Source organism: Paramormyrops kingsleyae, chromosome 23, assembly GCF_048594095.1.
Source record: "Paramormyrops kingsleyae isolate MSU_618 chromosome 23, PKINGS_0.4, whole genome shotgun sequence".
Taxonomy (NCBI): Eukaryota; Metazoa; Chordata; class Actinopteri; order Osteoglossiformes; family Mormyridae; genus Paramormyrops; species Paramormyrops kingsleyae.
Genome location: NC_132819.1, coordinates 14,891,290 through 15,445,862, shown reverse-complemented (window position 1 = coordinate 15,445,862; position 554,573 = coordinate 14,891,290). Strand labels below are relative to the sequence as shown.

Here is a 554,573-nt window from a genome sequence, read left to right as displayed (position 1 = left end):
GGAAGTGAGCCACATGCCCTCATTTCCTGCTTAATGACAGTGTCGAAGCTCTGTGAAATGGAGACAGGTGCTGCATTTGACCTGTCCCAAGGTTCAGCGGCATGACGTGGTGTGAATGCTTTAAAGGCCAGCGGACGAGCACCAAGCAAACCCTACCACCTAACACCTGACTCTATGCATTCTGGACAGTGACTTTGTCAGATATTTGGACTGGGCTTTTTAAAATATTTCGAAGGCAGTTCATAATAATGAGATGTTAAGTCTAAAATGGAAAAGTGTGATAAAATCATAATTGTAGGTATTCATTGTAAAATTAGGCCTTTTATTTTCTAGTGAGACTAACTAACATACTGAACATACTGCATTATTCTCTCACCCTCATCATGTACTCATCTGTTTCTGTGAGAACATTTCATCAAAACACCAATCATACTGTACATTTTCATAAAATAACTACAGGGAACCTGTTATGGACTGGCACACCACCCAGGGTGTACCCCAGTCAGGGTGTAGCCCACCCAGGGTGTACCCCAGGCAGGATGTACACCAGTCAAGGTGTACCCCAGCTGGGGTGTAGCCCACCCAGGGTATACCCCAGTCAGGGTGTAGCCCAGCCAGGGTGTACCCCAGTCAGGGTGTAGCCCAGCTGGGGTGTAGCCCACCCAGGGTGTACCCCAGTCAGGTTGTACCCCACCCAGGGTATACCCGAGTCAGGGTGTAGCCCACCCAGGGTGTACCCCAGTCAAGGTGTACCCAAGCTGGGGTGTAGCCCACCGAGGGTGTACCCGAGTCAGGGTGTAGCCCAGCCAGGGTGTACCCCAGTCAAGGTGTACCCAAGCTGGGGTGTAGCCCACCGAGGGTGTACCCCAGGCAGGATATACCCCAGTCAGGGTGTACCCCACCCAGGGTGTACCCCAGTCTTGTGCCCTGTGCTACCTGGGATAAGCTCCTGATCCCCCTCACGACCCTGACCAAGTTGGATATAAAGATTTCCATAAAAAAAGACATTTCAAGTGATACCATACTTACAATGATTTTTCCTAATATGTAACTTGTTCATTTACAGTACATGCGGTTAGGGTTAGGGTTAGGATTAAGGTTAAGGGTAAGGTTAGGCTTAGTATGCCAACCATGTGTGTTCTCATTTGGGCTCAAAGGATTTTTTGATGCTTAAGGTTCATTTAATAAATGTTCCCTGATAATTTTTAACAATATCCTTTACGAGGTAGATCATTGTATAGGTTTTTTAATGGGCATTGGTTTTTTACATTAAAATTTAACATTCTTTCATTTTCCTTTTGAATAAAGCTCCTGTTTGTTATTGATATTGAATGATGTTTTTATTTCACAACATATGAAACTTATTGTCAAAATTACTACTGCATTTTCTCTACCAGCGCTGCACATAGGTGCAATTACATTGTTATTAGGTGCTGTCAAGTCGATGTTAACTCCTGGCAACCATATGGATGGCATTCTTCCAAGGGGTCTTGTATTCTTTCTTCACTCATTATACATCTAGATAGCATGATGTGATGGAGGTAATTAAATTCCCAGATGAAATTCTATGGCTGCATAGGAGGTAATACACTGAATGCACTGGTGACTTAAACATTAATTAAAACACCCCAACGCATGTCAGCCTTTCACTCCCTCTGTTTCGTCGACGTTGGAACACCAGCACTCGGCAAGGTTCAAGGTTCAAGGCTCTCCTCGAAAAGCTACAAAACAGACAAGTTAAAAACTTTAAGGCCACTGACTGCCCTTGTTTTCCCTTTGAATGTAAACGTGGGCTCGACGTAGCCTTTGGCGCTCATGCTTGCGAGATCTGCAGGTTAAGTTTATGCTCAAGGTTGCAGTAGCAAACACATCTTGAGAAACTGTCCGCCCAGGAGCCGGTGGGACCAGATGAAACCGCCCAAAGCTATGGGCTCCTTCTCTATTTTATATCAAAATAACAGAGTTGAGGAGGAGGACATATAGAAAGGCTGCATTATCGTGTGTTATTGACCCCTTAGTGACTTGCCAAGATTCCTTTTAGCCCTACCGATGTCACATCCTTTAGGTTCCTGGGTTTCTGCACTGAGACAATGAGTTCTTGTTATGGAGTGAAACCATAGCAGCAGAGGCAGCCTTGGGTGACGAGATTAGAAGCCCTTGCGATGGCCAGGCCGTCCAACTCATGCGCCGACTGGCTCGTGCAGAGTTTCTGGGCCAGCATGTTTCAGGATTATGTCTAATGAAAACTGTCCTCATTGATCTGCCATATATAGCGAGTAGGTACAGGATGTCCTACTCCTGCCTAAGGGTCAAGGTTGGATTTAAAGAGCTTACTATCCCAGAGTCCTTCTGCTGGCAATGGCCAACTTGTACAGTAGATAGAGTGAACTACAAGCTGACCATTCTGATGTTATGTCCTCATAGCTGTTTAATCTAGGTGCTATGGATAAAATACCTGCAGACTTAATTCTTACTAGAACCGACCATTATCATAAAGGATATTTGTGAACTACCCAAGAAAAGTATTCTATATTCTGTGATATTGCATTGCATATTTTTCATTTGGACTATCAACCCTGCTTAAAGCAAATCATAGCTAGTGAGACTAGCTAACACTATTTACAATCAGTGTGTTATCTGTTGGTTGAGGCCTTATCTCCTCTTAGGAGGTTTCAACGCTGGAAAGGAACACACCTTAAAACTTGAGAGCAGTTAGACAAAGGGTTCCCCCTCTTGTTCTCGCCATTTTCATTCTTCATTTTATCATCACGCTATTTACCCGCAGATTTCTTCATTCAAATTCCAGCTACCTTCTCAGGTTGCTTCACGATCTCAGGCCGATCCCAGGGTCTGCTGAGGCTTTTAAGGTCACCAGCCCCCTATGATCATAAAAGGCTCATTTCACTGAGAAACACAATCTATGAAATTGCAGACAGATTTGTTCCAAGGCTCACCTATAATTACCTGCTGTTGGGAACAACTGCAGAGTATAAAGTCAGATAGGCAGTTAGAGTACTTATATGAGGTAAAGTATTCACTTATTTAAGTTATAAGGAGTTTCTTCTGTGCCAAGAGTACTGTTTGTATTTTACAGTATTTAGCTACTCAAGATCTATTTATGAACCTCCTTCAGTAATCACCATGATAAAATCGATGTGGCCTGTGGTCAGTTTATATAACACCCACATCTCCATAACAGCGCAATTCCACTCATCTGTGAGTTCATTGTTGTTTTTGCTAATGAATTCTCGGCCAACCATAAATTGCTGTGAATATTCTCTTGTCCTAATATCATTTCTAAGAGAAGGTTTGTTTAATGCACTTCATAGATCATCTATGGGTGAACCTTGGTCCATGTTGATTTACATGAACGTTCATTTGTTCGTTTGCCTTTTCCACGCCAGAGATATCATGGGTAACATCTCCATGCTATACAGCTCTCGTTGCAAGCAATAGCAAGGGCTGCATAGTGTTTGATCTAATGCATTATGGCTTTTCAAAAGACTTTTCTAGAAGTTAACAAGGAGGAGATCTTGGGGTATAACCAATGGTAGGTGGGAACAATTTGGATGCATTTAAAGGTATGGCTGTATGATGAGGAGGCATTAAAGGCATTGCAATAGCCTATTCTTCCATGAGCAGTTCCTGCTTAGGAGATTCTTCTAGGTCATCTGGCAAGTTTGGCCATTTTGCCATTTGAAGCTACTTGAGCCCTTGCCTTTTCGGTTCAGTTTCACCATCTCCATCTAAGATCAGGGAAACTTTGTGTGACTCGTAAATATGGTCCAAGTTATCATAATGTCCGCCCTTATTCTTGCCGTTTTATATTTTGCACAGGTCAGGAAATGAGCAGAAATCCAGAAATCCTAGCAAACATTTGTTTTGTTTTTTTTCCGTTAAGGCTAGCGCTTGTTTTCTCACAGATATCATACTTTCGGCTGGTGTGAGCATGAAACCCACGCATCCTGGATTAAAGTATAATATTTCTGTGGCTGCGTGCCGGCCGTCCCGTTGCTCTGAGAAAGTGGACCGGGCTCGCTAATGCACCGCCGGGTCAGGCATCAGTGGCCTCGCATTTGGAGACTGGAGGCAGCCGCCCTTCAGCTTCTCGTCGGTCTGGTCTGAGATGACCTGCCATTCGCATACAGCCATAAATATGACCTTTCTGTTGGCAGGAGCCAGGCCATTGTTAGGAGCTGTTTGGGGTTTTTGTTCGATGTGCCTCCCCTGCTTCCTCATGCAGGGTCCGGACCACTGGGCTCAGTTTATTTGTAACTCGAGCAGAAGTTGAACCGTGGGCCTTTTGAAGAGTGTACAGAAATTTAAGCACCGTTAACAGCTTCTAGGGGTCAAGCGATCTAGTCTACTTCAACCAGCTACTGAGGGAATCCTGTTCCTGGGTTCTCTTTGCACATCTTTACCAAGTTCTTTATTTTATTATTGCTACACAGTAGAGAAAATGAGAAAAATGAGACCAAAGTGTTGGTGTCTGATAAATTTTCAGTTTCCTGGCATGGACATTACTTACAATGGAATCTCTATCAAGATTCTACGTTTTGTTTGGCCGAATAATAGCAATGTAAGGAAATATATGAACTTTGCCATTGGCCTTACTAATTAGACTGAAAGCATCCTTACAGAATTCAAGCTAAGAGCAGAGCGACCTGGCCTGCAGCACTGCTCCATTCACTGGAAGGTTGATGTCTCCACAGTGCAGCCAGGACCCACTGGGTCCGGCCTACCGCAGGCCGTGGAAACCCCCCTTGTGAGAGGATTTGGGCCAGTCCTTTCCAGTTGCCATTAGATATCTAGCCACACGGAAAACATCAAAGGGAAGGGGGGGAGGGGTTCGGGCAATTTCAAAGTGAAACAAGTCCTCAAAAAGGTTGTTTGTGGCCAATGCACAAATCAGCTTTGTCCTCAGTGTGCCATTGCCCCAGAGGATCCTCCTCCTCCCTCATACTATGGGATGTTTTGCCATTAGACCTTAATGGAAAAGTATAAAAAGAAATTAACTGGCTGTTTTGGAGCAGAGTTCTCCAGACCCCATTGCAAACAGGAATGTGTGGTAAATGTACCATTATCACAGACTGTCTGCAACAGAACATAAATATTAAAGACATTCTCCTCCCTCTGTTGATTTAAGGCCTTTGCATTTTACTTTAACTTTAACGTAATTCAAAATATAAATTATATTTGTATTTGTTTTATTAAATTTGTCTAACATAATGTGTCAGGCTATGCAATAGTTTTTGTCTATGCCTAGCACTTGGCCACTTTACAATACAGATTTACTGCTTTGTTTTCAGGAAATTGCGTTTCCATCGCTGCTTACGGCACTCCGTAGCTGTCCGTGGATAATATCCTGGCCAGAGAAAGCGGTCGTGTCTCGTCGCAAGAAATGCGCCACCATCCCCTAGACAAATATCAATTATTGTGACTGAGCAGGAAACAAGTGAAATCATTCGGCTTCCAGGAATCACAGGAATAACTTATTGCGCAAGGAGGTGAACTGCCTAGCCGATGCGATCGTTCATGCGGGCAGACTGCACAGTCGGGTTGCTGCGGGTGTTGTTTTTGTGTCACTGTGATTCAGGATGTTGCTTTTGGCTGCGTACAGCCCTGGTCACACACTTCAGACTTTCTAGGTATATCCATGAGTATATGATCATGCTGAGCACTACTTCTAATACTACATTCTCACGCAATACTACTTACTCACAGCCAGATTCAATTTGCTAAAACTTAATTAAAGTTAATTTCATGCTTTCCATACCCATGCCAATATATCACAACATATTTTTTCTACATCTACCTCCTCATACACAGGTATGGTAAGGATGCACTGATTATAGCGCGTTCCTGCACCACCACACGACAAACCAGCTCAGGGATGAGAGCCTGAGTGCAACCCTGCAGCCGGTGATACCTCAGCACCACCCAAGTCCGAATGGAACAGTGACTGGAGTGCCAATCCTGCCACCAACCACCAAATTTTCCCTGTAAGTTGGAGGACCTCCTTATAGGGCTGGTTTTGGATTAACGTCATACCCAGGATGAAGCACGTGCAGGTTAACCGCCTTGCTCAAGGTCCCAACACAGGAGAATCACTCCTGGCATTTACAAGATTCGAACCAGCAACCTTCTCAGAAAAAAGGGTAGAAATTTGTACCTTTGCTTATTACTGGGGCTGTAGCCTCAAGGGTCTGCCAATTGTACCCTTAGCTGTAGGTAAATGTACCTTTTAAGGCACAGAAATGGACCAAGGAACATTTCTGTGCCATTGATGGTACATTAATGCTGTTTGTACATTTGGGATGTTCCTCAGAGTCCATTTCTGAACCTTTAAAGGTACAATTACAAGGGTACAGCCCCAGTGACATGCAAAGGTACAAATTGTTACCCTTTTTTGAGAGACTAATATCATATCAGCTGATTCACATACTTTATATACTTAAACATACTCTTTCAGTGCTTCATCATTCCCCTTGTTTCACACATTCCTTTCTAAGCTACACATAACCAATTCTGTTACAGTTCCACAATATATCTCACACCTGACAAATTAAATTGCAAATGCATCTAACATGATGTGGATGCATTCCGATAGCAAAAATTAAAGTAATCAAGTTTTCATATAATAAAAGTATCATCATCATCAAAAGTACATTACTTTGGTTCTTAGAAGCACAAGTGCTACCTTGAATATGACTGCTGGAGTGGATTTCAAGGATTTCACCCACATGTTACTGACTGATTGTCAGGAATATGTAGGATTGACTTGCTCTGCTGGTGTGACTTTTTATCTTCATGAATTTTCACAGCCAAGTGGTTTGCGGTGTCCAGGTTGTGACTCCAGCACTGTCTTGGGACTTTGGGTCATGAGTTCATGGCCTAAGCCACTATACTGCAGGGGCCAAGGCTGAATACAAACCCTGATGATCTGACTCAGGATTTTTCAGATGTGCTATTTTCTCATACCTCAATTTAGCACTGAAAGTTAGCAGCCATGCAGATTTTTATGACTTTTCGTTTCTGATAATTCATCAGATCTCCTTGAGATGTTTGAGTTCAAATCTTCATCTTCTTTTGCAGTCTTCATGGGATGGGGCAGCAGTTAAAACGTCCTGTGTGTTGTTGGATATTGTCTCCAGGAAGAATTATATACAAATAAAGAAGGTGTGGGTGTCAGATTTATAGGGCACTACTCATGCGTTGGTGCTAGCCGTAAGATCATGCTTCCACCCAACACATTGTACTGGTGACTTCAAGAGTTCACAATGAAAATTAAATGGTCACCAGTCAGTCATGTGGTGCCTTAATGGGTGCAGTCCCAATGTTACTGAAGGATATAATAGATTATAGCTACATTTCAAAAGGTGATGAGTTTGGATAGGCGGTAGGTTGCTATGGAGTACTGCAGCCTCACACCTACAGGGTATGGGGTTCTAATCCTCGCACTGTGGGTGTGGGTTTGCATGTTTATCGCCTTTTACATGAGCTTCCTCCTGCGATTAACCAAATGGGTGGTTAAATTTTGTGTGTGCATGTGGATTAGGTTTATATTACTTTGTGACCAAATGTCCCCCACAATGTAATAAAAAACAGTTTTTTTTATGTTGTGGGGACCATTTGTCGGGTCCCCACAAAGATCTGTGAATGCACTCAAAAAACTAAAAATGCCGAAAGTTTCATATTTTGTTTAGTTACTGATGGCTAAAGTTAGGGCTGGATAGGGGTTAAGGTCGTCATTGTTGGGATTAGGGCTTTTCCATAGAAATGAATGGAGAGTCCACACAAAGACACAACCTGTTTGTGTGTGTGTGTGTCTGCGCGTGCGCGCATGCTTGCGTGTGTGTGTGTGGTGTGTGGATTATGTTTATATTATATTGTGGGGACTAAATGTTCCCCACAACGTGATAAAAACTTGTTATTTTGATGTTGTCTGGACCATTTTCAGGTCCCCACAAAATCTTTGACTGCAATCAAAAAAGTAAAAATGCCAAAACCCTTCCGGCTGTACCCGGCCCTGTGCCCTGTTCTTCCCAGGACAGGATACAAATTTATCAAAACTGGAGAAGTAGTCATGGAAGATGGACTGAGGAAATACGTGGAATGCTGGGAAGTAAATGTCTCTTCATTTTGGTAGAAAGTGGGCTTTTCAGTTTCAATCTTATTTGCTTCTGTATATATCAGCCCTGTATCCACTTTGACCTCCACACACAGCACCATACCCACTGTGTTCTTACCTGGCCGTAAAAACACCAAGACTTGAACTTGTCTGACATCTCAGGTTTTATTTAATTTATTCACTATACACGTTTGAGAAAGGACTTTGTGATCTATGTTACTGCCATTAAAAGATTCTAATTATTTAACACACCTTACAGCAATAAAAACTAGAATTTGAGATATTTTCCCAAAACTGGTTTTAAAGTAAGAAAAAAAGGAATCATTTAAAAGCCCCATCCAAAATCCCCGTGCTAGAAGGTCTGCCTGACATTCACACTCAGGAAACATCAACTCTGTGGTCAGTATGACAGTCCGTTGCTGCAGTAACTGGTTTTGCTAAGGCGTGACAGCTGTACAGCAACAAAACATATTGTAAGGAATTATTAGAAAACTCAATCGAGTGATTTTCAGAAACTATTCAGTCCATATGTGCAATGGTAACACATTTTTTTTTTTACTTTCTTGGTTTTACAGATTTTTTTTTAACCAATTAGTGAAGATAAAAATGATAACCTGGGTAAATCTGTAGTTTTGTTTTGTTTTTTTTTTTGCCATGAGTTAGCCGATTGTCACATGTTGAAAGAATTCTGTTAAAATGTGCATTAAAAGTGGAATCATTTGAGAATTCCCCATAGACCTAGAGAAACATGTTCCTTGTGTTTTTGAGGAAAGATCCAAGGATTACGAAGGAGATTGTGTATACTCCTCTAGTTTTCACGTCGTGGAAATCCAGCTGCGTAGGGTCAGATTCTTGTCTGTGACCTTCAGTACACATCTGTGGGAGAGAACAAGTCATTTCAGTTCTCAGGTGAAGGGCAGCGGCACCGCGGTCGGGACACGAGAGGACCTGCTCGGACTCCTGCTTATCGTATTTGAATTGTAAGCTACCTGTAGATCGATCAGGATCCCGCTGTGTCTCCTGGCCACTCAGACTTAGGCTGATAAGGCGGAAACAGAGAAAGGGTACAGTTACAGAGGCCGTAGTGGCTAAACAAATTGTGGTAACACGTTATTTGATGGGCCACAAATACTTATTAATAACTCAGTTTCTCCTGAACTACAAATTATGCACAAATCATGAACAAATATAGTTGCTACTCTAGATAAAACATGCATTACGATTCATTAATGAACAAATATATCAGTATTTCCCTTCAGTAGTCCATAAAGCTTCACAGAATTAACAGTAACAAATACAGTAACTACTTGAGATAAAACACGCATCGCTATTTATTAATAATAAATTAACATGAAATCAGTAGGTAACTAAGACTTAGTTTGTAGTTAATTAATACATAAGTAATAGCATAGTACTATACTATTTGTGCCCTGTCAAGTAAAGTGTTACCAAAATGATTAAAGATTTTGGACCCTCTTTTGTGTCCCTCTGGAATATGTCACACAATGTAATGTGTTGCTAATTATGCACATTTCTTACACTGTATTGCTCTAGGTATCTGTATTGTGCCGTAGTTTGTGGTGTTTCTGACAGAGTCTGCACTGGAAATGGACTAATTGGGGGGAGGAGCTGCTGTGCAAGTCTGAAGGCGGACGCACCAGAGGACAGTCAGCCTGAGAGCGCATGGCCTTACCATGGGAGGGGCTGTGTGTGGTGATTTCTGTATGGTCGTGCTCACCATGTTGATCAGTAACGCCTAATAAAATAAAGAGCAAAAGACTTCACCGGTTGCGAGCCTTTGCTGTCAGTCAATGTATCTCTGTCACAGCATTTAAACTCATCTTTTTTATTCCACGTACATTCTTTAGGCTGCTGATCCATTATCTCCAGCACTTTCCTCTTATTCAGTACAAGACAAACGAAAGTACAGCTGATCAATGCACAGTGGAAGGATGTTACGGGTCGTGTGACTTTGGACTATTGTCACACATATTTGGACTCTGTGTGCTGTCAATGAGACACAGAGATAATTCATGGACATTACAGTCCATCATAAATCATCCAGACTATGTCCACAATTTTATTATTATTATTATTATTATTATTATTATTATTATTATTATTAAGAATATTAAGCATATTCTTGTTTTGTTTGAAATCTCTATCACAAACATGAGATATTCTGGTGAATCTGGGCAGAGCCAATGCTGAGAGAGACAATTATAGATCCTTTTTTTTCTAAAGACACAAAGACAAAATAAAATATTTACGCCTGATTTACAATTTAGTTCAAACATTTGGTGATCAATGTCAATTTTTTGAGCTCAGGGCAATTTTTTGTCTCATATGAGACTAGAACAGACAGTTGGCAGTAATTTTATGATTTAGCCTGCAGGAGCACAAAAACCCTGTTCCGTAAGTTTTATACTGAATTATATATTAGAAAATGATTAAGAAATTCCAATTTTGAATGCAAGACTATTTGTTTTTACATTTTGTACAAATCATTTTATGCAATATCTGCAAGTCTTTGGACTGCAGGAAGAAACCTGTCACCCTGACCAGGATAAGCGATTAGACAAGGGATGGATGGATGGATGGATGGATGAATGGATGGATAGATGGATGGATGGATGGATTTCATGTAATGGTCAGAAATATGTTGATAAATGGAGTGGTTCCAAATGATAGTATCTGACAACATGGGTTGTATGTGTTGCTGAATCATGTGACACTGTGGAGTCATGTGACACTGACTGAGCACATACCAGTAGAATGGCTTTCCGTGGTGCTCCTGTGCGGTTTACTTGTGTGCTCCAGCTCATTGCTGTCATCGTGATCATGGCCATTTTCGGAGTCCCCACCATTCTCTTTGCTGTGACTGCCATGATGACTGTCACTGTCACTGTCATGATGACTGTCACTGTCATGATGCCTGTCACTCTCATGGTGATGATCACTGTCATGGTGACTGTCACTGTCCTTTTCCTCACTGTCCTTGTGATGGTGACTGTCACTGTCATGGTGACTGTCACTGTCACTGTCATGGTGACTGTCACTGTCATGGTGACTGTCACTATCACTGTCATGGTGACTGTCACTGTCATGGTGACTGTCACTGTCATGGTGACTATCACTGTGGTCATCTTCCTCATTGCTCTTGTGATGGTGATTATCACTGTGGTCCTTTTCCTCACTGCTCTTGTGATGGTGATGATCATCATCATGATGACTGTCACTGTCACTGTCACTGTCATGGTGACTGTCACTGTCATGGTGACTATCACTGTGGTCATCATCCTCATTGCTCTTGTGATGGTGATTATCACCGTGGTCCTTTTCCTCACTGCTCTTTTGGTGGTGACTGTCACTGTCACTGTCATGGTGATGATCACTGTGGTCATCTTCCTCACTGCTCTTGTGATGGTGATGATCACTGTCATGATGACTGTCACTGTCACTGTCATGGTGACTGTCACTATGGTCCTTTTCCTCGCTGTTCTTGTGATGATGATGATCACTGTCATGGTGACTGTCACTGTCACTGTCATGGTGACTGTCACTGTGGTCCTTTTCCTCACTGCTCTTGTGATGGTGATGATCACTGTCATGGTGACTGTCACTGTGATCATCTTCCTTACTGCTCTTGTGATGGTGATTATCATCGTCATGGTGACTGTCACTGTGGTCATCTTCCTCACTGCTCTTGTGATGTTTCTTGTCATCGTCGTGGTGACTATCACTGTCATCACTATGGTCCTTTTCTTCACTGCTCTTGTGATGTTTGCTTTCCCTGTCATGGTGGCTGTCACTGTCACTCTCCTGGTGGCTGTCACTGTCATGGTGACTATCACTGTCACTGTCATGGTGACTATCACTGTGGTCCTTTTCCTCACTGCTCTTGTGATGGTGATGATCACTGTCTTGGTGACTGTCACTGTCACTGTCATGGTGACTGTCACTGTGGTCCTTTTCCTCACTGCTCTTGTGATGGTGATCATCACTGTCATGGTGACTGTCACTGTGGTCATCTTCCTCACTGCTCTTGTGATGTTTCCTGTCATCGTCATGGTGACTATCACTGTCGTCACTGTGGTCCTTTTCTTCACTGCTCTTGTGATGTTTGCTATCACTGTCCTGGTGGCTGTCGCTATCACTGTCATGGTGACTATCATCGTGATCCTTTTCCTCACTGCTCTTGTGATGATGATCGTCACTGTCATGATGGCTGTCACTGTCATGGTGCCTGTCACTATGGTCCTTTTCCTCACTGCTCTTGTGATGATGACTGTCACTGTCACTGTCATGGTGACTGTCACTGTGGTCCTTTTCCTCACTGCTCTTGTGATGGTGATCGTCATCGTGGCTGTCACTGTCATGGTGGCTGTCACTGTCATGGTGGCTGTCACTGTCATGGTGACTGTCACTGTGGTCCTTTTCCTCACTGCTCTTGTGATGATGATCATCACTGTCATGGTGGCTGTCACTGTCACGGTGACTGTCACTGTCATGGCTATGACTTATGTCATGATCCATACTTTCATGTTTGTTGTCATGGTCATGGTGTGAACTGTCAGAATCTGAAACGTATAAGACAGAACACATTTCCTAGGCCCAGGTACATATCCAGAAAGACAGACATGGCACAGAGAGATTGACTAGACCTGCATATTTGTTAATATTCATGAATTTGGACACAAACTTACGATGTGAAGATTCATCTCCAGTATGGTCATCTGCTCCTGATGTCAGCAAAAAATCATAGGACCACATCAGTAAGAATCTCATGCTCAACGGTCAGGTTTACACTTTATGGGAAGTGCTTAAAACTACCTACACTATTCTATCTACATGAAACCTTACCTGTAACTTCTGAAGAGTGGATTTCTTCAAAGACCAGATAATTGTTCTTAACGACTTGGAAGAGATTCAGACCATTAGTTTTTAGCCTGTTACTTGTCTAATTAAGGATTGTTCACATATGCTCAGGTTCAGATAAGTAATGTAGAATCTCTTTATTGACTGTAGATGCTATTGACTGTAGGTGTAAGTATCTTTGGCAATACATTTCACAATAAATTTAATGAATTAATTGCACAGTGATCTGTGATTAATCATGATTACTCTGGCCTAACATTAAAACTTACAATCATAAATATTTACACAATCCTTAAATTAATGTAAAATTAACTTAGGTTCATTTTCGTGAACTCCTTATTGTAACATATGGATTTCGTTCATTTTTGAAATTAGTTTGTAGACAGATTCAAATTATACATATAGTTAAACTTTATTGTTTAACTGTTAATTTGGCCTCTAGGGTGGTATTAAACATAAATATTTAATCAAATCCATGGCAAGAGTTACGGAGATGACCAAAAATTGAGCAAAAGTATATATCTTATCATGCCAATTGATTGATTATGTATCACATGTAATGAAGTTGAAAGATAAAAAAAATATCTAGTTTTGTGTTCTTCTATTTTTGGCTACTCACGTAGGGAAAATGGTTGGAAAAAAACCCATCATGGGCATAATTTTACATATCTAAAAGTTTACATAGTTACAGTTGCTCTACACAAAAAAATGTGATTCATTGTAACTTTTTTTTTTTTAAATTCAAGTTTGTGAGAATAAACTATACTTTAATATTTGTCTAATGGTTTAACTTAAACTTGTAATGTACAGATTATTCATTTCCAACAAAAATACTAATTGCAAGCAAGTACAATCTGAATTTTGATCCTTTCAAAGCTAGATTCACAGACAGCAAAAAGTCAAGAGAGTAAATTGTGTTATAAGTTGTGGGATGTTTGTGAGAGCGATTTTTTAAATTGCACAACTTGGTGGTTAATGGCATATACCACATGTACATATACTTGCAGATACTCAACATGCAGAGTCCCTGTCACGTGATTAATCTAAAAACAGAAGCTTTACAACCAATGAAAAAACACATAATAATATGAAAGGTCTGAAGATTTTGAGGCATACGCCTTCAACAAAATAAAGGGAACACTGCAAATTATATTTTTATCGTAAGTATGCCTCCTTCTGGCAATTTTTTAAAATGAACTAACTGATTACATCAGCTTTACCATTAAAGGCTAACTGAAAACGTTTCGATTTTACCTTTGAAGGACTCTGCATGATGTCATGACCTAAACTCTCACATTGTTTCAAACCAGGAAGGAATATTATAGGACTAAAGATTAAAAATCTTTGTTCATGCTCTTCTCCCACTTGGATATTAAAATACTGCATGTATAAAAGATATAATAATGCATAACTAATTCATACATGCAGTATTGTGCTAAAGTCCTAGGCAGCATGAAAATGATGTTTAAATGATGTTCATGTTGCCATAAAGCTATGATGTTACATCTATCAAACTGTATTAGCTTAGTCATTTAAAACCTCTCCTAATGTCACCCCAGTATTTCCAGTAACCACCCAATACACCCATGTAGTTTTTGACTGGACCACTAACACACCTTGTTTGGCTAATCAATACTTCAGTGAGTTATTTAACTAATCAAGCTAATTGATTAATTGAGCTTGTTGTGAAATTCAATGGCTGAGGTGCCCCTGAGGAGAGGTTTGGTAACTGAAAGCGGCGTTCATCTAGCCATCCAACTGGATATCAGTAACTCTTTGGAGAACAGAAGAAATCCCTGTTAGTTTTTATTACTGTTACTGTTAATATGCATATCTTCTAATGTTAAATTGTGTTTTTTTTCTGAGCTATATACGATTACTACCCAGATAAATAGCTTTAGATAGTTTCTTTGACCGCCTAAGCCTTTTGCACAGTAATATATCTCAATCTTCAATTCACCTAGAGGTACTTCAGTGGAACTTTTTAAGTTTAAAAAACATTTCCTATTGTTTTAATTTAACATACTTTATGCTTATGCCTTGTCACTGATTTCACTGCGGCAGATTTGGGCTCATGTGCCGGACAAATTCTTTAGAAGCAACTTGCAGGAAGTCATACTCTCAGGCATTGTCATCTCTGTGTGACTTTACTAGAGTATGCTATTGAGAATATATTCAGCCCAAATAGTCATTGCTAAAAACATGAAGTTGATGTATGCATTTCAAAGAGAAAATAGCCACAGCATTATTATGCATTAATAAAATGTTATTAATTGGTATAGAATATAAACAGAATCCATGCCTGTAAATAACAATCCCTGACCAGAATTCAGAAAGTGGTGAAATCTTTGCACTTTGGGTTTAAAATGTAGCAAACGGGAATCTTTGACTTAGCTTACCTGTCACATCTGACTTCCCGGAGGAGACGTCCACCACACCTGGAAGTTAATAACAGGGCCCGTTTCTCATTCTATCTTGTTACACGGAAAAAGCAGTGTTTGCGGTACTGTTTGTAAATGTCGTTTTTACTCCTAAAAACGTGGCAGCCTTGTGTTTGAATTGGATTCCTGCTGTTTCTTGGAGTAAATATGGGCAGCCATTGGAGTAGTACATTAGAGTAAAATCACCTTGACTAGACTGATCAGTATATGCATGCTTTCCCTCTCCCAGTTTATACTGGAGACTATATCTAATTTTGTGTTATTTACTTTAATTTGTTTGCTTGCTTATTTGTTCTCCTGTTTTGTTCTTGTGAGCTGGGAGCACATGGGCATAATATTGAGGGCAGGGGGGGGGGGGGGGGGTTGAAATCTCCACCCATATAGGGGGGTCCTGGGGGGGGTTGTATTGGCCAGCTTTGATTATTGGGGGGGTTACAATCCCCCCCCCCCCATCTCCCCCCTTAATTTAAGGTAATGCAGGAGCTTGTTTCACCAGTACAGAGAGACTGACTTGCCCCAGGGACACTGCCTTTACCGGTGCAGTACATTTAAATTGATTGCATGACCCCATTATCAGATCATACGTGCATTAGTGGTGGTAGGAAATTAGGACAATTCCAGTCCAAAACCTTAAAGGGAGGAGGGGATCAGAAGAATTGACAGGGGGCCTAAAAATTTGTAATTAATTGGGGGCCCAATATGATATGATGTCATGAGTCCAAAATCTCATACATAAGGTATGTGAGTGACAAACATTATAATAATCTATGATGTCATATATGTCACTATGTGACCTCTTTTTAATGGAATACATCTCATTGGGTGATTCCTTTATGATGTCATACGTTATCTCATTGGCTGAGCTATAGTGTGGTGTATGTTAGTGGGTCACCCCTTTGTTATGGCATACTGAGTGACCCTTTTACAGTTACAGTCTAACCAAGAAATCACCTCATCACTGTGCACGCTGCATTTTCAGGTATAGATACGGCTCTTTGTTACGTCATAATGCCTGTAGGTTGATAGAGGCATGTAACAGCGTTAGGGCCAATGGAAAGGATTCCATCTGTGTGAATGTGGCACACGGCAGTGGCCACAGTCTGTGTGAAAGGCCCTCTCTGGCCAGCAAGCCTTTAGCTAGCACATCAGGCACAAATGAACAAAACCTATTGAGAGCTATGGATAGGCAGCAGCTCCTGTTACAGACTGATCTCAGAGGAGCAGAGCAGAGAAATTCAGCTAGCAGTCACAGTACGAACCTCCCACATTTTATCGGGAAGGTATCCCGTGAAGGGCCTTTTCAGGGAGCTCCGATATGTGAAGAGGAAGCTTTGGGGATTGGAAAGGACACGGTGTAATGTAAAACTCTGCAGGAGCCACACGGCCCAGAGAGAGTCAGGATGAAGAGTTTTCGCGTAGATATGTGAAGAAGGAGGACAACGGAGAAATGGGCGACTTACCGGCTAGCGGAGCCGAAAATGCAGGAGCCACCAAGGCCAAACATTGCAGCGTAAAGAACAATCTGAAACGATCAAGCACATACACTGAGCTGGACCTTCCCTCCTGGAAACAGCAGATTTTGATAGTTTCCTTTAAATATCTCATATCCTTTAAAACGATGAATGCAGACAGTTTGAACTTTTTAACAAAAAAAAACAAATTCACCATTTTAAACTGAAATAATATATATTATTATAATAATCAAGAAAACTGCAGGCTAATTTTCCCCTGAGAATTGCCAATAGAATCAGTCCCAAAATTAATTTACAAATATCCCAGATACCATAATTCAAAGACACAAACTCTGTACTGAAAACAAGGAGGGCATGTATACTACACCAATTAAAACTACACGACGACTGTAAACTCTGCAGTATTCCATCATCTGTCAAAGATTATTAATGGCAAGATCCATGCCAACATGACAAAACAATTGTATTGCAATGCTAATGATACAAATTAAACATGTAGGAATTATGAGGAATTATGTGATAATTAACCTCATGTTTATTGTTTACAGTCTCAAAACAAACTGATCTCAAAAATAATATACATTTAACCATTCTTCTCATTCCTGTTCATTAAGACCAAGAATATTCTAAGACTTCAGGGTTACAAATACTATATATACATAAGGTTTATGTGACCATTCTAATGTTCAGGTAAGCGTCCTAATACTCTTGTGAGCATTCTGGACTTCAGGTAAACATTCAAATGAACTCCCCTGTACCTCAACAATGAATTACCTCAGTGTCTAAATTCAAGCACTGCAGTTTTCTGCAACAATAGGTCCTGTCAGAGATCAGGTTAGATGAAAGCACTCTAGTCCAACTCCACTCGGAAAGCTCACCGTACAATCGGACGAGACCCAGCCACAAACCTTTCTCACTTACCGCGGTTGCATGGTGGTGACAGTGCTGGTGGCTGAGATATACGGCTGCACACAAACTTCTCCCAAGTCTCCCAGTAGTCTAAAGCTTCACTGGACAAATCAGGTTTTATACTTTCCCTGCTCCTCCTGCTTGAAGTGGGCAGAGCCAGATCGGGAGAGGCGTCGCAAGGAACCTTCTAAGATTACATTAATTAAAAGAGGGTTAAGAATACGGGGTTCACTGCCTTTGTCTGTGTTTTGAAACAGCCCTTGTAAGCAAGGTCTAACCTCACCCCCGCATGAGCAGATTTGTGTCACTTAATAATTGTACAGTAGTCATTACACCTTGTTTTCATCCATCAAGGTTACATCGCTTTGCTGTTTGGGAAAACATCAAGCTACTCGATAGGATAATATCGTCATCTTAAGTGTCGCAGGTTCTGTCATGGTTTTGTCGGCACTCTCACGGTGATGTGAGACTGGCGCATAGATATGCTGCAGAGATGTGAGTTAGGAAGCATGCAATCTCCACACACCAGGGAGGGGGACTTGTGTTGACTGAAAGGCTGATTTTGCAATGTTACTTTCAAGAGACGCCGAGGACGATAAAGGGAAATTGCTGGAAAACTGGCCCTTCGGTTCGCACTAAGATTACAAGTTAATTCGCATGCAAACAGAGGCCTGTGCCATCTGAGGCACTAAGAAAAACAAGTGATATGAAAAGCTACCTTTTCCATGGAGACCTTAAGCCCTTTGTATACAAAGGACTGTTTCCAGCATAAAGTTTTTTTTATCAGCATTAGTAGAACAAATGGTTTGTTCTTTATAAACATGTCCAAATTTATCTTCCATTTTTGCGACCAGTAACGATATTAAGTCTTACTCAGCCATGTGTGGTCAGACTTTTAGACGAACACAAGAGATGTTAAGCACACATAGTAGGTGTAAGAACTGAAAATAAATAGATATACGGAGAAGGTCAGACCATGTTCTGTCTGTGATTGTATGTTAACGTTACTTGTGTAGCTCGTATTCTCACTTTTCATGTCATGTAAACATTTCGGAAATGTGCCCTGCTTTGTAACATGATTCGAGATGTGACAGGATTTCTAAGAATATAAATCAAAAAAGTCTCAGAATGGTTAATGTTTAAGTCAAAAGTTTCTCTAAAATGCATCGGATGAATAAAAAGTAAGATTGTATGTAGTGGCTGAAATCATATGCAGCACATGATTAGTCTTGTGCTTATAGGAATATTAAAAGGAAGTGTATAGTCATGTAAGGATTACAAAAGCTATGGGTATTGCTTTTTCAGACCATCGTGCCAGATGGGTGTGTTTTTGTGGCCTTGTTTTCAGTCTTGCTAAGAAATATGTAGCTAGATATTAAATTCTACAAAGGAGTGAAAATGTAGAATAAAGTATTAGAAATATAGCAGATACATTGACATGTATGATGGTCTGTGCTGAGCTTAGCTGTGCAGATGCCTGCTAGCTCCAGTCTGTTTTTCTCAGAGGATGGGGGCCCAGCCAGTGGGCTAAAATTCTGCATGAATGAGCCGGTTAAGTCAGCGGGTCTGAGGCAATCCAGGACAAAGGTACCTCGGGCATCTCCGGGGACTTTATGGGGCACTGGAACGGCGGCCTCTGAAAGGCGAGCATTTAAATTGTCTTCATTGGTAAATTTGTTGCACATCCCAATACTTCTGCCGGCACTGTCACACTCACAGCATTGGATGGTATTAAATTCTACAGGGTTGGATTTCAAAGGGAACAACCCTTGATCTGATAAGCAGAACAAAACGCGTTAATAACTGGGGAAGATGCAGAGACCTACATAATCAGATAATTGACTAAGCTAATTATTACCTTACCTGCTACAATACTCGCTATTGATGGAGCTTGATATTGATTTGTTACTCAACTTGGTGCTGATGAAGTCATTAATAACAACTGGTGAAAGTTATACAGGTTTAGAGAAGATGGGGATCTGACAGTTCCTGGGCTGTGGGTTCGATTTCTAGCCCAGCTCTATGCGTGCGGAGATCTTCCCATGTTCAATAGGAGCTCCTCCCACAGCCTGAAGACGTGTGAGCTCTATAATTTTCACTCTCAGGTGCTTTTGTGTGTAACTATGGCCTGAGATGAGCCAGAACCCCATTCAGGGTGTGCCCAGTCTTGTGTCCAGTGCTTTCTGTAAGAGCTTCCAGACTTACTGTTACAGAAGTACAGAATACGGGCGATGAATTCTCCCTGATCCTACCCTAGCACTGGATTGGGTTACCGCCACTGGTAGCAATTCTGTCCCTTAAGGGTTGAGAAAGGAACATCGACGACACCTGAGAACGGAGGAGGTATAGCTGAAGCGTGTGCCAAAGGCAAAGACCGGCGTTAGCGCGCGAAGTCCAGCGTGTGAACTCGAGGACCGCGTCCCAGCTGAGGTGGAATGGAACAGGTAGCACAGAGAGAAGCTTATCCCGCTCAAAGTGCTGATTCTTGGCTCTCTGCTTTTTCTGACACTATTAGCTGGTCACAGATCAGCACTCCTTGCCACTGCTGAGGGCGGCTACCAGGACATGGTGCTGTACATGTGACCTTTCAGCTGACCCTCAGTGTGGCCCTCTATGTAAGGGAAGGTCCATGGGCGATTCTGCATTACCTGTCTCTGAAGGAATGCAGAGCCAAACAAAGGAACAAAGCCACAGTCATTCAGACAAAGACTTCACTCATCCATCCAGGAGCCCCAACCCAACTCGTGGCATGAGGTACCCAGGGGTTTACATGATGGGGTGTGTCCTTGGTGTTAGGTGAGTACGCTTACGGCCAAAAGCATGAAGGAAACAAGCGTGGAGAAGGACTTAAAAAGAGCACTTTATCTTGCCAATGACTCTGGGGAATTTACCATCCCTGCCCTTTACAGTTCCTCGTTCCTCCTACTTACGTGGCTAGTTCTTTATTGTGCTGAATATAATTCCTTTCATTTTGTTGAGATTGGATGCATGTAATTGAGACTTTCACAGCTTAAAAATTACACCTGAATGGTGCGGGAGCGCCATTTGAGTGCTGAAAAAAGGCTGGTTTCAAACAGAGCCTAATACACGAGAACGCAGCAAGTTTAGTATACAGATAGAGATCATGGCAGATTCAATAAACAGGCAGAGACCACATCCGGTATGTAGACAGACCACAACACATTCATGAAACGGAGACCACAACAGTTTCATTATATGGACAAACACCACAGCGCATTGATTAAACAGACAGACACCTCAGCATGTTGGTCTCACGGAGACCACAGCATGTTTGCTACACAGACAGCAACATGTTTGTTGCCGATGGATATTATGGCACATGTGTGTTCAAATGTAAGCTGAGAGGTTTGTGGGTAACTGCTGGCACTCCTTGGAACCGCCATATCGAGAGAAGAGAGATGAAAACCGCATCAATTCAGAGCACACTGCCGAATTTATTAAAATGTTGCATTCTCACTGGCTGCGATCTTGTTTTGGTAAGAATCATTTCAGCCAAGCACACATAGTCTTGTCTCCGCGGTTTCATAGCAACAAGAGCCCCGCGTCACAACTTTGTGCCTAAACTCAGCTTGCAGTTCCCTTGCATGCTGACAAGGCCATTTGCAAGTTCAGTCAGACTCCCACGCAGTTTTGCCTTAAATAATGCCCCTTTTCGTCCCTTTGTCTGCCAGGAGCTTCACACTGCCAACGGGCTGTCCACTGGCTGGCTTCAACCCCCTTTTGTGAGAAGTCAATGGCTACAGTGTTCATGAAAGGGACAATACTTCCTGACACGGTGAAAGACGTGCTCTCTGACGAATGTGTCCTTCCAAGGCACGAATCGTACCCGGGCAGTTGTGCCTAGTCATGTTGAAGGCACACGGAAAAATATTTGTGCATTTTTTGGCATCCTCTGGGCATGTTTTAAGAACTGTACATGCCGACAATCAAGAACGCCTCAACAATCTTAAGGGTGCCAGTTTGTATTATATTCCACTAACCCTGATCTGTTACACTCAAATATAATTGGTAATTAGACTGCGGAAAGTGAGAACTCTCCTGCTACAAGTGGCATAATAAAAATATACCCAAATATGTATTGAGTCATAATTATATTGTTTATTTAACTGTAAAGAGCTTCTAAGCAATATTATTTTCAGGTAAAAAAAAAAGCTTCATCCCTCAAGATCAGCACACTAAATCTAAAGGAATGAAAAAATTGTTTGGATGACGTTGTGGAAAATGAGCAAATTCACCCAAGAGTCTGACAGATACTTACTAAACATTAATGAATATAATCAATTGCATTGTTTTATTGGACAGGTGATTTATTTCAGTTCCAGAATTTTCTTTTTGCCCCGTTCTTGCTTTCCTTCCTCAGAGAAACGCGCAGCGTGTGACTGAGCCGTAGGTGTTATTTATTTTTATGTGTCCTTGAATGGGGCCCGTCAGTCTCCGGATTTTGCCTACTTTTTCCCATAAACAGAGCTTCTAGCTGGCGGCCTTTTGACTACACAAACACCAAGAAAAAACACTTTGGATTAAATGCAGCCTATAATGCGAACCGGTGACACGTATCGCTTTAAAATTTGCCTGCGTGTATCCAAATATCAAATGAATCCAAGTCATTTTAGATCATGACATATTCGCCATATAAGTTTCATATACCACCTGTGTTTCATTCTCATTTAAGAAAAATATACAAAAACAGAATTTGCTACAAGGCTAATCAAGGCTGATATTATATTAATTCAGTTTTATTTACTGTCTACTTTAATGTGAACTATTTAATGTCTAAATCAATGTCTAGTTTTTAAGTGCCTTTGTGTAGTTTTGTGCTGTCTAATCTGGTCAGATGTAATATGTTACTGACTGGAGGGTTAGAATAACAATTCATATATATGGATGTACAAAAGGCAAATAAATAATCTTAATATTGATAATTAGCTATTAATTAGATTCACAGGTCTAATGTACATAAGTTAGAAGCTGTTCCAGAAAGTTCTTTGTGGTGATGAAAAAATATATAGCATGAAGCACCTGTAGTGTGTATGTGCTTTTCAAACAACATTCCCTTGTTGTTGTTCCATTTGTGTCTTTATAAGGAGTTTACATTAGTTGGCTATTTAGTCAGCTTTGTACGACGGCTTTTTCATGCACTTTTGATTAGCTCATACTTCACCCCTAGGACTAATAACCTGCAATGATAATTATTTCAATAAAATAATGAATTTATTTAATTTAATTACGTATTGAGCAGAATAAAATTTGAACAACAAAACAGCAGTGACCTAAATCAATTGAGACCTAATGACTGAAATTAATTGAAAAACAGTAGGAGTCATTAAATATGGGTTTGGTTTAATATCATTTGAATCATAATCGACTGTCGAATTAAGGCTAATTTTGTAAAACTTAATTTTGTTAAACTGAACAAAAACAACACACTATGGATTGTAAAGACCAGCACTGGGCTTCATTCAAATAATTAGCCTCAACAGTGCTCTGTATGTCTTACAAAACCCATGTGGTCATTTGAACTTACACCAGCATTCTTTGTTTTCATCTTGAATCATAGGGCATTTCAGTTTAAAATACTATATTGGCATTTCATGAAAATTCACATTAAATGGCTTATTTCAGACTCACTCTTATGTGAAAGAGAGCCCTGTTTCACAGACTTGAAGTTAATGCTTAAAAAAAAAAATCTGCAATGCCATTGACTTCCATTTACAGGAAATCCCTACCTAATGAATGAAAACAATACTCTGAGTATTTATTCAGTTTCTCTGTCTTTCGTCTAAAATATCTAAGCCGCATAAAGCATATGTGGTCTGGTAAGAATGGTGCAGAATGGTTCTAGATGGATCAGGATTTTTAATAGTAAAAAAAGAGGTGTAGGGTAATCACCATTTCATACATATGATTGAGTATGTACAGAAAGAATGTAAGGAAACATGGATGGATATCTGAAGTGCCATTTTCTCCCTTACGCAAAAGAGCTAAAATAACTGTATAAAAGCAGCATGGTAACTTTATAAATCCCACTGCTGAGGTAACACTAGACTGGGCATAAGTTAAAATTAAGTAGGAGCAAATGGTCAAAGATGAGTTTGCTGCGTTTCAGGTTAGAGTTGCACCCCAGAGCGGAAGGGCTGTGACCGCAGCCCAAATGACTGCTTGTAATTCTGATCCTCCTGATCCCAATATGGTGCCTGTTGAAACAGATATTGGGGGGAAGCTGCGCTTGATTACCGGGGTAACAGAGCTGCATTGTGAGGGGATTCCCGTACCTCCGAAGAGCACGATAATTAGTGCAGCGCGGCCTGAACTGCTCCTAGACGCTTATGTTCAGCGTCCGGCATGTTCCGAGGCCCTCTGGTGTGTAATAAGTTTCCCAGTGCTCCCAGATACTTCAGGGAGTGCACATCATCCCGTCGATACATTTTACTTCCTAGATAATCTCCCTGATTACATTCTGTTCAGGTCAATCTGTTTGTCAATCTTTGTTTGACAAACAGGTGACTGCCTGTCAGTAAGGAGTGACGTAAGGAGTGACGTGCCGCCAGACTCCGATTTATTCTCGCCTTTCTTCATTAGAAGCTATCATGATGTCTTTTTAGGTCTCTGCTGAGATGCCTGTGAAGATGCCTTTTTTATTCCCTCTTTCATTGTCAGCATGGTGCACTGTATAATGCCCCTAATAATGCCTTTTGACTTCCTTTCTAATTCCCCCCTTTGGCTTGTGTGAAGAGCTGGCATTGTGTAGGAGAACCATCAGCTCCCAGTCTAAAATACTAACCCAGGGTACTTTTCCAGGCTGTTTCTCAGTAGATATTACAGGAAGCCTGAATCCTCCATTGAATGTTCCCCCCAAAAAAAATAAATAAACAAATTATGTAATTTGAGCAGAGGATGTTTGTAACCTCTAGAGCTCAATTCTGCGAGAGATTATCACATATCCTGTGGTATCGAGAGAGACGTTCACCAAATAACTGCTATATCTCGCTTTGTGATTCTGAAGAGCAGCTCAAAGAAAACCCAAGAAGGTAAAATCACAGGAGGGATCACTGAACTGGGAAAGGCTGTGGAATGGAGCGTCTTCTGGCTACTTTTTGATGTTAAAGAGGAACAGAGTCAGCACAGCATAACTGCAGGTTCGAAGGTTAGATTAAGTAAGCAGGTATTTGGGACCTGGGTGACATGGGTAAAAAGGAAGAACAGGCTGTTGCCTTCCGGGATTGGGTCTGAGGGCTCTCAGATCTGAGGGCTCTTTACGTCTAATGAGAAACCAGAAGGAACTTAGATGCGTTCATTCACATCGTAGGAAGTTAGTATCGTATCCAATAGCATTTGGGGAATATCATTCATGAAACTAAGCGAGCTACTGGGAAATGGTAGTATGATAGTGGAGGATAATTGTCAAGGTGTGACGAATAAGGTATAGAGTTTTTATAATTTCAGTTATGTTTGTTCTGAAAATCATGAGAGTGAATACAGTCTATTCAGGAAGGTCATGTTGCATTCATGATGATTGGATTACTGTCATGACAATGAGTGGCAGATTGAAAATATTTAAGCAGCTATCTGTGACGTAAACTCCTGCCTGCGTGAACCAGAGTACCTGGAATTATTATCATTATTATTATTATTATAAACATGGCTCTTAAGTAATGCAAGTGTACTTTGTGGTTTTAGATGTTAAATTTTATGTGAGGCACCTTAAAAAGGTCTAGAAGGTGTTTGTGAAAGTTTAAAGTTAAACATTTTATATAACATTGAAAACGATACTGGAAACCACCATGCAAATTGTCTGCTTGAATTTTATTAAGTAGGGAGTAAAGTAAGAGAGAAAGGGGATACATTTTGTGTGGTTTGTTAAAAAAAAAAAAAAAAATTAAATGTCCTGTTTAAAAAATGTATAAAATGATGAATGCATAAAAAATGAAAAAGGGAGAAAAAATATTTTTGATTGAAATACTGACTTTTTATCACCAGCAAGTTTTCAAAAAGTCTGTAGTCTAAGGGCTACACGCTAAAGCTTTAAATAAAACACGGTCTTCGGGGAGACAGCACCAAGCACCAGTCATAGGTAACTCCATTGCGATTCTTGGGCCTCAATTAGCGTTTGCCTGCTAACGATAAATGAAAATATATGTGAGTATATAATAATCATCGTTTTAAATTTCGTACTAGCATGCAAAAGCAAATTGATTTTAGACAAATACAAATACGAAAGATTTGTAGGCCTACTCCTCTTGTGTAATGCCGATTTGAGATAATACTGCCGCCATCTGGCTAGGGTTAGTAGCAATGTTTTTGGCGACTTAAACAATCATGCCATTTTATTACAGAAAACTGCATGGAAGTTTAATATAAAACATGTTTTCGGGGACACAAATCATGAAACGTTTTTCCACGTTAAAAAGCACTATAAAAGAAAGACTTGGCTTATGCGGCGACTTCCGTCGGTGCCGTTCTGAGTGTGGAATGCAATGATTAATGTAATAATAGGAGATCTGCAGAGTTGTCCGATGCTGGGTGCCTGAATCATTTTTATGAAATCTTTCGTTTTGTAGTTGTTGCTTTCCTATGGGGGAGTGTAACTTATTCGGTTTTTATTAGAAATTCCATGCAGAGCAGAACTAAGTTGATTTTTACAAACCTTCCTCTGAGTTTCGGCTCTGGTTCTCTAAAAAAAGACAAATATCTTTAATGCAGACAGTCTTCATAATAATACATATTTGTTAGCTATTTATAACATTCCAACCAGGGCTGGTAATTATAAGCTCTCCTTGGGTGAGAGATTAAAAGAAAGAGTGAGTACAAAGAACTACTAGCCCGGAATTAATGGAAAAAAATTAATATAGGACTACATTTTTTAACTGGCCCAGTTGGTTCTTTCATTGCAGCACTGTCAAATTCAAGTAATTCAATGTGTCGTATCTGATTAAGTTTAAGACAGAAGTGAGTGCCAAGCGAAATCAGTGTATTAATTACCGTCTTGGTCCTCGACGCTGGATTTGCTGCCATCTAGTGAACAGTTTGGAAATAATATAAAATGCACGATAAGAAAGTACACCTACTTACACCTGTATTACACAGCATTGCCAAACTGCATAATTTAATTACACAAAACAAAACCTTTAAGTGCATGCAAAACACACATTTTAGTTGTTATATTTTTCGTTTAACGTCAGAGATCAGGTGTCCTGTTGTTTCTTATATGTTAAATATTATTTCGGACAGTATTTATGCTTTATAAGCTCATCGCGCCCGCATTACCGTGCCGAATTTTGTATGACGACACGGTGCGAAACAAAACACGTAGGCCTACCTGCACCTTCAGTCACATCATTGCCGAAATATTGTCCTTCAAAGAGACCAAATTAAAGGGATTCAGCTCGTAGTAGTACATCGAGTGATTTACATTTACTGGCTTGCAAGAGTACTAGCGTCTCTGTGGTAGTAGTAGTACCGGCTGGTGTCGTTCTAATAATAGTAATCAACTCACCGTAGTTTGCGGTTTCTGAGCTTGTGCTGCTTAGATCTATAAAACGTAAGGATATGTTAATGATCACTACGAGGTCCCTTCTTAATTATTCAAGCTATTAGGATAATCACTGGCATAGAACATTAAGCTATATATATATATATTTATTTTTTTTTTCCAGTGGTCTCACCTCCTGCACCACCTGGTCCCCATATGGGAAAACTCTATTTTATAAAAATCTGTGACTGCAATGAAAAAACTAAAAATGCAAAAACTCTTGTATTTTGTTTGGTTACTTATGGTTATGGTTAGGGCTGGGTTGGGGTTAAGGTTGACATAGCATTAGCATTTTTCCCATAGAAATGAATGAGCAGTCCCCAAAAAGATATCATTACACAACTGTGTGTGTGTGTGTTTGTATGTTTGTCTCATCTTCTCTTGTATCCTCCATGAGTCCAAACCCAGGCAGTCAGGTTAACAGGTCTTTCAGTTGCCTGCAATGTATGTACCTTCTGATCCATTAGCTTCTGGCGATTCTTTTCTGGGTATTTTCAGACATGTTATGCTTCAAAATACCTCTAGATGGCAGTAAAGGATTGTGGAAATGAACATCCGCTGACTCACAAAACTTGTACGTCATATATTGCTTTCTTTCATGTTTTTGAGGGTATTAATATAAATAATGGCATTAAATAAGCTTGTGGTTATGTGTCAGGGCAAACAGGACAGCGACTGATATTTATTTAATTAACATTTCAGTCTTTTAGGCATTATGTGTGAGGCCTTTACTGAAAAACGTATTCACCTGTTTACGCTTGTCTTGTCTACGTACACAAGTATTGTTTCACCCTTAACCCATAGCGTAAAATACTCGATTAATATCAGAAGTAGCCTCTGAAGCAGCATAGGCGGTCGCCTAGGGTGCCATTTCATAAGTTAATCTGCTAATAGGGCAGATCCCTGGGAAAGGGCGCCCAATAGCCATTCTACCCACTCGTTCAGCGAAATATAGCGTGAAATATTATATACCGAGAGGGATATTAGTGTATAATCAGTTAGTATAAGCAGTACCCCTGAACTAGGGCATGCAAGGATTCAGAGGCTACTTCTGATATTAATCGAGTATTTTACGCTATGGGTTAAGGGTGAAACAATACTGAATAACTAAATCTTAATACCCTGTCGCTGAGTCCCATTCAGCAGTCAGATTCAGCATGCAGTTGTTTAAACTTAAGGTATGGTGGACGTTGTACACAGAAGTGAAGGGCTACAGGTGAGTTTCACATTCCATTGAAAACACTAAAGAAGTCAAAGAGATTTTCTGGGTGTTTTAGAATGATTTCTGACGCGGGCTGTTTAGGATTTAGTATGTGTGTTACATGGCCTGTTGCCTCTACCAGCACACTTACCCTTAAGCTGGTTGGAGGATATGGTGTTCAGGCTCCCTATGCAGTCAAAAGAAAAATAATATTAACCGCCTAAGGTATTTATACTAGTGTTTCCCAATCCGGTCCTCAGGGACCCACAGTCGGTCCATGTTTTTGCTCCCTACCAAACAGTCCACATTTTTGCTCCTGGCAGGGAGCTGAATTGGGAAACACTGATTTCTACCAAGCAACAAGGTTAAATATTTTTGAATATGGCTGAGCCAGTGAAAGTGTGAATGCCTTTACCCGTGGGAGCTTCTTCTGAGGTTGAGTCTTGGCCTGTGTGTTAGAGAGGAGATGGACGTCAAGAGATTGCAAGACATGTAAATTGACAGCTTTTTGTCTGTGTTACAGCTCTGGGCGTTTGAAACAAACGTCACAGTACAATCATAAAGGTGTTTTAATACCATAATAATGAGAAATTACATTTAAAGGAATCCTGAATTTGTAAAATTCGTTTGTAGTTAGAGAACTGAAAGTTTGCTGACCTGTAGACATGGCTTGTGTGCCCCCATCTGAAACACAAACACACACACACAAGATGTTTATATTTATATCATTCTGGGGACTCTCCATTCATTTCTATGGGCATAACCTTAATTCCAGCTATCACAACCTTAACCCCTATCCAATCTTAACCTTAGCCATAAGTAGCCAAACAAAATACAAGCTATGTGGCATTTTTAGTTTTTTGATTGCAGTCACAGATTTTTATGAAATTAAGTTTCCCCTTGTGGGGACCAAAAAAGTGTCCCCACAAGGTCAAAATAACATGCTTTTATGTAATATGTAATATATGCATAGCTCACATACACAGAGATTTTATTTATTTAGCTCTCTTTTTCTTTCTTTGTGGGGACTCTTCATTCAACACAAGTGCATTCTGCACCCAGGAATCAACTGTTTTTTAAGAAAGATCTGCTGTACAAAAGAAAAGCTTGTGGGGAAATTGGGGGGGTTCCAGAAGATGACTCTGGCTTAACTGCCTCCTCTTCACCTTTTGAATCAGTGGTCTCACCACCCACCCCTTACAAGTGCGTGCCTGAGACCCAACTGAACCAGGTACCCCTCAAACACTCACCTCCCTCAACATCACCTTGCACAAGAAACAGTGCCACGGTGAGGATGAAAATATTCCTGCAGAATAAAACCAAATAAGACCAATGAAGTATCTACGAGGACACCATGAAATGCAAATATAACTTTGTAAAATATAAACTTGGACTGTGACATTTCCTTTGTTTGTGTTGTTATATGGCCGTAAGCTGGACATGCGAATGCAAAAAGTCAGTTAAAAAAACACACTGATCTTTTCTTGATCCAGTTCAACTAATGGGAACATGTCCGAATGGGTGATCGTATTGTAGGATTTATGAACAGTGAACAGTAACCGAAGCCATTAATCATGAATTTGCACAGCCATAAAAACCATGAAATAAGTCTTTGATTTACAGTTGAGTTTTTCCACAGATGATCAGTCTCAAATCAAGGCCCAGTAAAATGAACGCTTTGGTGAAAGGTAGATTATTTTATTATAGCCATTTCAATCGATAGGGTAACTGGGGATTCTGATGGTAAAATGACTGCAGTGTTATCCCTTATCACAGAAATTGAAGGAGAAATCTTTTCTGGTCATATGAATAACTAAACAAAACTATTCTCTGGGAGCCGCGGGGCACAGGACTCCTTAAAGCAAACCCCATACCCTCCTCTTGCTGATTGACTTGCCACAACCTGAAAGCCCAATTTTGGGTTGAACCCCTTGTCTGCAAATCTGCCTTCGCCTCCGGCATGTGAGCTCGAACAGCAGCATAGCCACTGGTGGGGTTCAGGTGCCTGGCACGAGGTGGGTCAGTAGCTTTCAGCACATCTTCTGCACTGTTGAATTTGGACCTTTCCCTAACTATTGGATAAGTTTTGTTCCTTATCATGTGTTATAGTAGATATCAAGGCTGACAGCACTCATTTTGGAATATTATTTGATACCTACAGTACTGTGCAAAAGTCTTAGGCAGCCAATGAAAATTATTTTTAAATGATGTTCATGTTGCCATAAAGCTATGATGTTACGTCTGTCAAACTATATCAGCTTAGTCATTCAAAACCTCTCCTAATGTCACCCCAGTATTTCCAGTAACCACCCAATACACCCATGTAGTTTTTGACTGGACCACTAACACACCTTGTTTGGCTAATCAATACCTCAGTGAGTTATTTAAGCTAATTAATTATTTGAGCTGGTTGTAAAATTTAACAAAACTCATGGAATGGCTGGGGTGCCCTTACGGGGCGGTTTGGGAACTGAAAGCGGTGTTCATCAAGCCATCCAACTGGATATCAGTAACATTTTGAAGAACAGAATAAATCCCTGTTAGTTGTTATTGTTGCGATGGGTAATTTGCATATCTTCTAATGTGTTTTTTCTGAGCAAATATACAGCCACGGAAAAAATTAAGAGATTGCAGCACAATTTTTTGTTTCAATCATTTCTCAGTTTATGGTTGTGTGAATAATCCAATTTTTTAGCAAACTGCAGCCTGGTTCTGTGTTTCTTATCAATTAAGGGCTTCTTCCTTGCTTTATTGGACTTCAGCCCTGCTTCTAGGAGCCTGATACACACTGTCTTAGCCGTGCACTTCACACCTGCACTTAATGTTTCCCATTCCTTTTTAAGGTCACTTGATGTCATTGTCTGATTCATGAGAAACTGTCAGATAAGTTAATGGTCATCTCTGGCATTAGTATACCCCTTCTGCCCTTTACCTGGCTGGTTTCTGATCATTCCCAGTGTCTCCTGCTTCACCATATTCTTGTGTACTGCTGTCTTAGAAATTTTGAACCTGGAAGCATCCTGGTGCTCAGCATAGCCTTCTGCCAGCAGAACCAGGATTAAACCATGATTTAAAAATGCAGATATGTTTAAAAATATAGAGTGGTCTCTACATTTTATCTACAGCTGTACACTTACTACCCAGATAAAGAGCTATAGATATTTTCTTTAATTACCAAAGACATTTGCACAGTACTGTATAACTGTATGAGGTCAATAACTGATAAATGTACTTTCCCTCAAGATATTAATTTGCTATTTTGAAATCATTATATTTGCGGAATTAAAGCATGCTAATTCAAATATATGTCCATCTGTCCACCTTGAAATTGGTCTTCTTGGTAAGCGTCACGTTTTGGATGCATATATAAAATACTCTATAAAATGGAATCGTTACCCTAATAAGCAGCTATAAAATTATAATTTAATTAAAATAACTGCTTAATTAAAATAATATGTTTAATAATATGGTGTAAATTCAATATTTGAAATGACTAACCTATTCTGATCTTACAGAATAGTTGTTTATTAAATTTTAATGTGGTTGTTCTGGATTACAGATATCTGTAGGTATGAATACGTTCATAGCACAGGACACAGGAGGACGGAGTTGGATGGAATAGGCATGTGATGTGTAGGCATCCAAGCCTTAATTTTTCATACATGACTGTCACAAGTTTAATTAAAATTTAAGATTTAAGTCTACCATAGAATTGCTTCTAACTAAGTATTTTTAGATTTTTTCTTTAGATCTGAGGTACTTTTTAAAAAGATTTCACAAAGCATTCAGGTGTCACATGGACAGAAATTCATTAGACCTTTATAAGTTTTATTTTGCTAAATGTAATGCTGTAGGACTGTAGAGATTATTTTCAAGCAATAAGCATTTTTACCAAGTGCTAATGTAATGATGAGCGTGGAAGTCAGACATCCGACATGACATAATAACTCACAAGACTAGAAATTAGATGAAGAAAAGCAACAGCATATCACCTTAAAAGCAGCCCGACAAGATGGAAAACCACACAGAGAATATACACACATGACATACTTGTCCAGATCATTCCACAAAGCATGAATGTCCTAAGTACTTACCTGCAGAACATCTTTGGAGGTTGAGGAGTCTTTGATAGTGTAGCACACAGCTAAATATTGCACCCCTATCTTTTTTTTTCCAAGACCACAGAGATGCCTCAGCTTTTATATCTTTTCAAATGCCATGAAGGATAAGGGGACTGCCCCCCTTTGTAGTTTACTTGTGAAAAAAGAAAAAAAAAAAAACAGCACCATCTTGGATTTCAGTAATTGCGTCCTTAACGTAAGGATCCGTGTGTCTGTCTGTGTAGATTTTGTCAAAAGGGCCTCTTATCCCCGTCTGCACAACTACACGTCACAGAACACCTTTTGTTACCTGGGCCATTTTTCCACAATATATGTTTTTTTTCCCTCTACTACTGAAAGTCCCTTCACTTCTCCGGGGGAAAGGAGAAGCCGTAGTTCTTCAAAGTTCACATTCTCCGGTACAGTAGCTGAAGGAGTTTTAAATGCCGGTGCCAGGGAACGAGGTCATATACCCCACGCCAGACTGCACCGATGACAGCAAGATTTGAATGCCAAAATCCAACCTTTCTGATCACACAGCACCATACTGCATCGAGCAAAGGATGGCTGCTCCTTTGTACGCTGTACAGATGTGCTTCTCTTTCAGAAGGGGAATCCCTACATCAGATGGATGCAAATACAGCAGAATGGTTACTAAGACTACGAGAAATGATCTAGCCTGGCACAAATATATACTGTTGACCAGTGGGTGTTTTCTCAAAAGAAAGACATTGTTTATAAAAAGGTTTTGTAAGCCATATATACTTCTATTGTCACATGACAAAGCAAAGCACTGCCCATATGTGGCGAAATCCTTGGAGTAAAACTGAGTCACTGTCAGTACAATGGTTGACATCAACATATTCTTTTGAGCTGCTAACAAAAGCGGCTTCATTTGACATGATTCAGTCACACATCTGGATAGATCCTGTAATGTTTTCTAGAACCTCATCTCCGAGATGTTCTGCTCTAGTGTCAGATATAGCATTGAATGTCAGACACCATCCTAAATATTAGACAATTGAGATCATCAGAAACATTTCAGAATTCGATGACTGACATCACAGAGTTTTGGGGCCTCTTGTTACCGCCTATTTTTATCATGGCAATGTGATGACAATGTGTCTGATGTCCCAGTGAATTACTGCTCTGAGTAGACAATGTTTAACGGCGCATATGCAAAGAAAGGTTAGGTATTAAAGCGCTTGGCTAAAGCAGTTTCCATTAACAGGCTTTTATGACATTTATGTTGAAGAATAGAAATACAGTCCATACATGCATAGGTGTGGCTCTATTTGACAGATAAGTGACCAAGACTAGTGCCCTTGTCAGTCCCTCGGAATCCTGCCTATGACTGTCACTCGATTCCCTAGTTTGTTTTTATCAGACTGAACAACTGCCAGTAGAAATGAATAGACAAGTGTTTGGTGAAGACAGGAAGTCAAACCCATCTAGGTTTTATGTTTCCTGAATTTGTATGGAGCTCTACTGTAAATGGGTTGGGTCCCCTCTCTGTACAGTACAGGGGTCAGAACGACGATAATAACGGTAGGAGCTCACGGTATTACAGTTACCTCTCACACGTTCCTATTTATTTAGCAGTAATCCAGCGCCCTGTCAACGGAGTCTTGTGTCGCTTAGTTGAAAGGATCGCTCTCTAAAAGCGTAAGAGATAATTACCGAGTAAGACTCCCGCATTTTCCCAGTCGGGAGTGGTCAGTCAAGTGGTTTTGACTCTTTTAAAGGATGCCATTTGGCTGCAAATGCTTTGAAAGCCAGTAAGGTCACATGTGGGTGTGACGTCCCTTTGGCAGCCTACACTGTTCAGGCTTATTTTAAAGTGGACCTATTCTGCTGTTAAAGTATTTAAATATACTGTTTTCTGAATTTTAATAAGTATCACTCACAAACAGTATATATGTTCTGAAAACTGCAATGCACGAAAGAAAAACTTCTGTTTCCCCTCTGAATGACTGTTTCATTAATACATTCTTCTTTTGTTAAAGGATGAGTAAGTGGATATTTTCCCTACCGAGAGAAGAAAAACGCATGAAAAAAGAGAAATCTCCAATCTAATGGGGCATCTGTTTTGCCCACGTAATTACCGCACCAGGAACTACATTTCATGAGTTACACTCGGGTACGCTACCAGTCAAAGGTTTTTGCAAACACTGAGGTTTTCTACATTTGCATGTTACTCACTAAACATTTACTAAAAAGACACTCAATATTCTTCGCTAACAAATACATTTACAGCATGTTCACACTTGGATACCTTTATTAGCAAGAAAATGTTATATCTTTGATTCATCAAAGTAACCTCCTCTAGCAATTATAACAGCAGAGAAAATTCAAGTCATTCTTTCAGCAAGGAACATTAAATACTGCTGTTTTATTAGATGAAACACTTAATTAGCGCATTTAAAGTTAAAGGACAGTCTAGAATGTGACTCTGCCATCACCACATAACCAGTTAATAGGATGTCAGACATGCACTGTTACATATTCTTTCCAGGCTATAAATGAAACTTCTTTTATTTTACTTATGTTTTCATTTATAGGTGTGCACTCAACTTTCCAGTGCGAAACAAGAATGAAAATCTGCAGTTTTTGAAATAAATGGAAAAGTGGTAATAACCTGTGGTGTGTGAAAACTTTTGACTGGTAGTGTAGGTTCAAACAGAATATGACATAAAAAAAAACGCCTAAACTGGCAACAGCTCATGACCATTGAGACATCCTGCAATATAATCCGTGAAATTTCACACAAAACCTCCAAATTGCTCCATTGTTGCAAAAAAAAAATATGCTTAGACCACCAGCATTGGATGACTTTTCAGTATTCTGCCTCAAATTAATCCGACTTAGCATCTTCTTTATTAGAGGACAGGGGTGATAACTAAAGACAAAGAAAAACAATTCTGCCAGTCCCAGCTGGCTGATATCAGGCAATGAACCAAATTTTTGTTTTTGGACTATCCACCAATTTGTCAGCTGTAATGCACAGTGGGTCACAGTGTTACTGACATACTAAACCAGACAGACACACTTTACAATCATGTGTACGATGAGAGGAATTTGCCATCTGTTAGACATTTGCCAGCAGTGACATTTGCTCTATGTATGCTTTCTATGGCGGTGAAGAGTATTTGAAAGAACAATCCGGAGAATATACTTTTATTTTATACTTTTCAATAAGGATTTCACAAGTTTAAAGTGATCTCTATCCAAACCACCTTTGAACACTTTGTTTACCTTTCAGCTACGAGCCAGTTTTATATTTTACAGTAGGCAATGGCATGTATATTTATCTATATGTAGAAGACCAAAGGTGATGTAACTTTTGAACCGTTATCAATAATGGTGATTTCGAAATAAAAAAATATAAAATTTATCTGCTGCAGTTAGAAATGCCAAAAGACTGCTCATGTTCTGTTCCTTATTTCATGACTTGTGAGGATTGGAACGATCGAAATGAAATGCAAGCAATAATATGTCAGAAATTATTTTATGCTCTGAGAAAAAAGTTCCCTGCAACCTCATCTGAGATGGCGAGTGAGGAACGCCATGTTCCCCCTAAGGAGGGATCTCATTCCTTTTGAATACATTCCAGTCCGCTGCTGTGATACTTTAAACAGAAATGCTGGACAGTTTCCAAATGGGCCAAACAGCACCCTCAAATTAAAGTCCTAGTGCCAAAATTCAGCTGTGATTTTGTGGAATGATGTACCGTTTACTTTGAACAGTGTTTTACAACGGTATAAAAGTAACAATATACAAGCCGAAATATCACAATTACACTGAGTTTTAATTTGTGGAATAAATTAAAGATGAATGTATTTCACAACAATATTAATTCCATCAGAATACATTTGCAAACATGATTACAGTTATGTGCAGGCAAATCACTGGGCTTGGCCAATCAGGGCTGAAGGTCGAAAGAGCGCTGTATGATTTGTTTAGCTCAGATGTTCTACCAACCATACTCACGATTTGACGATTCCATAATCTTGACAACAGTCCTAGTCTAGGTCAGCATTTCCCAAAACCTTTGTGATGCTACTAGTATTATTTGGGGCCTTATGACACGCTGCATCGTGATGCCCAAATGGGAGAATAGTATTAGCAAAGTAAACAATGTGGGAACTTCAGTCGTGGCGATGCAGACCCCCAGCATTCACAGCTAGACTACAAAACATTCGATTAACACCATCTCAGGGAGAAGGTAATATATGTATTTTGTCTTTATTTAGCTTACGTTTGGATTAAATACTTTTCTACACTGTATATACAGACTACTAAATATTTAATCCCTAAAGTGTGTGATCCATTGCGATTAAAAAAATAATCATTTGACAGCCCTAAACTTTTTCCAGAGCAAATAACTAGTAAAGGCGTCAGTTAGCTAGAGCCTAGATCCAAACAAAACTGGAAAAAAAAAACTAACTAGGTCATCGCAGAAGCATCCTAATGTAGACAGGAGGGTAGGAGAATAAAAGGATAAATAAATCAGATGGCTGGGTGACTAGCAGGCATTGACTATTGACTAACCCCTGTTACTCTGTGGTGCTCTGAATGAGTAAACTGATTATGGAAATTAATAAATGATATATGGGAAACAACTTTTACATGGCCTTCAGTTACACATTATGCTTGAAAATTACATTATGGGCTAGCAAAAATTTATCTGGCCTAGTAACTTTTTAACTGAACTGCTCAGTTGGTTACGGTGCAAAAAAATAGTCAACTAGCTGGTTAAATTTTCTAGTGAATAATGTTTCTGTGCCAGGCGCATTGCGAGAGATTTTGGGCCCCATGATGCCATATCATACTGGGCCCCCCAGTCCAGACCAATCCAGTTATTTTCCAAATTTTGTCATTCAGGGGCTCTTAGAATCATCCAAACTCCCCCCTCCTCTTATAGCACCCCTGTTCTGTGCTAACACTAGTTTCTATTCATTTGTTAAGTGTAAAAACCAGTAAGCGCAGTAAGCGGTGCAAGAAACATGAATCACTGAGCCCCTCGTCCAGGCAAATTTTATGGTTGAGGACGCCTTCCCCCCAGTCTCTGCCCTAAGCCCTTAATGTCCTCAGATCCTAGCGCCGACCCTATGGAACATATCGAATATAGGACAATTTTTAGCTAGCCAACATTAATCTTGCTTTGTGAAATAAATTTTGAAACTAAACATCCTGCCTGATGCAAAATCAGATTTTAGAAATTAGACTTGGGCTTTTGTCCCAGTATTGCTTAAAATTGTAAGTATTCAGTGGTCTTGGGGGGTATTGGGAATTGATATTTAAGATATACAATACAATAATATAATACTAAAATAAAATCCTTGCATTACAATGGAAATTATGAACAATAGTAACAATGCATTCAGATAATTTGGTAACAGAAAAACACTAGGGGTCAGTTTTTAAAATTCGTTATTGTTGTCTACAGCAACCATACATTTCAGGGAATTCCTCCAATCCATCCATGCTTCTGTCATGGGAGTGGTGAAGATGGTGAGGATGATGAGGAAACATTGTTGCGCCACCCTGTATTTCCAGCCTGTCAGCGAGGCGTGGCGCCCCTTGCGGTGCGGAGGCCCGCCGCCTCCTTCATCGCCGAGCCGGCTGCATGAGTCCGCTGTGTGCGCAGGAGCCGCCATATTGTCATCTCAGGAGTACAGGAGGTAACTTAATTCGTGTAATTCACGTAAAAACCTACTGCCATATTTTACATTTTGTGCATGGTGGTGTGTGTTTTAATTTAATACTTGGGTTTATAGTTGTAAAAGTCGAGATACAGGGGAAATGTGAGGTAGTATCTGGCACATGAAATCCAGTCGGTTAGGGGTTTTTTTCCCCCCATGGCTGTAACTGCCGCTGTATTACGAGCAACCCGGAGCGGTAACAGTATCGCTACGCTTAGGCTCCGCTCTAGATGCCTGCAGTCACTCTGGTGTTAATCGGTAGTTTTATAAATGCCTTTTTAGATAGGTGGGGGGGGGGCATTGTGGTGCTGAGTTGTGAGCATGCCAAGCTGGGTAGCGGTGTGCGGTTTTCTTGCGGTCGAGGGGGACCGGTGATTGTCTGACTGGCCGGCCGGCCATCTGGATACCGGTGCTGCTTAAAAGGCAGGGGGTGGTTAGTAAAGTCATGAGGGGATGCAGAGCATGGATAAAGCGTGCAACCGTCATTACAGATGAGGAAACACAAGTAATCTCAGGGCTGCGGGGTCTCACCGTGGTGTGGGTTTGAACCAGCACCGTCCAACCCATCTCGGTTCGAATGGCTGCCTCTGGTTCCCGGTTACTTATGAGCGAGGTGTCTTCGTTTCCATTTTACTGACGGGCTGACTTGCCAGCTGCTTAGTGCCGTGGCTGGATGTCGAGAGTTCCTTTTTATCATTATAGTTATGTGTGGGTGCAAAAGAATCACTAGGTTAAATTAAAATGTTTACTTTCTCCCAGATATTTGTCAAATTGGGGTGCTTAGCTTCTGGTATGGTTCAGTATTTTAACCCCGTTAACCAATTATGAGCCCGGACCAGTAGCAAAGCCAGTTGGAGACCCCGATTGCCACAAACCGGTCCGTCTCCCCTCTCTCCTCTTTGGTTAGGAAAACCCCATGCTTGCGGCCTTTCAGCGGTGTGGTAGCATATGCTAGCTAGTTAGCCATTGAGCACCATCGGGACCATTTTCCACGTTTCCCTTTCTTTTCGCCGTGTGTAAGGCAATTCTGATACTGTTAACATCAGTCTTTTAGACTTAGCCGGATTAGAATAAGGACGTTTTTTCTCTCCTTTAATCTGTGCCTTCGCTTTGTAGCTAACTCCGTATCTTGGCCGTACCGCTAGCAAACCACATTCTATTTTAATGGATACTATATACTGGATATAAGAAGTAACTTAAAGCTGGATTTAAAAATATAAGCTGAGTCTGAACGTGTTCGATAAAGGTCTTTATTTAGGGTCGATTGCGGGTTGCACTTGAAAGGGAGGCTCCTTCGACAACATGTAAGCCTCTGGTCCTGTGTATGCACTTATTACCTTAAACTTTTTTAGCCTTCAGTGGTATTTTTTTTATTAGCGAATTAACATCTTTCTGGGTGCTTAATGCGGATACATATTTTAACCGGGAGCCTCTTAGGTGTTTAAACATTGAACGAGTTCTTATGATTGTTTGAGGGGCATAAAGTGCCTTCATTTCATATCCTATCAAATACTGATTGCATGATCCCTAACCTTGCTTTTTAGATGTAATTTGGTAATTTGGCTCTGTGGGAGCCTGAAATACAGTGCAAATTTTTTGTCACCTTTTCCTGTTTAACTGAAAAATATGCTTCACCTCCACAGTTACTAAGATAGAAACAGTGTGCCCAGTTTTAAATCACATTAAATACAGTGGAATGCCAAGCACATGCAAAATACCACTATTATCAGGTATTCACTTGTTCACTTGTCTCAAAAAGAACTTTGAGGTAGAAACTCAAGGACATAGCAGGTGTTTTTCTACAAGACATCATTATAGATGAGTTCTTAAACAATCCAGGAAAAAAATCCCAGTACATTATTAGAACTAACCATGAGAAAAACGGCTTTGTACAGGACACACTTTTGCTGGACAAGTCTGTGCTTTAGAGACATAAACAGATTTTAATTATGGAAAGTCTGAACCTTTATCAATAAAGGTACTGCAACTGAAGAAGTAAGTGTTTATTAAATTTTTTTAAAACTAAAATCAAGAGACGACACAAATGCAGGTTTCTATTTGAGAGCTAAATGCATTTTGGCTTGTCAGTTAAGTCAAATGGAATACTCCTGTGTGGCCATGATTCTTGAATCCTAGCTTGTGGTTTGGGTGATATCATACTCCCTATATTATGTTTTTTTTTTAAATTGTGTGATATGATTTCCTGATTATTTACCACACATTTAATTGGTTACCGTAACGGGACTATCTGCTCCCTTATTTTGGCTCGCGAGTTGGTCAGCCTGGTCGATACACCACATGTGTGCCAGAATCTGTTGGTGGATAGGTGAGAATGTGTATTACTGAGCCACACTGCTGTGCGTCCTCGAAAGGGGAACAGAACAAAATTATTTTTAAATATTGTGTTCTGAACAAAAAAACACTGAACACAGTATGTGGCTTGGAATTCTCCTTCAGTCTCGTACTAATGTAATGATCCCCAAGGAGAGTCAGCTGGAGATCGCAAGTCCGCTGCCCTCTGGCTCCAGATGGAAAATGTCAGTTAAGGGTAACGTGCCCTGCGATCCTGTCCAGGGTGTACCCCTGCCTTGTGCTCTAGCCTGCCCTGTCTCCTGTAACCCTGTCTTGTATAAGCAATTGAATGATAGGTGGGAAGCACAGACTGGTACTGATTCAAGCATGCTATCTCATGAGAGCTTGCATGGCAACTTCTGCAACTGGCAAGTTTTGCAATTTTAAATGAATGGTCCTAATTTACATCTTGTAGAAGCCATTTTGTCTTGCCCAATTCCTATGCTTTCATCTGTCAAGGCTTATGACACTTTATTCATACAGTATAGTATGCAAAGCTTTATCAGTTCTTGGGTGGTTTTAGAAGTGGAAACTCCAAAAACTGTGGGCAAACAACACATTTCTATTCAGTGTTTCAGTCACACACATTATAAATACTGGCTTGTAGTGATTTTCTATTAGTTTGTGAGTTGTTTAATCTTGTCTAGTCTTGTCAATTGTAATTGCAGCATACTCAAAATACATAAATATGCGTAATATATACATATAGTGAACCTGTGTCCATTGTGTGTCCATTGCAGATTGACAGCCCTGCTGCTTTTGTGTGTGTATTTTATGAGAAAAGCATTTAGCTGACAGATCAGCGATAAACATGCACATTGGCAGTCTGAAATCTCCTTTTCGTGGAGGTATGTTTTACGGTTATAATGTTAGAAGGATACGTTTACTGTTGGTGGGGTACAGAGGACCCTAAGGTAGGCACGTTAGAGGGATCAGTGCAAGTGGTGATTACCTTGTGACTTCATGTAGCCAAGAAGGCCACATTAAGGCATACTGTGGGCTAACTGCTATACGCAGATCAATCATTCCATCCACCCACCCACCCATTCTGGGTAGGCCTCCTGCACCCCAAATTCTCCTTTTAAAATTCTGTTCTCAGTAGTATGAGGATCTACTAATAGAAGGTTCTGCTTCTAGGTTCCATTACAAGGCAAGGCTATTTTTTTGGGGGGGGGGGGGGTGGGTGGTGAACTGAGGAAAGAAGGATTTAAACTTACTAAGGAGTTATTTAAAACATTAATGCAAACCCCCCATATTGCTGCTTGTAGTATGTCTAATACCTTTACTGACCTCATCGTCATTAATAGCCAACTCTTGGAGACACTTTACCTGCCTAGGGTTGCAAAATTCTAGGAATATTCTTGTTAATTCCCATACTTTCCCGTTAATTCCCATGGAAAGTTTCTAATGTGGAATATTTCCAAAATTCCCCAGCTTAACTTCCCATGGAACGGAAAGTTTCAGGAAAATTTCCAGAAATTTTCCAGCCCTTTGCAACCCTATACCTGCCAAATACACCCATGTTCCAGTGTTTGATGCTCTCCTGGGTCTGTGCTGTGTCCAGCTGAACACATTGCTGTCTCTGCTTGTGTTTATAGTTAGAATTATCAGTCTAACCAAATTTAGTTTATTACAAATGAGCCTCTTGAGTGTCCGTGGTTTCATGGGGCTGCCTGTTTATTTGTCCAGTACATAATTCATATCCTCTGAGTAGTCCTGCATGATATCGCATCATGCTTATATGGCGCATGCAGAATAATCACCAGGCCTTTAGATAATAGCTGTAAAAATTTGTCCGGAAACCAGCTTTTTGGTACTGTATGGGCATTTGCTTCCGTCCACAATTTGATAAGCAGATTAATGGTACACCCAAAATATTAGAGGAGTTTCATGATGCCCAAAAGTTAGTGATGTGTATATCCTTATGTCTAATAAATGTCATATTTTAAAATGCAAAAAGTACCATCACACCACCAACATTTTTACATTGTTTATCCACAGTATCTCCTCTGTTAAAAAGATATGGTTTCTATGATATATGAAAACACTATCATCTATCATCGTGCTTCTAACTGTAAGGATCTGCCACATTTGCAGATTGCTAACATTTGGACAACACAATGCGCCTCTGATTAATATTTTATGCGTACTCCTAATCTGCTAATCAAATTGTGCATGTAAGTAAACATCCGTATAACACCAAAAAGCCAGCATCTGAATTCTTAAGCCCATTTCGTATAGCCCTGGTGACAATTGCGCATGCGCACATATTACGGTCATATTGCAATGGGATATTGTGCAGCCCTACCTCTGAGCTGGCTCCTGTGCTGTGCACAGTCCTTATTGATCATGTTCTTAGACAATATTGCGGCAATTTCCTTGTATTGAAAATTGGGCTTCCTGCATAGCATCTGTGATCAGTGGTTGAAGACGATGTTGAAAGTTGGCTTACTCGGACCCACTTAAAAAAAAAGTGTCGCTTTCATGTCTTGAAATAAGCCGTGCATATTTACTAGTTCCGCTCATTCTCCTGATGAATCACTTATTAGGTTGGTCGCTGTTTCAGCTCATTACTGAATTACACTTGGGTCGATTTCAGTTATTGTCATCTCACCAAGTTTGTATGAAAATGGTAGTGTTTTACTCCTCCACCGCTGATGAGTAATAGTGTACATTGAAGCATGGTCCTATTTCAGGCTTTTAGAGACATGTGCTCCGTGTATAAATACAATTTTACATTTGGCTGCCTGGTTTGGGTAATTCACATGTAAAATGTATAATTTTTAAGGTATCATGATTGAGAACATGATGTACCCTTAGAGATGGGAAGGCATGTGCTTTTTTCAGAGTGTGTGTGTGTGTGTGTGGGGGGGGGGGGGATCGAATGTATTAAACTAGTTCACCCTGAAATGTTCTGTGCACTTTTATTTTTTTAAATGCTTCCATAAATATTTAGGTATTCTGTCATGGGTGTGAAAACATTATTTGGGGAAAAATGTTTCAAATAGATGTATATATTGACTGTCAATCAAGATTTAGAACAACCCCCCCCCACACACACACACACACACACACACACACCACTATAATGTAATATTAGGTTTCCGTCGACCACTCCAGCTTTGTAACTTGTAGTGTGCGCTCAGTGAGATTTCGCTCACAGCTATAGAATTACCAGATGAAGCTTTTGAATGAAAGACCTGTACAGTCTAGTAATTCTATAGCTACACCAAATACGGTCCTGAAGGCATTGATCTCCGTCAGACAGGTGTTATGTTCTGACCTGTCATTCGTCGTCGTCTGAGGTGTGGTGAACCATAACGTGTAAGCGGATGGGTCAATTGATGTTTGTTTCCAAAGTACAGCTGAAGGAGGTGTGGAGGAAATGATGGCGAGATGCGGCGTTTCTGTGACAAGGGGACTTTGTCACATGCGTAATCCCTCTCATTGTAAAATGGCTTTGAGTGATAATGTGCTTCACTCTCCCTACAGCTCCAGCACGTCCTGCCCACACCCCAGAGCAATCATTTAAAGCCCCAAAAGCCCTGTCCAAGGTAAGGAGAGGTGTTTCAGGTAGACGAGGCCCTCAGTTTCGGGCGGCATCCACAAATCTGACCCCCTTTCTGTTCAGTGGTCAGCGTGGCTTCTGGGGTGACTGGTAGTAGGATTTGCAGAAATCTGGTACTTTGATCCTCAGAACCTTTGATGTAAGGTACGCTGCTCATGATACTAGCCTATTATGCCGAAGCCTGGAATTGTGAATGCATTTAGCAAAACACCAAAAAGTATCTGGTTGTTACAGATTTATGTATGTTCTTAATTTTGTGTTTTAAGTTGGATTGAAATGGGATTTAGATGTATTCATTCACCAAGCGTGCAGGCCTGAGCTGGTCTTCTCACTGGTGGTCCTGAGAAGGTCAAGTTTCTTGGGTTTCAGCCGTATGAAACTCATGATTGACAGAGGACCCCTGTGGGAAAGGCCACCGAGCTTTCACTGAGTTTGAGGGAGGGTGGCGTTGCACTAATGGGACTTTGTTCAGATTGCGCCGCAATGCCTCGCTGGCTGCTCAAGGAGAAACCCTGCAGTCAGACATGTTCTGGCAGGTGGATGGCTTTCATGTTTTCCCATCTTGTTTCCAGGTAATCTCAAGAGCCACCCGTTTACCTTTGGAACATGTCGGGTCCGGTCACGAGCCGATCCCGAGTTTATCCAGATGTGAACACACAGAGGCCCCGAGAGTACTGGGACTACGAGTCACATGTTGTCGAGTGGGGGTGAGCATTCCCAGGGACTCTGAATGTATCTGCTGGTGTCCAACAAGCTGCCCGACAATTTGCCCACATTACCTTAGTTTCCCTTCGATTTCTTATGAAACCAGCCTCAGTGGAGTGTCTCTGTGCTTTACCTGGGTTACTTGCTTAATTTTAGCAAGAACAGCTATAATTTAGCTCCACGTAGACAATTTCCAAATTACATTTATACTTTTAACTCACTTGGCTTGCAGCCGTTTGTGGTTCTTTTGTCAGATCACACATGTCATCAGACATATGTGGTATGTGACACCTCCGTTACCTTTTTTGTGATTCAGGAATCAAGATGATTACCAACTGGTGCGAAAACTGGGCAGAGGGAAATACAGTGAAGTGTTTGAAGCCATAAACATCACGAACAACGAGAAAGTAGTCGTCAAAATACTCAAGGTATGGTCGCACTCCTGAGGGAAGGGTCCTCTCACACAACTGAGCCAGAATGCCAGTGTTGTTGTGCCATTTGTCCCAAAATAAAGACAGACAGGTTGTATCTCTCAGACCTTCTATATTAGTGGTACTGGAGTTTAAGTTTGACCTCTTAAGAAGATGGGATTTTTATAAATATCACAGATGGATCTGATTTTTATGAGCTTGTGCCATCTGGGGAAAGTTACACAAATGCATATTGCCATATAGTTGGTAAATCCCATTGGTCCTATTGTAGTAGGACCTTCTTAACGTTCTGTTCACATTAAACCAAAATGACATCTGCAAGGTGCTTCTGCCTTCTGGTTTTCGCTGGCTTGTCCTTTTCAGATAAACCTATGCTAATAGTATGTAAATTTGCTCTAGTACATGAAATTATCTGCCTTTATATGGTTAAACTCACAATGCTGATTGGCATGCTTTCCTGAAACGTCACCGGTTGACTGAATGGTGACATCAGCTGCTCATGGTATTCGTCCAGCACGGCTCCATTTAACCTTCCTTCCGTTTCTTTGCTCGCAGCCAGTAAAAAAGAAGAAAATCAAGCGAGAAATTAAGATTCTGGAGAACTTGAGAGGAGGCCCAAACATCATCACACTTCTAGACATCGTGAAGGATCCCGTGGTCAGTTCTTGACAGTTGTTCCTCGTCTTTCTGTTTGCACTGCAGAATATATGACACTCACTGCTTTGTGTGTGTGTGTGTGTGTCTCTCTCTCTCAATCTCCTCAGTCTCGGACACCAGCCCTGGTTTTTGAACATGTAAACAACACAGACTTTAAGGTGAGAATTTGAGCTTGTCCTGGCTTGTTATGTTCTCTCTCTTTCTAATTCTAATGTTAGCCCATTGAAGCTGTCAGCGCCAGCACTAATCATGGTAGTTCGCCTCATAGAAGGAAAAGACTCACTCAAAGACTGCCCCCCCCCCCCCCCTTTTTACAGCAACTGTATCAAACGCTATCAGACTATGACATCCGGTTCTACATGTATGAAATCTTGAAGGTAAGGACTCTGTTTCTTTCTGCTTGGCTTTTCTTGAGGTAAATCTTTCTCCCCTTGATGAGATTGGGCTTGCAGGCTCCATTTCCCTGCTCGAGGGAGCCCCCCCCCCGAATGTGGCTTGATCTGGAGTGTCCGTAAAACGGGAAGCTGCCCTAAACGGCCTGTCCGTGAATAACTGAGAGTGAGAAAGATCGGACTGCCGTGAAATGTCAGATGAGCCTAGTGCAGTTTTTATATGCGGTTCTGAAGATCTGCTGGCCGTACTCAGCGCCAGATTTTTTCCCCTGTCCCTCCTGAAAGTTATTTTGGATCTAGCTCGAGTCGTATTTTAGTCAGCTTGTGTAGGTTGAATGGCTTCATATGCCTGAAGATATACCGGAGCTGGATGTAATCCGGGCTGCAAGCTGATTCAGTGATTCTGCCTTTGGTTATGTGATGATAACTGGATGATGTGGGGAATGTTTGTGTTCATCACTGCTTTAGGTGCAGCTTTGCCAGAGTGATGTTGAGGTCTGTGCATGTAGATGTTTGACTTAGCGAACGTGAAGTAATTTGACCATCATAAATATGTCCGCTGTATTTTGCCTAAGGTTTATTGAATGGTCGCCTCGCTTTCAGTGCTGATTCTGTATATCAGGCTGGTTGTGATGCAGAGCAGCTTCATCAGCCTGGTTCTGACTGTCTTGTCCCCCCTGCCCCCCCCCCCCCCCCAGGCGCTGGACTACTGTCACAGCATGGGAATAATGCACCGAGATGTGAAACCGCATAACGTGATGATCGACCACGAACACAGAAAGGTGCGTTTCCCCCCAGGCCTTTCAGGGCTTGCGTGAATGTGGATGTATGGGCTGAATTATGGGAAGGCCTTGTTTTGTGGTCTCTTTGCGGTTGAACGCCAGCAGTGGGGGGTGGATGGGGGGGGGTCTTACCTACACAGGGAACAAAGTAATTCTAACTCAGGTCTAATTTCAATCTTTTATTCAGCTAATTAGGTAAAGCATGTTCCCTTCTGAGGTAAGACAAGTTCAATAGAGAATGATTTTGGTTTGCTAATTTTTCAAAATGTTTAGTCCAAGCAATAACACATTAATGCATTAAACTAAGGCCTACCCCTCTGTGTGTCATTAATAAGAAATGAGTGTTTCCTTTTTTTTGCTGTTTATTACACTCAAAGGCTGCGTCTGTTATTATCCCAGTCATTTTTGTTGACTGAAGTAAGGTAATGCTTAACCTGAAGGACGCCATGTTGGTAAATTCCTGTACAAAATACCTGCCTTATTTACTTAAGCCCATGATTTTATCCAGAGCGTTTCTACTTATTTATACAGCTGGCTTTGTGACCTGAAACATTTGGTCTTAGTGCATCCTACAGGGTACTTAGTGTGCTTTCACTAAGTTTTTAGTAAGAGTTCCAGTCCTTCAATACCATAGTACTTGGTGGTCTAAAGTTCAGGCAATTAAGGTTCCTCACTACGGTCTACTCTGAGAATTTTCTAACAGGATCTAACAGGATACAGTTAATGAAAATGGGCTGTGAGCAGCTGTGCCAGGTGTCTGTCAGTGTTGGATGCGCAGTCTTTACGTGTGTGATGCAGCGCTTTCCTTAGTGATGGATCCAACTGACGTACTCCCCGTTCCCCTTGCAGCTCCGCCTGATAGACTGGGGCTTGGCAGAATTCTACCACCCGAGTCAGGAGTACAACGTCAGAGTGGCTTCACGGTACTTCAAAGGCCCAGAGCTGCTGGTAGATTACCAGGTGGGCAGCTCTTCCTGTGTAGCCGCCACCAGCTGAGCGGGATGCCAGCTTGAGATCTGTAGCTGGTGTTTCTTATTGGCTGAGTTAAACACCTTTCTCCCTTATTTGTTAGATGTATGACTACAGTTTAGACATGTGGAGTTTAGGATGCATGTTGGCCAGTATGATCTTCCGGAAGGAGCCCTTCTTCCATGGGCATGACAACTACGATCAGGTGAGGAACTCGCCACGTACTGTCCTATCTACAAGGGTTACCGTTCTGTGACCGACTGACCCAGTGTCAGTGGACACCTGGCTCATTTTGGCATAACATCCTATGCTGATTCCAGTCAACAGCTGTCCTTCATATTATTATGTACTGAGAGGACCAGTAATCCGCACTAGACTTTCAGTCCATTCACTGGTTTCTTGTCAGTTGAGGGTCATTGTGCTGTTGCATGATCAGTGTCTCTATGCTGTCTTCGCCAGCTCGTCCGCATTGCTAAAGTGTTGGGCACGGAGGACTTGTATGACTACATTGACAAATACAACATAGAGCTGGACCCTCGGTTCAATGACATCTTGGGCAGGTATGTTGCATTTCAGAGATCCAAAAAATGCAAGTCCTGTGGGTGGTGGGGGGGTCTGCATCGAGGCCGAGGCTTCTCGGGGGGGGGGGGGGGGGGCGAGGTTCTCTATAGCTGTTTGACTGCTGCCCTTTGCTGGCAGACATTCCCGCAAGAGGTGGGAGAGGTTCGTGCACAGCGAGAACCAGCACCTGGTCAGCACCGAGGCTCTTGACTTCCTGGACAAGCTGCTGCGATACGACCACCAGGCCCGGCTCACGGCCCGGGAGGCCATGGAGCACCCCTACTTCTGTGAGTCTGTGCCCGTGTGCCTCTGCCACTCTGCGTCTACGTGTCGGGGTCACATAACGCATGTTTGGGCTAGGCTAAGCTAGACGGCGCGCCATGTGGACAACGTTAACTGTGGACGGGATCCCGTGAACGTGCCTGTTTGCTCAGTAAGGGAGTTTCACTACAGTGACGTAAGTAGCATTGATTTAAAACTGGTGGATTTCTCCGGTCAGATTTTATTGCCCTGAACCCCCAAGTCGCATCAGTCCCCCTGATGAAACGCTCATCTGCTGTCCATCAGCCGTGTGACACTGGCAGTCCTGCTGGACCTACAGAACCAGTGAGCCGTCGCTCTGGCCCATTTCACATCTCAAGGCAGAGCATATAAATACGACAGACTGTAGAGAAGTTTCAGCAGCACTTTCCCTCGTCCAGCACACTGTGTACCCTTTTTACGGCCTGCGGCCTCTTCCAAGAACGCCTACAGCGGCCCAGCTGGTGGGTTCGATTGGGCTTTATAGCGTAAACGCTTCACCCCGTGCTATCGAGCGTCCATGTTACCATAGGGAGTCTCATAAGCTTCACCGGCCCACGATTCTCCGGGCCCTGAGTAGGCGGTGCCATAAGGACTGGCCGCAGTGTCATTTTGCCCACTGCCACGTGGGGTTTCCATGGGAACCGGGTCGGTGAGCCTGAGGATCTTCCCGATGGGACGGGTCGCGCTTCGAACCAGCACCCATCAGCGTGCGGTTGTCTCTCTTCGTCTTCCGCCAGATCCTGTCGTGAAGGACCAGGTGAGAATGGGCTCCACGTCTGGAATCTCCACGGGGAACACCCCTGTCAGCTCCTCCAGCATGATGGCGGGTAAGTGCTCTTTTCCCGGCTGCTTCCCACACCTCCCTTCATGTCTCACATCTCATCTGAAGGCTTTTTGTCACTGTCAGCCTATAAACAGTCTAACAAATACTTTTTGTGCCTGGTCTCTCTCAGCCAATCAAGTTTGGCTTTCTGAAAGGGGTGTGGCCTGGCAGAACCAGAGACCTAACCCAAGTGTTGTCTTGCTGTGTGTCTTCTCACAGGTATCACGTCGATGTCCTCAGCACAGCCAATGGGGAGTATTGCTGGCTCGCCGGTCATCTCCTCCCCAAACTCTCTGGGCACGCAAGTCCCAGCAGCCACTGGGGCACAGCCCTGAACTGATCCCTCTCCCCCCACACGTCCGTGCTCAGAAGTCTGGGATGGGCTTCATTTTTACGTTGAGAATTCGAGGAGGAGAAATTAGGTTCCTTTTTTCCATACAATAATTATATATACGATTCAGACGCACCAAGTTTTAAGTTGCGGCTGTGTCTGGGTTAAATGTAGGTGCAATCTTTGATGACCGTGTCTAGAAAAGCAACTACACTGTAGAAATTAATAAGAAAAAATGGATAATAAAATTTATTTTATATGTCCCTAAATGACACTGCTGTGTGGTCGAGTTTTCTAAGGCTTGAATGCCGCATGATTCCTACAGCCCTGAAAAAACATTCATTACTGCTTTAAGGTGGCCATACACTTCAAACGATGTTTGGACAAAACGAAATCGAACTTGTCAGCGAGAACAAGCTATTGCATACTTAAAACGACACTTCCACCCTGTTCATTCCATGTCATGCCACAATCCCTGAGCACGCAGAATGTTTTTGATGCAGCAGACCCACAAACGGGGCTAATAAACTTATCATGGCGAGTGTGTCATTTTAATAAAGGAGATGACAACACTCTTAAAATGGAAGCTGTTCTCTCTATTAACAGCCACTATTGCTTTGATACTCAGCAGTAGCACGGAGAGGGAAAACAGCTATTTATATGACACTCTCTTACATGCTAACGAAATTCACGCATTTCTTGACAAACATTACATGACTGACATTTACCATTAGCAGAAATACATGAATATACATATTTACACTAAAGTGCGTTCCAGTGCATGCTGGTAACTGCATAATGAGTCGGGCTGATCAGCCCCATGCAGTTTCATTTATCAGCCAGTCATAGACAGTGGGAGTGACCAGAACAAAGGTTCGCCTTGGGGACCCTGAACAGACGATGCACCTCAACAGCGATCACCGTGACGGTTACGAATCTTACAATGACACATCACTGAAACGAGATCAATTCTTTCAATTTTGTCTGAAGCATACGGCCACCTTGATGGTTGTGAAGCTAAAGTTTTAACGCAAGACATTTTCTGAAATATGGTTATAATCCTGATTATTATGTATATTGAGTCTTAAGCTTGCAGTAGAGCATCATGGGAATGGTTTGAAATCTGGGCATTTTGGATAATGGCACGTAGCTAAACCCTTACTGGTGATGTGGAGCCTCTAACACGATGGTTAAGGTATATTAATTGTATTCCTGTCAAGGTTAACTGGACAATCTGAGTGCCAGAGCGTAAGCACCATGGTCTGATCATCGTGTTTTCTCTCTTGGGGGAACCATTATTCTCAAACCATGTGGTTGTTTTATTTGTTATTGTTGACACACCACAGCACCCAGTGCACAACAACGAAATGTGTCCTCTGCATTTAACCCATTTGTGACTTTCGTGACATAGCAGGGGGCAGCTAATTCAGCGCCCGGGGAGCAGTGCTTGGGGGCGGTACCTTGCTCAGGGTACCTCAGTGGTGTCTTGCTGGTCAGGGATTTGAACCTGCAATCTTCCGATTACGAGTGCGCTTCCCTAACCCTTAAGCCACCACTGCCACCTAGGTTAGGGTTTACATCTTGCTGTAGTTGGTGAATGTGTGCATGTGGCTAGGTGACCTGCGATGGACTGGCTTCCCGTCGCAGGTAGACCCCAGCTTTGTACCCTGTGCCAGCTGGGATAGGCTCTGCATTTACCATCGCCCTGTGTTGGATAATCTGTTGCTTAACAGGCAAGTCACAGTAGCTAGGATTTGTTCCTGTTTATGCTGTAAGACCTTGCAAATAGAGGTGCGTTCCCCTCTGGTGGGGGCCTGTACAATTCTGTGCTTCAAGGGTCTTTTAGTTGTGGGACGACTGTCAAATTAACCTGGACTCTGCTTTAGATATCTGGGGTCAACTGCAAATTTACAGTGAGAACAGCCTTGAAGGTAAGAAAAATGCAAAGTTTAGGAAATTAGCGTTTTAAATTAATGCATAGTCAGGTTTGTTTGTATAATCAGCTTAGTTCCATAACCACCATTAAACACATCAGAACTCCCTAAATTGTATGTTGTGACACACACACACTTAACAGACTTTACTCATTGTTCAGCATGTACAGATGAGAGCAGGTTTTGGGGTCGGCCAGAGTCCAGCACCCGTGTAGCAGTTGGCCTTAAGGACCTTATTCAAAAGCAAGTTGGTGATATTGCTCTTATCTGCAGGATTCAAACCCATTACCTTCTGGACAGAGCCCTAATCTGCTGACCTATACCACGACCGGCAAGGATATGATGATCCCTGGCCGTTAGAAGCTGTCTGCCATCCACTGATTGCAGATCATTCCGCTGATTCAGCTTGGCCTGCATCATGGGCGTCCGGAGAGGGTCCTTATCGGACCTGCGCCTGGGCGCATCTTTCATTTATGGACCCATTCCTTTTGGCAGCGGAAGGAATTGAAAGCAATCCAATCTGTTCGGAATCCAGACACCGGTCTGATTAATTTGGGGGGGGGGGGGGGGAAACAATAGAGTGTTTGTGGTAACCAGGGGGGAAAAAAACTGGCATATTCCTGAAACCACAATCCGCACTTTTCTTCTGAAAGGGGCCAACAAAGGGTAGAGTCTCCGTGTGCGTGTCTCCTGGTCCAAGCTGGACTGTTAGCCCTAATGCACCTTAGCTGGACAGTGGATGAAACCCAAAATAAACCTGCATCGTTGCTGGCTTTCCAGCTCTGGGTTAGACCCGCCGTTATACAGAGATGTGTTGAAATGCCACGTGAACAAAAGACGGGTTAACTGCTGGTTACGTTTCTCTGAATGTCACTCTTGAGGATGCTTTGAGGAGCGTCCTGAAGAACCTCAGCGGTCAGGGAACTGGGAAGAGAGCTTAGCCCCAACCATGGCAACCGTGTTGGAAGGCTCCATGCCGGACAGGTTCATTGGGTTCACTGTGTGAGCACTTTGTCTGCAGTCGGCTCTGTGTTTCCTGGAGGGGAGGGCTGTTCTGGAAGAATACTTCTCTTTTCTTAAACTATTTTGTGCCCCGATTTCCCAGAGACTCGCTAGTCGGGGGAAACAAGCTTTCAGTGGAACACCAGCTGTTCCCTATACAGCATGTTTGTCTGATTCTTCTACTCCATTAAAAAAAATGATTTGGTGGAAAAGTGCAGGACTGTCCTGAGATGTGTGACAGGGCAAAGGTGCTGCTTAATTCAAAAGTTTTTTTTGTGTACATCTTTAAATGCTTATACCGGGTCATGAGCTTGTGATGTTAAAAATGTAACTTCTGAGTTTTTCCCTAATCTGTAAGTCTCAGCAGACAGAATTTGTAGATGTTTGATTCCTCTGCTGATTTAGTGAGAACTTAATAATGGCATTTTCATAACCAGAAGGCCTTGTCTTTAAGTGCCAGTCAGGAGAACAATGTCCAACTGTAGGAAAGACTTGAGTTTGAATGTGAGCCAATAGCTGCTATGAATGATGTTGCACGCAGGCAGCGCAGGGGCCTTGGGATGTGCCAGATTGGACAGGAAGCTGTGGCCTGATGTCGGGGCCACCCCAGGGGCCCCCACCCCTCCCCACCGCAGGCCGGACAGGAAGAGCCGTATTGGGGCAGAAAGCCGGCAGCGTGGCCACTGGGGAAATGTGACAGATGTTCGCAGTGGAAATGGGAAGTTCGTGAAGGTCAGTCGGGCCGTTTCTCGGCCCACGGCTGACGGAAGAGCTGCGTGACTGGAGGCGCCACCTGCTGGAAAGGGAGGGTGGGGCACCTCCCTTCACGGAGAGAGGGGGGCCACAGGGTTTCAATGATGCGTGCGAGCCCATCTGTCTGCGTGCAAGGTAAAAGGTCACGGTAGTGGGGCAGACATAAACTCTGTTCGTTCTCAATAGATAGGGCCTGTCGTACAGCATATGTGTATGGAAACCTTCAATTAGGCCAGGGGTGGCCAATCTTATCCGCAAAGGGCCGGTGTGTATTCGGGTTTTCACTGCAACTCCCTAATTAGATTACTAATTAGAGGACTGATTGGCTGAAAGAGTCCTCACACCTGGGTTTGAACAGCTGACCTACGGTTTATCCCAAAAACCTGCGTACACACCGGCCCTTTGCGGATAAGATTGGCCACCCCTGAATTAGGCTGTTGTGTCAAGCTACTCACCAGGGTGACACAGGCTGAAAACGGTGCTGAACAGTGCTTTTAGTATTCAGGAGCTATAACCGGCCCTACACAAGACTGGTGTTTGTGTGTCCATTTTCTTTTTAACCATTAATCTTAGGTCCCAAGTTCAGTTAGAAGATGTTCCTTTGGAGGTGAACCAAAATAATTATAAAACAAGCTCTGATTGGCTGTAGTTGCACAGGTATGCACTGCATTTACGGGATAATTGAGTAATTACATCAAGTATCCCTGTGAACCTGCTTGTCATTAGGATTCCTGGCACAAACACAAGGGGCACATTTCTGTACAGAACTTTCATGGGCTGCCTGCATTCCAGCGCCACAAAGAAGTACAGTGAACAGAACTTTCTGTTGAACTTGATACGCAAGACCTTTCATTGGTGGACGGGAGAAACGGGGGCCCAGTCCGCCTCCAGCCTCTCTGCCTTCCGGAGAGTTCTGGGAGGCCTCTTCCGTCCTGGCCGCGTCTTCTGTGCCCGGCCCTGAAATTGAACTCCCACCCCTTCCTCTGCTGATATTAGGGGTGGGCTGGGAGGGGTGTAAAAATCGTGGGGGGTGGGGAGGTCAGAGCGAAGGTGTCCCAGTCCTGTGCAGTGCTGCAATATAGGGAAGTGAGCCCCCAGGAGGCGTGTAGAGGGGAAGGCAAGCTGTCCATGGAGGATGTGACGGATGCTGCCTGTTTTAGTCGCGTGGGGGGGGGGCAAAGGGGGTGCACAGCATTTCCCAAGCATATCTGTACCACCAGCCCCTTCTCTGCACAACGCCTGAATGATGGGTTTTAGTGCTCCATACGGAGCAGATAAATGTTCCTGGGCTTTTTGGCACCATCTCACAGTACAACCCCAGTCTTCTGCTTTTAATCTCTCCTTTCTGCACAATAGCCTGACCAGGGCACTCTGACTGTCCCAGCCTCCTTCACCTCCTTTATAGTGGGACATCCTTCAGAAATGTGAGAGTTTTTGGCCCCTGTTGACACACCTCGGTGAGACTGTGATCTGACAAGGTCTCCTATACCTGCACGTGTCGGTCTTCCAGCCTCCTGGAATGTGCAAAAAATAGTTACTTCCCAGCATGATTCTCTGAACAGAAGCCCGGAAGCTTCTCCCCTATGGTTTAAGTATAAAGGAAACCACAACAAACTAAGGAAGAGGATGGGAATCCGGCAAAGAGGAAGTTTTTCTGACTTACAATAATGTCATTGACCTCAATGAGGTCGAAGCTATGGGCCTCACGGGGCAGGGGCTAGAAGGCAGGGGAAATGGGTCAGCCCAGTCCGCGGCCACCCAGCTCCAGGGCCGAGTCACGCGCCTTCCGGGATGTGATTCAGTTCTGCCCCCAGCGTGGTTCTGAAAGGGAGAATTTGGCCTAACTCCACTGGTAGCAATATTGCACGATTTTGTGAAACTCGGGGCCGTCACCAGGGCAGTGTGCCATCAAACACAGAGTATAGCTACGCCGTAACAACTCTGCACACAGGGTAGCAATAAGCTGGGTTCAGCGATTTCCTCATATGTCAAACGTAACCCCCTGCATTACTGGATGTGGCGGTACATTAAAAATAAATAAATAAAAACTCAAAAAGTTATTCTGTAAAGCAGTTCATGCATATGTCCACTAGATGGAGACATTTTATCAACTTGGCCTTGTGTGCCCCTGTAAACATGTAAACATGCTTTCTTCAACCATCCTGCGACACAATCATACACACAAGTGGTCCACCATCTAAACATTTATTATGTCTTAAACATCTTCAGTGGGCTATTTTCATGGCAGACACAAAGGCAACCGAAGCCTTCTCAATGAATAGAAGGGGTATTAGCCTGAGAAGCACATGTGCAGTCGGGGCCAAAACACACCATCGTGAACTTGGCCCAGCCTCTGAACTCCGCTCCCCCTCTCTGCATATGCAGCAGCTTTTATATGAAGAAAAGAATTTTAGAAAAGCATCAGTTACAAACAAAGATGCCCCGCCCCTTCCCCAAGAGCAGCCATATTGATTAAACCCAGCTGCCCCCAAATGCTCCTCCTTTCCTCGAGGGGCACAGAAAGGTTCCACACTGTGCATGCTCAGGTCACACGCAGAAAGCATGGAAACCGAAAGCACCAGGGCCCTCCTGGACGGCACGAGGTCCAAAGAGAGGCGGGAAGAGCTGGTCAAAGCACGCGGGTCACAGAAGCACGGCCCACCCTCATCCTCTAAGAGCTCTGCAGCATGGCGTGCCGGTGGTCTCCGCATCAGGGAGGCAGTCTGTGTCCACAGACTGTGAACTTCTTCATATCTCGAAGGTGTGTAAGGAGAGGCCCAGTCAAGCATGGCTGGCCAGCTCATCCTCCACGCTAAGGCAACTCAACTGGCAAAAACGGACTTCATTTATACAAACGGACTGACGGACGGCAGGAGGTCCGTCCGGTGAGACTGAGTGCTGCCAGCAGGGGGCTCATTGAGTCAAATCTAAAAAGAATAAAAAGGGTAACGGGGGAAAAGGCAGAGCTCAAAGTGCTCGAGTTCGAACCACGGCGACAGTCACGCTCCAGGTCACATGATGCAGCACTTGTTCTTAAAGCGCAGTCTCTGTTTTGGCCGGTATTTCTCTAGGTAGGTCAGCTGCTTGCTGTTTATGGCTCCCCGTCGCTTCCTGGCCGAACAGAAAGAAAAGGTGCCTGTGAGACAAACGGCCCTGGAGCCGCCCGCGGACGACCGGAGTCGGCCATAAGCAGCGTTCACTCACTGCCTGATGAACTGGATGGCGTCCTCGTATTTCATCCCGCTCTCGATCAAGGCCAGTGCCACCAGAACAGGGGCCCTGCAGGTGTCCGGAAGAGATCAGTCACACACACAAAAAAAATACAGGAACGCATCCCAAACACCGCCGCAAAGGACAGCATTAATTAATTAATTATCATCAATGAAAAACAGGCACATTAAATGAGGGCTGGGCCGTTACAACATTTTCCCCGCAGAGCACAAACGCCCTCTAGTGTACAGTTGTGAGATTTTCAATAGGTCTGCCGTTGGCTGAAATCTGGGAGTACTGCAGGGTTTAAAGCGGCGGCCCTGAATCAGCATTTCTGTGGACTGTGTATTAAGGCCAATAGAATTACTCTGTTGGAGTGTTAAGTGAGAGGGGGGGGCGGCCACATTCCTCACGCCACCTTCAGTTAAGATGGAGGCGACAGAACTCTAGATATGTCGTTCAAATCTCCTCCAGACGTGACTCCCGCTTGCTTTTCTTGGTAACCTAATAAGGGCCGTGGCAGAACTACTGTTTGGCTATTAATTTCAAGATGTATTGCTTGGCTTGAATTTTCCTCTGGGAAGAAAGGATTTTGAAACACTATAAATGGCTCATTTCCAAAGTGACAAGTAGACGCATACACACAGGCACAGTCTGCCTGTAGCGTTTTACCAATATATGCTTAAAACCAAGGGCTTGTTCCCTTGGCATGGGCTGCCCGAGTACGTTTCCCATGTGAATAATAAGAAAATAAATTAAAATGACAAACAAACTGGCACCTTCCCAAGAACACCGGGCCCCTAGGGAGTCGATGCCGTGCGTCAGACACTGAGCTATACCCAAGCTGAGACGGGTCAGCAGAGAGGCTCCGCCCGCTGGCAAAACCAGGCCAGGGCCGTCGGCCTTAAAGTAGGCTACGTTAATAGTGGTTTTCTGGGGGTGGGGGGCAACGGCAGGGTCAAGGGCAGGATCAAGGGTTTCCCCTACTGTAAACAAACATCAGCTAGAACAATCAGTTCCATTTAAAGAGAGTTAGTGTCCCCTTACAGGAAATGGGTTTTACCCAAGTTCTGGGCAGTTTTTAAAGACATTCCCCGAAATCTTTCTCTCTCAGGATCTACACACTTTACTTTACTAGGGGGTTCCTGAGGCAGAGTGCCAAAATCAGAGAGAGGGATTGCGCTCCATGCACACTCTGATTAAAGGCAATGCCTTTCCAAGCTCCTTACATACCCAGTATGCAGGCCTGCCCTATGCGATTAACGCGGCTTCGTTTATTCACTATTGAAATCCCACACACCAGCAACCCTGCACTGCCACGCTCGTGCACCAGGCCAGTGTACCCCGCCCACTCCTCAGACCGAGCCAGCCCACTCACCGGCCCAGGCCGGCCACACAGTGCACGGCCACGCAGCAGCCAGGGTCCTCACAGAACTTGCTCTTCAGCAGGTTGAGCCAGTCATCCACCACCTTTGTGGGTGGGGGTGCACCGTCATCAAAAGGCCAGTCCTGAAAAGAGGAGATCGAGAGTGGCTATAAGGGTTCGGACAAGCTCAGGATGGAGACCATGGATGTTTCTCAATGTGTACTTGACCGTACTTGTTCTCGCGTATCCATTTTACGTCATCTTCCATCGCCAAAGACCAGTTCCAATACTCAAGAACAGAAATACAGAGGATGGTAAAAATCCCCGGATGTTGTTCTTGCCCCCAACCCAAATATCAAGGATACATCGGTTGCATCCTCACCAAACAAGACCGATCTCATGATTCATTGCAGCCCAAGTTCATCGCTGGGTCTCAAGTTTGCGAGACCACATGTACGATCTTTGCGTTTGTGGTATTCAGAAGTACCCCGAGATGGGGGTCTTTAAAGTGCCAGGCCCACTGGATTGTGAGTAAAGACATCCTGAGTCAGAAAGATCATGTCCTCACTTCTGGCGTGGTTAGAGGGGAACATGGGCTGTAGGAACATACACCATTATCGCAGCTCTGGCCATGCATACTAAATCTGTGCATGAGGACTGCATAGACTGTAGGACTCCATTAAGGCTGAGGTCTTCATAGGAAGAGCAATAACATGCGGGTATGTAATTCCAGCAGGGTGGTTGGGGAGCTGGAGCTGGTCCACCTCTAGGCAGGAGGGGAGGAACAGGGTACAGCCCCGCCAAAAGGGCCTGTGATTGACGTCAGATGGGTGGAAGCTGGAAGCAGAGGTTGCCGGCCTTCCGCCCAGGCAGGAGGCAGGATGGGAGGGGCCTGTGGCAGAGAGTGGAATGTTCTTTCTACGCAGTGGCATGAGATGTCAGGATGACCCCAGAAAGCAAGGCTAGCTCCAAAGAACACATATGGCTCCTATCTGCATTCTCCCTGGCTTCTACAGTGTCGTGAAAACGGAGAAGATCGGGTCAGCCATGCTACAGATGATTCCTGGAATAGCTGAGTCCGGTCTAAGCATACAGTGTACTGGGGACACTCATCCCGATCACATTCATTCCCTTCAGGGCCGTTGCCTTGCAAACTCACATGACAAAAGCTGTAACGGCCGTCCCTCTAGGCTCAGCCCTGCACACAAACAAAGGCAAGGAAACCAACACTCTGGCTCGTTAACAAGCCAAGGAGGAGGACCTTTAGCCTCCACATAACCAACATGAACAATATTCATTCAACCCATTTTGTATCTCCGAGATCAGCAGAAAAAAAATTACAATCATTATCCTGAGACAACTTGTTGAGTAGGTCTATCTCTCAATGGTGATCTAAGAAGTGGTGGGAGGTCTCAGCTCTTCTCAGAATCTGCCTCCATTTGGGAACTTGACGCTTATACTCTGGAGAGAATTTGGTGGCACCTGTCGCATGTCAGTAAGGGCCCCCTCGGCGCATCTTCGGACGGCTGCCAGGACCTCAAGATGTGGCGATTTCTCACCATGTCGGAACACTTTACTGGCAGGACAAGTGACCGGCTTTCAGGGGGACCCATCCAAGGTCACACTCATCCACGTTTGGTCATGTGTAGTTTACCGTGCAGTACAAAGAGATACCTGATGAGGAACAGGACTTTCAACTGTGAGTCGTTGCTCTAAGGCATTAAAGCTGGTGCTGGGGGAGGAACCAGTGATCAGGTCAACATGAGCTTGGGTTATCAGCATCCCATCCAGAGGAGTTATTGGGCAGGTCAGCTGAGCTTGGGCTTGTAGTATGCAGTCCAAAAGAGCTGATGGTCAGGTTCACATGACTTTGGACTCCCATCAGATAGGGCCGTAGGGATAAAGTAATGGCAAGTACTGGAACTATAGCCTATAGTCTGTGGAAACTAATCATGGAGAATCATGGTAAAAATTCAGAATTATACCCCAGCTCCGGGCAAGTGGAAGACAGGAGTGACACTCCTCACAAAGGCTGCATTGCTGTTTTTCATATCCACCCTGCAGATGAATGGTCACCATCGACTGAGGGGCCGTAGACTCACCACGACTGTGATCCCGTCCTTCTCCAGCGGTGCCTTGTCGTATGTCACCTCGCACACTCGGACCACAGTGGTTGCTCCATATTTCTTGAGGTCCTGCGGGAAAAGGGATCTCATCACTGTTAAAGGCCGAGTCAAACACACACGTCTCCCCTTAACCGTCAACATGCACGTACCCGAAACAGCGAGAGGTTACAAGGCGTTATGAAAATGTGACCTGTTCGTGGATGCATGCAAGGTGGTGGATTGTGCAGGCACGCTGGACATGAGGCAGAGGGATTATTTCCGGAATGGGGAGCATGACATGCGGGATGGTGGGGGAGTCTCACCTCGATGAAGGAGCTGAGGTTGGAGTTGGTAGGGTTGTGAGTGATGAGGAAGCGCATGTTCTTGTAGCAGACTTCCACCGGGGCAGGCCGGTTCATCCGCGCCATGGTGCCTTCTCCAGTGTGCACACAAAAAGCCGCCTTTGGGGGCCAATTCCCGCAGCCACAGCGCCAACCACTTGATTTTGTGTCCTTCTAACTCTGGGGTGCAGACCTCTATAGCACCCTCTTTTCTGCTGACGACCCCCAGACACAGGGTAAGGATGAAGCTCCGCCTCTTGTCAGTGCTGGCAGTCTGCTCCAGTTGATGCTCTGGTGGGGCTCGGGTGGAGTTCCTCCGGCCGGAGCCACCACTCGCTACCCCATCAGTTTGTCCAGGAGAGGTCGGGCAGAAGGGCGCTGTGGACAGGGGGTGGGGTGTGTCTCGGTGGAGGGCAGTCCTTCCAGGAGCTCACACGCTGTGATGCTGAGCACGGCAGTAGTCTCCTTCCTGCGAGAACTCCATCAACTGCCTGGCAGTGCTGCGGAGCAGGGCGGCACAGCAGAAAGAGGAGAGATGGTTAGGTACTAACACACACTGCTGTCCTGATGCCTCCTGTCACCTGGGGGGGGGGGGGGGGGGTCTGGCAGGACATCCCGCCCAAACTTGTGCTTCAGTGTGAAGAAACACTGCCTGATGTCATGTCCCAGTTTCCTAGGATGGAGCAAAAGTATCAGTTGACTGGGATAGCTGAATACTGGAAAAGTTTTTAGAAGCGTGTAAGGAGCTATTTAAATATCAGGAAAAGATCAAACGGGATCAAAACACCTCAGTGAGGACCAGCAGGTGGCTCATTTTCATCCGAGACTATGTACACACAAAAATCCAGCATGTATTAAATACAAAACCAAACATGATTCATTCCAGTCCTGGGAGCAGAAAGTAAAAGACGATGTGAAAGTTTTACATGACTGCTAGAGTGATCTCACCCTCCTGCAGGAACTGAAAAACGCCCAAAGCGCCGCATTCCAGCTCGATTCCTTCCCGTTTAGGGAGGGAGGCTAGCTAACGTTCCCCCCCCCCCCCCCCAGCCACGCGATCTATGCCACCTCGCAGGGAAGACCGCGGCACGGTCGAATGGCACGGTTTACGCGGCATGGGAGCAGGAGCGCTCTGCTCGAAATGCTGGTGAAACCGGGCATGTAAGAGAACAGATGTCACAAGAACCGGCACCTTTGTCCGTGTTTTACCTCCTCAGCCCCCTCCCCTCCCCGCGGCCTTTGCTCCCCCACCTCCGCGGCTCTTACCGCTGTAGAAACCCACAGTTCTCTCCGTGCGACGCTTGCACGTTCAGAGGGGAATGGTGCACGAACAGCCACTGCCTCTGATATCAGGCGCCGACTCCGCTCTGAACCGGTTGAGGCCGACCCTGCCTTGCCATATGACACTGACGGCTCCTCCGCCCGTGTCACAAACAAACGCACACTTCACGCTCTCTCAGGCACACGGGGGCCCTGCCCCTCTGCACACTGCAGGGAAAACGTGTGCAGTCTCTGCACCACTCCCACTTCTCCTGTTACTATTCCTGCTGTCACTCATCTCTCTGTGCTCCTGCTAGCCGTTCTATATTTTTACTATCAGCAGATGTTACTGCAGCATTTTTTTACTGGTTATGGTCAACACTGCATCTCTATCCCAAACCATGTACAATAAGCATTTTCTGCAAACTTATATGCTGCCAATACTGCACCGTTGATCTGGTAAAACCAAACCAATGACTCTGTGATAATGGCCACGTTGGTTAATGTGACAGCCTACAAGATTATTAGTCAGCAAAGCAGGGGAACAAATATAATTACCCTAAAAGAGAAGGAGGTATTAGTTTCCTGCAATTTCAATCTTCCCGTTAATCTTCCCGCCACTAATTACATAACGACCTACTGCCGCTGCGTTTGACCTTGTTTACCAAACATCCTTTAAAGGGGAGGCCAGGCCTGCTTATCTGATTGTGCAATGCAAAGCATGTGACATTTTGGGAGGCGGAGTCAGGCCTGGCAGAGGGATGGTGGTCAAACACCCCTCCCCTAACCGGCCCACAGTGCAGGACTTGATCGCGTGGAGCTGGACCTTTGCAAGGAGCAGGTCCATGGTGAAAAGCACCCAGACAGGTGGCAGAGGCAAGCCCAAAAATGTGAGGGATAGAGAAAAAAGGCTTCAAGCATGTGGTTTCTCTACTTTCAGTGGCTGACTGCATCACACCAATAGGAACCGTTAATATAAGCGGCCCGGAAGTGAGTTAAAGCGGACTGTGACCGACATGGGAATGCAACCCACCCACCGTGCACTTCAAAGCTTCATTCCTCACATCGTTATGCCCCCCCCCCCCCCACTCGTAGCCTTGGAGTGGCAGCTGGCTCGTGGGCCCCCCAATCAGATTCCAAGCTGGCCTCCAACAAAGGAGCGTGAACAATTGAGGTGACGGCCACCCTGCCCTGACAGGGGTGCTTATCGGGGCAGGACGTCCCTGCTGTGGCACATATCTGGGTCACGCGCCGCCAGCCCCCATGCCAGACAGTCCACGTGGGGGTGGGGGCACCGGGGATCAACCAGCTGCCGACCGGAGGCACTGATCACAACTAGGACAAAAGCCGCGAAGCAACTTGTTCAGCACAGACAGCGACGAAATAAGTGCCACGTAAGACACGAGTCATTCCCAGTGGGGATTCCACAGCTCGTCCCTCGCAGCTCCTCCGAAAATGTGCAACTTTATTTCAGAAGCAGGCTTTAGAGCCCGGAAGCCTGCAGAGGGGGGCTCATGAAGGCACCGGAAGGGGACCCCCATGACAGAGGGTGGCCGGATTCTCAGTGCGAAGAAAGCCAGCAAGTGGGGCATCGTGAGTTATAGCGGCTTGTAAAAATCGCATCGCCTAAGTTGTTCTCGTTAACTGTACCTCAGTTCCGATCACAGGACACCTGAACCGGCCCAGCGGTGACACACACGGCCACCCGATCTTTACTTACAGCTCGCCATGCACTGGCTCCACCCGCCTAGAGGGAAGAGCCACTTAAATGAAGTGGTGACCACAGCGAAGGCCAGAGCTGCCACTCACCCGCGGCAGCGGCTCGTCACCCCTGCGCCTTCCAAAGGACGCGGCGTGACATTCACATGCAGCTAAGCCGTGATTCCGTGTCACCTGCCACGCACTGCTCCACGCCTCTGTCTCCGCTGAGGCTTTTCTAATCAGCCCAGCCTCCACACACTTCATTCCCGACTGAGATTTCCCACCCGGCGCCCTGCATCTCCCTCCTCAGCTCATGAGACCTTAAGGGAAAACCTGACGGAGGTTTATAGAAAAACAGGGGTATAGGCTGCTCAGATTCTGTACCGCTTCTTGGCAAAATGACATGCGGAATAGAATACTCTGGCTTATTCCTCAGAAAATTGAATACAAACAAAAGAGCAAAATTCTTATTCTAAATATAGTATCAACACTTAATACATGAAACAGAATGGCAACAAAACAGCAATATTAACTGTGACAGGAGAAAGACATCATCATTAATTAAGAGAGCATTAATTAATCATGAGGATGTTAGATGACGTTTGAAAAGATCCTGTATGTGAAGTGCCAGGAAAAGCCTGTATTGTATCACAATGAACAGTAATGCATACGAGCGATGGAGAGAATCCAAACTGCAGGCCAAGCAAGGCCATGAGGAGAGAACACAGGCCCCTAAAGACTCATCTCCCTGGTGAGTCCTCCCAGAAGGCCTGGAACAGCCATTAAATTCTGAAAAGAGAAGGTAATTGGACGACCATGTACTCGGAGGTCCCTCGGGCTCAGCCATGGCCTGGGAGTTTGACGTTTCCCGAGAACATCGCTAAATATCTGCAGACCGGTAAACAACAACCCATCCTCGCAGCTCAGAGCCAGTGCAGGGCCAAGAAGTCAAGGATCATCATCTCTTGCCCTTCACATCATCACATTTCAGGTCCAGAAAGTAAAAATCCAGACTCCGTTTCAACCAATCACTTGAGTACTCCATGACTGTGACTCTTTTTACTCAACTGGTTGGCTGACACAAAATCTTGGTCTGGACTTTTAATCTCTGGACCTGAACTGTCCACCTCTGCCTTCGACTCGGAACATTTCAGCCCCCCGAGAGAAAAACTGATGGTTACCAACCACTATGAATGTTCATAAATGCTTATGCTGAATTACAGAGCATTATTAGTGATTGAACTACAAAAGGAGGGCATCAAAATGTTCTATAGCTGATTTTTAGTATAACCCGATCTACTGAATTTAAATAACATATTAGTAATAATAGTAATAATATTTGTGATACTGGATAAGGTTAATTGCCAACGGATCTCTTTGAGGCAGCCTGCCATGAATACTTGTGTTACTCCTTTGAGCTCAGCAAAGTGGAAAACTGGAGACAGACGGAAAGAGCAAGAGGGCGCTGGGCTGCGAGCCAGACAGGAACCTGCGGGGGGCGCTCAGCGGAACAGGAGCGCTACCGGCATGCCGGAGCCGCGTCGAGCCGTCGTCGCACTGCAATGCTGTCTGGCAGCCATCCCAGCTAGCCGTCGTCTTCACACCTGTGCTCTTGCTTGAGTTCATGCAGTTACGCAGATGAAATAGGACCCCAAGGTCCCAAACAGCAGCCAGAACCAGGAATCTCCAACCAGAAAAGGCATCAGCATGGGGATTTGTGAAGAAAGGGGGGGGGGGGGGGATCTACAGCACCCCCTGCTGACGCAGAAGCTACATCGCAATGTTTAAAACGTGGAACTATTAGCCCACAGTAGGTGCAGAGCGTAGCCGAAGCTACAGAACCCTTCCGGAGGGGTCCGGCTAACCTGCGGCGCACAATGGCGCCACCGTGTGGAAGGGCAACTACAGCTTTCCGTGGCGCCCGCCTTCTAAATTTGACGTGACCAGCTGCAACTCGCCGCGTGTCTTCGGAGGAGCGAGGCAGGGCGTTTCAGGTGACACGCCAAGGAGCTCTCACTTCAGCCGGCATACATCTCAATGGTGCAAAAAGGTGGCAGCATTTACACGGATCGATTTCCAGAACTAACAGCCATTATAAGGACAGAGAGGCCTCCACTGGAAAAGAACTAGTCTTAGCATTCAGTGTCTGTCACGCATGCTTGTGCAGATCGGGATTCCTCGCTAGTTCCAGATGACTGTGATACAGGGCAGGTCAGTCACTATTTGCACTGCAGGGTTTTGATGTATCCAAATCAAATGTTTGTCACATGGGGTGAATCTGACCTTTAATCGGATGTATAATTCAGGAGTCTGTCACGCTCGTTTCGACATGTGCGTGTGTAAAAATGACCGATGATGGTTGGAAAGTCAGGCTGGGAGGGGTGAGGGGAATGGTGGCACGCCACTCCCGGGAAGACCGGAGGGTCATTGCGACATGTCCCCGGGGGGGCGGGTATCCAGAGTCACATAACCAGCAGCTGAGACATGGGCCCCAAACCCAGTCAGGAGAGCAGTTCTATTTTTGGCCAGAACAACACCATTCATGTTGGTTTATGGCGAGATTAACTGAATCGTTCATTTCTTCACCTCAACCAGGGTTAGACTTAATACACACGCTCAGGGGCCGTGTCATTCGGTACACCTAGCTAATACTGGGCAAGACCCATTTCCCTCCAGAACCACTTCAAAAGTATCTGAGTTCTGTGATTATTCTGTACATCACTGTGGTACTGCGCTGTTATTTTTGCACTTGTGGCCTTCCTGTTAGATTTAACGAGTCTGGCTGTTCTCCTCTGACCGCTCTCGTTAACAAGGTGTCTTCAGCCAGACAAATGCCAGACTGGGTGGCATCACACTGTTCTCTGGACTCTAGACACTATAGTGTGTGAAAATCCCAGGAGGCTGACTGCGAGATGCTGGAACAGCCGCGTTCGAAATAGCTTCGATCTGACATCTTAGCTGATCTACTGCTCCGTCGAGCAGTAAGCGAACCTTCTGACCCTCTCCGTGTGCTGCATGCATTCAGCCACAGTCACATGATTTACTCTTGATTTGGCTGCTAACAAGCAGGTGTACCTGATTATGTGGTCACTCAGTGTATACAACTGAACCTCTACCATGTGTTTTTAAAAGTTAAACCTGTCAACCAGTCTTGTTTGTCTTTCCAATGAAAACATGCAGCTCATCTCCGCGGTTTGTCTTACGCTCATCCTGGACCTCCCGACACTAGGCGGTCACACTCCAGGTGAACTCGTTTTCCCAAAAGTAAAGCTTCAGCGAATGCACCCACGGCCTGTATCGATCGGACAACATAAACCAGAAGGTCACAGCATGGTCACTGTGGCTTCCACAGGTCCAAGGCTGCCGCTTGCTGCGTGGGCTTTTCCCTTACCAGAAAAAGATCATGGAGCTACCGGTAATTCTTTCACTTTGATTCCTGAACACGTCTGACAATGTTTACACAGAATATCTTATTATTCCAGAATTCTGCAAGGGATCTGAAGAATTTCCCCTATGTTCAGGTCAGGAGGAGCCAGGGAAAACCCTGGGTTTCCCCAGGGTACCAACTTCAACTGATTACATCACCAGCAAGTAGCTGATAGAGAGGCTTTAATTAGGTGTTTTCAACTAGCCAATCAGAACTAGGACCTTTCAAAAGGGCAAACTATATTGTGAATGAAGAATTACTACATATTCCTACAGAAATTAATAATTGGAATTAATAATGCAATAATGTAAACAGTGAATGAAATTAAAACAGATCATCATCAAGCAGCCCTGGTTTGAGATGCGTGCTTGATTTTATCTGCTACGTGTAACTTTGCATAAACAGCAGAAACACACTATAAGTTCTTCTCTCCACATTGTCATGAGTCACTGCACAAGGTGACCACGGAAAATCACATTCAGGCCCTTTTCTCACACAGAGACCCCTGGCATGTTTTGTTCTGAGCGAACCCCCCCTTCCCACTTCCTTTCTGGTGCACTTCCTGTCACATGGTGCGCTCCCAGGTCACCAGCTGCTGCCATCTGGCTTTCCACTTCCAGGGGTGCACAAGTTCCACAGATGGAGGAATGATCCAACGCGCGAACTGAGCTCAGATAACGCTCAACACCCTCTTAATGAATGAAGGCAGGGTTCGATTTTCGGTTACAGCTCAAACCAGCAGGGAGCTCTCAGTTTCACATGTGGGTAATGGTTTATTGAGACCAGTCATACATAACCTTTACAGAAAGGCAGATTAACACTAGAGCCTCGCTCAAAGTTCAGTGGACCTCCAGGCAGATCCAGCCCCCAGGGTCTGCTAATGCTTTCCTGTGGATGGATGGACGGATGGATGCCCTACCAGACCACGCCCACCCCCAGTGCTCTGCCTCCAGTGCATGGACCCCAGGACAGCAATGCCCCCCCACTCCTCCCCACCCCTACTGCTGGAAGCCATCTGCAAGATCTGCACTTTCAAGAACATGGAGATCCAGGGTGTAATCGCTGGCTTTCCAGTGCATTTGCCCAGCATCTTGTTGCAGCAGACGGACCTCGTACATGTCGACGTAAAAGAGCCGCGTCTGTATGGCGCCCATCTCCCCGGCACCAAGTGTCCATTATACCAGCACGTCTCCATCATGCCTAAAGACGGGGTAGATTGGAGGTTTTCTCTGGCTGGTCAGTACTCAGTAAAGCGGGATCGCAAACTGGCGGTTATCTCTCCACCCGGGCGTGACCAGAAAAGCAGAATAGGGGCACGTGATCACCCCATGGGAGGCTGCCCAGCGCCAATTAAGGGCCGCCCACGAATCCTGAAGTGAAACGAGCTCTGCTTAGTGGTGACTGCTGACCAGCAATGCGACGACTGATTAAATGCACTTTACGTGCGACGAGCGATCACCAACCATGCCTCCCCAACCCTTCCCGAAGCAGAGGGTCATAGAGTCATTACGCCATATCCCAGCCCCAAATCATGTGACAAAACCCATCACGCAAACACTGTGTTATTCAGGAAGGAGTTCCCCTGCAGTGCATGCACATCCCACTCAGAAGAAGCGCATTGCTTTGGAACACACGCTTTACGTCAGACAACACTGCGCCGCTGTGAGCCCCTCCCTTCCCAGCATCAGCTGCCAGTCGCAGCGGACGGCTCGCCCGCACAGGCTCCGGCTGATAAGAGGTATCACCAGCGCGGCCCAATCCACACGCCTGCCATGCTGCTAATCACCAACCAGCACACGCAGAACTTAGTGACATACGTCTGCTCCGCCGGGTGTAATTAGGCTGCACAGCTAAATCACACGTTACCTAAGGGGCCCGGGGTTGGACGTCCTGCAGAGGGCGATACGGATGTCTGCTCCCCCGCTGAAGTAGCTGTACGTGCAGACTCCCTCGTGCTCTCTCCCATCTACCCTCAGGGGTCACCTTCTGATCTGTATGCCGTGCACAGCTTCGGGGTCGTGAGCCTGAATCTGATATGATGGAGCTCAGAACCTGTAGCCACATCAAACTGAAGGCTTTTAAACCCCTCCAGCGTGGGACTCCGGCACGGCCCAGCTGTCCCATTAGTGTAGCTAATCCCGGCTCATCCGGCAGCATGCTTGATACAAACATCTTAGCATGACCGGCGATCTGAAACAATGGGCGTGCATCAAAGGAGACATCCGGGCCACAGCCAGATACCCGTCGGGTCAACAGAGCGGGAGCCCACAGCAAGAGGTGTGGATCCTGGGAGGTTTGGAGCATGTCCCCAGAGGGGGGCGGCCACGAGTCACCTGGGGAATGAAGGAGGTCGGAGCCTCGAGTGGCAGGGTGGGTTACCAGCCGGTTAGCAGGGTACGCGGCCGGGTCACTCTGGTACGTCAACACGCCGTGTGGGGTTAGGGTGAGGGCACCTCTGTGCACTATGCAGGAAGAGGATGACAGAGATGCTCATTTCCGCTTGCGGTTTCTCTCGCAGCTGAACGCGAGCGGGTGAACTCAACACTCATGGGGATCGCTTTTAAAGCCATAAACACCTTCTTCCGAGAATTGGCGGTTTTGCTCACGATTCACAAAACTCCGCTGACTGGAAACGCCAGCAGGGGACAGGTGTGGCAAGTGGCCCATGCGATGGGGGTGGGGGGATCTTTGCAGCTCAATGTACCGTACTTTACCCCCCCCCCCCCCCCCCCCCAACTAAGGCCACTTGCCCCGCCCACCTGCAAAACCGCTCATCATCAAAACATCAGAAACTCATCAGAAATCAATTTCAAATTACGCTGGAATCATTGATAACAGCCTCTGCTCATTTTCTTTCAGTAAAAGATCAGACAATCACATACGCCAAAATCAGAATATAAAACGTTACGGTAATGACTACTGTATTAATGTTACTGTAAATTCCTTATTATCCCAATTAAACTGTAAGGTATCCGCGCACACCCTTCCTGAGCTGCCGGGTTCATTCCCAAACACTGTGACTTCCCACTGCATTCTGTACAATTACAGCTTGGCGCCCACGTGCGCCGTGAGCAGAGCGCGTTAGCGCGACATCCCAGGCGACCTTGCTCCCGACTCCAGCGCACGGTGACCACCGACCGCATCACAGAGAGCGCAGCCGACGCGTTACGGGTGCATGACGCCTGTCTGAGAACCCGCCCGCATGCCACTGAGAGCCAGGGCATCCACAGTCTGCTGCTGTTTATAGCTTGTCCCGTGTTACCTGGTGGAGGAGGAGCCGCAGCCTGGGGTGCCGCTGAGATCTGGCCAGAGCCGGCGCCCCTGGGCGCCGCGGGGCGGGTGTGCCGACGCAGCCGGCAGGAGAAGGCTCACCTCGCGCAGCCGGCAGGAGAAGGCTCACCTCGCGCAGCCGGTCAGTCCCCGGGAGTCGGCACTCTCACAGCACTTCCTAGCGGAGCTCCCTATTTAAAGGACGTCCTTCCTGCCTCTCTCGCCGAGTGCGTGTGGGGTGTGTGTGTGTGTGTGTGTGCGCGCGCGCTTGTACGCGTCTGTGAGCCTGCAGCAGCCGCCAGCAACGTGCCGTCTGTCTTCAATTAGTGACCTAAAATGCCAGCTCAGTGTTAGGTCAGGCAGCCCACGTATAAAATAGGGCTCTGCCCACGGGTTTGTCATTCTTTTATTTTTTTATTAGGAGCCAGGGCAGGACACCGGGGGCGGGGGGGGCGGGGGGCGGGGGGGGTTGTAATCTCATGACGATAAGCGCACCCACGGATGAAGATGAAGCAGGACGTCACTGGTGAATAGGACGCGCTGTCAAACACATCCCACAGCAAAGACGCTTCATATCAATCCCAGATTTGCGTCAAGGTAGAAAAAGGTCTGGCGTCCTCCAAGGAGCCTCCGCATTTATCACTCCAAAGGGGACAGGAGGGACCTCAGAAACGTGTGAAATGTGTCCGTGGGAGCTGATTGCTTGATGGAGTTTATTTTAAATGCATGTATTTGTACTTGTGTACATACGTATGTATGTATGTATGTATGTATGTATGTATGTATGTATGTATATGCATGTATATCCCCACACCCATATTTGGTTACCCCCCCCACCCCCAACATTTCATTGCGGCACCAGCCCTGTCCGTCCCTTCCTCTATCCAACACCCCTTTCCGATTCCACTCGGGGTGGGGGACTCCGTGCTTCCTGATCCCTGGCCATTATTCCACCCCCTCCCTACCTAATGACCATGCTCGCCTCTGGTAGGTACGTCAGGCACTCAGTGGGGGGGGGGGGGGGGGCACGCCCGACTGGCCCTTCCTGCCCAGCCTGTAGCACCACTAGGGACCCTTGGACACCCACAGCTTGCAGCTTGGACGATTGGGGGAGTTCCAGGAAAAAGTCCCTTCAGATGGAAAGCCGCCATGCTCCAAAACAACCCACCCCATGACCCCCGTCCGTAGGAGAGGTGTCAGCCCCCCCCCCCACGTTATCCCAACACAGATGCAAAAACACACAGCCTGACTAAACAAGCTGCCAGCTCCACATGTCACACGCTCTGACGAGCCGCTGGCCGTCTCGCTCGACCTGGCCAGTATACGAAGCCAGGTTCACTCACCAGCTCCGCTAAGCCACCCGAGGGCCATAACATCGCGAGTGGATCTTCGAGGGAGTCAAGTTTCTCAGAACAGCGTGAACCTGAACATGCTTTGCTAATGAGAACTCATCAGCGTGATGGCCTCTCAGCCTTAACGACTTGCAGGAGCCTCCCTAATTAATACACAGGTGAGATCGGCGCTCCAGACACCGCACTCCTCAGGTCATCACTCCTCAGGTCATCACTCCTCAGACGCCCCGCTGTACTTTCAGGCTGATCTAGGCCTCGTTTTCCGGGACAGCGGTATCGAAGGACGGGCTTTTATGCGATCGTAAAGTCCGCTGACGTCTTCAACGCTGACGCCACTGAGCAGTAATTAAAAACCTTGCAGGGAAAGTGGCCTTAAAGACCTACTCATCCAAGAGCAGGCCAAGAAACCAGCTGCAAATGAAGCCAGATGGTACAGTGAAAACGGGAAAACGTCAAAACGTTAACTCACAAGCCTGGTTTCTGAATGGGCAGAAGTTTTTCATTAAGTATCTAAAGCTCATTAGTTACAGTGAAATCAAAGACTGAAAGTGACAGAAGGGCAGACAGAATATGAAGAGCAGTCTGCTAGCGTCACCCGGTGAACCTGTGTGTAAACAGGAAAACAAGATTCATGCAAAGCACACAAACATGTTTTTTATCTGCACAACCAAAAAATAACACAGCAAGAGACACCTGTAAGGCTGGGGCTTCGCACTGCTGGCTGTCCTGCCCCAAGGGCACCCCCCCCCCCAGGACGTCATCAAGCCACATCCCTCCATCAGGCAAATCTAAATGTATCAGCATTAAAATAATAAAAGAGGTCAAAAGGAACGACAGGTCGGCTTTTTAAACGCAGTCTGCCAGACTTGTAGTCTGTTATTTAAACAGCCAAATAAAGCAGCTGGACTGTTTTTCCTGTTTAAAATCTGCCACGCAGTCCAGTCGAGAAAAGCCAGTAAGTGTTTCAGGGAACTAAACTCCAAAAATACCACTTTTCTGAGCTTCTGTGAGGTTGGGTGGGGGCGGGGCTTAAATCCAGTGGGACGCGTTTCCAGGAAAGCAGCACGGAGCGGTCTCACGGGCATCCCGGGCCAAGCACCCAATCACAGGCCACGCTTCCCCAGGAGGGCCGGGGGATCTGGGAACCCACGGTCACCGAGTGGCTCTGGGGGCTCCGCTGTGGCTTCTCCTAAGTGGAGGCACCTCACATGCGGTCAGTATGGCCCGGGCCAACACAGACTTAGCCCTGGAAGCAGAAGGGAAAGAGCCCCGCTGTAGCGCACTAGCCATGCTAAAGCTCCATTAAAGGACATGCAAAAATGTGTATTTTATCAATTCATTTCATATACGCTAGTGGCCAAAATTGTTCCAAATTTTACCGACTTTTTTCAACTGTAGCTCCAGTTAATGAATTGTCAATGTATGATATTTGTATCGTTCTTTGATTGTTTGTAAACATTACTGCCAGTATTCTTGTAGTAATTTATAAAGTATAATGCCAAAAATGCTAGGTCTTTCCACAATTTTGGCCACTAGTGTGAATGTGTGTATATATGTTCTATAATGGAGCTTTAGCACTTTTTATATGGTCTTGATCTCATTGCTGAAATACACAAGACTGTGTAGGTCTATCTAGGTCTCTGTCTCAGGCCATGAGGATGCTCTGGTCTAGGTCTGGGACAAGATGACAAACTAGGAATGATTCTGTTTGGCATCATTCCAGAGTCACTGCTCTCACCACACGTGCATCCGTAGAAACAGCTGAATCAGGTGAGGACTTAAACGCCACATTGTGCAATTAACATATGCAAAACGGTGATGTGCAACTTGTGCAAAACAAAGTACTTTCACATGTCCAGCCTTCACCTGCCCTGCTGGGCAGCTACCGCGATGTTAACAGCTCACAGACTGATATGCAGGAGCTCATCAGCGTCCAACATTCAGCAAAACAAATGAAGTAACAGCCAATTGCAATTTGTTTACGAAAATGTCCAGCGGGTCAGCAAATCAGCATCGCTTTCATGATTCTACCTGGACACTGAACACTGGATGACACCAACACACTCAGCACTGAATGTCACAACTGTAAATGAGTGCTGTGATAAACACCACTAAATACCATCTTTACTACAATCCAAAATCATGTTTCTTTGTCTAATACCGGCAGCTTCTGCGGTGATGGTTAGATGTTCATCCTTGACTGCCAAACACCTCTTGCCCATTAGATAAAAACACACACGTTGTCTGGGCTCTTAGCGGTGAACTGAGTCGGAAGCTGTGCAGGCCCTGATGCTTCCGGGGCACTTACGGTGTGATAATTTACTACATCGGCAAAACAACCCCAGACCAAAGGTTAACAGCTGCTGTTACACAGAGCAAGGTTGCTTAAAAACTAATAAATATATAATACTGAACAGCTCTTTTCAGTACTGAAGATGCCACTTTAATCATGGTAAACACAATGACAAAACAACAGGATGGTCTGTAAATCTGAGCAGCTCAATATCATTATGTAATCAGTTAGTGCTGGACAGAATCCTATACGATTAACAATAAAGACGTCAGTCAAATTGTCCTCAGATTTTTGCAGTAAACATAAAACCGTGACAGGAGGATGCTTTCATTGTTATTACGCTTTTTTAAATATCTTGGCTGACACGTACGAAAAGTGATATACAATATTCACCCATTTATAAAATGGGATATTTTAGCATGTCATATTACGCAATTTGTTTGTACCTGCAGTCCACACCGTTTAGTATGGGGTTCTCGGCACGTGCCGCACGGTCAGTCCACACTCCGCGTGCCACAGCGAGGTCACTAAAGGTTACGTGCACCAACCCCGTCAGGTGGTTCAGTTCTTATCGGCACGCAGCCCATGACCCTGTCCGTTTATAGGCTAAGCGCTCGCTGATGCCGGCAGCCTTTAAAGCTACCAGAAAGGCCTGTTTGTTTTGTTTCGCTGCTGGATGATAAGGATCACACGCACAGGAAGGAATACCTAAACAAAACGACAACACTTGTTTGTTCGAGTCTTGCAAACTTCCGCCGTGGCCCTTTGATCTCGCCTGCCTCTGGTTCTGACAGCACGACCCATCCCGGAAACCCAGCTCTACTTTTTTACCCTTTACAGATGGAGAGATGGAGACTTCACTCTCTCACCAAGTCCTGGTCAATAACTCATTTTAGTCCTAAGATCCACTGTGTACGGTATCGATGATCTGACACCCACCTACCGAGAAGAGCCAGCCCCATACACATGATACGAATCAAGCCAAAGAGCATCTCTTTTGAGCATGGAAGGAAAAAGGATTACCCCCCCCCCCCCCCACAAACATATGCAGTACACGCTACTCAGATTTGAGCCACGCCTGGCATGACCTTCATACAGAGCCAAACTTTCACATCCACTGGAAATCAGTGCTCTGTGCCGGCTGCAAACACAGCAATTCGCGCAAAGCTCTACATTTCGTTCAAACTGATCCCCGCCAAATGGATATCCTTGGATTTCCAGTTTAAAACGTTAAGTAATCACATGCCTTGCTGAAAAGTCTCAAAAGGCACTTACACGAAATTCACCAGACCTTCTCAAGCATCATTCCAGGCTTCCACGCTCAGTTAAAAAATTCTAAAAATATGGAAAAAACGTGTCAAAGATGCAGAAACCATCGCACATCTAACTAGAACTTTTAGAAAGTTTAAGGGGAGGCTGGAATTCCACGCAGAGAGACCATGCTGGTGTTTTTGTTCAGGGTGTGGCGATGTGTTACTTTAAAAATTAGATATGCATGGTCAGATTATCAAGGAGGTAGAACAGCATATCAGAAGCATATCAGCAGGTGGCGCTGTTGCCTCACGACTCCAGGGTCACAGGGTTTAAATCCAGACCAGCTCCCTGTCTGTGTTTGCAGGGACTTGCTGCGGTGTGAGCAAAACTGAGCCTCAACATTTCGGATATGGTGCAAGCATGTGAACTGGGCTGTCACAGCACCCCCGGCACCCCCCAGGAGTCCCCCGCTACCCAGGACGGGCTCCAAATCAAAGCAGCCCCTCAACGAAGCCGCTCGGGGAGTGGGGGGAGCTGATCCGTGGCCCAGCAGCTCTTGGGCCACTATTTTTAATGAGGGCTCCGGTTTCTCATAGCAAAGTGGGTCCGGGTGCTCCTGGCCGAACGCCCAGGCCTTGCAGTCGTTTTCCCACAACGGCGCGAAAATAATAATAATAATAATGAGAAAGGCAGTGCGAATATAACGAAGCAGCCTGCGCAGCAGCAGAGAAATCTCCGGGCAGAAAAAGACCCGACGGGACCCTGGAACGTCACTCTTCTAGGGCAGTGCTGCTGCGGAGCGGGGAAGCAGGTCACGTGGTAGAACCTGGGCAGAACTGCTTTGCCTCTGGGGAGCTACTGCTGCAGTGCCGCCATTAATCATGATAATTGTGTTCTCACCGCCAGGTAACTACGGACCGGCACATCTGCGCGTTCACCATTCGTGGATTCCTTCTACGCGCACTACAGCGCGACAGGCCCCTTAAAGCTGCAAGAAAAACTAAAAAAAAAATAATCTGCAGCTGTAAGTTACATTTTGGATGATGCAATCCAATTGGACAATTAAAATACTGGCCTAGGGAAAAACCAAATTTTACCCAATCACGTTTCGATATTCAGTTTTGTTGTAAGTTGGGTGGCATGGTGACTCACATGACCGTGGTTGGGGATTCGAATCCAGCCTCTGCAGCATGTCGCGTGGGTTTCCTTCTGCTGTGCCACGTCCACGTAGGAGTGCACTATTATGGCTCAGCATCCCCTCCAGGGACTTGTGCTTATAGCCCAGACTTGTGCCCTATGCTGCCCAACACCCTGACCAACAAAAATGGTTACAAGAAAGAAGAATTTGAGCTTTTCAGTGACACCTACTGGTGAATTTTCTCAGTACATGGGGGAACTGATTTAAAGACCTGAGTTAATTGTATACGTTTAATTTAAACATCCTGCTTGGTCAAAATGAGGATACCATTTTGTTTCACCATTGAACTGATTCATGGGAACTGCGATGGAGAGGAACAGCGGTTTTCAGTGGGTCTCGTATTCAGGTAGAACAGCAGCACAACCAGGAACTGGAACTGCGGGATCCAGCTAAGAGGCACAGGGAGGAGACTCTGCAGCTTACAGCACAGTCACAGATCTGAAGCCCTTGTGAGTTTAATGTGGCCCCTTAGCAGTCAAGTAGGGCAGCTCAAGCAGCTTAATGTAGATTTCACCACTTTGTTCATCGCCTACAGACGCCTCAGGCAACCAGCACTAAAAACCTCTTTTGTGAATTTCAGGTTATCGGAGGGTTAAACCAAGGTGGGCTGAGCGGCCCAACTTAAGAACAGGATGAATGCAAAAGCTCAGATGGTGATTTGTGTCCATGCTGCGTGTGTCATCGAGTGAAGAAACACAACCAGTGTCATTTTGCTGGCAAATGAGAACAGTATCCCATAGAGATGCACCAACTGCAATTTTCTTGGCCGATTCCGATTTCCAGTTTTTTTGCAAGTGTGACCTGCTGATACTAATTTTTGCCCATTCTGATTTTCTTTCTAAGAACTGTAATTCAGAGCATATACAAACAAAAATCAGCTTTTCGTCAATGCAAAATTTTATTCTCATGAGAAAAGAAATTGTGAAACTTACAATTTTGCCCAAACTGCACTAAGTTACAGGATCATCTTTCACTTCAGTCTCAAAATAAAGTGCTGTGTGACTGGAAAGAGGTACAAATAACAGTGACTGAAAATGAGTTGCTGTCTCTCCAGCTTTAATTGACATATTGTACTTTACCAAACAAGAGCAGGGGCCAGAGATTTAAATAACAAAACAAATATCAGTTACTTATATCATTTTCCAGTATGTTCAAATTCAACAGATAATATGGACTTTGACCCTTTTTTTACTCGTCTTAAAATAAAAAGTCCATAGGTTACAAAGCTCCAATTGAAACTATACTGTACTATATTCTTCCAAATAATAATAGGTGCAGGGTAATATTATTAACACCAACATCGCATGTTATGCACATACAATTCTTACATCACTAATAAGATAGATTAAGATCAGGCTTATTCTTACTTTCAATTCTGTACGGACATTATAGCGCAGAGTTTAAGTTCACCAAAAACATTTTCACTCTGTCATAGCGAAAAACCTTGGCTAGCTTTGCAATTTTAATAATTTTAACAATTCCTTTTCAAGATTATCTAGTATCTGTTTCATAATCAATTTAAAGTTTACCTCTGATGTTTCCACGTTTTCCTGGTGGCTTCCCCGACTTACTATGGCTTTACATGTGCTACAAATTGCAAGCTTTCTGTCGTCTTCACTCACAGTGAAGAACTCCACGCTAACCTGTTGTTAGCGTGTGGCTGTGAACATGCCTGTGAGGCTATTGCCTGAGCTGCTGTGCGTATGACGTGTGGCGCATGCGTAAAACGGACCAGTTCCGTACAGCCCTGGTATGGTTTTGTTCCCCAAGGTACAAACAACATGAATGTAATGTATATAGACTAAAATGTACATTTACTTACAGCTGGGGTACAATTAGCAGACCCATGAGGGTTCAGCCCCAGCGACAAGTGAATGCACAGTCAAAGGTACAAACTGGTACTTTTTTTGACAGTGTAGGTACCCTGATTTCCAGGCAAGCCCCAGCACTAAGACCATGTAGGTACTCCAGTAACCCCAGCTAAGCACAGCACTAAGACTCTCCTGGTACTCTGGCATCCTAGCTAAGCCTGGCACTAAGACCCTCTAGGTACCCTGTTATTATTGAGTAATCCCGACACAAAAGCTCTCTAGGTACCCGAGAATCCCCGCTAACCCTGACAGAAACACCTATATAGAGACGCTCTAGGTGTCTGTGGTCGCTGGTGTGCTGCCAAAGATGTTTCGAAAGTCACGTAACTCTGACGGTAAGGATCAGCTATCAACTGACTGGAATTTGTGTTTGGAGCACAGGCATCATGTTGAGGGAGAGAAGCAGGACAACCCTGAATATGAGCCTGGAACGTGGCCAAAAGGGGGCCCGGCTATGGGTCTGAGCAAAGTATTAAGCAATATATTTTGTAGCTGGAGGCCCACACATGGCTCTTGCCCTGGGTACTAGGCATTCCTAGTTGCACCCCCTTCCCAGAATATATCTTTCACTTACAGAGATACGCGGCAGTTGTATAACTGCACGAAACACTTAATAACCTAATAAGCAAAGGGTGTAAACAAAAAGAAACCAAAATATCCCTCAGATCTAAATTCCTCAGAGATGCCAGTAGATCCAGAAGACCCAATGTGCTTTGCCAAAATGTTACAGGAAAAAAATACCACAAGATGGAATAAAAAGGGAAAAATTGCTGCTGGGCCATAGGGGCAACCCAAACTGAGACAGGCACTGCCTTAAGTGCCCATAAAACGCACGTGGCTCACGGAGTCTGCACACTGGCTGACGTAAAAGGGCACGTCCAGTGTGTTCCGGGAGGGATTAGAATTAATTGCTCCCATACGTGAGTTTCTGTGAAACGATGCTGAAACCACGTCTGTTAGCCCCAGTGCCAGGGGGAGCCTCCATCAGGCATGAGCTGAGATGGGGCTCCAGAATCACATGCGGGAAAAGGGCAAAACTGCGCTTAATGTCAACAGGCTCAGCAAGTCAGAAAGCCTAAGCAGTTAAGGCAAGAGGATCGTGTGATGAAAGTAGGACTTAATATCAAGGGACAACAGTGTCCACATGAAGCTGGTGGCCCTGCGTATTGTGTATTCTGGCCGGAAATCATAAAAAGACCAATTTTATGCAATAAAAAATAAATCTGAATCGTCCCAGATGTCATCTGTTGTATGGACACAAATGTGAGAAGTTTGGATGTTCCTTAACACAATGTTTTAATGATCTTTAAAAGAGATTAGGTCTAATTGATTAAAATTTATAAACCCACTTAATCCACAAACAGCCACATCACTAATGAAAGACTCGTTACCAAGGCAAATAAAACTTACCACTGAATATGTTGCCCAATGACAAATCCTGTTATCTTGCCAGGGGGGGAAAAAAGAGCGAATAAGAACAAATGAGTTTAGTGTTTTGAAGTGGGCATGCGTCAGGGGGATAGGCTGCCCCAGGGAATGGAGGACTCAGCGTGGCACCTTCTGAAGTGCACTGGGCACCCACCTGGCCAACAGCTGCTGGTGCATGTGGGGAACAGGCCATGGGCATAATGACAGCAAAGAACCAAGAGTGCTTCATCACATTTTGCCAAGAAAGGCCACCTTATGTGTGACAGCACTTGGCAAGATGCTATGAACAGGGACTGGCCCTGGCTGCCTGTGAATACAGAAAAGTGCCGATTCCTCTGGTTTTTCTGTGCCATCCTGACAGAGAATTGAGACATTTGAGGGTCAAAAGGACCTTATTAATTTTAAAAGCCCTAAAATACTTTACAAATCGGTGTCACATCCAGGGTCTTGTGGCACTGTTTTGATAGGAACCATCCCCTATTAGTGCAAATAAGAATATCCCAGAAGAAACAGCATAGAATTATAATTAAATTTCAATCAAACTAAATTAGCAACACTTTCCCCACACAACTATCTTAATAAGGGGAGACAAACGCATGTCATATTGTCCTGAACAGCTGTTAGGCTTAGTCAACATTTCTGGCCTGGTGCCTTAACCTGGGAACTGATAAAATATATGAATCTTGTCATTGAAGTAATGCATCTGCCAATGACGTCAAATCATCTAAAACAGAAACTCACTATTAGCCAAGAAATTCCCACAAAAGGTCTCTCCCAAGCACCATCTGCTGTAATGGGTCCAAAGTGATGACATGTGGTTCTGGGCTACTAACCACGGGGTCACCGTTTAAAATTCATATGGGCCATTTACGGGTGACCCTCAGGGAAACAGCTCATGCGAAATCACCAAGTAAATTCGCATAAATAACAAGAGAAATGTAACTTTAGGATTTTAGGTATAAATACATCTTATACATTTTAAAATGTCTGAGAGGGTGCAACACATTTACAATACATTTGAAATTTTATTGCATTGTTCCAGAGGCCTTTCCAACGCAGTGCGAGCCAAATATACGGAGCATTAACAAACTTTTTATATCGGTGAAATCGCACAATACCTTGTTAAAGCAAATGCGGTACATTAGATTAATTTTCCCACCATACACTGCATAAGGCCTAATCAAAATGCTGGCATAGTATTTGTGTTCAACAGATAAGCGACATGTTCACCGCTGCCTGGGATTTAAAATACACGCATGAAAAATATGGCGAAGTTGCCTGTACAGTTATATAGAGGAAAACTTCTAAAACGTAGCACGATCGCCTGCATTCTCGATCTTTTTACAATCATACTGATGTTTTCAATACTTTGGGAAATTTTTATTGCAATGTCACCCAGATACTGCTAATGACTTCATTCAGTGACATCACCACGATATTTTTGTGTACTGCTGATCCTTAGTAGAGAGTAGTCCTACCGGTTATAAAAGTGATACAGCTTCAAATACCACAACACTTTGATGGAGTAGCCTAAATAATTTTGATTTGACTGGAGCGTTAATAGCTATTAAACCCTGCAAGGAACAAAACCGGCTTTAGCGCACGTGGCGCCCAGCTGAGGCTGCTGCTTCGCCGGCCGGGCGATCGGTGGTGCCGTGTGGACGCCGGGGGCTTTGTTTAAGGTCCAGCGGCTTTCCAGCTGGAAAGCGCCCGACTACCAGATCTCGCACGCAAGCAGGACTGATAGGGGCGCCGAGGATGCGGCCAGACGGCTGACCGCGCACGCTTTAGCACCCATCGCTAGCTAGCACGCCTACTGTCACCGTGCATGCTAGTCCCACATTACACGTCCCTCCGCATCACATGCAAATACGCAAACTGCAGTTAAAATGACTTCAGCTAGACCTGTTGCCCCACATGCATTAATTGTTGCAAATTTCAATGATAGACGATTAGCTGTTGCACCGGCCCCACCATGCTGGTGGATCGCATTTACAGTACCAGCGTTCAGACCACATATACATGTAAATCGATCTACATTTTTCATTGAAATGCCACACTGATGGAAAGAAGGGACTTTAAACACGTCGTAGCTGGCCATCTCCGATAAATAAAAAAGGCAGAGTGCACATTTTGCCCACAGAAAGCTCCCCATCTGGCAAGCATATAAGGCGGAGGTGGGAGTTGCACAATCACCGGTGGCGCATTCCGCGCGGATGAAAGCAGTACACTTACCGGATCTCCAGCTGAAATTGAAGTCTCTTCAGCTACAACTGCTGATTTTTTAGAAAGACGATCGTATCTCGTGTGTGATCCTTAATGAAGCCTTGAGGAAGCGATAATTTCAGATGCGCGACGTGTAATTTTTCCGTCCCTCCTACTGTCCCCACCGGCGCTCCGCCTCGTAAACCCAGTGACTGGAGGGATCTGTGGGGCCGCGTCAAAGACCACGCCGGATTTCCCTGCTCTAGCTATGTGCATTTTTCTTCCCGAAGTCTAAAAATACCAATCTTGTTTTCCATTTACACATTTGGACGTAAACCTGCCATGTGTTAAACATTATTCAATGGTAAAAATACAAAAGTATAGTTCCATGTGTTTAATGATACTCTATAATAAAAATATAAAATACAGATCTATGCATTAGACTTCAGACACGGTTCTCAATAACGGTATAAATGTTATGTTTAACGAATCCAATATTAATAAAGAAGGATTTTTTATTTCTAACAAGCAATAGTCGTGTTGCGCCATCTAGTGACTTGTTTGGGTTAAAGACGGTCATTAAATGGAGACACTTATTTTATCCTGGAAAGTCTTAAGGTTCTCTCAACTGCTTGTGCGTTTCTCAAAACAGTTTGTACACTGCAGCACAATAATTTGGATAACCAGCAAAAATGAAGAAATTAATTCAGAAAATCTTTTATTCGTTTTTCAAAATGCAATTTTCTTATCAGCCCTTTAGTCAATGCCACAAAAAGCGAAATCTGGACTATTGTCTTAGAGACGTATACTAGAAAAATGTCAAGTCATGTTGTCAACATTAAAATATATTACGGAAGCATTTTAAGAATTATAATTGATCAGTTGTTGCTCAATTTACTTCACTATCATTTCTTGATAGCCAGCTGAATTTTCCAAACCACATGTACGTATGTTCTAGACACCCTTACAAGGTTTTACCACAAATCTGCTTTCTGCAAGACTGGAATACTGTAACATTTGTAAGATGTTTTTTTTTTCTGGGCAACAGAAATTGCAACGCCACACATAGAACCATACACAAATCTGGAAGCTATGAAAAAATTAAGTTACAGTAAAAGCGTGCGCTGTATTTTTGGTAGTTATGTTGGAAAGAAGGTGGCCAATTCTACATTGTGTGTTGTCCTGTCGCTCCTGCTGATTTAGCCACATACTTTCATCTACATAACACCTGATATTCTCCCTTACAATGCATATAAGAAAAAAATCTTCTTGAGTGCCTCAGCCATCTAATATAGCCATAAGAATCTGCTGGAATGTCATCATTGCAGCAAGTAAAGAAACATGGTTTGGTGGTGATAAGCAGTTTCTAATTTTATCATTCAATAAAACCTCTATTTTTGAACTATTTCCCTTATATTTCACTATCAAGGGAACCTTTCTGACAACTACATTAACAATTTTGCATGTGTTGACTTACACCGTGCACACGTTTAAATGTTTTGCAGAGTATATCTAAAAAAATGAGAAGTGTGTAATTAATTTTGACAACATTACTAGTACCACTGATTTTTGGGCTAATGCAAAGTGACCTTTCCTGTTACCAAAACTAAATAATTTGTAAATGAAGAAAAACAATGAGAAATGACATCATGTTGTGAGAAACCGACTTATACGTGTGCAGGTTTACACATATGGTTGTGAGAAGTACCATTTTCATTTGAGAATTTGTCCCAAGCAACCGAGAAAAACTGTAACTTTGCTGAAAGGATTATATGCAGATAAACATTTTGTCAACAATTGTCAACTGATTGCTATCATTCTTTGTTTTGTTTTTTTACTGTGCGTTTATCAAAATCTTATTTTTATTAAATTCACTTCAAAATAACATAACAAACGAATGTGGTTTATTATCCACATTGGTTGTCACAAAGTTCATAATTCTTGAGGGCACTGTAGACGGCACTAAAGGGCAAAGCATGGCATCCAATCAGACTCATCACAACCTGAATTTGAATTTATTTACCTGAACTTGAATTTCATTACCTGAGTACCAGAACCTACATTTGAATATCTACCTGAACTTGAATTAAAGAATGCAAATTTGAATATGTTCACCTGAACCTGAATTAAAGATACAGAATTTGAATTCATTACCAAAACTTGAATTTATGTTGCTTGTGTGATAATAAAAAAATCAGGCTGTAAAACTCAGCTCTTGAAAATCTGGATTGTAATATTCAGGTCTAGAAAATATGGGTTGACAATTCAAGCTCAGAAAAACAGGGAAAATATCCAGTATATTCAGAAAGAGCAAAAGTTCATCAATCTAATGAGCATAATCCTGGCCAATCACAAAACAGGTTACCAGTCATTTAAGTTGGGCTTTTCTATATCACCCACCTTAATATAGTGGCGGGTAACATGCTGCAAACTCAGAAAACACTTAAAAAAAACAAAAATCGTGCAAAAGAAAAAAAAAACATAGCAAATCCGCTCACAACACAAAGGAAGATTCTGGGGGACAATGAAACTAGATGACCCATTAGGAATGTTTACAGTATATCAATATATTTTTAAAACGAGACATTGGACGACACATCGTCTATATATCGATATACTTTTATCATGCATTAATATCGGGGCTCTGTTAAAGATTGTAAATATCAACCAATCTTTTACGGTTGTACGTGACACTAGAGCTGCAGTGGTGACGTTGGACAGAATCCTAGCGTGTTTCTCAAGACCAAGAATACTTGCGGTCTTGGCAGGACTGGTCTTTATAACTGCCCTTGCATGAATACACTTGGGGTGCAGTGAATCATGGGATTGGTCTCATTCGGCGGAGACACAGCCTACTGTAGGTGTCCTTGATATTTGTGCGGGGGGGGGGCAAATAACGACATCCTGGAATTTTTACCATCCTCCGTACTGTTTTTGACTATTGGAACTGGTCTTCGGCAAAGGAAGATGACATAAAATGGTCACACAAGAATACAAGTAACCATTCAGTTAGTACAGGGATGGGCAGTCTTATCTACAAACGGCCATTGCATATGTGGGTTTTCACTGCAACTCCCTAGTTATATTACTAATTAGAGGACTGATTGGCTGAAGACTGCTCACACCTGGGTTTGAATGGCTGACCTAGAAGTTATACCAAAAACTTATACACAGCGGCCCTTTGCAGATAAGATTGCCCAGTTGGTCCAATTACATCAGCAGAAAGAGGGGGACTGGTGACAGTTGCTTGTGTTGTCTGCGTCTCTGCCATAGGTAACGGTATTCCACCAGACTGCTGGACTACATTTCCTACAGTCAGGTTCCATAGTCATTTCTTGTACAAGGTCATGTTGGATACAAATATGGAGTCAATCCATCCAGATGGATGAAGGAATGTAATTTTTTGGACTTCCTGAAACATTTTAATCCAGCACACAAAAAACGACAAAGGAGAAGAAATATTTGCTGCTTCTTAACAACCATGAAGCACATCTGTCCATCGATGGTCTCAACAATGTTAATAACGATGGTGTAGTCAGGCTGTCATTCCCTCCTCGCTTGTCTCCCCGCCTTCAGCCACTAGATCGCTCAATGTAAATATTAAGCCATTGCTACAAATACCCAAATCATGAATTCATTCTAATAAGTACCCTATGCATTAATCCAAAGAAATGGTATTATGAGATAGTATTTATTTGCATTGCTAAAACAGTCAATGTCATATTGTGTACCTGTGCCAACCCATTGCGTGGTATACTCACACAGCATTCAGTCACACATGCACATTTTGTAAAAACATGTTTAAATTAATTATTCAGTCAACCAGTAACGCCTACATTGACTGTGAATAACAGGTCATTAAACCACAGCGTAATCTGGCCAATGAGTGAGCTTCCTCCGTCAGATCGCATCTCTTAATCCCTACCGCCATCATTCAATTAAATTCAATTTTTCAATGCAATTTTATTTGTATAGCGCATTTTCACAATATTACAATACTACAGTGTGAAAACGCTTTACATCTGCCCAAAGCCCCCAGTGAGCAATAGCACCGATCCCCACCCAGCTCTACACCTCACAGTATAGGTCTAACCGGGAGTGAGCAGTTAGCTAGAACTAGAGTCCCTATAAGCTAGACTGAAAAAGTACATTTTTAGTCTAGACTTGAATATTAAGATTAAGATAACCAGAAGGCAAAACATGTTAAATATATATTGTTGCTTTTCATTTTGGTGATGCGGGCAGTGGTGGCTTCATGGTTAAGGAAGCGCACTTGTAATTGAAAGATTTCAATTCAAAGATTCTAAATTCTTTTGTACTAGGCCTATGTACCCTATATCAAAAGTGTTCAAAGGCAGATAGTATTAAATGATGATGAAAAAAAAAACATTTAAATGGCTTTTATTTGAAAAAACATAATCGTTTCACAATGTATGCATCCATGGCGACTTCATTTTAGTATAAAGTGCGTAACGTTATCTATCGCATTTCACCTATAACCTAAATTGATGCGTATAGTAGGGAGATACTTTAACTAAATTCCACGACACGTTCAACTGGAAAGGTATATTGAGTAAAGGATAGTAAGGAAAAGGCAAATCTGCAGAGAAACAAGCTCTCTTTCTGGGCATGGCGGTATTATCGGAGTAGATCGCGGTGTAACCGTGATCTCCTGCAAAGTTCGCCTGCACGCAGTGTCCACGTCCGGTGTCCCACAAGTCATGCACACGTGTGTCCCAACTGCATTTCCTTTTCGTAGCATTCCTCCTCTTCGTGTGTAGCAATTCCTGACCAACTTTCTGCGGTGATCCGTGCGAAATGGGCTGCACTTTGCCTACACTGCATGAATTGTCTTTTCTCAAGAGCGACTCGATAGAAAACGGGCCGCTGAACTTGACTGCGCAGTTCTCCCGGCCGGAGCTGTCCATCACCGGGGCGGTAACATGGTTCTCTCCGCCGGTCTCTGCATCTCGCATTGATCTAGATGCCAGATCTGGGAAGATGTGCTCCATGCCCTTGAAGTGCCGTCGCAGCATTTGTGGGGTGATCCGGCTTTCATCAATTCTCCAGAAATTTTTTCGCGGATTTGGACTTTCTGGATTCACAGGAACCTGAAAAATATCATAATTCCATTACTTAAGAAAATAGGCCTAAGTCCTATTTGTTAAAGCTAGGCCTATATATTACGCAAGAGAGGTGCAATACTTGACACACAATCTGAAATACATACCTTAAGAAAGCAATCGCTGGACGTCAGACAGACTCTGATATTATTTTGAAGTCCTTTTCTGTCCCCCGATATGACCGTCTGTAGCTTGTCCATTATCTGTCAAAATGGAAAAATGACAGTCAAGGCCTAGTGTAAAGTTTTCATCAATACTGTAATGCAGTCGGTACTTTATGGTGATACATTAAACAGCGTTGAGTATTTCTCTCTTACCTGGCAGAAGGTGAGTCTCTTACTCGGTGACCCTTGAATAGCATTAGCAATCAGACCCAAATACGTGCTGCGCGGCTTGCAATACCGCTTGTATTTTCTCCTCTGCAGTCCGCCGGATGAATCCTGGGTGTACAGGTATGTCCTGTTACGGGAGGTTGCAGGCATGGTGGCCGTGATGCAGTTCTTCATCCTGTGTCAGCAAAAGCAAAGAAGACCTCTCTTGGATGGCAGATCTCAAATGCTGGAGACCAAGAATCATGAGGATATGTAGCTTGTAGGGACAATGGCGACATAGAAGGTGTGCATTCCAGACTAACGAGTCCTTTGAATGCAGTAAATAGGTGCTACCTATCTAATTAATTCTTGTCCTGATAAAAGTACTCTTCCATTTGCAGTTATGCTGATTTAATGGGTCTCGTTAGGAAACAATCGTCCTTCAGTATATTTTACTGTACAGATAAGCTTCAGATAAAAAAAAAACCCCATGTATTTACCTATAATTGTGTCATGTTAATGTATAACACATGCTTAATCATTGACTATACAGCTGGCGTTCCGTCGTTGATGTTTGCGTGGCTAATATAGTGCTTATATACTTCCCCGCATTTTTCTGTAATTTGAAATCATATAGTTAATTCACTCTTTTTGTAAGTCTTCTTTATGTTTGTGTTTTGACACGTGGGTATCTTTTATAATTGGCGTTAAACTAACCATGCGGGAATAGTTATCTGAAATAATTCATATAAGATACAAGTTCAGCCTTTCTGTCAGTGGGGAGAGCTGGCGCTGCCTTTGAGCCCATGCGTATTTTGCTACAGTTCGTATTTTATTAACTCGGGAGGATTCTAGCGGTTGGCATAAATGCGCACAGTAGAAGGGCTAAAAATGTTTAATTTATGCTAACTTTACATATAGAGAGGATGTTTAAATCTCAGAGGTCATTCAGATTATTTTCAGTAGGGGACGCCAAAGGAATGCTATTTGCAGAACATAACGCCGTGATGGTTGTGAATAAATAAAATAAATAAGTAATATATCCGAAAGATAAAAAGATACGTTTCAGGTCTATGTAATGAGTGAAATATCAGGGTTCTGTCAATTGCAGCAGGAAATGTCGTTTATTGAGTTTCAAGCATCAGAAAAGAAGTCACCCGATTCACTTAATCCCTCAGAAATGCCGTCAGGAAGGATTTTGACACTACACTGTAAAAGAGAGAAAGTTAATACAACCTAAAATTTCAATCATTGACTATACAGCTGTGTGCGAAAAACAACGTCACTTTCACCTTCTTGACGACTTCAACAAAAGGATACAAAGTCTGCAACAAATCTGTATAAGTCATTAGTGAATGCCAGAGAGCCACATGAGTGAACATGAGAAATTAAAAGAAAATGTACGTGTAATGAAAATAAAATGTAAATGATAAGCGGTTATTTTAGATTTCTTGTACACCTGTCTTAAAATGTAAGGGATGCTGGAGCTTGGTTGGGGTGGTGGGATGGCTCGCGGTGGGTGCCGGAAAATTTCCCTTATTTTCAAATCCAAAACTTGACAGGTAGCCTATGGTTATTCTATAACAAAACGTAACACTGCATAGGCTACTTATTAGATAAGGTTACTTCGTTCACAAGTGAATGCCAGTTTAAGATAGAGTCGTTAATTGTTGTTTCTGTATGACAAAATCTGTTATATACGTAGCGTTCCTTGTCAAAGCTTCTTGTACCATTGTTGACATGTTCCTCGGTTCGGCCAGTTCAACTTTCATTAGCTGTAGATTACTTGGGAATTTAATTTCTATGATGATTTTTCGCTTATTTAGTCCACAAACACATTCTGATAAAATGCACCTGATTTCTATAAACCTAACGAGGATAATCTCGTACTCTGCCTTTCAAATATCTCGTGGGATTTGGGCCAATTGTCGCCTGATTGTTTCCTTTAAATTTCAAATTAACGTGCATTGCCGCTAGTATGTACATGGGACTCATGTGTAATGGAGGTTTAACTCGTGAAACCTCTGGAATGCTGAGAATTCACAGTTTGTTGTCATTTTAATCGTATCAATGAATATATGATGTTTTCTCGTTTGCATTAGTTTAAAAGCACAAATGGGAAATTAAGCTAACAACAGTAATACTTTAAGTAATGGTGGTTGTATAGCCGAATAGTACCTATGTAACTAATTAAGCAGCAGACGGTAAATCATGAGAAATTTTCTTGCCGGTGTTATGCCGAAAAAGGCAGTGATCAGTTAAACTGGCAGTAATAATTTAACATCGAGATTGCATAAGGTCATATAAACAATGCCATTCTCCTGTAACCCCTATGGTTATATACTGTGGCCATAAGGGAACATTATTCCCAAAACTGGCTTCAGTTGCCGCTGTTATATGCTGGTAATACGCAGCTCCACATATCTGTCAAACTAAAAATATTTCCACTATGTATAGAGTTGTATCTTAATCTTAATACACTGTAAAAAAGGGCATCTCAAACTTATTTTTTAAGAAAACCACCTATTGTTATGCCGAGTAATTATTTTTCATTCAGATAATTTGTCTTTCATATGTATATACAGACGCTCCTCTCCTTACGAATGAGATACGTTCCGAACGGCCGTTTGTAACTTGAAGTGTTCGTTAGTTGTTTAGCATACTAAGGCTTCACCCATTGCAGTGCCCAGGGGTACAAAAGCAGTGCCCAAACATGTCTGGGCTGGGCTTGAACTTGCAATCTGTGGGTCAGTGGCATAGAGGTTTAACCCACTAAGCTACATGCTGCCCCCTCTGGACTTGGACACTGCAAAAACTCTGAACTGTTATAAAACTGTCAAGTGTTTTTGTGTTAGCACCTTATGCAGCTCCATGCACCTGAGCTAAACCTCTCTACTCATGGACTAAAGGTCACCAGTTCAAGCCCAGTCTCAACACATGTGGGGGCCCTTGAGCAAGGCCTGTGACCTATAGGTACCACAACAGGCCCATCACCGTCAAGTTTGCTGTTGTTCCCCACAGAGATACTCAAAATGTGTCTGCTGTCATTTATTGCCATCATGTTTCAGATAAACATGCTAATTCAACTTTTTACGCTTATGAAAGATAAATCATCTGAACAAAAGAGAATAAGCTGGCACAACTTTTGTTGTTTGTAATTCTTAGTATGTAAAACTAAAAATCAGAAGTTTTTATAGATATGAAAGATAGATTACCTGAATAAAAAAATAATTAGTTGGTACCAGGGGCGTTTCTAGCATTTTCATTTAAGGGGGGCTCAGCCCCCATAGATGTTTAACTCGTATTTGGCTTGTTCAGAATCAGTACTCAAATGAGTCTTCCTGATTCCTCATAAATAAGACAGTAGGTTCTACATTCAATCCCTTAAAACTTTATATCTACTAGGCTATTTATTCTAATTCATTAATATAGACAAACATTGTTTTAATGTAATTAAACAAAACATCTTTTTTATATCATTCTTTTTTTGTTTCTATTCATTAAAAAAGTAACTTTTTCTAAATCAAAGTGACAAAAAACCCTACTCTAAGGCTAATAAATGTTTTTCACGATCTGGGACATTCTTTAATACAATACAATATTTATTAAAAAAAAAGAAAACCAGGATTTTTCTATCTCTGTAAGTCACACTGCTATGCAGTTAAAACGAGTGCATTGAATGCTGTCTGTCACTGTTTTTAATCATTTGTGTGCATAACTCCATGGCAGTTAATGCCATGCACTGTGTAATGTTTTATATAGACAGGTTATCCAACTAATACGGCAACAACATCATTGTTTTATAAAGTAGACTATAGGTTAATAGGGTATGTATTAAGGGCTTCATTTTCGCTAGAGGAAACAGCTGGTGTGATGACGTAACACAGCGAAAATTTTGACATTTTTGTAAACCGTATTTATGAAAAAGGACTGCACTGATGCAGATATAACAATTTATCGAAAAACAGACACCTTGGCTTAATCCTCGCTCTGTGATGCCGCAGTCTGTGATGCATCAGTTAAAGACCGCGCTGAAAGACAGGGCGGACCGAAGTCTGCCGCCGTTTTCATATGAAATTTAAAGGGGACGTGGGCGATCACCAATTTGAGTAAAGTTTATGGAGAATTTTTAGGGGGGCTGAGTACAAATGTTAGGGGAAGCCCCCCTAAAAATGGCCTAGCGACGCCCATGGTTGGTACAACAATTGGTGGTTTTCTTCTAAATTTAAAAGTTCGAGTCCTCAAAATTCAAAAATCTAGTGCAGTATGTTGCCTTGAAATTTTAGGTTGTCTTAACTTTCTCTCTTTTACAGTGTAGTGTCAAAATCCTTCCTGACGGCATTTCTGAGGGATTAAGTGAATCGGGGGACTTCTGTTCTGATGCTTGAAACTCAATAAACGACATTTCCTGCTGCAATTGACAGAACCCTGATATTTCACTCATTACATAGACCTGAAACGTATCTTTTTATCTTTCGGATATATTACTTATTTATTTTATTTATTCACAACCATCACGGTGTTATGTTCTGCAAATAGCATTCCTTTGGCGTCCCCTACTGAAAATAATCTGAATGACCTCTGAGATTTAAACATCCTCTCTATATGTAAAGTTAGCATAAATTAAGCATTTTTAGCCCTTCTCCTGTGCGCATTTATGCCAACCGCTAGATTCCTCCCGAGTTAATAAAATACGAACTGTAGCAAAATACGCATGGGCTCAAAGGCAGCGCCAGCTCTCCCCACTGACAGAAAGGCTGAACTTGTATCTTATATGAATTATTTCAGATAACTATTCCCATGGTTAGTTTAACGCCAATTATAAAAGATAAAACACAAACATAAAGAAGACTTACAAAAAGAGTGAATTAACTATATGATTTCAAATTATATAAAAATGCGGGGAAGTATATAAGCACTATATTAGCCACACAAACATCAATGACGGAACGCCAGCTGTATAGTCAATGATTAAGCATGTGTTATACATTAACATGACACAATTAGGTAAATACATGTTTTTTTTTTTTATCTGAAGCTTATCTGTACAGTAAAATATACGGAAGGACGATTGTTTCCTAACGAGACCCATTAAATCAGCATAACTGCAAATGGAAGAGTACTTTTATCAGGACAAGAATTAATTAGACATGTAGCACCTATTTACTGCATTCAAAGGACTCGTTAGTCTGGAATGCACACCTTCTATGTCGCCATTGTCCCTACAAGCTACATATCCTCATGATTCTTGGTCTCCAGCATTTGAGATCTGCCATCCAAGAGAGGTCTTCTTTGCTTTTGCTGACACAGGATGAAGAACTGCATCACGGCCACCATGCCTGCAACCTCCCGTAACAGGACATACCTGTACACCCAGGATTCATCCGGCGGACTGCAGAGGAGAAAATACAAGCGGTATTGCAAGCCGCGCAGCACGTATTTGGGTCTGATTGCTAATGCTATTCAAGGGTCACCGAGTAAGAGACTCACCTTCTGCCAGGTAAGAGAGAAATACTCAACGCTGTTTAATGTATCACCATAAAGTACCGACTGCATTACAGTATTGATGAAAATTTTACACTAGGCCTTGACTGTCATTTTTCCATTTTGACAGATAATGGACAAGCTACAGACGGTCATATCGGGGGACAGAAAAGGACTTCAAAATAATATCAGAGTCTGTCTGACGTCCAGCGATTGCTTTCTTAAGGTATGTATTTCAGATTGTGTGTCAAGTATTGCACCTCTCTTGTGTAATATATAGGCCTAGCTTTAACAAATAGGACTTAGGCCTATTTTCTTAAGTAATGGAATTATGATATTTTTCAGGTTCCTGTGAATCCAGAAAGTCCAAATCCGCGAAAAAATTTCTGGAGAATTGATGAAAGCCGGATCACCCCACAAATGCTGCGACGGCACTTCAAGGGCATGGAGCACATCTTCCCAGATCTGGCATCTAGATCAATGCGAGATGCAGAGACCGGCGGAGAGAACCATGTTACCGCCCCGGTGATGGACAGCTCCGGCCGGGAGAACTGCGCAGTCAAGTTCAGCGGCCCGTTTTCTATCGAGTCGCTCTTGAGAAAAGACAATTCATGCAGTGTAGGCAAAGTGCAGCCCATTTCGCACGGATCACCGCAGAAAGTTGGTCAGGAATTGCTACACACGAAGAGGAGGAATGCTACGAAAAGGAAATGCAGTTGGGACACACGTGTGCATGACTTGTTGGACACCGGACGTGGACACTGCGTGCAGGCGAACTTTGCAGGAGATCACGGTTACACCGCGATCTACTCCGATAATACCGCCATGCCCAGAAAGAGAGCTTGTTTCTCTGCAGATTTGCCTTTTCCTTACTATCCTTTACTCAATATACCTTTCCAGTTGAACGAGTCGTGGAATTTAGTTAAAGTATCTCCCTACTATACGCATCAATTTAGGTTATAGGTGAAATGCGATAGATAACGTTACGCACTTTATACTAAAATGAAGTCGCCATGGATGCATACATTGTGAAACGATTGTGTAATTTCAGATAAAATCCATTCAATTTCATCATTTAATAGACCTGATATGCATTTTTAACTAAATAACATTCAATTTAAACTAAAAAGCGGGACAGTCCTATGGGCTGATATTCGTGCCACTAGAAACTGAATGTGAATCGTGTATTTGAATCTGCAGTTGTCGCATTAAAAAACTGAATCTGAATTTATTAGTTTGAATCTGAATGTATTCGTTGAATCTGAATTCAGTTCGCAAATTCTCAACTTGAGACGCACAATCCGGGGCCTTGAGGAAAAGTAATCGACCGCAGGTTCACGACGCAACTCATTTCCACGTTTGCGACAGTTCTGCCGGTCGCGGTAAAGTGGGGGTGTGTGCCGGCGTGTCGCAAGCGCATTACCTTACGATATATATATTAGAATAAGCTTTATATACACAAGCGATAGCATAAACATATGTCTGGTTAGTATATGGTAGTATATGTGGTTAAATGAACGATTTCTGGCACTGCTAGTTTATGTTAATATGGAACACTAACGCAAAACTAGCTAGGGATATGAATTTTACTTCTAGGTTAGTTTAAGTTATGGCACAATTACACAATTCATATGCAGTTTCTAGTGGCACAAATATCAGCCCATAGGGGGTAAGCGGCAAATCTCGGAAAGCAAAGGCTACTGGGCTGCAAGATTAACCGGAACCACCGGGTGGTGCTGTAGCTCCAAATTACGTCCAAATAACTGATTCTGAACTAGGCATAGAGCAAGATTAATTTGAAGCCAAACACCGTTTGCAGTTTAGACTGAGAAGACACTGGAGTTTTATAAACCATGTGACTTATTACGGTATAGATAGATAGATAGATAGATAGATAGATAGATAGATAGATAGATAGATAGAGGAACCTTCTGGATAATAAAGTATCTCTATCTATCTAGCCTATCTGTCTGTCTGTCTGTCTATCTATCTATCTATCTATCTATCTATCTATCTAATCTAAACAAGTCTAACATGGCTTATAAAAGTCCAGTGTCTTCTCAGCCTGCAATTTAAATCGCAAATGAGATTTAAACTAAACTGTATCGAAGCGTCCCTTTACAATTCACCCAAACAGCACTAGAGGTCACCGTTTCTGCAATTTCTCTTAAACCTTGTCATACGCATCGTTTAGCTGCAGTGAGATGATCGTAGTTTAAACACGTCCCTAAATGACACAATATAAATAACTCATTTAATACCTTGAAATCTTTCAACCTCTAGGCTATTGCCTTAAGTAGGCAACCCTGATGAAAACTTGAACCAAAGGTGTGTGTAATTACATAGGCCAGGATTACATGGGTTACATTTGAAATGTTAAGGCACTTGGATTACATTTTAAAGCCAAAGATAGTTATCATTTGCACTTACTTATCCTGTTTTTATAATTTGACCTTCATTATCATATTTCCATTAAATCTCTAAAGAAAAAAAGTTTATGATCTTTAACTGATGTTTTCTGCAGCCTTGACTGCAGCACAAAACATTTCCGAAAGATTTCCCCTGACTGTGCATTTTGGCAAGAAGTAAGAGACACGTCTTAACAGAACAAAACAATGGTCTTTCTCATCATCTTCAATTCCACTAAACCCCTCTCCCCTTTAAAATAATATTCACAGGCTTGCAGAAACTATAACCTGCTAAATGCATTTGGCAGTCATTGGCCAGTGGAATGCATTGCCTGCATAGTCGCCAGCATTTGGACCACCTACATCTGTGCTGCTCCCTGAGGGTGAGGGGGTTCGTCTCAGTCAATGGCTAGATCGAGGACTGACAAGCGAAGCTGATTTGTTTTGTCTTTTATTGGTGGAGAACATAGGTGCCATGTGGCTATGTGGTTTAGGACCCTGTGCCGGACATCAGAAGGTTGCCGGTTCACATCCTGCTGCTATCAGGATGATGCCACTGTTGGGCCCCAGATCAAGGCCCTTAACCCCCCCAGCTCCAGGGTGCCGTACACTGGCTGACCCTGCGCTGTGACCCCCATTCTCGCTCTCGTAGAATTCCCCCATGGGGATGAATCATTACTATCATTATTCTAATAGGAGGATGGATTAGTTTGTATTAAATTGAGTATATTTCACCAATAATCTATTATGATATTTAAAGTAAATTGAAGGCAGTTATGAATTGCACCAGTTAAACTAAATTGTGTTTTTTTTTTGACAGAGGAATCAGGCAGATGCTTTTTAAACACAAAGACAAACCATTTTGCTTGCTGGGGTCCTGCCATGACCCTGTATTGAATTAACAGTTAAATAAGATGAATAGACTGGTGGATGGTAACACAATTTTTAAAATGAATATATAAAGGGTTAATAATATATCATTTCACTTACTGAAAGGCCTAACATTTTTGTAATTTATAAAGCTTATTGCATTCGACCAAATAACCTTTACGAAATATTTCCACCTGAATGCTTATACAAATATGTTTAAGATAGCACAGTGTAAAGTCTATTTACATTGAAATATTTCTCAGTGGAAGCCGTACAGGAAAACTATTCTCCCAGGGCTGTGTTTCCCAACGCGCTGCGCAGGGACCCACAGATGGTCCGCGTTGTTGCTCCCTCCCAGCTCCCTGCCAGACAGTACAGATTTTTGCTCAAAAACATGAACTGTCTGTGGGTCCCTGAGGACCGAATGGGAAAACACTGACTTAGGGTAACTCAGTTAATACTACTACTACTAATAATAATAATAATAATAGATTCTTTATTGATCTCCGCGTGGAAATTCTCTTTACTTTCTCTCTGGGTTTATCGATCGGAGATAGGATCACGCTCTACCCCAGGTCCTGTTATCAACCACAGATGCTCTCCACTGCACAAGAAAGACACTTAGCTCTCTCTGGTCCACCCGAGTCAGGATAATCAGGGGCATAAGAACTGAGGGGGACATGGGAACATATTTAAATTGTATTCATATATCTCTCACCCCCCCCCCCCCCCCCACACCCCACCCCACCCCACAATGAATAGATCTTCATATTTAAATTACTAAGTTGAGTTCCCCCAAATAACAAAATCTCTCCTACACCGTTGAGGACCACAAGGCTCCTCGTAAGGTCCTGATTTCTGAACTTCCAGGTGCAGCAACAGACATAACAGTCATCCTGAACAGACCACTGGCCTGTGCCCCCCCCCCAGACCACGGAAGCAGTGCATAGTGACAAAGAGAGCATTCTGTCCATCCTGCATAATTACCAGCGGCTGAAACAACACAGATTAAGTGCAGGCAGAAATCCATCACACCTCAACTCCAGGTTTACATAAACTAGACAGAACAGTTGTTGAAGGTTCCTTATAAAAACAATTGAAGCTCCCCTCTTAATCCACATTGCTGAAACCTGAACATCGAAGCTGAATGCGTTGTCAGTGTTCATCTTCTCCAGTCACATGTTTTTTGTATTTACAGTGAAATCTGTTACCATACTCTCAGCTTAATCACTGATGTTTTTCATTTAACACTTTAATGCATTTTAAGAACCGTCATATATACCGTTCATGCCCTGATGTTAAATCTGACTGTCACCTTTTCCCTGGGGGTAATATATCTGGGCAGCTTTGAGTATAGGTAAACGAGTTCAACACTTAATCCCCTTGAATTAAATGCCAAAGCCGTATACACATGCCGTAAGCAGGACATTCAGTTCTCACGAAAGGAAAAAGGAGGACTGGAGCGGATGAGAGGCAGAATCGTGTGCAATTCCTGCAAACGTGCGTTGTGTTTTGTTTAGACGCGGCGATGCTTGTTTTGGCTGTGGTGCCCGTATCATCCATTGTACGGCCGTCTGGATATAGGTACCGGCTGCTTTATTTCCCAAACCTGTAGTCCTTGCATGGATTAAGGCTATATCTTAAAACAGCCCGGTTGTGCTTGCTCCGGGTTTGTACGCTCGCCAAAGGCCATTGCCGCTTCCATTCATTCTCTCTAGGGAGCGATATCAGCAATCAAATCAGCTTCCCTTTAAACCACAAGTTTCTCACGATTTCTTTAGCCTTCTTAAGTTTTGCAACGCAACTACCGAACACCCAGACGTGAGCAATGCATACGACGAAGAACAGGAAATACATAATCCGAAATAGCAGAGATAAAGTAAAAGGTGAAATCCGGGTTTTCCTGTGACACCTATATATGGCCTTTTGTGTGTTTAAACGCAATGACCAGTTTAATTCACATTTCACATCGGACAAATGACGGATATGATGAATATCTGATGTTCCATTTTTAGGGAGTTCGCCTCCCAAACTCGCAGTGGAGTAAAACGCAGTTTAAACGAAAGATAAACATACACGCCTCCTGCAAATAATAGAGTCACGTTCGTCACGTCCCGGGACAGACGTGAGGTTGGTATCGTACTGAGAATGTGTCATGCTTCCATTCATAAAGGCGTCGCAATCCTTCACTCGAGCATAGTACGAATTTCGATCCAAATAAAATGATGTAAATAAAAATCACTACCGCAGCGTTTTTCTTAAGCAAGTCAAGTTTGAAACATGCTTTAAATACATATTGACTCTACAATTTAGAGACAAGTATCGGAAGCATATAACCTCAATATCTTATGCCACCGGAATTTCCGGTTTCCCAAAATGTTTATTTGATACTTATTTATATTAATAACAACATGTTATCACATTAATCTACCCATTTCGTTGTTTAAAGCCTTGTTAGTTAGGACAATATTTTTCTTCATTCTGCTATATATATATGGTAACATATATGTTGAAGACTTTAAACACACCTTTATACATTTTTTTTTATTATTAGGAGAGGAATGCCATGAAGTGGAATGCAGGCCCTGTTTACAGAAGTTTTAAAGTAATAAAGTATGTCCAGTCCCTTGATTAAAATAACATTTTATTTACAACATTATTCCATCTTTTTATTGTGATAACTCATGCTGTGAATGTGCTCTTAGCAAGTAGCAATAGTCGAAATCTCTTTTTGCATTTTATGAGTTTATGGCCTAACTGCCAGTGGATTCAAGGACATGGATTTCAGTATGGATGGTAGGGACGTGCAATACTGTGGAAGTACCATGTGTGTTTAGGTAGGTGGGGCTGATCTGGTCCCTACTAATGCTGAAACCAAACCTACGCCCTTGAGTAGAATGGTTTTTGGTCACTGACTGATGTCATCACAATAAACAGATGGTTTCCTAAACATCTGCCAGTTACAATAACAAAACATTTAAACAGTTAATGTGTTGAAATTTATTTTTCAGCCCTTCAAAATTCAATGTGGCTACATTTCCCACAATTGTTTTGCCGGAGCACATCAAAACTAAACTGAAAGTCACAAATGGTCATCTACTTGTTAATGCAGCTTTTATAGGGCAGGGTTACCAACTCTCAGGCATCTGGCGTGAGAGTCATCCTGCTATTTCATGTTAACATTAGTGACATCTGCATGATTACAGGAGATTGACATAACTGGCTTGCATAACTGGTTTCCAGTGCACAGGAAGTGCCTTAACTCAGTTCTGCCAAATGGTTTCTCTGGCTATGGGTGAGACTGGTGTTATGGTAATGTATAGCAGGATTTCACTCCCAGTCTGTGATCTCTCTCACACTTTACCCCTACTTTATTCCCTCGTACAGGACCTCCTCTGTCTTCTGGAGGGTCTGCAATGCTTTATCAGGCTGATGTGAGGGCCCAGGCCGTGAGGGCCCAGCCCAGCTCAGCTGCGCTAGCTAGCAGGGAATGTTTACTGCCGCGCTTGTTTTCTCTGAAACCCGGGACCCATGTTTTCTGTGCGAGAGGTAAGCAAAGGAGCGCGCCCCTCCAGTGACACAGCGGGGCCTGTTGTTGCTGCATATGCATGTGAGTCTGAGACCTTTCTTATTTAATTGATTCAGGATGGCCGCCCTACAGGCTGACATCTCGCTGATCCCAGGTCACATGATCTCTCAGCAGCGCCCCAGAAAGCACCGGCCGCATGGGGTCTTGGGAAATTCACATGCATCGGGAAAGCATCGCAGCGTCTGAAAGTTCAGAGGTGTCATTCCTGCCACCTGGTTTCATCTGGGAATCAATTATTGTCTTTCATAGGATTGTGTTTCCTAGGTTTTATTCTGAACATTTCAGTCAAGATAATCTGATAATTTTGCATGCATAGGCAGGTGGGAAAGGTTTTCTGAGTTACAGATGATCTGAGTACGATGTTCCTCAAACAGCCACCAAACCCAGTGATATCTATAATTTTTCTTACCTTTTTTGGCTTAGCAAATGAGTGAAATTTTCTCTTTTGAAGCACAGTAATCCCCTAAGAGCAGCCCCCCAAGATATCAAAGCTGGGATTCGCATTTACGGAATTGGCTTTCTATCACTTTTATATTTCTCTGCCTACAGGAGAATAGAGGATCCTGCTTAGAAAGCCACAATGACAGAATTCTGACAATGAATACGTGCGTAACAATGACTTGTAGGAATGAGCTCACAGTGGCCACGCTCACAAAAGGCTAGAGGCTTGGGTTCTGTCCGAGGCCGTTGAATCATATCGATGTATGCATTGTTCTCCAGCACTGAAAGAGCCATTGAGCTTGAATGAGCTACAGAACCCACTCTCTGAAACGTCTGTGAGTGAGGGTTTTTGTTTTAGAGTAAGCGGCAGATCACCGATAAAAACGAAGGGAAAACAGGCATGTTATTCTTCCAGAAAGTTTTCCTGGTAGAAAACTTTGTCGCTGGAAACACAATTAAGGGGCCAGTATTGTGGCTGTGTGATGGCTGCATGTTGACTTGACGTTCTTGAGCGTGTCCTCCGTTTGATCTCGTTTACATCACCTGAAGACATACTCTGTGGGTGGAAAATCCCCTTGGGGCCTATGGGTGATGTGTGAGTGACCTGCAGCTGACCAAAACACTGTCTCTCCTCTTCAGTGCTTCCCAGGATGTCCACCTCTGCAGTCGTGATTCTGACGAGACAGGTGGATGGAAATATTAACAAGAACGGTATAATTTTTTTTGTTAATAACTCATGTCAACCAATAAAACCACTGCTCATAAATATATCTGTGTATATGAACGACAATCAAGTATTTCCAAATTTGTCATGACTAATATGCCTAAGATTTAGCCATGCAATATGATATATGTGAATTCAATCCATTTTCTATAGCCTCTTGACATATGGAGTGTTGCAGGAGCCTATCCCAGAAACCACAGGCCTAAGGCAGGGAATAATCCAGGATAGGGCACCAGCCCTCTGCAGAGACAGCACTAACACTGGGAATTTGGAAACTCTACTTAACCTTGGCATGTTGTTTTGGACTGGCGGGGGAAACCACACGACGACAGAGAGAACATGCAAACCATACAGGTAGAAAGTTTAATCCTGGTTGCAAAGATGTGAGGCGACAGGACTATAAACCGCACCATCGTGCCGGCCCTCAGTGAATGCACTTAAAACGATATACATATGAGTTTATAATCCTCTGCTGGTTAGCAAAAAGTTTTGGGGTTTTATCCTATGAAATCAACGAGCTAGTAATTTATTAAGAGATAAGCATGAAGATATGATGTTGTTAAATGTAATTGCTGTTATTGTTGCGTTCAAGGTAATGGTACATTGTGAAAACATAGTATCAGAATTAAAATGACAGCCTGCAATAACCAAGCAAGCACAATGACGAATCAGTAGAAGAAGTTCCGAAATATATTACTGAAACATTAGCAGCTATCGGATAGCAGTGAGTGGGTGTATTGTCTCACACATCCAAGGTTCGTGGTTGTTTGTGCATGCATGATTTCCCTGTGTTCCCAGTGCGCTGACAATAATGTCCCATTTCAAGTACTTCTTTCTCTTATTGGAGCAATAATGTATTTTTCCGAATGTATGCATTTATTCTGCAGGATTATGTGGTGTGCTTCTGAAATCCATTGCTTATCTACAAATGACAATCCCGTCTGTTTCCCCAGTGGAGATCTGGGGATTCTTATGATCACCAGCAAGCAGTCTGATATTACTTAAGATTAATAGAAACTGTTCATAAATTTACATGAGAAGGTTCATAAATTTACAATGTTGGGATTACTTAATGAAGTAATGTGGATTTTTAATTGAAATGATTATATGGTATGTGATTGGGCTAATCCTGTTACTTATTTTTTTCATTCCCACCTTGTAAAGATTTATGCCAGACAATAGTTTTTTGAGTAAATTCCATTTGCCAAATTCATCACTGCCACTGTTTTTTTTAGGTATCCTATTGTGCTTGAGTGTATGTTTCCTGATTTGTATTTCACATGCAGGCAGTACTATTTTTAAACAAGACAGGGCACTAAGAACGTGTTTTTGCGTTACTTACGTCTATTTATGTTTTCTTTCCTGGTTTGTGTGGAAAATATGCACCATGAGCACAAGTTCAGCGCGGTGTTAATATATCATCCAGACTCCTGAACTTTGAGAGCATAAAAGCATTAACCCTAGTATATTATTGACCCAACCTTGCTGCGTTCCATTAAGTTCTTGCCTGTTTTGCTTTATTATTTTGTCGGTCTGATTTTTTTTCAACCCAGATGGTTACTCATAAGGTCCAAAGATCGCAGTCCTGTATCACATGATTGGCACCAAAGAAGCTTCAGGAATCTTTTGTGTGTTAAATATCATGCACGGCCAAGTATCTGCACCAAAGACATTCAGTTTTCCTGGGAAAAAGTACGGCGTGCTTGTGTTGGACCTGTCAAAATACAGCACCAACTTCACAGTTACTATATACATTCCATGTCTTAGGACTGTGAGTCATAAGCAGATTGCAGCCCTCTTGAGTCCAATTATTACATCATGTCAAACTGTTCCGCACAACAATGTCAAAATACTACACTCAACTAGAGGGTGTTTTGCATGGGAAGTAGCGAGAGCTGCAGACCTGTAGCCAATAGCTGTTGCAAGGCCTGGAAGTTTGTATGCACGTTCTCTGAAATTCAACTTCAATGAGCTGCAATGAACTTTGATCTCACTCTCAAAGCACCGGGGCAAAACAATGGAGATCAGCTTCGTGTCCTTTGGGGACACGTTGCCAGATGGCCATTAACTCGAACGCTCTAAGCCAGCAGTGCTTTGCTCTTGGAGACCTTGAGAACATGGAAGAGTACATGTAAATATATAAATAACTGTTAATTTTGGCAGAAACAAAGTGAACTGAGTCCATGAAGACTTAATCAACTCGGTGAAATTTCAGCTCTCTAATCAACTGCCAAGATGTGTTGGCCTAGACTCATGCAATTACTATATGTCATATTATAAACATTACCATCAGCCAATCAGCAGATCCTTATTAAAATATAGTGTCATGCTTTATAGCTTTATGTTCTTAATTTTTCCACCTCTACTGAATAATATTGACATTAGCAATGCAGACAGAGGTGTTGAGAAAGATGCCTTTCGGGTGTTTTTCTGCTTGTCTGTTGGGCAGGAGACGTTGGGGCAGTCACACAGATGCTGATTACTGACTTCCTGGTGGTTGAAGTTTCACAGCCAGAAGCTAAAATCATAGTAATGTGAGAAAAGCTGCTAGTGCAGACAAAGTAATGATGAACAATCGGTTTCGAGTCATTTTGTTTGCGCAAGTTGTGAGCTGAAATAGCCAACTTCGGAACCTACTGAATTGCAGATACTTTCAGAAGTTAAATTATACTAAAATTATCATTAAATTATCAGTTAAGTCTATATTTGAGAGAAAGATGATAATGAAACTATGTAACATTTGGCCTACTAATATCTGAAAATTTAGAAAAAAAAAGTTTTAAAAATTAAGTTATTATAGGATTATGAAAAATGTAAGAACTTACTCACTAGAAAAGATAATATCACATTTCAACCTTTTACAGAGATACGTGGGAAAAATCCCTTATAGGGATGTATTTGTTCTGGTAACTTAAACCAGGGTAAGAGAGTTACATGCTACAGGCAGTGACAGATAAACTGCTGAAGACATCTTCTTCAATGAGAACTTCATATACATTAGAAGTGAAGATTCCAGTACAAGCCCCACTCTGTCCAGAAAGGAATATTCCTGTAATTATCATATATTTAATATCATATAACTTAACGTATAATGTTAAATGACATGACTATTGTATAACGTGAAATAATAATTTTTCCCATGTGAATATAGAGTCTCGCAACAGTTTCATATTATTTTATTTATACAAAGGACATAATTAATGTAAATTAATCTAGCTTTGTCCTCATTGCCGTGGCTCTTCCTATATCACCTATGTAATCACTGGAAACAGGATTTCATCGCACTGCGGGGTTATTGCTCAAGAACCAGGGAAAGGACTCATGAAGTGGGCTGGGCTGCGCGGTCAGCCGCAGCTTTATAAAACTCCCACATAGGCGACAGCGGCCAGCAGCTGCACGTAGGAAACGCGGCCGAGCGCAAGCAGCCGCACGATCGTCGCTCCCGAAGAAAAAAGCCCGTCATAAGAAAACCGATTTCGACTTTTTATTTCATTTCCTTAAGGAGTTACTTCCGTTTGATCCTAATACTGAAGACAATCAAAGGCAACAGGTAACCACATACGTTTCCCGAGTTTTACCATTTGTTGTACTGTGTGCATGCTTGTATATAAGCTCTTAATTTTAGTAGAGTGCAGACTGATTGTTAATTGTTTTATAAGTTTGAAAACGAGGTTATTTAAGGTGTACGTGTAAACGTGAGACCGATCTACAAAATGAGCAAACTCCCAAATCATTATTAGTAACTTGTGGTTATATTTTTGTATGATTTAAAATCAGACTCGACGGCAGCGTTATCTTGCGTGTATTATATGTAATGTCCTACACATTAACCCGTCTTGATCTTGCATATCCGTAATAGTGAGTCGATATATAGTCCAGGTAGCCAGTAAGACGGATCTCTCCATTCGGTTGTATTAGAGTGTAAAAACCTAGAAACAACGCTCTGTTGTTAGGCACACAAAGAGGTGTGTTCGTCCAAGTGTATTTCATCAGCAGCACCTACTCACCTGAGACCATAAGTCAGGAAAATCCAAATTGCAGGTCACATCTTTGCTGTAAAGGCTTTCCCTAAAGTCTAACCATAATACTGCGTTGCTTACTTCGTCGCCACACATCACAGGAACAGACATGTATGGTCATCTAGTTACAATGTTCCTCGACTTAGCCTCTAATAAACTACGTGAATCCCCCACACTGTGCAAGTTCACTGTTTCTTTCTCCATTCCCATGCATTTTATGATTTCAGCACTGGTTCGCTTTACTAAAAGAGGCGTTTAACCAATTTCAAGTAATTACATCATGCACTGTAAGGCAACTATTGTTAAGTGTCTTGTAAGACATGCTATCTGTTAAGTGCAAGTGATTTGTAGTATGTCCTGTTACTCTCTGTTGGGTTCTAAACTGTGGACTTCTATAGTCGTAGCTTCAAGGTATCCTTAATTACTGTCATCACTCTCAATGACGAGACTATGTGGTGGATAATTAACAATGACCTTATTCTATAATGGGAAGTCACAAAAAGGTCCCAGTTGTGGACTAGATTAAGTGTAACCAGCCGCCACGTGCTACACCTCCCTCCAGTGTATATCATTCTAATTTAAACTTTGTTATACTCTCTAGAGTGTGAAAATTTTAACCAGTTTGTATAATCTATTTGGCTGCTGTTTATTGTTATTGTTCCCCTTAAGGTCTTACACATTAGAGGGTTTGAATTAGCCATATTTACATACGCATCTTTATGGTGATGTATATGACAACAGATATTAAGAAAGCTTGCATTACAGCGAAATACATCAATATGGGGTTTGGTGTAAATCAAACTGTGACCAAAGTTATTGACACAAATAGGTCTATGAAGTCATTCTCTGGTGGGATTATCTTAAATATGTGTCTTTATTGTCTAATCCAGTGTTTCCCAACCTGTTGCTTGAGGACCACCAGACAGTCCACATTTTTGCTCCCACCGAGCTCCATACTAGGAGCAAAATTGTGGACTGTCTGGGGGTTGGGAACCACTGGTCTGATCACTTGGTTGTCCAGTAGACATACTAAATCAAACTGCATCTAGACATTTCCCCAATCTACGGATAAACAGCATTTACCGGGTTGGGAAGGGTGGTCAAATGGGTTGTAGGCCGCTGTGAATGGTCTGATCTATGAGAAAGTTATAACAGACACAGTCTGGTTATTCATTTTAGGTGTGAGTAATGTACATTTAGCAGCACCGAATGTTGCAATGTATATTATTACTTATTTTTGTGAATGGAAAGGACTGTCCCATAAAGGAAAGACTACTCCAACAGAAGAAATACAGAATGAAAAGTGTGATCTACCAAAAATTTATGTTACTGATGAAGTAAGACATCTGATCCTCTAATAATAACCATGCAACTTAAAATACTTACTTCTAACGTAGTAAACTTACTTAATTGTTAATATTATGCCATGGTGATGAACAGATCATTGGCTGTCAGTTTCATAAATTATATGGGGGTGGACAATATAGTGGAAATACCCCATGAAATAGGCTTTATCTTTGAAGTAATAAAATAAATCAGAATTGCTTATCTATATAGTTGAGGCATACTTAGTTGAATTTGGACTATGTGTGAGCTGTAGAGGTGTGACAATCAGAACTTCGATATGTGAGTTTTCAGAGTACAGGCAGTCTCTGGGTTAAGAATGTTCGACTTAGACACCTTGTACTTAGGAATGGATTGCCATAAAGCCTATTAAAAATCTGAGTTAAACGCAATAGTGCATAATCATGAACATGCGTACTACTTGATGCTCATGAAAACATTCTCAGCTTTAGTCGTTCATTGGCTCGAGGTACTGTACAGTACTGTATGTAGTTACTTTAAGTATTGCTTTATTATTAGCATGTACTGTATTATTAATGTTCTAACTTAAGTAAAAATTTGGCTTAAAGACATACTTATGCAATGGATCTCGTTCATAACCTGGGGACTGCCTATAGCAGGGGTGTCAAACTCCAGTCCTGGGGGGGGCGGAGCCCTGTGTAGCTTGGCTCTTTCCCTGTTTCACCACAAATGATTCAGCTCAAGAGCGACGTGGTAATTAGCACAAGGAGTTGAATCAGGTGTGTTAAATGAGGGGAAACCCAAAAATGTGCAGGACTCCGGCCCCCCAGGACTGTAGTTTGACACCCCTGGCCTATAGTATTAAGTGGTTAACAGATTTACAAAGAGGCCAAGGAATCTATTACTTGCAAGTCAAGTGGACTCATTGTCACGCCATCCATACACAGGGGCACCGTGACCCACAATAATGTTTCCCCAGGAAAAGTGTTATATAATATATAAACAGCAAGTGACTGGGGGAGGGCTTTCACCTTAAAGTGCAAAGTAGTGCTTCGGTCTCAAAACCTGCAAAATGACAATGATTTAAGGGACGCCGCCACATAAATCACAGCCGCATGAGCCAAAGACACGACCCACTTACACACGAGACCACTGCACAAAGACCTAGGCCCCTGTGCTCGGGTTTAAGGATCGCAGAACCGATGAATAATGGCAAAGAAGTTAAACTGATACAAGGAGTCATCTTTCATCCTTTTTAGCTGTACAGGTTTATGTGTGAAAAATTCCAAAAGATGCCCTTAGCTTGCAATGTCTTTTTATAACTGGTAAAAATGCTGTGGGATCCATGTTGGTTTGGGAAATGATCTAATGAGAGTTGTTAGGTCCGACAAGTGCTCTGTATGATCACGTGACGGCCAAGGAATACGAGGTCGCTCGTGATGTCTCCATGGTGTTCCTATATTCCAAGATAATGCCCCCCCATAGCCAGGGTCAGATTAAGAGTGCTGAATGCCCTTGAGCAAAAGGATGTGTGTTCATGTCAGAAAGAAACGGAGCTGATTGGTGGTTCATGAAATTCAATAATGCAATAATGAACATTATACAATCATATTACCAATTATGTTACATATTTCAGATATTAAATTGCATTGACTTGTTGAAAGATATTTGTGAATGGTACAGAGGGGATTTGGGGGGGGGGGGGGGGGGGGTTCTTCTGGAAATGCCTATGTGGTTAATCTGGGCCGGTCTGTTCCCACTGCTGAACAAATTCAAGAATGGGTTTATGACCACCAATCGCAAGACCTAAATATCATCAACCTCAAAGGGAAGCACAACTGGAAAATTTCCTTCTGGAAGAATGGTCCAGTATCCCACTACACACAGCTTGGGACTTCTGTGTCAACAATCAGTCCTTCCACTTAGGTTTGCTGCGGTCATTGAAACCCAGGTGCGGGTCATCATCTCATTAGGTTGCTGATATTGATATATCGTTTGCCGTTTCTGTAATTTTTGTTTATCTGGTGGAAAGCAATCAAATGTTTTGCCATCATAATGGCACAAACCTTAAAGCAGACAAACCCAAATATCACTCATGAAGGTGCGGTAATGAGCACTGCTAATCTAAACGTGAATGTTCAGAGTATTAACGTGCAACTACAGCCATTTTACTCGGGGGATCAAAGGGCCTTTCTACAGGTAACAACATTGTACCCCCATTGGTACAAAAATGTTCCCCAGAGTCAGGGGCGCCAGAAGCATTTTGAATGTGTGGGGGACACACACTGTGGGGGGGTATGGGAACCCTCCCCCAGAATTTTTTTAATGAATTAGATGCCGTATGTGTATTCTCATATCGATCACGTGGAATGGATTATTTCGTGAAGCAATAGAAAAAACACTAATATTTTAAATGTGGGGGGGTCCAAACGAATAATTATGAAATGTGAGGGGGACACGTCTCCCTCAGATTTAATGGCGGCGACGCCCATGCCCAGAGTCCGTTTCTGAGCCTTAAATTGGACTAAAAGGTACGTTTACTGACAGCTAGGGTGCAGTTGGCATAGGGTGCAGTTGGCAGACCCTTCAGGGCACAGCATTCAGTGGCAAGTAATTGTATCCTTAAAGGCACCTTAAAAAAAAAAACCTCAAACGTTTTTTTTCTGACAGCGCATGACGATGGCAGCCTTCATGGCACTGTCATTATATAACAGAAGACTGGGGGTCAGGGCATTTAAATCAATCTACTAAATTGATCTACGCTGTGCACCATCTCGGGGGGTTAACTTTTCCGGGGGTCCAAGGCTGACATCAGCATGGACACTGGGGTGTTGCCGATTCAATTAACCGTCCTGTTCCTCCTGAAGTCGAAAAGGCCCCTGATGTTTGTGCCTCACCTGTATTGTATTGAAATGCTTTTTCTCGACTGGTACGTTACTTTGGCCGGAAGCATCTGTTAAATAAACACGGATAGCGAACCGCTGCGATTTGAGCCCGGTGCAAGAAAATAAAACCTCCGGCTTGTGGGTGCCGTGGGTAGAAAACTGGCAAGCAAATTCCATTTCCCCCACATGACAGGATGTTTCACAAGTGCTAAAGAAAACAGAAATGTCGGGGGGGGGGGGGGGTTAAGAGGTGCACGTGCGCGGGTAGACGTACACACGTGCGCAGAAAAACCTGGGCCACACTGCGGCCGACCATGTCGGCCATCGTTATGGTGCGATTAGGTGAACGAGGGCCGAATGCGCTACACGAGGTCCTCACACTCATGCTTTTATAGGGTTATGCTCCACTGAAGCAAGACTGGCATTAGTGTCCCTGGTTAGGCATTAACCTGCTGGCCGTGATGGAAACAGGCGAGGGGTGACCTAGCCGTGGAACGCTGCGGTGCAGTGGGTCAGCATTTTGTAGGACGTAGTTTGCTGGTGTGTTGTGCTCTACAGTACAGTGCTCCGTCCACATAGCAAACAACGGCTCTAGTGTGGCAGCATCTCCTCTGTCATGCCGTGGGGCCTCACGTGGCCCCTGTTTGGAATTTGAGTGGGAAAAACTTCTGTACAACAAAAGAATCGCTTGATAGTAGAATTTTTGATAACACTTTAGTTGATGGGGCACAAATAATACAGTACTATGCTGTTACCTTTGTATTATTTACCAACAGACTAAGTCTTGGTTACATACCAATTACATGTTAATTCATCATTAATGAATCGTGATATTTGTTACTGTATCTGTTAATTCTGTAAGGAACAAGTCAGGAATAGCAAGTTAAAAACTGGTCTCATTTGTTCTTCATTTATCAAACATGATGCATCTTTCATTATAAGCAGTCACTATATTTCACTGTATCTGTTAATTCTGTAAACCTTTGTGAACTACTGAAGGAAGTACTAATGAGCAAGTAATGAATAAAATGCTGATGAAATACTGATCTCAAGTTCACCATTAATGAATTGTGACACTCATCTTGTATCTCAAGTAGCAAGTATATTTGTTTCTGATCTGTTCATGACTTATTGTTTAGTATTTGTGCCCCATCTAGTAAAGTGCTACCAAAGTTTTTATTTTTTATTTTTTTAAATGGAGGTTCATGGGAGGAATGAATCTGCAGTCATGATCTACTCCTCTGGGTGTGAGATGATCTCCGTTAAGCTGTTTTTTGAAAATGCAGATTTTGGAAAAACCTGTTGTACATATGCATGTAGATAAGGCCTCGGAAAAGTTAGTATTTCTGTAACATTCCCCTTATATCAAAGCAGCTGTCTGGTGCAAAACTTCTATCTTGTAAGTATTGTTATGCCGTTTTAGAGAAGAACCTGTTCATTTATTTTCTTAAATGAATAAAAAATCCTGCAACTATTTAGTGATTAATGGGGTGATGTTTAGTTGTCAATAAATGTCTTTAAGAACTTACCCAAAATGCAAAACCAGTCATCATTAAGATAAAATATTTTAAAGACAGCCCACACCTAAAATGTTTTCCATCTTAAATGTCACTCTTGTATCAGTTGGTAATGGTTTGCAGCAGTTTGCAAATTGACTCATGCGATATAGAAACTAAAACTTTAGTAACTGTAATTTTAGCATAATGGATTCTGCTGTGACTTCTAAACTAATTACTGAATTATTGCTGTCTGCCATTTTAAATGATGTACCTATGAGCGAAAATGAAACGAGTTTGCTGTGTGTCCTGATTTGATTTCCGGCTAAGGCAGGAACACACCTTTCTATAGGAACTGCTTCAGTATATTTATTGTAGTTCAACTCTGGTTTCCTTATTGGTGATTATCACAGCAGTGTCATGGTGTTGATCACGTTGTCTCAATACTCTGTCATGTAAATAGCAAGGATGGACTTTCAACAAATATCTTCCACTAAGAAACATTGCTGTAATAGGACAGCACAGTAGTGCAGAAAATAATTCCTCCTGTATATATAACCTCCTGTCGATTCTTTTTTATTGACAATTAGAAATGTGATTGACACATAGATCCAGCCTGGTATTTAACGTAGATATATTTATGTTATAGAGGAGCTTTAGTTTTCTGCTTTGAACCGTAACGCACTGTTAAACAGAAACAGACAGATGAAAACATCGGTTCTCATTTCTTTAGTAGGCGTTTCCTCTTTTTCCGATCATGGACGTACCACAGTGCGAGCTGTTGTTGTTCTGTCACGTGTCTGTGTGTGTGCACACTCACAAAGGGGGAGAAACAGTAAGAGGAAGTACTTTTTTTTCCGCCATTGACATTGTGCAGCTGAAGCTTTATCCAAAGTGAGATTATGCCATTGGGATCGTTTTTAGGCCCCCTTGCTGCTGAAAATGGACGACATCCAGACTGAGTCCAAGCTTTTGCTGGGAGACAGTGACCTCAAGGTAAGTTTTACAAGGTTCATGGTTTCTAATTCTTGATTTCCTGATTGCTGTAGGAAATGTGGTGTTTTATTTGTATTACACATGAGATGCCTTAGTCTCTAAAATAGTGTAAACAGTATGCAAGTATTTATTCAGTCATTCATGTAATGTACATACGTCTGTGTGTGTATTCAATTTATTTTATTTATGTTTTATATGCTTCATTGTTTAATGTATGTGTGTACTTTGAGGAGGGGGGGGACCTTGACAAACTCCTCATTTCCAAAGCTGGCGCTTACATTTCTTAATAATCTGATTTAGTATTTGTCTAATGATGAAATTTTACATTTATCTGTATATATTTAGCTTTTGTCCAAAGTGCCAGATGGCAATTGCTTGTCAAGGAGCCAGCTCAGGTACATGAGCAGTTAGGCTGAGCTTCCAGTGACTGATCAGTGTAAGTTAACATTGTAACGAGCTACACAAAACGTGGTTAGAACTTAGCATCAGAAAAGTCCTGCTTTGCCAGTGAACCATAACCACTGAACAATCGGTGAATACAGAAAGCAGGTCTGGGGGAGGATGTCTCGGTGCTCAGAGTTAGTCAACAATTGCTATGTGTTTGTCGCTAATACGCCGCTATTTTATTGTCATGGTAACCATGATGGTTGTCATTCTCTCAGACCTAAGAGCCATTGTGCTGTTGCATGCTGACAGTAATGAGCGATGCAGACTGATGACTGGGTGATTACCTTAATGCTGATCCTTATAACGTACATCCCAGCGCTGTGTTGCTGTTTATGTGATGAGGAAGGTCTGCCTCATGGAGTGGTTTATCTTTCTGAGAGGCGTGACCTATTGGGATTGGGTGTAGATTTTATGTCTAACATATTGTTTACGTTTCAGGGGCTGAGAGAGGCTGTCCAGCAGCTTGATATCAAGGCAAGTACGGTATCGCGTCAATGTCCGATCCTTTCCGGATTGATTCACTGCAGATTTTATCAGAAGGGAATTGTGGTGTTCTGTGGTGGACTCTCTTCCCTAAATGGGGAGCCATTCGGTGGTAATGCAGGTTGCTGAATTTCTAGACTCTACCACTTTCACCCTTCATACTGTTTAGGCTAGCCTCCCTCGTTCTCCTCCCACCCTCAAAGAACAAAGCCATTTCTATGGAAGACCATCAAATAGCCAGAAGAGAAACAGCCTAAAATTCCTTATTTTTTCCCCCTTGTTCTCTTGCACCACCTTGTGGTCGTTCTGGCAGCAGCAATATATTTTGGCAGCCTTCACATTTTTAAATGTCAGTTATTTTAATTGTATAATATCTTTCAATTAATAACTGTAGCTGTTCTTTATTGATGACAGCAAAAACTTTATATAGTAATGTAGGGTTAAACCACTTTCTGTTTCCAAAACAGCCATTTCTTTGTATGAGCCACATATAAGTCTTATAACCTCTCATCCAATTGACTTTTTACCTTCTGTGTGACTGTGGAGGATGTCATGCTTTACCAAAGACACTGCGTCAGGAAAAGCATAAAAGATCGATCCCCTCGTTGAATAATTCGTTTGTGTTGCGAAATCCATTCAACGGGAATCTAACTACATTAGTTTTCCAAGAAAAACATTGAGCTGTGGTGTTGCCTGGGACAGCAGACCGATCGACGTGGACGACCCGAGCCGTTGGGCCTCAGTGCCTGTCCAGGCAGCTGGACGCCCTGAACGTGGAGACAGAAATGGCCGACTGTGTCCTGCTGAGCCGTGCAGATTAGTACCTGGGTTTCCAGGACGGTATGTCACATGACACGTCTGAGGCTCTTCACCCTGGCACGGACGGCCTGCCATCTGCCCGAGCACGTAGGGCTGCTGAAGACCTAACGCGCTCGTATTAAGATGGGACACAGGGATAATTGTTCCCAGGGTTCCCTTTAAACGTGGCTCTTGTTTCCTCGTAAAATGCTTTGCTTGCGTTATATTCTGCTATGTCTTGAAGGCCAGTGAATTTGACCTGAGGAACTTGTTTGTTCCTCCTGTCGTGGCATTTGCCGATTCAGATGAGTTTAACTAATTACCTCAAACCGAATATAATGATGCTACCTTCAGTGGCGATTTTAGGCTAACTTTGTGAATGAATAGTGCGATACTGGGTCACATGATGATACATATCCAAGTATTCCACTGTCCCAGAACTGGTCTGGGGTGGTGTAGATGATCACAGCACCTGACACTGACTGATCCAATTTGCAGATCTCTTCATCCAGTATTAGCTTGTTTTGGTTGCCAGGCAAGGAATCATGGGAGTCTGGGGCTTAGGCAGTGGGAGTATAAAATGGCACTCGCAGTCGTATCGGGATTAAGGATCTTTCAGAGCTTTGTGAGCTGTTGGATCTCTACCTTCCCTGCATTACGCAGCCTCGCTCGTAAAACATGGCTCTCGAGGACTCCGACATGGACTCTGTTGGGGAGGTTGAAGCAGTTGTAAGTACCAGAACATAGTGATTAGTCTTTTTTTTTTTTTGGTCATATTTCGTTTAGTTTCCACGGTGTTCTGGAAGCATCTGGTTTGGAGTGTTTTCAGGTACTCTACCCAAAAAAAGTGCAGAAGTACTAAAGATTGTAGCCTTTACAACAGGGACCCAGTACCTAAGATGAAAAAGTTGGGTAGTTCATTCCTTTGGATGGTTGGGATGGGGAGATCGGCTTGATGAGGTTCATAATGGATGCTGAGTTTGTCAAAAATGTTGCTGACAAACATGAACATTTTTCATAGATTAGATGCTTGTGTTTGAGTGCCTTATTTATGCTGTGGTGAATGATCCTGGGGGGCATTTTGAGGAATACTCTGGTGTGTAGTTTTCAAAAAGGGGAAAAAGTAAATAAAATGTGTTTAAAATTATTTTTTTAATGCATCAAAAAAATTGGTTCATTAGGTTCAAAATAAACATGGTCTGAGGTGACCTTGTGAAGACCGCTATGGTCAGATGTTAACTGTAAGCCGCCAAGAGATGAAATTTATTACTTAAAGCAACACCTGCACCTGTGTACCAGTTTCACTAATAAAGGCGACTCGGGTCATTGCTAGACCAGTTAAATCGGGAGCTCGGCTGGAACTGTCATGCTGGCCGTTCGGTGACCTTCTCTGATGAAAGATCTGACCCTTCAGGAGCATGACGTGGAGACTCCATACGGCAAAGTCCACTGCACCTTGAAGGGGGTCCCCAAGGGTGATCGGCCTGTTATCCTCACCTACCATGACATCGGACTGAACCGTGAGGATCCTTTAATCTCTAATCACCCCACACACACACACACACACACTCTCAAAGTAATGCACTGTGTGGAAACCTTACTCAGGTATGGCTGTTTGGTAACCCCTGGAGACCCCGTTCAAAAATGTGATCTCGCTGTCCGCTGCACAGACAAAAACTGCTTCAGCCCATTGTTCACCCATGAGGACATGCAGGAGATCATGCAGCACTTTGCCGTCTGCCACGTGGATGCACCTGGTCAGCAGGAGGGAGTTGCCACATTTCCATCTGGGTGAGTGCCTTAACCCCCCCCCCCCCGCCCCCCCGAACTATGAACCTCTGCTAATGTAAACAGTGCTGATAAAGTGAGGAAATGCACCTCAAATGCTATTTGCCCTAAAGCCTATTTATGGCAGTCCTACCTGAACTACATCAATGGTAAAATAGTCTTTAGATACCGGATACTGCATGATTCCATTCATCTAATTGGAAGAGTCGTGATTTTCCTAATTGTTGTGAACTTTAGAAGTACCTTCCAGGCTGTCTTCTGAAGTCCCAGTAAGATAACCCTCTCTCTGTGTTTTCCCATAGATACGAATACCCCTCCATGGACCAGCTGTCTGAAACTATTCCTCTAGTCCTCAAGCATTTCGGGTATGTTTGTGACACCCAACATCGCTCATTGGCGAAAGAGCCGAGATGTAGACAAGTGTGGCTCTAAGCTACTATGTAATGAATCCATTGGTAGACTGAAGCCAGAAGAGTGAAGCCTTCACTAAGAGTAATGGTTGTGTAACTCCTTGCTTGTTTCCCCACAGTCTTAAAAGTATCATTGGCTTGGGAATTGGCGCCGGAGCCTACGTCCTCGCAAAGTTTGCCGTGAGTCAATATTCTTCCCTGCCTGTTTGCGCATTTGAAACTTTAATCAAACCAGGATTAAGCTTCAGTAAATTCCCACACCTGCATTCTGGCAGCGCTGCCAGCTGTGTAATCCTTCTTATTCTTGTTGTGCTATGAGTTGCGCTATGAAGGGTTATTTCTTCCCATGTGCAGCACATTACGTGGCAAGAGAAGCCATGCCTGCTCTGGGGTAGGGGTGGGCAATCTTATCCGCAAAGGGCCAGTGTGTATGCAGGTGTTTGGGATAATCTTTAGGTCAGCTGTCCGAACCCAGGTGTGAGGACTCCTCAGCCAATCAGTCTTCTAATTAGTAATCTTATTAGGGAATTGCGGAGAAAACCCACGTACACAGCAGCCCTTTCCGGATAAGATTGCCCACCCCTGCTCTAGGGAGTGGTTGCTCCTCATACTGAGGATTATTGACACCTGATGATAGATGGCATCCCCATAGATGTGCTTTGCTGAGGCCAACTAGAGCTCCTGGCTTTTTGCTCTGGCTTTCAGTCAGGTGTGGCTGGAGGTGAACACTTTCCAGTTCCTTTGCTGTGCCTTTGACTATAGCTCCCTTCTGCCACCTTACAGCTGGACTACCACACCATGGTGGAAGGACTGGTTCTGATCAATATTAACCCATGTGCCGAGGGCTGGATGGATTGGGCTGCAAACAAGGTACAGTGTTCTATTCTTAAGAACCGTTTCTGTTATGATATATGCATTTCAGTGTGTATTAAGAAACCTTGGTTTCTGATACAATGATACCTTTTTCAAGATCATACTTTTGTTTCGAGTACTTTTGGTAGGTTCCGGTGGTACTGTCTGCCATATCAGCCCATACCTTGAGGGTTTACATGCCTGTTCGAAACTAACGATGTCTGTTGAACTTGATTCCAGATCACTGTATGGGCTCAGGCCCTTCCTGACATGATCATCACCCATCTCTTCGGGAAGGTGGGTTCCATGATTGCGAGATGTCTTAACGATTCCTTGCCGTCCTGCTTCTGAGATGCCTTATGCATGATGTTCCTTTTGAAGGCCCACAACCTTGAGTTTCAATGTGCTGTTTATCTGTAGGAGGAGATCCAAAACAACCATGACCTGATTGCCACATACCGCCACCACATCCAAACTGACGTCAACCAGTCCAACCTCCAGCATTTTGTCAAGGCCTATGGAAGGTATGGCTCGGCCAGCTTGCGGGGGGGAAGGAGGTTGATTTATAATCCAGCACCATCTGTTTCTTTACAAGCTTACTGACATTTCTCCAACCCCCACTTCCACTGACAGCCGGAGGGATCTAGAGATTGAGCGGCCTGTCCCTGGAGGACAAGTTACAGTGAGGACCCTGAAGTAAGCTAGACCACCCTCAAAATGTAGTCAAATTTATGTGTTCTATGTAGTTTTCCGACTCCTCGACTTATAAATTTTCTCCTATATCTTCCTTCTATAGGTGCCCTGCTCTCCTGGTCGTTGGAGACAGCTCTCCTGCAGTTGATGCTGTGGTAGGTGTACCTTACACTGTTAAACAGCCTGTTTACCAAGACCAAGGTCATCTTGGCAATGATCTTCAACAACAAATGAGCAGCCAGACTCTCAAATGCACTTTGGTAATCAAATAAAACCAAAGTAGGTATTAGTTACTGTTTTTTTTTTTTTTTTTTTAGGTGGAATGTAATACGAAGCTGGACCCGACCAAGACTACTCTTCTGAAGGTGAGGTATTTATAGTAACACAACAACATCAGCCGATGAGCTCTCGCATGCTCAGTGCTGATTGGCACTTTTTTTTTTCGTGTCACATCGGTGCCATTGGCCTTTGTCAACATTTGGCATGGTGTTGGAAAGGTGGGGGTCGAGAGGGGGTCACGATTTGTCCCCTCTGAAACACGCTGTGGCCTCATGAAGGGGTCATAGGTTTTGATACGGGCAAATTTTGCTCATGAAAGGTTGGGGTAGAGACTCATGCATTCCTGGGGAAACTGGGCCACATCCCAAAATATGACTAGCCGGCTTGTTTAGACGCTGCACGGGGCTCACAGTAAACAGAGAGTAGGCTGTAAGCTGTTATCCATGTCCCTGTGTGTTCCTGCAGATGGCAGATTGCGGAGGCCTGCCCCAGGTCGACCAGGTATGTTGCCTATACTTGCGATACTAAGACCCAGCGACACAGACAGGGGGATAAGCACCAGCACTGCAGATTAGCATAAGCTCTTTACTGAACTGTCTGCATCTAGGACGACCTCAGGAAAAAACCTGTCGCTAAAGTGATTTTGCAACTATTGATGCAAATATTAATGAAAATCCTGGATATCCGGCAGATAAATTTGGTCTTCCAATGATTTTATCACTCTTGGGTTGTTCATTACAGGAAAAGATTCAACCAAGGTTCCTAATCTCTCTCTCCTGTTCTCTTGACAGCCCGGAAAACTGACTGAAGCTTTCAAGTACTTCATCCAGGGGATGGGCTACAGTGAGTGTGACCGCTCACAGCTCTGCCTGGTTGAACAGTCCATTTTGAGCCCAACTTTTAGCATCTGTGCAGTTTATAGTTAAATGTTCTAATTTTTATAGGTTATTTCAGGCAGTTGGCGTTAAATTTTGTCATAACTGTTCAGTGGTGTTATATTTAAACACATCCACCTTGGGACACAAGGTTATTCTTAGAGAGACGATTAATGATTTTCGAACCTAGCGAAAATTCAGACTTTGTGGATCATTCCACACACCACAACAATTTTACAATCCATTTTTCACAGCTTGTTTGATATATTGCAGGAACATCCATATGCTCATGGGATAAAGCAATATCTGTAGTGAAGTAGGTTATATGTATTTCACAGGCCTGTCCTGAAGGTTGACTTTATGTGGATTGACCGTTCACCCTCTATCGCCCTCTAGTGCCCTCGGCTAGCATGACCAGACTGGTGCGCTCCCGCACGGCCTCCGGCTCCAGCGTCACCTCCTTCGACGGCAGCCGGAGCCGCTCGCACACCAACGACGGCAACCGGAGCCGCTCGCACACCAACGAGGGCGGCCGCATGCGTGCTCACACCGCCGACAACCAGCGCCATGCGCCCCCCGACGGCCCCGGCGAGAGCACCGGCACCGACCAGGCCGTGCCCAAGTCCACCGAAGTGTCCTGTTAGAGCGGCCAACACGTGCTCCTCGTCCGACCTGTGCTGCCCTACTGCTAGCTGCACAATAAGGACCACAATTACCTACCTAAAAATAATAATAATAAAAAGAAAAAACGCATATAGCTACTATGAAAGGCGCTCCCTTTCCCTCTGCCAAAGATCCTTTCTTGCGAAAAGGACCCCAGCCACGTTGATCAGTTGTAACAAAATGAAACGCACAGGGCTTGGGTTGGCTAGAAGCGGGGGCGGCAGGGGTTGGGGGGAGGATTTTTGGGAAACTGCTGTGGGCAACCTTGTACATTCCTGTTCTTTCCCTTTGACCAATGTATTTTCCTGGCTCTGGATTCAGTCCGTTGCAGGGTGGGTGGGGGTGGGGGGGGGGATGGGTGTTGACTCTCAGTTTGAGAAATGGAACTTCCTCAAACTGGAGATTCAGCAAATAGAGCTACAGGGAACAAAACGATGCTGTTTGGACGCTGTTTTTCGGAACCAAATCTAAGGCTTCTAATGCACCGTCATAATCATTTTTAGTTTGGTAATCCTTATATCTTATTGGACTATTTGCATTCTTTCACATTTTCAGATTTCTTTCACTCCACTTAACAGACTTTGATTATCTTAGCCATTGCATATGGGTATAAGTCATTATCCTTCGTTGATTTGCGCTGTTAATTGAAATTGAGTTTACAGTAGTGTTCAAATTGAAGTATTGCAGTTCAAGGAAATACGTGTGTTTTCTGTAAAATCGACTTTCTATGCAAGCAGTAACAGAAGAACAAAAAAGAATGTGCCATCGAACCAGAAATTGGCATTTGGATCGTCTGTGATGTGCTTGGGGTGCGAGGTGGAGAAGCACGATGACAGCCTGTGAAACACTTCATTACCTGCAGATCTCTGCCAGCTTATGCAAACCCTGCTCTGTAAAGTTGCAGACCTGCTTAGTGTAGATGGCGAGTTTTCTTAATTACATAATGGTTTCTATTTATTAAAGAAATGTAACTTTGCATTTTGTGCCTGGACTTTTATTTGCTCTGTGCTGTTCGATAACCGTCCCAGTGACGGACATCTCCGTCCCCCACCTCAGACGCAAGGCCATCATTTCCATTCCTCTGGTAACCAAGAGCAGGGTCGCTCAGACCAGTGTTTCCATGTTTTTAGCCCTTCCCAGCTCCCGGTAGCAAAAATATGAACTGTCTGGGAGGGTCCCTGAGAACCGGGCCGAGAAACACTGATAGACACACTCAGGATGACAAATGCCCTGCTTAAAGGACACCAGTGCTTGGCTCATCCTCCTGAAAGCCTGTTCAATCTGCCCACAAACACAAAAGGATATAGTGCCAGTTCAATACAACTCAGTCTCACCATTTTGTGCTTTCGTAACCACCTCGAATTATAATGATTACTCAGGGAATGGTACATCTGTTGAAATACATTAATGCGTTATGAAAACAAAATCGCTTTGCTGCTTTTCATGTTTTATTTATATAGTTAAATAAACCAGTCCCTGATAAATATTGGCAAAAGCACAATTTTTTATGACAGTATTTCGAAACAAGCAATTCTATTCAACTCCGAATATGAGAAATTAATAAAACCTTAATACTTGACTGATACAAGCATCTAGGAAGGTTATTTGTGTATTAGTCATCTAATAATGGTCATGATAGATAAATATCAAAATAGTTGAATGGGCATACAAGCTCCCACAGGGGAACTGAGAGATGCTGTGCAATATCATCATCAATTTGTCACGAGTTTGGTACTCTCCGATTTCACGGAGTGCAGGGTTACCTTCGTCTTCTCTCCACGCCCAAGAGCACACAGTGTACCTGGGGAGGCTGACCCTTCAAGGCATCCAAGGTCACCGCCAAACCCTGCATCCGACAGCGACGTGAGGAAAGGCACACATACATCATATCCAGCTACGGACAATGTCGTTCAATTAAATCCCTTTATACCTGCATATTAAGAATAATATTTTCCAATAGGAAAAAAGATGGCCGCTGAGACCCTTTACAAATTTCATGCCTCTAAAAATGGTAAGAAAATTACCTTTCCTTTCAACAATCTGTGGCTCATTAATTGATTTCAATTAACTTAAAAAAATAAAGTGTCAGGAAGCTTTGACCCTTCAGAATGAAACTTCTGGAAAGTTCCAAACGGCGATAAGGTAATATCGTGCATCCAGGTTCTGGGAAAAGGCCAGCCTGTCAGTTCACCATCTCAGGGTAATCATAGTAGCGCTCCAGCTCGTTGAAGATATCGTTGGGGTTCTTACAGCTGAGGTTGCAGAAACAGGCGTTAATCCACATGTGCTGCCAGGAGAAGACGGCCCCATTGGGGCACCGAAACTCAACCTCCACCGTCCTGGACTTGTAGGGGATGCAGCAGCGCTCGTCCGTGCAGACCCCGCAGTATTTGGGCCGGTACGCCTTCGTGCTGGTGCAACCCGAGAGGGTGAAGTTCTGTGGCTGTTCCTCCCTGTATATGTTGAGACATTTTTTCCCCGGCTGGAAAACAGCAAAGAGAGAAGATGACGGGACGATCGCAAAGTGACCTAAAGACCGAAAGCCTTCCATAACCAATACTAACTAGTGTATGCCAAACATAACACTCCACGGTCCCTATGTCTGAGTCTACAGCACCCTCGCATAGAGTAGCGGTTCTCAAACTATGGGTCCTGAAATGATTTTTTGAATATGCTAAAAAAAAAAGACAAATTTTTATTTGTCAGCTAAGCACTCCAGAAATCTTATAGTTAGGAATCTTTTAGCAAATTTTTATCATTCGGGAACACCACCCCACTATGGTGAATTTTATTTTAGGGGACGCCCTTCCACTCGCAGATATATTGACCAATGGGATGGGGGATCAGCAGACAAAAGGTCTGAGAACCACTTTATCCTATAATTCAGTGCTTCCCAAGCCGGTCTTCCGGGACCCGCAGACAGTCCACGTTTTTGCTCCCTCCCAACTCCCGGAAGGTAATCAGTAATCATTTTACCTTAAGTGTAAACAGCTTGTAAAAATACAGCTTTATCAAAATATAAATGCTATGCAGTTAACTTTGGATGACAGGACAGTATGTGTGATAAATGCTGGTGGGACCTTGATGTGCTTGGTGATGTCGACCTCGCACGGCCGGACGGTGCACAGTCTCGTCTCCTTCACCATCTCGCACTGGTGGTTGGCGTTGGAGATCCGTGTGGACAGACCTCGGCCGCACGTCTTGGAACAGGGACTCCAGGATGTGGTCTGGGCCACGCAGTTCTTCTGCCAGACCTCATTGTCGTCTGGGAACACTATGCCAGAGAAGAAACCGGAAAGTGCCAGGAATCCCGTTGAAAATCTTACCGTCAACTGACTTAACAGCCAGTGAGGCTGTTTTAGCAGAAGGAGTCACTGAAACACCATCCTAACTGTACACACCACTTTAAAATGTACTATATTAAGACATCTGTCCAGTTTCCATAACTGCTTTTCCAGGTGAGGTCAAAGCAAATCTGGAGATCGTCCCAGAAGGTACAGAGGACAAACTCCATGGATGAGATGCCAGGCAGCTAAGAGCAATTAGGAGATGTCATTGCACACGTCTCTGAGCTGTGGAAAGAAGCCCCCCCCCCACACGAATATGCAGAGAGCTGGGCTAGGATTCAAACCCACAACCCCATGTCACAACATGCTTAACAAGATCTCAAATAACAGCTTTCAAACTGTTTCAAGAAGAGAGCTAATGACAGATTTCCTGCAAGTGATTCCCTTGTCAATTTTTTTAAAAACTATTATTTTTATAGACCACACTGTAACTCATTTCCTGCTAGATGGGTAAAAAAGACGAGAACAAAAATAATACAGGTACACAGGAAACTGTTTAGTCTTACAGGTAACGAGATCCCACGTAGCTCTACCTGGAAATAGGTCACACGTCAAAACGAACATGATGTAATGAGCATCACTCATATCATATGGGGAAATGATCTAGTGCTGTCCCAGCCAATCTCCTTATCAGCCTTCTCTTCTGACAAGATTACAGGGAATGTTTCTCTTTTTTCCCACAACAGGAGGTTTACCTTTTTAGCCTGCTGTTTACTAAAACCCCTCTGAGTAATCAATGGTCCATCCCTGTGAGGGGTAAAAGCATGTTAGGCGCGTACCATCCAGAGCGTGCCTGGGGGAGGCCTTACGCGGCCGTCGGGCCTCGTCGCATATCCACTGCTCACAGCAGCGACCCGGGAGCTTGACGCGCCGCGGGGCCTGGCACCAAACCAGTGGCGGCTGCGAGTCGGAGCACAGCGTCACGCAGCCGATGGCGCCGTTCACGCACAGGCAGCGGTATTTGCAGCTGGGCTGGAAGCTCTGGCCGTTGCGGTAGATAACGCCGTCGTGCTTACAGCCAGTTCCCACCATGTCTGTGGGGGGTGGGGCACATCCTCTCAGTCAGAACAGGCTTCAGGAAGCCATTTGCTAAACGACTACAGCTTCAAAGATATTTACTGAGGAAAAAGTTGAATGAAATTTGTAGGATGAGCCACGGAAAATGGCTGAATCCTGCGGATGGCTTTGAGGTCACTTACATGCGCAGACTCCTTTTTCGTACCTAGGCTTGTCAGAGCTGTAGTCGCAGTACAGGCCCTTGTGATAGTCGCAGGTGTCGGCCTCGTTGCACGTCTCGCCCACCTGCTTTGCGCAGGCCCTGCAGCAGTCGCAGCCATCAATGAGCAGGCTGACGCCCGGGGGGCACCAAGGCGGCGTCTTGGGGCACTTGCAGGGCCACTTGCAGTACTGGGTGCGGTTGTATGTCTCCGTCATGGTCAGGAGAGGCGGTGCGGTCGTTATGGTGATGGGGCCATGGCAAGGAGCCTGTAACATACAACCCGGGGATGGGGGGACTTCATCAGAGATGGGCTGTAGCATGAAACCTCTCTGTTAGTGAACTTTGCAGGGCATGGACTGCAGAACACATCTGTACAAGGGGGTGCTTTGGGGGGGGGCGGGGATTCAGGCTTTTATTAAACTATCAGTTTGCATTGAATTGTTTGTAGGCACCTGTTCCTGACTGCATTCTTAACGGTGCTTTAAAAGTTTTGAAAAGATGGTTTTGTTGTATTTAGAAGCAGCCATCGTCTGAAAGACCTCCCAGAAAGGGTTAGGGTAAGGCGGACACACATTCTCCTGCCTCTCTGCGAATGAATCGGGGATATCAGCTCACCTCCTATAGTCTACTGAAGTCTAGACAAAAATGCCACCTAGGCTCAGTACAGACAAGCCTACCCACTTAATGTTTATCCCGTCTGGCACAATCACTCCTGGCCCTGCTGAGGCCCGAGGCCACCTTTGGTGTTCAGTGCTCTCATTCCCAGCTCCACGCCGGCACAGTTCCCGTCAGGCAATCACCTGGGCTCCCTAATCGGCCACATTCCCCCCTTTATTGCATAGCGCTCACCCAGCAACCAAACTGAAAGCGACTAATGTTCCGCGAAGCCTTTTTCGCCAGGTCCGTCTCAGCGCCGTGCTGGGAAGCCCGACTCCGTCGCTCAGCAGTCTTTTGTCCGCGGCCCAAATTATATAACGATGAACAAAGGCAGCAAAGTCTCCCCGGCAAACTCGGTGATGGTAGCAGCGAAGCAAACAAGCACAGTAGTCTCAGGTAGGCTTTCTCTGCGCAGTCTAGCCAGCCAACCTGCAGTGTCTGGTTTGTGTGAAGGCGTGCGACAGAAGCTCCTTTATTTTAATAAGATATTCAGGGTCAAGTTCACTTTGCTGGCGTTTACAGTTACAGTCCCTCAGCTATATTTTAATAGTGCTTAAGTGGCTTGAATTTATAGAGTTAGACTTGTATTAAAACACACATAATTTTGCAATATAATAATACTGATAATAATAATAATTTAATTATTCTTGTAAAGATCGCAGGAGGCCTGGTGTCTATCCCAGGCAGCATAGGGCACAAGCAGGGGTACACTCTGGACGGGTCTAATGCAACATATATTACTGTGCAAAGGTCTTAGCCAGTGAAAAGCAAAGTTAAAAGCTGTTTATCTGGGTAGCAAGTGCACATTTACTCAGAACAAAAAACACAGTGCAAGACTAGAACATAAAGAAATTAAGAGTAACACAATAAAAACTAGCAGAAATTTCTTCTGTTCTCCAAAAAGCTACTGACATCTTGCTGGATGGCTAGATGAACAGCACTTTAGTTCCCAAACCTCTCCTCAGGGGCACCTCAGCCATTCCATGTGTTTATTAAATTTCACCACCAGCTCACTTAATTAATTAACATGATTAGTTAAAATACTCAATGAGATTAGCTGTATGAGGTGCACTAGTAGTCGAGTCAAGAAATACATGGGTGTATTGTGTCACGATTGCGGAGAAGGCGAGCCGGGAAGCAGGCGAGCAGAGCCAGTAATACGGAAAGTCGGGGTTTATTACGGGAAACGGGCAGATATCGAAACAGCAGACATGACAATACATGACACTACAATGACTAATCTGGGAAAGACTGACTGAGACTCGGACTAAATACACAAGACAAGGCAAAAGGAATAGGCAACAGGTGATGATAATCAGGCAAAAACAGGAGGTAACGAGGTGGGCGTGGCACACATTAGGATCGGACGGAGCTGGGCGTGACATATTGTATGGTTGCCGGAAATAATAGGGTGATTTTAGCAAAGGTTTTGAAATGGCTAAGCCGACACACTTTGACAAGCATAATAGCAAAGTTTTAGACCGACATAAAGATCAATTTAAACTCTGGCTGCCATTCATTCATTTTTGTCTGTTTGTTTGTTTGTACAGATGCTCCTCTACTTACGAATGAGGTATGTTCCGAACGGCCGTTCGTAACTTGAATTGTTCGTAAGTCGTTATTCAACATAATTTTTAAGGGTATATGCAAGTATGAACTGGGATGCTGGGAGTACACATGCTACAAACCTGGCTAATAATTTTCATTCTAGTTCATCCCAAAAGGTGTTCAATGGGTTTGAGGTCAGGGCTCTATACAGCCCGGTCAAGTTCTTCCAAACCAAACTCACCAAACCATGTCTTTATGGACCTTGTTGTGCGCACCGGTGCACAATCATCCTGGAACAGAAAGGGGCCTTCACCAAACTGTTCCCACAAAGTCAGAAGCATAGAATTGACCAAAATGTCTTGGTGTGCAGAAGCTTTAAGAATTCCTTTCACTGGGACTACAGGGCCCATTCCCTGAAAAACAAGCCCATACTGTTATCCCTCCTCCACCAAACAGCTGGCACACTGCAGTCAGGCAGGTAACATTCTCTGGCATCCACAAAACCCATATTCATCCATCAGACTGCCAGACAGAGCAGCGTGATTCGTCATTCCCACGGCTGCCATGTCTAGTGGCAGTGTGCTTTACACCGCTCCAACCAATGTTTGGCATTGTGCTTTGTGACGTGAGGCTTGCATGCAACTGCTCAGCCACGGAAGCCCATTCCATGAAGGAATTTGGAATTCTGCAGTTATTGTGTCAACAGAGCATTGGCGACTTTAACACACTGTGCGTGTCGGCACTCTGCAAGCCTGCTGTGACTTTACGTGGTCTGACACTTTGTGGTTCAGTTTCCGTTGTTCCTAAATGCTTCCACTTGGCAATAATACCACTTACAGTTGCCTGTTTAATATCCAGAAGGGAAGAAATTTTACGAACTGACTTTTTGACAAGGTGACATCCTATGGCAGCACCACACTTGAATTCACTGAGCTCTTCGGAATTACCCATTCTTTCATAAACAATGGCTCTGAATGAAACATATGAATTTAATAATTAAGAGGTGTGTCCAAATACTTTTGTCCATATACTATAGGTATATGTGTGTGGATTGCAGTAGGAAACGTGTGCAACACAGGGTGGACATGCAAACCCAATGCAACAGAGTAAAGGGCGGGGTTTCGAACCTACAACCATGGTGATGTGAGGCACTATGTTGGCCCATTAATAAACTATAAATCGTCAACGAGCTCATGTTGTCTGTGGGCAGATCTTTATGCATCAGCAGATTACATTATCCCCTAATCTCAACGCAGGCTATTAATCTAGATTTATAGCGACCTCCAAGAAAGGCAGCCTGTCGCTTGAAATCCGCCCCCATGTTTCTGTCATCCCAGGAATGCAACATACAGTCAGGCTCTTATCCCCAGAATCGTGGACCATGACGGCACCAGGAATAACAGAGCTACAAATACGGAGCGGAAAAGTTCAAATTTCATCAAATTGCATTGAAAACGCCAGCAATCAGTGAAATCTGTCTGCAGTCTGAAAGGCATCTATTTTGTTACTTCCCCCAAAAGCCTAAAGCAATCACAATTATATTTGACACCAGCTGACACCAGTATTATAGACTTACCAATAAAGTAGAATATTTCTGCATATTAAAGCAACCTAACGGTTAAATCCAATATCAGGTATTAGTATCATTTTCTTGGGTTTTAGGTAAACCAAAATCTGCACCTAAACAGGAGACGTCTTCCTCAGTCCTAAAGGGTGGAGGTCCTTGGCATCCAACAGAGACTTTGTCAGAAAATGTGACTCAGGATATGTGGAATAACAGGAAAGGGTAGATACAGTACAAATGATCAGGGAAACAACTGACCCCCCTCCAAACTCTCAGATGGGTTTTGCCACACAACTGCAACAACCTCGCAGTTGTTACACAATAGTATCGGAGCCAAGCCCTCAGCGGTACTTACGTTGGGCCACATTCAATGAGGATTCTTGAGTCACGATAGCCCTAAAATTATTGTGACATAACTGGTCTGCATTGATCTGCAGGAACTGCTTTCATGGGCAGTGTGTGGCTCAGTGGGCTAAGCCTGTGTACCTGTAATCACAAGGTCACTAGTTTAAACCCAGCCTCAGCATGTCTGTGGGTCCTTGAGCAAGGCCCTTAACCCCCAGCTCCCTGGGTGCCCCAACAGGTGGCTGCCCTTTGTGGATAACTTACTCTACAAAGAGCAAGTTGAGGGAGGTGTAAAAACAATTTCCCCACGGGGATCAATAAAGTATCAATTACTTATTATTAAAATCTCTAGTGGTGTCCCTGGGTACACATCACCTAACCTGTACATTGTTTTGTTCATTGTTTTTCTTTCTATAATTTTAAATGTTGACGTACGTCCTAAGAAACGTTGACTTATGTGTGATTTTGAAGCATAAAATCAGTGATAGGCTCACTGTTCCCCTGGCTTGATAATACCACTTCCGCCTCCTGAACCATGCATGTCATGTGGGAAAAGATGAAAAACAATAGTTTCCTTTTTCCAGAAAATTTCATTCCAGTTGTACTATAATTTATCCACAAGGTGTCAGTATAATACAGTGTGCAATGCTGTGCGACATAGTTCGACACTGTCTTTCAATACTCAACTAGATTTAAACAATCAAACCCCAAGTAGTTCAGTATGGATTTCAGGTTACATTTGTAAACGTATGTCCTCGGATCAATAAATAAACAAAACAGACAAAGCTTCTAATAAGAGCTTGTTATATGGTCCATACTTTAGATTCCCCAGACTTCCCATCGCCCAAAACCCATTAATAGTTTGACCAACGGTGCAGATATATCTAGCTCTGCAGTCTAGATGGGTTACTTTAAACTTCTGGTCGCTCATTGCTTTGCTGTTATCCATCGTTACGTAGCATTTTGGAATCAGGTTTCGGCTATGCGAAGCCTACATTTATTTCTGTTAATAGAATATCCAGTCTGGCCTCTGATGGCTAGATCGGGAAGTGGAAACATCACACCTCGATATTTTAAACATAAATGAACAAGACGGTAATTAGGGAGGGCGCGGTTTCGTGACATCTTTCATTGTGGCGTTTCATCCGCTGACACGGCATGCAGCGCCTATGGGAGACGGACACGCTGCGCTCCTAAGTACTGCGGCAGGGTTCTGCATGCCATTAAGCTCGGATCTGTGTTTGAAAAAAATATACGAAAAATATTTTTTTTTTAACGAAAGAAACCGCAATTAGAGCGATTTTTCTAGATGTTTTGTCGCTAGAAACACCACTACACTGAAAAGTGTAAAATAGCCTATTATAATTAGAGTGATATTGTTCATTGTCATCTCTTTTGTCAGCTTCTTTAATCTACCCTGGACAATACTCATGTTTTAATGATCATTCCCTCAGCTAAATCTTCCTTCTGTATGAGACAAGCCAAACATAAAGCAAGACTTTTTAATCGTTTGCATACTATATATAGCCTATGGGTTGTTAAACGGGTCGCAATTATAGGAGGTGATGCAAAAGGTTTAATATAAGGAATGCCGAATCAAAGCTTTAACCTAGACGTCCCGTACGGAAAATGTAATCTACATTTTTGCACATTTGCATTTATTTCAACAAATTATTCAGAGCTGCCTGTTTGACATGATACGTATAATTGTTTACTAAAAGTTGACCTGCCTTTACAAGCACGGCAGTCTGCCACGTGTGTGCCTTAAAATATCAAGGATCTTGCATGCCAGAGATGTCGCATATTGTCAGCATCATGCACAAAAACATATCGTAACCACTGAAACAATTCGTTAAACTATAAAAAAAGCACATCAAGCCCGTCTGTTCATTCAAGTCCTTGACATTTCAGCATGAGTATTTCTAATGGATAATCAGGTAAAAGCAGTGCAGGAACAAAGTAATATATTGCTATGCCCATATATGCAAGGCAGTTAAAGTACTTCGTTCCCATACGTTCCCATACGTCGCGAATCGGTTTAGAAACAAGTGCAGGAACCACTCTATAAACAAACATCCTCACTGAAAAGCCAGCCTGTCATTACAAACCAAGCAGCCCTAATTTTATATTTATTATTGTGTGACACCACGTGCCCAAGCCGCGAAAAATATTGAAAATAAACACACCTCATAAAGTTCAGATGATCAGACAAGGTGGGGAGCTCACCTGATGGACGCTTGCTGCTATCAAAATCCACGGTAGGAGCCACCTCATCTCTGGACCCGGGTAGTAAATTCACTGAACCCAGAATTAAACCCTTGTAAAAGCTAACGCAACGCTTTCCCCCCGGTTTAAGGCATTCGTTACACTGGCATTCCTGTAACGAGCCTTCTTCTGGTTTATGCCACATTAAGGTCAGCCTTGACTCCAGCACCGAGGACGAGCCCCGCGCTTTTCTTGCGGTGCTTTTCCCCTGCCCTGCTTACGCCCGTAGCCCCCTGCACATTACTACCATTGCCTTAAAGTGAAAGTCAGACGACCAGACACTGTACGGTGGTCCCAGTCTGAATGGACATTTACAGCATAATTTCTCTTTTCTTGCTTCCAAATTTGCGAAGGTATTAAATGTGAAATTTACACGAGGCTATGTCCAGTTTGGGCTGCAAAAAACTGCTGCTTTTGAACTATAGTTAATTTTTAATAATTATAATTATTAATAATGATCATTATTTTTTGCTTTTCTTTTTTATCTTTTATTTATTTGTTTGTGTTTGTTTGCTTGCTTGCTTCTTTATATATAAATAAAGGCTAGTGATGAGGCATGACACAATAACTCAGTGAATTCCTTGGGACTCTATGGTTTTCACCTACATTCCAAAGACATGTCTAAATTGCTCATAGTGTGTGTAGCTGACCTGAGATCAGCGGTGCAACAGGGGCATGGATACCCTGGCAGATACCAGGGGCCCCAGCACTTTACAGGGACCAGAATTTCTAACTATGCCCCTGCATCCCATCCAGGGTCTCCCCCAGTCTTGTGCCCTGCGCTGCCTGGCATAGACTCTATTCCCGGTGACCCTGACCTGGAAGACGTAAGGAATTTCTAACATCCGTACCTGAACAGACATGGGAGCTTTTGAATGTAAATCCATGCAGAGATTGTCTTTGTGAAGTTTTCTCTGCTGGTGTCTGCGAACACACTGCTGGGTCCCTCCACGTCTGTGAGGAGAGGGGCTCGGGGTCTGTCTATGGTAGCTCAGCTGGAGACGCGCGCGAGAGAGAAAAACAGCCTCGACGTGCCCCAAGCGTGACCCCCTGCTCCTCACGTCAGATGGCCCACTTTGAAGATATCCGGGGGCCGGTATTACTTCCAGAAGGGCTGTGGAGGCCCCGTGAAGACGAGTCAATGGACCGTGTCCCTCTCTGAGGTAAACGAGCACAGGCCCATCGCTGAGCAGCACAGAGATCAGTTTGCTAATATGCTAGGATTCAACCTTCTGCTGTGTTGCAGGTGAGCAGTATCTGACTGTCTTCTGGCCTCGTATTACTACTGGCTAGTCTTGACAGCATGACTAATGACTGTAACCTTACTAATACTGCTTCTACTAGCAGCAACAACAACAATAATAATAATCATAATAATGGATTATTAAATAATGGGGGTGATGTGTTCCTCAGTGGTTCAGGGCACTGTGCCTGTGTTCAGAAGGTCATCGGTTCAAATCTCAAGGTTGGTAGAGTGATTTCACTGCTGTGCCCTCGAGCAAGACCATTAACCCCAGTTTCTCCACGAGCTGTCTGACCCTGATCTCATTTAAAAAAATGATAAACGTAGGTCGCTTTGCATAAAAACATCTGCTAAATGAATGCAATCATCCGTGATGATTTTTCTTTTTGTGGTTAGTTTGTTTATTTATTGCAGTTATAAAAACTGAACTGCTTCCAAAATAAAAAAAAAAGAATCCATTTTTATATTTCCTGAAAGGAAATGGAAAAAAATTGAATAAATCAGGTTAATCAGGATTATTTTATGCATGAATACATGCTTAAATTTGTTTTTGTGGTTCTGAGTTTTCCGATGGTTCTGAGTAAAGGTAAAAATTCAACTATCTTCCCTGAGATCAGAAGCAGACGGGTAGGTTGCTGGGATTTTTCCGATTGCTTCTGAATTAGAGGACTTCACAAGACAGTGTGGCTGGTGCACAGCAGTAATTATAATCTTTATATAACTGCGGCCACTTATGTAGGACTCCAGGCCTCTGAGAACCGTCTAGAACCTTCTCTGTCCAGCTGATCTAAAATAAGAAAGCTTGGTCTGTCTACTTGTTTCTGTGCCTTTTTTGTTTTGTGAGAAGCTCTCAGAGAAGATTGTTTCATATACACACCTTCACGGAATATCCTTTTTCTTATCTCAGGGAAGTTGTGGTTCAGGGAAGGATCTGAATATGAAATTTTCTGTAAATTCCAGAGAACAATAAACATGTGAAGAACCACCCACTTCCCAAGACTTTTTGGACACAATATAATTTCACTTTGTGTAATTATGTTTTTGTACATCACATGAGAGTGCAATCCTTGAGCTCATATTTTGCTTTGGGGGTTTGTCTCTGCACGGTCAGAGATGACAGCTCTCAATCGGTGCAGGTGGGATGGTGTAAGTTAGTTGATGGATCTTGGGTGGGTTATCTCGTTCTCGTCGTGATGTCCTGCTGACATTGACTGAATAAGAAGCAGAGGTTTCTGCTGTTAAAAACAGGTCTGAAAAAGATGGAGACTTTGGGCTGTATGTACTTTATACACCGCGCAGTGTTCATTTAGCCTGACTGGCGGGTGGCACTCCTGGCAGATGGGAGCTTAGATTTGCATGTACTTAGTTATCCAAACCAACTGACAGTCCAAGTAGCAATATGCTGCTGATTAAGTGACCAGGCTGAAATTGGAAGCATTCGGCATTTTTGGAAAAGGTTTAAAATGGTGAGATTTAAGGCCTTTTCCTGAAAGGGGGAGATTTCCAATATGTATGTGTGTGTGTGTGTGTGTGTATATATATATATATATATATATATATGCAAACGGCAGCGTGGTTCTGCCCTGTTTCTCATTAATGAAGGGCTTCTTCCTGGCTTTGTGGGTCTTCAGTCCTGCTTCTATAGGAGCCTGATACACACTGTCCTAGCCGTGCTCGTCACGCCGCCTAATGTTTCCCATTCCTTTTGAATGTCACTTGATGTCATCCTCTGATTTATGAGACACTGGCGGATAAGCCGACGGTCTCTGGCATTAGAAAGTCGCTTCTGTCCTCCGCCTGGCTGGTATTTCGTTGTTGCTTCACCTTCATCTTGCATACTGCTGCCACTCCGTGTAGCCGTCTGCCAGCAGAACCGGGTTAAACCAGGATTCAAAAGGATTAGTAATTAGATTCTTAAAAAATATGGAATGGTCTCTTAACTTTTTCCAGAGCCCCATGTGTGTGTGTGTGTATTTTTTTCCAGAAGGGGGAAAAGAGGGGGGAAAAGATCATATTTATGGGGGTGATGGGGGGGTTCCACGTCCTGTGACCTTAGCCAGGGGACAATCGGCCAGGTGGGGCCCTTTGCCAGGTGGGGCCCTTTGCCAGGTGGGGCCCTTTACCAGGTGGGGCCCTTTGCCAGGTGTTCAGGCCCAGTGAGGCATCAACAGGACTTGGCGAAACAATGAAAACAACTGCCTGACTGTATCTCTGGACAAGAGCACAGCTCCACTCTATCCAAGAGGAAGGGAGGAATTCATCTTGAGCCGTAACAGGCAGCCTTGAGCATTTCTGGGAAACTCTGAGCCTGTGAATTAAGGCAGGGATGTAAGACTCTATCAAGTCTATAGGAACCACTAAAGAAGCCCAAGGAACAATGGAACAAACTAGTCATGGTTAATTTTTCAGAGGAAAATCATTTCAATTAGCATTTAATAGTGTCCCATTGTGCTCTTAAAAAATATAGTAGCTATAAGGATAGAATGTCTGGTCAGGCTGTTCACTGGAAGCGTTAAGTTTGTTACGTTACCATAGAAACTATGATTAGACAGCCACTGCGATTTGGGATCCAAGGAAAATTGTGCTGATAAGAGTGGCTGGTTATTTATGAGTAAAAAATCACACAGGATTCTATATTAGCATGTTTAATAAAACAGAATAGAGCTGTAATTAGGCTGCAGAACTACCTGTCTGGTTACTCAAAATAATTAACACTCATGTGAGATCTCTGAAAATAGTAAAATAATATTTACCAAAGCCACAGTATAACTCTAGTTCATAAAGCTCTTAAAAATTAGATAAATCAATATTGATAGCACTAAGATAGCCTCACCATCAGGATAACGAGGCTTCCATTCATTAATTAATGCCAGTGGGCTTCCTGAAAAAACAACTGCAAATTAAAAAAGTTAAGGACACATTTTGGTTGCATTTACAATGCTGCAGCGTGCCAAAAAGTTGCTATAGCAACATTTATTGGAGACCTGGAATATTCCGTCAGTCTCTCCTCTTCTCTTGAGGCAGCCTGACCTGTCCTTTCTTTGAGGCATATTACTCAATAACTTTCTTAGAAGGGATGGAAATAATTTTCGGTTTTCTCCATGCAGAGAATTTTAAATTATTCCCTCCAAAAAATCTCCAGTAAAGTGTTTAGAGACTTGCTCATAAAATGTTGATGTGTTGAACAATCTCCTTGCGGGATCCCTTCTGCATCAGCACATTGTTCCTTGGGCTTCTTTAGTGGCCAGTTTGCATAAACTGGGAAAATATCTCTTGCCAAGATAGGTCCTGTTGAGCAAAACTTCCCAAGATGGACACAGCAGGCATGTCTGAGGTGGGTGATAAGGAAAGCCGTTTCTCCGATTTCTCCCTCTTTACCTAAGTGCTGGTCATACGGTAAAAGCCCCACAGCAGAGGAGCCTGAGAGAGAACCAGAGAGAGGCCTGGAATCAGAACCATGGAGGGTAGATAAGCAACATAATAATAAGCAATGCAGTATTATGCTATTACATATGTAATAACTAACCACAAATTAAGTGTTAGTTACAAACTGAACTCATGTCTGTTCTGTGTGAATCTATGTGAATTGTCACTCATCTTTTATCTGAAGTAAGTACTATTTGTTACTATATCTGTTAATTCTGTAAATCTTTATGAACTACTGAAGGAACTACTGAAGGAACATGTAATGAACAACACAAGGCAAAATACTGATCTCTTTTTTGTTCATTGTTAATGAATTGTGATGCATCATTTATCCCAAACAGTCACTGTATTTGTTGCTATATGTTTATTATGTAAATGTTAGTGTTATTTGCTTTTTGTTCATCACTTTGGGATCAAGTCCTGTTTTGGATTTGATTTGATTAGTGAACTACTAAGGAACTACTGAAGAAACAAGAAATGAATAACACAAGTGAAATCATGTTTGTTCATCATTAATGAATCATAACACATCTTTCATCTTAAGTAGCAACTATGTTTGTTCATGATTTGTTTATTTGTGTTTGTATCCCCTCAAGTAAAGTCATGTAGTCTTATGCAGCTGACAGAGAACCACGCCACAGTCCTTTAACAATACACCAGTGTTTTATTTTTGTGTTTCCCCTTTTCAGGGACAGAGAGGAATAAGTCAGGCCCAGGCATTGCAAAATCCTTGGCAAAAACAAAAACGCAGTTGTTGTTTCAGCAGAAAAACACAAGAACATTAACACGTACGTTTCTGCAGCCATCGAACCTCAGGAGGTGACAGATACTTGAGTCAGTTCATTCTGGCAAACGAACAACATGTAACACACAAATATGCTCCCACAAATGCAGGAAAGAAAGTCCAGCGATGAATAAAATGCAGACAGCTACCATTTCAAATTTGCATTTAAAATATAAGTTGTACATACGGTTTTGTGAATCAACTCATTAAGTGTCTGCAGACTTACAAGAAATCAACAATTCAAAAAAACAAAAAAAAAAACAGGATTCAGCTTTGTCTTGCACAAGTTACCACAAGGCTGTAAATAGTCGCTACACTAAATGAGACTTGCAGTGTAATCATTTTCTTTACGGCCAATTTTTTTTTCCTGCCTAAAAAAACACAAAAGGGAAAATTACCTTAGATGTGAAAATGGAATATATGACATAAACGTGCCATAAAGTTTAATTTTTAGTTGTATTTGTTGTATTTATTAGGTGTATTTGTTTAATTATTGCGCATTCTTTATCATTGACATTCATGAGGAATTATTTTTAATTAAGTGTGTGGTGTGATTTTATGCTGCGGTAACTTTTTACAGAATAATCGGTGTTCTTTCTTATTGAACCTTTATGGGAGATGTTCATGTGCAGAGGTCCGTCTTGGTTAGAAAGAAACCTTCCCTGCTGAGAATGGCGGGTGACGAGCAGCCTCACAATCAGCCGTAATTACCAGGTGCGGCTAAATTGGTGGAGTTTTGTTTTCGTGCTGCTTTTTGCAGACGGACCGGTGGAGAAGGACAGTTATTACGGGGCGTGCTGGCCAAACAGCCCCTTGTCGAGCCCACCGTCTGGGACAGGAATGCTGCATCCATGCCATCACAAACCCAAAGGGGGGGGGGCTGCTCCGGAGCAGGTGGCCCTGCTGGCCACAATCAGGCCGCCGGCCGCTAATCACGCTCTGCCGTTCAGTCCACTTTCACTAGCTGCATTGTTCTTCTCAGCTATGTCAGCCTGTGATTTAAGCCGGCAGACATTCCTCCTCCACGAACTGCTTCATTAACTGGAGAGGAGGGCCAGATGATTACTTTTTTATAAACACGAATGCATCCTGTATGTGTTTTGGCTGGACTTTAACAAACTGACTGAGAAAGTTATGTTGAAAATACTGAAAACGTTTTTTTTTTTTTTTTTTTTTAATGAGTTCTTTTCAGGATGGGGTTATGTGGGGCTGTCGGCTTTTTGTTGACTGAGGACGGAAGCCCGACACACCGCCTCTGTATCTGAGGAGGGGAAGCAGCTTGTCTGGCAAGTGTTGTGGGTGGGGGGGTGGGGGCTGATGTCAGCTGGTGGTTAGAGAACAAAGATCTCTGGAGCTGGGGTGGGGGGGGGGGGGGGCAGGCAGTGGGGGCTGAGTTGACAGCACAGCACTTGATGGCCATATCTGGAATTCTGGGCATTTTGACTTTGGAAGAGTTGTGACTGATTACTCATTACTACACTCTTCTAGTTCTTACAGGGACGTTGCCTCATATAACCTCAAACAATTTGTTTTCTTTCTTTATGTGAACAATGAATAGCTGATGAATGTAACGTGGGGCATCATCTGGGTGCCTTTTGTCATCCGGGCTCTTTTATTATCTGGGTGACTTTAGCAGCCCTGCGACAGACTCATGACCCACCCAGGGTCTGCTCCTTGTGCCCAGTGTGTCCAGGGAAGGGCTTCTGGCCTCCCTGTGACCCTGTATTAGATAAGCTGATGGAAGATAAGGGGGTTGATGGATGGATGTTTTAGTAGTTCATCTGGGTGACTTTAGCAGCTGGATATTTTTAGCAGCTGCGTTTGATTAGCATCTGGCTGTCTTTAGCAGTCAGACGGCTATGGTGGCTGGGCATTATTTCTCAGCTAGGTATCTCCAGCGGAGAGAGAGTAATTATACAGTGACGTCATATCCTTCTAAAGCAGAGGTTCCATATAGCTTCAGGGAACCTGCAAAGACTGTACACAGTTACAGCACCCTAGAAGGGCAGGCTTTTACACAGCACTGGATAGCTGCACTTTAGACAGACATGGTCTGATTGCAGTGAGGTAAACAATACTGGGGAAGGGCTGGTTTGTCTGCTATAAGGTGATAATGATGCTATACCGTTTTGATCAGAACACAATATGTCAGTCTTTATTTTAAAATGTGTCTCTTAATACAACATTCTCTTCATCTGTATTCTAACATGAAGATAGACTGTCAGTATACTACACTTAACACCTCAGACTTCCAGGATGAGATACACCTAAATCCTCTCCATAACACACCAATTGTTTTGTGACTTGACTGACTGAAGTAACCAGTGACCTGTAAAGAGAGGGATGCTTATGTTCCACTATAGGTAACCTGATGGTTTACACAGATATACACTGTAAGCCTCTTTCTGGGCTCCATGCTTGAACAAGACTTCAGACACCTTTAATCTTGTGGAGAAAACACGAAGCAAAAAGAAAATCCATCAAAATTAATGGGGAAGCTTTTAATTTGAGAAACAAAGCTAGAAATATTAAAGACAGATGAGTTAGAATAGAATAGAATGGAATAGAATCTATCTATCTGTGTGTATGTGTGTGTGTGTGTATGGATTTTGTATATATTATATTGTGGGGACCTGTTATTTTGACATTTTTTCAATCCCCACAAGGGGAAACTCAGTATTATAAAAATCTGCAAACTGGTTAAGTTTAGGACTGCGTAGGGGTTGTTAATTTTGGGATATTTTTTTTCCATAGAAATGAATGGACGGTCCCCACAAAGATATGAGTTCAAACGTGTGTGTGTGTGTGTGTGTGTGTGTGTGGGTTGTATGTTGTACTTAGTTGCTAGACAGTGAAGACCAAAAGCCTGTGGAGTTTCAGCTCTGGGCACGCTCCTTCCGATGCTAAATTCAACAGTACTCATTATACAGGAAAAGCTGAGTGACCACAACCCCAGTCCGGGTGGAGAGCAACTGTGTGCCAGGAGACCACATCTGGGCGGAGAGGGAGGCTCAGCACCAGAGGTAAACAAAGGCACTATATCTCACAGCTGTGTGTGCCAGGAGACCACATCTGGGCGGAGAGGGAGGCTCAGCACCAGAGGTAAACAAAGGCACTATATCTCACAGCTGTGTGTGCCAGGAGACCACATCTGGGCGGAGAGGGAGGCTCAGCACCAGAGGTAAACAAAGGCACTATATCTCACAGCTGTGTGTGGCAGGAGACCACATCTGGGCGGAGAGGGAGGCTCAGCACCAGAGGTAAACAAAGGCACTATATCTCACAGCTGTGTGTGCCAGGAGACCACATCTGGGCGGAGAGGGAGGCTCAGCACCAGAGGTAAACAAAGGCACTATATCTCACAGCTGTGTGTGCCAGGAGACCACATCTGGGCGGAGAGGGAGGCTCAGCACCAGAGGTAAACAAAGGCACTATATCTCACAGCTGTGTGTGCCAGGAGACCACATCTGGGCGGAGAGGGAGGCTCAGCACCAGAGGTAAACAAAGGCACTATATCTCACAGCTGTGTGTGCCAGGAGACCACATCTGGGCAGAGAGGGAGGCTCAGCACCAGAGGTAAACAAAGGCACTATATCTCACAGCTGTGTGTGGCAGGAGACAGTTAGTGATGTCTGTAGCAGTGTAATTAGTACCAGTACTAAAGAAATGCGTTACCAAATGGCTTTAAAATATGTGGTACCACAGTACATTTTCAGTACCAGTATCCCATGCAACACTAGTCTGTACAAACTGCACAAAAAAGATGTTTGGCAAAATGTGTTACTACGTTCTTATACCTGAGGCATGAATAATTAAAAATCACTGTGATGCATACTTGATAAATCTATGTGTGTCGTGATGCCCAACGCGACTCCAAATAAGCCACAAAATAAGGACATTGATCATGAACTCCATTCTGCTGTGTGATAGTGCTTAACTTCCATTGTTTTCTTCAACACAAAAAAGCCACACAGTTACACATAATGAACACAGTGATGACAAAAGCGTGCTTGGGCCAGGATTGTGAGGCAGAATGTCAGTGCAGACCAGCCGGGCAGTGTGTGTGTGTGTGTGTGTGTGTGTTTGTGGCGGGGAGGGGGGGGTTGATTAACCATACACCCTTAATCTGGACTTGGAGGGAGGATCATCACCAGAGCTCGGGGCAGAAAATCGGGGGGTGGGGGGTGTTTACCAACACGTGCACTACCCTCTTCTTCATTTTTGGCTAGAAATGCATCCTGGATTGTGAAACAAAGTTTTTTTTACCTACTATGGCATAATAGTACACAAACATTTAAAAATACTTAAACTATTCACAAACTAAAAAGGGACGGTTGTTGAGAGTAGACAGTCACTTTACGATTTGCTACCCCACACGTAAGTACAGACATAATTAAATCATGAGACAAATGACCGAGGCTTTTTAATACTGTGCTGCTAAGGACACATCTTTCTGTAAACAGCAGCCATTCCATTCAAACAGAACCTTTTTGATACTTTAATAATTTCAGTGTCCATTGGTTATCTTTTCTTAGGCACAGCTATAAATAATGAAACTATGTTTACATGTGGGACTGGCCAGCCCCACCCAGCAAAGGCAAATTACCGGGGCCATCCCTAAGGTTCTAAAAAGGAACGCTCTCATGTGGAATGGGGTGGTTGTCATGGAAATGAGAGTGTCAGGGATGCACACACAATAGCCGCTCCCTCTGGGCCTGTACTTCCATCAAATGGCACTTCTGATAATATGAGAATAATCGTCCCTTTCAGTTACCTACAGATTTTCATAAATGCAAAGAAGTGTCTTCAGTTCAGCTCAGCTCAATGGCGTCTTGCAGTAAGACTGAGTGAGTTTGTCCGTGGGGCGTCGCACAGTCACACAAAGCAGTGTCTTTGTGTTTTTCAGAAAGCAGAACAGAAATATGAGTATAATTTAAAGCCGGAACCTGACATTCACTTTCTGAAAAGTCACTATTAAAAAACTATCTAAAAACAGTGAAAAGGATTTTATGCACTATTCATTACAACAATAAAAGTTAGTTTCTAACAAACAATACTCTGATTTTCTCATAAGATTTTGTCATGACATCATTATATCTATAATACAGAAACTGTGACTTTAAAATAGGATGTTTTATATAAAATAATAAAATGTAAAAAAAAATCTTCACAAAACACTGAGAAAATGAGTGAATGTGGGATTTATTGAATGGGATGAAGAACATATGTGAATGTGTGATTTTTGCAGTTCATTATAATGTGTTTCTCTGGTTTTATTATTCCTGGGGCTGTTCATTATTTTTCTTTCTTTCTTCATGTGATGTTCAGATAATGTGTCAGTGTGAATTATTTAAGGAAAATGGGATTGCCATAAGGACTGTAACATGATAATTATACAAGTTCCACAAATACCTCCATAATTACACACACACCAGTCCAGAGGCTTTTAAAATGCTAATTAAGAAGCATAAATGCATTAACAGTTTTCACAATAATTATTTTAATACCACTGATGGTTATAAAAAAATATCAAGAAGTAAAAACATAAATAGTACAGTATGAAATAAATTTGGGTTGGTAAGTGACTGCTAATATTTTAATATATAAAAAACACACGTTAGCTAGTAAGTAAGTACTTCAGATACTTCTCACTCGTCATTAAAAATTCAGATCCATCGACATGAAGTGGTTGCTTCATTTTCCCAAAATGATTTGTTCTTCAATCTCTTGCTATGTAAAGTTAGTGATCCTTATTAAAAATGAAGGAGAGTGAGTGTAGAGAGCTTGGAAGCCCTCACTCTGTGTCCCGCGCACAGGAGACCGTCCTGGCGTGTTTATAAACAGTTAAAACAGGCCCTTTCTGGATGCATGTGATCCTGCTGGTTTCTCTGTGCAGCTACGGTCCTATTTGCACACTTCCTGTTCCTTGTATGTGTGACAGTGGTGAGAAAGCACTCCGCTCTGCGCATTACTCCACGTAAGCGGCACCACAGCAAGCTGGATTTAGGCGGTCAGCCCCTTTAAAAGTTTTCTTGTTGTTCTATCCTGGGAAGTGGACAATGCATCATGCCTCATAGCATTACAGTATGCAGAATGACTGCCTCATCTACGAAACTGACCTAAGAATGACTCTTTCTTTATTTATATCTATGTATATACACACACACGCACACACACACACACATATAAGTTAAGCATGCATATAAGAGTTTATACACGCAGACATCCATTTCCAAAGGCTGTAAGTGATAATTACAATCAGGGAGGTCTAAAGCATCTCCTGTGTTTATATTAGATTAGATTAGATTAGATTAGATTCAACTTAATTGTCATTATAGTGAGTACAGGTACAGAGCCAAAAAAATTCAGTTAGCATCTATCCAGGTGCAAATAAATATACACAAATACAATAAATGCAATACGTTATAAATAATTTATACATAACTAATAAGTGTAAGTTGAGGTTCTTTGCAAAATAGACATGAGGTAGAGCATTGCATGTAGTATAGGAAGTCCAGAAAAAATGATTGACCAGAGGAAATGGCGGAAATTGCAAACTGGAGGTACACATTGTGCAAAATGTGCAGAGAGCAAATAAAAACAGGGTTTAGTTGAGCTAACAAATTATGTGGGGGTGGGATGCTTGAGAGCAGAGGCTTTTGTTGCACTTCCCAGATTGGAGAAGGGTGAACTACCCATGATAGTGGTGAAAGGGACTGGTGGAGATTCAGCAAAATACGGGGGATAGGTGAGCTTTCCTGAGTCTCTTCCAAAATTAGAGATGCTTGTGTGCCTTCTTTACCAGTGGTTGTTTTAAGGGCCCAACTGTGGTCTTTGGACATGTGGACACTCAGGAGCTTGAAGCTCGAAATGCGCTCGACCTCATCCCCATTGAGATAGATGGGAGAGTGTGTGCCAAGCCCCTTTGTCTACCAGTAGTCCATGATGAGGTCCTTTGTTTTCTGGGTGTTGAGCGTTTGGTTGTTGTTGGTACACTACTCTGGCAGGCTTTGGTCCTCCTTCCTGAGGGCTAATTCATTGTCATTGGTAATCAGGTCCTCCGCTGTGGTGTCGTCTGCAAACTTGATTATGGAGTTCGAGCTATGAACAGGTTTGCTGTCACAGGTGAAGAGGGAGTAAAGGAGAGGACTAAGCACGTGCCCTTGTCTTCAGTGTGATGGCGGTAAAGGAGAGACATTTGATCCTAACAGATCGTGGTCTGTTGGTAAGAAAGCCCGGAATGCATTTGCTGATGGAGGGGTTAATGCCCAGGTTGGTGATTTTGGAGATCTTGGAGCTTTGATGGGGTTACCATGTTGAAAGATGGTCTGAAATCAATAAATAACATTCTAACATAAGGGTTTGTGTTGTCCAGGTAGAATGGAGTGCTGTGGGAATGGCATCATCTGTTGATCTGTTGGAGCCATAGATGAACTGATGTGGATCCAGTGTTGGGGTCAGGCTGGATTTCCAGTGGGAGAGACCAACCTCTCACTTGGCAATGATGGGGATAAGAGTGTTGAGGTGGAAGTCGTTGAGCAGAAGGTTTCATTACTGGCACAGTAGTGATTGATTTGAAACTGGTGGGGTCAGCTGCTTGTGCCAGGATAATGTTAAAAATGCCCACAAAGATCCCCGCCAGTTGCTGTGCACAGGTCCTAAGCGCTCTCCCTGGGATGCCATCAGGTCCAGCGGTCGTGAATGCATTCACCCTGCTCAGAGTGGAGCACACGTCTCGAGTTCGTCAGGAAGGTCAGAGTCCATGGTAGAGGGGGTTCAGCTGGCTGGCTTGTTGTCAGTGAGGGCCTGGATGCCTTGCCACATGTGTCAAGCTTTGGAGTTTCTGAAGTTGTCCTCCATTTGCAGCTTGTGTTGGGGCCTCTTGATTCCCCTCCACAGGTTAGACTTCCTTATTAATCCCTGATTTCTGATTGGGGAATGTTTGAATCTGTTGTAGGTGGTGACAGGGTACTTACATACATTTACTGACATACAGCTGAGAAAGCAGGATCTGCTAGTCTGTGAAGTGTGGGGTTGAGGGCCTTGCCTGGGGGGGTTGGGGCAATGGGGAAATGGTGAAGTCACTCTGCTGATCATGGGAACTGAACCAGTGACCTTCTGATCATTAACACAGTGTCCTATCCAACTGAGCCACACCCCCCAGATGCCACTCAATCAATCATCCATCCATCCATCTCATGGAAGCAGAAGGCACATGGCACACTTTGGAGAGGTTGCAGGGCATCATAGAATCAGTTTCTTATTTAACAGCAATTAAGAGCAATTGCTGGGCCGCATGGAAGCTCAGTAGCTAAGCTGGCACAGTGGCCTCACAACTGTAAGGTTGGGCTTTTGAATCCCACCTCCGCTTGAGGAGTGGGGGTTGCATGTTCTCCCCGGATCGTGTAGGTTTCCCCTTTGTATGTGCACTCCTGACTGAAAGTGCATAACTTGAAAAGCTCTAAATGCAAGTTTGCTGTCAACCACTGAGATGGACGGTACGGAGAGGGCGAACCATTTCGGCAAGTGTCATTGTTTTTTCCTGTCTGTGTTATCTGTTTACACAGTGACTCATCGCACAGATCCGGAAATATCACGAGTCGGCTTATGTCCTGAGGAGGCCTGCCTGGACAGCTGCAGTACATGTCAGGTGTCTGTCTAGAGGCGTCCGAGTGAAAGTACACCTTAAAGAAAGAGTTTGCTTACATAATCAGATGTGGAAGATCCAGGTGGTCACCAGTAATAGGGATCTACTGCTTATAAAGGCAGTCGCATCACATGGGTCCTCTGATATATTATCATGACCCCGCATGACATACAGCAGGGACACAGAGCAGGCTTTGGGTGACCTGTATACCACCCATCTGCCGTACGTGTGATCGCCATGTGCTCAATTAATGACACTTCTACGGCCCAGATTAGCTGTAGTTGTAAACAGGGTCACCTGGTCTAATAGCAGACAGGGGGAGTAGAAAGTGGTCCGCCACATTCATAGCATAACCGGATTTTATTTACGAATTTCCGGCATTCGTCCAATTTTTCTATTTAAAAGTCAGTTTGCTTGCTTTTTGAGTGTTTCTCTAGCAAAGTTCCTTTGCTTTCCGGAGACTCTGTGCTACCCTGATGAAGCGCAGCGCTCCCCACAACACCACTTCCTATTACTCTCTCCGACAGTTACGAAAGGTTGGTTCTAATGAAAAAATATGAATATTGTGTGGTAGGAGTGTCTTACTACCAAGCAGTGGCATATCTGCAGTAGTTGTAATATGCCTCCAGAGGGCTACCAGTGCAAAAATATATATGATATTTATATATGATTTGTTTACTGGTGATAAGGTGAATGACAAAACCAAAATATGTAAATGATTATTTACAAAAGAAAAAAAATCAGCATAGAAAAAAGTGCAGACCACACAGCACAAAATGCTCATTTGGGTTGAAGTCTTAGTCTCCCATTTAACATGTTTTTTATAATGCATATTTATTTCTGGGGTCAAGTAAGATTTCATTAAACAGAAAATCCATCCTGCAACTAAAGGCCAGTTGTTAAATCTCAAGCAAGAAGCCAAATGAGAGCGTTGTTTTAACCTTGGGGCCTCCCCAGATACAGATCATTTGGGCCAGATAATTTTAGGCTACTTTGACCAGTATGCTGCTTCCGGTGTGATAGGGCGTCTGTATCTGGCACGCAAAACGGAAGGCGCAAGCTTGACGACCGAAACGTACCCCTTTCAGAAAACGACTGAAAATAGTTTTAGGCAGGCAGCATTCATCTACGGCAGCTCCTCCCAGCGTCTGAGTTTACCTACACTGTGCGCTTATTAAGCTTTTGCCTTCATGAAAAAGGGAAGGTTGGCTGTGTTCTTCCTCGTTTCATAAGAGGAAGTGTGCGCGCTCCGCCTCGGCACGTCGCACCTAAAAACAGCGGCAAGCATCGGGTCGCTGCTCCCCATTAGCGTGTGACATGCGCGGGTCTGCGCCGCTCCGCAGCCCCGTCTCTCTGCACCTGTGCCGCCGGCGATGAGTACAGCGCTGATCCGTCAAGCCTGTTAGAGCAAGGGAAACACCTGTAACGCACGCCGGAGGTACCGCACCTTCTTCTTATGTGTAATGAAAGCCGTACCGAGCGAGTTTCTCTCGCAATGGCTCTGTAGGTCTCATACTGATCACCTTAGCAGTGTAATATGATTTAAAGATGTATCATTGAATATGTTCACATTTTTATTGCATTGATCTACAACTCATTTTTTAGAAATGTTAAATATTACTGAAACACAAAACAAGTGTGGTATATAACATAATATATATATGATCCCTCATGTTGCTGCTCATTTACATTTGATTTGTGTCTGTCTTTATATATATATATATATATATATATATATATATATATATATATATATATATATACCTACATCCTCCTGAGACCCAAGGAAAAAAGTGTCCTTCAATTTTAGGTTATTTGTCTTTGGAGGAAATAAGACATCTTACAATTCAGATTTTTTCAAATTTATTTTTATTTTTTAATTGACAGCATGTCCTCTTTAGTACACGACAGGAATAAATACATTTCCTTACATCAGTGAAAAGATAGATGCAAAAACAAAACATCCACTATGAATCCCATGTCCACACCATGTCAGCTTCTGTGTTCCCCCAGTATTGCATGGGTTTCCACCTGCAGAAAGGCTGAGTGGTGTTTCGACATCGCCTGTGGTCCGTAAACGGCAGATCAGCTACATTTGGTGCATTTCGCTGATTATACACAGCAGGTATAGTTTGAGGCTGCACATTAATGGGCGCCAACCTATGGGAAACAGTGTTCCGTACCCATCGCCAGAACGGACCAACTTTACGTAAATGCCTTTCAGTCCAGTTCTGGGGATTCCGCGGGGCTTACAGCAGACTAGTTTGGACCTTGGAAAGGTCGCAGCTCTCATGGTGCCAGGTCAGGTTCTTTCATGGCCGACCTGAAGCACCTAAACCTGCATTATCTACACAAAAAACCCAGTATTATGAGCTGAGTATAAACCAGGAAGCTAGACGAGTCCACAGGCAGAATTACAGGCAGTGCAGCCTCACTGGGTCCTCAGAAACAGGGGGCCCCACAGAGGGTGGGTGAAGCCCTTCCCTTCGCGGAGAGGATCAGGAGGCGATTGGTCTATTAGCTTAAATTACTGAAGCACATTACATTGTATTATGAACCCCCAGAAAACAAACGATATACAGACGCTCCTCTACTTACAAACTTTCAACTTACGAACTTTCAGACATACGAACGAAGAGGACTATAAGTCCAAATAGTATTCCTTAGGCTCTCGTTTCCTGTCCACAGCATCAATTTTTTTTCTGCGCACCAATTCTGTCTAGTATAATGTCTGGCCGCTACTCCTGCCGCGCAGCAGCGTACCGTGCGTACTCCCAGCATCCTAGTTCTTTGTACTTGTGTATACCCTTAAATGATATTGAATAACGACTTGCGAACATTTCAAGTTACGAACGGCCGTTTGGAACGTAACTCGTTTGTAAGGAAAGGAGCGTCTGTATATACATCTCTGGAAAAAATTAAGAGACCTCAGGAAAATTTTCTGTTTCACTCATTTCTCAATTTATGGGCTTCTTCCTTGCTTTGTAGGACTTCAGTCTTGCTTCTAGGAGCCTGATATGAACTGTCCTAGCAGTGCACTTCACACCACTTAACGTTTTCCATTCTTTTTGAAGGTCACTTGAGGTGGTGATCCTCCAGTTTATGAGGCACAGCCGGATAAGCTGACAGTCTCTGGCATTAGAAAGTTGCTTCTTCCCTTTACGTGGCTGGTTTTTGGTCATTGCCAGTGTCTCCTGCTTCACTTTATTCTTGTGTACTGCTGTCTTAGAAACTTTGAGCCTGGAAGCAGCCTGTCGCGCAATGTATCCTTCTGCCAGCAGAACCAGGATTAAACCAGGATTTAACTATGTAGATTTTTTTAAATATAGAGTTGTCTCTTAATTTTTTCCAGAGCTCTATGTATACTTTACCTGGCTGGAAAATCTATCTTGGTCACAGTCTCCAATTTTTAATTTCTTTTTTTATGGAAAGGCTATAAAAGTTCATGTTCTATATCTTGTATCTTTATAAAGATACATGGTACGTCTGTGACGTTTAACCACTAAGGGTCTGAGGCTTTGTCAGTCTTTTTTTTGTTTGTCTGAGGTTGGCGATTTTTAAAAACGCCCCCCCCCCCCCAAAAAAAAAAAAAACATCTTGCACTGGGGCTCATAAGATGCTTCCGGCACTGGGCGAGTCGGTCGTTCCCCGGCAAGGGCTACTGTGGTGCGGATCCAGGGGCCAGTGGCCCCTGATGAAGTTGCAGGACTTCCATGAAGTACAGGGTCTGTCAAGCATTAACTACATGTATAATACATGTGACTTACATCCATCCATCAATCCATCCATCCACCCATCCATCCATCCATCCTTCCATGTTCTGTAACGGCTTGTTCTATTCAGGGTTGCAGGAGGTCCGGAGCCTATCCTGGAGGCTACAGGCACAAAACCCACGTAAAATTTTTTGGTCTTGTTGGCGAGAGAAGCGAGTATGCGAGCATCCTCCAATCCAGCACTGTACATATATTTTATGCATTTATGAATTACTACTGCGATGGGCTGGCCCCCCATCCAGGGTTGTTCGCTGCCTCGTGCCCGTTGCTTCCGGGATGGGCTCCGGACCCCCCGCGACCCAGTAGGATAAGCGGGTTGGACAATGGATGGATGGATGGATGAATTACTAAACTTTTTGCATCACCTGCGGCTTTCAGAAAAATGGCCATTTCATTTCGTATCCCAACCCTGAGACGTATCAAAACCGCGATGGGGAAAGTCATGATGCAGAAAGGTCTACTGCATTATTATTTCTGTCAAACCTATAAACCTCCCCCATGGACATGCCTGTCCTTTGGGGTTAAAGGTGTACTGTGCAGTAGTGCGAGTGATTAAAGGTGTACTGTGCAGTAGTGCGAGTGATTAAAGGTGTACTGTGCAGTAGTGCGAGTGATTAAAGGTGTACTGTGCAGTAGTGCGAGTGATTAAAGGTGTACTGTGCAGTAGTGCGAGTGATTAAAGGTGTACTGTGCAGTAGTGCGAGTGATTAAAGGTGTACTGTGCAGTAGTGCGAGTGATTAAAGGTGTACTGTGCAGTAGTGCGAGTGATTAAAGGTGTACTGTGCAGTAGTGCGAGTGATTAAAGGTGTACTGTGCAGTAGTGCGAGTGATTAAAGGTGTACTGTGCAGTAGTGCGAGTGATTAAAGGTGTACTGTGCAGTAGTGCGAGTGAATAAAGGTGTACTGTGCAGTAGTGCGAGTGATTAAAGGTGTACTGTGCAGTAGTGCGAGTGATTAAAGGTGTACTGTGCAGTAGTGCGAGTGATTAAAGGTGTACTGTGCAGTAGTGCGAGTGATTAAAGGTGTACTGTGCAGTAGTGCGAGTGATCTTCCAGCCCCTGTGCTGTTGGAATGTCACCATATATGAAAGATATTGTCTTTTTTACTTTGATATGGTCATTCACTAAGCACATAATTTGTTGTCACACTCGTCTCTCCCACTAACAGTAAATTATTAATTGCACAGAGAGGAACATGGAAGTGACATAGCAGGAGGCTGATGTTATCATCACACCTGAGAGAAATAAAGGTCTAAAATAATGGGTTTGATTGCTTCAGTGGCTTAACAAGTACCTACAGCAACGCAGTAAGCAATTCTACTATTAACTCAAATTAGAGACACACATCACACATGTACAGCTTAACACAGACTGAGTTGTTGATGTGCAGTTTAACACAGACTTGCTGAGATTTGATGTGCAGTCTGATGTGCAGTTTAACATAGTCTTTGATGTGCAGTTTAATGCAGTCTGAACCTTTCATGTTCAGTTTAACACAGACACAGAGTTTATTGTGTGCAGTTTAACACAGAATCACTAAGTCTGTTGTGTACAGTTTAACACAGACTCACTGAGTCTTTGATGTATGGTTTAACACAGAATGACTGAGTCTTTGATGTGCAGTTTAACATGAACTCCCTGTGTTTTGATGTGGAGTTTAATGCAGACTGAGTCTTACATGTGCAGTTTAATGCAGACTCACTGAGTCTTTCATGTGGAGTTTAATGCAGACTCACTGAGTCTTTGATCAGTAGTTCAACATGTGTTCACAGAGGCTTTGATGCATGGAATGAGTCAGAGTCTTTGATGCACCAAAAAAGTATAACTATGAATTAATAAGCTACCTTTGGGCTAAATAAAGAAACTTATCTGCATATTGAAAAGTTATATATATAACCTGCCAGCATTTAAATGCCTGTGACAGTTACCAGTTGGTTCCTCTTTCAGGTCTTATATTGTAGTTGAGATGCATGTTATCTGTCCTATTTTAATCATTTGTCGCAATGGAAAATCGCAGTTGACGCTGCTTCCCCATTTCTTGCACTCACTGCCGCAGCGGAGATAACACCCTCACTTGCTGTTCAATAAGGAAGCTGCAATGCAACTGTATTACGACTGCTAGGGAGGGATAACCTAACGTTGCTCCATCAGAGCAAGCTCACAGATACGTGATACAGTCAAAAGGACGCTCGTTTTTAAAGTGCAGGAATGACAGTCACATTAGTCTGTATCTGTTGGTGCAGCTGGACTCAGAACTAAACCATGGGGAACGCCGTAAGGAGCGAAGCTACGAACAATGCAGGCAACAGCCCCGAGCAGAAAGGTGAGTGCAGGGACAGGCGACTGATTGTCTGTGATTGACTGTGAAAGAGAAACTCAGCATGTTTTTATTTTCTTATTAAACTGAGCAGGCATGCAGGCTGACTAAAGCCGGAGACACGTCAGATTTCAGTGTAGAGTCCGATTTTAATGTCTCGTTATTACCCTATAATGGAAAGGAAACTTGTGCCGGAAAGTACTTTTCGTATTATCAGCTATTTTTGAAATCTGCTTTCGCAGTAAACATTAACTATAACAACAGTCAGATTTTCAGCGTGATATGGCTGAGATTTGGCTCCACGATTTCTTACCTAATGTCACCATTATTTATTCAATGTCAAAAGAAGAAAACAAGTCATAATCTTCAAAATATGTACCCGTCTTTCAGTCACATGTCCCTCAAGTCACAATTTTCCTTATTGGTGCTCAATGCATATTTTTATGTAGCTATATTCAAGTGATGCTGAGCATTTTAATACTATCGAAATGTCTTGTTTGCGAATTGTTATGTAATTGTTATATGATGTGCTCGATGTATTATTGAAGGGAGTCTAGAGTAATTAATCACATTTTGAGTGTGATAATAAAGTAATAGAATTTGGGCCTGATAGCTGATGTTTTTTTGAACTTAGCAACATAAGTTAGTTTAGTTAGCACTGCCCTGACTCCCCTTAGCCAGGATGCTAATCTTACATATTTCGTAATTTTCTATCTACTACTACCTAAAACAACAGGTCTGTTTTTATATATGTTCCCCTCACTTGGTACATGAGTCACACATATCACCCAGGTTTTAGGCAGAGGAAAATGGCTCCATTTGCTGGTTACAAGTAATCGAGTAAAAACTCAACTTCCTTGGGGCTCTCCTACTGTCCTACAGATGCACGCACTTGATTTGACTGCGTAACGTGTCACACGCTGACCCTGCAGTGCATTAACTGCTGACTCCTGATTCATAGCTGACGCTTTGTAACTTTATGGCTGGTATTTTCGGCCACTTGAAAAGGCAGAATATGACACCGGCTGCATCCTCCTTTCATGACGACTGATGGCAGGTTGTTCTTGTGTCTGACAGAAAGTGAAGTGCTCATTGTCATTAATGACTACCCCTCCTCCAATATCAGTGAGCCAATCTTCCGGACTGGAGAGAAGCTCCGCCTCCTGTCTGAGTAAGGCCCGGTCCCTTCTACTTGTTGATTATGGCTCGTTAATAACGGATTCTGCTTAATGATAAATAGGCAGCACGCTTAATTAAACCCTCTCCAGTGCCTGTGGTATTACGAATATTGTACTAAATTTAAATTCTCACCCTCTGCTACTGGCCAGATCTGAGAATGCTCACTGTTCTGGAAAAAGAGTATGAGGTCTTTATTCTGAATTGCCTGAGTTGTTCGACTTCCTTACACAGTAATATATGTATTCAACTGAGAAACAACAATAAATAAAACTATTTATAAATATCCAACAAAACGATGTAATACAGAGCTGCATAGGAAACATATGATATGCTGTTATAGAGATCATATAGAACTGTCTTTTATATCACGTGAAAAATGCACTAAAATAAAATACACTGGTCTGGCAGTAAATAATTAAGCCTGTGAATGCCTGGATCCTTTTTTACTGATAACCTGCTATGTAACGTTATAACTTCTCATAGCTGACGCCTTGTCACATAGAATTGCGAGACCAGTTGGGTTACGGTCATTATTTTTATTATAGGGAACCTTAAAATGCCTTTTTTCCATGGTGTTTTGTTCCTAGAGAAGGATGCTGGTTGAAAGTCTGCTCCCTCCTGACCGCAGCTGAGAACTACATTCCCAATAACTACGTGGCCAAAGTCTACCACAGGTGAGGCCCTTCTCGAACCCGTCACAGCGGCCTCAGGACGTGCGCGTGGGAGTCTGCTTGGTGGTGATGGACCGATTTCATCCCCCAGCTGGCTGTTCGAGGGTGTGGACAGGAAAAAGTCCGAAGAGCTGCTTTTCCTGCCAGGGAACCGGATTGGATCCTTCATGATAAGAGAGAGCGCGAGGGAAAAAGGTGCGATCAGGAACAGACATCACCGTAGGCCAAAGCAGAATCACACAATCCCATTTCCACTATAAACTTATCATTCAATCTTTGGGTAATGAAAGTAATTCAAACATGCGCACAAAACTCATTAAAGAGTTATCATCACTAAGATGGGGGACCTGATAGGGGCCGTGATTCATAATAAAAAGAGCCAACCATATCATTAGCCAATGATATGCTTTGAATTGGTGAGTAACAGGGGAGGTGGCACTCTGGGGGCCAATTAGCTGTAGATGTTCACCTGATGAGGACCAGCACTGGAACATCTCACACCTTGTGTTTCCCGGCAGGTGTTTACTGCCTGTCAGTCAGACACAGGTCCATCATACATTACCGCATCTTCCGTCTGCCAAACAACTGGTATTACATCTCTCCTCGCCTCACCTTCCAGTGTCTGGAGGACTTAGTGACGCACTACTCCGGTAAGCACTTCTGTTACCTGCGGCTGACGGCGGTCTATGTCACCTCCTCACAAACAGTGAACAGGACTATCATGGCATTCCCGTTAAAACTGTGATTTTCCCAGCCGCCGAGCAGAATTAGCGCTCGCATTAGTGCGTTTCTCCTTTTGCGAGCACTTATGGCTGCGCTCCTCCAGATTTGGCCGACGGCCTGTGCTGTGTGCTGAACGCTCCCTGCTTGGCCCAGAGCCACAACTCCGTGAACATCGCCTCTCAGGCGCCTCCGGTGGTGATGAGGCGTAACAACAACCAGAAGAATATGAACAGGTACATCCTCCAGTGGCACGCCGGAATCTTTCCGAAAGTGTTTTCCTTTGATTCATAGCCCCCCTTGGCTTTATAACTAACTCTATTGTCACTTTAATAGCTATGTAATAACGTAAAACTGCTAACGATACGTAAATGGCCTGTTGTTGGGATTTTGAACAGCCCGCAGCTGGAGAACCAGAGCACTGAGGACCTGCAGGACGACGAGGACGATCAGATGAGCTACGGCGTACGGGACAGCATCGCCTCGTACCTGTCCCTGGCTAACTCAGAGGTCCCCAGCCGTAAAATTACCTGGACGAAAAAGAGAAAAACAATGTACGCACTCCCAAGCCAGAATTGTGGCCAAGTAACTGAAGAGGACCGCTGGACACCTCACAATGAGGCCTGAACTGTGAACTGCTACCAGTCTTCATAAAGAGTTTTATTCTTTGACTCAGTCATGTCTATTTTTATTTGATGAAGTCGGATTTCCGTAAAAGGTTCTTTTCTCTGATGAGCACCCGCCCCTCTGACTCGCTTGCAAAGACTTTTTCTCAACATATTTTTACTACAGAATGTTTATGTAAATAGTAGGAATGCACGCTGGTTTTATTTCGGAAAAGTTAGTTTTCCCCGCACAGTAAAAAAGGTCTGGGTGGTTTCCTCTTCTGCTGTAAAGCAAGTGAATATGCTGCATGTTCATGGAGATGTAAACGTAAGGAATGTTGTGAGATATGTATTGTGTATGTCGAGTTAGATTCGATGACAGTGAATGTGCAAGAGAAGAAGTGATATGTTGCACAGAATTTAATTGATCCTGGGAAGGCCGAGCAGAACTTAAAGGATCATGTAATATAAGACAGGGCTCCACAATCTCTCACACTATAACGCAGTTTTTCCCAAACCGGTCCTCGGGGACCCACAGTCAGTCCATGTTTTTGCTTCCTCTGAGCCCCCTACCAGATTCTGCACATTTTCGCTCCCTCCCAGCTCCCGGTAGGGCATAAACGAGCAAACCTAGGACTGTCTGTGGATCCTCAAGAACTGGATTGGGAACCACTGATACACAGACGACATGGCTGCTTTGCCCAATGCTGGCTGAGAGGTTCCCGTCTCTGGGAGATGGAATCTCCACAGCTGGCACCAGGAGAAAAATCAGTCCTATGGCTCAGTGTCCAGAGGCAGCGCCGTTTAAAAATAAGAAAATGACTTGAGGGATGTAGAGGTTCTGAGCTGTTTTTTGAGCGTTTTTCTGTGCCGCCAGAAAATATAATCACACTTTTCCATTATGCAAAAGCGAATTTTTTATGAGCGGATACGTTTAAAAAAAATATATTGTTTTCACAATGCTCATTTACGGAAATCAGGGGGGCTTTAAAACTGAGTGGAAAAATTTAGCAGAACTTTACAAAAGACCACGGAGAAAGGGCGTGCCGGCCCATTCTCACCCTGTCGGCACTTTTAATGACCCTCAGGGGCTCGCCATCGTTGTACCTGCCTCACACCATAGCGCTATTCATTGCCGACCGTCTTGCTCTTCTTTTCATGAGTAAAACGTACACATGGTTATTTTAGCCTTGTGGTTTGTGACTCATGGTTTTGCTCCTGGTTGAAGAACCTTTACTGAGTGTCTGCTGCAGACTGGGGTCATTTTAATCTCAAATTAAAAACGTTTCCAAAGTACCAGGCCGATGTGTGCATTTCTAAAGTATAAAGATCGAGAAATGCTTCACTGTGAGCATGATAAGAAAGTTTTACATACTTTTTCTATAAAGCTATGAAGCTACCACACTGTTCTGGATGACTCGGGAATACCATGATGGTCTGATGATGTTACACCTTAAACAGATTCTGTTATCGCCAATGTGAAGTCAGTGGAAACCAGTGGCAGATTAATGGGGGAAGCGCAGTGTCAACAGCTGGGAATGTGAACCAAAAATGGTGTTTTTTATTTTAGCCAGTCAGCTACAGTACTTATATGTAAATTCTGATCTCCTTTCTTTTTGCAAGAAATGACCTATTATCCTGTCATACCTGCATGGTTGACAAATGAGCAAACTTGAGAACTCAGCGATAACTTTATTTACAATATTTATAAAGCGCCAATGGTGAAAGATGGTATATGAAATCATAAACTGTCACTCTGGGTTACAATGAAATGCTTCTGTGCCCCTGCATGCGACACAATGAAGGAATTACTGTGAGCCAACACCACTTATCAATTGTGAGAACTAATGTTATTGCTATGTTATAACTGATCCTTAATCGATCCCCATGGGGAAATTCTCTTTACACCTCCCCCAACTTGCTCTCTGTAGGTGAGGGCAGGCTGGCTGTGAAGGGCAGCCACCTGTTGTAACAAGCAGGGGGTTAGGGGCCTGGCTGAAGGACCCACAGGTGGGGCAAGGCCAGGCTGGAATTGGCGACCTTCTGCTCACTTTCATAGAGGCTTAGCCTCCCAATCACCATGCAAGAGAAGCCTGGCAATTATGACTGTCCAGTCAATGATGCTCAAGCAAAAAAAAAAATCTATGAGGCTCCCATAGACTCACAGTGAAGCACAGTGTCTGGGTGGGCTTTGAAAACACATAATCAAAGCATATTCCCCAATAAGCTTTCATAGACTCACAGTGAAGCACAGTGTCTGGGTGGGCTCTGAAAACACATAATCAAAGCATATTCCCCAATAAGCTTTTGCCCATTCTCTATTTAAACAAAGCATATAAGAATCTTCCACAGACTCATAGTGAAGCACGGCATCAAAGGGCATCTATGGGCTGTATTTACGAGTATCTTGGTTTCAATGTATATGTTATTGACAGCTTTACAACTTCTGTGAAATGGTCAGCACTGTGGTTCAGTTATTAAGATAGATTACACTTCTAATTGCAAATAAAATGAATCTACTAATGAAATTCTTTTGGCAAATTTATGGGGGAAGTTGAGCTTCTCATGTGGTCTTAGACCAATCGCTTATGATAGAAACACAACGAACCAGCTAGTTTTCACTTCACCTTCACAGAACAAGTGCTTCTTGTGTCCATCTTTATCACACTGACACAAGCTTATCTAGCCTTTCATTGGAACAATAAGATAGCATAGGCTCGGCCAATCACAAGCGATAAGGTAACGTAGATTATATTTGGCCTGAATGCGGATAAGACACAGGAACATGTATTTTTTTGATTAACGAAAAACAGCTATGTTGTAATGAATGATCCTTTTACCATAGCAACTGCAGTGCACTGCAAAAGGCCCACTGTAGAATTTGAACACCAGAGGAAGTTGTTTCTGGTGGGGGTTAGTGCACTTCGGCCACAATGGGTCTCTTTTAGGTCCTTGTATGCACTCTCTGGAGGCTATGGTATGGCCACTCAAGCTAAGAATAGGAGCGTAGTTGGCTAGACTGAGACCACAAACCAGATATGAAGCACATGTGTGCACCGTCACACGGAAACCTGAGTCAGTGATGTGCTATTAAAGGTCTTAGCGTGTCAGATTTTACCAAGGCTGAATAGCGGAATGACGGGTTTCCAGGACACTGCACCTCATTCACGGGCATCAGGGAGCCGCTGTCAGCCTCCAGATTTCCAGGAGACTCCCGGAACTTCCAGGAGTGGCGGGATGTCTGGACATGGGCCTTTCAGCTGTTTGCACCCTGGTGCTACAGAACGGTGGCGCGGTCTCTACTCAATACCTTGGGAAGGAGCCTCCAGAGCCAGGCGGTGCACCATCTCCGCAGGCCAGGAGGCTTTCAAATGGGTGGAAACGTTGCCGTTTCCAGGCGACGTCTGTGGTGAAGCAGCGAGCTGCTCTTCCCTCTCATGTTTAATCCCGCCTTTCTGCCTCTGGTTATTTTCACCTCACGCTGTGGCGATATTTGATCTTTGGCTTTATTTTATAGGAAATCACTTTGTGGTTATCAGTATCACGACGGGCAGTCTTTTATAAATATATACTTTGATGATAAAACTGACACAAAGTGTGAGGTTATTTTGAGTCTGGGTGGCATCGACGCACAGGACCAGTGGTGAGACCTGGAGAGAAACACTCCCTTCTACAAGACACAGGTGGCCAGCATGTGCTGAGAGCGGCGTCTACGGCCGGCCCCATCCACCCCATCAGGAATTTATAGGACTATCTGGAAAGATGCCCAAGAAAGCAACTCCTTCAGACCAGTGTGAACTGGAAGCTTCCCAGGTACATTTTCTTTGGATGCAGAGGGACATTGACCAGAGAATTTCAACAATATTGCATGTTTTTTTTTTTCTTCCCGAAGAAGGACAAAGAAAGCTCTGATTGCCATAGAGGCCTATTCTGTGGACCCTGACACCCATTTCAATGTAAGCCCTCACACTCACACTCACCACATCTGGAGCTGAAACACTGCAGAGAACAGAAGCATGGTGCTGATATCAAAAACAACCACCCATTATTATGTAAACAGCCTTGTTGCAATGAAAAAAACAGTGTTTAGATTAAGATTAAGATTAATATCTTCACTGGAAACAGATTTTTCTTAGAAGCTGTTTTGTGCTGCAAAGTTTTCAGCCAGGGGGTGATTCTGGGATTTGACTCTTCAGTCATTTCCCTGAAGTCACCCCTCCATGACTAAATCTGCCAAGAGGAGGGGGATCCCCACCATAAAGTTTGCCAAGCTGGAGGTGTGAAATGCATATAAAAATCCAGGACAAAATGGTAAATGGTTTTAGAAAAGTCATTTTTTCAAAGAAGTTGAATAGAATCAAGAACCGTATTTAATATCTGACGTTACCTCCATTTACCGGCATCAGGGTGCAAGTCTCTGAGTGTTAGATCTGCCTTCCTAGATCTATGAGCGGTAAATTCCTTTAAAAACCTTCAAACAGCATCCTTTTCACAAAGGATTTAAATAGTCGACCATGCTTTGGCCACTGACGGCAGTCTGCATGCAGAGGTGTCTGTCTCCATGGTTACCACTGTCAAAGAATGTACTTCTAACAGACATGGGAATTCGCTGCAGAACCTGGGGCCCAGCCGGCGGGCTGATGGAGGCTCCCTTTGAAGCAGGTCTTGGGAGTCCGGCTGCCTCGCCTTTCATATCTGCTGGTGCGGCAGGCGACCCGGACGTTCTCGGCCCCTAGCCGTGGCTCTGGTGATTATGATGCCATTTAACGCGGCAGTAAATCAGCGTGACCGCGGCGCACGCTAACACAAGACACGTGATATTCCTCGGGCTTCAAAGGGCCGCGATGGACCGGGACAGCCCCCTCGATTATGATTTACGGGAAAATAGACTAATGAGTGAAGGAAACGGCTAGCCTTCGGATAACGTTCCCCGGGGACGAGGGCGAGGATTGAGATGGCAGTGGTGTGTCTCTACTGAAAATGCTTTTACTTTAACAAAACGTCCACATGGCAAAGACAAACCAACCGAGTCTCGCAGTGAGACCTTGAGAAACACAATTCCAGTAGCTTCTGCTGGGTCACATGCTCAGACTAACCACTTAAAAGCTCACAGGAAGAGCCCATATGTCATAAAGCGTAGGGCTTGTGGTTCAGTTTTATTTTTTTCCCATCGTTTCACAGAACGAGACACCGGAGACGGATGTCTTCCAGTCATACCGTTTCCCTTCCTGCTGGTGGGCTCAGTGGTTCGATAGATTATGAAATGACTCCTTTAAGGAACCTTTAAGAGCACAGAAATAGACAAAAGATCCTCATTTTTGAATATCAGTGGTGTTCCTTCAGTTGTGGACAGCTGGTCCTTGAAGACTTGCTTTCAGCTTTGTTTTATTTCTTTGTTTAGCCCAGATAGCCATCAACACATATACATTTCTATGTGTCACGAGATAGTGTGGGCCCTGTTCCTGTTCCTTGTTAATAAAACATTTATCCATCCATCCTTCCCTCCATCCATCCATCCATCCATCTTCGAACTGCCTATTCAGTAGCGAACCAATGCCTCAGACAGACTGGCAGCAATAACTGCTATGTGACTAAGCTGTTACCCAGACTGCAGGGGACTGTTTACTGGCTGAGAACTGCTTGCTCCACAACGTTTTTATAAAGTTTTCCTACTGGACACGGTTAAAAAGGACTGTTTTGCCTTTTCAGCTTTTTCATTTGCTTTGTGTCTCGCTCCCAGCTGCCCAGTTTCCTCTTAACTAAGCTACGCTTCCAGCAGCTTCTGTTAGCATTCACAAGCAGCAACAATAACAGCTGTTCCGCCCACTGTTCCGTTGACCCAACGCTGTACTTTATCATTGCATTTAACCTTTAAATTAGTGTAACCGATATATAGATACATATAGAAAAAGAGAACAGAAAATGGGCAAACAGGCACTTTTTTTCCAGGGGAAGAAATTAAACAGGAAAAGATATTTCTACTTGTGAGAAGTAGATGGCTGATTTTAGCACAGGGCTCGTTCTGTGGCAAATTTCACCCACAATGCATCAGTGTTGTATTCACAGGCGGGTGTGTGAAGTGGACAGGAAGCAGTGGCCTTCAGCTGCTGTCCTGCAGAATGGCATGGAGCCCCCGGCCCTCCCTGCGCTACTGGGACCAGTCCACAGCGACAGGGCTCCGTGCACTTATACCATTCTCGCTTGCACAATTGCATGAATGCTGTCCGTGCTTTGCAGCGGTTGGACATCCCTCTCTTATTTTTGGTACGCTCCACTGAAAAAAAAAAACAGCAAGGCTTATTATGTTTCTTGCCAGCAGGGAGACCCAGGATACTGAGGTGTCAGAAGATTAAAGCAGTAAAGCAAAAAATGTGCTGCAGCTGTAGGTAGGACATAGAATAGCTGGCAGACGTTCCTGGGAGGGCCGTGATGTGGCATAAGTATATTTGATTGCAGAAAAAGTAGCCACACTGTGTGACTTCCCTCCAGAAAAGGGTCAGCTGTTACCCTGCTATGGGAGGAACCAACTTTCAAGTATTTAAGGGGGGTTATGAGTATAGCCACACTTAGGATGGGCAACATAAGTTGCTCGGTTTAGATGATGAGGAGAAAATATTGCTATAAATAGCTGGCTAGCACACTTTCTGACAAAAGATCTCCGTCAGAGAAACTGCAGCTGGTTTTGCTGGTCCATTCTCCATGAAGCTTGGTGCTAAATGTTGCTCCTTGAAGCCCTACAGCCAAGTCAGCCCTTCAGCTTCTGGGAACCTTCTCAAACCTTCTCCCCAATGTCTGTGTCACGAAACATAGCATCACTGTGCTGGGAAGCTGCCAGGGACAAACCCGCTTTTTAACAAAAACACTCTTCGGCCAGATAATGCTGTCTGTTCACAGTACATATTCTGCTATTTGTGAGCATTGTGTAGCTGACTTTGGTTTGGTTTGAGAAAGATTTTCATTCCCTTTAAAAAATACACAGGAATGAATTTCCAGGAACCTACCAGGAAGGAAACCAAAGATGAAAGCAATTCAGGACTGAAAATACTGAATTAAAGATGCAGGAACGCATTCAACAATAATGAACCAGATATCCTCAGTGTGGATTGAGGAATGATGGAATCAGAGGTGGATCAATGATGTCTAGAAAGTACAAATCCAGATGAAATATATTTGGCAGAGTACATGCTTGTCTTTTGCAGCCAGCAGCAGTATGACCTCTGATATATAACAGGACTGCTGCTGATTTCTGCTTCTCCTCAGTAGCCCAGGCGACACAGAGTGGCAATAAACCCCGAACTGAGGTGAGATGTGACTCCCTTTCTGAGCAAAGCTGAACCCATTAACCACTGAAGATGTCATATATAGCGACTGAACGATCACTCATGTGCGGGGGGACATGGCGACTGCCTTACTGTTCGCGAACATTGGCTCAGTGAGCGGCTCAGTCGCTCGGTTTAGATGATGAGGAGAAAATATTGGTATAAATAGCTGGCTAGCACACTTTCTGACGAAAGATCTCCGTCAGAGAAACTGCAGCTGGTTTTGCTGGTCTGTTCTCTAAGAAGCCATGGTGGTGCAGTGGTTAGCACTGTTGCCTCATACTTCTGGGACCAGGGTTTGTGAGGGAATGGTGCATGAGTGTGCCCAGCAATTGGCTGGCCCCCTGTCCTGGGTTGTTCCCTGCCTCATGCCCATAGCTTCCAGGATAGGCTCTGGACCCGCGGATGGATGGATGGATGGATGGATGTATGGATGGATGGATGGATGGCTCAGTAAGTCACTGTACATTATTGTTGACGCCAGCATTCAAACTTAACAAAATATGGTGTGTATGTTTCTACGGAACGTGGATCACAGAATTGGGTGTAACTAGAGACATGCAGTTCCCCAATATGAATAAACAAAAGATATTAGGCAGATAGTGTTCAAGAGAAGGGCGGGCAGACTGACTGAGGACTTACAGTATCATACGCCTGCTTCTTCAAGGTGATGACTATTGTTTTTGTGAAAAGTGATAAGGGGTGAGATGGCAGTAGCTCATACAGGCCTCATCGCGCTGCCAGTGGGCGGCTGCTTCCATGGGGGGCACCTTCCAGTGATGGCCACCTTCACACGTCTAGATGGTGGCTGGGGAACTTGCCTGGAAAGGGAAAATCCATACAGAAAGGGTGTCTGACAAGGATAGTGGTGCATGAATCTGCTGATCTTTCCCAGATATTGTCAGTCTTAAGCATTTCTTCTTTAGAAAAAACGACGGTGACAATCTGGGCCCAGGTGTTGCTTTAGGAGTCACTGGAATTTCTCTACATGTTAAATCAACTTTCTAGTTGAGCATGCAAACAAGCGCAGTGTTTGTGAGGTGTGACTTTGGCTCATCGTGGTGTAAAAGACGCAGAATGCAGCTCCGCGGCTTCAGATTTGGAAAGAGGCCGACTGACTCCTGATTGCGAGTGACAACCGGAAACTCCCCATTTCAGTACCTTTATTAGCAAGAAAATGTTATATCTTTGATTCATCAAAGTAACCTCATCTAGCAGTTATAACAGCAGAGAGAATTCGAGGCATTCTTTGTACAAGGGACATCAAATACTGCTCTGTTCCATAGGATGAAACACTTAATTAGTGCATTTAAAGTTAAATGACAGCCTAGAATGTGACTATGTCATCACCACATAACCAGCTAATAGGATGTCAGACATGCACTGTTACATACCCTTTCTACGTTATAAAGGAAACTTGTTTTATTTGGCTTATATTTTCATTTATAGTTGTTCACTCAATTTTCCAGTGCTTAACAAGAATATAAATATGCAGTTTTTGAAATAAATGGAAAAGTGGTAAATAGCTGTGGGGTATGAAAACGTTTGACTGGTCGTACACACACACACACACACGCTCACACATACAGACACACACACGCAGTATCTGCACATGTGTGTATTTATAGAGCCTGCATATGTGCATGACGCAGCCATTTGTGGAAACGCCAGCCATCGTGCATGGTTACCTTGAGAGGACCTGGACTGGAGTCTTTTTGGAAAACAACGGTGTGTGGAGGGTGGGGGTGGGGGTGGGTGCAGGGCTGGAATGCGGGAGCGGCATGGAGGCTCAGAGGTCAGCGCTGCGGCCGTGCACCTCCAGGGCTGCGGGTTCGATTGCCACAGCCCCGCGCACAGGTTTCCTCCTGCAATACATAAATGAGTGTTTAGGTGAACTTTACACAATATGCGATCGTGAATTTCACAATGTGTAAGGGATCAACTTCCCACCCAGCACGTTTGTTAAGAATGTGTCCTTTCATGTTTTATTTAATGTTGCAAAAGACTTTCTGTGAATATAAAAATGCTCACCTGCCCGATGGTGTCAGTGGTTGTCAAAGGGCAGGATTAGGACGGCTGAGTCGGTCCACCACGTCAGCAGGGAGAGTCAGTGTGACAAAGCAATTTTGTGTGTGATCCACCCAATGTTGTGTGTGATCCACTGAGCACGGGACCTGAAGCATAAGTGATGCTTTGACCACACAGAGCTGCCTGGAAGACAGGGCTGCATGCCCGGAGACCGGACCGCATGAGCAGGATCTATTTCGTATAACATTGTATCGCAGAAAGTGAAAGCGGATCAGCTGAGATAGCATAGACCTGCTCAGTGGCGGATCAGCGGGCAGGTTTTCATGTGGAATGGAAACTCCGAGGGCGTCGATCATTCATGCACGCCGCGTTCCGGCTCCCGTTACTGTAAATCAGTCAGCTGGCGAGTTTGCGGCGCATGCTTGAGTGAGAAACCTGCGATGCGCAGCCTACGCTCACGTGCCACTGTACTGTGCTCGGTGTCCCTTGGTTGGGCCCCCGGGCTTCGGCAAAGCCACAGTGTCACATGACCATAGGAAATGCCCATAACACACAGCCATGGGACCTAATATATCAACCCACAAATTCTGCCATTTCTGGCCGACCTCAGGAGGAGACAAAGGGTCATGTGATCATCCTGCAAACGAGTGGGTGTGTCATGTGACATGAGACCTTCTAGTCTGCTCAAAAAGCTACAGTGAATGTACAAAGAGCGACTACAAGACAAAAGGATATATAGGATATATGGTAATATTTTGAGGCAATGATGAATGTGTTTTAGCAAAACATTGTCATTATATATAACGATCTCTGCTATGATCTGTGGGGTAAATCTCAGGGGACCAAAAGGTCCAAGTTTCCTTAATTGTTAAGTTCTAATCTGCCTTCCTTCTGAAGCCTTGACAGTCAGTGGAATTTGTAACTTCAAATAATTGTAGATGTGGGATATGTACCCAGTCCACATAGAAAACATGCTGGACAAGCAAAACACAAGCTGGGTTGAATGGATGAATGTTACATTTATATAGTTCTTTTAAAGACACCCAAAGCACTTTACAGAACCAATGTGGAGCCACTTCAACCACCACCAGTGTATCCCCACCTGGATAATGAGATGGCAGCCATTCTGCTCCAGTACGCTCAGCACACAGTAGCTAAGGTGGAGAAGGGGCATGACATCTTACGGCAAATCATATTATTCCATTATAGACCTAAAATTAGCTACATCAGAAGCGTTTGGGGCAGTTTGCAAACCCTACAGACTATTTACAAGGTAATAAAACTCTTACATACGCGTAAATGTGTGTGCAGACTTGTCTCAAATTGAAAATGTCATGCCAGCCAGCTGACCTAAGTTGGCAACCCTGAGAGTTCACCGGTTAGGTATAGGGGATGATTAGAAAGCCGGATCTGAAAGGGCCACAGTGGGTTACAAAACGCAGGAGTGAGATCCTGGAGTATGAATGACCTGATGGAAGTTAAACGTACCACAGGCAATACACTGTGCTCCACTGAAACATAAGCCCAATATGTGATATAGGGCGCAGGCAGCTGCAGAACAATCTTGAACTTCTACTGGAACCATTAAATGCAAGACAAAGTATAAATACTTGAAGGAAATTTGTTTTTTTTTCTATTTTCATCAAGAAAGGATCAAGTAAAACCAAAAATACTATTTTTCCGCCCGTGTGTCATTTCAACCTTAAATTCAGGTTTCGAGAGTCACACTAGGGACGTTCCACCTATCAAAGCACTCAGCAGGTTTGTAATCGGTGAATAGAACAGTCTGCCGCACCATCGAAGCTCCATGAAGCTGAACTCCGAAATACGCAACAGAAACATTAAAAAAATATATCACCAAGTGTCACCAGAAGCTGCGTGGATTACATAAGTAATTTATTGGTTATCTGCTGCGCAACAGATACGTCAAACTTCATACATCCAATCGACGAAATTACTTCATCAAAATATAAACTGTTGGCCACCTGTCGCTGGAGGTGCATCATTGATCTGAGCCTCGAGACATTCCTCATCCTACGGGGCCTTGGCAGGGCGGCGGGATGCTGTGTAACGGCTTCCATATGCCGAGAGGGTGCTTTTGGGGACGCGAGATAACGAACGTCCACGTGTACAGCCGGCGACGGCTGCACCTGGGGCTGATAACGAGGGCAGGAATGCGCTCCTCCTCTGGCTCCTGGCTTGACTTGCATGCTCCCCGCAAGTCCAAAATCAGTGCTCTTTCGCCACCCAGGGACATGTCCACACCTGTGACGTATACCTGCCCTGCAACTCCCAGTGTTTCTCAGAGGTGGGGGGGGGCACTCCCTACTGGCAGATCAGATCACTTCAGGCCCGCTAGCAGAGTCCACTTGTTTTACCTCGAAAACAGCCCCCACACATCTACCTACTATGACCGTTTCATGGGCATTTATCCAGTGCAAGGCTGCTGTGAGGCTGCAGCCTGTCTCAGGACAGTAAGAATCACTATAATAATTGTAATAATAATTTACATTTTTCTTGAAGTTAATACAGTTTTGTTGTATAATTAAATAAGGCAAATTATCTGTTTCTACATTTGTACTGTGTTATGCTAGTTGAGGAAGTGTGTTGAATCAGTTTTCTAAGATTAAAATAGGTATGCCAAATGGATAGAGTTTTTTACATTTTGATTGGTTATATCTGCCATGTGACTGCGATAACATGGAGTTTGGGGGACTGTTAAGGAGAGGGATAAAGGCGGTTCCATGCTGTTCATAAAGAAGTCTCTCTCCGTTACTGTTCTTTTATCTGAGGCATTGAAATGATGCTTTTTTATCATCTGCACATGTATAGGTACATTGTAATGCTTCTTTTTACATATCCTACCTTGCTCTCCTTTTGAAACACACACACTATATATATGTGCGTGTGCGAAGCCAGGGGTCCAGGCGTCCTTCAAGCGTTTCGTAGAGTTGAGAGCCTTGCTCAAGGCCTCAGTGGGGGTGTGATCATTTCTGCAGAGGTGACCTTCCCGTCACAAGCAGAGCAGCCGTGCACAGCGGTGCAGCCTTTTAGCGCGCATGCGTCCCAGCACCGGCCCTTCAGCTGTGCTGCAGAATTGCTCACCATTATTGCGAAATGTCATGCAAAGAAATTTCCCCATTTAAGAATCTCCGTTTATACACCGGGACGGTATCCGGAAGCCGTTTGCATGAAGCATCATGTGAAAGAGTGCACAGGGAAGAACATCAACATGCAGTGGTCTTTTCACATGTGGCTGTTTCCCCACCAGCAGAAGTGCTTCGGCTGTGAAACTGCTAGACGGAGACTTCCAAACTGGCCGTTCTCTAGAAGCAAAGACAGCCTGAGACCAACTGCGGTTTCAGATGACCTTTCATACTCTTTATTCCAGTATAGACCTAAAATTAGCTACATCAGAAGTGATGGGGCAGTTCGCAAACCCTACAGAATATTTACAAGGTAATTAAACTCTTACATACATGTAAATGCATGTGCATGTGTGAGCAGACTCGAACTGAAAATCTCATGCCAGCCAGCTGACCAAATTTGGCAACCCTGAGAGTTCACCGGTTAGGTATAGGGGATGATTAGAAAGCCGGATCTGAAAGGGCCACAGTGGGTTACAAAACACAGGAGTGAGATCCTGGAGTATGAATGACCTGATGGAAGTTAAACGTACCACAGTACTGTGCTCCACTGAAACGTAAGTCCAATATGTGATATAGGGCCTGTCATAGCTATCCTCTTCATCCTCAAACCCCAGAAAATAAGAAACATAGTGCTAAGGTAGCAGGAGATTCCTCTAGCCCCAGAGTGTGACACAGTGCTTCCCTCTAGTGGGAACGACGAAAACATCACCCCAACTTGTGGAACAGCATGAAATACTATTACAATCTTTCTCGGTTGCTTTGGAGCATTTCTCAAATGACAATTAATATTTGCAAAATAACAAGTGTAATCCCCACACCATAATGTCACTCCAGGAATTTATCATTGCTTCACCCAAATTCCCAAATGTTTTACTACATATATGCAAATTGTTTTGTACTATTGTCATCATTTTGCAGAATTTTCAGTTGCTTTAGTTTTGTTGGTCAAAATAGATAATGTAGATTCCCACTGTAATAATCTCACATACAAAACCTATATATGTATCTGATCATTGTGTTTGCCACCACATGCAAAACAGTTTATCAAGCTTTAAAAATGATTTAAAAATATATTCAATAAATTGCAGTGATACAACAATGTTGTGCTTTTGGTTCCCACAGCACATGATTTTGTTGTCATTTTGTTGTTCTTGTACTGCCTATTTACTGTTCTTGTGTTATACTATTTTGTTTGTTATCATACTGTGTCTCGAGATCTGAAGAAGTTACATGAGTGCTTCCTCTTGTCAGTGAACTTTACATACTGTAATGTTAAAATTGGTCTTTGATATGAAAAAGCATCTGTTTGCAAATGAAAAATGATCAGTCAGTGACAATGATAACGTGGGAACTGACTCTCGTTCAGAATTTTGAAGCATACTTACTCTGACTTAATGACAATATATCTAAGCATTTTGCCTCCCATGGTTAAAACGATGCTGATGTTACTTTTCATTTTTTTGGCACTAATTCATGGGTGGAATTATTTGCCTTTGAGACATGAGTTAATCATTTTGGGTAAGAACAGGCTTAAGTCGGCCTGCAGCTAAACCATAGTGTAGTGTTACATACATGAACTGTTTAGAAACATTCTCTTATAGTCATGAGAATGTTACGTATGTTTCACGAAATGTGCCAAAGCAGTCAAGAAAACTGTAAAACTCCAGGGAATGTGTGCAGAAATCAGAATGAACACAGAAAATTAACCTTTGGCAAATTTAAGACATACGTATATGAAAGCTCACTGTACTTAACAGATTTATAAATACTGCTTCTTAAACCATACACATCTTGATTTTGGAGTTCACATCATATTATGATCATATCAATGATCTGAGGAAGTGGAATCATGTTAAAAACCCAAAAATAGCAATAATATTATATATCTCCATCCATCTTATCCTGGGCATGGTAACAGGTGGGGTGGGGGCTCACACAGCATGGGGTGGGGTACACATACTCTCACACCAACAATCCTGAACCACCTTGGCACCATATATTATATTCTTTTAACCAGAGGTGGAAAGTTCCAGTCCAGAATGTACAAAATCGAGACCAAGATTTTATTCAAACCAACCAGTTAAGTAAAAAGCGTCAGAGTGACAGAGTAACAGTAACAGCTGGTTTGAATAGAACCTTAGTCTAGATATGTACTTTCTGGACCTGAACTTTCCACCTCTGTTTTTAACTTTGTGACTAGGTGGATCTTTGCTGTACCGTAATTAATGATTAATGATTAATGTATCAGTAAAAGCCTCAGGAAAATCACACCAATGGTCTCCAACCTTTTATACAGTGAGAGCGACTGTTACAAAGAAATTAACCTTGCAAACTACTGAGTCATGACGCGGTGCCCCTCTGTAAATTTAGCTGATTTTGGTTCTTTGTTTGGGGGGGGGTGGGGGGTGCTGATGGTGTCACAATAGATTATGAATGTTTTGCATATTGACCAGTCAGCATTATCAGGTGATGCACTGTATTCATCATCAGCTTTTAAGCTTGGCTAACTGTGAATAACCAGTCAGCATCCTGCAGACAGCATCCTGATACTGTCACTACCGCCTACGCTACCACTGCTAACGGCTGGGATGGGCTCAGTGACAGACTTAGACCACAGCTTAGACCAGTGTTTCCCAATCCGGTCCTCGGGGACCCACAGACAGTCCGCGTTTTGCTCCCTCCCAGCTCCTGGAGCAATAACGTGGACTGTCTGGAGGGGGCTGGGAGGGAGCAAAAACATGGACTGTCTGCGGGTCCCGAGGACCAGTTTGGGAAATATTGGCTCAGTTTGGGAAACACACACACACACACACACACACTTGGTCCAAGCAACTTCACCACCTTTCTTCCATGTTACTGGTAGCAACCTTCTGATCCTTCACTGCTGTGGTTTCATCTGGGCCGTAGCTTAACCCCCTCGCACCACAGGCCGTCTCTGCAGGGGTCAGCCGGCCCACTGAGAGCCCACCCACTGTATCCTGGCCAGGTCACTCAGGAGGGGCTTGATCCTCTGGTTCAGCTGGGGCAGCGTGGCCAGGGGCTCTCCAGCACAGAGCCCCAAGATGGTAGTGTGTCACAGCCGGCTCAGACACGGGGCCCAACCTCCGCCAAGTCAGAAACACACAACTGAATCCTACTAAATAATGCAAGGCTTAGAAAGAGACTGATACTGCAAACATGTTGTATTAGACTTCTAGCTCCATAAACACACAGTCAAATTTGGGGAAACTAATCTATGGTCCCTGTCTCTTTTTATCTCTTTGGTGAGCTGGCTGTAGTGAGATTTTCAATCTGAGACAAGCCTGCACATGCATATACATGCATGTAAGTTTTATTACCTTGTAAATAGTCTGTGGGGTTTGCAAACTACACCAATGCTTTAAATTTAGCTAATTTTAGGTTTATGATGGAATAACATGGATTCGGCGTAAGATGTCTTGCGTGAGAGTCTGAAAGCGTGAGTGTCACACCAGATACGTGAGAGTTGGCAGCCCTTAATTCTGTCCTGCCCTTTCACCACCTTAACTACTGTGTGGTGAGCGTACTGGAGCAAAATGGCTGCCAGCACATCATCCAGGTGGGTGCTATGTAGTTTTGGTGGTTGCAGTGGCTCCCCATTGCTTCTGTAAAGCACTTTGGGTTTATTGAAAAGTGCTATATAAATATAACATTCATTTATTCAACCTAGCTTATGCTTTGATTGTCCAACATGTTTTCTATGTGGACTGGGTGCATATCCAACATCTAGCATTATTTGAAGTTAAAAATTCCACTGTCAAGGCTTCAGAAGGAAGGCAGATGTGGGAGATGTAGCAACCTGGGACCTGAACCATCTCAAAGTGGGTCAGCAGGATTGAGAGTGGTAGCTATGGCTCTGCTCATGCTCTGTGGTTCTTTAGTACAATTCAAGGTTTTGGGCTATATAAAGGAAATATTACCTAATTTTGTTTCATACAATAACTAACAGGAACTAACCAATAAGTAACTGTAAAACAAAATATGCGCCAAAGTCATCAGACCCGCCGGGGGTCTCGAACGTACCACCAAGTAAACGCGAAACGAGACATACCAGTGGCCTGTACTACGAAGCGGGGTTACTGGCTTATCGGGGTAACTTGTTGGATTTAAGGTAGTCTGGGCAAAATGTAAGTGAGCGAATATGAAGTCCATTTAAACTGTGGTACCTTAAATCCGACAAGTTACCCCGATAAGCCAGTAACCCCGCTTCGTAGTACAGGCCACAGGTCACTTACTCAAATTGAATTCTGCATTAGTAACATAAAAGTGTGTGTGCTTTCCTCAGTATATTGTAAAATTAGGTATAAGCATTTTGCGTGAGCTCCCATCTTTCACATTAAGCATTTACGAAGTGATTAACATCTTCCCAGGGAGCAAATTACTGCCTTCCACGTAAGTCGACAAAAAATTTGGGCAAAAAAATTACATTCTTCAGACACCGAGAAAAATAGTAATAGATTATCAGTAGGTACTATGATAAGTCCTTCTGCTAAGTGATGAACTTAAATGCCGGATGCTTGGTAGAAACATTATTTCAGGAGAACAGAAACATACATAATTAGGCTACATAACCGTTAATCTAATTGTCTCCTTTACGTTATTTGGGTTTTTGTTGAAGCCGGAATCTTTTCAAGGACGGAACTTCTGTGGTGTCGCTCATTTTTGTTCCGCTTGAAAAAGGAAACGCGACTTCCGTTATCATCTCATAGAAGCGCTTCTCTTGTTAAACACACTAACTGTAATCTCCGCGTTTAACTAATGGATGAGACGGAGGTTAGAAGAACTCCATCTGTAATTGACCGATATTTCACGAGGTGGTACAAAACAGGTATATTTTGAACAGCTCTACAGCTTAAACGAAACTGGGAAGCTGATGTCTACATAGATCGGCAACTTATTGACTTATTAAGTTAATGTCATGTAACTTGGCGTGCGTTACTTTGCTCATGATACAGTTCACTTAATAATAATAATAAATCTCTCCAACCATTGCTGCACATGAGCAGCTCTATGCGAAATAAAGGTTGCGTCTTTTTAATGTTTTAGACCTCAAGGGTAAACCATGTGAGGACCACTGTATCCTGCAGCATTCGAACAGGTACGGAAAACGTACGAATTTCATCTGCCAAGAACAATACATAGGTGTTCTTTAAATAATTAGTACCGCAGTCATGGAGATAATGATTTGCTTTTAGCAAGTGTTAATTTCAATGTTTTTCTTGAGATGAAGGAATGAATTAATAGATTAAATTGAATGACTTCCGAATGAATTCTGGGTATGAATTTTTCACAGCGAGATAATTCAGAGTCCCTTTAAAAGTGCAGATTGAAAATGCCACTTTAATGAAGAACTCCGAGGCACCAATATCAGTTTGTCTGAGTAATGACCGGCTGAGGGCAACAAGTTGTGAAGTAAAAGCCTCTTCCAATTAACTTCATCGCCTAGGAGCAGATTGTTTCTATAGTAACGCAAAAGCATGCTTTATAGCAATTTAAATGTTGGCTGTTAAAAGGAAATAGCCATTTCGGAGACAGTTTCTACCATGGTTAAAACACCTGCATAATCTAATTTTGAAATCCATTTGATACTGGGAAGTTGTATTTGTATAATCTTGGAGAGTATTCTTAAATACCTTTTGTCACTATACCATCTCCGTATGGTAAAATAGTCTCATTAATGCAATTGGCAACGCATGCTGAACACTTCGAAGGGTTTTATCAGTGGTCTGTCTCTTGTCTTTGCAGAATCTGTGTGATCACTCTCGCTGAGTCACACCCGCTTCTGCAGAACGGGAAGGCTATAGAGAGCATCAACTATCAGATCAGTGCCGGTTGTAGCCGTCTACAGAACAAAGTGTCTGGGAAATCAAAACGAGTTAAGTGACACCTTATTTGTTCCATGTGTTTTTTTATGTCTCTGTTGGTATGATTGGACAGCAATGCATTTGCCATTGTTAAGCACATGTTCCTTGTGTGATGTAGCTAATTACAGTTTACTTTATGCAGTCAATCATTATGGAACTGCTTGCGACCACTAGCATTCTTCCAATCTGTTGTATGTACATGTAGCTCAGTCTCTGATGTCTCCGTTAAAATGATTTCTGTTCATGTCTCAGGGTGGCCAGTTCCTCACGGAGCTCGCACCACTCTGCAGGATAAAGAACAGTGATGGGGAGGAATATACTGTTTACAGGTAGGAATCCTGCTCTAGTTAAAAGTAGAAGTTAAATATACATCAAATAAAAAGAAATCTCTGCTCTCAGAGGCCCGTTCTTTGTCTGAAATGACTCCTCTCACTTTTCCAGCTGTGTCAGGGGCCGTCTGTTGGAGGTCAATGAAGACATTCTCACAAGGCCAAACCTTTTACTTGAAAAGGTGCACCCTACTTTTCAGTAAATGTACTGTGGTTTCCATGACGACACAACGGTACGACGTATATGCTGACTATAGACTGATCTAACTTATATTCTTACTGCAGTTTCCTTTTTTCTTTTTATTCATCTGCCCCAGCCGTCCGCCGAAGGCTACATCGCAGTCCTCCTCCCAAAATTTGAAGAGAGCAAGAGCATAACAGACACTCTCCTCACCAGAGCCGAATACGAAGACATTCTCTTGAAAAGATCAGCTGTGAAAGTGGACCAGTGAGGAGACAGGGACGGACAGGGTTGCTATGGATACCACGGCCATTTTCTGAAGCCTAAAAGTACGGTGGCTGTTACTGCTGCATTGTGGGTAAACCTGGACGGACACGTCATCCCCTCCACTGCTTTTTGTTGGGCTCTTTTAAGACACAAACCTTTCAGACTCGGGGCGTGTAATTTGGCTTAATCAGCTGTTCCTTATGAAAACAAACTCAAGACCATTTAAGGTTAGGAGTAAAGGACCTTTTATTTTAAAAGTTAAACATGTACAGACTTATGGGAAAGGTAAAAGAAAATAAATGGATTTACTTAGAAAAATAAATATGTCCGAAGTCCAATACATTCACCTTGTTCAGTAACCACTGTCCAGCCAGCCTACCATTGAGGCCCAATGTTCATCTTAGGCACAACACTCTAATGTAAGGTCACCCTAAGCGTCTGACTGCATGAAACACAAGCACACCATGTTTAAAAGGTCAGATTAAGGCAGTTTGCAGTCCTACAGTATGGATGTAAACGCAAGTGTGTGTTCACATGTAAGAAATACCAATCTGTTTCGGTGTAAATTAGTAAGTGTGTACACAAGTAACAAAGCCGTAAGTAACAAGCTTCACTGGCTCATCCGTCATTTGACATATCAAAAGTGTAATATTCCAAAAGAACGTCCCTCTTTAGTACTGCCATATCCACACATAGGAGACTGTCACTCTTTTCTAAAATTCAGTTTATTTGTGATACTTGTGGGTTTTCAAGTGGGTCTTTATTCAGACGGTGAGCTTTTGTACCTATGAGTCAGTACCAGTATCGAAAGTTCTGTGATGCCACTTTAGATAGTGGAACAAGCTCTGCAATCTGACATTATCAGCAGTGAAATACGACGCTAAGCTTTATTGTTCCGATGTAATTGCTTTGTCTTGAAGGGGAGAGAGTCCTTATGTTTTTGTAAAGGAGCTGAGCGTCTCTGCTAAACTCAACAGCATCCATTAAACATTAAAAAAGTTACGAGTCCTCCCTTTTGGTTAACACACCTGACATTTCATTGTGTGAAATGTAACAGAAAAAAATAGTCATGTCACGTAGTGCCTCCCTGTTTGGTATTAAAATGCACAAGAGGACTGTAGGAGGCGCCAGTGAGTCTCCCGTGCCTCCGGGAGTTTCATGCCTGATTCCGATAGTCACCCTTGATTAGCGCTAGAAAACCCACCAGTGATGTAAGCACTCGGAAGTCACGGGCGAATTGGACTCGGCCGGTTACGTAAAATCAAGACGATTAGGGGGTGAGACGACTGCACGTGTCTGTAAGGCTGTTTGACAGCATTTACTAGGGTAAAAAAAGGGGTTAAAAACCAGTTAGCATACTGCATGCGTAGTTCTGCATTTTATATTCTTCCCCGTGCTTTGGCTAATGGTCGTGTGAGACACTACAGGCACGTCACAAAGCGATGCTCTCGATGCACAGTGATCGATGCAGAACCAAGCTGCAAGCCCGGAGCTTCACACGGCGCCCCCTGCTGGGGAAACGAGGGCGGTGCTCAGCAGAGGATACTCTGAGGCTCCCCATGAGAGTGAAGCTGGACTATTTGCTCTCCAGGAAGGTCAGGCTGGCCATGTGTTGCTCCAGAGACTTGACCCCGAAGCCATTGGCGTTCCTCCCATGCAGCGGGTCGTCTTTCACGGGGGACTGTCTGTCTCTCCAGCTTCCCGGGGAGCCCAGGCTGCTGACATCTGACCTGTACTGTATGTGGGAGTGAGGCAAAGGGGAGAATTCAAACTCCGCTCACGGTACATGCATACCAACCGTGGCTCATTAGCAATGGCTGATAAACAGCACCTGAATCTTCTTAACGAGCCTGTTGCAGACTTGAAGGAGGTAGACCACAACAGTCATGATGCTTTTGATACTCTGTATGGAAGAGTCCACCTGGAAACGACAAGACAGAGGAGAATTTGTGCTGCTGCAGTGGTCCTACATTTTACTGTGCCACATTTCAGTATTTGAAAGACTCCACGTTACCACACGATTGCAAAATAAATGAATGAATGATTTTGTTGTGACAATACGCAGTGACCAGGAAGCCCTGGCTGACACTGCACTCAGATCGGTAATGAACTCCGACAGCGTGTGTCAGAGCCGGGGATTAAACACTGTCACCGAGTACAAGTCCATGACAGGCGAGACTAATGACAGACCAAGAGCGAGACGACTAAAGATTCAGGCGAGCGTTGATTTCCCATCATTCCTGCCGAGCCGGCAGTTTCCGCTACCCGCCAGCACCTTACTGCAAGATCCCCTGGCCACTGATTAAAAATGTTAAGGTTTAAAATAAAAAGAAAGGGTTACTAAATGAGTAAAATGAAGTAAATATCCCAAATTTACTATGTAATTAAGGTTAAGTCAAAGATACCTGCATATGGGGCTTCAATTACAAGCTATGAAAGTAAAACGTAAAGAGATCAAAATCAGTAGTATAGACAGAAGGAAAGAGCCCCAGGGTCTGAAGTAACATCCAGCAATTCAGTCTAGTTTTTAATCTTTTAAATGAAGGTCTTGCAGGGGTCCGTCCTGGTGGCCGGCAGCCCTAAAATGCTAACCGTTGTTGCGGTTCCCTACCTTCTGGAATGTGGAAGCCTTGCCCTGCACCACTGTCTTTACGGTCATCTGTAGTTGTTGGCACAAAGTCATCAGCTTTTCAGTCTCCAAAATGATGAGGGTCCGTTCATCATCTCCCAGCTGGAAAGGGCACAGGACCCCACAAAGAACATGACCTTTCAGACTTCTACAGAGCCATGTATCCTTATATTAATCTCCCCATAGCATCCAGCCACAGGTCAATGTGTATAATTACAAATATCAAAAATATTTTATCTGAAAGACCTGCACGGAAATACTAGAAAATATCATCCTGGTTGTGTATACCCTCAGATTTCTTCTAACCGTCTATCTGACTTTTGTTTGGAGTTGCTTATGAAATGGAAGCCAAAAATGTTTGTTTGGTAATCAAAATGACATCATCCCTCATTTTCTCTCAGGCCAGATGAGGGGGGGAGGGTTTTTAGCCTGATATCAGAGCTCCCACTTCCTGCAGAGATGGATGGACATCATTAATGGGCATCAAGGAGAGACGTTTAATTAAATCCCTGTCGAAAGGCGCAGAGGTGCACGGACGGGAACGTGCCTACTATTTACCATGTCAGACGTGGAAAAACACATTAAAGGAGGAGGCAGGACGTCACGTGTAATGGCCTTCATTTCCCGGCGCCGTGATTTATTACTGTACCTGTGCGGTAAAGGCCCGAAGAGATGAGCATAATTGAAAGCCCTCCTCAGAAAACATCTGCGATGGAAGGAAACAGACTTCTTAGACACATCTTGGGGGAAGGACTCATCAGCACAGGAACAAACTCGCGGTCGATAGCAGGCCTTCCCGTTCAGGTTTGCTCTTTGCTGGGTGTGGAATCAACACTCAGGAGAAATTTTACACGATGTTTTTTTTTAACAAGCTTATCAGGCAGCTCTAGTCCGGCAACACATTTACTGTGAATTTCATGGGTAATAGTGTCCCTCTGCCTATATGTTCACGCATTGATGGGTTCACACAGTTACACACACTGACCCTGTGTCCTCATATGCACTGATCTCACCCATTAATGAAATAAAACTATATGATGATACCTGGGGGCAAATTCTCCTTTTGCCTACCCCATCTTACTCCCCAGGACACAAAGACACACATGTAAGTGAGAGCAAACTTGGCAGCAAAGGGCAGTCACCTGTAACGACGCCCATTGAGCTGGGGAGTAAGGGCCTTGCTTACAAGTGTGACTGTTCTGCCAAGGCTGGGGTTTAAACCGGCGACCTTCCGGTCACAAGTACAGAGGCTTAGCCCGCTGAGCCATGCGGTAAAGCACTGAATGTGTCCTGCAGCATCCAGGAATGTACCACGTCTTAAATGCACTACAGGTGCCTATAGGATGTGGACTTTGGCCACCCCACCCCCCCACAGCCCTGCCCGGCTGCACTGGGCGGACAGCCACACCCCCAGGGCTGCCACAGACCGATGATCCCAGGAGGTTTTAATAACAGTACATCGATTTGCCTTCTGGCAGCGGTTCTTTGAGGACGTCTCAGACAGAACCCAGGATGGACAGGCGGAGATACGCACCTCTGCCTGGTGGAACAGATCCAGCGTGGTCTTTAGAAGGCCTTCCCCTCTAATTCAGCAGCAGAAAAGGAACAGGCTCAACAGGCACTCGCTGAAAATCCATCTCATATTTCCACACAAGTCTCAATGCAGTTGCACATCCAGAGTGACCCTGAGTGTGTGTGTGTGTGTATGGTGTGTATATTACATTGTGGTAAAATCCTGCTATTTTGACTTTGTGTGGACCATTTCTTCAGTTCCCACAAGGGGAAACTGATTTTTATAAAAATCTGTGACTGAAATCAGAAAATTTTAAATTTCAAAAGTCTCGTATTTTGTTTGGTTACCTATAGTTAAGGATAGGGCTGGGTAGGGGTTAAGGTTGCGATAGTTAGGATTGGGGTTATGCCCATAGAAATGAATGGAGAGTCCCCACAAAGATAAACATGTGTGTGTCTGTGCGTGTGTCTGTGCGTGCACAGGCTGGGCGCTGTACCTGGTAAATAGGTATATGGAGTAAGCCATGCTGGACAGATTCTGTCCCTGTCGCACGATCTCGTGCTCCTGCTCCTCCCACTTCTCGCTCTCCACGTCCACGTCGGACGTGAGCAGCCGCAGCTCCAGGCCCAGCTTGGCCATGGTGGTCTGCTCCTGGAAAGGTGCCCTCTAGTGTGAGCCGTAGCGGTGCAAGCAGCCCCTGCCCCCCCCCCCCCCAGGACCCCTCCCACACGTTCCCTGCATCATTACTCTTGCCCGTTACAATTTATGACCGAGATTACATGGTGAGATGAGGAATCAGAGGCGTTGGAGTGTTGGCGTTGCGCTGACATACCTCTGAGTCGAGCTTGGCAGCCTTTGCCATCTTTGCTGAATGTTTCTGGGGGAAAAAAGCATACATGTAAATATCTTCAGGAAAACAAGACAGAGAAGCACACTGGTCACTTCTTCAGTGAGACATTTCTCCATGTGGAACTCACCCCAGGTCTTGGCAGCGATAAGTAGGTTTTCTTATCTCCTTGGAGGAAAAAAAGAATACTTTTATAGAAAACTCCAAATTCTCCAGTACTTGATACATTTTCTTCATAGTTGGGTGATAAGACCCTTAGTTGCTTTCTGCAGTGAGGTAAATTATACGAGAAACATTTGTTAATCCTACCCACCCTATGTCTATCTTAATGGGAACCAATAAGGAAACATTGAGAAGTGGGTTAAACCAATAGCATGCTGTTAGCACAGGTTGTTCCCGCCCCCTTCTGCCCATATATGGTTGATATGGCAGGAGAAGGTGTTCACTTGTGGGAGTTTCACTTATATGCAAATGCTCTGAGGGCAGAATGAATAATGACTGGTACAGAGAGATAACCAACCAGATTGTAGAGGAGGTGGATCCAAGTAACTAGGGGAGCCAGGACCAAGACATCTGATTGGTCCTACTATCCTCTATAATCTGATTGATTATCTCTCTGAACCAATCATTTTCTGTTCCGCCCTCAGAACATTTTTGTAAATGTTTTGTAAAACTTCCATGAGCAAAATGTTCCAGCCATTATTTCTGGTCTACATAATCTCAGTCCTTTATTTATACAGCAGTACCTCATGGAAAGACACACAGATGTTTCATTGTCTGAACATGCTGTAAGAGTGGTTATTGGAACGTAAACTGCAGTTTAGAGTTCTGTACAGAGACTTCACAATGATTAAACAGACAAGCAAATTGACTTATGCTGGAAACGCCTGGAGGGAATCGCTCAGCTACATCCTGAAATGCTACAATGTTTGCATGTAATTAAATTACCCAATCAATGGCTACTGATTCAACCCTAAAATTCAACCTTTGTGGACAGTGGACAAATGCTAGAAAAACACTATGGTTTATCACTGCTTTCTGTCTGCGAACCACTCATGCCTTGTTTCCAGCAACTCGGAGCTGTAGCTGGTGCTGGGCTGGTTGGTGCCTTTTGAGAACCAGCCTGCATTTCCACCGTTTTAATAAAAGAACCGAACAGAAATGTTACATAGGCGGAAGTGAAAGTAAAGTAAACGTTTTTTGGATGTATTTTGATCTATTCTGGATTTAAAAGTTTTTATAAGCTGTCGAACCAAAAAAAAAATGTTTTCAGAATATGACTCGTTGCACCCTGTCTGTCTCAATTGCCTGTATCCTCTTTTGTCACCTTAAAGGCTCCTCCCATCTCTGAGTTTATTTGTAATGGAGCGCTGTTGGGACTGGTACCTCGCCGGCCCTCGAAAACATCATTGATCTCCCGCAGCAGGACAGCCATGTCGTTGAGCTGCGACTCCCAGGCTTCACAGAACACGTCCAGGTTCTCCTTGGCGATCTTGCTGGTGGGGTGAAGTGCCAAGGTCTGCACTGCAGAGATGATCTTTTTTTTTTGGGGAGGGGGGGCATGGCATCATTAAGAACAAACACAATCACATGAGTCACAGCCTCCATCTTCTCCCTGCATCTGATGCGAGACTCCGGAGAGTAATTAACCACTGCTGTGACCCGTAGGATGAAACAGGAAGGGTGGGCTGGGTGGGGGGTGGCGGGGGCGACTGTGGGATGCTCTCCATCCCACCGGCACAATCTCGAACCATCAGGGGGTGTGGTCCCGCCATCCGCCACTTAGTCCATGAGAATCAGCAAAGGGTCTTTATCTTTCTCCTCTAGGTGAATCACAGGGCAATGTGCTGTCCTAACAGCCACTGACAGTCTGGCCTTTCCCATAATCCCTAGTTCCCACAGCCACGATAAATTACTAGCCTGGCCCACAGCTGTTTGTCACGATGCATCTTTTTCTAAGCAACAATGTAAGTTGTGTTCCACCAACAGGTGTCATACATTTTTGCACAATCAATTTCAGAACTCCATTACAGTGGGTCAGATTCAGATGTGGTAAGAGGGACCTTCAGCTTCAAATTACAGTATGTTTGTATGGGATCTTTTGCCCCACTGGGGTTCTCACCATGTCTTCGCCGTCTCCCATTGACCCCCTCATGACCCCCAAGCCTTAACTCACCTGTGGCCCAATGACCTGGAAGGCGTCTTCAGCATGTATGCAGGTGATTTCAAGTGGTTCCGTCCCAGATATGTGGCGCAGGAGCCGGCAGGTCTGGATGTGGTGGGAGGAAGAAAGGATCGTAAACACAGGGGAGCCACTTTGTGAAGCTGAGGGGCTTCTCTCTAGGATCATATTGTTTTCAAATGATTGTCAGCTGCATCATTTCCATCCAAAGTTACTTCAGATAGGTACAGCTTATGTCCTTACAGTTGTATATTCAGGTTAAGCCCCTTCCAGAACCTCCTCAGAGTCCATGAATACATGACCCGGATTCCATCCCCCCTGAGATGTGGGCGGACACACACAGATGCGCCCCCTAAAGTATAAGGCAGGAAGTGCAACTGCACCTCCAGCAGCAGCTCCTTCTGCTCGGTCAGCTTGCGCGAGGACTCAGCCACGGCTTCCAAGTTGCCCTCGCCGCCGGATCCTTTCAGGGCCTCCAGAACAACTTGCTCGCCGTGGCACTTCAGCAGGTCCGCTGCGCGTCCCACCGCCGCTTTATGGAGCTGCAAAGGGGGGTGGGGGTCGTAGGGGTTCAGGTGAACTCTATTGCGGCTCAAAGTGTGTCAAGAGGATCTTTAAGGAACTTTAAGAGAACAAATCCTTAGAGAACCTTGTTTAATGGCCGACTCAGTATCAATTAGTCTGATGGTGCTGGAAGCACGGATGCCACACTCTGATCATACATAGCATTAAAACTACCTGCCTAACAGTGGGTAGGTCCCTCTCGTACCACCAAAACTCAGCTCTCCTGTAGGACTGGACCAACTGGTGGACCACAGGGGGTAAGTACTGACCACAGCATACTGGGAACACCCCACAATACCTGCCATTTTGGAGATGCTGTAACCCAGTGGTCTACCCATCATAATTGCCATTGTGCTACCGTAACGAGGTAATCATTCAGTTCATTGTGTCGGACTGTGGAGACTGTGTCAGTCACTGGTGCCGAGCTGGGCACCCCCTGCTGGAAGACAGAGCCTCACCTCACACCGGAGCTTGTTCATGAACTGGCAGATCTTCAGGATGGACAGCTCCATCTGCTCAGTGGCCTCCATGGCGTTGAAGGACTGCTGCTGGGGCGAGAAACGGGTTTGGGGGGGGGGGGGTAAGTCAGTGCCCTGTGACAGGCATGAGACGTCTTCGCTGACGCACAGGCAAATTTCAGGCCAACCGCAGTGCAGCCGAAGAGGACCCCTGTTGCCTTGCCAACTGACAGCCGTGAAAAGATGCAAGATGGGTGGCGTGCGTCTCTAGCAAGGGGGATTAGCAGCGGGGTGTCATGACAGAGGCAGTCATTGGAGAAATGCATTTCTGAACTATGAGATCTGATATACAAGGGCTCCAAAACTCATGAAAAAAACACCGATATTGGGGTTCAAAACCCACCGATATTGGGGTTCAAACCCCAAGATCTGTACTGGCTGGAATGAGGGCACAGCTTGCAAAACAAAAAAATGAAATGAAATATTAGTATCCATCAGTGTCATACAGGTAATGGCTAAATTACATCACATTGACTTCAGCGATGTCACGGGGTCAAAATTTTGGGGTGAGCAACAATAAGAGTACTGACATTCCAACAAGCTATTTAAAAAAAATAAATAAATACTAGATAAGCAGACAACTGCCGAGAGACGTCAGACTCGGATCGCAGTTAAATGAACTGAAACAAGGCTAGGAGAGGAAGAGCTGGTCTGTGAGAGACAATGAGAGGAAGACCCCACCCCCATGTGCCAGAGCAGACAATGCACTCAAACTGTGGAAAATTCCAGAAGCCATTTCACGCTCTCTCTGTGATTGCAGGTTTCCGTAGCTGTATTCGTTACATGACTGTCAGCTGACAGAACAAACTAAGCCACTGTTTGGAACAGCCTCTAAAACCTTGATCAATCCAAAAATGTTTTTATGTTTGTTTCTTTTTTTCAGAACGTAAAAACCACCGGCAGTAATTTTCTGGTTGTAATTTCAAGCTTTTTCTGTTTCTTTCTCTCTTCTTACTTTTTCTGACATGTTAAGATAAATTGAAAATGCCACTTCTTCAGCAGTCTGGAGACAGACCACTTGAAGAGCATCATGGAGAGATCCAAGTGGTTCGATTCATTTTATGCGAATTTAAGAGATGGCAGGTAGCACAGGTCAAATGTGAAGTCCACGTGTGCAATGACAGGGATATTGCTGATGTACCTTAGAGCGAGGCAGTTGTTTTGATAAAAATATGCTAAATAAGGCGGCGTATCTGATAACGTGAAGAGGACTAAGAATAATACCCAAAACACACTATGTAGCGCTTGTCCTTCCTGTTTATTTGACCAAAATTAACCCCCCCATAAACAACAGGTGGTGCCGAATTAATGTTTTCTGGCTTTGCCTATTTGCTCGCCGTAGGTGTGAATTCCACGTGACGCAAATCTGGGCTCGTCTGCACCCCCATTGAGAAGTCTGACTGACCGCATGCATCCAGTCGGCGATCAACTGCTGCAGTTCCTGCCTGGTGGCGTGGCACAGCCGCAGGATCCCCTCGCGGTGCTCGTGGCTGGTGTAGGCGGAGTCCGTGAAGTCCTCAGTCTGCTCTACGACGCCCTCTAGCTGCGAGGCCAGGCTCTCCTGGGACTGGCCGTACAGGGTCTCCCGCAAGCGCTCTACCCTTACCTGCAAACAGGGAGGCATGTTCTGCTGTGAATTCCACCCGCTTTCTTATTCTGGATCATTGTCTTATCAAACATGTCCAGATCTCTCCTGCTCTTTCCTCTTTTTTGTCTGCATTCCTCCTCCCCATGTTCCGTAAACCCATTCCACTCTTGACCCTAGAACTCCCGGAAAGGTCCCCCCATCTATGTGTCACATGGTCCTATGACACACGGGCTCAAGCATAGACCAATGTTGCTCAACCCAGTCCTCAGGGATCCCTAGATGGTCCACATTTTCACTCCCTCCCAGATCCCAAAATACCACGGGCGACAATCATGTAATGAATGTTTGCCAGAGACGTGTTGGAATTTGGGAGGGAGCTAAAATGTGGACCGTACTGGGGCCCCGAGGACTGGATTGAGAAACACTACATTAGACGGTTCCTAAGACAAGCCTGAGCATTTGTGCCGCTCCACATGATCACTGCTCACCTTGACCACACGAGACGCCCTCACCAAAAAAAAATCCCTAAACGGCGAGTGTTGGGAGAACCTTGAAGTCCTTGATCCCCAAGTAGATGCTGACGGGCAGGTGCTGTGCGTCGCTGCTTCCCCGGGCGTCGGTCACGATCTCGATCACCTGCTCCAGCGCATGCCGCATGCGGTGGAAGACGCCGGCTTTGTTGATACGCGCGGACTCGCAGTCGGGATGCCGCAGGCAGGTCTGCAAGGGGAGAAACGCGCCAACACTGAATGCCAACGGGCCCTGACTATCCCACCTGGAGCACAGTCTGTGGCAGGGTTTACCACTCAAATCAACCATTTGTGTTGGAGCCTCAAGGGCCCCTGTTAGCCACAATCAATCAATACACTAAATATTAAGTAAATACATTTCTTATTTAAGAGATACTAAATCAGTATATTCTGCTAACCAGCTTGCAATTATTAAGACTGGAAGCAAGAAACCAGAGGTGAATAGTTCAGGTCCAGAAAGTAAAAATCCAGACTAAGATTTTGTTTCAGCCAACCAGTTTAGTACTCTGTGACTGACTCTTTATACTGAACTGGTTGGTTGAAACTAAATCTTGGTCTGGATTTTTATTTTCTGAACCTGAACTAGCCACTTCTGCAACAAACCTACTTTGTACTGTTATATGACTAATATCTTAAAATGTGATCAAACTGCTCATTGGCTCTTCAGGAGTCACCTTGGAAGCGGTGAGGAGCATCATGGTGCACTTCTCCAGCACCGCCCGTGCTGCTGCCATCCTGGCCTTCTTCTTGTCGTCCTTCAGGTCCTGGGGGGGGGGTTTGGACAGGCACAGCAGTGAGACCATGGGCAGTGATACAGGAGTGATGTTTGCTCCTGGCTGGGAACTGAGGAGCCCCCCGTCTGTCCCATTTTGGGGAGTCGGGGGGAACCAGCGACATGGATCAGGTCTCAAGAGGATCTGCAGTTCTAACCAGGTACTTAACCAGAATCAAATCACACTGTATTAAAATATTCAGCTGGATAAATGAGGGGGCAGATTTGAATACCAGAATGAAACACCTGGGACTATGCCACATAGATGAGGCAACCTGATCGTGGTCATAAAGCATTTTCTGAATAATTTTCCCTTCAGGGAAAAATGAATGACTAGAAAAACAAAGAGATTCCAGCTTAAAAACACAAACACTGACAGATCCTTATAAGGTTGTGTAATGATACAGTCCCTTCACCAGCCCAAAAATCTCAGAAGCCCCCTGTAAGAATGACTGTAGTATATATATATATATATACCAGTGCGGTTTCATCAGACCCGAGGCCACGACCCCTTTCCTCTGAAAGCGACAGAACTGGGAGGTGTATTGCAAACCCGGGGGCAGCCACAGAGAGGAACCCGTGGCCCGGAACCGGCTTATCTGTCATATTCCTCGTCAGTCGGCAGGAAACGTCCACCATTTGTAAAACAAGCACAGGGAAACTACAGAAATGCATCACAGTGCTTTTCCTGGGACCAGAATGTAACACAGCGGATGTTTAAGATGGCTAGAGAGCCCTGTGAAAGAATTACCTGCCTTAAGGCAATGTGCTCCTTCCCAGGGGGAGTCAAAGACTGGCCCCAGCGGAAGTGGCGATTAAGGGGAATAGAGTGGGTGAAAGCATTTCACATTTGTTTGTTTTTTGTGTTTTTCGAGGGCTGATGCTCACATTCTGCCGATCTCCCGTCAGGTGGGCGAACTCCACCATCTCGTTTCCAAACTGGCTGAAGATCTGCACGAACTCCTGGAAGCTGCTGACCATCTCCAGCTGGTCCAAGGTGACGAGAACCTGCAGGACGCCGGGGGACACGACCTCTAATCAGAGTCTGCGCTACACATTTCCACATGACACCACAGAAAGATCTATCAGCAATGCCCTGCACTTTCCAAAGATTATACTCACAATCAAAGCGCTGATATAGCCCGTTGACCTGCGTATGTCATGGGTCCAAGTAAACTAATTAGTTATCTAAAAAGAAGAGCTGGCAATGCCAGGTGGAAGCTCCCTCCAGACACCCTGTTCACAGCTTGTACGGTTTGTCTCTTTATAGCAGAATCTTTAGGAGAATCAGGTCATCCATATCTTGGGCAGAAAGTAAGGGCCAGAGGAAGAGAATCCCATTTACCTTACAGATAATCCATCTGCACACCCCTGTCCCTCATGTTCTTCATCGCTCCATTATGCTGTTGCATTACATTAGAATGATTAGGAATATCTTCTGCCTTTGAGAAGTCTAACCCAGGCAGATGGAGGCTACCTGAGAGCCAGTATTCTGATGTTTAAGACTACGAGGACTTTACATCTACAAAAGGCAGTGATGTTTAATGAATGCTTATTGGACACTCATTAACAAGGTGGCAGAGATTCCTTCGCAGGACATCCTACTGCTGCCAGATTTCCTTTCAAAATAGAAGTCATTCATGAACAAGTCTTGCATCTTGATCACATCATCTCAGTTCGCCGACTTTGGAATGATAAGATGCACTGTAACCTAGAACTGCTGTTTTCCCCCATTAGCAGTAAAATTATACATCCATATCAGGGAAAACATGAATAAAAATCGTTATTTTTCAGCAAATGGCTTGAACCATTTTAAGGAAAGCTGGGATGTGGGTGAGCTGGTGGTAATGGAAACACTGCACTGTGGACTGAGTGTGTCAGTAACTGCAAGGCGAGCTCTTAGGGAGATGTGAACCTGGTCGGGGAACCCACCTTGTTGCGAGACATGATGATCTGCTTGATGACGACGCGGTCGGCCAGCACGAGAACTTTGGTCACGGATGAGAGCAGCATCCTGGCGGCCTTCACCATGGCCGTCTTGTCGCTGAAGATGGTGGTCCGCCCGTCAGACTCTGGCTGATCAGCGCTCGCCACGTCAGTGAGATGGGCAATGGCATCACCTGGGTGCAGAGAAGATGGCCCCCGTGTTAGCATGTTAGCCGTGTAGGTCGTCCTAGGTGCCTGCATGCTCCATGCTACCCGTGTTAGCACGTTAGCCGTGTAGGTCGTCCTGGGTGCCTGCATGCCCCATGCTACCCGTGTTAGCATGTTAGCCGTGTAGGTCGTCCTGGGTGCCTGCATGCTCCATGCTACCCGTGTTAGCACGTTAGCCGTGTAGGTCGTCCTGGGTGCCTGCATGCCACATGCTACCCGTGTTAGCATGTTAGCCGTGTAGGTCGTCCTGGGTGCCTGCATGCTCCATGCCACCCGTGTTAGCATGTTAGCCGTGTAGGTCGTCCTGGGTGCCTGCATGCCCCATGCCACCCGTGTTAGCATGTTAGCCGTGTAGGTCATCTTGGGTGCCTGCACATTGTAATTGGTCCTTCAAAGCTATTTCATTTGGTTCTCTTCACCTGAAGTACTACCTAAAGAACCGTGTACTGGATAACACCACATCATTTGGTCTAATCCTTTTAAACTGTAGCCATTACAAGTCCATTCAATTGATAGGATTTCTAACAAAAAATCTGCAACATTGTTGCAATCAATATGTGAAGGGCCTTCTTATACCAGGTTGCATGGTACCCTGGTTCATAGGCCTCTGTTCTTTCAGAAGATCCCTGTAGTCCCAGGCCTGTGCACCGGGCTACTGATAGAGGCAGGCTCCAGGCCAGAAGAGGATTTCATGAACACCATGACTGGATCTGGCAGCACGTCGAAGGTCAGACTTTAAACAGTGGCAATCGGACGGGTTCGCGATTAACAGCAAGGTCATCATCGCTGCCTTGCTAAGTGCCCTATTGTCAGTGGAGAAATTCGATTAAAGCCAGACCAGATACCAGAATACGGATAATCCAATAAAAAACAGACTCAGAAAATGGATTTTCAATTGTATTACCTGCATCTTATAACCTGTTCATCCAAAGATAGTGAGCCCATTGATGGGCAGCAACTTTAGTTTTTTGTCAAATCCTGCTTGACCATAAGATTTATATGTGTATATATGTGTGTGTATATATATATATATATATATATATATATATATATATATATATATATATATATATATATATATATATATATATATATATACACACACACACACATATATCCTATTACCTTCCCTAACAACGTAAAGTTTTTCAGCCATGATGTGGCATGAAGGCACGACTGTAACTAACACCAAACAAAGAGAGATTCCAGAAAGGGCTCCAATACTACTCCAGGGTCCAACACAAACACGCCCTGACCGCCGAGTTAAACCCATCAAACAATTCCCACAAATTGGCCTCATTTCACCTCCGTGCTTCACAGTGATGAAGAGCGAGATTAAACTAATGCAATCCCATCCTTTTATTGAATTAATTACAAGGAGGCATATTTAAGTCGGTGTGGTTAAATCATTCCCTCTGGCTACGCAAAATATCCAAGTCTTTGTCAGACTCTTTAAATAACGATTTACGGGAAACGTTCTTGCCAAAATCTCAACAAAAAAAAAAATCCACTTAAAGACTGACAAACATATTTAAAATGGAAACATGTTACGGTAATAAAAACACTTTATTTTAATAATAGCGACTCGAAGACAGGCTTAGGTATCCATTAAAGTACATTGCAATACTAACAAAACACCACAAGGGGGGGCTTAATTTACAAACTGTTTGTGTCTCTTTAGACTTTCCCCCTCATTTTCCCCAAAACGGCCAATTAATTCCATCACAGGACTCCCCCCACAACATTAGGCTCGTGCCAGGTGAAGGCGGGGGGGGGGGGGGGCAGCACGCACCTCCTGTGCTTCCTGTCACTCCCCGGGAGTTAGTGAGTGACACGTCACACTGTAACCAGGTTGTTTCCCCACCATCGACGGCTCACACAATGCTGCATGGATTGAACCCGGCACCCACACTGGAGGGCACACTTTCCCAAAAAACAGCATAAGACCTGTAGACGTCTTAGACTGGAATGACCGCTGCAGTCCAGACATGCCACAAATAGGGGGCGCTGTTCTGGTGTCAACCAGCCATGCTAAAAAGTGATAACGGGGTAGGATGAAGCCTCAATCAGCTGCTCCACATGCGATGGACACTAGGGGGCAGAATTTCTGGGCCGCCTCTGCGTGCCGCTAACGGGAGATTAAAAGGTTTTCGCAGCCACGGGTGGGCCGCAGTAGATAATCGTCCTTCTCTCAGCACGCCACAGGGCTTCATTACTGTGCCGACGTGGTTTGTTTCATGTGGTTTGTGGTCACCCAGAGTCATATCCACAGACTCGCCATTACCTGCACTTCTCTCATCTGACCACAGGGGGCGAGCAAACAGCGCATCCACAAAATCCATGTGAACCACACTTCAGCTTCTGCATCACTTGGGCGGCACGATCCCATTGTGGCCAGCATTCCCGAAATCAAGGTCACTGGGGATCCTGCAAGGACACCTTGCCGTACACATATCTTTAATAATCAATAATCATGCTGTAAGTCTTTATCATATCAAGTGAGGATCTTCAGCCAGAAGAGCAGCAGCAACAGATAACAACTAGGGTAGTGTCTCCCAGTGTGGTCTTTGGGCACCCGCAGACAGTCCACGTTTTTGCAAAAATGTGGACTGCATGGCAGGGAGCTTGGAGGGAGCAAAAACGTGGACTGCCTGGCAGGGAGCTTGGAGGGAGCAAAAACGTGGACTGTCTGGCAGGGAGCTTGGAGGGAGCAAAAACGTGGACTGTCTGGCAGGGAGCTTGGAGGGAGCAAAAACGTGGACTGTCTGGCAGGGAGCTTGGAGGGAGCAAAAACGTGGACTGTCTGGCAGGGAGCTTGGAGGGAGCAAAAACGTGGACTGTCTGGCAGGGAGCTTGGAGGGAGCAAAAACGTGGACTGTCTGGCAGGGAGCTTGGAGGGAGCAAAAATGTGGACTGTCTGGCAGGGAGCTTGGAGAGAGCAAAAATGTGGACTGTCTGGCAGGGAGCTTGGAGGGAGCAAAAATGTGGACTGTCTGGCAGGGAGCTTGGAGGGAGCAAAAATGTGGACTGGATTAGGAAACACTGTCCTTCCAAGGCTGTCATGGAGCTGAGCACAGTCTCACAGGCCAGTGCTAAATGGATGGGGGGGGGGGGGTAAGACCAACCAAAGCTTTATCTTCTGCATCTTCCCCCACAGCTTTATTTTCAAACATGCCAAGGGCCCGCAGGAGGGGGAGAGGGAACCCCTCCCCAAACAAACGGTCTTTTGTGAGGCACAGCAGAGACGCTGAGGCCCGGACTGAACACAGGAGGCCAGGCTGCTTAATAAAGCTCAGCGCGGAGGCGGAGCGCGACGGCCTGTCAGGCACTGCGGAAATCGCCTTTCCACCCGGGGGTGGGATGACAGGGATGGGCCGGGGGGGGGAATGCCTCCAAACGCCAGACCAGCAGGAGCTGGAGAACAGGGACCGTCACCCTAGAGCTCCCTAGAACTGGGATGATGATGATGATCATCATCATCTCCTCTAATACGGTAAAATTATGGAGTGAGGGCTGCACTTTGAAAACGAGAACTTGTGACACTGAACGAAAAACACAGCGTGAAACACGCAGCTTTTCAAATTCAGCAAGACCGCGCCCATCAGCCAGCGGACACATTCGCATTGAGAGGACGCTGGCCACGCCTGCCCTTCCAGCACGTCGCAGAGATGCATTATGGGTATGGGATATTCAGTACCGGGCCCCCCCCCACCTCAAGCTCTCCTACCTGCCCTCCGTGCCTCGAAGCAGGCCAGGCCCATCTCGTCCTTCAGCTCCTCATTCTCTGCGGCGATGGCTTCACCCACAGTGACGAAGCGACCCACGGCCACACCGACAGCCTGGCCCACCCTCTGCACGGCCCTGAGGGTCTTCTCCGTCTTCTTGGGCTTGTCCTTGTGATTGATCAGGGTGGTAATCTGAAAGACACAAGGCCTTCGCTGAGTCCGTAGCGTGTCACAGGTGTCAAAAAGCAGAGGGCCAGGCGGCCCATCATCAACCGTTAAATGGAGGTTGAGGCGTTGCCATGTTCACCCTTAAAGCTAGATGCCACTATAAAAGCATCAAATCTATGGGTGCTACATTACTACAGAGGTTACCCATAAACACCAGCACCCACTGGAGCAGACAAAAAGAATGGAATCCCGTAGCACTGGCTGGCTGAACAATTTTGGGCAGAACAGAAAGACAGCCGCACCAGTAGGTGGCGCCCTAATGCGGATCCACCAGCTGGCACAAAGACTGCGGCAGACTGCCAGCTGGGGTAGCAGCAACGATGAAACGTTAAGCTCTTGGTTTGTACAAAGACTGAGTATAATCCCTGCTCTTATTATCCCCAACACTGAGCAGCAAATCTTGTGGGAAAACCCGCTACGGGAGCCAAGACATGAAAACCGAACCAGGAGCATTAAGTGAGACACGCTAATTAATCTTGAAGCAAGAGAAAAGAAGTAATTCCTCCTCAGGCTGGACCACGTCTACATTAATGACGCCCATCAATTAGGCTAAACATTTGCTAATAACATTTGATGAGCACAGATTCTGACACGAAATAGGGTTAACAGGCCGAGTGAAACACGTCCTCATATTAAAACTATCAAGGATTGATTTTTCTGCACCATTTGTGGCGTGGCCCAGAAGTTAATTTCACCCGCACCCACGGTACTTTCGGCAGAAGAGATATAATTGTCCGGACCACTGGCACAGCTTGATAAGCCATTCGGACTCAAAATAGTTCATTGGAACTGGAAAGACACCAACTCCTATGATGTTGGCGGACGACCCATCCGTAACACTGCCTCTCTGCCCCGTTCGCTCAGAGCCGTGGACACGGCGATTTGTGCCTGCCTGTCGAAACGTCAAACCAGGTAAAAATGCATGGCAATCAAGTCCAGGAGGACCAGAAGCTGCTATATTAGGATTTCACATGAATAACCTCCTGAAAGATAGACAAAGCAATGATCACTTCACTCGCCAACAAACTAGAGAACAGTTAAAAGGCTCTAGCCAACCCAATCAATTCCCACCCGTAACCACACCCACAATGGTGAGCAGAGGAGACACAGCACCCCCTACTGGTCTACAGGTGCTCTCATAATGCCAGGTAGGAATGTCTAAAAGTAAGCAGGCAGGCATGGCCTGATGTTGTGTGATGGCCGCAGTGAGGATGCACACTGTAGCCAGGAGAGGGGGGCACAAACATTCAGGTGGCCCCGTTAAGAAAAGAATGAGGTCATCAATAATTCAGCACCTCAAATACGATAAATACGCCCTAATAGGACTGGCGCCCCCAGGCGTCAAACAGCGGGTGCTTCTGAAACAGGACTGCGGGGGATGCACACCTGCTGCCTATCGCGGTGGGGATCGGCCACTTAACGAGGCGCTAAAGGCCAGAGGCCTAAAGACAGGAGAGATATCAGACCCGCGGTGCGCGGGCAGGGATGGGGGGCCTTCAAGCGCAAACATGTCCACCGCATTGGACAGCAAACGTCCCTGAGAAGCCAAACAGCAATGGAATAGTGGTGGGGGTTAGGGTTAGGTAGCTGGTGGTGATAATACCTATAAATACTGAAGGAGCTAGTGAGTGAGAGGTAAAGGGGGTGGGGGCTCATTTGCTGTTAGTCTGCCGGCCTGAACCGAGGGGCCGGGACGCTTACCACTTAACTTCAACCCTATTAGAAGGAAGGGCAGCCATTTTCACCCAGAGCTCCCCTGGTTCTGTGCCTTGCTCAAGCGCACTACCTTGGGAGTCAAACCAGCACACCTATGCTGCCCCCTGGGGCTTCCCGGGTGCACTGCACCCCATCACAGGCGCTAACACAACATGTGTGGAATTAGGGCCCCAGTCTGGATATGCCCTTCACTGGGCCAGAGGCCTCATTAGGCCTCAATCCAGGGAAATTATAACAGTAAACAATGACACAGGAATGTAGCCACTGTTTACAGATGCGGATCTGGGCACATCCACAGGCCATAGGCACTCCTGGGGGAGGTCTCTCCCCCTGTCCCCCCTCAAAGGAGAGAGAGAAACAGGGAGAGAGGAGAGAGAGAACCAGACGTAGCATGAGTCCATGGCCATCTGGAGCAAAGGTCTCTTTATCCTTCTCCTGGGAGACTGACACTCAGAGCAGACACTGTGTCATATGCGAGCTGAAAGCAGAGAGGAAGCTCAGAACCTGCTTCCAGACAGAGAGGATTATGGGGCCTGATGATCCATCTGATCCCAGCAAGTTGCTGGGCCAAAAAATTGGGGGAAACTAACAGGGATCCCACAGATCAGGCACGAAGAGATGGGAGAGATCCCATAGTCAGGGCTGCGGACCTGAACAGTGACCGGGGGGGATGTGACCTCGAACCCATACTGGACCTGAACGGTTGGGCCTCAGTAGCAGAAAGACGTCACACGGAGTGATGTGAAAATCCACACAGACCCAGTGTCCTGCTGACATGGCGACGTTTTATCACAACGCTGAACTTTTCCCTGATGACATGTCTTCAGAAATTGTACAAATGGAACTTCAGAGTCTGTACAAATCAGACACACAAAAAGGTAACAAAGAAAAACATCAGCTGGAAAAACTGAATCTCACACCATCCTCCCCCCCCCCCCCAAGACGGGGTCAGCACTGTTCCTTAATCTAAACTCAGTTAAACATCAAAGACCCACAACCCCACAGCTGGTCTCGTCAAAGTCACAATCAAAACCAGAACATGCCCAAAGCAAACCCAATCAATTACAAAACCACACGACAGGGTCCTTTATTATGGTGGGCGATTATTAAATCTATATCTTGAAGACAACTACAACAATACAGACACCCCACAATCGCGACTGTTTCTTGATACCCAAACTACTCGTACTTATTTTTCCAGGAGCGAGCTATTTCAGGCGAGTCAACCTGCCTCATCGCCAGCCAGAGCCTCCTGACAAAATCCATTCAGTCAATCCCACCATAGTAATTAGAGGTCTGTCGAAGAAAGAAGCAAAAATCACAGAGCGGCAGTTTGGATCTCGTTTTGTGCCTGCAGTTACGTTTCTGACATATATATCTACTCTAAAGTACAACAGAAAACATTTTAAAAGAAGCTTCTGGGACTTCTGTATCAAAGTATAAAATCCAAAGAATTAAGAAGAGGCGTCATGGTGGGTCTCGCCTGTGCCATGGATGACAGTCTAACCCCCCCCCCCCCCCCATCTGAAGACGTGCAGTTTGGATGGGGGCTCATGGACGACTGAGGTATGGACTGGCTACTACAGGAAGTCAACATAGCAGAAAACCTTTTGGCTGTCACCTTCATTTTCATTTTCTCTTGAAAATGAAGGGGGGGGAGGTGCGATACGGGAAACTGACCCCCACCAACGTGTGCGCCAATGAGACTAATTGATCGGCGTTCTATTCGAATCTGAAGTTCTTTCCAAGGATGCACTCTTCTAAATCAGCAAACAGCTTCCATAAATCAACGGTGCTGATTACCTGGCCTCCTGTGACTTAACTAAACTATCTATCATTTATCAGGTTTCTCTCATAAAAAAAGATCCAAAGGACACAGACTCCTCCGCCCCCCCCCCCCCCCCTAAAAGAAGCGCATTCCAGCCGTTTACAGCCTGTAACACCAAATGCTCCCCAAAGGCCCGTCAAAGCTGGCCGACGTACCGAAGGCATCAGGCACGAGAACGGGGGTCACCACAGCTGGGACAGAGATGGATATGAGCAGTGGAGCGGAGATACAGACTGACATCACCGTGTACTGGACCGCGGGAGGAGAGAAGAGACAACAGAAAGGAAGACAAACGGGGTAAACAAATGGATGTGTGAGAATTTGAGCTCAGAACACCCCTCAGGATGTGTGCGCTGCTGGGAATTAGCGCCTGCATTTTCAAACAGACTAAATGTGCGGCCTTTTCAAACACACCGCTGACAAGCGCAGCAGAAGTGAATGACCTCATAGGGGTCAGAGGTCACGTGCGGGTCGCGGGTCAGGCATCGGAGCCGTCAGGCATACACAGAGGACGACAGGTTCCTGGGCCTTTGACCCGCGACGCGTCTGAAACGGGCAGCACCTGCTCTGGAGGACCTGCAGTGCATGTCCAGTCTACTGACCAACAGTGACCCTGGCCACAACGAGGTATAGATTAATATTTCATATTAATATCAGCACTGGACAGGAAGAGCATGTAAGGAGACACTGTGGGGGTGGGAAGGAAGCTGATGGATAAAACAGCTGGCATGAAGAATGCCGCCATTTCTGGAAGAAAGTTCCAGAAAGTTTACCCTTTTAGAACGAGTATGTACTGACATGTGTTTTTTTTTTTTTAAATAACAGCACAAGTCATCTCCCGATTCATTCCAAAGAGACAGAGCCTATTTCCGGGCTGGCAGCCAGCGTCCAGAGCGGTAGATGGGATCTGAGGGCACGGAGAGAGAGGGTCGACGCCGGCTTGCTTACGGGGGGGGGGGGGGGCGGGGTCCCTGCCAGAGCGAGTGGGACAAAGTCGTGCCCCTCCCCCAACGTGTCACCAGGATGGGGACAATCACACCCACACTTGAGTCGGACACCTTGCTGAGAGGAGCCGGGAGGAAAAGCCACCCGTGACCCGCCTCTGTCTGTCCATGCCGGAACGGTGCGAGGTCCTCCCTGCACCCCAGCATGGCGGGTGGGAGACCATGCCCTCTCCACACCGTGTTCACAAGCATTTATATAGCAGATGTTTTCACCCAAAGCGAGGTACACATGAGAAAGCAGCGTCAGCAGCGCCTAGCTCATGGACTCCTATGACCCTGGGATTCAAATCAGCGACCAACTGGTCACAAGCACAGCATCCTAACCACACAACACCCTCTCCGGTGTGCTTCTGTCTAGCTACAAAGCTACGGGTTTCGTCCGCCACTTAAAGTGATTAAACGCGTTGTGAGTTCCTATGAGATAGTTAGGTTAGTTAAAGGTTAGTTAATGGGCAGTTACCTTAGACGGGTAAAGAGCCCCCAGTGAACATATCATCGCATTTGTTGGAAAGTATTTAATATATAAATAGTGACGGCGTGGTGAACAGGGACGGCTGAGGTTTCAGCGGTTGCCCCACACACCATGCCCTACTTCTCAGGCCTGATACCCGACCTGACTTCCTGTCCCCGTTCCCTGTGCTGGGGCCCAAACGACCGTCCCCTGTTCTCACTTGCTGTAAAACTTGTTCCCAGGGAAAACTCCGCCCCTCGCCTCGTCTCCCAGCATCAGCAGGCTCCGATCTTTGGGGGGGGGGGGTCGTCACTGATGTCCCTGCCAGTTACGGTTTTTGCAGGATCGTTCGTTTGTCCACTAATAATTAAAGTGAGATTACAGACACAGACAGGAGGACGTAAATGTAGGCTCCTTCAGAGCCGGCGACGGAGGTTGGGACCCCAGCACCAATTGGCCTGGCTGAGAGCCAGTGGACCCAGGTATGCATGGGATAAGCCGTGACGGATGGGTGTCCGGTTACCTTTCGGCGAGCGCGTTAGTGAGAGGAGGGCACACTCAATCTCAGCGTGATAAAGGCACTCCTTCTCACTCCTGCACAGCCTCCATGACACCGGCCTTAGTGTGAGACTCACACTCACGTACCTGTTCATGAATTTGGGGGAGCGGAGCAGCCAGTTTTTACCCACCCCCCACCTGAAGAAACCAGCTTTGAATATTTTACAATATGAGCTGCAGAATGAGAATCTGTGATGCTGATCTTGGCTTCTTCGTGCTGCTTTGGGGCTCTGAAATTAACACGGTGAAAATGTCACCACGCTGCAGGATTCCTGTCAATGGCTCCTCCAGTACAGTACACCCAGCAAGGGGTGGCGACTTTCCCCACCAAGTGGGCGGAGTCTCGACTGGCCCTCCGGGTCCATCCAACAAATGGGCCGGTTTTGCTCTTTTCTGATTTGTCACGCCTCTGGGGTGCAACACAACGGCCTCTCAGAAGGTGCCGGCGTTTCTAATCGCACAGCCCGTTCAGCAAAACAGCTGGAAGCTATGCGAAGCTGCGCGGTGTCCGGGGTAACGAGCATCGCGCTCTGCCGGGGATCGGTACAGTTTCGTTTAAAAGCGCTCTGTGATTGGATGAGCCATGTGACCTCTGCACACTCATCCAAGCGGTGACTGAGAGCAGTGCGGCCCCTCACCCAGCTGCAACGATAACACTCCACCACAGTAGGAGCGCAGCACTGTGGTCTCACACCACAAGGTTGTGGGTGCGAATCCTACCCTCGGCTCTTTGCACGAGTTGCGTTTTTTCAGAATACTCCCACCCAGGCTAAGAACAGGCATTAAAGTAAACTGCTGTCAATGAATTAGTGAGTGTCCAGAGTGTCCCCTGCCATATCCAGTGCTTACTGGGATAGACCTGTACTAGAATTGTGGCTGGAAGATGAAAGGATAGATAAAGGGTTAAAGTACTGGAGGTTCTGCTTGGTGACTGTAAGGAGGCTCTATGCATGATGCAGTGCTTTTGTCCACCGTCATCGTGTCATGCCCAGGGTCCTTACGAGAGCCAAACACGCGTCATGTGCAGCCGTGACCACGCAGCCGTGACCACGCAGCCGTGACCACGCAGCCGTGACCACGCAGCCGTGAGGCCAGTGCACACACCCTGACACGCTGCCTGGGCGCCCAAAACGAGCTACGCGAAGCAATCTGCTGCCTCCTGGACCCAAGATCACCGAGGATGCTTTCATCAACCTGTGACTTCATCTCACCATTAGAAAAATAAAGTGACCGACCTTGTGCATATTTCCTTTGCTATCAAAAGGGCTACTTCATGAATAACTTTCCATTCCGGTCGTTGAGAAAAGGCAGAAAGAATGCGGGTGACAGGGAACATCGGCAAAGCCGTCAAGGAAAACGAGATGCGCTCCCACTTCAAGCGCACATCCCCGTCCCACGGATTAATCAGAAGGTCACCCAGAAGCGACGCGAGATGTTAACACCCTCTGAATAATAGGCAGAGACACAAAACAAGCGACAGAAAAAAACGCTTCGGAGTCAACGCTGAAACAAAAGTATCGATTTTCATTACAGAAGAAATAGTGTGCAGAAGATGCAAACATAATTAAAGATTAAATAAAGAGCGTTAATCTGACGGAGAGAAGCTGGGAGATGCTTTCAGGCTGACCACTGATTAAGTTATGTGCCGTTCAATGCAATGGGAACGCCTGGTACCCCAACTTCATCTGAGGTGCTGACATGGAAATGGACCCCCAAATCACATCTCAGAATGGTTGTCACCGGCCGAGGAGAGATGTGCAGGTTAATCTGTCCGGCAAGGTTGGAAGAAACTGTAGGGAATTGATCACGCCCCCCCAACCTCACCTCCTTTCACTTACCTTCACCTCACCAGCCTATCAGATCCGTCTCAGACAGAACAATGTATTACACAGCACCATGACGGCCTGTTCCCAGGAGCAATGCTCGCGTGGTCCGCTGGGGGAAAGGACGAGAGCGTGCGTGGTTTCACAGCCAAAACGAGCAAACCTCTAAACCCAAATGCTCGAGCAAGACTAAAATTACAGTCCTGCCATTTTCATTACACATGCTGGTGTAAAGACACCTGCGACATATAAAACTATACCACATATAATTACGTACAGCACATCATCGTTAATAACTACATTACTCGTTTATGCATTTACTATACTTTACCTCGTTATGTTAGTGTACCTTTTCTATGTAAGTGTACTGTGAAACAGCAGGCTATACTATCTAAGTTTTGTGTAAGTACCCTCTATGATTGCACAATGACAAAATTACTGTACCTAACGAGGCATTTCTCAGAACATATCCCTGTCATTAAGGGACGCATGACCATATGTGCCTATTTAAGACACTTACGGTGTCCCCGACTTAAAAAAGAAAATTGAGAAAGAAAGTCTAGTTTTGCTTTCCCAAACATTTTGAAATAGAAGGGTACAAGCCAACTACTGGAAAGGAATACTTGCACACAAATGTACTCAATAGTAAAGCTATTTGCATGAGGACCTTTGCAGCTTGGGCCCAGAACAATGTCTGGTATTTCACGGCCGGAGTGGGTCAGTAGCCATATCGTGACTGTATTTACTGATCTTACTTCCCATAATGCAACATTCCCACCCTTCTGAAAGGGGTCCCTTTCAGCATGAAAGTGCTCCACATAAGAACCATCACAGGTTGGCTGTTGGGGCAAAACGGGTCATCCATATGTAATGAAAGCCACACTTTCTGGATCCTCGCCCAGCATCTGAAGGAGCGAGTGCAGACACACACACACACACACACACACACACACGCACGCACGCACACGCAATGCTATTATCTGCCTTTATCAGGCTTGTCCGCATACGGTTGCCATGGTATTCGAGCTGCGCTCCACAAAACACAGAGGGCCGACGTCTAAGAGGGTTCACCTGCAACACTGGGAACACTCTATAGAACCTGAAACACGAGAATAATAAAACACAGATAACATTTTAACACACCGATAAGGAAGAGCCCATGGAACGTGTGCAAGCAGCCTTTGTCAAACAAGCGCTGAATGTCGTCATCTTCAAAAAAGAAAGATGCAGAAAGGTTGAAGAGGCCAATGCAGTTTTCGTTCTTGCCGCTGCTCGTCACCCAAGACAGGCGCCATCTTACCCACGAGGCAGAGCATCATGGAATAAAAAGAAACGGGACTTTCCCGGATAGCTCTGAAGTCTTCCGCTACAGCAGAAAAATACGGAGAAACTGCAAGACAAAATGGCAGCCGGGCCCAAAACAGTCAATGTGTAAAACAGAATAGAGGCAGATCAGAGTCACGGCAGCAGACTCAATTGATCTAGAGCGGGGGCACAGAAATGAACTTCTGGACCAAAGCACAATGCAATCCAGATTGCAAGATACATCTCTGTCCCAGGCAACGTAATCGACCAAGCCGCCCCCCCCCCCGATCTTGGCTTTGGGCGGCTGATGAAATTTGGACCTCAGGAAAAAATGATTGAACACCCCTGATTTAGAGCAAGGGACACAACTTCCAGGACCCTAAATAGTGATCATTGATGACTAGTGAGCATACAGCCCTCCACCACTCAGCTTACGGGGTATGTGAATACCCCCCCTCACCAACAGAACCAGCGTAAGGTTGGCAGGGAGGCTGAGCGTTCTCCTCTGAGCATGTTAGCAATTACAGGGCCCACATCCTAAACTGGAATCACAATGTTTTCATTTCATCTACAGTTTTGCACATGTTGGATCCAGTATTTCCATAACTGGGGGGAGGGAAATTAAAGATGTTTTGAATAAAAAACGTAATTACAGTGATAAGAAAAAAAGATAATTTTTCTGTTCACTGCAGTGAATCGCAGAGCTTAAACGATATCCAGTTTTTAAATGGCTCTCAATGGTCCACCGCAGCTAAAAGAGGCGTGGGGGGGGGGGGGGGGGGGAGTGTCGTATTATTAACTGAAGAGTGTTGCTGCGGAACCTAATCTACCGTCACCACGAAGCACTGCCACTTTGACTAACAGGGCCAATTAATTTCTTACGTGCACAGTATTGCTCTGAAAAGTTTTGCCTGATGCCGAAGTCAACAAAACCAGCAAAGGAATTAATAATAATCACAGAATTAAATGAGGTATTCTGTTAATAACAAACAGGAGCTGGAAAAAAGCTGATCACAAAATTAGTAAGCCTACTCAGATTTTAATCAGGCATTTGACACTAACAAAAATACCCGCCGGAGTATGGGTCTGGACAGGCGAAGGGCTCCCGGATTTTCTCTGGGGTGGTCTTCCAGAAAGGCATTTTTGCAAGGTTTTACGGCACTGAACTCTGTAGAATCATGTCAGAGCACAAAATAGTGAGACAGGCAAATCCTTCAGCATCTTAAAGCATCGTCCCTTTAGCCTTCAGCTATAACCACGCACAACACCAAGCTTCAAGGTCACACAGAAAACTTAACTCCCGAAATCTCTCTGTGAACATTACATAACCTGACAACCGTACGCACAGCATGTATACACCTGGCCTGACACTTTCATTATTAAAACATGGCCTCTTATGTAATCTGATCATCTGCCCCCCCCCCCACCAGAAATTCTTGTGCCAAATTAGCCTCAGTAACAGGGTTGTGGGGTTGGTTTCTTTGCAGGTGTCCTTATGGGGGGTGGGGTGGTATTTACCAAGTACATCACATCCCCCAGCTCAACCCTCTCATTTGTCCTTGGGGGGGGAGGGTCTCATCACAAAAATATTTGCTTTACGGGGAAACCCCCTCCGTCACAGGTCCCACACTACCCCCACCCACAGGCGATTAACGGCGTGAAGGGCTGTTCCTGAACGAAACACGGTAGGAAAGCCCTGTCGTAAAGCTTCTAATGATTAATAAGCTCCCTTTCTGGATCGGTTTCCATTTATTTTTAATGCGCTGTGTGAATTATTCACGTCAGTTTGACAACAGCCTAAAAGCCTGGGTGGTACAGAAGATGGACCGGGCCAGGTGATGCAATGGAAGGTCACAGCATCGGAGACAATATTTTGACTGAAACGACAAAGTTTTTTATTGCAGACAAATGAAGCATTTTTAGGCTGCGAGAAACACTCAAATGTTTAAACGGATGAGTCCGAAACCAGCAGGAATTCACTGCCTGAGATTTACATAGTTTTTCAAATATTTGTTTTCCTTTGGACGGCAGTGATTTTTGACCAGGCAACCCTTCTTTGGTGCTGAAAAGCCAGAATCCCTCCCTCGAGGCACAATAAACCATTGCAGAGCAGTTAAAAACAGTTCATTAAAATAAAACTGATGAATACCGATCAGGCAAGCCCTCTCTTAATTTTGCTAACTACAGGGCTGAGCTTGTCGTTACAGTACTGCTGGTGAACAGAAATGCGAGTTAACGTAACAGCCCAACGCCGCCACACAGGAATAACCTACATACTTTCTGGAGCAGCACAATGCCGCCTCCCCCCCCTCCCAGTTCCTAAACTTCAGTTCACCAGACTTCGGGCCAAACACCTCAAACGATCAGCACACAAAAAAAAAAAAAAAAAAAACACAGCCTATCACTGTCCGCCTGAGCGTGTAATTAAAGACGGTCTGCTTTTCTTTAATCCTGCTGCTTATTTGATCCTGGGGGAGGGTAGCGTCTTGCCTGTCGCTGCCTTCTGTGCCCTCAACCGGCTCTCCACAAGCGGGTTCATTCACGGTACTGTGACGCCATTTCAGCCGCTTGTGGAAATCATGCAGTGCGCTGGAGCTCCACGCATGTGTGCACACACACCGTGCGACTCGTCGTGTGAGGTCCCTGGGCGGAACGGAGGCATCCGGCAAGCGGGGCTGCGGTCTGGCAGCGATATCATGTATTTTAATGAGGGATGGGGTGGTGGGGGTGCGACACCAACAAAACAGCTACGACGTCAACAGAAACACCCGGCTGGCAAGAACACCACACTACCCAGAATCCACCGGGTCACGTCTTGAGTAGTTAAAGAAAGGAAATGGATCCTATACAGATGGGGAAATGAGCATGGAGATCAAAGCAGAGCAAGCAGCTGATCTCCTACCGCTAACGCTGCACAATTAAGCATGACGAGCGAATGGCCTTTGAAGTCTCTGACCACCACGGAAGAAGAGCCTGTGGCTAAAACCAATAGAGAAACCTCAGTGAGTCAAGCTCAGCCACTCCAGACCTTCAAATGTCCACCACACAAGAGACCCACCAAAAACGGCTCAGAAACACCGACACAACCGTGGCTTTCACCCCCCCCCGGAATGCTGGACCGGTCGATCCTTTCAAGAGATGAAGCTCGAAGGGCAGAGAGATGATGGTTATTGACCAATCACTATCATCTGGCAGGACCAGGACAGTGTGATTCGGCACACTGGATTAGGTCCTGGGGGCCCACAATAAAAGGAGTCTCAGAGTTGTGGGCGACACAGACGGGTGGTCCCTAAAGGAAGGCTTTCCATATCTCCACAGGAGTTTTCCAGTTACTCATGGACGACAGCCACGCCAGCATACACTCAGGAGTGCCGCTTTTATGACCTTTGACCCCTCCTTCACACTGACTCACTGCACCCATGTGACTCAATATTTACAAGCAGGCAGCAGAGCCAGGAATGTAAATACAGCCCCCCCCCCCCACTGTACAGTGCCGCAGAAGCAGATAGCGAGTTCATTTTACAGATGAAATCTAACACCTGTCTACAAGAGTAGAGATCGTATCACACACACACACACACACACACACACACACACACATTTCTCATAAGGGAGCAGGCTGTATTTATAAAATCTCATTTCCTTTATTCTCTATCATTTCGCACATAACAAAGGAAAGAGGGGGAAGAAAACAATGACATCATGTGATACAGGTGCTACAATTTTCTAAATATTAACTATGACTCACAAGGAGGAATGGAACTGGGCCAAACTCGCACACAGACATGGCATCACCACGGTGGGATTTCGCAAATTGAGACTAAGAAACCTTCAGTTGGATTCAATCTCCAGGTTCTGGAGTCTGTATTGGGTCAGTCGCGGGTCTCGGTTGTCCCGACACTGGGGCCTATTGTTCAGACCAGTTTAGGAAAGCTGGAATCCCATCCTGGCATGCGAACAGTTGAGGGCAAAAGGCAACAACTCGGAGGCCCAAATCAAGGTCTGGACAAGCTTGGGGCCTAGATTGCCAGCCAGGCAATCAACAGCATTATCCCAAGACAAAGCAGCTAGCTTTGGCACGAAACTCGTCTGTGAACCAACTGCCACATGATTGATGGAATCATTTTGACCCTGGGGGCTACATAACACAAAAAAAAATTCCACAGGAAACGCGCAAAGCCTTCGACCTGCAGGAACTCACACAGCAATCGCGCCTTACCGCTATTTTTCTGCGGGCTCATATCGTCTATCAAAGGGGGCATTCTTCTTCGTCAATTATTCTCGTGTTCTTTCGGAGACACTTTGCTTACTTAAGTCTGACTCAGCTGCAGAAGCTCGAAGGAGGTCGCAAGTTGCTCTATGTGACATTAATCATACCGTAATTCTTGCAACATTTTTTTCCCCCCAAACGCCGCATTTCACAGTGTAGAACGGCAGAGGGGAATCACACTAAACTAGGTGCACCATTTAGTGATTGGCTATTCTTTCACAAATGACCAGGATTTGTCTTTATTTCTGTGTAAAACAAAAATTAAAAAAGACACGCAAACCCTTCGCAAGGACCTGCAGGAACCACTGACATCCACACTGACATTATGTCACCCTGACCTAACACAGGTCCTTCAGGCATGAGCTTTAGGGATGATCTGCAGAGACTGAACAACAATGCATATCAAGCAGCACCACAGGAGGGGCAGAAAGTCATAATTTAATTAATCTTGTTATATAACAAAAAAGGGTACCGGTTTCTGCTTGGTGTTGGATCAGAACAAGGCTTAAAACAGACTCACCACAGTCCTGGAGAGCACTGAAAAACCAAAACACATTAAGCAGTGCCAGGTGTGCAACTCGGCACAGTTAATGACACTAATCATTTTAGCAAACATGAAAGAGGTACATTCCCACCAAGAGAGACCTACAAGCAAGGAAGTCTACGGCACAAGCGAGGTTACATAAGACAGGGGCCACAGGCATATGCTCCCATAAAAAAATCATAATTTTACAAGTAAAGTTGAAGCCACCACAAGCATTTATTAAAGCACAAAAGTGAGGATAAGACCAAACACCCTGTATGGGAGATGTGATGGCCAGGCAAGAGCGTCCAGGCACGCAGATGTGAAGAATTCCACACGGAGGCCTCACTTGGAGACTGGACCTAGGTACTGGAATCATAGGGTCCAAACAGGGCAAAAACCAGCATGGCTTGACATAGGAAAAACAGGCAAGGGGGTTGGCCGGTCGGCTTTCATTAAAGGGTCAGGTGTAAAACTTCGACAAACAAACGCGACGATAGTGGGGTAGATAGCCGCAGCAAGGCAAGCAAAAATGCCACACCAGCTATTTCCACAAAAGACTCATCATTTTCCCACCAATTTTGGCCTTGTCACTAATGCTCTGATCACATGAGACAAGAAAGAAGGAGATATTACAAAACCCAACAGCAGATCTGGAGGTAGTATTAGGTCAAGAAAAGATATAGCATAAAAAAAAAATTATCCTTGAAACTGCAATATTGTGGTCAATCTGATCGGGGTAAATGCTACATAACTCAGCAGAGAATAATGATCAAAGGATGTACATAATCTGGCTAGCAAGGACCCGCAAATGTCTCCCTTACCTGCCATCGCTCGCTCAGAAAACGTGTCACTGCTCAGGGATCTCGTCTGTCAAAGTGGTTTTAGCACAGACTGTAGGGGGCCTCACAGGTAGGGGGCGCCATCGGGGCTGGGAGGATGCCGCAGGACTAAAGAGGTGAAAGGCCTGCCCGCTCTGCAATACTGCCTCCCGCTGAAGGTCAGGAGCAAATCCCCAAAGGGGCAGAAACTCTGATTTCAGGGCTGATTTCAGGACTGCTCTGAAAACTCAATATCCAAGAAGCAAAACACCGTTTTCTCATTTGCCTCGAATGAAACTTGTATGAGAGTACTGCTGAGCACAGCCATGCCGAGAACATTCTAGAAACCACTCTTCCTCCTGCTTCAGCTCTTTTACGGGACATAATGCCAGTGCTCTTTCATCTTAATGCTCAGTGTAATGCAAGACCTCATCGCAAGGCAGCCCAAAGTCAAATTGTGAAGATTCCTCCATTACCACTGTCCTCCCCCCCCCCCCCCCCACCCTGGGACCCATAGCACTGTGGCACTATCAGATGTAGCAGGGAAACACACACCCTACCATCCCCTCGCCGAGTCTCCCGGCTCATAATCTTTCCCAAATCACATAGCCACCAGAAGCAGGATTCATTCATCATCGTTATCTCGGGAAGCTCAGTACCACAGTCTGAGGTTAATTGACACTCTGTCCCCCAGGTATTAACCAATCACAGCACATCTGTGTTTCAGGCCCAGTCCAGCCTATGGTGTAGAAAAGTGAACTCAGACTCATTTTGCATGGAACATGCCGATCTGTTCCCTTGGCCCCTGAATTTAATTTCGGTACAAAATACAGGGAATAGCTGAATATCAAACAGATTAAATAATAAACATACCACCACAGAGGAAGATAAAAAATATGTGTGCAAGGAATACTCACTGCCACGGATCCCCGAGGTGTGCCACGGAAAAGAGCGGAACTTTGTTTTTGTATTAAAAGAGGAAGACAAAACTAATCAAGCGTATTAGCAACAGCTAATAACTGAGGCAGGCACTGCCGCTCCAAGGCAGCTAAGCATGATGGGAGAGTGAGTGAGTATGGGGGGGCAGAATAACACATACTATGCACTCAACACTTCTGTGTCACACGGGGGGGGTTTCCTTAGGGACAGTTAGTGGGGGCAGATGAGAGCAAGATGAGATGCGACGCATGGCTGCTGACTAGGGCCACAAGACGGGCTCCCACGTTCACTGCCCGTCAGAGGCAACGTGCCGAGTAGCGCAAGACGAATGCATTTCAGCCGAAGGCCATTTTCGGCCGGGCAATGGCAGTTTCACCAGCCCCCAGGGAAAGGAAACCGCACCAGCAAACATGCAGCTGCATAAATAAAGGGGGTGTTACATGGTAAAAGGTCAAAGGTCAGAAACGAAACACCATCCCCAGAAATTTGCTTCTGCTGGACAGCTAACAAAATCACGCAAGTGACAGTCGTCACTGGATTTTCACATCTCACTGCGTCAAGTTGAATTTTGTAGAAAGCGATTTGGAATGTTGGAATTATGATTAAGCCGACATTAAGTACATTTTCTTCTGGACTCTCCAGTATCAGGCAGACTGTTACACAGAGAAGGTGACGCAAACCATCTCAAGTTACGCGTAACATTTACATGGTTACCATGTAAATATGCATATTAATACCCCTTTACAGGAAGGACAGGAGATACATTATCAATGTTATTTGCATTTGTTTATTGCATTTCAAGAACTATCCCGTTACGGAATGTTATACCGCCAGGATAAACCCTGATGTGATTTAATATAAAATAAATGTGATTGGCTGAAATCTGTCCATGACAGCATCAATTAGCGCCAGTGGTCAACAATATCAGAGCACATTTCTTGGTGGGAAAACGCCTAGATGTCTGCTTTCATTTTCACCTTCTGCTGTCCTTCTATTCTTAAACTGTAAGTGACACGGGACGCATTTGTGCATGCAAACTGACCCTAACCAGTCCTGGCTTACAGAATTCCAGCCCAATTACTGTCATAAATATTATTAATGCCTAGTCTTGCAGAAAAGGGGCGGAGTCAACAGAAATGTCCAATATAATATAATTTTGAGAGCACAGATGTAGGATCAAAAGCGTCCTGTGGTAAGCAATCCCGCCCCCCCGCCCCTTCCAACCAGCCGACGAGCAACATGTGGTTATGTGGTTTTCACCATCTCATTTTAAGTGCCCCCGCCAGGACCCACAAGGGTCACACCATAAATAATGGCTTCGCCACAGCTTCCCACCAGCCCACCCGCCCGCCACCCTTCGGCCGGCGACGCCTTGGAGACGTAAACCGATCCGCTTTTAACGTGACACCGGCGGGCTCACATTGCCGATGCCTCCGAGGTCAGCAGTCATTTTTCCCCCCCATCTGTGATGGACACCCACAGCGCCCTTCATCTGCATGGGGGGTGGGGTGGGGGGGGGGTGTAGAATAGATCAGGGGGTGGCTACAGAGACATGGAGTGACAGTCACGGCAGAGCGACGCCCAGCACCGAGGTCTACGGAGGAAGACAGCCACGGCACGGCCGGACCCACAGGGAAAAGCCACTCTTATCTCAAACAAGTCCTTCAGGCAGGAACAGTAACCTGGATCCTAATTACAGAGGAGTGGGTGCTGATAGCAGCATAAGAGGAAACATCAAGAGCAGGCTGACGTTTAAACACTGAAGCACCTTCCAGTGACTTTCCTCAAGACCTGCTCATTTCCTTAACCTTGTTAGGTCACATGACCGCTCAGTGGGAGCAGGTCAATATATAAAAAAGGAAGCTAAAGTTGACTTTAAGATGCTAGAAGCCAGTATATCGTCACACACACACACACACACACACACTGTGTATTTATGTATATCTATATATATGAAGATGGGATCGACAAATTCAGATGGAATCTCGAAGCGACTCGTTTCATCTTCGGGAAGCGAGATGGGTAGAGCACTGAATCACTCCTGAATTTTAAACTGATTTGCCAGATGCTCCGAATTCGGACAGCATCAGCATCAGACAAATAGGGAAGGTGTCCCAAGGACAGGTCAGGCCCCGTGGGAGAGGATAAAAACAAAACAACAAGATCTAATTTATGTCCACACCTAAAGCATCCAGAGGCAAAATACCTACTAAGGAAATGAAACAGTCAACGAGATCATCTGTACCTCTGTACAAGATACTTCAGCCAAGATACTTCACACCAGTAAAATATCAATATTAATTATATCTATATAGCTATATATATCGATTTTAAAACTGCTTTGGACAAAGGAGAACATGGCTACAGCTGAGCCTCAGAGCTGCTCACATCCCTTTTCTTACCACAACCCATTCATAAGGTTGCCACCTCTGGTCAACTGGCTGCCTTGAGATTTTCAACCGGAGACAAGTCCGCATGTGGAGACAAGCCTGAACTACCCCAACGCTTTAAATGTAGCTAACTGTAGGTTTATAATGGAATAATATAGATTTGGCGTAAGATTTCTTGCGTGAGCATGAGAGTCTGAAAGCGTGAGTGTCACGGCAGATATGTGACAGCTGGAAACCCTGCATTAGAGGGAAATACTTCTAGCACAGTCCTGGGGCCGGGGGGGCTTTTGTCCAGGCAAAATGGGGGAATCCGAAGAAGGACATTAAACTGCCTGAGGACCAGGATCTTGCAGGCCTGGCACTCATCAGACTAGAAGTCACTTGATAGCCAATCACACCTCTCCAATCACAGTCCCGTAAGCATGTTTGGAAAATGCCCGGTGTCCAATGGCAAGGCGAGAAAACTTCCAAACACTGTCACACTATGCCAGACGAAATTCATCTAGATGATTCTACTCGCCACTTTTATCACACACAGATGTAGAACGGCGCTTTGAAAGAGAAGCAACTTTATCTAATTGCAGACAAGCAGCCAGAAATAAACAACCAAGGTACTTCTGCTATTTTGATCACTCAGCATCACCTCTGGTGCATCAAAGCAGATTGTGTGTAAATATAAAGAGTATGTAACCAAGAATATATCACAGTGAAGCCCACAGTTGATGATTACAGCAGACCAGCTTTAATGACGCATATACAAGCATAAAACAAATTATTATTATATTTCATATTTTACGAAATCAGGAAGGTGTTTTCCCAAAGGGAAAAAAAACCAAACCGAACACAATGAAAGAAAAAATGGGACATTTACAAAGGTTGTAGTGGTAAAGTGTGTGGGGGTTTGCTTTCTGCAAAAGAACCTTGAAAGTGTGTGCGATACCTAGGCTACATGACATCCATAAATGCGGATTGGATAAACTGTTACTGAGGAAGGACTGACTCATCCTTCTTGTCTGCTTCAGTAAATATTTGATGCCAAAGACACTCAAATTCACGCGTTAAGTGGAAATCACAGAGCACACACTGTAAATTACAGCCGCATAAGCCTGCGACGCATCTGTATTAATCTATTTGGCGACTGATACTATTTTTAATGGCGTTAATGCGATTAAACCAAACAGCATTTCAAGGAAAAATAATTACAAGGCAGCTAACCGTACTAAAATATGTTGTCGTGGTATCCTGTGATTTAAGTAATGACACCGTAATATGAAGCTGTACCGAACACTTTAAAGTATCTTAACTGAAACTGCTTTTAGGGAAGAAAAAAAAACATTTCCACTTATTTAATAAACAGCAATCGAACAGTGGGCTACTTCACAACATATTATGCCGCGATCAGCAGGTAACTCCATTAAAATTTAGGAGTCCAGACACATTTAACAGGCATTGCATTTAACGAATAGCATGCATATAAAAACTACCACTGAATATTTTTATAATTTCTAACACTCCAGCACCGACTAACTGGGCAGGTTTCTGCGAATATCTACATCATACATCAGCGATATAAATTTATTACAAATATTATTAATAAAACGACGCCAGCTATATTGATCTCGCTGCTATTATTTACTTGGACTAATAAATATGCCGTTCGCCTTTTAACAAGACTAATTCGTTCAAAAATAGTACACTGGGCAGTTTAATCATGTGTGGTTTATACATTTTGACCGTGGTAAAGAATTAGTTCTAATAAAAAATGATCAGTCAAATGTTTAACGGATAATTGCAGGTTTCAGAAGTACGTAGTAGTATTTTTTTATGTATTACTGATGTGAACAACAGTCACGATTGTCCATATTTTCAAAAGACACGGTATAGAGCCCCTTCAAGGGTGTCAGAGATATTACCTAACAAGAAAGTTTCCCAAACTCTGTCCCAGACGGGCCCCAGCCATCCCCTGTGGTGGTGCACTCCATTTCCCAGGCTTATACAAAGAAAAAGTTTCGTGCCTAATCTGTAAGGATGTATTTCTAAACACCGCAATTCCCTGTTTAAACATAATCCGCTTTGAGTCGCGACCTTTGCGAAACGCAATCTCACGGTTTCTGCCTGCGGCAAAACGCGACAAACATAATATGATCTTATTGTATTAAAACGGAATTCGTTTTCCCTTGCAGCTTCACCAGACTCCCAAACAGCACTGGACGGAGCGATCGCGTATTGCCAAACATCAGACCACGCTGCCTCACTCACCATGATCAGGGGGGAAAAACCAGGATTGCCAGCGTTACAAAGTATCATTCAATCAGATCACGCAGCAACGAGTCGCGGATAAAAACACGAAGTTTCCCACGTCGCCCGACTCACCTGGGACACCAGCGGAATGAGTGTCTGCTCCACCGACCGAGTTTTAATCTCAAGCCCGGAATCAAAGTTACTAACGTTGGTGCCGCAGGGAGATGAAGCCATGCTCGCCGTTCTCTTTCTTTCCCTGGTGCAACGCACGGTTAAAGTGTTTCGCGCGACCACTTCCTATCAGAGAAAGGGGAAATGCTGGGAAAAAAAAAGAAAAAAGCCACCCTTTCGGCGCAATCGGGGACTTTCTCCGGTTCCGATTCAGCCGATACGCGCCGCGCACCAGCGATCAGAGCCTCGTTCCGGCAGCGTTGCACTACGAGCGCCCGGTTATGTCCATGTAGTTCTTGCAAGTACAGGGAGCATTAGAGCTCAGACCGCACTGCCGGCTGCTGCAGCGAGGCTGGAAACACAATCCGGGACCAGGCGAGCGGTGACTGCCTTTACTTTGCCTGGAGCAGCGCCCGGTGACGACATTCCCCAGCTAATGACCCTTCTTTACAAAGGGACACTAGACCCACTAGGCGTTAAGTATTAAACAGCCCGAATATATGCACAAAGTTAATGAGAAAGTCTGCACTAATGCACACGAACGTCGTCAATGTATTTTCTGTAATACATGCGAACATGTATTCTCGTCTACGGTAATCTCTCACCAGTGTCATTCGACCCATACACTCTAAACAGTTCGGGATTAAGTTTCTTGATCTTGCCAGTTCTTTTTCATAGACTGTGTATAACCAATCGGATTACCTTTATAGGACACATATTATGACCGTGAATAAAAACAATTCCTACCAAAATGCATGCGCAGTTGTACAATTAGACAAACATGATCATTTTATATTTCTGAAAGGATTTTATGGGATTTTCCAATTGTATTCGTGACTAAAGAACTATTTTATGTCCTGGAGTTTATATTGGAACCTGTTGATTGCTCAATTAACTGCTATATTCTAACAAGTAAAGTGTTAAATGCTTTAAAGATTATGCGATATCCTTTGCTGAGATTTAGGGTTCACAAAATCAGTAATTGTTTGTCGAACTAGTTTCGCATGTAGTGTAGGCCTAGTCCATCATTACATTGTCCACAGTCTGCCAGGATCGCATCTTTTGTATCTGACATGAGGAAGGATCGATTGGAAGAGCACGATCGTAAAATACGGGGGGGGGGGGTTGTAAACCACACCCCCCATAATCAAAACCCACCAAATACAACCCCCCATTTTAAATGGTTGGAGACCTAAATCCCCCAATGCTCAACCCAAAATAATGCCCTTTTGCAAGAGTACTGTACTTTGAAGACTGGTAATTGTATAACAAGGGAGAAGAGGACGAAATGATTAGATGATTAGGAAAATTGTAGTTATGTAAAGTGAGAAAGTAAGAATTACACGCACACACTCTTTTTCTGCTATAATTACTTAACTGTGGGTTGGCTGCTTACGGGATGGATGGACTCATTGGCACAGAGCTCCAGATTAATTAAATATTGTATTACATATGCAATTTTTATAGCTTTATGCTAATTGCCTCATTATTATATGAATAACAACATGTATTGTCATGTACCTGAGTATAAATCTTACTACTTGTGTATGTTGCAAACACGACTGTAGAAAAGTTTATATTTTTATATTATACTAATTATTTAAATGTTTGTTTTGTCTGCTTCAGAAATCTGTGGAGTTATGATGGTCTTGGGTTTTTAATGACACGATCGCCGTCGCTTGCCAGAGCTGACAGAAGTTCATCAGCCAGGGGACATATAAGCCTATCCTGCGAATTGATTATATCAACTCTGCCTTCCAGTGTCAGCACAACACACTGCCATTAGACCCAAATTATTACGGGTCTGTACTCGCAAAACCTTGATATTTCTTTAGTTTCCCGAAGCTTGGATTATTTTATTATTTATTGGATTGGTTCATTTTTAATCTGCGCTTTTCCCTTTGAGCCTTTATAAAATCAGCTTTGGGTTGCAGGAGTCTTCTCCGTTTTTCTTGAATGCTTATATGTGGCATGGGGGGGTGAACAATACAGCATTATTTTAGCGATTTTCAAAGCTGTCACTTACTAATGAATTCTATTGTAAAGTGCCCTGTAGGAAAAATTAGTATTAACTACGCATCCTACCGAGCTCTTGGAGAATTCATTAGAAATGGAAAAAATTGTCCGACGAAACATCTTAGAATTGCGTGATTATACAAAGACATCATACCATTTCAATGAGCACAAAGTAGAAAATATTTCAGGGTACTTTATGTCTGCTGTTATATAACACAGAATTACTCCAGGCTGGGCTACTCGAGGCTGCTGCGTGTTCACTGAGAGGTATGTTACTTATGCATAAATGTCTAGTAAAGACAATTCTTTTCCCATTTATAAGTCATGCTTTTGATGCTGTCTATTCCCAGTAAGAGGTATATACATTCTCATTAAGAGACAACGGCAAATATTAGAGGGAATTTCCTGATGTGAAATGGCTGGAAAATTCCAAAACGCAGATTCTCGTCTAAAGATTCTCGTCTAAAGTGTTGGCCAGCCACTTATCTCCGTTGGAAATGCTCATACGCCCGGGATAATTACCATATCACGGATTAGAAGGAGACGTCAAGGTCAGGGAGACTCGCGGGGAGGCGTTTAAGATGACTTAAACTGGTGTTTAAGCTGTGTGTGACTTTGACAAAGGTGTTTGTGTACTTTGGTATTCCCGCTGGATCTCGCAAGGAAATGGAATGTGTGACGGTCTGGGTGTTCATTATTCAGCACTGAAAATAGTCGTGCGGAGTATCAGCCAGCATTTATATACCGCCCCGACATAGCGGTCTAAATTTACCCAAGTGTTTATGTATGTTTATGTTTTACTTGGGATATTGGCATCAGTGTGGGGGCTCTGAAGGGGTACGATTATTGTAGGCCCTTTATTAAGACTGATGTTAAATTACACGCATGCATCCATCCATCCATAACAGTGTATCAAGGACAGTGTCACAGCGAGTCCAAGAAGCAGGGGGCATGGTGCAGAAGGCGCCCTCTAAAGGATGCAAGTTGCACACGATGGGGGAATTAAGAGACGCCAATTCCCCTGTCTTTTGAGCACGAGAATCACTGAGCAACTGTTGCGCACCCTTTATTGGATTATATATACTAAGTTATGTATTCTAAATTCCTGAGAAAAAGATGCAATCTGAAGTGAAAAATTTAAAGAAATGTCTCAGTGTAAGAGGTAAACAGAGCTAATTTTTTCCATTTCCTAGGTTGATGTTTTCAGCAACGGTACATTCAGTATCTCTTTGCAAGTACAGTATGTTAACTGGTTTTTATCTTTAAACTCAAAAAAGTGCAAATCCTTTATGATCTCCTTCAGTTAGGTCATGTGCAAAGAAATATTGTTAACTGGGATCAGGAAATGATTAAAGGTCTGGTTAAAATGCCAAGGATCATCGAGCCAATTCACCGACGGAATGCAGTTTTTCCCCCCAAATAGGGATTGTCGAAAACAGTGAGTCATTGGGTTCAGCTCGCAAGAGTCTTCTATGTTGTTATTTCGTTGATGCTCCGTGTCGTTATTATGAATGCAGTTGAAAACTAGAGCGGAAAAATATTCCTAATTGAATTTCTAGAAGGAAAGTGGTAGGCAAATTTTGAATGAATTCGATTTGTGCCCATTCCGGCTCTGTATCAGGACCTTCCTTTCCACCTCATTATAAAAAAAATACAATGTTTTCCTTAAGAATAAGTTCTCTACTAAGACAATGTCTTAATTTACAATGGAAATATGTAACGCGACTCACGAGCGCTTGCCTTTAAATGAGCAAGACAACATTTTTAACAGCCATTTTTGGACTGGTGCACATTTATATTACACTTCCATAAACATCCATAGTAACATGTTTATAATGTTAAAAGACTATAACAGGCTCTAGACTCTCAGCTATGCAGAAACAGTACAATTTCATCCTCAAATACAGAATCAGTTAAATGCTTCCACTCACCAAATGGTGAATCACGGTGAACTGACAGAATCTTTTAAGAGATGAGGAGGTTATCCTGAAGTGGAGGAACTTATTCATCTATGACATTGAGAGCGTCCACCTCTTCCCTATTAAGTGCGTTTGGACTTGTTGGTTCTGAACTACAGCATCAACTGAATATACATAAACTGCACAGTTTAAGCTAATTTTTATAACAAGTAAACAACAAAAATGTAACATTTATTAATTAAATTAAGTCCCTCGTAAAGCTTAAAAATACCTTTAAATATAGCTGTTTCATCTGTGCAAGGTTTGTTTCTTTAACCTGTGTAGGTTATTTTCAGGAAGGCACACTGTGTAAATGCTTTATCAGACTGCACCGGTGTTGTTTCCTGCTGTGCCACAAGGGGGAGCCTGCAGGAACATAACATGCTCTCCAGATCTAAACAGTAACGTTAAGCTAAAGGTTTACTACTAGCGTTTAGTATGATGCCGTGTTTTTTTTTTTTTTTTAATCATAGACAGGATCACCAAGCTGGCTGTGTGATATGTGCCCTGTTTTCCATCAGTGTCCTTCTCCCAGGCCCAGGGAAATACTGCATGAGCTCGAGATGGAGCCTCTGGCACCAATTTCCTCAGTCTGATCACGGCAAACAGGACTCATGTGAGTCATAGAGAGAACTGAACAATTATGGCTGGGAAGTAAGACGTGACAGGGGCTCCGTGTTTCCTGCTGGAGGGGGTGAGTGGTGGGGGCTTGAGAGAGAGGTAGAGAGACATGGAGAAAGGGAGAGAGAACGAGAGAGGGAGAGGGATCGAGAAAGGCTGAGAGGGAGAGAGAGAGAGAGAGAGAAAGAGATGCAGCAGTTGTTATGAAAAGAAGGATAAGCCATGTCACTGGGCTCCCCCTGCTGGTTGCCAGGAAACACAGCTCTTGACCTTCCTACCAGGTAGAAGTGCTCAGGTGGAAAGCCCCCATCACAGCATCTTTATTCATGTGGGGGGGGGGACTGAGCGTGCTTAATTACCTGCAAACAGCCCCCGCTGCTGAAGGCAGCCTGCAGCCTGCTGCTGCTAACAGCCGCTAATCGTTTGGTCCTGTTTGCTGTCGGGTCCTGAGGCGTCTAAATCGCACAGCACTTCCAAAACAAAGCCATCTGTGCCCCAGGGTTGGGGAAGCTGTTTTTAAAGGTGCTTTAATGTCATGAGGAGCTAACCTTCATGTATCTCGCAGCGTGTGAGATCTCAGAAGATATACGACGGTTGGCAGTGCCATCACACGTCCATCTGTCTCATTTGGCTGCTTTGTAATTAGGCCGATTTTACAGGTAGTTGATATATTTGCAAGAAAAGTTGTCTTCAAATTCTCAACCAAACTCGGTATGGTGCATAGCAAACGCCAACCAAAACTCTCAATCAACCAATCAAACTCTCAACCAAACTCGGTATGGTGCGTAGCAAACGTCAACCAAAACTCTCAATCAACCAATCAAACTCTCAACCAAACTCGGTATGGTCCGTAGCAAACGTCAACCAAAACTCTCAATCAACCAATCAAACTCTCAACCAAACTCGGTATGGTGCGTAGCAAACGTCAACCAAAACTCTCAATCAACCAATCAAACTTTCAACCAAACACGATATGGTGTGTAGCAAATGTCAACCAAAACTCTCAATCAACCAATCAAACTCTCAACCAAACACGGTATGGTGCGTAGCAAACGTCAACCAAAACTTATCAAACTCTCAACCAAACTTGGTTACGTGCATAGCAAACTTCAACCAAAACTCTCAATCAACCAGCTGAACTCAGTATGGTGTGTAGCAGGTCAGCGATCTACGCCCATGTCCAGAAGGTTGTAATTTCAAATCCTGCGGTCAGTGGAATAACAATATCACCATTGAAAAAAGTTTGTTGACCTTCCGATCACAGGTGCATAATCCAGAGCCTTTTGCTATCAAATTCTGTGTAAGTTAAAGGTAAATATTGCTGTACTGGTAATCTGGTAAGTATATGTCTATCTCATGCACACATATTCTGAGCTATAAGCAAAGTAATTTGTATTTCCATAAATGCCAGCCTGTGAGCAGATACATTTTAAACTCTCCTGTCACTGTTCCCACAATGAAGTGTCAATTTTCGGTCTGTTTGTACAGCTTAATAGAATTTTTCCATAAAAAAAAAAAATCATATAATATGTCATTCAGACCCCCGCAGCTGAAAATCTTCTCCTGAATTCGGAAATTAAATGCACAAGCCTGCAAATATGAGTTGACACTTCATTTATTGTGTATCTGAAATGGGAGATCTTCAGATGAAAGAAGGATTGATTTAACTAATTGTTCAGCCAATTGAGAGTAGGATGTTGGGAAAAAAATGGATTATAGGAGTTGTTGCAAATGTGCCAACGTGTTGTCAGAGTGCATAACTAATGAGAAATAAAACCACCCTCTCTCATGCCAGCTCCATTGTTATGCTTTTTTAAACTGCTTTAATTACAATCTGCCTCAGCTGTTCTGCAAAGGAAAACAACCTTAATTCACTTAATGACAGTGACTCCACTGCAGGCTCTTGGCTCAGGAATGAATGACACGTGCGGTTCCCCGACGCAATTTGTTGTGCTGATGAGATCTCCAGTGGTGCTGCTGGGGAATTCAGATGCAGCCGATCCCGGCTACTTCCTGCATGCGAACTGCTGCTGCCATTAACTGATGGAGGGTAAACACAACGCTTCCAAGCTGGCTAGGTAAGGCACCGATGGAATACAGAATCACTGTGAGCCTGGAGACTATCCCAGGATGCACTGGGAACATAACCCTAATCCCAGCCCTAACCTTGGCCTTAAGTAACCAAACAAAATACAAGACTTCTGCCATTTTTAGTTTTTTGATCAGTCACAGATTTTAATAAAAATGAGTTTCCGAAACCGAAAAAATGTTCCCAAAAGGTCAAAATAATAGGTTTTTATCGCATGTTGGGAACATTTGGTTGCCACAAATGAGCACACACACACAAAGGAGAATTTAGAGTCACCACTGATTCACCAGTAAATCTAAGTGCCCGTTTTTAAATACTGAAGATTCACGGTCCTTGTTGGCCATGTGCAGCAGGTGCATTGGAGGGCTCAGCTGTTCATTGTCTAAAGATAATGCAAAGCAGTACAGACAGCGCAAAACAATATAGCAAGAGAAAACTCGTGCAGACACAGGGAAAACATGCAGACTCCAACAACTGCGGGGGGGGGACTCGAACCCCCAACCCTGGAGTTCAGCTACAGTGTTACATTAACCCTAAGGCACCATACTGGCCTCTAAGTGTTGCACAGATGTCAAAATGAAGCCTTTATCTGAAACCCTGCCCTTTCTGGCACGAGTTCTGCAGCTCGCAGACGAACGTGGGACGGTGCCAAATCAGAACCGATGCCCACCCGGAGCGGTTTCCGGCCTGGATGACAGCTTGCGTCCTCAAAGGCGAACGCATGCGGCGGCTGGCGGCCAGTCACGCTGCCGGAGCAGCTGCGCTTTACGAGCGCGCACAAAGCATCATTTTAATGGAAGTATCTGCAAACATCCCGCTGGCTTAGCATGTCATGCCTGGAGGGGCTTCCGGAAGCCTCTCTCGACAGCCAGATGAAGTAGACGGCAGTGGATGCAGTTTCCGTGGACCCAGCATCTACTGCAGGACCTATGGTTCCAATCTTGTATTGTATACAAAGTGATGACAGACTAGAAATGTTTCCAGATAGAAGCTGCAGACTGCAGACCTAGGGAAAACATTTAAAGCTTAAAATGGATTATTAATGTATTTACTCACTTTGTTTTGTAGTAAACTGTGTGTAAAGGTGTTGTGTATAACAGCTCATTTCTCTGCTGGCTTTGAAGCCAGACATTACCCTGGCCGCATATTTTTGTCTTGGCTTGGCCGTCCTTGTCCCCTCCACGCTGTCTGATTCGTCATTACCCTTTGTCCCCAGGCTCTGGCAGCAATGAATTTTTCAACAGATTTTCATCCCGTCAAACGTTTGACCAAACCGGCTGTGACAAAACTGTCACTGAAGCCTGGGGACGGCTGTCAGGGAACGAGGGAGCTGGCCCATCCCTGGTGTGGCTGAGAGCGGCTGTCAGTTGCTGTTTTGCAAAATTAAACTACTCTAACTCTGTCCCTGTTAAGGGCGAATAGGGAGGCTGACCTTGTAATCTCAATATGCAAGACTCCACCCCTTCCTCTCACTCTGTCCCCGCTAAGGGCCAATGGAGAGGCTGACCTTGTAATCTCAATATGCGAGGCTCCGCCCCTTCCTCTCACTCTGTCCCCACTAAGGGCCAATGGAGAGGCTGACCTTGTAATCTCAATATGCGAGGCTCCGCCCCTTCCATTCACTCTGTCCCCGCTAAGGGCCAATGGGGAAGCTGACCTTGTAATCTCTAATATGCTAATATGACTCTAATACTGCTTACACTTGTACTTGGATGTTCATTGGAAGCTCAGCCTAGGTGCATCTATGCCTAATCGACTCCTTGGCAGCATGTATGTTTGTAATGTGCTGTTTGCCTCATTTTGCTTTGGCCTAAATAAAAATATGTTAATGTAACTGATTGAGAAAATCATGACAATTAAAAAAAAAAAGCTTTGTTTAAATGTCAGCTGAAGAACTGAAGAAAATTGCTATTTCCAAATTCATTCTGAGTTTACATATAGACTGCAATTTAAAAGAAAAGCGTTAGGGAACTTTAAAAGCATCTATTTGGCACCAAAGCTAAATTAATATTTGGGTGTGACTTTCTCTGTCAAAACTTTTGCCTCTGGGACTGAAATGTGAGGATCAACAATAGATATCACTCTCCTCTTAAATGGTATGGAGAAACAAACTAAAGAAGGGGGGAAACAGCCCCATCGAAGACGTGAAGACAGGCCACCAAGATGTGGCTAAAGAAGTGTGTACAAGTTCCAGTGATACCATCAGCCGACGGTGAAGGCTGACATGCTCTTGAAGCCCCGGAGCATCATGTGACCTGTCTATTTGTGTTTGACCCGTGGGTGTGGGCATGGTATTCCGTTGTCAAGCACAACCTGGCAACAGCTGGTGTCGGGCACAGGGGACCTTATTAATAACCACAATGAGAAACCAGCACCTCCAGAGGCAGCATAAGAAATAGTGCTGTAAACCTTGGACTGTTAATAACACGGATGCTGTGAAAATGCTGAATCCGGTTTGGCTTTGTGACCAACAGAAACATTTTCTGTGGATGATGCCGTACGACAAACTGGGTGATACAGCCACCCCCCATGAAATGTTTGCTCAGTTGTATTCCAGAGGAGGCTGTCACTATTCATTTTAATCCACAAGCCTTAAATCTAACAATCTCAGGACTAAATATTGTATCCCCATATGTTGTTTATCAGCAAACATGTGCTTAAATGGAACTTTTTAGTTTAGTTAAATGAAGACGTTCTCTTCAGTGATATGTCAACTGGTCAAAAGAATTGTGTTTCCTCTGTATAATAAGGCTCTCTGTGACCATAATTGGTTTATTTCAATTGCCTAATTGGAAAATCCATCCATCATCAATCCATTTATCCTGGTCAGGAATAAATCAGAAATCAAATCGATTTAAGAGTGATTAATGATAAAAATATCTAGCCAATGCAAATGGCATACAGATAGTACAGATTTCCTCTGGCTCAGGTGTCCTCCCACAGTCCAAACCAATGCAGTTAGGCCAACTGGCATTTATAAATAGCCTATAGTGTATGGATGGGTGTATTCGTGCCCTCTTATGAACTGGCATCGCATCTAGGATGGTACAAGGCAAGGGTGAATGGCATGTCACGTAATACTGTTTTTATATTATATTATATTATATTATATTATATTATATTATATTATATTATATTATATTATATTATATTATATTATATTCATGTGGTTTTATATTACCTTTAAGTGTGCACCATTTGGAGGAGACGGATTAAAATAATCCCCCAGGAACTTTCGTTTAGTTCGTTTGTTTTTCACGGCGTTTTTTCTTCGCTGCACCATTCGGATGCAGAATTAAAGATGGCGGCCGCCTTGGTCCAAACGTGTCATGTTTCTTGTTGCGCTAATCGCACTCCACACGTTCTTTCTTGGGGAAGAGGGGGGTTAATTGCTTTCGGAACTTGCAATTCTGTTGCTCTGTATGATCCAAAGGTAAAACTTCAATTTATAATCCATTTGTGTTTGCACGTGATTCACTGTTTACATCTTGGAGTAAGTAGTAGTAATGTAGCAAGGTAGTAATGTGTATGTCAAGGCAATTGTGTTCGTGTCAGTTTGACAAGCTGAATGAAATACAAATCATCATTTGAATGTTTATCGCCAAGAAAATAGTTCACAACGTGTCTTTTTATGCAGTTGCACTCAATGAACAAGTGAGTGGATATGTTAAAATCGTTTACTTTGAATGTAAATGTCGCTGCTCTTGTACGTTAGCGAATAAGAATCATCTCCCTCCTGAATGGACATACTGGGAGGGTGAACGCAGTGCAGTGGATACACAGAGAAGACTGTGGTAAGTTAAGCATTGGTTAAATATTATGTTTTTTAGTGACATTGTTTGGGGTCTCGGTCAGTCCTTTAACTGAATGATGCATGTGATGTGACAGGTCCAGAGACTCATCTGGTATCCGGAGGATCTGACAATCACGTTATTGTTTGGGAGGCTCAAGATGAACAGAAAAGTGTTCCGGTAATCTGTCCTAGTCTGAATGCTTTACCTTTATATGTGCTATGCTTTTTCTCAACCTGTAGTTCCGTAAGGAGGGGCCTAAGTATTTCTTTGATGAGGGTTTTTTCCTCATGCGCATCGAAGTCGCAGAATAAGCCATTGTTCCAAAAATATTATTTCTAAGTTCAGAACCACCATAGTAGCTGAGAACTGCACTATAAATTTTTGCCAGCATGTATCAGTGATATGTTGATTAACCTCTGCAACTTGCTTATGTCTATAACCCTTTCTGTTTATAACCATCCTCCCCAGTGCCTGTAAGTACTCTCTTCCTGTGTTCCAGTTTGCCCTCTCTGCACAGTGCCTGGGCCACACTGCTCCAGTGTTTGCAGTGGATGCCATTTACCTGAAAGGGGAGGGATCCTCACAGATACTCATAGCATCTGCTGCTTCAGACTCCACTGTTAAAATCTGGCTGTACCAGTGTAGCCAAGGTAAAGAGTTCCCTGCAGTGTGAGCTTGCGGACAGTAGCGTTTAGGGTTAAGTTCCTCAACCAAGGGTCCGCTGGTGAATTGATTACTCTGGGCATGGGATTTGAACCCACAACCTTCCGGATAGAAGCACAGACCCAAAGCCTGCTGCACTCCTGCCCCCAGCACCCTTCAGTGCGAGTTAATTCTAAAGCAGTTTTCGGGGCCTTTTGTTGCCTCGATTAGGTTGGATTTTATTTCTGCCTTGTGCTACATCAGTGTGGTATGTCTGATAAATTATGTGTTATAACCTCTAAAATACTTTAAAAGTACGTTTTAAAAGAACGAAATTTGTTGTAATCCCTTAATATTGCATGTTGAAAACAAAAAGGGCCATTGTGGGGGGGTAGCCCTTTAAGAAGGGTTAGCTGTGGGGGTGTCTGTACCTGGAGGGTGGTGCCGTTCCCCTTGACCAATCAGCCCCCACCGGCCCAGCGTGTCTGAGACGGAGACTGACCCTCTGAGACTCAGTTTGGTGATTGTTACTAACGTGGAGATGTTGGTCTCCCGTCTGACCCGTCAGCTCAGTGCCTGCAGACGATGCCCCTCGGCGGCGGCTTCGCGATGGACGTGTCGCTAGGGCTGCTGCCAGGCTGTGCAGGTTCGCCGGCCTCTCGGGGCCTTCCAGCTCCCTCGCCTCCCCTCGCCTCGCCTTCGCCCCTGCTTACAATCTCTAAGAGCTGTTTGGTCGTGTTCTGTGGCACCGCAGAGAGCGACGTCCCCGTTAACCGATTCGGTTCCCCTTGCAGTTCCCATTCTGGCCTGCGGGGGTGATGACAACCGAGTCCACCTCTATGTACAGCACGACAGAGAGGTAACCTAATGCTGCGCTAACACAACATTACATTGAGATATATACATATCTAAGTCAGTAACGCTATTGGTCATTCTTTGGTGTTCAGTTTCAGAAGATGCACTCGCTGCACGGACATGAGGACTGGGTTCGGGGACTGCAGTGGGCTGCTGTCGGTGAGGGCTTGTTTTCTGCTCTGTGGAGTGAAACACTCTCTGCATCACAGACTAAATCTCAGCGGTGTGTCTAGACACTGTAGCAGGTGTCATCTATCATCCAGCGAGGACAAGTCTCCCCCCCCCCTGTGTGCGGAACCTCTGAAATTGTTTAGGTACCGCACGCCTTTCCGCGACACCCGTGTGAAACGGGAGGCCTTCCAGTTCAGAGGTACGGACCTTAACCCAGGATGACTTTCACTGCGTTAGAGCCTTTGACCATTGGTTAGTATGGTTCTCAGGCCTGGCAGTGTCTTATTCGCAAGGCTCCGCCCCTTTGCCGTAGCTGAGGGGGGAGGGGCAGCCATGTCTCTCCATAATGCATAAACAGGCCTGTGCTCTCTGGCATCCCGCTTCCCTGATGAAACCTGATGAAATATTGCCAGAAATAAGTTTACCGTCCTTACAGCGCAGTCCATGGTCAGGTGTGCTTATTTAGTTTTTGTTTTTTATTTTTTTATAGAAGGGGGCATTTTATTGGCCAGCTGTGCTCAGGACTGCCTGATACGGATATGGGGGGTGTTCGCTAAGGGGGCTGGTGACGACGACGACGACGGCGGCGAGGACGTGATCGGGCTGAAGGAGGATACCTTCGACGTGCAAGTGAACGGTGCGTCTCCGCACGGACCGTCGCTGTTTATCTGCTCCGTGTAAAATCAGTGTGGGATTAATATCAACTCGCCGCCACGAGTTCATTATGACTCATCGTTTTTACGGGCGATTGGTCTCAAGCCCTTAGCTCATCAGACGCATTTCCCTGTGTTTCCCTTAAACACGTCACAGTGATTAAATACGTTCATTCCCTGTGAGTTCCCAGGTCACGCTTTGCCTCCCCTTTATAAGTGTTTACATTTTTACTGTCTGTAGATTTATATTCATGGTGCCATCATGCCTTTGCCTCTATCTGAAGCACAATCTGCCAGTGACATCTGAAGGGGTCACCTTCCTAAGACGTCAGTCATGTGACGGCTCGCTGTTTACTGAGCTTCAGGGTCAGCAGGTGGCGCCGTTGATAAAGCTCGTAAATGAAAGGTGACCATCCAGCTGTGTGACTGAATGCCAGACTGGATGAGGACATGGTAGACATGCACTACATACACAGAACATCATATTTACAATACGGTTATTCATCTATTTGATGATTTTATCCACAGCGACTTAGAATATAGTGAAGGGTTACATTTTGCGTGTGCTCTCTGGAGCATATTCTTCAACTTTAACATCAAACTTAGTCCAAAAAGACCCTGTTTACATAAGAAATTCAACATGGTGTCACCGGCCTGGTTTTCTATAATCAGTTATTTGTGGTTTGCGGTGCCACATGGTGGAGTGTGAGGGCCGCGCTTCTCACGGCAGCGTGACCGTGTCTCCTGCCACAGACGGCGCAGCCCTGCGATTCGCCGTGACCCTGGAGACGGTGCTCGCCGGCCATGAGAACTGGGTCTACGGCATACACTGGCAGCCTCCGCTCGTCACAGGTAACCAAGGCGACGGACGCCGCGTTGTCACGGTGCTCGGGAGCCATCGCAAGTCCTCAGGTTTTTGTCTATTATACGTAAGGGGTTTCTCTGTAGGCCATCTGACCTCCTGGCTGGCTCAAAGCCCACAGTGAGATGTGGTTTTAATCTTCTCCAAGCTTGTGGTGCCAGAACCTTCACAGAAATGGCCCGTTTTCAGCCTTTTGTTCTGTATAATGGTTTGTATGGTGTAACGATGCTCTGATTGACTGGGACTTGCTTTGGATCTCAGTTACAGCGGTACCAGTTCAGTGTGATTGGGTTATGCAGCATCGCTGCTCGTATCGCTAAATTGAAATCATTCTGTTTGCAGTGTGTCGCAGCCGACATGCCGATTGTGGCTTGGGGGGGGGGGGGGGGGGAGTACGGCCCCCCCTTCCTTTTTCTCTTTGCAAAGCGTGCTGCAGCAGACCTGACTCTTGTCAGTCATTCCGTACTTCCTACCTGTCTCCTCTAGGTGGCAGCGTACATCAACCCACCAGCTTGCTGTCTGCATCTATGGATAAAACCATGATCCTGTGGGCTCCGGATGAGGAGTCAGGTGTGTGGCTGGAGCAGGTCAGTCTCCGGGGGTGGGGGTGGCGGTGAGAGGGTTAGCATCCATGACTTTCTCTGTCCTTTTTCTCCCCCAATAGCAGGAGGTGTAGTTTTCCTGGAAGCTTCCTGTCCCCGACATGATGTGAATATGACGTGTTCGGTGTGGCTTTTCTGATTGGTCAGGAGCCTGTCTATAAAGTAGCCCATGCTGTATACCCCGCCTCCTTTTTCTGCTGATGACCTAACGTTTCGGTGTCTCAAATGCTACTCACTAAATGGTCACCTAAGTTGCGGACCGTAGTTGGACCCGATGACACTCTCCCCATTATAGTGTGTGGCGTCCCGCGTGATGTGTGTTGGATTTCAGCGTATACCATCCCCTGCCACCACCAGCCGTGGGAAGCGGCCTGAAGCCTCATGTGTCGGGTCTCTGCACTGCGGCCACACGTTGAAATGACTCCTCTGGACTCCACGCGCATCTAGAAATTCAGGCGTCTTGCTTTCCTCAGGACAGATTTTCCTGCAAGTTACCAAAGACATTTATATGTGCCTCTACAACAATTACACACATCTGTGTGGTTGGAAGGTTGCCAGCCCTGTTGGGCCCTTGAGTGAGGCCCTTAACCTAATAAAATGCTCCTAGGGCCCTGGATAAATGGCCTGACCCAGTGCTCAGACCCCACCCTGTGCGTACATCTCGACAGAGAGCGTAATGGGACACACCACAAGCAGCATTCCAATGTACCTGTGCTTGCATAAACGGAAAATAACGCATCGTTTACAATAACCTTCAAGGCAGGAAGGTGCAAATAATTCATACTCTTACAGTTTATCTGACACAAGTCTGGTCCAGATCAACTCCAGAGATTGTTGGTTTTGGTTGACTGACAGCCTGAGCTGCTACACAGATATTTAAGAAAAAAACCTTAGCTGAAAAAATTAAACATAAGATTAGTTGCTGAATAGTGACACAGAATGCAAGGCGTGGTAATTTACAAACAAAGTCAGCTCTTTACAGGTTTCTCTGAGCAAATTCAGTCCATTTATTCTCCGTTCTGTAGCTGATTAGCTGAGGGTAACGTGCCGGCCGACTGGCCTCCCCCTAATTACCCCATTCCCAAACAATGCTCGCCTCACCATAATTAGTGTAATTGGTCAGATTTAGAGGCAAGCTGGCAACGGATTGCTGAGGAAAACACAAAATCCCTCTAACGAGTCGTCCTCCTGGGTACACGCTGCGCGGGGAGTGAGAGGTCCAGCGGCGTGGCGTAAAATCGATTGGCACGCAGGGCGTTCCTGGGGGGCCTCGACGGTGCGGAAGGCGTCGGTCTCTCCGTCAGACGGCCGGAGGGAGGGAACGGGCGTATCAGGCAAATTAGCGGGCACCTCTTGGTTATCAGTGTTGGCCCTAGGCCCCCCTCCTCACAAATGCTGCGTAGCTGGGCCAGGTAATCGAGGGCTCTGTAGTTAACTGACTAGGTAAGTTGGGACATGGATGTGGACTGGGGTGGGGGTGGGGGAGGGAGGGGAGGGTCAGTGCCTGTGGGCTGTGCAAGGAAGCCTTGAGATAAAGCATTTGCTGGTTATCTGATGTGTTCAAAGACACAAGAGCCAACATGAGGGTATCTTTTCCACTCGGAATAAGATGAGAAAAAGTTCTTCTTGAGGTTTTAACGTGCCGTTGTGCGGTCCGTCACGCTCCGGCTGGATTTTACCCTGTTTAACAACCTCGTGTTTTATATGAAACTGGGGAAAAACTCGGTTACAATAAAAGGTGAAAAGCTCCTTGTAAGCAGAAAGTTTTTTTTCCCAGTCTGTGCAGTTTTATTTGTAAACTGAATATTTATAACACAGCTAAAGTATGAGATATTAATACTCCTACTTATTCCAGTCAGCTTGATAAATCTGACAGGAAACAGGGAGGACAGGCATTCAGGTTGTAAAGCTTTCTTGCTGTAAAATGTTTGCTTCTAATTAATGTAGCTGCTTGAATATTTGTTTATATATTAATGTGTATTGCTCGCCAGTTGCAGTGAAGCACTGTTTGTTGTTTTTAAAGCGAGCCTGAGAGCAGGGAGGCCCGGTCATGCTTTTCTGCCACATTCCCAGGGAGAATGATGTCAGACTAGCGCTGATGATGGTGGCAGCGCGGCTGCTGGGAGACTCTGCTCTCATCCGCCCCTTAAAACCAGCCTTCCATTTGCAAGCTGTGCTTCATCTCTTTATTTCGGCTGTGTGCTTCATGGATTATGCTGGTTTTAGCTATGAAATATATTGTAGAAATGGGATAGGTCTCTCCTCAGTACCAACTCTGTATGATTCATGATGCTTTTTTTTTCTGGAAGTGCTTGAAAGCTTTTGTAAATAACAGATGGATGAAGCACACCCAGGATGTCGACGTCCACGTGGGTTTCTAGAATTTTCCGCGGCCGTCCTGGGTTCTGTAAGCGGTGGGGCTCAAGCCCCTGGAGAAATGTTTATCTGTTTTGCCGTCCTGCCAAAATCGCATGGTGAAAACGTGTCGCAGAAGCGTTCTCGAGGCGCGTGGGGCGTTCATCTTAGAAAAAGCCAAAGGACAAAGGGGGATGGAAACAAAAACCCCGGGTCGATGTGGGGGGGGGGGGGGTGGGGCGAGTACCAGGGCCTGATTAACCCCCCCCCCCCCTCCTCGGGCATGGTTACCGAATCAAATTTAGGAAGAAGTGTGAAGCAGAAAGCGAGGAAAGTAGGACTGGCGAGATGGATCTCTGCTGGGTCAGCCAGTGCCACTCGGGGGGTGGGGGGGGGGGGGGGGCTTGCCTGGATCCTTCTTACCATGCTTACTGCCGTCTAACTATTTCCCAGAAGATCTGTCTCGGTGAGGCGTGGGGAGGGACAGAGCCACACCCCCAGGGTTGTTGTGCTGGTGGAAAAATCACACCGTACAAGTACGTGGCAAATATGTAAATACTTGTGGAGGGAGAGAATGTCTCCCTCAGCAGGTGCTGCTGGGGACGGCTGCTCTGAATGGTGTCTCAATACTCCATGCTGCCTCCTGCTGGCTGGGAGGCCAGCCTCCATTTAGGGTCATTGACGCCCCTGGTAACAGAAGCCATCATCCCTTATATTTGTGTTTTGGGGTGTAATTATTACTCAGTAGTGCTGTCTTTGCAGCTGCATATTTCACACACGTCAGGCACATTCCAGCCTGCAGCTTCTCAGAAGCGGTGACCCAAATTATCCGATAGTGGGGGCTGCTCTGAGCTCTGCTGATGCTGACATTTTGGGTGGGTGGGGGGGCGGGGGGCGGGGGGCCCCTTGGTTCACACTTATTACTGATGGTGTTCCTTTGATTTTCCCAGCAGAATGGGAAAACCGCCCCCCCCCATACACACACACACACACCCTGATGAGATGTGTCATGACCCAAAGTTTGCCTGCTTTTCATCCCCAGGTGCGCGTTGGAGAGGTGGGGGGGAACACACTGGGATTCTACGGCTGTCAGATGAGCCCTGATGGATCCATGATTGTAGCACACGCCTTTCATGGCGCTCTGCACCTCTGGCGCCGGGATGATGCTGACCAGGTGGGGGCGCTGTCCACCACAGCCAGAGGGATAGCTTTGGCGGGGGGGGGGGGGTTGCAGTATGTTCGTTGCCGCTGTTATTTCTGTTATTTTGGGAAACGTTTAAAACATAACTGCTGTCTTTCTCTGCGTCGTCTATGTGCTGCTGTGTATCTCAGTACCAAGAATGCAAGACCGTACTCGTGGTCTTCGCCAGACCAGTCTTGCTAAATTGCCTTCCAAGAACGAACTAAGAACAAGCAATGAATCATGGGATTGGTCTCGTTCGGCAAGGATGCACCAAATGTGTCCTTGATATTTGGGGCGGAGCAAGACCAACATCCAGTGATTTTTACCATCCTCTCTGTTTGTGTTCTTAGCATTGGAAATGGTCCTCGGCAATGGAAGATGCGTACGTGAGAACATGGGTACGGTCAGGTACACCTACTGGGATTCACCCATAGTGTCACCCCTCCAGGGGAACTGGACCCCAGGGGTGGTGATATCTGGACACTCCGGCGTGGTTCAGGACCTCAGCTGGGACCCCGATGGAGATTTCCTGGTTACTGTGGGCTCTGACCAGACAACCAGGATGTTCACACCATGGAAGCGGGACAGGCAAGCTGAGGTACCCCCCCCCCCAAGCTCTCAGGGGTCCTACGTCCCTCAGGGCACCGGTGGGCTTTAGAAAGAGCATCAGTCTTCATAAGCTGTTATAGTCTCAGGCATATATGATTTTAATGGAAGATTCATGACTCCTGAGGGCTGTTAGCTGTCTGCTTTGCAGAAGATTTATTTAGGCTCGATGGTTTTGGCAGATCTTGCTGGAATGTTATTTCCGTAGTGGGTTGAAATTGCCTTTTGAGATCTCGGACAGCAAAGTCTTGCCAGACTGAGACTATTAACGTTAGTGTATCTTTACCAAATTCCCCACCTTACGGAAAACAGTGTCGGCCTGATTGTTTTCTTTCTTGTCAGGTAGCTGAAGCGTTAAATAGGGATTTGTTTGAGAATTGGATCATTATCCTGCAGTTTTGAGCGAAATGAGTGGTTTTTTTTTTCTTGCAGAATTAGAAATGAAGAAGTTAGCTTAGGAAGACTTGGGTGCTGTCTCTAGCAGGAGCGGCCACATGCTCTCTCTGGTCCTCAGGTGACGTGGCACGAGGTTTCCCGGCCCCAGATCCACGGTTACGACATGCAGTGCCTCACCATGGTGGGCCGCTTCCAGTTTGTGTCCGGGGCGGACGAGAAAGTGCTGCGTGCGTTCCGGGCCACGCGGAACTTTGTGGAGAACTTCGCCAGCATCACGGGGGTGTGCCTGGACAAGCTGTTAGCTGACAGTGTGAGTCCCTCACCCCAACCCCTCAGTTTAAGCACCACCCCCCCCCAGGCTTGCGTTGGAACCTGGTTTTCATTCTATTCACATATATCTATCCTGACGTGTGTTTCTAAGATGCATAGTACTGCATCTTGAGTGCGATCCTGACCCCCCCAATCCGTGCATTTATCTCCCATCAGGAAGCTTCCGGCCTTCCGGAAGGGGCCAGCATTCCCGCCCTTGGCCTGTCCAACAAGGCCGTGTACCGAGGTGAGCCCAGACCTCCAAGCCCCAATTCCACACTGAGCATTTTGTATTTAAGGGCATTTTATCCATATGTTCTGTTCTCGCTCTCTGGCTATTCACTCATCACGTTTCTTTCTTGCTCCGCTGCTGGGCTGATGGCGTTCGCCCCAATCTCCCGGCGCTGAGTGACCCCTCTGCTCCCGCAGGTGATCTGGCGCCCCCGAGCGACAAAGCGGAGCAGGAGTTCAGCAGCGTGTCGGATCAGTACCCGGAGTCTTACTTCCTCCCCCTCAGCCTGACATGTGCGTTCATGAAATCAGAGCTTTGTATTCCACCGAATTCCCAGATAGCACGTTAATGGGGATACATCTGATCATTTGGAACACTTTTGGAGAATTTCATTTTGCTGTTTTTTGTGACGGAGTGTAAAGAATCGGACACCTTTCGGGACCTTATGTCCTGGCAGGATTTTGGGCGGCTCTGCTGGCCGCGTTTGCTCCAGGGCGGCAGCCCGGCCGACTCCGGTTATGAATGACTGGCTCTCTCTGTGTTGACAGGTCCGCCCCCAGAAGACCACCTGCTCCAGAATACACTGTGGCCTGAGGTGCAGAAGCTGTGAGTTCCCCGCCCTCCCATTTGAGCAGAGTTGTCCCCACCTGTGCCGTCAGTAGAGGGCGCCGCTGCATAATCAGCATGCCCATGGAGCTTGGGATCGAGTTTTTTTTTTTTTTTTTTTACCGTGCCCTCGTATCTGACCAGCAAGTGAATCACACCTGGGCCACTGAGTGCGGTTTACATCCTGTCTAGAACAGAAGAGGTTGCTCTGAATAAACCAGGTTTCATTCCGCCCCCTGCTGGTGATGATTAATAGTGCAGGTGTTAAAAAAGCCTGCAGGTACCGTTTAAATGGCTCACTGTATTACATCTGCGTTCATTAATCTTCCTGGGAGTTTTAGCTGATGGTTCCATGGTGGTGTGCTTCCCTTTATTTGTTAATGAAGCGCCGTACAGTTGGGCTTTTTGGGAAACGGCCTGTTTTGTATCTCTATGGGGTCTCATGCCACATATAACGTCGGAGAGGTTTCCGAATCCAGGCCTGAGTTCCTCGAAAGCACTGCCCTCTTTCAGTCCATCATGCTGTCCTCCATGTCAGCACACTGGTTCCATGCAGACTGGAGACACCATGTGACATTTAGCTGCTGTAGCCATTAATCATTCAGAAGATTGATCGTTCGATCGATTGGCTCCGTATTAACATTCGCAGGATGACGCAAAAGAAAATGTGTGTCTATGCTGTTTGCTGGGAGCTGCACAGGTGGGAGCTGGAATCTGGATTTTGAAATTTGTCACTGGCCTAATAAACAAATGTGCCGTTTGTCGCTCAGTATCGCCTCCTCCTGGTAGCCTAAGCACTGGCGAGTTTGTCAGTAAAAAGTCATGGATTTTTTAAAAATTCTTTTAATCCCAGGGATAAATGAGCAGAGGTCATTGTTCAGCTCAGTGTCTCTCTGGCGTTCCTTCCTGAGGCAGGCCAGCAACTCATTTACGTACCCCAGTGTCACCTGGCTCTGTTACAGCTCTCACCGACTGCACATCTACCCCCCCCCCCCCCCCCGCAGGTATGGACACGGCTTCGAGATCTTCTGCTTGGCGTCCAACAGCGCGAAGACGGTGGTCGCTTCCGCCTGTAAGGTAATGAAATGCACAGCAGGTTAGGCGTCTGTGCGCGGGCTTGATATGCTATTGCTGTTGGTTTCACCCTCGGGTATAAATGCCTGGCGAGTTTGACACCCCAGTCTTGTGACAGGCGCAGGAAATCCGGGTGGTTAACCTGGTAGTACGTTGTTATTCCTGCTCGAGCTACGGGTTGCATCTGCTATCCTGAAAATAGGGCGATTGCACCAGCAAAGCATTTTGCACAGGTTTGAAAATCCAATAATGCGATCAAACGTGTAATATGAGGGCATTATAAACCCAGCCTGGAGCGTCACATGACGGTGGGGGGGGGGGGGGGGGGGGAGGGATCGAATGTGTCTCCCGGCTGTGCTATGACTGTAGCTAGTACCCTGAGGCCTCGGACCAAGCCCGGCAGGAAATGCTGTCGACTCGTTATGTGCAGTGAGGCGTGACCTGAAGCTGGGGACCAACCGGCTGTCAGATGAGGTGCTTGCATCACTTCCTGCTGAACGGCCTTTCAGATTCCTGTAGAGCAGAAAAACCATGAGCCACTTCCACAGATCTCCTGCAGCTTAAACACTGTAATCTAGTCATAGACTTATTAAATTTACTTTTACAGTTCTGGAAAATACCCATGTAACTCGTACAAGAACATTTCCAAATCAAATCAAAGTTTTTTCCCTTTTTTTTTTTTTTTTTTTTTAATCAAATATACAACAGTACAGCAGACAGTGGTACATGCAGGCAACGAAATGAAATGAGTTTCCCTGAGTTCTCCCTATACCAAGTGATTGAAATATATAATGAAAATAAATTAGTATAATAGTAAAAATATTTTTAAAAAATAATAAAACAAAATGGAAATTTGAAATTCTTGATTAGCTACTGAGCCCCATTGCCTGAGGGTAGGTATTGTTGCGGAGCCTGTTAAAGATATAGGCTTTCTTTTTGCTTTTTTTAATATGTGTACTGCACCAGCATTGGTCATATTGAGTGTCCTGCAATAATATAAATGAAATATCATTTGTCATAGTCTGAGTGCCGTTCGGCCTTGAACACGATCATTGATCAAAAGCAGGTTTTTATTTTGGACAGACATAAGCGGCTCCGTTTGGGGCTGTTCTCCCTTTTTCCGTAACACTGCTGTCTGAATGGTGGTGTTCCTCCTGCCCCCCCCACCCCCGCCCCCCTAGGCCTCCCGGCCGGAGCACGGCGCCATCTTGCTGTGGAGCGTGTGCAGCTGGAGGCAGCTGCAGACCTTGGCCTTTCACAGCCTGACCGTCACGCAGATGGCTTTCTCCCCCGACGGCTGCTTCCTGCTGGCCGTGTCCCGCGACAGGACCTGGTCGCTATGGAAGCAGCAGGATGCTGTACCTCCTGCCTCCGGTATGTCCCCTCCCCCGTCACGTGATGAGCCTGAGCCTGAGCCTGAGCCTGAGCCTGGCTTGCTGGGCCCCCCTCAGGCCCCTCGCTGCCCCTCAGACAGACAGGGTGGATCTGCTCCCTTTCTTCTCTGTTTTTCTCTGTCCTTGCATCTGCCGCGTGGAAATCTCTATCAGCCGGGCCGCCTTTTCTCTCCTCTTGTCGCCTGCCTAACCAGGTGAGACCAGCTAATCGCCGCCAGGCCAAATGGATCTGCCAGCCCCGAAATTGAGTGGCTGTCCCATATCGACAGGCGTTCACCTACTCCCCCCTCCTCCTGTTAACCAGAGTCTCTCTTTATTAAGGGTGCCTGATCTGGGGAATATAAATGTGGGAGGGGAGACAGGTGTGGCTGCCCTGTCGGTCACGGAGCCCAAGCCCCGCCTCCGGGGGCGGGGCTTACTGAGATGCTGCCATTCCCCCAGTGACACGTTGCATCTCCGCAGAGCCCACATTCGCCCTCTGCGCCCACACGAGTAAGAACACGTCAGTACATGCCCGCATCATCTGGTCATGTGACTGGAGCCCAGACAGCAAGTACTTCGTCACATCAAGCCGGGATAAGAAGGTAACAGCCGACAGGCCCAGATCCACTCGCCTTAGGGGGCATTTCTGTGGTGACGGTACGTGGAAAACACCTTTCCAGCAGTTTCATTAATCATCATTCCGTCGTTTTGATAGCATTTTATTGGGTTGCTTGCAGACGTCCCCCTCCGGAAGATGCCAGTAGCTAGAGAGAGTCGTAAAAGTTTTGACTTGGATAAGCCGACTTTTTCTGTTAAGGCTTCTGATTGGTGAGTTTGGGAGCTTGTGGGCGGGTTATCTGACCCCTATCCAACCACACAGGTCATCGTCTGGGGTGACTGCAGCCGCCTCCCTGCCACTGGGGAAAGCAGCCCCGCCTCCCTCAGTCCCTGCTCCTCCATCCTGGACGTCGGCGATTCCTGCACGGCCGTCAGTTTCTGCCCCGTCTCCTGTCGCGACGGCAGGTTGGCTGTCGCCGTGCGGCTCCGCCCCTTTAGGCCACGCCCACACGCCCCACGTCGCGCTCCGGACCGTGAGCGCGGCAGCTCCACGCGGCCTTTCCCCGAGCACCGATTTTCCCGTTAAAAAATTAATTGGTGCGCTACGACGCGCATTAAATCCGTCGATCGATTTCTGACCACTTCACTTTAACTGAGGTCGGCCCAGAGCGCGGAGCTAGTAAACAGTTAAAGCTGATGCGTTTATCGGCTGGAGTATTTCTGCTACAATGAAATAACCCTTTTCAATTTCCCCGGACCTGCATGCTGCGTGTTATAAGGACTCGACACCATTACGTTTGATATATCTGCAGTGTGTGGCACTAATAGACTGACTTTCTGTTAAGTCCACATTTGGCCGGTCCGTTCTTCACCGCCGGTTCCTTCCTTCTTCGCTTTCTTTCTACGGCCGCCCTCTTATGTTTGTCTTCCCCCAGTTACCTCCTGGCTGTGGGACTGGAGAGCGGGAGAATCGCGCTGTTTACGTGGAGACCCCTGACCGACCCATCTGCTGGAGGAGACTGGGCCGCTCGTGGAGAGCTGGACAGCTCGTATCCTTGGCTCCCAGAATGCAGTGCGGTCGCCGTCACTTCAGTCCCCTGTCTACCCTCTGTGTGCCCCCCCCAGCCTTTCGACATGCCCGTTTTACTCTGCCATCTGCACACCATGATTAGCCAATTAATCGTTTATTGAATGGTGGGGCTCGGTCGGATTTGCTGCTGATGGGAGATTCTGTGGTCAGGTGGCCAGGGGTCCGTGCAGGGGATACTGGAGGTCATGTGACCTGTACTGCTTTTTGGACAGGCAGAGCATAGGCCACACCAAGGGTCCTCAGCTACCCCTGCCTGTTATGGCTGCTGGTATGTTATGGGTCGCAACCAACCCTGTCAACCCTGTGGACAGTAGTGTGTTAATGGTTAGGGAAGCGCACTTTTAATTGAAAGATTGCAGGTTCGAATCCCAGACCAGCAAGGCACCTCTGAGGTACCCTAAGCAAGGTACCACCCCCAAGCACTGCTCCCCGGGCGCTGAATTAGCTGCCCCCTGCTATGTCACGGTGTCACATATGGGTTAAAATCAGAGGACACACTTCGTTGTTGTGCACTGTTTGCTGTGGTGTGTCAACAACGACCACTGATCACCTAATTCTAATTCAACCCTGTCAAACGATCTCTCCCAGATGCAGGTTCCGAATCCAGTTCACTGGCACCATCTCTGTGTCATGGTCATTTACAGGTTCAGCAAGGCTTTGACCCCAAACGAAGCCGACTTAAAGCAGGAGGAGCTGGGGAAGTGTTTGAACCCCCCCCTGGGGCTGCAGTGAGACCACCCCCAGATTTAATGCAGTGTGGCAGTGTTGTTATCTTATCTCAATTTAAACAGGAATAACACTAAATGAAAGTCACACTTCATTATGTGCAACCTACTTCATTTAGTAATTATCGATACAAAAAACTATTAACTAAACATGCTTAGAGCTTAAGTCACTGCTAACAGCTGCTGTACCAAGTTTCTCTGGCTAATTTCTTGAAGAAACATGATTTTTTTGGGGTAAAATATGACAGTGCTACAAGATGAATAGCAAAAAAAAAAGAAAAGAAAAATGAGGTCATTTGTTTTAGCGCTTTGAAGTTAAGTGGTTTGTACCCTCAAGATTCCCGAGTTTTCTTCCAAAGGACAGAGGTTGTTTAAGAATGTATCGTTAGCCGTGTAGCGCGGTGCTCTTAGCCTAGACGCGCTCGCCGCTTGCGTGGAGCTCTCCCGTGGCGACGCCACACTCTGCCGAGCGACGGCTGTGAGCTGGAATTACTCGGCTCACTGGATGCAGTGTTTGGACAAAGGTGCCTCTTAAGTGTCCCACTCTGCATCTGCGCCGGTTTGCCGCTGCCTCCGGGAAGTTTGTATATAGCTTTTCTGTCCTGCAGTATGACCCGCTTCACTGCCTTATTTGGAAATATAAGGAGCAGCCTTTTTGGTAATTAAGTTCAGCATTTAAAGGCGCTTCTCTCGATCTTAATGAGACACACACACACACACACACACAGCCTTCCCCTGTTGTTTAACAGTATAACATGGTTTGAAATATGCTTAGCTGACCAGTATTTGCTCTCATTGGCTGATAGTGAGTAGGAGGAGCTAAAGTCTCATTGGTTAACTTTGACCCAGGACCGTGGTCTGTTCTTGGGCGAAGCGGAGGGGCAACCACGTCTGTCCAGATTTTATACCATTCCTCCTTAATGCCACACGCCCCCCCCCCCCAGCCAAAGTCACACCCTGACGGTGAAGAGACTCCGCTGGAGGCCCCGGAGGGGCCGTGCCGGCCATGAGGACGAGGCTGGGGACAGTGGCTGGCTCCAGCTAGCCAGCGCTGGCGCTGACCACTCCGTTAAAATATTCAACGTCAACAGCCTGGCTCTGTAGGGCTCCGCTCCCTGCTGGCAGGGGTCGCAGTCTCGTCGGGCCAGATCAAGGAGACCCATCTACGGACATTTTACAAAATACCAGAATGTCCTCGGTTGGGGCTAGACCGGTTTTGTATATTGTTGTGAAGCAGGAAAATAAATCAAAGGTTATGTAAATATGACTGGACCCCTTATTTCTAGATGGTCGTACAGTGCTTACCGGGGCTGGAGGTTAGGTCTGTAGGACAGTGAAATGGCGGTTGATAGAGGAGAAGCCACCCGATGCGTTAATGAGGACTTTATCATTCTGAATCCCATGCTAAGCTCTTGCATTCTGTAGGCTCTCACTGGTGGTAAACATAGTAAGTCAGATTGGGTAAAAATATTGACTAAGCAGTTAAATTATCATGTCAGAAACCTGCTAAGATGCAGTGGAGGGACTTTGACCTCTGATATCGGGACGTGGCTTGGAAGTGTGTACAGGAAGGTTGGTTTCCTGCTCAAAACTCCAGTAGTGGGACCAGCAGCAGTGCTCACACACACCTGCCCAAGGACTGTGGGGAAAAATGACCACTCAGGAATAGCCAATCAGCTTTTGAGTTCTGAGATATGGATCTTGGCTGATTAAAGGCCAGCTGACTTAATTAATCATCGTTTGCAGGTGATTGTGAGCCGTGGTAGTGTACCGTACCGGCGTGAGTCACGGGAGATTGAAAATTGAAGTTGTTAGTCTTTGCTAATCCCAGGTGTGTTATGTGTGGCTTAATATGTGAGGGAGGCGGTGAGGCTGGAGCTGGAGTGCTGTCTGCTGCAGCCGCGGCGAGGGGTCCCCTGGGAGATCTCGGCACCGATCGCACATTTTCCAGTCCTGCTATTCGGTTAGGTCACCTTCTAAGGCTGCACCTCTAGGTGGTCGTCTCACACAGACACTGAACATCAAGCTGTCAGCCAAGACGGTTTGATATGGGTCCGGAGTGTCGCTGGTGTCCTGCCCCCTGTAGGGAGTGGTATCGCAGCTTGTTACATACCTTCCTGTTCGGCTGTTAGGAGACACACCTCTGCTCCCAGAACAGCCATAGCGGGGAAGTTCTTTGTGCTCACGACTGGCTGACTCATGACATTTAAGCATGGGCCTGGAAGCCCTGGCAGATAATGGAGCCCGAGGTGACATTTTATCAGGGGGCCTAGAATTTCTATCTACACCCCCGCTTTTAAGGTTAAGATCCCCAGGATTTGCTAATCTTTTTTCACTGCCCCTCCCAGTCATGCTAATTATCATTCGTTGTCAGAAGGTCATAAGAAGGCCGACATCCACATTGGCCCGTGTCCCCCGTGTATCATTAAAATGTCGCACCACACTTAAACATTATCGAATGACGATCGGAGTGTTACTGCAGTGGCCGTAACACATTCCCTTAAATTGGACCGGTTGCAGAGAGAAGCTCCGAGTTCAGCTGTTTCTCAGGGTGGCAGTGGAGACACTTATTACCCCCCGTGGAAATGAGAATGGAAATCGATGACATCTTCTGGCTCCATGTGGTCACAGCTGAGAGCATCACGGACGCCATTAGGTTCCTTCACTGGTAGTTGCTGCATCTTTCAGGTCTTTCGGGCTACACTGTGGTATATAAATGTCATCTTGACTGAAAGGGGTGCTGGATTGATTTTATACATCTTCTGGTTATGAGATTCCTGGTGTCAGACAGGTGTTATGCCTATGAAAGCACCCAGTAGGGGCTAATCCTGCACTCAAGGGGCCTCCCAAGACCTAGGGGTCCATTAAATGAGTCGGGAGCCTTGATAAGAACTGAAATCTTGGTGAAATGTGCACAGGCATTTCCTGGGCATTGACTCCTGACTCCAGTGTCTGATTGGTCAGATTGCTGCGAGCTCAGTTACATCACTGCGGGTCACCTGACTCCTGGCAGCACATGTCTTCCTGACAGTCATTCGGACCATCTAGCGCCGACATAATAAACATTTCAGCGTGACCAAAGCTTTGGCTTACGGGGCAGTATTCACGCAGCATGCATAGTTGTGTTTCTGTTGTTTTCCATTTCAGAAATGAGCCCGTTGAGTTACACGTGGCTTACATGCCACCATCCGACGTGTTTTTTGTTCTTTCTGAAATACTGGACTTCCTTTATGTTTTATTAATGAATATATTTCTGTGAAATTTTCTTAAACATCTGAAAGATTTAGAGTTCAGTGAGTTAAATAGCCCATGTTCAGATGGTTGTGGGCTCAGATCCACTGGCCACAAAATGGTCCTATCACTGCTGGGTTCTTGAGCATGGTCCTGCCCCAAAAGCTCTGGAGCACTGCATGCAGGCTGACCCTGCATGCCCACCCCAAATCACACCCTCAGCTGCATAAGCACGCGTATCTGTTTCTCTGATACAAAAACCAAAGATTCCCTGCATACTTATTCAAGTGGAAAACAAAGCGTTTTATTTTATAATAAACAAACTCCACCCCACATGTTCATTATTCAAGGGAAATTGTTTAAATGTTAAAACTGCACCAGCAATAGCAGCACTCATGAACATTGTGGGATATACAGAACATGTTTACAGATATCTTTTAAGGGTGTATAGTTTCAAGTCCTTGTCACCTGTAGAGAATTCCTTTCATATTTACAACAAAGCTAGACGATATGAAAGTGCACAGAAAATCCAGGCTCTGATCATAACCATTCCACTGCTTTTGTACTGTCTTCTATTCTTGTGAAAATATTGGCTATAAAATGTGGCGCTCAGTGATGTACGTCAAGCTCAAATCCCATGACAGCAGCCAAGACGCCAAGCGAGTTTTCGTATCCAGGGTGAGAGGTTCACTAAACATCCGTCTCACATCTAATGAAGCTTAACGTCTCTTAACCGTGTGGTTTGTCTTCTGATACTGGCTTCTGAGGATGCATGGTGCAGACCAAATAAATATTGAAGTAGACATTTTTCATTTCCACTTTATTTAAACATGATGTGTAAAGTAATGCCAGTCCATTACATTGAGACACGTAAATTAGCGCACTGAGCTAAAATAGACCTTAATGAATGCTGGGATGATGGAGTGACTGTGTAGTATTCATATTATACAACTCTTTATCACTATCTACTATACAATACATAGATACAGATACTGTATATTAGAATGAGTTGCAAATCTCCCCTTAATCCTTAGGAGGCATGATGTTGGGTGTCAATAAACATGGACGATGATTAATGGCGGAGATGGACGTAAGGTCCGGTGAACTGACACGTGTCCAAAATTAAAAATGGCCGGCTATTGCACAACATAACTGAGAAGCAGATTTGGAGGTACTATGAGCCCTTGATCTACCACAAAGTCCAATGCTCCAGATCCTTTATCTCTTAAAAAAAAAAGAGTGGGGTGGGGGGGGGCGGGGGACAAAACACAAAATTAAGTTACAGAAGACCGGTAAATTCATAGTCCTTCGATAATGTACAGTTTTTGGCATCAGAAACATTTATGGGCGTCCTCTTGTGCATCCTAGATGTGTAGGATAACGTCAAGCATGATTCCTAGCCAGCGTAATTCATCGCTTGCGTGATTTATGCGTCGCGTGGCATTGAGTCTGTGCTACTGGTGTACACACCTCATGGGCAAGAGTGCTGGAGCGACTCGGACGAATGGATCAGAACTTCGGCTTGGAGGGTCACCGATTCGCCCCTGCCAGCATCCCTTGTCCCTGGGGCTGTTATAGGATAAACTCGGGGGTGAACGACTGAGCCGAACGGCTCCATAATGGTGGCTCACGGCTCAGTGTGAAAGACCGTTGGAAATCGGCAAAAACAGAGGTAACTTTATACGAATTAAACGTCGTTTTTTTATTATTATTATTTCATGCCATCTCGAAGAAGCCAAATACCAAAGATTCCATACAATCGACACCATCAGAGTATCATCAGCAAATGTACACAATCACAAATGTTATATAGAAAATGTGTCTGAGGGAACAACAAACGGCCGCGTGGCACTTCGTTACAAGTGTCCGTGCATTTCTGGTCGGTAGAGAGAGGAACCCTTGGCTTGGTAGAGGTCTGTGTTGTGCTGCATTATAAATGTTCTTTTGTCCTCTGTCCACGGTGGGGGGGGGGGGTAGGGGCGACTCTGAGAGGCTGGTCCGCACCATGCAGCTGGAGGCCTCACGGTGCAGCTGTCCCATCCTCACCTCTTCGTCGTCGCTGTCCTCCTTCTTCTCCAGCACCCCTCCTCAATCTGCCTGGCTTGCAGCGGAGGTGGACCGGTCAGACCTCCACAGATGTGTCTCCACGGTAATCCGGACTGCTTCTGCGTCAAGCTCCGAGCCCCAAAAAACCGTTTACGGGTTACAGACAATTTACAGACGCCTTGGAACCGTATAATGTTTTCTCTTTTCTTTCCAGCCAACATGAGCATATCCTGTGGCCAGTGACTACTGTAAGACAACAGGCACAGCGTTCAACAGAGTTCTTAAACAAAAACCAAGACACCGATAACAAAACTGGTCTATTTCCAAACTAGCTTATTCAGGACGTGTTTTTCGATTACATTTTGTTCATGTGATACAGGTGACAAAGAAAAAGGCAGGAGCTGTGTCTCAGGCCTAATCAGCGTGTGCTAATTAATATGTTAGCTTCGATTTTAGGCCCCGAAAATGATTTCTTAGTGAGAAGCATCTTTTCCCTGTTGCCAAGTGTCATTTGATCCGTCATAGCAACAAATTATTTTGTGTTGTTCACTTTATTAAAGAACAATCGCAACGGAGATTTCCCACTGGAAATTTCGGGCTAATGTCCACATAAATGAGCGATTCCGGGGCACCGAGCTGCAGTCGAAATTCAAAGCGGGCATTTTTCTGACCAGCCATAAACAGACTGTCTAAAATTTTTCTATAGAAAAGACTCCTATCAAAACCTTATTAAAGTCACACTGATATGCACCAAATATAAAAAAAAAAAATGCAAGTTGTCCGATGATGACGGCCTGACAGGTTCCATTTTGTTCGAGCTTTATGCTTCCTTCTTGGGATATTTCACCTACTGCAAAGTCGTTAGGAATGCATAAAGGTCAGCGGTGTCCAAATCGACCGCGGTCAGGTACTGTATGTGCTGCGGGTTTCGGAAACGGACAGCTAGAGATATTGCACATGCACACAGCGGCCTCCTCGTAGAAAGGTTTGTGATGGGTGTGGCGGCGTGACCACTGGAGGCTGCTAGGGCATCGGCCGCTCGAGGATGGGGCCCGTTGTCACCCGACTGCCCGGAAGACTGTCTTGGGTCTCGATCTCACTGGCCGTGACGCGCCTCCTGGCGTGTTCCGTTTCCGGGACCGCAATGTCCTGACGCTCATTCGGGAGGATTCACCATGAGACTGATTTAAGTGCCATGGCGTCTTGTGTTGTTCTCTCATTTTTTTTTTTTTTTTTTTTTAAAGGAACGGTGCAAATTCAGGGGAGTGTAAAACCCCACTTGTGCATATTATTACTGAACATCAGGCTAACAGCCTGATCCTGGGCTTCGCGGCGATCACACACCTTGTCCACGCCGCTGAGCTCACGCGCGTGATGCCGAGGAGCAGCACTCCGATCAAACGTCTTATTTAGTTTGTACGATTTTAAATACGACATGTTTTTGCACCCCTGCCCCACCCCACCCCCCTGCCCCTCTGCCCAAATGATGCAGATTCGCACACCCGAAGCCAGAATGTATGGTTATTTACACGTTTGTTATGGTCGCTTGTACGGCTCCCGGTTCAGGTGTTAAGAACAGCGCCTCCGGTGGCCGAGACGGAACCCAGGCGTCGCAGTGGAATACTCGAGTTTGGCAAAGTGACACGTGAACTGATATTTGTGGGACATGGGCGACCCCCCAGGTTCGCATCCCCTTTAGAGTGTCGTATCCCACTTCTGCAGTTTGTTAGTTTATTAGGGGGTGGGGGATGGGGGGGGTTGTGTATCAGGACCTCCCATGATGGGTGGGGATGTGTGTACAGGGAGGGGGGGGGCAGGGTAGGGCACGTGTTTGGAGGTGCGCACTGGGTCCCACACGCAGTCCCGCTGTTCGCTGACTACAATCAGTCCGACTGGAATATTGAAGGGGCTCGCCTACGAATGGCCGCTGCCTGGCATGACCTCACAGGCCCGAGACCATGACCCGGTAGGAGGGCGGCATGTGTCTGTGCCGGGGGCTTGAGCCGGGGCTGCCCGTCGGGCTGGCACAGCTGGCGTCCACCCCCCCTATGGAGGGCAAGTAGGCATGATGGAGGATGGGCAGCTGCAAGGACAGTCGCCTCTGTATGCTGGAAAAGAGAGAGACGTGCGTGAGACGGGGAGTCGTGCAACAGTCACATGACCACCATTTCATATTGAAGGCACAGGGACCGAACAGCCCCCATTAGTGTCCGAAACACTGCGCCTCGTGTAAACAGATAAGGGGCGTGTATATTTAAGCCTGCAAAGCTCTCCATTGGGCAATGCTTTCGCCTGACCTCAAGGGGCTTCCTGGCCCAGTGCTGCCCCCTAGAGGGCCATGGCCCGGGACCCTCTAGGGGGCGGCCCTCCACTGCTGATCCACGAGCACCAGTGGCCCCCGGGGGTCCCGCCGAGCCGGGTAGCACGCCCAGCACCATGCGAGCGGTACATTTCAGGCCAATTACATAACCAAATGTCAGTTATGTAAAAAAATAATGACAATAATAATAGTCTTCTCAACTCTTCATCAAAGAAGTTAACAGGGCAGAAATCCGACTGTATTCTCAATTCTCTTTCAGTTCATTCTGTGCGGTTTTAATCACTGACAGCATTATTATTATTTTTTGTGCTGATTGACCATTACAAAATCTCATTTAACAAGTTGGGATACCTGGAAATCTTCAGCCATTTACTATTACTGACTGAAATAAAAATTATAATAACATGAATCGATACAATAATAATAACAATAAAAAAATATGCATGTCTAATAATATAAGAAAATGATTTGGATGATTAATTTCAATGGTTATTACCAATGAAATGCTCATTTGTTTACACTTTGCTAGCCTGTTGTGTGCATTCGCACCCGCCATGTTGTCTGATTTCCACGCGATGGATAAAGCAGTAGACTTTGTTTGTTTCCTGTCCTAGCAAAGCCGGCGTGCCTTCCCAGCATCACTCCTGCCGTTGCAGAGGTGGAAAGTTCAGGTCCAGAAAGTACAAATCCAGACCAAGGTTTTGTTTCAACCAACCAGTTGAGTACTCTGTGACTGTGACTCTTCATGCTCATCAGCTCGGTTGAAACAAAATCTTGGTTTGGATTTGTATTTTCTGGACCTGAACTTTAATAGATTACTTTTGTGAGTAACTTCCCCAACACTGTGCCTAACGTCAGACGTGCAGTTACCCCGACACAATGTGCCCTCCTGCACACAGTACAGCGCCAGCTTCTGGCCCCCACCTCCTTGAACCCAATTTGGGCCAGATGACCTTGATGCTACATCAAATCCCTGGGGGTACCTCAAGAACCTGGCCGGCAGCCAGGGACCGTGGAGAGGAAGTGGAAATGTCTTCCCTCCTGAGCTAAGCCAGGATGCGATCGGAAACTGGGGGGGGGGGGCATCAAGCCAACTCATTCTCTTAGCACTCAAGAACCCGGCTCCATTTCCCTGCCCAGCTGTGATAGGGATGGAGACAGAAGGAGAATGTTCCAGAATACTTGCTGGGAAAGAAACTATTTGCTCAACCTGGTCCTTCGTTTATTTACTAGCACCAGCCCCCCCCCCCCTTCAGGTTCCCTCTCAGCTCTGCGCCTCAGTAACTACACAGAGCTACGTTTCCTGCTCCGAAGGACTCAAATCCATCAGGTCACTCTGAAACGCGGCCCGCGAGGGCTTAGTGAAGAGACAGCCTCTGTGGACGCTAAATGCCATCGTCTCGTCTGGGCCGCCAGAGACGAGCCGAGAGCCGGGAAGCACTTACTGTTCTGGTGAGTTGATGTCCTCTAGGGGACCCCGGTTTATTCTGGAAGGATCCACTGAGCCCCACTGGGCTTGAGGCTTCTGCTCAAGGTAGTTCTTTAAGCTGGATCTGTCCCCCTCTGTGAAGACAATGGCAACACTTTGGTGTTCCCACATTCATCTGGCAGCGCTGCAACTTTCCGACGAGCCGTGAAGATCGAGACGTGTATCGATTTCACGCCGCAGAACGGAGCAGACGCACATTTTTCGTAGCAGCATCAATCTAAATAACCAGCAATATCTGTCTCACAAATAGGGTATCTGGTCTGTTCCCCTCTGTGTTTCCTTCACAAGTCGTCCCAGTTTTTAACCTTCTAGCATAAAATTGACCTGATTTGAAGATCACAGCGGTGACTTGTGCCGCTTTGACTCTGGGGAGATGCGGAAGCCGCCAGATCCATGCAGAAATAGGTTAACCCCGTGTAACACGTTACACGTTAAGACCTGCTAGCAGGGCCTAGGCACATATCACCTTTCAATCTATAACATAAATATAGCATCATGGTAGAGTGGGTCGATTCCCGCGCCTGGCTCTCTGTGTTTGGCCTTTATACATTCTGCCAGTGTCCAAAAATACTCGGCTTGGTGAATTACTGTCTTTACACTGACCATACTGTGTATACAGCCTGCCATTCTGTCCCGAGTGTCCACTGCCTTTTCAATAAATAATGCAGGTTTTTTTTTTTTACGAAATCTTTTTACAGTGATTTGGGTTTATATTTTTGTTTGCTTATATGACTTTAATATTTTTAAAGGTTTTTATGTATGAATTCTGTTTCTATATAAAGTGTCTCCCCGTCCTCACATGCTGCCTCTCTTGACAACCTCACTTGCTGCCTCTCTCCCCGTCCTCACATGCTGCCTCTCCTGCTGTCCGTACGCTCTCTATCTCTCCCTGTCCTCTCACCACCCTCATGCGTCGCCTCTCTCCCTGTCTTGACTCACTGCCTCTCTCCCTGTCTTGACTCACTGCCTCTCTCCCTGCTGTCGCACATTGCCTCTCCTGCTGTCCTCACTCGCAGCCTCTCTCCCCATCATCACCAGCTGCCTCTCTTGACAACCTCACTTGCTGCCTCTCTCCCCGTCCTCACATGCTGCCTCTCCTGCTGTCCGTACGCTCTCTATCTCTCCCTGTCCTCTCACCACCCTCATGCGTCGCCTCTCTCCCTGTCTTGACTCACTGCCTCTCTCCCTGTCTTGACTCACTGCCTCTCTCCCTGCTGTCGCACATTGCCTCTCCTGCTGTCCTCACTCGCAGCCTCTCTCCCCATCATCACCAGCTGCCTCTCTTGACAACCTCACTTGCTGCCTCTCTCCCCGTCCTCACATGCTGCCTCTCCTGCTCTCCGTACGCTCTCTATCTCTCCCTGTCCTCTCACCACCCTCATGCGTCGCCTCTCTCCCTGTCTTGACTCACTGCCTCTCTCCCTGTCTTGACTCACTGCCTCTCTCCCTGTTGTCGCACATTGCCTCTCCTGTTGTCCTCACTCGCAGCCTCTCTCCCCATCATCACCAGCTGCCTCTCTTGACAACCTCACTTGCTGCCTCTCTCCCCATCCTCACACGCTGCCTCTCCTGCTATCCTCACATGCTGCCTCTCCTGCCATCCTTATGTGCTGCCTCTCTCCTTGTCATTACGCACTGCTTCTCCTGCTGTCCTCACACACTGCCTCTCTCCCTGTCCCCCCATGCTGCCTCTCTCCTGCTGTCCTCACACACTGCCTCTCCTGCCGTCCTCATGCACTGCCTCCCTCCTTGTCATTACGCACTACTTCTCCTGCTGTCCTCACACACTGCCTCTCCTGCCGTCCTCACACACTGCCTCTCCTGCCGTCCTCACACACTGCCTCTCTTGGTAACCTCATACTGTGCTTCCTTCAGATTTAAGTGCATTTGGCCCCAAAAGCAGGAGGCTGCTGGAGCTGAGGATGTGCTGCCACAATCCCGCCCACTGCCGCCCCAGTGGCCGTTGCTATTGGATGGGGCTATTTTGGGTCTGACTGAGATCCACTGCTCCCAGGAGGGCCTATCGATGACAGACTGATAACATGCATCCATAAAATTCTTTGCTCTAATTATGGCTGCTCTACCATGGGGTTCTGTAGTGTGTAATGAAACACTTTAATTACTGATGGCTCTGCGAGAGTCTGAAAATTCCCCGCAACAGCAATATTGTAAATATTTTTTCCTGCATGCAGAAAATCCAAATTTTTGTTTGCCAATTTAAAAAAAAAGCAAAACGAGAAAAGAGACCTATAAAAATCAGTCAAGTTCTGCGCACAGAGACTTTTTGAGAAACTTTGAAAAAGGAAATCTGCCTGTGAATGCGTGGTGATTAGTCCAAATCACCTCTTTCAAACTGTACTTCCGCAGCACAGAGCTGTCAGATTCGCATTTAGAAAATGACTCTGTAACCCTCTGTAGAAATGCTGCTTGCTGGAGAACTATTACATAACTGCAGCACGCAGACACAGACACACGAGGCAGCGGCCAGGAGGGGGCGACCCGTCAAACTTTCCCAAAAGCTGCCTCTGACATGCCCCACACCGACTGAGTATTCACCCAGGAGACGGCCCCCCAATGTCTATCCCAACCCTCACTTTGCCCCAGGAATGCTGAAGATGTGGAGGGCCGTCTGGAGGGGCTGTACTGACTGGAGCACTAGCCTGCCTCCCCAGCAGAGGCCGCCACCACTATTTACCTCTCACTGATCTGCTGATCCCATTTCAGAAGAGTAAACATACACACACTCAAAGCAAAGCCTGGAAAGGTGAGGGGCGCTGAGATGCCACACGCTGCCTTTCGGGGTCCCCCCTCCCCCAAAGCCCTGTTGCCATGGTAACCACTCATACCGTATTCTGCTCTCTTCCCTTGAAGCATCCACAGACCCCAAGAGCCAGACTGACTCAAGGGTGGCAGAAGTACACTCTGAAAATGCCCGTCTCCGCGGAAGGGTGTGACTGCGGCCTGGAGAGAGCGGGTCGGGGGCCGCGGAGGGTAAACAAACGGACGGACAGACGCCGGTGCCCAGAACCGAGCATCATGCCACTCGACGGTGATGGCGTGCTCGGCTGGGATGCAGGGCTACGTTTACACCACAGATGGCGTCCTGACTAAGAGCCGGCAGGGTGCACTGTGTATGTCTGTATCTATGTGTGCTTGTTATCTGGAGTGCCGGGGAGGCACAGGACGTTTAACGAGTCACGCGTATCGTGTCTGACAGGTCAGCTACGTCGTTTTTTACCGGCTAAATCTCACCCATTTAATGAGGGACTGGTTAGTTTCAGGATGTCCTTGGGATTATATCACATTCCATTTTATCGTGACAGGTTTACCTGTGCGTAGAGCTCCCAGGGGACCAGAGCGGAGGGGGGTTTCTCGGAGGTGCGTTTGATGATGATGCTGCGCTAACAGCACATTCACCGGTCTTCCAATAAGTGAGAATATCTAAGTGTGGAATTGTGTTTTCAGTTCCCATGCGCTGAACCTACACCCCTGCATGGCAGTAAATCCCAGGCGCAGTGGAGGTTTTCCATCCCAGTGCCAACGCCCTGGCCTTTGGTCTGCGGTCAGCCTGCGGTCACTCACCTTTGATGCTGCGTATGCTGAGGATGTTGTTGAGGTCCTGGTACTGGTTCTGTTTGATGTAGGGCGTCTTCTCCGGCGTGTCCTGCAGCTGCATCGTCACCTCCTCCAGCTCCTTGTCAAGCTGCACACGGGACAAAGCAGAAGGTTCAGACGGGGTCTGCCGGCCGTAGGACCGACTCCTGATCCGCTAACCCTTAGAACACTCAATTATCGTTGGTAGCTCAAAGAATCAGTCGCCTCGTCTCTGTCTGTGGACCTCAGCTGTGTGGGCTCTAGCGTCGATGACAAAGAGCAGGGCTCTCGAGGAATGCCGCAGGCGTGATCCCATAATCCCAGCAGGCCGCTGGGGTTGTGTGAGGAGTTACCTCCGTTATCCGCATTCTGAGCCGATGGTTGTCAGTCTGCAGGCCATCCAGCCGGGAGGTGTTGGCCTGGTTGACACTGGTCACCGAGGTGGATGTCTTGGAGTCCTCCTTCTTCTGGTTCTGGGTGAACTTCAGCCTCCGGTTCTGTGTGGCCGCGTCCGGGTTCGTCCTCATGGTGATCAACTGCGGCCGACAGGAGGGTTCATAAGATGTGAGGAATGCGGGCAATACCGACACACGCCTTCCGCCACACGTGGGGAATTCAGGAATGACGGACGTCGGCATGTGTGTATGGATTACTATATATTACTAATTTTAACAACTTAAAGTCGATAGCTAGATAGCTAGCTGACTAACATCATTATTAATTGTGAATATACAGTGAGAATAGTTTGTATCTTGTTGACATATTTGCTTTGCTGACAACAATCCATGTAAGTCCGTATAAAACATTAAATCATTCACTGATGACTGTGTAACGATAGTTTTTTATGTGTGAGGCTAAGGATGTTCCATTACATTGTTTTAGGTTTATTTTGTAAAGTTGTTTCTGAGATGCATTTTTTCCCACACTTCTTGATATAATGAATTTTATGTAGGTATGTGTTTTTCATTGGACAGTGACAATATAAAAGGTCATGCTTTGCCGTCAGCACCCAACCCAAAACCCCATTCAGCTTCTTGTACCTTGGGCACGAACACCAAGCACAGGGTGATGGTGCTGCAGAAGATGATGACCAGGGCCACAATGCAGAACTGCACATTGGGTTGGTCGCGCGTCAGGAAAGACACGGCGGCTCCGATAATGCACATGATCCCCACGTTGTAGACACTCATGCCGATGTACTTGCTGTCGTTCAGCGCCGGGATGCTCACATTCCGGGTCTCCCAGGCCAGAAAACAACCAAACAGCTGGAAGGGGAGGAGCAAACAATGCCATCAGGCAGCAAATAGGAAGGCAAGTTGAGCGTGCGTGTGTTGACGGCCAATGAAAACACAGCAATAGCATGTCAGCTCAGCATTAGCTTATCTCCCATCAGAGGCTTACAGTAAAAACACGATGCACATTAACTGGTGTATGACAGCTACAACAGCGGGCTTCGAATGATTTTACAGGCTAGTTGGAGACTTTTGTTTATTTGCATTGGTTTTGCTTAATCTCTGGAATTGGTTTCAATGACTACCCACAAAATGAGTCTGGGGACAGGCTCCGGACATTAGTTGCCTCTGAAATATGTGTTCCCGTACTCTGGGAAAATGACTCACCATGATCCACCAGGACACGCTGCATACAGACGTCCATGTCCCAGTTTATCTTACACTCAGTCTCTATAACGGGAGCTGAGCCCTAAATTATTCACCACCTCCGTCAGCTACGCCAGGGCATCGAGGCAAGCCATCCGAGGCAGACGGCGATGTTTTGGGGCCGTCACAATTCTGGTGGCAGGTCTTTGGTGACGTGGCACCAGGGAGACTTCTGGGAAACAGGAGTGCTCTCTCTCAGAGGTGCTGGTGGATTGGGGGGTGCTGGGGGGGGGATATAGGTTACTGCCGAATTATGACGCAGTTCCCCAGCGATGGATCTCAGGGACCCAATGCCGTGCGAGTCAGGGCAGGAGACGTGCTGAGTTACCGTGGAAACTGTAGGCTTCCTGTGGACGTCAAGCCCTCGTTTCCCTCCAAAATTTAGCACATTCTGTAGCTAACGAATTGAAGCTAAGACATCATTAATGTGCTGTTTCCCGTGCTGTTTCTGAACCAAAGACCCCAGCATACATTTATCCACTGTATTTTGAGGCGAGTGCCCAATAACGGCAAATCGGTGACTGGCAGCTTTCACGTTGACAAGAAGAAGGCCATCAAGACGGGTGCGTGCACTGGAGCGAGCAGAAGGCCGCCCCGTTGACAGGCACTATGTCGACGTACTCACCATCAGAAGGCCTTTGTAGGCATAAACGATGCCCAGCCAAATGGTCATGTGCGTGTTCTCACAGTGCTCCAGGAAGGGCCGGATGGCAATGTCTCGTCCCTGTGGGTCTGCCTGCAGGGCGGCGACATAGGGGCGGAGTGTCAGACCAGGTGACATAGGGGAGCTGCATTGGAATGCCGTGTGTGGATGAACTGGGTCGACTGGGCCACCGGTGAATCTTAAGAAGCTAGATTCCTCGCAAGTCTATTAAGTCGCTTCCGGACTAAAGGAAAATATTCTTAGAGGCTGAAATTTAGAAAAAGCGGATTCTGCCATGTGTCCCAGACGGAGTTGAGTTGCACATGCAGGGGAACAGCGGCAACACGGCTAAGCATGTTTCATGCTTCCTCTGTGGATGCAGATGTATCACCATGGTCCCCGAAAGCCACAGATTCAAGGGTTTTATTTGTCACATGCAAGGCACACAGTCCAATTGTGACCTGCAGTAAAATGCGAGGCGGTCAACTCCGCCATGATGATAATAATGAAAAGCAGTAAGACAAAGTTACAGTATAGTAAATATGCAATAAATAAGGAACAGTAAAGTTACAGAGGTAATAAGAGAACAGGAGAACCAGATATATGTGCAAAAACTGCGAAAGTGCGCACAACCAAGCACAAAACAAAGAGACTCAAAAAATCAACAGCAAATCAGGAATAACTTAAATTTAACAGTAGTAATCTTGGACAACTGGGCATCCCACACACTTTACCCACAATCACACGTCACACACAAAAAAAGACTGGGGGGGGGGGGAGGGGGTTGATTGGTAATTTCATACGTTTAACCATTTCCATTTTTTTTAAGATTCAAACAGAAACGTAAAACAACAGAAAATAAATCATTTCTGGAATACTGGCCAGGGCCTGTGGTTTGAGACCCCCACTTTCAGATGTCCAACCTGAAGTCCTTCGGGGGACCCACACGCATCTGCGAGCCCAATTCACACCTCACAGCCACTGCTATACCTGATAAAGTCGAGAGCAAACTCGGCAGTCCAGCGAATCACCGCGTTCGCCTAACCGCCCCCCCGGCTGCAGGAGAACCCCCCGTGGAGCGGAGTAACGATTGCGCGCCTTGTGGTAAATCAGGCCGCCACTCTGCCAGCCTCCACAGGAAGTACTGTAGCGCTAAGCTTTACGGGCCTGTAATTGTTTAAATGGCCTTAAATTGGATTAATCACGGCCACTCAGCTACCAGCACTGCTGTGGCATGCTGACAAATAATGAGGTGTTATGCACGGTCACCCCGCTCCCCGGCCCCCCGCCCTCCACGCTGCCTGGACGTGCGAGGTCTTCCCGGGCCGCTGGGACACACCTCAGATGCACCTGAGCGCAGTCCACAGTCCCGGCTCTGTCAGAGACCGTCCCCTGACCCAGGTTCCATCTGCATTCATCTGACGGGGCGACATCTCAGGGACAACCGAGTTCAGTTCAGTGACAGACATAAAATACCCGGCTTGTACATCTGTGATGCTTAGCTAACAAAAAACTCTGAAAAAAAGTCAAACTGCTGAGCAGGCAGCGAGAGAGACCAAGTGGAGTAAGAGGGTCAGCAGATCTTCAGGACCTGGTCAATATGGCCGGTAAATATGGGGCATGTCCGCACTGCTGTTTAGCAGCTTATCTAGCTTACTGGGAGGGGGGGGCAGGAATCAGAGAGCTCAAAGCACATCCACTTGAACTCAGAACCTGCTGGGCCGCACTGGGCCGCCCCACCGAAACACCTCATATCGTGTTGACGTACAGCTGACGTTCGTGTCATCGCTCTCCGTTCCAGGGGAGCCGGGGACTCGACCTCTTTACAGATGCCTCCAGCAATTAAGCCATCGCTTCGCAGCCCAGTTTCCGCAGACCTACTTACTCCGAGGACGCCCTCTGTGTGCGTGTCGCTTTTAGAGGAGCCCATGGGGGGAAGCCCAAAGGGGCTGCGCCGGGGGGGAGAGATGAAGCGGGAGACGGCCCCCACTTACCTACTCATACCCCAACATGGGCCTAAAGCCAATTTCACAGAATGGACAAAAGTTATCTGGCTCACAGGAAAATTGACCCACTTTATCCCGTGCAGCACATCTAATTAACAGTCTAATTAAGCAGTAAATTCAGAATTCTGAATAATTATGGCAGGTAAAGTCTGGAAGACTGATAAGACTATTTCTGTTCTCCATCTACCTGCTGCCTGGAGGTCTCCCCACATGAGGACCAGGTCCTCCTTCTCCAGGAAGGAGTAATAGGTTCGGCAACCCCTCCCCGGTCCGGGTCCGGGGAGTGAGGGGGTGCCGAATTCTCACCGCAATCGATCACCACTCTCGTTTTCCTAATGAGTTGGTGTTAATTATCGCCGAGCTCGGTGAATTACGGGAGTCCTGGGGAGCACTGGATCACGGCATGTGGTGATCTGTTTTTGGAGGAAGCAGCAGGCGTGGGACCGGCAGCAAGAGGAAACCCCTTATGGGAAGACCCTGTGTAAGGAGATCCCGTATGAGGAGACCCTGCATGAGGAGACCCCGCATGGGGAGACCTCTGGGTATGTCCATCTGCTCGCACATGAGAGATGAACGCAGGCTGGAGAGACACATCCGGCACTTAGTTTATAAAGCGACAGGCCGGGCTCCCATTCCCCGCGGACCTCGCCGCGTCGCTGAGGCCGGGCCGCCAGCCTGACAGAGATCCGCCGGGACGGAGATGAGGCCCTGCTCACGTGCCACTGCCACGGGCGCCGCACAGTCACTTAGCTGTTGTCAACACGCTGGGTCCCCTCGGAGATCGAGCCTTTCGGGCTCTGCAAAAAATGACCGTGCAGAAATCGCTGAGAGGTGCATTAAACCAGGTCCTGTCATCATATTCTGGGGGAGAGGAGCGTCCCCAGCTCCCTCCATAGCCGCTGCCATCGGTTTCTGCAGAAACAACTCCCACCTCATGCATAAGTGCGTTCTGCACCTGACTCATACCTGACTAACAGGTCGGGGAAGATTAGAACTTCATAAAAAGACTTTAGCAGAAGTCAATGCTATGGAGTTTACCCAGCAAAACAATACGGGGGGTTGTGTTTATGGGAAGTGGGGCGTACACTCTTTAGGCCATAAACGGGAGAGGATTTGTTTTTATTTGCATTCTCAGATTGCCATAGAAATGAGCCAGAATGAAAGGCATGTTCCGAGAAGATGGAGATGTGTGAAAGAAGTCCTCACTGACATGTCGTGGTGGCTGCCGGTAGGGGACGAGGAAGCGGTAAGGTCTGCCCGCAGTTGGTGTTCTGCGGCACGCAGCCCCAGCTGACTCCTCCACTTGCGCCTGGATGGGCTCCGCCTCCTCTGAATCGTGGTTGCCTAGCAACAGCCAGGCAAACAAAGTCCCCGGCATCCTGCCATTTTCAGCACATTAGTTTTCTAATGTAATTGTCTGTCAAGGAGAGGGGAGGCCGGCCTGCCAGTGGGGGGCCCCGGAGAGGCAGTAGGTGCCGGCTGATAGCGGTGCGGATGCAGGCGGGGGGGACGGGGAGGGGGTTCTGTTTACCATGGGGGGAGGGGGGGGAGAGCCAGGGCCTGTGGAGGGCAGGAAATGGAGCTCAATGTCAGAAATGGAGGTTGTTTGGCGCAGTGTGAGGTGCAGGAATGAGCTGGCAGCCGCCTGACAGTCACCCTCCATCACCGGCTCCATCCTGGGATGCTGAGTTTTTCTTAGAGAACCTGGAAGCTGGTGGTTTTTCAGCAGGGAAATCCCTCCAGTGGGGAGGTGGCCGCCAGCGGAAAGTGTGATGTGGGACGATGCCCCGGCCACAGCGCCGCAGCCCCACCCTCAGTGATGGCGCCAACATGGCGGCAGTGAGGTCTGTTCCTGCTCTCCTGGTCTCCCCAGTCCTCTCAGACCATCCTCTGAGCAGCCGGCTGTCACCCAGGAGGGATGCTGGGAAGGATGTGCCTGAGGCGGGGGCCACATATGGATCAGTGTGAGATCCTTCACAGTCACCGTGGCCCCCAGCGCAGAGCCCTGAAGCAACGCTGTACTGTACTGTCAAAAGCAAGCGTGGAGCCAGCCCTCAGGCAGCAAAATAATATTTCCTTGTTTTATTATGACAGACAGATCCTCAGTGAAATGACCTCATTCCTTCATGTGTATCGAAGAGCTTTGAACGAGATAATTTTTCTTGGCACATTTAAAATCAGTCATGTAAAGTAGTACTGTATCGTGTAAATTAAACGCTAAATGGAGCTCCCACACTAGCCAGCATGCAGGACATTGGAGGTGTCATCATCCCTGTAACATTTTCCGTACACATGGTGCCATGGTGACGTCCCCTCAGTCAGGAGTAGCAGGCGCCCCCTTCGGGAGCTAATGAGAATGACGCCTGTTTGTGTGCAAGCTTTGGGAGTCTTGGTGAGGACACTCACCTCATACATACATCTCAGCTGCCCTTTTGGAGGGGGATGCCGGGCACCTGCCAGAGTGAAGCCCCATCTCCACGGTGACGCTGCCATGCTGCCTGCTGGGCCCTCCTCCCTGCTCTTGCCCCGCCCCTTAGTACGTCATAATCGGCTCCTTAGAAGGAGGTTGCCATGAGAGCCATGCATGTCTGAGCCAGTCCAGCAGCTGTGTCATACGGAAAATACAGCTTCTGGAGTGCTGTGTGCGATAGTCAGGGAGCACGTGGCCTCAGCCAATCGCAGACTGATGGCGCCCCCCCAATGCCCCTTCCAGAGCAGTCAGGCACAATCGCTAACCTGAGTGAGTGGGATGGTATACGACTGGCGAATGTGGAATGGGGGGGGGTCGGGGTTGGCCCTGTGTGACTCAGTGAGTCAAAAAGCTGTGTCTGGGACCAGTACTGTAGGTTGCCAGTTCCAATCCCTTGGTGGGCAGGCAGCATGTTTTCATCGATCGGTCCTTGATCAAGGCCGTTAACCCCTGACTGACCGACCCTGCTTTCTCAAAAATGTACATCATCCATTTTCTGCTGCTTATCTGGCTTCTGAGCAGTGAGCCTCCCCCCTCCCGCTCCCCCAAGAGCGACAGCGAGGATATCCCAGGCCAGTCGATAAACCGGCAGACCCAGGAAAATGTACATCGCTTTGGATATATGTGTCTGCTGAATTAATATAATGTAATGCATGAAACGGCCACAGGGAGGCAGGCCATGGCGGAGGGGCTGAGCGGGACCAACTGGGGCCAACCGGGCCGCATTTCCCCCTGAAGCACATAAGAGCCGACCCCCTTCAAAGGAGAGGAGTCAGCCTGGCTCTGGGCATGCACAGTGTAATGGCTGAACGTTTAAAAGAGGAACATGACACATCCTGAATGGGAAGAGGAGCTCTCAAAGACAGAAAGCCATCCAGAGCAAACATCCGAGCGGGGCGCTGAAGTGCCCACACTGGGTTACGTAAGTGGCTTCCCTGCCAAAGCCTCGCCGTGGACGGGGGAGCTCTGGGAGGGGACAGCAGGAACATCAACGGGCCGCATCTTTAAAGACACGTCCCCCCTCTTGCCTTAAGGGTGAACTTTTCATCATCCATATGTCTGAGGAGGTAATGTTGCACTGAATCATCTGCATCACACAGCTGTAATAACACACGCCGAGATGCCTAATTACAGCACCCCCCCCCCCCCCCCCGCCACAGGCTTTCAGTCTTTAACACTGAAGTATCTGCCTGGAAGTTCAACACGGCTCATCTTGTCGGTAGGGGCAGGGAAAGCCTCATTCCCTGAGAGCCTGTAATAAAGCGATGGGGTGTTTTTGCCGTCTAAGCGCAGAGGTCTGTGCTTTCTAAATTCCACTGTCTGGGGCAGACGTTACGTCCCCTCCGAGCACGTCTGCTCCCACGTAGGGGCTGCACAACGACGGTTCTCAGATCTCCTCAGCAGGGCTGTGCCTCTCATTTCTGCCTTCTGACAGTTACCACCGGTTACAGCCAGGGGCCAATGAGGAGGTGCGATCAGGTCCCGGGTTAGAACTGGGCATGCACATGATGCCATGATGCTGCCAGCGAACGCACGAGGAGGACCGGAATGCTCCTCCAGGTTCAGAAATGTCAGAGGAGAATCGGTGACTGGGAGCCCAGGCTGAGGCATGTGACCATGTGACTCCCCCCCGCACCTGAGGCCCCTCCCCTGACTCTCTTTTTTGTCCCCCATTACTCCCACTCTACAGCGTGCTCCCACTCTGAGATATGCAAATATATTCAATTTCTGTGTTAGAAGTCTGACCTGACAAGTGATTTGATGATTAATCACCGGGCTGCGTTCATCCGTTGCCATGGAAACAAGCGGGCAGCTCAGGCTCTTCGTTATGTATTGAAATCCTCTCCACGCGGTCGCCGAGGCGTGGCCCCTCCCACCTGCCGGCCGAATGACCGACGCTTTCCCCGCGCGCGTGCCGATTGGCACGCGGCGGCCCGCTTCCATCTGTGCGGAGCCGAAACTCGCATCGGTGTTGTTTCCCCCCCCTCCTGCCTGGCCGTGCGCCGCGGGAGGGGGATGAATTGGCTGGAAAGAAGCCCCCCCCCGCTGCCCCCCGCTGCCAGAGGTCAGGTGCACGGCTGGCGCACAGATTGGCGCGGTCAGGCGCCCTGCCGCCGGGGACCCAGCTGGAAGAGGAGGCGAGCACCAGGCCGGCAAGGGGGAGGCGTGAAGCGTGGATTGCTGGTGCCGGCCGCCAGCACGCCCCCCCCCCCATCCCCGTGCAGATCCATTCCAGTTCCATTTCAGGTACCTCCCCCAAGACTGAAGCCACACCCAGCCCAAATTCCTTACAGTTGCACGGTCATCTGGCTGACATATTCGGCATGTTCCTCTGGCTGTGAACCTCCCACCTGTTACTTACCTGATCCCTCTCTAATTCATTTACTTATCCACAGCCTGTATGGCCTGGTGCACTTACACCTGCTCTTCTGCCCGAGAAGCGACTCGAGGCCATAAAGTCTGTCTTTGGTGTCTCAGACCGACAACCACGGGTGTGCAGGACTTGCGGCTATCCCCACGCCTGCGCGCTACATCCCGCATCACAAAGGCACAGCGATTCAGCTTCAGGGATTTATTAATCAGCGGAAGAACGTCTGACTTGCGGGTGGGGGTTGCCATTTACCTCGTTAATTAACGAGGTGACCGCTTAATTAGCAGCCACACTGCACTCTCCTCTGTCTCCTCTATGGACAGGAGCAACTGCATTCTGGGAAACGAGAGGCTTACAGGGCACACGCTCATAAAAAACCGCGACAACTTTGGTAACACTACAAGGGTCTCTTTCTTAGGGTCAGGGGACCACATGGGGATTTAAGCAGCTTGCTAGGCAACACAGCGCCCCCTCCCCCTTACAGTCACCTCTCAGACTGGCAGCTCTGTGTCGCCCCCTTCTGAGACGATGTGCTATGAAGCAGCTGCACTTTAGTGCTGCGGTGGTGAAACCCGGTGATTGTTTTAAGGCGGAAGCAATGAGGAGGGACGCCTCGCCGCGGTCGATGAACTAGAATGGCACAAACCTACAGTGGCTGTGTGACCGGCCCAGGGGGGCAGGGGAACCGTCTGTCCCCAGTTACCCGGGGACAGGAAAACAGCAGATAAACACAGCAGGCTGCCTGACTCGGCAGTAAAGCGTGATTACCCCTTCTGGGGGCTAGGAAGGTGGAGTCTCATTACCCCTCCCCCTGGTGCTAGGGGGCCCTCGCACAGCCAGGACTGGCTCTTACTGGCTAAATTCACCATGTTGGGTAGCAAGGGTGCCGCACAGAGTGGGTCAATCTCACTGGCTGATGACTGCATAACTACGCATCTCGTCTCCGGCAGGCAGTGCAGGACCACTGCGATGATAAACAAACATGGAACCCTCACAGGTCACAGCCTGGGCACTGCGTGAGGCTGGCCGGTGTGCCAGTGCTCAGCCTCACGGTGCAGGGGCGAACAGAGACAGCAGAGGGAGCCAGTGATCAACATGCGTCACAAAACAACCACAACAAAATAAACAAAAAAAACAACAATAGGTATTATTATGGCAACAATAAACTGCTGATAGTAATCTTTGAAACTTTAGTTTCTAAATCTTCCTTTTATGTATTCTGATTTCTCATAGAACAGGGGACAGAGAGGAACCATGTCTGATTACACCAAATCCTGGCCCTGCTGCACCCCCCTCCCCCCACAAATACACTCAGACGCTGAGCCACCGCCATCCTGTTTCCACACCCACGCTCCGCGGAGGCTCACAGGTTTTCGCCCAACCCGACGCACTCCCTGCCCGCGTGTGTGTGAGTTAAGTCCCCCTAGGCCTACCCCCAGAACCACGAGGAAACCCGCACACAGATGCACCCCAGGCCTGCCAAAAAAACCTTGTTATGGAGGGAGGGAGGGGCTACTTTTAAAAATATATCCACTTCCCACTTCTAACCAAGAACCATTTTTTATGCCACAACATTCTGCAATGAGAAGGGAGGCACAGCAGTGGCGGAGGTGGCCGACCCCTTTCTGACAGGGCAGCGTGCCATTGGTGGAGGTAAAAGGCATGTCAGGTTCCTCCCTGACGAAGTGGCATGTCACTGGTGGAAGTAGAAGGAAAGGGGCCGGCCCTTTCTGACAGGGTGGCGTGCCATTGGGGTTAATTAGCGCACAGATGGCTGACGGGAGGTGGCTGAGTCGTTTGCATGTGAAATAACAGCCCCGTCTCAGTCAGGGAGCCGCTCCCCTTCTGCCCTCTTAAGAGTCACGCCCTCCCCCAATCCCCACCCCCTTCTGCCGCGTGCATCCAGCGATTTCGTAGGAGCTCCAATCACGTGAGCCAGTTTCCACACTCCACGCTCCCCGATCCACACGCTGGGGATCTCAAATTAGGACGTAATCATTAATCTCTCCACAGTGAAAAAATGCGGCCTGCCGGTGACAAACGGGGGTGTAATAGCCACCATATGCTGTACCTTTTTTGATCCCAGCACGCCGTTCCGGGATTCAGTATCGATTCAAGGTAATCTGTTCCCCGTCCACTGGGATTTCTCTGACCAGGAGTATCTCAGCGTGGCGGAACGTAGGATGCAAGACAGAGGAGTGACGGAGACTTCCGGAAAAAAAATAATAAAAGCGCCATGAGTTATCGAGGCTGAGAGGGGGGTGGCGGGGGGCTGACGGGATCAAAATAAACGACAAGCTCAATTGAGTAGCTGTTGTTTGCGTGGTTAAACACGCGACACGTCAAGGAAACCAGGAAGGCGTGTCGGTGCTGCTGGGGGACCATGCCTCTGCAGAACCACGACAACCCAGAGCAACTAAAGAAAGCGAAGGAGGAAGTGTTTAATCTGTCAATTTCATATTACTTGCTCAAACACTTATATAAACTTGTCGTTGCCATCCACAACCTTCTGAGCAGTTCAGGTCTTCTCGACTCATAGATGATGAGCATAGAGCATCCAGAAATTTCTCAAGGTCATGGCTCAGGATCTCGAAGGTCACAAATCTGCTGCTTCCCCAGAACCCGAGCCCACAGAGGGCGGTTCTAAAATAACAGCAAGCGGCGGGCGGTAACAAACCGAGGGGGGATGAGCGATACCGGCTGGGACGAGCGATACCGGCTGGGATGAGCGATACCAGCTGGGACGAGCGATACCGGCTGGGACGAGGGATACCGGCTGGGACGAGCGATACCGGCTGGGACGAGGGATACCGGCTGGGACGAGCGATACCGGCTGGGACGAGGGATACCGGCTGGGACGAGCGATACCGGCTGGGACGAGGGATACCGGCTGGGACGAGCGATACCGGCTGGGATGAGCGATACTGGCTGGGACGAGCGCAGTGCTAGCACACAGTTAACAGCATGTAAAAGCAGGTCCTGTATTTACGACACGGGGGTGCTGGTGTGGGAATGGTCCCCTCCGCCGATTGACAGCTCCAGCAGTTCCGATTGACTCTTTAATGAGAAGCCAGAAGGTTCATCGAGCGAGGGGAGTGAGCCGTGGTCTTGTCGCCTCCCGCGTCTCTCAGGGTGGCCTTGCCTGGGTTCCCGCGTGCAGCAGGTAGGCTGGCGCTGTGTCAGGGCCCCACCACACCCTGAAAAGGCCTAATCAGGCAGCTCAGCCCCTACGCATAGCCTGCGCACATAAGGCATGATTAACACCTTCCGCGGAGCCGTGATGCTAACCAGCCCTGACACTGCAAACCCCCCCCCCGCCACTCCCGACCCCTGTCCATCTTGTCTTCCCCACCCCACAGGCGGCACAGCCAGCCGGCAAAAAGGCGATATATTGGTTTCCTGTCCGCCGACCTCCTTCCCTGGAGACGACATCTGCGTGCTTTCAGCACCCCGGTCGTTTGTCACTGAGCCGGCAGACGCTGTGTGCCACACGTCGGGGGCGCCGACAGGATCCAGGTAGACCGGCAAGGTGGACACCTCTCGGTTCCATACAGCGGTGCCGCAGCTAGGCCCCCTGGCACACTGGCGGCATTGACCCCGATCCACAAGGCTGTCATGAGCTTCATTATAAGTGTGAGGCCATGCCTCTTCAGCTATGGCTTCTGGGTAATCGCTCCCCCTCCACCGACGCAGAGCGGCATCGTGACATCCATTTGGGCACAGTGAGAACTGCATTAATCCAAGGACTTTCTAAGGATGACAGAGGAGAACACCAGAGTTTTTAATGAGGTCTGATTGAGGCAACTAGGTACCAGTCAAAGGTTATTTACATTCTTATCACTTATATACAGGTCTAGCAGTTTTCTTCCTACAGGGTCAGGGTGAGCCTGGAATCTATCCCAGGAAGCACAGGGCAAGGGAGATCCTGTATGGGACACCAGCATCTCTCAGGGCACTTGCACACAGACTATGGCCAATTTAAAGGCACTGAATCATCTAACCATATGCTATAGGAGCGCGGGCGAAAGCCCAAGGGAAGCCCAACAGGAAATGGGAGAGCATGCAGACTCCACACAGCAAAGGTGGCCTTGGAACCCCAACCCTGGAAGAGCAAGGTGACAGCAGACCCACGGAGCCAGCATGCAGCTTAACTAGCGGCACGCCATAGATCTGCACGCCATATCTGGTCTGAAGGTGAGACCTCACTGAAAGTTGCCATTCTTTAAGAGGGAAGATGGGGACGCTCGAGTTGACGACGCCCGCTAAGTCCTTTTCTGTCAGCACCGGTCAGAAGATGAAGTGTTCCAGAAATTCCTTAGCTGCAGGAAGCTATACAAATTTAAGCTGACAAATCACATCGCACATCCTTTTTTTAAAATGATTTGGTGCTTGTTGCGGGCCCAGTGACAGGCTATTTGAAAATGAGTCCTTAAGAATAACAGGCTCCTCGAATGTCACCTTAGAGGTACCAGCAAAACCTGGGTTTTGCGTCTCTTAGGTAAAACGTGCCAACTCTAAGTCCTAATCTAGAACGTCAAGCAGCTCTGTTGACAATGTGCAGTGATCTTCTCTATTAATTGAAGTAATCAGTCTTACCAAAGCGGTAACATCTTACTGCCATTGAGGAACCAGAAACCCTGTGTGAATGAAGGAGGAGGACGGTCTTGATTGATCAGAACCTGTTACAGTTCATCTGGCACCTCTTAGCAGAACCTGCTCAGCACCTTTGAGTTGGGTTCCTCTCCTGGCCGGTGTGGTGCTGCAGGGATTCTGGCTAGACAGCAGACAGCTCACCGCCGAAGAACGCTTGGCCAGCCAGAGTTAGCTTCCAGCTGCGCCGTGACAATTGACCAAGAATCACACAGATGGAGAGGCCGGAGCGAGTCGGTTCATTTCAGTAATTAGGAGGACAGATTCACGCAGGGATACGCTACCCGCTATAATGGATGCTCCTGACCTTTGATTAAATTGCAGCTAGAGGGTTACCCTCACACCATATCTCGCAGGGGCTCCTATGCACACGCGGGGGTGAAAACGACCCCAAACAGACGGCCTCTCTCCGGGTCTCTCAGCCCGTATGCCTGTGCACCTTCAATCTGACGTCTCTCTGGTAATCAGAAACCCTCCTGACACCACGTTTCATTTGGAAATCCTCTAATCGGTAAATTGTAACTTTATTCCGTCCACTCTGCGGTTGCCTAGCAACCGAGACGTCTGTCCTGCGTGTCCGAATCAGAACACGGTTTGAGTGGCGGCTAGCATGGCGAGGACCGCAAATGGGTGCAGTGTTCATGCACAGAAATCAGGAAATTACCTTGGAAGGGGAACCAGCTTGATGCTGAGGCTCTGTGAACAGCTATGAAGACCCTCAAACCAGGTTCTGTGACTGACATCAACAGACAGCCAATATTCTTCAATTAGAAAGCTGGTTGCCATGCATTGCCCATCCCCAAGGAGGTGTGAAGGTGTTTCACACGATTGACAGACACAAGGGACATAAAACCCTTTTGCGGTGGAAAGGTGTCGAGCCTCTTCATTTCAGCCTGGATGTTCCACAGAGACGCTAAGTGCTCTGTGTCCATGTCCGGGTCAATATGCGGGCGCCCTCTCCTGTTTTCCCCAGGATGACATTTGCTCTGACCTGAATGTGGTCTCCCAGACGGGGCCCGGTGACATGAGAAGTGAAGTTCTCCACTGAAAATAACCCAACTTAGATGGGTTTATTTTTAACCACAGTGCCTCAAAGCATTGTAGGACAGTTGTCTCAGGTCTGGAGAATCTACGGATGCAATCGGGTAAGATATCAGGCTAAATTTAGCTAGCTGCTTCTCACGTGATCGGCTCCTCCTACTTTGATGAAAAAAGTCTACAAGTGAATGAAGCCTCTTTATGGAAGCCACAGCAGTCTCTGTGTCTACAGTCAATGAAACGACTTGGTGGGTGGCTACAGACGTCACACCCACCCCCCCACTTTTTTTGGAACAATCTGTGCCGAGACAGTCCATCATTATCTTATCCACATGGGGATTTCTACAGTCGCTGTGCAGAAGGGGGGCACAGCATCTCTTGTTTTGTACCAGGAAAGTGATACATGGTGGGGGGGGGGGGGTGTGTCTTTCGGAGACTGATATTTACTTGTGAAGTCCATACTCAAAGCCATTACAGTTTTCCCGAATTGGTAAAGCACATTTCCTGAAACCTTCTATTCTTTTCTCAAAACAGTAAATGCAAAAGCCAGCCAATAGATAAACACAACAGAGAAGTCATTACACACTACAAAAAAAAATCCCAAACACTACCAGTCAAAACTGTTACTGGCATGTAAGGAAACATGTTTACTGTGGATATGTTTTTTTGCATCTCATGCAAACAATGTATTCAGTTATATTTAAAGCAATATGTAATGTTTGGAGTATTCAGTACACCGAAAATGTATTGCAAAGGGCAAAGTAAGAAATGCAAATGAAATGTCTGTTACAATGAAATGCTATACAACTGCCAAGCCAGAGTTAAGGAAGAATATTCATTCTGCCGGCCCCTGCAGGATGGGCTCCCCCTTTGAGTCTGATTCCTCCCAACGTAAATACAATGTAAAGTGCTAATGCAAAGTGCTTTGAGACAATGTTGTGAAAATGCACTACACAAATAAAACTGAATTGAATTGAATCATCATGATGTCTCAGGGCTGGGTCAGGACAGAGAACTTAATCTACATCACAGGAAATGCTCTCCCATGCTGGGCGATGCGGGAAGAATCCTCGACATCGAGATTCAACTTACCTATGGCAATCTCATACGGCACGTATTCTATGTTCGAGTCACTCTTTGGCATTTTGGCTACTGCTCATGTTTAGAGACGTGAGAACCGTTTTGAGTCATTGTGTTTAAATGACGACTACTGTGTGCTGGCTGTGTTTAATTTAGAGGTCTTTGTTTTCCATTTTGCTTCAAAGTTCACCACGGTGCAAAATGTGTTTTGATAAATGAGAATGTGTTTACAGCAGGACTATTCAAATCACGCTTCTCAAGGTCCGAGCCCTGCTGATTTTCCAGCCTTCCTTCACCTGTGAGGTGTAAAGCGTCTGTAGCCAATCAGAATCATTCGTTATTAAACTTACTACCTGGGAGAACTGAAAACAAGGCCAGGATTTGGAATCGAGGGCCAGATTTGTAGAGCCCTGGTTTAGAGATTTGCAAAAAGGGTGACTCAGATCTGCAAATTGTGTCTAAATCGGTAAGCACTGTTTAAAGTTTCGCAAAATGAGTGACTGATTTGATAAATTAGTTTTGGCATTGGACAGTTTTGTTCCATGAATGGGGTTTAGTGTTTATCAATACAGAAAGACTGTAACAATGGTAAAACACTGACGATAAAACACTCACCAGTGCTGCATGGGTCAGTGTTTACATTGAATGTCTGTTTCTGCAATAAACTGGATGCTGGATTAACTAATATAATTTGAGCTTCTTTCTTCAATCCTCATTACATCAGTGTTCATTTTGACAGTATATTTTTATTCAGTTTTAGTCATAGTTTTTTGACTAAAATGTAATTTAGTTTCAGTCACAATTTAGTCATGTAAATTATTTTAGTTTTAGTCTAGTTTTAGTTGACTAAATATCATAAGATCACAGTCGACTAAAACTACATTTGATTTAGTCGACTAAAATTAGCAGACCGAAGTTGGCAGCACCGCGTTTTATTTTAAATGAAAAGTAAAATGCACTGTTTTCACCTGTAATGGCTTTTCATTCCATTTGCGTTGTTTCGCCGACAAACATAAAACGAATATGAGAAACACACGTCACGTTTTATATCTTTTCGAAATAATAAGACCACCCATATCCTACTCTGATAGCGATTAAAGTGATAAGTTCGTATATGTATTTATATTAAAACGAGACTTTAATTTTATTACCGGTGTGGGATTATAGAAATCAATAGGCCTACTTAAATGCATGAACACTAAAATATATGACATAAACACGGCTGTTTTAGGGTTTTACGGTTTAAGTTAAGTACTTTATAATGCACAGTCTTCACATATTATTTACTTTCTCTTATTTTGAAATGCAGTCCTACTTTTATTTAGTATATGAGAAGACATTGTACATATCGGCAGTCATACATATATGTTCAGTTCTATGTCACGTGACAGAAAAGTTTTTGAATTGTACTGAATTAATTTGATTTGACAGTCAGGTATTGATTACATGCAATGCTGATACAACTAATAGGCTACTTAAATATATGTTACACTAAATAGTTAGACATTACGATCTTCTGGACCTATGTGTTACGCCCAGCTCGTCCGATCACCGCCCCCCTCGTTACCTCGTGTTAATTCCCGATTGTGATCACCTGTGTCCTGTTATTTCTGGCTAGCCTGGTGTATATTAGTCCGCGTCTTCCTCTGTTTCCCAGGTCAGTCATTGTAATGTTTGATGTTCGTCGCCTGTCTGCCCTGAATAAAACCCCGTGTTACAGTATTCGCGGCTCTCACGCCTACTTCCCCGTTCGCCCGCACACCGAACGTAACACTTCGCTTCAAGAAATTTTCTCTAACTGGACCTCTTTAAATTTTAGTTGAATACCCCTGCCTTATGCAAACTACCTTAGTTCTGATTGGATCTCTGATTTTTATTTAGTTATTGACTCGTTTTAGTCTGAAAATAAAGGTCGTTGACGATAACTACGACGAAAAACAACAGCCGGGGTCGGCGGTTGTTGATGCCCCATCTTCATGTTTCCTGTGCCACATGATGGTGTCCTTGAAATCATCCTTTTGCAGGACAAAGTAAGAGCTGAGTCTTTGTGCCATTACCACCTGTCAGGTGAGGTGTGCCGGCATTAATGAGCCACCGGGGCGGCGCTGTCCCTTCAGAGAGGGGCCAGACATGATGGACGTGCGGAATCAGCTCTGTCTCAACCCCCTCCCGTACCCATCCGATAAAAATGCCGCAAGATCCAAAAAGGGACATCGGACAAGCAGCTCCACATGTGCCGAAACCTCCTTGTGCTGTTCCGCTGTGCAGGCGGGGGTTGTCAGGCTTGTCGTTTATCCCCCTACTTGTCAGGCTGTGTGTGACGACAGCTGCGGAGACACCTCCCCCCCCCCCCCCGTCAGGCGCATCCTGCAATGGCTGTCAATCTTGCCATTTCTTGCTTACAAACAGCGGAGGGCGGTAACCTTGCATAACGAGGGGCAGAGAAGGAGAGATCTTCACCGAATCCGAGTGCCAGACGGATCCCGCTCTCCCGACCCTTTCTCTAAGCTTCGCCACATCTTCTCGCCTCCCATGGGAATCATGGGAGCTGGGAGGGGAAGCGACAGCCTGCTGAGAGCCCGCGGCCCCTTATCTGCAGTCCCCAGCAGAAGCAAGCGAAAGCTTTCATGTTCAGACCAATTACTTGAAATATTAAACGTCCTTCTTAAGGTGCATTTACACATCAAAGACGGGCGACTCGCTCTCTTCGCGCCAGAGAGCCTGGCAGCACTACTGTGGGCTCCACCCGCCCGTGGCGATGCTCACTGGGCAATGGCGACCGACAGCGCTAACAGAATAAACGTTATAGAGAAGTCCGAGCGCGGTACGGTGCGCTTTTCGGGGGCCGGGACTCGCAGCCCCAAAACGACTCCTCCATCCGCATTCCAGACGTCAGTGGTGCCTTTTGCGGCTTTTATTGGTGTCAGAACTATGGCTGTTGTCATGGCAACACCACACTGCAAAGTTCCTCGCAGGCTCCGTTCGGCCGCAGCTCGGAACGGGGGTGTATCAAGCACCCGCTCCGGAATGCTAATCAGTGGCCTGATGGCGTGCCCTTCATTAGGGAGCGGAGAAGCAAGGAGGCAGGCTTCTGTGAAGGTACGACCTTCGGTAGGTGTGGCCGCAGCTCCGGCCCCCCCCCGCCACCTCCCCCCACCCTTGCCACTGCAAGCCCCCCTAATCAGAACCAACTCCAAACACACATCTCCATTACTATACAGGGGTGAATTAACCAAATTGCTCACAACATTGCCTAGATTACCTGTCCTGCAGGCGAGTAGGGGTAGCTTAGGTTTCACTGCCAATAATACGCGCAGAAAAAGCCGTGGAGTGAAGCTTATGGCACCAGCATGGTCACGAAGCTTCGGAATTAGCACCTTAACGCTCACAAGCACGGCCGCTGACACCAACAGCTTCAGACGCATCAGCTTCCGGCTGAACTTCCCTGCACCCAGATGATGATCACACTGACCATATGTTTAGTAAGAATTTTTAAGAACCCATAGCAGATGAATCGTGTTTAATGGTATAACAGCAGTGACCTTACACCTCACTCTGTTACCAGCCCAAACTCTCAGCACCGTAGCACTGAATCACTGCCCTGCCCGTGGCCCCACTTTCTCCCCCAACTCTTGCTCTGTTGGCCTAGTGCCCTGGTGGCCAACCAGAAATGCCCCTGGGTTTTGCTCTGCTCCAGCCCTCAGTGCCTACACTAGTGCTCAGACTGCACCCCAGGGACCCTTCTGAACAGCCAGAAGAATGGCGTTCTCAGTGGGGAAGGCCTTTCACTGAGAACGTACATTTTTTTCATTTGAGCATTCAGTATCACAGAAAGGCTCTTGCCGGTGTGCTAACAGTAATTCCCCTGTACAGGATGTGTGTTAAAGTTCCTTGGCTGACAGCTGTAATTCTTATGTATTTATACAGCAAGAGCAGTTAAGTTCTATTCACAGGGGTGACAACAGAGCAACTACTGAACCATGAGCCAGTAATTTTCTTGTTACCGGCCCGTGACTTCATCTACAATACTGAAGGGGACAGATACCAAAGGCAACCCTGTTTATACAGCTCACTTCCTGTACACGCACCTCTCCCATTGGATGGCCCGGGCTGCCTTCAGAACAGACCCATGTGCCGATTGGTGCACGTGCTGAAGGATGGTGATGTCACCGGGTCGGTCCCCTGCAGTGTCTCAGAAAAGGCTCAAATGTCTGGACGTGGGAATTGAATATAAACTGCCAGGCAGCCTGATCTGTAGGAAAGACAGGTTTTACAGATATTGTAAACCACCTCGCAGCACATGTTCGACGAGGACAACTGCGTTCCTCGATCGATACCATCAATCAATCTGCCGATGAACGTAAAGATGTATAATTCAATTTGCCCAGAGGGTTCGGCAAACTGCTGTGAGGGTGAATTCATTTCTATTAACTGCCCTCCGCTGTTGTTCCCAACGGGCAAAAATGTATGTTCCTCATGATGTTTGGAGCAGGAGGGCTGACAGCGAGACGCAGACTGCAATCTTTAGTGCAGCTGAAATAAATTATGAGTGTGGATGTTCTTCACTGAATTATTGCCAGAGCGAAGCAGCACGCTGAGGCTCAAGCAGTCAGACCCAAAGCAGCATATATCCGTGTATGAATAGGTGACTGACTGCTGTCAGGGTCTCACAGTAACTACCTTCTGATTGGTCAAGTCTGACTGGTTTCCCATCGAGTGTGTACCCCCGCCTGTACCCTGAGCTAAGTGGTTACGAGATGGATGGTCAAGTCTGCAAGAAGCTTTTAAAAAGAATAAAAAGATCATTCTTGAAGGATGTCACATCCATTTCATCTCTCCTTTCCGTTTAAGTTTATATTTATTGATAGTATATTATAAAATTTTGCTCTGTTTGCACTATTTTATTCTATTTTTTTATCGTTTCTATTTATTTTATTTATTTACCTTAATGTCTTTTTCCTATTTTTCTTAATTTATGTTATCTGTGCGCCAATTCTGCCAAAACAAATTCCTAGTGCAAGCAGTTGTACCTGCCCTATAAAGTGAATTCTGATTCTAGAATTCCAGAAATATACAGCTCTGGGAAAATGTATTGGAAAACACCCTGTATTAAGAATCTACATTGTTAAATCTTGGTTTAATTTGAGTGGTGTGAAATGCATTGCTAGGACAGTTTGGACTGTGAGGACTCCTAGAATCCCATAAAGACCCATAAAGCAAGAAAGAAGCACTTCATCATCGAGAAGCAGGTAAGAGGCAGGGTAGAGTTTGCAAAAAATGTATATTTTACATAAATGCATTCCCATAAACTGAGAGATAAATTAAACTAAAAATGTTGCTGTGGTCTCATTTTTTTTTGCAGAGCTGTATATTCACCCTATTATACATACAGTATAAGATCATCCATTCATCCATCTTGAAATTGCTTATCAGGGACATGCTTGTGGGGAGATCTAGAGCCTATATCAGGCAAAAAATGCATTTTCAAAGCCATAACCGTGACCATAAGATGCACCCAAAGCTGCAGTACCCCTTTCCATAGAGATTGAGTTTTCCTTCTGTTACAGAAAGAGCCTAAAACACTCTGTCACAGCCTGTCACTGCCTGAAGGGCTGGGGAGCTGGACCCAAAATCACTGCATGGAGTGGCAGGATATCAAGGTCAAGCGGGCACAGGACAGAATCAGGAGAGCGGTCATGGGGCGCAGCAGCGAAAATCAAAGTTAAACTGCTAAAGAGGCTGGAGCAGAACAGGAGACACAAACACTGGAGAAAAAACACTGTAGCGAAGAAGCACAATTTTAGGTCCACTGGTTGCTTAAAAAGAGTCAAATCCAGGACATGACTCCTCCATAAAGTACTGAAGCTAAGTGGGGCTTCCCTGTAGTGTACAGGAGGAGTCACAACAATAATGACATATACAGTCAGTCCTGCCACATCACGTGATATCACACTGCGAATCTGTTGTAACGTGATTGATTTATTAGTACCCAAGTTCAATACGACGCGGAATCGCATTTGTATTTGCATGATTTTCAGTTGGAAAGAAAATCACTACGAAGTCTAGAACGTGATATGGTCTTAGCAAAGTGGTTACTATGCAATTCTCATCTCATAAGACTCATAAGACCCATAGGAGATATTTAAAATTTAATTTATTAATGTATTATTTCTTATTAAAAATGCATATATTTACATTATTGGCCCCTGGTATCACTGTTTTTATTATTTAATTAATTGTGTTTGGTGTAAGTTACTGAGTTTTGGAGTTTTCTTATCCATCCAACCATCCATCCATATTCCACCACTTATCCTGGGTCAGGTCACGGGGATAGCAGTCTAAGCAGGGATGCCCAGACATCCCTCTCACCAGCCACCTCCTCCGGCTCCTCCAGGGGAATACCAAGGTGTTCCCAGGCCAGCCAAAAGACATAACCTCTCCAGCGTGTCCTGGGTCTGCCCCGGGGCCTCCTCCCAGACGGACATGCCTGAAACACCTCCCCAGGGAGCCGTCCAGGAGGCATCCTAGGTAGATGTCCGAACCACCTTTACTGGCACCTTTCAATGCGGAGGAGCAGCGGCTCTACTTTGAGTCCTTCCTGAATGTCCGAGCTCCTCACCCTATTCCGAAGGCTGAGCCCAGCCACCCTGCAGCAGAACCTCATTTCCACCACTTGTATCCGCAATCTCATTCTTTTGGTCACTACCCAGAGCTCATGACCATAGTTGAGGGTAGGAACATAGATCGACCAGTAAATTGAGAGCTTTGCCTTCTGGCTCAGCTCCCTCTTCACCAAAACAGAATAGCACATTGTCCGCATTACTGCCAACGCTGTACCAATCCGTCTGTCGATCTCCCACTCCCTTTTTCCCTCTCTCATGAAGAAGACTCCGAGATACATGAACTCTTCTAGTTGAGGCAGTGGCTCATCCCCCACCAGGACCAGGCAATCCACCCTTTTCCAGTCGAGAACTTTGGCCTCAGACTTGGAGGTGCTGATCCTCATCCTGGCCGCCTCGCACTCAGCTGGCTAGACCCAGAAATTCTGTCCATAAAAGTTGTGAACAGAATTGGTGACAAAGGGCAGTCAACACCCACCAGGAATGAGTCTGATTTACTGCTGGCAATGCAAACCAAACTCTTGCTCTGTTTGTACAGGGATCTGATGGCCTGCAACAACAGACCCCATACTCCATTCTCCTGAAGCAACCCCCACAGGACCCCCCAAGGAACCTGATCATATGCCTTTTCCAAGTTCACAAAACACTGGACTGGTTGAACAAACTTGAACATGAACCCTCTAGTTTCCTTGTGAAAGTAAAGAGATGATCCGGTGTTCCATGACCAGGACTGAATCCACATTGTTCCTCCTGGATCCAAAGTTTGACCAACGGGTGGACCCTCCTCTCCAGTACCCCAGCATACCAAGGGTACCTATGGAGGATGAGGAGTGTGATCTGCCTTAGATTGGGACCAACACCCCAGTCTGCCGATCCAAAGGCACTGTCCCTGACGTCCACGCAATGTTGAAGGGGCGTGTCAGCTAAGACAGCCTAACAACATCAAGAGCTTTCAAGAACTCAAGGGCAAACCTCATCCACCCCCTGAAGCCCTACCACTGAGTAGTTGTTTGACTATTTCAGTGACCTCAGCCCCAGAGGTGGGCAAGTCCTCCTCCAAGTCTTCCAGCTCTACTTCTTCCGAGGCAGGTGTTTCAGTGGGATTTAGATCCTCAAAATATTCCTTCCACTGCCCGACTATATCCCCAGTTGAGGTCAACAGTTCTCCATCCTTGCTGCAAATAGCATTGGTAAAATCCTGCTTCTCCCTCCTGAGCTGCCTGATGGTTTGCCAGAACCTTTTCGAGGCCGGCTGAAAGTACTTCTCCACAGCCTCACCAAACTCCTCCTACATCCGAGATTTTCCCTCAGGTGCCGCCTAAGCTGCATCCCGCTTGACCTGCCAGTACCTGACCGCTTGCTCCTACAAGTTAACCAAGCCCTGAAGGACTCCTTCTATCATCTTTACTGCTGGTGTACACCACCGGGTTTGAGGATTGCTGCTGCAACTGGAGCCAACAACCTTACGGCCACAACTCGGCCCCGCCATCTCAGCAATGGAGTCCTGTCTCCTGACTCCCTCGGGATAGAAGTTCTGAGTTGCATTCCCCTAACCCTATTTTTCCCTTTGGATATGTGTATTTCAGTATACAATTCTAGCTAACGTGAGGCCTTCAGGAACACATTTGAAGCATGACTGTACCTAGCTATATACTAACACAATACAAAAGATGTGAACCGGTTTTTGCAGAGGGGCATTCTTTGTAGGTGGGAGGTTGGCTGGTAAGCACTGGGAAGCCGTCCGTGTGGCGTCAGAGCTGTGACCATGGCGTGCTTTCCACAGCTTGCACTCCCATACCCGAGTGTTGGCCTCCCCATGGGGGGAGGGCGGGTGAAGTGGAAACTCCCTGCCTTATTTGTCACGTTGGCACTTGGCATAGTGGGGGGGGGTCTTGCCCGGGCTCTCCAGTAGCACGCAAACAAGAGCTGCAGGAGCCAGTGGGCAGAGCTGTGAGAGGCCCGGAGGGAACAGCCTTGCTGTGGGGCATTTCGTTTTTTTGCCTGCTCTACCCATGCCAGTCATCCCAACCCAGGCATTTGGGGGTTGGGGGGGGGGTTCACCACACAGGACTGACTGTTTGAGCTGGTATTTCCTGCAGTCACATATGCGCACACTTACATGTGAATGCTCTCTGCAGAGACGAGGCCTACATTAGTGGAAGCATAAACTTAATCAGGCATTTGGGGAGGTCACATGACCCCAGGAACCAAACCCGCAGTCTATAATTAATAGGTAAATGTTTAATCTGCACGTAGTGAATCCTCAGGTTGAAGGTGTCCTGGGGGCGGGGGGGGGGGGGTGCGGTTTGACCCTCTGCGGATGGAGAGCAGATGGGCGCGGTGAAGGACAGGTGGCGTGGCGGAGCAGGGAATGCAGTGCGGGCCAGCGTAGCAGCTGGAGGTGGCTGGATCAGACTGTGCCTCCCCCATCGTAGCACCAGCGTCTGGCTGCTGTTCAGACTCCGGCAGCTGGAGGAAGTTCAGGAGTTGGGGGGGGGGGAGGGTGCCAGGAGTTAATAGCCTGTACCCTTCTGCATCAATCTCTGCTCATCTCTGTCTGTGCCCCCTGAGGGAGGGTCCAGCCGTTCCATCTGCAGACTGTGGGGCCCAAGAAGGAAACCCCCCCACACCGAAAACCCCTCTATATAAAGCGTCCCTGGCTGTCTGGGGAGGGGTGAGGGAGTTACAGCTGCTTTTAGCTGTTCTTTAGCAACCAGGGTCTAACTCAACTTGACCCAGCCTCCTTATTTTTAAACATTGTCGCTGTATCTTTTCTGGAGAAAAGCCTCCCCAGACAACAGCCTGCCAGCAAACTTTAGTGGCATTGTGGGGAAAATGCCATGTGCACAATAATCCATACACGCGAATTACTGATATGAAGCTATAGCGACCTGCCGCCTTGCAGACAGATTGTAAATGCGATGCTGCCCCTACAGTCACAGTTAATCACTGCATATCATGGATGTGGCTGCAGGTTGGCAAACACCCTGTGGTACACGGTGTAAGATGATATATGATGAAAAAGGATGTAATGTAAAATGCAGGTAATTTACATGACCACAGAATGAATGCCCAAATATAATGACAGCTATCTCTTTAAGGTGTTGATCGGGGTGGAGCCAGTGATATTTCAAGGGCATCCTGTAATTCTGGTCTTAGGAAAATCAACGTTTGGAAAGATCTGCCCACTTTGCTCCCAACTCTTACCCAAACCAGGAAGACATGAAACACTGCTCTAATGTTCAGCACCATCAAAGACCCCATTACCAGGGGCCATTAAAACCATGGCAACTCCCAACTCACGGGTCCCCTTCAGCTCTCGCTATACCCTGAAGTAAGGTATGCAAACTGTGGGGCATGCCCCCTGGTGGAGTGCAAAGGAATTGCAGGGGGGGCACAAGTGAGGGGGAAAAACATGGAACTGTGGAGGGGTTTGAGAAGGGGGGGCAGACATATTTTGAAACTGCATCCTTTAGAAGCATTAAAAATATTTTGAACACATTATAAATATCACAGTAACAAATTAAAATGTAATAAATTTAATAAATGTAGAGGTTTTTTAGGGTATGTGTGTGTGTGTGTGGGGGGGGGGGGGATCAGAACAAATATATCAGCCCTAGGGGGGCCCTGTCAAAAAAACTTTGAAAACCAGGAAGCCAGAGGGACTGAAGACGCTGGACCTGAATGTCACTATCAAGATCACCTTCGAGTTAAATCAGAAGATCCTCCGTCAGAATCCTGAGCTCTTGGAGGCTGTAGCCTCCAGTCCTCTTCTTGCACAGTTGATACAGCGATGTATGATTAACTGACACAGGTATTTAGAAATAAATGAATGTGTGTGTATATATGTATATGTATGTATGTATGTGTTTGTGTGTGTGTGTGTGTATATGTGTGTACAACAAATCAATTTAAAAAGATGTAAATAATTAATTAAACCTCGGGTCTGCGTAAACAAACAACTGCACAGAAGATGGATGGATTCCAGGAGCGGTGTGCGAGACGGATTCTCTAAATAACTCATAATAACACATCATGCATATTCATGTCGCCGTGCCGGTTACTTAATAATTTGCATCGCATGAATAATGGGCATCGTAAAATAATGACATTTTGAGGAACGCTATCAGACTTGCCGCTGAAATGGGGCTGCGAAGGTGCAGGCGTGATCCCTGTCTGCCGGAGCCTCTGGCTCGCCGTGACCCGGTGAGTGTCTCTGCGTGTCCCCCGTCCCCAGGGCCGTGCGGGGGACACGCAGAAACAGAGTCACTCTCCGCCTGTCCTGCAGAGCTGTGCCCCAGGAGAGCCACCGTTTATCGGGGCTTCAGTGAAAACACACACTGGGAGCAGCGGCTGGGCTTTGGCGCCCGCGTTACGGCACCTGCAAAGTCGGCAAACCGCCGCACCTGGAGGAATCCCCAAGCGTGTCACACATATACCTCTCCAGGTCTCCCCTATTATTCCAGCCAAGCGTTTTCGTCATTACCCCCCCCCCACCTGCCATGTCACCTCACCCAGCTAGTTAGTGGCAATTTGAGTGACTGTCACGGAGCGCAGACAGAGCCCGTGGGGCACTGACGGGCAGGGGGTGGGGGAGAGGGGCGCTGAGCTCTTGTTAACATGCACCCCCACCCTGCCTGTCACATGGGATCAGCAGCAAATCACCGGCGGAGCAATTGCGGATCCGGCGTCTGCGTCTTTAAGACAGGGCCCACATCGGTCTGTACCCTCCTGTTCTCATTACGGGCTTGCCGTTGTGGCGTTTGATTGGTATGGTGTTCCCTAAGGGAGATTATAGACGAAAGAACATGATGATGCCAACCCACATAAGGGCTCCAAGTTGCACAAAATATGTCTGTATATTCAATTAAAAAGTAATAGAACAAAAAAACATTCAGTCCCATTAAATCTGTGCTGTCCCACTTCTTAGTACTGATCCATCTGCTATTGCTATTCCAACTCGGTTCTTCTGGATACTTCCCCCATAGAGTGGGTGGCGGGGGGGGGGGCAGAGTTTCTTTCCGATGCTCAATGCCAAGCCCAGCCCTTGCCTCTCCTGGCACAGGGCCACGCTCCGCTCCAAACAGGACACAGGGAGATGGGCCCGGCACACAGCCCCCCCCCTCCCCTCCCCTCCGCCAGCCGTCCGGCACAGAAATAGAAGGTGCTCGCGGTTCGTGATGAATGGACGAGCGTGAGCTGGACCGTACACCATCCCGAGCCCAGCGGAGACGCGGCCGTGCCAACGGACTCCGGAGAGGTCTGACAAAGGCCTCCACGCAGCACACAGCGACACAGATTGGGACCCGGTACCGACTGAGACACAGAGAGCTCCGTGCGAAATTAAAAATAAATCCACCACGGCGGGGAAGGCCACGTTCACCGTGATTCACCACGTTCTCCGTACGCCGTTCCTGAGGCCTACTGAGATCAAAGTCAAAAATTACTAGTGCCAAGTCCATGTGGCTTAGTTATGGAAGAAATGATAAAACGAATAATAATAGTAATAATAATAGCAGTCTGCATTCCTGGCATTCCATAGCCCTCACACAGTTCCCAATAAGCATCCCTTGGGGGTTTTCTAGGGCTGTGGGTCAAGGAACCAAGGTCTTAATACTAAAACGTGAGAGTGGATGATATAAGAATGAATTTAAACCAAAATTAGAAAAGCAAAGATGAGTGGCCCTGTAGCACGAGCCGTTTCCCGGTGCCGTGTGACCGCTGTGGAAAATGACAGACGCACCTCCAGGCTGTATTCCTCGACCGTCCTCTTCAGGGGGTCCACAATCTGCCAGCAGATTAGGATGCAGAGATCGATGAGCAGCATCCCGCCCACAATAATCAGCAGCTTCTGGTCCTTGATGATCTGGATGGAGAGGAGAGGGGTGGGAGGAGGAAGATGTCTCCTGTGCCTGATACAGAGATGTTGGCGCGGTTAGCTCCGCACCCTGACCCAGACGAATGCCTGATCTGTTATAATATCTTTTTAAAATTTTATTAATGTTTGATACAGGTAAAAAAAAGAAATCAAAACAAAGGTCAGACAGCATGGAAAGTTGAGAGCTCCGTAGGATTTAGATAGGATACGGAGGGGACTGATCAAGGGGACTGACAGACAGCAAGAGGAGTGAAGGGCAGAGGGGCCTGGCACACGTCACATTAATGCTGTCATTAACTAGAAAAAAAAAATTTATGATGCTGAGAGTACACTAAGAACACATCCTAAAAATCGTGCTGAAAAAGCAAATCATTAACAAATGTTTAATTAGGAACGACTGATTCCAGGTGGCATCTGCAAATTTTATGGCTGGAAATCGGCAATCCAGCTGCAGAAGAATTAAACTCTCTGGGTGTTAAAACTGAGTGTTAGCAGGGGGTCCAATAGGAGGTGACAGACTGTGAAAGCTCAGGATGTGCTCTCTCACACAGCCTGCGTTCCGGTCCGAGCAGGCCCCCCCCGCTTGCCGGATTAACAAGCTCGAGACACGATGAAGCAGCACTCGCTGTGCATAAACAGATTTCAACTTCGTGCAAAGGCAACCTAGTCAATTCCCGCAAAGAGCGAAATTAAGTTCCGAAACCCAGAGTGGGTGGGATTAATGCATGCTGTCAATCACCGATAGAGTAACCAATGACAAGTGGGATAAGCTTTTGGCCACATTGGGCTCATCAGTGGGGGAATCACATCTGTAGTGGTTTTTTAAAATTTGTTTTATTCAAAGCACCACATAGCAAATTAATTGATCAGAAAAATTTTCATAAGTGGCCGTCTCTTTAATGAACTCAGCGCTCCTCCTGACAATGGAGTCACAGAACGTAACAGGAAAACAGCAGCGCTGTGAGATTAATTTGCTGGCAGGGAGGAACACACAGTGATACTATGTTCACTTTAAAGCGCTTACTCCGCAAATAGGAAATCATTTGTTACAAAATATAATGTCCCATAATATGAATTCAACACTACATATCAAAGAAAATTAATTGCACAGTGCAACCCTGTAACATTGCCTCATAAATATTATCCATTTCAAGTATAAGTGTTTTGAAACAATTATAATAATTTGTCTATGAAAGAGTGCAGCTGGTATGCTATTTGTGATCCATGTCGAAATGTTTATTTAAAATTTTTCATAGGACCGATATAAATAAGAGTTACTTATTAAATAAGAGGTATTATTACTGTAATAATTCATTATAGAAAGAGCTGAGGCATGTGATGTATGAGTACAAGTCTTTTCCTTCGGGGTAAAAAATTAGATGCTAGTCTAGTGAGTGAGTGAGTGTGTGTGTGTGTGTGTGTGTGGCACTGAAGACAATCTTCTGCTTCATGCTCCTCTGAGCCCAGAAAGCGGTGACCGGCATTCTGACTGACACGCTCTCTGCTTGCCCAGTACTGTGCTGCACCAGGGAAGTGTACCTGTGTACCATGGTGCATGTGGAACGAACCCCCCTCACGCTGACCGGCCCCTGACTTGCAGTGAACCGTCAATAACCATACCCGCACCCCCGACCCCCGGGATCAGGCCCCTGCCAGGCATCCCATCGACTGAGGGAATCTGTGCCAAATCACAGGAGTATGGAGAGCAGCAGAGGAACAGGGAGTCCTGCCTGCTGGTTCAGTGGACCCTCTGTTTCAGACCAAAACTATGACCCCAAAAGGTGCCTGTTGGAACCCTGGAGTGACCTTTGACAGAGGAATCGACATCTCAACTGACCTTCACAAAAGGGCTGTCTGTGATCACTTTGAGGACCCAACCACATCTAGCGCGGCTCTGTTTGTGTCTCTGTTGTCTTTAACCATTTCCATCCTATGCAATATTCATACTCAATAAGCCTTGGTCTTCCTGATTTGTTTCTGTCATTTCTTGTAGTAGTGACAGGGGGGCAATCTTCCCAACACTGCTTAGCCCAAGGGACTCATTGTGTGTTCCTAACCATCCATCGGAGACTGAATCATGTCAGTGGGAGTATTTGCTAGTGGTATTGGAGATGTTTTGTTTAGTGGTTGGGTGTCTATGCTGGTTTTCTTGCACTGATTTTTCCCCAGTGGGGTCTGAGGCTGTCCCTTGACACACTGAGGGCGTGTGACTCTGTGGAGAATGAAAGAACATAACTCTATTGGCACTGCTCCTGGCATTTGGCTAACAAATTTAAGAAACGACATTTTCATAACCGACAAGACAGTATGAGTTAAAGGTTTAAATGTAAGGTTTAAATCTATTAATTCACTCCCAATAAATTAATAAAATATGAATTGTTTTTAAATTGATTTAGGCTGCTAGCTTCAGAACAACCTTGGCAATGAGATTACAATCCTTAAACCCCTCTGCAGGTACTCGGGCACCAATACAAGTCTTGATTTTTGTTATTAATTTTAGTTGCTTATATATGTCTTGTAAACCCTATTTCCTAGTTGGATGTTTCCATGTCAGCTGCCTGTTTGACTTTCTCACAATGTCAACAAACTGGAATGCTCTTCAGCCTTGCAGTGAAGAGCTTGAACACATGGCACTAGCCTTGAAGGTCCTAAGCTCTCCTGCAAGAGCTCCAGCCATTTCTGTCCCACCCTCAGCACAAGTCACTCACACCCCATTCGAAAAAAAAAATCATTTAATTAAGCTCATTAATGGAACTGGATGGAAGAACCACAGAGTAAAACCCGTAATGGCTGGAAGTCTTAGTTAGCTTTTGGCCGACTGACCCACAGGTGGCTCAATTTCACTTCTACTTTAGCCTTTGGTCGATTGACCCAATAGTGGCCCAGTCTTACTTCTTAGTTAGGTAGCCTTTAGCTTATTGAGCCAAAAGTGGTGCAATCTCTCTTCAAGCTACAGAGTATCTACAGAGTATCTTCCTTGCTATTGTCATATTGGGATTCTAGTGACTGAAGCCAGTGAGGTAATTGAATAAAACGTACAACCCCAATATGCTTCAGAATAATCTGTCTATCAACATATAATATACAGATGGAAATGCATATATGATCTTGAGGCTCCATATTAATCAAAACATCAGCTTGTACGTGGAGACTGACGCGCGACAGTGTTAAATGTGTCAGAGAGACATTGGTGTGACACAACACCAATTTTCCCGTAAGACACGGAGCCCCGACATCCGGGGCAGGGCTTATCCCGGCAGTGATGGGGCCTACAGCACAATTTCAATTCCAAACCAGCCGGCGTCTCCTCGCATTAGGCGCTCACACAAGCTTTGGCTAGATGCCGCTTAAATAATTTAATTTCGTCTGACAGAGAGAGTAACTTGATAGCAAAATCATGTGGCAGCAACAGCGGCAAAGACTTGGGTACTGGAGTGTTTCTGCAGAGCGACTTTGGTGAGAACAGTCGATAACGGGGATACTCCGAGATGCATTTTCCATCGCTTCTCACAGTGGAGTGAAGCACTTTGCTTTACTGGTGAGGACCACAGAGTGCATTCTGATTAATGGTCTCTCTGCCTGCTCCATCGACCTTCGGGTTGTCTTGTTGACTCCAGAGATGCCTGGATGCAGACAGTCGCTGCAGCTATCAGACTAGGCGTAGGATTACCCACTAGCTAATTTTATATTCTATTAAAACAATCTAGCTGCATGTAAATCTATTTAAATGACAAAACAAAGTCACAGATTTTTTTCATATTGGTACCTGGTAGACCAATCAAAATTGAAAATAAAATGAATGTGACAAACCATTAACTGGATATTATGTGAGATGAATTTGTACTGATTAATCTCCTTCCTAAACTCAAAGGCAAGTGTAACCCGAGACTTTGCTGAACTATGCGTATTATTTCCAAACGGATCCAGATATTTAACTGCTGGTTGATGCCTCACGGTGGCAGAGCTTGAATTTAAATGAGCCCTGTGATACGTACCGGAAGCCCTACGCGTAAACAGAGCCTTTGTGGAGTCTTTTTGAAGCTCAGGTTGTCAGGCAACATAAAATAAGGAAGAATCTATTCTGTCATGTGACTTTTTTCTGTCTAAACTCTGTTAAACTGAGAGACGAGTCGGCGCATCTGTCCTGCTCGGCTCTTCAATACCGAGACATAGATAAAAGCATGAATAATGCGATGGCTCGTCCGACTCCATAAAATCCACTCTCAGGCTGGATTTTGTATATAAAGGGAGTGGGCTCTCTCGGGCTGGAGCAGAGATGGTGACATGCCGTTCCCCAAGGCCGTGACCCTGCCGTTTTATTATCAATCAGCTGCTCTCGCTGACCATGCCCACACAGTCCATCTCATCCCACAAAATGTCTGAGCCGCCAGATCTAAAAATAGTCAGGTTCAAGAAAAATAATAATAAAATCACAGGGGAGGAATAGCACTGCGAGCGAGCTCTGCTCCACATATCCAAAGATAAAAGCAGCACTTCTACTCGTATCTCAGGAAAGCGTGTTTGTTCATTAACCAAGCGTGCATTTCATATTTGGTCTCCTGGCAAGCATGGCCACAAACTGCAGCCTCATATACACGTACTATACCTGCATCCCTTAAGTCCCTCAGATACAGTAACTGGCTTCATGAATGCGATTGACAAGCAGTCACAGTTACAGACCTCTTACGATTGCAGTCTACAGCATGGCTGCCGTCACGCTTGTACGACGTGCTTAAAGTTGTGTCCCTGAGCACTTGCATGTTGAGAATGATCCTCCAGGGAGATGGTTTCACACCTTTGCTTTGCTCCCTCTTAATTGTGTGGAGCTTAATAGTGAAAATGGAAGCAGCCCTGCTGTAAAGCAGCGCCACATCCTTCACAGGACTTCTCAGCAACTGGCTCACTCATTGGTTAAATTCTTACGTTTCCATAGGCTGAATGAGGGGAGGGGACCTCTCAGCATCAGTCTCCCTCATTGGTTATATTTTGACATATTCCCATAGGTGGCTGGAGGGAAGGGAGCCTCTCAGCATCTGTCCTATTCATTGGTTATATTCCGGTATATTCCCATAGCCTGACGGAGGAGAGGGGACCTCTCAATAACTGTCTTGCTCAATAGCAAATGTTCTCACATAATCCCATAGGATGATAGAGGGGAGGAGACCTCTCAGTATCCGTATTGCTGATTGGATATATTCTCACATATTCCCATAGGCTGAGAGAGGTGAGGGGACCTCACAGTATCTATCCTGCTCATTGGTTATATTCTCACATAATCCCATAGCGTGGCGGAGGGGAGGGAACCTTTCGGTATGTATCCTGCACATTGGTTATATTCTCACATATCCCATAGACTGGAGGAGACCTCTCAGTATGTGTCACTCTCATTGGTTATATTCTCACATAATCCCATAGACTGGAGGGGACCTCTCAGTATGTGTCTCTCTCATTGGTTATATTCTCACATAATCCCATAGACTGGAGGGGACCTCTCAGTATGTGTCTCTCTCATTGGTTATATTCTCACATAATCCCATAGACTGGAGGGGACCTCTCAGTATGTGTCTCTCTCATTGGTTATATTCTCACATAATCCCATAGACTGGAGGGGACCTCTCAGTATGTGTCTCTCTCATTGGTTATATTCTCACATAATCCCATAGACTGGAGGGGACCTCTCAGTATGTGTCTCTCTCATTGGTTATATTCTCACATAATCCCATAGGTTGATGGAGGGGACCTCTCAGTATGTGTCTCTCTCATTGGTTATATTCTCACATAATCCCATAGACTGGAGGGGACCTCTCAGTACAGTATGTGTCTCTCTCATTGGTTATGTTCTCACATAATCCCATAGGCTGATGGAGGGGAGGAGACCTCTCAGCACCCTGAGGAAAGTGGGCCTGTCGGTGGTCAGATGATTCACTCACTGCGCTTTATCTCCCGTTGGTTTCCATACTGGGAAGACATGCAAAATTGGCAACGCGGAGGCATCATCTGTACCGAAATGTTCATAAAAGCCGGATAAAAAAGCACCACGCCGCTGAGAGCCCCTCGTCCGCCGAGACAACAGCCACTGGTATCAAAAGCGAATGAATATTGCTGCCAATTACAGGGCAGTTTCATAATGCTTTATTTCCTAGAAAGAGGCGAGTCTGAAATGAGCAGAAATTGCACGCTAATGTCACCATCATAGCTAATGTCACCATCACAGCTAATGTCACCATCATAGCGAGGACAAGCTAGTTTCCTGCCACAAGGCCCCGATGGTATGCCGGGTTCACGGAAGGCAGTAACCGTGGCATTTTAATCAAAAGACTAACTGAATATGTGCCCCGAATGTTTTTTCAAGCAGATGGATAGACGGTGCAGGATGTGTCCAGCATTACGGAGAAGCTGTGACCCGCAGCAAGGAGACTGAAAGGTGGACTGAGCCGGCCTTACCTTCTTCTTCATCTTCACATTCTTAAAGATGGCGTGCACTCTCCATGTCTTCGCAAACATGGCTCCAAACGCTGTGGTGTACCCCACTATGAGAATCCAGGTGCGGACCTGCACCGCAACAGAGACGTCGTCACTGCCGGACATAGGGTATGTGTCCTGTTTGTCTCAAAATAAAGTGCTTTAATAAATGCTCTTAGAGTTATTCTGACGTTCCAAACCCATCTGTACATTACGCTGCCAGCATGTCTTGAGTTCACTTATAACAACATAGACCGCTATAATAACATAGACCGCTATCTATCATTGGTGCAGTGTGAGCAGGGAGGAGTTTTGGCCCCGACCAATGAGCGAGGCAGCTAACATTTACTTTTCTTAGACGGACTTGTGAGCTCGCTGGGGACAGACAGCATCAGGTGTGTCCGGAATGCTAAAGTGCGCCTCCTGCTGTTCGCCTGTGTCATGACGCTAGAGAAAAGCCTGAGCTCTCGCATACCGCGACGTCCTCCCAGACAATAAAAAGGATAAACCACTGGGGTTCGCATCCTTCCACACAGATGACACGTACACCATGAAGCGAGGCACCTTTCAGGGAAACCTGTAGCCCAAAAGATGTCATGTCTCACTCCAGGGCGAGTGACAGCCACTTAGTACTGCTTTCAGGTGTCAGGTGTCCTCATGGCAGTGGGAGACTATAGAAGTAACAGCAAAGACATCTCCTCGATGTGTGAGGACCTACCAACCTTAATCTACGATCTTATGGTAATGGATTACAGCAGGGCCAAATTTGGGGGATGTGGGGCCCAAGGTTAAAGTTTTGGGGTCCTCCCTACAACATGAAACGTGCTGTAACAACCAAAAAATTCGGGCCCCTACGACTCGGGGCCCAGGGCTACAGCCCGAATTAACATGTGCATAGGTCCAGACTTGGCTCAGTGCTTCCCAGACTGCGGACTCCTTTACACCTTTACAGAGTCAGACTCCTCATGCTCATAGAGACAGCGAGATCCCTCCCCCCCACCCCCAGTTTTTTTGAGCAGATTCATAGATTCACAAAGCGTGAGACCCATCTGTAGCCCCAGACCCCTGTCTGCTAACGGTTTCTCGGGTGAATCCTGGCAGCTCACTGTCAAAAAATGCCACGCTGTGTTGTGATGGGCCGCATCACCATGGAAACGGCATGCCCAAACAGGAGTAACCTTTATGCTGCTGCAGGATAGTTGATTTCATTTGAATTCCTTGTAATCTGCACCATCCTTGGGCCAATTAATGATAATCAATGCCCCTTAATTAAAAGGCCTGTCACATTAAAATGTTTTATCGGAAAGTGTTCGCCGGTGTATTTGGCCCAAGTAGTCAGCTAGATAAGCTTCTCGTCGCTTTAACGCCTGTGTTTGCGCACCGCCGCCTAAAGATAATGGATGAATGTGTTACCTGGATAATTGTTTAAGATATACAATACAGGCGAATATGTATGAAATGCGATTTAAAACCTTAATTGACACAGTGAAGTGTGAAGAGCCAGTCTTCCCATTGGCTTGTTCATCCTCATCGCAAGGACTCACCGTGCAGAGGGTTTCGAATTCTTTGTCCGAGACGAAGGAGCCGTCAAGGCCGAAGAGGAATATCGAGGCGTAGGACAGCATTCCTCCGAGGATAATCAGGTTGTTCATATACGGGCTGGACATCTTGATTAGCCTGGAGGAGGGGCGACAGCGACACGGCGGGCTTATGGGCGACGCCATTGATCTGAAATCCCCGCGAACATAATGAACCTTGGCGGCGTTATGATTAAGAGGTGGAGCGCCGGACTGACCCGATTCTACCACTCTGCTGGGATCCCGTGAATAGCCTCGCCAACGGACTGGGCCGTATGATAATTCCGATATTCTGGAGGCGAGCTCTGAGAGACCAGTTTTTTTTGTTATTATTTCCACAGCGGGGGCAGCCTCAGGGGGACATTTATAGCAATGGGGCCAGATCTCCATACCCCCCAGCTAGACAGGGTGTCCCAGTACTGTGTCTGTAATGGATCAGCGTCTGCATTATAGTGGTGGGTAGCTCCGCATTAGCTGTACCAGTACTCTAGTCTGGTATGAGATGCCCTGGAACACAGACCACGCCTTTCGGGCTGGGCCCGAGTACACGGGGGGCCGGGGCTCACGTTTGGGGCTAATGGGGGCTTGCAGGAGTGTGATCCACATTCCACAGCCAGAGGAAACACAAACGAGCAACGATAAACACAGGCATGTGCGTCGCGGAAGGCTGGGAACTGAGTCAGGGTGTGAATCAGGCTTGATTCGGGGGGTTCTGGAGGCTGAGAAATGGACACGACGCGTGACTTTATACCTTCGTCGAAGGACAGGCGCAGTGAGGCAAAAAAAATAGCCTCGTTCGGAGAGATATAGTAAACAGCCCCAGGCAAATATATTACATTGCAGTTATTTATTTATTACAGATGATTTTTGTCCAAAGTGATGTACAAGTACAGATCAGGCAACAGGGTCAGACAGTCCCTGGAGCAAATAGGGTTAAGGGCCTCACTCAAGGGCCCGATGGCTAAATCAGCCAACGCTGGAATTTGAACCAGTGACCTACCAATCATGGGCTTATTGTTCTAACCCGCAGAGCCACACATGCCCTGTCCATTGGAGCCCTGGTGAGAGGCCCTCTTCCAGCTGACCGGGGCACCCTACCGGGCTACATCCCCAGTTAGCGTGTCACGCTAGCATGCCCGGACCAAGCGTGTCCCTTTACCTGTGGTTACGGTTCTTGATGTTGAAAAAGAGGAAGGCGCCGGCCATGAGCATGCCCAAGATGGTGATGGTGGACAGGATGCTATACAGCGGCACGTTGATGTGTCGCCGCTGGAGACGGACGAACGTCCGGTCTTTGGGAGGCTCCACCCCTGCGGAGACCAATGGGCAATCACGTCATGTGTATGCGTGTGTATGGGGACACGTAAAGTGTGTCTATATGGGGACACGCAGGTGAGTCCCTGGTAGGCTGCGACCATGGGTCGGGGCGTAACGTGACCTCTTTCTCCAAGGCTCCACCGCCCCGGCTGCTGAGTCCGGGCTTTTCCGCGGTATGGTAGCCTTCGTTAAGGCTGCGTTTGCACATTGACGTGTGTGGGTATATTTAGCTCCAGCTATCGTCAGAATGCGGTGATGTTGCCCCCTGGATGACTTAGCTTTGATCCTAATTCCTAAACTTTCTGTACGCCTGTGCAGATTTATATTTAATATCTGCAATGCAAAGGGCTAAATTTAGTTTTGAAATATTTTCGGTTATGTTAATATGTGATGAAACCAAGTGAATGGATTTCCATGCAAAACGAGTGCAACACATAACTGGCTCCTATCTGTGTGTTTTTATCATGATTTTAAACTCTTAATTTTGTATATTTTGTTAAGTGAATTGATTTCTATTGATTTATCTTATTGATGGTTTTAGCAGTGGAGGATGTCTGGTTTCCATACATCCAGCCACTGTCTACCCACATATTCCAGTCGGGGTCATAGGAGTCCTGGAACCTGTCCCTGGATGGGGTACCAGTCCATCGGAGGGCACACACACGCAGTATGGGCAATTTAGAGATGCTAATTAGCCTTTATGCATGCCACAAATATGTGTGTGTGTTCTATATGCAAGTCAGAGCTCTGCTAGACCGTAGAAATAGAATCACATAAGATGTCTAGATGTGCAATCATGGGTTGAAAAGTCCTTGGGCAGTTAAAACGGGAACGGAGAAGAGAGAGCTGAATGTCACACATCCGATTGGCCCTGGCAGCTGTAGAGTCCCCACCCCTGCAGCCAGCCACGGCTGGGCCCCCCTACCTTGAAACCTGATGGTGTTGTTGATGAGGTCCAGCACGTCCTCGATGGCGTTATACTCCCCCACCTTCACCTCCTGGCCCTCTGTGTGAGCACAAGCGTAGAACATCTCTGATAAGAGTGCCACACAACAGCTGCCTTTTTTTTATAGCTGCTGCAGGGGTATCAGCCAGCTTCTGAAGGCACCGTACGGCGACGCTCTACTGAGGAGCGGCTGATTACAAGGTCCTGCACAGCATCCCGCAAGCTGAAGCCAGGTTTCTGCCAGCAGATGACCGCAGGCGGGTGCAGATCCGAGGCGGGGGCCGTCCTACACGCATGCCGACCTCGCTGGCCGCTTACACATAAATAAATATACCTCGCTTCAAGGTGCCATAATAATCCACACATTTAATGCCTGTCCCTGCCCCCTCCTGACGGCTGCCTTTCTGTTTAAAGATATCCAGGCGCTCATTGCGGCCCTGGCTGTATCGGAGGGGGCGGGGCCGAGTTGCCCGTGTCATCCGAGAGCGTGTTAAGCTCCTCGCCAAGACTCATCTCCTGATTCATTAATTGTTCGGGCAGAATTACAGGAACTCCCGAAAATCCGATATGTACCCGGGAGCGAGATGCTGAGCAAGCTGAGCAACAGGCGATGTTTGATTGGGAAGATCTAACCTAAGGTTATATTGATTATCGAATCTTGGGGGTGGGGCTGCAGCCAAGGCTATTAATTTTCCCCCTGTTATGGGAAATGTCCCGTGGGAGTAGCCAGCCAATTTCAAGGCAGGACTGAAGCGGTGCCAAACGCACTGCGTGGCGCAGCGTGCGGACCCCACACGCCACTGCTGGAGGTGGCACGTTGGCATGCTGGCACACTGGCGCTAAACACCAGCAGCCCACCTGCCTCCATGTGTCACAAGCTGGCTGAGGAAAAGCGGAAAACATCCACAACCTGGCATTCAGGGGGTTCTGACGTGATCCCGTGCAAAGAGCCCCCCAAGCTGGACTGCTGGCACGCTTCTGCCGGGAGACATCTGTCCTGTCCTGTCCTGTCTGCATAAATCGCTGTAACCAGTGCTGATTAAAGCCTGCACTCCACATCCCAGTGATTCAGTGCATCTCGTGACACACGTAATGGTTTTAAATGAGGTCACAGAGTGCGGAACACAGATTCAGCTAGTCGTGGATGTGACACCTTCCCTCGTCATACCTTCCCGTTGTGTGCCGAGGTCCATGGCAATCTCACATCGCACCTCACCTAACATCTACTCCAGGGGTCTCCAACTCTGGTCCAGGAGAGCTACTGTCCAGTAGGATTTCTATTCTCCCTGGCTTCTGATGAGCCACACCTGTTCCCAGGTAAATACCAGGAGTTGGAGACCCCTGATCTACTGACTTTCAGGTACAGGAAAACATGGCGCTTAATCTAAACTCTGGTGACCTTTCCTGATGTCTTGGCGTGTAGTGGGGCATCATTATTGGCATCCAGTGCATTCTTCAGATCCAACTCTCTGAGCTTCTAAAGATCCCTCTGTACATCCAACACTCAAAAACATGGCATGACAGTGATGGGGGAGAGAGTGTAATAAATTTACTCTGTTCCACTGTTTGTTAACTATTTATGAACAAGTACCGTGTTCTTAAGAGCTTAAATGCAGAGAGTTAGGGTCCAGACAGCCGGCACAGGAGCAAAGGGGAAATGACATCATCAGCGCTGCTGGTAATCGCGTGCATCACAGTCGCGTCTTACTGCTGATGCGTCGGGCTGAATTACAACCTTTCTGTCACTCGATGGTCCTTCTTAACCAGGTTCTGGAACCACCAAGGTCACACGGCCACTTACTCTCGAAGCTAGATCATTATACTGGTCAACAATTCTAAGAAATACCCCAAGTGCCTCAGGTTATTTGTTCATTTTAATACAGCCTTCTCTCCAACATGGTTGGCCCAAAAGCTCTTAACAAAGAGAAAGCCTCAACAAAGAACAGCAACATTTACAGGCGTAACAGTGTTAATGCTTACAATATCGAGATCTTTTGCGGGAAAAAAGCCATAAAACCCCAGAGAACAGGAAAATAAAGCCATGATAGGTGTAGCACGAAACCATCACTCTATTCTGCACCTCAGATGCATGCAGTCACATCTCAGTCCAGGCTTGCGTTACTTATTGTCAAATATCTGAAAGCTGATGGACGCCAGTGACAGACGGCACATCCCCCCCACCCCCGCCTGGCTCTGATGAAAGCCTAAGGAGCATGTCTAGCGCACGTCATGCCGCGGGACCCCCTTCCTGTCACCTGGACGTCACGCGTGGTGCTCAGAGCGACTCGCCGTCGGCCTGATCGATGTGGTCGCACGTCAGCCGGCGAGTCCGTCGCTGTGAAGCCCGGCCCGCATCCTCCCTCACCAGAATCACAGCATTTCCGAATCTCCACCGACTGATACGATATTTCTGTCCATGTTGCCAGGTGACGCTTTATGCAATACTGTCACCTGGCTGGGGTTGGCACCTCACAAAATTATATACGGCAAAAGGGGTTACATCCCTTTTCCAGACACTCACACACACACTCAGATACACTCTGCTTCACATTTCTGCTTAATCTCTACACATTATTAAAGTAAACTACGAGATGCATGAAACACAGTATTGCTCTGTTCCCAGTCTCCAGCTGGACCTGTTCCATCGCTGAAAAGCTTCTGAAGGTGGAATGCAGGTGAAGGTAACTGGTTTACAGAGCATTTTCACAAGCATTGGGCCAACTCTGTGGGACACAGCTGGGCAAGGGGCACAGACAGGCCCGTCAGAGGGACATGGATACCCTGGCAGATTCAGGTGGGCCAGCACTTGTTTTAAGATCACTTAAATGCGCTCACCTTGGAACTGCGTGAACTTGATCGTTCCCATCCGCTCTCCGTTCCGGAACATGACTTGGCCCTGGACCAATGAGAGCACAACGAGGGAAGAAGGCAACATTACGCTGGGAACTCTGAATCAGAAATAAACACTAATCCTGCGATTCTGAATCCAGCTTCCAGTGTCCTCAAGCGAAGAAGATGAGGCCTGATCAAGATAGACAGAGCCCTTTTTAGCAGCGTGGCCCATTGTAGACAAACGTGTGAGAAATTCAATGATCCTTGTAAAGGCAACTATTATATGTCACTGCAGGGATAAGAAGTGGACAAAGATTATTAATAATTTCACTATATATTTTTCTCAGCATTTTTTGACATGTAAAGAGGCTCAGCCATGTAGCAAAGCGGAGCGCTATCTAAATGCAGACATTATGAAGCCGGAGGTGTGTGATTTGATCAGTTTATCATTTCAAAGACGACTGTCTGTGAGACACATTGATTGTGTCAATTCTGAAAAAATGCTTAACACGCTATGATGGATAGATGACCTTCTCCGTTTAGCTTTCCTCAGCAGCAAATGTGCTTCCTGCATAAAATTAAAGGAGAAAGGTGAAAAATATATAAAATGAAATTAAACTTGATGAGATTTAATTATTATAAAGGACAACATAGGACACAAAGCAGGGAAGCACCACGCACCGGACACCAAATCCATCTGAAGGTACATGTTCACACCTTAAAAAAATAATAATAAACTAAATAATTAAATCAAATCTTTACATTTGTAAGTATCAACTGGAAGGTGGTAGCAGGTTAGCCTCTGTTAGCTTCAGGAAGGGCCGAACTGTGCAGTGTCTCAGGCCAGAAACGGCTGGTTTTCAAGATAACCCCCCCCCCCCCCCAGACTATGAGCACCCTATAGCAGCCTTGGGTACCCTGTCATCACCTCTCAATCCCTCAGCCCCCATGGACTCAGGTGCGCCCCCTGGTGGCCGGCTGCTAGCTGCGCCGCGAGCCATACCCATGGAATGTAGGCAGCCCGGAAGAGGAGCCATTATGTAACAAATTCACAGCACAGGTGGCCCTCTCCTGGCGTCCAAGGACAGCCCCGGGGGCTGCCGTGTGGAGGGGGGGGGGTGGAAATGTGCTCCCTTCTGCGCCGAACCCCAGGCAATACAAGCACTGCGAGCAGCAGGTGGCGTAGCAGGACGAGGAGGACAGAGGGCAGGGGTTCACGTCCACATGGTGGGAATCAGCCTCTCAGTGATCCCTGTAGAGCGCCCCCCCCCACCCCCGGCTATGCGATTAGGCATGCCGGTCACAGTACATAGACTGCGGTACGGTGGCCAGTCTGCACAATGAAGTCTCACAGCTCTAATACCGAGTTGCGTTACTCATAAATGACATAAATGGGTGACTGACATGAGCTGTGTTAAATTCATATAAATATGTAATGTATATTGCTGTGTAATTCAGGCCTTATTTGGCTGAATAGCTTCAGCAAACATTCATCCATCCATCCATCCAAATTTCCAAATGCTAATCCAGGAAGGGGCCACAGGAGCACCAGAAGCTGAACTCTGCCAGCACAGGGCACAGGGTAGTGGGCATCCTGGTCTGGATGGCAGCCTTTCACTGGGCACGCAAACACTCACACTCTATCGGCAGGTTAGAGATGAAGATTAGCTGAACTGCATGTCTTAGAATTGTAGAACTAAACTGGAAAACCAATAGGAAACGCACATGACACAAGCAGAACATACAAACAGCACACACACACACACACACACACAGAGCAGGGGCGGGGCTCGACCTCGGAGGTGTGAGACCACAACACTACCCACCGAGTCACCACACCACCTTTAGAACAATTTAACTATAGCTAACACTCATATTCCTAGTTCTCCAGCACAGATTAAAGATAAATGCAAAAGCTGCCTCCCCGAATCAGAACAGACTTTGATGGATTTGGAGGCAAACCCTAACGTCGGTCCCTGTGTCACGTTTCACCACGCAGGACGGAGCAGGTGGCGTGATGACGAGCGGAGGCAGACTACACCCTAGCTCACTATACCCCCGTTAACCAAAACTAGGTCACAGCTTCTGCGCCTCATCCTAAACCAAGCAGGAAGCAAAGACGAGGCTAAGCGTTCACAAGTTTCTCCTTTACATCCACAAATGGATCTCGTCTGAAAATCCCGCCCCGCTCCTTCCTGCGCAGCGATCCTCGTTGTGTAACGTTTCTTTGTTCTTTTGTTTTCCGTGTCTAATATGTGGTCAATTACATTGTACATCGTCACGGCTGCTTGGTCATGTGACCCGTGCCTCCGCCGCCATTGGTGAATCATTTGGCTCACTCACAGCTCTGGCTGGTGGTGGGTTTACAGCACGGCCACTCAGCTGCTGCACTGTAAAGTAGACAGGGACAGATATGAGTGTTCACGTACTACGCTGCACCTCTGGGGAACCGAGATGCCATCGCCCCTGAGAGTCCCCCTTGCTCTGGGGCTACGCTATCTTCCCCTGGCCCCACCAAGGGAACTGTTGCCTTGGCGACCGCATCGGGTTCTGCCGTGCGACTAATCACACCCCCCTCGCCCGTCCAGCGGGGATTGTCTCAGTTTCTTACTCTGCTGTTCAGTAGAAATCGGCGGCCAGAAGCCCCGGGTCCCACGGGAGGGACCGCAACCAGACGGGATGGGTTAGAGCAACATGAAACACAAGCCAATAGCTGGGGGCGGTGATGTGTGGCCAAATTGGGCCACTTCCAGGGGGGATTAGGACATTGGTGTCGCACCCGGGGGGGGCAGCCTTTCTAAATGAACCCCCCCCCCAACCACGAAGGAAGACACCACGTCATGGGGATGTGACACGGCTTTCAGTCTGAGAAGGAAGGCCTTTCCCCAAGAAATTAAACCTCCCCACCAAACCATCTTGTGTTTCATCCCACCTGCAATATATACTCGGCTTTGACTATACATTTAAAGATTTCATACTTACATGGAAAAAACAGGTGCAAACAGTATGTGTGTGTGTGACAGAGCACATTTATTAAAGTAGAAGATACGTGCAGGCGATGTTTCTCTTATTCCCTGTTAAAACAGCTGATGGCTCTCCCACCATAGGCCTCTAAAATATTTTAAAATGTACTCAGGGCATAATATTTATTTCAATATTTACGGCCCACCATTCCTTGGCCTGGCAGTGTGAGTAAATCCTTTTTCGGCAGAGGTTTCCGTCGGTGAAATATTTCATTTCCGAACAGGCGCCGTGCCTCAGAGCTCCTCCATATCAGGGCCTCCCACTCACTCAGTTATTTAAACCCTTACCCACATTTTTTATCCCGCAACGAGCTCCCAAACGCTCACCAAACGACTCTCTGATCCTGAAACAGAAAATCTGGCTTTCTTCATCGCCGGACGAAGTATGCAGCAAGGCACTCCAGTCAGCAAATGAGAGAGGAGAACATGCACCTCTCCGAACACCCTAATGAGGAGTACGGTCCTCTTGATCACCCTCCCTCCAAACGCCGGTCCTGATCACAGATGTCTTTTCGGCCCTTTGGGCGTGATGGTAGAAGCTCGCTGAAGTTCAGTGGTCTGCCCTGCGGTCAAACTGGCTCTGCCCCTACTGGCAGAAGTCAAGAGAAAGGCGGATCTGTTGGGCACCTCCAGGCCCCTCTCGCCCCAGGCCCAGAGCTAGCTGGCAAGGCCAACCCCACACGTCAGCACCAGGGAGGGGGACACCATGGTTTGAAAGGTCAGGCATGGCAGCTCGATGACTAACAGGTTGCCTCACAGCAGCTCAGGCTGCCCCTAGGTGTGACAGCGGGGGGGGCCTGAGGCAGCTGAAGGTCGCCCATCTACTTCGTTACAAGGACACCGAGAAGGTCTCAATCAGCATCCCAAGCCAGCGGCTTATCCTCAGGCCAGGCTCTGGCGGCTGCAATAAGGCCCCAATTTGCATTCAAAATGAGCAGCAAGTCACGTGCTACCGTGATATTCGCATCGCAGACGCCGAAGCTGTTTCGTAACATCTTTCCACTTCCTGGAGGAAAAGGCCAAGGCTTCACGCCTCATAAACAGAGGTGTTCCTTTTCGCGTTGTGTAACCAGCCTCTAACATTTTCCAGTGTCATCCAAGTCCATAAATTCCTCTTTAAGTGGCATTATGAAAAGGTCTTGACTATTTTTGACTATTTAATATGAATCAGCAGCATAGCGACATTTAACCTGTCCCTTGCGATCTTTGCTGCCGTTAGAAGACAAGTTAGTCTGTAGAAGATGATTCTTAATCAGGGTTTGTGAATCAGGTCAAAGAAAAAAAAACGTTACAAGGCTCTTCATAGGGGTAAGTTTGAAGACTGTTTAGTCTGCCATTGGGATGGAAAAATTAGCCCCATTAACCAAATGGACACTTGATTTTTTTTACAGTTCTACTCAAGTATATTTTCCAGGCACTACAATACAGGGTACATAATAATAATTAGGTGCAATTGCATTCTCTCTATAAACGGTACAAGACATCACCAAGACAAAGAGACCAAAGAGACCAAAACCACACTGAGGCTCCCTGCACCCAACCTGTCACTCATAGGATACAATAAAGACCCTTTGAAATTCATTTATTGCTGATACTGCATCTTTTCCAAAAAAAACTGCAGAGAATGTATAATATTGCAATATTTTTTACAATATTACTGTTGAGCCAGCGTACTCACCGTTACACCAAAGAAGTTGGTCTCGTTCATGACATCCAGCACCATCCTGCCCACTTCCTTGTCATCGATCGTAAAGTTCTGGTAAATGTTCCTTTGCTCCTTCTCTCTCAGTCTCTCCATGACGCGAGTCAAGGTCTTCGCTATGACCCAAATGCCGTCGTAAGCAAATCCGTGGAATTTGCTGGACTCCACTCCCTTCTGCAGCCGTCGAATGTTGTACTCCCTCTCATACTCTTCTGGGGTCTAAACACAAGGGGGGGGGGGCACAGGAAGTCATTCAAAGAGGCAGCAGGATTTGATAGAGTGTGGCTAATGAACTCAAAAAATGGCCTACCCTTCCAGAGATCCCCTGAATTTGCTTAGCACTGAGGGGCTCGAAGTCCACACTGATGTAGCCCTCCATGGCGGTCAGCAGCTTCTTGGTCGTGCAGTTGGTGGAATTAGCTTGTTCCCACCAGTTTCCTTGGTACCATCCAGGGATGATCCACTGGTACTTACTACCGAACATGTTCAGGTTGTACGCCTGGGAAAGGAACAGGGGAATGGCATGAATTTTCCTGAGAATTAAGTTGTTCCACCAAATGCACACAAATCCCCAAATGCACCCCAAAGAAATACAATGACTTGTTCAGAAGACAAACACAGTTCATGAAGGAATATCAAACAAGCAGCTACACACAGAACTGAAGCAACAATGGCTTTCATCTGGAGCATTTCAGCCTGCTAAACTGTGGAAAATGGGACATTTCAGCCTACTAAACTGTACAGTAGAATGTGGAGGATTTCAGCCCACTAAACTGTGGTATGTGGAGCATTTCAGCCCACAAAACTATAGAACATGGAGCATATCAGCCCACTAAACTATAGAACGTTACCTTGACAGTAAATGTTATTTAAAAGGGCCTTTTCAGAATAGTCTGCCCTTCCCTGGGAAGAGGGGGGACTGGTAGAGATTTAATGAGCGATCTGCCCGGGGACCCACGTGACACCGTGACACCCATTAGACAGGGCAGGGTTTGAACACGGGCCAAGGAGACCCACAACGGCAGAACAGTTATTTTAAAAGAAGTCTCAAAAATCCCAAGGCATGGAAGCGTAGCGAAGTGGCTCTACCTTACCGTTGGCTTGTAAAATTATTTTAATTACAATCCTCACGCAGATGGTGGTAAATGTCACACTTTCCACACGGGAAACTTAAAATTAGTGAGAGGGGACCAGAGCAGGTGGGCTACAGGGTTAGTAAGATGTGGCTCTAGCCAAAGTGTCAAAGGGCTCCCATTTTTGTGATAGGGCTCCCTATAGGTTTTTGGTGGGTAGCAGTTTCTGACACATAGTTTTATGCTGCCAGAAAGTGCTCTCATTCGGCTTTTGTGGGGTAGCAGTTTTTGACTTGTAGGGATAAGGAATCCTTGCACAGATACATCCAGCCAAATGCACTGAGGTACCTCCTGTTTCTACCATGGCTCTGGAGGAGATGTCATGATTCCAGCAGGCAACTATCTCAGGCCACAATTCCCTGTTGTTTTGTCATGACACTGAATGGCTTCAGTATTCCCCGATAATGTCAACTTTCCCAAACGGAACCCGTAGTGTCACCACTGATCATTAGAGCCACGCTGAAGTGATGTTCCCCCTCTCCCGCATGCAAATCCTCCCGGGGGCCACTTCACCTATATCCACAGCAGTAGGGCTCTTGCCCTGTAGAGCCCAAGCTTCAGTCCACCAGACAGTCACACAGGTAACGGCATCTGAGGTTGTACTCACGCAGCAGAAGACTTTGGAAGCCAATTTGTCGTCAAACTGCCCGATGATGATCCTCACATCGTTGTCCTGCAGAGGACAATAAAAAACCAGGATGATTGACATCACCATTCAAGATGAGGTAGCTGACATAGCGACCTCCTCCAAGGTCAGTGGAAGGCGGTTCTGACGGAGATGTTAAATGTCACCATTGCAAATGGTTCCTGGAGGCATGAACTACAGAACCTCCGGAGGGGAAAAAGAATGGACTGAGTGCTGCAGACACCATAGGTCTCCTTCAGGCCGCGTCTTAGGAACAATTAACTTTTTATTTAAATTACTGCAAGACACACCAGGGCACACAAAGAATGGGGGAAGAATTTAACTGCCATTTCATTAATTTGTACCTTTTGTTAAAACCGAAGCAAGAATTCACAATAGTCTGCAGTTAGAAACATACTTTCACCAACATGACATACTCCGGACTCTCTGCTGGCACATCCAGATATGGACATATAACAAACAGACCAGTCTTAACTTTATTCAACACTAAAAATCATTTCTCAGAAGTTACAAGCTCTGAGTGTTGCTTATCTTGTACAAGAAGGAAAATGTGTACTCAATCTTGTTATCAGAGTGGTGTTCTGTGCATGTTAAATGGGATGACATGTAGATAGACAGTCTTTGCCATCAACTGGGTTTCTCCTTATACTTTTTGGAGAGCTGAGGTCCCGTAGAAAAGACAGCTATATTCCATAGATGGCCAAAAGCAGGTGGACACCAGCTTGTCCAACATCTCATGCCAGAACCAAGGGTATTAATATGAAGTGTTTCTCTCTTTTGTTGTCATGATAGCCTCTACTCTTCTGGCATGGCTTTCTGTTAGATGTTGGTGGTGGGATTTACTGCCATTCTGGTTAGGTATTGATGTAGGGCGATAAGCTCCTTCTCTGTGAGCTTGTGTGACCTACCACTCTGCAGTTGATCTTGTTCCCAGACGTTTCTATTTCACAAGTCAGTTCACTTGTGATTGACCAGGGCAGCTATAGTAGGGCAGAAATTTGGCAAAGTTACTTGCTGGAAAGACCCTATGATGGCATCCTATGATATGCCAAGTCCAAAGTCAATAACCTTCACTGTCCGACCACCCACCCTGCTGCCAGTGTGTGTTGCTGGAAGTTGCATGGCTGTGTGCTCAATTATACAGCCGTGTCAGCAATACTTGCGGCTTAAATTCCTCTAAATAATAGCAGGGTCCACATACTTCTGGCCATATAATATACATCCTGTAATTTTTAAATGCTCCCTAGATCATCTCATCATTTTGAAAAATGCATTTTTCGGATGGAGTTACATCTTCTTCAACGTTTTAATGGCTTCAAGCTGTCTATTAGTGTTGCTTTAATTACACCGTGATCCAGTTTTCGGCCATCTGAATGAGAACGCAGTGAATGCTTGTTTGTACTGGTGGCCTTCTGTTTGCGGCTGCCATAACACACTTTCCTGTTCCTTGTAGTCGCAGTGACGTGTGGATAAAGGTGATGTGGACAGAGTGCGCCAATACCCCCTCCTTCCCGGCCGAATGCAACACAATGAGGCCTTGTGTTGCACACCACGGCCTCCAAAGCGTTCCCACATTTCCGGAGAAGGCCTTCAATGAACGGAGCTTTCCAATTCATGGCATTTCACAGGACGACTGGGGCTTTTATCCAGATGCTCCATTCCCTTTCAAAGGCCTCTGCTTGGGCTTGGCTTCCAGCATTGCTCAGCACCCTCCCCCCACTCCTGGTTCCCACTACCCTGTCCCCCCGACTCGATCGCAGCCAGGCCTCAGGTGTTGCCCCACGCAGACACCTGACAGGTCCTTCGCAGAGTCGGCCGCAGAGACTGAAAAATCAATACCCGCACCGGCAGAACCACCAAAAACGAGGTGCTGTTATTGAAACGCAATTAGAAGCTTAAAGCAAGGAACCGTGTTGTGTGTAATCCAACTTTGTTCTGGTTACACCAGATGATGGGACCTGTTAACATTGCTGAGGATTCTCCTGTAGCAATACCTCATTCAAAACATGTACTCATCATGTATGGAAAGCATCACCCCTCTGATTTTAACAGCAGAAACGATCCTTCTTGTGGCAGAGTAACTGGCCGGAGCTCTGGTGCCACCTTGACCGTCGATTCTGGTTAATGTGAACTCTGTATCGTATCCGCACCTCTGTAGCTACACACCGTCAAGGACTCGTTCCCAAGAACTGGGCAGCCATTCTGCAACTTCAGCACTTTCCAAACACACAATCTGGTTTTGCAACTTCGTTAAGCTTGTAAGGTCACTGAAGCACAATACGATTGTTTTATGATTAATCCTTCGATGCATGGCTCATTCTACAAGCACTTTTACATACCTTGGATCTTTAGCAATCTGGCATGTAAAATTAATAAAATCAAGCTGCAAATGCCCATGACTCAGCAAACATTTATTTAATGTTTCTTCCATGATGTTTCTGAACATTTTTGATACTAATTAAATGTATTCTTAATATTTCCTAGCCTAGCCTAATATTAGCAGCTAGCGATAATGCCGAATCTTATATATGTTTTCAATGGATCTATAACACTATTACATACCTGAGGTCGCTCGTGACCTGATACCTTTCTTGCGAATAAACGGTCATAAAAAAGAAAGTTGACGATATTTGGTCTTTCTTTTTTATGTAAATTGATATGGATGAAAAGAATGAGGCATATCTAAAAGAGTCAAGACTGCATCAAATACTAAAAAAAAAATAATGTAAAGTGACATGTAATGACCAGAGGTACTGTATGCATCTAAGGGTTAAACGCAAAAAAAATGATGATGATGATTGGTTGGTTATACAAAAAACAGCATGTTTTTTGCTGAAGCCCCTCCGCTCTTCCAGACCGACAAGGGCGCGCACTCTGATTGGCCCCACAGCCCGTGACATCACCGCTGGCACCTCAGAGCCATGGACAGCGTAAAACGAGCTTGTGGCCTCCGGTGAAGGGCTGAGTGGCATAAATGTTTAAAATCTGTTTACAGGAAAGCAGACACTCCCAGCGACGGGCGAACAGTAAACAAACAGGCAGTGATCTGCCGCTCTCAACACGCTCGACCGACGAGGGGAAGGCAGCCGCTGACGATGTGGGTAGCAGGTCACTGCCCCAGGGAAAAACGCCACTGGGAAGGTCACTGGGAAGTGAGATCTGCCCCAGAGAGAGCGCCCGAGGGCATCAGCCATATGACGGCACCCGCCTCAGTCCCCCCCGTCCCCTGATGACTCCCAAACCATCAGTTGGGGGGGGGGGCTTGGCAGGTGAGTTGTAGAAGCAGCTAAAGCCACCATGTCGACGAGAGCCAATCAGAGGAGGGGTGAGTTATTTGTGCTCCGGAGCTGAAGTGATGAAGGGAGGGGGGAAAAAAAAAAGGGAGCAGGAACGGTAAACGGAGGAACAAACGAAAGGCAAAGTGAGCCGGTGTGGGTTTTCATGGAGTATCTGAACCTCCACGGCAATTACAGAGATGGAAGCCAGGAAAGCAGGAGAGAGGAAGCCATTTAACATGGAGCAGTGCTGTATTAGGGGACACGGACATGTTTAATTCATGTTGTTGTTTAAATAATGCACATTAATCTAACATCACGTGTCACTGGAAGCATGCGGGTGCAGCGGCTGGCTGGTCTACAGAGAGGGACTGAAGCTTCATTGAAGCGTTACGCCCTCGGTACGATGCGCCCCTCCCGCCCCCGGGTCCCCTGGCCGGTCACTCACCTTCAGCTTCTTCACATTGACACAGGGGTCGTCGGAGAAGCTCTCGGTGTCGGCGATCTGGATGTCAGCCTTCTCCAGCTCGTTGGTCAGGTCATTCCGCACCTGTCAAGGGAGAGAGAGACGGGCTGCCTGATGACAGCGGCATGCGAGGGAGATCCGATGCCTTCGGACCATGTTTTTCTAACGACCGTCGAACGCAGCGAGCTTTTTAGAATAATGTAGCGGACGCGCATCGCCACAGCGCGTCATGCAGGGAGCGCTGACTGCAGGAAAAACATTTGTAATCGTCAATTAATGCATTTAGAATAAATTAGCCTTTCAGAGCGGGAAATTCCGTCTGGACCCCTGTTGAGTTTGAGCTTTGGCAGTGGACGGTCTGCTCAGCTGGGCCTCCTGCACGCGTCAGGTCCATCATCAGCACTGGAACACCTGCCGTGGTCATGTTGGCAGACACGCTTGATTCTCACAAAGAGATCCAGGTGAAAGGTGAGGGCGTTCAGCTGACGGTCCAGAATCAGGTCACAGCAGAGGAAAAATAATCATCTGGGATCCTAAATACCCAACCCCTTCCTGTTTAGCGAGCTTCCTTCCGAAATACTCTTCCCGCTTCGGGAATATGAAGTGGCGGTTTCTCGAGATCGTGGCAGGCCGTTTTAGATGCGCTGGACAGAAGCCAGGGGGAACCTGGCTGCCGGGTGTGTCCCGCTAATTTAAGGGGACCGGGATTCCCAGGAGCAGGGGGGTAACGATGGCCTCCCCCTATCAGATGTCACACTTGTGGTACGGCCCGGCCGGACCACAGGTGGAGATATTATCGCTTTAGAGGGGATGCCGTGTCTCGGGTGGCACGGTGCCTGAGCGGGGAAGGGGCGTGTCCCAAGAAATCCTCATGGATATTTCTGACCCTCCAGTAAAGAGGGACAGATTTAAAGCGATACACATCATTGTGATGGATGGCTACCTGGGTTGCTGTTTTTGTGTGGCTGTCGCACTGCCGGGCTGCGGAGGGAGGAATCCCGGCATTCAGGTGTGCGTGGGCCAGTCTAACGAGGAGATTTAACCTGGGTGAATTCTGAGCCTGATGACAGAGTGCTGAACAGTAAAAGAGCTCAGGAGGATTAAAGGATTTCGAAGCAAAGCGCAGCCCCGCTGATGATGGATGTAATGAAATATATAATGTATTAATATCCTGCCCAGTTAACTGAACTCAAACTAATATTACACACTGAACTCACAGCTATCAAGTTGGGTGATTTAAAAAAGAAAAAAATACACGTATTGTAATGCTGGCAATCTATTTCAAGTTTTTTTTGATGATTTTCCCATTTTTTTTCTGATTATTTTATATATGACTGTTTTAATATAGATCAACAGACTCACATTCAGGGTGTACCCCAGCCATGTGCCCAGTGCTGCCTGGGACAGGCTCTACGCGCCCCCCCATGATCCTGACTAAGAAGCAGCTAGAAGATGGACAGGTTGTACAGCCCTTATCTGCATTGTCTAGTTCAGCCTATCCGGTTTGGCGCTTTCAAAGGAGCCGCTGAAGAGGCATCGGCAGAGAGGATGGGCCCTCAGGGACGACCCAGAGCATGTCTCCCCAGGGTCTCAAAACCCCCCGTTTCCGTTTTCCGTGAAGATAAGCTAGTCAAGCAGGTAACACGCTGCTGAAGTCTGTGCACCTATAAGAATGGCAGTGAGATCTAACCCTGCGTTGTGTGGAAACCTCCCTCAGCACTCTGCCACTGCCAGGCCAAACACAGGCAGCCTGTTTCGGCAGGTCGATAAAACCCACTGATGCTCATCAGAAACGTCTAGAACAGCCATTCGCGCTCTTCCCCGTCCTATAGGGAGAAGGCGGGTGTTAAATGAGTATTTGTGACCGCACCCCTGCTGACGCGGAAAGCTTTCCAGGAGAAAAAGTCTCTGTTTGACTGGATAACACCCCCCCTACCGCCCCCACACCATTGTCCCGGTCTCCCAAACTCAATACCTCAGCCCTGATGAGGTCTGCAGTAAAAAAACACTGCGAGGACAAGCGACATCACTCAGTCCTGGAGTGGGATATCCCATCATGCCTCAGGGTAAATCACACGCGTGCTGCCGTAAATTTTGCACATGTCGTCGGCATAGTCAGGAATAAGCAAAACCTGCTTTGTCTTGGTCGCATTAAGCTAAAGACATGTCATTTTATACAGCCCCCAAAAGCAGGGCACTGCAACGCCGTGCTATTTATAGACAGGTTTGCACATCAGGCTAAGTCCCCTCTGCACAGCGTCGCTTAAACATGCCCCGCGATAAAGAGGGAGCGGGGATAGGAGGCTGGCTTTACATCTTCCCCACATCGTCAGCAGGGTGCAGGAGGTCGGTCGCTCAGGATTTTAGGCCGTGATCAACTGGGGGGGGGGGACTTCACTGCCGCGTGCAGGAAAAGAAGCGAGAGGCTTTTTCGAAACCGCTGGCCATTTCCCGCGGCTGAGCGAACAGCAAACATGGAAGATAAGAGAGCCCGATTCCGAGAACTAGGTGCATTTTTGTCATGATGCTGAATCAGGTGGATGGAGATGTGGCAGTCCCTCTTCCATGCTCGGAGGTTACTGTATAAACACGCGAGTGGGTCCTCTGTTTGCATGCCTGTATGAGGCCGCACACCGGAGCACTGCTTCAGCCGCTGACGTCAATGCTACTCTCATGCTAACCCCCAACGGTAAATGTTTGCGATGGACCGGTGTTCTGGCACTCCAGCGGATGTGATTTAGCCGCGTGTTTGTACAGTACACTTCGGAAGCCTGGACCGCGGGCACCCGGGATGCAGACAGACATCGCAAATGAGCTCACGGCAAGAGAGGCTGAACAGGACGAGCCACATCCCAGGGGCTTGACAAAGGACAGATTAATAAATCACGCAAAAAATATAAGTAATATATGTAAATTAATAAAATGCATATTGCAGAAATATTTTCATGAAACTGCTTAATATTTATCAGATTATCAAATTGCAATTGCGTGACTGCAAATGATGCATCAGTAAAACACTGTTATATATTAAGTATGCATTTAATTCACCAGATCAATGTGATCATAAGGTCATAACCGATAAAACTATTCTTTTTTGTGATTCGATTCCTCTAAGGGGTAGTTCCCTTAGCGAACGCACCCTAATCAAATTTCTTCTTGCCCCCTGAGGTGGTTTAGTCTGCTTGTTAAATTAAAATGAATAAAAGAATGAACCAGTCTGAGTACATCTACACTGATGGAGATCACATGATGCTGAACGGAGACATCCTGCCTGTCATTTACTACTGGTTGCCACGGTTGCAACCTATCAGAAGCCTTGAGAGGGCGGGCCCTCACGAACCACATATGAAACGCCTCTAAGCTCCGGCTGAACAGACAGATTCAGATCATCAGGACTGTCTGTCGAATCTTTAATGTTGAAATCAGGATTCTAGAATAATCCGCAAGGCGGCGAGCCACAGCAGGACCCAAAACAGACCTTAATCCGCATACTGATGGAGACTTCGAGGAAAAAGACCTGATAGTGTCCAACTGCAATGTAGTTAGATCCCAAAAAATCCCTTTATATGAAAACTGGGAATGTGACTGGCTAAATATAATGCTATGCAAATTTATTTTAAGGGCAAAAGTTCAAGAAAATCCCAAAAGAAAAAGCCAGCAAGAGCCAGAACATGTATTTAATTTAGATTTCACATTAGTGATGCTGTAGTACGTCAGATTTCCGCATCTGTACGCACAGAATGTAGACTTTGGGGAGCGCATTTCGAAAAAAAATTGCCATTAGAGGATGATTTACAGATGCATACATCTCAGTCCCCTTTTCCTATTTTTGGCACTCAGCCATGCAGTGCAAAATCATATCGATCTGGTTTGGACTCTGGAGTCTTGTCAATTAGCAAGTGAAAATGACAGTGTTGTCCTGCCCAGTATCCATGCATCTTCCATAAACACCTTGTACCAGAGCAAATGGCTAGCAGGCGACCTTCTGGTGTGGATGCCAGTCTATCAGAGGGCACACACTGCCGTCACGCGTAACTTAGGGCCACCGGCTTATCGAACTGCACGTTTTTAAAATCAAGCATGTATGGAAAGAGCAAGTCCACGCACACAGAGCCAGAGATCGAACCCATGTCCCTAGATGCATGAAGTTGCCCCCTGAGCCACTGATACGCACTCTTTCCTTCCAATCTGCAGTTATTAAAGTCATATAAGAAGGAGAAAGTTCGGCGCTACCTAAAGGAACACTGCCATCACTCATTAGCATGGCGTTTAATGAAGTGGACCACACACATAGAGCCAGTGGCGTTGGCTTCTCCAGGTGCAGTGCTAATGACATCACTCCAGTGCTGAATAACCATCCATTTTCAATAACCCTTCATCCAATTAGGGTCCCTGCGAGCCACAGGCAATTCTGGGATGCGTGGGGCGTATCCAGGTTACAGGGCGGGAGGCCGAGACTCGCCAGCGTTCGGGCTCGCGCTGAAGGTACATTAGACAGTGGATATTCATCTGGACGGCAGCACTTTGGAAAGAGGTGTAAAAGTGGAAGAGAGAGGAAGACCACAGGGAAAACCTGCACGGCCCAAACACAGACCGCCGACCCAATTCACTACCCGCATCCCTGGCAGGGAGATGAGTCATCGAGGGCCCGTTGCTTCACGCCGCATACCGCATGCATAAATGCATCTCGCATTTCTTATTCGTGAAAGGCTATTTATGACAAAGATAGGGAATCATTTGGGGAACGCTGTCCCAGAGTGCTGTATTTCACCTGCGTGCATCAGGGAGCTCTTCATGACATGGCAGACTGGTACAGGTGCAGTTCGTCCTAAATGCATGCACTCCGAAATAACCGACAGGTTTAACGCTTTGAAGCCGGCATGTGAGACCGTTAGTCATAATGGAAACATATTGTACAAAGGGGGACGCTCCAGACTCTCAGGCACAATAGCGCACGACTTTAAAGTCTTAAAGCTGGTTATTTTAAGAGCCGATTTGCATTGAGTGTTTCTTATATAAAAAAAAGCATGAAAATAAAGTATGGCAGGGAGGTTCTTAGTCACACAATGCCTCCTTCCGCCAGCTCCGACCTACTCCATCGTTATCGCCCAGCCTCCGGTCATCCAGAGGAATCTCTGTTACGCACCCGTGCAGCCGCACGGAGGGGAGGCTGCAGGAGGCACAGCGGCAGTCTTAGCGCGCACCCGCGAGGTGTGGGCATCAAACTCCACGCCATCTGCCCAGCGGCCTCCGTCGGACGACGGTGTTGCCGCAGGCACCGCGGGGCCAGGCAGGGGAGGTGTCCAAACGCCACCTGTGACTGAGGCTTCCCCGCCGCGCCAAACTGCACAGCCCCGTCAGCGACCGACAGACCGCAGCGGGGAAGCACGCGGCGCCCAACGGCAAACACCGATAGCCTCACGCGACGTGACTATTTCAGCCAGAACAATAAGACGAATTATGCTAATTTGCCTCATTTACGAAAAGCCCTTCAGTTTCAGCCGAAATGCCTTTGCTAATCGATGATGTGGATTGATTTTATACGTCACAATAATCATCTGACCTCAGAGCAAATAAAAAAACACCTCAATTCTCAACACAGATACATCGAGGTGCTTACAAATAAATTCCCTGATTTGGCTAAATTAGCATTACAAATAATGATCCTTTTTTAGCTGGAGTGATGTAATCCCGTGATGAGCAGCTGCGCTGGAATGCAGACAGCATCCAGCGGATCGCAGGCTGACGCACACGAATGCCGGCGTGCGGTCCCACCCGTGCCGCCACAAACACCAGGGCTATGGCCTACGTGACGGCCATGCCAGACGCAGCTATTAGCACAGAGGGAGCACAGCTCGTGTTTAGTGGGATATCTGTGTGTGCCGTCAAGCTCCCTCCTCCCCCAAGTCCTTCCAGGGGTCGAGGCTCGATATATAAGATATATATTTAGAGGAGCAGATGTTGTCCGTCGCATTGGTGTATCGCCAAGCCTCCCGGCCCCTCGTGCCTCGCCCCACGTCTTCATCGTCGCGTTCCCGCTTTCTATGAACCTTGATTGCCGATACGCCACCTGAACGTTGATCTGCGGAGCGCAGTTATAAATAGCCCTGGCGCATGAGTAGCTCAGCATGTTTGGGCCAGAGCGGCAGCAAACCAACGTGCAGGATCTCATCGGGAGCGTGATCCGTGGCCAAACCGCTCTTTCTGCGTGACGGCCTGGCCTAGGTCCTCCTGTTCATGCAGGGCCCATTAATACGTCACAAGCATGTTTATCACCCTGTTTTTAATCCCTCCCCCTGTTAAGTACACATGGGGAGACCCTGGGCTCAGTGGACATATCTGGAGCCAGCCTCGGGCTTGTTTTCCCAGAGACTTGGAAAGTCTTTGCGGAATACAGATAGACCCCTGCCCAGGACAGGTTTGGTACGTTCTTCTGCATACAAACAGAATGACAATCTGGCAACGGCTGTTATTTACTCTCCCTCCCTGGAGGGGGTGATCTTTTGCTGTATTTCAGGGCCGCCCCTGTGGGTCTGCCCTTGGAACCACCACGTTAAACATGGTTAGTTTTTAAACTAATATATCCTGAAAAGTATGTCATGAATACAGGATCGCCCCCCTGCCTGCCTTTGAATTTCAATTACCCACTCATGCACGCCCGGTGACGGTTCCCTGAAAGGGGTTGCATTTGTACCCCGTTCCGCCTCACATTCAGTGCACATGTGCAGCGACGACACGTCCAATTGAGCGGCGGCCTTCCCAGCAGGCTTTGCTCCAATGTAGCAGAAAAGAAAACCAGTTTGCCGTGCCACATGCCCCGGTACCCCACAGCTAAATGCCTTTTCGGAGGAGGAAAGACCCAGCACAGTTTTGGATCTCTGTCATCTACTCTTCACATCCTGCAATCCATGATGCATGATCGTTTCCCGCAAGATGACATCTACAAATCAGCACATCTGCCAAAGTAGCAATAGCTGACCAGCAGGTCTCAATCCTCACTGATCATGTTTCACAGCATAATTAAAATTAAAATATACATGAATAAAATATACGGTACCCATCAAAAGTTTGGACACGCCTACTCATAGATAGGTTTATTTGTACTATGCCATATTTTAAAATAACTGTAAAGACATCAAAACTGTGAAGTAGAATATATGGAATTATGCACTAGACAAAAAAGCTACTAAACAAAAAAAATCATTTATTTGGCAGTTGCCAGTTCAGATCCCATGGCAGGCAGAGTGATCCCACCTTTGGGCCCTTGAACAAAGCCCTTAACCCCAATTGCTCCAGGGTAGGCTGACCCTACTGTCTCCTATGTGACATTTTCATGAGGTGATCTCCTGGGATGCTCCTGAAGGAGGTCCCACGTATATATATTGACCACTCATTGGCCATTTTTCTTTCACTCCCTGGTCAAACACCTCCAAAACCATTTCTAAAGTGTTTACGTCAGGTAGCCAGGTCATGTGATGCAGCACTGTCACTATCCTTTGCAGGTGGTTCGGCGTGTCCAAACTTCTGACTGGTATTGTATATGGATATTATAGGTGCAATAATTGCACTGTACACCTTGATGCCAAATGGCAGAGAGACCAGAGCAGAGACTGCTTTATCAATAACACCAGGGAGGTTCAGCCATTTGATGGGGTTGCCCTGAGGTTGAGAGGGTCCTGACCACCAGCAGCTGAGCACAGAAGTCACCTGTATTACCGATGGCCGGTGCTTCGATGCACTCTGACCAGCCTCCTCGCAGTCCAGTGCCACTTCAGGGAATCTACGTCAGTCTCTGCTGGGTTTTCATACATATTTCATACGTGAGCTTAGCAATTGGAGTTCCACGTTCCTTTCATAAGCCGCTTATTAGCCTGTCTTTCCGACTGAGCGTCAGCAGCTAAACAGACATGCCTCTGCAATTTAAAGGCCTTTCTTCTAAGGTGGAACAGGTTTAGGGCAACTTAACCCTGATTCATGGCCCTTTTGCCTGGCCCCTCAACGAATCTCCGTCAATGAGGGGATCGGCAGGTGAGGAGGAGACTCACCTCAGAAAACCTCTGCACATCCTGTGTCAGAGTCCCCACCCGACTCCAGTTGTAGTAGTTAAGGAACTTCACCACGGCTGGGTTGACGGCGTTGTCCGACGGGACGGTCCGGAAGAAGTTGGGGTACTTCTTCTTGTCTGCCAGGACAGGGGTTGTTGCTGCAAAGGAGAGCTGAAAGAGAAAATGGAGCCTGCAATGAAGTCTCAGCATAGCAGTAGATAACTGGCAACGTGATCACTGTGCCCATAACCCAGTGGCGTCTTCACATCCTATCTAGGTAACACAAAACTTCTATGTCTCTGATTCAAGTAGATTTGTTTAAATACATTTTTACTTTATACAACCTTTATCATGGACATGTGGGGTAAATACAATTAAAATCAAAACTAACAATTGATTAAAGAAAATAATAATACAGACACTCCTCTACTTACGAATGAGTTACGTTCCGAATGGCCATTCGTAACTTGAAATGTTCGTAAGTCGTTATTCAACATCATTTTAAGAGTATACGCAAGTACAAAAAACTGGGATGCTGGGAGTACGCACGCTGTAGTGGCCAGATGTCGTACTAGGCGGGATTGGCGCATAGAAAAAAAAAAGTTTCGGACAGGAAACACAATTTGGACTTGCAGTCCTCTTTGTTCGTATGTCTGAAAGTTCATAAGTTGAAAGTTCGTAAGTAGAGGAGCGCCTGTATATTCACCAGGGCCCAGAAATATGAACGGACATGAAGAGTGCCATTCTTCAGCATGACAGCAGGGGGGGTGGGTGTGAGGGGGGCACTCGGCTGAAACACAGGCTCGTGCTGAAATGTCAGCTCTGGCACCAAGCACCTGGCACCGGAGCGTGTTTCGGCACGCTAGCGGCTCTCCGCAGGGCTCATTCATCGCACGTCCACAGGGGCCTTAACGCGCACAGAGGCTGTCGCTGAGCCCAGGAGAGTGTGAGAGAACGTGCATGGAAACTAACCGGGGAGGAAGTTCTGCTGAGACACACTGAGGAGAGCCATCATAGAGACACATAGAGGAGACCCGTCACAGGGACACAATGAGGAGACCCGTCACAGGGACACAATGAGGAGACCCGTCACAGAGACACACCGAGGAGACCCGTCTCAGAGACACACCGAGGAGACCCGTCACAGAGACACACGGAGGAGACCCGTCACAGAGACACAATGAGGAGACCCGTCACAGAGACACACCGAGGAGACCCGTCACAGAGACACACCGAGGAGACCCGTCACAGAGACACACTGAGGAGACCCGTCACAGAGACACACCGAGGAGACCCGTCACAGAGACACACCGAGGAGACCCGTCACAGAGACACACTGAGGAGACCCGTCACAGAGACACAATGAGGAGACAAACCGCTGAGACTCATCAACCAGACACAACAAGAAAACCCAATCCCCATGTTCGGGAATAAATATGACTGTAAAATAATAAGCTAGGAGATGCAGAAAGATTTTGAGCAAATAATGGTATACTTATAGTTTGAAACAACTGGAATACCTTATCATATCATGCTCCATCAGATTCTGCCCTCCTCCCTCTAAAATAAACCAAATACCCGCTAACCAATGGGAGATCCCATTTAATTTCCCACCAATAAGAACACTCCATTTATCCCCAACTCAAATATGAGGCAGATTACTACCTTACATTGCAGGCTATTTCTTTGGACACCACAGAAACACACTAAGAAGACGCATTACTAAGACATAGAAGGAGAGATCACTGAAACACATCACCCTTCACCTACCACATAATAAAAATAGAAAGCAATGCACAATATAGGCAATATTCCAGGAATGTACACTGAGTTCAATAACCTTGTGAAATAAATTGTAAGTCTAAATAGGGCAGCAAGCAGCAAGGTCATTAAGAACAGAGGAATGTGGACTAGCTGTTGTACCCTTGAACAAAGCAGTAAAGATAGTGTCGATTAAAAATGTTAAGCTTTGTTAAAAGTGCCAGCTGAGGAATTAAATCACAATAATTAAAAAAATTAAAGCCGTCGCATGTGAGACAAAATTAGCCCTGCTTTTATTAGTCAACATTTAATCAAATGATGATGAAAAAGTTAACTGATTTCCATCTGCATTGCAGAAAAATACTGATAGAGCCTTTAAACCAACGTGAGGGGATTACATATCCCGTCATGCAAATCTCTCTACAGTCCCATCTGCCTTTAGACAGCCCATTATCGCTCTTGCAGAGATTTTTGGCAGAGCGTATTAAAATTGCTTCACAGCAGCCCACCTAAAATAGGTGATACGTCTGACCATTGCGAAAATTGCGCAGTTGCTGCACGCATAGGCGTCCCTTGGAGAATTGGCCAGCGAGGCCCGAGTGTCACGTGTGTGGAAGCGAAAGCAGAAGCCGGCACCTGGAGAGAGCGCTGGCAGCTCCGTGCCGAGGATGCAGGGGGTAAGCTTTCTGCCCACCCCCCCCTGCAAGAACCCAACTTCAGCCGCCTGAAACTCGCATTTTAATTAGGGACCTTTTAACGATGCCCGTTTCCGTGTTTAACTTCATCGAGTACAGATGCTGCCATGAGCAGGCTCAGGCCAATCTGCTCGCTGTGGACGGGAGGGAGCAGGCAGTTTAAAAATGGACTCAATCAGAGAGCCTAATTAGTGCTTTTTCAGGATGAATTTCGGTTGTATTCGGCTGCTTTGATTGCTTACAATTGCTTTGCTTGTTTTCTAAAGAAAACAGGCATTTCGATACATATTAGATTCTGGAATATTGCAGATGTGTACACAAAAACACGATAAATATTTGCCGCTGCTTAATATGTACCTTGTTTAGTGAGCACCTTAACTAAGGGTACAATAGGAATTCCATCCTAGGATTTAAATATGAACTATGATGGACATAAGTCGAGTACCTTAGGCACTATCTTGCCAGAAGTTCTGTGCAACAACAACCAACTCGAGGCCTTATCCAGGCAACAACTGGAAAGTCAAATGAGGAAAGGGCGCAAATCCCCCCCCCCCCACTCCCGTTCCATAACCCACAATTTGCCGAAGCTTAAGATGAAAATAACAAGATAATTATGAGCCCATGATGGCGTAAAATGAGCGCGAGGCGTTTAATATCCACAACAGCTGATTGCTGTTCAGGTCAGGCGGTTTGGACACGGTCATGCTGGACTTTTGGGAGCTCTCCTGTGCTCAGTAATGGTGTACGATCCATTGCTCATTACAGCACAAAGTGCCATTGCTCTTCAAATCAGTCGGGAGATGAAACAACGCATGGATTAGTGGCATCAATTTAGGGGGGACTTCCTACCATCTTCTCACCGTTAAAATCCCAAATCTCCCGTGAGATTAAACAGGCCCATCTCGTGTATTTTAATCCACAAATAGCCAGGACTAGGTGTTCCCCTCTACAAAGCCAGAGTCTCTCTGTCGAAAAACAATCATTCTAATTCATCACTGCTACACGAAATCATAAAGGCGTGCAAAGAATTGGGACAGTGCGGGATGGGAGAATTTGCAAGTTTAGCGATACAATATTTTCATCTTCCCCTCTATTAGTATGGCATGGCAGTCATATGCAGCATTAAAAGCCAAAGACCCGTCTAGCCTCCCAGCAGCATGTGAAGTCAGTGTGTTTTCCAGCTGATAATTATACTTTTCCAGATCCATATATCTCAAGACTAGTATGTTGTATCAGCTACGCAGTTAAGAACTTCAACAATGCAATTACTTGGATCTTCCCTATGACTAAACTGTCAAAAGTACTGTTTTCTATATCAGATAGTTAAATGGCATCAAACTGACATCTAACACAACGTAGGTTTTTTTTTTTCCCTCATCAAACTGAACAGTGTTTAATGTTTTCTGTGTTGGCTCATCTTTTTCTTGAGTGCAAACTTGGACAACCTAAAAACAGAAGAGCTTTTCAAGAGTGCTTTAATATCAAGACCTTCAAGAACCTCTGCAACTCCGAAGGGATCTTCAGAGATGTTTTTTAAAGCTTCATGCCCGTGGACCATGAGATCTTTCAAGATGCATTTTCTGTTAGCCATCAAAAAAATATGACCCCCTTGAAAAGAATGAATAAAAGACAAGGTATGCAATAAATGCATTTAAAATGTCCTTAATGTGAATTCAAGCTTAAAACCTTAATTTACCATGTGCTTACATAGCAAGACTCTACTGAAGATTCATCCAAGTAAGATCTGTAACTATTTCTTATTTGCTTGTCTATCAAGCATCGTACACAGTTGAAAGGTCTTTGAGACATTAGTACAAGCAGTCCGCGTCTCTTACTGATGGACGAGTTTCCTCCTTGTAATCTTCTCCTCCCCCTAATTGCCTTCTTGCCCTGTTGACTCTCGCACTACAGCATGTGCTGATTTTAATTGCCACCCCCAGCTAAGAAAAGGCAGATGGACAACCTTTCGTCCCCATTGGTTCTTTTTTCTTTTTTTTAATCAACGTCCCAGTGTTAGTGGTAATTAAAAGAGAACGAAGGTGTTGCTGGCTTCGATGGGACTTTGCGAGGGGAAGGTGAAGCTGTTCGCTGTGCTATTCGGGAGACACATGACGCGGTAGCAAGTTAAATGACGGTGTCATGTTTAAAAACTCAAGAGGAACATATCTGAGTTTAAGAAAAACATCAAGCTGTGTGTCAGTGTGGTTGTTCTCAGTGATAATGTGGCTGTGCTTTCACACATCTCTTTGTTGAGGAATTCCCCCAAGATCTATTTTTCACGGTTTTCACTCCTTGTGGGGACATTTTTGAAGGGCTTGTGTCTACATATAGACACACACACACACGTAGACACCTGCTATATATGTATTACTCTTTGTGGAAACATCCAGTTTCCTCCCATTTTAATATAATGGATTATCTCGAACTTCAAACTACCAAAGTTCAAAAAAGAAATGAAAAGTGGTGAAGAGCCAAAAAAAAGCGAATGACACCTTGAGAGCAGCCTTGTAAAAAGATATTTGTCTACGTCTGTTTTTCCAAGATTTGCTCTATTATCAGTGTTCACCCAAGATATTTGTTCCTGTGTGTGCAACACAAAGACGGAAAGAGAGAAACGAAACATGGTAGACAGACTGCATGCACTGGATTTTGGCGGTAATTATAAAAGCTCATCGAACACAAACACCAGGGAGCCCTATCGTATCCTCATACACCAGTACTAGTTTTAGTTAAGCTTATTAGGGCTTATGACTCAGCTGTCACAGAACTTGACAGTGAATAATACAGTCAACTTAAAAGACAACGTAATTTGTCCAAGATCTCAAAGGACCCGGAACATTGTACATTATGTGGTCTCTGTCCTGAGAATCAGACAAACCACAGGCCCAGAGCAACACCTCGTGCTGTCGGATAACCTGAGCCCTGTCCATCTCAAAGGGGCCGGCTGACCCCTATAAAGTAGCCGTTAGTGATTCATCTACCCAGTAGCTACATTTGACTGAATGCCTCTCTGTCGATTGATCATTATTGACTTGAATCATGGCTTTTACATCTGCATCGCTGGAAACCCTGCTCAAAAACCACAACACAAAGAAACAATTACAGGTATGTCTTTGTCTTTCAGAGCCAGGCAGTCCTCCATTACAGGAGATAACCTCAGCGTTACCATGATACCCACGATGGGCTGTTTGTCTGGCATCGAGTCAGGCAGCACACTGCAAATTCCCCGTGCTCCACAGTCCTAATGAGGTCTTCTGAAACTCTGACACTTCAGATAAGGGAATTTGCCACCTGAAGTCAATAAGCAATGTTTCATTTTCATCAGGATTCCTTTGTACCAGCAAAACCTATGCTGGGGTCCATATGGGGTCCATATTTATAACATAGAAAAGGCATAATTTGTCTAATTACAGGCAGTCCCTGGGTTAAGAACGTCGTATTTAAGAATGGGCTGCCATAAAGCATACTATATATAAAAAATTCAGGTCAAATACAAAATACTACTTTGTGACGTCTGTGAAAACACCTCAGCTGTACGTCAGCTTGACACACAGCACAGTATGTAGTTAGATTTATTATTACTATATAATAATGAAATTATTGCTATCATTATTATTATGGGCTGTATTATCATTTTTCTGACTTTCCTACAAATTTGACGTGAAGACAGACTTATGGAGCAGAACTCGTTCGTAACCTGGGGACTGCCTGTTTGTATATACAGTATAAAGCCATCAATTTTCAATGCCACCATGTCCGATGCAGGGTCGGGGGGGGGGGTCTGCAGCCTATCCCAGAAGCCATGAGCACGAGGCAGGGAATAACCCAGCCTCTACATTTATGAACCATAAAAATATACTTAATAATGAACAATAATAGAAATCTATTATCTCTATTATCGTATAATATTCATCATCTTTACCCATATGTTGAACAGCTGATAATGTGCCTGTATTCCGGATCTATCGAACATAAAGTTCATGTTTTTTCCCAGGCTATGGATTAGCCCTGCAGGGACGGAACGCTGCTTCATGCCGCTAGGATTCTGGGCCGTGGAATCGATTGCGTGTGGATAAGGGGTATGAGGTCCCCTCAGAGGCTCCTGCAAGCACCGTCGCCTAATTAGGAGCAAACAAACACGCTGCTAAAACACTAATCGATGCCTCGCAGTTATCTGGTCCACTGCCCCCCCCCCCCCCCCACCCCGTCCCCGGCTGTTTCTCCCTCTCCCAGGATACCTTTCTCCAGGTTCAAGTCAGCCCCGCTCCAGTAGCCCCTCGGGACGCTCACACCTTCTAATAAAGCTCTCATTCTCCAGGCCCTGCTCCACAGCGCCTGCTGCTGTAGGGTCTCCTGTCACTGTTTGCCAAGAGCCGGCCGCCATCATTTACTGGGGGGGGGGGGGGGTTTAAGGGAAATAAATAGTGCAGGTTCAAAAAAGGGCAGCCAAAGGTCACGGACAAAGTAACAAATGACCAGAGTCGATCTTCCCAGGAGATATTGCCATGGGCTTCAGCTTAATTAAGTACACAGACTCTACATGAATCACATGGTAGTAGAAGCCTTGTGACCATATTAATGCTGATATAGGGTCAGAGGTCATTTTAATAAGGCTGTTAAATAACACTGGTGTCCCATGAAGGGTTTGGAAATTACTACAGTAACTTTACATCCAGGGTTTGCTCCAGACTTCTGCCTTGGAATAGGCTCCAGGCCCGGATTATTACTGACGGCTGTGAATCACAAATGGTTCTGTAGTATCTATATTGATAAACATTAGGACCCCAGAGCACAGATAATTCTGATTATGAGCTATATCTGTATCTGATTAGTGATAATCTCCCCCAGACCACGCACCCAGAGCTTTATGGCCATTCTCAGTTGCCATCCTTCCCAAAACCAGAGGTGCTGAAGCCAAAATGGCGCCCTTCCCCCTCCGCCATTTTGTAAAATTCACACCTCAACTAAAGTCTCCGCGCATCCATGAGTGGTGTGGTTCTGTTCACTGTCCCAGTAATGCTCCCTGCAACCAGAACTGACACATTCAGGCCCCTATGAGAGACCATCTTCAGGAGGCCTCGCCTGCAGGTCAGCAGCTTTTGGTTTAATATTCAGGAAAGGTGTGTAACATTTTGTGTGACACGCCGGCCCTCTCTGTGACAGGGCTGTATGCTTTACTGACTTCCATTATAGATGTCTGTGCACGAGTTCAGGCTGGCAGTAACCTTGCGTGCCGTTACAGGGTTGGCTAGTCACTGGGCCCACCTGCCTGCGTGCTTTGCAAAAAAAGGTGGCAACGTGGATACGGGAGAACATGCGAGATGCCTACAAAGGAGGGACCAGCTGACCAATCAGCTGAAAGAGAGCCGGCGACTTGGCGAGGAGGAATTTAGGGGGCCCATTTAGGAAAGTGATATGGGAAATGGCTCTGAATGCATGCAGCTGATTGGCTGGCTGGAAGCGGGAAGCAGAGCTGTGATCATTAAACACACCGACTTTAATAAAGCCGTGGCGGACTACTGAGGGTTATGTGGGTTATTTAGGTGCCTTGTGACATGTCCCCCAACCCCCCCCCCCCCCTCCCCCACGTTCACAGCAAGAGTGTCATTATTGGGCAGCAGATCCCGCAGTTATTAAATGCCTGGACTCATAATCTGAAAGCTGCCTGTCCGGGTCCCAAGAATGCGCCCACTACTGTACCCTTGAGGGGCACATCCAGCAGTACAGGAGGTTGCCAGGCAACACGTAAATGATTATAACTGCTAGGAGTGTCATTAGATCAGGGCGCCAACACCATCTCTTATTAAGAGATTGAGGGTGTTCCAGAGAAGGCATGCAGGTTCCCAGCTCAGTCATCCACAGCCGAGTGGACTGCGACGTCTCCTGGCCCGGCCCCGAGAACGAGCCTAACGGGTGTGGATGGAAATCCAGAGCTAGCCAGAGCCAGGCCCCACTGCCGTTCTGATACTCACGAATACGCGCTGATGGATCGGTGCTTATGAAGAGCAACTTGGAAGCCCTACAGTGCAGCTTGAGGCTCAGACGCAGCCTCTTGGACAGCTACTCTTCCCGGATGCTGTTTGACTGAGGGAGAGTGCCAGCTCATCATTATTAATAGAGGACGATGTTCGCATTTACATTTATCTATTTAACGGAAGCTCGTCTGCAAAGTGCAGTGTGACTGAGGCAGGTATTACATCAGAAACACACACACACGCCTCTCAAACCCAAGGTTATCGTACCACCTAAGCAGCTTCAGTGCCACTGAACCTCAGAGCCCTTGACAGACGTGTAATAAGACAGTAATTCAATTTTTTCCCCAAATGTGAGGTCAAAGCCAAATGGAGGGTCAGTCCGGCTCGATCTATGAGTTGGACTGTCTCCCTGAATGGTGTAGACTTTGCGTCAATGAGATCACTGACTATCCCCCTCCATGTTTTCCATGTCCAGCAGGTGTGCATACAGGGATGGGGCCACAAGGGCAGCAGCCCCAGCTGAAAGCTGATTGGCCCCCAGAGTGGCCCCTCCCCCATCACTCACCAATTCAAAACATATCATTGGATAATGATAAGGTTGGTCCCTCTATATGAATTATAGCCCTTTTTATGCCCTCCACCTAAAAAGATCCTAGAATCGCCACCATTGAGGGATGAACACCGACTTTAATTGTCCTTGCAAACCAAGACACCAGAGTCAGAGCCATGGACTCGAATGCTTCCTGAGAAACGGGATTCTGCGCTCAGCAGTCTCTGCGGCTATCTTTACCGCCTACCCAATGTCTCCTGGAGCAGGTAGCACGTCTCCATCAGGAAATAAAAGACAAATACATCGCGGTCTATCACGTGACAGCAGTTTGTCTACGCAGGCATGTGCTCTGTCCACAGAACAATGTCACCACTGCAGATTTCTGCACGATGGAAAGGCTGTTAGAAATACTTATCCACTTGATTATGAACACACTGGGGTTCGAGGGGAGCAGTTGTGAGACAATGAGCATTCAGCTGAAGTTTCCTAGATCAGTGGTGTACAAGTGCTACTACGTTAATAAATGTTCAGTCCAAGTATGTCTTCTGTTCTTTGGCAATTGTGAAATTAAAATATGTCTGCGGGAATTCATCACTGTTGGACGTCGCGGAGCCCAGTCGAATAGCCAGAAACACTTTACTACATTGAGATTAATATTCATTAATTCATAGTTTTGGAGAAATAATTACAAATAAATTACCGTGCAGTACATTAAGTGCCTATTTTACATAGATTCCAAAATGGTAATATGAAATATTATATTGTAGATTATGCTCGACATATTGCATATCAGGAGTCTGGTACCAAACCCATCCATCCATCCATCATCCATCCATCCATCCATCTTCCACGCCCGCTTATCCCGATCAGGGTCAAGGGGGGGGGGCTGCAGCCTATTATTTTCTGTATTCTGGATTTGGGAGTGAATACTGCCCAAAACAATCACCTGACATTAAATGGTAACGATTAACAGAATAACAGGGACGCAGAGAGGACAGGATATGCAAATCCTGAAGAGTTCCTATGTTCCTGCACTTGTACAAATGCCAGGATCATTAATGCTGACTGCAGACATAAGTAGAGCCCACTTTTGCTTTTTTGTCATCCTCTGCTGAAACTGCTGTGCCCTCCCCTTCCAGTTAAAACACAGTGTGACTCCAGTGGTGGGTGGGGCATGTAAAGCAGAGATCAGTGTTAGAGCTGTCCCTGTGCCAAAACGACTCAGCCCGCCCTGCACCCCAGAGGTACGCGTTGGGTCACCATGCAGACCCATTTCAGAGTCAGCATTATATCTCATCGGCGGTCACAGGACACCAAAAGCTCTCTTTGTGTCTTTAAACGCCGACTTCCTCCCGCTTGGCGGAAGGCCTGCCCCGACAGTACGTCCCCCTTTTGCTTATTAAACAGTTCTGGGCGAAGATGTAATCGTCGCAGTTTAATTTACACCACGCCACTCCACTCGCCACGCTAAGGTAGACTGATCGCAGAGTCCTCCCCAAGCGACAAATCACAGCGTTTCTCTATTTATAAAGGTGAGATCTGATTTTGCTACCCGCAATCTCATTGCATCTCTGCGGTTGACACATCACTGCATATGAAAGATTAATGAGGAGATGGTGAACTACAGATAGATTTCTCCCTCTTCCAGAACGGCAGGGTACAAGCATGGACCCTGCTCTCCATCTTCTGCAGCCAATTCCTGACTCACGCTGCCCCATTTTGACTGCTGGACACTGAAATGTCCTGGCTTGGAAATAACAATAGCCGTAATTAAACATCCCAGAGCATCTCGTTACGTGATCCTGGCTGAATTCCAGTGGAATCTCAGGAGATTCCGGAATGATTCCCGCGGTATCTTATTAGCTGCAGGTCAGCTATTGGCTATCGGGATCGACAGCTAAAGGATGGATCCAGCCGGAAGCTGGTCCTAATGCTCTCTGCGGCCCTGGTTATTTACCATAGTGCCTTGTTTCCATTCACCAGATAACATCCTCGGATAAAGTTCACCTTTCGCACACCTCGCAGGAATGCCCTTGAGTGCACGGGCGTGTAGAGAGAGCCCCCGCGGCCTTTTGTCATTGCAAGGCTGCAGTCGTTGGCCGTATCTGATCCCCAGGCTCTGATTCACTGTTTGGGTTGGCAGTGGTGCTATTTGGGAGCATGGCCCTGTTACCATTCATCTGCGCTGAAAGGAGACGGCTCTCTCTGCGTTCACACGGATAATAGCGTCCTGCCCCACATCCCTGGTGCATTAACCAGTTGCAATGAGTACGTTGGAAGTGCAAACAAACCAGAGAGGCTCTGAGGGGACCAAAAGCGCCCACAGACATATAATGGAAACATTGTGTTACACAAACAGCAGAAAAAACGGCTTCTTTCTAGGGGTAAAACACCTTCCTTATCCGATATGTGACATATGATGTTACCTTCACCTACACAACATTTCTCACTGAATTACAGGAAGGAATGGCTTGACAGATACAAGCACAGTAAAGTGAATTTCATGTCTACAAACCGAATGATTTCCATGAATTCCTTCTGCGAAATTTCTCACTTGGGAGATGACTATCTCTCTTTTGGACAGACATGACATGAAGGCAATGTGACAGAGAATACGATCATGTCACAACCACATGTGTCACTACCAGCCAGCCAGCCAGCCATCCTCTCACTGCTTACCCTGCTCAGGGTCACCGGGGGGCAGGAGCCTATCCCAGACAGTGGGGACACAAGGCAGGGGGTCCCCGTGGATAGGATGCCAGTGTGACATGTCCATGAGGCAGGATAATCTGGCAAAAACAACTAGGGTCCTGATCCCAAGAAAATGTACACAAAGCGTTGTGTTACTTTTAGACGTCAAGTTAGTGTAAACTCCTGGCGGCCAGAGAGTCAGATTCTTCCAGATGTTTCTATCTACTCTCCGGATTTCCAGGCTTCCCAAAGGCACGTTCATTATTGTGACCAGATCTATCCCTCTTGTTGAGTTTGTCTATTTCTCTGGATACCTTCAGGTTTCCCAAGCTGTGCAGTAAAAGCCTTGTCCCGCACTGGCTCTGCTCATAACATAACTGAAACAAGATGGCTCCAAAACGGCTCAGGTTGAAGTGGCAGCAACATTAAATAAGGTCTTCTGAATTATTATTTTCACTGGGCTATTTTGCTCCGAGCCCTGTAGTCATTTGGGTAGACACCAGAGGTTAAATGGAACTGACTGGTGCTCATTTCAACATGAACGTGGAACCAGTCCCACGTCGGGCACAATTGAGGCCACCTAAAAGGAAAGCAGGGTGGTAATCAAGGCCGACGTGACGACTGCGGGACTGTTGCCAAGCGCCACACGATTTCGGTCTGTGTTCTGGAAATGTTAAAGAGGCTGGACCCAAGGAACGAGGTACAGGGAGAATGTAGACTTTGACGTTAATGGCAGACAAGCCGCCAGGAGGAGACTGCAAATAGTTAATGTCTATAAAGGAAGCAGAGAGCTTAACATGAAGGTGATGGAAGCGTGGTTATAGTTGGGGTGTCGGGAGAAATTACGGACATCCCAAAATGGCTTCCAAGCATATTGTCACATCCCAGGCAGCAGAATGAAAAGCCTTTGCATGCGGTACACATACGACGGGAGCGACGCGCGGGGAATAGACCTCTTTAACAAGAAAAACAAATCGGCGAATTTGATCTAAGGGCAGCGCCTTACATTTAACGTTTTCATTTTCATTCACGGAGCGGCTTTCGGAGAAGCATGGATGCGCGGTGACGGCAGCGCCGGCTTCCATTACTGGGAGACAATGGCAGATAACACAAGCATAAAAAGTTGGGATGACTTGCTGAAGTATCGCAGTTAGGACGTAATAGCTTACATATCCGCGGAAAGTGCTCCCTTCAGATCGATACCGCTGCTAGTCCCATTTCCTTTTTCCATTCAGGACCTTATCCCGCATTTTCATTTATGACGTCCTGAAGATTGCAGCAGATCTTTTGGCACATTATGCTGCCTTTCACTAAGAGTAATTCGATTCCAGTCCATCAAACCTTCCGCCGATGGAAAATCCCAGCCTTGGGATCGCGTGCGAGAGTAAACAGGGGGCCAGCCACCCAAAGGCCGGCGTTAATAACAGAGGCTTAAAACAGGAGCCCTGAAAAGCCCCCAGGTAAAAGAAAAGGACGGGGGTCACTGGAGGGATGAGCACTCCTGATACTCTTATAAAAAATGTCCTGAAGGTGCACTCACATAATGAAAGAGAGGTATTCCCTTTCCAGCAGTAGCTGCGCAGTCCACCCTCCATGAGGGAAGGTCATCTTCCCAAGTAATAACTCTCGGACACATACGGCACCTGGTTTCGGCGACAAAGTGTCATTTTCCAGGAGGGAAGGAGGTAGAAACATAAGCAGCATGGGAACGTTGAGTCGTTTCGCGAATTTGGATGCTGTGCCTGTGATTGGAAGGTTTTTGGTTCAAATCTCAGACAATAATTTCACCATTGGGCCCCTGAGCCAGGTGCTTAACCCCTCTTTGCTTCAGGGATTGTCACATCTGCTAAATAGGTTACATTTTAATTTAATTTAACCAGGCCTGGTCACGTTTTCAGCTTCCGGGCCATTACCTGGACTCAAATGAACATCTAATCTGCAAAATAAAAGGTTTTCCTCTCATGCAGGCAACTATTTTGGCCTTGACATTAAATAACGTGAAGGAAAACGACATGATGACTTGTATTAAATGTGCTCATATTGAACTAGGCTTCCTTTTCTACCAACCTGTGAGGCCTCATTGAAAGCCACCGGAGAGAGCGCATCCATAACTGAAACTGGGTTTTATAAGCTAAACGTTCAAGGATCCTCTTCCGCATAAGTGGGCCCGGCGTTCGACGGGATATCACTCTCGTAATCTCCTAAGAGACAGCCGAAGGGAAATGGAATTATCTGTAGCTTAATACCCAAAAAGAAACGGAGCAATGAGATGTGAAAAAAAAAAAGATTATTATACATCTGAAAGCTTTTGGAACTATCACGGCTGAATGTGAGTGTTGATCCGAATGCGGTTTTCCATAATAGACGTAACTGGCATCTTGCACAGACATTTGCGTGAGATTACATCGAACACCACAAGCAGGGAAACTGCTGTACGACCCGTACAGTAAACAGAGGATTGTATCCATGCAGAATCGCAGTACTCTTCTGGAGATATGCTAAGTGATAACAGTTTAATTAGTGGTAAAGACATTGGTAATGGTGTTACGCGTGTTTCAGTATGTATTTTAATCGTTAATCACTTTTACAAAAGAAAAAAAACTATCACAGTGGCATATTTACTGCTCTTCTTCATTAGTTTGTGTCACTCATTATCCGCCAACTACTGTACACAAGCTATGAGAACTGTCATTTTGCATGGCTCAGCTTACAAAAGTAATATAATGAATTTGTATTAGTATTAGTGTATTAGTATGTCTTAGGCTGGCATTACATCCAGAGTGACCCTAGCCTTGTGCCCTATATCGCCTTGGATAAGTTTCAGGTTCAGCATTACCCTGACCAGCATAAGAGGTTATGGAAAATACAGATATATGAATGTATCTAGGCAGTTGGAGAAGTGGTAGTTTACTATAACTCAAAAGCATAAATTAATTTAATATTAATGCCCAAAAAGCAAACCAGAAATGGCCTATTATAATAATTTATTAATTATAAACTGGGCAAATGATCAAAAACTGAATATTTGTACTAAAGGTAGCATCATCTTTAACAACGGGGTTAAAGATCAAGGTTTAAAAACAGAACGAGATATAGGAATGAAGATGCCTTGTGATGCACTGCAATGACCCACAATACGCATTCAGACTTATAGCCTGAATGATTGAAGAAATATTGTAGGTTGGTATAGATGCCAGGCTGACATGCTTTTTAATCTCCTTTGGAAGATGCTTTATAAAGCCATATGTGCTGTGCACAGAAGGGCAAAATCCCTTTGAACAGCCTCTGTTGGATGAATAATGCATAAATTTAATATCCAACCTTGACACTGACGGGGTCTTATGTGCATCCATGTGAGAGCTCCCCCGAGCCACGGATTACTATCGGCGGATTATTTTTACCAGGAAACACAAGTTTTCGTTCGATGCGCAAACATCGGCTCCACGCGCGCGAAAGGCGCACAAAAACAGAATAATTCAGGGGTAAATAAAGCCTCCGGTTGTATTTTTGAAACGATAAGGGAGCCCAAATTACCGTGTGCGTGGAACGAAAATTACCAAATTAGCACGAGACGCTATTATTCCCTGTTTTCCAGTGAAAACATGGGATGCGTGCGGAAGAAGCCGCCCATACGAGCGAGGGGGGGATTCGGCAAGCATCTGCATTTCCAAAGCGTATCTTCATAAAACATTCATGAAGCGCTTTCAGAGGAATTCAGTGAAGAAGGAAAAAAAAAGCAGCTACTGCAAGAACCAGCAGCTGCAGGAGCAGAGGCAGAGCCAATGAAATCGCACCAGCTCCCCCCACCCATCCACCGGGTCCCCCACCATTGTCATTGGCTCTAAGAGATGTCAATCACTGAAAGTGGAACCCGGTTTCACCAAATGCAAGAATATGACACAATTATTATTTGGTAGGTCACAGAATTGTATACAGTATATATATATATATGCATGAATCATGGGCATAATCATGGTGGGATTCAAGAAATTAGTGCATTTTTTTTTACCTACAAATCTGATTAGGATAAGCGGTTAGTAGATGGATGGATGGATGGATGGACAGATGGATAGCATTTTTATTTTGTACAAAGAAGAAAGAAGTAGAAAGTAGCCTGTGACAGTTCCCATTTTTCCATTTCAGATGCCACTCCCCCCCCTAAGCCGGCAGTTTGCAGGAGTCTGTAAAAACAGGGAGGTGTCACACTTCAGCAAAACCATGCAGTCATGATTACCGCGTGACGCTGATGCCCTTGCCGGCCGCGTACGTCCCGAACGACGCGGCATTTTGGCAGGGCAATGTATAGGCACGCTGTGCCGGGCACGGGTCCATGCGATGATGCACGGATGGGGGGTGTGCAAACAGGGAGGTGATTACAGCATGCAGAGTCAGGGGGGACACGACACTGAGGTGCGCTGGTGGGGGGGGGGGGGACTGGGAGGAGGGTATTGCAGGATAGGGAAAATCAGACGGAGTGGGGGTTCGTGTGTGTGCTGTCACCAGGGAGAGGGATAGGCTGAGTGCGGAGGACTGGTCCACAACTCACACTGACCAGTGACAAGCCAGGCGGAAAGAGGATAGCATAGGATGCTACTGCGGTAACGAAGGAGTCTCGCAATCAGCAGACGAATGGCTGGCATTAAATCAGTGGGGGGGGCAAACATGTCTCCGGGGTGATATATAAACCGTCCCTAAATCCTCAGAGCCTCCGTCAAGCAACAGGACGGTCCAAGAAGGGCTGGCAGATTCTTGTCACGTAAACTGCTTCATCTTCCTGGCTCGCTGTCCCTGGGACCCGAGCGACAGACCTGATCCCAATCCCTGCATCGGGACGGGCGTTCGCCTATCGATCCCACAGCAGACCCAGGGCCACTTGAGACTCCCGCTGACTCCCCTTCAGGGTCAACTGAGGCTAGGGCTGCAGAGATGCTCCCTTCACGGACATTGGCCCCACTTAATTGTCCCTCAGGCATCTAGAAAAGCACACGGACTACGCTCCACCAAACAGACTCGCAGTGGGCTGGAGATACACAAGAACAAAAAAGAAAAAAAACAAACAGAAGTGTTAAAAAATCTCTTTTTATTACAACAAACACAGTCTAACAGAGCTCGCGTTTATTAAACTCACAGGCCATTCAGTTACATATTCCCTTAATAAATAAAAATCTTGTTTTTGTAAAAGGTAACAAAATAATACAAGAACACAGGAAGTGGCCAATTTGTTTGGTGGAGTCTGAAACTTTCCCAGAAGAGCAGGAAAGCACACGGTCCAGTGCCACTCTGTTGAGATGAAAGTTGGCCGAACAAAAAATATTCCATTGCTCTGGTGAGGCCGCTAACGCATGCAAGCCTGGATTCAGCACCGCCCCCGGTTACCCTAAAGACAGAAGCGGCAGGATGGGCCAGCAACTCCACGGGAAGCCCAGAGTAACAATGTGACCCCCCGGGCAGTCTGGGAAATCCCTGACATGGGTACCATCAGAATGAGGAGACAGCTGAGTTTGCTGTGGATGACACCCCCGCTGACGCAGGGCTTCGCCTGAGCAGAATGTCGTAGGTTCGCACGCCAGCGGGGCTTGACTTTGTCCCCTTTGGCAAGCTGTTTAAGCGGAATATCCGCGACAAAAACAAAAGATCATGTGGTCGGGATGGGGGACTGGGGACAGGGGACGGGGGGGCAGGCAGCGGTGAATGAATAATGTAGGCAGTGTCAGGAGCTTGGCTGATGAGGGGGGTGTGGCTTAGGGTTAGGACTCCGTCATTTATTAATCCCATCGGCTGCCCTCGTGTTGACCTCATTGTTACCACCTGAGCCATAAGCAGGGCTACAAGGAATTATGAGTATTGCCCACATATATTTTGAAGAATGGTGTGTGGTGTAGATATGTCATATGTTAGAGTGGGACTTTAATCTAAAATTTGAATTGAAAATCATGACTTAAAAGTTAACTTTAAAGAAGGGTTTTAATTTGCCGAGGCTTGATGGTTCTGGGTACAGTAGGGGAGTGGCCTTTGCTGTTATAGGGCAGTGCGCTGGAGAACGGCAGCGTTTCACAAAGCCGGTTCTTACAGAGGGTCGTGCCAGGAGGTTTCCATAAGATAATCTTTCAGGTCAGGCTCTGCACAGGTGTCATGGAGGGAGAGAAGCCGCTGTCCTTCTGCCCAGCAGATCTCACGCTGCTCAGGTCACTCTGCCGCCTATGCCAATTCGGAGGCGGATAACGATACAACGGCCACCCGACCGGATCCCGGGATCTGTCAGCGGGACGCTGACGTCCAACCCTGGAGGAACATTACTGGCCCCAGCAAGGCAGTAGAATCATGAATCAGGCACCCCGTACACTGGCTGCCGGGGGCTCGAAGACAGATGCTGACTCCAGATGCCTTGGCACTCAAGCCCAGGGTCTGTCGTGGCCAAAGGAAGCCAGATGTACAGGTGTGACTGTCAAACCCCAGAAAATGTTTATGGGGATGGACTCTGTACTCCTCTGACTGACTGCCACCACTTTAGGTTACGGGGTTAATCTGGAATGTACTTCGCATTCAGCGTAATTATCTCGATAGGTCTGTTGTTTACAGTATCTATTACTGCTTCTGCATGTGGACATTCCTTCTGCTCATACCGCATGAGGCCGGCAGAGGTGACCACAGGGAGGATCGGGGCACTAATTAAGCCTTAATGAAGATCCTGTTTAACATCGTGGAGCTTCCGCTGGAGCTCCTGTCGCAGCTCTCCTGTCTCTGACCAGTTCCATTAGCTGTCTTTGCTTGTAGACTTTTTGTCGTCTCCTGGTCCCAGTCTGATTCACAGTTGTCTTCTTCTGTTTTCGCATGTCTCTGGCTCCAGTTTCTACCAAGAACTCCTGTTTCTTGGTCAAGACTCGCCAAACTCTCATCTGTCTGATACTAATTTCAGCCTTAAGCTTCGATCCCGTGTTTCACGGTTCTAATCTGCCCTTGGGTCTGGCTCTTGTTTCTTGGAATGCTGTTCAGTGATTGCTCATAGCTAAGTTCTGGCAGTGGGCTGAAGATGGAGACTGGGGGCAGAAGACCACGTTGACCAAATTCCATCACATCATGGCTGGGCCATTAAACACATGAAAGTAGTCAAAGCAAATGTGATCCTCCAGGGACTCCAACCATGAAAGCTCTAGTGATCCCTATAGAAAAAAAGAACTTAAAGCAGTATGAATTGTTACAGGTTGACCTCTGGTGGCTGGGAGGACCAATAACACATAATTTTACTGTAAATGCCATGGCCCTCCTAGTCCTTAATGCTAACCTGAGTTTCTATAAGCAGTCCTCCTATTTGCAGTGCACTAGGGTACTTTCTGAAACAGGTTGCTAACAGATGCTATATTTAGCCAACACCTTTATATGAGCATCTTACCAACATGTATGACCTACTTTAAAATGACCAAACTTTGTTGTGACAGTGGTTTAGCCAAAGGCCAGAGTTTACAAAGTACATGAGAAGCGCACCGGAGGTTCAAAGGATGACAATGGTTGTGCTACACTATGGTTCACACTTCTGTTCCATAGCAACATCTTCTAAAATCCCACACATCAATCCACACATTTCCCAAACCGCCTGTCCAAGCCAATGTTACAGTTCTTCTCTAAATATTTACCGACTGCAAACAGTCGTTTGTTGACTCTGTCCTGGTCTGTCCTAGCAGAGGATCAACTGATGTCCCAAGACGGCGACCCCATGTTCCAGATCAAGTGCAGCTGCAGCAGTTTGCAAATGACTTAAGCATGAAAAAAGTAGGACAAGATCCTGCACTAAGAGTCAGCAAAACACCAGCAGCCGAACGGAACAGGCATGCCTATCAAAACATTTGCAAAAATGAGATTAATGGGAGAACTCCGGACATGCTTGCCTTCAGACAGGGAAGCCTTTCTTAACGAATTGGAGAGTCTGAACGCTCACCTCCAATGACAACTTTTGGGGTGTAGAGAAGCACTTAAGTGAATTACAGTGTGTGTCAGAATGAGGCTGAGAGCATCTTCACCGGCAGCCCCTGACCCAGTTACTGCCACCATGCCGCATTCTGCAGGGGTTCTGGGTAGACGCTCCGGAGAGGAGGCTGGAAATATCTCCTCGCTGGGGAAATGGCTGCGCTCATCAATGCCAGAAGACAGTTTTCCCCCCAAGTCCAGACATGCTCTAGAAACATTCTATTTCTCCAAAAAAAAGCAAAAGGAAAAAAAAAGATTTTTCTCAGTGACTTTTCCCTGAATCCTTGGTCCTGGCAGGGATGAGGATCTAATGGTACTGGGCATATTTGATGGTGTCGGTAACCATCTTCGTAGTCCTTTTTGGAGTTTTACGGTTTATGCAACTGGCCAATGAGAAGTGAGCTCAGTTCATCTCTCCCCTATCTCCCAACAGTGAGCTTTTTCGCTGACCCATGACTCACAAGGCGATGCCTGCAAGCTTACATAACTTTGAAACCTCCGTAAATGTGTGCGTGTGTGTGTGTGTGTGTGTGTGTGTGTGCGCGTGCGTGCCACACACGCGGGCTGGCAGGTCTATATGAGAGGCTGGTGCTACGCATTTGCGCGTGGTGTTATTTAATCGCCAGTCTCGCGATCCCAGAAATCCACAGCAACAGTTTCGCAGGGGTAGCTAAATAACATCCACCTTCAGATTCCGTTACTTGGAAATCGCTGCTGCGGAATCTCTGTGTGCAGAAAAATACAGACGCTCCCTTTTCCCTGAGAAAGGCAGCGAGCTGATTGGTCAGTCTCTTAGTGGCTAATAACTCCATGCAGCTGTACCGCCTTCCTGCCTGTGTGGATGTAAGGTAACATGATGCGTAACGATATGTTGGGCTGTTTGGATGAAAAAGTATAACCGCTTATGTTTACTGAGCACTAGGATCACATGCCCGCTCGTCGGTGATGGTGCGAAATTAAATAATTGGGAAGGTAGTGAAATTGCCCGAACCAGCCAGCTGTGTTGTCTTCCATGAGCATAAACAGCACACTTCATTTTTCAACATTGATAATTATCAATTCTGACACCTAAGAGAGCGTCTTGCACAAACAAAGCGGATGCATTCCGCGGCGTAGCGCGACTCGTGGATTCAGGCGTGACGCGCTGTCGGCGTGCTGCTGGGGCCGTGAATAAACGGGGGCCGCCTCGAGCGCGTTTCTGACACGGCGGCCCCCTGGCACACAGATCCCTCCCCCCCCCAATTTGTGACGCAGCACCCTCCCTGTACACTGAACCTGTGCGTAGGCCCTGGTCGCTGGCCATCATTGGCTGGTCTGCTTTAGTACGACACATGGCTCTTATACTCCTGCTCCCTCTGTGCCCTAGGGGGCGCCATCGTGGCTCATGCAGCACGGCTGTTGGGAGGGCTTACATGCCGTAGATCTGCCTTTTGTTTGAAGCGAAGATGCAAAGTAGCTGGAAGCAGCAGCCACACAACGGCAATGCTCAGGCAACTCAGTCGTAAAGCTAATCTATAATAAAATATAATCTATGAGTATAATATTTAAATCCATATTTCTAAATCAATAAGAAAAAACAAACAATACATAAGAGTACACAGAGAAAGCTTTTTCTGGGCCTCTGTTCTGTTCTCCCTACCTGGACCACGACCACGTCTCACATCTGTCAGCTTAGCCCGGCTCTATGATTAATTCATCCGATTTCTCTTCTTTTCTTGCTCCAGGTGGAATCCCATCCACAAAAGCGCTGCCCGATAACAGGACCCTTCGACACCTTGTCAATGAGCTCATGCGGCCCACGTGCAGATGGAGTCCTGATCAGTCCGCGGCCCCTCGTTCGGAGGAAGTCACCCGGCACATGATTACCTGAGAGAGTCCTGTAAATTTTTTAAATCCCATCTACCTGGCCCAGACGGCGGCTCTTGCCACAGTGGTGACATAACTAGCTCTGGGGTCAGTTAGGAAGGCAAGATTCATTTAGTCAAAACACAGATGTGAAGAGGCATTTTGACTGGAGGTCTCGATTAAATTTCTGGCTGAATTGGTTTGTACCGGGGGGGGGGGGGGATTACAGATTGCAATTCTGTAATCCCAAGCAGGTAGACAGGAGAACCGAATCTCCATCTTTGGTGATTTTATCTTAAAAGAGAAATCAGTTTTCATTATTTGTCATTCATGCTTATATTGTTGATAGATACCAGTTACCTTTTGCAAACCCTGAAGCTGGTCATTCCCAAACCTTTCTCCACCATCTCCTCATCATTTCGAGAACCAGGTATTCATGGGACACTGAGGATTATATCTCTGAACAAATCACCAGTATAGAAAAGCAGCATGTTACAACTGTAGTTTGAGAAAAATCTGCTGATTTCTACTTCTGCTGACTTACCAAACAAACAGGTGAACAACAATCTATTCACCCAGAAAGCCAGTAACAAAAAGGGGCGGTGTTCAGCTCCGGGTTCATGGGATACCTAAAAAAATCTTCTGGTGATGAATAAAGATGGATTTCTGGGGGCTCGTTGCCTCTAACAACCCACCAAGAGCCCAATTTTCAATCTCTGTGTTACAAATAGCCTTCACCATGTGTTTGGGAGGAGTTGTGCTTTACCCCATACAGGAGAGCACCCCCCCCCGCCCCCCCACAGCCCCCGCACTGGTACTGTCATTTTACGGACTGGACAGCAGTGTCACCAGGTGGCCTTTCTCATGTGTAAGAGATGACACACTTCAGCAGCTGGTCCTTCATGTACGCTGCTCTTTGTCTGACAGCTTGCCATTGTGAGATGGACAAAAGTGAGCCCTGCCGTCAACACGGGGCCCGCGGGGAGCCTGATGTTCTCACGGAAAAGTTGGGCACGCTTGGATCCCACTGAATGGGAGCAAAAATTAAAAAGCAAACGGACCAGAATGCATGAAAGAGGACAGATAAAAGGGAAGCAGAATGAACGAATGAATGATATTGAATGATACTCAATATTATTGAGTAATTTTCAGAATTATACAGGGCCTGTATACCAGCATGGGGGCAGTGTGGCCTGCACTATTGCCTTATACCTCTTTGGTTGTAAGCTTGAATTCTTTTGAATTTGAATTTACACGAGTGTCCCCCCCCCCATCATCCAAGCACGTACAATCCAGTGAACTGATTTCTCTGAACTGCCTATAGTGCATGTTTGCCCTGCGACGCTGATGCATGTTTGCCCTGCGACGCTGGCGCATGTTTTGCTAACATCCCATCTGAGCTTCTCCCCCAGCATTAACCTGGATGGGCTCAGCCTTCCCCCTCATCCCTGTATTGCATGGATGCGTTACTTCATTTTGAGTGAGTCTCTTCAAGAAACCACAAAGGGTATCTGGGTGTTTGAACACATGTCACTGTTGAAAGAACAAACAGCAATAATAGTAGAGTATGAAGTTCAGCCAGTATGGCCCAGAATTAGTCCTTGCTTGCATCCTCTGTCTTAGGTCTCCTCTCTCGCTTTTTCCAGTTCACCCCAACGTTTTCCTGAGCACGTACCGCCCTCATTAACTCCCCAATGCTAGTGTTGCATTCTTATCAATGGGATCAAAATGGCTGCTTACCAACCACCAAAGCATCTCTTTTGGGTCATGCTATTTTTCTTATGTACTTTTGCCCTTCTATAACTTTATTTTCCAGTTTCATGGGAGTGTATTCTCTAAATCTTTCACAAGGCAGCCTTCATCAAGGGCATGACCCAGGATAAATGCAAATACATAAACCTGCGGTCGAATTGATGGTTAGATACACAAAATGCTCTTTTTCCTGACAGGGAAGCAGACGACTGGGGTGGAGCCGTTGGGTTTTAAGATAATGGTCTTTCTTGGGCTACTCTGTTTAATAGAGATGAAGAGCTTTGTTGTCTGACTGGAAGCCAAAGATGAGGCAGACTTGACAGAAGGAGATCAATAAGCAAAATAAATATTTCAGTGTAGCTGTGTTACTGTTTATCAGTGCTGTTTAATGGACCCTCAGAATTCATTTAAGAGGAAAAAATATGGTCCTGTGGTCGCAGGACTCCTCTGTAGCCGGAAAACGCCTGAAACACTCAGGGAACCAACATGAATCTATCAGAAGAAAACATCCACCTGTAAAGTGTGTTAAGCTTATACATTTCTTTGTTGAAATCTACAAAATCTTACAGTCTGGAGAATGTTAGGTGGCCTCAGTTCACCCTGATCTTCGATAACGAGAGCCTGTTACTTTCAATTATTTTCTTATTCATATTTTATAAAGCTCCTTGGTAAAGGTTACAGGCAGAATCCATGCATCTTCTCCAGTGCAGTAAGGGCAACTTGCTGGCAAAGCCAGCATGGCTTTCTGAAGACGCACGGGGCACACCGCGTGAATCAGTGACTCAGGAAGGACGACCCACCGAACAGCAAATATCAAGGGTGGCATCCTGTCAACGGAGACGCTCCGCTTGAAGATCCCCCTCCAAGTCAGAGACGCTGCAGCGATGCTCAGTCACATAGCATCACCATGCTCACCAAAAAAACATACTTTGTTTGCCTAGATATTTATTGATTTTACATGAGCAATTTTTAGATATTGACAGCAGGCCAAGATGTTGACCTTCCCCATCACAATGAGTGGTTACAAGATCCAAAAGGACTGATATTTGTGCCTTGAATCTCCCTGCTTGACGTCTATCCTGTGCTGATACTCTCCCAGGCAGGACAGTGTGGTTTTCATATTTCATTCCGCAAAACATGTCATTTTAACGTAGCGAGCTTCTAAAACTTTCCGTGAACATTCTTTCATGTACAGTACCCAGGGCTGAATTTAGGGGGGTGGGGGATATTGATACTCTACCGACAGCATGAAATGCTAATGTAACTACCAGTGAATATAATTTGTCCATTTGCCCCCCCCCCCCCAAAAAAAAAACATGTTGCCCTGCACTACATCCCAGGTTAGCCTGTGCATGAGTTCAGCCTTAATAGCACCAAGCCCCAGCACACCCCATCCGATCATTACCGTACCCATTTTGCAATCTATAATGCAACAAAGCATCATCTGTCACATCAGACTGGGGGGGGGGTATGGGGGGTTTTGGATGCCACCACGGCACAAACGGAACCGCAGGAAATACCCGATGGGCGACGGCCATCTTAATTATTTCTCACTGATATCCTGATCTTCAGCATCAGAATCGCAGGCTTGAACATGTTCTGTTTTCCTGCTTGTTCTTCCATAATACTGGTTTGATACTTCGTACCCCAATCCAAGTGTCACCCCTGTTCAAACACACCCATTCCCCTCCCCCCAGTCTGATGTGACAGATGATGACTCCCGCCCTGGGTCATTATTGATGCACTGTTGAGTCAACTTAAATATTATTAATCTCATCCCGTCCAGGAAGTACCCAGGCCTTGTGCAAGTGCCCCCCATAACCATGACTAGGATAAGCAAGTGGAAGATGAATGGATGGATGGATGGATGGATGGATGGACCATTAGCCAAATGCTGCCTACCAGTGAGAAATGGCTTTAGCATTGATTCTACAGTTGGATGGATTGCTGCTCACATTTGGCCTCTGATGTGATGTAATACAGAGTAATAAGTAACCAATGACACTGGCAGGAAGCAGCTGAAGCTTGTGAGTGACAGTATGATAAACCCACCCACTGGATCTCACAGTGCCTGAGGGACAGTGCCTCAGGTCCATAAGAAGGTACCATCTTCTCTCTTTCTTATTTGAATGGTCCGAGAGAAGAGTGCAGAAATGGATGGTGGGGCACCGGGTTTCCATTGCACTTCCACTACATTCTACAGTGCAACCCCCTCCACCCCACCCCCCACCTCATCTTCATCCTGCCATTAAATACCTTTAAGGGACTTTAAAGGCGTGATAGATATAAACAGTGTATTTAGACCCGGTTATTAAATCTGCCACAAGTCGATGTTATGTGTAATGATTGGCTGTGAGCGGCGGTAAAGTTAGTGGGGCTGTGCAGTCGAGATTAGATGGAGGGGGATGATAGCGCTCTCGGGGAGGGACAAAGCGGGCTTGAGATTCCAGCTGCCTAACACTGTGGTGAGAATGAGAGCGGCAATCCCACCGCAGGTCCAGACTAGGGATGAGCCCCCAACGAACAGGCACAGCCAACGAAACCCACCCCCCACCCAGATGTTTTCCATTCCCATAAAGTCCCTCCTTCTCCTCTTCCCCACACTGAATCCAGAACTGCATTTCCCTGTGATTTTTTCCAGTTGCCATACAAATAGCAATGGTAAAAGTTGTCAAGAGAGAGGAGTTGGTAGTTCGTGACCATAAAAGTTATTAATTTAACGATTCTATAAAATCACAAAAGTCTACTTTAATTTCATCTGACTTCCTTTGGGGGTGGGTAGCCATGGCCCTGATTCCTCCTAAGTAGTAATCCCTGTCCGTCCTTGCTCCCCCCCGTGCCCACATCACATGATTCTTTTCGGCGCCCCTCCCTGTAGGGAATCACCCTGGTATGTGGCAGGAGCATTAGGGCAGCAGCTGGCCTCTCATTGGCTGAGCACTACATCAGACACGGCATAACGATGCTCTAACGAGGGCTCCGCCCGGCCCGGTAATCCCACGACTTTTCACTGTGGCCCGCTAAAAGCTTCTGATTAAAATTTAACGGAATGTGCCACGGCGGGTCTTCGGACGTTTATATTTAGGATGAGGCCCTGTGGTGCCCCATGCGTCCGCTTCCTCCCCCCCCCCCGCACACCCGGCAGAAAGTGACAATTACTTTGAGCTTCTGATGTATGCCGGGGTTCCACCAGGCGGGCTGTCGAGAACATACGGCCCCAGGTTGTGATATTCTCCTGACGTCGCGGCTCAAAGCTGCACCATCTCTGAGAGGGGGAGGTGATCTCACACCCAACCGGGTCTCCAGGCAGCCAGAGCATGTCCACGCTGAGTGTTCAGGCCTTGCTGCCATTATTTCAGTGACTATTAGAGTGCGAGTTCCGTAACGACTGCCCAGTTTACATGCAAAAAACAGCTCTGCAAGACACCAGTCTGCTAGGAGGCTGGCACCCTCATCAGAAACGACTGCATATGTGTTATTCATTTAGTAGATGCTAAAGCAACACATTTTTGAGAAAGCAGAACCAGCCAGTCGCAGCATTATATGGGGTTAAGGGCCTTGTTCAAGGGCCTGACAGTGACATCATTCTGCCGATGGTGAGATTTGAACTGGTAACATTCCGATCTCACTAACAGCGCCCTAGTGCACCGAGCCAAACACCAGCCCAAAAAAAAAAAGCCATCAGACTGGAATTCAAGCAACTGATTATAGCAAAAGGCAATGATGGATCTGATATCTGTGACTGAAAGCATTCCCATAATTAAATTTATTAAATTTCAAATATGAATATGCTGTAAATGAGAGTGATTGTGTTTTGTTGTGTATCATTAACAAATCTTTGGCCATTAACTGAGGTAAAACCAATTCGGAACTGGTTCCTAGAGAAGACCGTAATGATAAAAGTAAATTATTTGGCATTATACAAATTGAAATTTCAATATAATCTAATTTAGTTAATATATGCATTAAGCCACTTTAGACATTATTGACTAAGACAGCTGACAATAATATTACAAAGCTGACTTTCACGTGCCGTTGATATTTGCTTGCAGTATTAACGTTAAACACAACACATTATCTTCATTATTACGCAAGGTGTTGGCAAGGTTCTTCAACTAACTTCCTAAAACAACATTAGAGTAATTGCTGTAACTACTTCTCCTGTTCAGGGACACAAGACAGGGAGCAACCCAGAATGGGACAGCAACCCTCCGCAAGCAGTTAGGCAACTCCAATCCATTAGCATGTTTTTGGACTGTAGGGGGCGGACTGGAGCATCTAGAGGATGTCCCATGACAGCACAGGGAGAACATGCAAGCTCCACACAAATGGAGCCATGGCAGACACTCAAACCCTGGTCCACGAGGTGCGAGCCAACAGTGCTAACCACTGCCCCAACATGCAAACCTTAAGGAACAACTGTCCCACCAAGACCTTTCTCCAACATTCTGGCTGGTCCTAGCAATCCTGTTTATCTCTCAACTCCATGTCATCAATGTCCCAGCATGGGTGAGACCTCGTCCTCAAGGCAGCACTCAAGGTGCCGGAAAATCGTGGTACATAATGCGTTCTCCTGCCTACTCAGTGCCGATAAAAAACATCAATAATAGAAATCCCACACTGGAAGGGAGACCCGGCAGTGAGCTTACTCACTTTCATCAGCCATGTTGGCCTACCTGAATGACCTCTGCACCTCAGTTTCTCTGGACTGATAACAGTACAGCAATGAGTCACTCTGTGATGGGCAGTAAAGTCTTCCAGAGCAAAATCCCTCCTTCCCCAGAGCATCTGTCTGCTGTGACAGCGCTCCATTGTAGGTATTTCCCTAAACCCTTAGCCATTTTTCTTTTCTTTTGTTTCGCTCCACGCCTTGTCTGAGTAACGTAGCCACCTGGGTGTGGGGAAAAAAAAGCACTTTGAGAGGGGAGGGCGATTGCGCCGGCGCTCGGTGATACGCCAGGCCCGCCGTTCTCGCTGCGGCGGTTGTTGCCTGAGCGATTGCCATTTTGCGACTGAATAATTCACAGCTACGGGGCTCAGAGTGACGCTGTTTTTGTGGCGCGGAGGCATCCTCGGAGATTCGGCTTTCTCGACGCTCGAGAAGTGCCCCGTGTAATGTGGCAAAAACAGCCATTTTCAAACGCCAACGTGTGCCATTAAGTGACAAGTGGCTCTCCGTGTGATGCTGCCCAGAATCCCAGAGCTGTGTAGCACTATTATAATTGTGTTTTTGGACAGACTAGATGATATCTGGAGAGACTGAAAATGGGATATAGTCTTTTCTTTTGACACGTGGGGGTAGTTTGAGCTTCAGTTAGGCACACAGAGTAGCGGCCAGTAGGTCCCAGAATGCACCTCTCCTGCAGTACCTTGCCCTCAAGAGCAAATCATAGCTGTGGGAATTATTCCACTTCTATAAATGTTTCAAATTGTGAGTTGTTTTGGATAGAAAGGTCAGCTCAATGATGCAGCAACATGTTCTCAAATTATTGTTGAGAAATGTCAAAATGTCTATCACGCCTTTAAAAATATGCAGACGTAAATGAATAAATATTCATGTGCATATACATTTTGCTGGGCAATTTTTTTCTCACATTTCTCACCAGTGAACCAAAATATTAAATAAAAGGCGAAAGGTACGGTGTCAGTCTCAGAAAATGCAGTCAAGAAGCTGCCTACGCTGACCAGATTATATGCAGAAATATCGTTGAAACAGCTAAACGATTCATCTCATTGAAAGGCTGGATCTATTCTTACTAAGGTGCAATGTAGAACTGCTAGGAGGTTCATCTGTATTTTTGCATCAAACTCTCGCCCACCTGCCTACAATCTAATATGGGAACCAAGCCCAACATCAATACTGAAATCGATATCCTTGCTCCAGTATCCAATCTAAAATTCACTCTCAGCTACACCGTTTACGAGATATGTGATTCGAATACTTGTAATATGTTATGAAAATGTCACAACCAATAGATTGAGTGTTTGTTATAGCCCCTGACCAACAGAGACCAACGTAAACGTCAATGAGCCAACATTAATATTCATTAACAATTCATTACCACTCATTTTTGCCTTGGATGCATTCTAAATGAAAATTATGTTAAATATGATTTATGGAATGTGTGATTTTGTATAATTTTCTCCTCATAAAGACATCAGTTGTTCAATCGAGGTAGCTGTCAGCTTCAGCTTCAAACTGGTGCAACCTCAAAGGGCGAGAAAAACATTCCTGCAAAGGACCACATAGTGACAACATCCCGGAGCTAGATCATTGACCAGTTTCTCAAAGCGTATCCTTCATCCATTCTGCTGAGGCACCTGGGGGAACAGAATTTGTGGGATAACTATAGTAGGACAGGGCGAAGAGAAATGATGCGGAGATTGTTTGGGAGCTTGGTATTTTTTCCTATGAATGGGAGTGTTACATGTATGAGGGAGCTGGGATTTATTGATCTGGAGCTGCCTCCACCCAACCATGCAGCATCTGCTTTAAATGGACCTTAATGGAGAAACACTTAAGCCCCAATCCGCTCTCCGGCGGTTTGTTTGCTCTCAAGATGCCACTTTGCATCGCGCAGCTAATGAACGGAAGCGCATCTGCGTGGGCCTTCTGGAACTTTCAGCATGATAGTCGCCTTGGCAAAACTTGACGCTAGGCTCCAGCAAATCGCCGAATTCCCCTGTGCATGCAGATGGTCGCAGAGGAGGAGACCGGGGTTCCGTAAGCCGGAAGCGGGAGCCCATCCCTGCGGATGGCATATGGGTCGATAGGTAGAAGCTTAGCATGTCAGTATGGGAGCCCAGCTTTGGGGGTGAGGCCTTTCACATGCTGTGTTCACCATGCTTTTCTTCTCTGCCCCCCGGTATGCCCTCTCTCCTGAAAAGCATTATGGGAAATCAACGCAGGAAATTGTTTAGTCCCGCGGGGGTGCACGGTGTCCCTCTAACACAGTGGGAATTCCGAGGTAGGAGAGCACCAGCCTCCACAGACGGAGGGCGCTATAAAGGCATACAGCCCTGTCACTGCTCCATCTATGGGGCTCAGCTGATCCATCTCCTGAGATCATTGATTGTTTTTTCTTTCATGCATGTCCAGTACAATTCCGTCAAGGTTGAGAGAGTATTCAGGAAAATTGGAACTGTATTTCAGGAACATTGAATCAAACACCATGGTGTCTATATAAGCAGAGGTAGATAGTTTAAGTGTATAAAGTAAAAATCCAGACCAAGATTTTGTTTCAGTCAACCAATTAGGTACTCCGTGACTGTGACTCTTTATAATCAATTGGTTGGTTGAAACAGAATCTTGGTCTGGTTTTTTACTCTCTGGATATGAACTGTCTACCTCTGTACATAACCCATATAGCAGACGTTGATAGATTATAAATTAAATTGCCAGTACAACAAATTTACTTCTCCAAAACAGTGGGTAGCACTGTTGTCTCATTACTCCAGGGCGGTGGGTTCAAATCCCACCTCTCTTCTATGTGGAGTTTGTATGTTCTCCATGTGTTCTGTGGATTCCTCCAGTGAGGCCAGTTGGCACCTCTAAATTATCCATAGTGTGTGCGTGAGGGCCGTCCAGTGGACTGGTGCCCCAGCCTTGTAGCCTGAGCTGCCAGGGAGAATCTCTAGGTCAATATTTCCCAACCCGGTCCTCAGGGACCCCAAACAGTCCATGTTTTTGCTCCCTCCCAGCTCCCTGTCAGACAGTCCACATTTTTGCTCCCTGAAGGATCTCTTGCCCTGCTCTAGGTGACCCTGACTAGAATAAGTAGTCAGAAGCTAGATAGCATCTTGTAGAACATCTTGTAGAACCAGTTTTCTATAAAGGGGAAAATGAAGCAGTTATTTTTGACATAAATAAGTGAAACAGTTAAGAACCACATTCTGAATCACAGCATTTATGATGCTGCTTAACACCCCATCAATTTTCATTTAATCTCCAGTCTATCTTCTGGCATGTGTGCAGCGGAATCAGTCAACCTGCACGTTTGAGGTCTCACTTTGAAGATAATGTTGGAAGGGACCAAAATTATGCACTGTCACTTTAAGGAATAAACCCTTCTGGTGGGTCATGTGAACATCAAAAGTATTATAACAGGTGTTTAATTTTTCACCGTTATAAAAACAATATTACAATTTATGAAGGTATTTCAGAAAAAAAATTGTACCACAAAATAACTACAAACTAATTGTATTTGTGATATCCCACAATCCACCATTCTCCAATCCATATGTGGAACACATGTAATATGTAATGTATAGCATAACTGCACTTTATACCATTATAAAATGTTTTGTAAAAACAGAACACAGACTGAGTTTGCTCATGACAGGATGTAAAATTGCATGTACCCAGCTGACCTAATTAAGGAGGCCTGAAATGTTTTATTTATTAAAAATATAAACAGGCTTCCAAAAGAACATGGATCTGGGGAACGTTCTTTTTTTTTTCTTTTGCCAGAGACAAAGGAACATGTCTGGCATTTAAAATAAACCCCTGACAGGACTTAAGTGTATCATGTTTTGATTAATTAATCAAAATCGGTTTTTGGTCAGGAATTAATTATAAATGCCACGTATTATTCTGTTTCCTTGTTCAAAGCACTCTCTACAAGTAAATGATTTATAAGCGCGGTCTTCAAAGAGATCCGGTAATGTTGCTCTAAATAAACCTAGCAAAGCAAAACCACCCCCATCTTCTTCAAAAAAAGGATCCTCAGGAAGAAGAGACACAGTGCTCTGAAACATAAGAGGCTGGACCTGCTCGTTTGCATGCGTGTCCATTAAGGGAAATGCGTCCCGACACCATGGCGAACGTTTCTGTCATGTCTGACAGAGCCACACGGGAACGGTAACACTCCGTGACAGGTGCTTATTACCAGGGTGCAGCGTCTGGGCTGGAGACACGGAGACGCTCGGGACACGCTCAGAAGGTACTGGGGAGATGCTGCAGTGTGGCTGCAGCAAAGGGCAGAGGCAATTCTAGGATTTATTATGGTGGGGGCATAAGTGGAGCTGTAATTCATAGGGAGGGGCTAACCTCATCATTAGCCAATGGTATGTTTCGAATCAGTGACGGGGAAGGAGGGCAACTCCAGGGGCCAATCAGCTTCCAGCTAAGGTCAGTGCCCCAGTGGCCCCATCCCTGAACATGCCCTAGAATCTGGGTGGTGACATGCTGGACGCAAACTGGAGCCCTGTTCACTGTTTACAGTGGTAAGGGGTCATCATCTCGGAATGTAACAATTCTGGAGCAAATGTGTAGTTGGGGCATTAGTGACTTTTTGATTTCCATTCGTTGTCTTGGCGGGATGGCCTGGGTACGTGTAAATAGGCACCGTTGCGGGGGGGCTGCTTTTGGCAGGGTTGAATGGGGAGCAGCTGAGGTTACGGTGGATGAGGTCTCACTTTCACTGGGCTGCGCTGTTTGTGGAGTTTGCTATCAGCTTCTCCATCGATTTACCTTTAATTACTGTGGATCGACTGTTTATTTATAACTCACCTGGTTAACAGAAACTTTTTTTTCTTTTTTGTGGCTCAGCTTGAACGGCATAAATACTACAGTGACACCCAGGCAACCTTGAGAGTCTCTATAGCAGCCGTATGGGATTCAGCCTTCATCTGGCTCAAATTCCGCTCCTGCAAGACCTTCGGATCAGTATAGACCAGTGAACCCAGCCACCGAAGCCAGGAGATCCTCTCCTCTTCAGAAGCTGCCCCCCACCAACCCCCAAGACAAGCTAAGCCACGTGACTTTCACTGTAACTGCATTTCTATCAGACAAGCATGGTTTATGGCGTATTCTAAGCATTTTATTGTGGCAAGTGTAAGTCACTGTAAAATTTATTGTTGGTTGTTACAATAACATCATTATAGTGATGTGAAAGCAGAGGATTCTGCTTAATATCCTATTTATCAGCATGTTTTGACCTTGGAGTCAACTTCAAGGCAACACTAACACAGGGACATTGATGATATTCCCAGCAACACATAACGCACCGAGCGAAGAACAGAAAATATTCTGTTCAATTCTATTTCAGGTGACTTTTGTGGAAGCTTTTGTGTTTTTAAATGTAATTAACTGAATTTCATTCTCATTCATTTTTAATGAACTAATCATACTGAAATATACACATATTGAGTAATATCTAAGCAGAACCAAAGACCAAGATGTGCAAGTCTTGTAGTCATTCCGCGAACTGTGTGAATGTCTAAGGATGAACAATTTTATATATATATTGGTAGACAAAACATCCATCCATCCATCGTTATTGTTATTAGTCATTATTATTATTGATGATGACAATAAAAATAATAATAATAATAATAATAATCCACCCATAACACCTGTCCTCAAGATGAAAAAATCCATAGCAGTAGAATTCATACATGATATGAGCCTTCACGGCCACCATACTGGTCTTTCAACACACATCATAAACAGGAAGGTCACCATGGGTACAATGTGAAGCACCAATTGCATCGGCATAAAATATTAATACTATTCAGTTTAATTAATGGGGGGCATTAGTAAATGTGAAATCTCCAGATCTGCAGTCTGGTGTGACCCGCTTGCGTTTCGGTGAAGCCGCCCACGTTACTGTAGCACTGCCATTGACATGCAATAACAGGTTGCTAGCATGATGGGCCCAATTGCCCGTTCTGAAGCTCCTCACCGCTTGACAGTCAAACACTGTCATGACATGATACGTGGTTCTGCTTATGGCACTGATGCAACAGCTTTGAAATGGTCGGGTCTGATAAAGCGTCAGCTGTAACTGTGCTCAGCCCAGCAGCACGTATACGTCAAGTGTCAAGTGTCAAAGGGAATTCCGAAATGAACTAGTATGGCTCTTGACTTTAGGATCTGGAGATGGTCTCCACAGGAATCAGGCATCTCATGATGGACCCACTTAAATCAACGTGTGGAACTATGTGGAACACGGCATCGGGTGCAAGACTGATGGAAGAAACAAGGCAGGGTGAGGGTTGGGGTTATTCCCAAGTGTCTATTGGGCAAGAACCCAACAGAACAAGACCTGGGGGGTGTAAACACAAGGGTGGCTGAACCACAGCTTGAGCTGAAGTAGCCTAGTCCTGGCCAAGATCTACTTACTTGGAAATGGGGGCACATGGCTCAGACAGCTGCCCCCCGCCCGCCCCCCCCCCCCCCCCCAGGTTTGGATAATCGTTGCTTAATTGACTGACAAAAGCATCCCTGCTGCTCCACAGTAGCGGTTTAGCGATCATGACATGACCATCATAACCTGTCGCCTGCAATGCCGACCTACAAAGGAACAAGATGAAGGACAGTGAGGTTCCAAAACTTGCTAAAAGCTCATTCCATGAAAAAAAAAATACACCAATTTATCACTCAAAGCTTTTAAAAGAAGGAATGCTGCAGAGTGCCTCCCTCATAGCGGTTTGAAGTTAAACAGCCATAAACACAAGGTGCCAATACTAAAAACAGGCCAGGCAATTGTGCACTTCAGTGTACTTCAGTGTGTGCAACGTTCCTGTGAAATATACAATGGAAACGCTATGGAAATGTCCAGAAGATGCTCCACTCAAAAGCTGCGGCTGAGTGATCGTGACTTTGGAAGGTAACCCTCATCCTGGAATCCGCTTCTCTGCCCCAGTTGTCCCCGTCTGTCTGCCAGAAGTGTGCAGGTTAGTACGCTACTGTAGGACAGAATCAGTGACCGCATGGACGGCACAGCCTGTGTGTTTTATAATGGAAAAGACCGGAACACTCGATGGAGTTACACTGGAGAAGCATTGCTTTAGTTTCCCTTAAAACAGAAAACAACATACAAACAGGGTTCTCAAAGTGAACCACAAGTTAATCTGGACCTAGTCAGTAATGCACCTTACGAATCAATATGGCTAACGTAAAAAGGCTGAAGTACAAACATACAATGTCGATCCACCAAATTTCACACACACATAACTTGTCATAAGCCCCTTCATGACAATTGAAACAATCAGCAAGTGTTAAACCAGTCCTTAGGTTAAGTTCCCATAATTGTTATATACTGATGGCTATATCAAAGTTATTGTTAATTCATTAAAATTCTTGAAATGCTATTTTGTTACTGAAAATTCTTCTGGACCTCTGACTGAATCTGATGTGGACCTTTGATCCCTGATATACAGTAAAACAAATATGAGAAAACTCTGGTAGCCAGAATTAAATTGGCCGGTAAAGAAAAACTTGATGGACCCACTTAAACCAACGTGTGGAAATATGTGGAACACGGCATCGGGTGCAAGACTGGAAAAACACCCTGGAGGAGATGCCAGTCCATTACTGACACATTCTCACACACTAAGAGCAATTTAGAGAGACCAGAAACCAAAAAAAATCCAGACAGGATTTGAACCACGACTGGGCACCCTCTCACCCTAAACAACAGCCTGGAAGTAACGTTTTACAAGGATTATTGTGCTATTTTGTCCCACACGTTTTATTGGGCCCAATTTTGGTTTTATCGTGGGTGGTTTGGATTCGAGCGCTGTCCTGTTGTCCTCTTCTGAGCCACAGAACCACCGGTATGAGTTATGACCAGCATTGGAAGACGCTATATATCAAGTAGCTGGTTAATAAAGCCTCCAGCAGAAAGGAATCCGATGGCGGTGCCCTGAGCAGGTCTCGCAGACAGCGTCAACTGCCATAAAAACACTTATGGCAAATTATAACTGTCTCAGGGAAATGTGTGTCATGTTTGCTGTCGGAAGCATTCAGCGATATGAGCGAGTCTATTCCATCGTACACGATACACTTATTTATATGCAGTCAGATGTAGATCTATTCATCCATCCATCTTGCAAACAATTATCCTGTACAGGGTTACAGTGAGTCTGCAGTTTATCCCAGTCGGAGTGGAGGGAGGCAGGGGACACCCTGGGCGGGATGCCAGGCCATCACAGGGCACACGCACACACACAGGCCGGTAAACATATCTTTATGGGGACCACTCTTTCATTCCTATGGGAAAAATGCTAACGCTAACAATGACAACCTTAAGGTTGTCATAGTTAGCGTTAGCATTTTTCCCATTGAAATGAATGAGGGGTCCCCATAAGGATATGTTTACCCTACATGTGTGTGTGTGTGTGTGTGTACCCTGTGATGGTTTGGGGCCCCTGTCTTTGGGTTGTTCCCTGCCAAGCACCTGTAGCCTCTATGACCCTGAATAGGACAAGCAGTTAAAGAAAATGGAGGGATGGATAGATTGATAGATGGATAGATGGAAGGAAGGAAAAATAATATATTTGCATTAATTAATTTGTCTTATGCTTCAATGACACGGCACCATCTGACCCTAATGCTGCAAGTTCTACCATTACGCCAGTATGAGTAACTACCTGCATTTTCCAGAGATGGCTAATATTAATATTTAATTTAAGCGTCAAATAGGAATCTAGTAAAATATATGTATATTCATTAATAAATTTGACATTTTATTAATTGAGAAAGCTGTCATGATTATGTGCATGCAGTTAAGCAGTTATTTATATATTTAAAATGAATGACGCATGTACTTGTACGAATTAATCAGATTTCCTCTTTACATCCTATTTCATTTGCTAATGGCTGTACAAAATAATACAGCTGTGTCCAGCTAGTACTGCTCATGTTTGAAGGGCAGATTTAAACTGTTTTTAACACTATATTTTGCCTTTAAATCAATGTGGATGTTCGATGCTAATGATCGGCATCGCCAGCGCATTAATTCAGCTGAGATATTGTCTTACACGGAGTCACACGGAGTCACACGGTAACGGTGTTGACCTTTGGCAGTAATGGGGCTAACCTTTGGCAGGCCCATTCGTCTCCACAGTCTCTCTCTGGTTGGGACCGACATCCTATCGGGTGACAGTTTCTCGCGCAAGACTGTTTCGGGTGATAAAGGCCTACAATTTGAAATCATGAGCCCTTTTGCTTTGAAGGAAAAGGACGTGCGGCTACCCAGAGCCAATGAAATGCAGCGGCACGGCGCTACGGCAACGTGGCAGGAATTAAAGGGAATCGCCACTTTGCCCAGGCTCGATTCAGCCAAGATGTGTTCCGACACGCCCCTTTAAAATCCCCTAACTGCTGCAGTTTACACTATCATGCTGATTGTCCAGATGGCATCCATCAGCAAAATGGCCGCCCTTCTATGAAAGTGCACGATTATATGCAATGGAATGAGGCTTGAGTATGCGGCATAAAAGATGCGGTTGTCGTGGTAATCACAGTTAGAACTGCTCTGGAAAAAAATGCATTTTGTTTATCAATGTTAATAGTTAATTTCACATCAGTGTACGATTAGCAAGTGACCTGCTACGATGCCTGTCATCTACTATTAAAGAAAGCTATTGGCTGCTCTTGGCAACAGCCCCACAATGGCTGACATGCTGTGTGCATATTTGTAGCACTACATTATATCTGACAATCACCTTAATCTGAAGGTATGTCCTGTCCTTGTTTTAGAGAGCACAAAGAATGGATAAAATCACTCTGTCAATCTTCACATTATTTCAGCATGAATTACCTCAGATCTGTGCGTTTTCTGTCATGAGTAACAGGCAGTTATTAATCTATGCACACAGTAAGAAAAGGGGGATTTTTAAAAGTACAGGCAACCATTTTTCATATTTAAATGAATCATTAACATGGACGGGAAACTTTCTTAAAAATTAAAAGTCTTTTCCATTTTTTCTTTGCCCTAAGAGACTTCTGGAACAGAGAATTTGTGTGCAGTAAAAAAACGTCAGCTCTGAGAGACCCCTGTCCCCAAACTGGTCATCTATCCGGACCACGCAGCTCAAATAATTAAACTGAATAGTATTTAATTTCTGAAAAGCTGCTTTAATGACTAACTACTGTAAAAAGTGGCTTAAAAAGTCACCGCTCCCATGTCCTGGCTGGGTGATCAGGAGAGTAAAGTCACTCGAAGGAGTATCAATCATTTCTCAAAGGTACCAGCAGGAGCAAAGATGTTTCAAGCGATGTGAGCTGAAGCTGAATATAAAAAAACAAAATTACTAATAAGCTTTGCTTAATATATTCAGTGGTTAAAATAGACCAAAATATTTTTAAATCGGACAGTTTCAGCAAGGCCGATGAGAGATTAGTTTATAATTTGGAAGTGTTGCAGAAAATAACACTACCAGTACAAAAAACAGAGACAACGCCCAACCAAAGGCAGTATTGGTGAAGGGCATGAACTCATCGCCTGTAGGTGCCCAGTCGAGCTCCCTGTCAGCGCGGAGCTTCACCCCAAAGCACCAGCACAATATCCCGCTTTTGCCCCAGAGGGTCGGCGAAACATCTGCGAGTGGATCTGACTCATCCCGCTTTGCTAAAAAACAAAGTTTTTTATCAGACCAGGGGTGTGTCTGTCTGACTTGTGCTGACGCTGAAACCTCTTGCGTTTGCTGTGGAAGTGCTCACTCAGGCCCAGGGGGTGAGGGTTTGGGGGGGGGGGGGGGGGGGACATGGATCAGTAATGCTGAGGCTGATTTGGAGCTTCCTGCTGGCCGTGTCCACACTGCTCCCCGGCCCTATTCAATCAAAGCATAGTGTCCACCTTACATCCCCCCCCCCCCTAATAGTACAGGGGCAGAGGACAGGGATAACTCTGAGGGATGGTCCTCGGAGGTGCGGGAGCACCATTCGGGCCTTTCCGCTGCTGTTCCAGAACTCGCCCATGCCATGTCCCCTGAAGACGCAGAGTGTCTCTGAGATGATGGAGGGGCGGAGTTTATAACAAAAAGCCCAGCACCTCTTACCTGCACGAGGTTCCAGCCCTCCAGGGACTCTGCAATGACGGATGTCACGGTCGGGCACACGCCGCCGAAGATCATAAGGTGTTTGGGGCCAAAGCAGATGGCATCGAAGAAGGCCCTCAGCCCTTTGGCGTTGTCACACTGTAGAGAGGTGGACAGAGAGAGAGAACGGCTGCTTGAAGATCCTCCGCTTACCCAGGTGCCCATCAAAGCATGCCGCCCCCCCCCCCCGGCAGCATCACTCTGAAATACCGCTTCATCTGTTCGTGCCAAAAAAATACCCCCTCCTCAGCACGCCCTCATTTATGTTAATGCACCAAACAGCAAGCTTGAGCCTCTCCAGCAATGTTCCAGTAGAGGACCGTCCCACTGTTGTTGCAGAGCACAGACATTTCACATTGCTATGGCAACACTCTCAGTTCCTTAAAACTGAGGGAGAATAATTGCGGAGTGGGTCTATTGATTGCAATATAAGCAGATAAGTCTGATTTCAGTGTGATTGTTTGAGTCTTTCGTGATATTCCCTTCTGGTAAACATTTTCCTGAAGGTTATTTAGACTATGTTTGAACATCCAGTATCTCACACATACTGGGGTGAAACTATATATTCAAATAAATGCATATTCGATTTTTTTTTTTTAATCCCAATTTAAATGTCTGTCATGCCTGAATAACTTTGCGATGAAACATTGCAGTTTACGACCTTTATAACATAATTGTTACCACATGCACATACAATATAACCACCCAAGCATTTAAAAACATGCAATAAGTCTTCCTGTACCAATTCTCACCTAGTAATGCAAATTCCCAAACCTCGTTAATGTATCATTTATGATGTTATTAAATGAAGCTTACTGAGATGCCTGCCATTCCACACGCACGTGCACGCACATGCACAAGCAGAAAAGCACCAGGCTGTCGCGTCCATTAGAGCCAACGCATTCTCAGCTGCACACTGCAGCCTGCAAATCTGTTTACTGCAGACTGACAAATTAGTTCAATTCGGTGACCAAATCCTGGGTGAGCAGGGATATACAGTGTATTAAGTTTAATTGGTTATATGATATGAATTTACCGCACTCATTTTCTTTCGGTATAACACAAGATTAACGATTAAAAGCTCTGAAGAGATACTAGAACATTCTGGGACACACGGGTGTCGTTGGAGGTAAGGGGGTAGCGGTTCTGCACAGAGGAAAGCAGTGGGAGGATCGCGATGGTCAGGTGCTCCGTGGGTCCAACGTGGCGGCTCTTTAGAACGGGAATGCACCACACACCTGTCAGTCCACGGGGGAACCAAGGGAACGTGTCCTTCCCTTCCGCTACCCTGCCATCCTCTTATTTATTTATTATTTTGCTAGTCCTCGTATTTTTCCCCAGGTACGGTTTAAAGTTCCCTGTTTAAAGGCATGCCATACTCTTTTTCAATCCTGTTCCTCATTTTTTATTTTTTTTCCCTTTTCACCCAGCGCTTCGGCTCTGTCAAACACATGTAGGCACCGGCCTTTGTCGGGAGACTACCCACGATCCGGCTTTCCGGATTTGACCGCGTTGCCGTGGCAACCGGCCTGTCACTTTGAACAATTACAGTGCAAGGAGGCCAGACTGGCACTGACTGATATATTCACTGAATACGGGCAGCTACATTCACAGGGGCCATTAATCAAAATCCATTCAGGAGCAAAGGGGGGGGGGGGTGGTTAATGTAAAACATCAGGGCGAGATTCTGAAAGGGTTTCGGCGAAATTGCCCACCTCCCTCACCACAATTAATCTGCTGCACTTTCAGGATGTTCTGCAGGAGACTCAGCTTGTGCAATTCAAAAATCAAATTAGCAACTGCATCTGACCTCAGAGCAAACAAATTAATATCAACTTTTGGCCCTATCCTTCAGTTCTCACTACCATTTTACCCCCTACCACGACATCTTTGTAAAACGCAGTGAAATACATTAGCTGCTTATTTGTGTGAGATTTAATGAATATGCTGCCTGTAAACACAAGGTCTGCTCATCAAGATTCCAACCATATGGCATAAAAAGAAGACAATGCCACCTAACCCGGATCATACCCACTGTCACTTGTATTCCCCCGTCCCACTCCTGTAAGCTTTTCTAATTTATCCATTTAAAGGCCATTAACAAAAAATACAGTAACACTTAAGGATTGAGATAGAATATTCTACTTAGAGTACAACGCACAATTAGAATAAATCAGAATAACAAAAAAATGAATGTACAAGAGTGGCTGTTATTGCCTTAATATCAAAAGAAAAAAATGCATCGATGAATGTTCGATTCTCAGATGTGAAAAGGCAGTTCTATTGGGACCACAGTACAGGCCATTATATGGACCTCTGGCTGTCAGCATTGGGACTGAGCTTGTGAATTGTGCAGCATGTAAGGGCATACTGGCATATTCAATATGGTGGCACAAGTGTTTGGCAGGAGTCCCTGATGTGGACCGAGATCGTCTGGGTTATTAACCAGGTTCATCGCCCTAATCGGTTCATTCGCCCCACCTGCCAGAATCTCACGCTCCCTTACAAGATGGTGCCACAAGGTTCCCGTCACAGTTTGACGAACGGCCAACCTGCCGTTGGCGGGTGAGCCGTGAGGAGCAACCCCATGTGCAGAAGAACCACCGTGATACCCTCTGACCTATCAGAACACAGGGGCGGACGCACTCAGGCCGGCTGCTTCATTCAACCCCAACTAATTAAAGTAATTGGAGGCATCCTGCATTGATTGGTTGGGTTAAAGGGCGTGTTGATCTGCTTCGTGCTGTGGGCTTGAGGGACGAGAAGTGCAGGTTCTGCCCAATGTTCCTATCAAGGCATCAAGACTTATATCCTACCCCACAGATGGACCACTGAGGATTAAATGAGGACCAACCTGATTCCAACTCATTCACCAACACTATATCACAGAGTTCAGTCAATGACACTGGCTACACTATATTCTGCACTCATTTTCGCATTATACATTGCAATATCTTCATAAATTGCACATACAGTACTTGATAATGTCACTCGTGTTGGACGTAGTCAATTAACGATGTACGTGACACATCCCCGACTGTCACATGGCTGTCCTCCAGGGCAGCTGAATGCCTCGTCTGGAAAACAGCCCAGGATATCATAAAAATCCATCTAGGCGCCAACCGGAATGAGGTTGGAATGCTTTGAGGAAACAAAAGGATAAAAATTATGTTGCTCCTTTTGTGGCGCTCGCAGTAAGTATGTGGGCTTCACACTATACTGGGGGGGAAGCATCATCTAGCAGGGGTCTGATGGTCTTCTCCCACCCTGTATGTACGAGGCTCCCTAAGAGGACACAGCGGTTTGGGATTACACTCCTTTAGATACTTGTTTTGTTTTGGTGTTTGGTGCAAGCTCTATAACGACCATTTTCAGCATCTGGCATTACTGGTGTGGAGAAGTAGCATCGCTGAGGTGCAACGCTGGCTTCCTCGTCCTCGCGCTGCTGGACATGTGAGGATGGGCAGCCGATGGCAACAACACGCCGTAACGAAACGCTGCTGGCAAAGGAACTCAAACCAGAACCTCTGAAAAGTCCTTGAAAAGATCATAAAGGCGAAATGAGATTCTAATTTCAGGTGCACATATCCACAACCTTTTAATATGTATTTCTCTGTAAAGACATCCGTCCATCCATTCTCCAGCTGCTTATGATGGATTCACTGGGAAAGGGCCTGCAGACAGCACAGGGGACCAGGCTGGACTACACCCTGGACGGGATGCCAGTCTATCACAGGGCACATGCTATGGGAAATGTCGAGATGCCAGTTAGCATAAACGCACGTCTCTGGACTGCGGCAGGGAACCAGAGGAAACCCACATGACACGGGGAGAACATGCAAACTCCACAAACACAAAGCGGGGGTGGGATTTGAACCTATAACCCTGCAGGTGTGAAGTGATTCTATTGAAAGTGGTCTGACAGAACTTTTCCCAAAATACCTGTAATAGCTGCGAGTAGGATGAAGTGGTGAAAAAAGTGAAGGACAAACATGTTGCTGCCCACAAACTCAGCTCTGAAAATTGTCACAACAGAAAAATATCATCCTTAAATGCAAATGATGGGAGTAACACTGTATGTCACATGTTACCTTGACCTTTGAGTTCTATTTATAAACCACATAACAGAAGTGGACTAGCCACGCCCCTGCGGACACAGCCCCCGAATGCCCCCCCCCCCCCTCACCCCCCCACACACCATCAAGCAGCAGGTGCATCCTGGCTACAGCTGATGGATTTGGAAGCCTTTCTGCAATTACCACTTCAGACACACAATTACCGGCAGACAAATGAGAGTAACTGTTGAATGGGCTTCATGGTTTTCAGAGACCGGAGGAAGCTAAATGATACACAGAGGTACAACTGGATCTGCACTAACCCAGCTTAACCACTAAGTTCTACCATTAAAAGCGACTCGCCTGCTTTCACTCCTGGATTATTCACTCCCCTTAACAATCAAACTGCGTAGAGTCAAGGAAAAGATGCCACACTTTCTATCGTGGAGATAATATAACTACACCATCTATTCAGCTACTATAGCGACTGGAAAATATCATGTTTTCTCTTAGGGTGATGAAACACAGGGCAGATTTTTGAGCAATGTTGCTTCAGCACTTTCCTATTGACACTGGGCAACAAATTTCTGTTTGAAAAACATTGATCAGCAGTGGGCAATTTTCCACGATCGTCCAGATCCAGGTGAGTTGCCCTTCGCCTCTCACTCAACATTGCTCAAAAAGTTGCCCCGTGCATCATCACCTTTACACTGTTTACAGTGAACCAGCATCTCTTGTTGTTAATAATACAAAAAAAATATAATATTGAACATTTTGAGCTCAAATCAGTGGCTGGTGGGTAAAGACCAGGGAGGACTTGGCCCAGTGCGCTCCCACTGTCACTGCGTTACTGACACATATCACGCCACCAGCAGGAGACAGGAACAGTGTGTGCTCATCACACATGCTTCCATGCTGACTCCCGACCCGCAGCTGCAGTGACCCAGCTTCACAAGGACTGGCTCAGTCTGTTTACAATCCATCTGAATTTCTATTGTTCAACCAACACTTTCATCTCAAGGGCTTTCGCCTCCCTATCCGACTCTGTCTGTCTTCTGCCTCCGTAAATTAACCTTAATCTCCACCAGATGGTCTGAACATCAGCTTGGGTCATGGGACATCTCATGACAGAATGACACCAGTGACAAACCCTTAGAATGGCCCGGATGTGCTGTCCCTGGGAAACAGAGGTAGGGATCAGACTTCTACAGAGGACAGAGGAATATAATGAACGGGGAAACAGGTGTGTGCCATGCAGCACACAGCCAACTGCGCAAGTGTGCAATATAAACATCGTAAGCCACCCTGGTCATGCGCGTGATGATAATGACACATAAACTGAGTAGCTAACACAAAAGATGGTCTGGCTAGGGATTGGTTATGGGACACAATTCAGGTGTGTGGCTCAGTGGATTAGGTGCCTGTGATCAGAAGGTCACCAATTCAAATCCCATCTCAGGCAGAATAGTCACATCACTGTTGGGTCCTTGAGCAAGGCCCTTGCCCCCCCCCCCGCCAACATTCTTCACGGGCACCAGATAAGTGACCCTTCCTTGGGCTCCAAGTGTCACTCTTGTCTTTATTTGTATTCTACCTTATATTTTAGAATAATTATGAAGACAACAGAACTATGAAATAGCATATATGGAATTGTGCACTAACCAAAAAAAAGTATTTTAAAATATATATTTCTTTGTGGTTTGGGACTCAGTAAGTCCTGGATCACCCGAGTGAGGCCTTGAGCAAGGCCCTTGACCGCAGTTTCTCCAGGGACTGGCTGACCCCACTGTCTCCTATGTGCCTCCTGAGATGCTTTTCCACAGGTCGCACATGTAGGCCGGCTGCTTTTACTTCATTCTTTGATCAAATTCCTCCAAAACCATTTCTACTGTGTTTAGGTCAGCTGGCCAGGTCATGTGACGCGACACTCTATCACTGTCCACTGTAGATGGCTTTTACTGGTACTGTATATGTATGCAAGGCAAGCACGGTGGAATTTGTGAAAAGAGGCATTCCAATGTAGTTGCGCAAATGGCAAATAGCGCTGCTTTCCGTGTGCATTATGTTGGTACCCCAATGCCGTGAGCTATGAGCCTCTGCTTCAAGTGTGACGCTGCTGTTCTGGCTTCAAGCTCCCATTTCAAGATAGCTGTTACCCCCCCAGTTCCCACAGACCAGATGTAAAACGGCATTAGCATCCCACCACAGTCAAAGCTTCCCGCATGATTTCCCCGCCGACTCCAGAGATCGGGAATGTGGTGGGGGGTCCTATACATGCCTGCCGCCACATAGCCGTCCGAAAAGCCCTGCAGTTGTGGTACCTTTTGCCGTTTACAAATCCCCCCCCCCCCCCCACACACAAGAACAGTGGCCTAATTGATAACTGAAAAACAAACTGAATGAATGAGAAGGACAGCATAGAGGAATAGACCATTATCAAGTTAATTATTTCTTGGCCCGAGGTCTCAGAGCCTCCCCAGGATGCCTCCACTTGAGTGCTGGGTGGGGGGTGTGGTGGGGGGGGGGGGGGTAATTACTTCTGTTTGGGATAATTGTTGTATTCAAGGGAACAGCACACCATTAGCTTGGAGGACAACATTTGCAGGCACTTCCATGCGCTCTGGTGACACGAGTGCGTGCAGGACGGCTCAGGTGAGAGTTCCTCGTCCCTGTGCTGCTCGTGGACTGTTTCACCCCGTTTCTTGCTGCCCTGATCCTTGTTAACCACAGACACGCATACATGGCCCTCCTGACAGCACACAGTGCCACGTCCCCCCTGCCTGCCAACTCCCCCCCCCAACACCACACCCCGACCCTTCACTGAGGGTGCCTCAGAAACCCTCCTTGAACCTCCAGAGCATCTTGCATGCTGGACGGCACTTTACTGCAGCAGAGAATTCCGCTGCCGCAGCATCGCGCTCGACTGGGGGTTCTGGATACACAGCAGCCATCCGGCCCGGTCTGGTCCAGCGTGTGAGTCAAGCTCATGCTCATATGAGTCCGCACCTGAGATCGAATCCAGGTTAGAAAAAAAAGCCAAGGTGGAAAAAAAATCATTCCAAAATGGTGCAAGGGCCCCCCCAGCTAGGGGCCAACGCCCCAGCACTTTCAAGCCATCGTAGTGAAATTCCATTTGGACTATGCGATGCTCCCGATTCCCAGCTCTTCCCAGCTCACAGCGAATCCATGGCCAGAGAAACAATGGTTATTACCCAGTGATACTGCAAGTGCGCCACTCTCTGTGGAGAGGAATTCCGGGAAACAGATCTTAGATTCTACAGTAGTGGCACATCCAGTTTTATAGTATGGTATCGGGTTGCTGAAGGGGTTTATTTAAAATGACTAACATAGGCTATCGTTCAATAAGCATACAATATATACTGTGAGATGTTATCAATCCATGCATCATCCATAACTGCTTATCTAGTTTTGGGTCATAGAGAGCCTGCAGCTTGTCCCAGGAGATACAGGACATAGGAGACACCCTGGATGGAGTGCCAGTCCATTCCAGGGCACATTTCGAACCCCCAGCCCCAGAGATGCGAGGCCATAATGCTACACACTGAGCCACCTGCAGCCGGATGGTAACTTCATCAGGACCCCTCAGTTTCACATTACGGTCTACTGCCCCTGTAAGCTCTCCTACAGATAATACCATCGCTGCCAAAATGCCTTTGAAATACTTGTAATGTGAAATACATTTCAGAATGTGGTTCATGTTTTTCAGCAATATTAGCATGTTAGGCTGTGTAAAGTTCAATTTTGATCCCTCAACTCAACATTCAGCAAGGATACACTTCCACAGTTGGGCAGACAGGAGACTCTTTCGTGGAGCTTTCATCACTGCCCAACAGCGCGGAGTGACACGTGACCACAGAACAGGATACGCTTTAAGTGACCGTGTCATGCAGGGGAGACGGAGATCAGGCTTGATGGCGATAGCAAAGTGGACAAGAAGATTACGAAGAATACCCCTGGGAGGCGTTAAGGGGCTTCCTGTGAGACACTGGAGAAAACACACAGAGACGCACACGCACAGACACACACGCACAGAGACAGAGATGCACACACACATACAGAGACACAGACACACACACATGCAGATGCACACACACACAGGCACATATGCAGCTATGACGTGTCCCTTTGACTCCCACACATTGCCCCAGTGACAAAGGAGTGCAGGTGTGACATTTAGAGCTATTACTTAGAGTCTTCCTGACAGTTTTAGTGCACAAGCCCTTATCAAGGCTGAGTGATAACGGAAAATATACGATATCAAACATGTGAAGGTCCATCTAATAAACAAGAGCATCCGATTACATCTCCTTTACAGCTGAGTACATGAACATTTTTGAATATTAGGACATACTTCAATATTACAATATTACGACATCACAATACTTCTGACATTCACTGCACTGGTACTGTTTACTATAGCCTACTGTTTATTGTTACTGTCTATTAATGTCTAAATCTCCCTTTACTGTGTTTTCAGCTTTAATGAGTTTTCAGCTACTGTAAACCTGCAACTTCATTCAAGATTAATAATCTATCTTTCTATCCATCCATTCAAATATTGTTTTAGAATGTGTATGATGTCATGCATTTCCTCTGTCATCTTCCATTAGTCAGGAAAATGAAAGAATCTCCTTCCACACCGGGAAGAGAGCAGGAGCTAGTAATTCAATTCGACGTGGTTAATTCCGCCCCACTGGTACCCTACGATACAGTGGGGCAGGCCGCACCGAACGCTTAGATGAGTGGGCACTGCTTCTGATTGGCCGCCTGTTGGAAGTGGCTCTGTAGAAAACGCAGTCTCCGTTCTGCCCGGTTGAGACGGTTAGCGACAATTGCAGTGTAATGATGGATTCTGCATCATTAATGCGGCGTCCTCCCCTGGCAGACCATAAATGGGACGGTGGCCTAACAGGTGCACGGCATTCAACATTATGTAGAGCTGCGGTAATGGGCAGTGAGGCTTTTCACATGGAGGGCCCTTGGGCAGACCCTGGTGAAGGGAGTGGGGGGTGGGGGCTCTGTAACCGATAGGAATGGTGGAATACTGGCCGTGTACTGACATGCTGGAGTAAAAACCCCAGGTAGTATCAGAAAGGCTTCCGCTGTGTATAACTAAGAACTGCTGTACTGAACTACTTCAAGCACCGAAGTCACCGCAGACTCGAAAGATGAGTGTCCTTCACACCAAAACGGCGGACGCTGGGAAAGGGCGGCAGAAGGACGATGACGAGACACCAGGCGGCGGGACAATCCGGGCTCATTTGAAGGGCCGATGTTTGAAATGGTGTTGCCATGGCTACGGAGGGCGTGAAAGAAAATTAATTTGTGTACAAGGCACAAAGAAAACACGCTTTCATTGCAGGGAAAAATGGCAGACCCTCGGTGGAGTGATTGGTAGGGCTGATGCCAAGGAAAGTGCAGGGGGTTGGGTGGGGGGCTGCTGGGGGCCACCGAAGCGTGTGGATGCATGCTGTAGGACCACCCGCAGAAAACAGCTTCAGAAAAGACCCAAACGATCTGAAGCAAAATCTGCCCTTTCCTGTCTGACTTTGTTACACATAAACACGGAATCAAAGGTGTTTTTCACCGGTGACGAGGTCAGAAGATGCTGCTGCAGTATGACTGGAAATAAAATGCTATTTGTGTGCTCTCCAGCATCCAGGCCAGCTGGATGCTCACAGTGGTACGTCATGCTTCTGATTTGCTGTTTGGAAGCCCCACCTGAGCAAAAAACACGTTCGGGTTGCACGGGCAGGCAGCCCAGCCTCATCACATGCTAATACTCTAAATGCTAACGTGCATTTAGCATTGGGGCTCCCCTTACGTACGAGAACGGCGGCAAGTACCCATGCGCAGAAGCTATGCGGAATGAGTGATGTGGCTTCGCGTAACCCGACTCACTGAGGAAGATATCGCTTCCACAAGGACCTGCTGACTACAGGAGGAGAACCAACATGCGCCCGCTCTCACCGGCACTTTGTACCGCATCCCCTGCACATGCAGGCTCCAAGAACAGCTCCACATCTGAGCTTTCGTGTGCTGCAGTCAGGTTGCAAATTACTGACTGCTGAAGCCAAACGAAGGATTATGGCCTTTCGTAAAAATACAGAAAAAAAACTACAAAAAAAAAATAAATATCTGAAGCATTTCAGCAACCTGACTCATGTTGACACTTGCGGGTCCCCTTGCTCAGAGGAATGCTGAAGGTCTGCGAGCCATTTCACATCAGGATTTAACTACCGATCCTGGACTTGTGTCACAATTACTGCAGGCAGAGGAATCACTCAGTGTAAACTACGAACCTGACAATTAAATTTATATTGATGCAGGCCAGTGCTGGCAATAACTAATAAAGGGACTCATGTGGACAACTTCCAGTGGTGGCCTTTATGGTGCTATCAAGCAAGGAACAGAACCAGTACCGAAGTCTGATTCTGCAGGAGTTATCTCAAGCTGATTGATTTTCACTCAGACGTTTCCTAAGCTTATTAGCAAAATCAATGCATTATTGTCTTATTGTCTATTCCGGTTCATCCATTCGTCTCTGCTGGTGACCAGTAGCAGATTTAAGTCAAACCCTTCCATCTACTGTAAGGTTTCATAAGGAAAATCGCTGTCAATGGACAGTGCAGGTTAATTCATTATACACCTTTCATTAGCAGAGGAAAACGTGTCGATCCTTTGTCATCTTTTACTTCTTTCCGAGCATCTTGCGCCGGCAGACAGAAAAGGGATTGTTCCTATTTTAATCCCTTTCCGGTGTGATGCATGATGGGACACATGGTGTTGATTTTTAACTCAGGTGGCTCAGGGGACATGCTTCAAGTCACGGCACTTAATGCTTGCCGAATCCGGTGGAGGGATGAAAGTCACGAGTGAGTCACACCCCGTGCTGTTCCGGCCCGCTCTGCGTCTCTCAGATTGAGAGTTCCGAGATCTGCATACCATCACTGGTTTAAAAAAAGGACCTCCCTGTTGACAGGCAGGCACGGCCCAGGCTCACCGCGATGGACGGTGCCTGTCAAGTTAAGCAGATGCCAGCATCGTTCTTCCCGGGATGCTGCAGCAGTCCCCGGGGTGGGTGGCTGAAAAGTTTTGCCTTCCTACACTCCCCCTAGTGGCACCTCCTTCACAAAACACGGCCCAGCCTGCCAGAGTTTGGGAGAGCCCCCGTCCCAAAGCCAGGCAGTATTACCATGTAATGGGACTTCACTGTCCCTTCTGGAATGCACAGGTCGGCCTGCTGGAGCTAGGGACAACCCCTGCCCTGTAGCCAGGTAGTCGTACCATGCAAAGAGATTTCACTGTCACCTCAAAAATGCAAGGGCCTGCCTATCGTAGCTCGGGAGTCCCCTCGTTCTGTAGCCAGGCAGTTATACCACCTCTGTCACCACCAGAATGCACAGCTCAGCCTGCCAAAGCTACGTAATGGGACATTGTTGTCACCTCCGGAACACACAGGTTGGCCTGCCAAAGCTCAGGAGAGCCCCGCCCTGTAGCCGGGCACCTGTGCCACGAGTCACCTCTAGAGCACACGGCCCAGCAGGCCAAGCTTGGGGAGCCTCCGCTCTGTAGCCAGGCAGTCAAACCACCTCTGTCACCTTCAGAATGCACGGGCCAGCCTGCCAAAGCTCAGGAGAGTCCCTGCCCTGTAACCCGGCAGTGGTGCCACGTAATGGAACTTTGCGGTCACCTCTGGAATACATGGGCTGTCCTGCCAAAATTCGGAGAGTCTCCACTCTGAAGCCGGGTAGCTGTACCATGTAATAGGACTTGACTATCACTTCCGGAACACACAAGTTGGCCTGCCAAAGCTTGGTAGAGCCCTGCCCTGAAGCCGGGTAGCTGTACCATGTAATGGGACTTCACTGTCACCTCCGGAACACACAGGTTGGCCTGCCAAAGCTTGGTAGAGCCCTGCCCTGTAGCCGGGTAGCTGTACCATGTAATGGGACTTCACTGTCACCTCCGGAACACACAGGTTGGCCTGCCAAAGCTTGGTAGAGCCCTGCCCTGTAGCCGGGTAGCTGTACCATGTAATGGGACTTTGCCGTTATGATTTATGATGCAATGGGTGCGTATCTGTATTTTGGTTTGGGTAGGATCATCACTGTGGTACTTTTAAGAATGTAGTTTATCTGTCATTAAAATAAATTAAAATAAATCGTATCTATGTGCTGCCTATAAGATGACACCCCCTGGAGATTAACCTGACCTTTACTACACTGAAATATTATTGAAGAAAAATTATTTGAAGTGCATAACCTTTGCGAGGCTTTGCTCACACAGTGTAACACTCCACATCAAACCGGTGCTTATTTCCCAGTTGTTTTACGTGGCGATGGATTCGAAACCCTGCCAATAATTTTGTTCCAGAGGGGCATGTGTTTAAAAGCTGAAAGCACAATATAGGTCATCTGTCACTTCTGGAGGTGCCAAGGTCGCGCTGTGGCCAGCTGGCCAGCATGGACTTTCCGTACATTACGATTCCAGCGGCAAAGGATTTCTTTTCCTGTCTGAGTGATGAATGGTTAGAGTATCAGAGAACTGAACCTGGTTCTCTCAGCCCAAACCAGGGGTAAGATTCCTCCTCATTAAAGGAGTTTTCCTGGCTATCTGAAGGCACAACTACGTCAAACGCACTTCACAGGAGTCACACAAACGACGACGCTGTCTGGGGCGTCTATCATCGTGAGATGAGTCACAGTCAGAATAGTTTCAAATATTCATGAAGACCACTTTCAATTATGTTAATGTTGTTTTGTCAAGAAAGGGATCTCAGGTACAACACAGTGCCCAAAATCATTAAGTCTGATCTGGATATACCTCTGTACCCGCCACGCGGGGATCTGGCATGTCCTGCCACCTGCAGGTCCCCACCACGCGGGGATCTGGCATGTGCTGCCACCTGCAGGTCCCCACCACGCGGGGATCTGGCATGTCCTGCCACCTGCAGGTCCCCACCACGCGGGGATCTGGCATGTGCTGCCACCTGCAGGTCCCCACCACGCGGGGATCTGGCATGTCCTGCCACCTGCAGGTCCCTACCACGCGGGGATCTGGCATGTCCTGCCACCTGCAGGTCCCCACCACAGCTGTCTGCTTGGCAATCCAGCACGGCCACGACCGCCACACATGTGCGATCACACCATCCGACAGCACCGGGAAACAGGGATGGGGGCCACCATGGCTCACTAATGGGAATGGGGTTTTCGGACTGAACGCACAGTGTCGATTTTGCATGCGGGAGGTGGGCCCGTGTCTCGAAACTCTGCTTATTGTCGCTGGGTTCGAAATTTAAATAATTGAGAAGATCTGGGGGAACTTCAAGCCCTGTTACGTAACTACTTAATTAATGACGTCTGAAGTGTACATGCAGTGATTAAGCAGACCTCTATATTACAGTAAGCATACATTCTATATTAGGGGTGTCAAAATCCATTCCTAGGGGGCCGGAGCCCTGTATAGCTTAGCTTTTTCCCTGTTTCACCACAAATGATGCAGCTTAAGAGCGACGTGGTAATTAGCATAAGGAGTTGAATCAGGTGTGTTAAATGAGGGGAAACCCAAAAATGTGTGGGGCTCCGGCCCCCCAGGACTGGAGTCTGACACCCCTGCTCCATATGCCCACCTTTGGCACAAGCTTACTTTAGGATTGTTAGATACCGTTTCTTTTCTATTTGTGTATTTTTATAAAACGCGCTTCCTCACATAGCAGGCCCAGAGCACCTTACCAATAGAGAAACGCACACTGCACAAGGCCAGCGGAAGCAGGCAGAATATAGCAGAGGAAAGAACAAAAAATCTCTTACATCAGACTAGTGATGGAAATAAAAAAAAACTCTGGAGCCCCAAGGACACATGCCCCAACCCCCTTCCCGCCCCCCCAGGTTCCCCTCCAGGGTACGCTGTTAGTCTGTCTCAGGCCATCCTTCACTGCAGCAGGAGAGCATGATGCACAGGATCTGCTATGCCTGTTTGCAGTGAGGGATGTGCGATGCCTGTTTGCAGTGAGAGATGTGGACTTGGAGATCACACTGTCAGCTTATGGCTTAATTACTTTTTCCACATTCAGGCTTGATATATTGGGCAGAACACCCCAAGGCAGCATCCATCTAAACTTCCTTCCACGATACCTAATCTTGCCGTCCATTAGATATCCTTCAGCATCCCGATCCTAACAGACACACACACCTGTGCCTGGGGTGAGTGTCAGCTTTCATTGCCGGCAGCGTCTCTGCAGGTTCTGCGCACGCCATTACAGTGAAGCTCTATACTCATTTGCGTCCCATATCCTTCATCCATCCACTTATCCTGCTCGGGGTTACGGAGGTGTGCAGCCTATTCCTGGATGAAAGACCAGTCCATCACACATGTACTTGCACACACTACAGTCAATGTAGGTGAATATGACACGGCCTGAGCCATTAGCCATTAGCACTGTCAAAGCAAAAGCTGCAAGATCTTAATTACTGCTACTACAACCAATATTCATCCATCTACCAAGCCCTATTGCTTTACCAAATCAGGGGGGAGCAGGAGCCTTTCCCAGGCAGCACAGGGCTTGAGGCTGGGGTACACCCTGGGTGGGGTATACCCTGACTGGGGTACACCCTGGGTGAGGTATACCCTGACTGGGGTACACCCTGGGTGGGGTACACCCTGACTGGGGTACACCCTGGATGGGGTATACCCTGACTGGGGTACACCCTGGGTGAGGTATACCATGACTGGGGTACACCCTGGGTGGGGTATACCCTGACTGGGGTACACCATGGGTGGGGTTTACCCTGACTGGGGTACACCCTGGGTGAGGTACATCCTGACTGGGGTACACCCTGGGTGGGGTATACCCTGACTGAGGTATATCCTGACTGGGGTATATCCTGACTGGGGTACACCCTGGGTGGGGTACACCCTGACTGGGGTACACCCTGGCCAGAGTGCCGGTCCATCACAGGGCACGAACATGCATGCTCACTACCACACACTATGGGCAATTAAGAAACACATTAGTCTAACTGCATGTCTTTGGACTGCTGGGACAACATGCAAAACTCACACGGAGCAGGGGTGGGATTGGAACCCCCAACCTGGCAGTGTGGGGCAGCAGAGGGGCTACCCGCGGTGCTTTCCCTGCTCCCCACACGCAGAACTTCGGCTGAGATATACTCATCTAAGCTAGCTGGCCGTTTACGTTGCTAAACACGACTGGTGGCATGTTACCATGGATATTAGCGGTGAAGAATCCCATAAGAATACCAAGTCAGACGACGGGCACGGGGCAGGTCACGTGAGCCCCGTGGGCTGTTGGTGTCAAACAGGCATGTGGTTGGCAGGGCCTCGCTCCTCGAGGTGCCCCTTTACGGGCACGCTGCTCTTTCTCTGCTGAAAGGCTGACTGAACAGGCACCTGTTAAGGGCGCCCATGGGCTCGGCGGCGGACTGACAGGGGCGCCCCCGCCAGCGTGCCACTCTGAAGTGCCCCTTTATGTCAGTGACAATGAGAGAGAGACACAGGCGGAAGAATGTGTGTACGCTTCCAGGCAACAATGCAGTCAAAACTCAGCATTATTTAATTGACAAGTGAAATGGATTAGAAAGTGAATATTTGCAGAAAACAATTATGGAATGTGTAGCTATATTCAGACACAATGTTCATGGATGAGCCACTTTCATCACGTCCATATCAGTTAGTTAAGAAATCGTTCAGTGCAGCACCAGCAATGCAGGGTGGATCATGTCTTTGTTTTCCAGAATGTCTAAGACCTTAAACAAATATAGTTTTCTCCAGGAAATGGGGACATGAGATCTGTGACTTTCTCCTGCATTTATATTCAGTTGCTGTCAATTTTGGTCTAAGTAGGTCTTAAGAGTATAGACGAAAGCAAGCAGGTTACCAGTTAGTTACCCTCCGGAGCTCATTAACCAGGTACAGCTGCCCCTGCTTTTCTGATTAATGACTGATCTGCTCACAAGTAACCGCAAGCGAAATATCTGAATCGTTGTTGCTTTTAATGAAAAGTAGATAAAGTGCTTGTGTCTCAATAAATAAAAAGTCTTCGTTCTAAGTCATTAACCCTTTACTGTATAAATGTTACTGTATAATATCGCCAATGAAGTTCTAATAATAAATGGTTAATCATAATCAATCAGAATCTGATACATAGTAACTGGGTCCACACTCAGATGGCTTTTGTAATGCTTCTTTTTTTTGTATTAATGGTCCACCATGAGTGCAGGACAGGCATTTACTGTAGGCACTGGGCCTTCATCACTATGTGTGAACCCGTCCGACTTCAGTACCACTTACTGTGTATCTGATCTATTTATTTAGCTTTTCTGATGGTCAGTCAGTCCCTGGAGCGATTGGGGTCAAGGGGAGAGGTGACCAGTCCATAGGGGTAAAGGAGGTGGATTATAATTTGAAAGAAGTAACTTTGAAATAAGTCATACTAAAATTTTGTTTTCTCTCCTCTTTGGAAAAATTAAAAAAATTGGCAAAATTGTAAAATGTATCATTGTCTTACCTGCTCAGTTTTTTTTAGCCACCAACTGCCACTGGTTAAAGGCCCAACAGCAAAAACACTCTACAGATGAGAGGATTTGAACCAGCAATCTTGTGATTGTTGGTACAGCATCCTAACCCACAGAGCCAGCACCTCTCCATTGTGTATGTCATTGTGTTGCATTTCAATGTCAACTGATGACCGTAAAACGCAACAAAAGGCCTTTTCTGGCCGTTAGTAATTAAAGGTAAAAAAAATAACAAGATAATAAATCAAATCATAAATAGTACTGCTAAGGTACCATTTCTGGGGCTTATCTAGTTAAGTGTAGTTTATGTGAAACGAGTTCTTTGCAAAATCCCTTGCTGCCTGTAAGTGGGATGTTGAGAATCTTAGCGAAATCCTTCACGTGCCCCGGACCGTCAGCGGTGTCCCACGTCCACCGTAAACACGTGGCGAGCGCCGTCCGCAAACACTCCCCCCTATCTAATCTCTCTCAGAGCTCACATGTCAGGGCAGAGCCCCAGTAGATTAAAGCCACAGGCTTAGCGTTACCCGGCCACTTCTGGGCCATCTTACGGAGAAACGGTGGGAAAAGGAAACTTCAGTTTGACTCTACGAGGTGGAGCTAAAAGCCACAGATTGTCCAGGATGCGTCAGTATCCAAAGGTCCAACGGCAGACTCTCAGGCACTGTGGTGATGAGGAATTCTATCTAAGGATCCCGGCACTGCCCCCGCTCTGGTGGTGGGCGGGGGGGATCCTTCTCCTGTCGGGTTAGTGTCGGTTTCAGATTCATGGTACAGCAGCTGGACTCTGCAGTCCTGTTTCCCCAGGGAAATCAATGGGGCAGGGGGGGGCTCTGGGGCCCTTAGTGTGCAGGCCTTAGCACACCGCTCGCAGCCACTGTGGGGAGGCTCTGGAGAGGGATCATTGTGTCCGCATGCTGCCAAGCGGGGGGGGGGGGTTGCACTTGCGCTGGTGTGGGAGGTGCTGCGTGGGCACATACACAGATTAGCTGGAGAATACACAGAGCTGATGTACGTCTCTCCTTCGTTTTCTCTCTCGTTCCCTATCCTTCTCCTCCTCTCCATTCCTTGGTCCGTCGCCTCCTTTTCGGTGCGGCTGTCCCGTGAGGCCTGTGCCGCCTTTAATGCCTTTCCTCCGCCCCCGCCCTCCCGGGTGTCTGTGCTTAATAAGGACTGTAACCGCCGAGGGTAACTGGGCTCTGGGACGCTCCGGGGCTCGGCTGCTACAGGAACAAAGGGGGAGTGCATTTGCTAGCAGGGGGTCTGTGTGTCTCCGCTTCAGCAGACGCCCAGATTATGGGCTCAAAGCCTCCCAGGAGTGACACCCCGACACAGCAAGGCCCATCAAAGGGTTAAGCACACAGACACGGCTGTAACGCAAACAGATAATAGCATCTGACGGAATCTGAGACTCACTGCCGTCCTGATACCAAACACCACAACACTCTGAACGTGTTTTTTTTCCTTTTTTCCCCAGCCTTCTTTTCTAAATCTGACTTCAAATAAAAGGTTTCAATCTTTCCGGGGGTGACACGGCTGCCGCAGTCGTTTCCATGACAACCGCATTCCGTATTTCATAAATGAACTATATGACAAATGTAAAATTGGATTTTCATACCGGGTGACGGTCAGATTTCTCGCCAGACTCGGCCCTGTCCGTGCTCAGCTACAGACACTCGGGGTCCTTTGGGAAGCCTCAGTGCCGGACTATTACCTATATGTTTGTCATATTGCGGGTTGTTCGTACTGAGCAGAGTAGGCAAGCGATGTCTCACATTGTACCTCCAACCCCCCTGCACATAACTACAGATGCATCCCTCTCAGGCGCCCAGCTCTCCTCATCCCACAGCAAACAGGCTCCGTCTCTCACTGCACATAAATCCCAGTTAAACAGCTAATTTCTGAAATATGGTCACCAGCAAGAGGCACGTTGACTTATTACGCTTTTGTTTCTTTATTTTACCTGCTGTGTTCGCTCAGGCTTATTCGCAGACTGTTTCCTGATTAATATTTCCCCACATGTAGGTCATGTGCTTGTGACCCAGCCCCCCCCCAACCAAAGAAGACATGCATTTGCGGCGTTGTGTGAGATCACATGATCCTTTCATCGCCGCTCAACACCTTGCCTGCAGTTTCTTCTCACTGTTCATAAGAGATGCCAGAGACAGACCTCAAATCGGACCGGAACATATCATTGTGTTCCTGAGAAACGCACCGGGGGCATCAGAATTACCTAGAATATCTTTAAAGCTGCATCACGCGGCTGCCTTCTCCAGCCATTAGCTTCAGCCCTGAGCGGCGAGCACGCTGTCACTGAGTGGGGTTTATTATCTCAAGACCTGCACAGAAATTAGCCTGTTAATCATACACTACAAGCACAGCGTTGACTCCATAATCTGTTTTTTTTTCTTCTTGTTTTTTACAGCGTGATGGCCCGCTCTCCCCCCTGCGGAAAAATAAACAGTCTGCTCTTCCAATCGCTCTCCGAAGGCAAAGTCATGCGGAATTTCTGCACGCCGCATCCGTACGGAAGAGCGGAGCCGGTCAGGGGGTGCAGGATGAAAACGTCTCTCACGGAGCGGGCCCGGAGCATTCTGGGAAGGATACCGGCTTCGTTTATCTGCCACCCCGTGTGAAGCCATCAGTGGGAATGTACAGAGTCGATTTCATTTATGAAGGGTTGCGGAAACGTCCTCCATGTGGAAGAGGAGGATCGCGGTGCTGTTGAAGAGCAGGAGCGTGACGTGGGCCCAGTGTGGCCACTGAGGGTTTGCATGGCGTGAAGAGGGCCGTTTTTGGATCCTGCTTGTCCTCTGACTCATCCAGCTGAGGGTTCCTCCCCCCCACATGCTGCCCACTCCGCCTGATCTCACCAGGCCATGTTCTCTTTGATGCCTGTCAGTTTTGCCTTTATTTTTTTTAGTTCTGAATTGAAGGAACCTGAACTTTTTTCTGTGGTTCCCGGAGCTGCTGGGTTACATATTAAGAGGCAGTGGGAGAAGGTGTAAATATATGTGTGTGTGTGTTATGTATATATTACATTGTGGGGACCGAATGTTGTTTTGTAATTTTGATGTTGTAGCAACCATTTTTTCAGTCCCCACAAAATCTGTGACTGCAATCAAAAAACTAAAAATGCCAAAAGTCTTGTATTATGTTTGGTTACTTATGGTTAAGGTTAGGGCTGGGTAGGGGCTAAGGTCGTCATGTTGGGATTGTGTGGGCAGGCCTGCCTTCCCCAGAAGGGGGACACCTTGGAGCCATACAGCTGCCGGTGTTTCCTCTGCCAGGCCACATGCTCTTCACATGCCTCACCTGGAGGCTGAGCCCAGTTTGGACTGTCCATGCTGACCCTGGCTTGGCTGGCGTGAGGCAGACACATGGGATCATGCCACTGTGCTAATGGACATCTGGGTTAAAGCGGCCCGGAACATTCTGGTGGATCATAATGTGTTTAATTCCCCAGTGTGGAGAAATATCCATAACATTTAAATCAGCAGACAGCCATTTGGGGGAGGGGGGGGGGGGCTGGGATCCCCAGGCCGCCACTGTCAAATGAGAAAATAACCTATATAAAAAAGATAAGCATCTGCCACCCCCCAGGTACATTTAACAATGCGACCCCCTGTACCGGCTGCACCATAAATGTTGATGCATTTTAGTATCAGTCATTAAAGTCATTTAATAAAACAAGAACCCTGGGTGTGTCTGTTCCTACAGTACAGATGGAATATTCCTCTCGCCGTTGCTCCCGCTGGTGTGGACCAGCAGGCAGTAGTCCGGCGGCGGACTCGCTCACCTGCCTGCACACAGTAAACGTGTCTCTCCGGGATACTGGGGAAAGGGGCAGAGCCCCTGGCAAGTGAAACGATGCTCCGGTCAGTGACTCACTGTCAGTGAATGAGCAGTCAGCTTATAACAGACCTATAGCATCAGGGTCCGCATTCACCACTAGTATAGTGATGTGTTTATGGTAAATAACTATATGACAATATAACTACTGACAGGGTAGCACTGTGGCCTCTGCCAGGTTGTTGGTTCAAATCCCATCTCCGCTATGTGTCTTTGGATGTCTGCATGTTATCCCATCTGGGTGGGTTCCCTCTTGCAGGCTACCTGGCATCTCTAAGTTGACCGTGGTGTGAGTGTGATATACTGGCATCCCATCCAGAGTGTGCCCCAACCATGTGTCCAGTGCTGTCTGGTATTGGCTCCTGGCCCCCCTGTGACCCTGACCAGGATCGATGTTTGCAAGATGGCTGGATGGATGGACTAAGAGCAAATCTGTCAGACTCGTTCAGAAATTGCCTGGAGACCTTATCTCAGATGTGCGCCTCAACAAATGGGAAGCGCTTTATGAGGTAGCACGGACTTTGTCTGCGATTACACATCACGATGGGTCGTTCCAGGCCACTGGGGCGGCGCTCTCTGCAGGTCCCCATGGGCCCTAACTGCCCTCCTCAACACCGGCACATTTACCCCTGTGAGTCCCTATGTCTCATGGGATTTTCAACCCCGACCGTTACCTGAAGAGTCATTTTATTTATTGCTGTGGGATTACAGTCTATTCTGGTGTCAGAAGGCAGCTCATTAAGTAAGAATAAGCTTCACATTAAAATCAGATAAAATTTCAGCGGTTAACCACAAGGTCACGCATATACTGAACTATAAGAATATATCGCGCTTTTTAATCCACTGAGAGTATATCGAGTGGCCATTACATACAGAAGAATATTGAATGTTTCCTGTAATACTGTACAGATTTTAGCACTGCAGGAAAAGTATGGAGAAATCTGAAAGTCCTACAGAGCTCATAACTCCAATTAAAGCTAACTTTAAACAAGATTCTTAGCCTAAAAATGCCAAATACACTCAGTGGCCAGTATAACAGGTGCATCTGCTTGTTATTATTAACTGGAAATCAAATGGCAGTAATAAAACAGCATTCGAATGGGGACAAAAGGTTTACTTACTGTCTGACTAAGCATGAGAACGTCTAAGATGCCTGATGTAAGTTACTCCCTTTGTTGAAGATACACAGGTTACTGCAAACAGCCACCCAACTGGGATTTTCACACACTACAGCGTCTAGAGCTTACAGAGAATGGCGTAATGAATGGGGAACATCCAGTCAGTGGCGGTTCTATGGGCAAAAACATCTTGTTAATGAGAGAGGTCAGAGGAGAACGGCCAGACTCGTTAAAGCTAACAGGAGGTACAAAAATAACTGCTCAGTACAACAGAGGTGTGTAGAAAGGCTTCTCTGAATTTCCTACCCGTGTACCTTTGAAGTGGTTCTGGAGACACAGGGCGGTTCTAACCGGTACCAGCTAACATAGACAAATGTAAGGTACTCCATGTAGGGAGCAGAAATATAAAGTACAGGTATTTTATGGGACCGACTGAAATAAAGGTAGCTGATTATGAGAAAGACCTTGGGTTGTATGTTGATGCTTCCATGTCTCATTCTCGCCAGTGCGGGGAAGCAATAAAAAAGGCCAATAGGATGTTGGGGTATATCTCCAGGTGTGTGGAGTTTAAGTCAAGGGAGGTAATGCTAAGATTATACAATTCCTTGGTGAGACCTCACCTAGAATATTGTATGCAGGTTTGGTCACCATATCTTAAAAAGGACATTGCGGCCTTAGGAAAGGTGCAGCGTAGGGCCACAAGAATGATTCCTGGTCTTAGAGGAATGTCATATGAGGAAAGGTTATTTGAGCTAAATCTGTTCAGCCTCAAGCAAAGGAGACTGAGGGGGGACATGATCCAGGTCTATAAGATTCTAACAGGTTTGGATGCTGTTCAACCGAATAGTTACTTCAGCATTAGTTCAAATACAAGAAATCGTGGCCATAGGGGGAAATTAGCGGGAGAACATTTCAAACTGGATTTAAGGAAGCACTTCTTTACACACCGTGTAGTCAGAGTATGGAATAGTCTTCCTGATAACATACTGCAAGCTGAATCCTTGGGTTCCTTTAAATCAGAGCTAGATAAGATTTTAACAACTCTGAGCTATTAGTTAAGTTCTCCCCAAGCGAGTTCGATGGGCCGAATGGCCTCCTCTCGTTTGTATAGCTCTGATCCAGTCTTCGCAGATGTAACTCCCTGGTTCCGGCCTCTGCGTTCTGCCGTTCATTAGCGGGAAGGCGCCATGTCACCGGGCCTCGGCTATCGGCCACCTTCAAACGCACTTAAAGGTCTGCCGGTTTATACGCGTGCGGCCTCGGCTTTGAAGTGGAGACGGAGGCGATACTTTAAAACTGGGGGAGGGACGCCTCATCGGGACCCCCGCTTTTCATCTGCCATCAAAGGGCCATGGCACTTCAAAGGCGGATCGAGCCGCACGACCTCCGCCGGGATGCAGTGTAGGAAGCGGCCGTGATGAGCCCGTCGTGCGAGTGGCGACGCCCGGTAAACACCCAGGGCCGATAGGTGCAGAATAGGTGCCCTGTAACTTTAAGAGGCACTCTCCAGAGCCAGGTCGGCACGGAAACCGGAGCCGTGTATTCCCTATGCATCACCGTACTGCTCCACACCTCCTCACGTGCTCAGCCAGGGGAAGGAGGCATCCCAAATGCTGGGGGGGGGGGGGGTAGGGGAAACAGCAGACAGTGCCCTCTAGAGGCCAATGTCCCGCCACTTGCAATAGGGAACACGGAGTTTCCATGGCTGAGCACGGACTAGAGAGGTGACTTTGAGTTCATAGACACGTCGCACAACCATGCCTGGTCACCAGAGGAACAGCAGCCCCCACCCCCCCGACTCAGTCTCATTCCCCTTTGACCAAGCCTCAGGGAGGGGGACGAGTTCTCATGGGAGGTGTTCCTCCTCATGCTGGAGCACGTGGCCTGCCATTGCTCTCCTGGCCCCAGAGCAGCGCCCACACCCATCCCGCTACCCCACCACCATAGTAACCATGCACCGGCCTGTCAGAAGAGCGGCGCTCACAACAAAAGATCAGAACAGCAAAGACCCTATATGGTGATGCAGCACGTATGAGTTCATAGGGCCCTTCTAAAGCCTCGCAGCGCTTGTGCAAAGACGGTGGCCACAGCAGCACTTATAATGTTACATGTAATTTACCACAGTTTTCTGGAGTAGGTTATGCTGTATCACATGTAGACTAACTGGGCATGTGAAAATGTTTTTGTTGAACTTATTTCTATTAAATGACATCTTTATTCCAGAGAAATCTTCAAAACGAAAGAGTCAGGACTCAGGTGTTGGAGGGAAACGTGGGTGAGATTTACAGACTTACGCACCTGCCGAGGATTAAGTCACAAAGCAGAATGATGGACGCGGCGTTTAAGAGAATGCATCTGTAACGCAGAGGCTATAGATCGCATTTCCCCGGAGTGGAGCTGAGCTCGCACCTGAAATAGCTCTCGCCGAGATGCCTCCAGCCGCACAAACAGGAGCAAATGCTGAACGTGTGAACGCGGCGATCGTATCTGCCGGTTACGCAAATCATTCCGATTACTGGCAGCATCCAGTCCTCCCACTGATACTGATAAGACTTGTGATAAAAACTAAACAAAAAAATGAGCTTTATTAAAGTGAAGATCTGTAGATGGATGTCCAGCCTAAACCGGCGCGCTAAAACTAATAACGACACGTAATACTGAAAGCTTCGCAGCAACCGGGTCCAAAATCCCTTGGCATGAATTCATAAATATAAATACGGCGAGAGCCACGGAATACATTGGGGTCACGCCTGTTTTAAGAGACTTGACACTTGTACCGGGTGGTTACTGAATGGATCGGAGGCCCACAGCTGCATGCCTGGTGCGGCGCTGGGACGTACCAGGGGCTTAGCAGGAGCTGTCGGGTCTCAGACGCTCCATGAATAACTGAACGAAGGTGTCGACGGTGCCCCGCCATATGCGGAATTGCAACATGGGCATTGAAAAACCAAACAATGTGTAACTCACATATGGAAGCTGCCTAATCCGGTCTGCGGCCGCAGCAAGATGCCGATAGAGCCGTCAGAGCCCCGCCCACCTCAGCATGTCCCGCACGTCCCCATCGTCATTTCACGCATGACCCGGCACGGCTCCGTGAGCAGCTGTGTCCGACCGTTAAATCGGCAGTGGGGTGGGGTGGGGGGGGGTCCTGTCCTTTCATAATGGCGCCACATTAACTCTGCCTGACCTTCAGACGCGTCCCCTGGTTCATAGCCGCCGCGACGATTAAGAGGCTCCCCGTCTCCTTTTGCGAGCGGAGGGTGGAATGAGGCCGGGTGGGGGCAGGCGTGCAGGTGCGGAAACTCAGAAGGGCCCCCGGAAAAGACACGGAGGATCAATTCGACTCCCCGGAGAGACAGAATTAGCGTAGCACTAGCGCGCCGCTCCTGAGCGCATGAATGACGTACACATGTTATATGGCATCTCCAGCTGGCGCTAAGCATCATTACCCTTACTGATATCAGGCATTTATTTGAGGGAATGGAGAACAGACTGCAGAAGGAGTTAACCTTCCTACAATGCTGAAGTAACAGTACTCTAAGGTAAAAACCGCATCTTTGCTCCTTTAAACAGCCCTTGTAGCAACTGGTTCATCTTGGGCTGATCTGTTTGAAAGAGTTTATAGGGTTAAATTGTCCGTACTTACGCCACAGTGAATGTGATCAACGTCAGGTGGACTGGTGTAATGGGTGTGAAAATGTACATCGGCGAACCTGAACCCCACAGATAAGGTCAAGGAATCGAGGCTGGATCCAGTTTGCCCAGGTCATATGGTGTGCCATGTCTCCACTCGTTTATTGGGAAGTCTGATAAAAATGTTAAAAAAGCAATTGATAAAATAAGAGCACAGACCTCAGGATGATCCATGGCTGTGCATTACAGCATAGAGAAGAATGTCTTTCTTTTTTTTATTTATATGGTTTTTATTGTTATTTGATCATTTATTTTACTGTTATATACTATCACCAGGGTGCCGTTGTGGCTCAGGGGAATGTGCTGGTGTCACGTACATAGTTGTGGGTTTGAATTCCATCTCCCCTGTGTGTGTGGAGTTTGCATGGTCTCTTCTACAGGTGTTTGTTACTTTTTTTGTATGTGTTCACTTTTTTCTTCAGTACATATGACAGATTTCCATCCAAGGCACCTAACTGCTTGAACAAATACACATCTGCATAACCAAACTGTTATATTAGTCTGCCCCCCTTGGAGGTTCCCCCACATCAAGAGTCAGGCGTATTTGAAAGTGGTGCTGACAGCATCGCTCTGGGGGGGGGCGGATGCCTTGCACCATGGGCTGGCCTGCACCCTCAGATATGGTGGGATCACAGACCACATCCTACTACAGTTTGACCATATCAAGGAACCGGTTTATTGTTCAGAAATGGTCCAGAATCGCTGTGCTCTGCACCCATTTGGGCTGAATGCCACCAGTCATTGGGATGCAGCCATATTCCCTTTTCACGCAGGAGGAGAAGCACGGCGAGACTGACAACGGTAACCAGCCCTCAGCAGAGCAAGACAACAAGCCGAGCCGCTCGCAATAAAACAAATTACATTCTGTGCCATAACACAACCATAATGACTGTGCTAACGATCGATCTATCAGTAATATGTTAATAAGAACTCTTTCTGCAGTAATGAAGGTGGTGCTAATTAGTGCTAATAAGGTGCTATAACGAGCTTCTGGATAAGTGAGGAGCTATCTGGAATACACAAAGAAGGGCTTGGAACCCAACACAAACTGGTAGCAGTGACATTAATAGCAATAAATATAATTATTACTGTTATTAAAAATTGTATTTCTTCTGTTTTCACAGCAAAAAAGTAATAACGGTACAAGTTTCAAAATGACTGCAGTTTGTACGATTTAATAAAAGCCCCCTCAAGGGAACGGCCCTTCCCTCATTCTGGGGCACAAGGGGCAGCTGGATGATTCATTGCAAGTCCGGTTATTGCTGTTGTACCTTAGACTAGTAGTAGATCCATGACCCGTCGTGGTCCAGTGTGACAGTCAGTCGGGTGAACGTGCATGATAGGCTTTTCGTTTTTTTTTCACTTCTGAAAAAACCCAACATCGGCTCTGTTTTTGGGGGCTACGCTCTCATTATTAGCTAATATGTGCTCCAAAGGGAGATAACCGACCCGTGATAAAGTAATTAAACTCTTCAGAGCTCTCTTTCCTGAGAGTTCTCCTGAAAAGGACCAGCAAGGCCCAGAATGCCATTCATAATTTGTAAGAAACGTGGAGAAACACCGGGGGCAGGGCAGTTACTGTGAAAATAATCCGCAGGCTTGATTCCCCCCCAGAAGGGAACAGGGGGGGAGTTTCTGCGATGTGAACGACTCGTGAAGTTGCAGCCCCCTCCCTCTTTGTCTTCCGGCGCCCTGGTATCTGTCGTTTCGCAGGCGTAATAACATTCACTTACAAGAGGCATTATATTGGATTACAGAACCAGAATCCCCCATACCGGGTTATCAATCAGATTAAGTTGAAACAATGAAAATCCACAGGATGCTAATAAGCCAATAACAATTGATGTTATGGCATTATGAGCAATGCATACAGAGCGGGCGAGTTGAGGAGAACCTCCATCTTAATACTGTAAACACAGACGGACCGTGCCGTTGTATATACTAGGTCACACACTGATTGGCTTCTCTGATAATCGTTTTTTTCAGACTGTTCTAATGACAATATATGAAACTGATTCAAACTGGACGTGAACCAGTTCTGATTACTTCCTGGCAGTTTTATTAAATAAGGGTGGGGGGGGGGGGTCCTGCAGGCCCTGGGAAGAAGCCATGAATAAATAATTATGCTAAATTTAATAAAATCCATAACTTCTGGACACTAACCGTGGATGATTAGACCATTAAAAGTGTATAATCTGCACTGTAAACATTTGCAGCGGTAACGAGTGACTGGAGAAATAAGGTGGTTATTAGTTACTGCCTAATTTAACCCACTTTCAACCAGTAAAGGAAAACAGGTTAACCTAATTGTCTACAAACAAAGCATGACAATTTCCCTCTAAATGAGCTTTAAGTGTCTTTTCTCCCATAACTAATAACATCCCGACTATTTTTCTTTTGGCCTGTAAGTTTGCAATAGATAAAATGGCAAAATAAAAGTACGGACACAAGTTCAGCCAACTACAAACATGTAACTACCGACTGGGCTTGTTACACCTCCAGCCTGCAGAGCTGCCTTCAGATCCACATCCGCTGCCCCATGTGGGAGTTTCCTTTGGTGCGGCTTTTAAAGGAAGCACATTCCTACTCCAGCTCCATCCCTGAATCGCTCACAGCGGAGGTGCACATCCTACACCCTGTAGCCATTTTGCAGCTTTACAGTTAAACAGCCCTCAATGTCATAATAAAACGTGAATGACAATGTCGTCCTCACGGTCCATTCCAGGCGCTGTCACAGTTAATGCCCCGCAGGGTTTGTGTCTGCCTTGTCCAGCACCTACACTGTGCTTTTGCACAGTTATTACTGGGTCGTGTCAAGCCGTCGTTACCGCCGTGTTATTGCGCCGCATCACGTTATGGTTCCTGCATCAGTGTGCTGTGGTCCACACCTCCGTGCTGCGGGGCGTTTGCTGTCATCCAGCCCGGCGGCCCCTCCGCAATCACGCAGTCCGGCCTCATGTAACTTTGCTTTCATTGGTTGGACTCACCAGAGGACAACAGCAGAAATAAGCTTTTTATAATGAGACTATTTAGAGAGTGATCTTTCAGAAATGAATGTGCTAATGAATCATATAAACTTCGATGCGTGTGTAGATTTCAAAATGCTTTGGGGTCAGATCATCATTTCCGGCGCTTAAACAACAGGCCGGCGACATTTTTTAAAAGCCAATGTGTCACACAGGTGACAGAAATATGGGGGGTGAGACACTTTCTCCCTATTTTTTGCCATCCTCTGGGGGAAGACCAGGCAATCTTCTCCACTTCAGAAACAGAACGGTCCAGGTTGAACTCTACAGCAACACCGGAACTGGGATTATTAATGAGATAAGAACACGGGGCTTGCATGGAACCCTCTGCCCAGATAAACAACAGCCGATGGATTCCTTTCATTATGCATCTAGTGTTCAAAAGCAGCACCGCGATCCAGAGAGCCTGTCGCGATCTCCATCACCTGCCCACTGACCAACCCAGCGGGGGCATGTTGCCAGGCCATAAGAGGCTGACCCAAGCCCCAGGATCAGCACTGGGAACGATGGGAAGGACCTGACCAAAGAGGTTCCATTTTCATAATTTCCCATTTTGTATTTTTATGTACATTTTCCCAGAATGTGAGATACTTCCAAAGAGGCATGGAGACCTGGAATGCAGGAAGAAGGTACCTCTGACATGCCGAGGCGTCCTCGACGCGCTCCCCATCCCGCCAAAGTGCTCTGGCACTGAGCCGAAGTGAGCTGCTGTTTCTGACGACGCCGGATCGTTCCGGAAGCGTCTCCATTTCTGGTCCATTACCGCCTTTAGGAGTGTCATTAGTTGGAGGTGAATGGCAGGTTGCTGCTCGGGCTTTGCGAAGGAGGTGGGGTCACACAGCTTTCCGTATTTAATGCAGAAGAGCCCCACTGATCTGATTGGCTGACGGCTCAGTGAGTCGCATTCATTTCTCCCTGTCCCTGACACTGAGGGGGGGCAAGAGGGTCAGTGGCAAGGTGGGGGGGGGCAAAAACAGGAAACAACTTGATACAGAGACCTCTGGCACTCACCAGCCCCAGGAACCCCAGAGTGGCCTTGAAAAGCCTTTCCTCGACGAATGGCTCTCCAGCGGACCAGCCCTCATAGGAGGCCCCCGTCTTATCGCTCCAGCCATCCATCAGCGGGCTATATGACTACAACATATTTACAAGCCGGAAGGGAGCGTAATGATGATGCTTAATGCTTCACAACGGGCGCTAGCATGGCAGCAAGGGGGCCTCTAGGAACTCTGGGAAAAGGCAGTCGATCGAACGCATCAGCTGCATGCCGATGCTGAGTGTATTACAGGTAATTTCCATTTTATGCAGAGTCTGGCGGTAATCGAGGTAGAAGTAGAGCATAATTGTCCTGCCCAGCACTGTTCAGATACTCTCACTCCCCCAAAGAAACATACGCCGTCATAAGGATTTGTATTCCTTCCAAATTCAAAATACAGATGCAAAAAAGATTATCAATCAGTACTTCAGGAGTATACTGTGCATTACAGCTCACAAGTTCCTGGTGCCCCTGTGCCAAAACCTAAATACCGTGAAATTTAGCTATCTGGCAAGAAACATTTGGCCAAAAAATAACCACCACGCAGTCTCCCACACCACTACACAAATCCATGCATCCTGGGGTCCGTGTTTGTCGAAATACTTAGAGGGTTTTTAACCTGTAAATCCCCAAATTTTCTGGGAAAATAAATAAATAAAATAGCAATTTCAGATACAGTGCTATGATGCTATGATGTGCTATGATGACAAGAGCAGGTGCTCCTGGTGTCACAGAGGACTGACAATGACACAAAAATGTCCTCTCACAAAACTGTCCTCATGCTGTTGGCATAATTTGACTCCTTCAAATATTGCTTGACTAATGGCCGCCTTTACGAAATGCGAGCTAAATTTCCCACAATGCATGGCGAGGCGTGCCCTCGCGCCCCACAGCACTGACCCCGGCGGTCTTGTTTGCTCTCTCATTACTCTCCTTTCCCTCACTGTTAACGATGTCATTATTGAACATAAGAACAGTTACAAATGAAGAAAGATCCATTCAGCTCATTTTATTACACCACTAATTATGTTTTCCAGTTTGTTTAATTGTGTCTTGAATGAACTAAGGGGGCGGGACTCTAAAGAGCCATTTCAAACGTTTGTCCAAACAGATCACTCTTATATGTGTTGGTCTTCACTACATACATCCCATAATGTTTTTCTCATTTCCTTAAACACATAAGAGTTTTCACTCTCGGCTTACATACTAGCCAGATCACTGCATCTTTTCTAAATGCTCCCTTCCAGCAAAAGGCTGAGATCCATCAAGACGCCTTAAGAACACTTCCTCTGTGGCAGCAATCATTGACTGACTGCAACCCCCCTGCCCCAGCCCATCTAATAAACCTGCACTACACTATGCACATTATCCGCATAAATTTTATTTATGTATATAATTTATTATGTATATTGTCTTGATTGTCCATGCGTTTTTAGCAAGACACCCCAAAGTAAATTCCTTGTATGGAAAAGTACTTCATTATAAAAAAAAATATTGTAACTAATTCTGATTCGATTCTGATTTATGAATATGGGAAAAGTCTCTCTTGTCTAACACCACTGTCACTATGCCCAATATAAAACAGTTCACTGACACCAACTTGAACCATTCAAATGGTGAAATAGCAAAATTTCTAAACATTTATGATTGTTTTGTATATTGAATCTTTTATCACTGTGCCAGATCAGAACGGTGTCTGGAAGGTCATGAGTTCATATCCTGTGGCCGGTAGAGTAATCATATCACCGCTGGCTCCTTCAGCAGAGCCCTTAACCACAACAGCTCCAGAGACACTGTCTGACTCTGCTCTCCAACCACAAGCTTTCCGTGCTCGTATGTCACCTGCTGTCCAACGTAAAGAAGTCTGGTGTAATCTTTCCGTTTCGTTTTTTCACAATGATTAAGGCACTTTTTTAAAATTACATTTTATGACATTAAACAAAAATATACAGTAATCCCCCCCCCCCCCCCCTATCGCGGAAGATGCGTTCCAGAACCATCAGCGATAGGTGAAAATCCGCGATATAGAAAGACCATATAAACATTTTTTTAATATAGTTTAAGCCTTAAAATACCCCTCCCACACGCTTTAAACACATGTAAACTTATTAAAACAACACATACAGTATATGTAGATGTCGGGCTAAGGATATGAGTAACAATAATAATAATAATAATAATAATAATAAGTAATGTGTGTGTGTGTATATATATATATATACACACACACACACACACACACACACATCTCTCTCTGTATACGTAATGGAATATAAAAAAACATATACGGCTCATATATTCTTTTCTTCCTACTTGATGTATCGTACCGTCGATTCATTCAAGCCATAATGGCGAGCGACGTCCACGTAACACTTTCCTTCCCGCAGCATATCCAGGAGTTCTACCTTCTCCTGAACGGTCAAGGTCTTCCTCTGGCGCTTAGGCTCGCTACTACCAGAAGGCTTAGAAGATGAAGGACGCTTGGGAGCCATCGCAGGGGTTAAAACAAAACGAAAACAAACGGATCACTAGCAAGGTACGCAATACGCAGAGAACTGCGACGCGTCAGGGAAAAAATCCGCGATATAGCGGGGGCGCGATAGCTGAACCGCGGTACAGCGGGGGATCATTGTATATCAAACAAGGTAGTACATCGTGTCGCGATACATTACACTAAGCTTAACAAAATAAAGAAAAAAAACACATAACATCTACAGAGTTGCATATTTGAATAGTGGAACTGATGTTAAATAGGGGTAGATGTGGTGAAGTTCCCCAGGGTGTGAAATGACCAGTTAGGGGAGCTGACATGGAGCATCCTGGGGAGGAATTTTCACACATCCTGTATTACCCATAAATCAAAGGCACATGACATTTACATTATAGCTCATGGCTAAATGATCAATGAGGCAGGGATAAAGAGATAAGCCGCAACAACAACAGAACGTCCCCTACTGTCTCCCATCCATCAACGGCACAGGGTGACGAGAGCAGGACCTCAGACGCATATCCTGGGACATGTGACCCTGACGTCAGCCAATTGGGTGTCAGAGATAAACTGATGTGGGCTGGGGATGAGCCTTGTCACTGAACATGCGTCACATGCAAAAACCACAGAGCAGCAGCTTCACAACGGCATTGATTAATCGTAAATACTTCAAATGAGTTAGTAGCGCAGCGTAATTAATATGTATATGCATTTGCAGTCTTGGCAAAAAGAGACATCAGCTGCCAGAAATACCCACCAATAATGAAACAACAATTAAAATATTAAAATAAAGAACTCACTCGTGTAACTGTCGTGACTTTGTAAATAAACCTTGCCTTTATACAAGCAGCTAATGACTGCAGACACCCAAAACAAAGCCAATGAAATGAATTTCCTCTCAGTAAGACAGTTCTGTGGGTGTTCATAAGTTAATGCAGGTGAATTTGACACAGCATGAGCTATTTGCCATTAGGAGCGTCAAAGTAAGAGCTGCAAGATCTTAGTTTATTGTCTGCAAAAAATGCTGATACTACTAACAGTATTCATCCATCTACCAGCCGCTTATCCTTGATAGGATCATAAGGGACCAAGCCCTAGGCCCATACATCAGAGAACGAGGCTGGGGTACACCCTGGATGGGATGCCAATCCATCACAGGGCATGAAAAAACATGCACACAATGGGCAATTTAGAGACATGTTTTAGCCTAACTGCATATCTTTGGACTGAGGATGACAACCCACATGAAACGGGGAGAACATGCAAGCACCACAGGAGGAGGGATTTGAACCTACAACTCAGGAGAAGGTGGGGAGCACTGATACCCACTGAGTTACTAAACTACCTCAAAAACCGGCACAAATATATAAATTAATATGTGATGAACAAATTAATGTTAGTTATAAGTTACTTCTGATTGGACGAAGGACTGTTTGGTGAAGTTTAAGGAAGCTATATTTGCATATGACTGCAAAAATCAAAACTTAAGTTATAACTGAATTTCCAGCCACGCAAACAGAGAAGTCTGCCACACATCAAAACAAACTGTGCTGTCCTCTGTGGAAACGCAGGTGGAATGAGGACCTGAACTACGCTCGGCTCCGCTCACACAGAAAGGTATTTAAGGACACGCGGCGGCCTGTCAGTCTTGACAGATAGCCGCGTTACGGGCCGGTGAAGTGATGTGCTGCTCAAATGTGAACCATTAAGTTAAAGTAAATGAACCCTCATCGGACAGTAAATGCACAGCCGGGGTGTTACCCATGATGAGAGTGTCACCCTCGAATGGCTCAGGCTAAAACGACATCCTGCACCTTTTCCGCGATAATTCAACACGACAGAGGACCACGGCCAAAAAACGTATGGCCACTAATCCCCAGAAGCCTCTGCTGCTCATTTCCAGCAGGCTGCCCTGTTGTGGGCGTATTTACAGGTGTTTTCTCACCGTGAAGGACAGTCATTACAGTCAGACCACACCGGAGCTCATCTAAACAGGGTGATGCAACTTGCCTCGCCACCCCATCAGCGTATGATTTCAGGATGTCCGTGCTGGTTGCAGCACACACCCCCTTTGATAAAGACTTACCCCTCGGGCTGTGGTTCCCCTTACATATGACATTTCCTCCCCTTCTTTGGAAATAAATCAGATTTAACATACTTATTGTTCCATAAAGGGGCTTATCAGCACACAGTCACTCTGACAGACTCTGGAATGTCAGTCCACCAGCGGGGTTTCTACAGACCCCCACCCCATCACCACCATCGCCAACTCTACAAGTACCAGGTGCATCTTACAGACATGAAGCAATTCTTGTGACTATGAAGTGGTTCATACTTTTCATTCATAATGGTCTGCTTACGCCATGACAAGATCTACCTATACTTCAGGCAAAAGCACATAGCTGATAAGACGAAATCGTCAACATTTAAAGGCACATGCCACTGTTCTATTTTGGTGTAAATCTTTCATGATGCATTTTCCAAGGCCTTTGGAATGCCGGGCCTCCTGCTGAGAGCCTCAGCCCCCACAACTGCTGTAACAACCAGATTCCCAGCACTGACGACTCAGCCTATCTGGCTAAAGACTAGATGCTTCCACTAATTGTTCAGCTCTGTCTGAGAACCACCAAACGGTCTAAGGTGTTATGCAGAGCCATGGATCCGCTTTGAGAAAATTGGATTGTCCATTTCCTGAGCTAAATGAGCAGTATTAACGATCCCTGATATCTCCCCGGATAGTCCAGTGGCATCATTGATTTTTGTGATTAAGGGCACCTGTGCCTCAAATCATGTGATGTGATTATAAGGAGTAAATCCATAGTAAAACTTTAATAAAGTGTCTGGAGTCACACAGAAGTAAACATTTACTTACATGGACTTAAGCCAAATGTCTTTAAGAGTTATTGAAAAGATCCTTCATCAAGAAACAGCCTGCAGACTGTCCAGTTACTCCAGCCGGTCGATAGGCGAAGGCCTCAGTCTAATATGATTCAAAAGGTATTTTTTAAGCATAACTCATTAGCTTAATGAATGTATGAAAAATGTATCTAACTTGTGGCAAAACCGAGACGGGTATCAAAATACAAGAAGCATAACTTATCTTCCAAACAAGATGATGACTTTACATGCTGAGGATGAATTACGGGGAGTGGACAACACAACCAAAACCCCACATGACAAAGGAGTTTAACCTCGAAAAGAACTAAATCAAAATCACATACACGGCTGCACAGGTGAGTCACATTATGTGGATTGCCGTTTAGCGGTACGTGTCAGCTGTATAGACGATCTCAAAATCGGCACTTGGATATGTGTGTTTCCAACATGGTGCAAAAAAAAAATCTCACTAAGAGGAGCAGACGAGCTTGATGGGTGGAATGGCTTCCTCTCGTTTGTATATTTCTTATGTTCTTATCCTGGGAGTTCACAGGACATTTACAGGGCTCTGATACACAGAGAGTAGGCTCTGGAATGCACTTCTGCTTTGTGCAGACTCAGCAGAGCATACCAATCCACAACCCAAATGACACCCATTTTGAAGCTGAGATTAAAACTTGCTCAGTGCTCTGTGGCCAAGAGAAATCTCTTTCTCCACTGCGGTTTAGAACATCCTGAAGCTGCTTTCTGCATGGATGGATAAACCCTTCAGAGAAATACATCATGAGTAAGTAAACCTATTATCTTGCTTGGTTGTATACCAAGTGCCATTAGGCTCATGCACATGGAGAACATTTATTCGCAGACTGGGGGAAGACCACCTTAATTGCTGAGCGAACATCATAAACGTTGACTGCAGGCTGAGCTGGAGGAGTCGTGTGTCTAATAACCTTATGATGCGTATTACAAGGCCTCCTTGGGGGCAGCAGAGGCTGGGTAATGATGGCGGAGATGCTGTCCACCCCGGGGCCATTGGTGTGATTCAACAAAGAGAGCATCAGTTGTCTGCTGTGATGACTGCTCACAAAGAGCAGTCTGGGGGAAAAAAACATATGTCTGATTCAAGATTATCTTAAAAGTAATATTTAAAAGGTATACATATACACACACACACACATATAATCTATATTTTATACATATATAAACCTGATTCACCTGATTTTTTAATCAGACAGTATGATGCATGATTATCTTTGAATTAGAAAAATGAAGGATTTAAGTCTGCACAAGCTCCTTTTGTGATGTCACCTGGGAATTCCTTTGAATGATGTGTAACTGCTCCCCATGCGTGTCCATCAGAACTACAGACCATTAAATACCAGCAGCAAAGGGAAGACATGCAGTCATTGTACGTCATGGATGTGAAGAAATGTGAAAGGTTATGTTGCTGTTATCCAAAGTCAAACATTGTACATCTGCAGCAAGCAATTGTATTCATGTTACTGCCAAAACGATGAGCCCCGAGTAAAATAAAAGTACCTGTGGAGTAAGAGTAACAGTAGCTTATTTAGTTCTCAGAATACGGGCCTTTCCACATTATAGGGGTTAGGGGTGATCTGGAAAAACCACAAAAAAAATTTAGGGCACTAAAATGGAACAAAATCATACGAGAAACACAAGATACAAAGATCAGTGCAAGATATCATGCGAGAGAGTAACAAGTGTACTGTCTTCTTAACCAGCACTAGGCACATAATTCAAGCATTTACGAGTTACTAAATTTTGTGTTGTCTGCAGCTCACATCTTGAAACTCACAAAAAATTCTTGTTTAATGCCGACCCCATGATATATCGAAACTGCAATGGGGAAAGTGGACATGCAGAAGAGTAGACTAGTGAATACCTGTTTCCCTCCTTACAACGCTGTAATTTACAAATGTCGCTCACACGTTGTAATTAACCTGCCCTTTTGGCTTTCAAAAAGAGTTTTAAAAGCGCACTCTATGATAGTTCTTAATTTTGATGGACAATTAACACAATACGGAGGTCCTTCAGATATGAATGAATAACAAATTAAATTGAGCAAACTTTACAGCACAGGATAAAGGCACACATAGTATTACAGTGCAAATAGCATGCAATTTTTTAAAATACATAAAAAATAACAGGAAATCTGCATCGACATATAAATAAACTGAAAATGGATTTTACCCTCAGGCTTCCAAAAACTTTACTCCATTGGCCTACATTTTGCATTTGCTATTTAGTTTTTAATTTCGACCGTCTAATTTTATAGAGGCCCTTTTTGTTTATTAAAGCAAGCTAAACCTAACGATTCACTGCAGCGCCACAAGTTCACAAAGCAGGTGTCACCGTAATAGCAGTGACAGAGTTCAATAAATCACCTAGCTAGCTAGCTGAGGTAGCTATACTACCCATAATCACGTATCGCTTGCAATTTAGAGATGCTAGCAAGCCTACTGTAACTGCATGCCTTTGTTCTTGAGGGAGGGAATACATGAAAACCCAACAGGCAGAACAGAGTTGGTGTTTGAACCCACAACCTTGAGACAGACTGCTTCCCATTAAATCTGCCATGCCAGAAAGAAAACTCTTTCTGATGCACTTTCCAAACACATGACCACAGACTGTCATCTTAATGCCGTTTGTATAGGGGCCGACGTCCCAAAGGTCCCGGAGAGCAGGATACAACAAGGCGGCCCGGTTCCCATTACCAGGCTGCGTGGACCCGATCACCGCTGTTCTGAAGGTTCAGGAGTGCTGTAGACAGTGGAACCGGATAACAGCACCGGGTATCACAAAAGTCCCCCCCCCCACACACAAGATGGTAATAAGGAGACAACCTACAGCACGTATAAGAGACTCTGCCTCAGAAGAGCGTCTAAACAAACAGCACTCCAAACGCCCAGTGTGTGGATTACAGATCAAACATTTATTCTGAAATGTGACCTTTCTGCATGAATGAGTGCACGCCGTCGGTTAACTGCAGAAGGAGGGACAAATATATTGCATCTCCTCGTTTCCCCGGACTAATAAAGAAATTGAAATTCTGCCCATCACTCATCCGGGGGGTCTGTCCTGCTTTATTTTAGAATTTCACCGGCGCTGTAATGGAGTCTAAACATCCTATGATGAAACCATTTTCATCTCTAGTGCAAGACGTGCATTTTGCATTAACAGCGATTAATAAGACTTCAAACATATATGTGCATATGCAGGCAGAGTATACGCTCGTAGCAGGTCTATTTGAAAACATGTTTTCAAGTACTCGCTCGAGTTTGTGCGTGCTAGAAAGAATTAAATTTTACATGCACACGCAGACCCATAATATCCGATTTAATATTTTCAATCAGCAGATTTGCGTTGTGTTGCGATCCGCCCTGAAGTTATGCGGCATTGTGGAATAAGCCTGATTTTCACAAATCTGATCACGCGGCAGTTTGCGAGATTCCTTATTGCACTTGTAATTCGATTGTCTTTACCTTGATATTGGATACAATATATTTGAATTACAAGCCTCTTCAAATAGAATTTGAAACCTCTTAATAAATCCTTCCTTGTTATATTATCACATTTGCTTGTATTGAATTAATTCTCCAGTTGAAGCATAGCACCACATTCATTATACTTGAATTCTAAAACTTCCATTTTGAAGGGTCCATGAGATCCCATCAACACTTCCCACAGAGGTGGGCAAACACATGAAACGCACACAGGACCACAGAAACAGGCCAAACCAGCGAGTCTGCGCAGACGACTGCCACAAGAGACCAGCTTCGCTGTTTCGCAATCAACAGGCCATCTGCTCACACCAGTAAGTCAGGAGCTTGTCTGCTTGACTGTCATCCAGGTGTCACCCAGACCTCATGGTGCCAGAGAGAGAGCTGGCTGACGGACAGCCCTCTGGCTGTGAGTTTTGCCCTGGTCTGGGCTGCTGGTGACCAGCCTGAACCGCAGCAAATCCTGCGGCACCACCGGTATCCCAGAATGCCTCAGGCCACTCATCTAATACAGAGCTTTGGAAAAGTCCCCCCGATGGGGTGAGCCCCCTCTGCCCTAATCCCTCATCCGCTCAGACCCATCCTCACCAGCCCATAAGGGGCCTGCCGCCTGGAGAATCCACTGGTTGGGATAAAAGGATAAGACCTGCACCAGTCTGATTACTTACATCTGGCCCGTAAATCCCAGCCCAAGAGTCCCCTTTGGAGCTGCGTTGTTTACAGTGCAGCATGGAAAAGGTAGCTTTGCAAAACGGCCACTCGCCCAGAGCGGGACACGCTGGGCCGCCTCATAGCAGCATGGCAGCGAAGGTGCTGGGGGAAGGGGTGTGGCCAGGAGTCATGGTGTTTCACCTTAAAAATATTAGCAATTTTCATGAGTGTCTAAATAACATTATTACAAAAGTTAACATTGCATAAGAATCAAACATTGTGTAAGAATAAAAAAATGCTTAATGTCATCACTTCCTCCACTTTTTATGAGTGTAAACAGAGTCAAGAAAAATGTGTGATAAATTTCATATTGAAAATCTTCACTGCAAACACTAGGAATGGAGTCACTCTGTGGGCAGGCAGGTTAACTTTCAGAAAATCTACGGGGTTGAACTTAAAAACCTTCATCTGCAGTGCCTTCCATCGGTATGAGTCGTGCGAATCATTTGTGCGTGTTCACCAGCAGTAAGCTCCATGTGCACAGAGTCCCCTATATGTCCACCATTATACTGTGTTCCACATCCTGAGATAGTCATGAAAAAATAATGAAATGCAAATGGTGCGCCGTGGTCAGCCAGAACTACTGCATTATTGACTATTGAGTAAACATGTTAAAATTGAAATGTCTTCATTTGAGAATGAAGCTACAGGTGATAATCATCTGAGAATCTTTGTCAGCGGCTCCTAGATCCTGCTCCATTTGCTGCTTGACTAGTGGGATTCACCTACTTGGGCTGATTGACAAATTAATTCCGGCAGGATTAAGCAGCGTTCAGATGGGAAAGGAGAGACTCATATACTGTTTCTTGTCATACCTTTAAATCCCAAGAGACTTGAACCGAAATTAAGTGAAATCTTTCGATCACACATTTTACATGCATTCATGCATTTCACTCATGTTGTTGAATATAAATCGTAATGCTTTACATTAACTGTACCCTCATAATGCCTTTATAATGCATTTGTAGAACATTCAGTGGGCCTTCATAATACATTCATCGAACATTCATAAGTGACATGTAAGTATAAATTGAATATACATTAATGATAAACATTATACAATTATGCGATTATAATGTTCGTTATCCATATAATGGTTGTTATCAATGTATGATAAAGCTGTCAAGGTATGTTAGGATGTTAAGGTATACGTAAATGCTGCTTATGAATGTTATGAATGCATTATGAAGGTGCAGTTAATGTAAAGTGTTACCAAATGGTTTGTCTTGCTTAGATGCTTAGATGCGTTGTAAAGGGTGCCTCTTGGAGGTAAAGTTCCTGTACCTTAAATAATACATTTTATTATTAGTGATTTCTGGTCTGGAACATGGATGTTAGAGCTGCTAGATGTCTAGAAATTATCCAATATTTTAGTTCTAACTATATTTCTGTACAGTACGGACTTGCTCTGCTGATCTCTGGGAAATGTGAAGCACGGTTAAGAGGTCTTGGGACTATGATATTGATTTTAATGTCTTTCATTTAACTGGTTACTGTCTCTATTGACTGCAGTTAGATAAAGAGTGTTAAGCCATCTCAAGGTAAATAAACTCAGGCCTCTGTATTGGTACACCATGCACTGTATCACTGGTTGTAAACAAACAGATTGTTCTGTTGAGGAATTCTGCATTATTACTAGTGGACACAGAAGTCCTGCAATATGGCAACACCGGAATGGTGTGGATGACCCTGTAAAGATCCTTCAGAACGCTTGTGGGGTCCTCTGATATATATGGAACCCTTTGAGCTTTTAAAAACTCATTGACGATGCTACTTTGACACACAAATGTAACACCTTACATAACAATGCATTGAAATCTCACACTAGTTCTTCCCAGAAGAAAAGATCCAGAAGCTCATAAATGTACTCAGTTCTAATTCCGCAGTTCTAAGTCCACATTTTCAGGATTTTTTCTCCAAATCTACATGATACATGTACAGGACAGTGACAGGAGGAATAAGGTTTTAAAGCCCTGAGTTAGGGGTCATTGTGCATGGCCAGTCAGAAAATTCTTCCAACCAAAAGTGAACTTCTGCTTCTAATCTGCAAGACCTCCTGACATTAAATATGGCAGAGAGGCCTGTCAGCTATGATGACTGCATCACCGGGAGCTCAGAAGACCACGGCAATACAAATCACACCTCGCTCATAGCCGTGGTGTGTAAACCACCGGTGAATTCTGCACGTTAAGGGATGGTCAGCCTGTGTGATTGCATGTGTGTGTCTGTGTGTGTAAGCATTAGGCACCATCCCCATAATTATTAGCATTATTTAACAGCAGATTTGGGGGGAGGGAGGCAAAGAATATGAATGTTGATAATGTTACATAACACATAATATGCAGTGAATGACCATATATGACAAACAGTGCCATCTGAATGCTTGGCTACATTAGTTAACTTTAAATTATGGATTATAACAGCAGGTTATCTGTATGGGGCTGCACCTGACCAGGTCCTGCAGATTGCACCTCATTATGCTTCATAAACGCTGCTGTACTGTAAAGCTCAGTTGGGGACATCTCACAGGGATCATCTGGTGTCAGCAGAGCACATGATACGTGCTTCATTTTACATCTGGTGGTGTTTTTCTATATTTAATACTGTCCGACTCATCGATGGAAGCGGAGAATCAACAAATTCTGTCAGACATATTCTTTGCCACTTCTTGTCATCGTGTCGTAACCTTCTGTTATAATTTACTGATTCTGAGATCCATACCAATAGAGCATTTTCTCAGAGAATGCTTAAATATTACATTTCACATTTGATTACTATAGATCCAGAGCTTGTACCTAATGATTAATTGATTACTTAGGCATTATACAGCGGCAGAGCATTATAATATAATTTAGGCATGGAGAACCTTTGATTTTTCTATCTGGTTTTTGTGTTAAAGGTGTGGATGAGCTTTATGACATACAGGCGATAGGAGAATATCGTAATATTTGCATGTGCAGTAAACGCGTATATACCACCTTAGTAGCCTATATGATCTGAAATCTAGTTTATGTCTAAGCTCACGTGCAAGGTGCAAAGTTACACATTTGGAAACTAAGCATATATTACAGTATTGTAACGTTTGTGCCCTTCAAACTACGCTCTGGTCAGCGGAAAGATCGTACGACAAATTACCGCCATCTTCAGGTACAAAGAAAACGAGCACCACTCGTGTTACGAAATGCGCGGAGAATCGTGACTAAAATAGCTCATTTTAGATGTTCTGAAAAATGCACGGTGTATTTATCAAGTGCATAATTTTTCATAATATAAGGTTCCTACGTTACCAGGATTGAATTAGAGCATTTTGCATAGACATGTCAATGATAATGACTGATTGAAAAGCAAAACAAATCATCCCATAAAAATTTAAACGGCCGCACAATGTAAGGGAGCACAACGTAATATACTTGCAATACAAATGATGTAAATGTAATTTAACTGGTTGATTTTTTTATTTCCTGAATGTGTTTTTCAGCCGGTGACTGCAGGAATTTACATGGCATTTGTATGGAAAACTAATTTCCCGAATGCGCCATTCTACCGCAAAGCAAGAGTATTTATATCCTTAACATATTTAATCCTATGTTGTTTATATATATAGTGATTCAACGATGAAATCGTGAGCGCGGCACAAATAATGTAAAATGACTGTCTAGTACAAGATGCAGGCACCCTATCCGCAGGTCGCTGTAATCTTGATAGCGACTCCTCAATTTTCCCGTCCTCCGCAACTTGATTTATTTCTGAGATCTTGTAGCTTTGTAAATGCCTCTCTCATTTAACAATCATATGATGTCTTGGAGTTGGACTTAATTCATATGCGACCTTAGCGCAAAACGGGGCTTGCATAGCGATGCGTATATTTAAAATCCAAGTATCTCAGTCTCACGTCCACATGAAGAGGATAGCACATACACTGCTGTGACTGTGGGCATATGGACGTGGATTCCGTAATGGTGCAACATACATATATCATCTAGACGTGATCGCAAGCAAAGCAGAATCTTGTTAAAAACAACTCTGCGAGTTACCTCAGTGTCGTAGATTTTGGGGATTAATGAGAAGGAGTAGAGTCTGGACTCTCGTATGTGCTGAATGGCAAGCTGGACAGCGGGGTCGATCCCTTGACTGATGCTGCTCATACGCGCTGATTCATTCATCGGCATCAGGACCATGATGGGCAACTCTTCACCGTCTTTCGTGTACCAGCTGTTGTCCAGGTTGCGGCCGGTGTTGTCATTGCAACCCCTTGATAAAACCGGTCGAAATACCACGACACACAGAAGCAGGCATCCCGACACCGCGACCATCTCCGATCTGCATTTCCTCGGGGATGGAGCCATGCTATCTGTACAGGACGGCGAAACAGATGCACCCTTTCAGTGCCTTAGCATTGCAAATTTGGTGTGTTTAAGTGGACGATCAACTTGGGGAAATCGTGTACATTAAATAATAAATGAGGCGGCAAAACCAAGCGGATCAATCAACTAACCAATGAATCAATCGCGTCTTCTGTCTTTTGAGGAGCGGAACTCAGTGAGCTGTAGTCTCGTTCAATTGCGATTCCTTGTTTTTCCTCCAAAACGCCAGCTTTTGGACTGGTGATACAGCTGGTGTGATTAGGTCGAAGAGGTTGTGTTACAAACGTTATACGCCGAAGATCCTCTTCCCTGGTGTCCGTGATCCACAACACTGCTTCCTAATGTCTCTCCAAGTCAATCTCTCTTTTCACCTCCCAGATAGTGCCATCAAGACCACAGAAGATCATCACACTCCAGTAGTCAGTGCGACAACAGCCAATGCGTAAAAATATATAGAAATAAGTAATTCTGTAAACAGTCAAAGTCAGCCTCTTGCGATGCCAGTTGTCAAGAACACAGATCCACCATCCGAGTACATTCCCGAGGAAAAAACATGAGGGTGCATCCCTGCCAGGAGAACGTCCCCTTTACGCCTGAAAACTGGACACGGAAAGGTCGTATTTGACAGACTGACTATATATTAAAAACCTCGCTACAGCCCTTTACGTGTACATCAGACGATGGAGCCTGAGTAACGCTGCCGCCGATGTCACTGCCTAAGCGCCTTTGAACGGCGCTTCACTTACTCACTGCTGCCGCCGCCGACCGGAGCGCGCGAGCGCGAGAGCCGTGCACGCGACTGATTAAAATAAAAACCTCATGACAGTGATGTGTGGGATCCCGATCATGCACCGGTGCCCTCAACGGCACACGCAAAGCCCACCGTTGCTATGTTTAAGGACTGCGAGTCTCAGTTTAAAGAAAAAAAATAAGGAAGGATGAAGATGCAATTATAATTGGCATAGGATTTTGAATTCTCGTAATACTGATTTTCTTATTATTTATTATAAAGCTAATCTTTTATTATAGGTACATGCACAGAAATAAACATTTTAATTAACAGTAGTTTAGTATTAAGCAGGACATGGAAGCACTCAGATAAAAGATAGTTTGAAGATTTGCGTGTTTGACCTGAGACAAGGATTACAAATGCACATAAATTAAATATTTCAAAATACTTGAATGTATAATAAGCCCGGGCAGTAAAGTGTCACAGCATTTAAAACACCTGCTTTCAAAACAGTCTTTGTCAATATAGGTTTTAAAACGCCCTTTAATAAATAGTGCCACCTAGCAAAATGTACTGAAGTACAACAACTAGGCTATAAAAAGAAGCGTCTTACTCCAATTTGACTTAATTGCAAAATATGCAGTGATTTTTATATAAACGGTTATGTTTTGTTAATCGTTTTATATGCCAGTGACAACATAAATTAAGCAAATTAAAACTCATTAACATTTAAAACATATACATTAAAATATCCACTATGATACTGTTTAGATCCACTGGTGTGTGTGGGAAGTAGATAAGGATGCTATCCATGGTTCTGAATTAACAAACAGGCAGCCTAATCTAGATGTATTTACTTGAATGACGGTATTACCGCATTCTGTAAAAATATGTGGATTTTTGCTTGTAAAGGTGCAGGCTGGGGTCGAGCTTATAGGCCGACTCACTTTTAAAAGCTCATGTTTGCTTGTAGGCAAGAAGAACTTATTACCCCGGGCCAATGCCAAATATAAACGCCTTTGTAATCACACTATAGATATTACATTTTGGGAGTATTTTTAGAACTTCTGTGCGATAAACACACATTAGGAAACAACGTTATGGTATGAGCTTTATCAGGTAGGCCTATTATTAACTTGGGAACCAACTGCTTACTGACCCCATAAAGCCAAAGCTTTTTATTGGTCTATTATTCTTAGTTCCACTGGGGTCTTTGTTACTTGTAATGTTGTTATACAAATAGTTATACCCCCTTACTATTTAGCAGTGTTCATAATAGTCCAATAGTTTCAGGCTTGTTCAGTAAGTGAGCTGAAAGTGTTTTTCACGCAAAAGTTTTTAATTTACTTATTGAGGTTATATTGGTAGTCTGACTGGAAAGTGAATTGGCTAGTGTATTAAACAGCAGGCTTTGAACATCTAGTTCGCGTGCGGAAAAAAAGCTTTCTCCGGATAAGCAGTATTTTGGGACCATATTGCATATTATCCTCCTGAGACCCGACCTATTCATTTATGTCCATTGTAGTGGACATTGCATTTTTGCATTTATTTTTTCACTGATGTTGGGAAACGTATTTATTCCTGTTGTGCACTAAAGAGGACATGCTGTGAAATTAAAATAAGAGTAAATTTGAAAAAATCTAAATTGTAAGATGTCTTATTTCCTCCAAAGACAAATAACCTACAATTGAAGGACACTTTTTTCCTTGGGTCTCAGGAGGTTATAGCCACTCTTTGCGACGCCAGGGAAAATCGCAAAGCACAGATCTGGAGCGCGAAAGATGCATATTTCCCATAAACTAACACTTAGTTAAATTCTTAACCCATACATATTTTTTCTCCATATATCAAGCACCTCTGGATATCAGTATTTAACTTCAAATCGGTGTTTGGAAGATTTTCATCTAAAGAGGCCAGTTATAGATTCGCCTGCAGTCCTTTGTCGTTCATATTTGCTAAACCGACTTTATAGTTTTGAAAATGTACAGCAATAATTGAACAACGCAAGCTGTACTGTTATTCATTTCCAGTTTATCCCTTAACATTGGGTCTACTTAATTTTAGCTGTGTTGTCAAAATAATCTTAGCATGAAAACCGTTCCGTGATGATCAGGGGACATTTGCCTGAAGCTACAGAAACGGGAATTAGTTCTGCAACGCGTATGTGCGGTTTTGCTTCAGTGAGGAGTAACATACAGTACCAGAGATCCCCTACGCTTTGATTAATTCTTTACATGACAGCTGAATAAAAATCAGTTGACAGTTTTTTCATTAATCTATCGTATAATATCATGCGTGTAAGCGCCAATATCCATATATAATATTAGAAAACTTTAGATTGTTTTAGTAAAGAGCCATCCTTTATTATTCTGACAGGAGAGCATCTTTAGTTAAGCATTCTGATCAAGGGCACAGCGCTGCAGATCCTTTCTTCAGAAGTACAGGCCAGGACACGAGTAACAAACTGAACAGGACAGCAGATGAATCACGGTGTGCTGTCTGGCTCAGGGAGATTTAGGGACACTTATTCACCTGAGCTGCACGTCATTGGGAATATAACAAGCGAAATCAGCTTAAACCAATATCAACAGGGGAAGACTATGCCAACTTTGCAGGGTCATAACTGGAATGGGTTCATACCCACAATCATGAAGACGTCAGATGATGATAAGTACTTTTTAACATACATGTCATGCCGTTTACCCGGATCTAGGAAGGACCGGATCAACTCTTTATTGCTCTTTAGCTCTTTTAATCAGAACCTGGAGAATACACAAAACAGGATTTCGTGCTTAGCCGGATAACTTGTCGGATTTAAGGTAGTCTGGGCTAAATGTAAATGAACGAATATAAGTCCATTTAAACAAGGGGTACCTTAAATCCGGCGAGTTATCTGGCCATGTGGAATTTGTTATACAGGTCCCTATTCTCCGTTTAGTTCAGCGTACCACCGTTTAAATGGACTTATATTCGTTCACTTACATTTAGCCCAGACTACCTTAAATTCGACAAGTTATCGACCAATCACTTCTTGTGTTTACATGTAGTCAGCCAATAGTGTGCCAGATAAACTGTTGTAGACCAGACAGGCTCAGAACAGACCGTTAGATATATGTAGGGTTTTAGGATTTTAGGGATTACAAAGGCGTTTGACCGTTAAACTTGCCGTTGGATTTAGAGCTAACGGAACTAAATTTAGCGGAATCTATCTGGTCGACTAACGGTTTTCCAAGTAAGCTGAAACGCCAATCCGCAAATGCAAAAAATGAGCTTCACTAATTAGCAGTTGGCAGATTAGCGGAACAATGCCCACCACTGGTAAATCTGAATATTCCCTGGAGCATTTAAGGTGCTTTGCATGAAGACCCAGTAATGAATTCTGACCAGGCTTCCTTTTGCATGTACTGTATATACTTCCTTAATCACCACGCTACCTGCAGTTGGAGAACCTTTGAACTGCAGTCACTGACCTGCTGCTGAAAGGTGTTTGGCCACTGGACTCTACAGGGAGCATTAGGCAAAGCCAAAACAAACTGCTCAGGTAAGACACGAACATTATGTGAGTGGCCCAGAGAGAGAGAGAGAAAGCTTTTGTAATCATCAGGGTTGCCAGCTCTCATGCATCTGGCATGACACTCCCAATTTTAGACTCTCAGGCTCACACAAGAAATCTCACGGCAAATTTATATTATTCCATTATAAACCTAAAATTGGGTACATTAAAAGCCTTGGTGTAGTTTGCACACTCTACAGACTATTTACAAGCTAAAAAAAACCACTGTAAACATACACGTAAATTAGTGTACGTGTGTGTGCATTCTTGTCTCAAACACAAAATCTCAATCCAGCCAGGTGCCCAAAGTTGGCAACCTTGGTAATCATCCACTTTTTGTTAGGGAAAGAGGAGCCAGGTGTGACTGACAAAGACAGACTTGTAATCTGTGTGTCATGTGCGTGACAGGTTTTTTTAGGCTCTGTTCCATCATGTGATTTTTCTTGACTCATCCCCAAAATATCACGGGACTGTAGTTGTTATCAGAGCACAGATTTCTTGTTCCTTATTCCAAGACTGCTAGCATATATTTTTAAAGAATGATTTTATCTAATACTTTACAGAAACTATATTAAAATATATTAATGTGTAAAGAGATATCAAAACATCCCTGTGACCCTGACCAAGAAGATTGATGGATATAAAAACATTCCTGTGGAACCTGAAACAGATATTGCTTGCAAAATGCGATCTGTCTGGATCTATCAGGAGCACAGGCTCCTGTTGATCCAGCACATCCAGGTGTAACAAAACTCCATCTCCAATTATTTGAAAAATAAACCCTTTCCATCACGGTTCATCCAAAGCTCTTACCAAAGGATCTAACATCAAAGGTAGATTTGAGGCCATTCAAGATAATAACTTACCAGACAGATACAGAAAGACAGTAAATAATCTAATGAAATTTAGTAGTGCCATCATTGAAGGTTTAAAGCTGACTGGCTGTCTAAACCTCAGACAGGCTAAAGTATGCTAACATTAGGGTGATTATTTGCCATTTCATATGCATTTAAACTGGGTTTCCTTTTGGGTACAAGAAAATAGAGGTCATTTACTCGCTATGAATGTCTCTAAATTTCTAACACCAGAAATAGGATTCTTCTGCTTCTGGCTGGACATGAACTTCACTCTGGCCATTAACCACTCTGTGATCAGCAGTGAAAGCACTGCATGCCTGTGGCTTCATCTTATAACTCATTTTAACGGTTCACTTTGGTTTATGTGAATAATAAAAGAACATTTCAAACACAGATATGGTCATCTCTCAGCATACAAAAATAAAGCTGAATGTGATGTATATGTAACAAATCAACATTGACAGATACACCATTGTTTAGCATAAAAGGTTTCAGATCAATAGTAAAATTGTGAAACTGGACAAGCATGGTTCAGAGACAGCTTTCCAAAGCCCTTATACTACCTTGTCATTAAATCAGAGTCTTTATTGCAAGAAAATCAAATCTGCATGCTTTGTCTAATGGATTTGAGGTCTGGTGGCTGATTAGGGCCTTTCTTATTGTATTCAACTTTAAACTATCATTTGCATTTGGAGACTTGAAGGATCTACAGTTGTTCTACAGGATCTACAGCTTTTACTTAAGGTTAAGAGATAATCACCTCCAGGTTGACATAGCAACAGCCAACTCATCATTTGTCCTCAGCCTGTCATAATTGGGGAGGGGGCTTTGGTCTTGCTAAAGCTGTCACATCTGCTGTAGGTCCCTGAACAGCATGACTGGTTTCCTGCCTGTAGTTTGATCCCTAGCTCACTTCCTCAGAGAAGCCGCTCCTGGGGGCTCACAGGCTAATAATGTTCCTAGCTAGTAGCACATAAGGATTCCTTCTGTCCTTTATGCATGTGAAGCACAACCGGTTGATGGAGAGCTCATCCATCGTCCATCTGTGCTTGCTGTCTTGAGTAATGTGCATGATGCAGCTTTGAGGCATAGGGGTTACTTGGTATGAAACAAATGTGCCTTCTTCATCTTAGATCCATTTAATGGACAGCTCCTTCTGAGATCACTCTTCAAAGCAAAGAAAAGAAATTGAGAGCCTTCTGGGAGATATGTTTGGTGGTTTTGGAGGATGGTAAGATGGGAAATGTTATTTCTTTTATTTATAGAGAGTCACATGATGTATCACTTAATCGATCACAACGGGTCGTAGGGGACCTGGAGCCTATCCCAGGCAGCATAGGGGACGAGGCTGGGCTACACTTGTTATGGCAGGGCACGATGAAGGGAGGGACGATCCACACAGCTGCTCTCAACAAAACAGGGCTTTATTGATGAAATGGACACAAAGGGAAAAACAAAAAGACCACAAGTGGTCAAAACAAAACTAGTAAAACTGAAAACTAAGGCAAGGACAGGGAACTACAGTAACTAACATGAACTATTGAGGAACAGAACAAGAGCAAGCACTTAAATACACTACTAACAAGACAGAATGCAGGGCAGATGAGAACCAAACCAATTCAATCACTAAGGGCTTGGGGCAACAATGAACAGGTGGGGTACATTACTACTAAAAGTCACTAGAGACTAGGAAACAGTAAAAAAAAGAAACACAAGGAGAGATCAAGGAACACAAGTAAAACAGAACATAAACAAGGCACAGGCAGGGTAACCATAAACAACACATAAATTAACCATATTGGAAATTACGGGATAAAATGAAACCAAAATAATAAACGAAAGGTGTGACTGGCCTTAGTCCAACCTTGAACTCATGATGGAAGGGATATCTGCCTCTAAGTCACATGCTCAGCAAATCAAGCCACACTCAGCCCAGAGGGGAAGGGAAACACACTTGGGCAAGACCAAATGGGACGGCCAGTGGGACCTGCTGGTCAAGCGGTGAAATGGCCCACGGGACAGGGCCAAACGGGCACCAAGCCTGACAACACTCTAGACAATATGCAATTCATATTCAGAAAGATTTTGTGCAATTTTATTCTCACAAACAAGAACTTCTTGTTCACAATTTGTAATCTATTTTTATAAATATTCACTCCAGCAGCAGAGTTTGCTTTTGCGAGCTTAGCCCTATAATTATCTCAACTATTGTGTCTCTGGTCTCACCATCCTTCAGTGCCCAGAAACCATTGGCATACTGGCAAGGTATCCATTTGGGGATAAATCACAGGCAGCAGGAAAGAGAAGGAGACAAATGAATGTTTGAGTAGATGTGGGTCTGTCCCACGTGTGGGGAACACATCTTCAAAGTATTTCACAGCTCAGATCACATAGCGTGATTTTTTTTTATAAGGACTGGCTGTGAACATCGGAAAGCACAGAAACCCAAAAGGTTAACAATGCTCTGTTTAATAGTTGTTATATGGATATGAATTGAATAACCCCATGAAAGGTATTCCTAACCTTCAGCCACCTGCCATGGTTATGATGATGTTTCTTCCAGATATGTAAATGATAAAACCTGGAAAGAAATGGACTAATTGGTAACCATGATCACTGTTGCCCCCAAGCTTCTGAGCAATGTAAGACACTCCCCCAGAGCACTTGGGGGTGAGATACACGCTGCGAGCCTTATTATGCATTAATAGGTTGTAAATCAGCTGTAATACCAAATCGTCCTTAAGGAGCTGTGAGCAGAATCTGGTTCTGTAGAAGAGTTCATCTTGATTGAGGGAGAAGGTTCTGGTTGGGTCCAGTGGCTGTTCGTCTTACAGCCACGGTCTACAGTGTGTGCTCCCTGATCGCTTTTTGTGCTGATTCGGGCCGGTCCCAGTTGTCGTTTATCAACAACACTGCTTGAAACTAGGCCAAATTTCTCCAGATCACGCTTGACTGAGTCCCCAGAAAATTTACTGGTCATAAGAATTTGCGAAAATTGATTCAATATTGAATGAATAGCGATGTTGGTGCACGTCGGATTGAGGCAGCGTTGGACCTCAGAAGATGATTGAAAAATGGAGGTTTTTCTCCTTATTGGTTCTGTGAGAAGCTTGCAGTCCAAGATGTGGGACAGTTACGTGATTAATAGTGTATGAGAGCAGAAGTCACAGTGTTGGATTTTCAAGCATCACTAATAAATCATTAACGACTCCACACAGAGTCGCCACTGAATATAGAATTCATTGCAGAAAAGGGGAACATCACAGATTACAGCTAATCATCACCAAAGCTGAAGCTCGATATATATGAATATTTTTTCATCATGCAATACTTTATCATTATTTATCATGTAATATTTTTGTCACAGTTTAATATTTTATTACTGCTCTCATTTCAACATGCTATTATCCAGGTTCTGGACGCTACAGATAAATAGTGTTGGTGAAGGGAGTTTATCTTCTGTCCTGAGCAGACGCTCATTTTATGTAGTTTTCTGAACAACTTCGAGATTGAACTTCCTTAAATGGCCTCTTTCATAACTCCAAGAGAGGCTTATTATGTAAAGAATAAAAAGGAACTTCATGACTGTATTATTATATACCATTGTGCGTGTATTATAGTGCCAGTGTTGCAGATTGAAGCTTCAGACATCTTACACGAGCCATTCTTTAGCGTTTAGTTTCATTAATGCTTGGTTTTAACGTGACTCAAACCAGCCATAGAAAGGTAATAAAAGGAGAACAGTGATTCATGTCTTACTTAGTGGGCAGGTATCCGCAAAAAGCACCAGCACTCACAGTCGGTGCTTTTATTAATCGAAACACGACACAGAGACTGGACTGGCCCTTTCACGGAAACAAAGGAGCATCAGAAAAACAAAAACCCACCGGCAGATGGGAGTTGGTGCTGGGAGTGTGCACCCTCTCCATCAGGTCCAGGTGAGCTCCCCCTTCCCTGGGGAAGATGGACTGCTTACCTGGGGTTGTTACTACAGCCCTTGGTGCCCCTGACTGCCACACAGTCCCTTAAAAATACATTTCAAATTGCAGTATTTGTGTTGACTTAAGGAATGAAGGACTTAAGGGCAGGTGATGTGGTGAAACAAAAGGGGGTTTATTGAACTCAAAGAACAGAGATTGGAAATAAACAAGATCATGAGGGATCTAAAATGGGAGAAGTGGAACAAGGAAGGACACAGGCAACAATAGGGTTTGACGTCAATAACTGGACTGGAGAACACAGGACTGGGAAGCACATATACAGTATATGGGACGTAATATATACGAGGGAACTAACAAGAGGCTGCTGGGAGTGATTTCCACACAAGGGCTAGGAACAACAGGCAAAACAGGAGGGACAGGCATCGCTTAACAGAGAGGAGATGTGTAGGGATATGACATTGTTTAGTGCACATCAAGTGATGCTGCGGACTGGGCTTCCAAGCTATTGATTGAAATAAGACATTAACCACAACAATGATTAGATATATTGTTCACTTTCACCCTTAACCATTCCCACTGAAATGTCTTCCATTGTTTGTATATATTATATCGTTAACAGCTTTAACAGTGAGTCTCCCAATAGCTTTACAGATATTGGTGTGAGGAGCTTGGACCCCGTCCCTAGCAACATAGGGCACAAGGCAGAGGACATACTGGTGTTATGAGAGGACGCCAGTTCATCACAGCCCATAAAACTAGTGAGAGCATGCATTTATTCTACTCAGTAGGTGCTCCAATCAGCCAAAGTCAAAGTTAACAGCCGACATTTAAAATCCACTTCAAAGTAGTTGTTAGACTGTGATTGAACCTCATAAGGGTTCAATGTGTGCTGTCAGCCATACTGCTGCTTCTGTATTTTGCTTTAGATGTGGTTTCTGAGGGTGACACGGTGGTTTGGTGAATAGCACTGTGCTGTCACCCAATCTCCGTGCCCCCTGGGTTGTGAGTTTGACTCCCACCCTTGCGCTGTGTGTGAGGTTCACATATTCTCATTGTGTTGTATGGGTCTCTAGATACTCCTGAAGTCCCAGAACTTGTGTGAACTGGCATCTCTGTAAGTGCCCACAGTGTGCTTGTGTGGCTCGTCATGGGCTAGTCTCCTGCCCGGGTCTCCCCAGCCTTGTGCCTCAGGGTCTCCCCAGCTCCAACCAGAAGAAACAGCTATAAGATGGATGAATGTGCTTACCTTTGCGATTTGAAAAATAAAACCCCAGTCAGACTTGCCAAAGTTCCCTCATCTTGTGAACAGAAATATAATGAAATATCGCCTTGCCAAAATAAGAAGAAACATTGAGCCAATACCCTTCATCATTATAGGCCACTACCGGGGCCACGGGGACGATGGTTTACGGTCTAGAAGCCTCTCATTGGCTTGACAGAACAAATTAAAGAACAAGTTGCAGAGCAGATTGGATTTTGAAACAGATGACACACATTTCCAAAACACAATGAGGTTTGTTCTATGACTTTTGGGTGTTTTAAACTGTACTTTCACCTGGTTGAATATATTTTAAAGTTAGTAAGTCTTGCCCATCAACCTGAAATCTGAATAGTATTTGTGTGGAATTGATATCCCCATCACTTTTTTTCTCAGTGGGTTCATTGCGATGTGAAGTAATTTCTTTTCTTAGGGAACGTTTTATTATCTCCATTAAAGAGGAAGTTTAATCTCTTCAGTGGTGCAAATGCAGGCAAAATCGAACTGGTTAATTGCTCTAGTCTTCTAAATGTTTTTTAATTGGGTTGCATATGGATGTAGTCAGTCAGACATCAATCAGAAATATAATATAAACCTATATTTCCATTATGAATGCCAAATTGGAAAATGTGTGACAGACAGGGACAGAATTATGATTGAGCAAATTATATTTACATCATTTATCTGATGGAAATAGCAGTTGATAATGTAGAATGTGGGAATTATTTAAGGATAATATTAACCTAATCTTTCATTTTACATTCTTGTTATAATGTGTCTCAGAGTTTGCAACCACAATGACTGTGATTGAACTTTGGAAAACGCCAAAGAGTTTGTAGTCTTTGTCTAAAGGACAGGCAGGCCTAACATCATTGTTTGACCTCCTTTGACAGTTGCTCCGCCTTATTTTTCATTTGTTGGAAAACTGAGACAGAATGATTATAAGAATGAGGCCTCCTGCTGGAAGTAGGTCGCCCAAAAGAAACAGGGTCAACTCAGGGCATAGCTCAGATTTATGAGGGATGCTTTGACATTTGCCTCAGTCAAAATGATGGTGTCCTGTAACACACCGTCAAATAATAATCACCGTGTCATTTGGCTTCCTTCTGTGTCCTCCTTGGCTTGTACACAGACAAAACAAAACAGTGATCTAGTTCGACAGATTTCCTAATTGTAATGTCCCGTATATATGGATTAACACTAGGTTCTACAAATTGTGCCATGGTAGAGTAGGTAAGGAACCAGGGAAAAAAAATGTCCTTTAGAACCAGGACAGATGGAGAAACAGGAACATCAACACCCCAAAAATAACAGATATATACATAACCTGTCTGAAAGCTCCGAGACGTCCCATTTACGATTACCCATTTTACCCTTCATTAATGAAATATTTAATTCTATCACTCATTTCTTCTTTTGTTATATGTTTTTATATGGGCAGACATGAGGGAGAAACTAGAATAGAATTTGATAGAATTGCAGTCCTCTACTCATCCCTGTGGAGGTTTTAGGTGGGTTTCAGACATTCCATCTTGTTCTCTGTGAGAGACGCACATGAATATATACAGGTGAGAACAAGTTTTGGGGTCAGAGCACAGAATTAGCCGGTGTCCAGCAGTCCAGGAGCAGCTGGGGTTAAGGGCCTTGATCAAGACACTGACATTGTGATACGATTATCCTGCCATCCACTGTATTTGAGCCCATGACCTTCATGCTGGGATGCGCCCTACATGGGAAACCAGTTAGCTTATTGCAGCTTTACAAAGGATCACTCTTATTCATTTAAAGACTGCATAAAAGGCATGATGTTTTGTCTATTACATCTGTGGTGTTATAAAGGCATTTTTCAATGCAAAAATAATTGTTAACGCTTTTCATAATGCTTTTATAATACATTCATAGAACATTCAGTGCACATTTAAAACGCATATAATATTCATGAGAAGCACATAAGTATAATATAACATCCTAACATACCTATAATCATATAATGTTTGTTATTAATGTATATTTAAGCTGGTAAGGTATATTTACATGCTGCTTATGAATGTTCTATGAATGCATCAAAGGCTTTATGAAGGTACAGTCAATGTAAAGCATTACCAAATATTTTTTCTAACTTTATCTCAGAAAAGAGACCTACAGGGATAAAAAATTTGGCGATTTTCAAAATGTAAAAGTTTAGTGATACAAAACATACATGTAGATAGGCTGTGTAACGGCTCTAGCAGCTGTTTCTGACTACTAATTTCCAACCTGATACGGTAAAATCTAAGACTCGAGTGTCATAAGCGTTTCAGCTTAAACCAGCAGCACATGCACACACCTGTGCCACATCGCCCTCACTCCCATTACGGGAGGCTAAACTAGGTATGAAATGCAAATGAAAAATCCCGCTGCTGCATGATGGCAGCCTGTCAGCCCGTCAAAACTGCTCCCTGTTTCGGGTGCAGTACGTAACAGCAGAGTAGATATTAATTAGAGCCTGAGGCAAATGTGGGACGGGCACAATGGTGAGACAGGCCTCAGTGTCACATGAGCCCTGGGACTCTTATTAAAAACTGTCATTCTCATTAATGGGCAAAACACACAAGGCCGAATTAGAACAGCAGGCTTGACTTCAGTCAATCTGATTTCTCTGCTTGGTTCTTGTGCTCCGTTTTCAGGACAAAAAAAAAACAAAACAGACGACATATCAGCATCCAGACATAAAAATACTAACAGTTGACATAAGCCAACGAGATGGGCCAGAGCGTGCTCAGAATGAGTTTGACAGACTAAGAGTCAAACCCCTAACATCATTATTTGGACAGGGTGTACAACATTCATCCTACTTTCGCACTGAGAGTTTAATTAAATGGGGAAACCGCTGGGCCGGAGCAGGCTTTGCCAGCAAATCAAAGGCCGTTTCTTTAGCCGGTCCACAGTAAGCAGGCGCCACATCGAATCCCTTCCAGGGCGATCCATCACTGTCTAAGCAGCTAGATATCCGTGTCACAAACGCTGGCCTCCTGCACATTTGCTGAGCCTGCCCCAATCCCCCCGACCTCGTGAAGACCTGCACCCAGCAGCCTTTGTTCTGCGAGCCCTGCTGTTGACCAGAACATCAGAAGGTTTCGTGTGAGCGAGCTCAGGGAGTAGCTTCATCACCCGTCCCGAAATAGCAGCTCTTCCTGCAGGGACCTGCGGGCGGTTCTCCTACAAAGCTGCCAAAATTACCCCTGGCTAATATTCCTGTCAAATGAAATGCCATTTAAACTTTCATTCCCCGATGAAGTTAATCGAATCATTATTTCAAAGGCTCCCAGGCTGGCAGTCTTCCCTTTAAGGAGTGTTTCCAAATTAAAAGCTCACCAACGGCTTGACCATCACATACGGCGTATTTTAACGTGGAACAAACCCAGTGTCTGTGTGAAATGCTGATTGTATACATTTAGGTCCTGACCAGTGGTGTCATTCTATGTATTCTATGTCATTCAGCCATTTGGTCAAGCCTGAAACTGCAGTTTTACAGACCCACAATACAGTAATGCATCCAATAGATAATACATAAATGATTGCAAAATTCTGGGAATTTTCCCATTAATTCCCATATATTCCCATTAATTCCCATGGAAGGTTTCCAACTTGGAATATTTCCAAAATTCCCCTGATTACCTTCCCATGGAACGGGAAGTTTCTGGAAAGTTTCCAGAAATTTTCCACCCCTTGGCAAGCCTATTCACAAATGCATTACATGTACATACATTTTTCATAACTACCACAATGTTGATTTGCATATCAGGAGCAAAGGAGCTAGTCTAACATAGCTAGTTGCATTATTATCAACTCCTCCCACATCGTTATACCCATTTCTCTTCAGCATCTTTCACATGGGACCGTAAGTTCTTAATGCATCCTCACATTGGGTTGTACCGTGCATTCGTGCAGCTGTCGGGCTCCGCAGGAAGGAGTAAGGAAGCAGGAATGCTGGATTCCCCTAAAAATCACCACGTCCATTTATGGGAGATACCAGGACATGCATGCTTACACGATCGTGGTGTCACAGGTCTGCTGATTCTTTCTGGCCTGCAAATTTCTTATGCATAGCATAAGCCAGGGGTCTCCGAAGGGGGTTTCTCAACAGCCAGTTTCGACTTCTGTTGTTTAAAACCCCTTAACATCACAATATTAGGACTTTAAAAAGTGCCACAGATGAAAGAAGGCATTCAGTTGAGTGGTCGCCTGTCTGAAATGCCTTTCTTCTTAAATTTGAAAGCTTGTTAAAAGGCTGTAGTATAGACATGGGAGGAGTTTAAGTTTTAGGGTGCCTGGGAAAGTGGTGGGGGGAGTGATGGAAGACTCATTTGGCTCGTATACAGATAATGGGTTTCCTTTGAAAATATCATCGATATCGATTTTTGATTCCCAGATGTCATCAGCTGTCCTAATGACAGGGAGGCCCCTTAATTAAGGACCTGGGCCAGTCACTGGCCCCAGCAGGGCTGCTGACATTTTGCCCATAAATTGGGTATTTAACCTCAGCACTTCAATAAGAAATATCCATTTATATAAGCCAGGAAAGGCTAAAACTATCAGCTTTAACCTAGCATTACAGGCAAGTGTGTAATACAGAATGTTATCTAGACTTCAGATTTAATTAGAATTTAATCAATTTATTAAACCAAATTATTAGAAAAAGGGCTTCAGATTACAGAACGGTTTTACCACACCTCTTTTTAATTTAGCTGTCATTTCAAACAAGACACAGTGATTGCACAAAATCGAAGGACTACTACTTATGAGATTATTCTTCACCAAAAACAGCCTTTTCCATGTACAAGGTGCAAAGCAGCAGTAGACGCTGATACTCTAAGGAACTACATGACAGAGAGAAGGATCTTATTGAAATTCCTCCTTTGAAATTATTTATGGTTCATACTGTGACACCATCCCTCCACTCCAGTTTGATAACAGAGAACTTAAACGGCTCAACTTACGAACGACACTCTTCATTAACGCTCCATCGTTTCAACAGAAATCATGTTATAGTTACATGCAAATAAGGGACTGACCTGCAAGCGCTGTGAAATTTGCCTAAATTAAGTCAGAAGAACTCAATTAGTCTTTTTAAAAAGTGAAAGACCCTTCCTGGTACTGTGGCAAATGAGTACATAGACATAAAGCTGAAATGTTTCATTTGGTCTCCAGAATATAAGCAGGAAAGATTTTTCTCCATGACAAAAACAAATACAGCTGTAGTGTGCCTCATCATGCAAAATGCATATGTAAGTTCAATAATCAAGGTACCAGGGGTGAACAATATTTAGAAATGGAAATGTTTCTAAAAATGCTAGAGTGTGACTTAGCGGGGCTCATCCTAAAATGTCACCCTCAAGACGTACAGTAAACACCCCCAGGTGTTTATCTGCAGTAAAAGCTCCCCCCATGGCTCAGCCAGGCAGCCTCTCGTACCACCAGCTGAACCAGTAGGGTAGCGACAACTTAAGCAATTAGCTCATCCTTTTGCTCCTTGGGGCTTCCTGTCTCCCCCTCAGTAGCTGAAAATGTTCCGAACCCCCGGGGCGGAGCACCATTGATCGTGTTTCAAAGGTCAGCACCTTAGCCTGGTGCTGGTGGCCCCCCTGCCGAAAACCCATCAGGACACCCAGCAGCCACAGCTATCGACATTTTTGTGCCGGGTGGCGACAGAGATGTCAGGTGTCTCTATCAGATGATGTTTCCTGGCCACGAAGTATGGAAGTTCGGAACCCAAGCAGATGCATTGACAGGTAGTAAAATCTACTGAAGGGGACCCCTATCGGTAGGGGTGTCAGACACCCCCTGAAAATTATTTCTGCACTTTATTTTTTTCAAAATGCACACATCTACATCATTAACAATTTGAAGGAAGGTTACTGCTTGATACAGAGCTTATGTAATATAAGCATTATAAACATCACAAATCATAGTCACAGGTGAAATAAACAATACAGTAGAATTTTTTCTTTTATAAAAAAAAAATCTACATTATACAAACCATTTAAATAACACAACAATGGATATACAGCTATGTGGAAAACAATAAAATGGGTAGTCATCCTCATTTCACTAATATATAAAGAACATGTATATACATAATTTCTGCCAAAAGGGATACACATGCTGTTGAATCCATGGTTCAGCTTATCATTTTTGTACCAGGCATTCTCGCTTCTATTGAACCTTGCCGCATAAATAATTCCAAGCTACAAATTTACATTGTTATTTATTAAATATGAACACCTTAATCAGAGCATTCATTAGGTCAATGAGGTGCACTGGGCCCCACCCTCTAGGAGGCCCTGCTCAAAAGCGAATCTTCCCTTGATAATGATAGGCTAAATAATAATAATAAGTTGTGATTCTTTTTTCATTGATTGTATGTAGCTACATTTCCATTGAACCTGTTATTTTGGCTAATTGTCATATATTACTGAGATGCTTGGCACATGCCACTGCATCGCAAGGCACCAATGCTTATAGATGGGAAAGAGGAGTGCATTGTGATATTATTATGAGTCAGACGCGCCCATCGTGTCGGCCATCCGTGACACTAATGGCTTTAAGTCCATGTCAGGAACTGTTCAGCAGCTGTAGGAGATTATAGTTGGGGTGTGCATTAATTAAGGTTGTTTTTGGTGCTTTCTCGCATTTTTCTCTTTTCAGGTCCCAGGTCTGCTCCAGCTGCGAGCCTGGCACCATGGAGACCTCCAAGTTTGCAAGTATTGTTCACTTCACAGCGACCAGGTTTGGCTTGAAGAACAATTCAGGTAAGGGAATTATGGGTTCAGCATTTCCACTCCCCCACAGGCGCCGTGACACAATATGATGTCTTCCCTTTGGCCCCTCCCTCTTCCTCTACAACTCATGGTCAGGAAGCCTCTCCAGAGCTAGATCCCACATAGATGGATACAGGGGAAGACTTTACTTGGATCTTTCTGCCACCCATGACTCACCTTGTCTATGTTTTTCCCTTTCAGGTCTCTGCCATCCATAGGACTTTCCAACTCTTCTCTGCACTGATGTCTTGCTTCTGCAGGGGTCATCACCTCTTCATATCCGACTCTGCAAGGAATGTTCAGTCTTTGTTGGGTGACCTTGAACATTCAGTGTTCTGATTGCCTCACCTGTAGAAGTTGACTGAACCAGTTTTCTTGAAGCATGTGTTCTAGGTTAGCAACAGGGAGACCGCCGGGCTGGGTTGTCCCAGAGCTCCCACACTGATATGGCTATAGAATTACGCCAGAGGTGTATCTGAGGGAGGTTGAACCCAGCATCTTAAGTATTGGCAAATGATCACGTTACGCTTCTTCAGGGTGTTTTTGAGGACATTCCCAAGTGTCAGTCATGCACTAAAAGGACAAAAAAACCTTTTGATTACTGGATTCAGGTGTTTTATTTAGACCCATTGCCACAGGTGCATAAAATCAAGCATCCAGCCATGCAGTCAGGTTTACAGACATTTATGAAAGTATGGGTCATTCTGAAGAGCTCAGTGAATTCAAGCATGGTGCTGCCATAAGATCCTACCTTTGCCATGTCAGTTCGCAAAATTTCTTCCCTGATAGATATTCCACAGTTAGCTGTAAAGAAGAATTATTGCCAAATGCAAGCGTTTAGGAACAACAGAAACGTGTTACAGACCATGTAAAGTGACAGAGTGGGGTTGCCAAGTGCTGAGGTGCATAGTGCATAAAAGTCGCCAACGCTCTGTTGATTTAATAACTGCAGAGTTACAACCTTCCTCTGGCATTAACTCCAGCACAAAACTCTGCACTGGGAGCTTCATGGAATGGGCTTCCATGCTCCAACGGTTGCATGAAAGCCTTAGATCATCAAGCACAATGCCAAGTGTGAGTGGAATAAGGCACGCCACCACTGGACTCTGGAGCAATGGAAACATGTTCTTTGGAGTGATGATTCACACTTCTCTGTCTGGCAGTCTGATGGATGAGTCTGGGTTTGGCAGATGCCAGGAGAACGTTACCTGCCTGACTGCATTGTGCCAACTATAAAGTTTGGTGGAGGAGGTTGGGAAAGGCACCTTTGTTCCAGAGAAGGGAATTCTTAATGCTTCAGCATACCAAGATATTTTGGACAATTCTTTGTGACCAACTTTGTGGGAACAGTTTGAGGAAGGACTTTTTCTGTTTCAGTATGACTGTGCCCCAGTACACAAAGCAAGGTCCAAAAAGACATGGAAGAACTTGTCTGACCTACAAAGAGCCCTAACCTCAACCCCATCAAACACTTTTAGGATGAACTAGAATGGAGAATGAGAACCTGACCTTTCTGTTCAACATCAGTGCCTGACCTCACAAATGATCCTTGAATGAATGGGCAAAAATGCACACAGACATACTCCAAAATCTTGTGGAAAGCCTTCCCAGAAGAGTGGCAACTGTTATAGCTGCAAAGAGGTGACCAATTCCATATTGATGCCTGTGGAGGGACCAATTCTATATTGATGTTGTCTCCCTTAGCATTCCTTCAAGGTCTCCAGTGTGGTTCAGGTGGACCACACCTTTCCAAGAGAATGCAAGCTCCAAGTACCTGGCCATTTCATTCATTCCAAGAGCAGGTATGTTTTCGCCAAATTAGATGTTGGTCTTCAGCAAGTGGGCCCTGATTGTCTTCTTTCCATCCTTTGCTATGGTAAGGGCCCTAGATTTTCTGGTATTAAGTCTCAATACTAAAACTGCACAATTAACGGCACTGAAAATGTTACTGTATTTATTAATGTTCATTTCACCACGTGCTAAAACTGTAAATGCAACTTAGATACTCATTTCTATCTAAACTTTAGATGTCACTTTTCTCTGTTTCATCCAAAACGTTAGTGCGACTGCTGTGGACCATAGTTAAATGTGCATACTTTTTCAGGTTATATATTATTTGGTAACACTTTACATTAACTGCACCTTCATAATGCTTTTATATTACATTCATAAAACGTTCAGTACACCTTAATAATGTATTTATTAAGTATTCATAAAACATTCATAAACATCATGCATGTATACCTTAACATCCTAACATCCCTTAATAGCTGTAATGTATATTAATAACAAATATTATATAATAATAACAAACACTATAAGTGTATAATCATGTAATGTTTGTTATTAATGTATATTAAATCGGTTAAGGGATGTAAGGACCATAAGATGGACTTGCATGCTGCTTATGAATGTTCTATGAATGCATTATGAAGGTGAATGCATAATGCAATTAATGTAAAGCGTTACCTTTTATTTATGGTGTTCCTTTATAAATCCCAAAATCTTTGTGTAAATGAGCACCTTGAATTTCACTGAAGCACTGAGTTCCTGCTGTGTGCTGATTGGTCAGCTTCCTATAACCATGCACGTGTCACTAATGTTAATGTGAATCAGCCGGATGTGTCATTCAATCAAGGAAACAAACCTGTCAAAGTACAAGAAGTACTGGACTATTTAAGCAAGCACAGAGACCTTTCAGTTTTAAAGTAGTTTGTAAATCCTGAAGTAGCTTAAAGTGTCCTTCCTGGCATGGATTAGGCGATAACCCTGGTCCGACTCCTCCTCAGAGACAGGCCTGACTTTAATACATCAGCAGCTTCTGAATGAGGACCAAACACCAATATGTTAAAATTGATTAAAAATGACTAAACTATCACATTACTGCCATTGCAAAAATCAGAGAAATGGTTCGGGATTTAGTGTGTGGCTCTTTGTGTTCCTGGACAGAGCATGACCCTTGACCCCAGTTACTCCCGGGACATGTTGACCCTGCTTTCTCAGTTATAAATATAAATAATGTATGTAATATAATATAATACACATCAATAATTTTTATGAAATTATTTTAATGTGCTTTCAATAAGCAAATTGTTATTGTGCTCATATTGTACTGCGTAATCACAGTGATCAGATATTGAAATATTTCTGTTTCAGAAGTGTACCAGTAAAGAAATGGCGGTAGGAAAAATGATGGCTTCACTGCTCAGCAGCTGGGCCTCACTGTCCTGTCTGTCTGCGACAACTGTGTGCAGATGCTCCCTCTCTCCTCCTTTTGGCCGGGACATACTTTCGCCGCCATCAGCTGACCGCTTGCATTTTCTGCTCACCATCTGGGCAGCCAGTTTTTATCTTGCCCCTGGCGATATCAGTACAGGAGTCGCTCCAATAATTGTCTTTTGTCACTGTGACAACAAAGCAAAGATATCAAAAGACCCAAGATGACTGGAAGCTAAAGGATGACAGTCATCAAAATGATTTTTGAAATCACATGTTTCTGCTGCAATTGCAAATGATTATGTTAAGAATGCAAAACATAATTTGTTGTATACCGTTACTGAGAATATTCTCAAAATTACATTTATCTAATTAAGTTAAGGCAAACTACAGCATAAATACAGGGGCTGGACAATGAAACTGAAACACTGGCCAATAGTATTTGAGGTTCACGCCTATATATGCGCAGCCTGGTGGCCAATCTTCACTGACTGCACATTCCATCAGTAAGAGCAGAGTGTGAAGGTTGAATTAGCAGAGCAATAACACTGCTGTACATAAAATATTACAATGCACACAACATAACAGGAGACATATTAGAGTTCAAAAGGAGACAAATTCTTGGTACACAGCTTGCTGGTGCATCTGTGACCAGGACAGCAAGTCTTTGTGATGTTTCGAGAACCACGGTATCCAGAGTAATGTCAGCATACCACCACGAAGGATGGACCACATCCAACAGGAGTAACTGTGGACATAAGAGGAAGCTGTCTGAAAGGGATGTCCGGGGACTAACCTGGATTGTATCCAAAAAACATAAAACCTCAGCTGCCAAACTCATGGCAGAATTAAATGCGCACCTCAACTCTCCTGTTTCCACTAAAACTGGTCCTTGGGAGCTCCACAGGGTCAATATTCATGCTTGGGCTGCTATAGTCAAACTTTTGATCACTCGTGCCAATAACAAACATCAGATTCAATGGTGCCAGCAGCGCATATCTTGGGCTGTGGATAATGTGAAGCATATTGTTCTCTGCTGAGTCCACCTTCACTGTCTTTCCACTTTCCGGGAGAGTTATGGTGAGATTCATTGTCCAATGCCTGAATTGGAAATAATCAAACGCATAAGTACAGTTTATGCAATTTCATGCACAGATGATCATAGTGTGTACATACAACATATGGGGCGCTTGTTTCCAACCCTCAGCAACAGCTAAATTATATTTAATTAATATTTTCCACAAACTAAAAAAAATAATAATCTTACCTCAATTAAATCAATGACAAATGTTTCTTTTTATGTGGAAATATAAAATGAGTGCATATTGTCCATGACCAACTTTTCTCACCCAAAACTTTTTATATATATAAATCTACGCTAATAATCCATTGTAATCTGTATATGTAAGCATGCCATCATTGTCACCTGGGAAGGAATCTGCCTGGAGTCCAAGCACAATGAGCTGGGTCACCGGGCTTTTGTGCCCTTGTTCGCTCCATCGATTGTGTCTTAAACTTGGCTACGGTTCTACTCTGTCCTGACTCTGACCCCCAGCTCACTCACGGGAATTTTCTTTTTCATGTCTCACCAAAAGACATGTTTGACTCCCAGGCAGATGTTTTGAGGGGTTGGTGCTCAAGGCCTTTCACACAAACATTACAGGGCCACTCCGTGCCTTTAAAGAGAGGTACTTTCAAGTCTGGGCAAAAGAGGCAGGTGCTCAGGTTCCATCAAACCCTGACCCCACACACACACACGAGCCTGTACTGTCTGTTCCCTGTCTCATAGTTTTCATCCTATTCCAAACAATGTATCGTGACTCATACCCCTCACAGTGACGGAAATAAAGTTTCATACCTTAGAAGTTAAATATTTATGCTCAAAATCCTGTGTGTGAAATAAAGATATTAAAGATACATGTGTTTTAATTACAATTCTGTCTCATTCATTGCCATGGGAAATGTAGCACCAGTTGGAGAAACACAAATTTGACGTTTACATTATTCACAACAACCCAAAATGGATGCAAGATGGTTTTAATCATAATTAACCATTATGATTAATTCACAGAATAAGTCAATCCAAAAGAGCAGAAAATAGTTTTAGTTGTCGTGTAAAATACTTTTCTAATCAGAGTTGGTAAATGTATGTAGACCTCAGAAATTTGTATATTTTTGTTAGTCTGGTCATTTCTGTTTTAATGCACTCTTGTGACCTTGGATGCATGAGGTTTGTGTGCATAGGGCTTAGCAGCCCGGGACATGGATAGACCTTTAAGGCCTGGCAGCATTGCACCAACCTGGCAACCCTGCCAGAGGTTCCTTCATGTATGGTCCTGAGCTTGCAGTTGAAGTCCTCCCTCCAGATGGTCAGTGTCTATAAACTAGGTGTCTAGAAGGTCAGGTTATTACAGGTAGCCTGGACTCCAGCTCTAAGGTGCAGGAGGGGGTACAGGATTCTCTGAGGGGGGAGAGCGGGATGTTTGGCCTCTTGGCAGGGCCAAGCTCAGGATCAAGGGGCCCAGGCATGGTTCCAGACACCTTGCACACGTGCATTTTCTCTTCTGGCAGACCTGCTGTGAGGGGGCAACAGCATGAACAACCAAGGGGGCTGTGTTGCCTGCAGGCACCCCAGGGGACAGGACCGGATTAAGGTGGGGGGCCCTGAAGCAAGAGACATTCTTGGGGCCCTACCTACACAAAATATTTTGAAGTATATAAAATACTAAGAGCTATACAAGTTAACTTCAAGGTTTCAGAGTCAACCAGAGTAAAGGGAATACTACAAAGTTTAGCTTTAAAATGTATAGGTAAAATCTGAAACAAAAAATAAATTATTCAAATTATTATTCGAAATTATGAGAGACAAAGTCTGCTGTATCAAAGCGCATATCTTTAATTAGTCATTCCTGCACAGACCACAAGTGGACCTGAGCTGTTAAACCATTAGAAAGCCTAAAACTAAGTATGCAAGTATTTATTAACTGTGAATTTTAGGAGTGAAATGATGATGAGAGACAAAGGTGAAAAGACAGCAGAATGACAAGCCAGAAAATAGAACAATCCTCTTAAAAGCAGTATGAAAAATGTCGTCCAGCCACTGTGTGGCTTACAGAGAGACCAAGTAGCCTAACATCACTAACCAAGTTCTGAAGACAATCAACTATACCAGGGTTCTTCAAATCTGGACCTCGATTCCAAATCCAGGCCTTGTTTTCAGTTCTCCCAGGTAGTTAGTTTAATAATTACTGATTCTGATTGGTCAGAGGCTTCACACCTGACTGACAGGTAAAGGAAGGCTGGAAAACCAGCAGTGCTCGGACCTCGAGAACCGTCCATTTAAATAACCCTGAACTATAGGATCTTGTTGCAAAAGCCTACAAAAGCAGGAATGTCAAATACTGCATAGACCATTCTGTATATTAACCCTTGTATACATGGGACCTTCAGGAAATGCCATCACATACACTATGCGGACAAAAGTTTTGGGACACACCTCATAATCATTGAATTCAGGTGATTCATTCAGACCCATTGCCACAGGTATATTAAATCAAGCACCTAGCCATGCAGTCAGGTTTACAAACATTGTGAAAGAATGGGTTGTTCTGAAGAGCTCAGAGAATACAAGCGTGGTACTGTCATAGGATACTACCTTAGTAGTAAGAATGACAGTTTGTGACACCTTGTCCCTGCTAGATATTCGATGGTCAATTATATGTGGTATTATTGCAAAGTGGAAGCCTTTAGGAACAACAGAAATTCAGCCACAAAGTGACAGACCACAGAAAGTAACAGAACGGGGTCGCTGAGTGCTGAGGCGCATAAAAGTCACCAGAGCTCTGTTGACACAATATCTGCAGAGTTCCAAACTTCCTCTGGCATTAACCCCAGCACAAAAAACTGTGCACTGGGAGCTTCATGGAATGGGCTTCCATGGCCGAGCAGCTGCATGTAAGCCTCACATCACCAAGCGCAATGCCAAGTGTCAGATGGAGTGATGTAATGCATGCCGCCATTGAACTCTGGAGCAGTGGAAACGTGTTTTGTGGAGTGACGAATTACGCTTCTCTGTCTGGCAGTCTGATGGATGAGTCTTGGTTTGACGGATGCCAGGAGAACGTTACATGCTTCACTGCATTGTACCAACTGTAAAGTTTGGTGGAGGGATGATGGTACTGTATGAGGTTGTTTTTCATGGACTGGGCTAGACCCCAGTGAAGAGAGCACCACACCTAATGCATACCAAGACATTGTGGTCAATTCTGTGCTTCCAACTGTGTGGGAACAGTTTGGGGAAGGCGGCCCTTTTCTGTTCCAGCATGATTGTGCCCCAGAGCACAAAGCAAGGTCCATAAAGACATGTTTGGGTGAGTTCAGTGTGGAAGAATTTGACTGACCCACATAGAGCCGTGACCTCAACCCTCATATTTGGGATGAACTATACCTGCCTGACCTAATAAACACTCTTCTGGATGAATGGGCAAAAATTCCCACAGAGATTGTTAAATCCTGGTTTAATCCTAGTTCGGCTGGCAGAAGGCTACACTGAGCAGCATGTTGCTTCCAGGCTCAAAATTTCTAAGAAAGCAAAATAATGTGAAATGTGAGACTCTGGGAACAACCAGAAACCAGCCAGGTAGAGGGCAGAAGAGACTTTCTAATGCCAGAGATGACTGTCAAGTTATCTAACAGCGCCTCATAAATCGGAGGATGACATTAAGTGACCTTCGAAAGGACTGGGAAACAGGATCCTAGAAGCAGGACTGAAGTCCCTTAAAGCAAGGAAGAAGCCCTTTATTAATGAGGAACAGTAGAACCAGGCTGCAGTTTGCAAAAAAACATATATTATTCACAGACGCACACACATAAATTGAGAAATGAGCGAAACAAAAAACTGTGCTATTGTCTCTTAATTTTTTCCATGCCAGTATATATATATATATACTCACGCTGTAAGAGAGATTTGAGTTTCATTTTTTCTTCTCTGAAACATTAATTTGTAATGTTTCCCCACCTTTATGCTGCCCCTGTTGTGCACAGCTGGGCACCCTGTTTGGAATGCTAGTCCATATCATGACACACTTGCACACCGTCACACCCTGTGGGCACTTAATAACAGATACCAACTAGTTCAGATGCACTGGACTGCAGCAGGGAACCAGGGCGGCTACTGCAAAACCCAACTGACAAGGGGGGGGGGATTTGCAAATTCCACAAAGACAAAGCAGATCCAAGATTCACCCCTAACCCTCATGGTGCGAGGCCACCCATCTGCCCATGCATGCACTATTTTGATACCATTTTTTATTTTATTTTATGATTTTGTGACAGTAGATATATTTTTAGATGTACAAAACTATTCCATGTGTGGACATTTTTCTCCTCTCTGCTAATTCTGGACATAGATATGAAAAGCCATTTTGGCAGGTCTCATCTGCCTTCAGAGAGAGGAGCATCTAACCACATCCCTTCAGAAAGATCATGGAGATATCAAACTCTGGTGTGATGGAGAAGAGGAGCACAGGTTCAAAGGTAGACGGCTCTGCTCTGAGTGACAGCGACATCCTGACAACCTGTTCGTCATGCCTAGTGGGAACGTCGCTGAAGTAGCCAGTGTTCTCATTTGCCCCAAACCAGAAGTGGCACGTAGAGATTCTATCCTTTCAAAAGCAGGAAACTTCAGTCAAAGTGAAAAAGGGCTGGACACAGGACTCAATGAGCAAGAGGAAATGTTTCCTCCCCAACATGAAAAAGAACAGAGAGTACAAGAGGGGAAAAAAGGTGAGCAGACCGAACAAACATCATTTGTTAAGAATGCCAAGCCTGAACAGTACACACCGTGCTCCAGGAAAGCGGTACCCTGCCCAAATACAGCAGACCTGTGCATTGAGGGCATTGCAAGCAGAAGTATTTCATCTAAACACACCAATATAATCCTGTGGTGGTTTTCTAAGTGTTTGCAGAAGCTCTAATTATGGATGGTTTCAGTTTAAACACAAGACACAAAATGGTTTGTCTCTGCCCCCCCTGTTTTGCACTTTAAGTACTGTAAACCCTCCCCTTGTCAATTGCTGTTTGTGTGATGCACGTGGTCCTGGGGGAATGTAATTTTGTGCCACCATATTCCTAAATATGGACGGTATGATAATAAACCCACTTGACTACAAGACTTCTATATATATAAAAACATGTGGTAAATAGGTGATAATCAGCTGATGGCAGATCAAATACCATTGAAGTATTTAACAGAAAAGTGTATTCCAGGGATACAGTGACAGAAAAGGAATATAAGTGAATGAAAACATCACACAAACTGGGCTGCATTGAAACTTTCCATCTTTTTCTGGAAATGGAAGGTATAAGAGGCCGCATGTCTAGGGACAGCTGTTCCACCACCAGGGGGTTTACACAAGGAAAATTAAGATATGGAAAGCTCAAGGACTGTGGATCGGGGCTGCGACGAGAAATCATTGCCAGTCATTGACAGTGATCACACTGTAATAAGTTACTGAACCTGAAATGTCATATACTGGAAATGAGGCAAAAATGATGCAATCAAATAAACCCATAAGAGTACACAGACTAAGCAATGTAGAACATATCTTACACTGTTTGACTGATAATAAATCTTGCCTCGCATTTTCCTCACAACTGTATCAATTTGCCTTAGTTTTTGGCAGATCTGAAATAACAATTTAATCTGAAAATATTGGTGATGTAATATAGGGGTTGCTTAGTGGCCACACACCACCACAAGGTTGTGGGTTCAAATCCCACCTCCGCTCAGTAGGTGTGGAGTTTGCATGTTCTGTCCGTGTCATGCAGGTTTCCACCTGCAGTCTAAAAACATGCTATTAGTTTAATCGCTTCTCTAAATTACCATTCATTTATCATTGTGAATCGGTGTAGTCTGCGATGGACTGGCATCCTATCCAAGGTATACCCCATTTTTATACCCTGTGCAGCCTGGGATAGGCTCCAGGCTCCCCTGCTACCCGGACCAGGATAAAAAAAGCCATTGGTTTTAAAAAATAACACCTTCATAGTCCATCAAAGTCAAAACCATCATAAGGCTTGTCTGTGTGTGCGTATATACACAGGTATCATCATGACTTAAAAAGGAAGTATTGTCACCCTGTTATTCTCAATGATCAAGGTCACATCTCCGCTCCAGCAATCAGGTTAAGTGCTCTGGTGCTCCTGATGGTGCCCTGCTAATCCAGGGTGCCTCTGACCCCAGTCAGCTCCTTTTCAGAGGCTCGATCCAGGTCAGCCCAATCGTGCATAAGTACATCACATAGGCCAGTGGATCTTAACTGGTGAGCTAATCACTTTTATTGGCTCATGGATTGGGGGGTGATAAAAAAAAAAGAACATTCTTTGTAATGTCAGACTTCCGTAGACTCGAATGATGGAGAAGGTGGTCCTGGAATTTATTTATTTTAATTTTACCGCTGTACCACTGTTTTGGTGAAACAAACAAACAAGCAAACAAACAAAAACAAACAAATTAAGGGTTGTGACCTAATAACTGAGGAATGATGTGGATCCTGAGGCTAAACCAGTTTAGAACCAGTGACACAGACCACATTTCCCATAATGGTATATTTCAAAATAACATTCTGGTCACATCCTGGGGCCACCAGACTGATGTGACCCTTAGGCCCTTGAGCTGTCACCTGAATATGTGTGTGTGTGTGTGTGTGTGTCTCAGAGGAAGGCAGGTTGGCATATAAATTCCATCCCACTCCTACTTATACAAATGGCAAATAAAGCATCATTTAATTTAACTTCATTCTATTTCAGGGATCCAACGTGTGACAGTCACTCCCCTGAACCGAGGGGTCCCTACCTTTGCAGTCTAACTTTTTTTCTCCTAATCCTACCATTCCCAAAAAAAGAATCAAGGCTTTTCTCAGCTCCTCTAAATACAGTGGCTTAAAATACCACATCTCTACAAATGATAATATTGCTTATCTTAGCTTAAGCATCCCTAAGACATTAGCTAAAGGGACTAATCCCTCCCAAACACAGAGTATGGCAGATAATAAAAAAAAAACACACCCACACATAGATAGAAAAGAATACGAAATGGCATCATGAATATGTCATTGAAAATGGCTGCAGGCCGTTCTGAAGGGGAAGCAGGATTTGGTGCGAGCTCTTGCTCTCAATTCTATTCATTTGTTCTAGCCAAAACCAATCACTTTTGGTTCTAAATTAAACTTTACCTACTGGAGAGACTGGAAATCGAACACAGACCTATATTCAAAGGTAGGTGGTAAATGTCTCCTTCCGAACGTTTGCTGAAAAGGCATAGAAAAACAAGATTCCTTGAAGTTCTCCTTCATAAACTGTGGCGTACTGTGGTTTAGGAATCTTTGAAAACTGTAACGATAAAGTGCAAAAAGAGGCTGTAGTGGAAAACATACTTGTGAAATGTCTCCTTCCGGATGCAAATGTGCTGGTCATATAGTGCAATTAAAAAAGGTCATTCAGAACACTGTACCCATATTCACTTTTAATTGTATTAAAATTACAAAATTAAACCTGAAGTAACATTTACAAACTCAAAACATTAATGATTAGAAAAACATATACACCAGCAAACACCATTTATTCATAATAATCCTCTGTATGCAAATAAAAAAGACAATCTCATATACTTCACTTGTCCAGGGCACCATAAGAAAATTAATCCCACAATCATTTAATTTCCAAACACCAAAAATGCCAGATCTACAGAACCCATTTTTGCATAATTAAAAAGTTAGGGATGCAGCTTTGATGGAATTGCATAGACAGGAGTGTAAAACATCGCCGGCATCTATCTGAAGGAAAGGGGCAGGCTTTCTGCATGCGACTGGAATGGCAGATATGAACAGCATCTCAAACAGCTTTAAGAGTGCGAGCCTGCCCTAAAGCTAGCATTAAGCTCATCTGAGGGATTAGCGTAACTGCTAGCAGCCCCCCCCCCCCCCCACCCTTAGCAGCTGCTGGTCCAGTGGTTTGTGCTCTAAGGTCAGCAGCCAGAGTCAGAAGAAAAAAAGCAAGCCATTAAAAAAAAATAATAAAAAAAAACGCTCAAAAAGTCTTCTGCGGAAAGTGTGCGAAAATACAACTAAAAAAAATACAAGGCACTTCATTTAACTTTTTCACCAGAAAAGGCACAGAACTAAAACCAGGCCCTTTACACTGAGCTGATCGTCTTACACAGAAACGCGACAACAATATCTATGATCCATTGTCACAGGATAAAGGGTAATATGTCTTAGTATTAGCATAGTCCTAATTACTGACTTATAATTGGGTAAGTTAACACAACATGAATGTCTTCCAAGTCAGAAGACAGAATATTCACTTAACTGCTCATAAGAAACACCAATTTAATGAACATTTTACAACCATAGTGTATACTCTGTATTTAATATTAAGATTCATTTAAAATATATATCTCTTCATATAATTTTAAACTTGTTAAATCATCCATTGCTGTTTTCCCATCAATCATTAGAATTTAAAATGAAGTTTTTTTTTCCCGATTACTTTTCCTTCATTATCAAGAAGTCTAACTTTCCTATGTATATTACAAAGACTTTAAGACATTTACGTGCATTATCTAATGTATGAGTACAAGTACTGAAATGTCCAATCAAGCATGGACTACAGATGGGCTGGAAACCCATAGTGTGGATTACTCAGTAGTTTGCTAAAGTGAAGCCAATAGTATTTCAAGGTAAAAACACCTAACCTCAACCATTTATGACAGCAGTGAACCAAAGGGGTCGTAAATAAAAAGCAAATTTTAAAGCAGGATGCCATCTAGAGGTCATGTTTGAAACACCATTCTATACTGACATATGTTACAAGCTAACTGCAGATAGCCGTCAGATTCTCCTACACCCACATCAACCCCCTGAATGTTGATGACGGCATGTGAGACAGGGGTCATTTTTTACGGAAAGTGCACAGCTGAACAAAAGAGGAGTTGTTCGTAGGCAGGAGTTTTTCCCAAATGGCAGCATATCAGAATCTGATCCGAAACAGCTTTACCAACTGTTTAGGCTCTTTTGTTAACATCATTTCCCTCCGTGGCACCTGCATCCTGTTGACTAGCAGTGTGACAAAATCATGTTTAGGACAGCAGTCTTAGCTACAGGCACACTGACACCGTCCATACGGGTCAAGCACAGCATGCTATAGCTCAGAGGTGCTTATTTCAGCTCCAGAATGGCCCAGGATGGCCATCAACAGCAAGAACTGGGGCCAGGGCCTTTTGCCACACCACACCACGGGTAGGTCAGCGGCCCCTACGACCTCTCCTCGAAGAACCACTTCTGGTGGATGGAGTTGGAGCAGGGCCGAAGGGCTGGAGCAGACCCCTCACTAGTTGCCTTGGCTATGGCTTCCACGCACATATTCGTCTGGGTGTGAAAGAGGGAACCGTCCTAAAATAAGGAAGATGAATGACAAGGAGGTGATGATGACATCAAATTAATTATGGACACTTTAATACCCTTGAATAAAGATGGCCGTCGGCTGGTGACGGGAGATGTGAACAATGCCTACTGACAACCATTGTAGATGGTGGTCTCGCTTTACATTTATACAGAAGGCATTATCTACACACAGACAATGTAGACAATAGGCCTGAACGATTCCAGCCCCACCCCCTTATAAATCACACACATTGATTCTTGCACACACAACAATATGATGCTGTTTGTATTAATATTATAGTGATACTTTTTACAGTCACAGTCGTTACAGGGTGTAACCCAGCAACCTTTGGGGATTTGAGCTGTCGTCCATCAATATGGCACCAACTGCTGACCTGTCTGAAGATAAGCTTCTGGTCGTCAGGCACGGGCTGCCCAAACTTGTGGCACAGGTGCACTGTGAGGTAGACATCCCCGGAGTCCACAGCGACGCAGCCTGCGGGTTCCCGGGTGTTGTAGCGGAGCTCATTGTCACTGGTGTACTCAAAGAACTGTCAGGAATCAGGCAGGGGGGGTTGGTTGGTTGAGATATAACCTCACTTGTCTAGCTGACCAAGTTGTGGTCTAACAGAGTGTAAGCACACACCCCGGTCCTTAATGGCAACAGGACAGAGAAAATTATTTTAAAAGCATTTTTATTTTAACAGTCATGGCCAGCACAGATGTTGCTCCCGGGCCTAGTAAAATCACATGCTTTTAAATTTTAACATTGGACTGATTAGCTGTAGCTATTATGAAAATGATTTACTACTTTATGTGTGTAGCAAATAAGGTTAAGAACCGCACTCAATTTAAACCACCACACCACCTACTGCCATAATCACTGTCAGAAGTGGGCTTCAAACCCCCGCCTTCAATTGGAGGCCAGAACACATATTATTAACCCAGAACCTTATACTTTGATAAACCAGTGATATCACAGAACACTTCATAACACCAGTCCCAAATATTGCAATTAATAGTGAAAGGACGCCAGAGGCATGATACGCTAACTCGGGAACGATGGGTTACCTGAGGCACGACACATTAACTTGGGACGCACGAGGCACAACACTAACTCGGGAGCCTGGGGACACCACGACGCTAACTCGGGAGCATGGTAGTGGCCGAGGCACAACGCTAACTCGGAAGCGAGGGGATGCCCGAGGCACGACACTAACTCGGGAGCGAGGGGATGCCCGAGGCATGGCGCTAACTCGGGAGCATGGTGGTGGCTGAGGCATGGCGCTAACTCGGGAGCATGGTGGTGGCTGAGGCATGGCGCTAACTCGGGAGCATGGTGGTGGCTGAGGCATGGCGCTAACTCGGGAGCATGGTGGTGGCTGAGGCATGGCGCTAACTCGGGAGCATGGTGGCGGCTGAGGCATGGCGCTAACTCGGGAGCATGGTGGTGGCTGAGGCATGGCGCTAACTCGGGAGCATGGTGGTGGCTGAGGCATGGCGCTAACTCGGGAGCGAGGGGATGCCCGAGGCACGACACTAACTCGGGAGCGAGGGGATGCCCGAGGCATGGCGCTAACTCGGGAGCATGGTGGTGGCTGAGGCATGCCGCTAACTTGGGAGCATGGTGGTGGCTGAGGCATGACGCTAACTGGAGCAAAAGGACATCTGAGGATGCTAACTCAGAAGCAAAAGTACACCTAAGAAATTAAGCTAACTCCAAAGAGCCCTTCTCCTCAAATATGAACATCTCCTCCTCTCTTTTGCGGTAAGTGAAAGTTTGGCCTCGTTTGGGCAAAATGGGTAGGACACATGCTGAATTATGGCCCCAGAATTAGAAGTGGGAAAAAAATAGAGACATGAGCAGGGTTTGCCGCGAAGAGCACAGCATCGATGAGGCATTACGCAACTACGGCACTCTTTCGTCTCCTTCAGCGTGACCCTGCCTCAGATTTGGAGGTCCGGATATGGAAGCTCAGGTTAATGCCGCCTGGCTGTAAAGTAGGTCTCAAAAGAGTTTATATAATTCCTCTACTGAGCATGCACTAAGCATTAAGGATGACACAAACGATGCATGATTTTTTTTTTTTGGGAATAAAGATCCAAATTTCCATTTACCAACTTCCTTTAAGAGCTTTGTTGGCTGAACTATTTGGAATGGCTTTCGAAATAAAGCCGTCTAGTCGTTTTCAGTGTTAACACGCTAATGTAGTTATCAAAACACAAATCATGTTAGGTTTTAAGAAAATACTGAACTGAGGTTCATTATCAGTCACCACGGGGACAAAGGAATTGGTGTCATTAGAGTCCTGTGAAAGGAGAGTTCCCACAAAAATTATAAAGAGATTAACTCCTTACTTGGTTCTGACCCATACCATGGCAGGGGTAGAGAATGACTCGATGACCAGACAGATTATGGTCATCTGGGGGATTGTAGTCAAAACAGTAGTTGGATAGTCCCCTGCTCTTTAGCTGTAAGAACAACAGCAGAGAGGTGTCAGAGCGTGGCACGGTTAGCCCTGCATGTGCGTCAGGCGTGCAAGTCTCTCGCTCACCATCCCGAACATCCCAGGCTTGTCCTCTGGGACGCTGATGTCCGGATACACATTCTCCAGGAACCACTTGAAGTCTTTGCAGCCCAGCTGCTTCCTGAGATTCCGTCGCTCTGTCACGTCTCCATAGGCCTCCTACGACGACCCAGGATAAGGACACTGGAGTTAGTGTCCTGCACCCGGAAACTGGTCAGAAGCGCTCCGATACGTGGCTTACATTTCAGCTGAAAATCCAACGTGGAATCAAAATAACGTCCTAATACAGAGTGCACTGGCGAAGGAGGGAGTACATTCTAACTACACTCTTTTCACTACTAAACTGTTGGCGACGATTCAATAGCTACTAATCATTAAGCATCTAAACATTAATTTCTAATTTTAACTGCACAGATCCACATATCAAGGAAAGTCTACACATGCTACTGCATGCTTCCTAAATGACAAAAGCATAGCATAGAATGAGATACTATCTACTTGTGCATTTATGTTCTATTCTTTAGTGAATTATTGCTGTCAATGGCAAGAAACCTTTTCAAATACTTAATCTATAATATTATGAATCATTACAATTGCACTGAAACCAAAGACTGTCTAAGAAGTTACTTGTTGAATCATTCATCGCATGAATAACATTTTCTTTTGCATTCAGGACATAATGCCAAGATGTCAATGTTCTGGATCTTTTTGGTTTTTATACAAGAATGAATGACTCATTTTGAAGCTTTAATTCCCATTCTTATTTGGACCGAATACTGAAATGATATCTAACAGCCTTGTTTCACACATAAATACAATAAGACCAGTTGCCGTGCACTTTATTATTTCAATACATACAATCCATTAACCACATAAAAAAAAAATCCTTGAATTTTATTATCTTCTGCCAATGTAAGGGGACTGCTGCCATGGTAACGCTGGTTCTCTCGAAAAAATGACTCTACATCACCATCTAGTGTTTCCCATAGAGCATAGCAGACACCCCTGTAGCGCAGTCAGAGGCCTTCAGGTTGAACACGATCAATCCATACGCACGGATTAAGTAGAGAGTATGTTCGGCTCCCACATATCACTGCTCACAGTCCTGCCTGACAATCCCATGCCACGCATCCAGTCCATCTTCCTCCACCCCTCCTCCCCCCACAGTGACTTTGGGAGATTTTCCTCACAAAATAAAGCTCTTCTTGGGAGAGGTCTGCCAGACACATCAACACGATGCAACAGAATGAGGGATGGAGTGAAGGCACTACACGCGCCTTGTGATTGGTCGCTGCGCCATACATTTGCAGCAGGAAAACCTAAGATCAGATGCAAACTTCAGACTGTCCCTGCCCCCCCCCCACTCCCCTAGACCTCTGGAAAATTAACAAGGCAACCACAAAGGAACATAAAACGCGTCGTCAAAATCAAACAAGTGTGTCTGCAAGCCGTTCTTAATGAACATGATGAACTGGTGTCGGAATCACTCTACATAAGTAAATTATTCATGCGTGTGATGAATATCGAAAAATGTGCCTTGCCCAAAACACTTCATAGCCCTGTGTTGGATCCCCGTCACTAGGGTCGTGCTTACCGCTGCGGATAAAAGACGCGGGCTGGCCCAGATTAGCTTACACTTTATTTCATGCCTGGCCGCCACTCGGACAGAGATAACAGACTTCGGAGGCAGATCGGGTTTGGCCTGGCACGACCGCACCAGTACGCCGGCCTTCCGCCGGGCATCAGCGTCACCTGATCCCATTTGGCAGGGCTACAGCCTTTAGCTACAAGCCGCCAGGGATGCCTTGGGCACGGGCACGCTAACTGGCCGCTGCAACACCCAGGCCGAGTAACCCGACCACGACGGCATCACCTCGGCCTCTCTGCATCCATCAAAAGTGTCACCTGATCGGCATCTCGGGTTACGGCTGGATGGCAGACGGGTTTCACTGCGCAGGTGTCCAGAGAGAAAGCCCATGACAGGCCGTACACCGCATCCAGCTACCGTGCTCATAAAGCTCCTTTGTGCTGATTGAGGGCTTGACATGGTAGCTTTCATGTCTTCTACCTTATTTACAGTGATAGCGGATCAGCATCAAGCCTCGACCAAAGTCCACAACTTAACACACCAAACCAGTCTACTGTTACTCGCTCCCCTCACGTCCACTGTTCCCAGATCAGTGCCAAGTTTCTACACTACCTATAAAAGACAGGACCTGGAAATTCAAGGCATTCTTTGATGTTGTTCTGGGTGACCCAGATGCTTCTAAATTGGGAGGGGCAATGATATGAAGAGAGAGAGAGCAGGAATGTTTTTAAACATCACTCAGTTGTTAACGTAGCATCACTGATGTTAATGTGCCTGGACACGATGTGGTATAAAGTCTTCAACGTGCAGATAAAGAGTCTCCAATAAGGAGACCACACCAGATAACGTGCTGTGCGCATGTGCACACCTAGACCTTCCCTTGGGAATGCCCCCCAATGACAGAAACGGTGATTCCCTCACCTGTCCTAGCAGAATATATTTGAGCTCCTTTAGCTGATTCGATAAAAGAATGACATCACAGGCGACACTAAGGGGACATCCCTGCAGCCGATACTTTTCAGGTGTTCATTATCCATCACAAAGATTTTTTATTTTTTTTTTTATCTTTACACATGCACATATCTAAGCGGGTCAGGTGACAGCTTGGGGGGGGGCGGGGCCTACCAGACGAGCGTGGGGGTTGCGGTGGTAGAAGAGCTCCTTGTACTTGTCCATCCAGACCTCGGCCGCACGCACGCTGTTGGCCAGTGCCTTGCTGCGGGAATACGGCGCCATCTTGGGGAAGATGTGTCCCACGTGGGAACAGGGGTGGATCTCCAGGCTGCCGCCACACTGCCAGATCTGAGGAGCAGAGAGGAACCGGTTACACTTGGGCTTTCATTGGCATTTCCACCCAGAGAGCAGGCCTTCTTCCTTCCTTCTTAAAGCAGGCCTTCTTCCTTCCTTCTTAAAGCAGGCCTTCTTCCTTCCTTCTTAAAGCAGGCCTTCTTCCTTCCTTCTTAAAGCAGGCCTTCCTTCTCGCCGTGTACGGAAGGCAGAGGCGCTAAGCACACCATCACGTCAAGCAGACACTCAAACAAAATGAATAAAACATTTAGCAATTTCCCCCACTTTAAGATTAAAAAAACAAGTCTATAATAACCAACAGTAGTACGCATCTAACATTTTAAAACAGCACAGGCATGAATTTTAATATGAATGACTAATATAACCAGACAGAAGTAGAACCTGTATAAATAAGGCCATCAGTAACTAAATGACTATGTGTTGCCAAGTGTTTTTTTTAGCTGGTAAAGCACAGGGGAGTGTTTGTTAAATCACGATGTGAAGTTAAGATGAGTCGCCAAATTAGGGCAACCGATGGCATGCCAGCAGTCTGCCAGGCGTACACAACAGCGGCTTCCACAGCACTAAATCCGCTTACGGCGAAGCCGCGACAGGACCCTAAAGCGAGAAGGAAGGCCTGCTTTAAGAAGGAAGGAAGAAGGCCTGCTTTAAGAAGGAAGGAAGAAGGCCTGCTGTTGGAAACAAGGCCTCCAATAACATGCTGGGTGAGGGTATCATGTCCTGTCAATCACCCATTGGTTTGTACCACTTCCCATCAGTTGCTTTACTGATTCCCATTGGCTTAAAACCAGGCAGTGCCTGACATCACACAGTACCCACCCACTGTTGGCTTGTAAGGCTCCATCCCTATTTCTACTAAAAGAGGACATAAACTCAATATTTTGCCAAGAACTCTTTGTCCCTTAGAGACTAACATTTCTGAGAAAGAAAAAGCCCTCTCTGAATGGCAAGCCATAAATTAATTAGTGGCACTTAAACACAGTACAAAATTAACGTTTTTTTCCCTTCCAGTGACATCCTCCACTGAAAAACACAAGTCAGTTTCCTGCAGAGTTGGAGCTATAATATTTCACCCTGTGCTCACAGCTTTATTAGGACAACCGGAAAACTACCACTCATGTGACATGGAGATCAAAAAGCACAGAGGGGCTCTTGCCAGCTAAAAGGACTCTATAACAGGGCTATTCTAATCACGGTCCAAACACTGCTGATTTTCCAGCCTTCCTTTACTTGTGAGCCAGGTGTGAAGCCTCTGACCAATCAGAATCAGTCATTATTAAACTAACTACCTGGGAGAACTGAAAACATCGTTTGGATTTGGAATCGAGGGTCAGATTTGAAGAGCTCTGATATATAACATGGCCCTAGGTCAGTGGTTTCCAATCCGGTCCTAAGGGACTCACAGCCAGTCCAAGTTTTTTGCTCCCTTCCAGCTCCCTGCCAGACAGTCCACAAACTGTGGGCTTTAACTGGACCAGATTGGTAAACACTGTTCTAGGTGAATAAGCAGCTGTACAGTAAGAGGAAAGCTTACCCTGAAGGAAAATTCCAGGTTCTCCCCACCCCAAACCTCCATTCCAGTGTCATATGTGCCCAAATACTGGAAATACTTCTTGCTGACGGCAAACAAGCCCCCAGCCATGGTAGGAGACCTACAAAAGGGAAGCAAACATTCTGTTTCCTGGGTGCGTTTAATTCTGGGCAGGACTTTGAAAAGCACAACACGATAATTTATAGACTCGGCAGGGAGATGATGCATCTCTGCCCTTTTGCAGGCCACGGCTTGCTTTACAATTATAACAAGACTTTATTTGCCATTTGTGCAAGCAAAAGCCACCTATAATGGAGAGTGATAGAATGTCACATCACATGACCTGGCCACCTGATCTAAACACAGAAGAATTTGACCAATGAAGTAAAAGCAGCCAGGGAGGTGCTCAGCATATATGCCACCTCCCTCAGGACAGCTGGAAAAGCATCCCAGGAGGCCACCTCATAAACTTGTCATATAGGAGACAGTAGGGTCAGCCGGTCCCTGGAGCAATTGGGGTTAAGGGCCTTGCTCAAAGGCCCGATTCTGAGATCACTCTGCCAACCCAAGGCTTTGAACCAGCAACCTTCTGTGTCTCAACCCACAACGGTGCCCCCCCCCCCCCCAATTAATAGTTTATTTTTGTTTAATACTTTTTTTAGTCAGTGCACAATTGCATAGATGTTATTTGATAGTTTTGATGTCTTTATAATTATTCTAAAATGTAAAGAAGTCTACAAATAAACCTTTCTATGAATGTGTGTCCTAACTTTTGATTGGTGCTGCACATAGGGTTTCACACATAACATCTTACGCTCTTAAAAGCACACATACATACTTACATACAGGTGAGAGCAAAGTCTGGGGTCAGAGCACAAAGTCAAGAGTGATATGATTGCTCTGCCAGCCAAGGGATTTGAACTAGCAACCTTCTGGGCAAAGGTACAGACACCTAACCCCAAAGACCGGGCCCCGGGCGGTGACTGTGCCTGCGGCACGGACCTGATCACGTCCGTGGGAGAACGACGTCTGGCCTGCTCGTACGCCGGCACAGGGTGCCAGGTGAAGACCAGCCGCCAGTCGAAGCCCCCGATTTGGGGCTCCCCGGCATTGCCCAGGTACTGGAAGGTGTTCCAGTCAATGACGTCAATCACGGGACACACCACGGCAGCCGGCTCCTCATTGATCCTGCGGGGGAAGGTTATGGTTATGACTAGAGTCAGGTTTAAGTTTCATGTTTCTCAGACACAGTCAACCTTGGCTGCGTGTTGCTGATGGAATTTGGCCCTCTGGGAAAAATAGTTGGGGACCCGTATCCTAAACGCATCACTCCACCCTTTGCCAGCCATGACGACACTGGCGCTCCCTGAGCAAGCCGGTGCAGACGGCCCAAATAACAACCACCTTAAACAGTCTGTCTCTCTGGTTCTAGCCTGAGGCTTCCTGCTCCGGCATTGCTGATCGTCTCTTTTCCCAGATGCTTTCTTTCCATCTGACGGGAACAGCGGCTGGAGGTGTGTGCGCACGAATGTTTTTATCTACTAAGTGCATCATATTAGCGTAAATGAGGCCAGTTTAGCCTGGGGGGGGCCCACCTGTGGAGCAGAGGCTCCAGCCAGCCCTCGTGGCTCTCGCAGTGGCAGTCCAGGAAGGTGAGCACGTCCCCCGTGGCGATGGAAGCACCCAGGAGACGAGCCCTAACCAGACCTTCCCTCTTGCGGGCACGGATCAGGCGGACCTTACGCAGGGTAGATATGTACACCTCCAGGCGCTCCTTCAGGTGGTCTGCATGGTGGAAACGCAGGCTTTGTTTACGGCATTTTAAATGCAGCGCATCCAGAATCGTGCCACATACATGTATGACATTCCACAAAGGCCCAGGTGAGTCAAATACAGCTGAACAGACACCTCTTGAATTTGGGCTTGGATCCAATACAAAACAGGTAACTGCACTGCACATGCCAAACACGGAAATGTATGCTAATTTCACTACAAAAACAAAACAGGGCAGAACTGTATTGCTGTAAGCAAGTGTTGAAAACGTCTGTTCCACATTGTAGCAAATTATCCGTATATTAGGCACATGTAAAAATCAACTTTAAGTTTACCTGTGAACCAGGCCAGGGGCGTAGTCCCATACAATTTTATTCATTATTTTGTGTATTTAAAGGCCCTTCACAAGTGCTGGGCCGCCTGGATCTGCCAGGGTATCTATGCCCCTCCGACACCCAGAACCGAACTGACCCGATTTAAATTTACGAGGTCTGCGTGTCTGGTAAGAAAGGTGCACTGCAGTTCAGAAAATCTGTAATGGTTGGTTATCTAAGCATGTGTACTGATAAGCACAAGGTTAATTGACCTCCAAGAAGTAGCCATGCAATAGGCCTAATTCCCAGGGTAAGCAGAGTAATGTTATTATACTCAACGGTATCATTATATCGTCCAGATATACAAACAGAATACGGCGCTGCGGATATTTCAATATAACAGCAAAACATTTCATGTCGTTGTCCGTTCACAAAAGCGGTTTCCAGTGTTTTACCCTGGTCACTATAATCATCGACGAGAATGACCTCCCGCAGGAGCCCGTCGGGGGAGGTCTCCAGCACGCTATGCACGGTCCGCAGCAGCGTAGACCACGCCTCGTTGTAGAAGGCGATCACCACCGACGTAGACGGCAGCTTGCGATAGTCATACTTCACATCCTTGCAACTATGTAAAAAAGATGCCATTCAGAAAGTATACAGACTTCTATCAGTATTGCCCTTCATTCGTTGTTACATAATTTTCTCTTAGAAACGCGCTTACATTTTTTATATGGTAGACAGAATAATACTATTTTAGTGAAAAATGGACCTAATTTCACAGTAGGCAAACACAACAGTACCTGAAACGAGCGACCCTGATATTAATGGGATCTGTACGTCAAAATGCAAACCATGTAGTGAAATTAAACAACTTCATTCGCGCGTGGCAGATTCCGGCAGTTTACATTGACAGTTTCTGGCCAAATCATGAAAACATATTAAAAGAGTTAATGAACTTTAATTACTTTACGGTTATTGACGCTCTTCTTTAATTTTTCATTTCTAATTTTTTGGCCCTCAAATTTATCCAAAGCTTTTCAAGCAATAATACTTAAAATTGCTTATTCTATCAAAGTATTATTGGGACATTTTACCAATAAAAATATGGTCCGCGTGATATACATTTAAAGTATGCGCTCATTGAGTTTATTTCACATGTCATGTGGCAAGGCCTTATTCAGACCACTGTCCGACCTTTACTTATATGACCTAGACTTCGGAACCAAAACCCACCGATCAGATCCATATTGCATCTCTTGGTTAAGGGCACAACTCGCAACTTACAGCGGATTCCACCTTTCTGGTAACCTGCGGTGCAGGGATATCTTGTCGCTGACATATATGTTGATCTGATGTTTTTTAATACTCAGTTCTTCTTTCCTTTTCTCCGTTTCATTCAAGTCGAGTGTGACAGCTCGTCCCATCTCACCCAGGGCATTGACGTCCAGAGGAGGCTTTTCATAAACCAGCCTCTTTATTAATCCATCGTCCTCCATGTCATCACGAGTTGCGACATATCTTTTGTCTAGCAACCCAACATCCGTGTTCTTGTGAAAAATAAAATACCCCAAAAGAGAAACTCCAATTATGCAAAGTATCAGCTTGGATCGGCGCTTTCTCCAGTAGACTGCCATTATTCCCCGCTTTTATTTCCAGTTACTTTTTAAAAGTTAAATGGGTGGCATTATAAAAGTTTCTTGACTAAGAGTAATCCAGACAAAGCACGTTTCTTTCTCACTCCAGCAGCCCCAGAGTTACGTGTTTTTTTCCGTTTTCCCCCGAAACCGGGGACTAGCTGAACGAAAGCGACTTTTACCCCAAGTGGATCGTTTGGTGGCAAACTTAAATAAAAGTCAAACCACATACCGTCCTTAAATTGTAATCAAATATCCCGCTTGTCATGGTAGCTTCCTGCTTTAGTAAAGTATCTCGAAGGTGTCACAGGATCGTGTCGCTCTAATTCCAGATCACGTCCAGGAACGATAGAGCCGAATCACACATTGCAAGAGGTAGAAAAAAGGATCAGCCGGATAAATAGATTAGCACAGGAGGAAAAATAGGTCAAATCACAGAGTCTTCACAAGGAGCCGAGGTTAACCCAGATCCACTTTGAGCTCCTCTGTTACTTTTCTTTTCATAGTCGCCATAGCAAAAAGAAAGTAACATCGGGGAGGAACAATCTCTGTGCAAGATCAAGCGAAAATCACTCATGAAGGCGAATCGACGGCGTGTGTGCGCTGCGCGTCCAGGAGAGGAGGAGGACTCTGCGTGGGAAGGAAACGTCCGGCAAGTTCTTATGGGTGTGACGACCTAAGACCTGCTGGTAGTTTATAATCGGGGCCTTCTGCGGAAAGAACATAAGCGAAGATTACCGTTTCTGCCTTTGCTTGGCTTAATTTGACGGTCTGATTTAGTCAGCTACCTACTGCTTCCGGGTAGGCAAACAGGTACCAGGCATCTGAAGAATTAAGACTAAGTGGCCAGGGAATGTCACTATAGAAGACATGATACGTGAATTGTTTATCATCGGCGTAAAAAAGAAATAGGAGCACTTAAAGTTTAAACACACTGGATGCACTCTGCGACCTGCTTTTGGCATTTACTTGACTCACTTTCCATGTTTAACTCCACCTCAACTCATCCGTTGTTTAAAGCGTGAGTTTATCGGCGTTAATCCCCGTTGTGAAGTTGTTGTCTGTATCCTCTGCGTTCCTGTATCATGCAGTTATCGTTTCAGGAAGACGTTTCAATGTTATTGTATGCACCATCTTAATTTAGCACTACTTGTCTGAAAAGCACGCACTTGCCAAATGACTAGTTATGATAAACCCAGAAAAAATAAATGAAGGCTGAGGATTAATGTCATATCCTACTAATATCGGCCTAAGTAATATTTCTATTCAAAGGGAGGCTATTTTATCTAGACCTATATATAAGGGTAGAAACAACCACAGGGCTGTACCGTGTACATTTATGTTGGGATAAGTTATTTTTTCCGGCAGGCTTGGTGAAGGTACCAGTTTGAGTGAGGTTTAATAGGTCATTAGATATACTTGTTGTGCTTCTCGGTATATTGATCATTAACACCTGTGACACTGATGAATTACTGAAGGAAAATTATGTCATTGTCATCTGACTTTGTCATTTCTTTGTCCTCCCTTTTCACTGTTTGCATTATTCTGTCTTCACCGATAGACACCCTTTGTAAAGCATCTTGTTGTGAAAGGCGCTATATAAAAATACATTTAATTATCCATGCATAAGATCTTGCCAATAGTGGGACAAAATTGACATTTCTTGAATTAGTGAGCAGTAAAGGAGTTGCGTGATATAAGTGGGAATTTTGAGCACATTGTCGTTTATAATTGACTTAATCTACAAGCCAGCTAAGTGCCAGGACGTGTCGCCCATAGCGTGGGTATATGGATCGTCATGATACGAAGCACACGGAACAGAGTCTAATGTTTAGTTTAATGGCGTGATTGTGTACATAAAGACACTCGTGTTTAGTTAAATATTTACCCTTTGCATTCACGAAGGATTAAGTGCGTCGATTATACGTTAATGGCATGCAGTTTTTAAGTATATACATGCACCTTAGGTGTAGTGCAAGTGTCATTCGTCTGTTGATCTAATTTCCATACTTGAGTAATGCTACTCTCAAGTGACCAAGTACGACGGAATAATATTACAGCTGTCTAAATGGCTTTTACTTTTAATTCTCTTTTGATGTAACACGAAGTTTGCATCCTGAGGTCACTGGTTACCCCAGCCACTTATAAGTGAATTAAGGCTAATGTTCTTATGGCACTTCTACCTAAGGTGGAAATTCTGCTATACTAAAAGCTTATTTTGAGAGTAGTTCATTTTAATGCCTGTTTGGATCTTTAGGTATGATTGACACGCACGGTTTAATTTCTTCTTGTATTTATGTAGGCAGGTCTTAAACTATTCTTTAAAAAAAACGCTTAAAAAGCCGAAGAAGCTTTAAGCAAAGTAACACTGGGAAATCATCACTGCAGCACTCTTTCAATATTAGTTTAATTCAAAATGTGCAAAAGTACCCATTAGCTACCACCAGATGGCAGTATAACAGTCTCGTTGTGCTTCACAATTGCACGAATGAATTGGATGTTGTATCTTCAGCTAAAAAGACAATGTTCACGATTGTGACTTAGGAAAGAAAGAACATATAATTTTCACACATCTTTACATTGGACAATAATACTTCCCTTCAAATAATCAAACGGTGAGGAATATTTTTGAATTCCCCCAGCAATGCAGTCAGTATATTACAAACATTTTGTACAAGCTGTCTTCAATTTTGCCCCTTGTACTTTATATGCATACAGTAAAAATACAAATGAGCACAGTCTTTCATTAGAGATTTTAATTACGAAGCCCTGATGTAGCATGTTTACAAAGCAATCGTTTTAAAAGTCGGTGCTTTGTCAGTAGTTTAAGTACATATGACAATATTTTATTTTGTTCCATTCTGTTCCCTTTATACATTGAATGATTCACAGAAAAAGGCACAGAATGAACTAAAAGTCATCAGCTTTGAATAGTTTTTGCAAGACTGGTTTTTCAGCTATTTTCTTTGAGGCTGATATTTGAAAAGGCGCAGTACAAACCGTCTGGGAGGATTAGCGTGCCGCTCTTCCACAGCGCTGGTGCGTGATGACTGATCAAGCTTTTTCATTCAGCTCCTTTAAGGGAAGCAACACTGCAGCCAGGAACAAGCTGCCATCATTATAGAAGACATGAGTGCGTGCAGGACATGCTCAGCCGTCTACAGACGTCACAGGCCTGCTTGCTGCACCAGTCCCGGGAGGCCGGTTTGCAGCGACAAGGGATTACCTGATTAAACTAAGCAGATTTATTAGGGTGAGGCCGTGTCTGGACCGTTACTCAGCCGAAGCGTATTCGACACACACAGCAGAAACAAAAAGGCATTGTAATAACATTATAGAAGCACAATATATAGGAGGTGTAGGTCGTCTTTTGAGGGACAGAACGAGGCTTTCAGAGAGCAGAGGCCGAGTGTGTGTTTGGACACACCCATATATGACATTTTGCTTTCCTACGGTACTTCTGAGTGCTCTGAGATAACACAAAGGCAGCTTTAATTCCATGCCTATCTTGAAGTACATCTAATAAGAAAAGCGCTCCCCCCCCTCTCCATAAGCAACATATCCAGGAAGAACTATGGTAGTTCTGTGCGCGGTCAGAACCACGAGACCCAAGACACTGTTATCTGATCAGTGTCACGCTGGCCACAAAATCCACAATGAGGCCTCTCTGATCGCCTAAATCCCATCGGGAGCCGTAAAACATACAATCTCCCTCAGTCCCCTTTCAAGACCTTTAAATCGAAGCATTAAGCACAAAACATTAGACGACACACGTACCACAACAGAATTAAAGCATCACCAGTCCCTGAAAAGTCTTATGCAATTCCTTCCTGAAGTGAAAATTCACTAGAGGCACCCAAACGTTCACAGAACAACTAGTGCAATAACATCAACATACAAGATTAGCCTTCCGATTTCAAGAAATCTTCACCACTTATAAGTTTTTCTGTGAATGTAAAGTACTTAGGCTTTCTCCCTTATCTAGGGTTATCAGCTTTTTTGTAAAAAAAATAAACACAGAATTACTATGATTTAAAAAAAACTAATAAGAATGACACAAAATGTCTTGGCACTATTGGTGTGCTCGTGGGAGTTTTACTTACACAAAAATGTTCTGAGGGCTGAAGGAAAAATGATTGGTTCAGATAGATAACCAATCAGATTGTAGAGGAGGTGGATCCAAGCAACAAGAGGCACGACTAACCAATCAGGTGTCTTGGTCCCACCTCCTCTGTAATCTGATTGGCTATGTCTGATTTGTTGTCCCACGAGCTGCTGTTGTAGACATTACTCTGTTCTGTGAGGCACTGTAGTTTCTCGTCAGGGGAACCCTAGAGACACTTTTACAGAGGCTTATTCCTCTGTGGGTTCCCCCAGTCTCCAGATGTCCCCACGCGGCCTTGCATGTAGGCCTTGACCTCAGCTCTCCTGGTCACTCAAACTTCCACTGCTGGTTTGTGTCTCCTGGGTTACATTTCCTCATCTCCACGTCCGTGTGGCCCTCTGGGTTGCGGTAGGAGGTGATGCAGGAATCGGAGTGGGGGTGGTAGATGCTTCCGTCCTGCGGCAGAACAGAAATGTTTACCATCTCACATATTTCAGTGGCAGGTAACAACACGCGCCTCTGAGGCGAGCTGACACTCACGTCACGGAATTCCCAGATGACATTCGAAGGCACCAGTGAACCGTCCTGTGAGCAGTGCTTCATCCCAATCTGGCTCTGACCATCAGCCACCTCCGCGCACAACTCTGTCACTGAATTAAATCGAATTTCTTTCCTCGAGGTGTATTCAAAGTACTGCGCATGGGGGAAAATAATAGTAGTCAGTTAATTATAAGGAAATCTCTCTATGTGACATCGATCGGGATAAAATTGCAAAGTTAGAATGCTAGCCTCATCTCACAAACAAGCCTCCAGTGCAACACGCTTGTCTTTACAAGCTGTCTGCGGCTGAATTTCTCACTTTCTCCCTAAAAGCAATGTGACATTAACACCATTTCAGTCCATTTTTGGTTATTTGTGTTATTAAATTTAATGACTTCAGCCTTTGCTCCATTGTTACATGCATGAACAAACACTCGCCTGGATTGAGACATGCCCTTTATTATGATAGATGACAACATTCCTAAAGAAAGGGCACGCTGCAGATAAAGTAAGACAGATACAGAAAGTTGGAACTCGGGCCGCAGCGTTTGGTATCTCAGAAATGCTTTAGCCTTGTTTTAGGCTAACGTGGCATAACATGTATGTATAACCACCACACTCATTTTAGCACTTCTGGCGAGCATGTAAATCTGGTGGTGGCCTAATGGTGAGGGATAGACACTTGTAATCGAAAGGTTATTGGTTCGAATCCCCGACCAGCAAGACACCACTGAGGTACCCTGAGCGAGGTACCGCCCCCAAGCACTGCTCCCCGGGCGCTGAATTAGCTGCCCCCTGCTATGTCACATATGGGTTGAATGCAGAGGACACATTTCGTTGCTGTCATTGTTGGCACACAGTGCCAACTATTCACTTTCCCCTTTCCATAAATATTCTACAATACTTGCTCCATTTACATGTCATGTATTTTTAAAAGTGAACCAAAATCTGCCCGGATGCAGCCCTTTGGCTTCCCGTTATACTGCGGCGGTGGAAATATTGATTTCCTACTGCACTCAGTACAATTTTAGACACTTGATTCGTCACATGAATGAATAAAGAGTTTTATTGGCCAGGAGACACACGCGGCTGCCCATCCCCCATTAAATATACATCCCTAGGCAGCGTCAACTGGGTGACATGAATTGCAATTGAAGTTGTTACTACAGAATCGCCAGTCATTTCACACAGGCACACAGCAGTATATTCTGTCATTTAATCAATTACGTGGATATTTGTCGTCTAATGTCACTCGGCATCAGCCAACATTATGATCTCCTGCATCCCAGCAACCCTAGTAATAAAAACGTCTGACAGATACAAAGACATCACTTTAAATCATTTTAAATGGATAATTACCTGGTTGCCACCTTGGCCATGGCAACCAAACAGAGAGAGGTGAGCTCCAGTGGGGTTGTGCTCTGGGGCATTATAATCCAGGCACTCTGAGTGGATCCCGCCGCTGCGTACCTGGGGGGAGGCGGGCCAGTGGGCGGGGCTTAGACTGAGGCACCGAGATGGAGAACACAACGGCATGCATACTCACGCGCACGCACACACAAACACAAACACAAAAAAAAAGCAACGCAGTGGTGACTCACGGCTCCGTGCCAGCCGTGCCGGTCCTCCGGGACGTGCAAGTCCGGGTAAACATTCTTCAGGTACCAATCAAAGCTCTTGCACTTCAGTCTGTCCCGCAAGACATTCCTCTCCGAGATGTCTCCGTACATCGCCTGTAGCCAAGGAGACAGTCGCGAGGGGATAAACTCAGATTAATTAGGGGTAACAGAGATAAATGAGTCTGGAGATGCTCGGAGTCGCTATCAATCATGAATTCTAATTATTAATGCTCTGAGATGTCCCCACCTGCTGACTTCATTCCATAAATCATACCGATCGCTGCAATGGAGATGTACGAACATGTATAGTAGGAGTTCTGAGGCCTTTTCTGTATCGAATACACACTCCCTACTCACCCTCTAATAATAATCTCCTCGCTGTTCCATGTACCACAGCATCACGGGTGGCTGGTCCTTCTTCGCCACGGCCCCCAAACTAAGGAACTCTCTCCCACAATCTCTCCGTCACTCTGCTCTTCCTTCTCTTCCTTCAAATCTGAACTAAAGATATTTCTCTTCCATGAACATTTCTCTACTGTCTCTTCCTGATTACAGATTTTTTTTTTCCCCTTGTAAAGCGATCCCGGGATTGTGAAAGGCGCTATATAAATGTCGAAATGTAACTATTATCAGTCTCCTGTCAGGTGTGAGCAGCCCCAGGTCCAACTTGGCAGCCAGAACGATTAATTCACAGTTTGATCAAAGATCCCTGACATTAATAATGTACTTTTCGGAGGAGTGACACCAGGACATATGAAACTTTGAAGTCAGCCAGCAGAATGAATTTGAGAGGCCCTGCTACACGCTCCCTTCATTCACCCTGCCTACAAAGTGACAGTGTCATTTCAACTTGAGCTATAAGTCCGTTTCCACTATGAAATTCAAGCCCCTGAGCTTAAGTGCAGGAACTCAAGCGCTGCATCCAGATTTTTGGACGACTCTTCGGTTCCTCCTAGTGTCACGTCCTCCCGCCCATTCTGGCTCCAGTTGACATTTACCGTATCATTCCAGCCACACTCTCCCTTTTCACCACATGACTTATGCCAGTATCAATTCTTTTGAATATTGTTTCCTATGTCACTGTTCAGTCACTTACTGGTATAATCTAAAGTTTTAACGTCAATCGTGGCTGAGGATGGGTGAAACCTCCACCTCTAGTTGGCATGTTAGTGAGAGTAATTCCAGCAGGAGACAACCCCCCCCCCCCCCCCCCCCCAGGGGAATACAGTCTTGGCTCTCAGATATATTGATGTTTGCTACCGTTAAAATATATAAAACATCATAAATCATGGGACGGAACGGTCCAATGAAAGGAGGCCGCGCTGACTCATCGGCGGGTCTACCTTCCGGGCCGGAGGGTTCCGGTTGTAGAAATGCCTCTTGTAGGAATCCATCCACACCTCAGCAGCACGGACCGTGTTCTGCAGGAAGTTGGGCCGTGCGTAGGGCGCCTTCTTGGGGAAGACGTGACCCACGTGCGAGCATGGGTGAATCTCCAAGGCGCCGCCGCACTGCCACACCTGTGAGGAGAGACGCCCCCAGAGGACGGTAATCAGGGACGCTTGGTGGGTTCCAGCAGGCCACAGGAGAACAGGTTCTCACCAATCTGGCCTCCCAGGGAGTGCCAAAGACATGCAACTCAAACCCTGTAATTAAGTCAAAAATACTTCTGAATCACAAAGCCAAAATTATCCACGTTAACTTTCCTCACAAATCAAGTCTAACTACAGGGCTGTTTTTACAATGATGCTTTTAACGTTTCCAAAACTTACTTTTCACATAATCATTTTACTTTATGTTTAACAGTGTTTTTTTTTTTTGCGAATTTCTATACTTAAGCAGAATTAATTTTGTTACTCTTTAGACCACTGAGCAATAATTTTGAATCCTTGGCATTTCCTGTGTCAAACACATAGCCGTCCGCCCCACAGCCCCCTCGTTATCCCTGATTTCCATTTGTAAACTAAGCCACATGCCATTAAAAATGAATGGATGGCCAAGACTCCAAAAAAGTATTTTCTTTCCTCATATATAAAACATTGCGCTGAAGAATACCTTATCTTTCTTTAATAAAACATCCGCACTACTTTCACACGAGCGAAGGCAGTAAATCTTGGGTACGTGTGTCTCTCTGTCACTGTCCCTCTGTATAATTTAACTACTGCGATCTCTACATTCAGCTGGGACCACGTTGATGCTAAACAGGAAGTTAGCCTCACTGAAGTGGGCGGGACTTAATACTCACCCTGAAAGACAGCTCCAGGTTCTCCCCTCCCCAAACATCCATGCCCATGTCATAGGTGCCCAGGTACTCGAAGTAGGCCTTGCTCACGGCAAACAGGCCCCCCGCCATAGTGGGAGACCTAACAGGGAAGAGATGGGGCTCAGGATGACACCATAGAAGGGAAATGATGTCACATTCATCAGGAAGACTGTGGAGGCCAGGAACGTTTATCTCAAGTTTATCTAAATATCCAGCATGTGGGGGAGTAACATCCAAACCAGAATGATAAAAATGACTTCAGATTAATGAATTATTCATCAAACCAACAGAATACATTAAGTATGTTGATGAAATAACAGAAATCCATTGTAACACATACAAATAAATAACTGCTTTAACTGACAACGGTGTAGAAAAACAAAACTAGCCAGGCAATCTACTTCAGTCGAGTTTCCCGCATACAATAGTATGTTATTTAAAAAGACCCAAATACAGTATCATGCAAATTCATTTCCAGCATAAACTGACACCCCATCCAGGGTGTTTTTGTGCCCTGTCCTGATTGGGATAGCCCCCACCCCACCCCACCCCCATGACCCTGTATTGGATAAGGGGCTGGACATTGGATGGGTGGATGGATGGATTTCCAGCTTTAATCAATTAGTCAGCTCACTTACTGGAATGTCTTGACCGTCACATTTCTTTCCCAAGCTAGCTTGAACTCATTTGCATGCATCTTGATAACACCGTATTAATAGTTTACATCGATTAACGATAACAGCACTTGCTGAGGAAGTCCCCTGACACGTTTCAGTCACGCTGCAGACGGACACCGACAAGGCTTTCCACAGATACGCCTTGTGTTGCGGTGCCCAGTTAAAACCCGGCGCCGCGCTGACCCCACCTGATGGGGTCGGTCTTGGATTTGCGCCTGTGCCGCTCCGCTTCGGGGATGACGTGCCACTGGAACGTGAGCCTCCAGTCGAAGCCCCCTATCATGGGCTCTTCCGTCTGCATGTAGAACTCGAACGTGTTCCAGTCGATGGTGTCGATCACAGGACACACGATAGTGCTCTCGTTTTCACCGATTCTGCAGCACGGGAGACACGGGACGTCTACATAACTATAAATATATCACATGAACATAAATATATCACATAAATATATCACATTTATATATGCAACAATTAACATTCTTGCTCAGGTTTTTTTTTTTTTTTTTTTGGGGGGGGGGGGGGGGGGTGATTTCCGTTAGTTGTGGACTGCAGTGCCCCACCTTTCCAGCAGAGGCTCCACCCAGCCAGGAACACATTCACAATGACAATCCAGGAAGGTGAGGACGTCCCCTGTGGCGTAGGTGGCGCCGATGAGTCGGGCCCGCACCAGACCCTCTCGCTTGTTGGTCCGGATGAGACGCACTCGCTCCAAGTCGCTGATATACTCGGCCAGCTGGGACTTGAGATACGCTGCAGGTGACAATATCTCAATGACTGGGGGCTCCCCCTCGCCAGGATCTCTATAATCCCCCCCCCCCCCACTGCCAAACCCCAGGCGCCGCTTGTGGGCCGCGACTAAGGCCGTGCCCAGTCTGGCAGCCCCTCTGAAAGCCGGGTGGGTACTACACAGGAGAAGACCCTCCTGAGTGATGTCACCAGGCGTCAACATCAGTGCGTAATGTCTGCCACAGGAGATTACTGCAGCCTAGAAAAATTACCCGGAGTGACAGGCCAGGGACATTTTGTCCCGAGACGACAACAAGCTGTGGTTGTGATCGGAAGGTCGCCAGTTCAAATCCCAGTGTTGGCCGAGTAATTTCACATTTGGGACCTTGAGTAAGTCCTTAACCCCAATCGCTCCAGGGACTGTCTGACCCAGCTCTTTCAAACATTTATGTCACTTTGGATAAAAGCTTCTGCTAAATAAGTAAAATGCAATGTAATGTAAGCTAAAGTCAGACAAGACACAGACGTCACTAAAATGCCTTTCCCCACTTGCTGAAAGCCACTAGGTGTCGGAAGCCTTTCCTGGCTCGCTGCTTCTCTATACAAACATTCCAACGGTGTGATTGCTTCATATCTGCGTCAGAAGGGCTGGGTTCCCATTCGCACAAAGCCCAGCGGACGAGTGACACTGCTGTGAAAATGTCCGCAGGGTCACATGGCTCATGGGAGGATGGAGCACACGAGGCCCCGCCCACCGGGGAAGTCACCTCGGTCGCTGAAGTCATCGACCAGGATGACCTCCTTCAGCAGGACGGCAGGCGTGGTCTCCAGGACGCTGTGGATGGTCCTCAGCAGGGTGGACCAGGCCTCGTTGTAAAAGGCGATGATCACAGACATGGTGGGGAGATGCTGGTAGTCATACTTCTTCGCTCGGCATCTATGCGAAGTGAGAACTGTTTTAATTACACTGTCAAAACCCATGAGGTCATTCAATCACAAGAGTTGTTGTCCACCATGGGATTTTCCTCTGATCATACTTTCCCCCCAGACTGAAACATGACATCATCAAATACTAAACTGGAAGTCTGCATAATCTCATTCTCCACAGTTCGATGTTTAAGAAAAAGCTTCTATGAGAAATATTTTCCTGAAATATACATTCACATGCATCTCCCACTACTACCTAAATCTGATACAAATTTTTTAAGCGGCTACAAACATTCTAGTCCTTACTGTTCCAAATACTGATTTATGTGGAGCAGCGTCAGTTTTACAGGTGCAGGTTCCCTTTATCACTGCGAGGGTTAATATGTTAAACAGCAGAGATGTGCCTCAGTCGCCTTAAGTGTGACAAATTGGGTGAGAGAACAAGACCAGACAGTTGCACAAAGAAGGTGCTCCGCCGTGCAAAGTTGACGGCACCGTTTCACCTGCACGGTGCTGAAAGTCACAGCGGGACACAGACGTGCCAGGGCAACATTCGCTAGGGCGCCGGCCTCGCACTGGGAGCCGCACTGGGAGCGGGGACACGCCCAGCCGGGGTATGAAAGCCAGTGTGCGGCGACATAAACACACACTGCACTGCACCAGTGACAGGAAGCTCAACAGTTACTGCTGATTTAAAGTCCTTTTATAAAACAATAGGCGCCTCAGAGCAAAAGTATTCCTCTTCATTATAAAGCAGCACATGTGACTCTTGCTGGGTGCTCAGACGCGATAACGGCGCTTTAGAGATGCTACTCTGAGGCTCTCGGATTTAATATTCACCCAGCTGCGGCATGGACTGCAATCGATTACGGACATAAAGAGACATTATAAACTTGGGGAATCTGTCATACAGAGATAGCTGGAATGAATCGGGTCGGACTGTGTGTCTTCGGCGTCTGTGAATCTTGTCCTGGGGACGCCGTCACCTCAGGGCACACTCACTCGTACATCCTGTTGTCCTGGATGTGCCGGTGGAGGGAAATGCGGTCGCTGACATAGATGTTGATGGCGTAACGCTCCAGCGAGTCCTCCTCCCGCTTCTTCTCGTCGTCGGTCAGCGTGAGCCGGGTGGCCCTGCCCCACTCGCCCGGCGCCGACGGGTCCGGGTCGGCCTTGCTGTAGATGGGACGTGCCGGATCCATCGGCCGCCCCGTGGCCGGGTTGGCCTCGCGCTCCCGGAGGCTCCGCCTCCCACCATCCTCCCCCGGGGCCTGGGAGGCGGAGCGAGTCAGGAGCGTGTAGGCCAGCCACGCGGCGGACAGCAGCAGGCCCATCCTCGCCAGCAGGCCCAGCCTCCGCGACCAGCGCAGCCTCATTATCCCCACGCTGTGTCAGTCCAGGTGACACCCTGCAACACCACAAAGGGGACAGAATGCTGTCCTCCCCCTGGAAAGTGTACAAACACAGGTGATGTAGCATATCCACAAGCTAGGCATTAATATCCTTAATTATATACCGATGAACCAAAACATTATGAAGCGAATGAAGTTGACTGTAACTACATATGTAAAGATCTGGGATATACTAGACAGTAAGCTGTCATTCGGTGCTTGTAGACATCCTGAATGCAGCAGAAATGGCCAGGGGTCTGAGTGACTTTCAGGAGGACCAAATCATTGTGACCAGGCAACTGGGTCAGATCATCTCTGAAACAGTGAGGCTTGTGTGGTGCTCATGGTCAGCCATGGTGAGCACCTACTGAGAGTGGTCTGAGGAGGGAAACACCATGATCAGCCAACGAAGTGTTGGGGCGGTCGAGACTCATCAACGCGTGATATGAATGGAGGCTGTCCTGTCTGACAGAACACAATAGAAGGGCTACTGTGGCACAGATGGCAGATGACTTGGAGAGAGGAGTATTGTGTCACGACAAAAAATGCCTCGACCGCAGCTGGGTAAGGGGCTACGTTAATGTAAATTAGATTTGTTGGTTCCATAGCATTCCACAGATGCTCGCAGGGGTGTCATTAGAGATTTTGGACCCCCAACCCAGACAAATCATACTGTGCTCCAAATTTTTTAGGACCCCTATCACTCTAACGTTTCATCTACCTACCCTGAGATCCATTTGGATTTCTTGGACTTTCAAACCACCCTCTTTCAGGTTATTAATATTACAGAAGCACAGCTTTATGAATCGTCACTTATATCTGACAGTTATAAATCTGTTTGGAAGATATTCGGCCATTCATCACCACGGACTGCTTTCAGACAGCCAGAGCCAGCTCCACTTCTTCAGGGGCCCTAGGTGAAGCTTTACATGAGAGGCCTCCTACCAAGGAGACTTCCTCCACAACGCAGGTAATTCAGGACCTTAGGTAACTACCTATTTTGCCTACAGCTAGGGCCAGCTCTGCAGGCAACACGGGGCAAAATTCTGCAGAATTGCCTTCAACCATGCAAAGGTATCTCTAATAGGTGTTTGCTCTCTAATGGAGCCGTTCAGGGTGTGTCCTGCCCGATGGGCTATGCTTCATGGGAAAAAAACAGAATAGAAGAAGATGTATTTACTTTGCAAAAAAAAATAATATTGGTAAAATGTGAAGATATCCCTCAATTAGCCATTCTGCCGTTCTGAATCAACAAATTACAATAACGTACCACTTTATCATAGGAAACCCTTAATTGTAGGACTATGATTGTGTAGCGGTGCGTAACCTTGATTAAGAAAAGGTTCATATTAGGTATCAGTCAAACCAGTCATTCTGTATCTGATAGCCAGGACACTCAGGGTTTGCCCTTCACAAATCTGACTCTCACACCTGGTCTGTATCACAGTCCAGAGCCAAAAAGCATTTTAAAGAGGAATGGGTAACCAAACAGTCTGCCTCCGGACAGATGAGGAATATTTGCCTTGTTGCCTGGGCACGACATAACTTCATTAGTTAGAGATTTAACTCATCTTCCATCTGGGCAAGAACTGCATTCATCTGTCAACAAGTGTGCTTAAGTTTTCAGCACTGACGCCAGCTATAGTATGTTGCTATCAGATTGTCAATCAATTTACTGGGAAATTACAAATAATTCATGCACGTTTCAGCTAGATGTTGACATACAGTCACTGAGACTTGTGCTACTTCTGTTAGTGTTTCCCAGTCATATCAGATCCGCAGGGAAGGAGACCCCCAGTAGCGTACACCGATCTGCCCACTGATGTCGGTATAAAAATTCAAAATCGCATATGATCATCTTTTTAATCCACTGCTGGGTCGACTTTTTTCACAGCTGCAAGTGAAACTACTGATCAGGACGTTAAGCTGACACTCCTTGACACTTTCCTTTAAACGAGATACAATCGAGTGTTACACAACTAATAAACAGCTCATAGAAATATACCTTCATAATTATATTAAATATATCGTCTATCTAGTCGATTTTGTCATATTTAATTGCTGTTTAGCACCGGGACGTCGCTGGTCCCCGACAGATATTGCGCTTAGGGTATCAACCAGCCTCCGATCGGGCATCACAAACCAGTGTTATGCAGTGACCACAGGTGTAATCGAAGCGCAGCTCTGACAGCTTATGTTTCATAAATTAACTTTATCATCTTTATTTTAATAAACAGGGGCAAATAAGCACTAACAGATTTACATTCAATCACGCTTAAAAGAGATCCTGGTTTGGGAGAAACTGTCAATATATTTAAGGATAGAGAATGCATAACGAAACAAACGTTTTACTTTGCTCTGAAATTGAGTTTATTGTTCTGAAAGTTTTGCACGGATGGTTCGATTGCCCGTTACCTCACCCCAACCTTTGCATTTGACAGTTTGACATAAATAAACTGCACACTTACGACTGTAAACAATCGGTTGTCTTTCCCATGTATTAACTAGTTTTCAGTGGACCGTACTGATCGAGTTATGAGTTTACACGCACAGATTCACGGGGGAGGTAAGAAATTGTATCTGAACCGCTTATTCTTACCTGCCTACATCCCGGATCCCGTAAACCGGTTATGTTTATACTGGTATTTGCGAAACAGATGGCTTCGGGTAGCTGACTAGCTAGCTATCAGTCAGTCTAACCACATCCTCCTCCACGTTGCCTGCTAAAGCACCAAAGTAACTTCTGACCGCGAAGCAGCAGCCCGGGCACTCCGCTTCACGGCAGGCCAAACACAGCGAGCCGTGACCGCACGCCGCCCGGCGTCTCCCTTCCCGGCACTCAGATGGCCGATCCGTAAGCGCTTTCCCCACGCCGGGTATTTTCCCCCCTGCTTTGCCCTCCTGCTCCCCAGGAAGTTTCCGACTTCGGCCAGCTTTGGCTACATTCGCCACGTGACCCGGGGACGCGCCGCGACGGAGCGCGCGCGCGCCCCCTTCCCCATTCTCGCTTCCACATTTAATCAATCTGCTCCCAGATCACTGAGATGGATGAATTGGGAAACATTTTCGGACGATCTGGCACATTTAACTGGGATTACCGAAGCATGAGTCGCACACTTTTAAAGAAGTCAGATCCTGCGAAGTATATAGTCTGTCTGTGAGTGTATAGCGGTTCCGTTTTCTTATTTTTCCTCTGTAAAGACCGAATTGTTATGGACTGATAACATTATTTATACCTAGGTACTTTTACCTAAATAAAATCTATTGAAAATGTTACTTTAACTGCATTTAGTTCCTCTGTGCCAACAGCAATACAAACTAAACTTAATTCGATTAGATAAAAACCATCAAAAATATAATGGGAAATGTTTTGGGGGCTGATTTATCTCTCATAATATAGTTAAATTCAACTTACCTAGATCATACTCGTTCTTTGGGCTTCGGGTCTTCCTTCTTCGGGAATGTTACAAATATGCAAACATATGCAAGTCTGGGTATTTAGGCTACGCCTCTAGGGGCCATAACCATCAGTTCGTGCACAGTTCATCTCAACTGAAGGCAAAGGTATTTCTTTTAAAAAAATTGTATTTTTTCTAAGAGACAACTGCTCCCAGGGAACCTTTTTCCTTGTCGCGCACCTTTCTGGGAGTGACCTGGCAGGGACAGATTACATCGGCATTCGTAATGTCAATATGCCATAATGCATTTCAAGGTCCTTGCTTTTTAAATTATGTAAATGTAAACTGGACTGACAGCTCCAAAAGGCGTTTTGCGTCATGTTGTTAACTTCCGCGTCTTATTTGCTTCTTCCGGATCAACACGTGTTTGTTTTTTATGTATTGGATAAGCAATTGTGTTGTAAATGAGTGTATAGCTCCGTGTTTTAATAATCCCGCCTTGGGCAGGTTTTATAATAGTTTTACTTATATACTACCTATCTACGATCGTTGATAATAATGATGTGTCAGTTGGTACCATAACTGGGCATCGGTTACAGCAAATGAAGTGTATAATATAAAACAGCAATAATGATTATCACAATCCAGAAAGTAACATTATTATTATTATTATTGGGGAATTATAGTGACGTATACAGTACATTCTATACGATTGATTTCACTGGTAGAAATGGCTAATTATTTATTGATATTTAATTTTCCAATCCTGTCTGGTCTTCAGATAGGCTATAGGCCTATTGCATTTTTAATTTCAATATCAATGTCATTTCTTGATTGCTTTATTATTGGGTGTACTTTCAAGATTTAACAGCAAAATCGTCTGTGCCCTGTGATTCCTGGTACGGGATCCAGGTCCCTTCCACGCCCCTGCATTGTGTAAGCGGTTAAGAGATAGGTGGAATGGTGGATGGATGGATGGACGGACGGATATGTCTGATATGCCGCAGTATTTCTGCAAAACCTGTTCGTGCAGTCTTCTGACTTGTATTGGTCGTTATTTATTTTTTGGGGACTCTCTTTGCTATGTGTTATTGAGTCTTTTTCATCCCCTACGTATTATTAAGTGTACTATGTTACATCCCTTTAATCATCTCTGTCCTTTATTTACAGGGGATCAAAGTCATAACCCTGGGATTCGTAAAACCCACCGTGCTGTCTGGCCTTGGAAAATTATTGTCCCTGGATCTGGTTTGCCTCCAGATTTCCGTGAAGGTGATTAAAATGTTTGTAGCTGGGAAAAACACCAGACGCATCCAGCTGTCCGAAACCGGGGCTGTTTTATTTCCTTTTTATTATTTTTTTCCCCTACAAACATAGCGATATAGTAAACGCCAGAACTGATTTAGTTTTAGTGTTCATTTCGTATGTCTCGTTGTGAAAATGATGTTTGGCGTAAAACCGCGACAGCAGGTTCCACAAACACCGTGCGTCAAGACAGAAGAGACTAGGCTTTCAAAACAGTTCAATAAGAATCAATAAAGACATATATCCTCTGAAACATTTATTTAGTCTTAATGTTTTCATAATAGGACGTACATAAACCTTCGGTATTTGCACGTTTTACGAATCAAAACAAACAGTTAAAACGTACGTCTTCACAAATTCCTCATAGAAAACAGATATATAATGACCACGTGCAGGTACAGTCATCCATATACATCCAATAAATTTAACAAAACAGGGTACTTCCTGGCCTGCGGTAGGTCTGGTATGCCTGAATATTCAACATCTGCCAAATCAAGGTTTTATGGTGTTTATCTTGTGCTAAGCACATACTCTCATAGTTCTGAATACATCCTACCTTCTGTTTCATTCTGTTAAATTATTGCTAGCTTTAGTATTAAAGTAAAATTAACTGATAAAAAATATGTAATGTCTAGCAAAATAAGTATAAAACTATTAAATAGTCAGCAGCGGTAGCAGGCAGAAATATTTAAGATTGTGACACTTAGAATGTACACAGAACTGTACAATTTAAAATCCATGCATCCAATAGAGGGCTGGTTTCCTCTGCTCCGAGACTCACTGGAGTGTGTCCTGATCTTAGGGTCCTTTAGAACACACAACACCACACAGAGTGTTTTTAAGTCAGTTTGTAGACTCGTAAGATTGCTGTTAGCTGCTTTTATGGATTAGTTCTCTAGAAAATAATTAAAAGAAGTTATTTTGTAGGTAATCCTGTAAAGAAGATACATAGATTTATTTTGGTCCAGAAGTGTGATTCAGACAGTTTTATAGTGTGGAGTCATACTGTCATCTGAAGGAAATGTGTACATTTCACCCTTTAATGTGAAGATGCTACTGTCAGAATACCTTGTTCAGTGTGGCCTGGCACAGCGGACATGCACTCGTGTGTTTATTATACACTGTGGTGATTTTTGGCCCCTCAGTGCCAAAAAGAAGCTGTGAGTTGCTGTGAGTTTGTGTTCGCAGTAACCTCTGTGTCTTGATTCTGGGAGACACAGATAAATCGCACTGGTTAGTTTTGGAGTTCTGTATTCTAGCTTCCTTACATTGTGTGTCTGCCATTAGTTTCCTCATGAGTGAAATATGTGTTAAATGTTTTGTCAAGAAATATTGTTCTGTCGGTGCATACTTATGTACAGAATGGAATTTATCTTGCATAAAATGCATTATTAGCACGTGTTATTTATACAGTTTAGAGCAGGGGTTTCCAACTCCGGTCCTGGAGAGCTACCGTCCAGTAGGTTTTCTGTCATACCCGGCTTCTGATGAGGCACACCTGTTCTCAGGTAAATACCAGGAGCAGGTGTGGCTCATCAGAAGCCAAGTAGGATAGAAAACCTACTGGATAGTAGCTCTCCAGGACCTGAGTTGAAGACCCCTGATTTAGAGTGTAAACCAAGCTGCTGATTCCGAGTAGTGTTTCACGTGATGGTTTTATGGAGTTTTATGGCCTAGTATTTTAATGTATTTTGTCCTGATCTCGTGACAGATCCACCTGCCGCAACTTGAAAGCCCATTTGTGGATGAAGAGGAAGCTCTCTCTGTCAGAACTCCTGACCCATTCATCATCATGCTGGCTGATGATGGAGAAGGACAGGTGAAGGACAGCCGCGGGAACCAGTGCACGGTGACGCCCGCTTTGCATTATGGGTAGGCTCTCATTAAGTCAGGCGATATTGTGCAAGCTGGACTTCAGCCCCATTGAGTCAATGTCAATAGTTCCACCTGTGACTCCTTCCCAAAGTGACTATTTATTGATGCCTTTGTGAATGTATAAGTGTGTGTGTGTGTGTGTGTGTGTGTGATTGGGAGTGGGGTGGGGGACATTCAGACTTTGCTGCACATTAGCAGCATTGTTAGACCTGGTTCGCTAATATTCACAGCTGCGAATTCAGCCATAATCATTTAGAGACAGTAACTCATCTAACTGCATGCCTTTGGACTGCAAGAGAAAACCCATATTATTGCAGAGAGAAATCGAACCTGCAACCCTGGGGGTGTTTGGGGCCGGCACTATACGATGAGAAAGAAATCTAAATTTATTACTTATTTTCCTGCGCAAGACTTGAGGCAGAAACTGTAATAATAAATCAAAGATATTTGAAATTAAACAGGTAAAAAGGATGACATTTAATCCACCATCCAAGATTTGTGGCAAAATCAATTATAAAAAGACCCATGGAAGAAATATTCTGGTAAATTATCTGTAATGTCTTTGCTTGCTACTCAGTAATTCACACTTTGGCCCTTATCATCGGAAATTCCTTCTTTGGCCTTATTCTGACTGAGAAATGCCCTAAACATCTCCAGTAAATCAGCACATACGGCGTGGTGTTCATTTCTGTGATCCAGGTTAACAGGAGGGGCCTTTTCGTATTCATCTGTCTTCCATAACCTCGTATCCAGTGACGGAGGCACAGGACACAAAGTTACAGCTTAAGCGCGTGTCACTTTGTCCCGATCAGCAGGTCGCACCTGCCCTCTCCCCTCAGCACTCACTCACGTACCATCGCTACGTGCAGGACACCCAACAGCTCATACTTCACCACATCACACTGCGCACACACACACTCACAAACACAATCACACAGTAAGGGAAGCCAGTAGACCCTATGTAAATCGGGGAACTTTGCTCCAGAAATGTTGTTCAAATGGATAACTTTTTTATCATTATTATGATTCGACCAAATTAAGGAGAGGGAACCATGATGATGGACATCCAAGATTATTATTGACCATGTGCAGCAGGTGGATTGGAACGCTTGTTCAGCTATACCTGGGTACAAAGAGAATACATAATTAAAGTAATTCAGGGGAACATATTTACATTTATTTTTCAGACACATTTATTCAAAACAACTTACAGCAGATTAGTGTTTCTCAAAGCAACAAAGTTTCCCTGGACATTCCACATTTTTGCTCCCAGGCTGGGAGGAAGCAAAAATGTGGACTGACCGGCAGATCAAAAAAACACTACGTTAGAGTGAAGGGTTATAATTAGTGTGTGTTCCCTAGGATCTGAACCAATAACCTCTGCATTGTTAGCACACTGCAACACCTGTTGAGCTACAGGAATATGTACATATGTGCACATATGTGCGACATCACTGATAATTGTAAAAGTGATTCTTAAATCAAAGGACCTGCCCATGATATGGGAGACGTTAATTTACATATGAATATAATGGCTGAGCTAGCCATTAAAGCTAATACGGTTTTAGCGGGGATGGGGACCGAGGTGTGTTCCCGTCCCTGTTACCCTGCATTTGATGACAGGCACTTTTTTCGGCTAAGCGTGAGGCTGATGAAACACATCGAGGCTCCCTCTTCTAATTCTGGGGTTGTATGAAATGTGATTAAAGGAGCTGCCGGTGGCCTATAACTCATTCAGCCGGAAGACGAGCCAGAAAGTCCAGGGCAATCCTTCAGAAGGCAGAGTTTGTTCAGCCAGAGGGGACAAAGTACCTTGCTAGTTGTGCCTGTCTAGGTGTGACCGTGGAGCTCCACACCCCAATTGTTTGACATATTGCCATTTCCTTCAGCAAGGTCCTGTTTCTCCCGGATGGACCCCTGGATGCCGTCCATACAACTGCCTGGCAAACAGCCAGACTCTGTCCCTCTTTGTCTTTTTTCCTCTTTTTTCACTGCGCTCCCTCTGAATGAATGCAAGTCAGACTGCTGAAGGTGTCACTAATCTGATGCCTTCCAGGGTGCAAGAAGACAGGCTGCAATGAGCCAAATTTTACTGTCAATTTATAAGGCACATTAGAATACACCCTCTTACCCCAAATATATTGTAAAAAAGATTCTTCTTCACATTTATAGTTTCAACAGTTATTCATTTGTAATAAAATTACAAGTGTATACATTAAATTGCCTTTGTTTAAATAATTATAAGTTCATTCTTTTCTAATGGGCAGAATAAAATTGTCACGTTAAAAAGATCCATTAATAGCCATTTTATTTATGTTTATAGTGCCATCTAGTGGAAATTGACCGTTATATTTTAATGCAATTCATTTTAAGGGCTCTCGTTCACTGCAAAACTCATTTTAGATTTGGATTTTGCATTCTTCTGTCTTCGGTGGAAATAGTACTCTGATGTAAATCTCAGGTTCATTCTCCTCAGGGCTTTCTTGCAAACTTGTTGCCATGTTAGCAAATTTTTGAGGTCAGATTCTTTGGCCAGAATTGTTTCAGGTAATTTAAAGTGACATTTAATCAGTAAAACAGTAGGTAACTGGCTGAAGTTCTGCCCTTTTTAAAAACTTATATTGCTTCAGTTGAGTCACTATATACACTTTCCCACCAAAAGTCAGTACCCCACTGACTGAGGCACAATGGTTTCAGCTACGAAATATGCAAATCAACACTCTGATGCCCTATATCCATTTGATGGAATATCTTTGGGATAAAACAAGGACAAAGCTGACACCGGTACCAGACTGTATTAATGCTGTAGAGGAGGTGTGGAGTGCAACCAGAATGCAGGGGAGACGATACCAGACCTCAAGGCCAACGCAGGCCAGCAAGCCATTCATCACTGAGAATAAAGACATGTTTTATTCACACTTTGCCTTACGGGACAGGAAAAAAAGAATACCAAGGTCAAAGATATTAGGCATGGGAACGAAATCATATATATCATCATATATATATCATCATATATATATGTGTGTGTGTGTGTGTGTGTGTGTGTGTGTGTGTGTGCAAAATGCTCAAAAGACATCCATCCATCCATCTATCCATTTTTGCACCTGCTTGTCCGATTTAGCAACAGATTCACACAGCTGCACCGCTCCAGCGAGTGCTTTTCCCCCAGCGGCCATCGAATGCTACAATAAGTACCCCCCCCCCCCCCCGACCCCTTACACCACTCAGTCGCCAGCCTTCTAGAAGAGTATTGCATTTTTTAAATGTTGCACACTGCACATTGCAGATGTATTACAGTTTATTGCACATTGCAGTTTAGTATTGTATTGTATCTTTTGTATAGTATTGTGTCTTTTTCTACTGTATATGCACAGTTTGAAAACCCCTTTTTGTGTGTGCTGCTGTAGCTTTCCTGGAAATTCTTTCAGGATCAATAAAGTACTACCACTACTATTTGGGGTCTCAGGGGTCCGGAAGCTATCCCAGAAGCTGTGGGCACAAGGCGGGGAACGACCCAGGATGGGGCACTAACCTGTTCAACATACAATCAATGTTAAGTTAGATAAACAACAGTATTTTTCGTATTGCTATATTTTAGTTTTGCTATAGCTTAAAGTTCATGTTTCCTATCAAATAGGATAATTATGGATATGGTACAAGTCGTCATTTGCTCTCTAGTTTGATTCCACTGACGTGTTGTGTCATTAGATTTAGGAAATTGCGTGACTGTGTCACTGCTGATAGGCTAGATTTACAGAAAAGGCGGATCGGTTAGAACAGCATCGTCAGGCCAGTACAGTGGCTCGCTGTGTGATGCTGTCGCTCCCATCTCCATGGTTACAGTCTCTAGCCCCTGCTCAGCTTAGCTTGTGCAGAGTTTGAATGTGTTGCCATGGTTTCCATTCAGGCATTTGGCCCCTCCTTCTTACGTTCCAAAGACAAGCAGTATCCCTACCACTGTTCACACCCATTTGTTGCACCTGTGCCTATTTATTCCTGCTGTGCGTTTTATTTTTATAAAAAGTCACCTGTGTTTTTTCTTTTTCAAAACATTGCTGGTTCAGATTTGTTAAAATTCTGGCATTTAAATGGGAAAATGATTCTACCTTATAAGGCTGGGGTATTTGGTGGGTCAGGGTATTGAGGGACCCTGGTCTGTCATACAAACATGTTACGAAGTACCAGTCCTTCTGCTATTAAATTATATCTCTACAAATGAGTTTCGCACCTTGTTGACTGCTTGTTTGTTCTGTTCATATCACAGCCCACGTCCAGTTGCTGGAGCAGATTGGACTTTGAAATTATCTTTGATAGAAAATAACATTCTTTTCCATTCCTGATGGGTACTGTATGTTCAATACACAATTTCCTTACATGTTTGATGTTAATTGATTGACCGATTGATTAACATTTAATTAACCAGTTCTGAAAGTGTTCTGTGCCTTTTTACTCGCTGCAGCCAGTGGTTCACTGAACCTACAAACTGCAAAAAAGCTCCAAGTTTGTGCACATAAATCACTTTTTATGTTTTGATTACCATAAGTGAATGCTGTCCTCATGAAGGTGTATACTCTTTATTTTGTCAGCACAGAAATAAGTCACTAAACGCTTCTGTCGATCGAGCACTATCCTGAACAGAACCATCCTCTCTGGTTCAGTATGATCCAGTCCGACACCGAGTCCAGAGTCACTGCTCACCGAGACACACAGAACGCCTCCTAACGCAAGCATCAGCATCAGTTATCCTGAAATAAAAGCAGCTTGTCACTGCCCTGGGCAAAAACATCACCGGGGGGGCATTTATATGTGCAGAAACATGAGCACACAAAGACACACAAACATATACAGACAAGGGAAGATACAAGCATGCAAACATACGAAAACACAAGTGTGCAAACATACACACATATGAAGATACAAGTGTGCAAACATGCACACATATGAAGATACAAGTGTGCAAACATACACACATATATGAAGATACAAGTGTGCAAACATACACACATATGAAGATACAAGTATGAAAACATACATATTAAGATACAAGCATGCAAATATGCACATATGAAGATCCATGAATGCAAACATACATATGATGATATCTATTGTTATTGCTTGGCAATTGTTTTAATAGCATTAGATAGAGATAAGCTTCAGCAAATTAAACTGGGTTATCATTACAAGGTCACCAACAATAACATGGAAATCCATGCGAGGCATAGTACGGATTTCACAATAAACTGATTTGAAAATGCCAAGAGGGTCTGTAAGAAGACGTTCGGTGTGCCTTGTGATAGATTTGGATATGAATAAACTCCTGGATGCATGGTATTGAATGGAAGGGGGGGGTGACATTCAGGAATCAGCCCCCAGCAGGAGACCACGGAGACGCATCACAGCAGTGCGTCATGGAGATGCGTCATGGCTCGTCGGAGGACGTGCTCTGGTCCTTGCTGCTGTCTGTTTCCTCCCTGATAACATTGCTTTTGTTGTACACTGCCCCCCCCCCCCCCACCACCTTATCCTCTCCAGTCGGTGGTGTTTTTATTAACAGAGGACAAGGAGCTCGTCACAGCCTCAGAAAGGGAACAATCTGGCATCAGCAGGTGATGGGCTAGCAGAGACCCCCCCCTCCCCCCCCCCCACCCCAGAGCTCCAAGCGTTTCTGAGTGCCATACGGCAGAAACATCACTCTTTACCGTCGCCTTAATTTCCTCTCCAGCTTTTCGATTTTCAGCTCCTCTTTGGTATCAAAGAGGCACTTAATTCATTTTTCCCTTCTGGAGGACGTCCTGGCCTAAAATTATTTTCCAGTCAAGTTTCCTGGAGATGAACATTGGTCAAGGAAAATAAAATAATTGTTTTGACAATACAACATATTTTTGTGCCTTTTTCATAAGAGGATATGGAAAAAGTAATTTCACAACTCATTGATCTATTAAACTACAGGAAATATATCCCGGTTGTCAGCGTCTCAGAAACATAAGTGTCGACCGCAGAGAGGCAAGAGGCACAGAGCTGAGCTTAAGTGAGGGGATCAATCACGCCACACTTCCTAAGAGCCCACAATGGGTTTTAACCATCATCTTACCGCTGAGACCAGTCATGCAAGGAGTGTATCTTTGCTGTATCAGGACAAGAAACATTTATAGGCCATGCAGGGGGAACAGTATTCAGGCCTAGTAGCTGTATTGTATTGAGAAGACAGACAGCGCTATGAGGTTAAAAAAATATTTATTGCTCTGTATTCATACCCATTAGCTAGGCTCCTTGCTTACTTCCAAGAAAACCGTAAAAGGGTGTTTACCCTGAATTACTCTCATAAACTATATGCTATGAATAAGCAGGCAAAATTGCCATATGCTGTGGATGCAGGAAACTCATCAGGCATGCAAACGGAGGTAATGCGGTTTTCTTTGGTTCCCGAATGTGGAAATAAATGACACTCCGGCCACACAAGGACATTTTAATGTTGCACCTGTTTCCCTTTGTGGGCGGAGTGAATGTGCATTCACCTCTGACAATATTTCAATTCGCCAGTGAGCTTTTATATTAAAAACCACCTACCTGCGGGAGTGTGACGCATCAGCGGCTATCGGCGTGTAACATTGAGATTAACGCGGGATGTTTCCGGGGGCTCAGCAAACAATGGACGCCTCAGCTGGCCCACATTTTGCAAACTCTTTTTTTTTTTTTTTCCCCGGGCCCAGCGTGACACATCTGAGCATCCCCGCAGCCCTGATAGGACGGAGCGCAGTGTGGTCCTGCAGCAGCTGGCCACAGCTGGCAAGGGGGGGGGGGGGGCACCTTCACACAATTTAAAGTCTAATTTAGATTTTAACACGGACCTGTTTTGTTTCCCTGCTTGGTGACTCGAGACTGGCTCCAAGAACTGAACAATGAGTGTCAGTCCTGTTTACTGTGTGTTTTATTATAATCAATTTATTTTAATTTGCTAGTTTTGAATGACATCCCATGCAGGCTGCATCCTGTCCATGACTTATGCCAGTGTTTCCCAACCCAGTCCTCGGGGGGAGGTTCCTTGATTGGCTGGGAACTGACCTGTGCTACCTGGGTTAGCCACCAGGTTCCTTGATTGGCTGGGAACTGACCTGTGCTACCTGGGTTAGCCACCAGGTTCCTTGATTGGCTGGGAACTGACCTGTGCTACCTGGGTTACCCACCAGGCTCATTGTGACACTCTACTTAATAAGTGGCTGGAAGATGGAGATTTTATTAATGTCAGAATGCTAATATGATCATATTATTGTTACCCAACATTAGCATAGCAAGTGTATCCAGCCATATTCAAGCTGTTCTCCCCAGTTTGATCTGGTTTACAGTATTCCAGCTGGGACAGATCAGCTGGCAAAATTTATCATTACTGGTAGGACGGTAGCATCAGGGTAGGGTTACCATATGTCCCGGTTTCCTGGGTCTCTTCTGGCCTGGGTCCGGGTGTCCGGGCGGTTTGTTTAGGTTTAGCACTGTAGCCCGTATGAACCAGTGTGGCAAGTTACAGTCGAGTACCAAGTGAAGGAAAAGGCACCAATTTTCAATGTACAGCAGCCAGTCAGTATCATCACTCAGTGTTTGCAAGGCTCGTGCACACAGTTACATTAAAAATTAAGTGATATGTTCACCCATACGTCTCACACTGCTCACGAGTGATGTCAACTTGTGACATCGACAAGTGACATGAGCCAGGTGAGAGACAGAGTTTCCTCTTTTTCATCTTGTTATATGATAACCCTACATCAGGGACATGGATACCCTGGCAGATTCAGGGAGCCAACACTTTACAGGGGCCCTTGAATACGTAAAACTATATAATTATATATATGATTATATAATTTGGGGGGGGGGTGAGGGGCAAGGCAACATTTTGTCAGGGGAATTTTTAGCTAAGTCGCTGGATAGCATCACGCATCTTGTGACAGAACTGCCTTGAATATAAGACTCAGCCACAACCGTGACAGCGACGTCTGAAATGACACGTGCAAAGAGGCAGACGTTTGCAAAGAAAAGCTGCGAGCGCCGTTTAGCGCAGGCTAAGTACCGAGGCGCTGTCAAAGGCCGCTTCCTCCGCGACAGCCTGACACACTTCACTGATCAGGGCTCGCCAGCTGCCCCTCACTCCCGCCGCGCCGCGCTTCTGCCAGATAAAGAAACACACTCATTACCTGTCACAAAACTCAATGCATATTCAAACTCTTGAGGGCAAATCCTTTTAGCTTTCCTCTTCGCTCCGTACCTCGCATGGTAATTCAGATATCCCTTTTTCAGACTGAAATATTAAGTGTTCAAATGATAATTCAGTAGAGCCGTTGATATAATGTAACCAAAGTCGCCCATGTCTGTACGTGGCAGATGCCCCCCCCCCCCCCCCCCGTCAAGCTGGGATAGTCATCTGGGAGTCTGTGCACATACGCTTGTCAGACGACGCCATTAATTCTCGATGGGGGGGGCAGCATACAGACTGAAATTACAATCAGCACTGCCCTGACAGACAAGGACTTGGGGTTAAAGTGGCACAGTTGGCCAGGCGGCCTGCAAAAAGTTGCACACAAGGCTGTGACATGACCCAAATGTTCATTCCCCCCCCACTCGGGGCTCCCCAGAGGCAGCTCCCTACAGGCTGTTGGGGGGGGGGGCTGGCAGTCCGCCTCCCCACCTGCGCTCTTCACCAGTAACCTTGGGGAAGGCAAATGTTGTCAGGCACTACATCTGCAGCGCGGAATTCAAAATGGAGGCCTCCGGTCAGTCCACCACGCCCTAACAGTGTTTGCTGGCTGCATAGGGCCACGCCCACGTTCCCGTGGCTCTGATAGGCCACTTTGAGGCGGCGGGCCCCTCCCCCTGCACCTCCCACAACAAGGACACTTGCATTTCCAGCATTACTATGGGCACGCAAACCCATTACAGAGACGGCTACAGATGACAGAGAGAGTCCATCAGCGGCTGAGCCTGCACCCCTTCCCCGGTCGGAGGACGGGTCCGCTGGCTGCAACACAAGACACGAGGGGGGTTGGGGGAGCTCCCATGTCCTGTGTTGCAGCCCCTGGCCCCGCCCAGAGTCACCTTCTGCGTGTGATGTGTCACGCCTTCCAGGTTCCTGCGAGGGGAGAGAGGGGGAAAAATCAGAGATGGGGCTTCCTGTGCCACCGGCGCACTTTCATTAATACACCACATTCATCACTGCGGCGAAAATAACCTCCACGCTTCACCCGATACCCAGAATGCCCCAGTGTGTGTTTCTACGTGACTTGTAAACAATTAAAAACAGTAAGCTCTCTCTCAACTGTAGGTCATAACCCTAATGTAAAACAGTCTCTAGAAGTAAAGGATGTTGTTGCAACATCGACCATGAAACATTTCAGGGGGTGGTGAGTGGCTTAGTGGGCTAAGTCTCTGTGCTTGTGATTGGGAGGTTGTTGGTTTGAGCACCCCCCCCCCCCCCCCAGAACAGTCACGTGTCTGTGGGCCCCCTCCCGCCATGCATGTTCAAACAGTCAAAACACACGAGCAAAAACATCATAACATAGTGATGTGTAATAATTATGACGTTTTGGAATTAACGTATTTGGAAAGCGTCTTGCATTTTTGACGTAAACAGAGCGATCCGGTTGATGTTTAATCAGATTTAAAGCGATCAAGGTTTGAAAGTCTCAGGAATAAACAGACCCAGTTCTGATGCGAGTCCTTCCTCTCACTCTCTTTCTCTCTCTCTTTCTCTCTCTGTCGGGTTTGCTTTGTTTGCTTACAAACAGCGACTAGAATTGCGCGGCAGCCGCTCTCTGCTTCTCCAGGTCTCCAGTCCCCACCGTTTTCATCTCAGCAGCAGGGGGCACGTCGCCTTACCCCGCGATAAACGGAGAGCTCTATGCCAACCCCCACGGAGCCCGGGCAAAGCTGAGCCGCGGTATTTAGGAGGCGGGGGGATCTCGAGGGCTCGGAGGCTGGGGTGAGAGGTAGAATGGAAAGGAGAAAGAGGAACCAGCAGCTAGGTTCTCAGGAGGAGTCCGTAGGGGCGAGAAAAAAATATCACATCGGACACGTCGAAGTCAGTGTTAATGATGGGAAATATCACTGCCTCCCAATGGCCATTTTTCACAACTGTCTCATAGCGTTCGCGGTGAATCATGACAGCGGCATGAGAGTTGATGCAGCCTCTCACACTGGCTTAAAAAAACACCCTGAAAAGATTTTTTTTTTCAGTCACTGGGTTTGCTAACAAACAACAGAAGACCGCCGCCAATCCCGAGATGTGTAACGGGGGTTGAAACACAACACGCCAAAAATGTCAAATGAATAATACAACGCGGCATGGCCCTGATACAATCTGAGCAAAAGCGCGGAGGAAAGCCACGCTTCGGTTTCAGATGTTTTATGCAACTTCCCCGCAGTAATCTGTAAGACTGAAAGATGGTCGGACAGATTAGGTGCAGTGGGCAGAAGTTTGAATGTGCATTTTCAAACACTGAAAAGTGAGCCATATGAATTATTGATGACCTTCTGGGATGATACTAATGTGATCGTAAAAAACACGTATAATTCCCAAAGACATATTCCATATTGCTAAAATTGATCTCTCTGGAGAAAAAGTATTAATAACCAAAACGTTTTTTTTTTGTTGTCGTTATTAATAGCGATGATTTCCTCAAGTGTACGTGTGAGTGTGTGTGCCCTGTGGTGTGGGGGAACCCAGTTGGGATTAAGCGGTTATGGTGATGGATGGATGGATGGATGGATGGATGGATGGATGATTTCCTCAAAACGTATTCTGCATTGTTCCGAGCACAAAAGATTTGTGTAATTTTCAGACTACAAGTTATAAAGATTTAATAATGTAGATCATTATAACTTGCATGCATCCAGAAACGATGCTGTGCTCTAATGTGCCGCATACATTTTTTGTAAAGTAAGAAATACAGATTTCACTGAAAGGTTCCCAGATGATGGGAAAATGGCTATGGAAACTCACTGACACCAAGAACAATAGAGGCAGTCCTTCCATTTTCTGCTCCTTTATTGATATGCACCCAGGTGAGCCAACCATGGTGATGGAGCAATTCTGTACTCCCTACTTCACATGCAGGCTACATCACCTCTGCAATCCAGCCTACAATAAGCCAGGCCAGACTAAAGAAAGTGAACTACACCGGTTTAGTTAGCTGACAAGATGAGAGCTATACACCTACTGCAGCACAGTGTGCAAAAAAAAAACACGATTTAACTGTATCATTGATTGATAAAGATGGATGTAGCTGCACGTTATACCCAGACAATATCCATCAGGTATGGAAATGAATGGCTCTTAAAGCTAATTAACATGTAAATAGCCTGCATGAGCAGTTTCAAACGCTATTAATCCCTTGAGGGAAACATCTGAGAAAGGATGGAGTGATATTGTCAAACTTTGAAAAATAACGGTAATGCTTGACTGCTTGTGATGTTGCAAAATGGCGTTATTAGACTGCGGAAATAAGAAACGGTATCAGAGCTTACCGTGCCACGGATGCTTCTCCCAGGCTCTGAAACAAGCTGTCCACTCCGACCCTCCATTCCACACTGACCGTCCGAGATCTTTGCCTGTAGGAAAAATAAACACCAAATTAATTTCGCCTAAGCGGAAACATTCCAGTGGCCGATGGCAGATCCGTGACCTCCAGGAGGCACAAGAAGGGATTTCCTGAGGACAGAGCTGGGTTCGCCGCATAGAAAGGACGTGGGCTACGACCCGCATCCCAACCCGGTGCTCGTGCTCCTGACACGGACGCGAGGCATCGGCCTACGGCTCTGGGGCCGTGAAACAAAGCACTCTCAGTGTCCTCGCGGCTAACAATGCCCCCCATTCTCACCCCACGCCCATCTCAGCTGCCGCGACGGCATTTGCCGCTTCCCACCACCGTACCAGGAACGGACGTCGTGCATATGTTAGCATGCAAGCTCATCGCTGGTTCAGATCTTCTTGGCCCGGGACTTCACAAGGCACATCAAACATGCCTCTCGCCTCACTCAATAGATCGATGCATGGATCTATTGAGTGAGGCACCTGGATGTCAGATAATGGACTAACTCTCAGGATAATTTGTGGTCCTTCACTCTAAAACGCTTCCTAAGTGTAACTTTCAAAAAGCAGACTCAGCTACAGGCTGAGTCTGAGATCAGCCGGGCCCAGAAAACACCCAATCACCGGTGACTATCTGCTGGCTTGAGGCTCTGTGGTGAGCCACTAACTCTGGTTTTATTTCTGGATAATAATCTCTCATAATGACAATAGGTCTATTTTTAAGCCTTAACAGGAACACTGAACTGTACCACTTACAGTGACGTTTACGCAGAAGCAATGAGTTTCTCCTTTAGGGGCAGGTTCCACTCTAACCCAAATTAAAGTAGCAAAAAGCTAGGACAGGTCGGACTTTGCTGACACATTTTTACACGTTTCTCCTTAAGCAGATATCATCGCTCCTCCCTCACGTGATCAACAATGGAAAACCTTCACAACACATGTTTGAAGATCAGCTGCAGCATCACCATGAAATGTATTTCGTAGCCTATTGAAAACGCAGATTTTAATGCTCCAGCCGATTGTTAAGATGAGCGTTGTAGAGTCTGACCTACTTACAGCCGTCTGAAGTAAATTTCAGAAGGATTTCAGAAGAAAGTTTATATACATAAAATAGTTAGGTTCTCTGGAATGACCTCTAGGGATATCTGAGCCGAAGCCTCCTTTGTAAGAAAGAAAATTGTGGCGAGCTCTCCAATGCCCTCACGTACGCCTCGGCGATAACTTATTACTAACGCTGCCGGGCATGTTTTGCCCTTATGAATTGCGGTCCACATGTGATTCCTCTCAGAGAGCTATTCTTAAAAAGCCCTTGAGGGAGACGTGCTAGAATAAAAAAATGACCGCGTTGCATTTTTGAACATGCGTTGCGCAGAGCATTTTAAAATTCATAGACGTAAATTACGGGTGGATGGGGGGTTGTAATCCCCCCAGTAAATCAAAACCGGCTAATGCAACCCCCCCCAAATAATCATGTGCCCCCCTAAATGGAAGTTGACCTCAACCCCCCAATGTTCAAACCAAAATTACGCCCTTGCACATGCAGTGCTGGGTTCAGCAATATAGCTGTTAAATTATTAAAATAAATATGAATTCAAATAATAAATTGTTTATTTTATAATATCAAATAACGTATACCTGGGGAAAAAATAGCTCCAAGGCAAAACGTAATTTTAGAAGAGAAAAAAACACTGCAAGGTACAATGAATGACAATGAATTCATCAGCTTTTGAACCAGTGAGCTGAATATGATATTTATATCGAATGTCAGGTCAACACGCCCGAGCTCAGACTCGTTTCATTTCGCCGCCCCTCTCAGCACAATTGTCCCTTGCGCTGCAGTTCTGCCCGGTGCGCGATCTCCTGCGTGCTGACCGAACCTTTCCGCGTCTGCTGTCACATTACTGACTTGTCCTGGTCCCTGGGACGCGTGACTCACGACAAAACAGCAAGGGCTTTGCACTTAAACAATTGCATACATAAATTACAACATTAATTTTTACCGACCAAACCACCCCCAGACCTCATCCTCTCCCCCCACCCCGGTTTTACAGTAGGCCTATGTGAATTTATCTCAAATGCGTATAAGGTTTTCAAATGATATGCTGCATACAGTAGAAAGATCAAATGATTCACTGTTTTTCCGTTACCACACAAACAACAATGTTCACACCTACGTACATGCATAATGATTAAAGCTACTTGAAAACAAAGTAGAAAAACTAAATGTCATGTTTTCAGTATATACTGTATGAACGGCAGCTTCAAGGAAGTGGCTGTTATAGCCTACTCTCAGTATAGTCCCACTACTCATGGTGAATTAGGAGAATCAACTTTATTAAAAGGCTGTTAATTGAATGAATTTCCAATGTATTCGGCTAAGTAAATGGGAAGTTTTTTTTTTACTAAATGAGTTAATTTCATGAACAATTAACGTAATTAAGCGTAAAATAAAGCATCATTTGCAAACTTAAAAGCAGTTCACAGCTTAAGCATGATTATGGACGCCTGCTTCTTTAAGAATAGAATGGAGAATCGCTTTACGCGTGCATCGAGTACGTACAGTAGGCTATGTGAAATATCATTATGAAGCCGTATCACTGTATTACTAAATAGCCTACATTACAATTGTATGTTGTTCTGTGATCGATTGCTTAAATGTTAACGTTAAAGTTAGCACTATTTGATTTTCATGTCTGAATTACGCATATTAGCCTATGTATTACAGTTTATTAAAAACTGTTTATGCGTTTATTTTTGTCATGTATGTCATATATATCTGTTTAATTAATGGGCGAGTAAGCAGTTCATTCAGTAACTTAATTCACATTCATTTTGTAGGGGTCGGTGTCTATAGTTCTATGTAAATTAAGTTGCAGTAGTTCTATTACTAAAGCGTGACCTTCAAAATCCACTTAGGACCGACAGTAATAAAGTATGCCCTATAGTAAGAATTTGCGATACTCTCCAAAACAGTACTTCCAGAAAGTTATTGAATACTATAAATTCGTTGAAATTCCGTTAAGCAACGTTATACGATTGCTTTCTTCTATTTTCAAGAACCGCACAAATCCCAGAGAATACACTATCGACGTTTCGATCCGGAGTTTAATAATATATTGCCCGCACTTAACTTCCATTTTTCATTCGACTTATCAAACATTATTAACTGTCATAACAGTTCTCGTCAGTTAAAGAAAAAAAATATTCGTCTAAGGGTGCTGTGCAATTTGAATAATTCATATTTGCTACAAGCCGTACACTGTAGCACAAATTGCATTCAGATATAAAAAAAAAGACTTGCTTCACTTAAAATAAGTTAATATATACGATAAGATGCGAGGAAACGCATGCATGACTACAGAACGAATCGGGATATTTACCTGATCAGTAACATGTGCCTGGGAAATGCGTCCTAGTCCATGCGAGGGTCTTGAGTGAGCAGATGCAGTAATACTCCGGCTCATAGCTTAAATACGGAGTCCACCTACCGCAGGTGGATCGGTTGTCATACCAAATCAAAAATCGGTGGATTCTCCGCATATCCCAAAGACTTATTTCTCGCCCTTGCACACTATGTGGCCAGGGCTACGTCTAAGAGTGCAGGCTTTACATCATTTGATTCTGGCGTTATTGGCTTTGAAATTAAAATGAGCGTTCAGCGCTTTACCTTCAAGTATGCAATTCTATAGACGACCCACCTCTGGGCACTGGAAAGCATCATGATCTTATTTACACGAAAAGCTATTGCATTTTAATATGTTCCCGTCAGTGAAAGAGAGGGAGGGAAAGCGTGACTGTCATTAACGTTTGCAACTGGAGGAAAACAATTTTCCGAGCAATTATAAGCTTTTCCCTCAGGGGATTAAGCTGTATCCATCAGCACGGAATTTGCACTTGATCAGATTGTGAAATTCCCATGTCCCATTCCTTTGATTTGAAAGTAGCCTACACGCTGCCCACGTGATTTTTTTTGTCCAAGTTTCATCCCTTTGAACGTGACCTACATACATATGTAAAATACAAGGTTCGGAAGACGCTTCTGCACCTTATCAATGAAAAAATGAATATATGAACGAATACCTTTATTGAGATACTACGAAATTTGAGACTATCCTTGTTGGTGCAAGAAAGAAAAAGTAAGTCAGGAAGGATATGTTGTGTTCTGCGTATTCACTCACTAACTTCTCAATGCCAGCTTATTTCAGTCAGTGAACTTACTTTCTGAAATGCCTTTGATGCTCGTGGGTCAATCTCGGGGTATGACACGGTTGACTGTCATACGAATTGGTTGTAGCAATTAGTTAACCCTCCTTGTTCACTTCCTGCATAACCGAGTAACAATTATGCCATTCATTCTCCAAAACAAAGGGAAGACGAGAACAAAGCATCAGGCCTGTGGATCCGATCTTTTCTGTGCCGATAGCTCACATTGAAAAATCCCTGGCTATCATTAGTTTCACTTACTAATCAAATATTGCCAACTGAATACAAATAGGCTATCATGGCATCACTGCATCTGACTGAGATGCACATTTAAATATATGATGTAGTTCTTCTGCAGCGCTTAAAATGAATATATATTATTTTTACCAGATGGATTGTCCACAAAGATGCAGTTTTATGTGCTCAGTGTGGTGCAATTTTGGCTTTTTTTTATTTTGAGAGCAAAAAGTAAATTTTCCTTGAAATCAGCACACTGTATGGGTACGGACACGAGAAGAATGATATTTTCAGGAAAGACATGAAAACACAGAAGCAAAAATGAAATTTCGTCATATCGCAATATAGTCCAGCTCCTATTTTCATTTCCTGCGTCTGATATCGACGACTGAGTCAGAATGCGCTGAAACAATAACGCTAAGGTAGTGTCCATATAAGGAATAAAGGGCGGGGAAAACCTTAAAATCCCGCCCATTACGCTGCGTGACGTATTTCCGTTTGAAGCCGGAAGCGTGCTTGTTCCGTGTACTGTCTTAAGTGTGCTTCAAAACCAGTTATGGCAAATAAAAGTACTACAACCTTCAAGTTTCTAATCAACGCTAGTCATCATTATAAAGACATCTGCCCGGAGCAAGCGCGATTTTTGATGTAAGTGTGATGCAAAAATCTCTTTTCATTTAAATTGAATAAAATCGTGTTTTCAGCGTCTTACAGCTCTGAGCATGGCATTTGTCCTGTAGTGATGGCAAAAACGGGTTCATGACAGGTAGAATCGGCAACAGATGCAATATTTCGAAGGCAGATGTTTCACACAGTGACATCTGCTGGCAAAATAGGGCTCACTTATAGATAAGCTGTGTAGAATGAATGAAGGATATTATGGGCGTCGTTAGGTCCGATCATTCGGGGCTATACCCCCGAGTATTTTAAGTCTAATCCTGAGTATTTTTGCCCTGATGCCAATCTTCCTTCTAAAACAAAAAAGGCAAGCCCCAGGTAAACTTGACTTAGCCCTTGATGTTTTCAGCTAGAAACCCCCCGGATATTATGACAGTTTAATGGAGAAACACGTTCAAAAAGAAGTACTTTTAAAGAAGTGTATAATAAACATTGGTTAGATGCCGTTATGTTCTGTTTGGTCTGACTCGGAATCAGAAACTAGATGGAAAAAAATGCCGTAATTACACGGCTTCAACAAGCTGCTTTTGTGATTGACGACACTTCGCAAAGATCGGCGATTTAAACAGACTTTACATATCTTTGAAGAGTTGTAGAAGGTGTGCCAAATTAGGTTGGGTTAAATAACACCATCAATAGACCGGGTATCTGAAGTATAATGTAGTACCTTTATTTTGGTGTTTTTTTCGGTCAATTGATTATGATACCCCTGTGTAGTAAGATGTTGGGGCACTAGATGGCAGTATGTGTCATTTTTTCCCCCACAGTTGTCTCGGTTGGTCTAAATGTTAATAAAATAAATGCAAACTAAATGAAAGTGATGTTTAGGACCAACCTGTATAGAATAATAAATGATAAATAGGACAAATATGGTATCAATCATTTGAAAAAAAAAATTATTTTAAAAATAATTAGGTAATTTGTGCATTTTTTTAGGGAATACACGAACAAGTCATGTGCAAACTTGTGAATACATTGAATTAAACTGCTGAAACCAGGAGTCAAAACTGCTCCATTTCTAAATTACTAAAATTACCCAAACTTTATTATATAAATCATTATGGAACTAAAAACATCTTTAGGTTGTTTGAAAAACAAATCAACATCTAATAATAATCAACTTGCCACATCTAAGGCAGCTTGTTTTGCATCCATCTCCTTCTGTGATGTGAGATTAGTGTCTGCTGCAGCCATAGCTGGGATCATAGGAGCCTGTTCATAATGTTATCTGTCTGCCAACTTTACACTTCCTTGCCGAAAGGAATTTCCGGATTTTAATTTAATCGTTTGGATTATGGAGTTAAATGTCCTGAAACTGATATCCAGCAAACTGCAGTATGTTGAGGAGTATTTTATATATATATATATATGACTGCCATTTTTAAAATGTGAAACATAGTATATCTCTATAGACTATAGAATTTATAATATAGAATTATTATGTTATAATTTCTCGGAGCTATAAAATGACAGCTGCTGTATTTGGACAGTGCTATACAGTATTATATCACTGGGATACATATGAAATGATGAATACAGTGGGGTCATAGCCCAAATCATCAGTTTGGTGGATTCTGAAGGGTGTTTTGTAATAATATAATACACTTTTAATGTAGCTTCCATACTGAGTTGTTAATAAAAACCAGTAAGAAGGTAATATAGGTGGCATTTTTTTTCTTTGTTCAGATATTGGTGTAACGTTTTTTTTTTTTTTAAACTGAAAGGATCGTCCAGCTTTGAAATTCAGCACTTAACTACAGTGTTCATCTTGTTGAATGCTGGTTAGATTCACTGCTTTGGCAGATGTGTTTTTGCTCACTTATGCATGTAGGGAAACTGGATCCGTTTCTCAGAATCTGCAGATGAGCTGGCCTGCGCACTGTATGGAGAGCAGAGGCTAGATGAACGTTAAATGAGGTTTTGCATCTATTATGTAACTGCGCCCAGGGTCAGTGTTTGATTTTCACAGGACATTATGTGCTGATGGCTCAATCCTCTCTCAGCTCTTTCTGTGAAATTTCCTTGCTCGATGCTAAAAGTGACCCTGAACTCTGAGTGGGAGGAGCCAATTTGCAGCCATATCGTGTGTGAAGAGCGAATTAGCTCCCAGGTCTCTCTCTCTTCCCTTTGCAGCAAAAGCTTTCATTTGCTACAAGAAAAGCTCTTACCAGTGTCAACATTCAGGATCGTTTCAAGCTGATCGTCTTGGAGACGGTTTCAGATGGTATTTCACACCTAATTACCCAGCTTGGTTTTTGCAGCTAAATGACTTTCCAAGCTGTCAAAATTCCCTTTTAGTTAAATATGTATGAATATTTTGCAGCAATACTTTAAAACCATTTTTTTGTATAAAACATTAAGTTTAGTGCTGCATTTTTTAAAAGAAAAACTTCTATAATTAAAATGTTTTTAAATATAAAAAAATGTTTTGAGACTGAAAATTAATACGTTTTAAAAATGGTGGCGCCCAAGTATAGCTCTGTGCATTATGGTGATTTCAGGAAACGTAGGTCGGCCGTTATTTTTGGACAGAGCTCCGCAGGTCTCCACCTCCCAGTCACCTGACCCGACAAGGTGACGGGAGGCGGTTAGCCGGCTGTGAGGCCTCACGCCCCCCCCCCCCGTACCTGGTAGACGAGACGTCGGCTGATGGCGACAGATGGCCCGGCTTGTTGTGCTGTTTTGACGCTAGGGGGTGGAGAGCAACTCTGACCCCACAGTGCACTGCCATCAGGGGGCCGGGCTCAAGCGGAACGTGAATGGCCCAAATAAACACCTGCAGGGCGGGTGTGGGGCCTGGGGATGGGGGGTACTCTGCCATCTGCAACTTCGCTGCTGGCGAGACGTGCCCTGGCCATGGGCCAACTGTCACACCGTCCTGGATTAGTAAATATGACGATCGGTCACCGTCCCTGAGATCGTATCCTGCAGATACGTCCCCGTTTAGCGGCGTCGATAAATATCCGTCACAGGTTTCCGTCTGTTGGGCTGATGAGGGTCTTGACAGAATATGCGCTTAAAAGGACACGCGGCGGAGTGGGGGGGGGGGGATGGTGGCAGCGCCCCGTCTTGCACGTGGTCATCCTGCCGGCAAGCGCAGTAGCATGTCGGAGCTCTATATGCCCAAGTAAAGAGAGAAAGAGGCCCTGTCTGCAATCAGCGGCTTCGCGCGAAGAACCCACTTCCGAAGAACCCACTTCCGAAGAACCCACTTCCGAAGAACCCACTTCCGAAGAACCCACTTCCGAAGAACCCACTTCCGAAGAACCCACTTCCGAAGAACCCACTTCCGAAGAACCCACTGCTTTTAGAACAAAGGCAGAAATAAACCCCTATGGGTTTCAAACATAACACCTTCTGCCTCTGCGCTGAGAATACTGATCACGTGGAAGGTGAAGCGGCCGGTCTTGCTCTTGCTGGACTGTGTCGTTTCTGCGCGAGCCGCTTGCTGTTGCCGTCCTTCCTTGCCGCTCCAGATTCGTGGCTCGAGCTGATTTCCGCGGCCTGATGCTGCGTTCCATTTATCTCGGAGGTTGGAAGTCGGAGCTGGGAATGACGTCACAACCAAGTTAACCGCGTTCCAGTACAGCAAGTCGGAAAGCCATTTAACAATACCAGGCACCTGTTTCAAACAGCAGGATTTCTTGCAGAGCGGGATAACTTGTCAGACTTAATTTAGTTCAGTTTAAATGGCCTTTACCTTTGTTCACTTATATTTAAACCAGAATACCTTAATCCCGACAAGTTATCTGGCTAAGCAAGAAATCCTCCTTTCTGAATCAGGCCCCAGTTCTAGCCCTGTTAATTGTTAACCATTGTTAGCAATAGCAGTATCAGTTGGTATTTTGCACATAAAAACACCATAGCAATACATCCACAGATAGAGGTTGGACAGTACTGTGTCACTAGTTTAATGAGCCACAAATAACACATAAGTGCTAATTAATGGTATAAAACTGCAGCTTTAACTTATGTTGGTAAAGGGTGCAGCCATCTTGAATTCTGAGGTTGTGTAGATTCCTCCGACTTTCCGAGGAGGGATTCTGACTTCAGCGTGCGCACCATTTAAAAATTTCCGACCTGGAACTTGGAATTTCCGAGTTCCGAGTTCAAATGGAACACAGCATAAGCTCACCTTGCTCCAGCTGGCTGATCGGCCTTCCCGCCCAGCCGTCAGGGAGTCAGGCATTGACCTAGTTCCTCCCGTGACCCCACCCTACCCCACATGCCGGGTCAGGTCGGCAGGAGGTGCGAGACGCTCGAACATGGTGCGAGACGGTGGGGGGGGGGCAGGGCACCGTATGTGACCTTGCTGTCCTCTCCTCACCTTGTCAGAAGCCATGATTTAGGGTTTAATTAGGAAGGGATCACACATACTCGCTGATACCGAAGGAAATTAAACTGATTAAAAAATAGCATTTCGCTCCTTCTGCTTTGGGGGTTTGAATGCCCCCTCTTCTCTGTGTGTGCAGTTTGTATGTTCTCTCCATTTTATCTGGGCTACCTCCGGTTTTTCCCTAGGCTAACTGGTGTCTGTAAATTGCCCATTGTGTGTGCGTATATGTGTGTATGTTAACACCCTACGATATACTGACATCCCATGCATGGTCCCCAACGCTGCCTGGAATATGGTCCAGGACCCCATGTGACCCTGACTGAGACAATCAGTTGGAAGACAGAAAATAATGCTGTTATATCAAAATGTGCAAATGTTAACATTTGTTTCTGTCTGATTTCAGGAGAAAGTTTCAGTCTCTATCGGGTAAGTGAAATCTTCCTTATTGTTAATGTTATTATTATTATTCCTTAATGTCTCTCAGCTGAAGCTGTGCTGCTTGTTCCTGGCTGATGACCTTGGGGGTGGAATCCCCTCCCCAGGTCTCTGCAGTGCCTCTGTTATTGCTCCGCGTAAACATCCCCTGGGTCTGCACTCTCTGGGCAGATTCTCTGGAGTGATGCCAGCCACCGCTGCGGCCCCTCCTGCCCAAACACGGCTCCGTTTTAACGTCTGTGAATGATGTTCGATTGACTCCGAACTCGCTGACGTGGGGCAGCCATGTCCCCAGCATGTGGCTCGAGGCCTCGCCATGCAGTACCATTTTACACATTCAGTGATCAGTATCTCACATGCTGTTTGTCCCTGTTTGTTTCACCCTCCTTTGCCAGCGTTTGTTTCACCTCTCTTGTCTGCATTCTCGTTTGCCCACTTTTTGTTTGCCCACTTTTGTTTCACCCTTGTTTGCCTGTGTTTGCTTTGCCCACATCCATTTGCACCCTCTGTTTGACCCGCTCTTTTGCTCTCTTTGTACCAGGTGGGAGCTTCCCGGAGGAGTCAGTCTGCCCATTCTGCTCCCAGTGGCGCCAGCCGGACAACCACCACGTGAGGGTCAGGCCAAAGCGAAAGGCCTCACGCCGGGTGCAGCAGCTCCTGAGAAGAGAGGCGTCACGGCGCCATTTGAACCTGGAGCAGACGAGGGTCCTGCGGAAGTTCCATGGTTCCCAGAGCATGCTGGTGAGGGCCGGCGCCGTCAGTGTCGCTCCGAGAACGATTGCTGGCTGGGTGATGTAAAATGTAGATTCATGATAATCTCCTCTGGTCACTCGCACCTTCCTCCTCTGATATGGTGATACCCAGCAGGGGGCGATACTTCTGAGCGAAATGCTTGAGTGCCATGGATCGGGGGGAAGGCACCGGGCTTTAACAGAGCTCCGGTTTCGGCTTGTCGGGAATTCTGATGAGGCCACTGCCTGCGCGTTTGGGATTTGGCCTGTTATCGCTAAATTATTCTAAGCACCACATTGTCTTGTTTACCTCCAGCTGGTCTATTGTTTGCTTTAGCTACGAGAAAGTTGTGTTTTTTTTTGTTTTTAAACTAGGTCACTTATTTTAGCTACTTGCACAATGTAAGGTGCCTGTTGCTGCTGTATTTTTATCCATGTCCCTCACCCTGCTGTGCCAGGACCTGCCTGTTCAGACTGAGTGCTTGCGGGGGGCTTGCGGGAAGCCGCCCCAGTAGCCCTATGAAGCAGCTGAGACAAGGTTGTAGTCAGTGAAGCTTTATTGGCCATATGCACAGGTACACTGGAAAGTTTCTTTTGGCACATCCCATCATGCTCTCCTTCAACATTATCTCTCTCTCTCACACACACACACAAACACACACTTATATATACAGCTGAGGGTGAAGCTTGGTATCTGAAGTCCCTAGAGCAATTTGGGGAAATGTGACCAGAGTCGTCAAAGGGGTATGGATACCCTGGAAGATTCAGGGGGCCCAGGACATTACAGGGGCCTCAAATCCCCCCCTCCTCCCTCCCATCTGCATCCCGGCATGTGACGTTCCAGTCACAGGCTCAGAGGCCTGACCCCCTGAGCCACACACCTCCCTCCTGTGAGAATTAAAATGGTCCAAAACCCGCTCAAGATTCCACTGCATTGCATGACGCGACGTGGCACGTTTCCACACTGTACCAACCCCTCTCTGCCGAGGGCTGGTTTTACTGGTCTTTTACTTGATATTCTGTACGTGATGGATGCAATACCATAATCCCCCCCCCCCCCCCCAGGGGGTGTACGGCATTCCCCCCGGCCAGCTCACTCTGTCCTGTCACTCCAGCTTGGTCTCGGTCAGAATAGATCAGGCAGACTGGGGCACCATGGAAACAACCAAAGTCACACTGGCAAATGGCACTGGCTTGTCACCAGTGGGCCTGGTCGTGGCGTACAGCAGTTACAGTATTTATAGGGGTGGCGTCTAAAAATAGCTTTCTCCCCCTTGGGTTCGACATTCGGTCTCACCTGTAGAATCTACCATTTTTGCAGGAAGTTTCATGATTTAGTGCATTTGATTCACCTGTTCACCCTGAGATGACCCTCGGACGCACTGATACTGTGTAGTGAGCAACAAGGCCCCGTCGATCCTCGGATGTCATCTTATAAAGTACCTTAAGTGTCACAAATCCCTGTCCCGCAGCCGCTTTCTATGACTCTCGGCTGTGTTGATGTCCGTGGCGATCCGTTCCTGTAGCCATGTGGATGCGGCGAGATTTGGCTGGGGTTGGACGGCTGGCAGCGTCCCGGGATGCCGGGACATGGCCTGGCACGCTGGCGCTGTGTTCCATTCGCTGGCAGACAGCTGTAGCGTTCACCACGCGCTTCACATCGCTGCCGTCATAATTTCACACCTGCGTTATTTACGCCACGTTTCTCTGTCTAAATTTAAGCGTATTGCTCCATCAATGTGCATATGGGGCCTCACAATCGCTGGCTGGGATGTTTACTCTCAAGTATCTGGAAGACCGACTGCCTCAATGGGAGAGCCCTCTTAGACCTTCTCCTCTAGAGGAGCATTTGTGTATCTCTTCTGAACCCTAGATGTGGTTTATGGACCCCTTCCAAATCGGAGCGCCCCTGTTAGAAAGCTCGCTGATATCGCCTTACGATATCTAACCTCGGTTTCTGTCTCGCTCCTACCTTACAAACATGATTTGTGCATATGCTAGTTTAATACCAGGTCTGGATGGAATGTCAGCCTAGATGCAGCAGTGATCTATTCTGTTCAGTTTGCTTTTAAAATCTTGATCTCATTGCTTACACCAGGCAGGAATCCTGAGTAATCATACTTTCCAGTAAAAAAAAAAAACTGTTGCTGGCAGAGGGGAATTCCAATTTCCAAAAAAGGGCATCCCTACTAGAATCCCTTAATTCACTTCTGTCAACTCTTTTAAACTGATAACTTGATTTGATCTAGATTTTGCCTTGGGAGGCCCCAGATATGTTACTGTGCGGGGCCTTGCCGTGATTGGTCAGTGTTTTTACGTAGTCCCGCCCCTCGCATCTGATTGACCTGAGCTGCCGCGTGGCCTTTATAAAAGCAGTCGCACCCTGTGCTGTAGTAAACACAATCTGACTTCAGGTGATTGGTTCAGCGCAGTTTCTGAGCAGCCTCACAGGAAATCTCAGCATGACTACCTTTGTCTCGGTGAGTCCCCACTTTGTCATTTGTCACCTGTTATAGGACAGGCAGTGGGCATTTTCTGATTTGTGTTTTGGTCATTTGCCATTTTGTCTACATAATTTCCATCATGAGAGAGCCAGATACATACACACACAGTGTGTATGCTGGGAACAGAAGTGCCCCATTTGTTAAGTGCCGCTGAAACCTCGTTGTGTCTGTATTTAACACACTTGACCTTTGTCTGAGGTTTTGGTTTCCATTGTAGTCCAAATGCTTTGAAGTGTCATCACTCTTAAAATTTTGTGGAGCTGCCACAATTTCAATGTGATATCAGACTTGGCCATGATCAGTGGCCGTAGCCTTTATGCAGAGTAATATGGCCGTCGTTAGGACAGTTCCTCACTCTCTATGGGAACTCAGTCTGCATATGGAGGGAGTGCTGACAGTGACCTGCAAGGGAGACTGGTATTACACTCTGGCCAATGTAAAGTCTCCTGGGTTAGGGATTAGCGTTCAATGCTAAGCTGTAGCTAGGAGATCTGTGTTCTGAAAGACGGAACTTTCCAGGCTAGGGAGGGATCGGTGCTGCAGGCATGAACAGTGTGCAGACTGCATGCAGAATTGATATACAGCGCTCACAGGGACGCCTGCCTAATTCCATTAAAATATTGCAAATTCATTGGTTTTACAACAATAATCATTACTTTTATTCATTTTGCTTTTGTTTAGTGTGTGTGTGTGTGTGTGTGTCTTTTGTGTATGTATATCTATTGCATTAAAAACAACCAGTAAGTAAAACATTGTGGTCCTACATTGCAACCCAAATTATAGTTCTAAAACAGTCACTCTAAGTTAAATAATTCATTGACAAGCAGTCTCACTGGGTGCTTTTCAATTAGTTACAACTTTGCAATAACATAAAATACCAAACATTTCTGTTTAGTATCCCTTTGGGAGCCAGTGACTACAATTGCGATTAATAGCAAAATGGTAAGAACAGAACTGAATTTGAACTGGGTCAGTCAAAAAAACTGACGCTTAGTAAAAAGAAAATGTGCATATATGTTAAACAGTGCAGATATGTTAAATAGGATTTTTGTTATGATACCAATACATTTGCAACATTTTTACAGAATTAAGCAAGCCTCCCAAGACTGTGTGAGCGCTGTATATCATTTGGTTAACCTTCATTCTCTGGTCTCCTGTCAGATGGCCACATGTCACACCTGCCACAGGAAGTCGAAGAAAGGTGGCGCATTGCGAAACTTTTTAGCGTCTTTATCCAAAAGCCAGAGCACTCCCGAGGGCACCGGCAAAAACAGCTCTGCAAGTTCGACCCCTAGGATCCTGAGCAAATCAGCTTCGGAACTCTTCAAGTCCTCCAGCAGGAGCACCCCCTTCAGGACGCCGCGGTAAGCACTCAAAACTCCGAACAGACGAGAATAATGCTGTTCTGAGATTGAGCGATGGCTTCTGGTGCAGAGCGTGCTGTCATGCATCCCTCTCCTGTCCTCAGGTCAGCGTCCACCGAATCGGGCATCTCCCCCAAACAAGGCAGTGCCACGTCCTCCTTCTCCCGTCTCAGGAAGCTGCTGATCAAGGGAGACACTCAGACGAGCAAAAATGGCACTCTAAAGGACTTCCTGTCCTCTCTGTGAGCTGCGAGAGGAAGGACGGGCTGCTGGGGTTCACAGCCAGGGCCGGGCTGGCCAGGTGCCGGCCATGGAGACGGCTGTCGCTTTTAATACGTCCGAGGCTCAGAAACATCAGATAGTCTTACGAGGGCAGCCCGCAAAATAACCTCCGGTGATCTCGCCTCGTCTCACTCCCGGAGAAAAGGAGGGATTCGGAAATATGAAAAGATGAGTTGCCTGTAAAGGGATATTTATGTTCCGCTTTCTGGATGTTTAGGTTCTTGTTAAAGCGAAAAGTCCGCATTTTACTGGACGTGGCTTCTCTAATGTGTAAACTAACTCTTCTGTCTTAAAAACAGAAAGGCTTGGCTTTCTGCAATAAAACACTGTTTTTCCATTATGTTAGTCTTTTTGTAACACGTTTGTTTTACCTCTTTTTTTTCCCTTGGGTTTAATAACAGGAGTTTAACGAAACGTATTATAAAAAGGCTTTTTGGAGTATCTTCGGCTGGCTGGACTATTTATTGCACTCGAGTTCTAGCTTAAATATCCCATTTTATATCAATCTTTTTCAGTTGCAGTACGTGTATTTGCAGTGGATAACACATTATGCTGGTCTTTATGGAGTAGATAATTATTACAAAATAAAATGCTGTGTTTTGAGTTCTATTAAATGTAAATAAAGAAGTTATTGAAAAATATTTTTCTCGTGATGTAACTGCACTGCTGTGTAACACAATGCAATAAATATACATAATTGGTCATAAACCAGTATTACAGCCACTGTTTCAGGTTTAACTGTTCTTAAACTGACACAAACAATCCAAGTTACGTGTCATTTTGGGAACCAAAATACTCAACACATTTTAACATCAGTTGTCAATGTAACTAACTAATGCTATGAACTGGACTGTAGAAACATACCGATCAGAAAGCAAGGGTACACACTTTCATCATGTTAATGCCGTAAAGATATTTTTAGAATATTTGAATAAGCAAAAGCGAAGGACATTCATCCAACTGCCACTGCAGACAGCGGATAAATCTCTTTGAATTATTTTAATTTAATCATGGCAGGTTCGGTATGAAAAAAAATATGTATCTTCCTTTTGATTTAAAAACCCAGTAAGCAATACTTAAAAGGTTAAATATTTAATAATATATTGGAAATTTGTCAAGTTATCAAGCTACTCACTTCTGGAGCCGAACTCGGCTTCATAATTGCCGGAAGGTGGCGCTGTCAATTTTTAAAAATAAGATTCTGGAAAGGAAGTACCGTAGAAGGTGGGTTGGCCAGGGCTAGTGCTAATTCTGCTGCTCACCGTCCAAAAGCACCGTTTAATACTCGATAGTAATAGTGATAAAGGAATTAATTGTTCACGATGTCGGAGAGAAAGTCCTCCAGAAGCCGAGAAGAGCGGCGGGAGTCCGGGCGACGCAGGGAGGCCAAAGACGAGGCGGAGAAGCTGATCGTGCACAGCAAAAAGATGAACCAGGAGGTGCAGGAGAGAAAGCACGTAGACACGTTGTGAGTGCTCCGATCGCCACCTCCCCTTATTTAAGTTTAGTAAAGGCGAAGATTACCGACTGGCCCGTTATCCCCCCCTTCCCCTGCTATCTGTTTAGTTAAGTCCTCCGCGATCGTTTTGACCCACTACTAACTATTTCCCACCTACATGGCATAAAAGTAAAACCTTTATCAGCATGGGCTGTAGTTTATAAGGAGCCAACTCCACTATGGCCGAATAATCCGCAAGTAGTAGAAAGATGATTATTAGCCGAGTACAACAGAAACAGACTTCCTGCCTGATTAAACTCAATTGTTTTCTTCTTACAGCTATGAAAAACCTCCCCCCGGACTGATAAAGGTCAGTGTGCTTTAAGTACCTGGGGAAATTAGTTATGGTCATCATTTCATAAGCAGCATCACAGGGTGGCCAACTTTTGTCAGCTGGCTGGAGTGAGGTTTTCAGTTTGAGACAAGTTTGCACACACATGCACACACATTTACATATTTGTAACAGTTCTATTACCTTGTAAATAGTCTGTAGGGTTTGTAAACTACCCAAACGCTTTTCATGTGGCTAATTTTAGGTTTATAGTGGAATAATATAGATTTGCCACAAGATTTCTTGCTTGAGCATGAGAGTCTGAAAGAGTGAGTGTCATGCCAGGTGCGTGAGAGTTGGCAGCCCTGGCATCATATAAAAACTTTCTATAGACTTTGTAAAATTGTCTCTGCATATTATGCATGCTTAAACTGAAAGTATAGTTTAAAAATCACTGGAAAATACATGTCGTGTCCTGTGAATGTGTTGTTAAAATGTAAACTTTTTATAAATGACGCACCGAGGACCGGCTTTGTAGGAGGAAGAGGACAAGCCCGAGGACTGCATTCCCAACGAGCCGGGGAATGAGGGCGCCAGGAACTTCCTGGCCCATGCGCCCACCAAAGGCCTCTGGATGCCCCTCGGGAGGGAGGTCAAGGTGATGCAGTGTAAGTCAGGGCTCTGGATGCCCCTGGGGAGGGAGGTCAAGGTGATGCGGTGTAAGTCAGGGCTCTGGATGCCCCTGGGGAGGGAGGTCAAGGTGATGCAGTGTAAGTCAGGGCTCTGGATGCCTCTGGAGAAGGAGATCAATGTGATGCAGTGTAAGTCAGGGCTCTGGATGCCCCTGGAGAAGGAGGTTAAGGTGATGCAGTGTAAGTCAGGGCTCTGGATGCTTCTGGGGAGGGAGTTCAAGGTGATGCAGTGTAAGTCAGGGCTCTGGATGCCCCTGGGGAGGGAGGTTAAGGTGATGCAGTGTAAGTCAAGGCTCTGGATGCCCCTTGGGAGGGAGGTCAAGGTGATGCAGTGTAAGTCAGGGCTCTGTATGCTTCTGGAGAAGGAGGTTGAGGTGATCCAGTGTAAGTCAGGGCTCTGGATGCCTCTGGAGAAGGAGATCAATGTGATGCAGTGTAAGTCAGGGCTCTGGATGCCTCTGGAGAAGGAGATCAATGTGATGCAGTGTAAGTCAGGGCTCTGGATGCTTCTGGAGAAGGAGGTTGAGGTGATGCAATGTAAGGCCTTGTTCACACATACATGGGTATTTTTTAAAATGTAGCTTTTTCTCGGTGATGCAGTGTATGTGGGGGCTGGTATGGCCCAACGGTGCTGAACTGTGTCCAAACACAGAGATACTGCCATCATCACGATAGTAATGGGAATAACAGCTCTTTGAAGGGAGCCAGATCTTATGGCTCCATTCCTGTCCGAGAGCTGTTCAAAAGAATGGCTCATCACTAGGATAATGATAGGGTAAGATTTGGATTGGATTCAGACTTACACATCCCACCATTATTATTTTATTTCGCATGTGTGCACTAGGTTTAGCGTAAAGCCAGCCGATATTACATCGATATTATATCGCGCATGCATAATAATCACCGGGGCTTCAGATGACAAGCGAAACATATGGCCGGACGCCAGCTTTTCAATGCTCTTTGTATGTTTGTTTACGGCCACAATTTAAGCAGATTAGTAGTGCACCTAAAATATTAATGAGGCATTTTATGATGCCCAAAAGTTAACAATGAGAATAAATTAGGCATATCCTTACGTTTAATAAACATGTCAGACTTAAACTGCAAAAAGTACCACCACATCACCACTGTCTTTTTACCTTATTTATCCCCAAGATGCTGAGCTGTTCCTTTCTTCACCACCACTTCAGTGCATATCACACTGAAGTATACCAAGCCATAGTATACCAAAACAGTATTATGTGGTGTGCTCTGCTGCAGTGCATATCACACTGAAGTATACCAAGCCATAGTATACCAAAACAGTATTATGTGGTGTGCTCTGCTGCAGTGCATATCACACTGAAGTATACCAAGCCATAGTATACCAAAACAGTATTACGTGGTGTGCTCCATTACAGTGCATATCACACTGAAGTATACCAAGCCATAGTATACCAAAACAGTATTATGTGGTGTGCTCTGCTGCAGTGCATATCACACTGAAGTATACCAAGCCATAGTATACCAAAACAGTATTACGTGGTGTGCTCCATTACAGTGCATATCACACTGAAGTATACCAAGCCATAGTATACCAAAACAGTATTACGTGGTGTGCTCCATTACAGTGCATATCACACTGAAGTATACCAAGCCATAGTATACCAAAACAGTATTATGTGGTGGGCTCCATAAACGTAAGGATGCAATAAAGATACAGATTAATAGCTTTTGGGTGTCACAAAATACATCCTATTAATATTTTAGCCATGCTACTAATCTGCTTACCAAACTGTGTGCATGAATAAACGTCCGTATAGCACCGAAAAGCTGGCATCCGGCCAAATGTTTCGCCTGTTATCTGAAGCCGAGGTGATTATTGCACATGCGCGGTATAATATGTTACCCAGCCCTAATTCAGCAGCACTAAATTACTCATATTGCCAGACCTGATGTCAATGATCTGCATTGTAAATATTATACAAGGTGACACAATATCCCTCTGCTTTGTCAGTGAATTTACTTCTTTGATTTTACTCTCTGTATGAAATGTTATGTAAATAAAGTTATTTTGCCCTAAATGTAATTAATGTAACACTTAATATTAGAATTTTTTTCTAAGTACAATAAATAGCTTTTGTGCGAAACAGATTTTAGTGCAAATCAGGTAAACAATCATCTGAATTCCATTTCACGCGAGATGTTTTTAAAATAAACAGACCACCGGGGCCCCCTCCCCCTCGTTTAGACAGGGGGAAGGGGCCAACTTTAAATGGTGGGTTTATAAACAGCAGTTGAGAAATACCCGGGTCTGTATCGTGAAGCAGGATTTCTCATTTGGCCGCATGACGTAAGGTTGCCCGTGGTACACATAAGTGAATGAAGATAAAATCAAGGGTACCTTAAATCTGACAAGTTATCCAGCTAAGCAAGAAATCTTGCTTTGTGATACAGGCATCCTGCTCATTCTGTCTTTCAGGAACCTAACCGGACAATATCCAGCTGGTGTGACTGGCTTCATGTCACTGTTCACGTAAAGGGGAGTGAATTGGACTTAGCACAGGGCAGCAGTGAACCATTCAAAAGAATCGGATTGATGTGAATGCAACATCACTATATCAAAATCGCCTTTGCAGTGTAGTGTGGCAGAAGTGTAATGTATCAAGGATGATCGAATCGATACTGAAATATAAATTCTTTTGATCTGAAAATTTCATTTGGATAATTGATTCTAGCATTAAGATACGGACAGTTCTCAGTTAACGACCCTCCTGTTTAACGACATACCTGTTTAACGACCAGCTCTCCGACCAGTCGGTGTTGTATGCTTTACGAGAACTTTGGCTGTGGAAACTTCAGACTAGCTTCTCCGCGTCAAGCATCTCATCTCGCATCACCCTTTCTCAGTCCCTCAGTCTTGTTCCTGCGGTCGGTCAGTAATCACCACAATAACGTTCACAGTATTTACAGTATGCAGACCTCAGTAATGTATATTAGGGCTGATTGTGAAATATATATTTATAGTGAAACAACTTTGCTGTCCGGTAAGGGACCCCAACTACCCTCAGCCTGACTGCATCACCTCACACAGCGGTCCAGACGGACATTCGCTGTGCGCATTTATTCTGATAAACCAAAGAATAGCTATCGCTCTGAAGCATCAACAACAGCTTCATTATTTTCTCATTAATTCACAGTCCACACATCTCACGGTACGCAAAGTGAACAGACTCGTTGTGCACAGACAACTTGCCTCTTGTTCCTCTGGTACAATTTATGGGTTGGGTGCGCATTTTACTGCTGTTATTAATATATTAGGGAAATGTTAACACAGGCTGCGGGATGTGAAACCTGCTCTGAGGGCCATTTTTTTCCTCGCTGGGATTATTCGAAACAAGTGAGATAATGGGGAATTTCCTGACGTGTACGGCAGTAGCTCACACCCGCGATGGGAACGTCGATAAGATTTACAGACGGGAGGACGGAAAAGTGCGGACGCCTCAGACGTTTATACATGAACATCTTTATTTTATTACATAGTTTCCAATTAATTCTAAAGAGTGTGTTAACTGTTGCTGTGTGTGGGGTCTTTCATTTGGGAAGTGGCTGTGATTTATGAGTGGGGCCAGCTACCTTCTCGGGGGCCCTAGGCAAAACTTTACTTGGGAGGCCCCCGTACCAAGAAAACTGATAGTTTCACTTCCTCCACACCCTAGGCATTTGGCGATTCCGCCTATAGCTAGAGCAGGCCCCGTTTGAGATTGTGTTGTGCCTGTTTAACTTGTTGTAAAAGACAGACTACTTCATGCACACGGTGGTCTCCCAGCCTGCGTCTTCCAGTAGGGGCTGCCTTCCTTTGCTCGCAGCTGATTGGCTTGGAGTGACCCAGGTCATTATCTTACAATGGGCTTTTGAACCTCCCCTACCCCTTCTCACATCAAATGTTCTGTCTCTGCTCTACAGCCCGAGGTGGCTCTCAGTGACGAAGGTCTGCTCTTTTCTCCCAGGCTGGCGGTGTAAAAACTACGGGCACCGGACAGGGGACAAAGAATGTCCCTTCTTCATCAAAGGAAACCAGAAGCTGGAGCAGTTCAGAGTTGTGAGTGTTGCCCCAAGCGACCTTTCCGTGCGCGTCAGCGGTCTGTCAGGCAGGTGGTGGGTGGGCCAGAAGCCCAGAGTGTGAATCACGCCTTTCTTTTTCTGCAGGCACACGAAGACCCCATGTACGACCTGATCAGGGAGAACAAGCGCAACGAAAAAGAAACAAGGTTCGTTTTTAAACAAAACTATTTAAACAAGGTGTGTCAGCGTGTATCCCAGTGCTTGCTGTGTTACCATGAATCATCTCTATCTGGAGATGTATTTTGAAAACCGCATCCAAAAATGCGACATCTTTGTTTTTGACATGTCAGTCTGGGTATCACGTGCTTTTCAGGTATCTCATTTTCAGGCCGCATTTTCCATGAGAGGATGCAGAGTGTAACTGCATGTGAAAGTTCTGAGGTGCTGAAGGAGGTCTCTCTCTCACATACCTGTTAGATTTTCCCAAAGTTCCTTAATTTTTCTGTTGTCTGATGGCTCTTCCACTAAATTCCAGAAATCCTATTAGTCCTCGTTCACATCGTTACTGTAATCGGTAATGCCCTGTAAACACTGTTCCTCCTGCGTTAAATGAGCGGCTTCTGTTCCTGGGTATTTAAACTCCCGGTTACTTGCTGGCACATCCTTGCCCCCTCCTGCCGCCCTCACCCGCCCCGCCCCCTCTCCCTCCCCAGGATTCAGCAGCTGCGCCAGCTGCTGGAGGACACCACGTCCGACTCGGCCAGCAGCAGCGGCTCCTCGGACCACGGCCGGCACAAAAAGAGGAAGAGGAAGGAAAAGAGGAAGAAAGAGAAGAAGAAAAAGAGGAAGAAGAAGCACAAGTCCTCCAAGGAGGGCGAGAGCTCTGCGTCAGACTGATGACCAGGCTGCGGCCCCTGGCTCGGCTCCCCAGATGTGCCTCGTCCTGCTCTCCAGCTCCTCTCTGTCCATCCCTCTACTCTGATCGTCACTCAGTAGCACACGGAAGACGAGCCCCCAGCCCAGCGAGGGTGGGGGGACAGCAAGGCAGAGTCCTGAATCTGTATGGAACAGCAGCCTGGGAACATCAGAGGCTCGCGGGAGAAGCGAATGCGATTGTCCACGGCTGAAATGCGAAAGCTTACGGAGATGTATTTTGAAAACCGCATCCAAGGCTCAAGGATAGGATGCTGTGCATGTATTGCAGCCGTTATCTTTCTGCATATTATTTGTATGATTTCTGTTTTCTCTAGGCAGTGTTTGGAAATGTAACTTTATATTATCTACTGAGTTAAGGTGTTTCGTCTGAGTTGTGAATGGTAGCATCAGCCGACCTCCCTAGCATACGTTAGAGATTGCGTAATTGCACATGAATAAATGAAATACACACTGACCAAGGATTCCTGGTCTGCGTTTGCTGATTCATGCAAAAATAAAGCATAATTCAAATCTGATGTACGGTGCTTTGTGCCGAATTTTTTGGAACTGGATTTTAATGCTTCGTAACAATTTAACATTTGCACTATTGGCTAGAATTGTATATGAGAAATGGTATGCATTTCCCTAAGCCTCCGGCTCAGTGTGGCCCTGTCCTGGATCAGTAACGCACAGGCTGTGGGTTGTGTGTGGCTCAAGGATAGGATGCTGTGCATGTGATTGGAAGGTTGCAGGCTCACATCCCTGGGTTGGCTGGGTGATCCCAACATTGGGCCTTTGGGCAAGACCCTTAACGCCAGGTGCTTCAGAGACTGTCTGACCCTGTATTCTCAAATGAATGTTTGCTTTGGATATGTGTCTATTAAATAAATGTAAATATGGATACATTTTTGGCCATATTCACTGTGTTCTAGGGTTTCAGTTCTGGAGTTCCTGGTTGCGGTGTAAAATGCGAGCACGGTGCAGTCCTACTCGCTCTTGCCGCATGCACTGTGTTACACTCTGTTTTATATCCCGTTTGTAATTAGCATTGGCCATAAGGAGGCTTTGGCAACACCAGCCTTCCCAGTCTAGCACATAGGCTTCTCCTGCCACTGAGTCTGAGAATAATTTATTTCGAACATATGTTTGTGAAAAATGACAGGTCCACACTTTCACAGCGATTTAACCAGTATAAATGCCATGCTTCTAGTTTGTTTTCCAACTGGAACCTACAGGGATTCTCTGCGACAAATTTTTGGGGGTACGAGAGGGGGTGGAACCGTAACCCTTCTGGGCTTGCCTTTTCGCCCGGGCCCCCCTCTCTACCGTCTTGGGGAGGCACCAAGCACCACATCAGAGTGGACAGAACTGAACCCCACCCAAGAGAGGCTATTTTGAGAAAGCAAGCTGGTCGCAGTGCTTTTGCTGCTGGATAATGTTGCACGGCGAGCCGCTTTGGAGGAGGACGTGGGGGGTCGGCTAATTTCTTGTGTTTACATCATCTAATCTGCAGCCCGCAAGACCGTGTGAGAGCTGTTAACAGGAAACACAGCCTGTCACACTCCCTGTACCATCTCCCCTCCCATGGCAACCCTCTCTTTCTTTCCCATCGCTGAAAGCATCCCATAAATCATCGCGAAAGAGATCGCGGGCTGCCCCTAACCTCCCAAATCTCGCTCGCTCAAAGGGATCTTCTCGTTCTCCTGTCAGTGACCCCGAGCCCTGGGGCTTCATATTAAACAGATCTGTCTTCCGTGACGTTCCGGATTTAACGCCTGCTCCGGCACGGAGATTACCGTCCGCAGAGCTGTGGTCTTCAATTCTGACGAGGCCTGTCACGTGTTCCGTTTATGGTCATACCTTGCATGATCACGCCAAGAAACTTGTATGCACTTTTTTTGCATGAGTTAAGAAAGTTTGCCACGCTTAGAGAGCCTTCTAAGAGTTGTTTTTTTGTGCAATCCCCAAATTGTGACAAGCTGTTTCAAAGTCTATCGGTTTCCTCATAGCTTAGGAAATGATTATAATTAAGCCTCTAGTTCGGCAGGAACGATCTTGGGGGCCTGAACTTGTGCGTGACATTTAATTCCACAGCTGATATTTATTAGGTCATTTCACTTAGTGGATTTAACATGGTAATTTTTCCCTCCACTGTTTAAAACAGCAGTGTAAGAATGACACTGGTTTAAATGGTAACCATATATCACCTGTCAGTACGTTTGGTGGCCAAGATAAGTCAAACGAGTTTCTTTGCTCTGGGGCTGTTTCTGTGGAGATGATTAAAGTATCAGATGAACGGCGGCTTCTGTTACCACGGATTATTTGTAAAATCGGGGAAAGGAGGCTTTAATTTTAATGATCTGCTGTGAAAAAGATGTCCAAGAGAGATTTCACAACAGAAAAGATGCTGTCAACTCTTAAAAAAAACCTAGACCTGCTTCAGCTTTATCGTTTTAATCAATGTAGGGCAGAACCATGACCCATAGCCTCAGGGCCAACACACCTTCAGAAAATCAATCTAATCTATAGAAGCAGATCTTAGGAAGTGTCAGTCCAGTCATTTTTGTGATTGATGTCTAATGTAACCATATACCTATCTGGTCCTCGGGGATACCGCTCTACCCACAACCTCAGCTCTTAATTGCCTCGTTGAAGTAATTAATCGAACAGGCCTACTTTGTATTTTGCGGACTAAAACGTATTCGATTAACATGTAATGTATTGCATTTTAGCCGTACGTAAACTTCAAGGTTGCAGCGCATGTAACCTAACTGTAATTTAAAAGGCAGACTGGGTCTGTCTGTCCTTATATTGAGCTGACGGGGAGAGGTATTTTTAAACGTCGGCCGATTGCAACTAGCGCCATGGAAATAAGCGCTTTCGGAAAGATGCCTGGTTTCCAGGCAGCGTTGAATTTCTCGCAAATAGTGTAAGGATTAATCCCATGTAATTATTAGGCTGCTGCATGTAGGCCTACAATTTTCTGAAATCTTACAACACGTAAATGCATCAAAACTTTCCATAAAAAGTGAATACACGCTTTATAAAGAATGGATACAGTGAAACATTGCTTTCTTTCTTTTATTATTAGTATTTATGTTCATTGTTATTTCCTTTTTATTTTCGTCTTTTTTTGGTTAAACACATTTGCCCACAACACTCTGACCTCTGCGATATCATTGAGACTGATTTTCGGCGGAGTGGGGGGGGCGGCGATCGCAATCTGAAGCAGTAGAGTACCAGAGCCACCCGGATAGATGCGCCTTTGTTAGGGCGGGGGGAGGTAAAGTTTATGTCAGACAAGAAAGAGCAAAGCGACGAAGGGGGGAGCGGCTGCCGTGCCGTCGGGATCCGCGGAGCTGCAATTGGTCAGCGTGGCTCCGATCACAGCCCGGAGGAAAGCGACCGAGCGGCGGGGGGAGGAGGAAGAGGAGGAGGAAGGAGGAAGTGAAAACATCGGCGCTATCCGCAGCGTAAAGAGACGGCGATAAACTCCGATCGTCAGCGCCTCGGCTGTGGCCGGGGGGTGGAGCGCGTCCGCCGCGTCAGGTCTGTGCCGATTGCCGGGCTGATGCGCTGCGCTGCCCCCGAAACTACCTCCAACCGCCGCGCTCATTATTTTCCTGGAAGGGAGGGGGCCTGTCGCTTTGTCTTACTTTGTGAGCCAGCCGGGTGTCTATTTTGGCCATATGGTTGGCCTGCCAGCTATCTACCGCGATCGGGGGCGGCGGTGCCGACAGTTCTAAGGGTAATCGCCGGACGTGGCTCACCGGCTGGGCAGCGGGCGACGTGTACGAGTACGAGTACGGGTACAGCAGGCGAGCCGCGGATCGGCAGCAGCTGGTAAGTAATAAGCATGCAGCGTGTTAGTAGGACTTTGTGGAGCCCACAAAGGTTATCGGGGGGTAACCGACTAGTCAAAGCACTCGGCAGCTCTTTTTGCTTTTGCGCTTTGCTTAAGTTAACTGATTGAATTTTTTGCATGGCATTTTTAACATTTCCTGCATAATCTGGGTTAAATAAACAAACTTGTATTGCTGCTGCTTCAGTGCTTTCCCCCACCCAGCCTATATCCAGTTGCAATGTACGAATTTAGCGAGTTTTAATTGGATGTTTCGCTCTCTGAATTTGCAGTTTTTTCGTGCGTGGTGTTTTATTTCTGCACCTATATTGCGCTTTTTTCATCTTTAAAAAACGCACTGCATTGTGCTGACAGCTCGGAGACGTCCGGGGCAATGTCGTTTGGTTTAGCTGGCAAATAGTACATTTCTTAAAGCTTTGCATGTGAAATAGCTGGTTGGAAATTTAAGAGCTGAACGGGAAACCATAAAACCGCTTTAAACGAAACTTTTGGTCCGGTCTCAGTTTAAAATATTTATCTGTGTACCCTAATCTGTATATAATATGCCTTTGTAGTTGTCAAATGTATCAGTGTTGTTTTTCTCCTTCTCCAATCTGTTAGCGTATTAGATGCATCCAACTGGAATAAGGATATAATGGGTCTCTGTCTGGAAAATAAACCACTTATTTTGATTTAACGCCGCTGACTGACTTTTGTGTCCGGGACTGCGGCTCGGAGTCTTTGTGATGACCCGAAGGTTATTTTCAGCTTTTCCTAAAGTACCCTAATTATGATTAAAGTCAACTAAAGTTAGTATTCAGCTTTCAGTGACACTCGGGGACAGTAATTATTTCACCTGGATCAGTGTATTAGTTCTGTTTGCAGGCTTAGAACGCATTGAGTAGTTTTCCTCGCCGTGTTCAGGGCGTCCCGCAGCCTCCTGCCCTGTGCGCTTTGGACAGACTCCAAAAGCTGCCCTTTTCTTTGAAGACTGCATTTGCCCATCCATTTTCAATTAGACATTTGGCCTCATAATGTTGCAGAGGCTGTCCTGGGGATCGCATGTGGGTGAGTTTGGGAGTAGGCGAGGAGCCAATGCCCGTTAACAGTTTCTGAGGATTTGGCCTGATGATTTAAATATTTCCAGTTAAAAGAAAACATACAAGACTTGAGTGCAGAAAAAAATTCAGATTTAAGATTCTGTCTTATCGGTGGGGTGGGGTCATACAGCGAATGGGCAATGCTCTTTCGGGGATCTTTAAAGGTAACCTCTGGTGAACATTTCTTCTTGAGCAAGTTGTGCTTACCAGAAATTAAACAACAGCTGCTGACACATGCTGTTCTCCTGTGAATCTTATCAGTCTGTTTATGAAGTCAGACAGTCCACGGATAGCTTGATCTGGTGACTCCTCGTCCCATGTTGATGTTCAAGGTCGGGGTTAAAAGTCTACATAAAGGATTTGAATTAGTTTTGAATGCAAGCCCACTTTGACAGCTGAGGTGACTGGTCCATAGAGGTGGAGGAAAAGGTATCTCATCTGTGTTTGAGATTAAATTGTGAATTAAGTATCTTTGAAATAATTCATAAGGTTCTTCACACAAGCCCTGTTCGGTCTGAGTACAATTCTGGGCTTTAAGATGAGGAACTTTCAGTGTTCAATGTACTTACACATTTGTTGTTGTTTGATAAAGGTAATTGTTTAGCCAAATTGACAAACAGTCCCACGTAGTGTGTAAGCTTCAGTCCATTGGGTTCCGGAATGAACGTTAGTCGGTGATTTCGCTCTTTGAGGGGTTGTGGGTAATGTACGGGCCAGGGCTCCATCAAACCGTTCCTGGAGGACAGGCCTTGTTCCCCTTGGGTCCTTTCTCCATGTAACCCGATAGCACTGTTTTCCGAAACGCCGCTGCGTTCTTTCTGTGGACTCATTTTGGAGTATTATCCAGGCCATTTAGTTGTCGAGAACTGATACCAAAGGACTCAAGTTATCTATGTTAATTCTGGGGACAGTAAATGTTTAAGTGTTTGGTTTGATCTCTCTGCTGTGGTTGAGAAATTGTGTATTAGTATCCTAAGAATAAATATCATCATCATCATCATCATCCTGCTTTCCCTGATAAGTATCATGGTGGCAGCATGCAGATGGGGTCAGACCAGACTCCTGCATCCCAGCCCACAGACTCCAGCTCATTTTAGGACATCCTGAGATGTCCCCAAAGCCAGCTGGGAGGTATAATCCCTCCAGCGCTTCCCCCCCAGTCCGCCCCGGGGCCTCGTTCCAGTGGGACGTGCCGGAAACAGCGCTGCTGAGAGCAGGCCTGAGGGTGTCTTATGAGATGCCTGAACCACCTGAGCTCCAAATCAGCAGGACTGATTAAAGTGACACTATTAATTTGTGCAGAAGGTAATCTAATGCAGCAACCTGGCACCCGCTGGTACAGATTTTTACCAATTAATATTCTTTGGCATCTTTTTACCTAAACGATCAATGTATTGGCCTGTTATGGGTGCGTCGGCTGGGGCTGTTTGACTGTGAAAAACCTTCCTGGTTACTTCAGATGTTGAATTTGTCAATAAAACTCCGGGCTGGCTTTCTCCTCCTCACGTGTCAGGGGAATAAAGCCCTTCTGTACGTCGTCGCTTAGAAGAACTTGTTTTATGTGATGCCAGTTCTCATGTAGGGCTGGTCCAACCTCCACACGAGAGCTGAAAGGCCATCTGCCTGCCCCCCCCCCCCCCCCACACACACACACATGCACACACAAACACACACACTGCGCATTTCGTACCTAATGGCATCACCGAACCATTCCTAGGTTTTGGGAAAATCCAGAACTCTGGAGTTCCATTGCAAGCTAGAATCTAGCTATAAATTCAAATGTATCCCCAGGCAGATGTTTGGCAGAAGATGTGAATACGGTAGCGCATATAGCAGTTTAAGTTTATAGTCTTTAAGGACATGGAGTTCCAGAGTTCCTGTTCCAGGTTCTTCCCGACGCAATGCTGGCAGCACTGTGGCCACACCCCGCCGATTCATGTGCATCCACCCGCCGCTGTACGCGCTTTAGATGTGAGTGCACCAGCTGTGTGTTCAAAACGAGCCAGGGGTACGCTGCTCTCGGATCTCGGACCTGGCACCGGATGTGTGCGTCTGTGGCTCGCTCTACCATTCCTTCGCTTTCCCTCCTCCTGTCGGTCTGTACTCCAGATACAGGGTGTGCTGTGGTGCTGCTGGGCCCAGCCTTGTGGATCCTCACTCGCACGGGTCAGTCAGTCCTGGCCCTGAGACTCGATGCCACCTCATCAGTCTGTACTTGTGTTTTGAGCTTTATTAAATTTGGGAATAGATTAATCATCTGTTGGTTGATTATTCGGTTGATTAAGGCTGCCTGCGTCACTACATTACAATGCTGTGATGCTTTGTTAAATTTCCTCTGTAAACAGACAGTCGTGACGTACTGCTGGCTTCGTTTTTGCTTAAGCAGGAGCTCAGCTCGGGTCAATCGAACCGCTGAAGGGGTCTGATGGCCACCACTTCCGTCTGTTTGCAGGTCTCTATTAAAATGCCGTCCGACTGTGTTTCTCAGCAAACTGTCATAAAAGGCTTTATAGAAAAACTTCCCAGCCGGCATTTTGGGGGGCTGGGTGTTTTCATAATGAATTTATAACTGTCTAACGCTATAAAATGGACTTGGCGGCAGAGAGAGATGAAACTATAAAAAGAGAAAAGGAGAGTAACGTGCAGTGCAGCTCTTGTCACACCTTGGAGCAGCGGCGCTGGGTGAGGAGTGACCACATCTCCCAGAGCTGCCTGACAGCCGCCCGAAAAAGAGGCCGTCCGCTGGGGGAGGTGGGGTCCCGCGCAACGCCTGTCACGCATCTGCCTTTGTGTTTATATATATATATATATATATATATATATATATAGGGGAGGTTTTTCTTTTTAAGTCTCACTTAAATTGGCTCCAACGTAAATAAAACACGGGCTATTTTGGATGGCAGTTATCCTGTAATGAGTGATTTAAAAATATATATGTATTATTTTTATTATTATTATTTTTCTGTCCGTTTCTGTATGCAGTGGGCCCTGTAAGGCCCTGACGGTCAGCTGCGCGTGAATCATCCGCACAGGACTGGGCGGCACTGTGGCTGGCCGAGTCTGGCTCCCCGGGCTGCAGCGGAGGCCTGGTATACGGGCCGCCCGGGAGAAGGGTGTCATCTCCACGGTGAGGACACAAGCATCTGTGACACGATGCATGTGAGAGAGGCTCACAGAGACGGCTTGAGTGATTTGTTATTGAGCCAAAACGGCTTTAATTTGTCTGTGCCACATACTCTTCACACATACAGGCCTTTAATGGGAATGATGTTCCCAATCAGAGCTGCATTAAGTGAATTTCACCGGAACAACCTGGATCTGTGAATGCCTCACCGATAACATCCTCCTCGCAGGGAACGGCGTGCACCCTGGTAAAGAGTTTTCACAATGGGATTTAAGGAGATAGGCATCTCGTGTGTCGAATCTCCATTTGAGGAATATGAAAACAGGGACCGCACTGCAGAAGAAGGTTATGCTGTTTTTATCTGGGTCTTTGTGCATTTTAAATGAGTCGTTTCTCTTTTGAACGTATCTGGGTGGCCTTTTGCGGAGGTTCTTTCACCGAAATGCTGTCATGATTTCATGTATATTAAGTAGGTAAAGATATACGATGCACAGCTTTGAAATAATGTTGGTCGACTCCCCCCTCGTTACATACTAATACAGTGTTAGGTTTCAGTAATGCCAAATAAAGTCTAATTTTTGCCCCAATGGCTCGAAACCGTGTGGTTTGTTTTTCATGGTTTGTCACGGATGGCCTGGTTTTTAAAGCACTTAATCGTTTTAAAATTTAATGGGGTGTGTCTGCGTGTGACTCCCTTAAACTGGAGAGACATCAGTTAATTGGCGTGTTTAGTTGTTTATGTGCTGCATAGCGCTGTAATATGTTCCTGCCCCGCCTCTGTGGTGATGCGGACATTAAATCAGGGCAGTGCAATACTCTCCATTACTGAACCCGGCATTATTTTGTGGCAGAATAATGACAGGGAAAATATTTTTGTCTTGGACTGAGGCTTGTTTTTTAGGAAGAAGGGGGAGGGCAGACTGAGTGTATAATTTTCATGGCCTATCAGCAGAGTCAGGTCCAGAGAGTATAAGTCCAGACCGGGATTTTGTTTGTTTGGACCTGAATTATCCAACAACCTGTTGAGGGGTGAGGTGAATGTAAGTCTCAGCTTTCTCATTCACCGATGAAAATTTTTTTGGGGGCTGCTTAAATTTATGTTCCCGTTCGTCTCTGGGATAGGGGTCTGCAGTGCCATGGGTGTTTTGGGGAACACTGCCCCCCCGATGTTTTTGAGGATGTTTTGATATCATGAAACCTGCCCCCAGCCACGGAGTTCTTTAGGCGATCATCTCTTGCAGACACTCGTGGCCGATTGTGGAGTCAAAGAGCGCAGCCCACCGCCCCCCCCCCCCCAGGTGTGAATGGTTTTTAGAAGCGTGAAAGCCAATCCGAAAAGCTGTGAGCCATGCTGTCATCGCCATAGAGTGGTCACCAGCTGGCATACAGAGTTAAGTCGTATATAGATTCTTTTAATTGTTAGTAACAATTTCTGATTATTTATGTTGTTTTAACCTTTTTAATTGGTCAGTCTGTTTTACTGTGCATTTGCTCACCATGAATATAGCCCTGATTACTAGCATGGTGTTAAAAGTCAGCGTAACTAGCTAACCAACTGGCAGACTCTGGTCCACATTGGGACCAAAACACAATTCAGTCAGGACTGTGGGATTATTTATCCCACCCCCATTTAACAAATTTAATGGGTTGGTCTGTGTATCAGGCGCTGTGGACCTTGTTTTTGTGTTGCTGATTGAATTTGGCCCTTGGGGAGACAGTCTGGACCCCCTGCCTTAGAGTAACCTGTCTCACAATAACTACTCTCCAGACTCCTGTTTTTCTTTTGTGTTATTTTTCCTGGCTGGGGTGCTATCCTTCTCCCCGCCCCTGGTGAGCACCGCTCTCCTTGACAGGGGCCCGCAGGCTGCTCGGAAACCCCCGTGCGCGAACAGACTGAGATGGTACACCGGCAAGGCTGGGGGGGGGGGGGCACGCCTCTCGCTCGTCCTTATCCGGGACCCCCGGGAGGAGGAGTGCACCCCACGGCAGCCCCCCGTCTGCGTCCGAGGCGAGCGGCTCGTGCACCAGCCTCAATCAGACCTTTTCATCTCTGCCCCCCCTGGGCTTCAACGATCAGAAGCAGTTTTTGTGTGTAAATGGACCTATTATGATTAAAACAAGTAGAATCATTTTACCCCAGTCTGAAGATCAGTGTCGTTCTGCTTCATTTAAGGTCTAATCTCCAGTTTGGTTCTGCATTCTGATGTCCTTTTTCTTAATCCTTTTTTTTCTGGTAAGAAACTGAATTGCTGAAGGGACCGAAGAGTCCTGAAATAGGTCGACCCTTTTAGATCTCTGTAAATACAGAGCCAGCTTTCTCCGATTTGTCTGTACACTTGTTAGTCAGGGGTGTTCGATTAAGTTCTGTGCCTCTCATCGTACAGTGCAGAGGGGAGGGGTTACAGTTAACCCCCTGCAAGGGCGGAGTCCAGCCCTGTGTGCGTGTTACACTTGTGGGGGGGCGGGGAGAGTGGGTCCGGGCCGCTTGTGTCTTTGGTATTGTCACTGGATACCACAGAGAAGTGTGAGGTGAGGTGAATAGTGTTTGGAACCAGCTGTGCAAAGGTGCTATGTTTCAGGGTGGGGGGGTTGTTTTTGGTGGTCTGCGTCCTGGTCAGAACAAAAGGATGGAGGTGGGAGGTGTCAGGCACAGGGCGGGGGGGGAGATGGTGGTTGATGAGGACGCAGGCCAAGGAACAACTGGCAGCACTGTGGGAGACTGGCACAGTGTCTCTTTGTGTCCTGCGGTGTCTGTCGCCGATTGGGCCCGTGGCAGTGAGTGAATGACTGTCCCCCTACAAGCCTGTGTGGTGTGTAGCTGTGTGCGGTCCTCTTCACGGGTGGGGGGCGCTAGTATTCCTAAAACATCTGATATTCATAATGGAACCGAGACAGTAGCAGTGTCCCAATGACTTAAATGGCTTCATTTTGATGTGCTGCAAGCTACAGAGAACTCTGTGTGAACACCCCCCCCCCCCCTCCAGCCCCCCCGCTGCCTCTCCGTCAGGGTGTGAAATGTGCTGAGTTGTCAGTTCTCTTTCTGCAGGACGGGCTGCGGATGCATGCGATGAATCGGAACCTGAGCTTCTCCCTCTTAACGGGGAGAGGCACTGGCTCATCCCTAAGCCTTCCTGCGGTCCCTCTAACCGCCGCAAACGCTCGTCCGTACAACGTGGACCTTGATTCTTATTTGAAGTAGGACGGGCAAAAATAGTAACAAATCAATTGCGGAATGTTCTAGGCTTTTTTCAGGTTTTCGATCTAGGCTAGCCTGAACCTGAGGGGATTTAGTGATGTGTTTCTGTAGGGGTGTGCGTGCCGTGCAATCTTTGGAAAACGGGTTAGAAAATTGGTTAGAGACTTGGGCGTAAAGGCTATTCGGCTGGGTGGGGGCGGGGGAAGGCAGGGGTCTGTCTCTGAAAGAATATGTCATCTTTCATCATGAAAGTGGTCACCTAAGGGCGAGGGGGGGGATCAGTCTCTTTGTTTTAGTCCTAGTGATCTAATGACCCATGTGGGCCTGAAATGTTATAGGGTGATGACCACGACCTCGATTCGGTTCTGGTTACCCTTCCTGCCTTTTGGAGAGAACCGCATCTGTCTCCCTTTACAATCTGTCGGGACACTGGAGAAACAAAAAAAAATATTTCCCCCGTAGCTGTCCGTGAGAATGCCCAGCCCATTCCAGTGCTAACAAAGGATGTCAGTGATACACAACCTGTCATATAATCTTACTTTTCAGGACTTTGGGAGCTGAATGTACAATTGGGTGAGAGAATTACACCAGGCTGGAATCGGTTCAGATTTAATTAGTTTTGTGTAATAATTAGTTTGTCTCTCTCTGTCCAGGGCTTGGTTATTTATTCCCAACGACACCTTTCACCATCGCCACCCACCAAGAGCACGAACACTGGTGGCCACCCAGCATACTGGGATACCGACCCCAGGCTGGTATCCCAATGATGTCGCTGGTGCTTTCCTCAATGTCTGACTTAAGGGTTGACCAGCTTTCCTGTCAGGCCATTTTTTTTCCTGTTTAAATGATACTATCGGTCAGCTGTTGTTTTGATGTTGAAGAACAGAAACGATAACCCCCTATAATCTCCCTATTGGCTCTTTCAGTTCTCCCTTCCGCTAATGTGCCATCGCTTGGCACCTGAAGTGTGATTGGGCTCCTTGTTATTGAGGATGTGGAGTTGAGCCCCCTGTGTTAGCGTTAGCATTAGTGTTAGCGTTAGCGTTGAACGCAAGGATGCCCACCAGTGTGCTGAGTCCACAAAATGCTATTGCCTTTTGGTTTTAGGAAGCTGTCATGCTTCCTCTTAATGTGACACTTATATATCCAGATAAAATTAGCCCGACAGGACAGAGCAGCTACTTCGGAAAGAGGGAACTTTGATTCTTAGTGAGGAGTTTGACAGAATAATTGCTGGTTGCTTAACACTGTTTGTTTTTTTGTGAGAACCTCATGCAGATTCACTGTGAAATTTGCTGGCCTCTGCCCTTTAAACTTCCTGTCCTCCTTTAGGAGAAATATGTATGTATGTACAGACGCTCCTCTACTTACGAACGAGTTACGTTCTGAACGGCTGTTCATAATTTGAAATGTTCGTAAGTCGTTATTCAACATCATTTTAAGGGTATACGCAAGTACAAAGAACTAGGATGCTGTGAGAACGCACACTACGCTGCTGCGCGGCGGGAGTAGCGGCCTGAAGTCCAGGTACGAACCGGACAGGCAGCATAGACAAACTTGCTGGTTTCGTGTGATTGGCTAGTGGCTCCCGCCAAGCGCTGTGATACGATGTCACTCCATCCTGGCCGTGTTCTTTCACCCCCTCGAGCTTTGCGTGTGGTTGCACCTGTCTGGCTTTTGTATCCTCAACACGGACTATTGGGGGAGGGTAAGGTGTGGTTCCGGTAATTTGCGTCAGGGAATGTGGCTCTGAAAGCCCAGGGAATGAATAGTTCATGCCCCTCCCCCCCCCCCACTTCTCCATTGTCTGCGTGACGTCATGCCCTTTCTTTGGAAATGTCTGCACAAGTACAAATTCCCCATCCATAAGCGTTGCAAGGATAAGGGAGAATAGGAACTAGACACTTCATTAGCGTTTGGCTTTTTCTGCAAGGCAGGGCACTCCTTTTACGTTTGCATTTCTTTATTTAGAAGATGTCTTTGTCCAAAGCGATGTGCGAAGGAGGCGGACAGGCATGAGTGTAGCTAGGCCGAGCTTCCAGTGAATGACCAGCAACAAGTGCAAATTGGCGTCTGAGCAAGAGCTACATGTAGCAAGCATTGTAAAACGTAGCAGGAGAGTAAAAATGAAAGACAAGCTAGTGTGCAAATACGGCAGCATCCGACATGCACGTGTAACCAGCTGGAGTTAAACTAAAAAGCGACTGTGTTCCTGGTGATCTTGCATCTTGTTGTTTTTGCCCGAGAAATGGTTGCAGAAGGATTTATCAGATTGCATTTTGTGGGCTAGTCCTGCATAGGGCAATGCGAAGACGGTACGCGGTATTGAGGCTGTAAGTCAAATGTGCGTAACTTCTGGCATGTGCACATTATAACCACAATCTGAAGGAATGGGGAAGGGGGGGGGGCTCAATGGAGTAGGTCCCAGGACCGTTCCCCATGAGGTCAGTCACAAGAATGTGTCCCTTGGAGGCTGGAACCTTGCCAAGCCCATAATGTTTTTGATGCGATTAAGACTATAATGGAATGAGTGGTACCCTGTACATTCCCACACAATTGCAAACCTTCCTAATCTCCCAGCTATGAAGATTGCCTGGTGTTTAGTGCCAAGACTGATACTGGCTGCAGTCTTGCGGGGACGCGAAAGAATTTTCGTATTCTGTTATTCACATTAATGCTGATGTGAATTGGGGTATAAAGCTGCCGTTATCAGTCCAGCTGGGTTTGGAAGGTCACATGTGCCATTTCGGAGATGTTTATAGGCTGTGTGGTGAGGCCTGTCGCAATTTAAGTCTTCATCTGTTGCTGAAAGTGGTCAGCCTCAAGAGCTGAGATGGCAGTGGCCTCCTGAGAGAGCCAGCTCGCTAAGGCCAAGTATGTTCACCTAAGCTGCAGGTCCCCCCACCGTTAAAGGGATTCCTTTGGTTGTCCACCCGTCGTCCATCAAACGTGCACACTTGGCATCGTAGCATGACGTGTTGAGGCCGGGACGTCAGCAGCACCTTCCGGCCGCTGGCCCACTTTTAGCTCGCTGTTGTCCTTCATCCCCTCAACCGCTTGCTGAGTGAGACCCGATCTGCTTTCTGGAGCAGGCGAGGTGCTGCGGGCTCCAGAGCAGAAGGTCACCACCGCCGTGACGGGCTTCGCTGGTGATGCAGTTTGCGCCCTAGTTGGGCCCCAGCAGGTATACCCTGAGTCACATGAGATTTCACAGCATGTCCCTTTCGTAAGGCGTGTGATGTTCGTAGGCTTGCTACGACGTGAAACGGAAGGTTGCCGTGGCATTTGGAGAACGGTGGAGCGGTTTCTGTAATTTGTTTGTGTGAGGACAGTAGATTTGGCTGTTTACAAACTGGGCGCTGTCCTTTACCCGAGCGGTCTCACTCGTCACCGAATCACCGTTGTGGCGTCGTTATAAACTCTACAGAAGGCTATTTATAGTGCGAGATGACAGACACTCCAGCTTGTGGGATGGGGGAACTGCAGAGGTTAAATCCTTTGAAATATGATGCTGTATAACACTATAGCCCCACTGCAGCTTCAGCTTCAGAAGCACCAGAAATTCAAGAGCATATTTTTATACTGTGCAAAGGTCCTGCAGGTACTCACGGGAGAGGAGGGGGGGGGGGGGGGTGGATTGTACAGGCCTTTTGTTACTGCGATTTTTGTTCTCTCACATACATCAGAGTCGTAACCTTTTTTCTCCTCACCAGGCCTGCGTGGGGCTCCGGAAGCGGGCGAGGCCGGCTCTCCGCGCGTCACGCCCTCGCTTGCCACATTTCTGACCGCCTGCGGGGGTGCGTTTTACGTAATGGGACTTAACGTCAACCCGCCAGTTATCCGTCTGGATTAATTCCGCGGTTTAGCTGGTGAGAGACGCCAGGCCTCAGCTCCACGTTTGTGCGAGTTTGTTTTGCGTTAATCGGATATGGTTAATCAGGATCTACTCAGAATGCGGCAACCTTTATCGATAAAGTGGACTGGCGAAATCGTTCTGTTTAAGAAATACATGTGAGGAACGGCTAGGATGGAAACGGCCCTCAATTTCATGTTGTTAACAAGTTAACAGAAGTGTCCATCTTTTTGTCTCTAACACTGCAGAGTGGGCATTGTAACATTGATCTCTGTCGGTAATTCATGTAAGTAAGTAAAATTTATTTATAGAGCACATTTCAAGACAAGCGTACACCAAAGTGCTTTGCAAAGTATAAAATACACACATATAAAAGATCTGAGATTAAAAGAATGACAGGATAAAGTGACAGAAATAAAATAAACAAAACCAACTGCCCTAGAGCTACAGTATCTCATCCTGGACTGAACGCCTGTCTATAAAGGGACGTCTTAAGAGCAGATCTAAAAGCAGAGACTGATGTGCGCCTTGTTTAATGTAAAGAGGCAGATTGTTCCACAGTCTTGGAGCAGCAACTGCAAAAGTACGATCACCCTTCAGTGTTATTTGTAGATGAAATAAAGGGAGATGCCTGTGTAGAGCTACTCCTCTAACTTGGTGTTAATTTAATATTACGAGCGTCCAGCTCGGGATGTTCCTGCTACTTCTGCCAAATAAGTCTTGCTGTCGTGTCACGTCTGTGCCCCTGTTTGACTACAGATTAACCCAAAATCCTTTTTCCGCTTGACGTCTTTTAAAAGTCCTTATTTTGGCACGGGACGGGGCTCCTGCACTTGCGGTTTCCATAGCGAGCGCTGGGGTTTGTCCAGGCAAACGTGAACCGGTTTGACTCTCAAGTGGCGCCTGATGAAGGCCCCGGGACCCTTGAAGGTTCGAGTGTCTCGCTGTTAATCACATGCCTGTGCCCCCCTTCACTTTGCTATTGTCACAGCCTGTTAACTTGGGGCTACCCCGAGTGTTATTTATGCGGTTATTTATGTTCTCATAAGCCTGCCATGTTGTTCTCGGAGGGACCAGCATGTGCTTGAAGATGCATATGCGCGATGAGGTGATTTTAAGCTGCATTTAGGAGGTCCGACATTTCATGCGAGGGCAGATTAGTGCTTGGTTACTCTTTGTGGTCATTTTTTTTTGTGGCTGCTGTAAGCTTAGAAGCATGCAAAAGGCGTTAGAAGGACATTAGACCTGCAAGGATTTATAGAATTCAGTTGAATACTGTCTTCATGCTTTGGGGTAGGTTATAGATGTCGATTTATTGTATGATAAATCTAGATTTATTTGTTTAAGGTGTGTAATTGAAAATTGAAATTAAGGCTGAAATCACTGTAGATTCTTTTTGTATAGTTTTGTTGGGCTTTCCCTGACACCCTATGCCTTAAAGACAGGGGCCCAGGTCCACTGATTGTCACTGGAGGTTCCTGCCGCCGGCGGTCAGCCTGGACGGCCTCCAGCGCTATCTGTTACGCCACTGCTTCCTGTCACCTATCTGAGGGCAGCTGTTTCTTTTGAATCTCGCTGTTGTGCCTCGCAGCCCGTTTCCTCTCGGGGTGGCGGGCGCCTACTTCCTAGTTCTGTTCACCTCTGTCTGAGGCGGGGCGCAAGGCGGCGAAGGACTCTGCGAGGGACGCTGGTCTGTACGGCTCTGTCTGCGTCGGGGGACCCGGAGGGACGGAGGCTACCGTAAGTCCTGTCCTCCATTTACCGTCGGCAGAATGGACGATGGATCGCCTGTTCTCGCTTCACTGATATTTTAAGCGAAGGCTAGGAAAGGAGGGAGCGTGCGGTCCGTCACTAGTTGACAGGATTTCCGGGTCTGTTCTGCTGCCAAACGATGTGGTTTTGGTTCCCATACTGTGTTTCTGCTTTTGGCTCCATGAAGAATCTATCTTGGCTACTTAGTATCCTTCAAGCGCAAGTGTTACCTTCTCCATCTGGAAGGTAGTGATGGTGGAGTTGACTCTGCACTGGTGCTAACATCATGCACTACTACGGTTTCTGGGCATCCTCTCTCCCTCGGTGTCGCTGAGAGTTTTCCTCCGGCTTGCACACGTGCGCTGGATTGATGTAACCTTTTGTCAGGGACGCCAGGCAACACGAAGCTGTCTGCATATAATCTTCTGTCTCTCGCTCGATGCTTTGTACGTAGAGTGGCGCGCCGAAAACCGCGACCTTTGGCAGGTGGCGTTATTTTTATTTGATAAATGTGCACTAAATGTAGCTACACTTTATAACAGCGTGAAAACGGCCTTAGAAAAAGTTAAACTTGGTAAGAGTCGCTTTTGTGTTTTAAAGTGGCAGTGTCTTTTGAGGTGGGGGGGTAGAGAGACGGACGGACGAAGGGAGGGAGAGAGAGAGAGAGAGAGAGAGAATGTCTTGTGCAGTCATTTGACAGGATATCCTGCTTTGTGGAAGAGACAGAGGCTGTGTGTACGCACACATCTGCCCGTACTGAGACGTGCCTCGATAAATAGCGCCAATCGCAGTTTCTGTCGCCTGTGCGGTTTTGAATATAATCATTTGCCTTTGTGGTGGGGGTGGCCCTGCATTGGCACCATTTCCCATGGACGCAGAGTCTTTTCATCTACATCCCGTCCTTTCTGCAGCTTCCTGCTGCCTTCCTCCACCCGCTCCAGTGTTCAGTGACATCTCGGAGGGGGGGGGGAGGGGCTTCCTCCTCCTTCAGACGTGCCCGCCGGCTCTCAGAAGCCTTTTCCTGTGGGGCTCTTGCGTTTCATTGTGTAATGGAAACCGCCCCGTACGGCTAAGCTTAACCTTGCAGGGGGGGGGGGTCATTAAATGCATGCAGGAAACTCCTCCCCTTCATGGTCAGGTGCTCGGAACGGTCCACCAGGGTGTCCCCTAGAGGGGGGTGAGGACACTGTGGTGTAGGTGAAGCGAAAGCGCCATAAGCATGTTGGCTTTTTGGGTCTCCCTTGTCCACCCCCCCCTCTGTCCTGCTTTTTTTGTTGCATGGGGCCCCAGTGCGGACGTGTCACTTTTCACAGTATGAAGTTTGTAACTAGAAGATCTGATCAGCATATCATCAGTCACAGGTTCAGCGGCGGATCCTGCAAACGTGTCGGCTGTGGCTTCGGGTGAAACCAATGTCCGTAACCTGAGGTTTTCACGCATTTCTGAAAGGGTGTCGGCACTTATAATAAGCATCTTTTCTGGTGCCGGGGGGGGGCGGATTCTCCAGGCTATAGTTTTCTGATTATCTGGGTGAAATGTCCCTGTCTCTCTCTAGGAAAGTAAGAGCTCTCTTGTTACCATCCTGAATTATTGAGACCCCCCCACCCCCCACCAGCAGACCCATTTAGTATCCTTCCTGTATACCACAGACCCTGTGTGCACCCCAGGCTTGGTCCAGTGGTCGTTTTGAAATTGAATTTCAGAGACGCAGGTGTCATTGTTCCAGTCCTGACCGTTCCACCGTGGATGCGAGTTCTGGTTTTCATTCATGGTGTCGCTATCGGATGTGGGCGGAGTCGACCGCTAGCGCAGATGTAACCCCGGGTAGCATGGCGTGTTTCTGATGTTCTGGAGGCTCGTTCTGGAGGCTCGTTCTGGAGGCTCGCCCGGATTCCTTTGCAGCCTCGGTATTTGGAAAAAGCGTTTTTATCTTTGCGTTTTGGGGTTTGCGGTAAACAGCTGGTTTTGGCAGCGTAAGGAGGGTCCAGGTGCACAGTGGCTCACCGAACGGTGACCGTGTGCTCTAGAAGCGGACCGCACCATGCCTGTGGCTGTCACCTGCGTCCTGGCCAAGTGCTCCGGGCACTGGCTGTCACACAGCTAGCTCATGCTCTGGTTTTTAACAAAAGGGCAGCAAACCTGCACTAAGGACCAGTCAAGCGACTGGTCCCCCCCCCCCCCCCCTCCAAAACACTTTCCTTTCTTTGTGGTTTCGACAAGAGCCTTCAAGAACGCTGAGGCTGCAGAAAAGCTTCAAAAATGACTGCACTGAGCGTGGCGCCTCCTGTTCGCTGCGGCGCTGGTTCCCGTTTGAGCTGTGGGCCGAAACCTGCCACCCACACAAGTTATCCAGTCAGGGAGCGGCGTTGCTGGGCCACCGGCATTTCACGTCCAGAGAGGGTCGGCCGATGAGCTCAAGGTGAACGGTGACGGCACGTTCTTCCCATTCTGGGAATAATAACGGCCTGCATCTTCTCGGATTTCGATGGCTCGAAGCCATTTTCCGAGTTCCAGGAACATTACATAACTCGGCTGCCGAGGCTGGATACGAGGTGGGAAGGGTGGATTGACCTCGGCGCACCCTGAGGGGGCTCCTGTCTCCCATTCTGCAGCTGCGCCTTGCCAGACGCCCCTCCGTGACCTTGAGGGCGTGCAAGGTCGATGCTGATGTCAGGCGCCTTTGAGAGTGGTGTCAGCTGGTGATTTAGGCTTTTAACAATGTGCGAAGGATGTATCTCAACAAGTCTCACCTGCTAATCATCAATCTGGACAGAACCAGTTATGTCCCTAGTCATTCGACTGGACAAGAAATAGACAAATCTTTTTCTGTAGTGTTTTATAGGTTTTAATCTTGAGGTCAGAATGCTGCTGCTGCTGATGATGATGATGATGATGATGATGATGATGATGTTGATGATACTAGTGTCAAAATCACTTGAGGACATGACGACCTGCTCCTGGATAAGACACATCTCCCTAGGGAGGCTTCGGAGTGTGTGTTTATGGAAAGAGCTGCCCAAACTTATGCACGCCCCAGACACGAGGCAGCCTGATGGAGCCGGCTGGGACGGAGGCTTTTTAGTGTGAGTCACACATGACGCACGGTCCTATCCGACTCACGTTTTCACGAGGGGACACATGCTGGTCAGGCTTTGTGGGAGTAACGCCCATGTGCATGCTGAAGCATTGACAATGCGGAGAGTCGCCTCCTTGTGAGACAAGGAATGGCTCCATCTGTTGGAAGTGGGCATCACAGGTGATGTGGCCCCTGTTATATCAGCCCCTGAACCCACCCATCTGTGTTTATCCCCCAATGATTTGCTCAGAATTATTTGTACTGAAATATCATTGGAGCTGCATGTGATTCACAACAGTCTTATCCAATTAAGCCAGCCTGGCCCTGCAGCATGACTGCTTGAAGGCAGGCCTTCTACATGTGAACCAAGGATGGGGGCTCACTAGTCATTGGACAGGTATAAGGAGGCTTAATATGCAGGGAAAGGCTGTGGGCCTTCTACTAATGTCCCAGATCGTGGTGACCTGCCTGCTCCCAGAAAGTCGCTCGCTGTGCCTGACAGCCCTGGTGGCATCCCCGTGGTTTGTTGCCCTTTCACTGTTACTTTTGGCCCAGCTTCACGTTCTACACAAGCCGCTGGATCTCCCAAGGCAAACTTCTTACTCGACCCGAGTGATGGACAAAATGACGCTTCATGAACCATTTGCTGTATTTTTCTGACCCCACTAGATGGTGCTGTCTGTTGAAAAAAGGGCACAAAGCATGCTCCAGAGCAAACCGAGCATCATCTAGTGGGGTTCATGAAGCTTCATTGGCCCATCACTACCAGAGAAACCCCTCTGATCTGTGGAGGTCAGTCAAATTACTTGGGAGGCTGCCATCACGTGCGCACAGCATTCACGTACTGAGCGGTCCTGCATGGAACACGGCTCTGGGACTGGTGTGTCATGGGTGAGCTGGCGGCGAGTTGCACAGCCAGCCAGATGTCGGAACCAACCGTGAAAATCTGGGCGAGGACGAAAAGGGGAACCCCTCACTGTGCCGCCGACTGTGGCTAACTGCACTGGTGCCTTTGAAGGGGAGGGCCTGGGAAGAGAAATATAAGAGTGTTCTACTTGGCATACAGAGTGGAAGAGGTGCATGCTGGGAGAAGGAATGAGAAGACCAGCAGTCTCTGTCAACCAGGATCTCATTCACTGTATTCCTGGGTTTTGATGATTTAAAGGTAGTCTTCATCTTCCCACTAGAGTGGTTCTGTGTGTGTGCGTGGTCATGGGGGGTCTTATCACAGAGCCCACATGCCTGAATCCACGGTCGCTCAGTATAGTATGGTAACCATTAAGACGACCAGCCCGCTCTTCTCACATATTCCAGTGCTGAGAGCTGTTTCAGAAAAACACAGCGTGGACAGCGGCCTCGCGCCTAGTCACTCACGCCTTCATCCTAAAGCTAAACTGTTCCATGTTTGGTGAGTCTGCCCCCAAAACCTGATGTCACTGCAGTTTCGAGGGTAACCTGTCTTTGAGCACAGTTCTCCCTCTCGCTGATGGGACGAACATCTCCGCACTACCCTCAGAGCTGATATGTTCCTGCTAAGCTCGGCCTCTTCACTTTCCTTTATTTACTAAATGCGTTCAGTTTCTCACTTATAGTAGACCGAACGCCAGCATTCTGAGAAGTGTGATTCTTTCAGTTCCTTATGCCAGCTACTGAGGCTGGAACGTCTGCACACAACTGCATGCTGATGACTACCATCTTGCTGGCTGTGTTAAATTTTTTTTGTTTGTTTTCACCAGGCATCGCCCCATGAAAAGGTTGCAATTTCCACAGGCAGCCTTTTCAAAACTAGGCATTCCTAATGACGTAAATGAGGTGTTTTGTCTGGTAATTTCAGTATGGCGGCCGGAACATTTTTAGTCTTCCTGGTGGAAGTGAGAGATCTTCCTGAACGTGACGGTGGTCAGGGGGACGCCCCGACCCGTGCCTCCAAAACGTGTTTGGATTAGACTGGACCGTCGCCTTCGACTCTACCTCACTAACGCTTCAGGGGGGAGCTGCGACACGTTTGGCTTAATTAAAGGGTGAATGGTTTGGGTTCTGCATCTTTGGTGGTGACTGGTGGTCTGGGGTAAAATGCTTCCTGTTTTACCTCCACGCAGGTTTGTATGAAAGCAGGGAAGCAGTGAAGGACAGCAGTGCCTTCCAGCATGCCGCCCCCCGCCGACATCGTGAAGGTGGCTATCGAGTGGCCGGGGGCTTTCCCTCGTCTCATGGAGATAGACCAGGTGAGATGGAGGTCGCCTGAGCCGCGTGGCCTCGGATATTTTCGACAATCGATCCGACTGAACGCAGAGAGTGAGAACGCAGTCCCCTCCCCCCTCCTTGGAGAATAACTGCAGAGTTAAGCATGCACGTTCCCATGGGTCACTTTGAATGTGCTTTTCTCGTGTTTTTATGTGTTTAGAAAAAGCCCCTCTCGGCCATCATTAAAGAAGTTTGTGAAGGGTAAGTCTTTTGTTGTGTTTCTAGGTCATTCTAGAAAGTCCTTTACTTTTGGGTGTTCTGATATCTGCTGAGGCGTGTCCTCTGGTGAACTCAATGTGCATGTGCGTGTATGTTTGCCTCCTATATGTCACCTGTCTATGTTATCTGTGCAGTACATGACTTTAGTGGGATCAGCAATAAAATGTCTGTTTCCCTGACTCCTGTCACAATGCCCTTCTGAATGTCCTCCTTTTGTTTTGTTCAGCTGGTCCTTGGGGAACCATGAAAATTATGCTCTACAGAACGCAGACTCCACTAATTTCTACATTACTGAAAAGGTGAGCTATTTGCGTCAATGTACAGACCGTATTCACATCAGGACATTAATTCATTTTAATGTATCAGATTGAACCACCAGATGTGTATGTGCAGATCAGACAGGGCAAGTGTGTATCACTGGTAAACAAACTGCAGTCTTGTATTAGGTGTGTGAAGTTGAAAGTAAGTCTAGTTGAGGGCTGTTCAAATCATGGTCCGCAAGGTCTGAGTCCTGCTGATTTTCTACCCTTCCTTTACCTGTGAAGGGTAGCCTCTGGCCAATCAGAATCAGTCATTATTAACTACTTGGGAGTGACTGAAAACATGGCCCGGATTTGGAATCGAGGTCCAGATTTGAAGAGCCCTGCTCCAGTTTCTGTACTGTAACCCAGTTTTTTTTTTTGATTTTTAGAATCGCAACGAGATCAAAAATGGTTCGATTCTGAGGCTGACTACGTCCCCTGTGAGTCGCAGTCCGGTTGTCATCTTAAGCTTCACGCACTCTGGCTCTTTCATGTGGATTTTGTTGCATAACTTGCGATCATTTTTGTACGGGGGGGGGGGGGTCATGGGTTTCATCATGCCTATTAAGTGTAATTATAATGTATGAGCATGTATGTGGGTGGTTATTACTGCATTGTTAATTATTAATTATCTGCTAGCTTATTAATTAGCTCGCCTGCAGTTTAACGTGTTGTTTCTCTTCCCTGGGGGTGAAGATGTTTTGGGGCCTAACCCTGCAAAATTCTACTCCACTCCAGTCAGGGGTGCTGTGAAGGGGTGGGGTTAGGACAATTTAGGCCCCAAAACATTTGGAACACAATTGGATTGGTCTGGGTTGGGGACTTTCATGGAGCCCTAAAATCTTTAGCAGGTCCCTTAACTCGGTGCCCTACCTTTCGAACCTGTGGCGTATCTGACACTGCCCACCCCCCCCCCCCCCCAGGCTCAGACGTCACAGCAGCTCCACGAGCGCATCCAGTCGTCCAGCATGGACGCCAAACTGGAGGCCCTGAAAGACCTGGCCAATGCGTCGCGCGACATCACCTTCGCCCAGGAGTTCATCAACCTGGACGGCATCTCCCTGCTCACCCAGATGGTGGAGAGCGGCACCGAGTAAGTGCATCGCCCTCCTGTCACCTGGTCGTCACCGCGCCGCCTCTCCCTCCGTCTCTCGAGGGAAGCCGTACAGCCGGCCCTTACACTCCTGCAACTGCAAGTCACCTAAATTTACCCGTTTTACTCAATGCAGTCACATTAAAGTCTTCAGTTATATGTGCATCTATAAAGGTATTTGCACATTCACTTTGTATTTATTAGTTAGTTAATAATTTTCCCCAAACCTTTGATTGGCGAGAGTCCTTGGAGCATTGGGTCTTGACACAGCCTCCACTTTCAGGTCCGTTCTGTCAGCAGCCCCCGCCCCCCCGGCCATGCTGTGCGCTCAGAGTTAGGTGGAAAAATCCCCAGGGTGAGGCGGACGAGTGCAGGCCACCCACAGGCTCCCCCCTAGCGGTAGTGCCACGCTCGTGGAGTTTAGAGGACGCTCTCTCCTACAGAGATTAATAGAGCTGGTTTCCACAGCGGGGGGGCCCTTCTGTGACACAAGCCAGCAACTTTAAGGTCATTAACCGCAGCGCCACCTGCTGCCTGTTCAGCAGCTAACGCTTGTGACCCAAGGAATCTGTGTTCGCACTGCTGTGCCAGTTTCAGAAGTTAAACTCATTCCTAAGTGATTGTAAGGGCCAGGTTACACGTGGGAAGTTCGTTGATTTATTTATTTATACTTTGATTTTTGTCCCATTTCTCAGACCAGCAGCCTCCCTGTAGGGGTCGACTAGAGGATTCAGACATTCTTTTAAGGGGTGGGGGTGGGGGGGCAGCTTTTTGCCTGTCAGGAGTGCACTGGGGGTAACAGCACCTTGCCCTCGGCTGTTCATGGACGGATCCTGACTGCGCTAATGCACATAGACACATCCCAAGGTGCCGCCCTTAAATGCCCCCATCTCACCATTAATCTATTTCTTTTCCGGACTCTGGTCGTTCCCCTGCCTCAGATCCGCCACGTCAGGCTACTTTCCCCGTCAGCGTCACTCTTCAAACCCTTTCTCTATAAAGTCAAATCGCAAGCTTGCCTCTCACGTGTGCTTGTGGTAAATCCCATCAGGCTGTATCCTGATGCAGCTGGAGCACACGCTTCAGTGTAAGCTGTCTGCCAAGCCTTTTGGATGAATTATTTAGGAGGAGCTCTACGCTTTATGGTTTCCAGATTCTGAAGATGGGTCCCCTAACCCTGTTCCGGGCCGACTTCTGTATAGTACGGCTTTTGTTCTGCTTAGCATTAGCGGTTTCGCGTTCGCTAGGCGCCCGTGTTCAGACCGCCTCCGAAAGCTATAGCGCTAAAGTGCAATTTTTGCAATTGTGTAGCACCATCTAGTGGCGAATTTGTCATTACACAGGCCAAGAAGTTTGAAAGGATGTTTGGACAATGCAAACCACAGGGTCCCAGTTTCTATAATTCATGTGCCCCAGGCAGCCATTCTCATTGCTCCTTGTTTACATTTCTTAACAATTAGAACTCATTGACAGGTTAATTTTAATCTGACAGTTTTGACATTGGTTACTCAATCGCTGAGTGCTGCCAAGACTTGGAATAAAAAAGTTTAGCAATATTTTTTTCCACTCTGCTATGAAAATGAAAGGCTAGGGTTATAAAGATTGGAAGGTTATATCTGTGAGAAGGTTTAAAATTTCCTGATAATCTAATCAGACCTATCAGGTGGGGGGGGGGGGGGGGTGAAATATTTGTATCCGTAGGCAGGTGTTCCCATTAACACAGCTTGCTGACCGGACACTCGAAAATGAGATGGTAACAAGACCCAATGTTCAGATTTGGTCAGCGTGTATCTAAATGCAGTGGGGTGATATTGTATCACATCCCTGAATGTGGGGTCACAATTCAACTGGAAGTATTTTATTTTGTTTTTCTAATGTGTGCTTGCTTGTATCCTGGACATAACAACATCTTCCGCTGGTGTTGGCAGTTTTAGGTGAACCTTTATTGTATTTTGCAAAGTATAGAAAGTGTTACAGGTGATGTGCCTCCCAGCCCTAGCAGGATTTCCAGAAAAATCCAACCCCCCCCCCCCCAAGAGTGTTTTTTTTTCCTATTTTTTATTTTTTATTTTTATTTTTTTTTAAGAAATGTTATGGAATCCGACAGGCGGGATCCGATTTTGTCACATGTCCATTTCCTCTCTTCTGTGTCATGTTCGGCCATGTTGTTTTCCTGTGTCCCTGACGTCAAAGTTTTTAAATCTTTGCAGACGGTATCAGAAACTTCAGAAGATAATGAAGCCCTGGTAAGCCCCCCACCCGGAAAACCCCACTGCCTATTTCTCCTCTTAATCTACTGACCGAATTTTGCATGATTTGGCTTGGGCCTCTCATCCCCCACCCTCCCCCCCCCTCCCCGGATGAGCGTCAGCCAGGAAGATCTTCATTCGTTCCATGTGACCGATCCTCTCTTCTGCTCGTCCTGCATGTGATGTTGGCCAAAACTCCCCCTGATTTCAAAACAGACACTTCAGAACCAGAGCCCACGCAGGGCACGTTTTCTTGGTGGAGGGTGCTGTATGGGTGTGGTATTTCCCTTGTGATGCACTGGCATCAGTCTCTCATGCCAATTCAGTAAGCAAAAACTGGCTAAATGTACTTCTATGCTGGGCAAAATGGTGTGAGACCCTTACCTGTAGTGGTGTGTGCTTTAAACGTAGAGTAGTTTCTACTGTGGATGTAGATCTGGACTTCATATAGCGTTCCAGTTACTGTGAGGTTTCTCATGCACGGATCACATGACTAATGACTGGCATGTGCAGATGTTTAGTCCAGATGTAGATTTGAACCTTCTGCCACACCTGCTGTACCGCACACCCCTATGCATTCATCTTAATCCTTTATATATGTGGATCTGTCTGTGGAGATTCACCTGCACAGATGTAGCACATCTTCTATTTATATCTAAGGATGTAAAAAAAAAAAAACGCTGATGGATTTTTAAGATGGAGCAGCACAGGATGTATACTGTATAGGTCCCATTTGAGTTGTAATTATGGAATCCTTGCAAAGATTTCTGCATTTAAGTGGGGATTGCTTACATGCTTATTTTTTCTGTAATTAACTTGCTGTGTTTTTTTTTCTTTAAATCAGTGTTTGTTTTATCTGCAAAATGCTTTATATTCATGTACTGGTTATCTACATGTGTTCCATATGTTTTCCGCCGGCCGTGTCCAATCCTGGTTCTGGGCTCTTGGCTTTGCTCAGGATTACGTTTTGATTGGCTACGTTAGTTCAGAAATCGGCTCTCAGCTGGAAGGAGCTTTTGCAAAGCCATGAGCTTCCGGGATCATGAATGGACACCTGTGTTTTCAGCCTGTTAACTAGAACTGTCCACTGTTCTGTCTCACCTGACAGTCATCTGTATTAATCTGTGATCAATTACCCCAGTACCCCCCCCCCCCCAGAGGGTAAGAGAAGCAGCATTGTTTAGCGTTGTTAGGTCCTTTTATTTACGCAGATATAGTTTGTGTCAGTATAAATATTGATTGCCACTTAGGGTTCACTGCTTTACGAAAGAAATCCTTGTTTTAACAAAGTAGCTTTATAATGTAGATTGAAAAGGCTTCTGTTGTGAACTGGAGGTGATCTCTCTGTGAACCGCTGACCTGTATTAACCCTAATTCCGTGTTTAAAAGAGCAAAAACTGATTTCTTGCATGCCTGAAAACCTGCTTCAGGCATGCAAGAGGGAACGCAGTAATTTTATTTTTTAAATGCATTTTAGCTGGTAGCTTTGACTGCCTTTTGTATTCACAGCCAGGAGAGGGCAGTGTTGTTAATAATGAAGATACAATGCGAAGTGGATGTAGAGTATGACAATGAATCATAAACTGAGCTTAATCATGGTATATTTGTTTCCAAATTCTGTACATGTGATTTACAGCTATAATAAACTAGTACATGTTGAAATATTATCAAAAAATTAACAAAGCACCTGAAAGCAGTGAATTTAAAGGAAGTAAATGGTCATATTTGATCAATGACAGGATTTTCATAGGCAATGATTTGTATTTTTTGTTAAAAATTAATACAATGTCGAAATGTTGCAGTGTTGGTGTCTCTATAAAGGCAGTATGTAATATGTGAAGGCTTGTAACATCACTTTCAGTGTGTAATATGTCTGTTGCTCTTTAAATTTCCTGTTCATCTTACCGGCTAACCTCTCTTGATTACGTGTGACCCGTTGACCAGTTTACTAATGACCAGATAACCATGCATGGGAATGCTGTACAGCTTCAACGCTTGCTCTGGCTCCCTCTGGTGCCCCCTTCTGGTGACCAGGTGTCAGAGCACCGTCAGTACCCACCGCGCTGTGGAGCTTCCCTCATGTTCGTGCGTCTGGTCCAGCGCATCTGGCTGCAGCTCTGCCTGCACTCCGCTATGTCCCGCCCCCCCACCCCCCACCAGTGCTTTTGCTTGGCTTCCCTGTGTGTTAACAGAGGTGATGCGATTGGTTGTTGTGTATCTCATCTGTTCCAGCTTCGGGGACTTGCTGTCATTCACCTTGACGGCGTTCGTCGAGCTGATGGACCACGGCATTGTCTCCTGGGACACTTTCTCGGTGCCCTTTATCAAAAAGGTGCGTTTGGAGGCACCGTCACTCAGGGCAACAGTGGATGCTGATTTTCCATGCGAGACATCCAGTTTATTGATAGCCCAGGTCACCTGACCCTGTTTGCCAGCCACCCATTCGCTGTCATCCATAGACCAGATGTTTCCATTATTCGCAGCTGAACTTCTGATTTTCTCCGTGGGAAAATTCCTGTTAAGCTTTGTGGAAAAGCTGCTTGTAAAATTTAGCGATGCTTAAAAAAAAAAGACAAAAAAACACATCAGTTGAGTCTTTTGAAGTCTAAGATTTAAAGGCTGTGGAGGAGCTTGTAGATTTGAGGTTGAACATTACTAAAAGAGTCGATCGTGCCTTGAAGTGCAAAGACTGTAAAGGGAGTAGGAATATGAATGCATCAAGCTTTTTAAGGAAGGACATCATTCACTGAAGATAACAGTTCATTTCAATATGCCAGAAAGGAAGACTGATATCTTAAGTGTTCCCTTCCTCAAGGGTGCAAAAAAAAAACCCAAAATAAATAGTTCTGTAATTTTACATTTTTATAATGCATTTTGGTTGCAGATTGCAAGTTATGTGAATAAGTCTGCCATGGACACAGCTGTGCTCCAGCGGTCTCTGGCCATTTTGGAGTCCATGGTGTTGAACAGTCAAGATCTTTACCAGAAGGTGGCGCAAGAGATCACTATCGGGCAGCTCATACCACACCTTCAAGGGTGAGGCTATGTTTTTGCCGCTTGCCTGATCTTTCATTAAATTTAATTCTGTTTTTGTGTCAGTACCTTATACTCAGGCCTGTGGAAGAATGCAACTCTATTAGGGTGCTTGGATATCAGTGTCCTCGTGGGTTGGGGGCCTCATCAATGTCATTCTGCAGATCTGTCTAATGCTGCTGTTGTCCCTTTGTGGCAGAACTGAGCAGGACATTCAGACGTACACCATTGCTGTAATTAATGCCTTGTTTCTCAAGGCCCCAGAGGAGAAACGACAGGTAAGGATGCCCAACACCCACATCATTGTTTTACTGTGTGTGTGTGTCGTACTGAAGATGGGTAATTTTTTTCTAAATTGCTGAAGATGGTGCTATCTTTAGACCTGTATCACTCTCCTATCACCTTGTGTAATGGAATTGCGTGGGAGCCTCAGTCTCTGTGTTGTGTTTTTGCGTGTCGGTTTCTCCTCTTAGTTTGTACCTCAACTGCAGCCTTGTTCCCCGCCGGCCTCGTCCACTGGCCGTGAAGCTTCTCGGTCATGTGACGCAGTCTAACACCACTCATATTTGTAGTGACATCATGCCAGTGCGCTTGTGGCAATTCAGACAGTTCTGAATCATTAAATCACCCATCAGATCCCAGTCAAACCCTAGGCGAAATGTGTGGGGTGGGGGTGGTGGTAACATCCACTGATTCCCACAGCCCAAACTGCCACGTGGGGGGGGGGGGGGGAAATCAGCCGCGTACTTATGAACTCTCTAGAGACACGTGTGAGTCCTTGATGAGTCTGCTGTCATGGTAAATGTTTGGTGGCTTGGATTTATGAGCGGGATTATGAAACGGAGGCAGGATCAGAAGGGCATAGAGCTGGATCCAGTGGCTCATATGCTAAGGCCGTCGTGGAGGAACCCTTGGTCCGCCAACTGGTACCAGCTTCAGCTGTCGCTGTGCTTCTCCATTCATTATTTTAAGCCCCCTGGCATGACTCCGCAGCTGCTCAACTAACAAGTCTCTGCCTCCTCTCTCTTCCTCTCTATGCTGCACTAAAATGGTAGCTTGATGACAATGTCAACATCCTCGATTGTCCCCTGACAGTAAGTGCTCTGGTCATGGTTAAACCCTAGGTGTCCTGGCTTCACTGCACGTCCATTTCGCTCTGTCTGTGTTTCAGTTTGTCTCTGTGCATTTTTCCGTCCTTTGTTAAGATGCGTAGAGTGATGCTGTTGCATTTGCAGGACCCTCTCCCGCCTCCTCCGTGTTCCTGCCTGTGTGTGTTTTCGTTTCAGTCTAATGAAAAGCTCAGGTTCTCTCTGACCGATGTTCTCTTTTCCCCAGGAAATGGCCCACATCTTGGCCCAGAAACAGTTACGCAACATCATTCTCACCGTGAGTGTCCCTGGGAACCGAGACGCTGCCTTTCACGACCTGGGCTGTCTGTTGTGTGACTCAGCTGGATGGCTGGATGATAATCCAGAGGCTGTCATAGTCAGCTGGGAACCTGCCAGGCTTACCCCCCCCCCCCCCCCAAATGAGGTTGAAGAGCTTGGTCCTAAACATCATGTGATTCTTCCTCACAACATTGACGTTTCTTGATCATGAAAATTCCAACCGACATCAAGCTTTCAGAATACACCTCCTTGCCTCGCTTGGTGTCTTACTCAGTTGGAGCGTAGTGATGACAAAATCTGAGTGTTACCCCCCTCCCTGTGCCTCCTCACCCACTGAGGTGATCCCTTCCTACCCACGCAGAACGTTATTCGGAGCACCAAGCCGATCAACGAGGAGATGGCCCACCAGCTCTATGTCCACCAGGTGCTCACCTTCAACCTTCTGGAGGACAGAATGATGACTAAGATGGACCCTCAAGACCAGGTGAGGCATCTTCTGGAGGTTCTGTGTTGACTGACCCGCTCCCCATTAGTGAGTTCTTTAACAAGTAGCTCCTTAATGGATCAACCCAATGTATCCATTCTATATCCATCCAAGGTGCCAAACCCCTGCAGGAAACATTTAGCTAAGCTTAAATTCAGTGTTTTTGCGTTACTTTCCCTGTCTACGTCTTCTCAGTGGTTGTCAGAGCTCATCCTCCGTACGTAAAAGCCCTTGCAGATCTGCTCAAAGGCCGTGGGCACTGGCTGAGTGACTCCGTTTCCGCCTTTCCCCATCTAGGCCCAGAGGGACATTATATTTGAGCTGCGCCGGATCGCCTTTGATGTGGAGTGTGAGCCGAACAACAGTGGCAGCATCGAGAAGCGGAAGTCCATGTACACCAGGGACTACAAAAAGCTCGGCTTCATTGTAAGTGGCCGTCGACCCTCCCTGGTGGCTCTTGGATTGACTTCGTCTTCAGAGTGATTTAGGTGCTCCTTTTTTCAGTGTGGCTGAACACGAAGGCGTACATGAATGGGACGTTTGGTATGGGAAATCTTGGGATTTTAACCGCTGGTACCAGGCAGACGTGTAAACACAGATCACAGTGACCCAGGTGAAAGAGAATTTTACCGCTTCCCTTTAGAGGGCGCTAGAGGGCAGCAGAGTACCAGTCTGAATACAACCAGATCGTTCCGATGTTCGGAACAGGATTCGTATCGCTTGTCCAGGCACAGGTATTAAGGGGTCCAGGAGCCCGTAAATGAGAGAGCCTTTGGGGTCAGGCTAAAAAGTACCGTTTGGATTCATCTCAGCCTGCCTGCCACCTTCCTCATGCAGAGCACGCAGCCTCAGCCTCTCGGGCTTCAGCGGTCCGTGACCCCCTCGTTTATCAGTCGTAGTTTATTGGTGCATCGCTTGATTGCTCGCTCACGGTGTAAAAGAACACTCTGGAGCCATTTTTCTTCCTCTTGTACAAATGCAGTTAAGTTTATCATTATGAGCACAAGGGTACGCATGCGGCAGACTCGAGTCGGGACCGCAGTAAAGCTTAGTGACACAGTATCGCTCTGATGCACACATGGGGAGTCTTTAAGGAGACATTTCATTGTGTTTTGTGTTATCATATCTAATGAAATGTTGGAATGAGAGAGTGACTATTCTTGAGTGTTGTAGGATGGTGTAGGATGAAGTGTTGATCACGTTTCTTGTTCTTCATGAGCTCATTAAAAATGGGTTTCAGAAAAATCGCACACATCTTTTGTTTTGTTTTTGCATCTTTCTGTCCTCGCTTCCTGTACTTCTCTGACGGCTCCGTTTCTGACTTGGCTTTCGAGGGGGGTGTCGTGGCACGTTGTGACCCGTGCAGCCTCTGAAGGTCACGCGCCTGTCCCCTCTGGCTGCCACTGCCACCGTGATGCGCCCACCCACCCCCCACCCCTACTGAGCTCTCAGGGCAGATAACCTTTAAAGTTTTATAAAATAAAAGTCAACTGAATTTTATCTGCTGTTAGAAAGCAGTAACTGGTTTTATATTAATTTATGTCACTGTGTTATGAAAGCTAAATAACTTACTTAATTCTTAATTTAGTTGAATGCATCGTCTGTTTAATTTTTCATGGCTTCTGAACAACCAAAGAGACCTAAGCACTGATCATTTTGATAAGCATTTTTTACTCATGGTCTGTGGGTTTACCTCCATAAAATTTGATTAAACTCGACTGGAAATATTTATAGTGACTCCTCAGTATGCTGCTTTTAGCATAATTAGTTTAACATAATATAGCTCAGTCAATAGCTCAGTCAAAGCAAAAGGTTAATTAAGAAATGGCCTGTAATTGATGCCTGCATATCCTGAAGCCTGCAAGGACCCTTCCTTCTTTACAAGAAGTGACCTTGACATCTGGCGACCACATGACCCGAATAACGGCATCTCATTGGATGGTACCAAACTCAAACCCCTATTGATTCTAAGGCTTGATAAATGCAATTACAAATGTCAGAGTTAGTGGTGAAAGTGGAGGCCCACGCTTTGCTGAATTTTATTCAGTGATTATTTCAAAGTTCGACATATATTCACCTTGTTAGCAGCATTTAAGTCCTGCTAGGTTTCAGTCTCACCTGTCGTTTTGAAGGTGACCTGCTGGCTCGCTAGAAACCGTGGAGCTGCAGCGAAGCGTTAAAGGCCTGCTTTCCTAAGAGCCTGTTCCTTGTAAATCCAGTACTCAGTTCGTCACTTAATTAAACCAAAGTGGAGAAATCCTGAACTTTTATCAGCGGTCTCCTTTTGGGTCACAGACTTAAGGCTTTCTGGGAGGTGGTTTGGTCAAACTGTGTTTCCTTTCCCCGAGTCTCCATTAACACAACCCCAGCTGGAAGACTTCTAATAACTAATTAGCCAAACCGTTAATATACATCACTTCTGTTAATACCCAGCTGTGCAGTATGTCTTAAGAAAGCCGCATTTGGTTAAAGATGTACCTAGAGGGCATCATATATCAGCAGCTAATATGGCAGATGTGTCACGAGACCATGTGACTTAACATTAGTGATTCTCTGTATCGATATCTGCAGAGCCTGGGTCGTATAATGAGACTGCCTCCTGATTATGGAGCCCTGCAGCCTAACATGGGTGGGCTCCTAATTAATGCGGAGGGTGCAGCGGGTTGCGCGATGGATGAAGTCGTGTGCACTCATTGCTGCGTTCGCCTGGCTCTTGAGCCTAACGAGGAAAAAGAGGGCAGGACCACAGTTCGCAAGCAGGCTGACAGCAGACAAACAAATCCAGTGGTGGATGGTCGTCAAGGAGACGCTGCCAATGATACCACTGTACCCACAAACCACTGGCCAGCCCCATACTGCTGTTGTGTGTTATGGGGGGTGCATGTTTCTACCCTGTGGAGTGCGTAATGGTTCTCTGAGGGCACTGGAAATCGTGAATTTAATCAGTGGGCCGTCTTCAGACCCTGTGATTGTTGGCCAGATGGCGTCGGATGCCTGGCACGCTCTTATGGCCTCGTCTCAGCCGGCGAAGTGCCCCGGGGGTCACAGGCCAGGTGGTCCTTCCAGCATAGAACCCCCCCCCCACCGAGTCCTGGCCATTCATGTTTGCGGAAATAAACCACACTTTTCAGGTTCCGCTAGCGCGAGTGTGACTGATGCAGCGATGTCACTGCCATATGTGTGTGTTTTATAACTTGCGTCTGTCTTCATTCCCCCCCCCCCCAGAATCATGTGAACCCGGCCATCGACTTCACACAGATCCCCCCAGGAATGCTGGCTCTGGACAACATGCTGTACTTCGCCAAACACCATCAGGACGCCTATGTCCGGGTGAGCCCCACCCCCCCCCCCACGTTCCTCGTGCCACTGAGCTGCCCATGTCCATCCCCCGTGCCCATTAATCCATCTCTCGATTGCTGGCATCTTCCGCATGGGATGAATGAGTTTCACTAACCTGACCAGGCATCTTCTGCTAAGCGTCAGTGACGGGGGGACTGTGACCGTGACCGTGACCATGACCATGACTGCGACGTCCGTCCTACCGAATCCAACTTTGCTTCAAACTGCCAACCCCATTCACAGTTGGCCATTTGCAGTTGTCTTTGTAATTACTCAAAAAAATTCAATTTGTATATCTGTCAAATACAACAGCCTCTCTCCTTGATGTCTCGCATCCATGTTAACGAGATCGGTTTGTCATCGTCCTCAACAAAAGTCATAAGCGACGTGGCAGATTTTAATGTCCTGTGTCTAGCTGGTGTTTGTTGATACCGAGAACCTTTATAAACCCAGGAGGGTCGTCTCGTCTCCGGCCTGTGGGACGGCTGGCAAGGCACAAATAACCAAATGATGCCAATGTACCGTGTAGGTTGCGCATATGACATTACGCTTTATGGGGGTTTCTCGGACATCATGACTGACTTTAATCAAACTGATGGATTTCCACTTGGAAGCGCTGGTCACTTTACAGTCGTACACAGTCTACTGACCGGGACCAGCTAGAGGAATGGCAGCAGTAGCGTAGAATAATGGCCCCGCTTTTCCATCACCGTGGTTGTCATTATCCTCCGGTCTGTACTGAGCACTGCATTAAGTCATTATTGTCCTCTCATCTGTTTAATCTGGTCACCCCAGTCTCTTCTGGGCTTTCAATTAGACGGCTGGTCACAGAGTCAAACACACACGCACACACACACACATACGCACATACACACACACACACTTGTTCATGATGGTGGCATTGTCCGCAGAGCGTGTCCAGGCAGGCGAGTCTCCAGCTATCTGGAGATGTGATCCCAGATAGCATACAGGGTGCGGTTCTGAAATCCTTGGGGATCTTTGATGTTTCAAAGGCTGTCTGTGACCATACCTGTGTTCATGTGACCCGAAAGCTGCATAAAGTTCTCCATCAGACCGCAGGGTCTCCTGTCCCTTCGTGTGCGGGCGTTTCCGTAGCGCTACGTACTGTAGCGTTTATGCCGCACGGGCGAGGAACGCCTGGCTGACCCTGCTGCCCTCTATCTCCTCGGCAGATCGTCCTAGAGAACAGCAGCCGGGAGGACAAGCATGAGTGCCCGTTTGGCCGGAGCAGCATCGAGCTCACCAAAATGCTGTGCGAGATCCTCAAGGTCGGAGAGCTGCGTAAGTGTCTTGCTGAGGTCAGGAGGGACCTCGCTGTGGGGGCTGACGGGGGACACACATGTCATCATGCTGGTTCATGTCTTTGCCTGTATGCATGTACAACCTAAAGGGACATAAATTTGCATTTGATACAGATGATTTTTTTTAAATGGAGCTGGTCACAGTAAGTGTTCTGAAGGTCCAACTGCAGGGCCCCCTACAGCCAGTGTACCTGTCCAAAAGACTAAGAAGTGGATTGATGGGGGCCTTACCCTGGAGATGTAGGCCCTCAAATATTCAAGACAATTCATGTGTGCTGCGAAAACAGCCAAGGAAGGCTCAAAATTTTGATAATCCTTCAGTCCAATGTCCTTCAAATGGAAAATGTCTTCCTCCTCCTTACATGCACCATAATCGCGGATCCCCCCCACTGTGCCAGAGGGTCCCTGTTTCCCATGCCCCAGGTCCTTGGCTGTCTCTCATGCCACCTCCTCTCACTGTTCAGCCTTAGGCCTTTGTTGTGGCTGCTACATCCCCCACAGACCTACCTGTCTGAGACACCATGGAGGTGGCAAAATGGATAGATGTCCTCCCCCTCCCTCTCCCTCCCCCCCACAGCGCCTTATCTGGAACACCAGTGTTTTGGAGGAAGAGGCCAATCCGTGTCATCCGCCATTTATAAATGGAGGTGACCCCCAGAGCTGGGAGCTGAAAATAGTGGCTCCCAGCTAAGATGGCTGTCCTCGGTGGCCGGATAGACGGGCCGTTATACTCCGTAAGTGCGCCGGAGTCGGTCAATAAATAATGAGGCGAGAGTTTCCCCTTTCTGCCTATGTCCGGCTCATCGGCTGGGGTACTCCGTACCTGGGATTTGGTAATATAACCGTCTCGCAGCCCCACCTGCCCCTCCCTTACTGACACTGGTATCGTTTGTGACAGCACGGGGGACAGATTGTCCCTTTCACAGAGTAAAAAGACATTAACTCTGGTGATTGGCAGTTCAGTCTCCGTCCCTGCCTAGGCTGAGGAAATGGACTTCATCCTGACTCATTGAGCCGACGCTCTGAATTAGAGTGACCCCGAGTTAGATAAAGGCTTGCGTTTGCACCCCAGAGACGGGAAAAGTTAATATCACTGCCTGGTGATGATCAAGGTGCACATTGTTCAGCTCATGGAGACTGTCCACATTAATTAAAAAAGAAAAAAAAAAAAAGAAAAGCTTTTTCTTGTTCACCTGCATGTGCATGTCTGCTTGTCTGTTGTGGTTATTCACATTCATGCTAAATAGCTGGCTGGGAAATTTAAACTATCACGCTGTCATAATAACTTATGATTTAACTCCACACAAACACACATCCCTGATGTGACGCGGGGTGGATGTGTAACGGCTGTAACCAACGTGGCGTCTGTTCGCCGGTTGACGTTTAATCTCAGTCCCCCAAACCGGTGCGTGTTGGAATAGCTTTGTGCAGTTTCATCAGAATTATTTTTAATTAGCTGTACGGTTAATAAATCTGAGTGCTGCATTCAGATTAGGTGCGGAACCTCTGAGAAGGAAGGACTCAGCAGTTTATAGCGCTGTAGTATTTGCATTTGGTGTAACATGGCCTCCACGGTTCAGCTTACATTATGAAGCCGGATTTGCATGCATAAATAATGTGAAATGGCTTCCAGATCAAGCGGCCTGCACATCTTGTTAATGTGTGCTAAACGCCCCACAGCAGTGTATGCACTCTGTAAAAACTTTGTCCTTGGTCTGTTCAGTCCTCATACAGTACATTCTTGGTGTAGAGTCCTCCAGCCTGTAGGGGGCGCTTATTTGGTGACGGGCAAACCAGCAAATCCTGTTCTTGCGGTTTGACGGTGTGCTCTGGCGGTCAGCGGAACTTTCTGCAGGACCGTGTTAAAGTGCAGGTCCAGTCAAGGGGGCAGCGATGTTACTGGACCGGTGTGCTTCCACGCTGCGCTCTAATGGGTGTTAAGTGTCATATCGGTGGCTCCAGTCCGGAGTGGCTGAACAGAGGGGCTGCAGGGAGGCTGGAGGGAATGGAGCCGCAAGCTGCGACTGACCCGTGCCCCTCCCCTGTGTCATTATGGCTCCCTGGCGGGGGTTCGCCGCAAATGTGGGGTAATGAGCCCGATGCTTCCCATGTCCAGGGAAGGGCCGCGGTGCTGAGACACGTTAACGCACCTGCATGCTGGCTCTGGTCAGCCAGCTGGAAGGGCGCGATTGCCCCTGTGCCATTTGGACTGGATTTTCTGATCAATATGCGCTGCTGTGCAGAAACTGTGCCGGCTGAGAGTGACGTGTGGACGAGCCGCAGGCGGGGCTAACGCGGCGTGGTGATTAATGAGGCTGCCTGCTTGGTTTGATCATCCTTCGATGTAATGATCTCCTGGAGAGGAGGGGGGCGCTAGTCAGCTTCCGAGTGTCAGTGTGGTCAGAAACATGGAGACTGAAAGGAGGTGTGCAGCACCTCTCGCGGGTTTGTTTTGGTGTTCAGGCTGGTGTTTGTGGCGCAGGTGCCATTTTCGCTTACGTTTCTCCGAAACACTCCCCAGCGGAGAGGAGGAGTGGGGCGTCGCCGTTAGCGACAGGCCGCCTGTGAGCGATGGCTGCCGACTCTCATTTAACTATGGGATGGGCGAGGGAGCGTTTCTCGGCAGACGGCTGTAGAGAGTAAGAGGCTGATAAAGTATTAATGAGTCTTGGCGGGTGTTTCGGGCGGCGCTTAATTATGCTCAGCAGTGCGGCCATGTGGGCAAATAGATAGCGTGATGGAAAATTACGGCTTTACTTACAAATCAGTTATGGAAACGGAAAATGAGCGAGGCAGGGAGGTCGGCGGTGCTTTATAACCACAAAGTGGGCCCCGAAAAGGCTTGGCGGGGGGGGGGGTTAGCGGCAGGCACGCACCGCCAGGGAATGGCTAATGCACGCTATCGCTCCGGGCTGAAAGTGAGTTAAATGGACCCAAACAGAGACGCGGTACATTTCTTCATTAAAAAGTAATGCTGGCCTTTAAGAGCAGGCCTCGGAGTAGTCTGTTTGGCAGGGCTGTCTTCGCAGAGATGTTTTTGTGGGTGTGAGCACTACCCACGCCACTCCACCCCCCCAGCCTCGAAGCCCATTAGAGCCGTACGAGATGCAGCCATCTGAGGTACCTCCTGAAACGTCCATTTAAGGCTGGTGCTAATGGCATCCCAGGCTCCACACTGACGGACCCAGCTCAGCCCAGCGCGGAGCAGCTCCGCAGCCTGGTGTGAACTCCGCGGCTTCCATTCTGCTGCCGCATCCGGTTCAGCTGTGACCTCATCTCCAGGGTGAAAGGCTGGTGTAAACAGGCTCACCGTACTTCACATCACGCCCCAACTTACAACAGTTTAACAATGCGGTGGGTCCGATTCTCCCGTCTTGTGACATGACTAATTGAAAATGTTCCCAGGACCTCAGAGAACATTCCAGAAACGTAAATATAGAATATTCTCCCAGAGACCAAGTATTGGAGACGGCTCTTGTTTTCAGCGAACGGTTCATGGAATGTTCTGGTCCTGGTGGTGAAAAGCGCATCTACAGGGGATTTTAAACCAACAAGAAGAGCTACTCCACTGTCCGTTTTCCCACCCAATTCCTGAGCACGTTCTCTGGAAAACCTGACAGGTTTACACTGGGCCAGTGCTGTTCTGCTTATGTTATCGGAATGTTCCCAAGCTTATTGTTTACTGGGACTCGCTGCTTGAAAACAGCGGGTTGAGCGAGTGTTGCTCAGAATATGTGCCGTTCTTTCATGAAGCACGCGGTGTGTTTGGCATGGCGATAGTGACACAGGGGGAAAAACAGACAGAGGAAGCTTGTCGTCTGCTGGATGAGACACCTCTTTTAGTGCGAGAAAGGGGGTGGAAAACTTCAGCGATCACACCAGAGCCTCCAGTGTGGGCCCAGAGGCGCTCAGAATAGCAAACGCTTTATGATGTCTCCTACACTATGGTTAGGGGCAAGGCAGCATTAACACAAGCACTGGGTCTCTCCACAGCCAACACATTCCAGTCTCTATGCTCCCCCCCACACCCTACATTTGTGCATATCGTCTTTGCTCGTACCCTGATTCAGCACCATGATGAAAGCAGCTGGTGGCCTGCAAGTCTTATGGATCGTGCTGTAATCCAGAGCCTGGCTCTATCCCTGTAAAGGTCGCAAAAGGCCCTGAAACCCAAAACCTGGCCATTTTGACTGGAGATGAAAGCCGCCGGCTGCAGTTTGGCGCTTTTCGTTCTGAAAGCGGCTTAACAACCTTGCTGCTTCGAGTCGGCCGGTTTGCATGGCCCCGTAACTGGACCTACCAAGCCCTCCGGCATCGAGCATCGCCGTGACGCGGTGCTGTCCATTACACCGACCGCGGTGGTCCTGTGAGGCGCTTTCAGTGTGATGCACTCCCAGCCTGTGATATGTGAGGCAGTCTTGCTCCTTAACACTGTAGGTGTGGTGCAGTTACAGGGAGGGGACCATAGGCGGCGTAACAATTTATGGAAAGCTGCTGGCTCAGGTCAGAGAAGCAGGCCTGCCGCAGGATGCTTTGCTTCCACAAAATATCCAGATGTGTAAGATGAGAAGTTTTAAAATTGCAAATTTATTAGGAAAAACTTCACTTAAGTAAGCTTTTCATGGATGTTTGCTGATGCATGCTAAAATTTAGTTTGTATCTTTTTAACTCTCTTCTCCTATAATTATGTCTTATAATTCAAATGTAACTGAGTAATTTGTATACTAATTTACATAATATAGTGGCCAGGCAATAACCTAAGACACCCCAATAATATATTTTATACATTTTTATAAAAACCCTGCACAGCGAGAAACCAAACAAAAATGGCCACATTTGGGATGTGTCTGTGTTCTGTGTGAACCCACCTCATTCCTCTCCAGCAGTGTTTACGTAACATTAACATACACAGAAGCTAGCACTGCCTTCAAAGTGATAAATTCCCATATGCCTGATAATTATAGCACAGATAATTATATCACTGAAGGTGAGAGGCGCCCGATTTTTATTTTAATGTGATTCTTTTCTGACACCCACATCAAACGCGCTTGCTAGGAACGTGACCTTTGGTTAGATTATGAAAGCTGTGTGTGTGTTGTTTTTTTTTTTTAATATGACACTGGGGCACAATTTTTGCCAGAACTCACGTGCAGCCTGCATTTGGAGTTATTCAGCGTTACCACATAGGAATGAATTAACGTTAATGAAGAGGCGGGCATTAGCGGGGTACCTGGCCGGTCAGGGCAGGTAGCCAAGCCAGACGGGAAGTCAGGGGGCCAGACACTCTTTCGTGTTAATCAGCGAGTGTTTCATTCTACGTGGCCCAGCTGATCCGAAATGGGTCATGTGAGTAACATGACTGACATAAAGGTGCAGTTAAAAAAAAATGCATTTGGTAATGTGATGGCCCAGTGACGCATTTCCAACCGTGTAGCTCGTATTGATTTTCAGCTGAAGTTGGCAGCTTCCTAAATTGGGAATATTACTTTTTTTGCTTGCAAATGAAAGCTGAAATCGTACCAAATATCAGTGGTTACCAGTCCTGTTAAACTGAAAAAAGGTAGGCCAAACCCCCCTTGGCATTGTTGGTACGCTCCAGGAAGGCATTACCCGGTCGAGCCACAGGATTCCGGAGCGGGGCGCCCTCGACATCACCGTGCTGAGTCACGGTTTTGACTCCTACGAGCAACTAGTCACCACTTGGGGTGTTATTTGTGCACCGGTCACATGGTCTCATGTCAGCTTCGAAAAGTATGTTCGTTCTTAAGGATTGGGAGGCTCTGCACGCTCACTAGGCCTCCGCGGGAGACGTTTCCATCAGCCTGATGCACCTTGCCGCTCCGCTAGACGTGGACGTTTATGAAATTGTTTGGAATTGCAGTGGGCAGAGATGTGCCCCCATCCCCCCGCCTGTTGAGTCATAGTTCAGCCTCTACATGAGGCAAACTGACAGACGCCCGGCTGATTTATTAAAAACCAGCATGTGGTGTTTCTTGAAGATGTGTTGGCCTGATTCCTGGCTGGAGAGAGGCGGTGATGGAGCACAGAGGGGCGAGGAGTGCTGCGCTGTAGGGCGGGATACGAGCGAGAGTCGCGACTGGCTGATCTTTCCATCTGTCACCATGATTTCCTCCAATCACATTTGTTTATCCCCATCCTGCTCCCGTTCCACCACAACAGCATTTACGGGACGCCCCGAGCTCGCTGGACTGCTACACGTTGCCGTCAGCCAGATGTCCGCCCTGCTCAAGATCGACGTCTTCAGGCGTCACAAGTGTCCACGCTGAAAAACTGAGAGATACACTCTTTGCAAGATGGCGGCTGTTGGCTTTTATGGGCTGGTAGATGAGCCCAGAGCGATATGCACATTGCATGATGATTTCATATATAAAAGATGTGTTAGGTGTTAGTCATGGGCAGAAATGGAGCTGGCTTTGGAATTGGCTCCCGCCAGTGCATCCTGTCCACGGTTATTTATTGTCTCTTGTGTTGCAGCGGGCCTGTTTGGAACAGCCCCCCGCCTGGGTAATGATTGAATGCACAGTCGTCTTCCATTCCTGCTTATATAAGGGTAAAATTAAGCATTATGTTCCAGCTGGGAGAATTTGCCATGTCTCCCGCCGACTAGTGGGATTTAACAGCCGTGCTTGGTGCAGTCCAGACAGGTCTTTTTTAACCCAAAGGGAAAGGAATATGGAACAAATGACACGTCGTAGATGTAGAAATGTTCCAAGAAGGAGGTGCCTTCTGATTTCAAGCGTTTTCGCCCGAGGTGTGGGTTTAGCTTCAGTGTGGGCTGTAAGACCGCTGTGCATCACAGACACATCGGCCATTGAGGGTTGACCTGGCTTACTGTGTGATATTTTTCAGCAGTTTAATACTTAAATATCCGCAGGTTCCCCCCTCCCCCATTTTAAGATTATCAGTATCTTTCTTCCTACTTCAGCTTGTTAAATCAAGCAGTAAACAGTCAACTTGTTTACAGAGGTATAGCTGCTTCACTAATCCCCCCCCCCCCCCTTCACCTGCACAGTTCCCTTAGCGCACCGTAAAGGTCTCCTCTGCTGCTTATACTGAGCAGCCATTGTGTAGGACGTTCTCAAGACTGCAGCATCTGACCCCAGAGCAGTAGCAGGTGGTCACATGGCCTGTGCAGCACGGGAGCAAGCCCCGCCTGCCTCGGTCACGTGACACGGTCGCCCGACGTCACCACAGCCCTGACGATCTCCAGATGGGGGCAGAATTCCCCGGTGGCAGTCTCCCACGATGCACTGCGTGTCCCGGACAGTCTCCGCTGGAGGAATGGTGGCGGAATTAATTATAATTAGGCTGACACCTTTCACCACACATTCGTCATGCCGTTTGGCTTCAAGGTGACTCCTGTGCACTGTCTTGTTCGTCTGCCCTCCCCCTGGGGCCTTGGCTCTGCCGGACTCTGACAGCTGTCAGGAGCACTTCTTGGGACTTGCCCCCTCCCGGCCCAACTGAATGCACTTGGATGGCCTTGGCTGAGGTTGGCTTCATCAGTGTGTGAACACGGCAGGCCAGCATGCGCAGACGTGATGCTGTTTGGGCCCGGGGTGGAGAGGGAAGGTTTCATCTACCACGAGCGAGTGAAACCTTCTTGCAAACGTGGTTTATGAGCCGGACGAACCGTGACAAGTTTATGCGTTTCATTGTCTCTGCATTATAAGCAAGATGGGCTTGTGTTTTATTTACAAAGCAATATATTTAATCGGGCGCATAACTTAATATTGTTTGATTAAAAATATTTGCGAAGCCTTTATTTAACTCTGTCATTAAAAAAAATAAATGAATACTGGCCTGGGATTTCACATTTATATCGATATCCCATATTGCATGGAACTGAATTCAATTATAAATAAATTTTCTAATGTATGTAAAATGAAGTTATGTAAATGGAATATTGTGATTGTACTTTCTGTGGTGCAATATAACAAACAGCTCGCCGTAAAAAAAGAGTTAAATTGACTGCTTGGGAATAAGCGTAGTTGGACTGTTTATAAGGACATTGATTATAGAGAAGGTTGAATTATGTTTAGAGCCTTAAAACCCATGCAGTGCTAATGGTAAATTCTGGAGAATAGCTCATTTACATGTCTTCTGACTATCTGTTGTAATTATTCAGCATATGGGAGGCTACGTGAGCCTCCCGGTCTCCCATGTCAAAGGACAGTCAAAGGGGGCCCAACCCCCTACCCTTAACTCTCTGACAGATGGCAAAAGATCCGCAAAGATGGCGCTTGATTGAGTGGCGCCTGACCAATGGCGCCCGGCCATCGAAATGTGACACGGCTCTCTGACTGCTTCTTAGATGAGAAGCGGTCTGGGGCCGGATTCGGTGTGTGTGCTGACAGCTCCAATCTGCTAAACCTGGCCAGGTTCATTAATTACAGCCTAGCGAGGGGGCTGATGGGAGCTGGAGTCCCGAGCCTGCTAAACCTGGCCAGGTTCATTAAGTACAGCCTAGCGAGGGGGCTGATGGGAGCTGGAGTCCCGAGCCTGCTAAACCTGGCCAGGTTCATTAAGTACAGCCTAGCGAGGGGGATGATGGGAGCTGGAGTCCCGAGCCTGCTAAACCTGGCCAGGTTCATTACGTACAGCCTAGCGAGGGGGATGATGGGAGCTGGAGTCCCGAGCCTGCTAAACCTGGCCAGGTTCATTACGTACAGCCTAGCGAGGGGGATGATGGGAGCTGGAGTCCCGAGCCTGCTAAACCTGGCCAGGTTCATTACGTACAGCCTAGCGAGGGGGATGATGGGAGCTGGAGTCCCGAGCCTGCTAAACCTGGCCAGGTTCATTACGTACAGCCTAGCGAGGGGGATGATGGGAGCTGGAGTCCCGAGCCTGCTAAACCTGGCCAGGTTCAATAAGTACAGCCTAGCGAGGGGGCTGATGGGAGCTGGAGTCCCGAGCCTGCTAAACCTGGCCAGGTTCATTAAGTACAGCCTAGCGAGGGGGCTGATGGGAGCTGGAGTCCCGAGCCTGCTAAACCTGGCCAGGTTCATTAAGTACAGCCTAGCGAGGGGGCTGATGGGAACTGGAGTCCCGAGCCTGCTAAACCTGGCCAGGTTCATTAAGTACAGCCTAGCGAGGGGGCTGATGGGAGCTGGAGTCCTGAGCCTGCTAAACCTGGCCAGGTTCATTAAGTACAGCCTAGCGAGGGGGCTGATGGGAGCTGGAGTCCCCAGCCTGCTAAACCTGGCCAGGTTCATTACGTACAGCCTAGCGAGGGGGATGATGGGAGCTGGAGTCCCCAGCCTGCTAAACCTGGCCAGGTTCATTAATTACAGCCTAGCGAGGGGGCTGATGGGAGCTGGAGTCCCCAGCCTGCTAAACCTGGCCAGGTTCATTAAGTACAGCCTAGCGAGGGGGATGGTGGGAGCTGGAGTCCCGAGCCTGCTAAACCTGGCCAGGTTCATTAATTACAGCCTAGCGAGGGGGCTGATGGGAGCTGGAGTACCGAGCCTGCTAAACCTGGCCAGGTTCATTATGGTGCGTTCGATTATCTCTCGGAACTTGGAAATAGCGAGGTGAGTGACATCACGTCCGACAATCTCCCGTTCGAGCTACCACATCTCGGAACAAACATGGCTGCTCCATGAACACGCTGCTGTTTGTTGTTGCTTTATATTTTAGCAGATTTGAAGTGAGATTCTTTCTTTTTTCCGAGAGACATACAAACAAGAAACACGAACTAGTCAAACCACATTAAAAGCTTTTAAAAATATTTTAGTACATTCATAGCGATATTCTTTACAAACTTACAAACTATAAACTACAAACTTTGTAAATACACTAACAAGTCTTGTGAAAATCTGATATTGCATGTTAGGATACTGTTTACGGTCATGATATGGCATGATCCATTTATAACTATTAATACATTTAACAAAATAAACATTTTGAAATACTTATAAAATAGAATTACTTTTGACTGTGTAAGCTGCCATGTTAAAATGACGTCATGGGAAACTCTGTCCGACATCAACGTCATAAAAGAGGTGTGTTTCCGAAGTGACGTTTTTCATGACGTTTTCATCCGAGTTCCGACTCGGGGAGAGATAATTGTACGCAGGGCTAATTACAGCCTAGAGAGGGGGCTGATGGGAGCTGGAGTCCTGAGCCTGCTAAACCTGGCCAGGTTCATTAAGTACAGCCTAGCGAGGGGGCTGATGGGAGCTGGAGTCCTGAGCCTGCTAAACATGTATTGCTTCCATCTGCTTTGTGGACGACCCTTATTCCCATTAAAACGATCCCCTCTCTGGTTCTGTGTTTTTTAGACATTGGATCAGTCCAGGATTCATGCTGTGTGTTGTGATGGTATGCTAAGGCTATATAAAAGCTCCTGTATTTGTTTGTGATGCGTACGAAACCGCCCTGGCTCCTAGCTCAGTGTGTCACAGTTGGCCCCAGTGAGGGTACGTTCTTACAGACTAAGACCCTGGTTTCTTTGTACATTAAACCCTTATTTTACACCCTCCAGCTCTGCCTGTATCACCTGGTCAACGAACGCTTCCGAATAAACCTTCCCCGGGCACTCAGAACCCGAGAATCGGTTCTCAACTTGGTCCCAGTACTCCCTGCAGATGGTGCTGGTTTGGACTTGTTATTTCTGTCAAGTAGAGTGGGTGTCTGGGCTGATCGTGTCTGTCCAAATGAAGGCCCAGTTGCTTGCAGGCTTGGTTTCATTGTGACCCAGGCGGATTTGCCCTGGTGCTGCAGTCCGTACCTATAGCTGTTATATCCTATATCCAAATAATACCTTATGTGACTTTTTGTCGAGACTCCTTTCAATCCTCAGAACAGTAAGGGAGACCTGTATTCCGTGGGTAATGGCATCCTCTTTGACGTTTAACACAGGTGTGTAATTAATCTTCGACATCATACTCGCTTTAGCTGTGCCTTTCCTTTGCCGTACCTGCAATGGGTGATAATTATAATAGGTTTGTAGGTGGTTAATACTATGTTAACTTTTGGGAAATAACAAATTTGTGAGCTCGATTGTGTTATGTGCAATAATTCCCATGACAGCCGGTCAAAGGTTTTTTCTTTTTTAGTTTGAAGAAACTATGCTGGTATTCATGGACTGCGGAACTGGGGGGGGCGGGGTGGGGGGTAACTCTTGCAGCATCATTAAGAATGCAGTACATGAATTAAGAATTCAGTGATGAACAATGCAAGCCTATAATACTTGATTAATGAAAGCCTGAATTATATCCCTGTTCCTTAAGACAAATGTTATATCTTTTTTTCTCAAGAGCAAATGGACAAGTGGAAATGATTTTTATTCCCTCCCGTTCAGATGTGTTCCATTAGTATGACTGTTAGGTTCCGTATTATAAAAATTGATCAGATGTCTTGTCAAATATTTGTTTTAGTGGGGAACAGGTAATACTCTCACAGGACATGCCATTAGTTTTCTCAAACCGCTGTGCAGGTTGCTTTTCTCATAGCCTATAAAAATATATTTGATAACAAACATTGGTGATTTGCTAATGCAGCAAATGTGTCGAATAAGGCGTTTGCCCTGCTGTCTCCAGACTGCCCCTGTCTCGCGGGCCTTCAGGTAAATGCTTATTTTAGAATGTGTCCTGCCACGGAGAGAGCATGAGCTTGCGGGGGGCAGAGGCACCGGATGAACCTTCACCTGCACATTTGCGCGTTTCTGTAGATGCCAGAATGCGATGCTGGCAGTGGGCAGCATCAGATTTCCGGACGTCACGTCCGTGCCTTTTCCATTTAACGGTGATGCTTGCACATCCATCCGCTCTTCCTGTTGTAAGCGGACGCTTAATGCACCATGTAATGTAATAATCAAAAACGACCGTGTTTTGGGGGAGAAAATATCACCGTCAGAAACACTGGAGTGCGTTAAGTGGTACGTGGCTAGGAGAGAGATGCCTGCAGCAGAAGGATAATTAAAGCTGTGTCAGGTTCACAGCTGACTGTGCGGAGCTGGGCTAACGCTCACTAACGTTTAAAGGCCACTCTACGGAGGGCGTTTCCACTCGGCTGACAAACTGTGTTACAGCTGCGTGAGTCTGACGCCTTTTCCCATGTTCCCCCTCTGACCATAGCCAGCGAGAATTGCCGCGACTTCCATCCCATGTTCTTCACCCATGACCGCGCCTTTGAGGAATTCTTCTGCATCTGCATTCAGCTGCTCAACAAGACCTGGAAGGAGATGAGAGCAACTTCTGAGGACTTCAACAAGGTAAGCAGGCAGAAGTGCCTGTGCCTGATTGGTGCTTTTGGCCGACCAATAATATCAGTCGGGATCATTTTCCCTGTTATTAGTGGTCGAGGGGTGGTACTTAAACCGATGAGGAAAGAGTGAGGTTGCGGAAAGCTAATATTTAATTAGCATACGTCAGTCTTGGGAGCCTCATCTTAACAGTAAACCAGGTGAAATCCGGATTATAGACGTGCTGCGTGTGCTCTGTTGTTACGTAGGACTGTGGAAAAAATAGCTTGAGGGTGACATTAATCGGAACAGGAGCTCATTCAGCAAACTGTAACCCCAGTTTTGTTTTTGGTATGTATCTTTATTTATAGCTTGTGGTGAAGAGAGATGACAGATTAAAGGTTGTCTCGGTGTCGAGCAGTGGTGTCGGCTTAATCGTGTTTCGCAATCCATGTCTCTGCTACTCTCTGAACACGCCGGCCCCTGTTGGCGGGAAAAGCCCAGAAGCACAGTGGCCTCTTGCTGTCCGAGTGTGAGGCTGACTGGAAGGCAATAAGAATTAGGATGTTTTCCAGTCCGCTTTTGGGACCGGCTGTTGGGCCTCAGTGTGGCAGTTCTGAATCCTCACGGGTGTAACCAAGCTTTCCTATCAGTAAGCCCATCCCATGTCCCAGTGATAAGTACAAAGTATACACTTTTAAAGATGTATACTGGGAGTGTTGTTGAACATGACTGCTGACTGGGTGGGGTCTCTAACCACCCTGTGTGCTCTGGTGACTCCCTGGCTCTTGCGTGTCACACCTGACAACCCTACAGTTGGCCTACATATGGTGTTAACGGCGCTGTGTTCCACGTGAATGGAATGGGGTGTGTATGAATTCGCAAATGCTTCCACGTCTTGTGGTGATGCTGTACCCTCTGTTGGGTGGGGGGGGGGGGGGGGCTATTTCAGCCATTTCAGCTGTTTTTACTCTAAGACAGATAATTAAATGGATTCTGCAGAAGATCGGTTCCTCCTGTCTTGCTCAGCACAGGGTTTCATAGAGTCAGCTGCAACATGCGGTAAACAATTTATCATCTAATGAACCTTTAAAAGTCACAGTCTTGCTAAGGCTTTGCAGGCTGTCTGGAAGGAGATGGATGGAGGTGTCCGCACTGTTTTGTCTAGGTGATCTCGGACAGATGGAGATCTGGGTCGGTCACTGCGGACCTCGTGTGCATGTCTCACGGTGCGGGGTTGTGGGGCTGCTGGTGAATTTGTTGTTGAGAGCCTGGACCTCCTGGAAGCTGGAGGGAATGCCCATATGTCCACAGAATGATGGGTAGGTCCTGGCCTGGAGACAGCTGGATGAAATTGCAAAGAGGGATGGAGTCAAATGACATTTTATGGGGGAGTGGAGGGGTGTGGAGGCCGGTGTGGATGACCTGCCTTCTCTGGGGAGTGGGGGGCAGGGCATGTGGGTTATGATACTTTTCAGAAGTGCTCCCCGCCTGCATACACCTGCCTGCAATGCCTTTTTTCTTACAGCTTGCAGACTGAGGTGTTTTCTCAAATTGCAAGCCGGGCATTTCGACCTTGGACAAATAAGCACGTGTGAGCCCTTGTCGTCCTCTGTGCTGAAATATGTCCCAGGTGCCTTTGTCATCCCCCAAGACTCTGCAGTTCCAAATACGGTGGCACTGTTTAATATTTCGGACTAGCTCCACCTGTCTCTCGTCCCTGGCGAGGTCTCACCCTGCCTTGGCTCCTGTCCCCTGCCATCTGGAAAGCCGTAATTATGGCCGTTCCATTTCCACCCCTTAACAGCTACTGTCACGCTCCGGAGTGGACAGTGGAAGGCAGCTCTTCTGCAGTGACGTGGATTCTGGGTAATGGCCCTTGGCAGACACCAAGATCTCATGGCAGTGAGCTACATTTGGCTGAATGGGCAGATTTTTTATGTGTTATGTTAAGATCGTTATTGCAGCTTGGCTTGGGTGCTGGGCTCTTTCCTGTTCGATTCTTAATCATAAGATAATTCCCATTTCAGGCCTGGATATTTTGGAAGTAGTCATGCTCAGTGACTGCAAGGGGGGGGGGGGGATGGTTTATTCTCTGATAGGTCGCAATTTTCTCTTATTAAAATCTCATGGGATATAAACGTCATGAGACACCAGTGAATGTGACTGTAAGGTACGGAAAACAAACTAATAAATGTAATATCTGTAGATATGAAAGTGGCCCTTTCATAGTTCAGCATCAGAAATGAATAAATCAGCCTCCAATCATATTTCACTAGACAGGATTTGGTCTTTGAGTCATAGACCTGTTTGCTTCAGAGGCTGACCTCTGAGGTACACTTTATGAAATTGATTAATGTAAATGCCTGCTCTACACCGCAGTGTAAGGCATAAGGTGAGAGGGGAAATGGGGCCCCTATGGGGCCCCAGTGGGCGGGTTCATCCTGTCATCTGTCACTGACCGGTTTTCCACACTCAGCATTTATGTTTATGGGATCCTGTTGGGAAATTGCTAGAACAGAAGTGATACTAATAATAGAGATCAGAATAATCATTTCAGAAATGAAGTGTGAGAGAATTTGACTGGGGGCAGAGGGAGGGGGAATGAACATTAGTCAAGCAGACTTCATTTAAGCTGTAGTTACCACAGTGGGCCTTTCAGGTATAAACATCCCACTTACCACTCGTACCAGGGGCCGTGTTGACCGGCTGTTAGCGCCACCGGTCCTCTGACCCCGTGAGCCTTCTGTTCAGCCCATCTCCGCATGCGAGCGCGAGAGTGCAGCTCGGCCCATTTTACGATGCGCCGCGGAGAAAAGCAAAAGAGCATTTGCTCACCACTGCTGCCGCTCTCTCCCACAAATCTGCCGGGCAGCACTTAATCTGGTCTCCATGGATACCGCATCCTAATCACCGCTCCACTGCCTCGGAGACGGCAGTTGGGGAGCCGCTCTCGCGCCCGATGGGGCTGCCCTGCCTGTCTCTCCCGGAAGCCGGCTGCCGGCCTTCCACACAAGCACGGGCTGCCTCTCCACGTCCTGGCTCAGTGACAGTGATCTAGTAGTGCTTTTAGGCTGCCTGCCTACCTCCAAACCCCCCACCCCACCCCCAATCCCCCATCCTCCTCTAGCTCCACCCCCATGTGACAGTGCGCCGCCACGATTGGCCGGCCTTGCCGCGTCGGCCGGCCAATAGAGCGGCGGCAGCCTGGATAAACATAAGCGGAGCTGTGTGCTTATTTTCCTGGGCTTGTATCGTATTCCGACATCAGGAGCGCGGGGCGTGTTCGGCACATGGCCGCGCTCAAAGCCGCGTTCATTAGCGAGCTTCTGCCTGGGACCATCTGCTGCCTGCTCTGCGATCATCTCGCCTCTCAGACGATCAGCCCCAGCCCCCATTGTCTACGGTGCTCACCCCTAGACATGTGATTACTGGAGCGACGAGGGGGGGGAACATGGATGTGGCGATTGCGTGTAAGTAGATTAGGCGTTTTACTGAGATATGTGGTGGTGGGGTGGGGGTGGGGGGGGCGGCTATCGATGGTCGTTTCATTAGGCTTTATTGTTGCAGCTCGGATTGAGCGCGCGGGTCAGGGGGAGGGTGGCTTTCAGGTCTGGCCAGATGCTGAGGTTTTCAAGCTTTTGACTGAACACCCGCCTTTATTCACAGACGCAGTTTAAAATGCGGTGCGTGTGCGGCGCTGCGCCTTCGCGGCGGCGGCCGCTGCCCCAGCATGCAGCTCACCACCTTGCCTTTGTTTACTCCCATTCTCAGAGCTCCATTTGCCTCAAAGGTTAAGCGCATCTTTCCGTGCTACTCTTACTGTCGCACTGCCTATATTTATTAAACTGCTTTTTATACAGCGATTCAACAAATATGTAAATAACATTTTTTCTGCACTGGTGTAAATTCCTTCATTTTTTTTTTTTTCGCTGGCAACAATATGATCATGAAGAAACAGGTCAGCTCGCATGCCGTTCACTCTCTCGACTGACGCCGCTCGTGGCTCTGGGTTCATTTGGACCAACGGGGCTTTGCTCTGAACCGGCTCTGTCCCTGCGTCTCTGCCTGTCAGCCTGCACGCGGTGCTGACGGAGGCTCGCTGACGGAGGCTCGCAGCCGGAGGCAGCTTCGGTCGGATCGGCTCCGCACGGCCGCTGGCCACAGCAGCTCATCCCTTATTCCACGCAGGTTCATCCCTCTGCTGCTGTGGAGTCAACTGATCTATTTATATATTCCCCAGCCTGAATCGGCTTTTTTATTTGTTATTCTCCCGGAACGGATCAGCGCATCTTTGGAAAAACCCAGACAACTGTGGTCCTGCCTCTAGCAGAGACTGCTTGGTCGTGTGTGTGTGTGTGTGTGTGTGTTTTGGAGCCCAACAGTCCTGATCTGTTCATCTGGTTTTGATAGAGATTCTCTTACCAACAGAAATGGAGAAACATTGTTTTCAGAGGTCGTTGGTAATCAGAGGGGCCGCTTGTATATTTCTATATTTTCTACATGCATTAAGAAAGTGTTATATTTTAATTGTTGATCTCTCATTGTTTTTAAATAGTGTAAATGTGAAATCAGAAATAGTGGTCGCAAAGCACAAACATCGGGGCTGCATTGTCCAAAATTAGCTTTCCTACTGAAATGCTCTGAGTCTAGGGCTTTCCTGACGGGAGCGTTTGTGTGTGACCTGTGCGGCCGCCCGCCCAGGTGTGCTGTGTCACCATACCGCTCAGTCACGTGACACCCCGGATTACCATTTTAATCCACGACATTCACACATCCCTGTATTCCCATATGCTTGATACACACTAAGCTGACCCTCAGTCTGCTTTTCATTCAGCCAGACGAGCACAGTAATTGCAATTTAATTGTGATGCGGCAACAGGGGACATTACTCTGGTCATAAGTGGCCACTTTCTGACCCGGACTGGAAGCTGCGTTTGCTACCCTGAGGCCGTTTTACCTGAAACGGGTCGCTGGGGACAGGTAGAAAGCCGTTGTGTTCTTAAGCAAAGCATTTATTATTTTTTTCCCCGCCCCTGTGGACCGCTGTTCTGAGCGGCTATGGTACGCACATCCTGTTCTGTGTGGCGAAGCTCATCAGTGCTCAATTAAACTAACAGCTATGCTAATTGAACCAATCTGTCCTCCCACATCAGTGCTCAAGCTGTTAGCCGCTTAAAGAGCAGTGGGGAAGACTGCTGCATCCCTTCAGGACCGACCGGGGCCAGGAACCGCTAAGCCACATCACATACCCATGTACCTAGCCATTCATTCTCCCTGACCCCATCTCGAGAAATGGATTTATGGCCAGTTGTTTCCATTTACTGTTTTACGTCTGGTGGCCAATGGCATATATTTTATGAGGCTCAGGTCTTTCACTTGAGGGTCTTGAATGACAAACTGTTGTAAGTTTAATTTTAATTGCAGGTTGGCCTGGAATCCGATTGTGTGGAATGTGACTATGTCCAAAGAGCTTGTACCAGAACCTTGAATATTTCACCACTGGATCAGGTAGATTTCCATCCTCTTTGTCTATAGTTCCAGATGGTTTCTCAGACAAGGAGCACAAACGTCCTTCGCTGACAAGCAATAAAGAAAGAAATTAACATCTGTAATTCTGATTTTCAGATGTAACGTTTTCTTGAATCGAGTTTGGCGCCACCTATTGGCCGCTTGTCAGCTCCTGTACCGGTAATTGGCTGTTCATGCCAAGCCGAGTCACTCGGTCAGTCTGCCTCGCAAGCAGACCTGCAGGGGGTTATTAGCTAAGAGCGGCACGTCAATCTGTCGGACCCTTGTTATGTCCCAAATTCTGGTTACTAGGAGGTAATCGTCAGCACATTCTGGCTGCCAGGCAACCGAGGCTCCAGCCCCACGTCCACCTGTGTTATGGTTAAAGCTCACTATGCCTTGAGTGGAGGAATAGTAGATACTGTGGAGATGGTTTTCTGGTTCAGCTAACAGATGATTAACAGGTAATAACAACCATGCAGTCGTGCACTAGAGCTACAGTCGCCGGTGTGATAATCGGTATCTGGAGTCCGGTTCGGCAAAATGCGATGTAAATAACGAATCAATGTTAGCAGTGTCAGAATTGGATGACGAAACTGCCCCTAACTGCCATTATTGTAGACCTCCTGCCTTTATACAAGGTTAATTAGCACCTGACATTGTAAAATATTTACTGAGTAGGCATGTGGGGCAGTGACTCAACATCTGATGGGCTCTGAAGTAGCCTAAAGGACAGCAGATGGGACACGTTGAAGGGGAAGTCAGAGTAACGTCAGATTATAATGAGCACGGCTTGAATGTTCTGAGTACCCTCAGACCTGAACTTCACTGCCTTGGGTTTGCCTGCACTTTCCGTGTTAAATAATCCATCTTGCATTCAAATTCTTCGGTTAGCCACAGTCACCGATTTGAGGTTTAGAAATGCACCACAGGGAGAATCGACGTTGACAAATGACATTGTTTTTCACTTTATATAGCAAAGGCCAACTGAAAGGTATCAAATATACTTGTGTCCGAGTTCATAGCTTGAAGAGGCTGTCACTGTGAAATCGAAGGGTTGTGCCTTTGAGCTGCATGGGATAGCATGCTGATTCCATCGTAGGCCAGCTTTCATCCAGTCATTGGACTTGGTGAGCAGTATAAAATTGAACTGGAATTCATGATTCTATCCTCTTCACTGCTCATTCTCTACTCGTGCAGATATATAGAGGGATGGTGTGGGTAGTGCTACGAAGGGTGGGCCCAGAGAGGGCAGAGCCCACAGGTCTGTGGACACAGCTGTGGTCTCTTGCCCGTAGCGCCGCCTTCTCTGTTCATCCCAGTTAGGCATGATACTCCTCCTTGTCGTTACTGGCAGCTCTGTCGTTCCCTCTAGAAAGCGTTCTCGGGTCTCCCACTCTCCATCCCAGCCTCTCCCGCCCCGTCTTCCAATGTACTGCGGGTCCAAAGCACCAAGGTTGTGGAAAAGGTGCTGTCTGCTGGCAGGTTCAGAACCATTACTCACTTTGCCTTTCGGGGTGTACTGTTCAGATTTCCTGTCGTGTTTTCTTTCTGGATGAAATATTTTTGTAGGTTAGGGAATAGAGGAAAAATGGACTAACCTAATTGTATGTAAAAGTTACTTTGTAAATGCAGTAAAATCCCGTTATAACAGACTTCAAGGGACCTGGCAAAACAGTCCATTATATCCAAAGTCTGTTATATCCAGAGTTGCTGTATGGCCAGAACACAACTACAGGACACCATTTACTCATGCCACACCTCAGCAGACACACTTGTGGTATAGATTATTATATTGTACATGTAGTAATCCAACTTTACCTGACCAGATGCGTGACTATAAATAATCCCGACTACATATCTGCGCTGGATATCACCGGCACGCCACGCGCCTTGTAGGCGGAGCTGCATGGCCGTTATAGCCGAACAAATTGTTTGTCCGTTATAAGGGAAATTCCATAATATGCGAGTCCGCCATATCCGATGCTTTTTCTGCATGTTCTTAAAGGCGCACGGCTGGGACCAGCGGACCTTGTCCGTTATAGGCGATATTCTGTTATAAGCGAGTCCACTATAACGGGATTTTGCTGTAACGCCACCTCTGCTAAATGCTCTGACTTGTACTGTGGCATTTCATTGTGTTCAGTGTTTAATTTGTTTTAGCTGAATTTAAAAAGCACATATTTAAGGTGGAGAATTGGATTATTCCGTGGTTCTGAATTTTCCAGATTCCCCGGTTATATCGACAGCCCTTAAATGATGTCGCTAGCATCCAGTTTATTAGTGAGCGAGGATCCTGGTATCATTCACTGATAGTCGGGGGAGCAAGCATTTATGCCCTCAGAGCAAGATCAGGTGACGTGGAGAGTTCATGAGGCTCGGCATGGTCCAGACTGATCTGGGGATCCTTTTGAGAACAACTGCTGACCTGAATGTCGGGAAAGATGTCCTGAGGAGGTTTGAATGTAGCTGATAGTTGTTGGCTAACTGCACCGTCCTTCCGAGAGAGATCCGTGCCGTAGAGGACCATTCCCATAAACCCCTCTGACTTTCCAATCTCTACATCTCTCTCACCCTCCCTTACTGTAGGACTATGTGTATCTGTTGCATAAATAGTCTGTGACACAAGTTTATGCTCCGAACCGAGTTTAATAGCCATTAATTTAATATGCAGAATACTATGGCATTTTAATAAATCTATATTAACCCTACATCGTCTATGGTGGCTGCAAGACCTAAGGTCGCTTGTTTGTTTGAAACATGGCCACTGTCTCAGGGCTGTGGTGGCATACATTTAAAGATGCGTCTTAGCGGTTTTCTCCTTCTGTCGCTTCCACCCGCAAAGCCGTCGATGGCTCCCTCAGGGTATCTCACACTTCCATAGCGTTGCATTAATTATTCACGCCCAGCTCCGTGCAAGAGCTCCGTCCGAGTGCCCCAGCGGGGTCGGGGATGGCCGGCAGTCAATGGGAATGGTGTGAGTGGAAAGGCAGTAATTAAAGGAGCCTGGTCATGTATTGGCAAAAGGCAGCGTCCCCTGCTGGGAGAGCCCAGATCACGAGTCTCAATTTTATGCATTTTGTCCGTAACGTTTGCTACAATCTTTCCTGGCAACTGCTGTGTTTTTAATCCACATACAGAGGAAGTCGGTGATTATCAGCCATCATCTGGTGGATTTTTTTTTTTTTTATATAAATTTTTCCCCCACCTCTAGATTTTTTCCAAAAATAAGTAAATATCTGGTTTTGAAGAACTAGAGCATTACAGAACATTGCTCTGCTGGTCGGAATTCAAATGCCGGCTGTTGGCTTTGATCAACGGGTGACCTGCGGCAAGTGGGCTGGATGAGTCTCTGCTCTCCTGCCTTCAGACGGCGCGCGGCGACACCCGGTGCCGTCGTCACTGACGGATCCTGCCAGAGGAAAGGAATCGCCCGTCAAACCCTGAAGAGGAACGTCTGCACGGGTGGGAAGAGGAGAAAGGCAGGCCGGCGGCAGAGGAGGGAGCGAACAAACGGAGCGACAGCATTTTTATTAATAGCTCAGTGCGATTGGAGCTTTAGCTGTGGCTACGGCTGCAGTCTACAGAAGGCATGATGACGTCGGCACTATTGACTGCTCCTTATGTGAGGGAGGGGAACGTCGTTCAAGCTTGCGGGCCGTTATTTACATAATACAGTGAATGATACCTTGAAGCACCCGGGGAGGGGATATAAGGCTTCATTATGGAGCTGTCCAGGGTATCGAGCCTCCTGCTCTGATAGATAAGGGAGAGGTGGTGACTCTGTCTGGGGACATAAATCTGCTCATGGCCCACAGGCCTACTCAGCCGTGGAAGCCTAGTAGGAGACTTCAGTCAGTGCGGTAAAAGCAGGGGAATTACCAGGATAGAGATGCTGGAAGGAGTTGGGGGGGGGTCTCTTGGTTACTGACACCCACCTCTTCCACTGGAGCGTGACGCCAAGCACGTCGATAATCCTCACTGAGTCCCGGCAATAATTAGTCAGCCAAGCATCTTCTGATGAAAGTGCGCTCCGTCATCTGTGTAACCGGAGTGAGGCGTGGTGCGGCTACTGGGGTCCGGCGATGAGCTGAGTGGGATTGGTGGAATGATTCTGAGCTGGACCAGCCCATTCTCCATGGTGGGGGGGGGGGGGAAGCGCCAAGACCAGACATGTCTTGCAAACTGCAGGATGAACCAATCGGAGAGCTATGGCAACAGACGAAGGCCGCCAGTTGCCTTTCAGGTCGCTTAACAGGCCTGCATAGGCTTGTGGCCCAGGATTGGCTGAAGCGCCTGTGAAGAGAGACAGCAGTGTCCTAAAGCAGGGACACACCCTGGCCAGGCGTGGACTATGAGAGTGTCCCTTTACTCCGGGGATGGAGGCCTCTGTTCCAACAGTAGCTTAAAGCTAAGTGCTGTTTAAACATGAAAGTGTGTTTGTTTCACCTTATAATAAACCAGAGATAATTCTGTGTTTACGCAGAATAAATTGTGTGTAGCGTGTTGGTTAATAGCTGTAATGAAAATGTTTCATGCTAAATGGTACTGCAGAAACGGGTCTCTTTCAGGTTGTTGTCCTCCGTCCTCCAGACTTAAAAGTGAGAGGGGGGGAAGAAACAGCTCCGCCATAAATCTTTCCTGTCTCCGGCACCAAGTTTAAATTACTCAGTTGATTTATACAGACATATTTTAATCCATATATATCCATCCATGCCTCATTATTCTGGGGGGGGGTGTCTGGAGCCTATTTCAGAGAGCTCAGGGCAGGACTGTAGTATACACCCTGTGGGGGGCGCTATTCCACAACAGGGCAGCAACACACACATACAGTCACACTCTCAGCAATTTCGAAACACCAGTTAAGCCGACTGCCTTGGACTGCAGGAGGTAACTGAAGTCCTTGGAGTAAACCTGCATCACACGAGTCGAACCCCAAACCCTGGAGGTGTGACACAACAGTGTTGCGAAATGCTGTGCTTACACACACGCACGTACACAGACAGACACACGCACACATACACGCACACACACAGACACACGCACACATACACGCACACACACAGACGTACACGCACACATACACACACACAGACACACATATATATAAAACAGAGTAATGAATGTTCACATGCTGCTTTTTAAATAGAACGGCCGTGACTGGGATCTCAAGCCCGTGTTTCAGCTTGTTTAATTGCCCATCGCCTGTTGTTTTCCGTCCCGGTTTGCTCCTGCCTCGGTCTCTCTCCTCTTTGTCGCGGAGCCTCCCTCGGAAGCATGGGGCGCCAAGCCTCGCTCCAGATGGGATAAACGCAAAGCCGCCAAGATTCAAGCTCCGCGCCGCTCTTTCATTTATTTGCATTAGGCCTCGCCAGACAAGAGCAAGGAATTTAAAGTCTTACGGCCTTGAACAGAGACGTCGCGGGTTTGTCTTTTAATGTCCGAGCGCGGCATTCTCGAGATGCCAACCAGTGGCGGGTGTGCAGCGTAATCCGTGACTTGAGTGAGGCTGCATATAATCTCCAGAGTACACATCTACGCCCCCCTTCCCCCCCCCCCCCCCCCCCTCTGGTCCATGTGGGCTCCACAGTGCCACACAGTGCATATTGATGAAGCTGGGAATTATGGGAGATGGCAGCTTGTATCCCTAGTATAGCTTAGAGGGCAGAAACAAATGCCTGCTTTATTTTTTCTTACTGATGAACCATGCTCTCTGTTTTCTTTTTCGCATTCTTGCTTGTCTGGACTTTTATTCATTTTTTTCTTCTGTGCAGCGCATGAAATGTCTTCCTAATAAGATTCCTGCCTTGTGTTCCTAGTCCTGTATGTTCACAGCACATTTCTATAGAGTGGCATGCTTGCGAGGTCTATCTCTCTACATCCATGATCGGAGCAGGTTTTTTTACAAGACGACCGGGGTCTTTTGGGGTGTCAATTGTTCCATTAGCTCATTCAGGCATCCAAGCCCACAAATCATCCAGTTAGCTCATCAGAATGGTGGTTCTGGATATGAAATTTTTGACAGTCTCTGGGGGTCACATGGTGACCCAAAAAAGTCATTTCCATCTTCATGAGCGAATAGTGTATTGGGCTGCAGTTATGCCTTTCCTGACCATCTTACCTTCAGCTGGAATTGTAAATAGTACAGGATTCGTTATGTGTGCAAGGTACCTTGGAATACTACTAAAATGGCAAATATCCAAATTCAGTTAATTTCTTTGATATTCTGCTTGGTAATTGAGTTCTGTTTTGTGATATTGAGTCATGTGCTGTCTACCTGCTTTGTTTAAAAAATGTGAGATTTAGCCACGCACCATCCAAGAGTGCGGCATCAGTAGTCTGTGGCCGACCGCATCTCCATGTTTTCGTGCAGCCCTCGGCATGCATGTCAGCATGGTGATATCTGAAGCTGTCTCGTCATCATACTTCTCCCCAAATCCCCCTGCCTTAACCACCTGCATCCTGATTGGCCAGGCACATTTCTGTTATATTTGCAACAACCCAGGCAGAGTTTTAAGTGCCATGCCAAACACATTCTGAGATCACCCGCCACAAATGAGCCTTTTCACTGTGACATATGCTATCTTCACTTTATCCATTATATGCACCTGCTAGTTTGACCAGTTCAAGGTTTGAGAGTTGGGGCCTCGAAATAGAGCAGCAGTGGGTCGACTTTCTTCGTGATCTCAACATGGCCAAAGTTGTTTTCTGGAGATCACAAAATAATAGAGATCCATATTTTTTCAGTTCCGATCTGACTCTGATACTGAACTGCCAATACTGATACAGATTCCAATACAAGAGCTTTTTACTTTAATATTTTTATATAAATAAATAATATAGTAGTATTTTATTTATTTATATATATATATATATATATATATTCTTTTTTTATTTTTTATTTTTTTAAAAGAAGTAAATATAGATGAAAAAAAATCTTCAACTAGGCTACTAGAAAAATTCACAACATACTGTTCCACCTCGTTTGAATGTCTTGTTTTAAGCGTTATTGATGCATTTGCAGTTCATTTTAAATATCTTCCAAGTGAGGATATGCAAATGTCAAATGTTTAAAATGCCCCACAATGTTTCTCCCACTGGCATCACTTACTCTTCACTGCGATAGCAGCCCCTCCTGTATCACAAGTTGTAGCAAGTGTGCAAAACAGCCCAAGTTAGCGACTCTCAAACCATCCACTGCTTTTTTCATATTACTTGCGTTGACTTGCATAATCGCATGTGCTTCGTTTAGTGGGATTTTCCACTAAACGCTACTCCCACCTCCCAAAACTTTGTTCTCACAAAGACTGCAAATCGCTGCGTTCCTAGTTGCTGTTAAAAGTGGATAATACTTTCAGATTGTCACATTCTTACCTGATGTTCTTACGCACCTCTTACTGCAAAGGGTATGCGCATGATGTCACAGCAGGCGGAAGTCACTGCGCTCACACCCACTGAGTAGCAGAAAGACTGAGTAGCGGCGTTAGCGTTCAGCTTGAATGCCACAAAAACACATTTAAAATGGGAAAGAGCTGTCGTGCGATTGATCGAACAAACATATTTAACTTGAAATAGGAGCTATCTTTTTAGAGACTGCCAAAAATTTACTTAGTACCTGACGTGGATCAGTCGCATATGGCCAATACCTGATCCGTCAAATAGGTCTGGGTAGGTGCCGATACCGAATATCAGATCTCTACGAAATAAAAATGCCATGGCTAGCATGCCATTGCAGTTTTTGTTGTGTTCTCACAGAAAATCTAAAATTCCCTTTGTCCTACACATAAGTGGGGGATTCTCTCTTGCTGTGAGAAATGATTTTACATTTATGAAGTGACAGGCGGCAATAAAACTATTTTGCACTATCAAGGTTAAACTTTGCAGTTAATCCGCAGTTCACTCATGGGGGTGGGGATCTGTACGGATCAACCAGGGTCTGTTATACCACTAGCTAGTATGTCTATCAAATTTGTGGTACAGTTAGACATTTATTGTAGGTGCTTAACAGTCGTTCTGCTACATGAGATGTTTGTTGCTCGAGAAATACGAACAGGGTTCACGCGAAACAAACAATGGCAAGGCAACGTATTTCTCTAGCTTTCCAGCCAACATTAGCTGACTAGACTAAGCCAGCGACCTGGTTTTGTCCTAAATCAACAGTAACAAATTATTAAAATTATCTCTGATTACATTATACTATTAAAAACAAAAAAGTTTTGTTCGGTTAGTTTCATCTGTGCCATTTTAAACATTATTTTTTGTTATGATGGACATTACACCTAATGTTAAGGGTAGTGTAAAATTTACGTTATAACTTAGTGCTGTGTTGAAACTATTTGCGTGGTGCAACCGATTATTTTTTAGTAGTGCATAAACTCATGCATGTAGGGGCAGTTTATGTCCATAGTAAACTCAAATTAAAATTCCCCTTAGCTGGTGCAACCCACCGCAGGGCTGTTGGGCAGCACCGTTTATCCTTTTGGAAATGGACTGTTCACACATTTATTGTCGTTCAGTGGTTTCCATGCTATGTAGTTATACTAAGCTGTGTTCTCACTTGTAAACTGTGTAAACACCAACCCAACCCAGTGGGCTCAACTTCCTGTGGTGGTTTCCCTTTGTTGTCGTATAATTTTGGGAACGTGGTTTCGGCTGACGGGACTGGAGCACCGCCGCGACCTCATTAAGCCCTGTCCTTCGGGGACATGCAGTAAACCTCAGCTTATAGGGACTGTCTACTGGCTCTTCCGGATGTTTCTCAGCGTCTCCTCCTTGCAGCAGCCGCATCAAAAGTGCTGACTTAAGCCTGTCATTCACCACAGCTTCCGTACCATAACCCCCATGATTGGTACTGGATTTGCAGCCAAGTTGACCCCCCCCCCCCCACCAATCATGTTTGCAGGTGGCACAATGCATCTCCCCCCTCTTCTGTCGCAGGTGATGCAGGTGGTGAGGGAACAGATCATGCGAGCTCTTACCGCCAAGCCTAACTCCCTGGACCAGTTCAAAAGTCGCCTGCAGAACCTGAGCTACACAGAGATCCTGAAGATCCGTCAGTCCGAGAGAATGAACCAAGAAGACTTTCAGTCCCGCCCCATCCTGTGAGTTCACAGCCGGCAATTTAAAATGACCGACATTTTGCACCGTTATCTGAACTGGTTTATAATATGCAGTGAAGTCAAATTACCTGCAAATCTGATTTATGGCACGTTAATATACATTTCAAAGCTCCACCATTGCATTTTAAGCTAATCAGTTGAAACCCGGAGTGAGTGTTAATGTCTGTTAACGCAAGACTAAATGTGAGATAGGACAGCACTTAGTTCCTGTTACCAAAAGAAGTTGCCAACCTAATGTCCCCTAATTTGGTGTGAATTCCTCTGAAGTATTTCACTCACACGGAACGATTTAGTGGTGATAACTAGTGGCTAATTGCATTGACGTTTTAGCCATAGCAACTCAAAAGATGCTTGTTAATATGTAATGAAGGTGGTAGTGTTACCATGTTAGGTTTCTCATCCAGATAGGTCGCAAACTGTCTTTTAAAGGCCTGAATGGTTAAAAAGGACTGTAAATGTCAGATGTCCTTGTCCCCTCCGGCCACGTGCTGGTCTCTCGGCCTCTCTAATGAGCCAGACAGGCTGTGGGCTGTATACATTCCCCGCCACCCTGACCAGCATCTTTCAAACAGGGAGCTGCGGGAGAAGATCCAGCCGGAGATCATGGAGCTCATCAAACAGCAGAGACTCAACCGGCTGTGTGAAGGAACCTGCTTCAGAAAGATCAGCTGTCGGAGGCGCCAAGGTGGGTCCCCTGGCTGTCACCTGGGCACCGTCATGCTCATAAGTATCATGGTCAAGCGTGTCACAGACTGGTTGTCACAGTGACAGATGTTCTCCAAATCACTGTCACTTCAAAGTCGTCCAGAATGGGCACGTCAGCACTTTATCTTGACTAGATAAAAATTGTTTTTTATCTAGTTGTCCAGTTTCTTGTCTGACCTTAACAACCTGATGGAATCAACCTGTATTCCTTTCGAAAAAAAAACATTTATTCTGTTTATAAGGTTTCTTGGTCCAACCCTACCTTTGCAGCTTTGATCTGGTTATTCGTTTCGAGTGACTTAATGAGGGCTCTGTGTGTGAGGACCTTTCCAGAAATGCATGGCACTGACAGCGGCCTGACATTTTGAAATGTCCAGAGTTGTTATCCATCGAGATCTGCATTGTGCCACAAGGTTTTTTTTCTTTTGTCACACCCCCTCCTCCACCCCCAAAAGAGACCCTTAGCTGCTCATACTGCGATGTGCCTGTATCGATCCCCATAATGGATCGACTGACTGATTTGATCTGCTCTCTGCTGAGGAGGCCAGATGCTGCACTTAACGTCAGGATCGTATGACCCTTAAGAAGATAACCGGACACTTTGAGATCCTGCCCGGAGGACATATTACATTCCTGACTCTATTATGGATGCTGCAGTCCCCTTCAAATCTACTATACTATATATTATACACACACACACACACACTCAATATATATATTGAATGGTACTTTTTTATATATATATAAATATAAAAGTAAGGACCATTCACTCAATGTGCTGTGAAGCGTATACATCCTGTGGTTACAGCTATAAATCTGCTGCTCTTCTTCTGGCTAGAGCAGCTTCTCCTTTTTGAGTGACCCTCAAGCCGTGACAGCTATAATAATAATAATAAAATAATAATAATAATAATAATAAAGCTATAAAGCTCTTGCATTCCCATCACCAGCATTCTGTGGATCGCTGGAGCCCACATTCGCCCTCACTTGCTAGGATGAGCCGAGTAATGTCGGGAAAGACTCTGAAGGAAACCTTGTCTGTTTGCCTGTTTAATTTAGCACTTTTCACAGTTGGAGGGGACTAAATTACCCAGAGGCCCGTTTTGTCAGCTCCCTGTTCCTCCTGTGAAGACTTGGCTCCTCCTCTGCCGGGTCACACTTTCAGTATCCTGCCCATCTTCCCTCAAAGGGAGGAGGGGAAGCTGTGTGGCATTCCTCTCTCTGGATTCAGGGTAAATGAATTGGCCCAGCCCTCGGGGTGTCATTTTTGCAAGCTGTAGAGACCGGCTTTGGTGTGATGATCTTTGCATGTTTGTGGAGTGGGGCATTGAGATCAAAGTCATTACATGAACTGTCACTGGACTATCGTGACGGCCATTCTGTCCCCCGCCGTTCTTTATAGGGCTGGGTCTCTCTGCCCATTTTGCAGTTCCCCGACCCAGGCAGAGGGTGGCACCGATCTTGGCACAATTACAAACCAGCCCTGCCATTATCGGAAAAATAAATCACCCCCCAGTATGCTGGAGACCCCTGCCTTCTGTAGCATTTTAATTAGATGAGTTAAACCTGAATTAGCCATCTCGCGTGAGCACTTGGCCGAAAGCCTCACGGACCCCTTAACAAATCATCTGCTTCATCAGCAGAACGCCCGGGTAACGACTCCCCGTTTGACCTCTGTGTTTGGTGGGATTCTGCAAAAAGCGGATTTCTGTTCAGCTTATGCGTGGTATTCAGAAGCTGACCTTGCTGGGGGGGGGGGGGGGGTACATCACACTGTGTTGTGATACTGCACTGTACAACACCAACATGCACCATGCAATATAGAATTATACTACTCTGTGCTATGTTACAATCTATTAAGCTATGCTACACCACACTATGCTGTTAAGGAATCCAATGCTATACCAATTAAGTAAGACCAAATTCTCAGACTGCTAGCATTTGGCTGGGTCAGCAGAAGGCAGGTTGTGTAGTTTTGGGTTATTTAATGTTTGGCCCTTAAACGTGCTAATATACATTTTCTGCTTCATTTGTGGGTTTGCAAGTTAGATATTTTTGCCGTGAGAGTATAGGGTCCGGATGTGAGGATCATGCCACAGACGATTCTCATTTTTAAGACCGTCAGCAGTTGCTTCCGATGCCACAGCCTTCCATGGGCACCCCATAGATAAATGCCACAGGACAACCTGCCAAGTGTCTATTTTCAGCGTTTACAATTTGGACGGGTCATCCCAGTCGCTCGCCAGCAATCGCCTTCCTCGCCCCAGGCTGTCCTCACCTGCTCTCCCAGGCTTTGGCACCTTTCTACCTGTCCAGACACCCTCCCCAACCACCATAACCCTCAGCACCCAATGGTGCCTGAACACTGCAGGTCCATGAGTTTTCGTATTAAAATATGACATAAAACCCGCGCAAAATGGCCGTCTCTAAACCCTCAGCTTTTCTCCCCGTTGTTCACTCATGGCCAAGCGGCAGTTTTACACTCTAGACGCCCAACCACCTTACTCTGTCCTTCAGCTGTCTCTCCTCTCCATCAATCCCGCAGACAAGTTCTGGTACTGCCGCCTGTCGCCAAACCACAAAGTCCTGCACTATGGCGACCTGGAGGAGCACCCCCAAGGAGAGGTGCCCCATGACTCCCTGCAAGACAAGCGTGAGAACTGCTCTACTGGAACGTTCAGCTTTAGAAATGGGTTTTAAACTGTAACTCACTGCAGATGAATAGTCATCAAATGTAAAACGTGACTTTGACGATCGCCCTGGAAGTTTAAAATGATGGAGCAGCTGTTAACAGTTTCTCCCCGTCTCCGTCTGCCTCCTTCCCTCTGAAGTGCCCGTGGCCGACATCAAAGCAGTCGTGACTGGGAAAGACTGTCCACACATGAAGGAGAAGGGGGCCCTCAAACAGAACAAGGTAAGCTCGCCTTTGACGTCGTCAAGGCTTGACGCACCATGAATCGCAAGTCGGTCTCCTGAAGGCCATCACATAGTGGCACTCCTTCCCATTTAGGCCCCCCTCCTCCATGATGATTCATGGGTTTTTATGGATGATCCATGGAGTTCACGTTAGGAGAGGGGTGGGGTCAGATTTAAAAAAAAAAAAATTTGGCTAGTAGACATGAGGTGTCCAACCCAACTGAGAAGTTGAAGGTAATGAGCCATCCGGGCGTTTAATAGACGCACAGTGTCAAGATGAGATTGATGCAAGTGATTCTGGAGGAGGAAGGGGAATTAAATGTCAGGGACACCATGATAAGGATGGAAGAGGTCATGAGAAAAAGCCCAGGATGGATGAGGGACCCTGTGGATCTCTGCACGTCACCAAGGCTGTCCTTGGAAGTTCACCTTGGATTGAATGCAGTGCTAGTTGAGCTCCTTCTGTCTGACGGTGTTCTGGCCCGTGTTACCACCACCTTCCCCCTCCCCCGCTGGCCCTATTCCTGCTGAGAGTTTGTCATGTGAATCCCGAAAAGAATTGGAGTGGGAAGCTAGGTAGCCAGCTGAGCTGACCTTATTGGTCCAGCAATTCACGACATTCTTGCCCAGTAGTGGCCACATCGCACACCATCATAGTGGAGAGTGAGTGAGTCATAGAGGTCTGAAAGAGGTGAGGCCACACCCATCGGAATGTACCAGAGTTGCTCGTACAGAATAATGACTCCAGCCAGGTGGAAATGCATTCAGAATGGCTGTTCTTAAATCTGCTTGGTTTGACAAAAGGCAGTTCTACATGAGAAGACCTTTTTTTCTTAGCAAAGGTACCGTGAAACGTCCAGCTTTCTCAAAGCAATTAACTTGAGGGTGTAATTGACTGTAACCATTGAGATTCTACCAAGACATTCAGTAAATGTACAGTGCAAACACATCCAGTCCGTTTTTACTGGACAATCCGCTTGGGTCGTTGATGCAACAATGATCCCCGGAGAATTAGAATTGTTCAGCTGTATGTGACGGTGCTAATTCTGTGTAAGACAGCTGATGAATAAAAAAAAAGAGAAATTGCTTTATTGTTAGTCTATTTTTTAAAATAGGTTTTAGTTGTACTGAATACGTAAACAAGGTTTTGAGACAAATGAACAACAGTTAACCGTTAAATGTCGACGTCAGCTGGGCAGGCAGCCCGTGTTTTTCCCAAAATTTGTCGTGCAGGGCTTGCCAGTTTAACACTTACCATGTCGGAAAATGGGCCTGTCATGGTAGTATGTGAGGTGTACTCCCTCATCTATGATCTCGACACACAAAATGCCGTGTCACCTGACGAATCACCGTCCTCCTCCGCGACGGCCGAAGGAGATGTGTGACAAGCCGTCTGGCGTCTACTATCTGTAGAATTTTGCGATTTGGCTGAGGGGAAAAAAAACTTGACAGTTCTGGAGGGAGCGGTTGAATTTCTGTGACAGTGTGGCTTATCTCGTCACAGGAAGTTCTGGAACTGGCTTTCTCGGTCTTGTATGACTCAGATGAATATTTGAACTTCATCGCACCCGATAAGCATGAGGTAAGTAAGGATTATTCTGATTTTCATAGACTTTCGGCAAGCTTAAAGAAATTATCTTGGAAATGAGCTATTACCATGCAATGGGTGGAAAATGAGTAATTTACAATCAGCAGTTATCTTTCTTTGTGCTGACTGATGTGCGCGTTTCCTGTGAATCCTGTCTCCGATGTCTACATCATAAACTCGCATTCTAGTGAGCTGCTGTCAGTGACCATGGATGTGGGTCTCATCATGGGCAGTGATTTCATTGTTTGGCATGGTGTGTTTCAGTACTGCATGTGGACAGACGGCTTGAACGCTCTGCTGGGGAAGGAGATGACCAGTGATTTCACCAAGACTGACCTGGACACTCTGCTAAGCATGGAGATGAAGCTCCGCCTCCTCGACCTCGAGAACATCCAGATTCCTGAGGCTCCGCCCCCCATTCCCAAAGAGCCGAGCAACTATGACTTTGTTTACGACTGCAACTAGCTACCAACTGGACCAATCATTTCTTACCTGTACTGGAAAAGAACCTTTTAAAATGACTTGTAAGGAAAAAGAACAGAAATGGGTCAGTCTTCTTTTTTTGCCACAATTGCTAAAATTACTTTTTTAAAGGTGTATTTTAATGTATTAGCACTTAACAACTTTACAGTGAGGCCTTCTGAAGTTGTTACACCACCAGTGAGGCCATGATGGCCAGTCCTTGAAGAGGCCACGAAATGTCTGGTGTTCACATCTCAAAATCCCCACACCACAGCCTGGGCTCCTGCGAAGGGGACCCATACCAAGGTCGTTCCACTCCTCCAAGCTGTCACCCGTCATGTTGATGTAGAATATTCTTTGTGCAAGGTGAAGTCTGCTTTCTTAAATTATCTTTTGTTTTTTTTGGGGTGGGGGGGGGGAGGGGGGTATCGGCTGCAGGACAGTTTCCAAGCCTCAGGGGGTTGTAGTTTTTGGCCTGCAGTGAACTGGCAGCTATAGTCGAGAGAAGCGCTCGGGGGGGGGGGGGGGGAGTGACGTCCAGCATTTATCTTAACACCTGTTAACCATATTGTACTCCTGCTTCACAGACTGTTAAATGAAGTGCATCTTATACGTTACACACGTGTACGAGGAAAATGCATCCAGTGTATCCACTCTGGAAAAGAAGTGTTTTCGGTCTACCCCAGAATCCATGGGCATGTCTGACGCCTGCAAACTATCCTTATCCTCACTTAATTCCAGTCTGGCTCCCCCACCCCCTTCCTATATCAGCCGTAGCAACTCTGAAGCAATACATGCTTTTGTTTCCAGGCTGGTGTAACTTAAGCGATCTTTGTGAAGCTGCCAAGTAGTTAGTATTACAACATTGTTCCTGTCAGTCTCAGCAGTGGGTTTTATTAATTTCCCCTCAGAGTTCTTGCCGCCTATTTGGATGTATGTGTAAGTTTAATTTAAATTGAATAAATTGTTCCTTTCATACATTTGTTAGCGTTAAATGCCCTAAAATCAGCTGTTTACATTAAAGCCTAATTGAATTTACTCTGTGTTATTTACTCTTTCTGTATACTACATCAGGTTCATAAAGAGGCCTGTTCAGATTTCAGTCTGTCGCAGGTAGTCATGTTCACGTTTCTCGGTTAGTCCTCAGTTATTGCAAAATCATTCCTGTCAGAAAAAGCCTGTTCTGCTTACCTGAAGATGCATGTCGGGGAGGGGGTGGCGACTTTGGATGAAACGATGTCCACGGAGACGTAAAAAGTTCGAAATCACCTCAGCTATTCGAATCCGGTGCCGGCTTTCATTTGCAGGATCAGCAGCTGCTATTTCACGTCGCTTGTTCGGGGGCGGCGACGGTGCGGGATCCACAGTTCTCCATCGTCTCTGCTAATTGAAATTGACGCGTTGTTTAGACCGGATGTTTGTCACACATGCAGTTTAAATCGTGCTACAGATAAACAAAAAGACTGCATGAAACAGTACTCGTGAGTTACTCTATATAAATCAGCGTCGTTTTAAAAGAGCTGAACCTGTTGTCATGGAAACTCCAGATAATTAAATTGGTTTAAAAAATTAAATTTAGCGCAATCAGCGTTTTGATTTGTAAAGAGCGTGTATGAAATGTTAAAGATGTACTGCTCACCCGGGTTTCATAAACAGCAAACATTGAACATTACATTTTTATTGCATCGCCACCTGTAGTTAGACTTGCCTGTGGCTTTCTTGTGGTCACCAACCTTTTGAAACTGAGCTACTTCACGGGTACTTAGCCATACGAAGGGCTACCAGTTTGATACACTCTTCTTAAATAACAAATTTGCTCGGTTTACCTTTAGAGTTATATATTATTAATGATTAATGATACTCATCTATGTGAAGACACTGATCATGTTCATGATTTTATTAAACTTCGTGTATAATAAACATGTTTTAAATGTTTTTTTTAAAAGATATTTTGAAATCTATATAAATACAAATGCGATTAAAGAAGAATAGAAACAGGATAAAATTAAATTTTAGACGCTGCTCCCTGGTGAGTTGTGCTATTTTTAGAACAAGTCCGCGGGCGACTCATGTGGTCCTTGGGGGAATCCTGGTGCTCGCAGGCACCATATTGGTAACCCCTGGTCTAAAAGGATCTGATTCCAGATTTCACTGTAAAACAGGACTAATATAAATCTTACAGAAATTGTGTCCATTATATCATATTATTGAGCATATTTGGAGAAACCCATCAATGCTAACCCTAACTACGATCAATAAAATGAGGTTATACATACGGTGTCAGGACAGATGTGCCTGGTTCATCATGGCTTTCAATTCGTCATGCACACACATGCCTTTGGGGGCATTCTGCTGAGAGGGTCTCACCTCGCGACCACCGCGAAAAGTCATCTGTGTTCTCAGCAGGAGCGTGACTGACAGTCACAGCGCCCCTCTGTGGCCTGGAGGAGACGCATCGCCTTGTACACAGGTGAGAATAATGTGTCGCATAAGCGCGAGTAGCTAAGAAGGTGGAGTTTTGGTGGCCTTGGTGTCATCTGTCTGTGGCTTAAAATTACTATAAACGGAGTGATTTTTTTCCCCTCATCTACATGGAATAAACGGACTGAGGTCTATCACCAATCCAACTGGAGTTTATCAAAGGCTTGGAAAAGAACCCTTTAATTACACCTTGATGTGAACAAGCCCAAAACTGTGTGATAAATCTGTCCAGAGGATCTTTAGACTGAGCCTCGAGCAAGACTGCCAGCTACTGTACAGTATTCAGCTGAGTGGCAGATTTGTCCAGCAGATCGTTATGACAACATCTATTTTT

General features: G+C 45.6%; 18 protein-coding genes and 5 long non-coding RNA genes across 42 annotated transcripts; 12 read left to right on the top strand and 11 right to left on the bottom strand.

Annotated features, from left to right (window-relative positions):
• Positions 1 to 8,277: 8,277 nt before the first annotated feature.
• Positions 8,278 to 18,002, bottom strand: stm (starmaker). Of its 3 annotated transcripts, XM_023811985.2 has the most exons (9): positions 17,844 to 18,002; positions 16,911 to 16,972; positions 15,409 to 15,447; positions 12,995 to 13,048; positions 12,838 to 12,873; positions 10,900 to 12,711; positions 9,825 to 9,887; positions 9,121 to 9,170; positions 8,278 to 9,007 (listed from the first exon to the last, which is right to left on the bottom strand). In XM_023811985.2, the coding sequence occupies exons 1-8, from the start codon at positions 17,852 to 17,854 to the stop codon at positions 9,166 to 9,168; spliced, it is 2,082 nt and encodes a 693-aa protein (XP_023667753.1). In that variant the 5' UTR covers positions 17,855 to 18,002; the 3' UTR covers positions 8,278 to 9,007; positions 9,121 to 9,165. The 3 variants fall into 3 exon arrangements, with proteins under 3 accessions (XP_023667753.1, XP_023667756.1, XP_023667755.1); XM_023811988.2 differs by lacking the exon at positions 9,825 to 9,887; XM_023811987.2 differs by lacking the exon at positions 12,995 to 13,048.
• A 7,646-nt stretch (positions 18,003 to 25,648) lies between these two features.
• LOC140582011 (uncharacterized) lies at positions 25,649 to 34,414 on the bottom strand. The gene is made up of 11 exons (XM_072706088.1): positions 34,363 to 34,414; positions 32,677 to 33,300; positions 29,833 to 29,888; positions 29,240 to 29,266; positions 28,998 to 29,030; positions 28,734 to 28,769; positions 27,346 to 27,381; positions 27,169 to 27,204; positions 26,832 to 26,864; positions 26,497 to 26,523; positions 25,649 to 25,966 (listed from the first exon to the last, which is right to left on the bottom strand). Exons 2-11 carry the CDS (start codon positions 32,685 to 32,687, stop codon positions 25,953 to 25,955), a joined length of 309 nt encoding a protein of 102 aa, XP_072562189.1. The 5' UTR covers positions 32,688 to 33,300; positions 34,363 to 34,414; the 3' UTR covers positions 25,649 to 25,952.
• Positions 34,415 to 38,237: 3,823 nt separating this feature from the next.
• LOC111843975 (casein kinase II subunit alpha) lies at positions 38,238 to 50,530 on the top strand. The gene is made up of 14 exons (XM_023812022.2): positions 38,238 to 38,366; positions 44,232 to 44,293; positions 44,880 to 45,014; positions 45,329 to 45,440; positions 45,999 to 46,100; positions 46,208 to 46,258; positions 46,418 to 46,477; positions 47,191 to 47,274; positions 48,124 to 48,234; positions 48,347 to 48,448; positions 48,703 to 48,803; positions 48,943 to 49,091; positions 49,845 to 49,934; positions 50,150 to 50,530. Exons 3-14 carry the CDS (start codon positions 44,914 to 44,916, stop codon positions 50,263 to 50,265), a joined length of 1,179 nt encoding a protein of 392 aa, XP_023667790.1. The 5' UTR covers positions 38,238 to 38,366; positions 44,232 to 44,293; positions 44,880 to 44,913; the 3' UTR covers positions 50,266 to 50,530.
• Positions 50,531 to 56,141: 5,611 nt separating this feature from the next.
• On the bottom strand, positions 56,142 to 82,426 carry LOC111843978 (protein tyrosine phosphatase type IVA 3-like). 3 transcript variants are annotated; one of them, XM_023812027.2, is made up of 6 exons: positions 82,262 to 82,426; positions 60,955 to 61,472; positions 60,629 to 60,721; positions 58,539 to 58,669; positions 57,155 to 57,229; positions 56,142 to 57,061 (listed from the first exon to the last, which is right to left on the bottom strand). In XM_023812027.2, the coding sequence occupies exons 2-6, from the start codon at positions 61,057 to 61,059 to the stop codon at positions 56,962 to 56,964; spliced, it is 504 nt and encodes a 167-aa protein (XP_023667795.1). In that variant the 5' UTR covers positions 61,060 to 61,472; positions 82,262 to 82,426; the 3' UTR covers positions 56,142 to 56,961. The 3 variants fall into 3 exon arrangements, with proteins under 3 accessions (XP_023667795.1, XP_072562188.1, XP_023667794.1); XM_072706087.1 differs by lacking the exon at positions 82,262 to 82,426 and adding an exon at positions 70,623 to 70,747; XM_023812026.2 differs by lacking the exon at positions 82,262 to 82,426 and adding an exon at positions 62,239 to 62,452.
• A 4,209-nt stretch (positions 82,427 to 86,635) lies between these two features.
• Positions 86,636 to 88,043, bottom strand: LOC111843985 (forkhead box protein H1-like). Its single transcript, XM_023812038.2, has 3 exons — positions 87,672 to 88,043; positions 87,462 to 87,557; positions 86,636 to 87,342 (listed from the first exon to the last, which is right to left on the bottom strand). The coding sequence occupies exons 1-3, from the start codon at positions 87,858 to 87,860 to the stop codon at positions 86,725 to 86,727; spliced, it is 903 nt and encodes a 300-aa protein (XP_023667806.2). The 5' UTR covers positions 87,861 to 88,043; the 3' UTR covers positions 86,636 to 86,724.
• A 4,806-nt stretch (positions 88,044 to 92,849) lies between these two features.
• On the top strand, positions 92,850 to 94,167 carry LOC140581952 (forkhead box protein H1-like). Its single transcript, XM_072705897.1, has 3 exons — positions 92,850 to 93,165; positions 93,280 to 93,375; positions 93,495 to 94,167. Exons 1-3 carry the CDS (start codon positions 92,977 to 92,979, stop codon positions 94,110 to 94,112), a joined length of 903 nt encoding a protein of 300 aa, XP_072561998.1. The 5' UTR covers positions 92,850 to 92,976; the 3' UTR covers positions 94,113 to 94,167.
• Positions 94,168 to 104,545: 10,378 nt separating this feature from the next.
• On the top strand, positions 104,546 to 120,146 carry ndrg1a (N-myc downstream regulated 1a). Of its 2 annotated transcripts, XM_023811817.2 has the most exons (16): positions 104,546 to 104,731; positions 111,811 to 111,882; positions 112,768 to 112,803; positions 115,025 to 115,130; positions 115,281 to 115,401; positions 115,701 to 115,763; positions 115,928 to 115,988; positions 116,592 to 116,678; positions 116,901 to 116,957; positions 117,081 to 117,184; positions 117,294 to 117,356; positions 117,457 to 117,508; positions 117,671 to 117,718; positions 118,098 to 118,133; positions 118,424 to 118,475; positions 118,904 to 120,146. In XM_023811817.2, exons 2-16 carry the CDS (start codon positions 111,829 to 111,831, stop codon positions 119,149 to 119,151), a joined length of 1,188 nt encoding a protein of 395 aa, XP_023667585.1. In that variant the 5' UTR covers positions 104,546 to 104,731; positions 111,811 to 111,828; the 3' UTR covers positions 119,152 to 120,146. The 2 variants fall into 2 exon arrangements, with proteins under 2 accessions (XP_023667585.1, XP_023667586.1); XM_023811818.2 differs by lacking the exons at positions 104,546 to 104,731; positions 111,811 to 111,882; positions 112,768 to 112,803 and adding an exon at positions 112,821 to 114,339.
• A 933-nt stretch (positions 120,147 to 121,079) lies between these two features.
• Positions 121,080 to 130,376, bottom strand: ccn4a (cellular communication network factor 4a). 2 transcript variants are annotated; one of them, XM_023811820.2, is made up of 5 exons: positions 130,037 to 130,376; positions 123,717 to 124,002; positions 123,297 to 123,551; positions 122,251 to 122,444; positions 121,080 to 121,652 (listed from the first exon to the last, which is right to left on the bottom strand). In XM_023811820.2, exons 2-5 carry the CDS (start codon positions 123,949 to 123,951, stop codon positions 121,353 to 121,355), a joined length of 984 nt encoding a protein of 327 aa, XP_023667588.2. In that variant the 5' UTR covers positions 123,952 to 124,002; positions 130,037 to 130,376; the 3' UTR covers positions 121,080 to 121,352. The 2 variants fall into 2 exon arrangements, with proteins under 2 accessions (XP_023667588.2, XP_023667587.2); XM_023811819.2 differs by having other exon boundaries at positions 130,077 to 130,375.
• A 15,026-nt stretch (positions 130,377 to 145,402) lies between these two features.
• Positions 145,403 to 154,776, top strand: sla1a (Src like adaptor 1a). Its single transcript, XM_023812037.2, has 8 exons — positions 145,403 to 145,653; positions 150,232 to 150,311; positions 151,383 to 151,476; positions 152,072 to 152,158; positions 152,247 to 152,350; positions 152,674 to 152,805; positions 152,982 to 153,111; positions 153,274 to 154,776. Exons 2-8 carry the CDS (start codon positions 150,251 to 150,253, stop codon positions 153,500 to 153,502), a joined length of 837 nt encoding a protein of 278 aa, XP_023667805.1. The 5' UTR covers positions 145,403 to 145,653; positions 150,232 to 150,250; the 3' UTR covers positions 153,503 to 154,776.
• A 15,851-nt stretch (positions 154,777 to 170,627) lies between these two features.
• On the top strand, positions 170,628 to 172,957 carry abitram (actin binding transcription modulator). The gene is made up of 6 exons (XM_023811940.2): positions 170,628 to 170,822; positions 171,041 to 171,092; positions 171,740 to 171,869; positions 172,111 to 172,187; positions 172,300 to 172,369; positions 172,505 to 172,957. Exons 1-6 carry the CDS (start codon positions 170,753 to 170,755, stop codon positions 172,637 to 172,639), a joined length of 534 nt encoding a protein of 177 aa, XP_023667708.1. The 5' UTR covers positions 170,628 to 170,752; the 3' UTR covers positions 172,640 to 172,957.
• ctnnal1 (catenin (cadherin-associated protein), alpha-like 1) lies at positions 172,864 to 210,521 on the bottom strand. 3 transcript variants are annotated; one of them, XM_023811939.2, is made up of 19 exons: positions 209,887 to 210,521; positions 189,660 to 189,849; positions 185,711 to 185,898; positions 184,667 to 184,786; positions 183,681 to 183,770; positions 183,026 to 183,196; positions 182,294 to 182,494; positions 180,829 to 180,918; positions 180,190 to 180,348; positions 179,801 to 179,893; positions 179,011 to 179,161; positions 177,755 to 177,789; positions 177,610 to 177,654; positions 177,274 to 177,428; positions 176,799 to 176,847; positions 175,914 to 175,970; positions 175,247 to 175,366; positions 174,467 to 174,556; positions 172,864 to 174,370 (listed from the first exon to the last, which is right to left on the bottom strand). In XM_023811939.2, exons 1-19 carry the CDS (start codon positions 209,986 to 209,988, stop codon positions 174,212 to 174,214), a joined length of 2,265 nt encoding a protein of 754 aa, XP_023667707.1. In that variant the 5' UTR covers positions 209,989 to 210,521; the 3' UTR covers positions 172,864 to 174,211. The 3 variants fall into 3 exon arrangements, with proteins under 3 accessions (XP_023667707.1, XP_023667705.1, XP_023667706.1); XM_023811937.2 differs by having other exon boundaries at positions 177,755 to 177,792; positions 209,887 to 210,520; XM_023811938.2 differs by having other exon boundaries at positions 177,755 to 177,792; positions 180,829 to 180,915; positions 209,887 to 210,520.
• Positions 210,522 to 219,878: 9,357 nt separating this feature from the next.
• On the top strand, positions 219,879 to 235,960 carry elp2 (elongator acetyltransferase complex subunit 2). Its single transcript, XM_072705741.1, has 22 exons — positions 219,879 to 220,042; positions 220,325 to 220,403; positions 220,498 to 220,580; positions 220,903 to 221,053; positions 221,614 to 221,691; positions 221,840 to 221,904; positions 221,993 to 222,059; positions 222,562 to 222,708; positions 223,478 to 223,576; positions 224,073 to 224,173; positions 227,586 to 227,717; positions 228,175 to 228,324; positions 228,847 to 229,038; positions 229,215 to 229,284; positions 229,467 to 229,562; positions 229,818 to 229,875; positions 230,880 to 230,952; positions 232,131 to 232,323; positions 232,806 to 232,927; positions 233,206 to 233,348; positions 233,819 to 233,932; positions 235,643 to 235,960. Exons 1-22 carry the CDS (start codon positions 219,911 to 219,913, stop codon positions 235,800 to 235,802), a joined length of 2,505 nt encoding a protein of 834 aa, XP_072561842.1. The 5' UTR covers positions 219,879 to 219,910; the 3' UTR covers positions 235,803 to 235,960.
• Positions 235,961 to 241,430: 5,470 nt separating this feature from the next.
• gabbr2 (gamma-aminobutyric acid (GABA) B receptor, 2) lies at positions 241,431 to 390,325 on the bottom strand. The gene is made up of 20 exons (XM_023812028.2): positions 389,705 to 390,325; positions 389,244 to 389,560; positions 346,237 to 346,374; positions 307,217 to 307,387; positions 299,154 to 299,255; positions 295,392 to 295,457; positions 293,962 to 294,150; positions 293,628 to 293,870; positions 288,930 to 288,990; positions 286,074 to 286,154; positions 284,991 to 285,141; positions 283,799 to 283,931; positions 282,237 to 282,344; positions 275,658 to 275,780; positions 249,662 to 249,772; positions 248,419 to 248,643; positions 247,732 to 247,914; positions 247,367 to 247,487; positions 243,741 to 243,858; positions 241,431 to 242,083 (listed from the first exon to the last, which is right to left on the bottom strand). The coding sequence occupies exons 2-20, from the start codon at positions 389,553 to 389,555 to the stop codon at positions 241,918 to 241,920; spliced, it is 2,802 nt and encodes a 933-aa protein (XP_023667796.1). The 5' UTR covers positions 389,556 to 389,560; positions 389,705 to 390,325; the 3' UTR covers positions 241,431 to 241,917.
• Positions 273,566 to 297,956, top strand: LOC111843980 (uncharacterized). Of its 2 annotated transcripts, none has more exons than XR_011984899.1 (3): positions 273,566 to 273,728; positions 282,145 to 282,383; positions 296,884 to 297,956. It is a non-coding gene; the product is annotated as an uncharacterized lncRNA (long non-coding RNA). The 2 variants fall into 2 exon arrangements; XR_011984900.1 differs by lacking the exon at positions 296,884 to 297,956 and adding an exon at positions 286,222 to 287,464.
• Positions 390,326 to 393,399: 3,074 nt separating the features above from the next.
• On the top strand, positions 393,400 to 411,798 carry LOC111843977 (uncharacterized). 2 transcript variants are annotated; one of them, XR_002838285.2, is made up of 5 exons: positions 393,400 to 393,621; positions 393,744 to 393,844; positions 406,600 to 406,703; positions 406,914 to 407,105; positions 408,417 to 411,798. It is a non-coding gene; the product is annotated as an uncharacterized lncRNA (long non-coding RNA). The 2 variants fall into 2 exon arrangements; XR_002838284.1 differs by lacking the exon at positions 408,417 to 411,798 and having other exon boundaries at positions 406,914 to 407,318.
• A 6,639-nt stretch (positions 411,799 to 418,437) lies between these two features.
• galnt12 (UDP-N-acetyl-alpha-D-galactosamine:polypeptide N-acetylgalactosaminyltransferase 12) lies at positions 418,438 to 431,398 on the bottom strand. The gene is made up of 10 exons (XM_023812069.2): positions 430,697 to 431,398; positions 429,868 to 430,037; positions 428,921 to 429,110; positions 428,328 to 428,513; positions 427,329 to 427,446; positions 425,612 to 425,788; positions 422,926 to 423,057; positions 422,729 to 422,842; positions 420,766 to 420,921; positions 418,438 to 420,379 (listed from the first exon to the last, which is right to left on the bottom strand). The coding sequence occupies exons 1-10, from the start codon at positions 431,044 to 431,046 to the stop codon at positions 420,242 to 420,244; spliced, it is 1,731 nt and encodes a 576-aa protein (XP_023667837.2). The 5' UTR covers positions 431,047 to 431,398; the 3' UTR covers positions 418,438 to 420,241.
• Positions 431,399 to 431,929: 531 nt separating this feature from the next.
• LOC111844001 (uncharacterized) lies at positions 431,930 to 454,091 on the top strand. The gene is made up of 3 exons (XR_002838288.2): positions 431,930 to 432,067; positions 447,863 to 447,964; positions 449,709 to 454,091. It is a non-coding gene; the product is annotated as an uncharacterized lncRNA (long non-coding RNA).
• poc1bl (POC1 centriolar protein homolog B (Chlamydomonas), like) lies at positions 433,437 to 446,980 on the bottom strand. Of its 3 annotated transcripts, none has more exons than XM_023812065.2 (11): positions 446,710 to 446,980; positions 442,906 to 443,349; positions 441,744 to 441,913; positions 440,811 to 441,000; positions 440,439 to 440,624; positions 439,556 to 439,673; positions 438,654 to 438,830; positions 437,293 to 437,424; positions 437,051 to 437,161; positions 435,692 to 435,844; positions 433,437 to 435,607 (listed from the first exon to the last, which is right to left on the bottom strand). In XM_023812065.2, exons 2-11 carry the CDS (start codon positions 443,277 to 443,279, stop codon positions 435,479 to 435,481), a joined length of 1,740 nt encoding a protein of 579 aa, XP_023667833.1. In that variant the 5' UTR covers positions 443,280 to 443,349; positions 446,710 to 446,980; the 3' UTR covers positions 433,437 to 435,478. The 3 variants fall into 3 exon arrangements, with proteins under 3 accessions (XP_023667833.1, XP_023667834.1, XP_023667835.1); XM_023812066.2 differs by lacking the exon at positions 446,710 to 446,980 and adding an exon at positions 445,894 to 446,256; XM_023812067.2 differs by lacking the exon at positions 446,710 to 446,980 and adding an exon at positions 445,894 to 446,256 and having other exon boundaries at positions 442,906 to 443,311.
• A 1,998-nt stretch (positions 454,092 to 456,089) lies between the features above and the next one.
• LOC111843876 (uncharacterized) lies at positions 456,090 to 458,257 on the bottom strand. Its single transcript, XR_002838264.2, has 2 exons — positions 457,044 to 458,257; positions 456,090 to 456,993 (listed from the first exon to the last, which is right to left on the bottom strand). It is a non-coding gene; the product is annotated as an uncharacterized lncRNA (long non-coding RNA).
• Positions 458,258 to 466,373: 8,116 nt separating this feature from the next.
• c23h18orf21 (chromosome 23 C18orf21 homolog) lies at positions 466,374 to 476,855 on the top strand. 2 transcript variants are annotated; one of them, XM_023812001.2, is made up of 5 exons: positions 466,374 to 466,532; positions 471,302 to 471,324; positions 471,875 to 472,074; positions 475,730 to 475,932; positions 476,037 to 476,855. In XM_023812001.2, exons 1-5 carry the CDS (start codon positions 466,441 to 466,443, stop codon positions 476,176 to 476,178), a joined length of 660 nt encoding a protein of 219 aa, XP_023667769.2. In that variant the 5' UTR covers positions 466,374 to 466,440; the 3' UTR covers positions 476,179 to 476,855. The 2 variants fall into 2 exon arrangements, with proteins under 2 accessions (XP_023667769.2, XP_023667768.2); XM_023812000.2 differs by lacking the exons at positions 466,374 to 466,532; positions 471,302 to 471,324 and having other exon boundaries at positions 471,384 to 472,074.
• A 193-nt stretch (positions 476,856 to 477,048) lies between these two features.
• Positions 477,049 to 484,170, top strand: rp9 (RP9 pre-mRNA splicing factor). The gene is made up of 6 exons (XM_023812002.2): positions 477,049 to 477,682; positions 477,992 to 478,022; positions 478,522 to 478,651; positions 482,665 to 482,756; positions 482,864 to 482,925; positions 483,433 to 484,170. The coding sequence occupies exons 1-6, from the start codon at positions 477,537 to 477,539 to the stop codon at positions 483,614 to 483,616; spliced, it is 645 nt and encodes a 214-aa protein (XP_023667770.2). The 5' UTR covers positions 477,049 to 477,536; the 3' UTR covers positions 483,617 to 484,170.
• Positions 484,171 to 486,928: 2,758 nt separating this feature from the next.
• elmo1 (engulfment and cell motility 1 (ced-12 homolog, C. elegans)) lies at positions 486,929 to 552,796 on the top strand. 7 transcript variants are annotated; one of them, XM_023811918.2, is made up of 23 exons: positions 486,929 to 487,183; positions 505,676 to 505,801; positions 505,981 to 506,021; positions 506,266 to 506,338; positions 506,731 to 506,781; positions 507,265 to 507,434; positions 509,645 to 509,680; positions 511,916 to 512,015; positions 512,568 to 512,719; positions 512,916 to 512,994; positions 513,772 to 513,810; positions 514,052 to 514,102; positions 514,466 to 514,588; positions 514,886 to 515,014; positions 517,814 to 517,918; positions 519,121 to 519,229; positions 531,351 to 531,487; positions 545,906 to 546,069; positions 546,660 to 546,772; positions 549,338 to 549,445; positions 549,624 to 549,706; positions 551,213 to 551,290; positions 551,561 to 552,796. In XM_023811918.2, the coding sequence occupies exons 2-23, from the start codon at positions 505,724 to 505,726 to the stop codon at positions 551,759 to 551,761; spliced, it is 2,220 nt and encodes a 739-aa protein (XP_023667686.1). In that variant the 5' UTR covers positions 486,929 to 487,183; positions 505,676 to 505,723; the 3' UTR covers positions 551,762 to 552,796. The 7 variants fall into 7 exon arrangements, with proteins under 7 accessions (XP_023667686.1, XP_023667685.1, XP_023667687.1 ...); XM_023811917.2 differs by lacking the exon at positions 486,929 to 487,183 and adding an exon at positions 487,190 to 487,477; XM_023811916.2 differs by lacking the exon at positions 486,929 to 487,183 and adding an exon at positions 500,326 to 500,488.
• LOC140581842 (uncharacterized) lies at positions 528,984 to 554,125 on the bottom strand. The gene is made up of 3 exons (XR_011984856.1): positions 554,035 to 554,125; positions 552,950 to 553,141; positions 528,984 to 530,191 (listed from the first exon to the last, which is right to left on the bottom strand). It is a non-coding gene; the product is annotated as an uncharacterized lncRNA (long non-coding RNA).
• Positions 554,126 to 554,573: the final 448 nt, after the last annotated feature.

Coding starts and splice junctions, on each gene's coding strand:
- abitram (XM_023811940.2), top strand. CDS start 170,753: ATGGATGAGACGGAGGTTAGAAGAACTCCATCTGTAATTGACCGATAT. Junction 171,093..171,739: donor ATCCTGCAGCATTCGAACAG/GTACGGAAAACG, acceptor TTGTCTTTGCAG/AATCTGTGTGATCACTCTCG. Junction 171,870..172,110: donor TGTCTGGGAAATCAAAACGA/GTTAAGTGACAC, acceptor TTCATGTCTCAG/GGTGGCCAGTTCCTCACGGA.
- rp9 (XM_023812002.2), top strand. CDS start 477,537: ATGTCGGAGAGAAAGTCCTCCAGAAGCCGAGAAGAGCGGCGGGAGTCC. Junction 478,023..478,521: donor CTCCCCCCGGACTGATAAAG/GTCAGTGTGCTT, acceptor CCGGCTTTGTAG/GAGGAAGAGGACAAGCCCGA. Junction 478,652..482,664: donor GGAGGTCAAGGTGATGCAGT/GTAAGTCAGGGC, acceptor CTTTTCTCCCAG/GCTGGCGGTGTAAAAACTAC.
- LOC111843975 (XM_023812022.2), top strand. CDS start 44,914: ATGTCGGGTCCGGTCACGAGCCGATCCCGAGTTTATCCAGATGTGAAC. Junction 46,101..46,207: donor ACATCGTGAAGGATCCCGTG/GTCAGTTCTTGA, acceptor CAATCTCCTCAG/TCTCGGACACCAGCCCTGGT. Junction 48,804..48,942: donor TTCAATGACATCTTGGGCAG/GTATGTTGCATT, acceptor CTTTGCTGGCAG/ACATTCCCGCAAGAGGTGGG.
- poc1bl (XM_023812065.2), bottom strand. CDS start 443,279: ATGAGGCTGCGCTGGTCGCGGAGGCTGGGCCTGCTGGCGAGGATGGGC. Junction 439,674..440,438: donor TCCAAGACCGACCCCATCAG/GTGGGGTCAGCG, acceptor CTTCCCTGTTAG/GTCTCCCACTATGGCGGGGG. Junction 437,425..438,653: donor GGAACCCTCCGGCCCGGAAG/GTAGACCCGCCG, acceptor CCTTGGCTACAG/GCGATGTACGGAGACATCTC.
- elmo1 (XM_023811918.2), top strand. CDS start 505,724: ATGCCGCCCCCCGCCGACATCGTGAAGGTGGCTATCGAGTGGCCGGGG. Junction 512,720..512,915: donor CTCATACCACACCTTCAAGG/GTGAGGCTATGT, acceptor CCTTTGTGGCAG/AACTGAGCAGGACATTCAGA. Junction 546,070..546,659: donor TTTCAGTCCCGCCCCATCCT/GTGAGTTCACAG, acceptor TCTTTCAAACAG/GGAGCTGCGGGAGAAGATCC.
- sla1a (XM_023812037.2), top strand. CDS start 150,251: ATGGGGAACGCCGTAAGGAGCGAAGCTACGAACAATGCAGGCAACAGC. Junction 151,477..152,071: donor AAGCTCCGCCTCCTGTCTGA/GTAAGGCCCGGT, acceptor TTTTGTTCCTAG/AGAAGGATGCTGGTTGAAAG. Junction 152,159..152,246: donor GTGGCCAAAGTCTACCACAG/GTGAGGCCCTTC, acceptor TTCATCCCCCAG/CTGGCTGTTCGAGGGTGTGG.
- elp2 (XM_072705741.1), top strand. CDS start 219,911: ATGGCGGCCGCCTTGGTCCAAACGTGTCATGTTTCTTGTTGCGCTAAT. Junction 220,404..220,497: donor GATACACAGAGAAGACTGTG/GTAAGTTAAGCA, acceptor GTGATGTGACAG/GTCCAGAGACTCATCTGGTA. Junction 221,692..221,839: donor GCTGCTGCCAGGCTGTGCAG/GTTCGCCGGCCT, acceptor TTCCCCTTGCAG/TTCCCATTCTGGCCTGCGGG.
- stm (XM_023811985.2), bottom strand. Junction 12,712..12,837: donor TGGAGATGAATCTTCACATC/GTAAGTTTGTGT, acceptor TATACGTTTCAG/ATTCTGACAGTTCACACCAT. Junction 9,888..10,899: donor CACGGAAAGCCATTCTACTG/GTATGTGCTCAG, acceptor TTATTTTATTAG/GCGTTACTGATCAACATGGT.
- ctnnal1 (XM_023811937.2), bottom strand. CDS start 209,988: ATGGCTTCATCTCCCTGCGGCACCAACGTTAGTAACTTTGATTCCGGG. Junction 177,793..179,010: donor TGTTTTCGAGGGCCGGCGAG/GTACCAGTCCCA, acceptor TTTTCCTCCAAG/GAGATAAGAAAACCTACTTA. Junction 177,429..177,609: donor CTGCCAAGCTCGACTCAGAG/GTATGTCAGCGC, acceptor GCACCTTTCCAG/GAGCAGACCACCATGGCCAA.
- LOC140581952 (XM_072705897.1), top strand. CDS start 92,977: ATGAAGAACTGCATCACGGCCACCATGCCTGCAACCTCCCGTAACAGG. Junction 93,166..93,279: donor AGAGACTCACCTTCTGCCAG/GTAAGAGAGAAA, acceptor CCATTTTGACAG/ATAATGGACAAGCTACAGAC. Junction 93,376..93,494: donor CCAGCGATTGCTTTCTTAAG/GTATGTATTTCA, acceptor GATATTTTTCAG/GTTCCTGTGAATCCAGAAAG.
- c23h18orf21 (XM_023812000.2), top strand. CDS start 471,619: ATGTCCCCAGCATGTGGCTCGAGGCCTCGCCATGCAGTACCATTTTAC. Junction 472,075..475,729: donor ATGGTTCCCAGAGCATGCTG/GTGAGGGCCGGC, acceptor GTCTCCTGTCAG/ATGGCCACATGTCACACCTG. Junction 475,933..476,036: donor ACCCCCTTCAGGACGCCGCG/GTAAGCACTCAA, acceptor TCCTGTCCTCAG/GTCAGCGTCCACCGAATCGG.
- ccn4a (XM_023811819.2), bottom strand. CDS start 130,124: ATGAGGTGGCTCCTACCGTGGATTTTGATAGCAGCAAGCGTCCATCAG. Junction 124,003..130,076: donor TAGCAGCAAGCGTCCATCAG/GTGAGCTCCCCA, acceptor TGTATGTTACAG/GCTCCTTGCCATGGCCCCAT. Junction 121,653..122,250: donor ACATCACCAAGCACATCAAG/GTCCCACCAGCA, acceptor GCTGTTTTCCAG/CCGGGGAAAAAATGTCTCAA.
- galnt12 (XM_023812069.2), bottom strand. CDS start 431,046: ATGGCAGTCTACTGGAGAAAGCGCCGATCCAAGCTGATACTTTGCATA. Junction 430,038..430,696: donor CCAGAAAGGTGGAATCCGCT/GTAAGTTGCGAG, acceptor TTTTTTACATAG/TTGCAAGGATGTGAAGTATG. Junction 425,789..427,328: donor ACCTGGAATTTTCCTTCAGG/GTAAGCTTTCCT, acceptor TCTGCTCCTCAG/ATCTGGCAGTGTGGCGGCAG.
- LOC111843978 (XM_023812027.2), bottom strand. CDS start 61,059: ATGGCGCGGATGAACCGGCCTGCCCCGGTGGAAGTCTGCTACAAGAAC. Junction 60,722..60,954: donor ACCTCAGCTCCTTCATCGAG/GTGAGACTCCCC, acceptor CTTTTCCCGCAG/GACCTCAAGAAATATGGAGC. Junction 57,230..58,538: donor TGTGTGGCCGGCCTGGGCCG/GTGAGTGGGCTG, acceptor GGACACCTGCAG/GGCCCCTGTTCTGGTGGCAC.
- gabbr2 (XM_023812028.2), bottom strand. CDS start 389,555: ATGGCTCCATCCCCGAGGAAATGCAGATCGGAGATGGTCGCGGTGTCG. Junction 286,155..288,929: donor CAAGTTCACGCAGTTCCAAG/GTGAGCGCATTT, acceptor GTGCTCACACAG/AGGGCCAGGAGGTGAAGGTG. Junction 249,773..275,657: donor TCGAGGAATACAGCCTGGAG/GTGCGTCTGTCA, acceptor GCCGCCCTGCAG/GCAGACCCACAGGGACGAGA.
- LOC140582011 (XM_072706088.1), bottom strand. Junction 27,205..27,345: donor CTCAGAAACCGCAAACTACG/GTGAGTTGATTA, acceptor GTCTCTTTGAAG/GACAATATTTCGGCAATGAT. Junction 26,865..27,168: donor TGATGTGACTGAAGGTGCAG/GTAGGCCTACGT, acceptor ACTGTTCACTAG/ATGGCAGCAAATCCAGCGTC.
- LOC111843985 (XM_023812038.2), bottom strand. CDS start 87,860: ATGAAGAACTGCATCACGGCCACCATGCCTGCAACCTCCCGTAACAGG. Junction 87,558..87,671: donor AGAGACTCACCTTCTGCCAG/GTAAGAGAGAAA, acceptor CCATTTTGACAG/ATAATGGACAAGCTACAGAC. Junction 87,343..87,461: donor CCAGCGATTGCTTTCTTAAG/GTATGTATTTCA, acceptor GATATTTTTCAG/GTTCCTGTGAATCCAGAAAG.
- ndrg1a (XM_023811817.2), top strand. CDS start 111,829: ATGGACGACATCCAGACTGAGTCCAAGCTTTTGCTGGGAGACAGTGAC. Junction 112,804..115,024: donor TCCAGCAGCTTGATATCAAG/GCAAGTACGGTA, acceptor CTGACCCTTCAG/GAGCATGACGTGGAGACTCC. Junction 118,134..118,423: donor GCCTGCCCCAGGTCGACCAG/GTATGTTGCCTA, acceptor TTCTCTTGACAG/CCCGGAAAACTGACTGAAGC.